The 534486-nt window shown below is 38.0% G+C and overlaps 1 protein-coding gene and 1 long non-coding RNA gene across 6 annotated transcripts; one reads left to right on the forward strand and one right to left on the reverse strand.

The window, feature by feature from the left end:
• Positions 1-224029: 224029 nt before the first annotated feature.
• On the reverse strand, positions 224030-486638 carry pcdh9 (protocadherin 9). Of its 5 annotated transcripts, none has more exons than XM_084129959.1 (5): positions 486030-486638; positions 482396-485551; positions 421837-421938; positions 314231-314306; positions 224030-226302 (listed from the first exon to the last, which is right to left on the reverse strand). In XM_084129959.1, the coding sequence occupies exons 2-5, from the start codon at positions 485429-485431 to the stop codon at positions 225932-225934; spliced, it is 3585 nt and encodes a 1194-aa protein (XP_083986085.1). In that variant the 5' UTR covers positions 485432-485551; positions 486030-486638; the 3' UTR covers positions 224030-225931. The 5 variants fall into 5 exon arrangements, with proteins under 5 accessions (XP_083986085.1, XP_083986083.1, XP_083986086.1 ...); XM_084129957.1 differs by having other exon boundaries at positions 314231-314432; XM_084129960.1 differs by lacking the exon at positions 421837-421938.
• LOC311092934 lies at positions 232488-235068 on the forward strand. The gene is made up of 4 exons (XR_014608335.1): positions 232488-233617; positions 233692-233796; positions 233876-233937; positions 234021-235068. It is a non-coding gene; the product is annotated as an uncharacterized lncRNA (long non-coding RNA).
• Positions 486639-534486: the final 47848 nt, after the last annotated feature.

Genomic DNA, 534486 nt, shown 5'->3' on the forward strand with positions numbered 1-534486 from the left:
CACAAATCGGAAGTAAAACACACATAAACAAAACATAACATAAATAGTCCAGGCCTGGTCCTCTCTCAACCTTCACTGTCGTCGTTCCTCCTTTTATGCTTCCGAAGCTCCTCCGTGAGAGATGCGAGGCCGGTGCCGTTCTGAGCTACGTAATCATTATAACTGTTCTGTTTTTGGATGTAGTAATGAACATAAGAGTCTCCACAAACTCCAGGCATCTGAGCCACTGAAGACGCTGTGGATGAATTTAATTTATGATGGGAATGTGCCCAAGAAATTAGCTAAATTTATTCTGCACAATATAGTCAGGCGATTGACTTTTTATACTGTGTATGTTTTCTGTAAAGATAAGAGATTTGTACTAAGAGTGGAATGCTAGCAAAAACCAGCACATCGACACACATCAGTAATATGAGGGATGTTTGTTGCCAACATATGTACAACAATTTATAGATGACCATGACACTACATGCTAATCGATAAGTTGAATAAAGTTAACTCTATGGTGTTCCACTCCTGTTAGTACATATAAGGCTGTACACACGTGTTGACCGTTTCTGACATATTTGCTGCGTGAGGTTCTACAGTTCTGTTGTTGCCGGAGTATCCGAAGCACCACGAGCTGTACAGGCACCACCCTCTTCTGGGAAGGGGGCGGGAAGCAGCAGCTCATTTGCATTTATAGATACACACACAAAGACAGAGTGTTTTTGCTTGCACCCAAATAGGGGCATTTAGGGCATGCTATAAAACAGATCTGTGGAGTGTTTTGAGCTGAAACTTCAGACACATTCTGGGAACACCTGAGACTTATATTACATCTTGTAAAAAGGGGCATAATAGATCCCTTTTAAGTGGTCAGTACAAAGCTTTTTCTTGTGAATTTCCCCCTCTTTAAAATTAGGTAGTATTGGAAACTAGGAAACGATGGTGACGCATAATTTCAAGGTAATGCCATCTCTAAACTGGACTAATTTGGCCAGTCAGGCTAAAAGTGTGTTGTTTTAGGCTATGTCTACATTAATCCGGGATACATTTGAAAACGGTGTTTCCGTTTTAAAATGCTCTCCATTCACACTAGTGTTTTCAAGCATTTCTAAAGGTTTCTCATCCACATTGAAATGTCAGAAAATGCTAAATTCACTTTACTGCGTATGCGTAAAACCTTATAAAAGCTCACTGAGATGATCCAGATGGAACAGGCATAATAAAGTACTCATGCTATTCTTTTGTCAGGATAATTTTATTTAGCAAAGTATCTCACCATTCACTGATGTCACCATTCTCAGTGTGGACAGAAGGCCAAAATGGAGATGCTTCGTTTTCAAATGAAAATGTGTTAGTGTGGACAATGCTTTAATAAAAGTAGTTTTAGGCTTCTTGTCAGAAAAAGAATAGCCTAAACTTAGTGTGTAAAAATGACAGCAATCTTGTAGTCTTATATTCCCAACCCTGTTTTGACTCCATACAGTGGGAGATGGGAATTGAAGTCGACTCTGAAAAATGGTAAAATACACAGAAATGTGTCAAAATGCCCACCCCAGTGAATATTCACGTAACATTCTCGTCATAATCTTGTTCTTCACTCACTCACTCTCACACACACACACACACACACACACACACACACACACACACACACACACACACACACACACACACACACACACACACACACACACACACACACACACACACACACACTTACTTAGCAACTGGCACCCTTTTGACGTATAATGAAGCCTTGACTTGGGTAAAGAGTTTGGCTCTTCAGCTCATGTCACTCTTTTTAATGATGATCTGGTGCCAAATATTTCAAAATGAAGCTATTTTTCAACCTTATCAAGCAATTCTATGAATTTATGTACATGAGGGTCATTAGTTAATTGTAATTATATGGCCAGGTCATTCTTGCAGCATAACCCTTCAGTCTGTTTTAATGAAGCTTTAATTATGGTTATGCATGTGTTTAAATACCAATGTTAGATTTAGTTGTTTCTCAGCTAAAGAATAAAAGAGTGATACATGCTGTAGAGGCATGTTTATATCGTGCATTATTGCTTTTTTATCGTGGGTTATATTGCACCATTTTTTTTTTTCTTTCTGAGGAATATGTCTCATAATTACAGTGCATTACAGTGTAAGCTGAGCCGTACAGATGTACTTTACTAATGTCGTTAAAATGGCTGCTCTACCACAACACCACAATAAATAAAAGCAGACTGCATCTCTGTTACTGCACATATTGTTTTGTGGTTTGTGGAAACTAATCAAGGTTTGTTTCAGGACATATATTGATGCCTCAGAGTTTGGTCTTCAACAAAAGCGAAAAGATCAATCTTTCTAAATCGCCTTCTCGCTGCACATTGAGTGGAACAAATAGTACACATTACTGGTGATAAAATAGACAATACCATGGCGGCCCAATTCTAAATGCTCCCAAGCCAGCTGTTTTTGCTTCCTGCCTTCAAATGCAACCTTGAATGCAACACCACCCCCCCCCCCTCCCCCCCCCACCCCCCCCACCCTCCCCCACCCTCCCGTTTATAGCTACTTATTTATTTCAATGCAGAAACTGTGCACCTTTACGCTTGCTTTTGGGTCACAGTGTCATTCTCATATTTTTACTACAAAGATTACCATTATACCACCGTGTATGGGCCGTGACCTTTGCCTCTTTGTTTTTCTGAACAGCAGCCAGTTCCTCATCCAGAGTTGCTGCCTGGAGCCCGAGAGACAATCCTGCAAGACGCTAGATCGCCTGGAACTGCTTTAGTCCAAGGCTTCCAATGAACCGCTGGAGGAACAAAGGCAAGCATCCTGCCTTCGTGTTTGCCTCGGAGAAGGCAGCACATGTGGCACGTTGATAACTGCTTGCTTGAGTGTTCATTTTATTCCAGTGTGTCCCCAAGTGCATTTAGCGGCGTGTGAGGGCTGGCGGAAGAGGCTGAAAAGGTTTCAATTTAATTAAGGTATGCTGATTTGTAATTGTACACTGGACAAATAACATTATTGTTTAATCCAAAGAAGACGGATTCTGGTCAGCAAACTCAGTTAGGGCAATAGAGTGGGTTGTAGGCCAAAACCCAGGAAAAAAGTAAGCATTTTAGCACTTCCAATTCCATCGTCCCGGAGTCAAGGTTTTATTATTTTTATTTTTTTATATGCATGAAATAAGGTCTGTGGTTAAACAAGCTCAAAATATTTTCACATTTTATTCTATGACATAAATACCTCAGTAATAATTCCATGTGATTGTTTTAACGCTTTTACTTGTCTTGAAAAAAGTGGTGGCTAAAAAGACAAAGGTTGTCTATCTTTTTGGCGTGATGACGTTTAATGTCAAACTCATCTAGCTTAATTGCTAGTCCACTTTCACAACCTCATTGTGTTTATACTTTAGCTATTGCAAATTATTCTAGCTCAATTTATTGGATTTTTTTTTTCTTCTTTTTTTTTTTAAATAAAGACTGAAAGAGTTGTTTGAAGCTTAGTGATGCTGATGTTGAAGTTATGCGGCCGTGGTGTAGTTTGTTTATAGCCCACATTTAGCCATTTAATCCTTCTGATTGTATTTAGGCTTCAAAATTCATAAAGTTGTTATTTTCTGAAGATTATCATGAACAAAGCATGCAAGACTTTTGCTGGACACTAAGCTTATTTTGTGCAATATTCCAAAATCCAATGGAAAATTGGGTTTTGTCTAGGTGATTGGCCTACAAAAATATGTAATCTGCACTGAAAAAAATGATTTGTTGAATTTAATATATATTTTTTTAACGGTAAGTGGTTGCACACAATTGATTTTAGCTACATTTAAACAAATGCATTAAGTTGAACTTAATCAATTATAGTTCAACTTAATGCATTTGTTTAAATGTAGATACAATCAATTGTGTGCAACCACTTACCATAAAACAAATTGATTAAATTCAACGAATCATTTCTTTTCAGTGTGATTGATTTTCCCTATAACAGATCAAATGTGTGTCACAGTAACAATTCACCAAAAGTCAAGGTATGGTGAACTCAGATGGTGTCATCAAATCCGCGGTGCGTCCACTGACTTGCATATAGCTTATATATATAGTAAACTTCCTCTAACATAAAGTGATTTGAGCGATCGGATTTACTTTATCAAATAACTTAAACACCTCTGATTGGTCATTATTTTCAACAGAAATGCCTGTGATTGGCTACAATACTCAACACTGCAAAATCACATTGAGAAAAGACACATTTAAAGCGCCATTAAACTCTTTTGACACGACGAATATAACAACCAGATCGCTTGAAATTACTTGCTTTTCTCATTTAATAAACAACTATGAATAATTTGTTACCCGTAGTAATATAACTCCTGCAATGCAACTCCGATTGACGCCCATGGCGTGTCATCTTTTCCCTTCTCTTTTTCAGGCAGACCACAATAATGCACACAGCAAGTTCCAAACACCTTCCCATAAAATTATCAAATGCAGGCAACTTTCATGTCGCAGCAAACAGCGTTTATCAGAACTCGTGTTTTGTGTTTTAGCACAGTCTCAGGAATGCAAATGAGACTCGTCCCCAGATAACTGCGTCTAGTACGGGCACACCTTCTCTCCCACACATCACAAGAAGCGCTGCAAAGCACGGCGCTTTCATTTATTAATTATGCAAGGTGGGCTCCGCATTTGTCAACGCCACCATCAATTACTCCCTGCAAATGATGCCGACGGATGAGGCGACGGCAAAATCAAGGTGCCTGAGTCCTCTGCTGAGGATCATGGGAGGTGACAGGCAGCTCTGCTTTACACCCGCGCAACTTGAAACAGTTGCCAAAGGCGATATGTTCCTCATCACTCCAGTCTTGTCCACATTGGTGGAGGTGTCGGGCGAGCAGGTTGAATCGGGCGTGTTGCACCGGCTGAGCTGTGATTGAGATGATGAGAGTTGGCTTCCAGCGCTACAATCACTTTACGTAGCCTTAAGTACACTTTTGCGTTGTTTGCGACCTGTTGAATGTCTTGATTAATGGGGACTTAAGTTGGATGTAGCATTGCTTTCTGCGCTTTGTCTGCCCTGGTTTGTTTTTACCGGTTATTACACATACTGTAGGTTCCTGGGCATAATGTAATAACAGCTAAACATAAACCAGACCAGATCAGACCAAACATCTTTGTCATTTCACGGTGCTTTATATAAGTAACATGATTTGCTTTTTACTGGCTAGTGTAACTTTTAAAAATGTCCTGAAAGGGTGCCATTAAAGTAGAATGCTGTTCACATCCTATTTTACTTCTGTTGTCATTGTGTGTTTGAGTGAAACAGGATGTGGGGAAGGATTTTATACATATGAACTAGTACTATAGTTACAGTCTTTACCAGGATCTTGATGGTTAGAAGGGGTTGAAAATGAGAGTAGATGTATGGTGTCATCTGAAAAGGAAAAATATTTCAGAGGAGGATGGTCATTATTGTGACCATGAAATGGCTGTTCACATCCCCATTTGGCTTTTTTTAATCTCACGTATTTCTGAGTGAAATATTACAATGCTAAATATGTGGGACAGGGATTTATTTTATCCATCGCAATTTTATTGGATCGTGCAAAGGGGCATTGCCAACACAATGCCATGAGATTTGTTTGAGATTTAGAGAACTTTCGAACATTTTTGCGAATTGGTGTCTAATTTGTACAATCTGCTTAGGTCCCAGTGATTGATGGATGAGGTTAGGTGTAGCACCTTCATGCTTGCATTTTTCTAATAATCGAATTAATTTGTACAAAATCACCACTTCCTAAGATGGTTACATTTTCCTGTGAAATTTGAGTTGGTGTTGCATACCAGAGGGGAGTCAGGTGGTCAGATGGGAGGTGTTGAAAAATATAAGAAAGAAGAAAAGAGAGAAAAGAAAGATTTGTAACATTATCCAATAATGAACAGTTCTAAAATGCATCATATTTTTATAAAAAACTGCACAAATAATATTCAAAAGGACATAATTAAAATCACAGTAAAACTGTGTTTACAGCCATTTTGTTGTATTTCTTAGTGCAAAAAAAAATATATATATTCATTGTTAAATATCTGAGACAAGACTTGATTTTATCTACTGGATCTTGACTGGGTAGCAAAATTTGATGTCTATACCATAATGAAGGCCGGTGGTTGGAGAGAAAGAGTTGAAAAAGTAAGACTTTTTTAAAAATCTGCACAGATGAATTAGTGCACAGTACTACCAGAAATTGAACAGTACATTTATGTATTTTTACTCTTGACATTCCAATCTAAACCATTTACTTCCATGATATGGAATATTTCTGTGTGATCTCTTGATCTCTGTATATAATTTAATTTAGGCTTTATTGACATATAAACATTCGTCAACTCACAAATCAGTTGTGGTAAATGGAAGCTCAAGCATGTTCGCTTGACGTGCGAGAACCAATGAGATTCATTCTCATGTTGCGCAGCATGTTTGAGCTTCTGCAAGAGGTTTGTTCTTGCGCCACAAGCAGGTTCGGTTGAGCTTCTGTTTATGTTCGCTGATCGATGTTTATATGAGGATAAACGCCTAAATTCAATCTGTTCATCATGAAGACATGAGGGTGAGTAATTAATGACCGAATTTTTGACATTTAATGACATTTTTTGATGAACTATCCCTTTAAGAAAGGAAATAAAGCCAATCTTAATTTAATGTCAGGAAGATTTCTCTTGCCAGAGAAACAGTTAATATACTCTGAGAAAGTGATTTTACACATTCGCGTCTTTCCTGAATAATTAAGTGTGCCATAACGGGAAGGGGAATTAGACGGCGTCGCTTAGGGAGAAACAATGATGGAGGCTAACAAGGTCAAGACCTAATCATGCTAATAAGACATGAAAGAATCTGTTTAACACACAGCCCAGACAGGCTCTAATTTCTGGCTTCTTTCCTTAAAGATGCCGCAAATGTCTTAAAAATGTCATCCTTGCCACCTCATTAGTGCTTTGGCCATGCAGGCTGAATTCCTACATTACGTCCAAACGCTCAGGGTGCGACGGAGCTTTTGGTGATTATTTATGCGTGACAAGTTGAAATGTAAAGGCGTGCGCACACGCTCGCACAGAAGGAGGGAGAAGGACAGGAAAAGAAGCTGCAAGGAGAACACACTGTGTCTTTAGATGGGCATGTCAGCATCGGGCTGTGGAACTATAACTCAAACTTACTGATTATTCAGAGGATGTTGCTCAGCAGTGTCCAAGGACGGAGTCCTGCCGAGTGCCTCAGGAAAGAGCCGGAGGAGTGAGGCGGTGACTTAATCAAGGAATCAAAGGCCTCTATTACTTAAGGCCTCTCCAAAGAGTGAATACTGGGGGGAAACTGGGCCACTCTGATCACAATAAACACTTTCTGCTTTCAGTCTGCCTCTGCATAACATATTCTCATCACTTCTCTCGGTTTGAAAAGCGGGCATGTAAGAGACAGAAAAGAAAAGCGGGCCTCTGTGAGAGGAAACTAAATATAAGATTTAGGCTGCTTTCATAGTGATTTTTGTGCGGACCAGAATCTGTTTGCAGAACCCTGCAAAACATAAAAAAAAAAAAAAAAACGTTCTTAGAAAAAAATAAATTAACTTCAGAAACTATCTTGAACATGTTTCATAAGTTAGCAGAAATCTAACAACTCCAACACAATGCAGTTGGAAGCAAGTAAAGCAATCTAGTGTAATAACTTGTAATTTCCCTTCAGTTTGCATACTTCCTTTCACATTTGTAAGTCTAATGCACTTTCTATACCTACTCATAATGCAGCCTGATGATGCATTTGTGACAGACTTGAGTGCCATTCTGTGTATGCATAACATTTTGATAGTAAATTCAAAAAGGTTTAGTTATATAATGGTACTGGCATTTTGTACTTCTGAATGGATAGCAATAATACTCAAAAATTCCTGCTAGTACTCAAGGTGGTGTTGGGGTTGAGGACGCAACCATCAAATGATTTTTAAAGAAGTATCTGATGCTCACCAAGGCTTCATTTATTTGATTCAGAACACTGTAAAAAATGTGACATTCTTATCATTCAAAATAACAATTTTCTATGTGAATATATTTTAAAATGTAATTTATCCCTGTGATGCAAAGCTGCATTTTCAGCATCATTACTCCAGTCTTCAGTGTCACATGATCCTTCAGAAATCATTCTAATATGCTGATTTGCTGCTCAAGAAACATTTATTATTATTATCAATGTTAAAAGCAATTGTGCTGCTTAATGTTTTTTTTTGTTTTTTTTGTGTGTGTGTGTGGAAACTGTGATTTATTTTTTCCAGGATTTTTTGATAAATAGAAAGTAAATAAATAAGTAAAGAAATAAATACTAATAATTATTGAAGTAGAAATCTTTTGTAAAAAATTTTAAATGTCTTTACTATTAACATAAAACTGACCCCGAACTTTTGAACAGTAGTATATTGTATACAGATATGTTTGACCCAGTATTTGGAGGGCTCTTGACAGCTTGAAATAGACTTTTTATTTTAGATGTTTTTATCTGTCTGCTGCCTTTCCAGCTCGTGCTCTGGCAGGATAGTGACAACTGGAAAGGGAAGTGAATGGGAATACAAATAGTGCAATGTGAAGGAAGTCCTCTAGGGGCAGAGAGGAGAGTGTGGGGTTGAAGTTGATTCAAGTGAAAATACCATTATCAAACACTTGTATAGGAAAACAACATTTATCAAAAGCGTTGTGTCATAAAACATGCTCTCTGAGAGGTGTAAAGAATAAAAGACTGAATCTTGTACAATATTGTACAATTGGTAGAGTTAAATAGGCATGCTCCAGTGGCGGATGGGCGGCATGTGCACCAATGGCACAGGTCATGTGGAAGGTAACAGATCCAACACTTAAAAGTGAAACTAAAGAACGGAAATCTACACAGCCACATCTTCACTTTAAACTAAACAATAGTTGAAAACCTCATGATCCAGAAGAAAACACACATGGACTGATTCACCTGTTTTAGGAAACAGAATGTAATGATGAAGGTTATCTATTGAGAAATTTAAAGGTTGTTGATGTCAGAAAAAAATTGACACTCAATGCTGTTCTTGAAGAGCTTTTGTAGCTTTTGCATGGCATATGTTTCTTCATATTGGTTCAAGGATTATACACTATTTGCACAAATCCTTGATGTCATATACTTTAGTCATGTATTGAGACAACAATAAGATAAGTAAAGGACTTAATCTTGAGAATGAGGCTGATGCAAAAATACCAGGAAAATGTTCATGTTTGTGAATAGTCACATGTTTTGCTCTGGTCTATGAATAAGACTTTTTGAATGGAGAAAGACCCTCAAGTTTCTTCACCATAGACTGTTAGAGTGTTTAGATGGTAAAGTTGCCTGTCTTGAATAAAATAACATCTAAAGGTCTCTGTAAGGCGCTACACTGTCGATGTTCTCAATACTGCACAGCTTGGGCACTGAATACTGTGTAATAAAACGTTGAGGACACAAGCTTATTAAACAAAGTTATTAAAGCTGAAATGTGTATTGTTTGATGTAACCGTTTAAAGTGCTTTCAGCTATGCTATTTTGATATGTTGTAAATGATTGTTGTTTAGTTTTGTTGTTAATCCCCACAAAAATGTAAACTCTGTTCACTTTAAAAGAAAAAAAGAGCCATTCATTGAACTTAAAAAAAAATGATAATGGCAACCCGTTTGCATGGCTTTTCATGCATTTATTTTAAATACATTTTATTCAAACATTTTTAGTTATAGGTAATTCATAATGATAAAAGATTTCTTGAGTGACTCAACTCAAACAGATCTATGCATATTGTTTCCTTTATTTATGTAGTTTTGACTTTATCAGTATAATTTGCTTCTCATTATGTTTTATATGAGAAATATATGACAAACCATGAGCACCAACATGCATTAATTAACCAAAGTAAAAGTAAAAGTACTTCTGAAAAGTAAAAAAAAAAAAAGCACATTTTGGTATTTCCCCCTTTTTTCGTAGCTGAAAAACTGTATTAACCAGGTTCCCAATTTGTTTTTTGTTAGCCGAACTCGTTACACTTAAAATATTTACTTGAAGTACCCCATAAAATGTTTCAATTTCAATAATTTAACGACACGTGCACAGTTCTCTGGTCACATGGCATGCAAAGCCGATGGCATATCTGATATTTTCTTAGTAAGAGTTTTATATATATATATATAGGGCTGCATGACATTTCATTTCACATGAAAACATCTTATATTGCTACTGCTGAGACAAACAGACACAAAAATCTGTGAGACTGTGCTGCCAATGGTGTTCACACTTTTGTTCACTCTTTAGAACAACCAGCTAACACTACAAGTTGCAATACAAATATTTAAACCCTCAAACTTTTACCGACATTCTTCAAAATATTTTCTTGCATTATCTGAATGTAAATAAAGTGAACACCGAGTCGCTCTGAAAAATTCTATTATAAGCTTCACACATGTAAATGAACACAATGCCATTCTTCACTTTGAAATGCAGCACAACAGATTACTTCGAGTGGCAGCCTTTGATTAATTGTTCAGCCAAATTTGTTAACTTTAATGTTACATTAGATTTGATTAATTATTTGTGTTTCATCAACTCACGAACTCCTGTTTGGGAAAACCTGCACAAACCAATCAGAAGCTAGGTCAGTACAAAGCAAATTAAAGCTTGTGTTCTTATAAAGTCAGAATTTCGTGATATAGTCGCAATTGTGTGTTATAAAGTCCGAATTGCGTGATTATGTCTAATTGTGTAGTATATATCAGAAGTATATATGTCTAATTGTGGCATTTAAATAGAACACTTGTGCAAATTACACCACGTTAATAATTTATTGACATCCTTAGAAGTGATGAAAAGTGTCCTTTATGTGTTTGTCCTTGTCCCTCAACTCCGGGTTGAGATTTTAATAGCATGGATGTGTAATAATATTCTACCTATAAGCCTGACTGTGCTTTTGAAAGGCCTGTTTAATTAATCTGCCGGTGTCTCACTTAAATGCCTTGTTTCTTCTTGTCCCGGCAATGACACCAAAGATGACACACATCTCGAAGCGGCACGATAGCATCATTTACCGACTTTTCAAGGGGAAAAAAACTAAGTTTGTCTTTCCTCCGGTCACGTGAGCCCAAGACCCACCCTTCATCTGGGAGAAATACAGCAGGCCAGGGAGACAAATGAAGAGAACCTGCTATGCTAAATGGGTTCAAGAGACTGCCACTGTCACCCATTACAAGGTCACAAATGCATTTAAATGCTCCGGAGACAAGAGGGAGGGAGAGAAAGAAAGAGCGTGTGCGAGAGAGAGGGAGGCAAAATTGATTGAACAGTTCCAATGTCCCGCTCTCCTCATTAGATTCATTTCTCAGCCGCCCGAGGTTAATCACCACACACACTCACCTCACGCTGTTGTTCCAGTTACATCATAATTAGTGCGGTGGGGAAAGCAATCTACGGCTTATGAAGCGATAGCCCCCTCCATTCCTCCCTCGACACCATCAGCGTGCACATGCACGCGTTCCCAATCGCTATCGTGCAACCTCTCCCCTGAGCTTGCTGCATTTTGGGGATTGATTTCATTTCTTAATGACAGCTCTGGTAATGACCCTACGTGCCAGAGCTGCTGGTGTCAGCCTCCAGACGGTGTCTCCGGAATTGAAGAGGAGGACACAAGAAGAGTGAGGGAGGGGTGTGCGGGAAGGATGGAAAAGACCTCCGCAGCATTCGCCTTTCCCAACCAGCAAGGACGGCCAGGTGGAAATTAATAACCTAGCTTAGTTGGCAGTTTGAACGTAAATGAGCAGATTTAATAGTATTACTTTTTTTCAATAGGAATTGAAAATCCACCTGCTCTGTGGATCGTTCCCGTCCCTCAAAGTATTTTAGTTTTCTTGAAGATTTCTTGCTAAAGCTAAACCTGCTAAAAGAAATGCATCTTAACCCTGGTTTGCTGGTCTTAGGTAGCCAACAAGACCGTTTCCAATCAGCTAAATGCATATTTACACATTTATAAAAGTTTGTGGTCGGTAAGATTCTTAAGTAATATTATTACAAGTTGAACTGTTTTCTTTTCTTTTTAAATATAAGTTAAAATGTATATTGTTCCAGTAACACTTTACAATATGGTTCATTAGTTAAAATTAGTTAATGTATTAACTAACATGAACTAACAATGAGCAATACATTTGTTATTATGTTAGTTAATGTTTGTTAATGTTAGTTAATCAAAATACAGCTGTTCATTGTTTGTTCATGTTAGTTAACAGTACATTAATGTTAACAAATACAACCTTTGATTTTAATAATGCATTAGTAAATGTTGAAATTAATATTAACTAAGATTAATAAATGCTGTAGAAGCATTGTTCCTTAATTCATGTTAACTAAGGTAGTTAACTAATGCACCCAATTGTAAAGTGTTACCATTATTCCTAGGTTGGCAAAGCTCAATTTTATTTACTCTTCACTTTTGATCAATTTAATGCACCCCTATTGAATTAAAGTATTGATTTCATAATTAGTAAGGGATTTTTACACTCTATAAACTCTCTCTATATATATCAGATAATATTTCAATAATCTACTTTGACTCCAGTACAGTAACAATGTAACCGCTAAATATTTAAATTCAGATGGTTTCAAAGCTTTTCTTTTTTTAAACAGTATGAATAAATCTTTATACAAATGCAACACACACACACACACAGACAGACACAGACACACATATATACATATATATATATAATGCTAAACAAAATCCATGCCCTTGCTGTTAAGATACAGGAATAGCCGAAAACAAGGTGAGCAAAACTTAAGTAGCCTGGCTTAAGTTATTTTCAGCAGGCAATGCATTACTCTTGTAAGACCTCATAGAATTAGCATGTCTGACATCAGTATCATCTCTTAATAATGTCCCAGTGCCTCTTGCATAGATGTTATACTGAAATCCAGTTTGCATAATAATCTTACAATGGCCCCTGAATGCAACACGATCATTTCATTAATAATAAACACACCACAAGGTTTCTGCTAACGCACCTTACATGTTTAGTCAGTGGAAACACATAATCGGAATGTAATCAGCCCAATGAGCGCTTGCATAATCACTGGAGGTATGAATTCAGCACGCCTGTAGCCCTTCACTCTCAGGCCTTCTTCACCCTTGAAGGGAAGAAGATTTATTTGTGCATTTTACCTGCACTTGAAAAGGAATCTCAATTCCGTAAAGTCAATTATTGTACATTTTCAGAGGCAGAATATCAAAAGAGGAGATCTCATTTGTTATGGATAGCTTGAAATTCAACATCATTTTTTGCTTTTATCTTTGTTATAACTGGTTTAGCCTTGAGTCGTGCCCGCGGCAAAAAGCACTTCACTACGCTGGTTTCATCAATAAATCAAAAAGCCTCTCATTTATAATTTCTGAGTTAAGAGTTGCAGGGAGTAATGACAATACATGCATATTCTTTGTTCCTTGGTGGTGTACGTAGAGGTCTGATTAGTCTGGGAATCATACATTAAGTATTATGTGTTCTTGTAATGCTATATGAGAATGTCTCATGCTGCATTGTCTGATTTCCACTTACACGAGGTCCATGCATTACTCCAGGCTTATAAAATAATGGTAAACAATAAAAAAGTGAGAAAAAGTGGAGTTATCTACACTGCAGGGCCTTATATTTGAGACTCTGACATTGGGTCAATACTACACGCATTGAATTTGCATTGAGTTTGTAAGTGGAGTTGGCTCAAAGAGTGAATTTCGCTGGATTGATGGGTGTCTCCATTGGTTGGGTTTCTCATATTATGTTGCTGTTGAACCTTAATGCACTTCCTCTCACTTTGCTGAAGTGGTGGCCAGAGGTCAACACACTGCGGTTAACAGTGAGAGCTGTTTAAGAGAGCAGTCCAGCCAGTCAAAGTTCAGTCTAAACAAGTTTGTGTGCAAAGTTATGTGGTGTGTGTTGAATTCATTTATTCCCAGGAACTCAAATCATGCTTTGAATTGTACTAGACCAGGGGGTCAAGGTTTGACCTGTTAGCACCGGCAGATAGCCTACCCTGCTGGTAGATGTCCAAAAAGCATCTTTCTCCATTAATGGCCTTCCAAAAGTATGTTTTTCTATCTGTCTTTTTAACAAAGTTTGGAAGGAACACGTTCAAATTATCTGCCCAATTAGCATAAGAGGAGGCTTTGGTTATCATCTGTTTTGGATTCTCTGCAGCTGACATTAGGCTAATCATCTAGGACAAACCAGTCATCGATAGTGCCGGGGTCATGTTTCCCTGAGCACAAGCAGTTAATGCCAAATCCAGTCGGGAAGCCCTAGAGCCTTTGATCCCAGTTTGCTTTGAAAGAAAGTGCTGACATTTCTGACCACAGGGCCCTAATCAGATTCAATATTGTAGCACCCGGTCTGTTTACTTATTAAAGCTTGTTTACATAATTGGGGATATCAAAGACTTCGATGGGATACATTAACTAGTCAGAATCTCATTCCGCCAAAGATTTTACACATGAAAGCGGACCCTTATATTAGAGGATAGGGATAATAATGCTGCCCAATATTTTTGGAAAGATTTTGACTAGCTTGATGAGGAAGGAAGAAAAAAATAAAATAAAAATAAATATATATATATATATACATACATTTGGTGAGAAGGTTTTTAATGTCTTGTTTGCAATATATATATATATATATATAGCAATCAGGAAATGCAACATATTGACACAGGTGCTGTTATTAATCAGAGCCTGAAGGAACATTGTGTTTTTACAAAGAAAATTTTCCCAAGTTTTATTCCATAAGTGGAAGTTTGCCCTCAAACAGATGGATTGCTTTTAGCTGGAGAGGTGCAAGAGGAGAAAAGCATATGCATTGCCAAACACAGCAGATATGAACTATGAAGATCAAGTTTCAAAGCAGGAGATACACTAGATGAACTTTTTTAAAGTTTTGTGGAATAAATAATAAAAGATGCATAGCAGCAGGACATCCCAAGTGCTTTGAAGAAACAAGCTTTCATTTTCATTTCTTTTGCACAAGCGTCTATGAAAATGATTAGGCCCAGAGAGCATGCCCAATGCCACGGATGTGAATTACTTATGAAATATTAAACATTTGGTGAGAAGGTTTTTAATGTCTTGTTTGCAAGTATTATTAAAATAGAATCCTGTGTCAGAGACGTATGTGGAAATATAATCAGACAAAGGAAATCAAATTAATTTGAATGTGCATGTAGCTGGTGTGAATGCAATCAGGGTTTGGATTGGGTGTGTTAGCTGAGCTGGCATTTCATTAATATTGCATCGTACATTGCATTTTTTCCCTCATTGGGAGTAAGAAAGGCAAAGGAAGTTCTCGAAACATACTGTGAGCTGAATATGTACACATTCCCCAATTAAAAGATGATTTACAAATAGGAGGAAAACATGTAACCCTTGAGAATGATCTGTATTTCTGTATATATTACTCCTAAATGTGGTTTGACCTTTAGAACAATAGTGTTACATACCAAATACTGTATACAAAGGAATATTTTTATTGACAGTTTCACGTTCAGTTTTTGTTTCAGTTATATTTGCTTGGCCTTTAGGCAGCGTCACAATCAACTCCCTAGATCTCTAAGTAGTGAATCAGTTTATCTTGTTCACGAATTTGGGTACTGACTTGGGACATTGGGACACTGATGGCTCTATTTCTGGCGACATGACTTGGTGTTTATGAACAACAGCAGCACAGATATCTTCCTGACATTATTTGTTTATGTAATTTAAAAGTATATTATGATAAATACTTTGATTTTTAAATTTCCCTGCAACATTTCAGCTGTAAATGTATTATGTTAGCTAGATTATGTTAATTAACTGTATAGTGATGTATGTTTGTGCTAAAATATAATTGAATAATGACTTGTATTTAAAAAAAACAAAACAAAAAAAAAAACATCTATTGCGTGTCATTACGTGCATTGGAGTTCATACTTCAAAATTTCCGGCAAGGGAACATACTGAGCATTTATGCTCATGGTTTTCAGGGTGCATTGTGGCACTTTTTAGGGAGAGAAGGTTTCAGTGAACTGGAAGGATTTTGAGATTGAGACAGACCTTAAAATGGCCAACTCCCTGATCAGTGCCCTGACTACTGAACTAGGGAGCTGATTGAAACACACACTTAGGGTTCCTTTACATGACAACGATGTACTAAAAATGGAAACGTTTTTGTTTTTTTTGTTTTTTCTTTGTACAGATGACACTGTTGTTAAAACGACTAAAAACGCTGTATTAATCATGCCAGGCCAGTAGTTGGTGATGTCAATTTGTAATGAAAGGCTACGCGCCTGTGCCCATATGCATTCTTTTCCTGAGAATTCGCACCAAAAATGTGCATGCCTATAGACTGAACATATAATACGCATGTGTATGTCACCGTTTTCACAGATTCCCATTTTTGTAGTTTACACTGAGACAGTAACGGTATCATTTTAAAAATCTTGCACTTTGAAACCTACTATCAAACATTTGTGTTTTGTTTTATAAATATGTTTAAGCTAAAAGTCTTGCATTTAGATCCGTTTTACCTCATCTCATCTTTCTTGCCTGATTTGATCATGACAGAGGAGCAGAGTCTTGATTTATTGATTGATTGATTGATTGATTGTGAACTTAATTTAAAGAAATGACCTCTGTTAAAGAGTAATTAGAATCTCTTTGAGTTTGGCCTGGAGTTTACATTAGTTTGGTTACCTTTTGTTAAGTCTGTAGGAAGTAGGACTACTGAGGATATTTACCCCAGTGAATAGAAGATTTGCATGAAGATATAGTTGAACAGTTGGATATAATTAAAACTCTCATCAGTATGGAGATGATGAACGCTGCATCAAAACCTCCAACAAAATCACTCATAAATTTACATATTCAGCTCAAATATGCTCACACAAATGTATACCTCCCTAAAATGCACATAATAAAATATCCAAATATGTTTGTTGCTTTGTGAGCTCATTTTGTTTGAACAAATATTTTTGTTTTTTACAGTGCTTCACATTGTTATGTAATGTTATACAATTATAGTTTATGTTTTAGATGTGTGTGTTTTTTTTTAAAATTAATAACTTTTTTTTTTTTAACGTTTTTAGTCTTATTATTAATTGTTCTGTTTTGCTTTGTTGTCATTTAAATAGTTTTCTTTTTTTTCTTTTTTTTTTAAATATTGCTATTTAGGTTTATTGTTTTAATTTTTTGTTTTGTTTTTGTTTTAGTTTTTGTTCATTTCCAGTTAATAATTTTAGTGCTTCAAATTAAACTTAGTTTATTGCAAAGGCAACATTTCTAATTTTCATTTAGTTTAAGTTTTTCAACCAATATTTTTATTTTATTTTATTTCAGCTTTATTTAAATTTAAATTAATTATTTAAATAGTTTTAATTTGAATTAATAATAATACTGGTGCTTTACATTAAAATGATGCTAGGTTGTTGTGATGGTTTTTTATATAGTTGCTAAGGTGGTCTAAGTGGTTTTTAGTGCATTGTTTTGTGGTTTTTAGGGTGTTCTGGATGATTGCTTGTTATTTCCCAATTGAAAATACATTCTAAAATGTTATTCATATACCCCCACCGAACATGCTGCTCCTTTCAGCATCCCCATGTTCACATAGACGATAACAGCCTGATCGCAGGAGATTTCAACGGACCTCAGAGGAAGAGATTCTGAAGCTCTGAAGACTGAAAAGTGTTACAATAGGATTTATGAAGAATCAGGTTTCTATCTGTCCACACATTCAGCACTACTGCTATTACGAGTGGGCATCCTGCTAAAGCAGCCCAAAGACTCTGTGGAATCCTCTAACAAGCAGACCTACCTCCAATGACAGCTGAAGATCTGCTGGCTTCTTTTGCACTTCATAACATCCACATCAACTCCCAGAAGAAAAAAAAAAAAAACACCAAACAGTTGAGCTCATGCCATGGAACTCTGGTCATGTCAAGTTTGCTAAAATCCTTGAGATCTCCACTGGGGATTTGTTTTTTGTTTTCCCCCACCAAGGAAAAATATGTCTAGACATCTGTCTGATATCAACCTTAAAATGTTATTTGTCAAGTTAAACTTTCTTTATTAATTATGAAGATCATATTTGAGTCATCCATGCAGAATTACAGATCCTGAAGGGTTCACAACTGTTTCACAATTTGATTTGCCCCAGACTCGTTTTATTTATTTATTTATTATTATTTTTTTACCTCAAATAAAATTTCTCCATGTATTCCCTCTGTCAGCATGTTTGTGCAAATGACAAAGTATTGATTTCATTTTTACATAATTCATAAATGCATACAAGTGTTGTTTCTTAAAGCGGACAGCTTGAGGAAACCCAGCACTTATCCTCCAGGTTTGACATCATTTGTCCCTGACATGCATGATTGGATTTCATGAGCTCGCTTTAACACCCCTAGAGTAACGAGGAATATTTCATGTTTAATCTTTTAGTTGAAGCTGAACGGTTTAAGATACAGTTGATAGTTAGTACAGATCTCGAACAACATCCAAAATAAGACTGTAATTCAATGCTGTAGCAAAAAAATTAAAATAAATAGAGAGCGATACTGTAGATCCATATTGTGCTCCATCTAATGATGGAATTATTTCTCTCTAGATAAAATGTGTCATGTTTAGTTTTGATGCAAGTAAATCCAATGTAAATGGCCTAAAATGGATTTTATTTTAGATAAAATTGATGAGAAAAGGAGGAGCAGACGAAAAATCAAGTAAGCCAGCCAACTGATATGATCCAACCCCATTTAACTACCATTGCAGGTCATTAGTTCTTTAATGAAGCTTAAATAGTTCATTCTAAACCTTAAAAACAATAAAGCCCTACATCTTCCTTAAAGAAATCACCTAAAAATGGAAGATTTGTCATAATTTACCTGTCGTTCTAACTCCCTGTGGTTTTCTTTGTTCTGTGATAAAGAAACCCTGCCTATCATCTATTTTTGAGTTTCAGTGAAGAAGGAAATATTGGATCAGAGCCACATGAGTGTGAGTAAATGATGGCACAGGACCATCTTTTTAAGTGTCTTTAACTTCTGTGTACTTAACATTTAAATTAATAATTTGGTACAATGCGCTTATTCTGTACAATTTGTGGTGCAGTGCTTGCCTTCTTCTTTTTCTTTTTCTTTTTTTTTTCTTTCTTTTTCTTCTTCTTCTTCTATTTATTGAATACATTTAAACACAATATGAATTGATCCAAAGTGCCGTACATTGTACAAATCATGTCTACACAATAAAAAAACAAAAACAATTACAGGTTTCCAAAAGCTATATCATAAAAAAAAAAAAAAAAAATGATTTAAGAGTAGAGTTAAAAATGTCTAATAAAGGAGCAGACCTCACATGATAGGGGAGACCATTCCAAGGCTTGGGTCCAGCCACAGAAAAGGTCACCCTTTGATTGTAGCAACCCTGTTTCACAGTTAAAAGCAAGATTAGAAGATCTAAGTTCCCCAGCAGGACAGTATGGCACAAGAAGATTGTTAATATACCTTAGTGCATGGCCAGACAACACGTAATGATTTTAAAATCAACCTTGATTTAACGGGAACCCAGTGAAGGGATGCTAAAATAGGGGAGATATGATCCCTCTTTTAAGACTCTTAAAAGAGTCTTGTGGCCGGATTTTTAACAACTTGCAGTCGTGATAATGAAAATTGAGGGAGACCAGAATAAATAGTGACAATAATCTAATCATGATGTCACAAGTGCATGAATCACAACTTCTAAATCTTTACGTGAAAGAAGATGCTTCAACTTTGCGATTGACCTCAAAGGAAAAAGCTTCCTCTAATATCAGAACTAATTTGTTTGTCAAAAACTATTGAATAGTCAAAGATCACTCCAAAGTTTTTAGTTTGTTTGCGTTCACTGGTTGAGAGAGGACCTAACTGGGCTTCCAGAGCAGGGGAGGAATTTAGAATTAAACAACCTAGAATTAAAACCTGTTTCATCCTCATTTAGCTTGCCATTCACCTCTTAATATCATTTACACATTTCAATAACACATTGAATGAAACCGTGGTGTCAAGCATTGATGTCAGGTAAAACTGAGAATCATCCACATAACAGTGATATGAAATGTATTTCTGAGAAAAAAATTGGGCCAAGGGAAGCATATAAAGGGAAAACAATAAAGGTCCCAAAATAGATCCCTGGTGCACACCACCAAACAAGACAGGCCACTGTAATACAGTCTAATTCTTCTTCACTCTAATTCTTCTTCCATTTTTATTCGGCATCTCACATCATTTGTCGTAGACCCATGAATGAGGTGTCAAATCATGCGGCTTATTGAATAGAACATTGCTCTTACTTTTATAAGTGACCGGATGTACCATGTTCGCACAGCAGGTGAAAAATCCCATAGACTTAACATTGGACAGAACTTTGTGACATCATATTTCCGCATCAAAATGTCGTAGAGAGGGATGGGCTCATTTCACTTGGCCTAGCAAGCAGCCAATAAATGGTGACATTTCAACTTCATCGCCATGCCCAAGCAACCAGTTACATCACATTAGCAACCACCCCATAGACTTCCATTGAAAAAAGATGAAAGGATATCTGTGAATCAGAAAATCATAGAGACAAGTGGATGGCCTCTTTTGACTCAGACTGGCAAGTACTTTTTAAATATCACCCTGGAAACTGTCTAGCCATGCCCCAGCAACAATTAAGAGCACCTTAGCAGTATAAAAGTTAGTAACACCTACTATTGGGACATAAGGTTGTCACAATTTTATTTATTTATTTATTTAGGTGAACTACACCTGTAAGACTTACTTTCAACTTTATTTTTAATGAGAAGAAATTCTTCTTTAAATATTTAAAGATATCTGTGTGCACTGTTACACATCAGGCATTGGCACAGAGCTTGACAGATTGGTTTAATCAATCAGCATATGGCACAAGGGCACTGCGAGGACGCAAGATTCTCAAAAACTTTACGCAGTCCAGACAGTAATCAAATCTGACCACTGTTGTGATTAAAATCAACAAGTGTTCTCTGGAGATAGCATTCTGTCTGCAATTAAATTCCCACCCTTCAATACTTTCTGCAGTTTGGCATCTGTGTGTGTGCCCGCGAGTGTGAGAAAGAGTTTCTCCCATAAGCAGGTTAAGTTAAGCACAGTGTAATCTGTCAGTCTGTATGTTTGACACATGCCAAGCCATGACAGCCAGACTGTGTGCAGGTGAAAAAATAAGCCGCGTTGAAGCCGAGTACGTTTGAAAAGGGCTGAATTCCATTTCCTATCTATCCTTCATCTTAACATTTTCTTTCACAGATTGCATTTTTGCTTCATCAGCATGAACAAATTGAAGCTGAAAAGAAGAGCGAGAAAAGGGCCATGTTTCGACAGAGCACTCGCTTCCGTCCTTTCTCACATATTCCCACATTCCCCAAAATCCCAGTTTAGTTAATGGGGTCAGAGCATATATATGTAAATACAACTCCTCTTCCATCATGTTCTAAAGATGGCTTCTATCCCCCCCTCCTTCTTTTCAAAAGCTCAGTCAAGAATGACAGTCTCATTAAACAGTCATTTGGCTCCTGTAGGCCGGAATTTCGTCCTCTGAAAAGTCCTTAATTGAAATGCCCAGTCTCTGTGACCTTGGGATGTTAATCCACAGCTGTAACATTTATCTCTTTCTCGGCAGCTCTCTACCTTCTGTCTCCTAATCAAACACTTTGGGGAAAGCCGGGCATCAATCACGTCGCTTCTGTCATGCAAATTCGATTTATGAGGGGGTATCAGGGGAGCAATGTTGTTTTAAATGTTTACAGCCTGTGCGTGCGAGTATGTGTGCACATATGTGAATGTGGCTCACACAATAATTATTATCCTCTGATATTTCCGTCAGAGAAGGAACATCTGGGGTTGGCCAGAGAGAGCGATCCAGCTGTCTCTGTGTTTTGTTCTGCCCAGAAAATTTGTCCATGAATAGATTAGAAAATAAAATATTACATCTGAGGGTTTGCAACATAGGCGTAGATTTGAGTATGGGTGGTAGGGACGTGTCTCTACCAAAGTTAAGAGACTAGTGAAATATTCCAGTATTTCTTGTAATCACATACTGTAAGTGAGGAAGGAAGGAAGGAATTTCACATTCTTTTTCAAACTGCAAATCAATTTGCATCAAATTTCAATGTATTGTTTTTATGTATTCAGTTAGCAATGGATAGTGGACAAATAAGTTCTTCTAAACGAACAAATGATAAGCTGTAATTAGCAATTTCACTGTGTTCAAAACATTGTGCATCTTTTAAATGTTCTAGTTTAAAAAAAATAAAATTAAACCAAATGCCTTTTGTTTGCAATCATGGGCCACGTTCACACAGCAGCAGAATACGGTTGTCAGTCATGTATTTGAATCCTTAATACGGTTACGTTCACACACAGTACGTTTATTTACGGGAGTGACAACAGCATTCTATAACCGAACTCACACCAGTACATTTTCAGGACTCACAAACGCATTCTCGGAAAACCCAAGCTGTGTGAACGGGATGGGATTGACTCTCTTTTGGAGCCTATCTGTAGAGGCCAGTCGATGAATTGCAGTTTAAGTCACTTCCGTGTTGGATTCAAGAGAGAAACCGGAAGGTTGCCGCTTGAAGTGAATAAGGTCTTGACTCTCATTGCACGTTCATACAGACAGTATTTGAGACGCTGCTGTAAGTTTCTGTGTGAACGGAACATTCCGAGACACCTGTAAGTTAATGCGGTTGTCAGTCCCAAAAATGAACAGTGTGAACGTAGCCATATTGTAGCTGACTTGAAGATACAAAGAAAGAATGGAATGGCAATGTCATTGGTGCTGTCACTGTTATGGTCCGATCAGAGGTGACAGACAGTCTCTGATCAGTAATTGTTCACCAAATGCTTTGTTATCGAACACCCCAATCCACATAATCACTGGATCTTACATTAGAAAATCAATTGCATTAACATAATGCCTAATTCACTCATTGCCTGGTGTTTGTACCACTATCTCTTCCTACATGTCTGCACATTCTACTGTACCATTGATTCAATGACATGAAAAGACACTTCTGCCATCATGGATATCTGATGGCTGTTTGTGTGTTGTACGGAAATGGTACAGCTCACATTGTTAGCGTGTATAACAACACTATAATAATGGCTGAGCAAATGTGCCTATGAGGCTTTTGTCGCAAGTCAAGTAATCAGAGCAAAACATAAATGTCTGTTTTATTAAATGGGGTCATGCTTATAGTCTGCAGAGCCCATTCTAGAAATTATATAGTTTGATTGTTGCTTTCTTATAACAGCTATAAAATGAAATGCATGGCACTTTTTTTCAACTACAGGCATTTTTATGTTCCATGTGCCAATTTCGAATAAAACTTAACACTACCTCAATGCAATGCACGTTTCTTTTCAGTTCAGTTCATTTGCTTAACATCTTTTTTCCACTATTGAATTAAAATGACCTCTCTTCTCCATAAAATAGTAACTTAGACTTGTGAGTAACGCAATATTGTAACGCATTACTTTTAAATGTATATTTCTAGTTAGTAACTGTATGTTAACATGGTATCCATGAACATAACTGTATATCACGTAATGAGTTATGACTGTGAATACACTAATTTCTGTGTTTTCCATTCACTCATTTGTTGAATGGGACTGTCATGCAATCTCTTTTTTTCCTGTGTCAGTCTATTATTGTGTATTATTTTATATGATAAACTATTTTGGATAAACCCGCACTTAAATGGCACATATGAATAAAACGAACTGTGACTGGTTGTTTGTCATGTCAAGCTGAAATATCTTTCCCGTATAAGTGGCAGTTCTTGTCTAGAATAAACTGCAAAGTGAATGAGACTTTGTGGCGGTTGTCAAAAGTCTGGCTCTAACTATGTTCTACCCAACAGTAGAGCTGCAGAAAATTTTGCATGGAAAAAGAGACTCACCAACAAAACCACCCACACGTCTCCATTGTGGAAGGGTCTGGGCGTAGGTGCAGGAAAAAGATTAATGTGTCATATATTGAATTAATTAAGCAGGTAATATGTCTTAGGCTCCATAATACAGATTAATCATCAAAAGGTCTCAAATCATAAAAGAAATAAATAAATATAGAAGCTTCCCTAAATGCTATTTATTGGGAAATATTAATGACGGTGCGGCCACAACAAAGGCACGAAATGAATGAGACGAGGAGCTTCTCTTTGGTAAAATTACATTATGCAATGACCCTAATCTGTAGCTTTTCATTTCATCGTTTCATTGGAATTACTCATTCTGTCTGAATGTAAAGCACACCATTTAGGGAATATGACAAAGTTGACTAAGGAGCAGAAGAAAGCAGATAATAGTGGCAATGATATGTAGTCTGAAATGCAACACTACACAAAAATGTATCAGATTTACTTTATGGTACACGTTCAATCATGAATACTTGTATATGCACAATTAATCAGGTGCAAGGTAATCTAAAGAAAAATATTTGTAATAATCTATCATAAAAATTGTCTCCGCCTCACACAACCTTTTTTTTTTTTTTTTTTGCAATATAATCTGTGGGCTAGTGAGAGCAACATTTCTGGAAATATTGTTGTTATACCATGTGTTAGTATGCAGATTAAATTTCCTGGCAGAACTAGCAAGTGTACTGTACCTTGCAAAGTATTGCATGTTATTGCACAGAACTCCAAAATGCTTATGAGCCATAATTATTTGTTGGATTTTCTACATGTGCATCTGAAACCAAATCTGCAATCTTTGCAACCCAGAACATCAACCACAAATTCTGTGCTAGCAGTTTCTGAAAGTGCATATTGCACATAAGAACAAATTCGATTGATATTCTCCTTGCATACAGTCAAGGTGACATTCAGAGGAATAAATTAAGCACCATTTTGTAATAGTTTGAACTCCGACCTGAGTCCGTTCCAGCGAAAATATCTGCCGACATATAAACAGCAATTCTGAGGTCACTGTCACCTGGGTATCCTCATGCATTTAATATTGAGCACTAAATAAACACCTCCAGATGTACATATATCACAGGTCGCCGTAAACATCTCCAGCCTCTCATAACTTATGTGATCTCTGAGTTTTACAAACCGCAGCATGCTGCAGTAGTGTACTCAGAATACCCATGTGGCCCTGAATCAATACACACGTAGACACAGGCGAGCCGATAAACACCATTCTGACTCCACATGTTTTGGAAGCTGTTTTGTGATAAAGAACAAGCCACAGATTGGTTACATTTAAACACAGTGACCCAAAAATGTTTTGTACACTTTAAAATGTCATCGCATTTAGATAACAAAATATCAAACCAAGTTGCATCTGCAAAAAAAATAAATAAAGCTTTTCTCAGAATAACTATATAGCATTTTTTTTTTTTTTTTTTTTTTTTTTTTTTTTATCACAACAAACATCTTTTTGTGAAATATTTGGCTTGGAAAGTGTGTTTGTGACATATTTCTAAAAAATGCATGCTACTTGGTTTGATATTCTTTAAATAATGCAAAACCATGCTTTTAGTATGTTTAAGATTTTAAGATGTTTAAGAATGTATCAGTCCATCCGTCCATCCCTCCGTCCATCCATCCGTAATGTGAGGTTTGACATATTGCACACACTAAATTTAAAAGTGGGATTTTCTGACCAATCAGCTGCCAGTGCTCTGCATGTCAAATCAGGTTGGAAAAAACATTATTATTATTATTTTTTTTTTATGGAAACAGACAAGCCAACTGCAGTTATGATGACAATACCATGCATTTACAAGTGGAAAAAAGACTGTGTTAGCAGAAATAATGTGACTATGAATAATAGAACTAAGTGAAAGAAACATGCGACTGTTTGCATTTACACTATCATTGCAGCCTGTCCTGTCTCAGTTTAAATGCTTTGCATTGTGTTACTTGGCAAATAATGCAATTCATAGTAAACATTGCCATAATACATAAACAATAACACTGACTAGGGTAATATACCTCATTCTAAAGGTACAGCACAATAACCCCTTTTTCTCTCCAATATTTAGTTGAGAAATCAGCTATCTTAGATAATTTACTATATTTCTTGACAGAGGTTTTTAGTGCAACTATGCTCAGAGTAAGGATTGGGCAACTAATAGCTATAAGCAGTAAAGGTGGAACAAATATAGGTAACTAAAGATGAAAGCACAATACAATGCCTATTTGTGATCACATGATTAGTTTTATACTTGTTTTTGTGTTTTTCAGTTTTGTTCGGCAACAAGATATAATGTGCTTGTTATTCAAAGACCTCAGCTGTTGCTATGCAACAAATGACCAGCCAGATGCAACAATTCAAGAGTGGACATGTATGCACAAATAAGCACAGTTATTAGTTGGGCGCATTAGCTACTATTTTGCAAAGATGCTAGAGAGGGTTTGAGGCTGGCGATGGATCAAGCCAGATTTGCAGAACAGCACAGAAACCCTGGTAGATTTCATCAGAAGATCCATCATTCACAAAGTCTTGAGCATCCCTTGTCCCTTGAGTGCTCATTTATTACATATTTTGCCTAATTTGATCAGGCTCTCGGCTAGCAGTGAGCCTCTCAGAACTGGTTAACACATTTTACAATGCTTAAATTCATTCTGCTGCAATGTACAGTACAGGTTAAACAATTCAATCAAGTCAGCAAAAATGCCTGGACATTACCTGACACAACAAGTATTACTATATAATCATGAGATGTCACTTTTTACATTCCTTGAACAGGAAGTATTTACCCACAGGACACTCATGATCCACTTCTGTCTACTGTGGATCAGTGACACTCACATTTACACACTGGGCACTCAATTCGATATTTCCTATCTGGAGGATGTGTCATGCACAGAGAGCACATTATAATTGGCTGGACGAGCTGTCTCAAAGTGACATGCATCAATAACACGTCCGTTTCAGGTCACAGCATAGTTGCACCGCGAGATACAGTATCTCACTCACGCTTAGAAGAAAAGGTTCCCATCATTTTATGGATGTGGTTTTAATTTTGTTTTAATTCATTTTTAAAATGAATTACATTTTACAAATTAAATAGCTTGTAAACATACTTTATGACTAGAAAAAAAGAAAAAAGAATGATCCATTAAACATGACCGTATTATGCAAACATTTAAAGTCCCCCTTTAGTCAATCATTTTAAAACTCACCAAAATAACATATTTAAAAGTTTTTTTCCTTGAAAATCGCTTGAATGCAACTCTACACCCTTGCCTCATTTAGTATACGCAGTTCTATGAATATGCAAATGAGCCCGCCGAAATGTCGAAATATCTGAGTGAATAGAGCTTCAGCAGTCTCTTAGGCTGTAGGTAGACCTGGCAGAGGAATGAGCTTACAAGCTTTAGAAAAGCGATCAACGACGACCAGAACACACGTGTGAGAGTCAGAGGGAGGAAGGTCTGTGATGAAATCTACTCCCAGATGGGACCAAGGTTTGGTAGGTATGGGAAGAGGTACCAGTTTACCTTCTGGGAGGCGTCGAGGGACTTTGGCCATGGCACAGACTGAGCAGCTCTTCACGTACCGGGAGACATCCTGGGTCATATTGGGCCACCAGTATCATTGTTGTACAAGTGAGAGGGTCTGTTGGCTGCCTGGGTGTCCAGAGCCCGGAGATGTATGGATTGAGTCCATGAGGGACAGACATATAGCGAGTGGGAACGTAAGTCCGTCCCTCAGGACCTCCCGGCGGAGCAGGTTCAGTCCGGGTGGCATCGGTAATGTGATCGTCTATACTCCACTGGATAGGACTGACAATCATGGCTGGAGGGAGTATGGATTCCGGAGTGGAGGTGATAGTATCGGGTTGGTACAGACGAGACAGGCAGTCGGCTTTGATATTCTTGTCTCCAGGGCGATAAGTTACTTTAAAATTTAATCTTGTGAAAAAGAGTGACCAGCAGGCTTGACGAGGGTTGAGTCTTTTGGCATCTCGGAGGTATTCCAGGTTATGGTGATCGGTAATGACATCAAAAAGGGTGTTTAGCTCCCTCCAGCCAGTGTCTCCATTCCTCGAGAGCGAGTTTGATCGCTAGAAGTTCCCGGTTGCCGATGTCATAATTCTGCTCCGCCGGGGACATCTTCTTGGAGAAGAAGGCACATGGATGGAGTCGAGGAGGCTTCCCCTGCCACTGTGATAGGACCGCTCCTACCCCGGTGCAGGACGTGTCCACCTCGACGAGGAATGGAAGATCAGGGTTGGGATGGATGAGGGTAGGAGCGGAGCCAAAAGAGAGTTTCAGTTTCTCAAACGCGTGGATGGCTTCGGTGGACAGAGACTTGGCCCCTTTTTCAGAAGAGAGGTGATGGGTGCACTGATCTGACTGTAACCTTGAATGAATCTTCGGTAGAAGTTTGCGAAGCCCAAGAAACGTTGGAGTTCCTTTATGTTGGAGGGTAGTGGCCAGTTGGTGACGGCATCCACCTTCCTCTGGTCCATGGTGATCCCGTGAGGAGTGATCACATACCCCAGGAAGTGGATAGTTTTTTGATGAAACTCACATTTCTCCAGTTTCAGATACAGCTGGTGTTCACGCAGACGTTGAAGGACAGATTGGACATGATGGTGGTGCTCAGACAGGTTGGTAGAGTATATGAGAACATCGTCTATATAGATGATGACAAATTGGTGCAGGAAGTCTCTGAGGATCTCGTTCATGAACCCCTGAAATACTGCAGGAGCGTTGGACAACCCAAAGGGCATGACCCTATATTCGTAGTGGCCTGCAGGGGTGATGAACCCAGTCTTCCACTCATCTCCCTTTCTGATCCTTACCAAATTGTAGGCACTGCGGAGATCCAATTTTGTGAAGATCTGAGCACCACGGAGTTGCTCCAGGGCGGCTGGAACCAGAGGAAGGGGATACCGATATTTAACCGTGGAGTTATTGAGGGTCCGGTAGTCGATACAGGGGCGCAAGCCTCCGTCCTTCTTGCCTACAAAAAAGAAACTGGAAGCGGCAGGGGGCGTAGATGGCTGGATGTAGTCTTGACGGAGAGCCTCCTCAATATACTCCTCCATGGCCTTCTGTTCCGGGATGGACAGTGGATATATCTTACCACGCGGTAGTACCGCCCCAGGCAGCAGGTCAATCGCGCAGTCCCATGGCCGATGTGGTGGAAGTTTGGTGGCCAGCTGTTTATTGAAAACATCCTGGAACGCCCAGTAGATGGCAGGGATTTCATGGTGTTTGTCAGTGGCTGGACTTTCGACGGAAGTATAACACATAGGAACTTTATGAGATCGTTGAAGGTAAGTGATCAGAACAGTAGTGTATTTCATTTGTGAAATAGGTGAATGAAGACATACTGTACTCACCGCCGGTCGTGGGGGACGTACTGGACAGGAGATGAGCAGGTGACCAGTGGATCCACAGTAGAGACACAAGTTATTGTTAATGCGACGCTAGCGTTCAACAGAGGATATATGCGTTGAGCTGATATCCATGGATTCTGGTGCTGAAGGGCTGACAGTAGTCGAAGGTCGAGGAGGAGGCAGTGCAGGATGATCGAGCTGACAAGCGGTGCAGCGTTGGTCCACGCGGATGGAACGTTGAATGAGGTTTTCTAAACCAATGATGTCATCATGAATGGTTAGCTGTAAACGAATCTCAGGCTCTAAACCTTGACGGTAAGCTGTAATAAGAGCCGGTTCATTCCATCCGCTGGAAGCTGCCAGTGTGCGAAATTGTAATGCATACGAGGAAACCGATGTTGTGCCTTGTCGTAAGCGACATAATTGATCATGGATAGACAATGAATTGGAGACTGGTGAAAACACTTCCCGGAAATGGCTGATGAAATTATTGAGAGTTTGAGTTACAATACCTTTTGCATCCCAAAGCGCCCGCGCCCAGAGCAGAGCACGTCCGGTGAGAAGGGAGACGAAAAAAGCAACCTTCGCTCTCTCTTTGAGGCAAATTGTGAAGCATTCATCTTCATGTACAGCTCGAATTGCAGGAGAAACCCGCTGCACTCCCCCTCCTCGCCTGAGAAGGGCGCTGGCCGGGCCATGGGACTGACAGAGGCAGATGAAGAAGCATTGATGGCGGATGGTGGTGGAATGGCGTGAGAGGCAGCGGCGATCGGGATTGGGGCTGAAGTTTCCTCTTCGCCATGAACTGTTGCTTCGTGCATGTTGGTCAGGTCTTCTGTCAGGAATCAGAACAACACAAACAGGTAAAGTTTGCAATGGTGTTTATTAAGCACTGAGGAACAGTCACGGCAGGTAAGTAGACGAGTAGTGGTAATTTTGGAATGAGGCAATAGATGAAAGTAGATCTGACAAAGTCTTTTATCTGTTACAGGTTGGTAGATGAAGGTAGAACAGAAGAAGTCAGACGGGCTGAAGAAGGCTGGCAGATGAAGACTGAAGATTCAGTGGACAGGCTGAGTAATCCGAAGATGCAGGTGACTATACGAAGCAGGTAAGTGGTTAAGTCTTCGTCTCAAGTTGAGTGAGTCAGAATGTCGATGTAGAATCAACGAGACCTGACAACTGAATGAGCGAACTGGTGGTGTATTTAAACAGTGAGTGAAGTAACAGGAAATTGGCAACAGGTTATGATGACAGGTGCAGGTGATCAGAACTCAGGGGATGCTGAACGAGTGGGCGGAGAGTAGAGGTCTGGCGCTGACGCTGATGCATCCGTGACACTCTAAGGACCTCAGAGTACCTTTTTTTAATTGACACACAAGGGTTAAATGAATCGGGCGCCAAATGCAAATAAAAAAATAAAAAAACGCTATTAGGTGCAATTAATTCTTAATGTAACCCTCTTTCCGTTTGTTACAGAGCAGTGATGTATATCTACTCAATTATATCTCTGTCGATCCATGTGCTGTATTTCTTCTTTTTTTTCTTAAAGGATGTCATTTCGCATTTTATACCTCTTTATTTATATCTTTATCTTTCCAAATAAAACTCATGACAATCGATAGCCTGTTTGCTTTAAAACGATGAATGTGCAAGCGTTCTTCCATCCAAGGTCACAGCTCTGTTGTGCCGTGTGCGGTCGGGTGCCTGGGATGTGTTGTTTTCCCTCCGACCCAGTCGCTGTATCCTGGATTACATGTCATTTCTCCTTGTGTCCCGCTGGTCCGGCTGTTGTCCCATCACTAATCGTATTATGCAGTCTTTTTTCTTTTCGCTGTCTGTGTTGTGGGCACCCCCTGTGTACCGGGCCATTGTTTTTCATCTTCTCCGAAACACAAAGACACCGGTCTGTTCCGAATGAATATTTACACTCCCTCATCAGATGGCCCCTGCATCTTTTGTTAGATACAAACAAGGACTTCAGGAAGATTTATTACAGCTGGCAGCAGGACAAATATCTGTCCTTAATGAACTGTATTCTGTCCTAATTCACCTCAAGTGTTTGCTTTTAACAATCTTAAAGCAACTTAATGGGATATTTTACACACCCTTGCATTGTTCCAGACCTCTATGACATACTTTCTTCTGGGGAAAACAAAGGAAAAACTATTTTTTGTAAGAACAGACAAAGTTTAACTTATGCCCTAAAAATATGGCCACTTCTTTATATGTTAAAACAAAAATTGCACCAGATTTGACATCAGTAGCTAGTTTTTATCCAAGCTGCGAATTTAATTTAAGCTAAAAAGTAATTAGTGTAATTAGTGTGATATTTGCGGCCTGGTAAACCCTATTTTATTTTCCCCATTAGATGGCAATATACAAAATACTTGGCCTTGTGGGGTCATTTTTTGTTCCCCATGAGGAAAGCAGCTTATAAATCATACTAAGTGATGTTTTTTGAAAAGTTTTCAAAGCATAAAGTTTTCTGTGATGGTAGGGTTAGTGTAAGGGGATAGAATATACAGCATGTACAGTAAAAACTCATTATGTCTATGGAATGTCCCCATAAAACATGAAAACTGTGTGTGTGTGTGTGTGTGTGTGTGTGTGTGTGTGTGTGTGTGTGTGTGTGTGTGTGTGTGTGTGCATGCATTTATTATTACAACATCATCATTGAGAAATCAAAGAGATGATGATGATTGATAATAATAATAATAAAACTATCATGCCCTATATATAAATTCTTGAAATGGTTAATTTAAGAAATAAACTGATGTGTGGCCAAAAGTGTCCCAATCAAGCTGGTTTTAGAACTGTAAGCATTTGTTTGATTATCCACATTCAGTAGAAGTGTGATAAACACTACAGTTTATTAAGAAATGAATGTATTATTATAATTTCCACACACAATAATTGTGTACAAAAAATAGCCCTGAAATGTAAGGCAATCCTTAGCCAGTGAAGAAAAACATCTTTTGTTTCTTGAAAGGGATCATCCATCAGGGATTTAAAATGGGCACAGATGACCCTCAGCCTTCCCCATTAGCACTGCTCTGTGAGAGCAGGAAACATTCTTGACACCGGCTTCTGTCCTTGCCAAACTTCCCCAAGACACAGTCCGGTCCAGAGCCGCCACAGTCTCCGGCTGTCTCTCTCAGATTAGTAAAGGATAAGACACTGTCCTTGTCTTCTCATCTTCCTCTACTGCAGCCCAGGGCCTGATGGCACACATTATCTCCTATTAACTAATCACCCAATCAGAAACGGAAAACACTCCCCAGGCGCACAGTCTCACTGACGTAAATCCGGAGTGACAATATGGCTGATCTGCGGCGAGGAGAACAGTTGAGAGAGCGGAGACTCGTTAAGATCCCAGCGAGCGCCTGCTGCATGCGTACTCACCCTTCCTCCGGGGACTCAGTCAGCCATTATTTCATTTGACTTGGCGTCAGGAACGGGATTACAGAGATGTTTAGCGTGTCATCACACTTCAGTCCCCCTGGCATGGTGTACATTAAGCAGGACAGTTAGGGAATGATCATCACTGCGTTTCTTCCCTGAAAGTGACCTTGTTTTTCCTCATTCTCTCCATCTCTGGGAAGTGTTGTCCCAGAGGAAGGTTATATTGCTCAATGGTCGTTCTGTTAAAGCCCAACTATCAGCCTTGTTTAAGCTAAAATGATTTTTGAGCAATGCAAATAGGCACACATTTGAGTGTAAAGCTGTGAAATGAATTTGGACAGCAGCCTCAGCCTCGGATATTTTGTTCTTGGAGGAATTTGATGATAATTGTTGGAGTTTTTATTGAAATCTTATGCTAATAATTGCAGACTGGCAATTATGAGCCCAGTTTGAGACATTGTTGAGATCATTAGATTAGAGTTGTTTTGAGATTACTTTTCAGACTTAAGCTGAAACCTCATTTGCTCACACTTTCATCAGCAGGAACAATTAACTGGAAAGTTACACAAAAAAGAAAAAGAAAAAAAACTTGAAAAAAATACTCATCTTCATTTCGTTCCAAATCTGCATGACATTCTTTCTTCCAAAAAACCTTTAAAGAAGATATTTTGAGGAATGTTGGTCACCAAACATTTTTTGGTGTCCACTGACACTAATATCTGCTCTCATAGTTTAGTGATAATAAAACATTCAAACTTTAATTGTGTAGTATAATTCATGTCTAGATGCTCTATTTTGTAAGCTTCATCTTTATACTTTATGAAATGTAACAGTAAAGGTATGGTCACATTTGTGAATTTTTTACAAAAAAAAACACACAAAAAAAGTTAAATTGTCAATAGTATAGCAGTTCATGAGGCACAGCTCACACAGAACTCACTGTAAAATCAAGCAGCTTGAACATAAACAAAATCTGCATGGGAAACATTTTCAACCTATTGCAAAACTTCCGATCTTGAAGATTTCTATTAAAATGACTGTATTTTGCCCAGAGGAAAGGCAAACGTGACCAAAGTTTGAAAAAGTCATATGGATATGGAATACTGATAGTCTGATTGTCATATTGTCATCATCGAAGTGTTTGCATCCTTTATTCTGATTGGCCTTCTGTCGTACATCTGTTTGAATAATGAATTGATGGTATTTTCTTTCTTGCATCTATTTGCATTTACATTTATGCATTTTGCAGACGCTTTTATCCAAAGTGACTTACAATAGAATAAGGAATTCATCACAGAGCCAACTGCATGAGTGAAGAAATGATTTGCAGTATAAAATGTCACGTTTATTAAAAAGCTAGATTAGAAAACAAGCTATTGCAGAGGATTTTCATTGGTCTAGGGTTGTGAAGTAATTAAAGTGCTGGCGGAAAAGGTGTGTCTATAACTAGGGGTCAAACACTAAATCTGTTGCTTTGCATTTGCCAAGTTTTCCTAAAATATTAACAGCGTTCTTTATCTGCCTTCCAAGTCGCTGGCATTTCCTTCAGGAAATGCGTATCTAATGCATGATTGATTGACTCAGTCACCTCTGTGTCCCATATCTGTCTTCTTGAGATTTTGTTTGGGGACAGTTGTTATTTTGGAATGCACACATGCACACATCAACTGCACACATCAACACATTTTGCGGCTTCACCCCTGGCAAAGATGGCAAGGCCAGCACTCGTGAGGATAATGAGCTGGCCATTAAAGCGTTTTTAATTAGCGAGGTGCCCCGCGATCACATCTAAGCAACATGCTCAGGAAAGGTATGCAAATAAGGCTTGAACTCTTAAACCAAACATGAACATTCTGCTCGGCAAGTTATCAGATAGCATTTTTTAGGTGGCGTCAACTCATTTAGCTGTAATGATTATAGCCAGAGCTCATTACAAAGTATCCTGGCAAAGCACTAAGTTATGGATCAGTTACTCAGGAAAAAAACTTAAACAAATGTAAACTCTAGCTCTGAAATGACACTGTGTGTTCGTGGTTTGGCCCAGAAAAATAAGGCTCTGATCATCATGGCTTGTATTGCCGTTTGTGGCAATATCATTCCTGCTATATGATTCCATAAAATAGATAACAGATGGAGATTTGTCCCCTGAGTTTCTGTTAAAGAAAAAAGGAACAGCAAAATGACTAGCTGAAGGGTAAGCTCTGATGACTGCATCATATCTAACAAGTCTGCAGTGAGCTATAGAGATGCTGACCTCTATCATGTAGCACGGCAGCTGTGCTTTTTCACCGCAGATTTTATGACAAGGTGGAAGGAGCTTTGTGCTGAGACTGATAAGACTCCGGTCTACAGCCCCTCTGTGCTCACCGACCAAAGGGGCTTTGGATAGGACTTAATGAGCCGAGCCAATCAATGCCCAGCCAGATGGCTTTGATTGATGCCTTTGAAGAAACAAAGTGTCATAATGGTCCTAAGACCACCGAACAGAAGGGAAGGGGAAAGTATTGATGCATCAACCCTAGCAAAGGTCACGATGACCATCTAACTTTGAGGCTTTGCATTGTCCTAAGGTGCTGCTCCTTTTTTGTGTGCCTGAGTCACCTTGTGGGGAAATAAATGGCGCTTGGAGTGCTTTGAAACAACCTAACTCGAAGTATTCATCTTTGATGCTTCATTTTTACTGTACTAGGCTACAGGCTTGAGTGATGCCTCAAACCATGCTGTTTGTTGTGGAGAGGTGCGCTGGCTTTGATTTACTTAAATGCATGGACACTTGCATGCATATTTTGATTGGGCTAGTAAGCACCCTAGCAACCACATATCAACATCCCAGAGCAATCTAGCATCATTCATGGGAGTTTTGCAGGGGTAAGCGTGCTTCATACTGTCTTGAGAATATGTCGAATTCTTGCTTGTACTTCTTTTTTTACATTTTAAATCATTTAACAAAACATTATTATTATTATTTTTTAAATTGACTTTCCAATGACAAGCCAGTCAGTTTGTCACATTAACTACATCAATCAAGACTTAATTCAAAATGGCTTCCAGAAAAGATTAGGTGAAATTGGACTATTCATCAAGCTAATAACTCTTACAACACCCAGCTGTTGCCAAAGATTGTGACATTTTTTTGACACATTCAAGCACCTGCAATGACAGGAAACATAATTTCCTCACTCACCAGTTTTGAAGTGTGAAGTTTCAGTATGGCAGTATTACCAGTATCATGACATATCTCTAAAGATAGATTTCATAAACACAATCTAAGGCAAGCATCACTATAACAGTTGCTCATACATCTTTTATGGGGTTAAAAAAAAAAAAAAAAAAAAAAAACTCATACTGTGACTGTTACCTATAATCTAAATTCCTACCATTCTCAAATTGTGTGGTTTGAGGAGATACACTACTGTTTGGGGTTTGGAATGAAGTCTTATGTGCACCAAGGTTGCAGCTCATTACCTTCACAAGTGCTGGCCTTGCTATCTTTGCCGGGGGTGAAGCTTAATGCCCCCTTTTACAAGATGTAAAATAAGTATCTGATGTCCCCAGAGTGTGTATGTGAAGTTTTAGCTCAAAATACCCCAGAGATAATTTTTTATAGCATGTTAAAATTGTCCCTTTTTGAGAGTGAGCAAAACACGTAGTTTTGTGTGTGTCCCTTTAATTGCAAATGAGCTGCTGCTCCCGGCAGAGAGGGCGGAGCTTCAAGAGCTTGTGTGTTAGTAGCTTGCAGACACAAACTAAAATGTCAGAAACTGTTCTGCTTTTTGTGTTTAAACCGAAGTCGGACAATGATGTAGAGACTCAAGAAGAAGTGACAACAGACTCCCAAATGTGCTCTACTACAACAACTCTTCCTCTTCTCAACACTGTTTGTTACTTGCGTGTTCCCGGGGGCGGGGTTTATGTAAATTTTACAGTTTGTGATGTCACTAACCCGGGAGGAAGCTCATGTAGTCCCTACCAGCCGTTTGTTTTAGTCCTCAAAAAGCGATTTCTGTAAAAGAAAATATCTGCCTTTGTTTTGAACTTTGAGCATCATAACTTTGCAGAAAATGTTTATGCTCAAACAGCAACATCACACACTAACTAAAGTTAGAAAAGTGAAATCATAATCAACCACCCCTTTAACATCTAATTTTCAGCATTAGTCTTCAGTGTCACATGATCCTTCTGATCACGTGATCATTCTAATATGCTGATTTGGTGCTCAAAAACATTTCTTGATAGGTGTGATCACACCTATTATAATCAATGTTGAAAACAGTTGTTATGCTTAATATTTTTGTGGAAAACGGGATTAATTTTGTTCAGGAACAACAGCATTTTAAAAATATATAAATATATATTTTGTAACATTGCAAATGTCTTTATGATATATTATTATTATTATTTTTTATTATTTCAATACGTCCTTGCTCAATAAAAATATGAATTTCTTTCCAAAAAAAAAAATCATTCATTTTCTAAAGATTGTCATAGACTAAATATTTTGACTTTTCTTTATTATCTGGCTATTATTAGTAGGCTAGTAAATATAAAAATGTGTTGTATTCTTTAGTGAGCGAGTCCTAACTAAACATCTGTTCCACAAATGAAAAGAAAAGGTCATAGAGGGTTGTAACGACATAAAAAGTGAGTACATGATGACAGTGTTTTCATTTTTGGGTGATCTGTCCCTTTAATAATTGTGCTCACTAGCTGTCCAGTAGAAGAAGAAAACAACAGCCATGTTGGTGTCTTTTGAATATATACACTCTGTGTATCTTCAAGAGCTAGTCTTTCTGAGACTCAGTGCACTTAGAGAATGTGAAATTGGCTGTGAGATTTCCTGTCAAACTGAAAGTTAACTGCACATTAAGGAGGTAGATGGGTAAACGTTGATGCCACAAGCATTGGGTTGTTTATGAGTGTAGAAATAGCTGCATAATGGTGCCATGCATGTTGAAGATAAATATGACAGATTGTCAGGCCATTCCTAACATTTTAAACTGTAAATGCATTATTAAAAACTGCAGAATGTAACTTAAAAATCCATATTTGCAATATTTATTTGCAATGATACTTCTAAAGCACACAACACACTGCCTTTTTTGGCCTGGTTTTCTTGTTTGTTGTTGTTTGTGCTGTCCCATTCTTATCCAATCATGATTTAACACTCCTGCCTGTTTTATCTGGCCTCTCACAGGCCCAGACAGATGGGTCTGCACTTGATTCAAACACAAACCTCAAAACTAATCCCCCAAAACAAACCTCTCGCTTTCAGATTCAGCCAGCTGTGGGAGCTGGATCAGAACCATAGCGAACCACTGGAACGCTCAAATTACTTTTTATGATTACTGCAGTTTCTTTGACCCGCATAAACATGAACCAACTTGGCCATAGATGAACCCTGGGTTGCATTGGTTGCTTATTTGTTGGAAATATTTTATAAAATCAGTTTATAAGGCTGCGCTACCCCGTTTTACCGTGTCCCCTGACGTGAAGTGGATTGTATTGTTAATTAGCTCTGATTGTGTTCCAAGGTTGTACTAAATAATGGTGTTCGTTGGGAGAGCTGAATTTAGCTTAAAATTCCAAAAAGCGTTTATAACCAATTTTCTAAATTGCCACTTGTTATATGGGCATGACAACCCTGCATTTGTTTATGTTATGTACATATGTTTTATACAAACCTCAAGTAATAGTTCACCCAAAAAGGGAAAATTCTGTGGCTATTTACTAGCCCTCATGTTGTTCTAAACTTGGACAGTAAACACAATAGGTGGTTGAGAGATTAAACAGTGCAGGCATCCCGAGCAAATAAAATCTAGAAGAGTGAATTCATTTATTTTCGGTCAATGTTTTTGAAGTCAGTGGAATATTGAAAGATTGTAAGGATCAAATTTTAGTCTGGCAATGTTTTTGACAGGTTCTTTCAGGTTGATGCGAAATTATGCAAATTGAAATGTGTCATATGGACTCGACCTAATTTATCATTACACAGATGTGGCATGTAGCATGTAATCATTATATTTCCATGTAATTAGTATCTGTCAGTGATATCGTGTGAGTTTAACGGTTTATATAATTAATTTGATAGGAATTTTCAAGCTTTGGATAATCAAAACTTCCTGACGCTTTTTTTTTTTTTTTTTTTGCATTGTATATCAGATATATTGCAAAATACTTTTCTGATAGGAATACATCTATAATATAATAATCAAACAATAACTACACTACCGTTCAAAATTTTGGGATCAATATGATTTTTTTTAATACTTTTAATCAGGAAAGAATCATTAAATTGCATCAAATCAGCATATTAGAATGATTTCTGAAGGATCATGTGACACAGAAGACTGGAGTAATGATGCTGAAAATTCAGCTTTGCATCACAGGAATAAATTACATTTTAAAATATATTAAAATGGAAAATTTTAAGTTGTAATAATATTTCACAATATTAATTTGGTGTTGATGAAGGCGTATTTGAGCCCTACTGATGAGCTGTAGGGTAAATATTTTGCTATGTACAGTGTGTCAAAAGCATGTTTTCACCATTGATGATGTACACTTCTTGCTTTATTTAACCTTGAACCCGTTTTGTCACTATGTACAACTTGTATTGAAGCCCTGATGTGAGTCATGTAAAAGGGCCTTTACTAAGAGGTCTTTACTAACCTGCATCATACAGAGGGATCTTGAAACCTAAAAGCACTGGATAATGGAACAAAGTCAATGGATAATTGTGACTCTTGATGGACTATTTGCTTCCATGGGAGCAACAGATTTGTGGAAGTAGGTCCAAGTGAAAGCATCATTATTGGTAAGGGGTCTGAGTAGACTTGGACATCAAATGGAAGAGTGGTGGTTAGAAGCACATATCTATTTGAGGTATGGAAATACGGCAGTGACTAGAAGGTTTATTTACAATCCTCTGCCATCACTTTCCCCTTCAGCAAGGCACTTAGACCCACGTTGCTCTAAGGAACTGCAATTGACCCTCTGGAAATTGGCAAAGAATAAAAGTATTATCACTGTCTTGTTCCATGTATGTTGGAAATTCCAGTATTGGTAAACCGATTATCACTGTAGTCACGTGGTGAGATTAACCTGAGACAGCAGCTAGTTATATTTTTGAAGGATACATGTGATGTTGTTTTAGAATTTGTCCAGAATTAGTTTTCTTAGAAAGCAGCGTGATTGGAAATAAAATGCCTTAGAATGCTTTCTCTGTAGGCAGCTCACTAGGTTTGGATCAGAGCAATTGAATCTAATAAGACTTTATTCAGTTGGAGTGATTTTATAAATTCCATTTTCACCGTATTAGTAGCTGATTAATATTCTGAGCAACTTCAAGCAATTTGCAACTCAACACACTCTTCACCAAATATTATTCAGTGTAATTACACAGAAGCATGATGATATTCAAAGGTGCTGGGCTGTAAAAATGTAATAGATGTTTTCCTGATTGTATTTTTCCCTCCATCAAAGTTATTTATATATTTGTGTTCTTTGATCTTAACGCTGAGATTAGGCAAGAGGAAAATGCATTGGGCTGTCAAACCTCTTTTGTTCTTCCTGACTGTAATTTGTATTATTTTTGACTAGAACGTTAGTGTGAAGTCAAGTTCAAGATGGTTATTGAACTCATGACCATAATGTTATTCAAAAAAATTATCAAGTGTAAACATCTCTCAGAGAGCAGAGCGCCAGTGCTTGAGTGTGATCTAAAAGAATGAGCAAGCAGAGCGAAAGCACATCTACCCGTGATCCATTACACTCCCCTTCCTTTGACCTCACCTCTCTTTCCCTGGAGTAAAAAGCCACACGTGGGCGTTTATCCAGGTCATGCCAGTGGTGTAGTTGCTTTAGCAGAGTAGCAGAGATCAAATCCAGTCTTTTGTACATCAGCTAAATGCTATTGTTGCTCCAAAGCAACACTTCATTGTAGACCTTTTCTAGTGTAAGGAATTGAGCCATTGTTAACTTTTTTTTTTTTCGCTAACTCCATGAGCGGTTAGCTAATAAAGACAGTTCAAATGTAGTTTCACAAACCATACATTATTGTTGGCTTTTTTTTTTCTTTTTTTTTTTCATATATTCATTATGTTCAGTTACTGTTTTGTTTCTGTTGTATCTCAAAGCAGCACACAGTAGTGTTGTTCCTGAAGGAATCAAAATGAATCAGTTGAGTGAATGAATCAGTGACTCACTCAAAGACAATGGCTGAATCCGAAATCGCCCCCTATACCCTCAAACAGGGCATTATTTGAAGGGACAGCCATATAGTTGTGTCCGAAACCATATTGGACGTTATTGAGTGCACTTATTCTATCCCACATTGCACTGCAATAACGAGTGTACAACCAATGTATGCTCAATGGCTGTCCGAATTCACTCACTCCTTTTCCTTTACTCCTTTAAGTGAACAGTATTAGTGGACTAACATAGGGATGAGGGTTCTGGGGGCTATTTTGGATTCAGCCAAGGTCTTGTTCCGTTGCTGAATGAATCATTATTTTCTGATTCAACAAGTCAGTTGAGTGAATAATTCAATGACTTACTCAGTCATACGTTTGGTATCTGAGTGAATCAGTGTTTTTGAACTCATCAGTTGAGGTAAATTATTCATTGACTCATTCAAAGATATTTTCTTGCCTCCACCTACTGGTGTAATGATGTAACCTTCAGAAAGAATCCCCACCACTAGGCTGACAGTCTGAGTGCAACATCCAGCAAAACGTGCATGTTTGTGACTGTATATCAGCAAGTTGCCCAATTAAAATCGAGATTTGTTCAAATATTTTAGAGACAATTGTCAGAGTTTTTTTTTTTTTTTTTTTGTACAGATGATTGATACAGACTACAGACAGTGATTGGTTTGACTTCTGTGTCTGTTTGTTTCTGAGGCTGAGGCTAAGCTTAGTGGGGTCTTTTTTTTAATTTATTTTTATTGAAAGATTTGAAATTAAGATTACTGCTTCTAACAGATGTAATGTTTCAACATATATTTTAAAGTGTTTCATATTCCAGTATTACATAAAAAGTAGGCCCCAGATGAATTCACAGATGTCTGGACAAGGCCCAGAATATCCAGTTTTCCTGGAAGCTAACTGAATTTAAATGCATAGCGTCATACCACGACATACAATGTCTGGTAAAGAAGGACTGTGGTTGTTTGGTGAATAAGATACAGGGGTTTGTGCTTAAATGCAGTGTGTTAAAATCAAGTATTTACTGTGTGTACAAAGAGAAGAATTTGATTTGAACTGCCTTTCTTCAAACAGATCCACAGGGCCCATCAGTTAAGTTCTTATTTATTTTTTTATGTATGTATGTATGCATGTATGTATTTTTGTTTTTATTTGTATTTATTTTGTATTTATAGTTTCTTGTAGTGTGTCAGGTTTAATGCATTAATATGCACTAAAGATTCATCTTGCAAAGTGCTGCATAGAGGTTTACACAAGGGGCACTGGATTGTAAAATGGCAGCAGTATCGCGTTTATAAATGCAAAGAGTTTGGAGGTTGTTTCACTTCCTTTAATTGCTTGACATTTGCATACTGAGAAGTTTATCAGTGGTGCTGTGCAGGTCTCATCCATGTGTAATAGCATTTGGATCACCATTGGGATGGCAGCTCCAGGCAAAAAAAAAAAAGCAAAAAAAAAAACACACAAAATGGACTCCAAAATATATACTTGACTGTAATGACAGGTGATGGGCAGAGAATGCCAATTAGGCCCCTCAGAATGCAAGCTGATTCCCACAGACGACCACCGTTATTCCATCCTCTACCCTAAGAGCAGATTTTGACATGGGGTCTGTGGAATTATATTGAACATGGAATTATATTGAACAAAAATAAATAAATAAATAATACTATATATATATATATATATATATATATATATATATATATATATATATATATATATATATATATATATATATATATATATATTCTAATTTACTCTGGATCTACATTTAGAATGCAGTGTAATAAAACAAAATAAATAGGCTTACGATCTATCTTGAACAGAAGGATTTTTTTTTTTTTTACAAATTTTATTTTTTTTTTTTTTTCTAATTTACTCTGGATCTACATTGAGAATGGTGTGTAATAAAACAAAAGAAATAGCCTTATGGCTCGTTTCCACTGAGCGGTACGGTACGGAACGGTACGCATTTATTTGCGTTTCCACTATCAAAATTTGTGAATGGTACCAAAATGCCGAACCGTACCGTACCACTTTTTAGGTACCCTTCCATTGGGGTACCTAGCACAGTGGAACGGTACTAAAAGGTGGAGCTAGACTCACTGCAGGACGTTGATTGGTTGACAGAGAATCGTCACTTGCGCGTGCTACAGTACAAGGGGAATGACAACATAAGAAGCGCCATTTTTTAATATAGAGTTTAATATAATACTACTGTTACTGTATCACGAAATGTAATTTTAAGAGTTTTTCAGGCAAGAATGTAGTTGTTTAAAGCTCAAATCTGTGGTTTATTTATAAAGATGATTTTTTTTTCCCCGGTTGTGAGATCCATGCGGTCAGCGGGCGCTCGGCGCTCATGTTTCCCTGCTGGATGAGCCTTTCCTCGGCTAGTTCTTCTGACGTTCGCCGCTGACGGTAGTGGTTAAACATGAGATATAATTCGTCTTGTGTAGACCTAACGCGCGATCTTTGGTCTCGTGAATATATAATTCGTTCCCTGTCAATCGTTTTGGCTGAGGGCTAAGTTTAGTTTCATATTAACGTTGTATTTAACTTTACTGTTGTAATGTTAGACTAGAGCGCTGCATTTGGATATTTGACTGAATTGTTTGCTTTATGTCTTATTGTATAGCTTCTTGTACCTTTTACTTAAACTTTTATATTGGCTATTATTGATAAAACTGAAATTTTACAAAAAGAAATATGGTTTCTTGTCATTTTTTTATTACAAGATTATCACTGATGTTTATTGCAACATTTGTACAAATGCATATATTGCCTGAAATATATATATTTTTTTTATTTAAACGAAAAGAGGTAACGTTAGGGTTGTGTTTTAAATTTTGTTTTGTTATAAATAGAATAACGAATAACGTGCAGTGAATAATCAATATGCGTTGCGCATGAACCACATTTGTGTCCCTATAATGTTTAATTTATTTAAATGAAAACGAAAAGAGGCAGAGTGGTGTTTTATAACATATTTCGTTTTATTGTTGCATAAAATGTACATACAGAGTAACAGAGATAACCGGAGTAGCAGAGCGACGCTTTAAGAATGCGCTGTTTGCATGTAGGAGTCGCACATGGCAAGTACAAACTTTGCGTACTTGATATTGAGAAAAGCATAATGTCGGCGCTTGTCTTCTTGTGACAAACATGTCGAGGAGCAAGAACAAGATCTGCTGTATGTCATCCATTGTAGTTTACTATGTTCTTCTTCGCGCGAAAATGACGTCGATCGAAACACCACGCCTATCAAGTAAGGGTACTGTTAGCAGACCCGAACCATACCGTACTGTCCCGTACCGTACCGTACTGCTCAGTGGAAACGAGCCATTACAGTATAGCGATTATCTATCTAGCTTGAACATAGGATTTATTTAAAAAATAAAATGTTTTTTTTTTCTTTTCTTATTTTCTAATTTACTCTGGATCTACACTGACATTGCAGTGTAATAAAACAAAATAAATAGGCTTACAGTATAGCGATCTGTATGTCGGTCGACTGATCGATCATCTAGCTGTACATGATGACTAGGATTTTGGTGTTTTTGTAAAGGCGTTCCTGTAAAGGGTTTTGAAACATTGCAAAGAGAAATGCTTGGTTAATATCAGGACATGAAGACTAACTAATAAGGCAAATGCTCAAAGATCGGCTTTGTGGAGGCAGTCCTATTAGCCAAACGTACATGCAGGGATTTCTTAGATTTCACCATATATTGGTCTTAATGACTGAACTAAGGACAGTTATGAAATGTTTCATCCACTTTAAGATGGTATAGATTATCCAGTTGTAACAGCCAGCCGAGGATCATCCTGAATTCGTTTCCAATGGAATATACTTCATTTACCTTTGTAGAGAGATTTGTTTTCATATACAGTTTGCCTATTTATTGGCATTATAATTGTTACTACTAAAACTTTTGTCTATGTAAGAAAATTAAAATGTTTATTTAAAGGGATTGATAAAATTAAGTGTATTTACAAATGATTGATATGTAGTCAGGCATGTGTCTTAACAACCAACCTCATACACAAACCTGCAATTATGGCTCCAGGGAGGAAGCCACAAGGACTCTCCTTCATTAGAATGAGCACAGCCTCAGCAGAGGGCCAGATTCAACATCTGAAAAGAAAAAAAGATGTCAGCCTCCCTCTGTGCCTCATCAATGGCGATTCACTTGGCAGTGTGAAATATTCAATCCATATTTACTGATGCACTAAGACTGACTCAACTAAGTCTCATTCTGTGACCCATCTACAGTACAAACTTTTTTAAAGAAAGAATTTTCTAATATATGCATCATCAACAACTTGTTTTTGAAACACATTTGGGTAAATTTGATTAAAAGATATCCAGGTCACTCCATAATATAGTATTTTGAAATGCAGTGAGTATTTTGAAAATTGATGCTTTTTTGTCTTCCTTTTGGCATTTCCTTTTTTGAGTTACATCTCAATTCCGATCGAGTCGGAACTCTATTTGCTTCGCTCAAATTGCTCTCTAGAGGTAACAGACCCTATGAGGAGCAATTAAGTAATCAATCCTAATCCCCAGTGGGCCCGGATTTTAACCGATAGTGAAAGTGAGTCAGAGCTGTGTAATCCAGAGACTGTGCGAGACATGAAGAGGACAGGTATCAAATGTCTCAGCCTTTCCTCCAGAGACCGAATCAATGTATCAGCGTTCTCTCATTCCAGCCCTCTCTGGGTGTTCACTTGCACTAAATAACCATTCTCACTTTTCATGACATCAGGAAAGGAAAGGTCAACCAATCACTGCACAGCCCCTGACACTGCAGAGAAACCACTGTGTCCTATGTGGTCATTAATAATGATTATTAAAGGTGAATCATATAGCATCTGTTACTTGTGGCACCAAACAGAATTGCATTTTTTTTTTTTTTTTTTTTTTTTACACAAACACACACAACAACATTGAGACAAGAGAAATGGCAGATGGGGGAGTGTTTTTAAAATGTAAGTCAAAGAAACAATGTTACGTAGAATGTAAAATATTGTTCTTAAGTTTTTGCCTATATATTTTCACATAACAAAGTTGAATCTCATCTCTTGGTTTGTAAAAATAGTATTACTTCATAAAAGTACTTTTTTTGAAGTACTTCATACTTCAAAAAACCCTCTTTTTTACGTTTTGTGTCACTATAATAAATTGCCTCTGTATCTGGATTTTTTAAAATAAATATATATAATTAACTGATTTTTTTTTTTTTTTTTTTTTTTTTTTTTTACTGTTTTGCAGTAGTTTTAGCACTACATTTGTCATTAAACAGTTTGACATTAAATATTGGAATGTGCTTTCAAAATTGTGTGCATGCATTATGCTTTTGTTACATTTATTTTAATTCCAAGAGTTCAAATGGTGGAGAATGGCATAAATAAATGATTAAATGTATACCTTTGACATACTGTACATACACTGTAAATGTTAGAAGCACTTTAGTTCATGCAATTATCTTTAATTAAAATATTGCAAAACTACCCCTGCTGTAGGTCATTGCTTAGAAAAAAAAGTGTCTCTTTCAAATGTATTTATGCATCAGTTTAACCTCACAGAGGAGTATTTTGTTTTAAAATGTGAGTTGTATTATTTAAGGTGAGACACGAGTTTTGTGATTACTGTCCTTTTATCACACCTATCACAGTAAAACTAAGGTTACTGTGGTAAAAGCATGTTAAGTTTTGTGGTCACTGTTAATTTACAACAAATATTGGTAAGTGTTGTGGTTAATGTGCATTTACAACAAATATTACATTAAAATACTGTGGTAAAAGCATGGCAAGTTTTGTAGATATTGTTAATTTACAACAAATATCACAGTAAAAAAAAATAAAAAAATCACAGGTTACTGTGGTAAAAGCATCGTGAGTGTTGTTTTTACTGTGCTTCTACTACAAATACCACTTTGGAACTAATTGTACTACTTTGAACCTGATATGAATATGATTAACTTATTGAAGGTCAATAGCACGTCACGTGACAGACAGTGTTTAATCACCCTAGTTTAGTAAGGTGTTTTGAATTAGAAAGCAATGAAACGCAAAGCCTCAGTGGAACAGATATAATGCAGTGACTGAACATGAGAGAGCTAATCTGATTAATATCGACAAACAGAAAAGACATTATATCAAACATTATTAGGAGAACAGCGTATTTACGACTACTTACCAACATGTGTTCAATATGAGACTTCTTCAGCGCGATTTCCTACTGATAAAATTTGCATCTGTTGTTGACGCCTTTAGGTTTCCAATTGAAAGCAATGGAGTTTCCAATTCGTCCATAGATTCGTCCTTTGGCGTCTTCATGGTGACGCCGGGGCGCTTGACAATGTTTCAATTTTTGACGCCTTGGGAGTGAGAATGGGTTGTTGTATTATGTTATATAAAGTTATGTATTATTGTTATATTAAGTTATGTATTATCACTGCAGAAAATCTCTAAATTAATATTGCTTAGAAAATATATATATGTATATATATATTACTAATAATATATTTCCAGCAGGCCAGTTAATCAGACAATATTTATTTTTAAATTTTCTGCATCGATTATACCAGTTTTGTGTCTTCCAAAGTCTATTGATAGCATTGTCGTTTTTCTTTTCTTTTCTTTTCTTTTCTTTTCTTTTCTTTTCTTTTCTTTTCTTTTCTTTTCTATTTTATTTAAAATAAAAAAATTGGTTACACTACAATATGCATGCACTGAAATAATGCTCAGATAATCACGTGTTAATGAATGATTCATGAAGAACTAAACCAATTATTAATGCTTACTGCATCAGCAAATAAATATTCTATATGATTAATAATTATATTAATTGTTATTAATTCAATGTCATAATATATTAATTCCTTAATAATATATAGCTAATAGTGTCAATTAATGTGTTAATTAGCACAATGGCTCAAAGCCATGTATTTCAACTAGTTGTCTGCTTTAATTAAACATTAGATAATGGTTTGCAAATGTATCATTATGATATGACTTGTTGAGGCACAGTAACAATCCCAGGTCAAAGATGATGAAGAAGTATTTCCCAATAGCAGCTAGTTTTATTCAATATGGGCAAACAACATGAAACAATACCAGACAATGAGTGATACAAACAGAGGAACTTTAATAGACAGAGATAATGAACTAAATGATAAGCAGCTGTGATGATTAATCACTGTCCATAGAAACTAGTAATTGGCAGGAAACAGACAAAGGAGAACGTGTGACTGAAAAAAACTAACTAAAAGACCATGAAAATGAAACTAACTGAACAGAAGGCACATGATTAACTAAATGTTAAGTAATATGTATATCATTACAGTTTAAATAAATTTTCTTTTTGTAGCTTTTTTTTTTTTTTTCTTCACTTTAAGCTGTCATTGTATGGAAAGAGTTGCATAATGATTCTTCAAAATGTGTTAATAATATAAATTCATAATAATAATTACATACAGGTTTGGAACTGCATGAGGATAAATAACAGCATTTGAACTGTACCTTTAAACATAGTACGCCGAGCCTTAATGAAAATGTTAACATGCAAAAAGCCATCTGTGATACTTAGGTTTAGGGGTAGGGGAGAGAAAATACTATAAAAACAATAGATGTCAATGCAGTAGAGGTCTATAATGATATATACAATACTGTACACTCACAGGCCTCATTTAGATGCCTTAATGTCTGTCTCATTCTCAGTATCACATTAAACACATCAGCATGCAGCCATCATTCCATAATGAACCCTTCCCGTTATTTCACCTGATTTGATTTATTTCATGTCTGAGTGAGCCTCACATTTACCATGATGTTTTTCACATGGTTTCACTCCCCCACTCTTGTTGTCTTGACTTGATTGATCAAAACGTTTGATCGCTCTTTATGCTAACTATATAAAAGTAATTAAGCTAGGAATTTACTGCCGCGCTATAGCTAAATGGAATTATATAGCATGACGATGAGTTACAAACGACTAAACACAAACACAACAATTACTCCATCGAGGTCCTATTATTTCTAATAATGCTTGACATTCTCATCGTGAGATCTAGTTATGTTTTATATGTGTGGTTGGATTTTTAAATTGAAACACATTTGTCAGTGTTGTTATCAAATTGTTCAAATGCTTAAAGCATCACTTAGTGGCTACTGTACTCTCAGGACAAACTTCTTATTTGAAAAATGACCTGGTTTATGTATAAAAAAAATCTTTTAAACTTCTCCTGGACATATATTTAAATATCCAAATCAATATAAGTCACTTGAAATAGAATATTAACATTTTATGAGCTGGTTCCACAAAGGATTCATTTGTAGACAAATGGGCTGCAAGTCAAACTCAAAAGAAAGGGAGAAATTATAGTCTTGGTCATTTTCTTTGAGTCCTGGCTTTAAAAATATCCTTTCTACTGTGGTACTAATGCATGATTCATGCAACTGTTGGAGTTTTAATCGCCATTAAGGGCATAATTTCTCCACTTCAGAGGTAACACTTTTAATGACCTGGTCATATATTATTTGCGCCACTGAGTCAAAGTAGGCTTGTCTTTATCTACTTCTCTCTGTCTACCAGAAGCGTCGCACCCTCTCAGATATTTCAGCCAAGTGCATTTTTAACGCAACTATCACAAAAATTTACATTTATTTAAATTTTTTATGCAATTTGCACATTTTTTATATATGTTACAAAAAAAATAAAAATGCTTGACCGTTGGTTCATTTTGGTTCGTTAAAATTCCTTTGATTAGTTTTTTTCTCGGAATTCTGACTTGTTTTTCTCAGAATTTCATGATATAAACGTGAGAATTGTGAGATACACTGTAAAAACAATATTTTCATGATTTATCAAATCAATTTAGATAATTAATGTGGTTCTGTTTGAGTAGTTTTAACTGAATAGTTAGTTTTTTTACAATGTATAAACTTGCAATTGTGAGTTTAGAATTGCGAGATATAAACTTGCAATTGGGAGTTATAGAGTCAGAATTGTGATATCTACGGTGGCCGAGAGAGCTCAACGCGCTGCAACTGAAAAAAACACACACATGCAAATAGAAAAACACCTGCAAATTAAGAAAACATCTTCATCAGTTTCACAACACATGTGTGCTCCAAATACTCACAACACAACCAAATACAGAAACGCGCTGCAAAAAGTTCACAACACAAACAAATACAGAAACGCGCTGCAAATAGAACAGAACACAACGGAAATGTTTCCGGGGAACCCAATAAGTGACGGACCCGGCTGGGACGTGCTTACAGCGGTCTACTTTTATTATTATTATTTAATTTTTTTGCAAAACATACAGAGATGACACGTTTATGACATACAACTTTGTATACAATATACAAAATGTATTTACAATATGTTCAATGTCATAAGAATACTAAAAAGAACAATGAGCTGAAGACTAAAATTAATAAATAAATAAAAAAAGATAGAGAAAAAGAACATGAGGGAAAGACATTAATCTATACATCAGTTACATTGTACACATTTTGTCATGTTATGTTAAAATAAGTTTCATAAGAAATGTTAGAATGCAGCTAGGGTCCAAATATGAGACGGCAAGTTTTAAAGTTGAGACACTCACACACAGATATAACGCATATTTTAAAAACTTTGTTGTATAAAATGTATATTTATTTGCAACAGTTATGTTAATAGCAATAATACTATATTTCTGGTAAGAACAGCTATTCAGCTGATGGACACGCGCTGCGTTGTCATGGGAACATCCCAGGTGAAAATAATGAGGAAATTACGTTGTCTTTCATTGCTCCCTTCATCAACATAATGGCACACAAGTGCCCCGCTCCCTCCAAAGTGCCCACTTCAAGGGCTCTGTCGTCTGCCCTTTTAAGAGAGTAGGGCATAGGTAAAGCTCACAAGCAATAAGCACGTCCCAGCCGTCCGTCCGTCACTTATTGGGTTCCCCGGAAACATTTCCGTTGTGTTCTGTCCTATTTGCAGCCTGTCTATGTTTGCAGCGCGTTTCTGTATTTGGTTGTGTTGTGAGTATTTGGAGCACATATGTGTTGTGAATCTGATGAAGATGTTTTCTTAATTTGCGGGTGTTTTTTCTATTTGCATGTGTTTTCTTCAGTTGCAGCGCGTTGAGCTCTCTCGGCCACCGTACAATTCTTCGTTTTTTTTCTCTGAATTGCAAGTTTTTATCTCCCAATTCTAACTTTTTAACTCTCAATTGCGAGTTTACATCATGCAATTCTGAGAAAAAAAAGTCTGAATTGTGAAATAAAAAGTTAAAATTACCTTTTTTATTCAGTGAGGGGAAACAAGCGTTCATACTGGACTTTCCTATCTTATATTTATAAAATAAAATGACTAAATAATAGAGGGTTTTTTATTTGTTTGTTAGGGCCCGAAGTGAGTCAGGACTGCCAGTGGAGTCTCTGAAAACCTTTGGGTCCCTATATCCTCTCTTGCAAAGTGTTGATGAATTATGGATAGATTTGTTTTGGCATTCTGAGTCATTATAATGAGGAACGAGCATATTTTGTCTATTTCTGAATGAGGAACGTCAGTCAAGCTCACAATTACATGTGGAGACATCATTTAGACAATCAACTTACACCATGCAGGGAAATGTGTGCTGAAGAACAGTTTGGGTGTTTACACACTAGAGAAAGCTCTGACGGAACGTTTGACAGATAAAAATGCAGAAGATGCATTTTGAGGCTCAAACAGTCAGTTTGAAATCAAGTGGGAATACAACGAAAAGCACAACCAGCCCCTCCTCTCTGAAATCCTCACTGGTCAAAATTGTCTCAACCTTACGTCACGTATAAATACACAAGGAAACACTGGGGGCTAAACAAGATAATTAACAAGACACATGAGGGCAAATCAAAAACCATGGCAACTAATTAACAGGGACAAAGGACACATGAACGTGTGAAAGGAACTCAGTCCAACTCAAACCCTGCTTTGAAATAAGAAGCTGATGGTTCTTTTCATGTGGTTAAATGACTCTTTTTACATCACTCCCACTTTTCCATTTCCCATGTATTGTTTTTTTTACAATTTGTTCCCGATTTGTGTGGAATACATATGAGTTCACTGATCCTGATTCTGCCGGCAGATTAATGTCACTTAAACGATTCCTAATTCTGAAGCGCTGTACATGCTAAGAAAGAATTATTTTTTCTGGGGCCATAAAAAATACCCTTTCTAGGAGTTGGTAGACAATCAAAACTGAGTGTTCACTGGATGAATGGGTTAATAGCAATGCTAATTCAGCCTTGTTGATATAGAGTGATATTGCACGGCTTTTATATATACAGATGGTGGTCAACCAGAATGCCTATTACCGCCGCGCCAGCCGCCGCGGCGAAATTACCGCGGCGAAAATAAACCAGCCGCATTTCAAAGTCGTTCCCGAAATGACCGCCAGGTGGCGCAAAGGGACATTGTGCAAAACAGCAGCAATTGCCGTATTTTAAAATGTAAGTGGGTTAAATAATAGGCATATTTTTCATTTATATAAATAGGCCTATTAGGCTACAACAGAATAGAACCAAAGATAGAATCAATTTTACAGCTGAAAAAATAGAATCAAAAGTTAAAAATAGAGACGATGTTAGGAGCAATGACGCTGAATATTTTTACTATTCTATTGAGGAATTAGATAAACGAAGAGCTCTCGTGAGCGATACAATTTATAGTGATTTCAAAAGCAGTCCTTAAAAAAAAAAAAATTACATGGAGTAGTGTGGCATAATTTTTGAGAGATTACGCGGAACACGTTTTGGTTAAGATCCTGGTTTCAATGCCCTTAATGTATATAGGCTAGGCTTTAAAAAAAAAATCACAACTCGTTTTGAGATTGTTTTGAATTAAACATTGAAGTTTAAAATGTAGTGTTTTGGCACACCAGGCCGAGTGGCGTTACGCATTGTTCAAAAATCAGGTTTTATTCTGGCATGTTGAATTGGCGTTAATATTTTTTTTTTTTATTTATTAGATTTAGATTTTAGGTTTTGTTAGATTTATTTTTCTCATAACAGCTAAAATAACTTAATATATGCCTTGTCTTCATATGATTTTTATCAATGAACTAGTGTTTTCTGACAGTGTCGACTGCAAAGATGAAGTTGACGATCGCCATATTTGTAGTGAACGCACCTAGAGAGAAATGCACAAAGACATAATCAGAGAGTAGCCTTTTTCTTTTTCGTTTTGAATTATTTCGTTTGAAGACATTTCAAGCTTTGTGTATTTGATGTATTTATCATGTCTGTGTGAGGCATACGCTGAGTTTCGTTAAGTTAGGAGGATGAGATGCGCTCCAGCTGACGTGCAATGCAAGTGACCTCACGGGCGCCTCTATGATTAGTGTCTGTTTGCTTCTCTTATTGAATCCAGACAATTGGGTGATGAAAAAATGATTAAAATTAAGATACAATTTATAGAAAACGAAATTCACTTTAAAAAAAGGTTTCTACTAAACAAAACTTAATGAAGTGGTCAAAATCATGTCTGACCCACTCCATATCCATCTCTCGATATAATGCATCTTATCTTACTCATGCTGTTCACTTTTCATATTCAACATAGATTGAAAAAACAACATTATAATATTTTAACAAATATGATACTAAATGAGATTATTTAATGTCTACAACAGTAGGCCTATAGACTATATTTGTACAAATTGCTGCACGTTAATGTAATTAAATGAAACCTTGTAACGAATTCACACTGTAGGGTAGACTGTGTACAGTTGAGACACCTTAAATAACCTGCGTTCGCAGCAAGCACAAGTTGTGATTTTTGCTGTGCACTTGCATATAAGTGTCAGCTGGGAAGGAAATATAGAGACCAGACCTCTTGGAACTTTAATTGAATACATAGCGTTGGTAAAGCATACTGAAATTACATCCCTACAAATGTATTAGGCCCTACTGAAAATAAATGTATCGAATTTAAGCAAAGTAGCCTAAATGTTAAGACTGTAAGCCCTTTGCTTTTTACGTAGCCTAAAGGACTCTTATAGCCGACTTTGGGTTAATTTAATTTGTAGAGGATTTTTTAACTCAAACATTAACACTGAAATAAATTAAACTAAATTATTGTAATTTTTGGCACACCACGACGAGTGGCGCTATGCATTGTTCTAAAGCCAGGTTTTATTCTGGCATGTTGAATTAGTGTTCAACAAATGCGGCGGCGCGTTCATTTGAATGAAGAGCGTTTCTCGCTCGTGCGAGCGAACACACACTGGAACGTTAGGCCGTATCGCAACGAGTGAATAGTGGCCGAGTGGTTGAACCTACGTTACGATCATTTAGATGACACGGGTTCGAATCCCGAACTAACTTGGACTACTGGTGTTTTTATATTAGCCTATTAATGCATTTTATAGTCTATTGTTGATGCAGAGAGATTTGTCTTCTAAAACATTTTTTTTTTGCCTATTTACAAAATAAAATCGCCATGCATTTCCATTTTACACTAAGGAACAAATATTATACAATGACTTTACTTCTGTAGCCTATAATAATTCATATATATGACGTTTAAACGACAAACAATAAAATCAGAACCAGTATTCTGTTGCGTTCATGGTTCCAGTGGCAGTAATGCATCCACGGCTTTTCAAAATGTCTCAAAGCGTTTTGAGATTGTTTTGAATTAAATATTGAAGTTTATAATTTGTTTGGCACGACGAGTGGCAAACTCTTTGTTTTGTTTTGCAAACTCAGCTAGCCTGTGGGGGGTTTGGAGAAGGCAATACTTTGCTTTATCGTGGGGGTGCAGGACAGAGGTGTTAATGTTCCGTCTTTCATATGGAGAGTGTCGGAGCCAGCCTGATGAGGCAAAGGCAAAATTCTTTTAAGGATTAATCTCAAAATCTCCAAAAGTCCATAGCCTATGTACAGTAGGCCCTATATCTTATTAAATTATATATTGTAGTTTTATTGATTGTATAGGTTTTCCACAAACAATTTCAATTTAGCAGATACAGAGCTCTTTAATTCGCGACCCACCTCGTTTTATTGTAGGTGAATTCAGCAAGGGATGTTGTATCTTTGAAGGAACAAAAGCTATTTGTTACAGTTTTTTCTTTCGTGATTTGTGTGGATGACACACAGCGACATATACAGTATTATCAGCTGTATGGTGTTTTTTTACGCTGAAATGCTTAATTTCGAGAAAGACCCGCCGCGCAGTGAGGGAGACCAAACTTACAAAAAAAATATCCATCGCGAGAGAGGCAAAGAAAAACGCCTGTTCTTAATTTATGTTGCTTTGAACTTTTTCCGTTTTGTACCGTTTTAATTTTTTAATTTAGCTGCAATTTCTTTGACAATAGAAATTTAAAATGTTGCAAGAATAGGCCTAAGATTCTGTGTTTCTTATTTTGCATCACAAAGGGAATAAACTCTATCGATGCAACCCTGTTTAAATAAATAAACTGTCCCGACACTTTATTCATATCTTAAAATGTGCGATGGGTTTTCAAACTTAATTAATTTTATTTTTCTTTTACATTTTCATTGTTTATTTTTTAATTGAAAGCAATACTGTATTGAAAGTATTTTTCTGATTTGTTCGATCTGTTTTGAAAAATGTCTTCCGTTGATATGGCCGGGTATCACTGTCAGTCATCTCAATCTCGTGAATGATTCACACACACACAAAAAAATTATTTAGCAGATTAAAGACGAATCATCTTCATTTTCTGGTGCAATCGGCTGACAGTCTTCCTTCATCAGATGTGTCGTCTTTGCAGCGGGAATGTAGCAAATTTATGTTGTAATGTACAATTGATAATTAAACAAGATGATTGACTTTAATAAACAGATGCATATTTAAGCATCAAGAACGGAAAAACATAAACACTGTCGGCTACACTGAGATTCGATCTCAGATCGTTTGAAGCTTCGAGAGGCTATTGATAATGCTTTGACCACAGAGCTACCGTCTGAATCGCCAACGTCTACTATTTTCTCTATTTTAAAAGTTTGTAACATGTAAGGCTATTTAGTTCTGAATATAACAAAGAATGCTTAAACCGACTACATCGGTTAGGAGCTGCAAGTCCTGAAAATGTTTTAATTTCACGGTAAATTATTTTAAGTTATTTCACTGTTATGTTTCAGTTAATAAATCTACAAACACATTAAAATAACACGAAGAAAATGACAAGTAACCTATTGACATAGCCTTTCTAAATTATAGAAAAACTGGGCACACAATGTTAACGTGTGTCTACTTTGTTTAAATTTAATGAATTTGAATTCGTTTAACCACAATATTTATCTTGAATTTATCTGTGACCTCAGCTCAAATTACTGCCGCGGCAGATTACGTCATAAAGAGAATAAACTGACACTTTTCAAAGTCTGTGATTACAGCGCCACTCAGCGGTAAAAGGCAGCAAATACACATCCCAATTTTGCCGCCGCGGGAACGGCGGCGGTAAAAGTCTCATTCTGGTTGACCACCATCTGTATATATATATATATATATATATATATATATATATATATATATATATATATATATATATATATATATATATGTATGATTGAAAACTAGAATCTATCAATATATAAATCAGTCAAAAGTCTTTCACTATTTATAATGTCACATTAAGGAAGTTAAATGCTGTTTCATGTGTGTTTATTTACAAAGCTTTGCTTTCGCCTGCAGTAAATTCTCTTTGCCTCTCTTACACACTTTCCATCTTTCTCTTATTCCCTGTACAGATGTGGGAGAGGTGAGTGTAAAATAAACACTGCCTTTCACACACACACACACACACACACACACACACCCTGCTGCGGCTGGCTAATTTGCTTCCGTGCGCGAGAGGAGAGGGGACCCCGCTCACCCTCTCAACAGCTAGGGGCCATTTTAATCTTCCAGCCTATAATATCTCAGCGCGCCCCTCATAGTCCTGGCTGGTTGCCATGGGGAGATATGTGATACAGGTTGCCACTTCACCAAATCAGCTAGAAATCCCCTTTAGCCCCTGAGGCATGTGATCAGGCCACCTCTGCAACGTACGGGAATACAATGACAATGAAATGAAAAGACTCCTCGCTTTGAATATTTGCTGTTATTATTTTCCTTTCTTTTTTTTTTTAATGAAGGCTTGTTGTGTTGCTTGTTGGTGTCCCTGGTGTAGAAGCTTCAAGTAAAGCAACAGCTCCCTAATGTTAATCAACGCTGAATGGCCCTGCGCCGCTCTCGCTGACAAATGAAAGCGCAGCGAACATCGCAGGATAGCGCCACAGAGGAATTTTTCGACTGTTTATTCCCTGCACAAATGTAACCAACAACCGCTGAACAAAGGAACAAGTGCTGACAACTACGCAGCGTCTGATCTTGTGTTTTAAGAAAGACACATTGATGCCACTGTGGCATCGATGTGGGACACCTGTGGAATTTGTCATCATGAAACCTGTTTGCAGATAGAAATTAAACAGCTGCTTTTCTCAGACAGAATATCTAGCATACTGTCAGGTCCACTTTGCAGTTTATTTTCAACAAGAACTTCCCATTGAGACAATAAAGTCTGATCAACATGCAGTGTGACCAACCACTGCTCATTTTGTCTTTAAGTTCTATGTAAGTGTTGGGAAATCAATATTTAATACCACAATGATACTGTGCATCAGAGCTCATTCAAATTATTACACAGGAGTCATGGTCTGCTAGATGTTTCTTCATAAACAAGGCCCTCAGACCAAAATGTGAAGAGACTAAAACACAGCTGTTTTGTTAAGGGGCAAATTCAAAATCTAAGTTTCTTAAGACACTCAGTGCCACAATAATTGACCAGATATTAATAATTTGATAGTGTCGTTAGCCTGTCAGTGGCTGTATAGACAATATAAAATAATAGTACAAGACATGAAGACTAAAGGTGCGTTCGCGCCATGTCGTTATTGCGAGATTTGAATGTGTAAAAATCGTTCACGTCCTTGTAGAGCTCGTAATTACAACTTGTAAGCTGGGAATTGTTCTGAGAGCTACTATTTGTACAATGTGACCACCTGACCACTGCAGATTCACAGCTCAGAGTAGAACGCCATGTGTTTTCATCTCAAAATTACGATAATTATTGCATAGCATGAACACAATCCTCATTACTCTCCATTATTTGCCATTAGCTCACTGAAGACTCAAAACTCTCTCTAAACCATGCTTAGAGTGTTACATTTATGCATTTGACAGATACTTGTTATCCAATACACTGCATTCAAGCTATATGCATATAATAACTAGATAATATTGACCTTGAGTTGAGATGGTTTCTGAACAGAAAGACTATGCATTGGAACTTAGTTATATCTATAATAAATGCATATTTGACATTTCTTCATTTCCAAAATGTGCATTTAAGTATGGTTTAGCTCAGTAGTTTCTGTGATATAATTGCAATTCAGTGCACACATGGAATTATAAATATTATCTGTATCTATGTTTCCATCTAAAGTTCTGAATTAATTTAGGGAAAAAAATGAATATTGCATAAAACGTTTGCAAATAAAACCAGCCCAAAATCTTCACTTCCTGAAAAACTGGCACAAAGTATCAATAATAAAATAATAAAAAGTTGTGGTAAATGTCTTTCCATCCTAGTTTATGCGCATGTTTTCTTACCTAAATAAACGAATAAACAAGTAAATAAAGATTGTATGTGCTGCTTGGTGTTTCCATCTAGCATATTTAATGTGATACCCTAAAATTTGCATACACATATGTGAATGAAAACCCAACTAATGTTGTTTTTGATGTCATAGCAATAACATGACATTCCTTTATTTATTCAGTTTTAATTCATTGCAATTTTAACACAAATAAAACACAATCATCACACAAATCTATTAGTTTGTGCCACTGACATTTCGTAACCTCGTGGACCATCGTCTTAACATAGAAGCAGCACAGTTTGCTAAATAATATGTTGTTGAAATATTTATTTATATCTGTAAAACAATAGACACAGCCATAGCAGATTTACTTAATGCCATTTGTCGTTTATTACATGGTCAAATATTCAAGTGATGCCTAAATGTGGTTTATCATGAGAATTCTCAACAGTCTGAGCATTAATCAGTGTGTGTTGTGCTCTCTGTGCTCCATTGTGACAGACAGTATTAGACTGTAATCCACCAGCCGCAGAGGAGCGTAACCTCTGAGACCTATTGACATGTCCCTCGCCCACAAATCAACCTGTGTGAAGACCTTCAAGCTCAATCCAAGACTGCCCTTCAGCTTTACGTCCACATCCTTATATATGGAGTGTGTTCTCAATTTAAAGAAATTGTCTTGTGATTTAGATTATGAAATTCATAATTTTGTTCATGTTTTTATTATTATTATTATTATTAAAACAGTTACTTTTTAACTGGTTGTAAAATGCAGTGCTAATTTAAAATATCAATTTTAATAAATAGAATCTAAATATATTGTTTGACATATGCAGTCAATGGAATTTCTATTCATAAATATGCTTTGATATTTGAATAGTATTGATTTTAATATGATAATTGATAGTGTTGGGTTTCCACTTAATCCAACGTCTGGATGAGTATAGATCAGGGTTATTGTTGTTAACTAAAACTGAAACCAAATCCCATTCATAAATGTCTACGATTGATTTTTGGTATCTAAATCGTGTTGATTTTCATATGATAATTGATAGTGTTGGGTTTCCACTTGATCCGATGTCTGAATGAGTATAGATTATAGGGTTATTATAGTTAACTGAAACTAAAACTAAAACCAAAGCCTTAAATAAATAAAGAATTAAACAGACAGACAAGCATTACTTAAAATAAACATTAACTGAAATACACAACAAAATGACAAAACATTTAAGATTATAATGAAAATGGAAATATAAAAATAAAATAAAATTCAAAATATTAACAAAAATTATATTAGTATATAAATTATAACTAAAATAACACTGGTATAGATGAGTATTCCTTCTAAAACTAAATGAGTATACCCAGGAAAGTTAAATGAAATATTAGTTGGAGTATATTAATGATGCAATAAAAGAAGAGCTTCATGCATACAGTGTAGTTGATAAGTTAGCGCTCCAGTTAGCACTATTGTTCCTGTAATACGTGTACTGATCACTTGAATAAAATAAACATTTCTTCAGTTTTTATTATAGTAGATGCTTGATAATACACTGATCTGTTCACACAGTGTGGATCAGAATATAATAATATTGTAGTATATATTTAATTATAATAATATTTTAATAATAATATTTTTTCAATAAGATAACTCAATGCTCTTTACACACACACACACACACACACACACACATTGGGGGTTTCATGTTTTATGGGGACATAATACATTTTATACTTTATATACTTTCTATCCCATAAACCTATACCCATCACAGAAAACTATTTGCATTTTTTCATTTTCAAAAAAACATTTTTTTGTATGATTTATAAGGTTTTTTCCTCAAGGGGACCAAAAGTGTCCCCACAAGGACAATGATTTTGGATATTGCCATCTTTGTGGGGACATTTTATCCCCATAATGTAAGACCTCTCTCTTTCACTCACACATCCCCCAAATTAAGTTTTGATCAAAGGAACATTGAGTAACAGACTGTAATGAGTGAATAAGACTTTTAGTCTTGCAGGAACCATCCTCTGTGTGAATTTTCAAATTGTGACTAAGATATTGAGCTAGCTATTTAAAGTGACAAGTTAGAAGTTTGGTATGAAGACTGTGAGAGATTCAGGTCATGATAGACAGCAGAATAATCTTTGTCATAGAAGTACATTACTTTCTTTCTGAAAAAAAAAAGAAAAAAAGAAATAAACTCAAATGAAGCCTGAATCCTGTTTGCTAAATTTTGACAGATATCACATTTTTTGCCATCTCAAACTAGGGGAACCCATCTAAGCCAATCTTCTGGTGAAATTGTGTATGTCTTTGTCTCTGTCTTTTGTTTTTTGAATACACAGAAAGATGATTTGTACAGATAGTTAAGTTTCTGGAGGGAGAAAGACAGTAAAGATAGAGAGGGAGAAGAGGAGGTTGTTGGGCAGCATATATTAGCACCTTAGGCGGTTACTTTTGTACTCGAAACCAATTGCTGGAAGTTGCCAAAGAAGGATATATGATCCAGCTTCTTCTTCTTCTTGCATACATGCATACATAATTATAAAACTTTTTATTAGGCATGCATGATATATTGGTACCATATTGGTTGTTTCCATCCATTCATCCATCCTTAAAAACACATTTTTTTTAACACTATTAAATGTAATCTTTAGCTTTAATCTTTATATATATATATATATATATATATATATATATTCAATATTTTCAATATTATCAATATTATTGATCTGACTGTATGTATATGACACTGCTGTATGAGAACTGAACTGATCTGGATGATAACATTTTTTTTTTTTTTTTTTTGCAGAACTGCTTTATAGATGAAATTAACTAATTTAATAATTGATGATCTTTACAACGGAACTGAATCAACACTGTATTGACTTCAGCTGAACAACAGCCAAAATGCATCATTTTCCTGTAATCACTCTAAAGCAATCTGCATTAAGCGCTATATAGTTGTATAAAGTTGACTTGACTGTGCATTATAATGTTGTGATGCCCAAATTCACTTAAACGATTTATTTTGGTTCTGGTTTTATTTTTAGTTTTAATACACATTGGGCACATTAAGCCACTCATATTTAGCCCACTACTTTTTCCACTGAAATGGTGCTGATGTTTGTACTGGAGCTGGTGCTTCGTCAGCCACTTGTCCACTTATATGAAGATGGGAAAGGTATTTCAAAAATGCTTTTGGCATAGAATGCTATAGTTACCGTATCTACCAGCAGGGACTAACTGGACCATGCTAACTAGCCAAACCTTGACCACTTGAGAAGGAAATTCTCATTCTCCTGATTTTGATGTTACTGGTTCTTGGTTTAAGACTGCTGCCTTTTCTTTTGTGAGAGCGCAGAAAGTGGCCATGCAGTTTGAGCATCTGCACCCTGTCAGTGGAAAAGAAGTAAATGATCTCCAATCGTGCATTTACGCTTAGAACGACCCGTTTCATTTCCTGTTTGCCATGAGAAAAGTCAACTTGCTTCTCTTCTTTTCCAAATTTCTCTGCACCTCATTTTTCTCCCAATAGACCTCGGCTGGAGTTGATAGCTGTGGATGTCAGGCATAACCTGTCCCTCCCCAAACTTCACACAGGCCTTCAATCTGTGAGTCCTGGCTCTCGCTCCTTTACCAAGACGCTTCATTAAGTTTTTATGAGAGTGGCTCTTGTCACCGATACTGACAGGAGGCCAGAGAATGAAGGAGAACAAGAGAAACCACTGATGAGGGAGGCAGTCACTCCGCAGCCCTCCATCCATCCTCTGTGCCGCATCCTCCTTTTTTTTTTTTTTTTTTTAAGTCCCTCATTGCCTGGTCCTGACAAGGGCCCTGTGGTTGAGTTTGGGCCCCGTGACACCCTGTGGCAGATGGGAGGACCATAATAGAGATCAGGGCCCAACCTGGAGGCGTGCGGTTCCGTCAAGAAAGACTGACAGCGAGGGAGAGAGAAAGAAACTGCGAGCGCGACGGTATTTGAAAGAGGCAGCTGGCATCTGCAGTGATGGGCTCTGCTCATTAGAGTTACTTCTCAAGCTGGATGGAGGCTCCAGTCAGAAAGAAGAAAAAGCCAGAGAGGTCAACCCCTGTCCTTCAACATGCTCTCCGACTCTCCCTCACTATATCCTGAGATGGGTTTTAACAACCTTCTCTGGGAGACCTCAGTGACAGGTGTGCCGGTCACTAGCTGAACATATCTGGGAGATATACATCATGTCTTTTGCCTCCAAATCTCACGGCGATGTTTCAGTCATGCGAGCTGAGCTTTGTCTGTAATATGTCTAATTCACTTCAGACGATGTGTCTCTGCTGTGTGGTCTCTCCCAGATGGGAACCGACTATGTGTCTAAGTGAGCAAATCGGCTAAGTGGAAAAACTTGTTGGACTCTCGTTTCCTGCTATCGCGGGGTGCTGAGTTTAAAAGCGAACATGGCGAAAAGCTCAAACTGAACATCCGCAGCTTTTAACGGCACGTGTTCGTTCTCCATCTGCCATTAGCATCATAGCGTTACCTCCTCAAAGAGGTCAGAGGATAGTAACACACATGCACTCAGCCATCATCATTTGTTTTAGCTACTCTAGCAAACAGATGGGCTGGAATTTCAATGGTTTCTCTTGGAAACTATTCAAAGTGAATGTGCCTCGTAGTCATTCTACTTAAAACTGAAACAGCTGAGAGATGTTTTTGTAATTAGGGACTATTGTAATTGCAAGTTAGTAATTTCAAAAATACAACCATGTGTGTTTTTTTAAAGTACAAAAACTTTTGAAATAGAATAATGGTAGGGTACATTGGGGTGCACTGTGGTAAAAAACAAAACAAACAAAAAAACACATTTTATTTTCTTCTCGTACAGTATAATAGAAGTCACCACAGACTTTTCTGAACATCCACGTTGCACTGGGAACATACGTGGGCGGATTTTTTTAAAAATCATTCCAGCAAATGAGAATCGTTAAAATTACCAAATATATTTTGAGACAAAGGTATTGTTAATGATTTTCAGTTTTAAAAATCGCCCCTATTGTTTGGGCTAAAGGTACAGTAATTGACGTGATAATAAACAGCTGGCTAACTTTTTCATTTGTTGGCATACCTTGGAATGATTATAAGTGAATATCATTTGTCCAATGTGTGTCCAACTAAGAGATAATCACCATATTTGTAATGAAATATTAATCATAAAAAGTAGCATTTATTGTTTCTGCAAAGAAATGAAATTGAAATTGCTTCGAGCATTGCAAGAAGCTTTCAGAAACTTTGTTTCAATTACATTTTTTCTGTATTTTTACAGTCAAATTTGAATGTATTTATTCACTAAAAGTAAATTATTTGTATCTATCATTGCTGCAATATTTGTTGTGATTGCACTGAACAAGAATTAACTTAGATAATATGCAAAGTACTTGAGCTTAAAGGTCCCATTGCATGAAAATTTCACTTTATGAGGTTTTTTAACCTTAATATGAGTTTCCCTAGCCTGCCTATGGTCCCCCAGTGGCTAGACGTTTTGATGGGTGTAAACCAAGCCCTGGGTATTTTTGAGAAAATGAAAGCTCAGACGGGCGAATCTAGAATCTTTCTTCCCCTTATGTCGTCATAAGGGGAAAGGTTACCTCCCCTTTCTCTTCTTTGCCCGCAAAAAGAATTTGTCCCGCCCATGAGAAAATGAGCTGTGCGAGCGCAATATTGGTTTTTCCTTGAGAGACATAATGGCTTGCAAACGAGCGAAGCATGGCAGTTGCTCAGTGTTTGGATGTACAAATGAACACAAAAGTATTTTTTTAGTTCCTTCATCCGAGCCTCTGAAGAACCAGTGGGTTATGTGAATTTCTGATGTGTAATTGTTCAAGTTCAGACAGATAATCTTTCTCTCAAAGTCGTTCAATACTGTTTATGCATCAGTAAATCAAGCCAGTGACTAAACGATCAACTTCACGTCGTTTCTCTTAGTAGGATGAAAATAATCTTACTTAAACTGTGATTAATACATATACAGAAAGCGATCAAAGAACAATCCCTTTCCAATCGCCCAAGCTGTCAATCACACAGCGCGAGTTTATCTGGACACTTGCCAAAACTCGTTATGAAATCAATGACACTGTTACGCTGCACAACAAAGCTTTTACTGTACTTACCTCATGTTTGCATTGGTGAAATCATTAGTGAGAGTGCAGAAATGATAAGATCTTCATTCACGAGATCAACAGGCTGTCATCTGCTCAATGCTCATCACTGCAACCTTTTATGTGATGGGAATAGATCTAAATACTTAAAAAACGTCTCACGATTCGTTAATCCCGATAGCTGTAATAGTAAAAACGTATAATAGCTGTAATAGTAAAAGTTTTCGAGAGAGTTCCACATGTAATGCTAAATATTTAATATGCAAGCATGTCAACCAATCACAGCAGTGGGCGTTTACACTGAAGTCTCACAGCAGACACGCCCCTTCAAACAGAGCGTTCAAATCAGAGGCTAAAATCAGGCTAGGAAATATGCCTTTTATTTCTAAATTATAACAACTTTTTATCTAAAAAAACATAACATTATAAGGGCACCCCAGGAAACATTATAAAATAATAAAATAATCCATGCAATGGGACCTTTAAGTTTTCAAGTGTTAAATACTTTATACAACATTCTGAGCAAAAGGCCCCCCTTGCCGCCTCATTTATATGACTTTTGAACAAGGGCAATTACTTTTATCATTTGTTTTCCCACAAAACGTATTGCTCTATCAATGTTCAATAAAAATCTACAATCATAATGTCATACTATATGCCATTATCATTATTATTAATCATTATAATATTAATAATATTAATCATAATTACAAAAAATAAATCCTAATATGAATTTTTTTTTGTCCTGTTGTACTCTACATTTACAGATGTCACAACCCAGACAATCATGATGCTCTAATGTTGTACTAATATTCATCTTTGAAATACCAGATCTATATTTTATTTAACAAAAACTACACCTGTGTGTCTTTGAGAAACTAGAGTACTGAACTGAATGGTTTGAATTCTACAGTGGTTGCAGAGCTGCTTTGAATTTAATACCAGGTTTGCAGGAGGACATTTAATCAGAATTCATTTTAAGTGTGTGTGTGTGTGTGTGTGTGTGTGTGTGTGTGTGTGTGTGTGTGTGTGTGTGTGTGTGTGTGTGCCAGGTACGCTATAGAAATAGGTTCTCAGAAAAGAGAAATGTTAGGGGGGGACGTTACGTCAGAACTGAACTGACGAATTGTGAAATTATTAGCTGTTTTTGTGCCTTCTTTCTATAAAATGCAAAAGGTAAATTTCTAAGTTTTGGGATATGCTCGCAGCTCGTAAATTATGACTGTCAAACTCAAATATGAGAATACAGCGTTGTCCATGCGCTGTATCACAAACCCTTCACTCTTGGTGTCAAACCGTGAGGTGAGGTTAAGATTGGCGTCAATGATATTTGGTCACAAGACACCCACAAACAAATAATGAAATCACAGGATGTGTCTGCTCAATTTACTATGGCTTAGAAAACTTGCAATAGCTTGAATGATATTTTTATGGACTTTTTTTTCTCTCACTTTGGAGCTTGCCACCATTAGTTCCCATTCACGTTCTTTGCACGATGAAGAGCCACCTATATTCTTGAGAAAAGCAGCTTTTGTGAAGCGAGTCAATCATATTTTACAAAGACATGAGGTAGAATAAATTATAGAATAATGTTTTGTTTGAACTATTCTTTTAAAACTGATTTATTTGCCTCATTGAAGTTGAGCTTGTTAAATTGTCTTTGCATCTGACATTCATCTTGAAAGGGCAGTCAAAAAAAAAAAAAAAAAAAAAAAAAAAAAAACTCAAAAGATTAGTGCCAACACTTGAACATAATGAGCTCGCTTAGTCACAAATCAATAGTCAGTTAGAAAGGGAGGCCCTTTTTGAAGGTAATCTGCTGTATCCTATAAAAAGCCTTTGATTTGGTGCACTTTGCATTTGTGTCAAATGGGTTTACATTCAAAAAAATATTTGTCTAACATTAATTATGCATGATTGATAAAAAAAAAAAAAAAAGCAGCTTCATAAAGAGGTAACACAAATCAGATCAGTGATCCCAGACAACTGGAAACTTGATCAAATATAGTATCACCTTATAAGAGATACTGAGGCAAAAATGTATATATACCAAATGTGATATAAATATACTAAGGCATACAGTATATTGTATATTTAAGTCAAAGTACATTATAATCTATAAGGTAATATTACACATAAAAGTTGCCAAAATGACCTTTTTAGCAAGTATGTGCTTGTATGCATTTAGTTACCATTCAAAAGTTTGGGATAAAAGTTAGTTAATACTTTTATACAGCAAGGTCTCATTAAATTGATCAAAAGTGACAGTAAAGACATTTATAATGTTTTCAAATGATTTCTATTTCCATTAGGGAAAAAATAAAATAAAAAATACTTTCTATTCACCAACGAATCCTGAAAAAAAGTATCATGGTTTTCACAAAAACATTAAGCAACTCTTTTTTCAACATTGATAATATTATGAACGTTTCTTGAGCATCAAATAAGCATATTAAAATGATTTCCGAACAATCATGTGACACTGAAGACTGGAGAAAGGATGCTGAAAATGCAGCTTTGCCATTGCAATATATAAATTCAAATAGACAGATATGATGTAATAATATTTCACAATATTACTGTTTAATGCAGCTTCTGTGAACATAAGAGACTCCTAATGGTATTTACATTTAAAATGTACAGTCATTCTCTTTTGGGTAAATATAAACAAACAAAAGCATATTGGCTATATAAAAAATAAAAAATAAAAAATAAATAAAAAAGGTAATGATCCCTTTTAATAATAAATATGCCAATACAGAAAAAAAAAAAAAGTAAAACGATTTCATTGGGTCTTTAATCCTCCGGGCCAAATTTGATGATCGTTGTTGAGCTTTTCCATAGATCATAGTAGCACAAAGAGGAACATGACTGAATTTTTGACATAATTTCTAGTCTTCCGGCTTCTCTTATCATATGATATTTTCTTTAAACTTCATTACAAGCTTACATAAAACTGGCACACCATTTTGGGGCAGCTGATAATTTGGGAACTGCTTGCAGCCGTTGACTTGATACAGATTTCTGAGTTTCCAGAAGACAGAAAGCTATACCCCACTTTCTGAAGATGCTCAAAACAACCCTACCGGGACTCTTGTATAGCAGATGGTGTACAGTGAAACACTCTGCTCTTATATGATTTCTAATGCACCACTCTCATGTCATCGCTCCCCAGACTCACCCTGGCATGAATTTGTGTTTGGGAAGTACTCTCATTTTTTTATTCGTGTTTAGAGGGCTGACAGCTTCGCAAAGGTCATGTTGGGGATCTTATAGCAAATGCTAGAGCTTAGTTTAGCTGTATCTGTGGGAATGTCAGAGCGGTGTACACCAAACAAATGGTCAGGTAATTAAGAGCACTGTCTGCTTTATCTGCTCTGACTCTGAAAAGGTGCTGTGATATTAGTATAACTGTCTTATGCCTTGTCTTTTTAGTTGTTTTTTCATTCCCCAGCAGGTACCACAATGACAGGAATGTGCACTGCACATTAAAATCACATCTTGGATGTATATTAATGATGATGTGAGCTATTTAATCTCCAACGCAGTGGCTCTAAAACAAAAATGGCTCTAAAATTTTTTTTTTTAATTCCTTTGGTGATGCTATTAGTGCCGAAATTACACAATATCCTGAAGAAGAAGAAACAAAAAAATACCCTTTAAGAGAACAGCTTGCATAACTAAATTTTCACCATAGAGACAATTTGATAAACTGATGAGCAGTTCCTTACACCATTAAAGTCAGTACATACACAGTTCCAACTCGATCTCACGGTAATTCATAAATATTTTCCGAGGTGGCTAATTCGTACAAATTTGTACGATTTGAATCGTACACATTTTTTTAAAAAGTCACGAGGAAGGGCCACGCCTAACTCCGCCCCTAAACTTACCCACCACTGGGGTCTAAACTTACCCATCACTGGGGTCTAAACAAATCATACGAAAACGTACAAGAAAGGTTGTACGAATTTGTGCAAATTAGCCACCTCTTAAAACACTCACTAATTGCTGTGACAATATATCACAATATACTGCAATACGTATCGTGGATAGTGACAATATGTATTGTGTATAGTTCACCCAAAATGAAAATTACAGTATGAGAGTTTACAGAGTGTCAGTGTCAGTACTACATTATATAATGTTGAATATAATGTATAATAATGCAATGGGGGAATATTTGTGGGTCCTGATGATGCTAAATGTCTGATGTTACCAGTAAAAAGTGGCCTACATTATTTTAAATATACAGTGAGGAAAATAAGTATTTGAACACCCTGCTATTTTGCAAGTTCTCCCACTTAGAAATCATGGAGGGGTTTGAAATTGTCATCGTAGGTGCATGTCCACTGTGAGAGACATAATCTAAAAAAAAAAAATCCAGAAATCACAATGTATGATTTTTTAACTATTTATTTGTATGATACAGCTGCAAATAAGTATTTGAACACCTGAGAAAATCAATGTTAATATTTGGTACAGTAGCCTTTGTTTGCAATTACAGAGGTCAAACGTTTCCTGTAGTTTTTCACCAGGTTTGCACACACTGCAGGAGGGATTTTGGCCCACTCCTCCACACAGATCTTCTCTAGATCAGTCAGGTTTCTGGGCTGTCGCTGAGAAACACGGAGTTTGAGCTCCCTCCAAAGATTCTCTATTGGGTTTAGGTCTGGAGACTGGCTAGGCCACGCCAGAACCTTGATATGCTTCTTACAGAGCCACTCCTTGGTTATCCTGGCTGTGTGCTTCGGGTCATTGTCATGTTGGAAGACCCAGCCTCGACCCATCTTCAGTGCTCTAACTGAGGGAAGGAGGTTGTTCCCCAAAATCTCGCAATACATGGCCCCGGTCATCCTCTCCTTAATACAGTGCAGTCGCCCTGTCCCATGTGCAGAAAAACACCCCCAAAGCATGATGCTACCACCCCCATGCTTCACAGTAGGGATGGTGTTCTTGGGATGGTACTCATCATTCTTCTTCCTCCAAACACGTTTAGTGGAATTATGACCAAAAAGTTATATTTTGGTCTCATCTGACCACATGACTTTCTACCATGACTCCTCTGGATCATCCAAATGGTCATTGGCAAACTTAAGACGGGCCTTGACATGTGCTGGTTTAAGCAGGGGAACCTTCCGTGCCATGCATGATTTCAAACCATGACGTCTTAGTGTATTACCAACAGTAACCTTGGAAACGGTGGTCCCAGCACTTTTCAGGTCATTGACCAGCTCCTCTCGTGTAGTTCTGGGCTGATTGCTCACCTTTCTTAGGATCATTGAGACCCCACGAGGTGAGATCTTGCATGGAGCCCCAGTCCGAGGGAGACTGACAGTCATGTTTAGCTTCTTCCATTTTCTAATGATTGCTCCAACAGTGGACCTTTTTTCACCAAGCTGCTTGGCAATTTCCCCGTAGCCCTTTCCAGCCTTGTGGAGGTGTACAATTTTGTCTCTAGTGTCTTTGGACAGCTCTTTGGTCTTGGCCATGTTAGTAGTTGGATTCTTACTGATTGTATGGGGTGGACAGGTGTCTTTATGCAGCTAACGACCTCAAACAGGTGCATCTAATTTAGGATAATAAATGGAGTGGAGGTGGACATTTTAAAGGCAGACTAACAGGTCTTTGAGGGTCAGAATTCTAGCTGATAGACAGGTGTTCAAATACTTATTTGCAGCTGTATCATACAAATAAATAGTTAAAAAATCATACATTGTGATTTCTGGATTTTTTTTTTTTTAGATTATGTCTCTCACAGTGGACATGCACCTACGATGACAATTTCAGACCCCTCCATGATTTCCAAGTGGGAGAACTTGCAAAATAGCAGGGTGTTCAAATACTTATTTTCCTCACTGTACCAGTGATAGAGTGCAAGCATATTCGTCTGAAATAATTCTGTATTGTCAGCTTCAGAATCATCAATATTTTTATTCTGGTGTCATTGTTGTCCTGTGCATTGGGTTGCCAGCACCAAGTCCAAGTCCAAGCCTATTCATTTCCACACCCAATGTAATCCAAAATGTAACATTTTAATCAACAGTACATTTTTAGTTTTATACTAAATATAAAGCAAAACATAAACAAGACATACATTTTACCATATGTCTTGGAGTATTGTGAGTTCAGTATCGTGATATGAGAGTTTCGTTACACCCCAGTTGACAGTACATATGTCTTTTATTGTAATTTTCAAGTATTTGATCAAATAAAATGTAGCACTGTTGTGATTCATCTCAAAGCTGATTGGTTTGGTTCAATGCTTAGAACTGTTTACTGTTTTGCATTTGGTAGCTGCTGGCAAGATGGCTGCTGAGGGGACTGACTTGTCCAAAAAGCACTTTGGTTGGATTACTGAGATGGAAAGAGAGAAACCTTACAATTGGCTGAATGTGTTGCCAATTAATTCACAGCCAATTAATTCAGCTCATTTCATAGACTGCAAGATGATCTGAAACTGGAGTCCATTTAAAGCTGTGCTCAGAATGGCAGTAATGATTAGATATCATATTCAAAACCCCAACTAGATGTTCAAATTTCGATTGTCTAATATAGACATATGTTAACCACTAAATCGCATTAATTAAAACACTAGAACAATATGTTCTTTTGAAATACTTTGTGTTTCAGTTATCTTCCTAGTTCATTAAGACCCTTAGAAATCAAGCAGCATTAATGGTTATTTCAGAAACCTGTATTTTTCAATAAGTAAATGTACTCTTTACTCCAATACATTTGTATGTATTATATGTAATAAATAATAAATACAAATTTATAGTTCGGCCAGTTCTGAGGTTAAGTTTGAGCCATATAATGTTGGTTGGTTAGTTGGTTAGTTAGTTAGTTAAAAGAAATTTTGTTTGTATGCTTAAAACATATTAACATGTTTTATATATTTATATGAAAAAAAAAAAAAAATATATATATATATATATATATATATATGTGTGTGTGTGTGTGTGTGTGTGTGTGTGTGTGTGTGTGTGTGTGTGTGTTTCACATACAGTTTTAATTAAAAAATAATGTGCACTAATAAATAGTGCACATAGTGGCCAGGAATGTGCATTGAGTAATTTGAGGTTGAGTTTGAAGTGAACATACTGTATTATAATTAACATTATGTATAATATTATAGACTGTGTCCCTTAGTCTATTGTAATTAGAGTAAAGAGTCTCTAACACAGTTTCCTCTACAGTCCACTCAGGCCATACACTGAAACTGCAAAAATGGGTCATTCAGAAATCATGAGGCTGTTTTTGAAGAATGGGGCAGTGCCACCTAAACTGGACCTTACGGCAAACACAATTAAGCACAGTTACTAATTTCACAAATGCAAAGAAGTCATTTTTATATACAAATCTTAAAGGTACAGTAGTAAAAAGACATATAAAATGACAGTTTTAGGTGCAAGGCAGCTTGGCTAACATTCTATGTGGGCAGCAGTGAGATAAGTAGCTCAAAAATAAATGTTAAAACGTAATATATGTCCCTTTTAAAGCAAGTTTTTGAAACAATTAATTTTTGCTACTATCACTGTTGGAGAGTCCAGTGTTCAAACTGTGTCTCTGCCTCATCGTTCTCTCCACTAATGACAACAGTCACACTGTAGATTGAAATATCTTTCGCTCTCTCCATATGACAAATTAAAATTCACTCAAGCATCGATTCTCTTATTATAATTGCCCTTAGGGAAATGAGCTTTTCAGGAGAGAAGAAAAAACGTGGAGGAAAAAAAGTAAATTGAGTCTTAACCCCATGGATACATTGACAGCAGTTGCTTTGTGGGTCTCATCTGCCCCTGTTGAATTAGTGTACAGGGAAAGTATAGAGTAAATGTGTTGTGTGTGGAGGGCAAGGTCAATAGCTGATAAACAACTGAGGGAAGCTGACATGACCTCAGCACTCTTAAGATTATACGGTTTGCTTAGACAAGAGCCGCACTGAATTGAATGTGTGCTGTTATCAAAGCTGACGCCAGCGACCCTGAAACCTAGTAACATTTGTTTCAAACAGGGTTCAATTTATAGCTTACAGTGGGACATATTATCTATATTAGGTTTGAAATGAATTGCAGAAGGAAATAAAGTAATATATACGCTAATTCGTTAAAGGGGCAAACTGTTATCTGTTCTGTAAAGTGAGATTACCAGCCTGAAATATTACTCCATTCACTCTCTCACTAGAGACTCTCCTTTTTTCTCATATTACTAAAATAGTTAGATTCTTGATTCCCAATGTCTGACTCCTGTTACATACAATAAAATCAATCAGCATCAGCTACTCGGAAGGTTGTGCATGCAATTCTCTTGAAGATAATTAAGAGTCCACTGGGAATTCAGAGTAATATCATCATTAAGAATTTTAATGTCTTATATTTCTGATAAGAAATATATGAAAGTAATAAAGCAAATGTTTCTGGTAATTTGATGCTAAAAGGGAAGGCATGTATAATTTCATATTTAAAGAAAATTATATCTTGTTTTGCGAGTGTATGTTTCTAAACAGGTTTCTCAAACACGCTCCGTCTGCTATTGGTCAAACATTCAGGTAGCCCCGCCCCAAACTCATGCCATTGGTTGAGTCAGTTTTGCTTTGTTGGGCCGGTTAAAACATTTGAAATAAACAGAGCCTCTGCATATTAGGCAACACTACGACAGCAGACATTTTCAGCTTTAATAAAAGCACACTCGTGTTAATGGTTTGCCTTTTGCTTCTGAAATTCTTGCTCATAGAGTGAATTCTATGTCAAGACTCTTCAGCTGCTTGGTTTTCAAGGTCTGAATTATTCAAATTTAAACGAGAGTAGGGAAAAACATTATCAAATCTAATTATCTAATTGTAGTCAAATGTGTTAATGTGAAAAGCAAAGCTAAACACACGGTTTATTAACATTAATATTGTAAGGGGAATTCCATTAATATGTGTGAATATCTTTTTAAAGATAGCACAGCCTCAACTCTCCAATAAAAAGGGGTTTGAAAATGGTGCTGTTGTTTTTACAATATGAAATCTGCGGAAAAACAAAGATTTATACAGTATATCTTTGTCAAAATTAACTGACACAAGAGTCTATTCACACAAAAAAAAAAAAAAAAAAAAAAATACTTTTTAAAATTGAAGTGTTTAAGTTTTAACCCTTTCTTTCAATCTTTGGAATACATGTATTCTTTGTGCAAGTATTTTGACAAATGCAACCAGTGAAACTCCCAGACATTTACAGATAATCGTTGAGAAGTGCAGAGCAAACCATTTGGAACTGATGTTGTTATATATATATATATATATATATATATATATATATATATATATATATATATATATATATATATATATATATATATATTGTTGGTAGAACTTAAAAATAAACAATAAAAGAAAAAAGTTACCTGGTTTCCTTAAAACTTGAGTTAATTAAAATTAAATAAATTAATAATAAGTAATACATTGAAGGAGATTGGTTTAATCAACAGAAACTCAAAATATTATGTTATCTCATATCAACTGGTAATCTAAATCATTCATCTGAATAGTAGTATTATACAAATATAATAATAGTATTTGCATGAATGCATTTGACTGCTAGCCACAATATAATATCTGAATCTATACTGTACTAATTAATAAAAGTAGCTGAAGTATAGCCAGAAATAACTTGAAAGTGCTTGTTCTAGTTCAGAAATGGGCTGTAGCCAGTGCTTTTGAGCTATCAGATCAGCAAGTTCACTGTTATCAAAAAGAAAAATCATTAACAAGCCAGGTTTGTCTCTTCTCCAAAAACCTACATTGCTGCACAATTAATCGCATAAAAATCTTGATGCTAACAGAGCAATTATTATTAATTATTAAAGCATCAAATATAGTTAAATAAATTGTATGTGAATAGTGTGTATGTCGATTTTAATTGCTCAGTCCCAACATTTTGTGGTGAAATATATTTTATAAAATGACTGCTACGCTAATAACATTGCTAACATGGAGCAGATGAAGACGAAGAGGGAAAAAAAAAAAGTCCCCACTGGATTCGTATTTAAATATTGCTGAACTTTATTTTTGTACAGACACTGTATTAAGCAGTACATTCAAGTATTGAATGAAAAGTGTTTCTGTTGCTACAGTACATGAGAACGTCTAAAACGTCTGTGTATTTAATATTGCATCTATTTCACTTCTTCTGTGTGCTGTACAAGTACTAATACACAGTCAGTATCCTATGCATGCTAACATCAACTAGTTAATAGTGAGAATTAGGCCCTAAACTCTTGTTACCATCAAGTAGTCACATGATTAGTCTTCAGGTTGATCTTCAGTGATCTTCAATACATTATCCCTTGCATCTTTGCACACATTTTATTAGATGTTCAATGTACCTTTTAGTCTTGATTTCTATAGGTAGCAGTCCTGCTTATATCGCAGTTCAACTAGCAATACTTGTTTGTATAATCACAATATACTGTGCACTACTGTTGAAAACTTTCAGTAAGATTTTTTTAAAGAAATTAATACTTTACAATTTATTTATTTTTTTTATAGTTTTACTTTATGATGTATATATACGATTCTTTTAAATTGTAATAATATTTCACCACATTGCTGTTTCTACTGCATTTTTTACCAAAATAAATGTTGCCTTCCTTTGAAAAACATTTAAAAAAATTATATATTGCACCAAACAGCCATAGTACGAAGTGAATCTGATGCTTAAGAACTGGTCGATTTTGACTTGTAGGATCAAAAGATCTGACTGGTGAATATGTGTGTGTGCGTTTGTAGGGTATTACTTTCACAGCTCCAGAGGTCATTCTCTGTGATCTCCTCACTGAAACGCATTATGACACGAGAAGAGAGATAGGCGAGAGCGCTGCGGACCGGACGCTTTTTTTCCCCCTCTCTCTTTGCAGGAAAAGGACATGGAGTCTCTGTGAATTCTCGCAGAAGAAGCTGTCACTCCCTCTGTCACTCGCCGCTTGTAGCCTCTTGAAGGCAAAATGTCATCCAACTTGTCAGGACTCTAATCCCAGAGAACCATTTACTGTAGTGCTCCATCTCTCTTTCTGTCCTTTTCGTCTCTCAACATCCTCTCCTTTACGAACTTCTCCTCTACCATTTGTGTCTTCCCTCTCATAAATATTCCTTTCTCTGCACCCACACTCTCTCTCTCTCTGTATCTACAGGCCCGCTGACGATCATCTCTCCAGCGTGACACGTTAACTTGATCAGCGATCATGAGTGATGTCACGGACAAGAGGTGTGTGTCTCTCATCCCTTAACGACCTCCATGACTCACTCCCATCCATCATTTCATTTTTCCAGCACCATTCCACTGCCTCTGTCATTGAAATAACAGCTGTTCCTCCCCAAAGTTGCTGTATCCCTGTGTGGCGTGCTCACAGACCTCTCCCTGAGCAGCTGCACTGTGACTGGAGATGCTGGGGTGTTTCTCGCTAATTACCCAGCGCAAACAAAGCCCCAGGGCCGTGTTTCTACTTCCTGTTTATTTCTTTCATTTACTTTTTTTAATCAGGGTCTGCTCGCACTCAATCAGAGATGCTAATCTTGCTAGGGGATTAGCTATTCCGCAGTGTTGCAAACACGTTACAGTTCTCGTCGACTTTCTCAAAACAATCCGCGTTCGGTGGAGTCATTAGCATGTTTCTGTCGAAGCAAAGCAGTGCCTTTACGTATCTACATCTCTCCTCTTCAACATCCTTCCTCTCTGCGTCGTTTCTGTCTCCATGTCTTCTCAAAATTAGCCTCAGAATCAGACGGGCCGCCCACAGTCCATTTACTGACTATTGATGTGCATTGCACTCAAAAATGCTAATTAAAAATCAGCAGTAATATGATTGGCTGACTATGTGCACCAGTCTGCATGAACTGAGTTGTCTTTACAACGTAGCCTACTGATTTGTAAAAAAATTTTTATGCATTTGTCAAAATGTTATCCAAAGCTATTCACATTGCATTCAAAGTATATATTTAATCAGTAACAATACAATTGTCAGATCCGGGTTGAGGAAGGAGACAAGCCAAGCGAAGTACCAAAATAACAAAGGTTTAATAACAGGAGGAAACTCAAAACAAACAAGAAACAGTGTGCTGGTGCACAAACAATAACCGACCAAAGACGAGTGAAGACCAGGAACTTAAATACACACACAGATGAACACAAGACAGGTGATGCAGATGATGATAACGATGAACAGGTGGGTAATTGAGGGAGTGAGTTCAGGTGTGGAGGCAAGGAGGATTCTGGGAACTGTAGTGAACAGGACGAAGACAGACGGTGAATGTGACATTACTCCCCCCTCCCGCTAGGCGCGACCCGCGCCGTAGAAGGCAGAACACGGGAGGGGGGGGTGGGCATCCTGGAGTCTGTGACCGAAGGGTGAACAGAGAGATGACAGACAGGAGACTCCAGGATGGTATCGTCGCCACGGTGGTGCAGGACGAGGAGGTGGCCATGGCGAAGCAGGCCCTTCGGACGGCCATGGCGGTCAAGACCCTTCAGGTGTCCATGGCAGTGAGGACCCTTCGGACGGCCATGGCGGTCAAGACCCTTCAGGTGTCCATGGCGGTGAGGACCCTTCGGACGGCCATGGCGGTCAAGACCCTTCAGGTGACCATGGCGGTGAGGACCCTTCGGGCGGCCATTGGCGAAGAAGACCCTTCAGGTGACCATGGCGGTGAGGACCCTTCGGGCGGCCATGGCGGAGAAGACCCTTCAGGTGGCCAGGACGGCATTGGGAACCATGTCAGTGAGGCCTCCACGGTCCCCCCAGAGGACTTATAGCCCCCCCAAAAAAATTTCTTGGGGAAATTATCAGGCTCTGGTTCAAGACTGGATGAGACAGGGAGCGAAGGCGACTCTGGGCTGGACAGGACCAGGGGTGAAGAAGTCTTTGAGCTGGGCAGGACCAGCGGCGAAGAGGGCTCCGTGTTAGACGGGACCAGCGGTGAAAACGCCTTTGGGAAGACTGGCTCTGGCTCTTGCTCGAAGACTGGCTCTGGCTCTTGCTTGACAGGGCAGGCGACTTCTGGACTCGGAACTGGACTCGGAACTGGATCTGGCCTCTCTGGGCCAACAACTGTCTCAGGCTCGGCGGGCATGACGCGAACTACCTTGGCTTCGGCAGATCTGGCGTGAAGTGCGGGCTCGGCTGGACTCGGAACTGGACTCGGAACTGGATCTGGCCTCTCTGGGCCAACAACTGTCTCAGGCTCGGCGGGCATGACGCGAACTACCTTGACTTCGGCAGATCTGGCGTGAAGTGCGGGCTCGACTGGACTCGGAACTGGATCTGGCCTCTCTGGGCCAACAACTGTCTCAGGCTCGGCGGGCATGACGCAAACTACCTTGGCTTCGGCAGATCTGGCGTGAAGTGCGGGCTCGGCTGGACTCGGAACTGGACTCGGAACCGGATCTGGCCTCTCTGGGCCAACAACTGTCTCAGGCTCGGCGGGCATGACGCGAACTGCCTTGGCTTCGGCAGATCTGGCGTGAAGTGCGGGCTCGGCTGGACTCGGAACTGGACTCGGAACTGGATCTGGCTCTTCTGGGCCAACGACTAGCTCTGGATCGGCGGACATGACACTCTCAGTCTCAGGCTCGGCGGGCATGACGCGAACTGCCTTGGCTTCGGCAGATCTGGCGTGAAGTGCGGACCCGGCTGGAATGGCGTGAAGTGCAGGCTCGGCTGGACTGGCGTGAAGTGCAGGCTCGGCTGGAATGGCGTGAAGTGCAGGCTCGGCTGGACTGGCGTGAAGTGCAGGCTCGGCTGGACTGGCGTGAAGTGCAGGCTCGGCTGGACTGGCGTGAAGTGCAGGCTCGGCTGGACTGGCGAATTGCAACAGATTGCGGCTATCCCGAGCCAAAGCCGCGATCTGTCCAGCGAGCTCCCAGCTCATGATGTGGTCGGTTATTCTGTCAGGTCCGGGTTGAGGAAGGAGACAAGCCAAGCGAAGTACCAAAATAACAAAGGTTTAATAAAAACTCAAAACAAACAAGAAACAGTGTGCTGGTGCACAAACAATAACCAACCAAAGACAAGTGAAGACCAGGAACTTAAATACACACACAGATGAACACAAGACAGGTGATGCAGATGATGATAACGATGAACAGGTGGGTAATTGAGGGAGTGAGTTCAGGTGTGGAGGCAAGGAGGATTCTGGGAACTGTAGTGAACAGGACGAAGACAGACGGTGAATGTGACAACAATAAGGTTTAGTTTGTTAACATTAGTTAAATGGTTAGTTCACCCAAAAATGTAAATTCTGTCATCTATTACTCAACCTCACGTCAAGATCTTTTTGATCCACTTTGAAGCTTCAAAAATGTATAGAGATCCTTAATGAAAAATACATTTATTTCATACTAAGTATACTACAAATCCATAAACATTACTGACATATGATGCTTGAGGCTTACTGATATAAATATTATAATTAAACTTTATTTCGAGTACTTCTTTAGTGCGCAATGCACATTTCTTAATATTAAGCCTAAAATGTGTTTTAACATCACTATTAGTAAGGATCGTATGATCTCTGTATAATATCAGTCTTTAAATGCAAGACATTTAAGATATACTTGCAATAGTTCCACTTATATATACTTATATAATATATACTCAAATATACTTAAGTATATCTTTAGTTGGACCTCAGCACTATTTCTGGATAACTAAAGTGCATTAAGTGCAACATTAGTTGTCCCAGTACATTTTGGTACATTTATTTTACAGAATGTGAAACTAATCCATGTAATTTGAGCGGTTTAGTTCAAATTGTCTGAAGAGACACAATTGCGTTATATGATGAACAGACTGAATTTAGGCTTTCAAAATCAGCTCATGCACTACTGTTTGAGTTTTTAAACAGTATGGTATCAATGTTTTCAGTTAAACCTGCTCTTAAACAGTATATAACAACAAAGAGTGGTTGGTTAGACGACCTAGAAGTAGGCCATCCTCCACCAGACAAAAGTGATGTATCTGGTTGGCCAGTCGATGATCTATCTGATCAACCTACTAGACCATCTTGGATCAACTGATGACCTTAAATAACCAACTTGGACCAGCTAAAAACCATGTAACTTTTACCAAAAGCTGGTTTTAGCTGGATTTTCCTGCATCTTCCCCCTTCCTTATCCCCCACAAGGTGACTTTTTACACCAGAAACGCTCATTGTAGTTGATTGTGTGCTTGTTCTTAATACATAGATATCTGTCTGAATGATGAAATGGCTCCCTGTAAGCTTGAAGCTTTTTGTTTAAACACGGATTTGTGTCACATTTCCATTCCGACTATACAAATAGAGCCCCAAACAAGCTGTGCCTCCCACCATGCATTTGTAATGTCGTCTTTCCCTCTCCGGATTGTTTGGATTCCTACACAGGGGATGTTTACTTATAGAGCAGTTTCAGACATGATAGATGGTCCATGAAAGTGTGATTTTACAAAGTCCACACAATTTGCTTGTCTCAAGTTGCATTTCGAAATATAAACAGGTTTTCGCTTCATGAAATGCGATGCGCTGCTATTAACATTCGAAAACTCCTTTACCCAAAGCCTCTCGCTCGCTCTCTCAAAATATCTCTAGTCCACACTTAAAAGTAGACCAGTGGGGTGTCAGTTATAATATCTAATTAATGAGTTAATTAAAAGACTTCTCTCCTCTTTTCACGTGGTGTCAGAGAGAGAGCAGATGTCTATGTATATTTAGCTCTAAAGTTCCTATCCATTACTCTCCTCCTTTGAGTAACTTTTACGACTTTTTTCGCTTTAGGGTCAAGCAACCAGATAGAAATCTTGGTAAAAGCGTTGTGTAATAGATGCTATGATCCGACAAGGATACAAAGAGGACCTTCAAAGATGTCTTCCATGTCCTCAAGGGATTTTTTTTTTTGAGAGAGAGAGCGAAAACTGAAAAAAAATGAAGAGAGACAGGGTTGTAAGTACACATCTTACAGACATTCTGCATGTGTAGCTGCTGAGTTCAGGTCAGTCAGATCTGTTTAATGTCACTGATGTTGTCACCTCTGGATGAATGGTACCCTAGGGGTCCATCAGGAGCAGCTCGACTCCCATTCCAATGACCTTCATTATGATGCATGTCTGCACAGGGAGAAAAAGAGTGATTCGCGCGTGCATCCTTTTACTGCGTGGGTCAGTCCACACGGGTTCTCTCTCAGTTGTAGGGTTCGCCGTAGCCTGGAAACAGCATCGGCCATTTGCTATGCTGTCACAAACATCTCCCCGATGAGACCTCCGCCAGGGTCTGTGTGACAGACCAATAAGAGGCTTATTAGAAATACACGATTAAGTGATTCGTTTTACATAAGCAGAGAGAAAAGTAGTGGTTCTGTGGAAATGAATGGTTTAAAAAAAAACTTCTAAACTTCTTTCACACTGCCAATATATAATATTTTGACACACCAAATACTACTTTTATTGCAAAAAAAAAAAAGTCTTTATTAGTATTTTGTCTTGTTTTACCGGTAAAACATCTAAACATCTTTAAAATAAGATTTACTTGAGAAACCAAATTATATACCAAGACATCTTTGCAGAGAATCAAGTTGATTTTTTTTTTCTTGCTAAATTGGCAAATTGACAACTAAATGGATTAATTCGACAATGTGCATGTATGGAATAGATTCAAAGGGATTTATAAATAAAAGAGACTGCAACGCTTCTGAAATGATCTACATTGATGCATGTATTTTTATAGCTTTTGATCTTTTTTGAAGCAACACACACACACACACACACACACACACACACACACACATGAGTGATTCAATCAGATATGTATTCTATTGACAATAATTTGATAAGATTTTTTTATTGATCAATTTAAATGCATTTCCAGTGATGTATATTGACCAACTAAACAAAGATACAAACAAAATGGCACTAATTTATCTTCAATAATTGCACAAAAAAGGTTTAGGATTTGCTTTGTATGATTTACTTCGAAACAATTTTCATTAAGACATTTCTAGTGTAATTACAAAATTACACAAAATTACAAAAAAAAATTACAAAGAGTGTTTTATAAGAAAAGTTCTCATTCAAGTTTTCATTCCATGAAAGTGTGTTGCACATATAACATAACTTTTTATTTTAATGTGTATATTTTAAATATTGCACACCAGCTTTTTATCTTTTTAAATCCGTTATCTCAATCCATTTTAAAGTCAGTTCAAGATCAATGAGTGAATTGTTTATCTGCTCATCATGATTCACACATTGTAACTTTATGTGAGCCTGATCCCAAATTAAGAGGAAAACTGTGCTTAGATGATTGTCAGATGACCAGTTTTGGAACCACAAACACGAGTCAGATGCCAAAAAAACAACAATATCTGTGCTACAGTAGATGTGTGAAACAGTCAGAAGTGGTTGATAGTGCAAAACCAGCGTAACGCAGAATATTAAAAGAAGTGAAATTTCTAGAATGCCTCATGAGAGACGAATGTGCTTCCCATCTAATTATGAAAATTAATCTTAAAGTGAGCAGTGTAAACATGTTTATTGACCCAGTGCCCCACTCTTGTGTCTCTTTACGTGGTGTAATTGCGGTCCAGCATCGAATGGAGACTGATTCTTCCGGAGGATACATCCATTTGTCTTAATCTGCCGTGACCTACATCCCAGACATCTTCTCCTCTAAAGCCAAATCTCGCACTGGATTGCAGGAGCACTCTTCTTAGCCGTGCATAAGTGTAATTGATGACTTTGACCTTCTAATGGTCCAGCATATTCAGTCACTCACAAATACAGCATCCCGTGTCTCTTAAGGGCGCAAGTACACAAATAAATTACCTGGCGAGGAGAACGGTTTCACCAAATGGAATAAGATAAAATACATGGGAGCTGTCATCACCCTTCTTCTTGTACGAAAAGGTTAATCCTCAATCTTGGATTCGTTTGAGTGTAAGCCTGAAAATAACATGCGAGACATGCATGTTTTCCTAAACTCTTTCTTCCTTCCTCTCTCTCTCTCTCTCTCTCTTTCTTTCTTCCGCTTTCTGAATTGGTAATAGAGGTCTTAGACGCCCGCTGCTGTATTAAACTCAAATGCTGCCGAAGTGGATTGGATCACACCAGGAAACAACACTCTGGCTAATCTAACACAGTCAATGTTCATCAACAAAAAATGTGTCATCCACTGACAAGGACAAATCGTTACTCTCAAATGGTTTGGCAAGGGAACTCAGCGTGATGTGTTTGCTTTGTTCTTTCCGGGACTTTGCAGGCATGTACTCATGTTAGAACCTTCCATTCGCCAATCTATCTGTCGTTAGTTATGTTGCGTTATTCTGTTGCAATTAATCAAATTGTTGTCAATTTCCTCATGAACTCATTCAGCCACATCTGTCTATCCCTTTTTGTGATATTATATGTGTGCATTTGGCAGATGTTTATATTTTTCCGAAGTGATTTAAATTGCATTTGAGATCAATTCACATTTGATCAGTTCATGCATTCTCTGAAAAGTGAACCCATGACCTTTGATATAGCTAGTGCCATGTTCAGGAATTTATACAAGTCAACAAGTTTGAGTGAAAAACAGAACACTCCTTGTGAAAAAGAAGAGTGTGCTTAATTATACTGAATATGCATTTGTAGTGTACAAATTGTTAAAGTACTTTTAGTAACACTTTATTTTACAGCGTCCCTGTTACATATCTTACATGTACGGACTATAGTAATAAAAGTAAATTGGTAACATTTTATTTTGATGGTCCCTTTTGAATGTGCTGTTGACTATAAGTAACTTTGCAACTATATGTCAACTAACTTTCATTGGAGTATAAGTAGACTGTCTGCTTAATATCTGCTAACTCTTTATTGTGATGCTCCTCCAACAGACACTCTACTGACTATAAGTAATTTTGCAACTACATGTCAACTTAATCTAACCCTAACCCTACCAGTCTACTAATACTTAACTAACACTCTAATGAGAGTTAGTAGACATGTAGGTGCAGCGTTACTTATAGTCAACAGAATGTGTTAAAGGGACCATCAAAATAAAGTGAAACCAGTAAATTATGCATAATTACAATCAATACCCTAAACCAAACCCTAACCCTAATTATGTAGTATGTATAATTACACTGTAACAAGGAAACCTTAAAATAAAGTGTAACCATATATTTAAAAACAAAATCTGTACTTACAGATAATATTATATTAATGAAATTAATTAATTTAAGAGATTACACTTCCATGTCTTAAACCAATTAAGTAAACTTTTACAAAAGTGCCCTTTGTAATAATATCAAATTAAAAGTTTTACATTAAAGTACTTTTTAATTATTGTTTTAATTTGTAATGTTTTAAAGAAGTACACTTATTTTAATGTGTTGTCTAACATACTGAATCACATGTAAAGTACTTTGATTTGATTATATGATTATGATTAAAGAAGATTTGATTATAATTTTAACTATAGTGTGCTATTTTATATGATTTAAAGTTAATATATTTTAGCGTTCTAAACTGCAATTTCGTCATTACAAATATGAAATTTACAAATATACATGACATACAAGTTTACAAATTACATTAAAGCATATTTTAGTTTACCATAAATGCTTGTTGGGTACATTCAACTGTACACTTTAACCAAATTTTAAAGACAAGAAATCATTATGAAATTACATATAAAGATGTGCAACTAATTACATTTAACGTCTCCGTGAACATTACATTCAGTTTGCACTTAAGTATATTTTTTGTAATAAGTACAGTGAAAAAAAATAATGGTGTATGGTTTACTTTGAAACAAGTTTCCCTCAAAAATTGCAAGTCAATTTCACAAATAAAAGACTGATATAGCATATACTTGTAAAATGTGCTCCAGTGATCTTGTTTTAAAAAAACAATTTGGTCACACTTTAGTTTACAGTCCAATTCTCACTAATAACTACAACTTTTGACTCAATATACTCCTTATTAATAGTTAGGTAGTTGTTAATTTAGCTGTTGGATAGGGTTAAGGGATGTAGAATATGGTCATTCAGAATAAGGCATTAATATGTGCTTTATAAGTACTAATAAACAGCCAACATCCTAGTAATATGCATGCTAACAAGCAACTAGTTGATAGTGAGAAATGGACCCTAAACTAAAGTGCTACCAAACATTTTTATAGTGTATTATTTTTAAAAGTATGCCTATGTGTGCTGCTTTTTCACAAGGGCCAACAAGAACTGAACATCCTGAACAAAGAAGAGTTTGCACATGCAGTTTTTCCAGAAAGGAAAAAGGATGAATTATGGTGTGGGCAGGTAGCAGGCAGCATATGAGGGACATGGACATGCTTTAGATGGATTTCCGACATGCAGTTTCATTGTAAGCTGTGACACAAAGACTCGAGACTTCTGCCAGGAGCTTTACATCCATGGCCAGAAACCACAGCTGGCTAGAGGCTTCCTAAATCTCATCTCCTGGTCCAGACACAAGGGACGAGGAAAAAAGCTTGGTAGAAAGAGTCAAAAGGAAGAATTATCAGACTGACAGAGAAGTGCACCGAGGAAGAACGAGGGGAGGGTGACGAGAGGGAAAGCCGCCCCGTAGCTCTCGCTCCTCTGGGGCAGGAGTTGGCGGGTGATGGCACAGATGGTACTTATCGCCGGGGGTATGGAGTGCCTTCGGCTGGGGGGAGAGCAGAAGGAGTGATGAGAGGTAGAGAGGGGACGTCATGGCAGGTAGGAATCCGGTGAGGGTCCACCATCCGGCTCCAGTCATAGATGGATGAGACCAGGAGGAACGAGCCATTTATGTGCAAGTCTCTGTTGGGCAAATGGGGCAGGAAAGAGATGTAGAATGGGGGTGGAAGGACTTGGAGAGCTTGAATAGGTTTCTGGCAATCTGAGTGCTGGATGGCACGGTGAAGACTGCTGAATCCTCCAAAGATGGTCCGTGCCAGGCAGTGCCAGCCTGTACTATGGCGTGCCATGTGCTAGCATGGGACGGACCTTGTGGATTTTGATGCACACGTTTGTTGCTCAGTTGTTGGAGATAGATAAGTCGCTCGGTGGACATAAGTTGACTGGAGTGATAAATGAACTTCCAGTGACAAAATCCTCCCCTCACATCATTAACTCGAGTGAAGTATACTGCTGGAAATCCAGCAAAAGCCACCCATGCTAGCTGGATTCACAAGCTCTGGCTTGTCCAAGCTGGCCTAGATGCTTGAACAGCTGGACTAGGACCGGATTTTCACCACGAAGACTTAGGGATGTTCCCTAAGCCGAATGCCTTATTCGTAAAGGCACGGAAAATGGCTTCAAAACAAATAACGAATTCTACCGAAAAAAAGGGGAAAACATTCGACAGACACAGTCACTCCTAGTGTTTGCCGGATAACGGGTGAGCCAGGATATCACTGCATGATATTATACATAAACCTCTAAAATCACTAAGCAGGAATGAGTGTAAACTCTATGAATGAAACGAGCACAAATCAAATAGCAGTTGCCTCCGTGCATCTCTTAGAAATCAGCTTGGTAAGAATAATATCAACTAAAATATATCATACACATTTTTATTATTTGATGTTGATTCATAATGTACATAATGTATAGTTGCAAAGTTACTTATAGTTAGTAGAATGTCTAAAGTGGACTATTGAAATAAAGTGGAACCAAAATCGGTAATCATTTACTCACCTGTATGTCATTGTGTCATAAAAGTGACTTTCTTTTTTTCCCCAATTTAAAACAGTTTGACAGATGGCAAAATCTTTATAATTTCTGACATGAAAGTGAGCAAATGTTAACAGTTTTTTTTTTTTTGCACTATCCATTTAAACTGGCAGGATCTATCTATCTATCTATCTATCTATCTATCTATCTATCTATCTATCTATCTATCTATCTATCTATCTATCTATCTATCTATCTATCTATCTATCTATCTATCTATCTATCTGTCTGTCTGTCTGTCTGTCTGTCTGTCTGTCTGTCTGTCTGTCTGCCTGTCTGTCTGCCTGCCTGTCTGTCTGTCTGTCTGTCTGCCTGTCTGTCTGTCTATCTGCCTGTCTGTCTGTCTGTCTGTCTGTCTGTCTGTCTGTCTGTCTGTCTATCTGCCTGTCTGTCTGTCTATCTGCCTGTCTGTCTTTGCTTGCAATTATTTGTGAAACTTACTAACACTGTATGAGTGAAAATTGTTTCAAAGTAAATCCTACACCATTTTTTTTCAGTGTATATATAATGTGTGTTTGTGTGTTTTGTGTATATACTGTATATTATACACACACACACACACACACACACACAATGCATAATACGCTGGTTTAACTCTTGTACATGGAAATAAAATTAAATCACTGATTTCTCCTCAAACCACTGTTTAGACATATTCGTATACATACATACAGTATGGAGAAACACAAGCTAGATAATATAAAACTGAAAAATTGGATTTTTATTTAATTTTTTATTTAATAGTACAATGCAAATTGATTAGAGCGAACATCCAGTTAGAATGAGAATGAGTGGATCTCTGCTGTGAAAACAACCATGAAAGCAGACACACAAGATCATCTCATTTAGTAAAATGTGTTAATGAGAGTCCTCTACAGCTCAGAGAATGACACTAGTCTGTTTCCATTACACCACATAGTCTCTCATTCTGTCAGCAGAGAACCTTGCTCTTCTGCTGCTATATAAAAACCATTGTCAGTCCTCGAGGCTTTGATGGACTCACAAGCCTGGGGCCATTTGTTTTGCAAATCAAGTAAAATACAACGAACCGGACTCTGAAAAAGCTATGAAAAATCACAGGGGTGGTGATGGAAAGCTTCATTTATTCGCTTCCAGAGTAAAGTTGGTTCCTTCACAGAGCAAACAAAAGACAGCTTAGGAAATGCACTGTATGCAGCAAGCCATTTTAAACAATAGGGGTATTTGGGAAGTCCCAAAGCTGGCACTAAGAAAACATCTCATGGCAGAAGTAGAGCAGAGAACTAATGATTCCAGCAGGTCTCCAAAGACCTCCAGCCCCCGCAGCTTGATCACTGTCAGCGCGGCTGTTGCTGGGTCGCCCCGCTGTTTGCTCGCGATCGGCCCACTCTGGTGCGCCAAGCCAACAAGTCCTGCAGCCACCATTTGCATATGGCCTGCGTCCACTAATATGTTACATCTGTTGTCGCAAATATTTATCCTTCTCCTTGTGGTTCTCGGAGCCCGATGGGTTCCTTAGAAACCTTTATTTGTAATGATGTATTAAAAATGGTGATTTTTTCCCCCTTTAGTTAATTTTTTTCCATGCTCTGCTCTTTATAATTTATTCTTCTGTAGGAGTGGCTTTTAGTGTGAATGCAAGTGCTGTAGGACAAGTACGCATGCAATTCTGTGATATCTCCTCTAGATCTCTAGTGGCAAGCAGATGCAGGCAGGTAGATAATAATGTTCTACCCACCGCAAACACACGTAATTTCTTTCATGTTCGTTTCGAGATGGTCTCTTCTGACAAATCAAGGCAATCAATTCTAAGATGAAAGCTGCCTGGAAAGTGTGTGAAATGTGTTCTCATTGAAACGTGCCATTTATTTACAGCTCAACAAACAGGTCCAATAAGGGTGTGAGAAGAAACTTCAAGGGTTTTAAAGCAGCACTCAAAGCTATTATGAAATTCTCTTGATCCTTTTGAAAGATTCAATTATTTGTGAGAACATGTAATAAGCTCATACATTAAGCATGTACCATAAACATTTACAGACCAACAGAAAAACAAAACAAAAATATATTTTACCTAAAGCATAATGTATAAACATCCAGTTTTTTTTTTTTTTTGGTTACAGAGGAGCAGTTTTAAAAATTAGACATAATTTTATTCAGGCCCAAACTGAGCAAAAGTATGCAATTTGCTGCTGTTGCTGATATTTATATTATGGAAGCTTGTTTCCGAATTGTGAGATATAAACTCTGTAAAAAGTCAGTCTTTTTATCCTCAAAATTGGACCGTACAACTCGCAATTGCGAGTTTATATCTCACAATTCCAAGAAAATAAGTCAGAATTGCAGGATATAAACTCTCGGTTGGAAGAAAAAGGTCAGAATGGCTAGTTATAAAGTCAGATTTTCGAGTTTATGTCTTGCAATTCTGACTTCATAACTTGCAATTGAGAGTTAATATCACGCAATTCTGAGAAAAAAAGTCAAAATTATCTTTTACAACTTTTTTTTTTATTCCAGGTGGAAACAAGCTTCCATATTAAATGGTCAAAAAGTAAGATGGAATTCTTAGATGAAAATCAAAATTTAAGATGAAAAACAATGAGATCTTTATGAAAGTATAACAGACTACTTGCATAAAATGCAAATACTGTAAATATCAGTCCTCACTCTATATCTCCCAATAATATGTCTTAATAAGATTAACTTTAAATGCTTAGTTATATGATCAAAGTTCTGTAGTTTTTAAACAAATAATACATTGCAATACAACAATGATTAAGAGATTATCAAATAAACTTCTCAAAAGCCTGATGGATCATATTTGATAGATTTGAACATGATTTCATATAAAAAAAAGATGTATGAATAGTCAAGTAAATGTTGCTTTATTCCACTGAGTGTTTAAATATTACTATCAATTTAAATTTATTCTCATGTTTACTTTAGAAATTAGAAAAGACTACTTGTACCCTGATTTGAAGGGTGAGGTTTTTAGAATTATACTAAAAGTCTATTTACTTGCTAAAAAGTATAAACTATCAATCAGACGACAGAAGGCATGTAAAAAAATGTGTACCGTTTTTTTCCAGCAAAGTTTACATCATGTTGATAATTTAGAAGCCTTATTTTGTGTGTCAAATATAATACAGAAGGGTCTATATAGGGTTAAGACTCTAATTTGTAAGTAGTATCAAAAATAACTGTTGAATAACCACTTTGTCGTCATTTCAAAATTGTAGACATATACAATCTCATGTCTGTGTGATTTTTGCGGTGAGAAAGACAGGTATGAGCCTCAATGATATATACGATAAATACAATCTAAATACAATCAAACAAATACAATAAATACAATAAATACAATTTAAATACAAATGTGGTTTGTATTTAAATGTAAATAATGTAATAAAAAAAAACTGAATGAATTACAGAATTAAAAAAAAAGAAAGAACTTAAGCTGCTGGAGAAGCTGTTTATATGCATCCTCAAGCACAGAAATTACTTCTCCTCTGGAGAGAGCTGGTCATTGTGCTGCGGCACAGCAGAGGTTTTGTGCGTTTTCATTAATGTTTCATGCTTAACAGCGTGCAAGTGGTTAGCGTAGTCTAGCAAGCCAAAGTTTTATATTGGCAATAGGTCTTACTGCCAAGACAATTCCCTTGGATGCATTTGAGCATGCTGTTTTCTTTCTTTTTCTTTGGACATTGCAAAAGCAAAACAAATATAACACTCCATATGGGTATTACAACTTTATTTATTACCAACGATAAAGAGAACCCTGGAAAATAAAAGAGATCCATTACGCATGCAATGTAAGCAAACACTGCTTGGAACAGCCAGGGGTGTTCAACAGGATAATGGATCGTATATATCATTGAGGTTTATACCTGTCTTTCTCACCGCAAAAATCACACAGACATGAGATTGTATATGTCTACAATTTTGAAATGACGACAAAGTGGTAATTCAACATTTTCTTGTGTCTGTAAAACGTCTCGGTTATGTATGTAACCCTCGTTCCCTGAAGGAGGGAACAGAGACGTTACGTCAGAGACTGACGAACGGGGGTTTCGCTAGAGAGCCATATTCACCTTCAAGTTATTAGAAAACGAGCCAATGGTATGAAAATACCATGGGTCTGTGGAATTTGCATCGGGAACTCCGCCCCACCATGTGGGTATAAAAGGAGCCGTGAGTGCAATCTCGCATTATGTCACCTACTGAGGAGCCGAGACTGTGCGTCCTGGCCATTTCAGCGGTACAGCGGCAGTGGCATGGGGTCGTAACGTCTTTGTTCCCTCCTTCAGGGAACGAGGGTTACATACGTAACCGAGACGTTCCCTTTCAGTCAGTCACTACGAGTCACATCAGAGACTGACAAATGGGGGTCCCAATCTAATCTTGCCATGCACATGGAGGCACCTAACCGATCACAAGGGCTGACCAACCGGCATGCACTCTGGTGATGGCATCAACAGTGCAGAAGGAACTCAGGGTCTATGGAGAACTCATCTGAGTAAAATAGCGCAGCAAGCGATGACACCGAGGTGAATGGCTTGAAGCGACATCAGATGCTTCTGACTCCATAGGAGGTGATGGCGTGCGAGTTGTGACATACGGCAGGAGCACAGACCACCTTGATGGTTGATGTACGCTGTCCCCATGTTGTCTGAACAGACCAGTATGTGCTTGGCCTCCAGCAACATCTGAAAACGGTGCAGAGCTAGACGTACGGCCAGCAACTCGAGGCAATTGACATGCCATAGGCGCTGGGGTCCTGTCCAGGAGCCCGTGGCAGCATGCCCATTGCACATGGCACCCCAACCCGTGGTTGAGGCATCTGTTGACACAACAACATGCCAGGAAACTCGGTCTAAGGGAACTCCGGCCCGTAGAAAAGAGAGGTTCAACCACGGGGTGAAGGTTTGACGGCAGGGCCGAGTGACTAACACCCGGAACGTGCCCTGTTGCTATGTCCATCTCGGTACTCGATCGCGAAGCCAGTGCTGAAGCGGTCTCATATGAAGCAGTCCGAGCGGCGTGACTGCCGCTGCGGATGCCTTATGCCCCAGGAGCCTCTGAAATAACTTCAGTGGAACCGCACCCCTCGAATTGACTCAGGCAATTCAGCAGTGACAGCACGTGCTCGCTCGTAAGCTGCGCGTACATGGCGAACGAGTCGATTTCTATACCGAGAAAAGAGATTTGCTCTTTTCCCAGTTGACTCGAAGGCCCAGACAGGCGAGGTGCGTAAACCTGGTCTTGAGAGTGTGCTAGAAACAGCCAGTCATCGAGATAGTTCAGCATGCAAACCCCGTGTTGCCTGAGTGGCACAAGGGCTGCCTCGACGACCTTCATGAAGACGTGAGGAGACAGGGCTAATCCCAATGGGAGTACCGTGTACTGATATGCCTGCCCCTCGAAAGCATACTGTAGAAACGGTCTATGTCGAGGAAGAATGGAGACATGAAAGTACGCGTCCTTCAGGTCGATCGCTGCAAACCAATCAGACAGATGAATGCATTAAAAAATGCGTTTGGCTGTCAACATCTTGAATGGAAGCCTGTGAAGGGTTCGGTTAAAGACGCACAGGTCCAGGATTGGTCGTAACCCAACCCCCTTGGGTACAGTGAAGTAGGGGCTGTAGAAGCCGGACTTCATTTCGGCTGGAGGGACAGTCTCGATCGCACCCTTCATGGGCGGGGACCTCTGCACACATAACAGGGGCATTGCCACCCACCGTGGTATAGCGGACTCCCTGGAAGCGGGGAGGAGACCGTGTGAACTGAATCGCATAGCTGAGCCTGATCGTTCGCGTGAGCCAGCGGGACAGATTGGAAAGCTCTAGCCAGGCTCCCAAAAACTGAACCAGCGGGGTCATTGGAACTACAGGCATACCCACGATGGGGCAGCGATGCGGAACAACCATCCCAGACATGGGAGGCATAGCGTCCTGGTGTGGGGGCGTGGTCAAGTTCCGCATCCTGACAGAAGAGGCCAGGGAAGGATGAGCGTTCCACGGCGGCCTGCTCTGTCAGGGGTCTGGCGAGGCATAGCGTCGCACACTGCCATCCGCAGCCTCTTGGGGCTCGGAAGAAGGGGAGTCCATTCTTTCTTTAACAATTTTAGGGTGCCGCCGAACGTGAGGCCAGTGAGAACAAAAGGCTGCTGTCACTTTAAGACATGACACACACCATTATACTGTTACGGTTGTTAATGTCAAGGCCTGGTCAAAAGTAACAATCCATTAATGTATGAAAAATGAAAACAAATGGAATCTTCCACAACATTCACATTACAAAGATAAAACATTTTTTTTAAGTATTTTTAATATTCAGAGATAACGTTTTCATTACTTAATGGGAATGTTAGTAACATATTTTTGTTAGTTGGGAGGGGGCCATTTCCAGATCCACACAGACACATACATCCCTTCAGTATTTCTCAAACATCTCAAGGACTGTCAGGGGCCAAATTGAGAATTTGATTTCATCTTAAATCCCAGAGAAACCTCAAACCTGTCAGAAACTCTGAGCCTTGGTGAGTGCGCTGCTTCAGGTTTGTCTCAGAGGGCGCATCTGCCCAGGAGAGAAGGGCTCTCACAGAGCAGACAGACAGATTGAATCATTAGTGTGGCTGGGTGAACGGACAGGGGCCAGGCACAGGGGTGGGGGCTGTTTGTACGTGAGCGAGCACTTTGACTCATTCCAGTCTATTCATAGACATGGCAGGCGTTATGGGTAATGCAACGTTCGGTGTGAGCTTTGGACGAAATCGGGATGATTTTAGTGGAGAGTTGCATCAATTATTTTCAACCTAATATTACATAGGCCTTCCTATACTGTTAATCTCATCGACAAAATCGCAGGTGAAAATATTCAAAGTATATTGTTGATAGCAAAGAGTATTGTTGATGCTATTGTTGATATGTTCATCATAACTATAATTAAATGAGTTTAATTAAAATGTACTGTAGAATCAAATATGGTGAGGAAAAAAAATAACTGAGCCAGTTCGCTAGAGGGTTAATTAATTTACTCAAATATATCCAATATATATGAGATTAATTGGTTATATCCAGAACATAAAAGAAATATAATATGCACAGACAATGAAGCAAATTATTGCTACAGTTTACGGGCACATTATTGCAAACTAAATTATTACCTTTTTTGTATGCTAAATAGAACTAAAATAAATTAATATGAAATGAAATGTGAAAACTGACTAAATTCAAAAGACAGCAGTTTCTTTTTAACAAATATGATGCATTGTCACATTTACCATGCAGTTACATGGTTTTAGGTTCTTCATCTTATGTCTTTCATCGCTTTACTATGGGTTACAATAATCCTAATGACTATATAGCATGCCACTGATTACCACAGACATAAGACACTGTGTTCCCAACATATCTCAGTGTTTAATAAAAAGCCTGGAAGAGAAGGTGAGTTTTTAAAAAGGATTTAAAAGACAACAGTGTGCAGTTCTAATTTGAATAGACAAACTGTTCCAGAGCTCATGTGTTCGAATGAGTTTGAACAGCCACAAAAGACGCCTACTCTTCGCCTATTGACCTAATGCGTAAACATTATAGGAGTCACGCTGGACAGACGGGATTTAAACTTAGACCTATGTTTGGTTTGAAGATGAAAAACAAACCATGCACAATGTTCTCTCACCGTTCCTTATTTCTAACAACATTCTGTGTGGTGTTGTGGGTATCAGAGCAGAAACGAAAGCTGCTGCTCTCCGTATGTTTTTCCATCTTCTCCTTTCGCATTCATATGTAAATTGTGCAAGCTTATTTTGTACATTAGATCGAAAGATCTGAAAAAGCCAATACATTTATCTACCCATAGACCCTCACCTTAAAATTCAGGACAGAAGTGGTTGAAAGTGGACAAAAGAGATCAGGTGTAAAGGGGAATGTGTTGCCCTCATCTACTTGTGATCCGATCGACCAAAATGCATCTTAATACCAGGTGTAAACAGGGTCTAGGTTGGTGAATTGTTTGGAATTTGCTTCATGTAAACATTGTACAAATATTTCATCTTGTCCTTTCACTCTGCCTAGTATTCTCACATGATATCAAGTGAAAGAAACCAGGTTTATATTTTTAGCTGGTCTTGACATGAGTTGAAAGATTGGATACAACATTACATTGACAGGTTGATCAGTGGGTTGCCTGGGGAAAAAAAAAGAAGGAAAACAAAACTTTCAACAGAGGCAAAACACATTCTTGTGTCATGGTATAAATTTCACCAGATTAATCTGTGTTCTTATGTATTTTTTGGAAGATGTTGTAGATAATAGTTCTGACTGGAGAGTTAAGTCACAGGGTTAACCTTGAAATTGGAGATTTTGACAGGAGCACAGAAGTAGCTCGCTGAATAAAACTGCATTTGCTACAACAGAGCATCTGCTCTGAACGTATACATCCACTATCTATTTTTCCTGAGATTGACTTTGTGGGGTAATATCACCCAAATTGATCCAATTCTGAGAGGCTAACGGGTATGAATTTGTATCATAGCCCAGCGGAGCAGTACACATGACTGTGGGGAGCTGTGAAGGGTATTACAAATAAATGGAATATCTCAACAGGTCTTAGGACATGCTTCCCGTGCACAGAGCAAGAGAGGTCCAATTGTTATGTGTATTCTTTTATTAAACATTTATGGACAAAGCAACCTTGCTTGGCTGCCGGTGCTGCTCCGCTAGCTGTGAATGGCCATGATCCTATAGTGACGTGGCACTTTGAGCTCTTATACGGTGGATTTATACAGATTCAGGAAAATAAAGGGAGCAGAAACATTCCCCATGAACACAGAAGGCCAAAGAAAGGCACAATTACATGTTTTAAAGGATAATAGGTATTTTGTACTCTCTGTTATGTGATTCCAAACTCAAACAAATTTCTTTCCTGTAGAATTCAAAAGTGAATTCTTGAAGAACATCCTGCCAGTTTTTAATGAAAGTGAACATGTAACCGGTCCTATTCGACCTGCTCCGAGCGGGATTCGAACCAGCTTCTCCGGCATGGGCGCTAACAAGGACGCCAAAAACTACAATCTTTGGCGTCAGTCGCCAGTGTGCCTCTTGAGCTTGAGGGAAGTGCAGTTTACACACACAGTTCTGACTAGCTTGCCTCCGTTCCAAATGCACTGTAAAAAAATATTCTTCAGTTAATTGGAGTACGTTTTACAAGAACATACTGTTTCAGTCTTTCTACTTCAAAATGTCATGTTTAATTCTATGTTATGATTGCATGTCTTGGTAATTATTTGCAAAATGTACTATCAATTTCTGAATGAAAATTGTTTCAAAGTAAATCCTGCACTATTTTTTGGTAACACTTCATTCAATGGTCCACTAGGCATTTTACTAACTATGTGTAACTTTGCAACTACGTGTCAACTAACTTTCATTATAGCATTAGTATACTGTCTGCTTAATATCTGCTAACACTTTATTTTGATGCTCCCCTAACAGACATTCTACTAACTATAAGTAACTTTACAAGTGTGTAAACTTATTCCACTAACCCTAACACCTAACCCTAACCTAACAGTCTACTAACAATTACTACGGTCTTCTAATAATCTCATCAGAGTTGGTTGACATGCAGTTGCAAAGTTACTTAGTAGAATGTCTAAAGTGTAACCCTTTTTGTGTGTGTGTGTGTGTGTGTGTGTGGGTGGGTGCTGTCAAAAACCAAAATGAGCATAGTAATGGGTGAGTAAATAATTGCTAAATTTTTAGTGAATTTTTATTCAGTTTTAGTTTAGGGGCCCTATTTTAACGATCTGAAACGCAAGTATCAAGCGCAAAACGCAAGTAACTTTGTGGGCGGATCTTGGGCGCTGTTGCTATTATACCGGCGGGATAAATGACTCTTGCGCCCGACGCAAATCTAAAATGGGTTGGTCTGAAGTAGCTTCATTATTCATAGGTGTGGTTTGGGCGTAACGTGAAATAAACCAATCAGAGCATCATCTCACATTACCTTTAAGAGCAGGCGCGCTTGTTCTATAGCGGATTCCTATTATAACGGCGGATTTGCCAGACGCACGCCAGGAGCGGTTCACAGCCGATCGATCTATCTATCTATCTGTCTGTCTGTCTGTCTGTCTGTCTGTCTGTCTGTCTGTCTGTCTGTCTATCTATCTATCTATCTATCTATCTATCTATCTATCTATCTATCGTAATAATGTATGATTTGCAAAAATGATAACTGCTGCGTCTGTGTGTAGATGAGAGAATCAAAGTGTATGCGCGTTGAGCACACGATACATTGATTATGGCCCTTAAAATAGCATATGAATAACATGCGCAACGCGCCACTGACTTTAAACTGTTTTTTTTTCGGCCAGTGGCGGAATTGTTTTCTAAACCTGCAAAATAGCATGAGGGAACGTTTGTGCCGGAACACGCCTCCTCTTTGCGCTGAACCGCCCCGGGGAGCGCAAGTGTATTTCTTAGTTAACCGACGTGCGTCTGTGGAGGGAAAAGTCTGCTTTGCGCGGGTGCAGAATAGGAATGATACATGCGTCGGTGTACAAAGTCAATTGCGCTGGGTGCAAGATATGGCCCTTTATCTGTTTGGCAGCTAATTTCACTTCTGCAGTTTGTTAATTCCATCATTCAAGCTGTAGCACAATGAAAAATGGTCTTGGCTGACATATTACCAAAAATATGATTTGTAAAATGTAGTATGGTCTAGAAATGTGTATTTGTAAAGCATTTCATTCCAGTAGACACATAACGTTAGAAATTACCATGTCTTGTAACACGTTTAAAAGTAAACTCCCGCTGATATGCTCAACTTGAACATCTGACAAATTATTATAAATTATAATACTGAGCAGTATGCCAAATCAGCCAATGTGGGAAAATGACATAAATGCACATTGAATAAGCCTTGAGACAATGTCATGGAAGTGCAAGCAGTCAAGCAATCGAAACACTTCACAATTATAGTCAAAATTAGTACATGTCATGCTCCTCATTGGCAGCTACTGAATGGAAAACCAGTTTCATTTTTCCCCCAGCATCTTTGTAGTCTAAAACTTTATTAAGCCATGAGACAGTTTCAACACAAACAAGTACTGTAGCGTGCTGCCAAATGAATAAGGAGCTCAAAATCATATTCGTTTGCTGATCTGGTGACCTTGGACTCGGTTCCCTTTTAACAAATGCAAGAAAGTTGGTTGAGATTATGAGCAGCCAACCTGTTTGAGTCAATGTCCTCTCTGTTGTTGTTCTATTTAAATTTCAGTTGCACTGTCAGTGGGTAGCTCATTTTAATTGGTCTACGGAGGGAGCATCAGTTTGAGTTTGTTTACGTAGTGGCTTTGCGGGGATTTCTTGTTAATGAGATGTTGTTTTGATAAGTCATTGCCGAGTGAATATTATCAGCAAATATGCATGGTCCACAAATGATTGATTCTTAATGTGAGCAGAAGCTGATATTTCAGAGCTGTGAATTCCAAAGTGTAACATAGTACTTTTCTGTAATTAGCAACGTAATAAATAAATGCATATGCATATTTTGTTTTCTGAGGGGAGGGCGACCTCCAAAATGGTGGTGGGCAGAAAAGGATTCATGTCACCTTGGAGGGTTTCTGTTAGACTCCCTGACAGACGGATAATCCTCTAGTTTAAACTTGGCAAATATTGATCCAATGGCCCTCTGTGGCTGGTCTCAAGACCCAGAATTGAGGGAAATGGATTATTGTGCAGGGACGGGAAGGTGGGGGGAGATGAAAATACTATCTTGACCGTCAAATGAGATAAGATCATGTGAAATCCAATGTTGGCCCCATTCTCCAGCTTTGTGGAGATGAGGGGGGGGGGGGAATCTTTTGTGGAAGCCTTTAACCTTGTGAAAGGTTGATGAAGCAGATTTCTTTTCACTGCATAGACCTTCAGCAACAATAGCGGAGGTCGTTCCTCAACTGCCTTTAATCGCATGTTGACGAGACTTGGTACCAACTTGGTACTTTATTGTAAACAAGTTTACGGACACTTTAAAGGTCTTGGGACATGAGTAAGTAATTGCATATGTGACCTGTAGGACACGTGTATGTTGCATTTTTACTGAGGGTCTCCTTGTGTACAGTACTTGGTTGTTTCATTATAAAAGTAGTATGCTACAATGTCACATGACCTTCTGTTGCACGTTAAATTCAGTGTGCCATCCAGTTATGGAATTTCTATTGGAAATTGGAATTAGCATTTTGTATTAAAAAAAAGATGTCTTTACAATTAAGGATCCAGGACAGGATTGAGAGGCAATGTTCTACAGTATTCATACAGGAAATGTGCATACTCTATCATGTACTGTGCACATACTGTATACATACTATGTACTCCAGAAATAGAAAGATTGGTAAGGGAATATACTGTTTCGAACATAGGCACTGAGCACAATACTGTTTCCCACAATTCAATGCACATGACATGACCTTCCATGTCTGGTGTAACATATAAAGAGTGTGTGAATAAAATATATCATAAAAGATATCAAGACCAGTTATTTATATATATATATATATATAAATAACTGGTCTTGATATCTTTTTATACAAGCTTTTTTATAACATGTTGTATTGACTCTGTAATGCACTTTATCTGTATATGCGGCTTGTTTGTTGTGTGTATTGTCATATGCAGTGACCTGTATATTGCTTGTGAGGTGACCTTGGGTGTTATGATAAGACGCCATTAAATAAAATGCATTATTATTATTATTATTATTATTATTATTATTATTAATAATCTTAATAATACAAATAATTATTTATTTAAATAATGTTTAATTTCATATATTGCTTCTGCCAAAAAACAAAAAACAAAAAACAAAAACAGGAGTAGTTATTTAAAGGTGTTTTTTTTTACAATGGCCTTGGACTGAATTAGGTTTAAAACCACTGCACTATTTGATTGGACTGACAAATGTAAAGATATTTTTAAATAGAAAAATGGACTAAAATGAAAGATAATAATTGGATGACACTGGCTGGCTGAAATATAAATAATGTAATAATCATGTGACAACAATAATAACCACTGTTTGAAATGTTGCATAATGCACTTTCTATTGTTAAATAATAGTGTGCCTTGTACAGTGTATAAACTGCAAAATTTTCAGAAAGCTAGAGTTCCATTCAGAACACATCAACTCATTCACGCAGTTCCAGTACATTCCAACAAAGGACAGTATCCAAAACCTAGCATATTTCTGCAGACTAGTACTTATTAATACTTTCTGTGCCCTTGTGTTCTTTGTGCCAGTGCTGTTTTTGTCCCTGTGGCACTGCTGGAGCGAAGGGTAAAACCACACTTTTCCATTACTAATATCATCTCCTGAGTTTCAAATCCACCGTGCAGAGCAAACAAAACAAAAACGTGCCGTGTACCAGAATATGATGAACTAAGACTCAGAGAAGAAAACATGTATGACACTGAGAATCTGTGTTCCTCGACCCACAACTCGGCAGAGAAAACGATCGCTGAGTTTATGTGCTGAGAGACAGGATTGGAAGTTTGCTGAGGTCAGGGAATAAACGGGAAACAAACTAGCCTGGAAAATATTTTTAGGGCATTAGGGCACTGTAATCTCCCATGAAAATAAATAAATAAATAAAACATGTACATGGACTCTGAAATCAGAAGCTTTAAAGGGCAGAGTAATTGATGTATTCTCGTGTGAAATTTGAAAATATCATTGTTTAAAATCACATCAAGAGCACAACATGCTCATATACAACATTTGACATTAACAGTATGCGATTGTTCCTTTACAATTTAAAGGTACAGTTTACCCAAATATAGATTTTTGTCATTCATCATTTGAAAACTGTATGACTTTCTTTCTTCCACAGAAAAAAAGGGTCCAAACAGTGGAAGCGACAAGTGATGTTGTAGGGCCAAGCTCCAAAAAGATTCAAATATCACAGATTATGTTTCACATTCAAGCATGTTGTTTCACAATTGTCACCAGGCATGTGAGATGTCAAAAGCTGAGATTTTTTTATTATTATTTTTTTAGCAAATAACAAATTCAATGTCAGTCTTTTATTCACTATATCACTAAGCAATTGTATGGCTTCAGACAAGAAAACAACTTTAAGGGTGCTCCATTCATCGCCCAGCAACTATATCAAACAGATTCTCAAACATTCTTTAAAACATCTCATTTTGTGTTCAACAACAACATGAAGGTGAGTAAATGATGGCAGAATTTTGCTTCTGAATGAACAAATTCTTTAAAACTACTAAAAAACCCAGTGTTGCCGGGTAACCGCAGGAGAAATAAGAAAAACTATGACAATCTGGGCAGCTAGCTTATGCAACCCTGAGATTTACTTCTAAAGCTTAATATATAAACAATTTATCTTTTGCTTCATTCTTTTTTCCCTCCCTCCAGTGTTGTTGCCAGGCAACATTGTGGAAAAGTTGCCCTGTTGACCATCTGGATAAGACTAGAGCTCACTTCTAACAGGTTTAACTGGTTTAGTGTGCGGCTAAAATCAATTTGAAATCAATTTGAAATCCTTCTGAAATGTTCTTTCTCAAACTTCAAAAGCTAAAATTACTCACATATTTAATGCAAGCTGTGCATCTGCTTGCACCATATTTTGGATTCGTCCAATTTCAGTGCCATGAATCAAGTACTGGGCTTCTAATCTATGTGAAAACTAGAAAATGACTTCTAAGATGTCCACTGTAACATAGACTACTTCCAAATCATTTACATTAACAGGGTAATGTCAGCTTAAGTCCAAAGCAGGCAGAAATCAATACAGGTCATTGGAAGAGTGCACTTCGGCCGCCCTGCAGTCTTAAAGGCATTAGCAATCAACTAAATCTCAAACAAAATCGGTTTACCATGGCTAGTTTTCAGCTACTCCAGTCTCTCCAGTCACATCTGCAAAATCTACATTGTCTTGACCTTGTTTTGGTAGAAAAGGCCTTAAAAGACGTGATATACTACCAGACAACTCAGTTCTAAGGTTAACATGTGATCAAATCGTGCCTATGACAAAAAAAACAAAACAAGAACAATAAAAACATCAAACATAAAGTGTAACTGTTAAAGGAAACTAACCGTTAAGAGCAGAAACAAAAGGAAAACACTGAAATCTGGCTTGCTAACGAATGTATCAACACAATGAAACAGGAACCCAATTAAAAGGCTTCTCCCCCACAGTATTCTCACATGAGCTAGAGTTAGTCATCTCTCCAATTTGTGCAGCGTACACTTTATTTTCTTTCTTTTTTTTTTTTTAAGTAGAAATGCAATGCATCTCTCACTGCTGCATAAGCCTATGTTTGCACAGAACTTGGCATAAGAGAATGGCATCGGAGGGCATGACTTGTGGGTTGGGAGTCCTGCATGATGGGTGAACCTGATCATCTAGTCCTCCTATTTTAGAGATATGGATTCTTTGATCCTCCAATCGTGGATGCTTTGATCCAGAGAGAGAGAGAGAGAGAGAGAGAGAAAGCACATACTGTACTGTTACCACAACTATATTTCTGTTCTCTCACACGTCGTTTCGTCCCTGTGTTGTTTGTCTGTGTGGGCATAGTCAGTCTTTCAGCGGGAAAATTCCAAACCGAACGATCGAGCGGCGGCCGCTTATGCCGTCACGGCCAGGTCACGCCGGCGCATCGTGTGAATAGGTGTTCATGTGTGTATTCTAATGCAAAAATGATGTGTTAAGTGTATTACGTCTGAATGAATTGTGTGTTTATTATTAATATGTATATATTGGGAATGGATTATTATGGATAATCAAATAGATGAAGTATTTGTATGTGTATTAACTGTTAAATGTTCCTGAAATTGGTGTGGCCCAAAAAGGGGCGGGGTTTGGCCTATTTAAGCCAAGACCAAACCTTTGTGTACTGTGGATACGAGTTTTCGTCTTTATTTATTATTTTTTTATTTTTGTGTGTTTTTACTTTTTAGGTTTGTGTGTGTATACTTAACTGTGGACTGTCTTCTTATTGGCACTGTAAATAAATTCCACCTTCTGCGGGTGTGCCATCCTTTCTACATCCTTATTCGGGCTTACATTTCTCCCTGAAGGCGAGCTAGTGGGCTCGTCTTCATCACATTGTGTCAGAGGGAGAAAAAGGTCATGCGTTTTTGTATGAAGCAACGTGTACAGTATCTTAGTTTTTAATGACGATAACTCATAAAAATTAGTACAGTACCATGAGATGATGGCTTGCATGTGATAATTAACACCAGATAATTGGCAGAATGGTGATGGCAAAACAGCCTATCTTTGTGTTTTTAAGGCCCAGATCTTCAACCAATAAGCCAGAATACTTTCAAAGAGGCTAAAACATTGTTTAGTACTTTCAGATGACTGTGCCAACTTTCGCTCGAGCAAAATGTCCAACTACCAACTGTGAGATGTTTACAAGGCAACTTTAGGAAAACTGCATATGCATCACATCAACGTCTTCCCCATGGGAGAAAGAGATAAACAAATAAAATGAAATAAATAAATAAACTGAGAAATCTTTAGAGGCGTAAGTGCTCGTCTTGATTACTGTGCAGATATTTTTTTGGATGAGCTTCCAGGCTCCAGCAATATGTGCTGTGGAGTGTGAAGCGACATGGTAGCACTCTATTCCCGCTGAATAAAGGCAAGCCGCTCTCCCTAAGGCAACGGCACTTTGGCAGGAGTCTCATTTTCTCGTCTCTGATAATATTTGTTTTAAGTTTAGTCTCTCCCTCTCTTCATAATGACTCCACATTTGCCACAATACAAACTCAGCACTTGAGCCAAGCTGTTTGTGTCTGCAATGGGGAAGAGCCAGCTTTATCTCAGCAACAGGATGGATATAATTTTAATGCACTGACTGAATTAAGCACCTTTTCTCTACTGAACCAATAGAGACTGGCCTAAAATGAGAGTGTTCTCTTAGACAAATTAATGTGTGTCTATCCGAAACTGCCTGTAGGAAGAAACTGCAATAAAAGGGTGATTTAAACTCCCCATTCAGAGAAATAGAAGGAGGCTTAATTATAAAATTCACACTTTCAAATCCTCCCTGCTTACAGTTTATCTTTCAAATGCATTTTTTTCTCTATTGAGAAACAATCAGAGTGATAAACCCCAAGCACTCTTCCAAATAGAACTGTAACAACACTTGAGTAAATTAATAATCTGTTTTGATTGTGAACGAAGGAAGCAGGATTAAAAAAGAGAAAGTCTTTAGAGGTTGTAGAGGAGGTTGGTATAATGGCACAATATCAAATAACTGTATGACTTTGTATCACTGCAATGGTACATTTCATAACATACAGTATTTATTTTTGCTGGAAATGAAACCCAGAATTGTTTTCTAGGGGCAAGTTGTCACACTTTTTAGTCCACAGATTCTTCAATGGTTCCATGATTATTATTATTATTATTATTATTTTAAGAGTGCAATGAATATTTTTAAGAGTGGGTTTTTATGATTTTTTCTTTGTAGACACATGCCTTAAAGTCTTGACTACAATAAAGATTCATTTCTGAAATAACCTTTGAGAGCTTGTGCAGTATCACAGAATATTCGATCAATCTTATTATGCTTTCCTGGATAACGAATGACAGCATTTGGAGATTACAGAGATGATGGTTTGATCCATTAGGAAATAAAAAAAGACATATCTGGGACATATTTTGGTTACACTTTATTTCAATGTGTCCCCGTTACATACTGTATAAGTACTGAATAATAGTAATTAACTACATGTACTTACTATAGGGTTAGGATTAGGATTTGGTTTAGGGTTAGTTGTGTGGGTAACACTTTATTTTACAGTGTCCTTGTTACATATGTTACATGTACTTACCATAGTAATAACAGTAAATTATGCATAATTACATGCAACTAACCCTCAACCAAATCCTAATCCTACCCTAACCCTATAGTAAGTACATGTAGTTGCTTAATATACTCAGTACTTACATATATAATTACACTGTAACAATGATACCTTAAAATAAAGTGTAACCGTTCTGTGTAAAAATGCCTAATTTATAGTTTTTGTTACTATAGTAAATACATGTAACATGTGTAACAAGGACACATTAAAATAAAGTGTTACCCATATTTTCTTGTACCTTGAGTATTTTTGTTCATGGTCTTGAGGTTGAGGTATAGGTTATAACTTGACATGAGTTAAGTTTGACTAGCTTGACTAGTTTTATAGTGATAGATAATTTTGCACCGGAATGCTGTGATGTTTGATTAGATACATAATCTTTAACTTTAACAACAAAATACATGAAAAGCATTTTCTCTTCTTGAAAACTTTTTTTTTTTTTTTTTTTTTTGGTGACACTTTATTTCGATGGTGCACTTTAGACATTCAGCTGCTGCCACATGTCAACTAACTCTCATTAGAGTATTAGTAGAATGTTTGCTTGATATTTTGATTCTCCCAAACAGATATTATAGTAACCATGCAACTACATCAACTTTTCTACTAACACCTAAACCTAACCTAACAGTCTACTCTAATGAGAGTTAGTTGACATGTATTTTTTTTTTTTTTTTTTTTTTTTTTTATTCTAAATGCATTTCCCCCTCCTGCTCGTGACACTATCAGAACAGGCTTGCAGCTCATCTTTCGCCCATGGCATGCAGGAACCACTGCATTAAAAGTATTTTAAAGTTATATGTGATATTAAAATTACCTATTTAAATTAGAGTCCAGCAACTAATTTAGACTCTATTTACCCTCTCTAAAGTTGAAAATAAGCAAGCAAAGTCCCAGCTGACTTTGTGTGCTTTTTAAATGTAGTTCATTGAGTTTTTTCAAGCAGTGAGATAAGATGGACGCATGAATGTCTCTTTGATCTTTCTCTATTTTTGGTCTATAACTAATTAGCTGCTGTCTGCTCTCTCTGCTTATGTTCATTAGAGCCTTAATTTGCTTTTTAGATGGTAATGGGGTGAAGTCTTTCCATCTGATTACAAGGGTGTTTTGCCCTCATCTTGATGCTGGATATCATTGCACGCGCTAGCGCTGAGCTAACCAGGCACAACGTGTCTTACTTTATCTCGTTTCTCTATGATTAGCGTTCTTTTGTCGAGCCAAACGACTGGCTTTTTTCCCCTCAAAGAAAGGGATTCAATGTCAAATATAAACGCGTAATATTAACGCGGTGTATTAGCCATCCTGTAATGTCATTAACAATTAAGAGCCGTTGATTAAGGGAGAGACTGATTGCCATATTTAGCGTGTTAAATTATCCTTTCAAGAACCTATCTTTAACCCACCCACACTAATCAAAAGCTCTGAGCTGGCATCAGCAAACATGAAGAAACGTTTACCCTCTGTTTTGCTTGTCGTCCGCCTTGTCTTTGAAGTTTATGAATTATGAAGCGCAATTCACGCTCTGTGGGTGTTGTGCCGAGCGTGTGCGTCTGGGCTTGCGCGCTTGTGTATGCAAGGTGGAAATGAGCGTGTGTCGGTGTGTGTTTTCCTCGAATTAATACTCTGGCCTCAGTCGACAAACTCAATCAGGTTTACAGCACCTAAGTGGGCAAGGAGCTAATAGAGGTCAGCTGCTACATATGGAACAGGGAAGAACACGTTCACAACCACAGTACATGACGTAAAGAACAAGCACCTCCAAGACACCGCCGCTTCCATCCGTTTCCCTACACTCACACACACACACATGCACACTCACAAATGCAGTAAGAATGGGTGAAATCTCTCATTCACATCACAGACATTGACCACCTCACAATATGGTTAACTACGTTTGTGATCATCTTACATTGCAAAACTAGGTAACTTTTTATATTGGTGGTCCATTTTATACATTCTGTTGACTATAAGTTACTTTGAACCTACATGTCAACTAGCAGTCAGAGTATTAGTAGACAGTCTTCTTAATATCTACTAACACTACTGTGATGCACCCAGAAACAGACATTCTACTGACTATAAGTAACTTTGCAAGTACATGTCAATTTAATCCTAACCCCTTATTCTACAAAACCTTAACCCTTCCTCTAACAGTTTACTAATACTCAACTAATACCCTAATGCGAGTTAGTTGACATGTAAATGCAACATTACTTATAGTTAGAATGTCTAAGTGGACCATCAAAATAAAGTGTAACCCTTAACGAATGCAATTGGCTTTCTGATTAACAATATTTGTATTATGAGCGTTTGTTGCAGGGTGATTGAAGGAGAAGGTGGACAATATTGGGCTGGTTATTGTGTAATGGTGTGGATGTTTCATATTTTCCCTTAAATCATTATTTATTTCTTTTAATATGTTCTTTCTTTCTGACAATGGATTTCTGTATTGCTGCTGGTCAGCAATCATGTAGCCAATTTAGTAAATTTTAAAATATTTATGGGCTATACTCATAAACACACTGTGTGTTTCGATCAAAGCATTGCAAACTGAGAACAATGACCATAGAAATGTTTGGTGCCGTACAGAGTGACAGTTTTGTGGCATGCTTTCTCTAATTGCTTTTGGATGCCTGCACCCTACTTTACCCCGTTTACACGAAACCATTTTCAACTAAAAACAGAAAACTTCTTATGCGTTTTGGCCGTTCATTTACTCGCCAATGCCATTTTGGGGGCCTGAAAACGCAAAGTTTTAAAAAACAGGGTTCAAAGTGTAAGTTTCGAAAACTATACCGTTATCATTTCCATGTAAACTACAAAAATGGAAATTTGTGAAAACGGTGACATCATGCACATGCATATTATGTGTTCAGTCTATAGGCGTGTAATCTTTCTTTTCTTTGCCAACTGCTGGCCTGGCGTGCAAAATACAGTGTTTTTAGTCATTTTCGTGGTCTGTGTGAACAGGGATCGTTTTGACAACGTTGTGGTCTGTCCAGAAACCTCACATGAAAGGTATCCTTTTTATAACCTAACATTTTACAAAATATATATATAAATTTGTATGTAAATATATATTTACATCCTCTGCCACAGGAGATGATTTATTAATGGCAGTGAAGCAATGTAACTGACACTGGAAGGTCACATGATAATGACACATGACATGACGGATGTAGTGCGTCCTAATTTCATTCATACTACCCATATTCATAATATATAGAGCGCACTTTTTTAAACTGTCGTGAAGTTCAAATTCAAATGTAGTACCTACTCAGACAGTAAATGTGATTTCAGACGCAGTGATGGTGAATTTCAGAAAAGAGTTGTTCATTTATTTTTATTTTTATTTTTATTTTTATTTTTATTTTACAGTTTGATATCTTATTTTTTGTTAATTTACTCAATTGATTTACTTCATTGGTATTGCAGTGTTTAATATTAAATTATTTAGTTTGAGTTTATTTAGTGTAGTGTTTTAAAATGCTACAGATACATCTTAGACAAATCTTTTTTGAGATTTTATTGCTAACAACTATTCTTTGTTTGTAAAATATAATGAAATTATATAATTTCAAATTAATAAGGTAAGAATATAAGTTCATTTGTCCACAGTCAGGGTTTATATTGTGATAATGAACGACTGACTGTACATGGCCATTATTATAATACTGTATGTCTGCCCCCATTTTAGATAGTGTCATGTAAGACAGTTTGTTATTGTATAACCAATACTGTATATTGTTTAGCTTAGCAATGTGTGTATGCATAACTGTCGAGCCTGAAAAGCGATGCAGCATCATATCAATATCCCATAAAACTCTGCATTTGCTATTGAATAGTAGATGTCACCAATATGCAGAGACAATTTTAGGACCGTGAACATATTATAACGAACTGCACTCCATATCAGACCAAATGCATGCATGCATACTCGCTGTGAATTTAAACACATGCTGTTTTCAAGATGAATATTAAAATATAACACACACCAACACTGGGCCGTAGAATGTGGGGGGTGAAAATTGCTCATGCATTATACATGACACTAATGTCGTGTAATTATCTTGAGGCCCATAGAAAAAATTAATGATGGCAATTAGAACAATTGAAGATTGTTAGAAATACTGCTACTTTTATTAACCGTTGCAAGTTACATGTGCTGTTAGAGACCTCTCCTCTCAAATGAGTGTTTTGGGAACAGAAAGAAATAGTTTTGTTAGAATCCGTGTTCCAAAATTAAGAGCTGCTCTTATCACCAATAACCATACAGATTCACACAAATGCATATTTATTTATGATTCAACATTGTAAACAATCTATCATTTGTAATCTCTTGGGATTTATTGGTAGTGACTTTAATGCATTGTCTAAAAACAGCAGGTTTTTGGCTCTTTAAAAATTAAGTGACATTACTGTGTGATCTCATCAGTATTCATAGATATTCATACGTAGGTGTGGTCCCAGCACACATGCATTTTTCATACTTTATGAGATTTCATAATTAAATTCAGCCACACAAATAGTGCAAATGACTTCATTTTATTAGTCCATCTCGATTGCATTTCAGTTTCTGTGTCTGTCCAAATCTTGTTCAAGATTGTTCTTAAGCAAAAGGGTTTGCATTTAATTTATGTTTCAGTGGCAACACTGTGTATAGTGAGCACTTTAAGTTTGAAAACATGTGTCTCCCATTACTCCCATTACAGTTGTAAATATAATTTACTGGAAAGTACAGATATGGCTGGTATTGGAGACTAATAACCACCAACTTGTTTTGGCTTTTCCAATAACACATAATTTTACTTTCTTTGTGATTTTACCCCAGAGTGACTTGCTAATTACTGTAATTGAAAACTTGGCATTTAAAACTTTGCTCAGAATGTGGACTTATTCCATATTAGCAATCTATTTACTGTTTTTAATATTGTGCGCTTGGATTAAGAATGACATTTGCACATTATACCATCACAATTTGTTGCTTACATTTTTAATTTTTTTATTGCTAATAATAATGGATGTTTCCCAGACATCAACGATAATACTTTCCAGCCATATGCACTACTAATAATATCTGCAGTGTTCTGTTGTGTCTCCTTCAGTGAACTCTCTGAGGTTTCTCTGTTACTTTTCCACCAAACTTTGAAGTGTAACATTTGCCTGCCGCAGAGAGCCTCTCTTTTCCTGTCTCTATTCCTTTAGTTTCACCCAAATAGAGCGGACTGCGTCAAAGTGAAGGACACATCCATCTGATGTTTATGGTCTGACATAAATGAGTTCAACTTTAACAGGATTACCCTGCAAAGAGTGCCATGAGAGACAAAAATATGTGCTTTAATGGTGAGATTATAACCCTATTAACCCAACTACAGACGAAGTGCTCATCTGGGACTAGGACGAGAGTGGGATATCTGGGACTACAAAGGCTCTGGGCCTGAGTGAAGAGAAACATGGTATATATGATCTCTCAGTAGAACGGCCTCCTGTTTGCAAGCAAAACCGCAGGCCGCTGTGTCATTCTAAGGTGAGAAGACAGAATATTGAGTTTCTGCCGCGGGTTTGGAGCATAAGCTTTGCTTCGACACTAATGAAAGACAAACGAGCGTCGCTTTGAAGGTGTGCGAGACCAAAGTGTCGAAATAAATAAAAACACACCCGTGTGTTTAGTATTCACCAGCGGTTCGGAGGCACACGGGTGTTTGTAATACATTATTTATCCACACATTTTTAATCCCATTTGCAAATTAGCAGCATTTTTTTTAAAGTGCTATTGTGGAGAAGATTAAAGGATATCACTTCAGCAAAACCTCCGGCGCAAAACCAGACATGTTGGACATTAATATTACAAGGCAAGGCTTTTGTTTGTGTGTCTGAAGAGCACGTAAAGGTACATTTGGACCAGTAAACACACCAAGCTTTTATCCCAAACTGATGAAAACAGCTCCTGCTTTTCACGAAAGTGTCAGTTTGTAAAGTGCTTGTATTGTTGACAGTGCTTCTCAATTTGTCAGGGCAACTACCACCTTTGATAAAATCTCATTAGTATTCAGAGTTATTTGTGGGGAAATGTGTTTTATATAGAGGATATGAAATATGAATCTCATTCACATTGACCATTTTCATGCAGAAATCAAAATACTATTTCATTTCTGTATTTAGAAACAAGAGAGAGAGAGAGAGAGAGAGAGAGAGAGAGAGAGAGAGAGAGAGAGAGAGAGAGAGAGAGAGAGAGTTTTTGTTTGCAAGTTTGCAGTACTTGAATGGGACTATTTCTTAGAGTATTTAGAAAATGTTATAATTTTATAATAATTATGCCAAAAAAAAAAAAAAACACACACAATAAGTTACCTTGCAAAAAGGTGTAATCATTTACATAAAAAAACAAAAAAAAAAACAGATAAAACATGGAAAAGCCGAAGGGAATCATTTTGATTCTAAGTATTATTATTATTATTATTATTATTATTATTATTATTATGTAGACTCAAATGTTGAAAATAAAAACATTGCTAGACAAATTTTAATTCCTTAAATGTTAACTTCGAAACCTTCTAATTTGAGAAGTATCATGTCTTTTTGACAGGAATGCAAGTCTGTTGTGTCTTACGCAAGAGTTAAATCCTGCTGACTAAACTTTACACCCAAATCCTCTCTGTGGTTTAACGGCAACCGTGAATATCGCATTGCCAGAGAGGCTGACTGATCCAGACCTTTCCAACCCCTCACCGTGGCTCCCAGTGCTTGGCCAAGCAGAAAGAAGGAGTGGAGTCTCAGAGAGATTATGTGACTGTTACTACTGTAACATATAGAGCTGCTTTAATGTGGACTTAGGAGAGGGGAGGTCTTGAATGACTCTTTTGGAAAATGCCAGCGGAGCATGATGTCAGTGTTAGTGGTATGAGTTTCTCTTATACAATTTTATACTAGCCTCTACTGATGATGTACACCAACAACCTTTACATCCATCAATGACTGCACCATAAAGAATATTTTAAAATATTCAGACACATAGAATCATTGCATGAAAACATTTCTATGGACTGACTGATCTGATGCAATAATTAGTTTTTAAATTAATTTGATCATAAATGTATTGAAATGTATTATTATTTTAATGATGATAATAATAGTAAACATTGTAATAGTAATATCATTATTATATATAGTAATATCAAGTATCTTGATTGTTATTATTACATTGTACATTTTTTTTTTTTTTGCTAATGTAAACAAAGCTAATTGGCCAGAGAAAACTAAATTAGACCTTAACTTGAATAGATGCTATATTGCATTTTTTTTAATCCGGTAGAGGAAACCTCATCTGACTCGGCTGTGTGAGGGATGTGAAACTGCAGTTGTGTCACAGTTCTGGGTCCAGCATTGTAAACGTGTTGTTCCGGGTGCTGAACTCTTTATGGAGTGTGTTCTGGGTGCTGTCCAAGGTGCTGAACTACTTCAGCAGTGAAGCACAACCTCAGTGTAGTTTCCAAGAGAGCAGTGGTGATTGACAACCAATAGCTAAACTCAACAAATCTTTGTTAATTCCTTTATTGGTCAATTAAATTGAATTGTCAAATTCTCGTTGTGACAACTGACCCCATACATTGTGACATTTTGTTCTTACATAGGGGCATGTTGTCACGAAAGGTGAAAGTGTGTTAAATTGAATGTTATTTTGTTGCCAAGACTTCAAGGTTTGCATCTATACAGAAACTGACTTCCAAGAATAAACCCTCCCTGAGAAATATTCACTGGAGTAAAAAATATGACAACTCTAATGATTCTTTAAGTTAAACGCCTCAAACACAAAGAAAACGCACTGAACGCAAATGTCATTAAAAACTAAATTGCAAAACTGATTGCAAACAATGACAGCAGCCTAACAGATATTTATTGCATTCCTTGCTAAGCAAATTGCAATTAGAAAAAAAAGACTTGTAATATAGCTAATCATTTAACAGTGTCTGCATTTAAAAGAATGGGCTTAATATCCGAGAAGACAGTTGTTCATTTCATTTGCTCATTAGGGGTGTTGAAATCAAGAAAACAATCAATCTCTGATTGCTCAGTCCCAGGAAATGAACCACAATAGCGGATAGTCAACAGAGCGGCATGTCGCAGCGAGAAATCAAAGGAGCCGTCGCTTTAAAGCACAACTTTTCCTTTTTCAGTAGTTCAAACCATGTACATGGCACCTGTTGGCTCATTGAGTATTCATCACCCCACCTCCAGGCACAAAAAGACTCGTTTTCTTCCTTTAGAGAGGCATCAAAGCGGCCCATCCTAAGAGGAAATAGCAGTTCATCATTGTTGTTTTGGTTTTCGGTCGACAGTATGTAAATCTGCTCTCATATTGCGGTGTTTTGCATTAATGAAGTGAAGTTGAGCTCCAGACCTTTGACTGCAAACTCTCTCTCTCTCTCTCTCTCTCTCTCTCTCTCTCTCTCTCTCTCTCTCTCTCTCAGGACTCTCTCTCTCTCTCTCAGGACTCTCTCTCTCTCTCAGAAATGCACGGACTCGTTGACAATAACCCACTACAAATTGCGAGACCGCAAATTTTTGCCAGCTAAATATTCATAGAGCAAAATGTCACTAGTACTATCGACGGCCTGTGTTTATTTGCTCAAATAAATGCAATAAAGCATTTCACCTTATTTACTGAAGTTAAGATGCCCCAAGTGTGAAGCCTGACTGACTCGAGGAAACTATGCAAAAACACATTGATTTTAAGATTACAATACCGTGCACTCTGGAAACAACAAAGAAAACTGACGAAAGAAGGGTTACGTGATCATACGGGTCAGTTCTGCGGAGGCGGTCGTGTCACAGAGGTCGTGACCTCCGGCGGTAAATCAGAAATAATGCACTTTCTTAACACGAAAGGTGATTGTGCTGGAGATTGCACTGTTCTATGATGTGTTTCAACATCAACATCATTGTATTGACTAAAGAGGGAAGCTTGAAAATAATAGGCAGTGCAGAGGATAAATCGACATGGGGCCGACAGGTCAGAGGTCAGGAGCGCTATAGTCACTGTTCACATAACACCAATCAGCTGACCAAACAGATCAATAAGGACAGATCACTCGGGTCCGATAGAAAGCATGAAGCTGTCGAGCTAATGTGCGATACAGAACGAGAAGTTGTATTTGTTCTTCATCATCTTTTAAAAGTGCATATTTATATGCCTGCACGCGCTGATGTATTTATCTTCTTTTAAAATTGAGTATCCCCTAAGACATTTGAATGATATCTTGCGATGCTCTATTTGACAAGCTAATGCTTTCCTTTCGAGCAACTCATAAAAATTCCATCTTTTGTCTTTTTATGCAAGGCATCTTTGTGATTTTGATCCCTTGCTCATTTAAGATGACACAGGACAGATGCTCTCTTTTTACAGCGTGACTTTGCTGCTTCTCTCAGTGGAAGGTAGAAGACAAAGAAAAGATGGGGACAGAGAGAGAGAGATTGAGAGAGAGAATATCAAGGCTTACGGAACTGCTCCGAGACCTTGAGAAAGAGAAAAGCCTGTGTAGTGTACTTGCAGTACAACTAAGAGGAGATATGAAACAGATTACAAGGTGACTGTGCCCCAGCACCTTTTTTACCCTGGAGGGGCCAACCTTGGTCCCCTGAAATCACTCAGCTTCATTCATCAAAGGCTCTTTTAAAGGGCCCATCCCTGAGCCCCCTCTGTGCCTCAAATCCTCCTCTCTCACCCCCACCACGCATATCTTTCTATCTCTCTCAGCTCGAGTCTGCATCTAGAGCCATTTGCTACTGTCTGTCTCTCTCTCTCTAAAATGAATTAGGTTGAATGGCTGTCAGCGGTTAAATTTAAGTACACAATTAGATAATACCAATTTAGGTCAACCAATTACCAAGCAATGCTTAATTTTGTTCAGTCTGTGTTGTAAAAAGGTCACATTAGCAATTAAAGAAAAAAACATGGTCAGGTCAAAGTGTCTGAATAGTTTTTGGTCCCAAATTTTAAAATACTTTTTATGTCACAGTTTACTTTATTTAGCTATCCTCACTTACAAAAATGAACTATATTGTCCTGCGCCCACTAGTAAAAAATAAAAGAAAGAAAAATATATCTAGTGTCTGAATCATTTTTGGTTTGATCTTATATCTCTTGCTGGTTTCACACTCAGAGAAACTACATTTGCATGCAGTATTTTAGTATAAAACATGCATCTTGTTTATAACTGCTATCTGTGCTATAGATGGTATCTTATTCACAGAAGTCGGCAGATTATATTATATTATATTATATTATATTATATTATATCATATTGTATTATATTGTATTATATTATATTATATTATATTATATTATTTTATATTATATTATATTATATTATATTATATTATATTATATTATATTATATTATATTATATTATATTATATTATATTAATGCCTATTTATTTATATATTGTATAAGCCAGATAAAAGTATTTATTATAGGTAATAAGCTGGATAATGTATAATCAGTTGGTCATTATCACACATTATAAAACTCTAAATTCTCATTAGATGTGGCATCCTATATTAATGAGTCTCTATATAAAATTGCTATGTGTTTGGAACTGTAAACATCCTACAGTGATATAAATGGATATTATGGTGGCAGAATTGTTTATTCTGATTATAAATATTATTAACGGCATATTGTTGTTGCCTCAGTTTCATGTCAGCAATAAGACATGCCTTTGTATACATGCAACTGACTTTAGTGACTTTAAGGGCCCTATTTTAACGATCTGAAACGCAAGTGTCAAAGCGCAAAGCGCAAGTAACTTTGTGGGCGGGTCTTGGCGCTGTTGCTATTTTCCCAGCGGGATAAATGACTCTTGCGCCAGGCGCAAATCTAAAATGGGTTGGTCTGAAGTAGCTTCATTATTCATAGGTGTGGTTTGGGCGTAACGTGAAATAAACCAATCAGAGCGTCATCTCACATTCCCTTTAAGAGCAGACGCGCTTTGTTCTAAAGCGGATTCCTATTATAACGGCGGATTTGCCAGACGCGCGCCAGGAGCGGTTCACAGCCAAGGAGAGCAACGCTCTCGTCAGGGACGTTGGGGATGGAGAAACCCACCCAAATTAACTTCGGTTAAAAAGGCGTATGATAATTTGGGTAAATGTGTAAGCTAGATGTATGCTTTTATAATAAATTGTCTATCTATCTATCTATCTATCTATCTATCTATCTATCTATCTATCTATCTATCATAATAATGTATGATTTGCAAAAATGAAAACTGCTGCTTCTGTGTAGATGAGAGAATCAAAGTGTATGCGCGTTGTGCACACGCTACATTGATTATGGCCAAGCATGCGCCCTTAAAATAGCATATGAATAACATGCGCAACGCGCCACTGACTTTAAACTATTTTTTCCTGGTTAGTGGCGCAATTGTTTTCTAAACCTGCAAAATAGCATGAAGGAACGTTTGCGCCGGAACACGCCTCCTTTTTTGCGCTGAACCGCCCAGGGAGCGCAAGTTCATTCCCTAGTTTAGCGACGTGCTTCTGTGGAGGGAAAAGCGCGCTTTGCGCGGGTGCAAAATAGGAATGATACATGCGTCAGTGTACAAAGTCAATTGCGCTGGGTGCAAGATAGGGCCCTAAGAGTTAGTTCACCCAAAAATGAAACCTGTATGAGTTTCTTTCTTCTGTTGAACACAAAGGAAGATATTTTGAAGAATATGGGTTACCAAACAGTTGATGGGCCCTATTGACTTCCATAGTATAAACAACAACAACAACAATATATATATATATATATATATATATATATATATATATATATATATATATTATGGGAGTCAATGGGGCCCAACAACTGTTTTGTTACCGACATTCTTTGTTCTATGTTCAGCAAAAGAAAGAAATTCATACCGGTTTGGATCAACTTGAGGGTGAGTAAATGATGACAGAATTTTCATTTTGGGTGAGCTATCCCTGTAACAGAGTTTTACTGAATAAGCTATAAAATTTCCTTCATTTTCAATTTTCAGATGTCAGGAGAATAATGTAATGCTTGGTTTTAATGTGACTTGGTATCACAAGAATGTCTGTGGCAAGAGCTCTTTTCAGTCCCTGCATTATTTTCCTCCTTATTCTTTTCTTTTTTCTATTTTCTTTTTTCTTTTTTGTATTATACTGTAACAATATGGAAAAAAATACAACATATACTGCACACTTGTGGTCTGCTTTCCCAATGTAGTTTACAATATATCCCATGAATAATTCACTGGAATGTGTAAGAATGTCTGTTTTTTTCTTCCCAAATCATTGCATCTCTTTCCAGGTTTCCAAGGATGCTTTTAAATGTAATTGTCTCTCCTTTTCACTTCTAATCCCTATTAACAGTGTTTACTGGAATGTTTCTAAATCAGGTAAATAAAATATTTATTGTCTGTCAAAATGACGGAAATCACTCTGAAATATTATCACTCAATGTTTCAGTTAATGAACATTTTTGATTAAGGCAATGTACAGACATATATTACAGTGATATTTAACACATCCGTATTTCTGCAGAAATAATCACAAGTTTAGGGTTATTCATGGTCTGATGTAATTGTTTGTTAATGCTTTTACTCTTTTAAATGTCCTTTTAATGTTCAATGGTTTAAGGGCGAGTTCAATAACGTCATTGTACTCAGTTTTTTTTTTTTTTTTTTAATTCTTATTGCGTTCATAGAGCGAGCCTTTCGCTGATTGTTTACAGCTTAACAGAAGTTAGTCCTATCATTTACACAAAGCATCATGGGGCGTTTAGGAAAAAGGTGGATAATAAACCGGTGATACACGGGCCCTGATCACCCTGCTGGGGTTTATTTTGTGATAATGACTTGCTGTCTGACTGCACATTGTCCCTCAACACACACACACACACACACACACACACACACACACACACACACACACACACACACACACACACACACACACACACACACACACACACACACACACACACACACACACAAAACATCTTCAGAATCCCTTAGTGGGATAATACTGACTAAATTATACAACTCTAGTAGTATTGAATTTCTAATACATTTACATATATTTCACAATTATAAGAAGGAACCAAAATGACATTTGCCAGAACTTGTTCCTCTCTAATGAGAATTAAAGTTATACTTTCCCAATGTCACATGTCAAGACCGACCACTTTTGTAAGTATATATTATAGAAAAAAGTGTGCGGTGGATAAAGAACTATGACCATGTGTGAGTCTGTTCTTTTGTGTGTGCCTCTCATGTGAGACTTACAATAACACCTGCTCTCTGAGGACTTCAACAACGCTTTTACCTGCATTGAGCAAAAAAAAAAAAAAAAAAAAAATCAATGTAGCAATCCTGCGATGATCAACACACTGGTGAATAAAACCTAAGTGGAATAAATGCACTGTCACTGTTGTGAATCCTTTTGGCCTCTCCACTATTTATTTGAGGGGATAATTATCAATTTGACATACAAGTTACAGTTTTTTTTATTCGCTTTGGTACTATTTTCACAAGTTAGGTGTACATTTTCAAAACTAATGCTAATGCTAACTAGTGCTAATACCACAACAGATCATCAAAAGTGCACTTTTTTCAAACATTTCATCATGTTTTCAATTGTGTTAGCACAATACACACAATCACAAAGTATCCTTTTCACAACACAAAAGTGTTTCATCTACATAAATGTTTCATTCACAGTCACTGCCTTTCATAAAGCTCTTACTATCAAACCTTTGATTTGCATCTCTTCTTGTTCAGTTTAATACATTTGTCTATGATTTAATCCAACTGATCTTACAGTTTTTCTCGATTGCTTAAACACTATAACCAGGCTTTTGAACTAAAATTTCAAAACTCCATAACTCCATTTATCAAAAAGCACACCCATTTCCCTAAACTATAAACACTATTCCCTGTTTTGACACATGAGTCAGATTTGTTGAACTGTCACTGCAAAACTCTACACACAAAACCCTTCATTTCTCATTGCTTAGACCATGTTGTCATTTAGAAAGCACTAACATTCAATATTGTCCACTCAAGTCAGCACAGCTTCAGCTCAGTTAGCACACAATTATCCAGGTGGAAACACTAAGAGTCAAAATTTAACACACATCAATCAGGACCTTTAATAGATAAAAAGGGCCCAAATCAGTTTATTGCATTTTGGAACAATGGATCCAGAAAGACATGAAGGAAGAGGGATAAGAATGAGGAGGAAGGGCAAGGGCAAGAAGACAAGCCGTCTCAGATGAACTTCAAGCCACTCTAGTTGCCCATGTCTTTGTCAATGGTGTGACTATGAGGGAGGCTGGGATACGAGTAAGGCCAAACTTGAGTCGCTTCACCGTCGCCTCGAGAACCTTCAGGGAGGTGTGGTGGCAAACAAAATTCTATCACTGAATAAGAGACAAACATTTCCAATAGTCTTTGATGAGGTTTATTTTCTTGCAAGAAAAGGCCAGCAGTCGTACAGTCACACAGAGTGGCTGCAGAGTGTGACAGTGAAGGGAGGGCATCCTTTCTCCTTTATAGTCTTGACTCCCAGAATGTTATCTTTCTAGGCCAATGATGGTATTTCAACCATATGTGGAACATTCTTAGACGTATCCATCATATTTTATCCTTGAGTGGAGGCCCTCCTGTCACGTCCCAACACTCTTTACCATTCCAATACAATTCGAATTCCATATTAGAATATGGTTTGTGTGTGCTCTTTTACTGTCATATGTTGGTCACACACATCTTACTGTAAGTAAATATAAAAAAAAATTAGAGGAGAGAGTAAAAAAAAAAGAGTAAAAAAAAAAAAAAGAGTAAAACAGGAAAAAATATATATTTTTGTGTGTGTGTGTTTTCTGTGTATGAATAAAAATGTGCCAATGTATCCACTGGTTGTGTCTTTTGTGTTCATCATGTGAAAAGGTTTGTGAGGGGGGAACCACAAGCGACATAACTGACCAGTTTTGGACATGTTGTTTTGAATTTATTGCACCAGTGTCTTAGACTATGTTGTAGTGTGTGTGATTTTGAGGGCTTGTGTGTCCTGTCTGAGGGCAAAGTTTGGTTTTTCAGCAAGAGTGAATGGTTTTGAGTGTAGAGCTTCATTTTGACCTGAAAATAGGATGTTTGGGGAATTGGGTGAGACGGTATGGATTTGTGAAAAAATACTAGTCCACATTGATTGTGAGTTGCATTTACACTACCATTTAAAAGATTGGGATCTGATTTTTTTTTTTTTTATGTTATGGAAAATGTCCCTTATACCGAGGCTGCATTTATTTGAACAAAAATACAGTAAAACTTGTGAAATATTATTACAATTTAAGATAACTGTTTTTTCATTTGAATATATTACTGATGTACTGAAATCGTGGTGTTTCGAACGCTTCCCATGGCAACTGCTCAGGTCCTGTGTGTGATGTGTCAGACGGGTCAAGAACCACACAGAATGATCTTTAGTTTACATTTGTATTTTTGTCTTATCCGATTATTGATTGACAGTGATAATTCACAGTCCTGCTGTCCTCAATTGTGATCGTATTAGTATGTGTTGGCATCTGTACATAAAGTGTGCACATTGTAAATTTGGAAAGACTGAAAAGTACAATATACATATTGACCCAACTTTAAATATTATGGCCTTTTTCAAAGTCTTGATTTTGTTGTTGGGGTCTACTAGTTTAAATGTTGAAAAACACCTTATTTTTCACACATTTGACATTATTGCAGCATCTCTCTTCTCAGTCTGTCAATAACACTCTGTTTAGTTCCTGTCTCTATGAAGCCCATCCTTCTGGAAAGATGTGCACTGATATATAGAATAACTCCCTTTGTGCTTTGTAACTTTGCAGACCTTTTTCATTCTCAAACATCAACATTACTCACTAACTAAAGTAAGTTGAACATGTCAAAAAGCATAATAGGTTCTCTTTAAGGAGTTACGCATATCTTAAACTGTTTGTTTATCAGTTAATAATGGAGAAGGCTTGGTCCAAGAAAGACCTTTTAATTAATTTACTCTTTAGAAATGACTTAAAACTTTTACAATGTCAAATAATCTAAGTAAATATGTTAACTGTATTAATGTGATGACGTCAAACATATTCATCTCAGCTATTAGAAATACAGTAAAAGCAGCCAATTCATTTCATTATTATTATTATTATTATTATTTTTTTTTTTTTTTTTATGGGCCTCAAAGGATTTGTAATGTCTCTAAAGTTGTATACGTAGAATGGTTCAATAGTTTTGGAAATTGTGTGCAGATACTAAGAAAAGATCCCGTTGAATTGGTTTGCAGCTCTGGCCACTGAAAGATAAATCTGTTAATGAATGCAAAGCTGTAGAGTTGATACTGAAACTTATCTTAATGATGCTAGATGAACATGGATAAAAAATGTAAAAAAAAAAAAAAAAAACTACTGGGATTAAAATAATAGCGGAATGAAGCCAGGCAGATATGGATATTATATGGAGAAGCTAGTGAAATGAGCTCCATGGGCCCTATTTTAACGATCTGAAACGCAAGTGTCAAAGCTCAAAGCGCAAGTAACTTTGTGGGCGGGTCTTGGCGCTGTTGCTGTTTTCCCGGCGGGATAAATGACTCTTGCGCCAGGCGCAAATCTAAAATGGGTTGGTCTGAAGTAGCTTCATTATTCATAGGTGTGGTTTGGGCGTAACGTGAAATAAACCAATCAGAGCGTCATCTCACATTCCCTTTAAGAGCAGACGCGCTTTGTTCTAAAGCGGATTCCTATTATAACGGCGGATTTGCCAGACGCGCGCCAGGAGCGGTTCACAGCCAAGGAGAGCAACGCTCTCGTCAGGGACGTTGGGGATGGAGAAACCCACCCAAATTAACTTCGGTTAAAAAGGAGTATGATAATTTGGGTAAATGTGTAAGCTAGATGTATGCTTTTATAATAAATTGTCTATCTATCTATCTATCTATCTATCTATCTATCTATCTATCTATCTATCTATCTATCTATCTATCATAATAATGTATGATTTGCAAAAATGAAAACTGCTGCTTCTGTGTAGATGAGAGAATCAAAGTGTATGCGCGTTGTGCACACGCTACATTGATTATGGCCAAGCATGCGCCCTTAAAATAGCATATGAATAACATGCGCAACGCGCCACTGACTTTAAACTATTTTTTCCTGGTTAGTGGCGCAATTGTTTTCTAAACCTGCAAAATAGCATGAAGGAACGTTTGCGCCGGAACACGCCTCCTTTTTTGCGCTGAACCGCCCAGGGAGCGCAAGTTCATTCCCTAGTTTAGCGACGTGCTTCTGTGGAGGGAAAAGCGCGCTTTGCGCGGGTGCAAAATAGGAATGATACATGCGTCAGTGTACAAAGTCAATTGCGCTGGGTGCAAGATAGGGCCCCATGTCTCATATTATTTTTAATTTGTGGAGTCTATCAAAGGATTATTACTCCCTGGTGAAGTTTAAAAATACCATTTTTATTTTTTATTTTCTGCAGAAAAGTCAAATACCAGAACAGATCGTGAATTTTTAAATGTATTTTTTTTTTTTTTTTGCAGCCATGATTTGCAATGAGTGTAAATCATGGAGGATACTGTTTGCACTATGTAAAAATTAACAGATATGATTTTGTTTATTAATAATAATAATAAAAATAATGATGATTATTATATGAGATCAGTGTGGCCCCAACATTCTTCCGAGCAGATTCAATCACTCACACACCTCACAACACTGAAAAATCTGAGAAGATAATCTGTAGAACCATCAAGATAATCAGAACTTTACCTATAGGATTTTCAGAAGGGGAGAATTGGGTCCAAAACCGCCTCGGTTACGACTGTAACCTCGGTTCCCTGAAGAGGGAACGAGCGTTGCGTCGAGAATGACGCTATGGGGAACGCTTTGCGTGATGACGTCTTGAAGCACATGTAAAATCAGTCCAATGGTGTGGCGGAACGTCAGAGGCGGGTGACGTCACGTACCAGGAAGCTATAAAAGCCGGCCTGAAACAGAAAACGAAAGCTTCGTATAGTCTGAAGTCGGGCTGACAGGCATGAAGGAGATATGGCAGGGCGACGCAACGCTCGTTCCCTCTTCAGGGAACCGAGGTTACAGTCGTAACCGAGGCGTTCCCTTTCAAGGGAACTCGCGTTGCGTCGAGAATGACGCTATGGGGAACGTCTATACCAACGCCTCCATAGCTACAAGTGTCTGTCCCGTGTGAAATCTGGTGAGCAGCACTAGGAAGACAAACATGAGACCCTGGAGCAGAGTCTAGATCCAGAGAGTAGAACCTGACGAAAGTGTGCGGTGAGGACCAGCCTGCCGCATCACAGACGTCCTGTAACGAAACTCCTGATATAAGGGCCTTAGAGGCCGCCATACTCCTCGTAGAGTGCGACCGGACAGCCAAAGGAGAAGGCTGCCCAGCCGCCTCATAAGCAAGTGAGATAGCCTCGACCACCCACTTGCTCATTCTTTGCTTAGACACCGGACCTCCCTTGTTAGGGGAGCCAAAGCATACAAATAACTGATCACTTTTACGCCACAGGGCAGCTCTGTGGACATAGGCGTCTAACGCCCGAACTGGGCACAGCAAATTATTAGCCTCCTGGTCCGCATTCTGAAAAGGAGGAGGACAAAAGGCCTGCAGAACAATAGGTCTGGCCACATTAGTGGGGACCTTGGGGATATAACCCGGTCTGGGATGTAGAAAAGCTTTCACCATACCCGGAGCAAACTCTAAGCATGACGGAGCAACCGACAATGCTTGAAGATCCCCAATTCTCTTGAGAGAAGAGATAGCCAGAAGAAAAAGAGCTTTCAAAGTTAGAAACTTCTCAGGAACCTCCTCAATGGGCTCAAAGGGGGCCAGGGACAGGCCTTGAAGTGCAATGGACAAGTCCCATGGTGGCACCCTAGAGCGAACTGCAGGCCTCAGCCTCCAGGTGCCACGAAGGAAACGAGATACCAGAGGGTCCTTCCCCACAGAGATTCCACCCAAAGGAATGTGGTAAGCACCTATGGCCGCCACATAAACCTTTAAAGTGGACGGGGTCAGACCTGCAGTGAACCGGTCCTGCAGGAACTCCAGAACTGTACCAATTGGGCAGTTGACTGGATCCAACCGACGGTCACTACACCAAGAAGTGAAGACTCTCCACTTCAGGGCATAAAGTTTCCTCGTGGAGGGAGCTCTGGACTGTAGAATGGTCTCCACAACCTCAGTTGAGAGACCTGACTCTATGAGCTGGGCCCCCTCAGAGGCCAAGCCCACAGGTTCCACAGTTCTGGGCGGGGGTGAAATATCGAGCCCTCCGCCTGGGACAGAAGGTCCCTCCTGACGGGTAGCTCCAGAGGAGGCCCGTCGAGGAGCGACACAAGATCGGGAAACCATACTCTGCCCGGCCAGCGCGGGGCTATAAGAAGCAGGCAAACCCGGTCCCTGCGAACTCTCTCCAGAACTCCCGGGAGCAGAGCAACTGGGGGAAAAGCGTACAGACGTAGCCTCGGCCACGTCTGCACCATAGCATCCAGTCCCAGAGGAGCTGGATGCGTGAGGGAGAACCAAAGTGGACAGTGAGACGTCTCTCGAGACGCAAACAGATCCACTTGAGCTTGGCCAAACTCCCTCCATATTAGCTCCACCACCTCGGGGTGGAGCCTCCATTCCCCGGGCCTCGGCCCCTGTCTCGACAGAGTGTCTGCTCCAATATTCTGGACCCCGGGGATGTAAGCTGCCCTGAGTGACAGTAACTTCCCCTGGGACCACAAGAGGATATGGCGTGCCAAGTTGGATAACGGGCGCGAGCGCAAACCCCCTTGGTGGTTGATATAGGCGACTACCGACGTGTTGTCCGTGTGTACTAACACATGGTGTCCCCTGAGATCTGTGATAAAGCTCCTCAGAGCCCGGAAGACAGCTAACATCTCTAGGCGATTGATATGCCAGGAATGATGATGGTCTTCCCACAGACCTTGAGATGAGCGACCCTCCAGGATCGCTCCCCAACCCGTGAGGGAAGCATCCGTCGTTAGCAGTTTGCGACGACAAGGAGCTCCCAACACTGGGCCCTGGGACAGGAACCAAGGTTTCTTCCACATAACCAGGGCACGTAAGCATCGCCGCGTGACCTTGATTGTGCGAAATGGGTTGCCCCTCGGGGAAAACCCCCTGGTCCTGAGCCACCACTGCAGGGGCCTCATGTGCAGCAGTCCAAAAGGTATCACGTTGGAAGCTGCTGCCATGAGACCCAACAGCCTCTGGAACTGTTTGACAGTGAGTAGCTGGCCTAGCTTTACACTTTTCACAGCTGCAAGGATGGACTCTATACGTGGCGGTGACAGGCGCGCCTGCATCGACACTGAGTCCCAAACCACGCCTAAAAAAGTGGTCCTCTGGAGTGGAGAAAGCACACTCTTCTTGGCGTTCAGCCGTAACCCCAGCTCTTTCATGTGGGCGAGAACAACATCTCGATGTTGAACCGCCAACTGATGCGACTGAGCTAAAATCAACCAATCGTCGATGTAGTTCATGATGCGAATACCCTGGAGGCGCAGCGGCGCCAGAGCTGCATCCATGCATTTGGTGAAAGTGCGGGGTGATAAAGCTAGGCCGAATGGAAGAACACGATATTGGTATGCTTTGCCCCCGAAAGCAAACCTCAGGAACTTCCAATGACACGGACGGATGGAAATATGGAAATATGCGTCCTTGAGATCTATCGTGACAAACCAGTCCTCGGACCTGATCTGTGGCACGATCTGTCTCAATGTTAACATTTTGAACTTGAGCTGCATGACTGAATCGTTCAGAACTCGAAGATCTAAAATGGGACGCAATCCCCCGTCCTTTTTCGGAACAATGAAGTACCGGCTGTAAAACCCGGTTTCCCTGTCGGAGGGAGGTACATATTCTATGGCCCCTTTCTCTAACAGAGTGTTCACTTCCTGTTCCATGACCAGAACCTGCTCGGGGCCCACCACTGTGGGCAGGACCCCCATAAACCGAGGTGGGCGTTTTTTGAATTGTATCTGATACCCTTTTTCCACGGTCTGCAGGACCCAACGAGAAACATTTGACAGTAGCTTCCACGCTGTCAAAGATTCTACTAGAGGTACCAGCCTCTCGAGACTGGTTTCTGGATTTTGTTGTTGTTGAGCAGTCAATTCGTCGCCCTGTAACGGCGCACCGGCAGGGAACGATCGAACAGACTGCTCTAACACCCTCCTCGGAGGGGGCGGGCATCCCGAGGCCACTACGTTTCAGGGTGGTCCTTGAGATATGTGCTCGCCGGAGACCGCTGCGCCCTGTAACACCGGAGGCGGCAGGGTTAGCAGAACGGTCCCCTGAGGGTACCGAAGAGAGACGGGCACCGTAAAAAGAGGTGTTAACCGCTCTGCTTCGGGGGGGACTACCCTCATTAGTCCTGAGCCCTCGGACGTCAGGATTTCTTCCCAGCAGCCTTCTTGGCGGTAATAACGGTCCGCAGATCCGCTTTACCCCTCGAGGACTGCTGGGTTTGAGCGCGCCCTCCGTGTCCCCGAGATTTTTGTGGGGGAGCACGGGAGGACACGCTCTGTTTCTGAGTGGCACGGTGCTCAGCGCTCTTTTTAGAGGAGTGAGGCTGCTCCCGCTCAGCAGCCTCATAGAAAGAACGGCGGGGGAGAAGTTTCTGGAGAGCAGCAGCTTGCTTAGCGGCTTCTTGTGATTTTGCTACCGCAACACTAACTGCATCACCAAACAAACCAACAGTGGAGACCGGAGCATCTAAGAGAACATGCTTTTCTTTATCCTTGATATCACTTAGATTGAGCCACAGATGCCTCTCAGTGGCCACCAGGGCTGCCATAGACCGCCCGATAGATTTAGCGGTCTCCTTGGTGGCCCTGAGAGACAAATCTGTGGCTCTGCGAAGTTCGGCCACAGTGTCAGGACCAATTCCCCCGCCCTCCTCCAAATCCCCCAATAATTCAGCCTGATAGGCTTGTAAAATGGACATCGTATGCAGACACGCTGCAGCTTGACCAGCGGCTGCATACGACTTATGAACCAGGGAAGATGTTACTTTAACTGGCTTAGAGGGAAGTGTAGGAGCTTTCAGAGAAGATGCCGTTGCTGGAGAGAGATAGCCCGCAAGCGTCTCTTCCACCTTCGGCATCTCCCCATAACCATACTCTTTATATTTAGATATTGAGGAGTAGTGAGATGTTTGTGGTGTATAAACTCTGTGAGACACTGGTTTCGCCCACGATCTCGACACCTCGGTGTGGAGATCGGGGAAAAACGGCAGGCTCCTGCGCTGGGGCTGCGCACGAGATGGCAGGAAGCGTTCGTCGAGCTTACTTTTCGAACGAACGTCCTGCCTATCTTCTGGCCACTCAATAGACAGTCTGTCAACAGCTCTAGTAATGACATCGAGCAGTTCCTCAAACGCATGAGACTGAGGTGGCGAATCCTCAGACTCAGCTTCAATACTCACAACATCCAACTCCTCAGAGCTGGATAGTTGCAGTACTGGTACCTCTATCGGGGGGGAAGAAACCGCAGCGCGTGCTTCCACACCCTGATAAGAGGCACTGGATCTATCAGACGGATGCTGAGATAAGGCAGAGCCCGTCTCAACATCCACTGATAAATCCATCTGTGAACCCCAGGTCTGAGATCGACGCCGTGCCTCGGCAGCGGCGGGACCCGAGCCCTGGGGAGCGTGGTCGGGATTGAACCGAGCCAAGCGGGATCGGAGCGTACGCAATGGAAGCGCACAGCAATGCACACAGTCACCACCCTCGAGTGCTGACTGGGCATGCTCCTCTCCCAAACAAACAACACAAAGAGTGTGAGTATCACCTCCCGTTATATAACGCGGGCAAGGATGAACACACACTCTAAACTGCTGCTTGCTCGCCATACTGAATATATATATATATAGACAGAAAACACCAAATAACAAGGACAGATTTCAACACAGAGCGCGACTGAAGACTCAGAAAGCTTTCGTTTTCTGTTTCAGGCCGGCTTTTATAGCTTCCTGGTACGTGACGTCACCCGCCTCTGACGTTCCGCCACACCATTGGACTGATTTTACATGTGCTTCAAGACGTCATCACGCAAAGCGTTCCCCATAGCGTCATTCTCGACGCAACGCGAGTTCCCTTGAAAGGGAACAGCTCGATTATCTAGTAGTGTGTGGCTGCCTTTAAACTGGGCTTAGGATTTTAAATAGGAATGATTCCGACAATGATTACGTCAGTACTTCCACAATAGCAGAGAATGTCTAATAGGAAGAGAATTGGCACTCTCTGCTTACTTCCGGTTTCTGGACTGGCTGCAGTAACACGTCTCTGTCCATGCGGGGGCGCTCGCAGGCGAGTGCAGAATGAATGGAGGTCTATGGCGAAAAACCCTCAAAATCCACTTTTCTCAGGATATAATTTTTTGTCTAGTAATTTGAATGTTGTATTCGAAAGGAGATGCAAAGAAATTACACATTGCTGGGTGTTAGATTTTTTAGAGTCACTTATTTGGTTTAAAATGTCTTTTAAAATGTCAATGACGTCAGAATGCTGACGTCATTAGCAGAATGCTAGCGTGTTATGGGCAACAACAACTCAACCTGTAAGAAATCGAAAAGAAATAAGTACTCGTTCATTCAACTTTCGACCTATAACCCATGTTGAACTTGCAAAACCTACAATAAAATCTGAGATTTCTCAACGGCAATCGGGTGAAAGAGACACATTTAGCCGTCTAGCCCCATAGACTCCCATTCAGTTTGCACTCGCCCGCGATCACCTCCAGTGGAATTCTAATGGAACTGCAACCAAGATCGATACAATGGGGCTAATAGGAAGTGCCAAGGCTCTCCGTAGACGGGCTCTGACAATAGCCAGTGAGAGACAAGTCTACAAGAAGACGGAAGTGACGGAACATTTGAAATGGCGACCACGAAACAACAAGTACGGGTCCGCTGGACAACGGAGATGGAGGAACGGCTGGTCGACATGTGGCAGCAACACGACTGCCATGGCATATAACATCTACAGCAAGTTTCCACTACACTGTATCCATTTTGTGTACATCCGCTTCCCCGTCAGATCACATGCTAAATCTGGCATGATAATCTTAAGAATATCTTGTAGTGTCACAATTATCAAATCTTGTAGTGTGTGCTGGTTTGAGATTTGAAAGAAGAAAATCTGTGAAGACTCTCCTTATGTGTGTGATGCAACCAGATTTCAAAATCGGAAAACTAATATTTAAAAACTCCTGTAGTCTGAGCCCGGCTGGACCTGATATTTTACCTGATGCCTTCATTTTTGGATGTTTGTGGACAATTGATAAGCATGAAGTCTCCCGTGAATTTCTGTGTTCTGTCGAAACTTAAGAATGTCGAAACTTATCTACTGTGATTGCTGCAATCTCCTGATCACTTTTTCCTATGTACCAAGGGATTATCAAAGACTGTGTTATTGCGATTACCCGCATACTCACCTTCTGCTACTTATCTGGTGTATCCCTTAAAGTTTGTGTCTGCACACTTTAAACAATATTCACTGCATGGAGTTCAAAGTGTGACAACTAGCCCCTCAAATTTTGAAACAATTCCCTGGTGCTAACATCCCACAGCATATCTCAGTGGTCTAAAAACAGAAAATAGTTTCTTTGTCTGATTTCTTCACAACTCTGACTCCACAAGGACAGCGTGAGTTTAAAACATTTGTACAAGAACGCTATTATTAGACTTTGTAAGGCTTTGAGTGTTGATTGAAGTTAAGATACATTGCATGTAATGGCAGCAAAGCTTGCTCTGATGTCATTTACAAAAAGCAGGTGGAAAATGTGAAAGCTTTGTACTGATTGAATAATTTCATTCTATTTCAGATAGATGCAGTCATGCTCTGCCTATCCCGAACACACACACTCAACATCCCCTCTGACAATACTGACTGTTAAATGATTGGTGTGTCCAACCAAATATTTCCTGTGTTGAATCTGAAATGAAATTGAATTTCAGGCTCCAATGAGATGGCAGTGGTAAAAACCATACAAAATACTTTTTCAGGGAAAGGTTTGCTGTCAAAAGTACAGCACATTTTGGCATTGCTCTCTCTTCTTTGTTTCTCTTCCTCTCACACAATTTATGTTCTCTGTTTTCTTGTTTAATGAGCTGAATCATTAATTTTCCCTCTTTTAAAATGTTTTGTGCCTGGCAGTTTTATAAGGGGAAATGGCGAGTTATATATATGTTTAAAAAAAAAAAAAAAAAATGTGAACGGTGACTCTCCGTGCCTTTTGGTCAAAGCCTCCTCAAACTTTGAATGTTATCTAATGTTTCATATATATATATATATATATATATGTGTGTGTGTGTGTGTGTGTGTGTGTGTGTATCTATTTATATTTATATTACACATTATTCTACATACCAATTAATCAACTTTTTTAGCCAAGATAAGTAAATGAATATCAGTCTTAATTTAAATGTAAATTATATTTAGGTATAAATGACTGTCACATGCCTGTCCTGTCTTGTGCTGCACATGGGTGTTTTGTTATTTTGGGCCATGTGCTCGGGTCATTGTCTGATCCCTCCCCCTTGTTATCTGATTATTGTTTGAGTTCATCCACTTGTTCCCTTCTGATTAGTTTCCCTTTATCAGTCCCTTCTTGTTTGCAGTCTGTGTCGGTACGTTGTCTTATGATTTCCGTTCCCTGTGATCCTCCAGTAAGTTTCATGTTTTTGTTTTGTATTTATTAGTTATGTTTTCCCCCTCGTGGGTTTTGTTTTGTGTTTGTTTTCTTTTGTAAATAAATATCATTTCTCCTGCACTTGAGTCCTCGCACCTTTTTGCATTGCACCCAGCCGTGACAATGACCTTATGCTTTTATGAGCTGAATTGAGCAACAAACTAAATAAAAAGCAGTGTTATTTCAGTATCATTGAGATAGTTGTTAATAATTTTTTTTATAGTTTTTATTTTTATATTTCATTTTAATTTTAGTTAAAGTTTTAGCAATTTTGTGTTTTTGTCAATTTGAGTCGTTTTTTTTTTTCTTCTTTTTTTTCTTAAAATGTGTATAGGTTTTTATTCATTTTTATTTCAGTTTTAGTTATTTTATCAAATGATTTTTTTTTTTTTTTTATGTATTTCTGTTTTTTATTTTATTTCAAATAATGTATATTTTATTTCAAATAACGAAAAACAAAATGGTTTTAGTTGACTAGAACATATGGCATTTCAATAGAAAACTAGATTTTTATTTATAAAACTTACAAAGTGATAAATGGATTTGTGTGAATCTGGCTTTACTGTAACATCTAATAAGAACCGTGTGATGACGTGATTTTGGTACGTGAATCAGTTCACTGAATGAACTCTGTGAAAGTGGAAATGATTCACTATATAGGTCTGAATATTTTATAAATGAGTGTTATATCTTTGTATAATTGTGCCCCACTAAGACAAAGTATAGCTGTTTCAATTATTTTCACTTTCCTCATTTTCTTCCCTAAGCCTGTGTTACATGACGTGTCAGTTCTCTCCTTAAGCCTGAAGCGTTGAATCCATTTGGCGTGACTCTACAGCCACAGATCTCCCCTGAGCTTAAACTCCCAGAAACTCAAAACATGTTTACTTAGGTAACTTTAAATAACTTTCTAGTGTTGTCTTATTAAGATCTCTGTTTAATTTGGCAGGAGGACGGATTAGCATGATGCTTCTGCGCTAAGCGCCTTAAAAAGTGTATTTGCAGAGAGTATGACTTCACAAGTGACTCTGAATGGCTTATTTGTCTTCATCTGACTTCACTGATGTCATATTAACACAACATAAGTAAACTTCACTCCTGGCTGTGTTCAACTCATTTTGGAGGATGCTATGATTTTATCCAAGGCTAAATTTTTATGGATAAAAAAAAAGCATGTAGAGGTCTGTATTTTTTATCATCACTATGAGAGACGGAATCTAAAACAAAAATCCAGAAAATCACATTGTATGATTTTTAAATAATTAATTTGCATTTTATTGCATGACATAAGTATTTGATCACCTACCAACCAGTAAGAATTCCGGCTCTCACAGACCTGTTAGTTTTTCTTTAAGAAGCCCTCCTGTTCTCCACTCATTACCAGTATTAACTGCACCTGTTTGAACTCGTTACCTGTATAAAAGACACCTGTCCACACACTCAATCAAACAGACTCCAACCTCTCCACAATGGCCAAGACCAGAGAGCTGTGTAAGGACATCAGGGATAAAATTGTAGACCTGCACAAGGCTGGGATGGGCTACAGGGCAATAGGCAAGCTTGGTGAGAAGGCAACAACTGTTGGCGCAATTATTCGAAAATGGAAGAAGTTCAAGATGTATGTGTATATGTATATATATATATATATATATATACTAACCCATCTTTCAAAACCATATGGTTTTATGTCCTCTGTGAAGGTCAAAATTTGATATTGTGTGTCAAAAACTCATAAAACAATCCATTCTACTCATACAAATAAGAAGTAATCAACCTTAGGTTATTATCTGAAAATTCCTTTCCATAACATTTGAAATATCAAACATATTTATATAAACGTAGCTAATATTATACAGTATGTATTCATTTTGGCACCATGTAGTGTATCAGTTATTCATTTTATTAAAATTGAAATCGGACAAATCCACTATTAGTATTGTTGTAAATATTGTCTTGTTGCCAGTCGATTATGCTGTACATTATACAGCACTTTATTTTAAGGTGACATAGTTACACATGGTATATAGTAATAACAGTAAATTATGCATAATTACAAGTAAGTAACCCTAAACCGCTAACACTTTATTTTACAGTAATTGTTACACGTTACATGCAGTTACTATAGTAATAATAATAAATGATGCATAATTGCATTTAACTAACTCTAAATCAAACCCTAACCTTATAGTAAGTACATAGTTAATTATTATTATTTAGTACTTAAATGTATAATAACAGTGTAACAATGACACCTTAAAATAAAGTGTAACCCCAAAACCTAACCCTATAGTAAGTACATGTAGTTACTTATTTGTATAATTACACTGTAACAAAATTGCCTTAAAATAAAGTGTAACTGTTTGTTGTAATGTATTATAAGTATATTATTATTTTTTTCTTTGATGAGATGTCATATAGTATTGGAAGACTGCTCATTATCCATTACTTCAAGTACAAATTCGTCTTGTTTGACCTTGTTCTGAAAGATGTTTTTCTTTGCAGAATCTGTGAATGTATTGCAAGTGAACTAATAAAACATTTTGTATTTTGTAATTATATTTGTGGCAAGTATCAGGCACGATAATGTAAATCCAGAAAGTTGTTTTCACAAAATAAACCCTTTCAGGATGATACAACACCCCTCTGCTCTGCGTGCACATTATCAGATATGATGTATATTATCCCTTACATAATGTAAATATATTAAATCAATGGTGTTAAAGCCCTGTCCATGTTTTGCATCATTCAAAAACACATGCTAATATTTGAAGTTTGCTGAGAATGTGAGAAGCAACGTTTTGGTGGAGCAGAATTAAAATATGAGACTGTCCTAATTTATAGATTACTATTTTATGAAATTCATAAAATCAGGGATGTTGCATTAAAAAAAAATAACTCAATCTGATGGCATTTTCATGAATAATCCATGATATTAGCTATGTGAATGTGAGGTCACTCTTGCTTATTTAAATGCTCATAAAACATTCTGACACAGGATGTTAATTGACAGTAAGGCCCCATTTCCCGTGTTCAAATGTGTCACTTAACATTAAAGTTCTTTCTAGCTACAGCCATAGAGGGAAAACACTTTGTCACAGATGAGATAAGATCCTTTTAGGTTTAATGTTATGCCCCTGGAAGAAAAAAGAAAAAAGAAAGAGGTCCACTAATTGATAAATGGGAGCAGAGCCGAAGGAAGTAGGCTACTTGTGGCTACTGGCTGAAATAGACCGGGATGAAGCTCTTTCATCGTGAAATATTAATAGGCCTATTTCTCCCCTGACCCCCATTTTGCTGTATGGCAGACACTGAAAACCACAAAGAGCCATCACCATGACATAAGCCATTCCAGAGATGAGACACTTTCACATTTTGCCGAAAAAAAAAAAAGCTCTTCGTTGTCTGAGCTCATCAGTTGTCTAAAGTGTATCTTACTTCAAAAGTTAGCGTACAATAGAGTGGCTTTATTAAATAAACGGCTATCAATATTGCATGAATGTTCTAATTTGGAAGTTACAGAGGAATGACTCTTCATTCAAACGCTTTGATATAAAAATAATAGTGCCTCCGGGGCAGGGGCCTTGATTCGGGAGCGCTGGGGGTCAGTTTGCTGCCGAGGTGGGTTTGATTGTTTTATCTCCCCTCATATCTCCACAAGATACCCCAGGGCCATCATCATCTACTCCACAGTTTTATAATCTTTATTTAATCTGATGAAACCACGCTCTGGAATGGGCCGGTCAATGCCACATGGAGCTCATCTGCGTCTAAAAACCATATGCAACTGCATCTAATAAACAAATTGGCACCCCAGAGTAATTCAATTATATATTCTAAGAGAGACTCTGGTGTGGACTCGATGGTAAACGAAAAACAAAATCATAAAAAGACTGCAGAAAAGAGTCTGAGAGTCCAGGGATTGGAAGCGGTCAGAATGATGGCTGTGTATTTGTGCGTTAGAGACGGCGAGGGAATGATGTGAAGGATTTTTTATTCAACTGAGACTATGATTAATTGAGCACATGCTTGTTTTGAAATGGATGATCCTGGAGAGAGTGACTTCATTTCCAGTTTAGCCGTTGTGACGTTCTCCATGACCAGAATACATTAAAGCAAACAATCAGAAAAGAAACACTCTAAAGGAAATGACAAAAAGATGAATAGCACCAGCTGTAAGGAGTAAAACGAACAATGAATTCGACAAGCTGCGGTCACAATACACAAACTTGTTTGTAGGGCGAATTAGAGTAAATTAGGCTTTCAGATTGAATTTCATAGTTTTCTAAGATTCAAAGGAAATCACTGTATAATTGTAAACCTTTGGCACAGCTGTTATTTTATGGCATTCTTCGGTGTCACATGATCCTTCAGAAATCATTCAAATATGGCTGAATTTCAGGTTGAAATGGTTATCTGAAACCATGATAAAAAAATTTCTTTGATGTGCAGAAAGTTCAATGAACAGCAGTTACTTTTGTATGATAGTATATCACAGTTTCCACTCAAATATGAAGCAGCACAACTGTTTTCGACATTGATATTAATCAGAAATGTTTCTTGAGCCGCAAAAAAAGCATAGTATAATGATTCCTGATGGATCATGTGACACTGGAGTAATGCTGAAAATTACACTTTCAAATATATTCAAATAGAAAAGTTGTGAAAAATATTTCACAATATTACTGTTTACATTGCATTTTTGATCAAATAAATGCAGTCTTGGTGAACATGAAACCCTCAAAAAAACGTAATTATTCCAACATTTTGACCGATGGTGTTATTTTTGTCCTGAATTTCTCAGTTCTAAAGCTGTTTGTGTGTCAGACTCCAAAGATAGTAGATTGAACACAAAGCTCACCAAACACTCAGTTGTATGTAGGCACGTTCATCTGACACTAGGTGATGCTATATTAATCATTCCTTTCCTTTATATTTTACTAGTAAATGAACATCAGGCCATTCATTCAGTCATCATCATTTAACCACACAGCCAAGGTCTTTGACATAACAAACATCTGATATAATCTCATCTCTTCCCTCATCGGCTAGCAGGCCAGTCAGTGAGTCAGCTGAAGACGCCTCTTAAGTGTCCCACGGCTCCTCCACTTGCCCTGTCTCACCTACAGGCCTGAGAACAGCTGTTCAGGATGATACTTGAGGTATGGCAGAAGCCCCACTGTTAGAACACAGCTCTCTTTCTCTGGTTCAGCCAGGACTGGGATTATTGCACTGGGCTGCGACGGCTAACCACACTATCATTCCCCTGCAGCTGCTGCCTATCTGCCCAAACCAACCCAACGAGCGGGAGCCCCACGGGGAGGAAGAGACTCTCCACTTTCAACTCCGGTCTCCTTTTTTTCCTCCAACCTCTGGAATTCACTTTAAGGCAGTGAGAAATATGTAAAAGATAATAGAGCAAAATGGTTTACCATGGTAAGTGTAACTATAACATTTAATCATCATTAAATACTTGCTCTGAAAGGCGCTTTCACTAACCAATCAGCTCTAAGCTCATAAAAACAAGCCAACTTATGTATAAAATGCTATTTATCCATCCATCCATCCATCCATGTCTGTCTGTTTGTCTGTCTGTTTGTCTGTCTGTTTGTCTGTCTGTCTGTCTGTCTATAAATTGTGTCTGGAGGGGATATTTGTTTTGCATGACCATTCAAATTTGAGAAAAATATATTATATTATTTTAAATATGAGGTATAAACAAAACATTGATCTTGGTTAAGGTATATATCAAAATAAGCTGGCATTGCTGTAATATCCAAAAAAAAAAAAAATCACAAAGTTGGTTTGTAATATTCATGTTAAAAATGTTATTTATATAATTTAATTTGTAAAGCTGCAGGAAAGTGTTGACTTATGTCAACATCTGAATGATAAAGTTGTTGACCTAAAGTCAAGACATTAGATTTTGTGCAGTGCACAGGAAATAGTATTAAACATCGTACTAAAAATGTGTAGAATGAATAAGCAAAAAAGGTTATTTACCAGCTGAAAGATACACAAGCACAGAAATAAATAAATAGGCCTAAATAAAAAATTAAGGGCATATTAGCACCACTTATAATTCAACTTGTCATTTATGAATTATTGATTGTACACATTATAAATATCATATTTTCACCAGCAAACAAGCATATTTACCCTGCAGCTATTTATTCAGCTTTCTCTCTCTCTTTCTTTCTCGCTCTTTCTATTGTCTTGCGACAAAAGTCGATTGTGTTGGACCTGAATTCAGTCCTCCCTCCCAAACCACATTAGCTCTCGTTGAAGACACAAACACACGGCTGTGTGACAAATCACCTGGAGAAAACCCTCGAACACGGGGAGAAATCGATACGCGTCCATGCCGAACAATTACATAATTTATCTATCAATCTATATGCTGTTATTAAACGTCAATGGGAATATTCTAGCTCTGCGGATTCCTGAAAGTCTGCAGACAGAGCGTTTGCACATTTGTGTAATATTTATTAATGCTTTTACAATGTAAAAACCTTGTTTATTGTGGCAGTAAAGCTGTTTTCTATCCAGAGAGAGGGAGAGAGGGAGAGAGGGAGAGAGGGAGAGAGGGAGAGAGGGAGGGAGGGACAGAACTCACTTTTACTACGTCATTAGCTGCTCCATGCATGCATTGATTTCCACATGATGGAGAAGACCTGGGCTCTCTGAGGTAATCAAGACACCGATCTAATGAATGGTATTAATCAAGTAAAGGAGTAACACTTCATTTTGATGCTCCCTTTTGAACATTCTGTTAACTATATAGTAATTTTGCACCTACATGTCGACTAACTTTCATTAGAGTATTATTAGACTGTCTGCTTAATATCTGCTAACTCTTTATTGTGATGCTCCTCAACAGACATTATACTGACTATAAGTGACTTTGCAAGTACATGTCAACTTATTCTAAACCTAACAGTCTACTAATACTCTTCAACATGTAGGTGCAATGTTACGTACTGTATATCAACAGAAGGGACCATCAAAATAAAGTGAAACCAGTAAAAGTGATTGGCTTTAACCATCACATTTGCACTAAACGTAGTGTCAACGGACACTGAAATCAACACAGAGTTTAAATAAACTGAAACAAGCCAATTAACTAAATAAACATCAGCTGCAAACACTAAATAACCATAGAAACTAATGAACACAGATCTAGGGACAGTGAAAACCAACTCAAAGTCAAACACAAGCAAAAAAAAAAACAAAAAAAAACATAATCCTAACATATATATATACACTTGTTACACTTGATGCGGCATTTCATTTACATAGAACTAAAGCCAAACCCGTGCCTAAAACTTTTACAATATTATTTTGCTTCCTTGTAAGCACTGGTATTTCCTTTGGGAAATGCAAATCTAGTTTGCCATCTAGTTAGAGCTTCTACAAGCAATTATTTTCTAAACCCCGTCTCTGTTTGGACAGACTGCCTTCTTGTGGACTTTATCACCGTCTGGATGGCCTTTTTTATTGATATCTGCCTTTCCCTACAGAGAAGTTAGCCATCATCAAATATTCATGGTGTATCAACAGAAAATGGCTGTTTTTGTAAAGCTGACCCATTTCCAACATTTGCCCTCGGAGAAACGCACTTTGGAAATGCGAGGAGTGAATGGCGGCCCTCAGCAATGTTCTCATGGGCACGAGGGAGGTTTGATTGCACACGTGCCGTTGCAGCCATTAGAAAATTACACACTTTATAAGCTATTTAAACTGAGGTTGGACACTAGTTTTATGTTATATACATTATTAGGTGTCTTCATTCACGGTTTGTCGTGAGATGCTACGCGTAGCGATTTTGAATGCCAAAATTAATGACATGGAAAAACACTGCGGCAAAGAGCAACACATTATTTCCCATGTTGCTTATTATTTTCAGCATAAAATATAATTCCCCCTTTCCATATTTCATGAACGCCCTGCCAAATTTATTAAACCATACATTTGTCATGAGTAAAGCTCAGAAAAGAGCTTTTCCATTTATAATACGGAGATTTTATAGTCTTGTTGACAAAGTCGGTGCTAAAAAGAGCTACCAATCTAAGCAGTGAATTTCACTCATGAATTATCATTATTCCCCGTGTTTGTTACGCAGTAATAGCTGGCTGGGGTGAGATGAATTATTACAGTATCAAAGTCACGCAGATATGATGTATCACTCATAGCTTCTGAAGCACTAGACCCAACTGTACGGGTGCTGCAAGGCCTCAGATGTGTGGAATTGTAGTGCATCTTTAGCTCTTGGACTTAATGAGATAGAAAAGAGGGGAGATGAAGGAAGTTTGGGGCGAGAGACAGTGAAAAAAGGGCGACAGATTCTGCATCGTTCTGGTGCCCAATGGTCCTTGCAGCAGTAATATTTGAGTGCTTATCTGTTCTAACGGATCTAAGACTAATGAGGCACAAACATGCACACTCATATAAGCTTCAGTCCCACCAACGGTATCATGAGACAGGAGATATTTATCATTATTAGACCAAAGCTTTTCATAGTTTTAGCTTATTGAAGAACAAATATGTGGTCAGGGTCTCAAATATCACACACTTATATTAATGGAAAGGACTGGACTTGACTCTGATTTACCAAATGCAAAGTGAATTTCAGTAATTGTGAATATAACACAGCCCTAATATAAGAGTTGCAGGGTTATTATTGTTATCTGAACCTACAACTAAAACCATAAAAAAAGTTGTTGCTTGACATAAAAAAAAAAAACAATATTTCAGCTAGTTGCCAAAGCAACATTTCTCATTCTCATTTAGCTTAAGTTGATGCAGTAAACAGCAACAAAAAATAACAATAATCAATATAAAAGTCTTTGCTCCTGACTCACTCATAAAGACAGTCTTTGCTGCTATCTAATAGTGTAATAATGTACTTTCACTGAAGTCAAAATCATTCACTGACCATTTCTCAGTACCAGATACAACGTTATTTATATAAAATATTATTTATTGAAAAATAAAACATTGTATAAATACAACAAAATATTGTTTATTTAAATAAACAATATTAGCCATTATGCAAGTATAAGAAGTTTGTGCAATTTGTAAGGGTCACCAGCTGGAGTGCCCTCGAGAGCCACCAGAGGGCACTCCACACCAGACTATTATCACTCCCTAACAAACTACATTTCCCATAACTCACTGCCCGGACTGATCATCACTGATTGTATTCACCTGTGTCTCATTACCCTGTTAGTCTCAGCCTATTTATACAATGTTCACTCATTCACTCACGGCAAAGTTTTGTATGTTGTTGCACTGCATTTCCGAGCGGTTTCCCTGGTTTCCCTGGTTTCATGTTTCTTGGTTTTTGGGATTTTTTGCCTGTTCCGTGGATTTCTCTTTTGCCTCTGACCCCTGCCTGTTTTGTTTGTTTGTTTGTACGGCCTCCCTGTGTTTTGACCTATTGCCTGTGTGGCCAGAGGTATAAATACAGCATGTTTTTAATGCATGTTAAAACAGGGTATGGCCCCTTTAAGAGATCACCGATCTCTGCTCGCGAGATTTCCTGTTTGCATGTGCGTGAACGGGAGCCATTTCGTGATAATCTGATGTAGCAGCCGAGTGCAATGTCGTTGTGTTGGCATCAGAAAGATTTATGATGAAGTGATGCGGTCTTTCTGGATGAGATCGGATCGTGTGTGATCCACGTGAACCTCGTGTCAGGTGATAGTGGAAATTTCCAGTCACTACCGTATTCTTTACTGTGTCATTACCTCATTTCATTTTTGTATAAGGATTCAGGATTTTGGTGAAGTAAAAAAAAGATTTATTCAAGTGTTATTTTGGACTTTGATACAGCCTGATCAAGTAGGAGATATTTTTAGTCGTGTTCACTCCAAAGTAAATTATTTGGGCGTGTTTGTCTCGTACTGATGTTCAACCAGTGTTCATGTTTTGTTTTTTTTGTTACTTTGGAACCGGTGAAACATCACATTACTATTATTATCATTATTATTTCTGTAAGTCTACAGTGTCATTACACTGTGTAACTCTTTGAGTAATAATTCAAATTTAGTAATTTTTCTGACTTCCTACTTTATTGACTTTTATTTATTTATTTTTGCTCAGCTGTGTTTCCACCGACCGCTGTAACTTCTTTTAAGAAAATAAACAGCAGTCAGATAAAACCCCTATACAAACAAATTAATCTGTTGCCGTGTGTGTTTCTTTTTCCTGATCACCCGGTTACATTTTTGGTACCAGGAGTGGGGTCATCTGACGGTCGGGAGCAGTATAGAGTCGAGCGTTTTTTTTTTGTTTTTTTTTTTTGAATACGGTAGTGGCTGGTACTTGAGTTGCAGGACTCGCAGTCGGAGTGGTCAACTGTGCAGTGTTCGTCCAGCGGCTGGAGACGTCGGCCGAGGGTTTTGAGGCCAAGGGACGGGTAGCTGGAGGAAGAGGAGACATCGCTGTCTGCTGCTGAACTATAAGTGTGGCTGCGGATCGGGAGCCAGTGACGGGTCTTCTGCGGAAGAGGAAGAAAGTGCTATTACAGACAGCATATCCTTTGAACTGAGAAACAAAGAGCATTTAACAAGGACTTTGTGCTGGTGAAAGGACGGTGAAAAGACTTTTAAAATTTCATCAACATGTTACAGCCAGAGGAAGAAGCTGCGGGAGTACATGGTGTGGCTAGTGCAGGGGGAGCGGGTAGTGTGCAAGAACAGATACAAGAGCTCAGTAGGAAGCATGCTGAAGCTATGGCAGCTATTGCCAACTTGAGTAGAGAACCAACTAGGTCCTATGTGTATGTGCCCAGAGAACGTCACGTTCAGCCTTTTAGTGGCGAACTTGGCAAAGATGGCAGAAATGTGGATGAGTTTATTGAAGAGGTAGAAAGAGTACTGCTTGTAAGAAACCAGACACCTGAAGATCAAGCTGATTTTGTTCTTTCCCTGCTTAAAGGTGCTGCTGTAGAAGAGGTTAGGTTAAGGCAAGGAGGGCAGCCTCCACGAACAGAGGACATCTTCTTGTATTTGAGAGCGGCCTTTAGAGAAAAACGTAGTCCGGCCCAGCTATTACAGACATTCTATACTCGCAAACAGCTGGAGGGTGAAGACCTCCGTACATACTCTCATGCCCTTTCACAGATATTGAATACTGTTTTAAAGCAGTCTCCTAATGCCATTGCCAATGCTAATGTTGCTCTACGAGACCAGTTCATTGAGGGAGTCAGGGATGTAGCACTCCGAAGGGAACTTCGTAAGTTGGTAAGGGACAAGCCACAGTGCACTTTGATTGAAGTCAGGGATGAAGCATTAATGTGGTCTCTTGAAGATACCAAATTACGTGCTAGTAAGGTAGCCAGTAATTGTAGTGTAAGCTCTGAGACTACAGAAGCTCAGTGTGCGGCGATGGTGATGCCTGTAGCAAGCCCTGTTACTCTTGATGATGTTCTGAAAGTAGTAGCAGAGCAGGGCAAAGCCATAGGGGAGTTAACTCAAGCCGTTCAGAGGCTGACTCTACACTGCCCTAAACCAGAATCCTTAAATCGTCCTAAATCTACAATGCAGCCTAGATTTTCTGATGACGGCCAACCTATTTGCTTTAAATGTAATGGTGTCGGGCACATAGCGAGAAATTGTGTGAGAAAAAACAAACCAGCTGTCAAGGACGAGGAGTCATCCTCCTTACAGCAGGGAAATGCACACCCTCGGTCGCTATGAGCCAGGCGATGCGAGGGCAAGCTATTGGCTCAACTTACCTTGACTCAAATCGTGATCGATTACTCCGACATGCTGTGGGAAGGTGTCCAGTAGTTGACCTGAAAATTGGAAATGTGAATGTGTCATGTCTACTTGACACGGGGAGCCAAGTCAGTACAATTTCTGAGCACTTCTTTAAAGAGCACTTGGCAGGTGAAGATAAGGATATGCTTCCCACATCCGGTTGGTTGAGAATTACGGCCGCTAATGGATTGGACATCCCGTATTTGGGTTATCTTGAACTACCAGTGGAAACTATGGGTATTAACCTGCCTGAGTGTGGATTCCTGGTGGTTAGAGATGGAAGAAATTCTTCTGCGGTGCCGGCACTCATCGGCATGAATATTATAAGTAGGTGTAGGCAGTTAGTGCATGCTGAGTTTGATACTACTTTAGGTGGGGAGTTAGAGTCTGACTGGAGAGAAGTTTTCCAGCAGATGCAAAGTGTCAGTCGAGCTAAGAAACAGATTGTTGCACATATAGCTGGAAAGGAGACAGTGCATATTCCTGCTTGGTCAACGTCGACCTTGATAGTCAAAGGAAGGGGGAATAGTTGTCCAGGGGGCTATTCCAACCTGTTGTTGGAACCAGGGAAGTTTCCCCTCCCTCAGGGTTTGATAGTGGTACCCTCTCTTGTTTCCACTACAACATCGTCATTTCCAATACGAGTTGTGAATCTCTCCACAGAGGATATATGGCTGCAGCCTCGTACCAGGCTAGGTATTCTCTCTCCGGTTGAATCCTTACGTTCTGGAGAGGGTTGTGAAGTAAAATTTCAGCGGGTTGAGGCTGGGGTGGAGGAGATTACAGTAAGCACAGAAGAGAGGCAAGAGGTGACAGAGGGCTTACCAGACTTCCTTAATAGGTTGTGTTTGGGTGGAACTGCTGAGCAGCAGGCTGAGCTTAAAGCTTTGTTACTGAGGTATGTGGATGTGTTTGCATTAAGTGATGAGTAATTAGGGTTTTCTGACAAAGTACAACACGAGATCCATTTGGTAGATGATGTACCGATTACACAGCCCTACCGTCGCATTCCACCAACCCAGTATAGTGAAGTCAGGGAGCATATTACTAAGCTGCTCCAGAAGGGGGTTATTAAGCCTAGTAGTAGTGCTTATGCGTCACCCATAGTACTTGTACGGAAAACTGATGGGAACTTGAGATTGTGCGTGGACTACAGGCGCTTAAACGCAAAGACAAAGCGAGATGCTTTCCCCTTGCCTCGCATCGATGAGAGTTTTGATGCGTTACAAGGTGCGAAATTCTTTTCAACCGTTGATTTGGCTAGCGGATACCATCAGATAGCCGTGAGGGAGCAAGACCAACCAAAAACTGCGTTCACCACCCCGTTTGGCATATTCGAATACTCCTGTATGCCCTTTGGGGTCTGTAACGGACCGTCCACATTCCAACGCCTCATGCAATCCATAATGGGAGATTTGATATTTCAAACTATACTGGTCTATTTGGACGATATTCTGGTTTATGCATCTACTTTCCAGGAACATCTAAAGAGGCTGGAAGTGGTTTTCAGTAGGTTAAGGGAGGCTGGACTCAAGGTTAAGCCTGATAAGTGTAGTTTTCTCCAAGAACAGGTCAAGTTCCTGGGTCATCAGATCTCTGCTCAGGGGATTGGAACTGATCCAGGAAAGGTAGAGGCTGTGAGGAAATGGAAGACGCCGAGTACAGTGAAAGAACTAAGGTCCTTTTTAGGATTCTGTAGTTATTACAGGAAATTTATTGAAGGGTTTTCTAAAATTGCAGGTCCCCTTCATGACCTGGTGAACTTTTGTCTGAGACAACAGAGTATGGTGAAGAGACCTGAGTTTTGTTCACTTTGGACAGAGGAGTGTTGCACAGCCTTCGAACTGTTAAAGGAGAATCTTACTACGGCCCCAGTCTTAGGTTTTGCAGATTTCTCTCTTCCATTCGTAGTTGAGACGGATGCTAGCAAAGACGGTTTAGGTGCTGTCCTTTACCAACAGCAAGGTGACTCTAGGAAAGTGATCGCCTATGCAAGTCGTCGGCTACGTAATGCGGAGAAAAATGACAGGCATTATAGTAGTATGAAGCTTGAACTGCTAGCTCTCAAGTGGGCTGTCTCAGAAAAATTTAGGGGGTACCTGTTGGGTGCGAGATTTGTGGTCGTCACGGATAACAACCCGTTGTGTCATCTGAAGACAGCGAAGTTGGGTGCCATCGAGCAAAGATGGGTGGCTCAATTAGCTGTTTTTGATTTTGAGGTCAAGTACCGCCCTGGACGGCATAATGTCGCAGCAGACGCCCTCTCGAGGCACCCGTTGGCAGGGGAGCCTGACAGTCCTGAAGAGTTGGATGACTGTGTTGCCATTTGTAACGTAGTCAATAAGGGTACACCTTTAGACCCTGAATTGTTGATTGTGGGTGACCAGTGCTGTAAGGTTAGACAGATCCGTGCACAGGAGGGTAGTCCCGGGAAAAGTGACATCCAGGAATGTATGTTTGCTCTTCCAGGTTACACCAAGGCTCAACTAAAAGAATTTCAGCTAAGTGACCCTGTTTTGGGCTCCTTCAATGAGTTTTGGGGTAGTCAGAGAAAGCCCACGAATCTAGAGAGAAGCAGCCTACCTAGGCCTGTGTTGTCACTGCTGAAACAGTGGAAATATATCCAAGTGATGGATGGGCTGTATTACAGGGTAGTGAATGACCTTCGCTTGGGTGAGTGCAAACAGTTGCTTCTGCCAGCCTGTTTAAAAGAACAAGTCCTGAGCAGTGTCCATGATAAGATGGGACATCAAGGCATTGAGCGTACACTCGACCTGTTGAGACAACGTTGTTTCTGGGTCGGCATGTACAAGGATGTTGAGAGGTGGATTAAAAGGTGTCACAGGTGCATTCTAACCAAGATGCCACAGCCGCGAATCCGTCCGCCTATGAAGCCATTTTTAGCATCTAGACCGCTGGAGGTGGTGGCCGTGGATTATACTGTGCTTGAACCTGCCACGGATGGTCGCGAAAATGTGTTGATTGTCACCGACGTATTTACTAAATTTACACAGGCGTTCCCCACCAGAGACCAGAGAGCTGATACTACAGCGAAGATATTGCTGAAGGAGTGGTTCATGAAATACGGGGTGCCAGAGCGGTTGCATTCTGATCAGGGAAGGAATTTCGAGAGTGAGGTGGTGGCTGAGTTGTGTCGCTTGTATGGAATAAAGAAAACACGTACAACCCCTTACCATCCGCAAGGCAACGCTCAGTGTGAGCGGTTTAACAGAACGCTCCACGAGTTGTTAAGAACGCTTTCTCCAGAAAAGAAAAGGCGATGGCCAGAACACCTTCCTGAGCTGATCTATGCATATAATGTAACCCCACATGCTACAACTGGGTATTCACCTTATTTCTTGTTGTTTGGTGTAGAACCACGCCTTCCAGTAGATGCTCTCTTGGGGGAGGAACAGCCTGTAAATAGAGGGCAAGATTGGTTAGTAATTCATCAGAGCCGACTCAGGGAAGCTCATGAAAAGGCGAGAGCATTTGCAGAGCAGAAAGCGGCAGAGAGATTGGCTCCATTTAATGACAAGGTTTACTGTCCATCTGTTGGTGTTGGGCAGACAGTGTACTTGCGCCACCGCCCTGTAGGTAGACACAAGATACAGGATTCCTGGGCTCCAGTTGTGTACTGGGTAGTAGAGGTACAAGGTACCACATATACGGTTGAGCCTGTAGAGGGAGGTCCGCAAAAACGGGTCCACAGAGTTGATTTGCGACCGTGCGAGAGACCTGTGGTTGAAACCGCAGAGGCAGTAAGTAGAGGGACAGCTCCAGTAGCTAAGTTTCCGTCTGATTCAGTGGAAGCTGAACCTGTTGATCCAGAGTGTGTAATACTGGAAGAGGTTACTTTGCCTCACATAGAAGAGACTAGAGATGTGGAACTGGAAGTCTCTCGGTCAGCAGAGGAAACGTTAGCAGTGGGACCTGATTGTGTTTTGGAGAATGAGGGACAGCTACCCTCGGAGTTAGAGCACCCGGGGGAAGAGGGTATTGTTCTTGTTGCAGATAGACCTGTGGTAAGGAAACCGGTCCCTGCACCAAGAAGGACTAGCCGTGTCAATGCTGGTGTGCATCCAAACCCATTTAATGAACCCAGGTCGGTTTGTAATTCTGTCTCGATCAGCCCTGAAGTCTTTTCCCAGGTTTTGACCAGCCTTGGTAGTGTTTTTTTTAGGGAAGCAGTAAATGAGGTCAGGAACCAGCACTGAATGTCATTGAGGACAATGATGGGTTTCAGCAGGGGAGAATGTGGCCAGAGGTATAAATACAGCATGTTTTTAATGCATGTTAAAACAGGGTATGGCCCCTTTAAGAGATCACCGATCTCTGCTCGCGAGATTTCCTGTTTGCATGTGCGTGAACGGGAGCCATTTCGTGATAATCTGATGTAGCAGCCGAGTGCAATGTCGTTGTGTTGGCATCGGAAAGATTTATGATGAAGTGATGCGGTCTTTCTGGATGAGATCGGATCGTGTGTGATCCACGTGAACCTCGTGTCAGGTGATAGTGGAAATTTCCAGTCACTACCGTATTCTTTACTGTGTCATTACCTCATTTCATTTTTGTATAAGGATTCAGGATTTTGGTGAAGTAAAAAAAAGATTTATTCAAGTGTTATTTTGGACTTTGATACAGCCTGATCAAGTAGGAGATATTTTTAGTCGTGTTCACTCCAAAGTAAATTATTTGGGCGTGTTTGTCTCGTACTGATGTTCAACCAGTGTTCATGTTTTGTTTTTTTTGTTACTTTGGAACCGGTGAAACATCACATTACTATTATTATCATTATTATTTCTGTAAGTCTACAGTGTCATTACACTGTGTAACTCTTTGAGTAATAATTCAAATTTAGTAATTTTTCTGACTTCCTACTTTATTGACTTTTATTTATTTATTTTTGCTCAGCTGTGTTTCCACCGACCGCTGTAACTTCTTTTAAGAAAATAAACAGCAGTCAGATAAAACCCCTATACAAACAAATTAATCTGTTGCCGTGTGTGTTTCTTTTTCCTGATCACCCGGTTACACCTGTATATTGGATTGCGTGTCTGGATTGCCCCTTAATTAAAGCTGTATTTGGATCTCAACCTTCGTGTCTCGGAGCAGTTCGTAACACAATAAACACAAGCAACACAAGTCAAAAGTAGAAAAGCATCGCTAGTACAGGATTTTAGTTAAATTTAAACTCATGAAACTTAACTTTTCCCTTGGCCAAATAGATTTTCTCTGGAAAAAAGTAGGCCTAATAGATGAATAAGACCAAAGATTGCCCGCTTGATATACCCAAATTGAATTAAATCTCATGTTTAAACTATGTACATAAGAGCAAGTGTCAAATTCCCGAAGGACTGGCCAAGATAAAGACGTTCTGGAGCTCAATCTCAGAAAACGTCTGAACAAATTGTCAAATATGTGCTATGTTCACATAAGTCACATATTTGAGGTCTAAATAACTATTGTCACCTAAAAAACTTTTAAAACTACATTCTGTGACACAATAACAGTTTGTAAGATTATGGTGGTTTGCTCGTCCGCCATGACACTCACTGTGAGAAATGTGTCAAGTGGAGTGATGCAAACGGTGAAACGGTTAGAGTTCTGATATACACTATATGCAGTATATGCAGTAATATTTAAAGCTATATGAAAGTGAAACTGGAAACATGAGGTGAAAAGTTTTTAAACATTTTTTCTCATTAGCATCCATCAAATAGTCCATTCCTGAAAATGAACATTACACATTTTTGAAAACGAAACCTTTAACACCAACTGTCTGTCACCAATTCAAGACCAGATCAGTGTCTGATCTATCGCAGCTCACCATCCATCAGTATCTGGAAGTGAGAATCTAGAGAATCTTTCACATTTCAAGGTCATCAAAAGAAACATATAGCAGCGGGGAAGACAGTGAATTAGGACTTGAAATAATCAGGTCAAAGTCTAGTAAAGCTCATCTGCTCTCACACTTGTGAGAAACTCAGCTACATAATTCAAATATGACCTTACGTTTTCATCTCTACCTCTCTCGCTCTCTCTTCCTCTCTCAGTGTCTACTTCTCCTAACATTTTTTCTTTTTAACGGGAGGTACAAGAGCAGGCCAAAAGTTCCTTTTCCTTTAATCGAAATGAGACAATGCCAAATTACATACAAAAAAAGGTTTCTATTTTGACTTAAAACATATTTTAAATATCTGAATATGCAAATTAGGCATCATCTTACAAGACATGCACAAATTTGCATATTATATCAAAAGTGATACAGACCCCATTTTTGATGTTTTAATGTGATCAACAACTCAGTGGTTGGTAACTTTCATTAAAAAGAAAATTGTCTTTAAACAAAAATATCAAAGAATTTCAAAAAACATCTTACAAATACCAAAAATATCATTCAAGAAGAAATGTCTAAAATTAGGAGTCGTCTGTACCAGGCAGTCAGTGCCTCTTCAAAAATATTTGGAAGAGAAAATAATTGATTAAAGTGCCCCTATTATGCTTTTTCGAATATTACCTTTAATGCAGTAATTGTAAGTGTAATTTTTACGTCGGTTTCTGGGTTTGAGTTGTTAGCCTGTTAGTTTCCTTTGTCTCTGTTATTCTGTTGCTATGCTTTTTGACTAGCTCTAGTTAATTGTTTTGTTTAGTACTGTTTCTCTGTACATATAGCCCTCAGTTTCAGTTGCTCTTTTTTCCATTATTATCAATGTAATGTGGCTGTTTAGTTTTTGGAGATTGCTAAGAAGCCAGAGCGTTTTTTTGTTATTTTGATTTGGTTATTAATAAAGACTGCTGCGCAATAGATCCTTCCTTTTTTTCATCCATGCAGCAACCACCGCCCAGACAGTAATATAGAAATTTGTGAATGTAAAAGGTCTCCAAAGGAGGTAAAAGATCAAAGTGCACAACAAATAAAGTTATTGTCTCCTAAATAAAGCATCAATTCTGAACTGCCTGATTCTGTAACATACATAACAAATTTGTATAAAGCCAGCCTATGGTCTTGATTGGCTGAACAACATGTACTTTGACCCTCAAACACTGTAGTTGTAGCTGAAGCCTGAAAGAGTTTTGTTCATGTTGTCGACATGTCGAGAAGACACTGTTTTCAGCGCTGTGAATCCACATTACATGAACTTCAAAAGGATGAGGACTCGCGCTGGAATTGATCTGGAAAAACCGACCGCATCATTACTGTTCGTATCACTGTGTATCAATTGTTGAGGAAGGTCCAGAGCTGAAATTCAGGTATGGTAATGGGCGTTTCCTTTCCAACACGTGCTGTAAGCGGTCGACCAATCACAACAGACTGGGCCATCTGACCAATCAGAGCGGTGTAAGGAAAGGAGGGGTTTAGAGAGACTGAATCTTCAAACAAAAACGGATTCAGACTCTTTAGCCTCGTTCAGACTGTCAGTCCAAATCCGATTTTTTGAGCATATCCGATTGAAATATTCGTGTATTCGATATGTATTTATTTTATTTTTTAATCCATTTCGAGCTACATTAATATGTGGTGTGAAATCCTATTCAAATCACATTTTTGGAAATCCATTTCTGTCTGACTGCTCTGATTGGATTTCTCTGGGTTTATGTGACTTTCTCACGCAACGTAAAACATGAACGTCAGACGTTGTTATAGGAAACATGCTAGTCAGGAACAAGGTTGTGTTGTTGTGAAGTGCCGGTTGAGCAGAAAATGACAATATAATGGAGACATGTTGAATTTTAAGACTGATGGAGACGAAAGCATGGAATAAAGTCTTGCATATCAGCCTGCTACATTTCTTCTGCTGCTTCATGAGACGCAGTAGTGTGGCGGCTACACATTGTCATGTTGTAAATAAGACAACATCTGTATTGCAAACCCATCCACATTGCTGCTGTTGTTGTTACTGTTTTTGCCGTGTGCCTACTAACGCAACGTCGTTGCCATAGAAACCAGTGCAGATATTCCGGAAAACAAAAGAGCGCCACTAGACACACAAATCAGATCCAAACATTTGCAATACACAGTGTGGACAGTCAATAATTTAGATCAGATTCCAATCGTATACACAAATATTCTGATGTGTACTGACAGTGTGAATAAAGCCTTTGAGAAATTAGGTGATGTGTGCAACGTATATAAGAAAATGAAAGTGTTTTTGACCTGGGATGCATGTAAACCAATAGTAAGAGACCTTCAAAACAAAATCAGGACTTTAAACGAACAATGCAATACATATATTATGAAATATTAGCCCAAATAGTGTGTAAATCACTCATTTTTAGAAATAATAATTTCAGAGGGAGGCAACAAACCACTGTACTTTTTGTGAAACAAATATGAGCAAAATGTCACTTTAAGAAGTCTGTCTTTGAAATATGCTATCCAATGCTAATGTAATAGGTCAGGATGATATAAACCACACATTATGTTTGCAGAAACTGTAGTTCAAATTATTTGACTCTAATTTAGTCTTGAAACCAGTGGTTTTAAGTGCTTACTGTCAAAGGGAGAAAAAAATACAACGTCTAAACACGTTGGCAACGAGTTGTACAAAAACAGAAAAATAAGTTTTGGGGCAAAAGAGATAAATTACATGTACACACAGCGGCGGTTGGTTTGCGTCTCCGGAGGTGCTCTCCAACCCCAGAACCCATAAATCTAGGCCATAAAAGAGATAATCGGATGGAACGGAGGTGCTCATATTGGTGCAGGGGGGAAGATTTGATTGAGATGCATTTGAAGGACACTTTGCATGTTGTTTGAGAGAAAAGAAGGACACTGGACCAAGGAGCAGTATATTGCCTGACCTTTGCTTGCCGTGTGCAATGTCCCCGTGATAAAAATTTACAGTTTTCCTGGCAATAAGGTGTGTAACTCAGCAGTAATAAAGGTCAGGAAATGCTTCCACTGAGAGAGGTGCCACAGGTCAGCTCTGCAATACTGATGAAACGACCTCTGTTTGGAGCGCCTATGAGCTGGCTGTCTCTGGTAAGCTTGCTGAGGTGTGTCTATATCCAACAGGCTTAGAAAAGACAAACATTGACATGAGCAGATAACACAAACAGGCAGAATTTGGATTGGAGAAAAGACCTGTCTTATTCAAAATGGCTGTATGTACTTAGTATGCCTTGAATCTCATTCACTCCTCTGCATATTCAAACTTGGCGTCAGTAAATATCATCTTTAAAAGGCATAAGCCTTAAATTTTGTTTAATTCACGTGAGGTAATACAATGGCTTCAAAAACCATGGAATATACAGTAGTGCTGAGGACATAAGGAAAACTTGCACTATTCATTTATAGTGCATGTAGTCATATTTGGATTGTATTCATCAGGATTTTAAATAGAGTTGTACAAACTGAAATGGAGTCAGATTTTGAAACAAATTGAAGGGGTCATGACATGATAAATCAAATTTGCCTTGATCTTTTGACATAGCCTATGAGAGGTCTTTGTACCAATAAAACATCCTGCAAGTTATATAGCTTAAAATATCCCCCTCATTATAATATATATATATATATATATATATATATATATATTTTTTTTTTTTGGATCTGCCTGTATCTGTTTCAGCCTCCTCTGCATTAGAAGCATGATTATTTTCCTCCCCCCTTCCACTCTCTCTTTCCGTCTTTCAGTTTCTCGTTTCGCTCGTAGCATCTCAGTTTTCCAATCTTGGCCGGTTGTTTTGGAAGAGAGCTGTGATGAATGTGGCTCGGGTCGGTTTGACCTCAGAGATAACCCCTGCTTTCTCGTGGCGAAAATTCATCAGCGCCTCATGCGGAGGCCCACGGGACCCGTGATTCAGCACTCAAGGTGAGTGTTTGTCATGAGGCTTTGGGAAGACAGCACTGGGAGAGAGGAGAAAACGAGAGCAGCTCATGCAGGTTTCATTCTGCAAAGTCCCCACTGAGTCTTTCTGTCCCCTCCAGGGACAACAGAAATCTCCCATCTGGACTTTTTCTTCTCCACTTTTCAACTCTCTTACTTTGCTTCCTTTCTATTCTGTTTTTCATGTCTTTCTGCCTGTTTTTATTCTCTCTCTCTCCAAGGCTATTGTGGTCTTAATGATGTCTTAAAACCCAGATTGTTGAATAAAAGCTTTGCTGCTCACAGGGTCATCCAACATTTAACACACCTTCAGCTTTCACTGCACCATTTGTAATTAAATTCACGGCTAGCATGCTTAGCCAAACGTGTGTGATTGTGTGAATAATTCACCATAAAATGACATTCTAGAGGATTATTTGCTTCCAACCTTGTTGCAACAGTTCAGGGAGGGTATTTTCTCTTGCAGCATGACAGTACCTGTGCAGAAAACAAGGTCCAAACATGTTTGGTTTGCTATGTCTGGTATAGGGAACAACTTCATTGGCTTTGGACGATAAACCTAGATTTGTTTACTTAGCACCATAATGCATATTAAGTATGAACAATGATTCTTTGACCAGAAAAATACTCTAAAAATTCTAATAAATACTAAAATACTTTCAAAGTAAAGGCATAAATGTTCTTTAAATTATTTAATTATTTTTAAAAAAGTGTACAGTGTGATTTTTTTTTTTCAAAGTTATGAATGAAACAAAGATTGTTGGTATACGTAAAGCCCGTTCTCATCCCAAGGCGTCATATACTGACGCTTTTGAAATGTCTTCAATATCCGACGCACAGGGCACCCTTAGGCGTCAATATGAGACGCAGATAAATATGAGTCTAGGAGGCGCCTCCTAGCGGTCTAACCCTAAACCTACCCCAGACCTAAACCTACCCATAACCGGCGTCTCATATTGACGCTAAAGGGTGCCCTTTGCGTCGGATATTGAAGAAATTTCAAAAGCGTCAGTATATGACGCCCTAGGATGAGAATGCGTTGGTTTTACAAGCACCTACTATTTAATTATTATTTTTTTACATCAGAATTTCATGTTTTATTCAATGTTTTGTTGTTAAATGAGTGAGAATTGTTTCTATACCAATTCTTGTGGTAACACTTTATTTCGATGGTCCAGTAACTTTGCACCTAGAGTATTAGTAGACTGCCTGCTTAATATCTGCTAACAATTTATTTTAATTTATCAATTTATGACTATACATAACTTTATAATATTATATAATATAATAATAATAATATATATAATATATTAATATCTCGCAACATCACAACATGTGCATACTGCCAGACAACATTTTTGAAGAATACAGCCCCTTTAATGCATAATCCATCCCAACAACAAGATATAAAATGAATATTAATGATTAAGTGGTTAACAGAACTAGGCCAATTGGTCTAATCTTACCAGCACATGGTTGCGATTTTATCCTCACTAATACATTCCACACTATCCCATCAGCCTGAGATTGTACAGTCTATGAATTAGCCAAGGACAGAGAATGTGGCTTAATGTCTATCAGACATCAAAAGACAGAGCAAAAAAAAATACATTCCCCAATATATTTCATTATTCCATCTCTTTCTCGCTGGCTGAAATGAAATTGTCCTTGTCTAAATCAGATTGGGAGATTTGGATAAAGGTTGCTCAATTGCAGCAACATCCAAAGCCGGCAGAGAGGAGTAATATATCCTGATTGAAGTGCATTGTTGCATCAGCTATGGCGGTTTGTGACGGAAATGGTATTATTCGGCTGCTCATCATATTGGGAATCTATGAAAGCTTATCGGAGAAGCGAACAGCGCATACGCAAATGGTCGTCTCCAGTAGAATGGCACTGGAGCTGATTAAAATAATTCAAACAAGTACATTTGGGAGCTGTGTGAGGCAGACGTTATGAGTGACAGGGCCTGTTGCTCTCACAAAGGACAGAGTCCCTGAGTCCTGTTTTCTACAGCAAGGTCTCATATATATGAGACATCAAGTGCTCTTCGAAGTCTCTCTGGAATGAGAAGACATTTATTCAGCGAGCACATAAACAAGGTCTCAGAGAGTGAAATGTATTCAAGAACAGCACCATTGTGTTAACTCGGAAAAGTGGGCAATTATGTTCATCAAAATGTTCAACAAGATGTGTTCATCTGTATTTATGAATATAAACGGGTGAATTCTGTTGCAAGGAGCAAAAAAAAAAAAAATCCTTGCAAAATTTGTCTTAATTTGTCGCTTCTTGTCAGATTTGACCATGTCCACTCCTCTGTATGTGTCTTTCTCTCACACTCCTCCACTCCTGCTGTTCTTTTAATCCTTACAATTGTTTCTTGTGGGTTATGGGAGGTTCGTGTGCAGGAAGAATGGGAATGGGGCAGGTCAACGGTGTAAATGCCTGGTGACACTCTGAGATCTCACCAGAATCACATGGGTCAATTTTCTGAATTTGAGATGCATACATCATCTGGAAGCTGATTAGATAAGCTTCCCATTGATGTATGGTTTGTTAGGATATGACTATATTTGTCCGAGATACAACTATTTGAAAATCTGGAATCTGAGGGTTCAAAAAAATTGAAACATTGAGAAAATCGCCTTTAAAGTTGTTAATTTATGTTCGCGGTTGTGCTGCATTCACTCACAAAAAGAAATGTTTTTACAATTTTTTTTTACAAAATATCTTCATGGAACATGATCTTTACTTAATATCCTAATGATTTTTGGCATAAAAGAAAAATCGATAATTTTGACCCATACAATGTATTGTTGGCTATTGCCACAAATATACCCGTGCGACATGTGACTGGTTTTGTGATCCAGCGTCACATTTGTGCATATTTTTCCATTTTAGGTCACAGACTATTTTCGGAAAGAGGATATACAGAGAGAAGGAAAGAGAAATGAATGGATGATGTGCAAAGATAGATAGATAGATAGATGGATAGATGGATGGATGGACAGACGGATGGACGGACGGACTTCCTTTATTCAGTGCTAACTGTGCTGTGTGTTGTTTAAGCACGCTGACTGCATGCAGTGTATTGTAGTAACTTCAGTGGTTCACAGGCGGCACTGCGAGCGTCATGGAGTGACAGCAGGGACACAGTGTGGTATGGATCAGCAGCTCTGAGCACTGCTGCGCACACTACCTTTGATAGCAGCTGTGCCCGTGCTGTTCCCCTCTCTTACTCAAGACATTGTAAAGAAAAAAACAGAAAAAAAAAACAGAAGGGAAGCTGTCCACTGTATATCTCTTTGTTATTGCGCCACAAGAAGTTATGTTTACTCAGAGAATGTCACAAACACACAGGATGGGCTGAACCTTGGGTAACCCGGCGCTCCAGAACAACAGGCTGAAGTGAACACATCACGGACTTAACACTGTTTCCTAGTGCAGAAAACACTAGCATTTTTTTTGTTTGTTTTTTTGACAAAATATGTAGTTGAAAGCCTCTTTGGTGAAAATCAATTGTTTTTATGTTGTTTGTATGTCTGTGTGGTGCTTTTAATATGCTTTAAGACAAACCATGTGCAAATTCATAAGTCAACACCATCACTGAGTATTTTCTCCTTAAAACTGCAGTGAACCAAAGACTGTCTCAAAAACATGGTTTGAAATCGCAGGTGTTTATGTCACAAGCATGTTGTAACCTATCACGTCAACGTGTGGGCGGGCTTTAGCATATCATTAACTGCTCTGAAGCAGGGGAGTCTCAAGAAAATAAATGTATCCTGGTATATTTTTACATATGTAAAAATATACCAGGATACATTTATTTTCTTGAGACTCCCCAGCTTCAGAGCAGCTATACTGCTAAATGTACATGATTTTTCATATCAACAGATATGTTATACCATATATATATATATATATATATATATATTATATATATATATATATATATATATATATATATATATATATATATGGTATAACATATCTGTTGATATGAAAAATCATGTACATTTAGCAGTATAGCGGGAAAATGATGTATATTACAAAGTTATGATGTAACTATATGCCTTTCTCCACTGACATTCTAAGTTCAAAGCTTTCTAAGGATGCTGATCTTAGAAGGCAGCTGTCTGACTCAGAGATGGTGAACGGGAACATGGTTTGTGTTACTTTAGCACCATTTTAGCTGTTTGACAATGTAGTCAAGCCAAATGCTAATCACAATTACCGTTATGTGTCCACTGATATAGAGAGCGATACATAAACACATTACCAATCTGAAACATTGACTTGTAGACGAGCCTGTATAATTCACTCTTCCACTTCTTCTTCTGAATCAGTTTCAGGTTCTAACATAGATGGCTGAATCAAACCAGTATTTCCACTTACCATTGTGTATCATTTACTACATTAAAGTTGACCGAATGGATCAGTTAATCTGAGCTTGTGTGATTGAGTGGAGGCAGAGACTAATTTGCATATTCATCATACTAAATGAAGCAAAGGTAGTTACATTCAAGCTATTTTAAGGCATTCAAAAAATCACTGGAAAATATGTTTAAAGGAGTGGTTGATTATGATTTCATTTTTCTAACTTTAGTTAGTGTGTAATGTTGCTGTTTGAGCATAAACAACATCTGCAAAGTTATAATGCTCAAAGTTCAAAGCAAAGGAAGATATTTGCTTTTAAAGAAATTCATTTTAAGGACTACAACAAATGGCTGGTATAGGGACTACACGACATTCCTCCCGGGTTAGTGATATCACCAGAATTTACATAAACCCCGCCCCCGGAACACGATTTATCGATTATCATGACAGAATATGCTAATCAATGTCTAGAAGATAACTACACATAAGCTACATAAATTCATCAACTAACCATACAGAAATGTCCCGTTGCTTCTATATGTTGTCACTTCTTCTTGAGTCTCTCCATCATTGTCTGACTCCGGTTTGAACATAAAAGGCTAAAAGATTTTGAAATTTTCAGTGCATGTCTGTATGAGGTAAAAGGACACAAGCTCTTGAAGCTCCGCCCCCTGTGCTGGGAGCAGCAGCTCATTTGCATTTAAAGTAACAGACACAAAACGGTGCGTTTTTGCTCACCCTCAAAAATTGACAATTTTAACATGCTACAGTATATAAAATATCTGTGGGGTATTTTGAGCTAAAACTTCACATACACACTCACACTCACTTCACATACACACACACATCAAAGACTTATTTTACATATTGTGAAAACGGCATTATACCACCCCTTTAAATACGTCATTTTGATGATCAAAGATGAATTTTAAGGGATACAATTGTACGACTTTAAAACCTTCTTTTTTTTTTTTTTTTTTTTTTTTTTTGGTGCAGTTAATAAAATATGTTGGAGACATTGGTTTCCAAACTCTTGTTTTATGATTGTCTTTGCTCAAATCAGTTGTCTGCTTGTATGGATATTCACCACCACAAATGACACGAATTTAAATGGAGATTTTTTTTTCCTCATTAGCTTTGCTCCATTGCACCGGAATAGATGTCATTCCACCTGGTTCAAACCGTGCTTTTGATGGATGGGCTTATGCGATAAAGAATTAGTTTTAGGGCACCTTAGAGCATTTACACAAAGCCAGGATAAGAAAATATCATTTATATCTTCTCGTAGGGGGAGGAAAGTCAGTAAATTTGACAGTGAAGCGTGTCAATTTACTTTGATTATACGCCCACTTCAATTCGTAGGTGAACTTGAAATTTGCCTTTTTTGTCATTCATGTGAAGAAAGAAAAACTATGTGGCTGAAGATTGTGTTTTGAGCAGTTGTGACAATAAAACCTTAAAAGAGCTATCCTGCTGTCATGAGGGAGACATATGTCAAGGCTTAATACATTTACCTGATATTAAATTATTAAAGAAGCGCTGTCAACACTTCCAACCCGATTTTCACTCAATATCCGCAGATGCATGCTGGGAAGTTAATGGAACCCCCTTATCCAGTCTTGGATGCTTTGTCCCTTGATAAAGGGCTTGTATTGGGAGCTTTGAATTTCGCTTTGACTGACTTTTTCTGACATTTTTTTTTTTTTTTTTGCCTATACAAAATTCCTAAAGAAAAGTCAAAGTGTCAAGTCTTTTTTTTTTTGAATATTATGAAAGAAATATAATTCACAGAAATACATATTATTCAGTTCATGGTTCTGTGCCACAACCATGTCAATCAAATTGTAAACATTGTTTGGAATTTTTAGATAATTTTCTTTAAGTAGGTCCTTGTGTGTTGATGCATTAGTTGGATCTGAAAATTATCAATATTAGTATGATGGGAAGTCTTCATTTCCAGTAATCAGTGATTTTTTTTATTTTATTTTTTATAGTGCTTTATTTTATAGTGCTTTTTACAATACACATTGTTTCACAGCAGCTTTACATAATATCAAGATATTTATAATATTGTAATATATTCATGCCTTAGATCTGGGCTATTTTGCAATGATATAAACAATCAATCTGTTAAGATTTGCTATATAATATATATCGTGAGTATACTGTATGCAGCTGTATACAGTATATATAAAGGGAGTAAATGATGAGGTGATGATGAGGTGCAGGTGTGGTGAATCAGTATTCCGGGGAAAGTGAACGAGTGGGCGGAGTGTGCAGATCTGGTGGATCCCTGACAATATACTTATATTATCTAACTTTTTTATAGAGAGCTGTTCGATAATATAGTTTACATTTATACATGCAAAAGCCATAGGCACCATTTTGTATTACTGTTAGGTACTAATTTAATCTAGATGTTTATTGCATCAGTGTTACATTCAGTGCCAGCCCTGAGATTTTTACTGTAAGGAACAGTTAGCAACATGTTGCATGTTTCCATGTAAAACACAAATATTGGTGTTACAGAATAAATCAGTGTTTGAATTGGTTGTGTGATTGATTCAGTGACTCAGTTCTTTCTTTCTTTCTTTCTTTCTTTCTTTCTTTCTTTCTTTCTTTCTTTCTTTCTTTCTTTCTTTCTTTCTTTCTTTCTTTCTTTCTTTCTTTCTTTCTTTCTTTCTTTCTTTCTTTCTTTCTTTCTTTCATCCATCCTAATAGTTATGTTTGTTTAATCAAGCCCCAACCAGCCCTGGACTCCCCTACTATGTAGCACAGTAGTAGCACTACCATTTTGTTTTTTTTATTATTATTGTTTTACCAGCCTCCCCTACTATGCAGCACAGTAGTAGCACTACCATTTTTTTATTATTGATTTACAGTATGCTATGTGGCCACTCAGACTGTGTTTGTGGCTGCTAATGATATCATGCATTCTAATGTAATGCCTTGATGGAGTAATCAAATTCTCATTAACACAACACTCCACTTGGAAGGAGATAAAAGATGAGCTTCACAGAGGATGAGCATCTGCTAAGGTGCTTTAAAGTGCCAACATCCACAAAATGCAACAGTAAAAAAAAATGTTTTAAAAAAAGATATATTATTAATGGGAAGCCTTTTTTCTAATTAACCAGCACTTATGTGTTAAAGAAATACATGATAGAATTTAGCATACTGGCCTGTTGACTAGGAACACATATATTTATATTTATGGTGCTTTTATTTTCTTTATGGGGCTGTTTACACCTGGCCACTTCATGCGTTTTCTCAGATCGGATAGCTATCTGTTTTATCAAAACGATTCCATTTACACCTGGTCACATAAATGTGTTTTTGCGAAACGGATTTAAATCTGATCTTCAATTCCCGCGCTATATATGGACACCTGGTCTTTTCACGATCGGATAGCTATCCGATCTGAGAAAACGCATGAAGTGGCCAGGTCTAAACAGCCCCTTTGAGATTACAGTATCCATACCTGACCCAGACAGCAATATAGAGTCTGCCCAGATCCGGCCCACATCTGGTACGTGTGGAATTCACATGCACCAGATGTGGCCCGGATCTGGGCTGACACTATTTTGCTGTCTGGGGAATAATTAAAAGAATAATTTTTGTTGTTATTGTTGTTGTTGTTTTTAAATCAAGAGACGATGAAAATCTTTTGCAGATATATTTAACTCATTTAAGTTCCACCTTATTTTTTGATTTTATCAAAAAAAGACACATTTATAGTTCTTTGCTAAATTTTGAGTTTTCAGTGGGCAAATAATCAGAGTCTATATTGTCTGATTAGTTTAGTTCATGATTTGACTTCTGTAATTGATTCAGTCTGATTCATGATTAAAAATTAAGTATGAAGTTTTAGACTTGGCCCACATGAGTGCCCATGACTCAGTGTGTCACGGCATCACACTACCACCAGACTTATGAACTTACGCGTGGTAGGTAATTATTGCTTTTATCTAGAGATAAAATAAAATGTATTGAATCCGCAGGCCTATCGGAAGTTCTGCGAGGTTGAGGTCTGGACGTGAGGTGTTCACACGTGTCTTCTGAAGCATTAATATGTGCATTAGGGGACTGTGCTATCACTCGACCTTGTCACCTCCAAGAAAATGACTCTCATATGGCTTTCTAATGATGCTGTGCATTAGCCATAAAACTGCAATAACTAATGCATTATTCAGGCTGAAATTACGTCTAGGTAATCATTTGAACTTAGCAATTACCGAGCGAGTGTGTCAGCTTCTTTGTGGTGATTACTGCAAAAATCTCTCCATGAGTGAATCCAAGACTTCATCATTCAAAAGATTCTACTCTTCCAGTCAAGAGCTCACACAGGAAAGACTTATGACTCACTGTGAACAAATTCTTTATAGTTATTCTCTCCTTACATTATTGTAAATGATTGACGGTTCTATTCTGTGAAATAAGGATATCATCTTGCCAGTTAGATATTAGGTTCAGAAACATAACATCTGACTGAGTCTTGAGCCAATGGGACAAAAGCCATAGATCTGAAATATTACATTTATTTTGCATTCAGTAATTTAACACTATTTTATTTAAAACAACTTACAAATGAGGAACATCACAAGCAGTTTGCAATGAAAGTCACCCATATTTGCATAATATATATATTCCTCTTTCCATATTCCATATTAAACTTATACTGCAAAATCAAGAAGGCCACACAGGCTCTGATGCTTTTATGTCTTTTGTCATTTTAATTAATTATGCCTACATGTGTCTGTGTTTTGATTGCAATTTTAATTCATCAGGCAAACTATAACAATAAACAAAATATCTGCTGCATAGTTTGCGATGTGATAAAATGTGGTTATTATCAAAATCATCATCAAATGCAGCTGACAGTCAGTTTTCAACCACCCATTCATTCGGAACTGAAAAACTATATATATTAAATTTATGACATGACAGTATTTATGTGATTGACATTATCATTTTATATCTGAATGCTGACACCTTGAGTTACATTAAATAAAACATGTTTTGTAAGAACATGAAAGCCAGAGGTTCCACCTGAACACAGGTTTTACTGCAGTTATTTATTAAGTGTGATTAAAAACTTTTATTTTGTCAGTCTTATATCCTGTTTTGTCTCTCGTCTCAAGAATCAGTGCACTTTCAGTGATACACTGCGGTTTGTAAACTGATCTGTGCGTTCGCCCCTCTGGGTATCTGTCTGTGGAGCTCTAAAGACAACACTTCATGAAAGCTCATTTGAGCCTGTCTCTCTCTTTTCCCACGTAGCGCTGTCAGAAGACATCACGTCAACACCATTGTGACTGCGCTATCACTGATGGTTGAGGTAATTAACCCTGGAATTAAAACTGTCAGATCAAACAGGAGACAACTGCCTCCCTTTCCAATCCCGCTCTCATCATTTCTGTTTTCGCAACTTAACTTCTGTTGAGATGATTTGATACATAAACATAATTTTTGCATGGAACAAATTGTGTAGACTCAGGGAAAATATAACTGGCATCCACTCCTCAAGCATTGACAATATATGCCATATCATCAAAGTTATGTTGCATTGAAAAAGTTATTGTACACGCTTGGGTTGCAATTATGTCAGAATCCCGAATTCGAGGCCTAAATAAAGCCTTTGGGCTACATATACCAAACGAGTCACAGTCCATCTACTTGTTCTGATTTGGTGTACTACATCTTTTCTAACTGATCAGACAAATGTTTTCCCATAATGTACAGCTATCCATTTGCATTTTAATTAATCTCAATGCCAGTTGTTTGAGAGCACACTTCTGAGAGCTTTAAAAAAATAATGTTGGCACTGTTTAAGCATAAATACAATACAATGAAAATACATGAATATAAAAACCTAAATGCACTGCTATTTGTGAACTGCTAACATTAGGGAATAGGCTTTAGGTCTGCAGTGTAGTTTTAATGTTTTAACCAGACAAGCATGGTATAGATTTGACTGTATTAAATGTACACAATGCCTATATAACCTGGGATGCAAGGCAAGGCTTGGGATGCATCCAAAATCGCATACTTCCCTATACTATATAGTTGGTGTAAAACAGTATGTGACAATTATGTCTAAAGTATAATTATATAATTATGTCTAAAGTAACAGTACTCATAAAAGAGGAGGAAAAAAGTACCCGGATGACCTACTTCTTCCGGCGAGATTCTGAAGTGTGCATATGATGGACACTTTGCTATCCCATGAGGCCAAGGGAGAGTATTTTTGTGAATGACAGTGAAGCGACGTAACTGACGCTAGTAGGTCACATGATAATGACAACATGAATATATTAGAACATACTTATTTAGCAGTCGTGAAGAAATGACTTATTCAAAATAAGTCCCTACTCAAGAGAGTATGCAATTTCGGACACAGCCCCAGTCAAGCAGACATCAACATTTGACAAGATGATATACAATAGTAATTACGACTTTCTCTTCAAGGCTAATAGAATGTCACCAACAATTTAAACATCTGTTCCATAGGTTCATCAAATGACTCTTGGTAACCACTGAAAGTTTTCATGACTTCTGAGAAGCAAATGACAACGTTCAACTTGTTCTCTGCTCATCAGGTGTGATTCCAACTTTTTTGAACACCAATTAGTGTCACTCAGTCACAAAGCGCCGGCTTCTTTTCTCTGCCTCCCTCCAGCTCATAATGAAGCTTCTAGAAGAAGCGAGCAGCTCTCTCAGCAACATCATCTCTCATTACCAAAAGTGTGGCTTCAGCAGGGAGAGACCAGTTATAGGTCAAGTGCTGCCGACCCGCACAAATGGCTCTCTTCCATATTGTATTATCATAGGAGCTTGAGAGGACGTGGGTTATTTTAGTTGAGAGTGCCATGCCACCGAATTCAATAATGAGAGTGGGTAAAAAAGCAAATAAACAAGGTCAAGAGTCAGAGCCATTGTGCCAGATGAGATTTTTTGGAAGCCAGATGTCACATTCTGGCCTATAACCACTGCAACTTTAAACTATAACTTTTAACTTTAAACTTATTCCTGAGTATGTGCTGTCACTTCATATGATAGACACAATATAGCTAGAACAAGATATCCCTTCATCACCACAAAGCAGGGTTGGTTGAATTTGTTTTGTGACTTTCATGCAATGTCACCACAAAGCTGTGACTTTATTGGATTGTCAAGCCCCTTGCAGAAGGCTGGAGTGAATTTCCTTGCTTAAGGGTACAGTCGTGATGGCTCATGGCATGCCTTTTATGGTGCCTGAACTATCTACCCATAGCCATTTATGCCTTATCATAGCCATTTATGCCTTATTTTTTACTCCACTACATTTCACCAAAAATTCACGGTTCACAAATTGCACTGAACGATTAATTTGTGAATTTGACTGATCCGACTGCATCTTTTCTCGAGTCAACAACTCACGGATTCAAATGATCTGGTCAGGCCGAGTCTCCAGTTAACCATCTGGGGTCGATGAACGCACCGGCGTGTTCTGCTGGATTTTTTTCCGCATAGCGGTGAAATCGGCTTAAAATACTTAAAATACTCCATCATGTATGGTCATACAGATCAATACAAAGCAATACATCATTCAAAACGGTAAAGGATCAAAACGGTAATAGAAACCTTTAAGTTTTCTACCTTTAAATTGTCCAATTCAACAAATATTTTATGTTTATGTAATATGTATGAAAAGAGAGAGATGCCCAAGTAGTTCTCTTGTTATATCATTACCGCTAATGCGAATGTGTGCGCTATTCATACGGTAATGATCTGAGTTCACTGAATTCACAAGACAGACTCAAAATATTTGATCGGTAAGAGGTAATGATGTTTCTCTAAATTGTATATACTATATAGTATATTTTGTTATTTTCACTAAATTGTATATACTAAATAGTATATTTTGTTATTTTCACCTGTTCTTCACACTTGAATTATCAGTAATATGTCAGTGTACAGTATGACAAGTTTTGGTAATAAAATAAAATGTTTTCTTACTTGCAGATACATATTAAACTGTTTGCATAATCTTCCTTATTTACTAGTTCCAACTACTTGGCAATTTACAATAATTAATCATGATGTCAGACTGAGCTGTAACCCATTTAAGCTCTATCTGTGAGTCTAGTACTGTTACAATCACGGCTGAAGCAGATGCAGAAGCAGGATCCAAGTGCAGCAGGTTTATTAAACAAACTCAAAAGATAACAAAATAACAGTTACTCAGGACACAAGAACAGCCCACATACAACATTAACAACTCACAAAGACTGAAACAAGACACAGGGCTTAAATACACAGACAGACAAGCTAAACAAGATAACAAGGGGGCGTGGTTAATAGAAAACACCTGGGAAGACTAATCAACATATCGGGGAACTCCAAAACATGGGACAGGACAGAGGAACACAGACATAAATCATAACAAGTACATTACAACCACTCCTCACTTTTTTTCAGCAGTAGGATGAAGTATATAAAATTGCTATATAAATAGGATAAACATTCATTGATCAGTACTTTTTATAGTACTTTAAGTACATTAAGTACATTTTTTTACTTTTACACGTAATACTTAAATGGAATGGTTACTGGAATATCACTGCTTGTTGCTATGAAAACATGTAGAAGAGCACACTCTTTCCACACATTTCTAGAAACAACAGCACACTCTATTCAAACTATTGAGCAAGCTAGCAGAAAGCATGAAGGCTGACCACATCTCTCCCGCAGCAGAGACTCGTCTAGAGCTTCATTTTCTCTCATTCCAGCCCGAGGCCTCTGCATCCAGATCGATATTGTCCATTGCACCGTGGTCCATCTAAGGCTTCCCCCTCCTCCCCGCAGCGTCTGTGCCATGCACACTTCATCCCCTGTCTGTCACCAGCTAATCTCCCGGTTTTGTTTTTCTTGGGTCCGTTGAATAGCCGCGCCGTGATCTGCCGGCGTATCTCAGCCCTGCGCTACTGAATCTATCAACCTTTAAAAGTTAACAAGTTGTCTAGGGAAATGCCATTTGTTACCGGTCCAATAGGAAATGTCAGTGTCTAATAAAACAGTGACGGTTGATACACGTCAATAATGGCAGAGGCTGTCCGATATGCGCTCTCCTGGGTGCCGAGGAGGAGGAAGCGGACTTAAAACAGCAGCCACCTGAAACGGCCACTCTCCACCAGTCCTGCAGGAAATGAACATTGTCAGGAAATAAATCATCCTATTAAGGAAATGCACCATTCCTGGTACCAAAACTGTTGACGAGGGCCCTTACCACAAATGACGGAGACAATCAGACTCGTCTTTCCTCCCAGCGCGCTCGTGTGTGCTCGGATTGCTCTCACAAGTATTCATCAATGAGCATTTCAATTTCCAGGGAAGCTCGATGGCCAATCGGCTGTCCGCTGAGGCTGATGGTAATGAGCACCATGCTTCTGTCTGTCTTTTGCATTCTCCCCTCTCTGTGCAACAACAATTACTACTTCAATCACATTAATTTGGGCCCCATAATTGACTAGTATAATTTACAGCACTGTGTTTTCCTGTTATAAAAACCTGATTGGTTTTAGTGCAATAAGAGTCGCAAGGCTAATTTGGAGATCCATAGAGATCACACGTGCAGTGTTACTGCCAAATGAGGTAAAACAGACTGAATGTATCACAAAGATGCTATTCAAATCAATCACTGGGCATTTAAATAGAGATCAATTTGCAATTTACGTTCTATAGTATAAGTGTGTGTAGTATGAATGTAATCCGGACGTCGAATCCAGTTACGTCGCTTCACTGTCATTCATACATCCTTTCCCGTGACCTTATTGGATAGTAAAGTGTCCATCGTATGCACACTTCAGAATCTCACCGGAAGAAGTAGGTCACCGGGTACTTTTTTCCTGTGTACTGTGATTTCAGACATACTTCTTTTGTAACATACTGTTTATCACCTACTCTATAGTAGGGAATTATGTGATTTCGGATACACCCATTGTCTTTGGGGAGGAAATATGGGGTTAAATAGCCTGTGAACTTTCACCTTTCATAATAGTGATTTAAAGGGATGGTTCACCTAAGCATGACATTTATGTCATTATGTTCTAATCGTGAATGACTTTATCTCTTCCTTGAAAGGTAAGGAGATGTGTTAAAGGTGTTTGTTGTTTTCCATACAATAAAAGTAGACATGATTGCGAAGCATTGAAAAGATCCTATACTGAAAAAAAATGGTTAATCAATTTTCACTCAGAAATTAGTATATTTCATAAATAATTTCAAAGAATCGACATGTAATGCACTGAATTAAACTTGACGTTTTTAAGTAGAAAGACCAAAATAGTAATTTCTTATAAAATGCACTCCAATAATCTTCGAAAAGGAAAAATAACACGGAGCAACATGAAGGTTAGAATAATTTTCATTTTGTTCGAACTGTTCTTTTAAAGCGGCGCTATGCAGTTTTGGCAATTTCTTCGCTGTCTTCTCGCTTTGTGCTCCGGGTTTCTCTATAGAGCTCCCCCTACAGCTTCGGAATCGATATTTGACAACACTGTCGTCAAAACTCATTGGCGACTCTCCCCCCTCCCATCTTCTCCCTCTGGTCATGTGCATTTGTTGTCAAAGAAGCCGGTGAACGCACAGAGCCATGTCCACTGAGGTATGTATGATACACAGAAGGCTAGCATATAAATGTATGTGTGCAGTGCCGTAAAGCAATTCGTTATATCGCCCGCTGGCCCAAAGTTGCAAGGGTGGTTTTTCCACTCACAGGCGCTAGGGGGGTGTGAGGAGACCACCATTCAACCTGAAAAAAAGTCATATAACCATTCCAATGACTCCGAAGCTGTTCAGTTAAGGTAAATTAAGCTAAAACAACAAAAAAAACTGCATATTTCCCCTTTAATATAACACGCATATCTTGAGTGCTTTAGTAACACTTACCATGGTCCTCAACTCAATGCCAATGCCAATGCAGTGCTGTATAGTTGTCATATTAGAAGAGAATGTGTTATAAAGGAGAGAGTGTTGCTATCCAATCGCCATAGAAACACTATTAATCTTGTTTTTGTGTACATGCAAGGTCATGCTGCTTTACATGCAGTTTTTCTTTTGTTTGGTTGGACAATGTCATAGCACATTGTGTCAGCTCAAGTGTCAGCGTACAGCCAACACCAGTCCTGGAAAGAGGTGGAGGAAAGATGATTTCCCTAAAGACACTTACAGCAGTATATTACGTGCTTTTCATAAAACATTGATTACTAGGGCTTTTTCCTGAACATGTTGGAGGTTTGATTTTATCAAAGGGGTGTAAACGTGACTAATCTCCTTAGATTTTGCCTCATTTATGTATTTATTTTTATATTTAAATTATCAGTAGCTACTATCAAAAGAGGGTCATGATTTCCTTTGAACTTTCAGCACAATCTAAAGTCGGGAAAAGAAATAAATAAAAAAGTTCATCCATGGGAATTAGCGTTCAGCCTGAGTAGTTAATTGCTTTGATTGATTCCTCCCCCCCTCCCCCCCCCCCCTCCCCCCCTCCTCCCCTCCTCCACCCCTCCCCCCCTCCTCCACCCCTCCCCCCCTCCTCCTCCCCTCCCCCCCTCCTCCTCCCCTCCCCCCCTCCTCCCCTCCTCCCCCTCCTCCCCTCCTCCCCTCCTTTCCCCTCTATTCTCCACCGTGGCTCCATCTCTTTCTCTGTCCCCGGTTTCAGGCCGTCTGGGGTAGAGGTTATTTTCAAGAAAAACTCCATTGTTTCTCCCGGTCGTAAGATCACTGTCTTCCTACTGGGACTTTGACTGAAACAGAATACGTAGACATGGTCTTTCAGCACCACTGGCCTCTTTCCAGATATATATATATATCGAGGTAATGCGCACACACATAATGGGTTCTATCTGCTGGCCCTTACCGTGGCACCAGCTCAGCTCTCCCTGTTACTGTTTTTGGAAGATGAATATTGATTGGGCTGCTGTTACAGCACTAGTCGCTGTCTTCCTCTCTCTGCCTCAGTGTCATGGGGGACGTGAGACATTGGCCCCTAATAATAGGCCAGTAAGAACACCTCTCTACTCTGGAGACATAGAGCAAGTTTCATTCTGTCCTCTCCTCCTCTGGAAGATTGGATCGTGGACCACTAAAGGCTTCTTTCAGCAGCTATCTCAGGATAGACATGAGATTCCGTGTGACAACGGAGCTCTCCGTCAATCACTCCTGTTTTGCTGTGATGAGCTGTGGGTATGCACCTAATAACCCCAAATAACCAGATTTTCAGAGGATGTGTGTCACATTCATTGAATTAAAGATGTTTGGATTGTTTTATATGACAATTTAAAGCAATATGCCACTGGAGACATACGTTACAGTGATTTTACCATGAGCAAAGTGACTTCTCAAGGCCTGTTCACACAAAGGACGATACGGTTATAAAAAGTGTTCCACAAGTCCACACCACAACTATTATGATAATGGCAAAAAGAAATGATATCATTGGAATCACTTTCACTACAAGATTTCCTCACTGACTTTACAGAGCTTGAGCATTTAAAGCTGCAAATGCCAAAAATGCAGTGTACACTTGTTATAAACTGAACAATATCGTGTGTTGGTGTGGACACTAATATAATTATCGTTCTTGGCGTTAATGGGTCTTTATGCACAACATGAAGCAATTTTAAATCAATAGATTTTCAAAAATCAATGTAGAGTCTACATTTAACTAAGATTAAAGACACCAATATTCAATCAATGCAATTCTTCCATTTATTCATTAGGCTACGAAGTAAAAAAGTGCACATTTTCAGTTACATTTAGAAGCAAAAAACAAAACAATTTTGTTCAGTTATCAAAACAATTTTACAGGTCACAGGTGTGTGTGTGTGTGTGTTTTGTTTTACAAAAGGCTTCCAGTGTGACTCATTCAATGGAATAGGGTCCATTTAAAAATACATATTTTAAAAGTTAAAGTTTTTATAATAAATGCGGATGTTTTGAATTTGGAACTGTGTTCTCATTAACCTTTGGAATAATTCAACTGAATGAAAATGGCATTTTGTCATAATTATAACGATTATAAAGACGTCATAGCCTAGCCTAGATTTAGCACAAGTAAAAAGTAATTGATGCACTTTAGAAGTATAGTGCTTTCTGATATACTTTGCATGCAGAGAAAAAAAGTATAGTCTTACAGTCATGCCCTGACATTGTTGAGCTTTTTTTGTGTGTGTGTGTGTGCCGTTCCATATAACCCCTATCTTAATATTAGACTGAATTACCCGAGACCATCAAAATTGTTATATCACTCACATTCACCATTGAAGGATTTCTCAAGACCCCCTAGATAAGCCATTTAATTTCCGCCTGTGGCTGCGAACACTGGAAGAATACAATTATTTTATCTAAGTTGTCGTCTTATGACCGGATTCTTGAGCTGCTGCGACTTCTATGAGCCAAAAAATGAATAACAGTTTTGTCATTTTCATTAGAAGAAGAAGAAAAAAATCCTCCACACTTTTAAAATGTTCATTTACATAAGCATATAAGGAGCTTATGTTTTGGGCCACTAAAGTCTTTATGCAATGCAAAAATTATTTCCCTGTTATTTGCATTGAAATATGATGTATTAAAATCTATCTGCATTCACACTAAGTGTGAGTTCAAATCACATCAAAATCTCAGTTCTGACAGTTCATATTCTTCATTATGAATCTTTTACTTCTCATAAGTGAAACTGCTCTTTGAAGCATATTTTACATTCTATGCACCTTTAACAGGACCCATCACTCAACTCAGTTACAGTAATTGGGGAGTTTTGCAAGTGCTTTGAAGGTGCTTTGTTAAAATGTTGAATTAATAAAATATCAGGCATGCAAGTGGCATCTTCTAAGGGACCGTTCGGTATTTATGGAAGGGGCCACCGGAGGAAAATAGGGGAGGGTCATGTCTTTTTATTCTTTGTTGAGGGGAGGGTCATCCAACTTTTTTTAGTCTAGGGGGGAGGGTCACCCAACTTTTATATTCATTAAAACAGCAACATCAAAGTGGCTTGTTTGGTGCTATTTTTTTCCATTTATTCCATGTTGATCTCGCGTTATCAGCCCCCCCTTCGATATCAGATGGGTCTGACCCAACAAAAATCCAGTTTTGCGCTGTTTGACAGTGCGCGTGCACTTCAGTTCGCGCTTAGAAAAAGTGCATCATGTCAGAACAGAATGCCAAAGAAATGTTTACCCGGCAAAGCTTTAAAGCACGAGCAAATAATGAAATTTTGTTAAGTGCACAGTGTCCTGTGAGTGCAACTCTACCGCTGCATTAACATGTGATGTTGAACGTACGTCGAGTTTAACAGTATTGAGACTGAGGCGCCAGATCTGCAGCTGATAGAATGTAGCGCTGTAGCGCGATACTACCATATTTTAGTCTCCATTCTTATTTTGTTTCCACGATGTGTAAGATGTAGGGCTACCACATCTTTAAATTACTATTAGTATTATTTAAGTTAACATAAAATACATAGACCTAGCCTACACCACAAAAACTAGTTGAGGATAAATTCGTTAAAATTGTGCGATTCCAGTGTTATGGACGTGACATTTGCAGTCAAAACTTAAAATAAAAATTCTCAGAAAATGCATTTAATACCAATATTTTGAAACGTCTGAAAGGAGTCAAGACATTAGAAAAATATCAGTCTACTACACATGCGTTTTATATTTAATATGAGTGAAATACACATGTGGCAAAATATTTTTTAGTAATTCTATAAATTAGGCTACACTGTGCAAACCAAAGATATATACCTACCGGATGAATAAAGATCGGCCTCCACAGAACATAAAATATTATATTATTTTTATTTTATTTTTCGTGTTCGCATTTATGTGAAAAAAAAAAAAAAATGTTACGGACGTGACAGTTCTCCATTACGGGCATGTCTGCTCTGAAGCGACTTAAAAAAATTCACAGAGACCTCAAACAGAAAGCACAAAGCCTTTCTTTAAAGTGAATTTCGTTTTTTTATTAATTTTATCTTAATTTTAATCAATGTTTCATCTGGATTTAATAAATAAGAAGTAGTCTAAATATAGTAGAAAATAGATAATCATGACACGGAGGCGCGGGCGAGTGAACTGGACTCTTGTCTCATAAATGAACCGAAACTCAGCGTAAGGTAGGCTCTGCTACTTGCCTCACAGACCTGAGAAATATATAGAAAGCTTAAAATGTCTACTTTTACACAGAACAATTCAAAACTAAAGAAAACAGACTGCTTTCTGCTTATGAAATGTGCATTTCTCTCTGGCGCGTTCTGAGAAGATTGCGACGCATCGTCAACTTCATCTTTGCAGTCGACACAGAAAACACTTGTTTATTAATAAACAATTAAAATGTCTCCTAGCTATATTTGACATATTAATAATCATTACTTTTGCCGGTTCTTTGTGACAGCTTTTAGATGCTTTATTCGCAGCGCCACCCACATGTTGAATGAGTCACACCGCATCAGCACCGAAAACATGATTTTTTTTCAAATCTAAAATCAAAAATCGTGATACGAACCGAATCGTAGGTTTGGTCTATCGTTACAGCCCTAGTAAGATGAGAAAGCAAGAGTTTATGGTTTAAAAAACAAACAAACAATGGCTATCTGAACATCTTTGCCAAGCGCAAACCAGTACAGAAGTAGGCTAATCAATAAATTATCGGGGAGGGTCATGCCTTTTTTCACAATCATTTTGGAGGGTCATAGAAAAATTTATTGCTGGCGAAGGGAGGGTCATGTCTTTTTTGACAACAGATCTCAAAACTCCTCCGGTGGCCCCTTAAATAAATAACGAACAGTCCCTAAACAAATATTATCCTTGGTTTTCTCTTAGAAGTGTCACTCAGTATAAGTAGTGAATCTAGGATCTTAAGTGTGTTTTCTTTATTTAAAGAAGCACGTATGAGTCCTAACCTCTTTTACATATGAGTCAAAGTGTAAAGGGGTCATCATAACCGTGGCCCTTTTCCTCTTCATTATTTCTGTATCTCTCTCACCATGAAGCAAACTCAATTATCCAGCTACGTTTTGGCCCTCTGATGAATCTTCAAATTATGCTTTTTTTGCCTCTTTAATTTTTTATGCAAGCATTATATCTGGAGTTTAACTGCAAGTACCATTTTATTGAATATATCATTGGGTACTATATTTAAATCTGAAGTGGGCAGTCGTGAAATAGATAGTAGATTATATTTAATTGACTAATTACATAGCCATGATTAGTTTTTCTGTAGATTAGTCTTTGTAATGTGATCCTACATGCAAATGTACTGCCAACCGGCTATTTTCAGCTATTTTAGTTATGAAGTTTTAAATATTCATGATTTATAATGTTAAAAGACGAAGCCGCAGGCAAACGCATATAGTCATTTTACCCTACCTCTGTGAAGCTTTAGAAGTTAGAAACACAGTTCTGTTGTGTTACTTAGTAAATACGTATCAAACGATAACCTCGATTCGTCAGCACACGCGTGAATATGCTCTCAAAGTTCAACAAACTGTGTTGTTTAATTACATCAGTAAGAACTGAGTAGTTTTAAAAATAACAAGATATGTGTCAAGTGTGTAATTTCTTCACTGCTTCTGAATGTTTATAGGAAACTAATTGCAATTTAACAATGTTAACATGAAGACATGAACTATTATTTTATGTAAAAATGTTCCTTTCCTTTTTCACATGGGCGGAAAAAATCATCAAATTGTTTTGGAATTTGTCATGGTATTTGTACATAGTGTAATAATGAATTAAATGCATATGCAAACAATGTATAAACAATTATTAAAAATAATAAATAATTTATAAATCAGCTAAATGATTACATCAAAATGCTGGAGTCATCAGCAATGCAAGTATTATGAAAAGTCTTGTGCTGTGTGTGGGCACTGGAGCAAGGTTAGCTGGTTCTTCTGTCCCACAACACCTTGATGAAAAACAGAATGGGTAAAAGGAAGTGTGAAGGAAATATTGGCAGAGTGAGAAGCCCGATGCCCTGTCCAGCTGCAGGCAAGCATATTTATGAAGCCATTCTAGAGCACATTGAGCCAACATGCGGCCCCAGTGGGGACACGCGCCGCCCTGCTGGCTTGCCCTGCTTGACTCGCGCACACATACAGGATAATAAAACACTGAGCTCAGAGCTCCAGTTCGGCTGTGTGGAGGATGGACCGCCACTCCTCAATCCAATTACCATCTGATTACAGGCAGCTGCTAAAGCAGAGCGCTTTTCCTCATTAACAGCAGACACCTAGGGCTCTTCAACCTGCGGAAACAGCAGATGAGCAAGCTGAAACAAGCACACAACACGCTATCTCAAACCACCCGTAGCATGAGCTGCCGTCATGTTGTAACAGGACAGAGAGGATTTTATTTTATTTTATTTTATTTTAGCACTAGACAGACAGACAGACAGACAGACACATGTAGAAAGTACCTTCTGTGGAAATCTATTGAATTTATTTATATTATATTATTTTTGGGATGGATGGATGGATGGATGGATGGATGGATGGATGGATGGATGGATGGAAAAAGTAGCTTCTGTGGAAATCTATTGAATTTATTTTAAATTATATTATTTTTTGGATGGATGGATGGAGAAAGTAGCTTCTGTGGAAATCTATTGAATTTATTTTAAATTATATAATTTTTTTTGGACGGATGGATGGATGGAGAAAGTAGCTTCTGTGGAAATCTATTGAATCTATTTTAAATTATATTATTTTTTGGATGGATGGATGGATGGATGGATGGAGAAAGTAGCTTCTGTGGAAATCTATTGAATTTATTTTAAATTATATATTTTTTTGGATGGATGGATGGATGGATGGATGGATGGATGGATGGATGGATGGATGGATGGATGGATGGATGGATGGATGGATGGATGGATGGATGGATGGAGAAAGTAGCTTCTGTGGAAATCTATTGAATTTATTTTAAATTATATATTTTTTTGGACGGATGGATGGATGGATGGATGGATGGATGGATGGATGGATGGAGAAAGTAGCTTCTGTGGAAATCTATTGAATTTATTTTATATTATATATTTTTTTGGATGGATGGATGGATGGATGGATGGAGAAAGTAGCTTCTGTGGAAATCTATTGAATTTATTTTAAATTCTATATTTTTTTGGATGGATGGATGGATGGATGGATGGATGGATGGATGGATGGATGGATGGATGGATGGATGGATGGATGGATGGATGGATGGATGGAGAAAGTAGCTTCTGTGGAAATCTATTGAATTTATTTTAAATTATATATTTTTTTGGATGGATGGATGGATGGATGGAGAAAGTAGCTTCTGTGGAAATCTATTGAATTTATTTTATATTATATTATTTTATAGATAGATAGATAGATAGATAGATAGATAGATAGATAGATAGATAGATAGATAGATAGATAGATAGATACCTGTAGAAAGTAGTTTTTGTGGAAATCTATTGAATTATTTATGTCCATCTTGTATAATTGTAAGATGAAATGCAGGAGAACATATTTTATGTGGATTCGATAACTCAGATTGTCAGGCATGAAGGGGATGAAAGAGAGGAGACTTAATCTATATTGAGTTGGCTTGCAGGACAGCTAACACAAAATCAATTCTTTTCACTCGCTGCTGGTGCCAAACAAGCCCACTTGGACCATGCGATACTCTCTCTCTCACACACATATACACACACACATGCAGGTGGGCAGAAACGAAGGAAGAATGTCCCATAGCTCATGGCATGATGCAGGTGCAAGCACACACAGACATACACACACGCACACACATCACAATAAATTATTAAGGCATCTCTTCATCTTTCAGGAAGCACCTGGGCCATGATCCAAAAACAGCCAAACACCCTCAAAGACTCGCTGACCAAAACAGAATCCCCGTGTAGTCCTCTGTACCGACTGTGGTCTCTATTTAAATCGATTTGAATGAATGAGTAGGAGAAAAGCATCAATCTTGAAGGAAAAGTTCACCCAGAAATGTTGCCATTATTTACTCTCCCTCATGACGCTCCAACGCAAAATGTCAAAACTGTTTTCCATACCAGGACAGTTCTTGTCTCCAAAAAGGACAAAAAGCAGATAAAATCATCATAAAAGTAGTTAATATGACTTGTGTGCTATTTTTCAAGTCTTCTGAGGTCATTTAATAGTGTCTGTAAATTATCCAAATGCTGACTGTAATTAATACGTGTGAACCAGTGGTGTGTGGCCGTGCAAATAGCCATCCGCTTGCTGTATAGAGCAGCTCGGGCATTCTGCCCAATTTGTGTTTCTCTAAATAAAGAACGTAATACAGTGTCAGTATAATAATGGCGAGTAAATGAAGATAAAATGGTCATTTTTGGTCACCCATTCCTTTAATGTGTTAATCATTAAATGAACAATTTTCACTACAGAGTCTCTTTGTCTCTAATGTCAGAAGGACTGACCTCAGGTTAAATCAATTGTAAGTCACTCTAAATTACAATGTAAAGTTATACAAGTGAGTCTCCTTGGGAAAGAGCTGATTTTGAGCGCATTATTAAATGATAACCATGTAAGAGCTCATACAATATTTGCATGAAATATTTAATAATTTGACCACAAAGCTCATTTTGCCTTAATTTATTATTATGTTTTACATTTGAGGGAAATTGGGCTTATTAGCCACCTTGTTTTATAATCTCCTGATAAAACCAGACCTCAGACACTATTAATTTTTTTCACCTGTTATATCTTCTATTATAAATAGAGTGGAAATGAGGACGTTTTTTTTTTTTTTTTCTCTCTTAAAATGACTGTTCTTTTTATACGTGTGCTTTTAATACACGTTCTGATCTCCATCGGAAATGAATTAAAAGAGCAAAGCTATTTTTACTCACTGATATGGTGCAAAAAGTCACTGTTAACTCTGAAAAAAAAAATGACCTTCTCAAAGTTTTAATTCTGTTCATTTAGGTCATAATATTGACCTACAGTCTGCAGATCTGTTCTATAAGTATGCAAGAAAGAGCGGTCTGTGAGTATATGTGCATCCTAAACTAACTCAGGCTTGGCAGACCCTTACAGAAAGAAAATATATTTCCATATATGTATGATCAATACATGATTTAAATATATTGAAAAACATATGGAATAATATATTGTGTCAATATATTGAAAAATGTGACAATATATTTACTGTTACACTAATGTGTATTGACATGAGTTACTTTAACTCAATTAAGTTATGTGTCTGCTACACAAAGTATTTGAGTTGAGATTACCAGGAAAGTTGTGTTGGTATTACTTAAGGGTGCATGTCAAAAACATGTAAAGTCTAATTGGTCAAACACAAATTAGTAGAGTTCAAAAATGCAAAGACTTGCCTCAATTATTTTTGAGTCAACATGCAACATTTTTACAGTGTGTGGAAACTTTTTGCCTTGCATTTCTCAAGCATGGTTTACTCAAAAGTGTAAGTTGTTAAAACAAAGACATACAAAAGAGTGTTGGGATAATGATAGACCATTTAATTTGAAGTCATCATTATACTGATCAGTGTTTGCTTTAGTTGGGCACTTGACCCTGGACTTTGTAACGCTAGTTTTAAAATATTTAAAGAAAACATGTTATTTCCAAAAGTGCATAGTAGCTTACTGAGTGTTTTGTGCAAAATACACCCTACTAGTTATTTCTGTTTGTTTGTTTGTTTGTTTGTTTGTTTGTTTGTTTGTTTAAATTATATTAAATACTAGGCATTAATTTACAATAAACACATTATAGTACAATATTATGCTACATTGCTTTCATGGCCTCATCTTTTTGCATGTGAGTGGAATACAGTTATCAACTTGGAAATGAACAACAACAACAACAATACTTCAAATAAATGCTTTTTTTTACTTTCTATTCATCAAATAATACTAAAAAAAGATTATCACTCAATATTAAGCAGCACTGTTTTCAACATTGATAATAATAAGTGTTTCATGGTTGATAATAATAATATTAATAATAATAATTATTATTATTATTATTATTATTACGGCTGCTGAAAATTCAGATTTGCCATCACATGAATCACAGTTATTTTAAATTGTAATAATATTTCACAATAGTGCTGTTTTAACTGTATTTTTTTTATTTTTTTTTAAATAACCCAACCTTGGTGAACATAAGAGACTTATTTTCAAAAACATTAAAAAAAAATAATAATAATCTTCCCAACCCCAAACTTTTGAACGGTATAAACTCGTTATATTTTAGCATTGTGTCTTTTGTTGTTATGCTCATGCATGTGTAGTGCCAGAAGTTTAGTGCTTAAATTGTATTATATATTTCTTAAAGGGGTGGTATAATGCCCTTTTCACAAGATGTAAAATAAGTCTCTGATGACCCCAGAGTGTGTATGTGAAGTTTTAGCTCAAAATACCCCACAGACATTTTTATATAGCATGTTAAAGTTGTCACTTTTTGAGGGTGAGCAAAAACGCACTGGTTTTGTGTCTGTCCCTTTAAATGCAAATGAGCTGCTGCTCCCGACACAGTGGGCGGAGCTACAAGAGCTCCTGTCCTTTTACCTCACACAGACATGCACTGACAATTTCAAAAACTTTTAGCCTTTTATGTTCAAACCGGAGTCAGACAATGATGGAGAGACTCAAGAAAAAGTGACAACATGTAGAAGCAACAGAACATTTCTCAATTGTTAGTTGATCAATTTACCAGCCGTTTGTTGTAGTCCTTAAAAAAACTATTTATTTAAAAGCAAATATCTCCCTTTGCTTTGAACTTTGAGCGTTGTAACATTGTAACAGCAACATTACACACTAACTAAAGTGAAATCATAATCAACCACCCCTTTAAATGATATATGTTCTGTAGTATATTGGTTGTGTGTTTGTATGTATGTCAATAATGTTGTCCTGAAAATGCTGAAGGAGTCTGCCTGTAACATTACAATATCATATAGCGCAGAAGCAGCATTATTAGTATTTAAGCATGCTAATCAGATCATAGATATGACTTTAACACCATAAAGTTAATGTCAACAGTACAAGATCTAGCTATGGGTTCATGTGATTCTTTCACTGCCCTTATATTCTTTTTCCCCCCTATTTGTCAGATTTGATTCTTATGAGCAGGGGATCTTGCTTCTGTCCTTTGCCCAACTCAGCAACTCAGGTTTTTGCTGCATTCTGCCCAATGGTGGTAGCACAGATAGGGCATACCTGCCAGGCCGACTATAGCAGGCACAATATTTGAGTTGCAATCTCATGGCGTTTGCCTTTGCAGATAACTGTGGAAGGTCACTGCCAGCTCATGCCGATGTCTTGATTTACAACTGAGCTCTGGCCTGATGCACATACTGATAAGATTTTTTATTGTGCTCTCAGGGACATCTTTTCAAATGTGGTTAGCATTTGAGAGCCCCTCTCCGTCTGAATTCTTCTTTGCAATGTAATATTGTCACAGACCTTAAGGTAGGTTCCTTTATTCTAAGCTTTTGATGTGAACAATAAATTTGAGCACAACAATATTTCTGTAATAAAAGTCTCATATGAGAAACGTCACTCTAGCGACGTTTATTCAGCACCACCAAACCGTCACTCTGGTGACATTCTCACCTCAGTCTGGAGGATCAATCGTCAAGCCTGGGCCATTTTCGGGTAATATCATGCGTTTGAATGACACAAAACATGATATTGGCTTTAGCTGCAATATACAGAGATATTTCTGAGCTTCTAACCCCAACCATAAATAAACCAGCCTCTCAGGTGCATACTGTGGCACCTTTTTCCAATGTGAAAATATTTATGTTTACAGTACTGTACCTTACTGCAACTTGATATACACAAATGCTAATTGTATTAATCTTTTTAGATTCATAAAACATTGAATTCATGGAAATTGGTATTGTATATAATGGATGAGATTAAATCCATCCAATGCATCACATTTATTCATTCTGTTCTGTGTGTGATTTCTGGTGCCATATTCAGCTAAACTAATTGCAAAAATCTGAATAATAGTATTGTATTATATTATATAGTACAATTATTGTCACTGCACATTTGTATGCCAATTATGTTTTTTGTAATAATGTCTATTGTATGTTTCAGGGTATATCCAAATATAGAAAAATGTACATGTACATATTATATATGCATCAGGCTTAAATCAGGCTGGAAAAAACAGTGTATGGCATAAAAAAATAAATAAATAAATAAATAAAAATAGTTGCACCTATATGTCAACTAACTCAGAGTATTAGTTGGGTATTAGACTGTTAGAGGTGGCGTTAGGGTTAGTAGAATAAGTTGACATGTAGTTGCAAAGTTACTTATAGTCAGTATAATGTCTGTTGGGGAGCATCAGTGTTAGCAGATATTGAGCAGACCGTCGACTAATACTCTAATGACAGTTAGTTAACATGTAGGTGCAACATTACTTATTGTCAACAGAATGTCTAAAGGGGACCATCAAAATAAAGTGTTACTGAAAATTAATACTTTTTGAAGACATGAGGAAATGGTGATTTTAAATTTGAATACAAATGTCTATTAGAATGGAGTTGATGATGGCACTAGAGTGACGTTTTGGATTGCCCTTTTAACAGTAAAGTGGCCTTACTTTAAGAAATTCTGCTGTGCGGTTTCCAGACAAGCTTCTGAACACTTGGCACAACCAAGCACAGCATGCTTCAGCTCTCCAAGAAAACCATGAAACTTTGATGGAAAATCATTTCACTACGGGCTCTCCTCTGCCGTCCCCCCTTCATCTTTCTAAAGGTTGGTTTGATCTTTATCTCTCCTCTCAAAAACATTTCTGTTTGCCTTTCGGCCTCCTCGTCCATCGTCAATCTTACAGCCTCTGACAGAACAGCTCGACCAATTGCTTCCTGTGTGACGGCAAATACCACTAATGGGACAAAACAGCCTTAAACATAGAGCGAGAACTCTCTGAGAGAACCTCAAATCCTCAGTCTCTTGAGATTATTATGAGGACATCTGAGCGGTGCAGCTTTGTTTGCTATAGTCTTAATGAGCATCATGGTACATCAAGATCTCTCCTCTCCCCTGAAGTCCCATTAGTGCGATGAAACACTTTGTTCCCTATTATTTCACCCTTTCTGCAAGTGTTTGCCGCTACTTAACCTCTTAATTGTACTGCATAACCCTTAGATATAATGACAGCATCTTGTCTCCAGCGTCACATTTACACTTGTGTATGTTTTTATCTTGTTAATTCACATTTAACTGTCTCCACTTGAGGATCAATGCAGTAACATGGAATGAGCTTTATAATCTTCAGAAATAAACTGTGACTCAGATAATAACTGCTAACCTAGCAGAAAAAAATGGCACTAAAAGTGTGCAACAATAACCTTGGGAACGTGCGCAAGAGAATCTAAGAAGAAGAAAAAAAATCTAAACAACAGCGCACTGATTAATTTAGCCTACATTTACATATAATACCTGACACAAGCTGCCTTGACAAACGTTTGCGGTCGCAAATGTTCGGGACTGTAGCTGTACTTGGCAAGCTGCTACTTCTCTCCTACCATATGGCAGTTTGACAGTGTTTTCTCTGCTAATTAGTACCTTACACATAAGCCAGGGCAACGGACCAAATGTCAAAGCATTCCTCCTATTCTTGCATCAATAATACCACCTGAAAAACCTAGACAAACTTATATATGTATTTTTCAAAGAGAGCAAAAGTGGGATTGTGATCAGAGATTTCAACATTAGGACACATCCAGAAAAACACATTCAGTGAAACTAAACACTGTATTTATGTTGCAAGACTCTGGGTTAGGTTCTCCCATTAGAAAAGTTTACATGGATATGTACAGAACAATACCCAGACAGCAAAATAGTGTTGGGCCAGATCCGGGCCACATCTGGTGCATTTGCATTCCACGAGTACCAGATGTGGGCCGGATCCGGAGCGACACTATGTTGCTGTCTGGGTAGGAGCTTTCAGAGTATTTCATTCCACCTCTGAACACAATAATATTTGCACAATGAACAGATGTTCTAAAAAACTGTTTCATTCTTAGGTATTTATCGGTGGGTTTGTCTCTAAATAGCCTCACCATACCAAGAGAGAGACTCGAAGATACAGACTTCAAGGTTTTAAAATGGTCAAAGTGGTTGTTTTATTAGTGTTGTAATTGGCAATAATACAGTTTGATAGAGTTCATCCCTGAAAGTGCCAAAATGTTGATTACTAATCGAAATATTACCATCAGAATACTTACAATCGATGTAAACCAGGCAGGAACAGTCAATTCCATAAAGATGGAGTTTGTAATTTTGTTAAGAAAGTAATTTAGGCAGATTAACTTTTGATTATAGTGCCTTTTTGGTTTCTTAAAGCTACGGTTAATGATAATTTGAAAGATTGCCAAACTTCAGACAAGGTTAGTATGTAATTATGTCAATTTCATAAACATAGCTATTATGTCAAGACAGTATCTCAAGATCTAGTATGACCCACTAGCTGTTAGTCAAGGGGCAGTCAAGCCGCAGTCACACTAAACTTTGAGCATGCAAAATTTCTTCGGACACTGCAACGGTCGTGATATGATGTAACGCTCTGCAGCGTCTTTTTAATAAACATGAATTCAACATATAACAAATAGTAATGCACTCAAAATGTAAAAACAAATATACAATCTACTCAACTGCACAAAATATTGTTCTATTAATACAGCCAAGAGGTCATGCAGAGAAATATTGGTCTTCTACTGGTCAAATGTGTTCATGTAATGTGAATTTCCAGCTCAGAGTTCACCAAACTTGAACTGTTGAATTTTTTTCCCATGAGCTTCCTTCTGTGGTCTGCTGCATTCACATGCGTATGAATGGAAGTCAATGGAATAAAAAGTGTAGTGTGACAGGACCTTAAGTCTTAAGTCTTCTTGAGGCTATACTTTTTAATGATTTGTCTGATGCTCTCTACTTCCATTCCCACTAAGCAAAATGATTTCCAAAACACGTCTTTTCAACGTCTTTGTCACAAAAGTCGGACGTTGAAAAGACGTCCACTGAGGAGCCAGAATGAAAGTTTTTATGACGCCTTTTTTTGACGTGTTCTTCGTACAAGGTTCAAACTAGTTCAGATGTGGCCATTGTGGACATATTTCAACATCATTTATGGTCTCATTTATACATAATTACTTTGACTATTGCTGTCAGATGATCTTAGTGAGAATTAACAGAGGTTTAGATGTTGATATTTGTTTAATTTGAAGTGTCACCATTGTGGTGATCAGTGTTTGCTTTAGTTGGGCTCTTGGTTCCCGTTACTTTTATTTGACTGAATGTAGATTGGGATAGTCTTTTAGTCTTTTACATGTTTGGCTTTTCATAATTACGCTGCCATAAAATGACTGAGAAAGATATCAACCTCAATTTTGGAATATTTTCTAAGCGTTTACATTACAGTGTTCTTCTGGGACAATACAGTGCACAAATAACATTACAGACAAGAAAATTTGCTGCCAACATGTTTACAACCCTTTAATCTGTCATATTGCAAGATCATTTCATGATTCAAAAGAACAGTGATTGCAATTTTTGGAAACAAGTTACCCATTCATATTCATTGTCTCTAGAAACTTGTGCTGTCTTTGTTGTCTCTTATATGCCAAATGGTTGCAAAGTTACTTATAGTCAAAAGAATATCCAAAAAGTCCATAAAGAGATTGTAAAATTTTATGAAGATGCTTGATCACTTTATATGATGAACAGATTGAATTGAGGCTTTTCTTCACATTTACTGTAAACATTCATCAATTCTCACATCAGTTGTGGTAAACGGGAGAATGTTTGCGTGACGTGCGAGAACCAATGATATTCATTCTCGTGTTACACAGCACGTTTGAGGTTTGTTCTCGTGTGTCAAGCAGGTTCGATTGAGCTTCTGTTTATATTCATTGATCAATGTTTAAATGTGAATAAAAGCCTAAATTAAGTCTGTTCATCATATAAAGCGATCAAGTCTCTTCAGAAAATGTGGACTAAACTACTCGATTCTTATGGATTAGTTTTACGATTACTTATGAAGTTTTGAAGCTTCAAAGTGTCAGTTGACATTCTGGAGGGACAGAAAGCTCTCAGATTTCATTAAAAAGATCTTTATTTGTGTTCTGAAGATGAACAAAAGTCCTGTGGGTTTGGAAAGACATGAGGGTGAGTAAATAATGACAGAATTTTCATTGTTTGGTGAACTGACCCTTTAACTGAACCAAACATCATGGCATGTTTAATAAAATAAAAAAAAGTTCTAAATTGACTTTGAGGAAGCTTTGCCTTTCAAAATGTTCAGTAAATAACACAATTTCTTCAGCATTTAAAGACTGATTCATTTTAATAAAGCAAAGCCGCCTGGTTAGCCATACTGTTCTCATATGAGTGACTTTGTAATTTGTCCCCTGACACTTCTGCAAGGTTGTATAGATGCAGTCAGGTGCTTGGGGCCAGACTCAGGGATGTTTGAGCCCTCTTCCCCCTGCTAAGGATCCTGACATCAGGGTCAGTGATAATGGCTGTGGCCAGATGGTCCCTGTCCACTGGGGAGAAAGGATGCAGACAGCATGGTCACTCCCTCGCTTTAGAGGTTGCATATTTCACCACTATTTAATACTTATTACATGCATCGTTTATCTTAATTATTTCTCTATGAAAGTTTGATGTGGAACACAACATAGTTGACACAAGAGTAAGTACTTTGCCCTTGTTTGCAGATGATGAGGTGGGAGGCAAGAGGTCTTAAAGGTACAGCAGATAAAACAGATTTACTAAGCAGCCACTTTACCTCATAGTATTTCAGTTTCTTATTCACAAACCACCTGCAATCCAGTCTAACCAGGACTTAAATATACTGTGATAGTGCTGTGTCTTAAAGTTTCTTGGGGGGTCTATTCAAATAGGTTTTCATGATTGAAAGTTCAAAAAACACCTTTTTTCACATATGTGACATTGTTGCAGCTCCTCTCTTCCCAGTCTGTCAGTAACGCTCTGGGGTGAGTTTCCCAAAAGCATCGTTAGCCAACTATGATCGCCTGTTCTGTCATTATCAGCTTAGTTCAACGAGTCGGTGTATCCCGAAAACATAGTTCTAACGAACATTCACAAACAGCATCTGAAAGTTGTGTGGTTGGAACGACAGCTCTCGACCTGTGGTTAGAAGCATAGTTTCTTGTTTGCATGACATGTGGACTCAATACATCTTTATCTTGAGCCAAGTAAGCAATCTGACATTCAGTACAATCTATATATTTTATTTAGAAAAGTAACTGAGAAAAATTAGAAATAGTCCTTAGATGCCATTTCTGTCAAGACCACTACCGTCAAATACAATTAGCATACAGTTTGGATTTGCGGTATGGTTCCATTCTGGGCGAGAACTCCCTGAGCATCCATGCAGCCTAGCATGGATAAGAGCAGGGAGAGCAGCAATAACCCCCCTAAACAGAACAGAACCAAAATGAATGTTTGCAAATATATGTAATTCAAGATTTTAAAGTACAACATAATTCGAGAATGTATTCTGATTCAAGGGGAATCAGAATGCCAAATCCTGACTGGGCGAGAGGAGGAGCTGGGGATGGAGGAGGGTAATGAGCTCCTGAGAAACGCGATAGCTGCTGATAATACTGAAGGAGCTTATATATGTCTACGGTGATAGGCGTCGTATTCCTTAGGTAGATGTGGATCAGCTGAGAGTCAGTTGATGCGAGCTTGACTAACGTGACCTGCCAGAACTAACGTAGCGTCAGTGTCTGTAATTTAAAGCAAAACATCTAGCATTAATTCGATCTCAAACAGATTCATTGAAATAAGTTATTACTCCACCACCTGTGTGACATCATTAACCAACGTGGTTGATTGACCAATTTGCGACAGTATGGTTTCGGCAAACAGTCGTGACTAGCTAGGTTATTTCTTCAACGATGCGTCGTACTATGGTAGTCAAGAAGCGAGTTACGTCATTGTATGGGATAAGCACCCCTGTTTAATTCCTGTCTCTATGAAGCCCCTCCTTCTGAAAAGTGTAATGTGCTCTGATTGGTCAGCTGGATCATTGTGTTGGGTAATAGTAATTGCACACCCATAACCACTTACCATAACCACGTTTTCCAGGGTGGAAAAAATTAATTTAATCTTGAACATGGGGACAACCCATTAATAACGCAACTCAACAAGCCTCGCCACGTTTTTGGCGTATGTCTTGGGCAGGAATTATTTAAATGAGGAATATTGTGACGTACATTCCTGGTAGAAAAATTAATCAATGTAAGCGTTTCAGGGAGTTCAGAAACAGAGACACTGATAATAATAAGGAATAACTCCCTTAGTAGTGACTTTGTGCTTTGGAACTTTGCAAACCTTTTTCAGCTCAAACAGCAAAATTACACACTTAAAAAAGAAAAGAAAAAAAGAGTCCTGTCTTCTCCACTGTTCAAATACAAAGTATTAATTTTAGATTACTGCAACCCACACTATGTCAGTGTTTGAATAAAATCTCTAAATGGTAAAATAGTGATAATTTTATATTTTCATGATGCCTGGTGTAATAGCTGTGGCAATGTGTGTTTCACACTCCCGTTAGCCATTTTGAGACGCAATGGTGCCATATCATAGCAAATAAAATGTTGCATTTATTTTCACTGTCAGGTGCTTAACAGATATTAAAATATTTTAAAATGCAAAAATAACCCCTTCCAACAGAGTAAGACAAAACCCTCACAACAAAGTTTTTTTTTTTTTTTTTTTAAAACTAACAGTAGTAAAATAATGAGGACTAGAGGAAACCTGTTTATGTGGAAAAAAAAATGATTTTACACCGCCAATTAAATACCAACACACGACTCTCTCGATAAACTCCACAATTTAAAAACATTGTTAGATGTGTACGTCAAGCAGGGTTAAAAATACATACAGTGTACTAATACACCCGCTTTCCTTCAGGAAGAAAAGTCTTCTGAAGCGTGTCCTGGAGATATGCAGTTGCTAATGCTGCATAATGCACTGTAATTGATAATAAGACCCCCTTCCAACTCAAAGCAGAGCGGGGAGATAGCGCTGCACCTCATATGTCACAGAGAGCTGGCTGTCTCGTCCTTCCGCGTGGCATTCGCTACTGTGGCTGAAGGATAATTGCCAAGCACCGCTGCAGAATGAAGGTGTCCGGCCAAGGCTGGGTTTCCACAGTGATAAAGCACAGAGAGATAGAGGACTGAAACCATTACACACCAGCTAGAAGAAAGGAAGGTGGAGGGGAAAAAAATGTGCATTGCTGTGAAGGCTTTGAGCAAACCAGACCATGTATATAATTCCTTAACATGTCCTTATTTTTTGTCAAATAAACCATGATTTTTTTACAGCTAACACATTTGCATACTTTTTTTTTTTTTTTCATATACTATACAGATATAAACGAGTCAAATTTTAGAACAAAAGCACTATAGGCAAAGCTTTTACAAAGTACTTTCCCTCAACACATATTTTTTACTAGCACAAAAAAGATAGATTTTTTTTTTTTTTTTTTTTTTTTCTGAAAAGGTGGCCTTACATCAAAGGTTTCTGTTTCCTACGATACACATTTTAAATATGTTAATACGTTTTTTTTTTTTTTTTTTGTCTTAATACATTCACAGTATTTTAATGTTTTTTTATGTGCTTTTAAAAATATTTAAATCTAAATGGTTTTCTTAGTATATTGTTTAAATTACTATTTTCTTAACTATAAATGTATAGTTTTTCCTGCAATTTTTCAGTTCCTCAATGGCATTATCCTACAGGTAGTGAGATCATTTTGGAGGAAAAACTACAGTACAAACATCAGTAAGTATTACACTGTAAACAATTGATCAATGATCAATAAGTTATGACAACATATGTTTTACATTGCTTTAACATTGCTTTAAAATGTTTAACTTTATACAAGATTCAACTCTTTTTTTTAAAAGTCAGTTTAATGAAATTTAAGTTTAATTGTATGTACAAATTTAAGGCAGCAACTTTTTTTTTTACAGTGTAGCGATGGATTTGATGGATTTTTATTAATGTTACAATTGTTAAAATGAACAAAGTCTGTATGATAATGTCAACATTTCAAAAGATGGTTAAAAGTATTAAAGTGATCATGAAGTTTCACAACCTGGTAAGATGTCAAATACAAATTGATTGATTAGGCAATCACAAATTTCCGTGTCGTTGTGAGATTGATATCGTTATAAATAAAAGGTGTCAGTGATTGAGCTCGACCAGAACATATATCTGCACATTCGTACATCATAAGTCTGCTATACCTTTCAATAGAACTACTTTATTAAGTTACGGACGTCCCCGAAATGCATAACAGGAACAACCGTTGTGCTTTTGAGAAGGGTGGAATATTGAGAAAGACACAAACAGATCTGAATAAGAACTGTAATGGCTTTTGAAAACTGTAGAGGTAAGCAATGCAACATGGAGATAATGGCTGATCTTACTCTGAGGCTGGATTACTCATTGGTTTGACTCAGCTGTAGGAGGGCTACAAGCGTAACCCCGAAGTCCAGTGCCACCAACAGCACGGCAACCCTGGCTCCGGTTTGGCTGTCACGAGGGGGCCAGAAACTGTATAAATAGCCTTTCCGCTGAAAAGCTTGACAGGCAGTGTCAAACAGAGACAGGAATTACTTCTCGAGTATGTGTCTGTATGTGTCATATGGCACCATTGCATCTCAAAATGGCTGACTGGAGTGCGAAACGCTCATTGCCACAGCTATTACATCAGGCATCATGAAAATATAAAATGATCACTATTTTACCATTTAGAGATTTTATTCAAGCACGACATAGTGTGGGTTGCAGTCATCTAAAAATAATCATTTGCATTTAAACAATGGAGTAGAAAGGACTTTTGGTTACACTTTATTTTAAGGTGTCATTGATACAGTGTAATTATATATTGAAGTACTGAGTAATATTAAGTAACTATGTACTTAGGGTTAGGGTAGGATTAGGATTTGGTTGAGGGTTAATTTCATGTAATTATGCATAATTTACTGTTATGACCATGGTAAGTACATGTAACATATGTAACAAGGACACTGTAAAATAAAGTGTCACTGGACTAATTTATGAAAAGAAGAAGTTATTTGTTAACATTAGTTAATGTATTAACTAACAAGAAATGACCATGAGCAATACAGTACATGTCTGTATTTGTTAATCTTTGTTAATGTTAGTTCATAAAAATACAACTGTCCATTGATTGTTCATGTTAGTTCACAGTGCATTAATGTTAACAAATACAACTTTTAATTTGAATAATGTATTAGTTAATGTTGAAATTAACATGAACTAAGATTAATAAATGCTGTCATTTATTATATGCAGTAAATCACAGAAGAGGATGTTTATGAGACAGTGGTTTAATGCTATTTACTAACCTTAAAACTTGTCAATTTACTGCAAAACTGTATTTTTCTTTTCTTTGGACAAAATCAATATTAAGCAATTTTATAATTAAACTGAAACTGTCTGAAGTCGTAGGTGGTTTAGTGCCACAGGGATATACTGTCCTTTGAGATTTATTGGGCGGAATCGAATAAATAAATCCAATGATTGAATTTGAAATTCATTTGCCATTCAGTCCATTGAGACCGTCACATGAGGAAAAAGTCATTCTGAATATTAATTTGCAATAATTTTGCAATACCCTTAGGTGAAAGAAATCTTTATAGTTCACAATAAAACGCATTTAAGAACTTGATTTGAATGGTGGGGTAAATTTCCACAACCGCTTTGATCGGTGGAAAGGCTACAGTCTTGTACGCCAATGTTTTTTGGGTCACTGAACAGTCATTTATGGATAGGACATATCTACATAGTTGGCTTTCACTTGCAATCTAGATTAGTCAGACCATCTGTTAAACATCTTTTTGGTCCATTTAAAGAAGTTTCTTCAAGGAAGTCACATTGAACAGGAAACGAAAGTAGACTTTCCGCACTTCTTTTATATTTTAGCCTGCAGATATTCTGGTTATAAAAAGAGTACTAACCTACTTTAATAAGAACTTTGAGCCTTGAAACTCATGGTATTAACTCAACATGGTGTTGATGTCACTGCTGTTTTACACAGCATTTCTCTTTTTTTAGCGTCAAAAAGATTAAGGGTAATAATTATAACTTTCAGAGGCTAAAATACATTCTTTTATCCCAGTTTTAGTTAGTTTCTAGTGGACATGTGACTCCAAAGACTCGTTTTGCAACTTGTTTCGTTTCTTCTCAGTGTTGCTGAGCATTTGTAAATGTCATCAAATGTATTTATTTTTATTTATTTTTTTGGAAACTTGTTTCTATTATATTTGTTCAACTTTATTTGTCACAGTGTGAATTTATATCCAGCAATTACAACTATTTATCATAACTATTTATCTTGCAATTGCGACTTTAGTAGACTGTTGGGTTATGGTGAGGTGTTAGTGGAATAAGTTGACGTGGTTACAAAGTTACTTTTAGTCAGTGGAATGTCTGTTGGAGGATCCTCAAAATAAAGTATTAGCAGAAATTCATATTTGTTCACCACAGAGCCCACAGTCTTTACATACATATGCCTTTCAGACACAAGTACAGTTGAGTTCCTGTGCGTGGAATGGTAACGTCTTTGTTCTGAAGCACGGCTCCGACTCTCTGTTCCTAGTTTATCTATTGGCTTGTAGTTTATGATGGAGATATGTTTGGTAGCCTAAAGTGGCGGTGCGAATGTGAGAGATGTGATTCAGATGCACTGTGATTATTCCGCAGCATACTCAACATAATGATGTGTTTGCATCATAACTCAGCATTCCGACACATTTCCTCTCAGCTCACAGTACACGTTAATTTCCTCTCTCTACAAGACCCAAAGCGCCTCAAAAACAAATAAATTGAGGTCGTTTCAGCACATAGCGGGGATAGTTTCATTTGTCTCGGTTATTACAAAAAGGCAGTGGTTTTCCCTCTAATGAGTGAGAGAAGCAGATGAGAGAGTGAATGGCGAGTGTATTCTCGGATAAGGCCACAGGTCAGTAAAGCAATCGGAGAGGGATGCTCTGTCATGCTCTACAAGTCATACCGCTCAGGGTGAGTCAGAGGGAGGTTCGGCTCCGATCCATTTCACATCCTGAGCACACCTCTCCAAAAGTGATGCAATTCTTCTCTCTCATGCGCCCCACGTTGCCAATTTCAGGGTGTTCCCTCCAGAGAACCATATAGAGTGCAGCTGTGATGACGTGTTTTTGAAGAACATCACACAAGTTAGCATCACCCCGGTTCCCTCGACAAAAACCCATTAGGATTTTTTTCGTTGGCTTTTTGATCACTGCAGAAAATAAGCTCTGTGACCAACAAAAGTTTATGATTCTTACACGTTTTGATTATCATGATAATCTTCACAAATGAACACAACTTTCATGAATTTTGAAGCCTAAAAACGAGCTATAAACAGTTTAGACCACAGTCACATTTAATATCACCACAATTAAGCTTCAGCTTATTTCAGTCTTTATTTAAAAACATATAGTTTTATAGTTATAATAGTTTGCAAGAGCATGATTATAAACACAATGATACTGTAAGACTAGAAAAAAAAGTGGCATAGGATTTACTCTGAAACAGTTTTCACTCAAAAATTAGTTAATTTCACAAATAATTACAAAGAAACAAAACAAAACCAAAAAATAACACATTGAGTTAAATGTGGCATTTTTTTAAATACTGAAATAGTATTTTCTAGAAATAATCTTTGCTAGCCACTTCAACAAAAGTAAAAGCTTTAATAACATAGTAGCAAGTAATATAATATACCTTGAACTTGTGATAACCCAACGCTATCTCACGACCAATTCGTATGAATTTGTACGAGTGAGTAAGAGGTGGTAAACCCAAGTGATGGCTAGGTTTAGGGGTGGGGTCAGGGGTACGTCATTCGTACGAATTCATACGAATTGGGCAACTTGATTTAGCAAAAAGTCTTTAGCAAGAATTGGCCACCTCGTAAAATACTTACGAATTGCCGTGAGATCGGGTTGGATAACCACAGACCTTATTTCAGGCATTTGACCAAAATTGACTTCAGGACGATGGAACTTCCGTGATTTGGCCTGCAAAAACACATCATCCCTGCAACACTTCATCGATGCTTCTGGACTAGAATGGAAACTAAGATGCCCGGAGAAGCGTTTCAGATTGTCTTGAGATGGTGTCTGACTCTTCAATGAGGTTAGCTGACAGTCATTCTTCATTACCGGCGCTGACATCCCGGTAAAGAGCTCGATATTATCAGGGAGGCCTGTCTCACTCCGTCTGATTGTAAGCACCTAAATCATTGACGTTGGCACTTTCCAGGAAATTATTTGTTGCATCCCTCTCTGCTTGATTGAGGGGTAAACAAAGCAGCGGAGAGCTATAGCTGATAAAAAATAAAAAAAAACTCCTTCCTGATATGCATTGATCTGGCACGCTTGCTCCTGCAGACGTAAAGCATATTTAGCCCTCGTTTTGGCGGTTCTGATCTAGTCCAATTACGTTCACTGCTCTCCCGCAGCATGCTGTACACTTCATATAAAGGCTAAATGGAAGCACTCGCCATCTCAGCAGAGGCCAGAATAGAAATCATTAAGTGCTCACCGTTCCCCACCGGTCCTCTATTCCACAACTGGAAGCATGCTTATGACTGAACATTTTCTTATTAATTGCCAAATCATGAATGCTAACCACTGGCTAACTGAGATCTGAGTACTCTAAAATGTGACCATCGGCGTCTCCGTTAATAACATCACTTCTTCCTGCTGCTTAATGGCTATTTGATATGCTGCTATGAGCGTAGTGTAGGAACCTATCAGTCTTCTGTTTCCACAGAGATATGTTGTCTCTTTGCTTCCCGGCAGGATTCCTCCAACCTCGTCACTACAAGACCTGCATGACCAGAGCGTGGGGTTTCAATCAATCCTGCCGACCAGTTCCCATTTTAGGAACCCATTGGCGTTTCTTTCTGCACTGCGGCCACTTCTTTCTGTCCTGCCGCTGAGGCCTGGCTCTTACAGTCATGCACAGTGGGACAGTGAGTGGAGTTATTAAACCTCCCCCCAAGGGGACGGGAGCACGAAAACCACGCAGCCCCTTTGGAGAAATCATTATTGGAGCGGACAGAGCCCGTTAAAAGCCCTGCCGCTGTGAAGGAGGAGGAGGGAAGAACCAGAAGTGCTGGACTCAGAGCCTGTGGCTCACGGTGACCCCTGCTTACGTATTCTGGTAACTGACTCAGGTCCCTGTTCTGGGAACAGCTGGAATTAAAGAGCTCGTATTATGAGGAATCACATTTTCCTGGATCTTTTGCGATTAAACCGGTTTTATTTTGTATTAAGAAAACATAATGCAACTTTCAGAAAACTCCCTACCCGGTGTAAAGAAACTAAGCTGGCAAAAATAGCTAGTTTTGTACTTGCACAACTGGCATCATCCACTGGAGGACTATATTTTAGGACTGTATCAACATTTATTTATTTTCCCACCAATTATGGCAAAGTTAAACAGCCAAAGTAGCATATTTCTCCATGTTTGAAATCTGAGGAGGTATGAGGTCTCTAATGTACTAATGTCATTTAGACAGTAATTAGCAATAAGCAATTTTAGCAATATTATCAATACGGTTTTATTAATATTATTAATATAATATGGTGATTACATTAGCAAGCTTACCTTGTCAATTTTTTTTTTTAAATCTTAACGAACCGCAATTTTGAAAGTCTCTTGCTCACCACCACACTAAAAATGCTGGGTTGTCAAATATGGACAAACCTAACCGTTAGGTTTAATAATTAAAAAAACAACGGTTGGATTTGTCCATGTCTGACCCAAACATGGGTTGAAACAACCCAGCATTTTTTAGAGTATACATTTATTTTTATCAAAAACAGAGTAAAAACTGTAATATTGTGAAATATTATTACAATTTAAAACCTAATTATGGGTCAAAATGTACTAAAGATGCATGTACCAAAATATTCAACTTCATTTTAAAAACTCTTTTTTAATTTCTGTTCTTTTGATTTACATTGTTTATTTAAAATAGTATTATTATATATCTGGCTTTATAAATATATACTCCAATGATTAAACCAGAAAAAAGCTACCCCTTCATGATGGGGTCATGGGCAAATTGTGGACACTCCAGCTGAGAGAGGGCCATAGCTTGTCGGACGTAGCAACAGCAACTAAGGGAGGCGGGTCTTTGCGAAGGGTCAGTTCACCAGAGGCCTCATTTATAACCGTTGCGTACGCACAAAACAGGCCCTGAAAGAGGTGTGTGCCACTTCCCACGCATAAGTTGTGATTTATAAAAACAAACTTGACGGGAAAATTTGCGCACCAGCACGCAGACTCTGACCCATGCGTATGGACATTTTGGAGACGGAGCAGTTTGCGACACCGATGGTGAGCTGGAGTTAAATGTCTTTTTGGTCACTTTTAGACAGAAAATTTTAATATAGCATAGGCTATGCTATAACGGCAGACAAAGTAAAACCGTAAATCTTCATTATGAGTCCTAATCATAAATACAGTGCATGTTCACAATAACAGTTTAAATATATAAAATAATGATTTAAACTATGTTTAACTATGTTTAACCATTTAGATTAAATATGCCATTCTCATTAATGGAGTTAAACACTTAAATTACATGAAATCATTACTGAGAAGTTACATAATTTTATATATTCAATAAATATAAATATTTGTAGTGGATGCGATGCATTTGAACACTTTTCCTGAAGCGTGCTGTGTTTTAATGTTTTAACTACAGAGAGAATTGCTTATCATGATAATAGCAGATTGTCTGAGAAAATATTTTCATGCAAATAATGCACAGCAAGGCCTATCTGTTTCCATTAAAATATAAATCAATTAAAAATACTATTTGGTCAGTGGAAAAGATTGAGAAAATCTTTCTTTGAAATGTAGCCTATTTTATAGCCTACTATTTTATTTATTTATTAAAAAAAAAAAAGAAAAAAGGCAAGGATAGGCTACTAAATGATTTTTATCAATGTAGTGTGATGTAATGTAATCCGTATCTCATGTTTTCCAAATGTCTTGTACCGTTAAACATGTTATCAGGTGGATGAATATGCATTATGCAAATGATATGCAGATGAGGATATGCATAGTAAAACTAGGCGTTGTAAGCTCCATATATGGATATTTCAGGGAGGAGATGCATGTGCTCACAATCTTCCGCTGACTGGGATTTATAATCCCCCAATATTCAGTTTTATAAGTCTGAATATTTTTTTGCGTACGCCATTTTTGGCTTTCGGGCACACGTACACTTTTTGTAAGGATCCTACGCACAGTTTTATAAATGAGATCCCAGAACACTGATTTTCTCTCCATAAGAGTAAAACAAATTAAGCATAACTAATATGCAGTTAAAACTTAACAATGAAAAGGTCAATCATATATTTCCATGTAATGCTTGGCTAGATAAACCAGGTGAGTGTTTGGCTCAGGGTTCCTTAAGTGACGGAAGTAATGGCGACGATTAAAGTTGAGTTCCTCACACAAAGTGCAGGGATCACAGGTGAGAATCTGTGGCTGCTTAATTACTTAGCAGACTTGTGTGAAAAGTGAGTTAACGACGCAAGAGTGTTTTCAGGCCAGGAGATCGCTAGTTTTATTTCCAATTATCTACATGTGGATCCATCTGTGGGACAAAGTGTCTTGGCGTGGGAGTACTCTTTTTATTTCATTAGAGGAATCTATGTCAATATAAATGGAGCCGAGCGCAAAATTAGTGTGGAAGCCTTTGGAGAATTTGGTTTGTGCAGTAATTAGAACGGATTTCATCATCTGAATACTCCTTCTCCTCTCACCTCTCCAAAGTTTTGACCTTGGACTAAAAAAAGCTTTGCATTTAAAACAGACAAGGGAGGACTCCCAAACTTCAGCAACTTTTTCTGTCTCATGGAGAAGCACACAGTGTGCATTACCGCAAAATTACTCTCTCCCTATTCCTGTAGCATTTCATTTAATGTGAAGAACGCGAAAGACCTTAGTTACTGTTATTTGCCGGAATGATTAAAGGTTGGTATTCAGCGGCACAGTGTTCAGGTGACAGCTTGATTATCCCTTTTCGGGTTGCTTTTGTTGGAGTTGGGAATAAACCCAGGGCGGGGGCTATCAGGGGGCTCCTGTCTTCATCTCCCTGCCCGCAGGAGGCCCACAGATGCCGGGGCTTCAATCCTGTCCTTGGCTGTCAGTGTGCATGGCTCCAGAGCAGCTCCCTATTGAACTGATGAGGATGTGAGTGAAAACTCCACAATGTCACCCGGGAACAGGAAACTTTGCGCTGTCAGGATTGTGTTTGTTTTGATGTACAGCATTAGTGGAGCGGGCCAAACTTGAACAGCGTTATTGCTACTGTCTGAAGGGAAGCAAATCACCATGGTGACTACATTGCTTACAAAAAACTTGCTTCTTGGCTACCTTTACCGAACTACAAAACAGTTTGTTGTTCGCCTGGAGAAAAAAGGTGAAGTGTGTAATTTCGGTGCCACTAACGTCACCGAATTGTAAAAAAATAAAAATAATAATGACTGTTTTTAAGCAAGAACAGTTGGTCAGGTCAAATGACTAGTACCTTCCCAAACTCATGCTATTAGTTGAACTAATTACGCTATTTTGTGAAGGTCAGGATATTTTAAAAGCACCAGTGTTTACATTCATCAGGGATATTTAAAATAAATAACAGAAACAAATTGCACACATTTACACCAGCAAGAAAATACAGGGGAATAGAGTAAAAAATTAACTAACTATATTAGCATACTTTCCCCAGTTGATTAATCACAGTTCACTATACATTTTCTGAAATGTTTTGTTTAAATATGCAAATGAGGTAATTTGCATACAATTACACAAAATACATCTAAACACAACATTCCAATCAACCAATCAGATTTTTGAGGGATAAGTTACAGTTTATATCAAGTTTAGGCTTACAATCAGGGTTTGGTGCTACTCACCTATCATTTCCCTCTGATATTAGGGATAACATATGTGTAGGGTTAGGTATATGGTTATGATTAGACAGGTAAATGATTCAGACAGGAATATTGTTCCAGGGTCAACAAAATATGTTGACCCAGGAATGCATCTAACTCGGCAAAATCAGGAAGTGTGTAAGTGGAGCAAAAATCATTTTGAGAAAATGGCCTTTAAAGAAATGTATTGTAAATGAGATCTAGTGTAATACATATGTATTCTGGACTTTTTCTTTCCACTTTTATAAAAGGAAACAAAATTGACCAGTGGCTAAAAAAACAATTGTTTTGGCTGTTGTGTCCTGACCACTTTTTTCATAGACACTGAACAGAGGTCTTTAATAAGATCATCAAATGTCACAATCAAATTCAAACTCTGATCACTTACATATGTCCTCCACAGCTCAACATGATGTGGTCTATGCATGCATGCTGACAATAATTTAGTATTTTGTACAAAAACTTTAAAAAAGGCTTTATTCAGCTAAATCTGCAAATACATTTTCCTTTCCCCTCCATCCTATTACTTGTGACTGCTCAATTTGTCCGAGCCCCATCTAAACTTGCCAGTCAACACGAGCGTCGCACCACAAGATTGGAGCGGCTCACAAGTTCTGTTGTGCATCACTGATGTTTGAACGAAAGATGCAAGAATCCATTTCTGCCTGCTTCTCCTGTGCTGCTATACAGAAGGAGGAAAGGGAACACGGCTGCATTCTCTGTTAAAGCTTCATGTTTAATGCTTGTTTACACATCAGAAAGTATGCAGTGTGCTGTTAAAAATCATTCTTCACACTTTGTGGGAGGAGGTCAGAGCATATCCACCAAAAGAAGGCAATATTTCTGCACGTTGCATCACACGTAGGCAAATAACTTTGGCATGTTCCCGATGAACATATTGATTTGTGTCAAAACCAATCTCAAAACCAACCGTGCATCAGTTTTATGATGAAGGGAATGTAAGAGAAAGGAACAAGATCATCCGCGCTGCGATTCAAAGAACTTCTGGAGTTGGCGAGCTGTGGGCGTCTGGAGTGGGAACCGTTGAAGGGTATCTGCGATGACAGAGAAAAGTAATTTTGGTTGAGACCGAAGTGACAGGAAGGACAGCGTGACTTTGGTTCCCTTCTACACCTGTGAGACCAGTAGCGAGGTAGAGCACAGGTATTATCAAATTCCTCCTCCTCTTCTTCACCAAACCCCGCATCACACCGCCTCGCCTCGCCTCCGCAGGGGGGGGGTGGAGGGGTCTGTCACGTCAAGGACACGCCACAGTTGACACGCCAACAAGCAGCTAATTTATATCCTTCTCCTGGACAAACATGAACACAGCGGCAGTCATGTCACCCAGGAGTCGGCATAAATATGCAAACACAGATTCCAAGGAGCAAAGGCTCTGTCCGTTTACCATCTTTTTTCCATCTTGTTTTACCTCCTCTGTGGTTTGTCCTCTGCTGACTTTCCCATTTGTTGGTGGTCATTAAAACTATTGGGGTTGTAGGTATGACTATACAGTGAAAAGAGTGACGCTGCAAAGCCTCTGTATTTATAAAATGTATAGGGTGTTTTGCGCTGTATTTGAAGCTTGGACAATTTCTGCAAGTCTAAATAACAGGAAGAAAAAGTGTTCGTGAAAGTCTCTACTTAAGAGATGGAGAGATTGTGTCCACAGCAGGGTTGTGCACAAGTCAGAATTGAATGATTAGCTCCAGGAATTCACTGAATTGCAATTCACAGAAATGCAACACTGTCAGTGCATTCTAGGAAGTGTTTTTCCACCATGGAACTGTCCAGACTTTGCAATTGTAGTTACAAATTCCAGTTTAATAAATGTGTTACACAATGCACTATAGTAAGGCATTCCTTACATTTAAATTGCACTTCAATTTGGATTTTTGAGTAGCTACACAATTCAAGTTCAAGAACTGCACAAAAAAAGTCTCAATGCTATACAGCCCTGGTCCACAGGTATCAAATAATGAACAAGGCACAAAAGGTAAACAACTGTGCCAACTCCAAAATGCACCAATTTCAATGATGCATACTGTTCAGCCAACATTTCATGGTTGGGCCAGTGTAGGTGTGATATGGGCTTGAGGTTAGCCCCATATTGGGGCTAATTCAGATAGGGCTGACATGGAACCACAGGACAAACCCACAAGACCCATATCTCAAGCTCATATCATTTTTATACTGGCCCCGCCATAACATGTTGGCTGGGTATATGCAAATATACACACTGAATAAATAGCAACATCAGTAGTCACCACAAAAGGCCATCTAAAGGCACACATGCTGGCTGACTTGAATGGTTTATCTGAGTCCCTATGGCCATTACCCAACACTGCTATCATGTTCCGCAGTGGATGCCCAGGGCCCCTTTGAAGTCAAGAGACAAAAGTCAATTCAACACACTGGGGGTGCTAATGAATTTGTTTGGAGCTTAATTCTAAATGGTGAGGGCCTGTGGACAATAATTCATGGCAGCAGGTAGACTCTGTGGAAAGCCAAATGCTGGATGAATTGAAATGACTGAACTCTTTTGAGAATATATCTTTGAGAGAAGTCATGAGAATTGCAGTGTAGAAAAGTATAATTATGTGGCCTAAATTAGATCTGGGAGAGGCAAAATTGACTTTTTTCAATTCAAATCCCCTTGTGCCGATGAGTTTATGTATTTACAGAGGCTGTAAGCACATTGATGTAAGTTTTCTGTGTAAATGGTTTCGATGTTGCAGTACAGCATAATACATTATACAACAATACATTAATTTGCTCTGATTCCATCAATCCAACGGATTAAATCTCTGTCCCCTATGTTTCAATCAAGACTAAATGAAACTTGCTTAACAATTCACCAGTATTAGATCAAGACAATCTCAAAAGGCAAACATATTTTCAGAAAATTTTGTCCTACTCCTAAACCTAACCATAACTCATCCCTAAAATCAGAGGGAAACGATAATTGTATAACACTGATGTAGAAGCACATAATCCTGGTTGTAAGCTTAAACTTGACATAGCCCCTCAAATCTGATTGGTTGATTGGAATGATGATCCAGGAACTTGGCAAAATCACGCTCACCGGGAAACATCACCACCAAAACACTGTTCTTGTGTCATTTTGAAGGGTCCTTTTCAATAAAGCCTACATTAAAGTAAGGAAATAATAAAAAATAAAATAATATATATATATATATATATATATATATATATGGTATTCTTTGGAAGACAGAAAATTGTACTGTGTGGGTTTCCAAAAATGTGAGAGAAATTTTCATTTTTATAGTTTAGCTCTTGGTAAAATAATGGATTATTCTGGAAAGAAAAGTTGGACACAGCGCTAGAGTGACATTTACAGTTTTTCTTGATTGCTTAAACACTATAACCAGGCTTTTGAACTAAAATTTCAAAACCATAATGCCATTTATCAAAAAGCACACCCATTTCCCTAAACTATAAACACTATTCCCTGTTTTGACACATGAGTCAGATTTGTTGAACTGTCACTGCAAAACTCTACACACAAAACCCTTAATTTCTCATTGCCTAGACCATGTTGTCATTTAGAAAGCACTAACATTCAATATTGTCCACTCAAGTCAGCACAGCTTCAGCTCAGTTAGCACACAATTACCCAGGTGGAAACACTAAGAGTCAAAATTTAACACACATCAATCAGATCCTTCAATAGATATATAAAAGGGCCTGAATCAGTTTATTGGGTTTTGGAACAATGGATCCAGAAAGACATGAAGGAAGAGATCGAGGAGGGATAAGAAGGAGGAGGAAGGGCAAGGGCAAGAAGACAAGCAGTCTCAGATGAAATTCAAGCCACTCTAGTTGCCCATGTCTTTATCAATGGTATGACTATAAGGGAGGCTGGGATACGAGTAAGGCCAAATTTGAGTTGCTTTACCGTCGCCTCGAGAACCTTCAGGGAGGTGTGGTGGCAAACAAAATTCTATCACTGAATAAGAGACAAGCATTTCCAATAGTCTTTGATGAGGTTTATTTTCTTGCAAAAAAAGGCCAGTAGTCGTACAGTCACACAGAGTGGCTGCAGAGTGTGACAGTGAAGGGAGGGCATCCTTTCTCCTTTATAGTCTCGACTCACAGAATGTTATCTTTCTAGGCCAATGATGGTATTTTCAACTATACGTGGAACATTCTTAGACTTGTTCATCATATTGTCTCCTTGAGTGGAGGCCCTCCTGTCACATACCAACATTCTTTACCATTCCAATACAATTACATATTAGAATAAGGTTTGTGTGTGCTCTTTTACTGTCATATGATGGTCACATACATCTTACTGTAAGTAAATATAAAAAAAAAAAATTGGAGGAGAGAGTAAAAAAAAAAGAAAAAAAGTAAAACAGGAAAAAAAAACATTTTTGTGTGTGTGTTGTACTGTGTAGTACATGAATGAATAAAAATGTGCCAATGTATCCACTGGTTGTGTCTTTTGTGTTCATCATGTGAAAAGGTTTGTGAGGAGGGAACCACAAGCGACATAACTGACCAGTTTTGGAAATGTTGTTTTGAATTTATTGCACCAGTGCGTAAGACTATGTTGTAGTGTGTGTGATTTTGAGGGCTTGTGTGTCCTGTCTGAGGGCAAAGTTTGGTTTTTCAGCAAGAGTGAATGGTTTTGAGTGTAGAGCTTCATTTTGACCTGAAAATAGGATGTTTGGGGAATTGGGTGAGAGTCGTGAGACGTTATGGATTTGTGTTTACAATTTTGAGAATACGAGGCATAGTTTCAAGAAATGTGTTTAAGCAATCGAGAAAAACTGTAAAAGCTTGAATACCAAAACTCAAGTGATGTTTTTGTTGATGCAGAATAAAAGTTACTAGATTGATGTTTCCTTATGAGAGTGTGTTGATTAGATACATTCCTGCCTTTGTCAACAGAAAAAAACAACAACAAAAAGCTGTCAAAAAGTGGTTGGGACAAAATCATCCACAGCAAAAAGTTTGGGGACAAGTCCCTGTCGTAAATTATGCATGGTCAAATCTTTTGCTAAGATGCTCCTTACATCCAAAAGTTTGCATCCTGAAATAAATGTAAGAAGTGCAATTCAGCAGTTCATATCAGTGTGTCTGCCTTTCATAACGACTCCCCACCGCTTGGAAACTCAGACTTTGAGAACTCAGCGTGAGATGGGACTGTGGAGACATGAACGTGAGGAAAAAATGAACTTGATTAAGCGAAAAGGGGGACGCATTAAGAGTGAAGAAAGCATAAGCGCTTTAACTCCGCTGCTTTGCATATAAATGAGAGATTACAGAGAGACTATATCTTATCAGCCCGTTGGAATACATATGCCTAATTACAATATATTCAGAAAAATATGCAAGTGTAATTTGCACAAAGAAGATTAGGTGCACAGAGAAAGGTCAGGCCACACCGGCTCATACTGATGTGTTCGAGCTCTGATGCTCTGGAGAAATAAGGGTTCGAAATCAAGAAGAGCTTCTTATAAAACCAGTCCTTTTTTTACTGAAACATTGCTTTAGCGGTTCTCATTTTCAATCTTTCACAGGTGCGGACAGAACACCGTATTACTCTCGACGTGTTTTATGTTGCACTGATTCTAGTTGTAGACAACAAACACAGCATGAGCGCTGTAGTCTGATTCATGACCAAATGACTCATATGATCCTGTTCTTTTTAACAAATCACTTCCTAGGATCGCACCTGCAAAGTGACGGTGGTATCAATGACGAAGTGTGTGGGAGGGTGAAGGCTGCCTGGATGCGCTGGAAAGAAGTCAATGGAGCTGTATGCGATAAATGAATACCAATCCGTCTCAAGTCAAAGATATACCAAATGGTAGAACGCCCAGTTGTGCTGTAAGGAGTCAGATGCTGGCCAGTCACCAAGAGCACTGAGCGCACCCTTCACTGCTGGATTGCTGGTGTGTCTCTCTTTCAACACTGCTGCAATGATACACTTTAGCAGCAAATGGGTGTTACATCGCCAATTATGGAAAGACAGCGGCAAAGTCGTCTTCAGTGGTGTGGGCACGTCCTACAAGCGGCACCAGGAACCTCTGATGACACCGCCTACCACTTTATGGTGGACAAGCAGAGATTGTAGGATACGATCAAAGCTGATATGCAGATCGCCAAATGATGCCCGAATGGTGCACTCGACCATGCGAAGCGATCCGTGGCATCCGATCCATGCCACGATCCGAAGACCGCTGAAAATACGCTAGGATGAAGAAAAATAAAAATGACTCACAAACGAATCATGGAGACAAACTCATTGGTCTAAAACCCATCAGTCACTGAATCAGTCTCAAGTCACTACTTGTGCTCATAAATGACCAGAAATAAACCAAGGCCCGGTTCCCCGATAACGCTCACTCTTAGCGCGCTAAGAAGACTCGAAAGATATATCTTACCAAAGTTGTTTATGTTCCTAAGTGTGTTCCCCGAACCATACCTTAGGAAGCTGCTTAAGATATACCTTCTTACGTGCGACGTTACCGGGTGCTGTCCGTGGCGATGGTGCTGAATTGGTTGATATCGATGGCTCGAGAATCAATTTTTCTCTCGTGCAGGGGCTGTTTATGTGAGAAAGTGGTGTTCTTTATAAAAGAAGCACTTCAGAAATAGTTGAAATTGCATTTATTAGGACTCATGGGATATTATAAAAAATAATCCAAACTATAATAGCCTATAATAGCCTAGCCTACATATTTTTAAATTGTATCATATATTGCTGCCATGCATTTCAAATTTGTATGTGCTTTCTTCTCTTTCCCATTTTTGTTCGCTGAGGTGGAGCTGCGATGAAATATTGTTCTTGGAAATACTTTCCAGCATTTCAGTAATAAAAGTGTAGGCCTACATCTTGGTGCTCGGCAGTGATCAAAAAGGGTTTAAACAGTGAATTTTGAATCTCTTCTTGTAAACTCAGAGAGGTGGATTCAGACGGCAATTAAATTACCACACGACCTGTTTGTCAAAAAACAGTAGGTACTAATTTGGCCAGGGATTTTTACATCGGGCTGGGTGAGAAAAAACACTGATATTATGGATTCGGACGGCACTAAAATCACCGACTCACCCCTATAAATGTTTAAAATACCATACAAGCCCATGAGAAACAATATTAGCGTCCGAATAGGACTTAACTGACAGTAGCCTATGCTTTCACTGGCCTTTAAAAGCGCTTTTTAATTAAATTAATAATATTGTATAATAATATAATTAAAAATCTAACAACAATCAGTGTAATGACAATTTTATTCTTTGCATGAAAACACTGGGTGTATTAAAACTTCAGAATTATATTCGTATAGACCTGCAACAGTGATAAGGTAAAGCTAAGAGTGGTCCAGACCAACCTTACGAAAGTGTGACTTACAGAAGATATACTTAGAGTACGAACGTGTCGGGAATCGTGCCATAACGTTAAGAGAGAGGTTAAGGAATAGGTTAAGAACTACTTAGCGATAAGAACGTTTTAGGGAACCGGGCCCAAGTTTATTATTGATAAACCGGCAGTTCCTGTGAGACTCAAGTCAGCGTAGCTCAATTTAAACCTCTGGAAAACAAATGAAATGTTGCTGTAATTTTATTAACTCTTTCCCTGTAAACATTTATTAAAAAAAGTTACCAACCAGTGCCAGCATTTTTGATTGTATTCGCAAAAACTTCATGGCCCCCAGAATATTTTGTTGTATGAATATGTAAACAGTCAATATATGAATATATGAAAAGAAAGAACAGAACAGCCTCTGCTTAAAAAAAACAAAAAAACTGTACTTCTCACTCCTTCTGGTTTATGCAGATTTTCTTCTTCACTTGTTACTGGATCCAGAAATGCTGCACTGTTTCAGAAGATCCGTAACAGCGTCCTCTATCATAAAACATGGAATGGCAGGAAGCGTAATAAGTGACTGAAATTATCATCAATGGTGGGGAAAGAGTTAAAGAAATGCACCGAAATGCGAGATGTTACCAGACATAGCTTTGGATTTGTTTAATATCTTTGTGTAAACAAAATACAATATATGGTTTAATAAAGTGATCTAATTTAATAATATTAACAAAAATTAACAGAAGTGTTAAGGGAATCATACAGTTCTTTAGGACTCCATTCTTCAGTCTGCAGCTCTGCTATCTAGGATTCGTCTTGCATTCATTCCCAGACAGCAATAGTTTTTATGGGGATGGAAGGTACTTGTGACAGTATGCTGTGGAGTGTGTCAGTCAGTGAAGAGGTCATCCAGGTTGCTGAGCTTTCAGCTTTGCCTTTATTTTGTTCTTTCTCCCATGAGGCAGAGAGCTCAAGGACAGGCCTCGGTGAGTGTATATTGCAAATGCAAACACAAACAGACATGACGGAGCCTTGGGAACTTCACTTTGAAAATATACAGTTCTGCAATTCAGCCTTACCTGTGTGATTACTTATTTGAACTAAATAGAGATGATGATATTACTTCATATACTGATTTAAAATGCAAGGGTTTTACTTATGCATGCACAATATAACATATGAACTTATGAACAATCGTAGAAATCTTTGAGGTTCACCGAATACTGAATCATATTAATGGAATTCAAAGGTTATTTTTTCTATTCATAATAAATTAGATTAATTAAATGTCCAATGCCATTTGCATAGTTGTCTATTTTGGCATTTATGGTTGTGATATTTAATGCATTGTTTTGTGCTTTACAGTTGCATCAGAGGATTCGTAAAGATAGCATAAAGCATAAGATTGTTCACATAAAAGGATCAGTGTTTTGGATGTTGTCAATATTTATATTGCTTTTTTTTTTCAGTGTCAGTGTCTGTCCGTGTGCATTTTACATGCAAATGTGAATGAGATTACCCCGGTTAAATACAGCCGTTCACAATGCCTGAGACTAAAAGAGAGTGCAACTGTTCAATTTTACACTTGATCTCACAGCAAAAATCTGTCTCTTAGAACTACACTGGAATGAAAATACAGTAGCTCATTTTCTCTGCAACTAATGTGCTGAGAAACATAACTGTCCATGTTACACATATTAGATTTTGTTGCAATCAAACACTAGTTATAATAATGAATAATTCAGGTTGATTCACGTAATTATTTTGTAAATGCTTATGTATTCTAGGACTATGGGTTATAGCAGACTAACTAACCAACTAACTAACTACCCGACCGAACAACCGACCAAATGAATGAATGAATGAATGAATGAATGAATGAATGTATGAGTGAATTAATTTTCTTTCAAGACATGCCTAAAAATTACATTTTGGATGCCACTGAAAGTCACCACATTTCACAACAACAAAACACATTTTAGAAGACATGCATTGTTTGACTGACATGTCTTGAAGTCATAATGAAGTGGAAGGGGTGACAGCTCTTTTCTTCTGTATTGTGATGTTCATCTGAATGTAACAAAGTTTAAAATTAATAGGGCAGGGACTTGATTCCATGCATTAGTTATTGATTGTATTTTGAGATGTGGTCATTGCACTCAAAAAAAGAAACTTTTTTGCAAAATTGCAAAACTTATTTGTATATCATTGACAAACAAAAAGTGAGTAGTTGCAGTTTTCCAGTGCATAGTCACTTTTTGCTGCTTGCCAAGAAGATACCAAACAAGTTTACTCTGTTACTTCTGTTAAAAATACCACAATTTCTTCACACCACATTTGATGCTGTTTTCTTTAATGGATCACTAGACCTTCTCTCTCCCTTGATAATGAGAGACATGAAACCCAACCGTGTCAAACGTCGAAAAAACTGTTGAAGGAAAGTTGCCCATGAGATGTGTGGCGACAGAGACGAATGTGTGTGACAGTAACAGGCTTGTGGTGAGTAATGGAAGAGGAAGTAAACACAAATAAATGTATTAAACTGAGGACGAACTTCGTCCTCTCCAGTCGCAGAGTCTTTGACTGAGAGCCGGCGTGAATGAGGCTGAATTATAGGCCATTTACCCTTGCTCGACTCCACAGAATTATTCAAATTCAGAGGGTGTTTCTCCGCAAATGGCCACCTTGACTTTCATTCGCTGTTAAACGCGTGCTGAGCTTCACCAGGGACGGATAAGGGGTAGAATTTGTTTAAAGGACATCTCACTGCTCAATAAATGTGTTTTGCGCATTATTTTATTGTGGGTGTTTATAGGATTCAATGTATATGTTTGATACTATTTATTTTGTACAAAAAAAATATACAATTTGTAAAGTAAATCTGTAAAGTTTGTCTGCATACGCAATGGCCCCAGAAAGTAGTTGGACACACTGTGCATCAATGTCAATGAAAAAAGAAAATATCAAATCATGTTGCATCTAAAAAAAAAAGAAAAAAAAAAAGACCACTTTATTTTGATGGTTCCTTTAACACATTCTGTTGTCTATAAGTAGCGTTGCGACTAACTCTCATTAGAGTGTTTGTATAGTATTAGTAGACTAGTAGGGTCAGGGTTAGAATAAGTTGACATGTTTTGAAAAGTCACTTATAGTCAGTATAATGTCTTTTGAGGAGCATCATAAAAAAGAGTTTGCAGATATTAAGCAGACAGTCTTCTAATACTCTAATGAAAGTTAGTTGATGTAAGTGCAAAGTTACTTAGCAGAATGTTCAAGAGGGACCATCAAGTGTTACCAAAATGCAATCATTTTTAACTCTTTCCTGCAATTGACTGAACTTTTTGGCAATCCATGTTTTCACTTTTATATGGTAGAGGGTGCTATTACACACATTCTGAAATATTATAGCATCTCTGAATTCAAGAACAAGGAAAGAAGAAGCAGAAACAAGACAGAGGCTGCATCCGAAATCGCATTCTCTGAGGAAGAAGCCGGATGAAGCAAGTCATCTGGTTACTTTTTGCCTACTCTTTCGTGAGTACTGTGAATTTGGACAACTTTTGTCACACTGTTTTTAGCCAGTTGATGGGCCCCATTGACTACAGTATGAAAAGAAATTGGCCACTATGGAAGTCAAAGAGATCCATCAACTGTTTGGTTACAGACATTCTTCAAAATATCTTCTTTTGTGTTTTGTGCCCAATCGTTCCCTATATATACAAAATATCACACTTTGTGTTGCTCAGTCAAATGTTTGAAATGTCTTGTCTTGTGTTCTTCTCTTGGTTTTCCCACTGTCTGTCAATCTCTGGTTCCTACGGATCAATCAGGAAATCCAATTAGGGCATCATCAGTCCAGGCCCTTCGCCGTGTAAATGATGAACACTGACACACAGGGAATGCGGCCCCATCTATCAGTGCTGCTTTAAACTGTTTTAAGATACGCTTCCCTCTATTTCTCACTTCTCAGCTCTTTCATCATCAGACACATGATTGACTGTTTGCTCTCTTTCCTCCTCTTTCCGGCTAGGCATGAACGTTGTGTGTAAAGAGCCATGGTTTGCATACTGACATGATCTTTAAGGACAGCCCAGGGCAGTCTTATATGCAACTTTACTTCTGCACCAATGAAACCTTCTCAACTCAGTTCAGAAGATCCCATCAATGAGAGTAACATTAGTTTTAATGATGATGATTTATTATATTCATTTTAAAAAAAGCATAATACGTTCTCTTTTTATATTACATTTTTTTTTTTTTTTTTTTTTTTTTTTTTATGGAATTGTTTACCCGTGATTCTAATTGTCTAAATTACAATGGTGGAATTTGCTGCAGTGCAATTTCATCTCGACTGACTTCATTTGCACATATCATGGTTCACTGCTCAAGAAGGATTTTGTGAAAGCAACTTTTTGTTTTCTGCTTGCTGGCAATTTATCTAACTTTTGACAACATGGCTTGCTTTTTAAAAACTCACGTTTATTAGTGTGTCCATTGGAGAGTGAACATTGTGTACTGCACACTGCAAATCAAATTCTTCATTTAGTGGGAGCTTAACATTTTCCAGTAAATTAGAAATATACTCTCTGCCTGTGGTTTTACACCTTAGTTCAAACCTGCAATATTTATAATGTGCAAAATGCATAATTCCAGCACTGCGTACTGGGCGTCTTGCTGATCAAGCCTAGTCAGGTCAGCTCACACTAGAGCACATTTCAAATATTTCGTCGCCAAATCATGTGAAGCTGACTAAAAAACTATTGTGGGTATGTTAAGGTTATGCACGCTGTGTGAAGAAAATAAAAATTGACCAGTATGCTAGAAACAACAACAATAATTGTGCACAGTGGTCTAATAGAAGTGCTATCTTAGTGTAAGTATGGTTAAAAACATGAAATAGCAAATCAACTTTGGGTGGATACTCTTATTTAACAGATTCCAGATACTTCATTATGTGATGCATTTTTGACAATATGATATGAACATATTGTTTGAATGTGAGGTGTTAGATTGTTGTTTTTATAATGGTGTGCCAAAAACAGACCGTTATGATCACTAATTAGCAGCTTCTCAGAAATAAATCTCACATCTAAATATAAAATATTTGATTACACAATGCACATTGGAGCTTGCGGTGGCTAACCACAGCCAAATATATGTATTATATTGCATTAGAGTTGTAAATGCCATTGTATTAGCAAAAAACCCTCATACCTAATGTATTTTTTTCTTTAAACAGTCAGCAATTACAAATCATTTTGTATTAATTGTAGTATTGACAGTGTGATTGTATTCATGTGTAGTATATGCTAACATTGTTCGTTGTTTGTCTTTTTTTGCCTTTTATTATTATTATTATTATCGAGGGCTGGCAATCAAACAAGACATAAAAAACCTCTTATCAAAGTGAAGTGTCTTCCATTCATGTGCAACGGCAAACGGGCTGCACTTTGATTTCATTTGATATACAAATCCACCTGTGCAATTGAATTTGTTACACAGAAGACCTTGTGCATGTCCTTTATATAAATCGGGTTTATCAGCATGATGCCATTAACGTCTCTCCATAATGTGAGATATTATACGTTTCCTCTCTGATCCTCGAATCAGTATGCATGACCGGCCTCTCGTCTTTCTAACGCGGCAGGCAAGACTTAGCAGAATAAATTCATCTACTAATCATGTGCAATTCATTTTGCAAATTTCTATAGTTCTATATAACCACCTCTGGAGATTTTTAAAGAAGTAAAAGAAGTAAAAAAACACATTTTTACTTAATAGTGACCAGCCTTATAATTCCCATATTCACACTGAGCATGTATAAAAGTGTTTTTCAAGCGTTCTCAAAGGACAGTCAGTTTCTTCAGAGTTAAAAAGGAGGCAAAGGTGACATAAAAGTGTCAAAAAAGAAAGTCATGTTTGGAATGACAAGAGGGTGAGTACGTGATTGCAGATTTGTTTATTTCATTTATTATCATTATTATTATTATTATTATTATTTCATAATTATTATTTAAATTGGGTTATGTTGGGTTTCCATATTTTATGGGGACTTTCCATAGACATAATGATTTTTATACTGTATACAATCTGCATATTCTATCCTCAACCCTAAACCTGAAAACTTTCAGATTTTTTATTTATTTTTACATAAAAAAATAAACATAATTTAGTTTGATTTATGAGCTCCTTATGAGGACCAAAAAAAAAAAAAAAATTCCCACAAGGTCAAAGATTTCTGGTATTACTATATTTGTGGAGACATCTTACAATGTAAGGTTTATAAGGACAACACACACACACACACACACACACACACATACACACACAGCAAATGCCTTGGGCAATTATGGAGGGAGAATAATTCTGATCCACTTCATTTCTCTAAAGGCATTCAAGTCATTCTTAAACCCATCTTTAAATTATCTCAAATGAGCAGAGTTTCGTCATTTCCATTAATGTTATTAAAAGAAGCTAGTTTCATACTGAAAATAAGCCGATTCATTACAGCGACTGGAACATCATTTCAATGCTAATGATTAATATGAAGACACAGAGGGACGCTGGGTAAACAATAAGGCAGCCTGATTATGCAGTGTCATCTTAGGTACAAGCGCAGTTCGCTGTCTAGATAGTGACATAATATGAATATAAAGATGTTGGCAATATACTGATGATACAGAACATCTTTTAATATTGTATTACAAAAGTTGAAGTAATCTTGCATCACAGTCGTAGATGAAGAAATGTGAAATGAAGAAATGTGTCTTCTGCAGCAACATGAGAGAAGACCCGTTCCCTCATCAGAGGCCACGCCCCCTTACGTCATAGACCACGCCCCCATCCCATGACAGAGAAAACAATGATTCCAACAAGCTTTTGAAGTTTCATTTGAAGGTACATAAAGTTTAAAGTAGGCCTACAGTAAAGTGTTTTTTTTTTTTTGTATGTATGTATTTATTTATTTAGTAATGAAGTTTTGCTTTATTTTAAAATATTATATAATATAATTTTAAGTAATATATAAAATTTTTTTTTACATTTTTACTTCATCATTACTCCATATATATATTTAAAAAAAACTAGAGGTTTTCAAAAACATATATATATATATATATATATATATATATATATATATATATAATTTATTTATTTATTTATTTATTTTTTTACAAGATCCTGTATGTCATAATTTGTCATTCTGGCTACTTGTTAGGTTTAGTTCATGCTAAGAGAGTTTCCCTGCAAGATTGCAAACATGAACTGGAATTTAAAGCATATATGACATTAACTTGCATCTGGACAGTGGACGGTTTAAACTAAGCAATTTAAAATTGTATACCATATTTCCCACTGTTTTCGCTTTCACAATATTCCTTATACAACACATTTTGTTTGCCTGCATGTCGGAGGACACATAAATTCAACACTCAACTAAAAAATGAAGTTTCCCTGGCGGCCGGCTAATTAATGGCCAATATGTGTCCTGGGGCCATTAAAGATATTGCGCTTTAATAAATCAATCCTCGGATCGATTGTCACATAGAAAGAATTAGTCTAATTATTAGTGTATGACGGTGTAAAGGGCTCTTGATTTCTCAGTGCTCCTTTGGTGTCTTGTCTAGGGGGATTTTAATGGAAATCTCTTATCTCCAGAAAGTCTTTCAGGTGTTCAAAAGACTTCCTGTTAAATAATATAATCCCTTAAGCTCCGACAATTACCACTAATTCCATTTTAATTCAGTGGAAAGGTGAAGTGACAGGGAACATTTTATAGCTTTGGAGCTGAAAATGTAATTTTGATTTCAATTACTCCAGAGAGTTAGGACGAAGATAAGACGGTGAAGGTACTGGGCTGGAAGCAACAGTTTTGACAACTGCTGTGTGATTTCAACAGTACATGATGCTGCGGAATAAAAAAAATAATTATAGTTGACAAAAAATGCAAATGTTGCCAATATTTACTCATCCTTAAAGGAATAGTTCACCCAGAAATGAAAATTATCCCAGCCACTACATGTCATTCACAGCATTGAGGAGCAGTCATGAAATCATTAGATGCACGTTCTGGCAAATGCAGAAGGCATCTATTAACCCACTGGAGTCTTTGGATTGCTTTGATGGATCGATGCGCTTTTTGGACCTTAAAAAACTTGGCTGAAAGAATAAAGTCATGTACACCTAGGATAGCTTGAGGGTGAGTAAATTATGGGATCATTTTTATTTTAGGGTTTTATTTATTTTATTCCTTTAAAGGGTTAGTTCATCCAAAAATGAAAATTCTTTCAGTAATTACTCACACGCAGCATCGTCTGTCAAGAGACGATGTAGATCTGACCCTGTGCTATTTGCTTTCTAAGGTGAAACAAACGGGGATCATAGATAAATAACACTTTATTGTAATTCTCCTCCGACAGATATTCTACTGACTATAAGTAACTTTGCAAGTACATGTCAACCCAACCCAGCCCTAACAGTTTACTGATACTCAGTAAACCCAGCCCAGACAGCAACATAGTGTCGGCCCAGATCCGGCCCACATCTGGTACGTGTGGAATCCACATTTCTCAGATGTGGCGCAGATCTGGGCAGACAAGAATAGCATTAAATTCATTAGACCAGATGCAATCAACTTACTGATGTTTTACCTAGGTACTATATGTGATACAGTATATATTGATTTGCACTATTTATGTGTCAAAGAGCGGTGTTTACATTGCAAAGGCAGCACTACTATAAGGTATCATCAACAGTACTGAGTGATCTGATGGAGAGGAGATTTGAGTATTGAATCCTGGAGGAACATGTGTAACATTGACATTTCTCAAGACACTTTTCCAAGAGATCTACTTGACATATTACAAAAAAAAAAAAAAAAATACCATGCAAACAGTTGGTTTTATTTTTTAAGTTGGTGCCTTTTCACAGTGTGTAACTGATGGCCTTCCATTGAATATTCCTCATACTAACACGACCTTCACTGACTCGCTTTGTTGAGTAATGTGTAGAAGCTTTGTGACATCTGAAAATGAAAGATAGACCTCCATTCTGCTGTGGGGGTGATTTGCTCTTTATTTGTTACTTTTCCGTCTGTGAAAACAGAGAGAAATAAGAAAAAGAACGAGCTAACAGAAAGAGAGAGGGTAAATGTCTGGTGGCAATTTAAAGATGTTTCAGGCCTTTATTTACCCCGCTGATCAGTTGACCTCCAGAGATCAGATGGGTTAACCTGTCCCAGCTGCCACCATCTGCTTGGTAATGGGAAGTCTCTGCGTCCTAAAACAAGTTTCTTGCCACTAACTTCCTCACACACATGCTTTGAGGAGTGTGTGAAATCCATGATTGTGCTTGAGTGGCATCTGCCTATCTATACAGCATCTAGGGCAGACATTCCACCTCTCCCGGAAGCTCCGGGGGTCTCTCGCATTTTCATAGCAACTCCCTGACACCCGCAAATAAATGCTGTATCCCAGAAATCAAGCGAGTGATTGAGAAAGCATGTTTCCACTTGGTATTACGCATTTTCGGATGCATTTGGTCCAAGACACATTACTGTTACACCAGGTATTATCACGCGTTATAAATGCTTCTTCTACTTGAGTTTGGATTTTTTGGAGACTTTTTCGTCTCACTCAACTACATCACGCTCACGTTCAGTGCACGATTAAGGTCCTTGCACACTGAGTCTGGAACTTTTGTATGTGATTTTTTTTGTATTCGTGATTCGGTGGCTCTGAATTGTCAAAACACCTCTCAAAATGCTTGCTACGGATGCAAAAATGCAGAAAATTTAACTCGATCCAATTTTTTTTTTTTGACGGACGAAAGTTTCGAAGGCAGCGTGTAAATGTGATTGACACAACGTGAGGTCGTATTTATTTTTTAACGTGCGAAATATTTCGGACGATAATTTACTATTGAATGAACAAGCCTGTGTAAGGCAGCTTATGTGAATGAATATAATAGTATAATATATATTTATATTATGGTGGGGGTTTGGGGGTGTGTGTGTGTTGTGCCATCTCCCTGAAATTAGTTTTTGCAGGGTGGGATGTCTGCTAGGTTACCAAAAATGCTGTTAAGTTTGGCAGCTCACTAGGTTATGAGACACAAGCAAGCACACAGCGAAAGAAACTTTACTTTTTGAGACCCGATTATGCTCAAAATCAAATTCAACCCGAAAACAGAGCCGACACTTTGCACTAGATTTTTGTTGTAACACATTTGGATTACAGCCCTCTGTGGACCTTCAGGGATGGCGTGAAAGAAGAGAGGAAGTGAAAAGAACTAATGAGAGCAGCAATTTTAACGTGAGAGTCACTTTAGCGTGTATTTGCACGTAGCTCAGAAGCTTTGCAGGATGAACTGCCGATGCCCGACATGTTCCCCTGTGGAAACAAAAAGGGGAGTATCTGTAATGCTCTACCTCGAGCTCAATCCCTCCTTTGTCACAAATTGGTCTTATATGAATGTTTTTAGTGTGTATTTGTGCATGACAGAGAGAGAGAGAAATGGAAACTGATAAAATCTGTATGGCCTTTTACCACATTGTAATGCCCAAAAGAGCAACAGGACTTAAAGGACTCATATCGTGATGAACCAAATTTTTCTTGATCTTATGAGATAAAAGAGTTTGATGCACTACGGAAACATAATGCAACTTTCAAAACTTCCTCTCCAGTACAAACAGAACGTTTAATTTAGAAGAAAGAGAGAGAGTGTGTAGGAAACATTTGTCTGGATGTGGCCCGGATCTGGGCCGACACTATGTTGCTGTCTGGGTTATTTTATTTATTAAGAAATTAATTATTTCATTCCGCAAGGATGCATTACATTTATCAAAAGTGAGAGTAAATACATTTATAATGTTACAAAAATATATATTTCATGTAAACGCTGTTCTTTTCAACATTCCCTAAACAAAAAAGGGTTTCCACAAAAAAATATGAAGCAGCACAACTGTTTTCAACATTGATAAGAATAAGAATAAGAATAAGAATAAGAATAATATACGTTTGTTGAGCAGCAAATCATCATATTAGAATGATTTCTGAAGGATCATGTGACACTGAAGACTGGAGTAATGATGCTGAAAATTCAGCTTTGATCACAGGAATAAATTACATGTTTAAAATACATTAAAATAGAAAACAAGTATGTAAAATCCTAAAAATATTTCACATTATTATTGTTTTTACTGTATTTATAGTAAGTTGAATAAATGCAGATTTGTATTGTAATTTTTATTTACAATTATACAAATTTCTGCAGTAAATCCATTGACTTTTTATGTAAAGCAAACTGTAAAAATAAAACGGCATGTCTTGTGATACTTTCACAGTCGTCTAGATTTTTGTCAGGGTCACTGTGTTGAAACTTTCTGAATGTTAATAAACTGCTTTTTTTCCTTCTCTCTCACACAAACTCACTTTCTTTGTCAAACACAGACACAATCAGACAGACACACACATACACATACACATACACTTACCAAACAACACAATGTGATGCAAAAGCTCTCACTAATGATGCTCCTCTCGGCTCTGGTTGTACATGTTACCTGATGGACCTAAAAAGCAGGAAACACTGCAGGTGATTTTACTCTGTGCTGTTAATTACCTCCCTTGACAAGCGCAGTGTGTAACCACTGTTTAGCCCTTGTCTTCTCACACACTCATGCATAAAACACTAAATAAGAGACTTTTCAGCACAGACAGAATAATGAATATGATTTGACATCTCTTCTGAGAATGAACTGAAATATCCTTACCACATACCAACACACAGTGATCCATGGACAGTTTAAACACTTTCTTGGAAATGCGTACCTGAAAATGAAGGATTTCCATATTATAGCAACTGTGGGGTTCCTAAAAATGATTTTATTGCCAATCAAGTGTTAAAACCATGGAAGCTTGTTTTCACCATGGTAATTGTGACTTTTTATCTCACAATTCGGACTTTTTAATCTCAGAAATGCGAGATATAACGTCGCAATTGTGCGTTCTAAAGTCAGAATTACAAATTGCGAACTTAACAAAATCAGGACATGCCCATTGACAGGCGACGCAATGACACGGGCCATGTAACTGTTAAAATTGTAGATTTGTCTGGATTTAAACATTGTTGGAAACATTTGGGATAATGTAAGTACACTAGTCAACAACAACAACAACAAAATAACATAGTTGTAGTGGTTTTTGAATATTTTAAAGAAAAAATCGTACATATTGTGCCTTCAATAAATAGAACTTCCTCGAACATCTGCTGTTGAAGCAGTTTATACAACTTTTCATTAAAAAAGTTTATTAAAAATGTCCACATTTTCCTCACTGTAAAATTGATGTGGATATACATATGCTTGTTGGTTTTGTATACATTTAACATGGTGTTCGCTTGCTGTTTTGCTTGATTAAAGATGCAAGTCAATATGATGTTGCTTTAGAGTTTCAGAAACTGCAGATAGACTGTCTAATAACATATAGCAGCAACACATTTAAATCTATCTCAAGATAAATTAATAAATAATTAAACATATTTTCCAGTTAGGGGTCTAGTGGTCCTGTGAACATGTCTTTTTTTCAATCTGGTTATCAGAACTGTAAACATGCACATCCCAGAAGGCCGTTTGAGCAGAAATCCTCCGTTCAGGCTACACTACATACTGTGTTAATTAGTCCCATTAGTTACACTTAGATTTCAATTGGTGCACTGGTGTAGATTAAATATTAAGGTTAAGGATTTTTGTTTATGCCTACCATAAGGCTGGATAATAATTGTATTAAACTTGTAAAGGAATAAGTGGCCTTATGTGGGAAACAGGTAAATAGGCTATTAATAATGTGTGAATGAGAGTAAATACGTCTATGCCCTTGTACAAAAACAGCATAAAAGCCCCTGGAAAGCATGAATAAAGATCACAGACATAGAACTTAAATGTTTACTGTAAATCGCTCAGAAGGAAATGCATATCACTGACACAAATCATTGCCTTTTTCAAAGCAAAGGCATGTGTGAGCTCATTCTCCACTTCAGCGCAGTGCTTAATGCCGTATTTATTGATGCATTTAGTTGTTGGATGTTACTTAACATCAATGTCTGAAAGATTGGTGTTTTTAAAAAACACACAACAGGGAAAGGCCAAATTGATCAGCACATTACTAAGAGCTGTTGGCAGGGTCTACCAAAAGCCTGCCGGGTCTTTGAGAGAATTTAATTCAAACAATAGAAGTAGAATCAATGGCATCTAGATCACATTTCTCGCCATCTTTAACCACTCGTAATGTCGCATTACTGAAAGTCTACTGAAGTCAGAGACCTAAAAAACTATGCTAAAGCCAGACACAAGATGCTAGAGCTGAATGTACTCAAACCTCCAGGGGGCGATAAAGATAAATTCAAACACTTTTTTTTTTTTTTTTTTTAAGAGTAATATTCTTACTGACACTAAATTGAACAAAAGTGACAGTAAAGACATTTATAATGTTACAAAAGATTTCTATTTCAAATAAATGCTTTTATTTTTACCTCTATTCATCAAATGATGCTGGTAAAATTGTATCTTGGTTTCCACAAAAATATTAAGCAACACTACTATTGTGATAATATTATTACAACTTGTTGATAATAAAGGTTTCTTCAAATCAGCTTATTATAGAATGATTTCTGAAGGATCATGTGACACTGAAGACTGGAGTAATGATGCTGGACATCCAGCTTTTGTTATTTGAAATTGTAACAATTTTTCACAACATTACAGTTTTAATGTATTTTTCATGAAAGAAAATGCATCCTTGTTAAGCATAAGAGACTTCATTCAAAAACATAAAAAAATCATATCAGCCCCAAACTTTTGAACAGTATATATAAACCGGAGGTTTTCATTTTTACCTAAAAGAGAAGAAGACTTGCTAAAACAGGTTTGATGTCAGATACAATGGCATTAGAAAATGCAACAAGTATCAAGAATCTTACTGGCCTCAGTGTAGGGCTGTAGTACTCGAGTCCGGTCTTGGACTCGAGTCCGGACTCGAGACCGCTTTTCTATGGTCTCGGACTTGTCTCGGACTCGCTGGTATTCGGACTCGGACTTGTCTCGGTCTCGGCCACTGGTCTTGCCAAATATGGCTTTTGGTCTCAACCGAGTCCAGGTGTTTTATGTTCCCAGTAATCACACATGCGTCGCCGCGATATTAAAACAAAATATTATTGGAGGGAAAGTGAAACACTGGCCACCTAATAATGGGCCTTTGCGGCTCATTTTCGTGAGCCGGTTCGTTTCACTCAGCTCACTGAAAAGAGCCGGCTCTTTTGACTCACAAACGGCTCTATAAAAAATAAATGTTTAAATAAACTCGCTGAAAGTCCACCGCTAGTGCAACGTGAATATTCATATTTTTAATTGTCCATAACACCCCGAAAACTAGCCTGCTTGCCTTGCACATCTAATTAATGGGCAAAGTTTTCCGACTTTTTTTCTTACCTTTCTTTCTTTGCCTATTCCACGAGTGGTAGGCTAAAAAATTATTTTTCGTCACGTCATCCGCCCGACCCGCGGTTTATCCGCATCTCTTGTGTGTGTGTGTGTGTGTGTGTGTCAGTGGCGGAGCCAGAGGGGGGTCCGGGGTGGCGCTGGACACCCCTGACATGCGATTGGCCACCCCGGGTGCCACCCCAAAATTTTATTTGCTACTGGCAGTTGCTGATGCTGATTTAAAAAAAAAAAAAATTACGTTCGCCGGCAGCGCGGCGCGCGCGCAGTTTTCAAACGGACGAGCAGAGGACGAGAGATGGTTGCAAGATACCGAACTTCACCGAATAAGAAAACATCATATTTGAAGTAAGTTTTTAAGGTTTAGCATCAGGGTGGTTTGCTCCGAATAGCCTACATTAGGCCTAATACACGCATATGCAGTACCTTGCCGTTACAGTATACAAATGTTCTAGCTAATGTGAGGATAGGAGATCAAAACGCAGGCAAAGAAGAGCAGAAACAAGCGATATCATAATGCGATCACTATAGGACTATGAAGCTTTATGGGTGTAGGGTGTTGATGGACTCGATCTACTGTGTTTTGATCATCATTATGAATCTGATCTAGATGTAGTCTTTGATAAAAATGCGATTTTCTCAGCTTTTTGCTCATGTTGCTTTTTATGAAACTTGCCAACATTCAAGTGTTGATAAAAAAAGATGCACAAAGCTAGAATAAAACAATTTTTTGTCTGTTCATTCTTTTGGTATGTTCAGATATTCATACAACAAAATATTCTGGGGTGCCATGAAATTGTGAAAATTACCAAAAACACCATTTTTTTTTATAGGCTACTGCGAGAAAGAGTTAAGATAAAAATGTTGGTAATTGGATGATGATTAGAATATAAATATGATTGGAATCATATTTTAAATTTGTCATATTTTTGAACAGGGTCAATTAAACATGAAAAGAAAGGGAGAGATATCAGAGTACTTTTTAAATAAGCACAAACATAGTCCAGTCATTTTATGAAAAAAGGTTGAACAAATTGCAACAGAAGCAAACTCAAATAATTTTGTATCCTCAATATGTCCTGAGTAAGGAAAAAAAGTCTAGAAGAATCCCATTAGGGGAACGTTTCGAAAACTGTTTCTGAGGATTCACTTTTTATTTTACCTTTTGTCCTTTGCATTCTCCTTACCATTGTCTCCTGTTCTTCCCTCAGACTCGTCCCCCAGAAACAGTCCCACAGACCCAGTCCCAAACCCAATCTCTTGCTTCTGTTGAGTTTGCTTCTGTTGCAATTTGTTCAAGGTTGACCCCCATTTTGGCTTAAAATGACTAACAGGCAGATCAGGTGCAAACAGACCCCAGCCCTTGCATCACCACTGGCTAGTCAGAGTCAGTGTGGTCAGACTTCAGGACCAGCAACAGGTCAGAGCATCTACCAGACACAGGCAGTCAATCACATACCCAATTCAGGAATTTAAGTTGAGATGATTTTGCCAGATTAAAAGGATAGTTCACCCAAAAATGAACACAAAAAAATAATTATATTTAGAAAGAATAATTATAAATTATTATAAAGAAAGAATTATGTTGTATTAAATCTTCCTAGGATAAGATTTTATATTGATGGGCAATACAATTGTTTACATTTTTCAAGTACAATTAAAAAAACAGCTTTTTTTTTGTAAATGTGAGTTTTTTTGTAAATAAACGCAGCAGTACATAACAGACACATGCTACGGTATCTTATCTCCTTGGTGCTTAAGCTTTGTTTTCTGCAAATATTTTGGATGTTCAACACTTATAGACACAAACAGAGTGACCCAATTCCTTCCATAAGCTTTTCCACTGTGTGTGTGTGTGTGTGTACTGTGTACCCCCGAAAGTAGCAGTGGCCACCCCCTGGCCACCCCATGTATAAAACTCTAGTTCCGCCACTGGTGTGTGTGAGTTGGCTCGGCCCTCCCTCATGCAGTTTAATTGGTTGACATCGCGTGTATGATTGACAGGAACAGAATGTAAGGCTGATCAGACAGTCGAAACGAATATGTGTGCTCCTTTAGGCCTATATAATTATTATTTTTTTGTTGTTTTGAATTATTCATTATTTCATTATTACATAATGATTTAATTTCTATAGGCTAGCCTATAGTTTTTTAGCAGACTTTTTTTTTTCCTGTCCTGGACTCGGTCTTGACTCGGACTCGAACCTCTTTGGACTCGGTCTTGACTTGGACTCGACTCGACTAGTCCTGGTCTTGGACTTGTCTTGGACTCGACAAAGGTGGTCTTGACTACAGCCCTACCTCAGTGCAAAGGTGACATAGTTACATGTTGCAACATGTAGTTATATAGTAATAACAGGAAATTATGCATAATTACAAGTAACTATCCCTAAACCAAACCCTAACCGTAACTCTTTAGTAAGCACACGTAGTTAATTAACATTTCTCAGTACTTATATGAGTGAGTAAATTGGGTAACACTTTATTTTACAGTGTCCTTATTACATATGTTGCATGTACTTACCATAGTAATAACAGTAAATGATGCATAATTACATGCAATTAACCCTCAACCAAATCCTAATCCTAAAATAACCCTATAGTAAGTACATGTAGTTGCTTAATATTACTTGGTGCTTAAATATATAATTACACTGTAACAATGACACCTTAAAATAAAGTGTAACCGTAAAATTAAAAACTACATCACTAACTAATTTACTAACCCTAATGCTTGTTCTAAACCTGCGAGACTTCATATCTTGGAATATCTTACATTTTTGTCAAGCTCCAATTAACAAAATTAGGTTACACATATGTGTTTGATCAGAAATCAAAAGCTGTAATAATTGTTATTAGAATTTACAATCACTGATATCTATTTTAATATGCATTTTTTAAATGAAATGTATTCATGTGGTGACAAAAGCATTCTTTGATGAATAGAAAGTTCAAAATAACAGCATTTATTTAAAATGTAAATCTTTTGTAACATTTTAAATGTATTTACTGTGACTTTTGTAATGTAATGTCTCTTTGCTGAATAAATGTATTCAATTCTTTCAGAAAAAACAAACAAAAAACAGTTTTGTGTGAAAGACTTTGGTTTGTTCCTGACACAAAGCTATTTAATGACTCCATGGACTGTTTTATAGAGCTTTTGTCCTTTTAAAAGCTTGAAAGCCGCAGGTCGCTGTATTCAGTCTATGGAAAAGAGCAGCGTGAACATTCGGTGTCACTTCTTTTAAATCTAGTGGAAGATTGAATGTCATATGGGGTTTGTAAATGCACAAGGGTTTTCGAAATGACAGAATTTTTCTTTTTCTCTGAGCTACTTCTTGGATTGCATCTTTGGCCACAGTATGAATCCATACCAACCAAGGATCACTTTTCTTGTTCCTGTTCCGCACAAAGACCTGTACCTGCTCATTATTTTCTGTCCTATCGATGTTACACACAATTTCAAGACAGATTTGTTCCGTTTCTGTGACTTCTCCAATGAGCACTCAGGAAAATTCGGCATCTTTCTTCGACCAAATCTCAGTTGGTCCCGCACGTCTGCCGCTCACCGCCCAGCAGAGACCTGGTGCACATCGGAAACTGTTCTCACAAAGCCATGTGAATAGGAAATGGGAACGTTTCTTTCCCTTCTTGTGGTGTGACACTAATTTGCTTCCCCTTGCACTTCCAAGGCAATTAGCTTTGAAGCTTTTCAGAAGCTATTCTAGCCCAAGTCGATAGCTAGCGTAGAGAATAAGAATTTAAGCAGGTCCACTGGGGGAGGCTAGATAAACATATCAACAGAAGGAGGAGAAACCAGAGAGAGAGAAAAAAGTGAAGGGAGGGGGAGGGGGGAGCAAAAGAAATATAATTACTCCAACTGCTCGCCTGTATGCTTGGCCTTCATTACTGGGCATCGGTTTCATGCTAAATTCACTTCCTAGCAATTTGCCTCAGAGCCAAAGCACAAGCACCAGACAGTGTAAACAAAAACTTTACTGACGGCTTGGGCAAAACGCCACCGCTGAAAACATGGTGAATGAGGAGAGAAAGCTAAACGAGAATACGGCAATGTGTTCGGCCCACACTTACTTGTGATCTGTTGTCTCAATAATAGTTACTGGAAACGAAGGTCACAAAGTGTTGACAGTATTTTGTTTTATAATGACCAGAACCACATGAAATCTGGGCACAAAGAAATTTCCACACCCGTCGTTCACGTTCCTTGCTCGGATGATTTCTTAAAGAGGATCTATTATACTTTTTTTTTATATTTTCAACTTTCTTTAATGCTTATTGTTGCTGTTTGAACATGAAAACTGTCTGCAAAGTTACAAAGCACAAAGTCCCTCAACGATGAGTTCACTGGTGAGTATCAGTGTCACTGTTTCTGAACTCCCTGAAATGCCTCCATTGTAGTCTTAAATTTTCTTCTGGGAACGGACACGGGAATAAACAATAATTACCAAGGCATATGCAAAAAAAAAAAAAAAAAAAAAAGAAGAAGAAAAAAGGACAAGGCCTGTTTGAGTTAGTAATGGTGCATTCTATTATTTATCCGTGTCAGAGTTCTGACTAGGAAGACAGACGTTGCTTAGCAACACGCACCAACGCGCCCCCTTTCCTCGGATTTCCCAGCTTAGAAGTCGGACAACCGTGAGGACTCGGAGCAAGAATTCCGATACGGAATCCAAGATGGCTGCGCCCTGTGTGACTTGTAAGTATGAATTGGTTTCATTGTTTCAATCTTTTTGGACCGCTTTGGTTGTTTAAATGACGATTTTAATCACTCGTATTACTGCAATACCTTACTGCGTCCGTATCACTGCCTGCATGTTTTTTCTCTGATTTGGACGCGCAAAACATACCAGAACGCTTGAAGTGTGGAAGTGACATCATATCCGAGGGCCGAGTCGGTTCGTTGACAATAATAGAAAGCACCATAAGTATGGTTTGTTGAAACTCAGTTTTATGGTAAGGGGCGTGGCATTTACTAAATAAACTCAAAGCAGCTGACCAATCAAAACACACTGGCCCAGCTAGCCAATCAGAGCACATTGTGCTTTTCGGAAGGAGGGGCTTCATAGAGAAGGAACTAAACAGAGAGTGTTACTGACAGACTGGGAAGAGAGGTGCTGCAACAATGTAAAATATGTGAAAAATGATGTGTTTTCTGAACATTTAAGCATTAAAACCTATTCTAGTAAACTCCAAAAACAACTTTACAGTAAGGTCCAGTCGTTCATGCATTAAATTAACAAATAATATGTTTACAAGCATTTATTAATCCAGGTTAATGCTAATTTCAACTTACATAAATGAAAATATAACAATAAATCAAACATGCATTAACAATGAAAAATAGTATAGATCTAAATTAATATTAATCTAGATAAATAAATGCTGTAAAAAAAAAAATTGTTCTTGATACCTAATACATTGTAAATTGTTGTCAAATACATCGTCTAAAATATCAACGGACATGGCGATGAAAAAAATTTAGATGAGTGAAGATTTTTTTCCCCCAATATTTAAAAAAAAAATGAAATTTTAGGAAAGACATTGCGATCTCAACTCAGTTGTTTCTCTTAGACAGCGTTGAGGTTAAATGAAGACTTTTGCGTTTCCATCTTTTCAGTTGTTTCTCCTGAGAAAAAAAAAAGAAGAAGACCTGAACTTGAACTTAAGTTCAAGAATTTAATATGAACACAAACATTTAAATTCTCATTAAAATCAATATTTGGTGACATTTTAAAGACCAATCTCCTGAGCTCTGAAAGATCAATCACTGAGCAATAAAACTGCTTAATGAGCATAAACACATGGTAGAAGAAGCAATTGTGAAATTTTCCCATCAAATAAATGTAGCATTTGAAGACGAGTCAATCTAGCGATGAACAAAACAAGGCACAAACATGCACAATTTAAAACATTTATTGCAGTAGCGGTATACCTGTAGAGCAGTAACAAGGAGTAACTGTTTAATATCTATGATGGCAAACGTCCCCACAACCAACAAACATACTGCTGAAAGCAACTCACACCACTCTTGTCTCTTTTCATATTGTTTTTTATACCCTTTTTTGTACTTTAAATATTGTGATCAAACATAAAAGTGCTATACAAAATGAATTACCTCACTGCGTTACAAATCAATAATCATCAACCCAATGAAAAGAAGGTGAAACTAAGTCATTTTAAAGCTATTTTGTCGGTAAGCATGCGGTTTCATCGTCTGAACTTTCTGCCATGCCATGTGACAAGAAGGGAAAAAAGAACGGCCCAAACATTTAAAGGAAAAACGGAAATCAAACTAAAATCTCAGTCCTTGTATAATGCACATGCTCTTTTGATCACGTTCTATTCATTGTTTTTCTTTTTTCTTTTAATACCTTCCCCAGTTTGGACAGTGCATTTTTTATTTATTTACTCTTCCTCTGGAATGACTGAGTATGTTGGCGCCTGACAAACATTTACTGTGTTCGGCATTCAGAGACTAGGGCCTGCTGATGTTTCACTGCCGGAGATTGTTTAGATCGGTACGATACGTAGCATATGTCATGAATTCACAGACATGAAAACTACACTCACTTCTCTTGCGTCAAAAATCGTGGGCATACACGATATTTTATGAAAGAAAAAGTTTTTTTTTTTTTTTTAATACTACTCTCAATTAAAGCACGAGTTCAATTAAACATGTACAAGAATGACATTTGAAATTAGATGTCGAGAATTTACAAATATATTGCTGTTGAATTGTAACATCGTTCTTCTTTTTTTTTTAGAGGAAAAGACATCAAGCTTTCCGTGTCAGTAAGTAAAAATTGAGCATTTACATCAATAATACAAAATAGCTTTGAAAAAATAAGTTTGCCAGGTTCATCGACTCAGTAAATGCAAAAAACTGGGCAATTGTGCAATGTTATGACCGACTGACATTATCATCCAGGATTCGTTTGTTAATTCTCCTCGGGGGGGGGGGGGGGGGGGGGGGGGGGGGGGTGTGTGTGTGTGCGTGTTTAAGTGCGTTTGTGTGTGTGCGTGTAACCATGTGTATGTTTGCTTTACAGATCCAGACTGTGGTCCTCTGTTCCAGAAGACAATGACGTCAATGACAAAAGGCCGATACGATGAATGATAAAAGACAGCTGTCATGTTCACTGATCTATTCCATGTGATTATTACAAGTACATAAAATCGGTTAGTATTAAGTCCTATTTACAAACACTTCAACGATGACAGACTAAACGATACTAACAGTGTTAATAAGCACAAAGCTTTCTCAGTTTGTAGATTCCATTTTCTTGGATGGTGTAGATTAATATAGTTCCAAAACAGCTCAAAAACAACCACGTCACAATATTTGTATATATTGGTCAGCCATTATATTGTTTTTTTTTTTTTTTTTTTTTTTTTATAACCGTGATACATAGAGCATAGCCCTGTTTTGTTTATCCTGAACGCTTGTTTGCAGTCTCTGTTCAAGACGAAGTATAAGATGATCCCTTTTAATGTGAATTTGCAGCAAACCATGAGAGTTTTGAGAAGATCCCGCAGACGGGCCGTCGGCGAGTCGGATTCGCATAGTATACTGTCCTGCATAAGCGATAAAGTCTATGTCTACTCCATACACGTAACTATCACACCGCATAGGCATCGATCTAAGAAAAGGAGGGGAAAAAAGGAGGAATGGACTAAAGCTCTCAAAAGTTGCTGGGATGATCCGATAGAGAGAGAGAGAGAGAGAGAGAGAGAGAGAGAGAGAGAGAGAGAGAGAGAGAGAGAGAGAAAATGGACACAAAATGAACCCAAAAACACTCTTAAAGCTGCTGTTCTTTAGGACTGTCATGGCCAGAGGCGGGCTGGTAAGATTTCAGGCTGGCCAATGGGATGTCGGCCATGTGACCGCCGCTGCCAAAATGTCCTTCCGAGCTCCCGTAGGTCTTCCTGTCCCCAAACTGCTCCTGGCTTCCACGCTCACCTTTCCAGCTGCGGGTCAGTGTGTGGCCATTGAGCAGTCTCTCTTTAGCCCACTCCTTTTGGTTGTTGAAAGAGGAAACGGGGGACTTGGGCGAAGGGTACGAGCTCAGGCTCGGAGGCATCCAGCAGTTGTCGGAGTGGCCCAACACCAGACACTCTTGGGTGCACATCTCTGTGGCCTCCACCAAGCCTCTCGGTCCTAGAGGTCCATCTGTGGACACAAACAAAGCGAAAAGACTCAGGATTCATAACTTCCAAAGCATAGACCTAGAGTGGATGCAAATGAAGCTGTGTGAGATGAACATAATGTCTCAAAGGCTTGCATCAGATCTAATTTCCTAAAAAAAACACATGCTGAATAAAGAGACAACTGAAAATAACACTGACATTCCACCCACACCAGGACGCAAAGTGCATTGTGGGAATCAATGCGGTATCATGGGCTCAACTGCACTGTCAAATATAATCAAGAATATAATGAAGATAATCATTAAGGAGTCATTTAGTATTTGCAACATGCCACTCTGTGTATTAATTTAATCCTGGTTGGACAGAATTAACATAAAATGAGTAAATGATCAAAAACATATTAAAAGATACTGTGACTTCAGTAAAGCGTCATTAAAGTTGCAGGTTATTCATGATAAATCCTCACAAGCAAATGTCTCATGTAGAGACAACAGAAAAAAAAGTACAGATATTAATATAATTAATTTTATTTTAAGTTAAATTATCAATTATTATCATTATTACAACCTGCATTCAAGCCAAACACTTTCATAATGCTGTAATATAATACCGTTCTGTTGAAAACACACTTTAATTTTAACACCAGTCTGTGAATCCCAGACACAAGGCATCTATTATTCATACACTTTGTGTAATACAATACTGTTTGGAGCACTAGGGTTTCAATTCTGCTTCTAATTCCCACCATAACAACTAACATTTCTAACATTTCCTACAAAGAACAAAGGGCTTTGAAAAATGCATCTTAGAGGGAGATCAGAGATCGCTGATTTGTGTTTGCGAGAACTGTATGAACTGTATATGAAAGAAAGCCACATGCTGTAGCCGGACGGAGCCGATGAACACATGAAATGGGGAAAAGATGAGCGTCTGATGAGGGGAAAAAAGCCAAAGTGCCATGTCTCTACATAATTGGTGTGATAAGCATAAGTGACTGCCAGAGTTACCGCAGGAAATGGAAGAATCGCTGAAGCAAGAGATTTTATGGCATCACTTTAAAATACATTGGGACAAAGGACAGATGACTAATACCAAGATCAACATAATCAGAACACAGCAAGATGTAACAGAAAACAATGTTTGTTTTCTTGGTTAGTTCTATTTTCTAACCTATGAAGACATGCCAACATTCTCAATGGTTGTTGCTCTTGTATTTTCTCTTTAAGTATCAATCAAAGTTAGAGTCTCTTGAGTAGCGGTGGGAATCAAAATAAATTGAGCCTAACTGTGACATGTTCAGTGTTTGTTTGTATGGGTTCCACTGTCACACCCAACCTGATCTCACGAGACCTATGTTATGACGTGGCAAATTTTGTACAATATACAGTACATAGTAAAAAATATGATTATTACAAAACAAAATAAGTATGAAGGTCCCACCCTGACCAGTGTTTTTTATATGGATCCAGATTTAAAGAGGAGGTTCTCAATGATCAACCCTCCTCTGGAGTTAATCTATTCCTAACATGGCAGCTTCATTCCCCTCTTGTCATCAAGCCAATAACATGGGCCATTTGGTGCTTCAGTGTCCCATAAACCAGCGTTAGATTCGGCTCTTATCTCTCATCAGGACTAAAGCTCCATACCTGCTCCTGAACGAGAGGCCAGAGTCGATATTTCCATCACTCTGACATGTTTGTGTGAGAGCACGCAATGCAAATAATGTCTGATTTACATCCATAATGTGTGATAAAAATGTGGAATAATGCAGCAACAATCACATCAGCAACAAATAATAATGAATCCACAATACAAGCTGACGTTCAGAGATTTTTTGTCGCTTTTTTCACAAGGCGTACTGTACTGTATGCGCGTGCCATTTATAGAAGCCAGCCCTATTTCCACGTGAATTTAAATATTTATCCCCGGAGGGAGACCTGTCACTCCCGTCTGTTATCAAGGGAAAATAAACTAACTGTAGAAAAGAACAGCCACCCCACATTCAGACATATGTGTTTATTCCAACGTGATGGCAATGTTGAAAGGAGTTTGTTATTTTTTGTGCTGCCACTCTGTAATTTTGAGGCTCCTGCAGGCATTCAGCATTTTTAATCTACCAGATGGAGTCAAAATGGTTTAATTGCTACTGCCACTCCCTTCAAAGTGAATAAGGAAACGGTATTATGTCCTGGTTGTGGTGCTGCTACCAAGTTTCTGTTGTACAATTACAGTGGCATCAGAGCTTTAGCCTGACCAACTGCATAGAGGATGTAATCAACCAAAGTTCACTTAAGTTCAGTGACGTAAATCCAGAATTGGCCAAAACTTATAGGTGTGTTCACTGAATATTATACTTTATTATTTATTATAATATATAATTATATTATAATTTATTATACCATGGTCTGGGTGAATACTCGATTCTGATTGGCTGCAGGGTGTCCATTAAAAAGTGATAGAGGACACCTAGTAAATAAACCGTCAGGCGTAACCAGGGAAACCAAGTTATTGTTTGTAAAAACTTTAGATTTCTAATTAAAATATAAACTAATGTTTTAAAAATGTGTTATTTGGCAAGTGACCATGGTATAAGCGGGTTAATGCCCTTTGAGGTGTCCATTGTCAGGTATTAATGGACTTCGGCGGAGGACCTCCGCTGCGCGTCGGACGGTTCACGCCTCGCCGTCGTCCATTAATACCTGACAGCGGACACCTCGAAGGGCATTAACCCTTACATATTTAATATTATAAGTTGTTTAAGTTGTGATAAGTTGCTTAATGCCATGTCAGCACCGAAGGATGGAGATATATATACACACACACACACACACACAGCATACATATATATATATATATATATATATACACACACACACACACCGTTGTTTTTGATCTCTTATGATACTCAAAAATACAGTAAAAACAGTAATATTGAGAATTGTTTCTATTAATACATTTATTTATTTCTGTGATCAAAGATGAATTTTCAGCATCATTACTCCAGTCTTCAGTGTCACATGATCCTTCAGAAATCATTCTAATATGTGGATTTGCTGCTCAATGAATATTTTCTTATTATTATAAATGTTGAAAACAGTTAATGTTTAATGTTTTATTTCAGAAACTATGATGCATGTTTTTTTCAGTATTTTGTAATCAATAGAAAGTTCAAGAGAAGCATTTATTTGAAATTTAAATGTTTTGGCACAATATAAATGTCTTATATGAATCTTTTAATCATTTTCATGCATACTTGCTGAACAAAAGCATTATTACTTTTAGCTATTTGTTGTGTTTTTTAAAGAAATCGAATCAGATCTGTCCCCTTTCAAATTGAAGAATTTCAAAATCCTTTACGCAACACAAAACATACTCCCTAAAGAACTTCCTCAATAAATTAAGAACAGTACAGTTCCAATGGCATGAACCTCCCAAACTCTGGCAGCTCCAGCTAATTTTTGCTTATTTGAACTGTTTTTGGAACTTACAAACATATATATTTGTTTCCTGGCATAATGATAAAGCCTCTGCACCCTGACTCCAGGTAATTGCGTCGAGCCAGCCAATCAGATTGGAGCTTACCATTTTGGAAAAGCCAATTTTGAGCACAATATTAGACAGTGCACTGATGGTCTGTGAGTCCTTGCCTTCCCCTTCCCCACAAACCGCCCGCACATCACTGAGCTAGACACAGTCCATCCCTATCACTCCTCTAATGGTCTCTGAGGAGGCATAGGAGCATGGCATTATGGGACTGACATGAGGAATCATGAGGGATGAATTAGAGACTGAGTCACAGTGACAGGAAAATGAATTTCACAAATGAGATTGGAAAGAGAGAGGGCGCTGAGAACGAGAGGAGAGAGAGGGAGAGTGTGTGTCTCTGTTTGAACTTGCCCCACATTTCCTGCTCTAGCAGTGTATAATGTGTGTGAGAGCTTTCAAACCACGGTAACTTTATGGTGAATTTGAGAGGATTTTCTGATTTTTGACAGACAACCCTTGTGCACCACAGGAAATGGAGGAAGATAGAAAAAGGGAGGAAACACACTTCACAGAAGAAAACAATTTCACCCTCAAACTCCAACGATGAAATGCATTTCCTTTATTTAAAAAAGCTCCTCTTTTGAATGACTTTCCTGTTCAAAAGACTGTATTTCAAGCACCTGAGGTTACTCAACTGGTCTGCATATAAAGTGCTGTGTTCAGTGACAACAATTATGAAAGAAAGCGAGAGAGAGAGGGAGGACGATTTTCACATTTACTGAAGGAGATGCGAGTAGTGCTTGCCACTGCAAAAAAATCCCCGGCAGGATGCCATTTATTTATTTATTTTTAGCGAGTTGCTTTGCTAGAGTGTTTTGGTTAGTTGTCCACCCTCAAGTCCTAATGATATTCTGGTGCCGAGATACGATTGGAACGTGTTGCTGAGTGATTGCTATGGTGTTCTCAGTGTTTTAGTATTTAGCTGTGATGTTATGGATGGTTACTAGGCAATGATATCGAGATATCGTCAGAAGCATCAGCCATCTGCCTTATCAAGAGGATTTGGCATTTTCAATTAATGTATTCAATTATTACTTTTATTATTAAATTAATATTACAATTCATTTGCCCCACTACACGCTGCGAGGATAATAAAATATGTTAGATTAGCCTTACTCCTCAATTCAAAAATAACTTGTTTAACACGGAATATTTCTCTTCCCATTTATGTCGAGGTAATGCTTATTTGTTGAAGTGTGGTAGCTAGGACATTGCTAGGTGTTTAATAGGGTTTTTCTAGAGTTTCATGGGTGGTTGCTAGGTGGTTTCCTACTAGTTTGCCTGTTTTATTATCTGTCAGATGTTTATGTTATGCAAAAAGTTACGCAGCAAAGTTTAATACTTGTGGTTAGGAGTTGTGTAAAGTCAGAAATTGTGACCATCTTTTCTTTCCTACCTACTGTGATGTACGTCTGAGTGAAACAGATAAGGCGAAACTTGATTTTGTCCATCGGGAATTGATTGGTTTGTTGGATCGTTGTCATTTGCGAATTTCTGCGATCTTATGAGTGACAGGTTTCTGGAGGGGAGAGGTTATTGTTGGCAAAAGTTAATGTTTTTGATTAAAGATTCTGAGGCCACATGAATTTAAAAAATGGGTAAATCAATTACTGTATAATAAACACTGAAAAAAATGTCACCTTATATGTCATGGTGACTTTAAAAAACAACAAGAAAGGAATTAGACAGTCATTTTACAACAACGACCTTTACTAAGGAATACATCACATATTCAGTTCAACCTGGGAAATGTTATAGGTCACAACAGTGATATCAATTCTTCCCCAGTGTCTTCGATCAATGCGTTTCAAACCTATTTCCCAGTTCCCTCCGTCTTGATGAAATCATTTCAATCGCATAGTGAGATTGATCATGTCAAATGACCCTCTGCTCCAGCCATGTTAACTAAATTACTCTTGCTCTGTTCTCTTCCCATTTTGTCCCTTCATTTGTGATTTCCATTCTGCTGACACGGTTGCATCTTCCATTAACATGCAAATCGGTGCTCCACGAGACCTGCCTCAAACAGACGAACCATATCCACCGTACATCGACCACCGTGCGGTCCTGTTGTGTTGGCCTGGACCAAACTGATCAAAGATGGTCCAATCATTGGTGATAAGTTAACATAAAATAAAAACAGACCTTATTTACTGGTGTCACCAGTCTTATTGAGTACATTCCATCCTTTCACATTATTAAAGAAAAAAAAAAAATCATCAAAACAGCCTTTGCGACAACAAATTTAAGCGATAAGAACCAAAGAACCAATTGCTGAAAATGGAAATGAATGCTCTGTCATCCAGTTGATCAACAGAAGATTTAAATGCCACACTATATCCTGCTAAACTACTGAAATGTGGAGTCTGAAATCATTTTGCATTAGTAAAGCTTAGTGTTACGCCACCTTCACTATCATCATACATCATACGCTAAAAGCATTCAGGAAACCATTTCATGTCTTCTTCAAAAAAGCACACAAATTCAGGTGATAAGAACCAAACAATCTATTTCAAAGAAAATACCAACAGCTTTCGTTTTCTCTGTGAATCTAAAAGAAATTAGGCACTATTCCTGATTTACAATCTGATTTATGCTCTGTGACTAAACATTTAACATTTAATGATATTTGAGAAGAGGGAAAAGTGAAATGTGTGTCTTTTTTTTTCACAGATCCATGGACATGGATTAAAAACATTCACAATCAAGGACTCCTGGCGTAATAATCTTTTTCCGCAGTGTTATTATGTTGACGTCAAGGTTATGGCATCCAAGGTGAATACAATCAGAAGCCAGAGGAAGCAACGCTCGAACTACACCTTGATTAAAACAGAAACATGGAAGCAGAACTGTGTCAATAGGAAACATATTATTTCCTTTGTTCTGGCCGTCAACCCCTCCAAAATATCATGTTTACAAATAAGTGCCGTGACTGATGCGTTATTCCATGTACTGTATAATGATCGCTCTCTGATGTGGCGACTTCCCGAAAGTCAACTCCAACGCCCTTGTGAAAAAAAACAAAAGGAATGAAATCCTTGTTGTTCAGAAGCTCAGCTTGGGTCATTCTTCCAATTATATGACTTTTCCAGATGATTTCCTCCCAAAAATGCTGGGTGGTTTTACCATGGTTGGGTCAAATATGGACAAACACAGCCGTTGGTTTAAATTTTTTAATTACGTTTTAAACCCAAAGGTTGGGTTTATCCATATTTTAACCAAATGTGAGTTGAAACAACCCAGCATTTTTTAGAGTGTAGAAAATTAGCTGTGCTGCGTCTTTTTTTTCTTTTCTTTTTTTTTTTGTCAAATGTGGCAGGCAACTGGGGCTGCGATACAATAGCACACGCAGGAAGCTTAGGGAATATCATGCCACCTGTTTTTCATTGTGTTTGACATCTCCCTATTCATAAAGATGTGTTCGTTCACTCGTACGTCTATCGTAATGAAAAGAGAAGCCAGATAACAGCAGTTAACGTTGCAGGCTCTTTTCATCAAGGAGTTATTGTTGGTAAATTTGAAATCAGTTAACAGTTAATTAGATGACTCTTTTACAGAAGTATCATCCGACTTCAAAGATACTAGTACAGTAAAATGGGACCTTTTTGCCTTAAAAATACAACATATATTGGCATATATATGTGGTGATGCGCTCCATCATGATAATGATTAGGGGCGGACCGGGTATGTGCGGCAGATATAAAAAGGGGACGAGAATGGCGCCTAAGCGAGCGCGTCATTCTCGTTCTGGAAGTGACGTCATCCTGACACGCAGTGTTTACGTTCGGGAGGTAAGAAATGTTGGTAGCTGCTTAATTCTGAACGTGCGTTAGAAAAGATAATTTAAGACTCGTTCAATTCACAGTGCGACTGAGGAGGACTGTAAACTCATTGATAACGTATCCGTTATGGCAAGCCTGTAATTTGCACCCTATTGAGTGCACTGAGCGGTGTGATTCACCATTTACCGGTAAGTCATACTCATTTCAATATCAGGTTCACAAGACCATAAATTCGCAAATTATAAACGATGCAATATTGTTTTTTAGTGATCGATCCTGTAATTCCCACCCTAGTGAGTGCACTGAGCGGTGTGATTCACTATTTACCGGTAAGTCATACTCATGTCAATGTTAAGTTCATGAGACCATAAATGTGTAAATTACAATTATCGTGTGTTATATATTTTTTTAGTAATACAGGGGTGGTGTTACAGCAGGCTTGGTGGGAGTAGCTGGGCTTAGTGACGACCGATTGGATTGTGTTTCCCCTTGCCAGAGACTCCTCGACCATTTCTCAGTGACTATTTCTGGAACAGCGTATTTGTTATGATCATCTGACTAATACTTTCTCTTATCTCTCATCCGTTTTGAGACGGCCGGAACGATAGCGCATTGTCGGCCGTAGTGACGCTTTCCAAACTAGCAAATACAGTGCTGATCTTTGGGCTGGAGTACAGCGGCGAATAACTGGGTTGTCATTTCTACTTGCTCTTTTAGCAGAAACATTGTCATTTAAAGTATTTACGTTTGTAAAATTGTTATTGTCTGTTTTTGAATGTCTTACATGTATTTCTAAATCCGACCTGAGAAGGGTATTTTCAAATACTGTAATCATCAGGCGACGCAGTGTTGGAAAGCTATTAATGAGCGTTGGCCAGTGAGTGGTTGCTTTTTATTTATTTTTTGTGCAAACAATTGATTCCATCTGTCCACATGTGATAAGGGTTCAACCAAAAGACTATTACGTGGAAAGTGCGTTGTGTGTGTATGTGTATGGTTGCTTATGTCTCAATTTTTCCTCTCTTCCCTTTATCCAGAGTTGGGGTGCCAGCTCAACGCCCACGTCCGCTGGTGTGGTGGTGGTGTACTTATTGCTTGCAGTGTTCACAGAGGGTGATTGGGTGCTGTGTGGTGAGAGCACTAATAGTTGCAGTGTTTACCGGGCAGACGAATTGAATCCCCAATTCTGAAATGGATAAGTGCTATGGTTGACATATTTATTCTAATGTGTGTTTGTATTATGCCTTTTGGTATTTTTCTTATTTGTATTTAATAAACGATTTGAAACATTTCCTTGTTGTCTGTTATCTGACCCAGTCACCGCATATCTGTGTGCTTTGCACTTGATGTACAACCGGGTCCCCGGCCCATTTCCCGGGGTGGCGTAGTCTATTTTGTGCCATAATTGGTATTGTATTGCGCTTAAGAGAGCGAACTGCCACATATATTAGCATAGCAATTGGTGAATTAGTATGGCAATAAAGAACATTTACCTCGTCACCATGATGGTATAACCCCCAAAATACACAACAGAAAAAGTATTCTAATTTAAGTAAAATAATTTACTCTGCCTTTTGAGTGCCATGGCAAAGCATGCTGGGAAATGGAAATCCCAGCCCAGTTTCAGTTAAATTTAAGTTCATCTACACTAAAAGAATCAAGTTCATTAAACTCAAAACAACTAAACTTTTCAGATTACTTCAAATGTGTCAGTTTTGTGAAAAGAAAGTTCTAAATACTCATGAAAGTTAATTTGTTCAAACAAATTTGTTTAATTTAAGTTTGCCCTACTCAAGCCAAATAAATATTAGTGCTGTCAAATTGATCAATAGCGATTAATCACATCTAACATAAAAGTTTGTAAATGTATAATACACTCACCTAAAGGATTATTAGGAACACCTGCTCAATAATTAGATAATGCAATTATCTAATCAACCAATCACATGGCAGTTGCTTCAATGCATTTAGGGGTGTGGTCCTAGTCAAGACAATCTCCTGAACAACCATTTCTAGGGTTTACAAAGAATGGTGTGAAAAGGGAAAAACTTCCAGTATGCGGCAGTCCTGTGAGCGAAAATGCCTTGTTGATGCTAGAGGTCAGAGGAGAATGGGCCGACTGATTCAAGCTGATAGAAGAGCAACTTTGACTGAAATAACCACTCGTTACAACCGAGGTATGCAGCAAAGCATTTGTGAAGCCACAACACGCACAACCTTGAGGCGGATGGGCTACAACAGCAGAAGACCCCACCGGGTACCACTCATCTCCACTACAAATAGGAAAAAGAGGCTACAATTTGCACAAGCTCACCAAAATTGGACAGTTGAAGACTGGAAAAATGTTGCCTGGTCTGATGAGTCTCGATTTCTGTTGAGACATTCAGATGGTAGAGTCAGAATTTGGCGTAAACAGAATGAGAACATGGATCCATCATGCCTTGTTACCACTGTGCAGGCTGGTGGTGGTGGTGTAATGGTGTGGGGGATGTTTTCTTGGCACACTTTAGGCCCCTTAGTGCCAATTGGGCATCGTTTAAATGCCACGGCCTACCTGAGCATTGTTTCTGACCATGTCCATCCCTTTATGACCACCATGTACCCATCCTCTGATGGCTACTTCCAGCAGGATAATGCACCATGTCACAAAGCTCGAATCATTTCAAATTGGTTTCTTGAACATGACAATGAGTTCACTGTACTAAAATGGCCCCCACAGTCACCAGATCTCAACCCAATAGAGCATCTTTGGGATGTGGTGGAACGGGAGCTTCGTGCCCTGGATGTGCATCCCACAAATCTCCATCAACTGCAAGATGCTATCCTATCAATATGGGCCAACATTTCTAAAGAATGCTTTCAGCACCTTGTTGAATCAATGCCACGTAGAATTAAGGCAGCTCTGAAGGCGAAAGGGGGTCAAACACAGTATTAGTATGGTGTTCCTAATAATCCTTTAGGTGAGTGTATATGTGTGTGTGTATGAGTGGGCTTTTTTGGCTAATAAACAACCAACCAGCAACCAACCAGAACACCCTAGCAACTGCACATAAACATGCTAAAACACTCAAAGACGTCATAGCAACAACTGAAAACGCCCCAGCATCATTGTGGCGATTTTTGCAGGAACAAAAAATGCTTACATGTTCTCCAAAAATTAAGAAATATATAGTTCCATGGACAATTTTTTTCCACAATTCTTTATTTGTTGTTGTCTTTGTTATTAATTGAAATGGCTCTCGTTCTCTTATCCTTGATTGTCTCCGGCCTCTATCGCCATGACACCCTGTCGTCTAGGCGCTCGGTTGCCGTGACGCCCTCGCCCTAGTTTGGCTTGCTGTTTGACCTCCAGTCAGTCTGATGACTGCACCTGTCACACCAGCATCACCATGGCACCCCTCAACCGGCACATGTCACCTTGTGCGATGATCAAAGGCTGGACTGCAGGATTCTGGAAAGAAATCAAAACCTGTTTGTGTGTGTACCGCCATGTTTAATGACAGGAAGGGAAGTGGTTTTGCTTCAGAAATACAAAGTCTTGAATTAAATTAATTAATTAATTTATTTTGTCAGTGTCAAGGTGGGGTTACTCCACAGAAATCGCAATTAGTTAAATAATTAAAACTCAAATTAAAAGAGTGAAGTTATTAGAAATAAAACTGTATGAAGAAAACTTTAAAGCAGTTTTAAATATTAAATGATGAAATGTTATTGATATTACGAAAACTTTTGTAGGCCAATCAAAGCTTAGCTTAACCAACATGAAGGGATATGTTCTGTTGTCACATGTCAATCAAATAATAAAACATGAAATTACATCACACAAATGAACCCTGTAGAGTCCAATGAGTATGTGTTAATATCAGCACATATCCAAAAAATATCAGATATTTAGACATTTTTTGAGATTTTTTTTGTTTAATTCAGGTTGTCAAATGGTATGACACCAAAAAAATAAAAAAAAATAATGATGATTATTAAATATGAGGATTTATCCTTTTCTTAATTTCAGACATTCTTATTTGTCACTGACCCACACACATTATGTCTGCATGGAGAAACCGTACAATCAATGAAACCTCTGTCCAGAAGAGTCCAGTTCATCCGGCACCTGAGTCTCTCATTGTCTCTTATGATAATTATAGAGATGTCACTGACATTGTTGCAGTAATTGCTAGTGTGTGAACTGATTATTGCTTTAGTAAATGAACGGTTAGATGGATCATTTCAGCTGATGATTCCAGATGGATTATTACATGAATAACTCACTAACAAAAGATTTTCACAAGGCTACGAAAATATTAATGTGGGAGTTCATGCTGACTTTTTTTCTAGTTTTCGAGACCTTGTCCTATTTTTTACTGTGTGAAAAGGGAAAATAGGATCATTAATAAGATGTATATACAATAAATTAAATTAAATTAAATTAAATAGATGGAATCCACTCTTTTGGTAACAATTTATTTCGATGGTCCACTTTAGACATTCTACTAACTATAAGTAACTTTGCAACTGCATGTCAACTAACTCTCATTATAGTATTAGCAGACTGTCTGCTTAATATCTGCTAATACTTTATTTTACTTTATTAACTATTCATAATTTATACAGAAATACCTTCTGCTTCATGTTTTATAAGTGAGGCCTATAGAGTACAAGCTATAATGCCATCTGAAATGCATAAACACACACTCGCACATACGGCAGCAGATGCACACTTCACAGTTGACAGAAGGTGTTGGAGTGCTGTACAGACGGTACTGATCAGATGGTCCCTCGCTCCAGTACAGCAACAATAGAACAGTCAAGCCAAGGGCAAGGTTCATTAAGTTTACTCTGATAAACGGCTAATAAAGAACATGCGCCGACACAGCCTTCAGTCTGGAGAAGCACACTGAACCTGCATGAAAACGCACATGAGCATTCCACTGGTGACATGTTGATCTTAGTTCAATGACTCCCATCGTAAGGTAGTGAGTAATGAGTTATTCTGATGAACCACACTGAGGCGTACGATTGCTGGAACAAAAAACACTAATGAAGAGTCAACTTGATTCTTTGCGGTTTGGACAGACCAGCATTGGGGAAGATAATTCAGACTGTAGTTTGCCAAACCACAAGCAACTCATTATTTAAAACACTAAGACTTTAGTCAAGCCATCCATTTAAAACAGTGGTTTGGAGCAAAATTAAAAGAGTACAACTACTTTGATGCAAATGGGAGAATATATTATAAAATATTTTTTATAAAAAAAATATCTATCTGTCTGTCTGTCTGTCTGTCTGTCTGTCTGTCCATCCACCGGGTCGTAATAACACTATTTTCCATGTCCTGATAAAAAAAAAATAATAATAATACTTTTGTTGTACAGTAAACTACCTAATTCAAGATTATTCAATCCTACTGAATAATATTTTCATCAAAACAATAAAATAATTACATTAATGGTGACATCAAAATTAAATTAAATATTTAATTGTAATAAAAATAAAAAATAAATCTGGGAAAAATATAGAGGGATTCCTCGAGTGAATTTAAATCCGAATTAAATGAAATTCGATTGTGATTATTGCCTCAGTTCACTTCAGCACAAAACACAAGCATAGCAAAGTAATGACTTTTCATGATAACTCATTACTGGATAAGCCATACTATTGTAAAAACCACTGAGCTAATGTCACAATACTGAAAAAAGTAAAGTTAGCAGTATATGTTAGTTATGGATAGTTATTCCCTAACATCGAGACACACACACAAGGCTCATCCAATGTCATAGAGGGACTGAAAAAAAAAAAAAAAACATTCATACATTACGTCATTATTGTAAATGGACTCAAAGGAGATCTTTATGGCAGCACTGCCAGTCCACCTCCAGCTTTTGTTCGGAGACACAACCATTGCTTTAGTCAGAATGGAAAAACACTCAAGTGCTCATGCACCCACTGTCTCCGTCTGCCACCCAACCCATTACCAGAGCTCTGGCTGGCACACGCCCATCCAGAGAGAACAAATGGTCCCAGCGCTCGTGCCAACATTACGTCAGGCTCTATAAATGTGAAGCTCAGGGTGACCCCTCGAGGAGTCAGTATCTCAAGGCCACTGGCATCGGCGATGGAGAGCCGCTCGATGCAAATGTCTTTGATAAAACCGCTGGTAACAGAAAACAAAAACACTTGTGGACTACAAGAAATACATCAACAAAGCCACATTTTTATTTCAACTTCTCCTGCAGTGGTTTACAATTTTCCCCGCATTTTGGCAGCAAACATTACAAATGACACATTATAACATATAACGTGCAGTCAGCCACCCCGAAGGGCTTTATTTGGAGATAATGACTGGCTGAATGTACACTATACTGCTTATTATTCAGCGACTTGCCAAATAAATAAATATATAGGCTAGACATGAAATATTGATCCGAGTTGAAATTACTCTATTATGTGAGAAGAAAGAAACCATAGAGTGATACGAGAGAAATATATACAGTATATCTTTACGGGATTTTGGCTTGTGTAGGAATTCATGGGGAATTAATTTATGTAAATTATTATTATTAAATTAAGTTCTGACTTCCCTCTACAAAAGGTGATTCGCCACTTGGTGAATGGCAGGTGTGTCTTGAAAGTTTTATATGTTATTGTTAAAAAATCAATTTCTCAATGGAGAAAGTAAATGGGATTTGAGACTGAGAGAAAAAGAGACTTACGACTTGGCCACGAGGAGCCACGACAGTTTGATGTGTCTGGGGAGTGTTTTGGGTGATGATGTGGTGTAAAAGTCTAGCCAGAGCTCCTGTTATTACTGAGCACAGGGTTTCTGAATCTGTCCTGGGTGTCCCTTTAAAGCTGGTTCTAGCTAGTGTTGCATGGCTAGCATAGTGATATAGGGCTGCTTTTGTTCCCTTTGTGGTGTGAACAAGAGAGAAACACTGGCCAACACAGACACTGATTACAGATGAGAAGAGAAGGTAAGATGTTTTATATAGCACCGACTGCAAATGTATTGGCCAATTCTGATTTCCGATTTTTTTGTAAGTGTGACCTGCCAATAATGATTTTGCCGATTCTGATTTTCTTTCTAAGAATTGACAGCATATATAAACAAAAAATCGACTTTTCCTCAAGCAAAAATCAGTAATAAAATAAGAACAAATTGCAAACAACAGCACAAATAAACACAATAGAATAAAGAGAGATATGAAATAAACAAGTTTTAAGTTTTTCAGGTGGGTCTAACAGTATATTCAGGTAAGAAATACTACAGAAATTAAAGTAATCAAATGTAAAAGATGTGCACAGATCCAATATACTTTTACAAAACATGCATTATCTTTCTCAACTATTTATGTTCCCAAACTGACTGCGTTTAACTGAATACATGCCAAATAATGTGCAATAAAAGCACTATTTAACGGGAGCGAATGAGACAAGTGAGTGACAGAAGGCGTGTGTGTGTCAATTCGCCGTCGGAGAGAGGAGAGACTGAGAACACGCAGCTGGTATTGGTGTATCATCTATACCGCAGAAAAAGAGTATTAAAACAGTTTCAGTAATTTCACTATCTATACGTATCGAAATATCAATATTTTTGCCAGCAATAGTGTCTAATTAGGTTTGTTGTTCTGAATGTTTTCGTGGTGGTTCCCCCACGGTTTACTTTGGCCTTACAGGTATTACAAATTGCGAACTTTGTGTCTTCTTCACTCACATTGAAGAACTTCCAAGCCAACGACATGTTCACATGCGGCTGTGAGTGTTAGAGTGGCTGTGAATTTATTGCCTGCACCACTGGCAACTAAACGGACCGTCTCGAAATCGGAAAGACGTCCGGTCCGAGCAGGGCAAGCGGAAAATCGTCTGATTCAGGTCCCTGGGCAGTCGATCGATGCATCTCTAGTTTTTCATTTAAGCAGAAGATAGAAAAGCATAATAATAAATATACTTTTACATTTTCTGAAGAAAATGTGAGTTGTACTTGCCTGTGCAGACGATACCTTCACGATATAGGATAACATGCGTGGTTGCCAAGGTGTTGCTATGCAGTTGCTATGGTGTTCTAAGTGTTCTCTTTCAAGAAAGGGCTTTTTAGCTTCTATTATTATCCAGGAGTCTGAGTTCCTTGGAAAATAATAGCAAACCTCTCCTCAACAAGCCACACAATTTGAGGTATCACTCATACAGTATACACAGCATAAATGCTGTAGAACAAGATACATGGCTAAATTTAACATTTTTGTTAAGCCTTAGCCTTTTACCATTGAGTAGCTACGTAAATGCTAATTGAGTCATTTTGTAAGTTGCAAGCTTGCAATGCATATTCGCAATTTGATTCTTTAACCAAATGTAGAATTATGTATATTATGTATGTTATGCTGAAGTAAAGTCACAATACTGTTTATTTTCCATCACCATTGGTTTAAACATGAAATTTACATTTTAAGCTCCACCCCCTTGTTTATTGTTGCTCACTTAGGAAAGCATTAAAGAAAAAAGAAAAAAACGGAATTAGTTTTCAGGAAAATATGCTAATAATGTGGCAAAAATGGAATGTTTCTCCTCTATTCTCTCCACATTTGTGGCCTTATGGGAAAGGGAAAAGAGTCAACAAGTTGGAAGCTTCAAAATTGCAGCAGATGTAGAAAATGAAAGAGGAGAAATGACGGCAAGAAGAATGGAAGGACACTTTGATAAAACTTACTCTTAACTCAAGCGCAGGTGATCATTTCAAATGCATTAGTCCCTCCACCTCTCCAGATTCACCATGCAGCTTACAAGGAATATTTCCCATTAAATTAAATCAAACCACCGTGGGGGTTCATTTCATTTTCTCTCTCTCTTTTCCAAATCAAAGACAAGCAAAACGCTATGAAGTCGATGCTGAACTTCAAATGGAAGGCTGCAACTTGTCAGCTGCGCCGCTTTGCAGTCAGCAAAGGTAATTATCCATCTGGCCGAACAATTGGCATACAATATGAAAAGTGAGAAACTCACATACATTTGAAATAAATTCACATTTTTTTACATGGAGAGTGGAGACTTTCACACAAGGCCACTAATGTGCAAAGATTAGCTTACACTATTTAGTAGTCATTTAAAATGCAAAATGAAACCGGATGAGATCGAGATAAAAGGCTTATATCTTGTCCCTGATAAATAAATTAAACCTACGCACTCCTATACAATGAGTTCCAGAGCTAAAACTACATCTCACAAGTTCATAAACCATATGGATGGTAAACATGACCTTGTGTCACCCACAATAACTTTAGTGTTTATATATTGATGCTGTTCCCACACGCGTGTTCTGTGGTCATGAGGGTGAAAGTTCGACTGTTTCAGAGAGGTCCGATCATCTGAGATCAATTTCGGAAAAACGAAACAAAGCGGCATCCTCGCTGCGAGTTTCAGTCGTACAAATGCGCCTGATAAAACGGGCTTTCTCATAAAGCTGCAGGTATTGATATTTCCATAAGTAGACTGTAAACCCTGCCGCCATTAAAAGTGATTAAGCAAGCTTTCTGAGGCCGTGGAGGCACAGCACTCCCAAGACACAGATGAAAGAAAGCCACAGTAAAATGGCTTTTATGTCAAGCAATAGAGGTCTGGAGAAAGCCTGCATTTACGCCGTATGTGACCATTAGTCAAAAGTGAGAATATTACCCATAGTAGATTTCAACAAGAAATAACTCCTGCTCTGTCCCTCTCTGCCTCAGCTATTTTGGAGTCTGACACTCCATCTCTCAGAATAACACCTGCTGGCTCTTTCTTGTTATCAGTAGCAAATCACGATTCCCCTTATGGCAAATATATAAAAGGTAGGGGATCTTCAGATGTGAGTCCAAAACACACAGTTTCCTGTTGCAACCAGGCATTATGGCTGAAGCCCTGAGAGAAGTTATTTTCCACACGATAATATTCTCAATTTTTTACGACTGAGAAATCTGTCTGAAGGAGAGAACAAGGCCATCCTGCGAGGCCTTCAAATCCTCCTAGGAAGTTCTTATGAGTTTGGAAATTGGAATTACACGGTCATTTTGGTCGGAATAAAATGAACACACTCCTCCTCTCTTTTTTCTCCACAAACCTTTTAGTGGTAGTGCAACAAAATGCAGGTAAAATGTGCAATAGGTGAGATGCTTAGTTACCCTTCATTCTCCTCTGAAAGCTTCCCTGCTTTCTATTGGAGAAGTGCAAATAAACACAACAGTAAGTGATAAACAATTGCTTTTCCTCCACTGTATGACAATAAAACCTGTTCCCAAACACACACACAATAAAAACCCATCCAGGCTGGTTATTGCAGCATATCTTTGCCTTTGTCACATTGACAACGGTTCATAATCAACAATACACAAAATGCATACACAAGACTAAAATGCACAGTCAACATTCACAGTTAAAACATAGAGTAACTATGATTCTTCAATCAATCCGGGTTTAAAGAAAATTCAGAGCTTCCCATATTATGCCATTATGTTGGCATTTGTGTGCATTCATCTCATTCTGACAGGAGAGTGTCTGACTCTTCTTCAGTAATGCAACCACATTATCAAATTTTTCAGCTCGTCCTTTCATATTCCTCGACCTGCTCATTTTACCAGGACAATCGATTAGAATCACTCTCATCAGTCGCCATCTATATAAATGCAATTAGGCGACTCAGATCCCAAATGCTGTAATTATGCAAATGAATTATGCAAACCTGCTAAATTCCTGGTATTATACGGATATCATTCACAAAGCATGACAAACAACAAGCTCAAGCCAAGCAAATATCTTCCGTCAGAATCCTACAGACAGAACGACACATACAAACTAAAAAGTCACCCTTTATTCCCTTCTTAACAATAAATGTGCTTCGATGTATCTTCGCAGCACCAATGTATGAATGTCTCAGACATTAGTACAATAAAAGCATGCATATTTTATAACACACTGAAGTCTTGGAGCGTGTGAATGCAGGTGGTCGCATGATAGTGTCGTCTGTCTAACACACAGGCTGGGATCATCTGCTCGTTTAGAAGAATAAACTCATTCCAGCCTTCTCTCTTCCCTCATGTGTAATGTGCGCTCCTGGCTGGGGAACGGACTACATTACCCTGCATACAGCTGCGTCTCTCACTGCTGACACACATATTGATGAAGTGAACGGCAGGCCAACACCTGATGCTGCTGTATGCAGATGCATCATTTCATAAAACAACTTCACCTCCTGCCTTTTATGAATGAGCCAATTATCCTCTACATCTGTGTGAGCACATAATATATAATTTACAGAAAAGGGGTTTGTGAACCCTTAGGGTTTTTTGAGGGAACTGCAGAGATTTTGATAGAAATGTCAATGCTGCGTTAAATCAAACATACAAATTACAATTTAAAAATACAAAAAATCTTATTAAATATAATGACAGAAATATTTCACAAGTGAACATTCGTACAATAAATTATGAAAGGTTAACATTACTTGAAATATCAGGGATAAAAGATTATAGTGGTTAAAATATATGATCCAGTATGTATGTACAATGTGCATGTGGTAATGCAATCTGAATGTGCCCATCACTGCTTATGATATCCCACAACCACGTTTGTGTGGTTCAGAGGGTTGTGGAGAGAATAATAAATATGGACCGTATATGTTTGATGGAGTATTTGAAAGAATTTACCCATTTTAATCTCATTTCTTTATGTAAATAAGTCATTCAATATTTGCTTGCTTATCTGTAAAGCTCACTTGATTGTGTTCTAGGTCCTTAAATGGGAAGCAGCCTTACACAAACGCTGCTGACAGACTTCAGATTTCAGACACATCACAATATTAGCAAATAGCAACTGGATTATACGAGGACTTCACAATAAAATGCAATACAAATATAGAACAAGGCCCCTTTGAGTGATTCATAAAGTCCATCACTGATTGTGTGTAATTCATGAGAGCTGTACTGCCAGAACAACTGTGCGTCAGGCAGAATAGTGGGAGGCTGTGAAAGAGAAGACCGCCTGTCCTCCTTTTGTCATTTAATTAGGCTGATTTCAGCTCAGCTGACTGGGGGGCATGGATTCACTTCATACATATGTACACATCCAAACAAATGCACGCAAAGCCACTCAAACTCACACAGACACGCTGTTTAAAAGCATTTCAGCTGGTTCACGTGCATATTTGCCCATAAGACATGAGATAAACAGCAATGACTGAGGAACTTCCATTATGAGAGAATGGAGAGTGTACACATCTGTGATGGAGATCGAGAGAGAGAGAGGAAAGAAAATGTTCCAGCCACATCATTCCCAATTTTAAAGCCCCTTAGCAGCCCCTCTGGCTGCTGTCAGACACCTCCAGGGAACAGGCAAATGTGCACACGTAAATATGTGTGTGTGTGTCACTGTGTGCGGGGGGATGAGATTCACGCTCGCTCTAGGTGTAGTGCAGAATGAGCAGTAGCTCCATTTAAACAAGCTCTATGACTGTGTGTGTTTGTGAGTGCATGCTTCAAACTGAGTAAGGTAAAGGCCAGTTAGTTAGTAAGTGTAACCAGACTTATTGATATATTTAGACTTTCATTTCATTCTGGACAAGATGTCAGACTGGCTAATTAAGTTAAAGTCCCCCTTGTGGTGAAAATCAAGCTATTAATGTTTTTGTGTGTCTGTGGTGTTTTTAATGTGCTTTAAGACAAACCATGTGCAATTCATAAGTCAACACTGCCGTACAAAGGCAAAAGACTGTAACTTCTTTTTTTATATTTTTGGCACATTCAAGACCTCCTTGAAGACCTCCAAGTATCTTGAATCAATTCCGTTGTTTTTTCGAGAAAATAATGAGTTGTCTTAACAGTAACTTCCAAAAGCCCATGAGAAACCAAGGCAGAACACTGTAACACCAGTTACCGCTCTTTGGCTTTGATTTGGAACGCTCAAATTGAGTTACGGTACTCTGCTTTTGTTTACCCGCGCGTCAATATGAAGTTACTGTGCCGGTGTTCTACCAAATAATGCAACCTACCAGATTGTATGATTATCTGCCTTTGTTTTACTGTCCATTAAAATTACGGTGTAGCCTGTGTACTTTGTACAGCTGCCATCAGTCCCTGTAACTTCTGATGTCCTCAGAGCTTTGTCCTAAACAAACGCAGTCAGAACATTTAGTATGGTCTGAAACCGCTCCATCGACAAACGTGCGATATAGATCGCGAAGGATTATGCAGAGTTGACAGAAAAATGTTACACATGCCGTAGCAGGTGAATACAACAATGAACTAAAGCCCCACCTCACCCAGTTCGGGTACCGGACCTGGTTGAAACACTCATGCATCTAGCTGCCAAAACTTCGCCGGCGCCTTCAGCACCGCCCTAAACACGGTCGAGCCAACGCTGGACTAATATATCCAAAATTAGTGGAAATGTGTGTAGGTTTGTGAGCTGACTTTCTATCCATCTAAAAGTAAAGAAAACATAATATTACCGTTCATAGACATCTAGTTTTCTTTTCCAGTGCCTCAAACAACACTTTAAAAGGTTATTACTAACTAACCTGGCAGACTAGTCTATTGGTTAGTTGTTCCTCAAAAGTGACCATTGTATCAATCCATTACCTTATAAACATGACTTAGGTGCACTTGAGACCAGGACAGTTCACAGAATCCAGCAGCATCAGATATTCTGCTATTGCTGTATATTTTTTTTTAAAGGATTTTACTTTTAATGCAAGGATGCATTCATCAGAGAATCCTAAACATCTTTCAACATTAATAATAACAAGATATGTTTCTTGAGTGACAAATCAGCATATTAGAATGATTTCTGAAGGATCTTGTGACACAGAAGACTATTTCACAATACTACTATTTTTATTGTATCAAATAATTACAGCCATAGTGAGCATAAACAAATATATATATATATATATATATATATATATATATATATATATATATATATATATATAAAAATATTAAAAAATATTTGTATGGCCCTCTAGTTTCCCTATTTGTGACATTTGCCAACTCACATACACACTACTGTGAAGGCCGTGTGAAGGCCGTTTTATTATTTCCCCCTGCTCATCATTTACACTTAACAGTATAGCCTGAGAATGCTTTAAAATGGGAAAACAGTCTATTTAACCACTGTCCATTCATGTTAGCAGACAGTTTACATTTCAGAGAATGAGAATGAGGAAAGAGGCTGAGAGGAGCAGATCTTTTTTTCCCCCGTGTTGATCATTAGCTGCCGCCTGGAGAAATTTGGTAATAAAACCCTATCTGGTTATTTCAGCAGCGTAATTACAATGAGCTCTCCATCTTCCCTCCCCCCATACACTACATAACGATTGTAATTTCAGCTTGCAGTCTACCTGCACACAGCACATCATTTAATCCGCATTACCTGAGGGAAGCAATATTTAACAATCTTTAATAACCACTATAAAGGATATAGCAGAGATGATACTTGCCTTCAATCTACTGATTGCAGTAACAAGACAGAGCGGAGAGTTTGAGAAGAGAGGTCTGACTTAAGTGCCCTGAAGTGCTTTTTGAATATTACGTTTTATGCAGTGTGTAATTTAGCTGTTTGTGAATGTAAAAGGTCTGCAAAGTTTTTAAGACCAAAGTGCACAACAAATCAAGTCATTAGCTGTGTCCCAATTCGGAGGTTGCATCCTTCTAAGGACTTCAAAGGCCACACTTTTGAAGGCCGCAAAGGTCGGACCGAGCGTTGTAAAATAGGATGGTCCAGCCTATGTATGACTGTTCTCTTCGCCTAGCAACTGAGACAGCTGCCGTGACAGTAACATCTGTACTAGACTTTTTTTGAACTGTCTGAAAAAAAAAATACAAGGTTCACAACTGTCAAATATGTTAACAATATAAGTCAACATTTGAACCACTTTTTATTTTTTACATTTGTATCATTAGATATTCAAGTAAGTTGAAACCCAATACTTACATTTAAAAAGTGTAATACTGCAATTTCTCTCAAAAAAATCCTGTCGTCACCAAAGCGCAATGAATTCTGGTGTGGCGAAGGATCTATCTGTTATATCCTTCATTGCCCGGGAAACAAAGTATGCATTTCATTTCTTATTCGAATGAGCCTTTGTCGCAATTGTCCTTCGAAAGCAGCCTCTGAATTGGGACGGAGCCAGTGGCCAATCCGCACTCGTCTAGGTTTTTTTTTCTCATCAAAATCGATTGTTGTATATCAGGCAGGGGCACATTTGTGTGCATTTTGTTTTGTAATTTCACTGGAACGAATAGAGAGTCTCCACAACGGATTGAAGCACGCGTCCATGTGAAGACTGTGCGCGAGCCACAAGAGAACACAGTATCCGCGCCACTGATCGCAGCAGCAACGAGCACTTTGATCACTTGATTTCAGAAACAACACATTTCAGCACTAGATCGCCTCTTATTTAACAAACGAACAAAATGAATGCTCTGCTAGTTAACTGGAGATGTTTTATTTATTTGTATTGGTACATTCGTGCCGCGAGATGTTTCAAAAGTGGTGGGGACAATATCGACCTTAGCAAAAAGTGGTGGGGACATGTCCCACCCGCCCCACCCGCCCCACCAGCCCCACCAGCCCCACCAGCCCCACCAATGGGAATCAGCAATACAAATCCACTATGCATGCACTTCAAAAGGATCAATATGAGTTATTGCTGTTCGTATCAATGTCTCAAGCGCTGAGGAAGCCTACGGAGATTAAATCCAGGTATGGTAATGAGTGTTTCGTTTCCAACTGTAAGTGGTCGACCAATCACAACAGACTGAGCAAGATGACCAATCAGAGCGGAGCATAGGCTTTTGGAAAGGAGGGGCTTAGAGAGTCTGAATCTTCAAACGAACCATTTTCAGACACTGACTAGAATGTTTTTTGAGACATGTACATCTATTGAAATTTAAAATTGCATAAAAGGAGCACTTTAAGCTATGATAGTTAAAACCACAAATAGGGATAGTACACTCACAAAAAAGGAACATCATGTTCACTCAGTTCACATGGTAACAACAACTGTCAAGCTTCAAAAAGGACCAAAAACATCATAAAAGTATAAAAAACGTTAATTTGACTTGTATCATTTTCTGAAATTATACAGTAGTGCTTCTACGATATGTGTACTGTGTTTTTTAATTGTTTTCCCGACTTTTTGAAGCTTGACAGCTGTGGTCACCATGAATGCACTGTGGATGCTCTTTTGGTATTTTATTTAAAAAAAAAAAAAAAAACAGCATGGAAAGTAACTAACAACATTTTTTTTTTTCATTCTGGCTGAACAATCCATTTCATGTTAACATATTCCAATTAGTGCTGCCAACTTTCTTTCAATGTAACACTCTGACAGCGTGGATATGCCGATTAATTGATGTAAATATATACATTAATTTTATATGTCACAGAATTCACACTTGCATAAGCAAATTGGATCAATTTTAGATGCTATGCAGGTCTATATTAACTTGCAATTTACACTTTTCGCATGCATCGAAAGGTCACTCACTATGTCTATTTTTTCCTCAAATATTTTCACACTAGTCCTTCCTGACTTCAACAGTTCTCTGTCCTTCTGCCCAGCGAAAGAGAATTCCAGACGGACTGCATTTCTCCTAAGTAGGAATCCTCAGTAGGAATTTATCCTAATTATCATTACAATTTATGGAAAGTAAAGGCTGAGTTACTTTCGTATTAGTTTGTTATACAGTTTTTTTTTATTCGCTTTGGTACTATTTTCACAAGTAAGTACATTTTCAAAACTCTTAGTACAAAAATCCAAACTGATCACACTTGTAACACAGCTAGTCATTCTTTCAAAACCTGATCTCATGCTTTCATTACAGTGATACACTTTTCAGTCCACATTATCATTGTTTCAAACACAAGATTATTGTAATATGTAATGAGAACATTTGGTTTAATCACCGAAACACAACAGTATGACCTTCTTTCAGTTTAGTACTTTTAACAATCAGCTCATTCAACAGCAAACAATGCAAGATACATGTTTCAAATCACTGTTGTTGCTGAAATAATTACAGTAATACAGGCTACAGTTGCCACATTAGAAGTAACTGAATCCATAATGTCTGTAATAGTGTCTATCCAGTGTGTTATCAAAAGGTGTGATGAAGTACAGCCATGAGGTTCTGTGCTAACAGAGTTTGCTGGCAATACAGTAAATGATTTCACTCTATATCATTTGACTGAATCTATACTGTAGTGGACCTTTACAGATGAAGGTTGAGTTACAGTAATTTGGCAGTCTCTACCATGGTAATCTGTTTAGAACTGATAAGAATGTAAATGTGTACCTTGAAATGCAATGTAAGTCGCTTTGGATAAAAGTGTCTGCCAAATGCATAAATGTAATGTAAATGTTTACAGTATTGCATACATACTGTAATGTAAAATGCTGTATTTGATGCCATCTGTCTCCCTTCTACTGATGCATCTCTGATCAATCTGATGTTTTACAGTCATTGACTTCCTCCCTTATACTCTATTCTGCTTTACAGTATTTGCACAAATGGCAAATTTCTCTCTCTCTCTCTCTCTCTCTCTCTCTCACTCTCACATACACTCTCTCACACACTCTCTCTCTCTCTCTCACACACACACACATGCATGTGCACACACTTTGAACATTGTGGTGGTTATTATCTATAAATCACTTATGTAAAAATAATTCATTACATTTGGTTTGGCAGAAATTGCAAACAAGTTCCATAGAAACTGTGTATAGAATCAATATCTATAGAAATATATAGGTGCACCAAATGATTCATTGATTAACCATTACAGTTTTTTTCAGTTGCTAACAAGCGTTTGTCCAACCAGTTGTCACATTTTCAAAACTCTAAACACAATTAGCACAGCATCGGTCTTTTGTGGCCATACCATTCACACATTTCTTGTCGTTTTCACACAATATGCAGTCAGTGAACACATTTCCATAATGCTTACATTTTCTTAACAGACAAGCTATATCTCCCAACAAAATTATGGATTGTTTTTGTAGTATTTACACATTAACACACAACATCCCACAATAGCAAAAACAATATTCCAAACCTTAGATACAGTATAAAAACCTCTGCTTCTGCAATGATATCAGTTCAAAAAACAATATATCAGTGAGAGAGTCAAGGAGCTACAACGACAATATGTATATAGTGTACTGTATATTCAATTCAATGTCCAGTTCTATAAGCTTTGCACTTTGCAAGTAGGTAACCTACACAGTAATAGGTTACAGTACAGTATAGTATACAGTAATGACATGATTACATAAACTTTGTTTTGAGAGTTATGGAATTGGAGGCCAACCAGGCCCCTCATGAATTCATGAGGCAGGATTCAATCTGGCCAAAAGGCGTCGACCTGGACGAAATGTAATGTGGAGGTGGAAGGTTTATGACCATCAGCCACATGACCAGATGTCCCTCCTTGAAGCCACGGATGCTGGCTCCAAGGGTGGATCCGACATACCAAGCAGTTTTATCCCAGGTGCATCGCCTTGGATGATATCAGATGTGATCTTGATGAAAACATGTGGCCTAACCCTGAAGATCGCAGAGATTAGCTACAGTAATTTTGTGGGGGGGTTTTGTCCCCCCCCCTTTTTTGCTGTTGTTTTTTTGTTCAGAATGCTCTTGTGTGTTTCATGGATATTTTGTTCACTGTAAGCAATACTGTAAAACTTTTTCTGTTCTATCAAACCGTGTTTCTACTGTACCTCCTGTAGTAAACAGTAAAGGAATAAAAACTGATTTGCTTTTTACTGCAACGTTTTTGAATGTGAACAGTACTGTACATGTGGACATACAGTTCCCAACCAAAAAATTTAGTGTAAAACGGTGGATTGCATGTTTTGCATGCAAATACCTGTAAAACTGAAACATAAAAGTCTATGCAGTTTTTGTAATGTCAACAATAGCCAGTATTTTGAAACCTGGTGTACTTTGATTGACTGCATGTACCTTGTGAAGTGAAAACAAGTGTTATTCTTTGACAGAATAATTTCATTTTGAGTCAGATTTCCAGTGTTTTGGTAAAGTTAGTGTGTGCAGATAAACATGTGTTCTATTTTGAAATGGAGAGTTAGTATACATTTAACAAAATGTGTTTTTGAGAAGAAAATTATCCATTTGGCCAATTGTGTTTTGTAGGTTTGAGTCTGTGTTAAGAGTTTAGAAAAAGTATCTGAAGTATGGGTAAGCGCTTGTTAGCGATTGAAAAAGAACTGTAAGATCAGTTGGATTAAATAATAGACAAATGTATTAAACTGAATAAGAAGAGATGCAAATCAAAAGTTTGATAGTAAGAGCTTTATGAAAGGCAGTGACTGTGAATGAAACATTTATGTAGATGAAACACTTATTTTGTGTTGTGAAAAGGATACTTTGTGATTTTGTGTATTGTACTTACACAATTGAAAACATGATGAAATGTTTGAAAAAAGTGCACTTTTGATGATCTGTTGTGATATTAGCACTAAGAGTTTTGAAAATGTACACCTAACTTGTGAAAATAGTACCAAAGCGAATAAAAAAAACCTGTAAAAATATTAATTTTGCTAAAGTCAGGTGTTTAACACGTCCTAACCAAACGCGAGACATGTTAATCAGAGTTAATCAGACAATGATAATCTCAGATACTGATTATGCACTTTATTTAATGTTACAATAATTAAATGTGAGTTTGAATATCATTTTGCATGACCTTCCATACTGAAAGAGACAATGGATAATTCACCTCAGATCTTAAAATAAAATAAAAGAAACAAGAGCGTTCAAACTGTCAACTACAGTGAGGAAAATAAGTATTTGAACACCCTGCTATTTTGCAAGTTCTCCCACTTAGAAATCATGGAGGGGTCTGAAATTGTCATCGTAGGTGCATGTCCACTGTGAGAGACATAATCTAAAAAAAAAAAATCCAGGAAACACAATGTATGATTTTTTAACTATTTATTTGTATGATACAGCTGCAAATAAGTATTTGAACACCTGAGAAAATCAATGTTAATATTTGGTACAGTAGCCTTTGTTTGCAATTACAGAGGTCAAACGTTTCCTGTAGTTTTTCACCAGGTTTGCACACACTGCAGGAGGGATTTTGGCCCACTCCTCCACACAGATCTTCTCTAGATCAGTCAGGTTTCCGGGCTGTCGCTGAGAAACACAGAGTTTGAGCTCCCTCCAAAGATTCTCTATTGGGTTTAGGTCTGGAGACTGGCTAGGCCACGCCAGAACCTTGATATGCTTCTTACAGAGCCACTCCTTGGTTATCCTGGCTGTGTGCTTCGGGTCATTGTCATGTTGGAAGACCCAGCCTCGACCCATCTTCAATGCTCTAACTGAGGGAAGGAGGTTGTTCCCCAAAATCTCGCAATACATGGCCCCGGTCATCCTCTCCTTAATACAGTGCAGTCACCCTGTCCCATGTGCAGAAAAACACCCCCAAAGCATGATGCTACCACCCCCATGCTTCACAGTAGGGATGGTGTTCTTGGGATGGTACTCATCATTCTTCTTCCTCCAAACACGTTTAGTGGAATTATGACCAAAAAGTTCTATTTTGGTCTCATCTGACCACATGACTTTCTCCCATGACTCCTCTGGATCATCCAAATGGTCATTGGCAAACTTAAGACGGGCCTTGACATGTGCTGGTTTAAGCAGGGGAACCTTCCGTGCCATGCATGATTTCAAACCATGACGTCTTAGTGTATTACCAACAGTAACCTTGGAAACGGTGGTCCCAGCTCTTTTCAGGTCATTGACTAGCTCCTCCCGTGTAGTTCTGGGCTGATTTCTCACCTTTCTTAGGATCATTGAGACCCCACGAGGTGAGATCTTGCATGGAGCCCCAGTCCGAGGGAGATTGACAGTCATGTTTAGCTTCTTCCATTTTCTAATGATTGCTCCAACAGTGGACCTTTTTTCACCAAGCTGCTTGGCAATTTCCCCGTAGCCCTTTCCAGCCTTGTGGAGGTGTACAATTTTGTCTCTAGTGTCTTTGGACAGCTCTTTGGTCTTGGCCATGTTAGTAGTTGGATTCTTACTGATTGTATGGGGTGGACAGGTGTCTTTATGCAGCTAACGACCTCAAACAGGTCCATCTAATTTAGGATAATAAATGGAGTGGAGGTGGACATTTTAAAGGCAGACTAACAGGTCTTTGAGGGTCAGAATTCTAGCTGATAGACAGGTGTTCAAATACTTATTTGCAGCTGTATCATCCAAATAAATAGTTAAAAAATCATATATTGTGATTTCTGGATTTTTTTTTTTAGATTATGTCTCTCACAGTTGACATGCACCTACGATGACAATTTCAGACCCCTCCATGATTTCCAAGTGGGAGAACTTGCAAAATAGCAGGGTGTTCAAATACTTATTTTCCTCACTGTATGTGAACAAACAAGTGTATTCTGTTTCAGTCACTATTTTTAATAATGTTGGTAATCTTTCTGAATTTGATTATGTGAATATCCAGTTCATTGCTAGTGTTGCGTGCTTGCAGAGAGACTCCGCCCTCTCGATCTTCTGATTGGCTGTGAGTTTTGATTGATATTGTTGAGTCTTGTAGTCGTGTCGTGTCTGATGTGGACAGACAAATTGCTTGTCACTGGAATCTTATCGCATAGCATCTGGTTAGGTTACGATGTAAGACTCGGTCTCTAAAATGTGTTTTACTGTGGTAAAGAATCGGTGATGAATGCTTCACTCACAAAACACAACTGCACACTCGTTTCAGAGTAAACGTCGCCTTGAGACTGAGAAAACCAGATGAATTTTACTTGCAATTTCATTTACACTAGTTTGGGAAATGGATGAAACAAGAAACATGATGTCCTGGAATGTCTGGCAACCCCAGTTCAAATCTATTTCAAATCCACTTCAATACACAATTGTGTGAGGATCTTTCATGTCATAAATATGATGGACCATCACTGAACTACCAACATCTACATGTGACGATGCAAGAAAGCTGCTAGTAGCTCTCAACTCTTCAATAAAATACCATAGAAAATCCTTTCCTCTAAACATCTTCGAAGCAGAAAAGCCTCATTTTGTAGATTTATACAGAAAGCATTTTGTTCCCTTCAAGGACAAAATAACAATTCATGATTCTTTTTCATTGCAGACACTCTGAAGGAGAAAACTGCTGTTTGTATGAAACATTGCTTTCCATCTCCAGGCAATAGGCGGCATGAATTTATGCATCGAAACCCAAAATTATGCACCAGTATGGTAATATCTCAGACCTTTTATTTGAGTAAAAACTAGATTTATTCATGTAATAAGATTATACAGGAGGGCGTGTTTGACTGAATTTTGTCTTTACTACTCTCTTTTTTTGTTCAGTTGAGAATGACTTATTAATGATTTGGATTTCATTAAGTTATTGGTGAAAATAATAAGCCGCGTTTCCACCGAAATTACCCGGAACAATTTGTCCCAGGAACTTTTTTCCCCCAGACCTGTTGCTAGCCGTGTTTCCACTAGGGCTGGGTATTGACACAAATTTCACAATTCAATTCGATTTCGATTCACAAGCTTGCAATTCGATTCGATTTCGATTTCGATTCCGATTCCGATTCGATTCAATATTGATTATTTTGGATATCTGGTACAATACATGGCAAATTTTCTCAAGGAAAACAAATCTCTTAACTAATGCTGTAAACTATGGGAGTCAGTTGTAGCTTACTAGGCTTCATTAGCCTACTTTAATATTGAAGGTAAAAAATTAACTGATTTGTATACAAACACTTAAATTACACTTTTATTTATTTTTATAATAATAAAGTTATATGAAATATTTAAATGGTGGCTGTCATAAAAACCTGCCAGATTTATTCAAACATGCATTAAAAATTGAAGAACATTAAAAATGATAATGAATATGTAATATGGTGCATATATTTAGCAAAATGCTCCTCTCTAGAGTTAATTTTTCTAGCTGACTAACAAGTTTATGGTCACTGGATATGTTTTTTCTGAGGTATAAATGTGACGTTACATGACATTGTTTACAAGCTGATTTACTGATGTCTTTCCACGGTTGAAATACTGATTGAGCGATTCCATGTGACATGATACGGACTTCGATAAGTTGTACTCTATCTTTTAACACACTTTCAGATGCTCATTCATGTTTATTTCGCGCAGTAACTGGCATTATCAAGGCGGAAGAGAAGATCATGTGCGCTCTGCTGCTTCTCTTGAGCTGAGCCAGAGCGATCTCATGCCACAGCGCCAAAACGGTATATGTTTTTGAATTTCGTAAGAAAATGGACGTAATTTGAAATCTGAGACTTTGTTTCATATCAATAGTAACAAAGCACAAAGATTATTGCGATTTATTGGATGGGATGCGCGCTACATGTTACATTCATTCATCAGCTGAAAACAGGATAACTAATCGATTCTTGGGATTTAAGAATCGATATCGGTTCGTAAAAATGAGAATCGATTAAAATCGAGAAATCGATATTTTTTACCCAGCCCTAGTTTCCACCGCGGTCTAAAGTACCGTGAAGATTAGGCAAATAGTCCGGTGACGTAGGACTGCGCGCGACTTTACAGTTCCCACTGGATTTCATCCTCTGAATTTAAGCTTAATAAAGCCTGAACCTCGTCGTCGGTCCATCGGTGGCATTTTTTAAACTCCATTGTTGATTCGAATAGCAGACGACTGTTACTGCACGCACCGCAACAGATGGTGGTTGAATAAAATGCTGCGTGGAGTCAACCAATCAAAATGCGGCATGAACTCAACCAATCAGCATGTTCAGCGCCCAAGTCCCACCCCTGAAAGATCCTGAACTTTGAAAATGTACTACCTCGCGAGCAGGGACTTTCGGAGGAGGAAATATTTACCCGGAACTTCATTTAGACCCTGGTTCCTGCGGTGTAAACACACCGAGTACCACCCCAAAGTTCCTAGTTCCTGGGGAAAGTTCCTGAGGTGGAAACGCAGCTATAGTAATTAAAAATTTGACCTTTTATTTTCCCTTCAAAATGTTGTGTCTGATTAAAACCCATTTTGAAGATATAATTGAAGCTTTAACCACAAATGAAACAAAACCTTCTATCTGACTTTTACCCAAAGTTCTGATGCTGCCTTTGTTTGGGAATAATTGGCGACAAAACATCAAAGGAAATGTAGAAAACTGATACAGTATGTACACCAATCAAAAAATCTTAGCATGTGAAAAAAATCTTTACATTTATTCGTGTTTATTTTAAACAACAACAACAACATTTTAAATTCATATTACAAATGTAAAATTTGTGTATAAAAAAATATATTTTCACAAGTGAATTACTTCCAAATTAATACGTCAATGCTAATTACATATTTTCAGCTATTAACTCTTTCCCTGCCAGCGTTTTTTTTTTTTTTTTTTTTTAGTTGCCAGCCAGCCCTAGCATTTATGATAATTTTCACAAAACTTTCATGGTGCCCAGATTTTTTTCTTTTGCTATGGATATCCGAACCTACAATATATCAAAATAAAAAAAAAAATAGAGCCTTTGCTTTATTCTATCTTAATGCATTATGTTACATCAACACTGCGAAAATGATGCGAAATTCTGTCAATGGCAGGTAAAGAGTTAAAAGGGTCTTGTGGTCTCTTGAACTCCTAGCAGAACATTAGCATTAAATCTTCCATTAAAACAGAAACAAAATTTTTAAAAAAATGCAGGAAACATTTTGCACCTGAAAACATTCCCCTCGCTGAATGCTGGAAATGTCATCATGCTTTAAACCGAACAAAATATTCCAGCATAGTCATCATCAGTGTCATGTTATTTGCCACAGAGCAGCCAGCTTGTTAGGCAGACCAATGTGTCTCAACTTAGAGGACAGTCGAGCGGTAAATTGTCTGTGATGAATCGAGCTGATGATCTGTCTGCTGCACAACCAAATTTTGCAATGATGTTGTGTGATGGGGGCTCTGCAACACTGACCCTATTTACCGTCCAAATACAAGTTGCAAGTCTTACTGTGAGTGATTATCAGTATGGTGTTATGAAATCAATCATAATCTCTCATAAAAGTCTAATAACTTTCCTTTCTGACTGATGCCTCTCCTCTCTAATACATTTTCTTGTTGAATATCCTGTTTCAATATGTCAGATTACTACGGAAAAGTTAGGCATAAGCACTTTCATGTTGGCTATAAACCTCAGTGTTTAAAATTGTTTTAACAACTGGTGTGATCTTTTTTTATTGTCATTTAACCATTTTATCTTAAGAAACACTGCTCGAGTCTTGGTATGACAACTGCGCTCAGTCGCAAATAACCCTGCCCTCATTTGGACGCCACAAAATTACACGTTAAGAGCTAATGCGTTGTTGTGAAGAAAGCATAATCAATCTTTTCCAGCGGCTAGTCTTCCTCAAAATGAGATGAACAGAAGAAGGAGGGGTGCAAATGTGAGTATTCCTTAATCTCGGGCTGATAAAAGCTTATGAGATGACCTCACAGCTATGATTTATAGATTATCAGGAACTGCAATTACTGCAGGAGCACGGCTTTAAAATTTCCAACCTAGGGAATTAACGCCGGTCTAATACGTAGGCGTGTTGATCTTGGCAAGGACAGAAAAGACTGTGTAAATTTGGTACGGCTCAAAGATCCAAGAAACTTTTTATGAAACAATTGTTATGCAGAAAGTAGTCTCAACCTCAGTCGTCCCGCCCACGGACCATTCCCGAATCATCCGACACATATTGCATACAGAAATAGCAATAGTTTACTCAAAATCACAAGCTTAAATCAAATTGTCTGGTTTTATGCAATTTCAAGAGTTGGATTTACAGGTTTTTATCGATCTGAACAATAAACAAAGCCCTTTTTACAAGTCTTACGAGGCTGCAACAACCAGGGCTTGACATTAACACTCACCGAGCCCCCAAACACAGGTGTATTTCAGCAGTGGCGTGTAACGCTGTCACTCCTACTTGCCACATTGGCGGGTTGAATTTCATATGTAATATATACATTTTTCAATATGTAATATATACATTTTTCAAACATCTGAAATAATAAACTAAGTATTAACTAAGTAAATGTAGTATTGTCAAAAATACAGATTTTTCGATACATATCAATACTGAAATATCCGAAACATATCCAAGTTATTTTCGCTGCTTATTGCGCTTAAACAGTCAAATACACACAAAATAATGCCAAAATGCTGGTCTTGGCGAGTATTCACATAAACAGTCAGTTGTGTTTTAAGTGAATGTAAACAGTTGAGAAAGAAAACGTGTAACAGTATAATGGATCCTTGTGTCAGGTGTTAAAGTGATACACCTAATATACCTGCTGCCAAATTCTGAGATAATATTAAAAAAATATATATCTATATGGCAGTTTTTCCCCATGGTATCGATGTAAAAAAAAAAAAAAAAAAAAAAATGTGGACAGTGAAAATGCTAAGTGGCTAGTCACTTTGGAAAACCACTAGCCACAGTGGCTGATGAGCAAAAAAGTTAATGCCAGGCCCAGGCAAGCAATGGATTTTCATTTAAAATAACCAAAATCCAATAAAACACTTTATAGGTTAAAGAAAATCAAATCTTGAACTTGCTTAATGGACACATTTCTGCCTGGTCCCTAAAGTGTGTGTTTGAACGCACACATACACCAAAACCTGATGAAAGCTGATGGAATTACCTCTGTTAAAGGGTTCTTCTCTGGTCATGCAGACTAGATATGTAATCTGCACTAAAACCAAGGCAATCGTATTATGAGCTAAACCCCATTATTGTAGTCCCACAGCTCTAATCTATTGCACGCTGACACACCTGACTCAGAACGAGTCTGCGAGAGAGAGGAAAGGAGCGGAGGAATATTGGATTGTTGTTGTGTTGCTCTGAGCGCTGTTATGATTAAATATTATTAGGCTGAGTTTGTCTTTGCGGCGCGTGGCAGCCGTGCCTCTGACAGTGACAGCCAGGAGTGGAGACACAAAGCACACATTCCAGCATCTGCTTGAACACTCGCTTGCTGCTCAGATCCCTTAATTGTGACTTTCTCTCAAACTAATGTTGTATGAAACTTTAAGCAGGTCCCTGACAAATAAGGCATGTTTGGAAATGCTGCAATGATGTGAAAAGAAGGGGCATTCTGTTCATGGAGGCCATGGAGTCAGTGGCTCAGTACAGAAATAAAATGTTACAAAATATGTGCTCAACCAGTAGAAAAAACACTCATAACTCTATTCAACACTATTCAGAGGAGTCTCTTTTGTCTCCATTGAGCTCATTGTGTACTTGCTAATAGTGATTAATCTATATATACACTCACCTAAAGGATTATTAGGAACACCATACTAATACTGTGTTTGACCCCCTTTCGCCTTCAGAGCTGCCTTAATTCTACGTGGCATTGATTCAACAAGGTGCTGAAAGCATTCTTTAGAAATGTTGGCCCATATTGATAGGATAGCATCTTGCAGTTGATGGAGATTTGTGGGATGCACATCCAGAGCACGAAGCTCCCGTTCCACCACATCCCAAAGATGCTCTATTGGGTTGAGATCTGGTGACTGTGGGGGCCATTTTAGTACAGTGAACTCATTGTCATGTTCAAGAAACCAATTTGAAATGATTCGAGCTTTGTGACATGGTGCATTATCCTGCTGGAAGTAGCCATCAGAGGATGGGTACATGGTGGTCATAAAGGGATGGACATGGTCAGAAACAATGCTCAGGTAGGCCATGGCATTTAAACGATGCCCAATTGGCACTAAGGGGCCTAAAGTGTGCCAAGAAAACATCCCCCACACCATTACACCACCACCACCAGCCTGCACAGTGGTAACAAGGCATGATGGATCCATGTTCTCATTCTGTTTACGCCAAATTCTGACTCTACCATCTGAATGTCTCAACAGAAATCGAGACTCATCAGACCAGGCAACATTTTTCCAGTCTTCAACTGTCCAATTTTGGTGAGCTCGTGCAAATTGTAGCCTCTTTTTCCTATTTGTAGTGGAGATGAGTGGTACCCGGTGGGGTCTTCTGCTGTTGTAGCCCATCCGCCTCAAGGTTGTGCGTGTTGTGGCTTCACAAATGCTTTGCTGCATACCGCGTTTGTAACGAGTGGTTATTTCAGTTAAAGTTGCTCTTCTATCAGCTTGAATCAGTCGGCCCATTCTCCTCTGACCTCTAGCATCAACAAGGCATTTTCGCCCACAGGACTGCCACATACTGGATGTTTTTCCCTTTTCACACCATTCTTTGTAAACCCTAGAAATGGTTGTTCAGGAGATTGTCTTGACCAGGACCACACCCCTAAATGCATTGAAGCAACTGCCATGTGATTGGTTGATTAGATAATTGCATTAATGAGAAATTGAACAGGTGTTCCTAATAATCCTTTAGGTGAGTGTATATATATATAAAAATGTTTGTTTGTTTTTTTTTCAGCAAAGGCATTAAATTGATAGAAAGTGACAGTAAAGACAATTATACAAAAATGTATCATGATTTAAAAAAAAAAATGAAGCAGCTCAACTGTTTTCAACATTGATAATATAAGAAGAGTTTACTGAGAAGATTTCTGAAGGATCATGTGACACTGAAGACTGGAGTAATGATGCTGAAAATTCAGCTTTGTCATCACGCAAATACATTTTAAAATACATTCAAATATAAATTTTAAACTGAAAAAATGATTCGTAATATTACTGTTTTAAATATATTTTGATATAGTAAAGTCAGCCTTGGTGAGCATAAGAGACTTCAGATACTAAAAAAAGTTAACATAATACCAACCCTAAACTTCTGAAGGCTTGTGTATGTTGGTTGCATCACATTTTCATTTGTCAGAATACAGTGATTTTGAACGGCTGACAACAGAGATGCTTTTTAGAACCAGATGGTGTAGTTACTGCATCTACCAGCAGGGGTTAATGAGGCCATGCTAACCAGCCAAACTTATTTCGTAGCCCTGGTTTAATTCCTTTGTGTTTTCTTAATTAGCTCAATCTGCCATGATACACTCTTCTAGTCTAGGGATGTCAAAGATACAGCACCTTGGAGGAGTTCAATCCAGCCCACGGAATGATCAGAGGTACAAATTAAAAGTAAAATATGCTCCAAAACATTCCCGTCCATTTCAATGTTCATTTACTGTTTTATTTTTAGCTACAGCAGGACAGACACCAAAACCTCTCCTCTCATCTTAAAGCAGTAGCACTTTCTTTTAATTACGTGCAGCATTTGGTTCTTGGCATATCTGTGATCTCATGCTGAAATTGGAAGTGGTCCCAGTGCAAACTATTTCCAACCCCGCTTTGAAGTTGGAAATCGCTTAAGTCAATAATAAAAGGTAATACGCACAATACAAGGAATACCATTATAAAAGTCAACTTCATTACTGTTACCAAATCTCCACTTAGTGATTATTAGGTACATACTGGTTCAGTGCTGTTGGAGTCTGAAAAGCAGGTCTGTAATTAAACTTGCAGAGCATTTTTTAGGTCGTACTTTGTGTTAATATTCAAGTTTGATGATTTATTAAAGCTAAAGTCAGCCAGCCAAGAGCAGTGAGTGGTTTTCTTTGAGGAATGTTATTCTTTGATTAATAGTTCCTAATTAGCACTTTCATATATATATGTACTGTATCTAAAGGCCTCCGGTGAATGAAATCAGTAAATTCTATGTTCTCTTCTGTTTTGCCCCAATCTTAAAGCTCTAGTAGAGGAGCAAATAATAATAATAAAGACTTTTCCCCCATAAGGTGACATTTTGTCCGATCCTCAAACGAATTAGACACTGTTCTACTGAACTGTTATCATTCTCGATTATTCACGAGAGCCTGTAGATCCACTATATCGCGCTATTAGTGCCCCGGGACGGCAGGTCACTGGAATATTCACATCAGCATCACGCATGCTTTTCACTGCCTACAATGAAAGCACACGGGAGGTTAAAGGTCCTTCCAGGAACACGGTGTTGGATTTTCAGTCGATGGTCAAGCAGTGTAAAAGCGTGGCCCGGTCTATACGCGTTCTCGTCAAATGCCCACCTCTGCGTGAAACGTCCACACATCCGAGCGCCCTGCTCTATTTTGGTGTCAGGATGTGCTGGAGAGAAGAAAACACGGTTGAATTGCAAGAACAGCTCTTTGCAATCGTCCTCCGTCTCTCCCCTCGATAATCCCTGTCAGCGCTGCTCTGAACGTGCAAACAACCTGCTATCCTCTATCGCAGCAGGCCCAGAGCAAAAAGAGAAGTCGGCTTCTATCACTGTCACACTTTGTCAAACCGTTTCCCAACACGGCATTCTTCAGCCCTCCTTCCATTTCTCTCTGTGTGGAAAATTATACATCATGTCAGCATGGCTCGATACATCCACAATTAGTCTGAGTGAACTCAGTTGTCATGTTCCTGTCATAAGTTAGAGATGCCACCAGTTTAGCGAGGCCCCTGTGCGATTAGAGATCAGGGATTAGCGCAAACAAGAACTTACAGTGTTGATCATTAATTCAGAAGCTCTGAATTTAACTTTAAGATGTCAGTGATGAGACTATACAGCTGTCTGATACAAAAACCAGTTGTAAGTTTACCGGATTGGTTTAAACTGTAGTCAGGCTGGTCTAGTTAAATTGTGATATTGAAATTAATCGGATTCTCTATGTAGTGTGAGCTGTTACAGAAAATGTAGAAGGTTATCCAAGAATGTGACACTCCCTGCATAGTGCATACTTAAAATTAGCATACTAAGCAAAGTATACAGCAATGTATTCATGTTTGTCATGACCTTAAAACATTTCAATCTAAAATACTACATAGGCAAATATAAATATGTGTGTCTTACAAATAAATAACACAATTACATGTTCATATTCAAAAGTTTGGGGTGGGTATGTTCATTTATTTTATAAACAATTCTCTTTTACCCAACAATGCTGCATTAATTTGATAAAAAAAAAAAAAAAAAAAAAAATACAGTAAGAACAGTGATATTATAAATTATTATTATAGTTTAAAATAACAAATGATGCAAAGCTGAATTTTCAGCATTGTTACTCCAGTCTTCAGTGTCACATGATCCTTCAGAAATCATTCTGATATGCTAATTTTCAGTTGTGCTCCTTAATTTATGTATTTATTTATTTTTATTTATTTTTGGAAACTGTGATTCTTTTTTTCAGGATTCTCTGATCAATAGAAATATCAGAATTTGTTTGGGAAAAAAATGTCTTTACTGTGACTTTTACATTAATAAAAAAATAAATAATAATAATAATAATAATAAAAAACATTTGAACTTTTGACTGTAGGAACCTTGCTAAAATCATTTTGCCAGCTAAGTTTTGCTCAACACCATTCTGATAGATTAGCACCAGCATAAACCAGCTTGGACCAGCATGAAAATGTATACTGGTCTCAAGTGGTCCGTTCTGACTGTCTTTGTGCCAGCTTTCAATAAAAAACAAAAGTGACAAAAAGGGCAAAAATCAAAAGCTAGCACACCCTCAATACTTACTAACATCTGTCTGAAAAAGTAACATAGCTTTTGATAGACTAATCACAGATTGATGAGGAGCCAATTCAGGGGTGCTAACACATCAAATACTTTAAACAGGTCATCGTATTGGTTGGACTCCTACTTCTGCTTTGGGGTTTGGGGCTTTACCCTGTACTTTCCGCTGTGTCTACATAAAAGAGCACTTCAGGTACGGCTTGTCTCCTCAAAGAAAAGCTCTGGACAGCATACAAAATTGACCAAGGCTGCTAGCAGCAGCTCAGGGACTGCTAATAAGCACAAAATACTCACGGGACGTTTGATCGTTCTTTCTTCAGAATGATATCAGCAAAAACACGAAGACAAAAACTGCCTGAGTAAGTAGATAAACAACCAATCACCAGCAGCGAGGCTGACCTCATTTCCCCCCATATTATTTCTTAATCAATGTCAATCCAGAGGAAAATCAAGGAGAACAAACTCAAAGCCACAGAACAAACCTTAGATTTGCAATCGTTAACCTTCAGATGAGTTTAAAGTCAACATGAAACTGTATTAGCAACCAATAATGAGAAGCGAGATTTTCATTGAGACAAACATTGGGATTTATGTAAAGAAAAATTCTGAAAGTCATTTCAGAGGCAGAACAAGTAACATTTTGAAAGATTCTAAAGAAAACCTTCTTCTTTACAATACAACAGGAACATGTATTAAGGTTGTAAACAGGGAATATTTTGAATAAACTTTCCCCATCACAGAATCATCAGGGAAGTGAGAAGCAATAGCTGTTTGTGTACGCACTGGGCCATTCCCACTCATTCAGCTGATCAATGCTGACAGCAAACACCAGTCTGTATCTCTGAAATGTGTGTTCTGGCAGGCTTTCACAGACATCAGTCCCACTTAATATTTTACAGCAAACAAAAACGTGACGTAACGTCACAGCCCGTTCCACAATTCCAGTCTAACTGGATCATGAACAAACCTTGAACCTGGTGCATCTTGATCCGTCACAAGACAAGATTGAAACATTAACGTCAAGTGTGCGCAAATACAAATGATTCAACCTCACATTTAAATTCTGTCATCATTTACTCACACACTTGTCATTCTAAGCTTCTGTGTTCCATACAGGCTTACTTCATTCAGGGTTTGATCACTCTCAGAAAAGATGTGCCAAAATTGTACCCTTAGGGGTCCAACAGCTGGTCACTGGGGCAGTACCCTTAAAGTGACGTCTTTTCATTTTTGAAGTATCTCTTTATATCACAAAGATATCAAATTGTGTTATGGTATCTTTTGTTTTTTAATTCGTTTTGCCATTTTTTAATTCTGAAGCTTGGAAGCAGCAAGTAAGATGTTTTCGAAACAACAAGAGAATAAAAAAATGATGATGATCATATTTATTTTATGATTTATTTCGATGGGTGAAAAAGTGCTTGCGATATCAATGCCTAAAAAGTCTTAACAAGACTATTAATATAAATATGGCTTTGTTTTACTTTTATATAAAACAACTATGATTTATTTAGATTATCTAGGAATACCATTATCTCTAGCATTACTCTAGCATAAAAAAGTGATATGAATGTCTTTTAAAAAATCAAAAAATATGAATCATGGCTATACATATTGTGTTCTGTTGTTGCTGCATGAATTATGTATTGAAAACAAACTCATATCATGAGCTCAAAAACAAATGCTAACAATTCAAACTCAACGGGAAAATGACATCTGTTTCATGATAAATAATTTGAGTCTGTGTGACGGCATGGAGCATATGGTGTGATTCAAATCTCAGGGGATGAAGGGAATAGTGGGTATGTACAGTGATGAGTGGCACTGTTAGCTGGTGCAAAACTCACATACTGTACATACCGCACCAGTCAGAAAGTTTACTTTGAATTAGTGCATCTATCTGTCCATCTATTTACATCTGGAGACAAACAAAGTCCCACCAACACAATTCATTGCTTTATCTAATTTGCCAGACCCTCTATAACAGCTGAGACTCTTCAAAAAAAACAGCTTCTTTGCTTTCCTGTCCCTGACTACCTGCTAGTGTTGATAGTGGCTGGAGCAGAGACAGAATGAGATTGCATAGGAAAAGTGCCACCATTCTGGCTCTTCAGCACATATGCCCCTAGTTTCAGCCAAAACGGCCACCATGAACCTTACGTATCTAACCTCTCTGAAGCACCTTTCAGGACGCACATCTTGAACTGATAAAGACTTTAAGTAGAGTCAATGGGCCATATTTGTGAAACATAAACAAAACATATTTATAAGTCAATTATTTGTAAAAGCTCAGGAGACATAATGGAGTGGAGACCAATGACGTACTGTAGGCCCTGTTTACAGTTGCTATTAAGATGCGTTTTGGTCGATCGGATCACAAGTGGATGACGCTAAATAGGTGTAAAAGGGGTCTAAAATGGTTTGTGCTTGTCCACTTTTGATCAATTTCAGTGGAAAACACATTCGACCGGATTGCTTTCGTAGTGTGGACTGTCTACTCTCCGTCTACTGAACTAATGCGTAAACATTATGGGAAGAGCGATACAGACGGGATTTAAACTTTGTCGGCTGGAGACCCAAGTTTGGTTTGAAGATGAAAAAAGTACCAAGCACAATGTTCTCTCACCATTCCTGATTTCTAACACAGAAACTAGATGTAAACGGGAATGTGTCTCCCTCGTCTATATGTGACCCGATCGACCAAAACGCATCTTAACACCAGGAGTAAACAGGGCCATAGCTGTAACATGAATGCACACAGCACAGCTCAAATTAATTTAGTCTTCGAATAATTTATGCGAACTATTTGAGTTTTGATTACAGACTATTGCTCTATTGTCCATTTAATCTCATTCATGTTCAGGAAAACAATAGAGATGTTAAAGAGTTCTCATTTGTGATTTAGTTCCCTATGAGATGCAACAATTTAAGTAGGAAGGATTTCTTTCTGCTTTTAAGAGTGAGGCCCAATGAGAATCAGAAACATTCAGAGCTTTGTTTTTAAAGTCATTCGGCATTAGAATATATATATTTTTATATAGCCTTGGATTCATCAGAGAGAGCGAGAGAGAGAGAGAGAGAGAGAGTGAGAGAGATAACAAAAACAATGAGAGACAAAGAGAAACAGGAGATGATGTGATAGGTAAACACAGTGTTAACAAGTTTCGTCAGTGTAGCAACATGGTCTCCCCTGGCAACCGAGGAACCGGTGATAACAGGGCCAATGGTTTTACAGCTGACAAGAGCATCAGAGAGGCTGGAACAGCGGGTCCTGAGGGGCCATTGCTTGCTCTCTCTCTCTCTCTCTCTCTCTCTCTCTCTCTCTCTCTCTCTCTCTCTCTCTCTCTCTCTCTCTCTCTCTCTCTCTCTCTCTCTCTCTCTCTCTCTCCCCCTCCCTCCCTCCACACACAAACACTTGTTCTTTTGTAATGTGTCCATCCACTAGAACTATACATTATATTGCCCTCATTGCAAGAGTGATACAGGAAAACTAGGACACACGGAAAATCTGCACTTGAGAAATTGTTTTTATTGCCGAATCTGATTTTTGAACTGCAGTTGCTTGTAAAGTTCTGCGCCTGAAGATGTGAACTAACTAGATCTGATGCTTTGTTTTCTGAATGTCTCCCTATTATTCTTCCTGTTAGCTGTAAAAGTACAAATGTTGGTGCTAATTCTGAGACTGAGAGACTGAGTTTATCTTTACAGTGTTTATCTGACAGGCTTAAATCTGTGTCTGTAAATAAATCTTGAGAAAATCTCTGTGAGAAGAAAATTAGCAGTTTCTATTTTACTGCTGCTAATTTAAATTCAAACTATTTTACTTTTGCTAATCTATTTTTATCATTATTTTTAAATTTATATTTCCCTTTTCCTAACCGTTTTATAATAAAATATAATTATTATATAATAATAATAATTATTATTAGTAGTATTATTATGTTATTATTATCTAGATTGCTAATGTATTTGGATACAAATATACAAATAGTGCAAAAGACCATACATTATTATTACTACTACTAATGTTTTGCACCATTTTTGTATATTTATATGTAAATGTAAGACAAATACATTTTAGGGCAATAAAGCACACTAAAATTTAAATTAGCCCTGCCATGAAAACATAAATTATTTCTCTTAGACGTACAATGATATTAAAGTCAAAGCAAACGGAGAGATTAGATAAAGAGACATGTATCAATGACATGTATCTGAAAACTCTAGGCCTCCTGAGTTATGGAAATGCAAACTTTGAGCAAAAAAGCTTTCACTGAGTTTGAAGCACTAGAATAGCATTTATCAGTTTTGATGATTACCACATACACTTCGTTTTCTTTTAGCTTATTTAAGTAGCGACAAAAGTCACAATACAGCAGCCTTTCAGTCTAGTGTAAGTCATGCAATCAGCAAGAGTGCACTAATAGAGTTGAAAATGATGTTGTTTTGTCCATCTCTCTAATTATTGTAGTCCAACCAGTGCCACTCAAAATGTTGTGACAGTGTTTAGAATGACTGGAGATGCTTTGGGACAAAAAAACAAAAAACAAGCAGAGAATCTGCTAGAGAAGCATGAGTGGTGACTAGGCATTAAAGGATGTGTTGGGGAAAATGGTAAAGAAAATCATGAACAAATCATAAAACGATGAGATAAATATACGTATAATGTCACACATTCCCAAAGAAACATCATCTGCTGGTGTTTGGGAAACCTTACTGAGGGACACAGTCCAGCACGCTCTACTCTCTTCACTGTCCAATCAGCTGTACGCGGGCGTCTGTCTGCTGGGACATCTCCTGATATGGTCTGATTGGTAGGTACAGGCCGTCTTTGTGTCTACATCAGCCCATCTCTCATCAGTTTGGCAGGAGTGCTGATGTAGCATCCGTAAGCAGAAAGCACTGAGGTTCTCTCGTCCTTTACACAAAACAAAAACAGCGGCCAGGAACAACAACGACTACTGCAATCACACAAGGGCTCTCTAAATCGCTGTAAATCACAATAAGTTGATAGCTTTTGTTTCATTTTCAATTTTTGGTTCATATATAAAAAAAAAAAAAAAAACTTGCACGTTTTATATAAACTAAGAGCTTTATGACAGGCCATTATGGGTAAATTCTATGTTAAAAAATAGGCTGATGAATTTATAAATCAAAGAGTAAACTGTACTGTAGACATGAGCTTTCATATTCAATTTTCCCCATTTTCTGGCCATTGAACCCAGAGGCATGCTGGGAAAGATTTTCTTTCATGGTTTTCTGAGAATACATATTTGTTCAAGGCAATATTGTGTTCTTTCCTACAGTCAATTAAATCCCATGGTAAATAACGGATGGGTGGACAGATGGATGGATTTGTAAAAAATTGGATGGATGGGTAGATTTGTGAATAAATGGATCAATGGATGCATAGATAGTTAGATTTGTGGATGGATGGATTTGTGAATAAATGGATCAATCGATGGATGGAAAGTTAGATTTATGGATGGATGGATGGATGGATGGACGCACAAATCTCACAACTAATTTGGACCACAATGTACTGCCAAAAAAATAAAAAAATAAAATTCAAACACCATTATTTTTTTTCTTATGATGAATCATTGCTTTCTCTTCAGATTACTCGGGTACTGATGCCCACTTACTAAGTTTCTATGAAGCAATGCATCATTTTTGGTACTGTAGAGAAAGAAATCAGCTGGAGTGTCTGAAACAGTCTGTGAATGTAGAATATGAAGAATAAATTCAGAAAAATGAGTCCGGCACAATTGTTATATTGTGTCTCAACGTAGCCAGTTGAAAAAAAAAAAAAAAAAAAAAACCTTTGACAGAGGAAAAGCAAGACAAATATCCATGGTAAATCCCAAAAGACAAGAACATCAAAACATATCCCACCCTCTTTTCTTCATCTCTCTGTCAGCTGTACAATGATTCAGTCCATTCTCTTTCTCTTTCTGTTTCAGAGAACCACCGGGGAACCATGACACATGCATGAGGCTGAGCCCTTATACTCCGAGAGAGCAGGGTTAGAAACAACACACACACACACACTCAGAGAACATCGAGCTCACACAACCTTTCATCCAACTGGAAATTGCCACAGGAGAGAAGACATATGTTATAGGACGGGGGGCTGTGTACAGGGGTGTACGGGTTATCTTGACCCCTTGGAGAAAATAAACCAGATCCACAGAGAGACAGCCAGAAATGACTGACATCCCACTCATCTGGAAGAAGAGAAATGTGTGTGTTACCAGCGCAGTGTGTCCGGTCTGCATTGCCTCCAAGGGCACTTTGAGTATTGGGAAATTGTACTGTATAGTGTGTAGGCGTGTGTTTAGGGTTGGGCAATATTTCAAATATTCATATATTCAATGAATATATTTGCAATGACGTCAGTTGCAAAAAAAACAGATGGAGTAAGTTTCGTAAGTTTGATTCATTCATGTGAGTCAGTTGCCAAACTGTCAGCTTAAATTATTTGCTTTGTGTATTAAAAAAAAAAAAAAAAAAAGTTCCATTGACGTATTTTTCATGTATTAACATGTTTTTATATTACTGAACATAAATAAAAAATGAATAATGTTTTTCTTCATTGTGTTAGTTTAGTGAAAAACAATGTTGAAAATATCCCTTTTATTAATATCTCATTATTTTAACAAGATGTTCACTGTATTATGAATCATTTCTCAGTGAAATTGAATATTAAGTATGGGAAGAAATGTAGGTCAATACTTGATTAAGATTTTTTCTTTCATAAAAAAGATATTTTAAGAAATGTCAGAGCCTACACAAAAAAAGAGAAATCTAATATTGTTAGAAGGATGAAAAATCTATAATATCATGTTGCTATATAGTAGTTTTTTTTTATATAAATATATATTGCCCATCACTAGTTGGTGTTCTCGTTCCCTCTATAGACTGACAGGCACTGTGATTTTGTTTGTATGTTATTTCCTTCCTATTTATTCCCAGCAGTGTCAAAACAAAAGAGAGATCCACAGAATCAGAGGTATCACAGGAACTAGATTTTTTCCCTTCTTTAGCTGTCTATAAATGGCTTGCATTTTAATCCTTTTAATTATGGATTCCTGCTACAATTACCTCAAATTGAATTACTGCACAAACCTCAGAAGAATACATTACAGAAATCAAGAGAACGAATCTTCAGCCTAATGGAGAACAACTCTGCCAAGGATTTAACCTCCCTATCCCAATCTGTCCTGTTCCAAGTTGCGGTCCAAACACAAGTGGTACTGAAATATTTAGACAGACTAAAAGCTTGTACGGAGTCTCCGTAGCCAAACAGGACCACACACACGCTTGCATTCACACACAGTTCCTCTTATCCTCTGAAACGCCGCTCTTCCACAGGGGGTGACTTGCCTGGCAGGCATGCGACTTGTTAAATAATGGGGGGTAAAATGGTGAAGGGGCCCAGGGAGGAACTCTGAGGCACTCCTCTCGCAAAAGGCCACGTTTGCGTGTGGGGAACGAAGGGGAAGTCTCTGGTGCATGTTAGCAGCTGGCTGCCAAGGTCAAAATGGCATCCCACTTCCTCCGCTGCATTTCCCATGTTCTCTGGAGAGAATCCATCGAGCCATGAGAGACAGTGAGAGTCTTGTGCTAATCTCCTCAAACCGCTGCTGACCTATCTCTCCCTCCCTCCCCATCTCAGCTGCTCTGTGCCGTGCTAAATGAGCTGCGTTTTAACATGAAAAATGAAGTAATTACTTGACGTATCAAAGTGGTTAATTGCGTTGCTGGATGTGGGTCGCTCGCCTAAAAGGATGAGGTTGAGGGGGTGAATGTAAAGGGATGACAGACAAAGACAGAGAGAGGAACTCAGAGGGAGAGAGAGAGAGAAGTGCAGATGTCAGGGGACAAAGTGGCATTATGACAGGATTAGACCGGGTCTCCAAATCGACCACAGCCTCTGGCTGTGAAAACTAGCACATACTTGCTCCTCGCAAACGCTTTCTAATATCACTAACAACTTTAGTCAACATTGCAGGCATTAATCAACACTCTTTTGTGTGTGAAAGCCTCAATAATTTGAATCTTTTGATGAAACTAGTTATTAATGGTCACTCATGAACAAAATCTGCACTGGCAGAAAGTGTAGCAGATTCCCCCAAAAATTAAACTACACGTTAATTTATTAAATATATTTACTGATAGGTAGGGTTGGGAAATGAAAAGAGGTCAATTCAGAACCAGTTCTGTTTTGTTTTTTTTTGTATTCAATGCTTCCTGTAAAGTATTAAGAATTGTAAGTGGAATTGTAATGAGAATAACAACTATTAAATTCCTTGTGGTATTCCACTAAATACACTATAGAGTTGAGTTTCAAAGTTAATAAATCAAAGATTATTTTACATTTTACAAGAAAATACTACTTCAGTATTTCTATTTCAAAATTTCACATTTAATTGAATATGTTACTTGGCAATTTCTTTGTAATTATTTGTGAAAGTCATTTGAGATGAAAATTCCATCAGGGCCAGCTAATGGAGTATTGAATACTTTATGTAAATCACTGTTATATTCACCTTCCTAAATTAAAACCATATAAAATGATTTTGTCCACCAGCAAGCCATCATAGTTGGCATTATTTGATTGAGAGGTTTGAGAAAGTGTTTAATAGGCCACGATCTGAAGAACATATCAAACTATGGTTAAAAACACGCCAGTAATTACTGGTAAATGGCTGAGCGTTAACAAGGGCCGGTGCTTTGACACTTCTAATTGTGTTTGTTTAAAGACCTGCACTCAAGGTCCCTGGGAAATTCATTAGATAAAGAAGACAACCCCACTATCCTACGAGTGTCAAGGGTTTGTACAAAGAACTCAAAACTCTAGTTAATTAGTTAATTCTCCCCTTCATCCAATGTCTACCACTACAAGAGTCTGGAGGTTAAACCACCGAGAGCGGATCCTCAAGAAATGAAGCAGCTTCCAGCTCCCATCGGCCCACCTGCTTTCATTCCCATCGTACGGAAAATGACAAGCCCTGTATTTTATGATTGACAGCTCATTGATCTCCTCTCCCGTCCACTGTGTCAAGCGTTTCCGGAGACAAAAAGGCACGGAAAACCTTTTCTTTGGCGATGACAGATTATACTCTCTACGATGGAGTTGTTAAATACCCTGTGGAGGCGACGTCGGGGAAAATATCAAGTAGCTTTTTAATTCAGTGAGAGAAATGTTAAACAGGACGTGCAGCGGATGGCCAATCAAACCTGACACGTCTAAAGCCCAGGATGTAAACAACAGAAATCACAAATTCCACCTTGACAGCTGATGCCAGACACCTTTCATCATGGAAAACACCAACGTACATATTAACAACTCATCTGTTAAGAGGGACGACAGCGTTCCCTGCACTGAAATTCACGAGTTTTTTTTAGTTGTCACTGACTGCAGGCAGAAACGAACATACAACACAACCAGATAAACAACTGCAAACAAATCACTCGATTCATGTTTTTGCTTTTTATGAATCAGTTAAACCAATTTCCGAATCTGAATCTATCAATCACAGGAGTCATCGGTCTGAATCAGAGGCGGCATTGGCTTGGATTCAACTCACTGGCTCAGAGATACGCAAGTTATTAAGACCATCTCAGAAGGAGCGAAAACCACTACTGTGTTGTATACCTTTAGTAACACAATGCTAATTTGTAATATTAGTGAAATTAACTCGTTAACTCTCACCCCCCTTTTTTAGCATAGATCTGAACGTAAATGGTTATAATGAATTCATGCTTTGGAATACAGACATAAGGTTGGTCTCTTTTTAAAGAAGACACTAAGCAGAATATTGCAGAAGTGGAACAAAAAGATTGTGGAAAAAAATGTTATAGAAGTTTAAGTTTACTATAAAGCAAATCCCTGCTGAAAAAATCCAGCATTAATTCCATGCTGGTCCAAGCTGGTTTATGATGGTTAGTGCTGGTCTAGTGCTGGTCTAGCTTGGTCAGTTATTTGTATGCAAGCAGTGTTTTGCCGACAATCATTGTTTTTGCTTACATATTTCTATTTTACATTAATGATGTAAAGGAAAAACAATATAAGATTAAAACATGATTTATTAAGATGTATTATTATAACTTTGTATTTTTTTTCCCTCTCTTGACAGAAGAACTGAACATTGTAATTGTTTTAGTTGAGATTATATTATTAATCAATGTCATCTGAAGTTTTAAACAAAGTAAAAATAAAATCAAACTTGTGAAACGTTTCAAAGGTTTAAAGGATTTGTCTCCTGTTTCAAAGCGTCTAAAAGTCACATTATGAAACACTGATCACCATAATAGTGACTTTAAACAGACTTCAACAACTTTTAATGTAAGTTTTGTTACATATGTGTTAAATAATGCTGGGAACCAGCAAACCAGCAAAACAGCATCCCATGCTGGGAACTAGCATGCAAAACATACCTTACTCTGGTGACCAGCAATGCTGTTTTTTTCAGCATGGCTGAACTAAAAAATATTTTATGCAAAATGTATATTTTACAAAATAATTTGGACTCTGAAATTGCTATAAAAACAAAGCCACATGTCTAACCAAGATGTGCTCCAAATTTGAAGTAGATACCACACAAATTACTGCACTAAATTCAGACTAAATTCAGAATCCTCTCAGTAATACTGTAGGATGACTGGGATGTGACATTTGGGGTGTGAAGCTGCTGAATACAAAGAAGAAGAAAAAATAGAAAAATTGCAAATACAAGGAAAATATATTCTTACCTGTTGATGCAGTCGTAGAAGGTACAGCGCATGCAAGAGAACACAAACAGGAAATTGTATTAATTTTAAGGCATTTTCTTTTGTACATTATTTTCCTTTTAGGCCTTGTCCACACTAACACGATTTTGTTTGAAAACATATCTTTTTCTCTCCATTTTGGCCGTTTTCACGTTGTAGTGTGGACTGTGAAAACCTAGGGAATTAAAAACGATGACGTAAGTTTAGTCATTTGACGCATATTGAACCCATAGATATTCATGTTTATACCAGTACCTGTTATTTGGTATTCACTTTCACACAGTTGCTAAAATATGTTACTTTGCACACTTTTCATATCACAGTCCTGCAAAGATGACAGAAAATTCACTTGCATTTGCTGTCCTGCGGCAAAACATGAGATCAGTTGCGTTTTAGACCAAAATCAAGATCAGTTGAGTGTGACCTGAACGCATCAGTGAATGGTGAGATATTTTGCTAAATAAAATGATCCTGCCAGAAGAATTGCGTGATAACTTGATTATGTCTTGTTCCATCTGTAAGGTGAATTTAGCGTTTTCCGACATATCAGTGTGGTTGAGAAACTTTTGGAAAACGCTTGAAATCGCTAATGGGACGGAGAGCGTTTTAAAACTAAAACAGATGAGAGTGCTACATGCATTTCATTTCTGCCACTTTTTATTATCTGCGACATTCAGAACAGATATTACAGCTGACGTGCAGTTGACTGATCTGGTGACGCCTCTCAGACATCTCGTACTGTGTGTGTTACCACCTCAACCCTTGGCATTAGCATGTGCTAAACATATTTCTGGAGCCTGCTGCTTGGCTTGTGCATTAATTAGGTGCGGCGCTCATCCGTAGCTGAAAGGCGTAAATGAATTTGTCTGTTTGTTTTGGGTAAACCTGGCAACATCTGCATGTAGAGTGTTATGACAGACACCTCATATGCTCAACAAACGGACTGCTGCTAACAGATTAGCAGGGTAGGATGTTATTACAGGACGTTACCTCAGAACAAATGTAGGAATGAGAGATAGCCATAAGCTCGCAAGAGGAAAATGATACTGCTCAAAGCTTGCTCTTTCTACCCTCGAGAGATTTAAGGGAGAAATATACAGTAAGTATCAACTTTGTCTCAGGTGTTTCACCTAGAATTTCTTAGAAAACACAATAATAGACACAATAGCAAGTTATTTACATTTACACTAAGCAGACACTTTTATATAAAACAACTTACAAATGAGGAACATCAAAAAACAAGTATCATACAAGAGCCACAATTATCACAGTACAGCAAAAAAAAAATTGAACTCTCATTAGAGTATCTGTAGATTGTTAGGCTAGGGTTTGGGTTAGTAAAATAAGTTGACATGTAGTTGCAAAGTCACTTATAGTCAGTAGAAAGTATGTTAGGGGAGCAACAAAATAAAGTATAAACCGATATTAAGCAGAGAGTCTACTAATACTCTAATGACTGCTAGTTGACATAGTTGCAAAGTTACTTATAGTTAGAATGCCTACTATTGAAATAAAATGTTACCAATAATATAAATTGAGATCAACCGGAAAGCAAATGGACACTCTTGCTTCACATATTTTTCCTCCTTAGAAAAAAAAAGAAAAGAAAAAAAAAACACGCCAATGATCACACATGTTGTCTCAGAAGATTTATCTCCAAGATACCAAGTCTGAGATATAAAACTTAAATACGAACATTTCTCATTACATTTTTTCATGATCAAATAGTCTGAACTACAGTATCCACATTCATTGTATTGCTCTATACATTTAATGAAGAGAAACATTGAGATTTTGTTGATACTTTAATGACACAATTATGAAAACTGGAGAAAAAATAAATAAAAAAACACAAATATCAAATGAGGAATTTGGTTTTCTCAGCTGCTACTTCTAGACACCAATTGAATTACATGGAGAGCACTGAGACTTTAGTTAGATTTTGTTTGGTAATCCTAGTCTTCTCCAATGCCTCAAATTGTGCTCATATTTGACAACAGGTACGTCTGCAATCAAATGTCAAATATCTTGAGAAATTGTGCATCTAGTGCACAGCTTGTACAGGATTTACTTGCATTGGGGTGCTTATTATGAGGCTCAGATCATAAAACATGGCAGTATAGACACAGTACAGACACTAAAAATAAGCATATATAACAGTATTGGCATACTGTATAGAATGTGAATATACTCCTACAGTACGTCAACAAGACTCCTGTGTGTCTTTTTATTTCTCTTTAAAAATTTCAGGAGAAAAATCTAAGAATGTGTTAAGACAGCATTATTGGTCAAACGTTTTGGGTCAGTAAGTTTTAAGTATTAAGAAATGAATACTTTTATTCAGTAAAGATGTCTTATATTGATCAAAAGCGACTTAACATTTTGTAAAATATTTCTATTTTAAATAAATGCTGGATTAATGGCTGCTGAAATTTCAGCTTTTGCATCACAGGAATAAATGACATCTTAAAATATATAAAAATAAAAACTTATTTTAAATTATAATTATATTTCACAATATTAATGTTTTACTGTATTTTTGATTAAATAAATGCAGCCTTGGTTTGAGTAAGAGACTTCTCATGTGTGTGTTAAACTGGTTGGTATTGAGCAGATCTTATTCTTAAGCCTGTAGTATAGGAAGTCAGTCTTCTTTTAAAGAAAGTGACTTAAAACATGAGTGCTAAGAATCAAGTCCACAGGCAACACCGTTTTACCTTCTGTCATCACTGCTCACTGACGTCAGTCGTTTGTTTGAGGTGAGCATCAAAGCGTCTGGTTCATTTTCATTCCCTCGCCAGCAGTTTCCTGTGTTTCTGCATGCTGTGCGAATGTGAGAGGTTAGGCTGTTTGTGTGAAAGAGTCATCATGCAGGGCGCCGTGGGGTGGATGAGTTTAATAAAGATCAGACTCATTTACATCCTCAGAAGAAAGCTGAGAGATCACAGCACACACAAACAGCCACCTGAACTCACCGCTAAATATGCACTTTCACAGGTGTGTATAAGACACTTTGGGTGTTGGCGCTGTAGTACATGGGTTGGTCACTGAAAGGTTGTATGTTTGAGTTATCACTATTGTCTCCTTAAGCAACTTTCATAGATAGATATTTAATGGAGTGTTGTTTTGAGAATCAACTTTGTATCAGATTTTTCTCCTAAAATTCCTTTAGGAAGAGAATTCAAACACACACATGAGAATGAATGTGAATAACATTTTCAATTCGGACTTGAATTTGATATTGAGATATCTCACTTTAGATTGCAGACTTTGGTATCTTGGTAAATTTGAGCACGGTTTGAGACTAGAAAACAGAAAAAAACATACGGAGAGTATCAGCTTTCATTTCTGCTCTGACTAGCCGAATGCTGTGATTGTGTGTTAGAAATCAGGAATGGTGAGAGAATGTTGTGCTTGGTACATTTTTCATACAATGGCAGTGCATAGTTTATAGTAGATCAATCTCCAAAAAGAACCAAAAAACACCATGAACAATAGAGGAGACTCATTGGCTACATTAAGTCTTCCATAGAGTAGTATAGAGAAGAAAAATTGTCACTCACTGAAAATGAACCCAGAAAATGAATGAAAGTTTCTCATTTTGTTTTATACAAAAGGTAAGGGGGTATAAACCAAATACACAAACATTTATTTTATTTAATTGTTGATTGAATCTATTATATAAATGCATTTAGTTCACAATAGCACAGAATAGGGATCAATCTTGATTTTCAAAAGAGCCAAATCATTCTCCCCTTTTTGTTCTTATCATTCACGTTTGCCAATGAAGCGTCTTGCAGCGCGGTTTCATTAAATTCAGTTAGGAATCCAGAGCGATTCCATCCCTGAATATAAATGTTATTTTCAATTAATTTCCCTGCTAAAAGACAAGGCAACTAGCCAGAGCTTATTATCTGAGACCCTGGGCGCAGACTGAAACATTACCATGCTGGGTCTGTACGCTGGTGACCTCAGACTCAGGTACACTGTATATTATTCCAAAACGAGGGGGAAATGAATTATCCTGTTGAATGAATTATCTGTCTGCTTAAGTCAGATGTTTTGGAGAAATGCCAGATAGCAAGTGAAATATAACACAGTGGGTAATGATTATCAAAAACACACAAAAAAACCCAAACAAACAAAAAACTCCCTGAAATTTAAGTCGAGTCGTAATGGAGGACGAAAAGGTTGTGCCGTGACACTGAAGAGTTTTGCCTGACAGTGAATTTTCGATGCCAGACGATGGCATGGGCAGTAAAAGTATAAATGTCAGATCTTGCCATTTAGCTTCCGGCCTCTTTAGTATTGAATTCTCTGGGCTGAATGTTTGCTGTGCAAGAATAATTCACTGAAACAGCAGTCTAAAAAATAATTATAATTGCAATACAATAGTTACTAGGATCTTTCTGATTTCTCATTGAGTTCACCAAGTAAGTAGACTTGAGCTCTGTTCCAAAACCTAGTGAGCAGCCTACCTAGGCAGCATTGTAGGGAATCATCTTTGTTATGCTTCGCAGAAAATTCACTTCCACAATACATTGCAATATGCAAATTAATCAATGGAAATTAAGTAATATGAATATCAAAATGCTTAGCAACATCTTAATGTCTCAATGTCTAGACATTTTGAAATCACTCACTTATAAGGTTTCTAAAAAGATGATGCTTAAGAAGAAAAGTGTCTATGTAGGCAGAATAGGTTCTGTTTTCCCATCAGGAAATACAAGTACATCTTAAAATAAAAGATATAAAAGAAATTGCATTTCAGTCCAGAAGTAGTATATTCATTTACATGATAAATTCAAAAAGCATCACACATATGATGAAAGCACATAGCCCACCCATGACTTTAAGTAATCCATCCTGCAGAATATCTCACCCTCACAAATGGCTTCATTCATTCTTTTATCTTTCACAAAGATTAAGAGTCTCCTATTACTTGCACATTAGGACAGAACAGTTTTGCTAAATGGACTACTATTTAAAACACTGCTCCAAGCCCATCTCTCTCTCCCCCCCCCCACCTTCATCAGCGCCGGCCGCTGCTCGTCCCTGTACAAGATTAAAGAAAAATAAAAAATCATAGCCTTTGATTAATCCGTATCTTTATCCACAAAGGATCATACGTCCCAGAGGGTGTAGTTTTATGTAGATCCACATCCACAGAGCCAAATATCAATATTACCTCCCAACCCTGCCCTAAATGTGGAACAGAAGTTCAGACGCACATAATCCTGCCTTCCTGATCTTTAAACATGTTCATACAACAACTGCATATTGGATCCTTCTAATGTGATTAATTAGTCTACACCGTGTCTGTCGGGCTTGGAATGTCACGGTAATAATAGTGCAATCGATCGTACAGTAAATAAGAGTAAATCACTCTCATTTAATAATGTACAGAAAGTAGTGCACTCACTCACGCGCTACATGGAATTTATTGACGAGAGGAGTGATTTAATTAAGCCACCTCCGTATAGCAGCTCATGGTTTGGAGTAACGGATGCGATTTCAAGATTTCACATCAGAAACTCTGAAGAAAATGCCTCAAACTAAAAGCTATTCCTTCAACTTGGGCTGTTTATGGCCCTATGAGGTCCAAACTGAATCTAGAACAATTAAAATATAATTTGATTCATATCGCCGCCCTTAATGGCCTTTTTAGCATGAAAAGTATGCAAAAGAAGCTCATTTATGTCAAGAAATCAGCTGAGGTGGTTTGCTGGTCACGAAGCTGGTTTACCTGATCAGCAAGATGGTCTCCTAGCCTGAGAAGGTCCCTGTAAATCCACCAAACCAGATCAGCCTGACCAGCCTGTTAATAACCTTGGGCTGATTACAGAAGAATAGTTACAGTTCACTTGATTCGGTTTGTGCTGCATCTTCAATTCAATTTGACAGAAAAGATCAAACAGAGGCGGAAATACTTGCTGACAGGCCTTTAGCACCAGCACAGTGACTCCATAAGTGTGTCCTTTGGCTCTTTGACACTAGTGACAATGTCATGGCATGCCACGTTTTCAGTTCTTCCGCATGAGGAGATGATAGACGCTTTAACTCAAGGGCAAATCCAAAGCGCTACAGATGTTTTACTCTCAAAACAACAGCTCAGCTGAAGGAAGAGGTCAAAACCTACTAGTGCAGCCACGTCTAGCACTATTCATCACAGATCAGAGCGGTCTGTCACATGGCGAGACTCTACAGAGATATCAGAGCCGCGACATGCCGGAGCCTCCAGCCTTCCACACACCGGGACACGAGCCCAAACCAGCAATCTGCTGTGGGAAATGAAGCCTGATTCCTTTATACGGTTTGACTGATTAGAATCATTCATACATACACCGCCGCGTCACAAAGACCTCGAGTAAAGTTCTAACCAGCCACTGAAAAGCGCAAGACGAAGACATAAACCAAACGCTGCGGAAGGCAAGAGTGATTAAGAACAATGGAACAAAGAACAAAACAAAAAGAGACTAAGTGGAGTCATCGAGAAATGGTGCATATGTCAATGCCAGATGGCTGCATGTGCAGTGGGCGACGGTCTTGACACAGATTCTTTTTGGAGTAAACAGCTGGACTATTTCTGCGTCAGGAGCCATGGTAGTCTTTGCGTTGTATTTACACAGCCACAGAAGGCCCCTAAGGATTGTGGGTTTTGTAGCGAACCCCAGCTGTTGCTCTCTAGCGTCTCTTTGCGGCGTATGTGTCTGTGTACACATCGTATAGTGCTGCCAAGTATGTTCTCTTTATCGTAAGTTAGCACAGGCTGAGATAAGTCATATTTCAGAGCAGGCTTATCGTGTCGCACACAGCACATCCTTTGGCTTCGTATCGCCCAGAAACTGCAAACAGAAACATGAGGATGTGTGCGGTGTAGTTGTTCATACGGAAATGTGCTTAAACGGGGCAGCATTTTACACTATATTGTACCACCCTTTTGTTTTTGGTACTGTACATTTAAAGGATTAGTTCACTTAAAAATAAAACTTCTGTCATTCACTCACCCTCAAGTTGTTTCAAACCTGTATGAATTTCTTTTTTCTGTTAAACACAAAGGAAGTCATGAGTAAATGATGACAGAATTTTTATTTTTAAGTGACCTATTCCTTTTAATATGTACTGTAAATCTACTGACCTCTTCAATTAGGTTTAAAAGCAACGCTGAGTTTGTGTTTTTTTTTTTTTTTTTATAATTTGTAATATAGTGATTTAAACTGTCCTGTTGCATACAAATTGTGGCCAAACAGTTAATTTTTGGTTTAAAAATGTTTGGTTTAATTTTTGGTTTTGGTTTTTACACTATCATTCAAAAGTTTGGGGTTGATAAGATTTTTTATTTTATTTTTTATGTTTCTGAAATAAATCTCTAATGCTCAGCAAGGCTGCATTTATTGATCAACAATACAATAAACAAATATTGATTTGAAATATTATTACTATTTAAAATAACTGTTTTCTACTTGAATACATTTTAAAATGTGATCAAAGCTGAATTTTCAGCATCATTCCTCCAGTCTTCAGTGTCACATGATCCTTCAGAAATCATTCTAATTTTCTAATTTGCTGCTCAAGAAATATAATTATTATTACCTATAATTATCATCAATGTTGAAAACGGTTGTGACGCTTCATATTTTTGTGGAAAAGTGGAAAGTGGAATGGACAAAAAAGCTGTGCCTTTCTATTCCATTAATCAAAGAAATAATCAACAGAATAATCAATTGTCTAGATAATAGTTAGCTGCACAGTTACAAACAATGCTTAATTACAGCACCTTCCTTCAACAACAGCCTTACGATATTCAATAAGAGCTCTGGGGAGGGAACTTTTCAAGACAGCAGCACTGATGTGGCATTTCATTTACGCAGAACCAAAGCTTAAACCCCAAAACTAACATAAAACATTAACATTCTTCCCTTGAAGTGCTGCCGTCTCCTTCAGGAAATGCAAATCCAGCTGAGGTGTTCTGTAAACATCTGCTTAGCGCTAACGGTGAGTTGTGAAATTTAGTTAAGCGAAGACAGCGAAGGATGTCAGTTGGGCGTGCTAGACTTCAGGAATGCATTAACCCCACTTTCGGCATTCCGGAGTGTGCCCGCTCCTTGCATGCCAGCAGGCTGAATCTGACAGGTTTGACAGGCAGGGGAGGCTCACGGTGCCTGGGAATCAGTAGTAGGGAGGGCGAAGAGACAGTCGAGGGAGTGGCGACGCATCTTTCTAAGAACACCAATTACCAAAACTGCTTCTGTTCACGCGTTCTTATTTCAGGTGCCCTGTCACGCTGCTTTTCAGGAGAGCAAAGGAAAGCCTTGTGAGATTGATTCATTTACGTTAAGGGCTATTTAGAGGGAATGTCACCGCAGATGTAGACGGCACTGTAAACATGAGAACAACCGCAAATCGTAAAGAAACAAACATGAACTCTTTCAGTCTGTACCTGTCACTTATCTCCTGCACCGCTGCTGAATATGTTATTCGGAGGCATAACCACAGGCTCTCTCTCACTCTGAATGCACGCTCGTTTGTCTTCGTCTCCCTCTCCGCAAGAGAAGCCGGCCCGGTGGAAAGCTCCGCAGTCCAAATCATCATCATTTCATAAATGCCTGAAGGCAGCGTTTGAGGCACTGGACAAACATGAATATTAATTATCACACTAGGGACCAGAAGTGATGTGCTGGAAAACACTGTAGCTTGCTCATATGATAGAGAGAGAGAACTCTGGTCAAAACCTATAACGTGGTTAATGAAATACAAATGAAAGATCAAACGTCAAACTTACAAGGCTGTAGAAAGGTCTGCTGGATAGAAGTTATTTGTAGGCCTGAAGAACATGTTATAGTAGTGTCAAGATATTTACTTCAAACAGAAGCTGTTTGTGCTCTTAAAATTAACAAGAAATCCATTGCATGTTCTTGGCCTTGTTGTGCCCAATGTGGGTTTATTGGAAGAGATATTATAAATGTGTATAAGTGTGATGTGGAGCATACAAATAAATACTTTCCCACATCATCCTCCCATCCTCCCATCCTCCCATCCATCCATCCATCCATCCATCCATCCTCCCATCCTCCCATCCATCCATCCATCCATCCATCCATCCATCCATCCATCCATCCATCCATCCATCCATCCATCCATCCATCCATCCATCCATCCATCCATCCATCCATCCATCCATCCATCCATCCATCCATCCATCCATCCATCCATCCATCCATCCATCCATCCATCCATCCATCCATCCATCCATCCATCCATCCATCCATCCATCCATCCATCCATCCATCCATCCATCCATCCATCCATCCATCTTTTATATAAACGTATTTAAAAAAAATACAAATAAAAACTTTCAAACAAGATTGTCTTGAAAACCTTTGAATTTGCAATTCATTTTAATTCAACTTCCACATTGACATATGAATTGCAGATGCAGACCTGGGCCGGGTTTCCCGATAACGATGTATCTTAAGAGCGCTCTCTACGTGCAAGGTTACGAACGCTCGCAGCAATTCCACGAGCGTTTCCCAAAAATGCACTTAACATGAACGCGTTTTACGTGCTACTTAAGAGTCGCTGTCCGTTCACGAAGTGCTGAAATATAACCTTATATGGAATCGTATTCTGAACGTTTAGCCTTAATTATTAGGTTTAACCTAATCGTCATCTGTGGATTAGCAATCAAGACAAGTCTAAAGTCTACAATCAGGTGGAGATAGCCTACTGACAAAATGTATGAACAAAAAAACAAACAAGAAAAGATACCTTTCAAAAAAGATTACATTAATGTAGGCCTAATTTTAGAGGAGATAGAGCGAAACAAATAAATAAGGGAAAACAAAACACCTGGGTGGACATTGCAAACTAACTGCAACCCGGGGTCTTCAAAGATCAGGGAAGGTGGTCAGCAAGAAATGCCCAATACATGGCTGGTTTTCGTACACGTCAGCAAGTCATTGACAGATTTTTTTTTTTTTATTCATCCATATTTTGCCCAGTCTTTGAAGCATATTTCCCACATTACTTCGTTCTTTTATGATTTTTTTTGTTCATTCATTTAATTTAGATTTGTATTTTTTCATCCCTTTTTTATTATTTAATTTATACATTCATTTAAACAAAAAACAAGTACAATAAAGTGTACAATAAAAAAAGTACAATCAAAACCTTATATTTGTACTCACTTTGCAGTGTAATCTGTTAAATCTAGATAAAAGTGTAATCTGCCGGTTGTCCTGCAGGTGACCTCATAAATCAGTCTTCTTACGATGCACTTGGGGATTTACGATTACTCCAGAGCACTCGTAGTTCTACGATGATTTTCAAGTGCTACTTAAGTTACGATGCTTTTGGGAAACAGACCGTAATATTAAGATCAGTCGTACGATCGTTTTTACGAACTTCTTAGGCTTGCGATGCTTTTGGGAAACGCAGCCCTGTTTGCTACCTCAAATCAAATTTAGTACAAATTCAGAAACTAAAGTTGACATTTAAGGTATTCTCAATTCAATTCTGAATGGTGCTGAACCCTGGTCTGCAAGTTCTAGTTGTAAAAGTGTGACAATGTTGTATGTTTAATTTGTTCCACTCATACTCAGTATATTCAAGAGAATCAATAGACATATTTCCATCACCTTTTCTTATGCACAATTTGGAATATTGCATTAAAAAAATGCTGGAGGGAAGATGTGCATAAATTCTAAAAATGTACATATATAATGAATGTGCTCAATTGAGTCGCATCAATTTTTTTTTTATCAGCTAAGAATCATGCGCATAAACTACGATGGAAACACATTTACCGAATTAATTCCTCGATGGACTAACTAGCGGACCAATCTCGTTGCACAGCATCTGAAATGCAGTTTTGGTCATTCTGAAATACCCGAGCAAAGTCTGTCATCAAAGTGGTCCAGTATAATCACCTTCCAGAACTGTCTTACACGACTGCGTTCCCAAACAGCAGCATCTGCCTCCGAAAGCAAGATAACATGACCACATTTATTGCGTTTCTGCTGCGCGCTCTGAGGCGCAAATGTACTAAATGTATTATTTACAGTGGCTTCTCTTACTTAATGATATTTAGCGCCAGTTTGTCAGGAAGGGACGGTTTAGTTCTCTTTGACTCTTTGATGGATGGAAACGGTGCTTTATTCGCAAATGCTTTATGCAATATTTTATTTTGGCACAAATTAAATTTGCGCTTTTGACATAGCTGATGACACTCTTGCTAAAAGCAAATTTCGTTTTGTGTCTCTCATCTCATGCCAACAGCATCTCCACTTCTAGTCGTAAACAGCCCATCCGTCTTAATCGCACTACAGGAAGTAGATCAGCGTCTGTGGAGGTGAATGAGTCCAGCGCTGTAGGACATTAGTGCCAGATAAACCATCTCTCTTCTTGTCTGTGATATTCATCTCATGCAGATATCCTCTAAAGTAAATGGAAAATCAACTTTATCTATGTGATGGTGCGGACAGACTGAAGTGAAGCAACTGTTTGTGTAAATAGTGTAATTAGATCATCGCAGCTCTACATTACACATCTCTCGTAAGACTCCTCCTGGTCTGTTACTCACACAAATGTCAAAGTCAGTCCAGCACACTGTGACCCAACATGCCAAGCTTTTTACTCTTCTGTAACTGACCTGATGCAAGCAGTGATTCACACAAACTGCAAGATTAAACCTAAAAGCATGAGATTAGTGTATGTGTGTGTATTCTATTCAAGGAATGTTTCAACTGTCTTTGGAAAGTCAATGGGGTACAAAAGTCATTCATCGTAAGACATTTTCAAAAGATCTTTTTTTTCTGTGTTCTACAGAAGGAAGTTAGTCATGTTGTTTGGAACAGGGTGAAATTTAATTTTTGGGTGAACTACCCCTTTAAAGTTGTCATACTGCTTCAGAAGAATACAGCAGATAACTCATTTGGACTACTTTATGATACTTTTAATGGTGTGTCTGTCCCCATTCACTTTCATTCTAATGAAAAGAGCCCCTGGGACAAACTTCTCTTTTTGTGTTCCACGGTGGAAAATAGCACACTTGCCTCTGTATATTCCCTCTAATACGGTATAAAGAGATATAGTTCAACATCTGAATATGACTTGCAAATCTCTGGATAAGAAACATATTGTGTAATACCACAGAGCCAAAAAAAAAAAAAAAAAGTAAACATAAAACAGTGTTCACAAATTATTTTACTTTCGTGATTATTAAACAGTTACGTGGGGGAAAAAAGGTAGGGTGAGCCTTGAGTTTTATCCATCAGGAATTGATTTGATGGTGAAAAGTGGTCAGTGAATGACATTTAATTCTATGGGTGAAGAAGGTTTGATGATGCCAGCCGAAAAAGAAGCGGTAGAGTAAGAAATTACATTTTTGATGAAAGGTTCCTAAGACAATTTTTGGAATACCATACATTAAAAAGTCAATCAGGTCAATTTTGATGTTTTTATGTTGTCTTGAAACATGATTAAACTAACCCTTTGGCAACAAAGTCTGTTTTACGCCATGTTTCACATTCCATGCGCATGCAGTACATGAATGAAACAGCTTCTTGCTGACAGCATTTCTGTTGCGTAACATAACTGGAGCTCCATACAGAAAACACTGTGATTTCTGGGCTAATACATTGAGCATTTCATTTACATTTTATATCCTCCACTCTAGAAATTCTACTTACTCTATGTAACTTTGCAACTACATGTCAACTAACTCTCATTAGAGTATTAGAAGACTGTTAGGTTAGGGTTTGGGTAGTAGAAAAAGTTAATGTCTACATGCAAAGTTACTTATAGTCAGTAGAATGTCTGTTGGGGAGCATCAAAATAAAATGTTAACAGATATTAAGCAGACAGTATAATACTCTAATGACAGTTAGTTGACATGTAGTTGCAAGTTAGTTAGTAGAATGTCTAAAGTGGACCATCAAAGTGTTACCAGCATTTATTTTACTGGCAAATTATAAATTGTATTAGGAGTAAGTGGAAGAGAAATGTTATTTACTTGAGCAAAAATAGTGCTGAACCACTTCTGTAACTTGTATGAATGATCAGTGTGAATACTGAAATCTGATAATATGAGTACCAAAATAAACATGGCGTGAAACGGGCCTGAGGCTTCAACTGTATTAGATTTTCTCAGAAAATACTTTTACATATATAAACCAAGAATATATCTACTTATTTATTGTAGGCTGCAAATGTAGTATGACATGATGAAATGATTCAACATCCAGAGAATCAGCTCAACAGCCGTCTTCTCCCCAAGCGTCCACTCCTTTCTGAATCTAAACCGTGAACTCCACATCTGATTGAGCAACTCCACATCTGATCGAGCAACTCCGCTGAGAGCGGTAGGTGGGCTGCATAAGTGTTTTGCTGTGTTCTCATGTTTGTAGCACAAAAAAAGTGGGAAAAGTATGAGGTAGAACAAGAAGGGGACCTTGAGCTTCGGTGAGTGGTAGAAAGCTAAGCAAGGTGCTGGTTGACTGAACGCTAGAGTTTTTTTTTTTCTTCTCTCTTCTTTGTCATTCTCAGTCTTTTTTCTCTAACTTTAGATTTTCAGCTGCTCTCGTGCATTAGTGTCAAACACTGTCTTCAGGCCTATTGTGCTCAGAACCGAAAGAAAGAAGCAAAAACTGTTTACAGAAGGAAAACTGCTAACGTTGCCCACCCAACGTCCGTGACCTCATTGGATTCTCATTAAAAGCAGGTGCTTTATTGAGCATTCTGACTGCTAACAGCACCAGACAGAGGCCGGGAAAATCTCTAAACCTCCAAAGGTGCTGAATCAGATGGTTATTGGATAAACAGTTAAACTGGATTTGGTTTAAGGGCAGTGATGTTTACTAAAACGAAACGTGTTTCTTATCTCACGAGCTTTGAACCATTACACCGTATCCTAACCAGACGTGACACGTCGCCACGACACGAGGTTAAAGGTATCTTTTCCATGTTATTCAGTGTTTTGTCTTAACCAGTCAAAACGGTAATACGCAACAATGGTTTCTATTTCTGCGACGTCGTGGCTGGAACAACAGCACAAAGTATGTCAAAGATGATGTCCGGTACTATTTATGTGCTTTATTTAATGTTAAAAGTGCCTAATGTGAGTTTGAATATCATTCTGCATAACTTTTATAGCAATACTGAAAGCAACAGTGGATAATTCATCTCGGATCTAGAAAATAAATTAAAAGGAAACAATCTGTCAACTCTGAAACAAAACAAAAAAAACTTTTTCAGTTACTCAGTAACTTTTAAATAATGTTAAAATTGTGTCATATTTCTGAACTTGATTATGTACTTATCCATTCTGTTGCAAGTGCAGTGTTATTGCAGAGAGAGACTCCACTCTCACGCTCTTCAACATTTCAAACAAAGCTAAATATTGTGAAGTATAACCGTGATATAAATAAATCATTCTGGAATCTGAGCTTTAACATTTTGGTCTCTAGATCTTAGTTTTTCATGTTTTGCAGGCACTGCCATTCGAAAAATAAAATTGCCCTTAAAGGGATAGTTCACCCAAAAATGAAAATTCTGTCATCATTTACTCACCCTCGTGTTGTTCCAAACCCGTATGAGTTTCTATCTTCTGTTGAACACAAAAGAAGAGAGTTGGCGGTACCCATTGACTTCCATAGTATTTTTTTTTCTTCTTCTACTAAGTAGTCAATGGCTATCGTCAACTATCTGGTTACCAACATTCTTCAAAATAGAAGAAAGAAACTCATACAGGTTTGGAACAACATGAGGGTGAGGAAATGATGACAGAATTTTCATTTTTGGGTGAACTATCCCTTTAATTGATCTGGTTCTGGTGTCATCAGATCAGTGATTTATCACTTTATTCAGGTCTCCTCATTTTCTCACCTAACAAACTGTGAGCGATTAGACATTACTCAGCTGTCTAAAAACCACAGAATGACTCCATTACATGAGGACAAGAGATATAGCATTCAACAAAGCAATTACAGATAGGCTTTTAAGGCACTATGTCATGCGTTTGGGTTTTTTTAGCGGCGTGATTGGCTTTCATTTGATGCACGGCAGTCATTTTTCACCTCTGATGTTCTCGGTGACCTGTGTGTGGAGGTGGAACGCACCACACGGCGACTAAAGGCTGTTTATTTCTCACAAATTAAAGAAAACCGGCTCACTAGCAAAAGCAATCAGCCTCCTCGCGGGAAGGAACGCAACTTGTTTAATTTGACATGTTCATGTAAGAGTAAATCACGTACAAGGCAGCGTGTCACTCCGAACAGAAGAGAGTGATTCATGGGGGAGATTTCGTTCCTTTAACAAGATACCAGGATCAACTCTGTCAAAACTTGAAAGCGGTAAAGTGCCTCTGGTGGGAAATGTTAGTGCAGGTACATGAGGCACTTTGGTGGCATGAAAGAATTAACGCTTCTGCGGTCTGTGGCTCACAGCTTAAACACACAAGCCTGCGGTGATGTCAGAACATTGACTCATCATTCACAGACCTGTTCCATTATGTGAGAACATCTGACCACTATCTTCATGCTGTGAATACAACACTCACAGCTGGGGTCATGTGTTTGCTAACATGGCAAGCAGGGTCGACAGTTCTTGTGCTCCACAAATGTGAATGTCGCTCCTCACTATGAAATATGATTGTTTAGCACATTATACACATCTTTGAGCATATATTCATGAATTGTAATATTCATCATATTACAGTGTAAACACTAATATTATTTTTATATCATACCGTTTTATGTTAGAGAGCATTAAAACATCCTAGTGTCGTACGATATTTAGAATTATTCCGAGATTTATCAATGAAAGGTTGTCTATCTTCCTAGCCCACACTGTAAAAAAAAAAAATTACATGATCAATATGTTATGACAACATACTGTAGGTTTTTACATTGCTTTAACTCATCAAAATAAGTTAAGCAATTTTCAACTCTAGTTATACAAGATTCCACTCATTATTTTAAGTCAGTTTAATGTAATTTAAGTTTAAATGACAGTGTACTTTAAAATTGAAGTGTACAGTGTACTTCATATTTCAACCGATTTCACACATTTTAATCTGGCAATAGTTCATCTAGTAAAATGTGTACAAGTTTATGGTAACAATAACAAGTTGTAACATTATAACTATGTAAGTGATAATAAATTATTTACTAATGAGATCCTGTGTTGGATCAAGCAGTGCATTGCAATCTTCTTCTTCTGAGGTAATTTACAGCATATTCTTCCAAACTCGATGAGAGGAATCTGATGAAGCTTGTTTATCGAGGCATTCACAGGTTAGGGCGTGAATAGGCTGTGCGGCGCGTGGATGTGGCCACATTACAAATGATGAGTTCAGACGATAAAGATCGTACCTCTCAATGGTATCATGCGGATTACATAAACAGTGAATAGTAAGTCATATAAAGACCACAACTTATTTCACTCAGAATAAATAAATAATAATTCACATTACAGAAATCAGTTCAAATGAATCTTAATTTTGACCCCAAGCACAAAGGTGAAACTCAAAGTTTCTCAAAGAAAGTCAAAGATAGAAATCGCACACACTTCCTCAGCACATTAAGAATGATCACTGCTGCTTTTAAAATGCTGCATTTTTCAAGGTTTGTTCCGTTTACTTCACATTTTCCTTATTCTACAAAAAAACATTAGCACATCTTTCATTCAGCCGTCCTTGCTGATTATCGATTGATGACACGTCAACTAGTGACGGATTCATCTTCACGCAACTCGCTAAATCAAATGCAATATGCCTGAAGCTTCCAAACTAAATGATGTTTTCAGACACTACTTGATGACCTTGCGCGTTAATAGTTGATACTGCAATAATAAAATTCAGTCAAACGCACAGTATTTATAATTCTCAAGTTCAGGCATCTCAAAACTCCCATTGTGAGATTTTAACTGCATTATAGTGAAAATACAACAGCTCAAGGCCATGCAACTTCTGTTCAGTATTCTTCATTGTATAAAGAGAATGCATGAGCATATACACACACACACACACACACAGACACACACAGATAAACTCCTACACTAGACACCCACACACACACTCTTCTCAGAAGACAAGCAAACACACAATAGCATAATGCAGAAGTACTTGCACAGATACACCAAAACACACACACACACACACACACGTCCGTTCAGGGAAAGCAAGAACAGCCGATTGCAAAAGGGCCTTGATACAACCTTTTTTCCAATTCCAATTAATTCCAACCCGTGAAATGCTGTCCAATAATTTAATTCCTCTGGACGCTGCACTAAAGGAGAAATTATTTCCTTTTGTCATCAAGTGCATCTGAAAAGTCGACAATCTACTGGGCTTCACACTTGAGGCTTGTGTACGAGCTGGCTGCAAATGTTAATGTGAGAAGTGTACTACAAACAACGTGCCCAACAAGATCACAATATGGCGTGCATAATGACATGAAATGTCTGTATATTAAAGGAAACTTCAGTAATAGTCCTTTAAACAGAAATCAAGGCAGACATGTTTTAATTATTTATTAGATCTTGCGAGGAAGCAAAAAACTGCAGTTTGTCAGATTAGCAAGAGAACGCTTACACAGCTCTGGAAAAGGAGTTTAACACATCCTTTAAAAAGGCTTTCTACAGTTTGTCAAGTGAAATTTCATTTATGCTGCGTTTAAGCACACGCGCCGGCTTTAAATGTTATTGCCGTGCAGAATCGCGACTGGTTAGTCGGGCAGATTAAATTGAATTTTCATCTCAAGCCGCTAGAAGTAGCTGCGCGAAGCATCTTGCAGGTTTGTTGACTAAAGCCGGTAAAGACGTGACTCAAAGGTTTCTGCACAGAAGAGTCTGCTCCTAAATTGTTATTATGTAATTGTGTACTTAAATTTAACAGCTGACAGCTAACAGCTATTCAACATCATTCATTTTTGAGACAGTCTAACAGAAGGATGGACAAAACCAGTGAAATATCAACTGATGTGATAACTCTGAGTTCTAAACTATGGCGAATAAACTGTGATGATGTGAGAAATGTTGAAGCAGTCTGAATAAATTTTGGTTTGACTTTATATAGTATTTATAGATGTATATAAAAACAGCAGAAGTCTATGGAATGTTCCCATTTAGACAGCTGTGAGTGAGTGAGTGAGTGAGTGAGTGAGTGAGTGAGTGAGTGAGTGAGTGAGTGAGTGAGTGAGAGAGAGAGAGAGAGAGAGAGAGAGAGAGAGAGAGAGAGAGAGAGAGAGAAATGTAGAATAGAGTTGTAGATTTGTAGAATATAATAGAAAGATGAACCTGAGGCATATGTGCTGCTTTTAATTTCAGATCAGTTACACAAACTACTATTTAGTCTGGATAATTTACTGTACTATGGCTATCCATAGTATATAGTATATCTATAGTAACTATCCAACCTTACAGTTATTAGAAAAACCTGCAAAAAAAAAAAAAAAAAACTAATTTATGAATATAAATCATCTGTACACTGGATTTGAAACCCTGCAAGTGACATTTAAAGTAGTGGCTGCTGAATTAAATTTCCTGGAGACATGGCTCTCGGCCATGCAACACACCGAGAGAACGTCTGAGCTCAAACACTCTCTCACCGCAAGGCTTTTACGTCTTGTACATGTGAGATATATGAGATAGCTGACATTCATCTGAGACCTGCTGAACACTGAAGTTTCTTATTACTGGTGTAAAAGTGAGGTTTGTTCTAGTTATCATTCATAAGAGTCCATCCTGACTCACATAGTTCACATAGTCTTCCATTTTCTCATTCTCTCTTTCTGTCACAGACACACTGCAAAAAAATGATCAGTATTCTTGTCTTGCTGTTTAGTAAAAATGTCCAAAAATTCTTAAAACACCTTAGAATCATTTACTTGAGCAGCAAATTCAAATTGTGTGAGCGAAATGTATTATTTTTTTGTTATGCATTGATAATATAATATAATATAATATCATATAATTTAATGTATCCTATATTATAATATAATATAATTTAATGTATCCTTTATTATAATATAATATAATATAATATAATATAATATAATATAATATAATATGCTTACTGCAATAATTTCATTAAAAAAAATGCAGTAAAAACAGTGACATTGTGAAATGTTATTACAATGTAAAATATCTATTTTCTATTTGAATATATTTTAAAATTTAATTTATTCCTGTGATGAAATCTGAATTTTCAGCATCATTACTCCAGTCTTCAGTGTCACAGGATCCTTCAGGAATCAGTACAATATGATGATTTGCTGCTCAAGAAACCTTTATGATTATTATCAATGTTTGTGAGATTGTGTAATATTTTTGCGGAAACCATGATGCATGATTCTTTGATGAATAAAAAGTATTATAAACCCCATTTATTTGAAATGAAAATCTTTTGTAACATTATAAAAGTGTCATGTATTTGTCTCTTGTTTTGTGTGCAAACACATGGCCGGTTGTTTTGACCATGTGTTTGCATTGTCTTGTGTTTTGCCTCGTTTCCATGTTGTTAATGTTGTATTCGCGTCACCTGTGATTGTGATCATGTGTCCTTACCACGTCCCTTGTTCCCTCGTTAGTATTGATGTTCATCAGTGTCACCTGTACCTTTGTAATTATGTGTTCTATGTAAGCTCCCGGTGTTTGTTCCTCAGTGCTGGTTCGTCTTGTTAAACATTCGGTTCTGTGAGTATTATGGTCTGTCTGTGAATGTTCCAGTTCCGTTTTATTGTCAAGTCTAGTTATTGTTTGTTTGCCCCATCGTGGGTCTTTGTTTCCGGTTGTAAATAAACTGTGTTTTGTGAAAGTTACTGTCTGCGCTTGGGTTCTATTTAGCGTAACGTGACAAAAGGTTCTTACTGTCACTTTTGACCAATTTAATATATCCTTTATGGATAAAAGCAATTCTTTGTTTCATAAATAAATAAATCTTACTGACCCAAAACATTTTAATCATATTGTACGTATAACCAGAAAACAATACAGTCATATAGAAATTCAATTTCAAATATGAAATCATACAGAACCATGGCACACATCAAAGTACCACGATATTACCATAATACCATGATGCGACCACAAAACACTATGAAATGGTACTGTATATGGTATATACAGTATCAAAGTACCATGGGATTATTATGTGATACATCTCTATACTCAGGATCTGCTTTCTTTCTTTAATTTTAAGCATAATAGTTCAATAGTACTTGATACTGTTTACTAGACTGCACAGTGATGGTATTCTCTCTCCTTTTCTCTTGTTTATTCCTGCTCTTCTCAGCTGTGAGTCGTGGGCTCAGTTTGATTACTTCTCACCTCTTGCTCTCCCTCTGTCTCCACCTGTCATCCCTCCATCTGTCCCCATCCCTCTGTTCTCACCGCACCCCTCCACACCTCCAGTTAATGGGCTCTTCCAGGTGCAGCTCACCCCCGCGACGCCCGTGGACCGACCCATCTCCACGCTTATTTTTACTCTGTTCCTCAAGTGCCATGATGGATTATCCTTATAAAGTGATACCTGGACATTTTTAGCTGTACATCTATCTTTCTAAAGGCACATCCCAAATGCATGTGCCTCTTTTTCATCAAAGTGTCTCACATTTCCCATTATTTTCTGGCATGAAATATTATTTCCTCACAATCAGCCTGACTACACTGCAACAAAATACACATTAAGCAGGACACAGGACTAATAAGACATTACGGCAGTGAGAGATGTGATACCGGGAGCATATGATGAGAAAATCCACTGTCTACACGCCAAAGCCTCATAAAGCTGAACATACACACTCACACACACACAGGAGCTGGACATGCTCCAAACACACAAGAGGATACAATTACCAGGGTGGCAAGAGCTGTGAGCCGTGGTAGAAAAGTGAACTGCAAACCATATGGCGGAGCACACATGCACACGCTTCCAAACAGACGTGGATATAAATACAGCGGAACAAGCATTTGGAAACTTCAGCTGCACTTCAAAATGTCACTGCATTAAATAACAACATATCAAACCATAGAACAGCTCGACACATTTAGTTAAATATAAAAAAAATAAAAAGTTGCACTCATGTATGTGCAACTGCAAATCAGCATATTAGAATGATTTCTGAAGGATCGTGTGACACTGAAGACTGGAGTAATAATGCTGAAAATTCAGCTTTGCATCTCAGGAATAAATTACATTTTAAAATAAACTGTAATACTAGCAGTTGCTTTCACTCATCCGTATATATTGAGTGGATATTCAAAATAAGCCATTTACATTATTATAAATAAATATATAATATTATATATTGTATTTTAAAGTCAATCAAGGCATATGCCAACTGATGTCTAGAAACCAAAGCATTGGTTTAATTTGATTATTGTAATCAGATAAACTTGTTTATATGACCCATACCTAATCAGAAACAATCATACACCTAGATACTAATCATAATTATTATTATTTATTTATTTTTTTGTACATGACATATCATTTCCCTTATAGTTAAGGGTGAAAATGTGAGATCTATACGTTACGTACATGTACCTCTCTCTCTATGAGCAGTGTGTGTGGTTTAAGCTCTGAGATCAGCTTCCTGGGGTTACGGTGAGCCTGTTCAGAAGAGACACACACTCTCTCAGTGACTTCAACACAGAGTGCTAATGCTAAGATAACTGCTTTAAGTTGCCACCATGAGTGAAAAAGAAGAAGAAGAAAGAGAGAAAACGAGGAGTTCGGTGAGTCAGACAAAGCCCAGGAGATGACAGCTTTAACATCACCGTATTTAAAGACACAATGCCTGCAGTCTGTAGGGTTTTTTTTTTTTTTTTTCTTTTTTTTTTTTTGGCAGTTGCACAACTAGCTTGGCCTCTGCTCAATCCCCCTGTCATCATTTTGCCATCTATTTATTGGGGTTGATAATATTTCAGAAATACGGTAAAGTGCCAGTGGTGGAACAGAGATGGTTGCGTTCGCAATCAGCTGAATGATCCGGTTAAAATCACCCTGGAAGTGTGAAAAAGATATTTTAACAGGAAGGAAAGAGTTTTTCTCTGAGGCAGGTGTGTAGAATGTTGTGATGTTCTCACCTTCTTGCTTCTACAGCACAGAGTACAAGAACGATTTGTCTCCTCCAGCAATGGTTTTCATCAAAACTGAACAATTCCACTGCTAAACGCTCTTCTATTGCACTCGGGTTGACAAAAAAAACCCTATTGCTTGTGTTCAACACCTTGAACACACCTTCTAACCCTTAAAATATGCTCATTCCAATAGTCTGTTCAAGCTGTACTGTCTACATATTTTCACACAATGCATATTCATACTGTATTTTATTATTTCTGTCTTGAATAATTGAATAACAATTATAATAATAAGTCTTTTCACACTATATCTGTGTGTTTATTGTGTATGTTCGCTGTTACCATGACAGCAAATTCCAATGCATTAGCAAATCCAAACTTGGTGAATAAACTCGATTCTGAAAAAAAAAAAAAAGAAAAAGCTTTTGGGGAAGGAAAAGAATACACTAGTCTGAATGTGTTATCTGTGAGGAAGAGCAGAAGCGGTGTAGAGAATTTGCCTGGAAGAGCATCCAAAGATACTGGTAGAAGTAAAGAGATACGAAAACCCTCCCTCCACCGTCTCTGTCGGCATCCTTCTTTCTCTCCGCTCGACGGAGTGTGCATTTTCCACACCTATTCGTCTGGATCTCATTTTCAAAATTCTCTATCTGCGACAGCATTTGCACACTTCAAAGCAGTTCGGTGCAAGAGCAACAACCTGAACACGATTCCAGAAACACACGTTTCCCAGTCACAGTAAAACAAGCTCTGCCGTTTCCCAGTGATTACTTTTCTAATGCTTTTAGTGATTCGTTTCCTGTGGCGATTTTCTGATAGCGTGTTTCTTCAACTTCTTTTATGTACCAAGGCTGAATCAACTTAAAACTGTGAAATGAAAATAATACACAAGTATCACTTGAGAAAAGTATCTTTTACTTGTTTGCACATTTCAATCAAGATTTTTGGTTACACTTTATTTCTATGGTCACTATGGTAACTATAAGGCCACATTTACACATAGCCGGGTATTTAGAGAAACAAATATTTCCCGCATAAATACGCCGTCGAGCGCCATCATAACTATGCCAAACCTATGGGCGGCAGTGTAGGGAGAAGGATAAAGCCATGCAAGCCAATCAGAATCCTCAGAATCGACAACAACGAATAACACGAGCGACTTCCTAGGGCGGTCACATGACGTTAAGCATTTTCTGATGCATAATGTGACGTTTGAGAACCTAAAACGTTCTATACTAAAACCTAAAACTCCCAGTTGGCACGGCAAGACAAAACCGCCGTTATCTCCACTTTAGCCAGAATTTTTAGGAATAACCGTTTTCTGTGAAAAACAAACAAACAGGGTTTTCGTGTAAATGAGAGGCCAAACCGCAGGGAAATATCTGCGTCTTCCCTTCGTGTAAACGGGGCCTAAGTAACTTTGCAACTACATGTCAACTAACTCTACTCACCCGAACCCGAACCTAACAGTCTACTAATACTCAATGAGAGTTAGTTGACTTGTAGTTGCAAAGTTACTAATAGTTAGTCGAATGTGTAAAGTGGACCATCAAAATAAATTGTAAAGTGTAAGATACATAAAATGCTAGCTAGAAAAAAATGGCAGAATTATCATGTACTAGAGAGAATGTGTGAAGTTTGTAAAGGGTTTATTTTATTTAGTTAAGAATCACCTGATAATCTGTGTTGTTGTGCCTCTTTGCTAAGTGTGAAGTCTAAAACAATGCCCTATATTTAAAAGTGCAAACTTGCGCATTACCTTAAACACGTCTAAATCTGTATAAAATTAAGAGCCGGTTAATGTGCGGATCTAATTAACTTCAACCTTGACCTTGTTACATTGAGAAATCATTACACCTACTAATGCATCAAAATTAATTTCCTAATTTAAATCATGGACTATTTGTCTTTCTAATTTCAAAGGGACTGGAGTTAATATACTTCAAATGAGACACAACATGATTTTCGGTTCTTCTATTTTTTAGCACTGATTGAAGAGAACAGGGATCCAGAGACAGTTTTAATCAGCTTAATTTCATACTCACCGATTGGAGAGGTCTACCTGAGTTCGGCGTTCAGACTATCTGTAATCAAGAGGCTTTGATGGTTGAGAGCTCTTGTTATTATAATTTCATTCCAAAATAATGGGCAAACTCCTAATGACAACCATAAAATCAAATAAACGCTGATTGTTTTTGAGTGCTTTCGGACGCTAATGCAAAGGATGCGGGTTCAGTCTGAGGGAAGCTGGATGATCATATCCTTAAGCACATTCAGAATCATATTATAATTTTCTTGTGCATGTTAACATGGCCAGAGTGCTCCTAATGAGAGAAAATAACTTAAAACAAAATGGCAGGGTTTAATGCCCTCACTATATATGCCTTTAAATGAATTAGATCATGGACAGCCAGATCTCTGGAATAAAGTCACTGACGAGTTTGTCAATAGCTATGTTTCCACCCTAAGTTGCGAATTTAACTTGTGCACAAAACTGGAATATTGCATAAAACTTTTGCGAATAAAGCAGCATTTTTCAAAAGAAGAAAATCGTCACTTCCTGGAAAATTGGTGCAAAATATCTGCAATAAAAATGGATGTTGATGCATTCGGGGAAACCGCTGTGGCTCTCTTTTCCTCCATCATAAATGACATATATGACGAATGCTGGTGTTTGGGAACACAATCATGTGAGACACTTCTGGGAGGGAATTATACCAAAACATTCTGATGATAGACTTTGGCTCAGACATTTCAGAATGATCAAACCAACATTTGAGATGCGGTGCGGTGCGATGCGACTGGTCAGCTGGTTAGTCCAGTTATCCAATCACATCCACTGTTGAGGCAAGGTCACCTGACTTTTTTGTTTGGCATCAAGGGATTTATTCAGGAAATGTGTTTCCATCATAGTTTTTGCGCATGTCTACTTATCGGATAAAAATTGATATCCACCTCAACGTTTTTATGCACATTTTAGAATGTATGCGCATCTTGCCCTTTATACCCAGCTTTTTTTATGTGATATCCCAAAATGCGCACAAAAGTATGTAGGTGGATGGAAACATAGCAAATGACAGACCATTTTGCATTTAACCGAATTGTATTGTTTGTGAATTAAGTGAAATTCATTGAAATGTATTGCTTGTTTTGATATACTGTTGATAATTTGACTTAAAGTTGAGCAGAATAATTGCACAATATTCAATAAATTGTTCATGTGGGAAAAAAAAACAACAACAACAACATTATAATATAATATTTGTATATATAAATAATACAATACATTACATTATAATATAAAATATACTTGATTTGAATATAACATTTTCAAAACGTCAATTGGACAAACAATTAAAACATTTCCTGATATTCCCAGGTTAGGTAATTGTGAAAGCCCTGAATAAAAAAAAAAAAAAAAAATGAATTGATAAAGCATCTGCAAGATGACTACATAATAATTCAAAGAGATATCCTTCAAATGAGTAATTTTAGATCAGTTAGAACACAACAATAGACTGCCACTGTGAGCTTATATTGTCTAAGCACATTGTCTAATACTCTTTCATCCTACAGCATAAATAATAAATCCTTGAACAACACCAACAGTATCACTTAGATTGCCAGTAGTGCGTTCAAGTCGCACACTCAAAGCACAATGCATGTGCTAACAATTTAATTTTAATATCAAATTCAGACAGGGCACTTGGCTGTGCTCAGTAAGTTCGACTCGGTTAGCCACAGTGAGAGCGGATTAGTGCTCTTTCCAGAGAAACCTGGGCTAACATCTGCCACTCTGCCCCCTGCCAGCTTCTTCCTTATCACACCTCTCAACACTGCACCATGTGCTTACCAACAGTGGGGATCAAATCTACAGGCCTCTTTCATACTGCATAGCAATGAGGCGTTTTAGACTATATTTAAAACGGCTCGCCGGAATAAAGTAAACAGCAGCTGCTTTTACGCAAACGCTAAAACAAAGCTTTTACGACAGAGTTTACGTGCTGCTTCTTCATATAATGTGGAAGCAACAAGCAGACAATAAGAGTCGAGAGATGTGTTAGAGCATTTAGAAGATGCTCCTCCTGACCAGAGCTAGATATAAATTCATGGCTCTCATCATTGCGATCAGCCAGTATAAACCAATGAGGCATCTATTCTGTGCCGCAATAAAGAGCGCCTTAATGTATGTGGTTAAACAGTTACGTTGTCATATATGCCATTTTATCAGTATATGCTATCAGTGTATGTCCTACAGTAAAAGGCTTCAACACACACACACACTTTGCGACTTCTCAGCTCATCTCATTGCTCTCTGGAGACCAGAATCTATTAAAGGCCTTTATAGCCCTCAAACGCTAAAGAACCTGAGAGAAAACACGGCTGCCATATTAACCAACATTACATCAGACATACATTCAAAATCAGGTTAACCGTCTGTACAAGGCTCCGAACCACATCACACATGCGTCCGGGTCGTGTACCATATGTTCTCTATACAGTATTTATGAAATGCAGCAGTTGGTTAGAGGCTTAATACTCATGTGGATGTGCAAGTCACCCCACAGCAACGTCACGGCCACTGCATGCACGTTTAATGTTTCCACAGTATATACTCTTATCCTTTTATGAGGCTTCAACTTAAGTTAATCAGTCCAGTTTCACCACAAAAACCATGTTGGTCAACCAACTTTGAGATATGATGGTTAAATGCATAGCTATGCTGGTTAATCAACCCACTGACCACCAAAACAGAACAAACTAGTGAAAAGCCTGTTAAACAAAAGAGTCCACCTCAAACCAGTGGTTTTCTGGTCTTGGCTGGCTACCAAGTTGGTTTCTACTGGTCTGGCTGGTCTCGTTTGATTGTGTTAGAGGAGTTTTTAGTCTTGGCAGTCATACAAATAATAATAATAATAATGAATTACTTTCACTGCATCTCTACACATCAAGGTCTACATTTGATCAATTCAGGAACTCTATGGGAATCAAACTCACAGACATTGCCATTGCTAGCACAATGCTACTTTATATTACTACTGTTTGAGCTACATGAGTTCAAGTCAGCTGACCAGACTGGGATTCAACTATATCAACCAACTATATCAACCAGGCCAAGAATTCAGTTAAACAAATTTAAACAAGGTAAAACCAGCAAGCCACCTCAGGCTGTTTTAAGCTTCGTTTTTAACGGCAGGTAACCATTATATGAATTGTGCTGGTCTTAAAGTAGTCCTTGCGGCAACATACTGTATGAAGCTCTTAAGTAAATAATCAGTGGCACCATATTATTCATGCTAATGTGTTGGAGCAGGTCGTAGACTAAGGAATAATTTTATCTTTCCCATGATATGCAACGGAAATTCAAGTTTTCCCTCTACTGCTTGTTTAGCAGCCCAAAGTCATCCATTCACCCAGAAAACAGCCATTAAGTGTAAATCTCAAGTGTGTAGTTCATATTACTAAATGGATCTGAATGCCACTGGCAGGACATCCCCCCGCTAATTTAATAAACAATGGGCTATTGTTGAGACGGACTGTCAACATAATGCCTTGAAATGGGGCTTTTGTGCAGCTTGACTGGTGGCAGATGGGCAGAATATGATGGCAGAACCTGTCCTGTCGAGTGGGCAGCAGTGGCAGGCACTGAGCCTGAGGGGCCAATCAAACGGCAGGAAGGGGCCAACATCCTACAGGAGCCCTTGGACATGAGGGCCAAGTGCTCCATTCTGTTCCTGGAAGGACATACAATTTAATGTTTCAGGGTCATATACCTGAAACATTAAGTCAAACCAAAAATTATTCAGACACCAGATGTAATTTTTGATATTTATTTACTGGAGCAGGACACAATAGTTCATTTATGTAAGAGAGGATAGCAAAATTAAGTAAACTGTGACATATTATACCCAAAAAGTCTTCATACAATGGACTACCAGTAAAATGTATAAAACTTTGGGAGCAAAAATTATTCAGACACTTTGACCTGACCATGTTTTTTTTTTTTTTGTTTTTTTTTTGCTAAATTGCTTAAATGCAACCTTTGTTTACACCACAGACTGAACAAAATTAAGCATTGCTTGATAATTGGTTGACCTAAATTGATATTATCTAATTGTGTAGATAAATTTAACAGCTGACAGCTAATTCAACTTAATTCATTTGTGAGACAGTCTAACAGAAGGATGGCCAAATATCAACTGATGTGATAACTCTGAGTTCTTGTCATATTTTATTACCATTTTCTAAACTATAGCGAATAAACTGTGATAATGTGAGAAATGTTTAAGGTGTCTGAATAAATTTTGGTTTGGCTATATATACATTCACACATCCCAAAGAGTTGTTGGTGCGATCATGAACTGAAGAACAGTTCGTATGAGTTCAGAGAACCAACAGAGCGTGTTTTTACAACCATAAGTCACTGACGCACTGCGCATCCAGATGAATGTTATGTGTTGGGGTGGGTGTGTGTGTGTGTGTGTCGATCCAGTGAGCCATATCGGGCTCCGAAGCATGACGAGGGAATTACCCATCTTCTCAAACTCATCAATGATGGATGGTAAAAGTGCTTCCATTTTCATGCTAGAAAACATAACAATCTCTCCTCTCCGCATTTAGCATCAACACCCTTGGTCCGCCATCAGAATGAACCATTGGCCTGGTATGAACACACACACACTCACTCACTCACTCACAGTTACAAAGCGACCAGTTCATAGCCCAAAGCCATCACATCCTGACAACATATGCCTTTCACCTGCACGCTTCCCGCTCCGGCATCAATAAACATCTTCCCTTGTTACTCTTTGACGCTCCCACTAAATGCTTTGAATCAAGTGTTAAAAGGGTTGAAAACAGCTTACCGACACTATTCACCGCAGAGATGGAAGATTTAAATATAAATGAATGCACAGTCTTTGAAAGCCGCAGCAGATGCCTAACACCTTGCTTTGGTGGGTATCAGAGAAAAACGCACTCTGAACCGCGACTTTCACATACAGCGTAGAGGCTGTTCCTCTGTTCGAGAGATGACACCGCAACAGCATGATTCCCCATAAGAGCTCAAATCATCTCGCACGCCCACGCGCTCACAATCACACTTCTGCCTTTGTTTGTTTTCTTTGCGAGCTCGTATGAAATGTTGACAAAGCAGAAGTGCTTGTTTGCGTTTCGTTTTACAAACGGTATCAAGGCCGAGACGCTTCACACCTGGACCGTCGTTCAGATGTGGTTAGCACATGTGGGCCGAACAAACATGCGCTAGTATAGTTTGTGAATTGAGTACGTCCAAAAATCTGATTGATTTGTAGGCGTGGGCGGATTTTTCCCTTGCTCCTTTCTCTGTTTAACAGCAACAAAATGTGTCTCCATTACTGTATAAAATGAATAAATGAGTGAATTAATAGTGAAACTACTTGCTTTGAGCAGCGGTGACTACACCTGCTCTTTATTTCACTCGTACCTCTCATTGAGAGTGAACCGTGACCTCGCGAGTAACTTTTTCCGAGCAGTTCTTTTAGCTTTACTTCACCGCCTCCTCTCACTTCAGCTGCTATCTGTCTGAATCATGAACACGCTCGTGAAATCTTTACCTGCTAGAAGCCAAAAATGTGGGAGGGATGATAATAGCATCACACAGATCAGATCAAGTTCATAAACTCGTCAAATAAAATGTGCTCCCACACCTGGTAAACATCCACTAACATACAACACGGTGCTAGTTTACTTTTTCTTTTCTTTTTTGGATGCATATCTTTCTCACCTAGTTAGAAACATTTATCACCCTTTACTAAGAGGCAGGTCTAACTTTTAAAATACATATATATTCTGTGGAAATCTCAGGACCAAGTCCAATCATTGCATTCGGCCCATTTCCATACATCGGTGCTCCTGCTCACGCAGACATCACACGCCATCAGTGCGTTCCATAAGGCTGTGTACAGTTGTGTAGACAGACAGTCACCGAGAGCCACAAACAAACAGAAGCCGACTTTTACAGTTCCTCCTGAACCAAACCAATGAGCTCATGCTGCGTTCACGCCATGTCGTAACCGTAATTACAGGATGGCGACCCGTGACGTCCTACCCGGAGCTGTTCACGTCCTCAGACTCGGATATCTGTGTTTCTATATCAGCACAATCAACGCTGAAATTAACCTGAAGCAGTCAGGTGGTACAACTAGAGCTCTGTAAGTCGTTTACGGTCATTATTATTGTAATTTATTGTACTTTGCGATTATGTGCCGGTCTTGTGACGCTTCGAGACTCTGCTCTGGCTGTGTGTGTTCATGTGTTTTGAAGGAGGTTTTGGAGACGCTCTGAAGGAAGGGTGGGATCTTATGCTTTCAAAGCTAGCTTGCTATTGCTAGCCTCCCCAAATTTGCCTACCCTACCTTTAATCGGTTAAAAATCTGATTTAAAATCATTACACTAGAGAGCTTTCAGTAGTCAGTATTTGTCAGTATTTGAAGCTCCATTTTGAGCACAGTCAGTGTTGAAATCTTAGTAAATAACCTGAAGTGGGAAGAAAATCATTATAAGTCAGGAACCAATCACAACACACTGCTCCAGCTGACCAATCAGAGTACATTGTGCTTTTCGGAAGGAGGGGTTTCATAAAGAAAGGAACTAAACAGAGCGTTACTGACAGACGGAAGAGAGGAGCTGTAATAATGTCAAATGTGGAAAAAAATGTGTTTTTAAACATTTAAACATGAAAACTTGCTCTAATAGAGCCCAACATCAAGACCTTAAACCCTTTAAACCTTAACTACATACATGTGCTTTACTACAGCAGCTTTTTAAGCACAATTTTCTCAAAGCATCAACAAATTAAACTGAAATAATCAAGGCTAAAAGCAGTTGATTGAATCTGATTTGCCTCGTGTAATCAGACCCTGTTGACAATGTGAACAGAAGCTCTGATAGTTTGTGCGACAGTGGCACTTCCACGCTGTAGGTGGGATCGCAAAGAAATCTTTTAATTACACAATTAATTATGAACTTGGTAATTAGATTAATTAGTTAATTGCATAAAAGGGCCCTTCCCCTTGCTGTGGTACTGCATACAATTAAAGTTAAGCGTTTGGATGCTGCCAGCTATCCTAAAAAACATGAAAGAAATGCATGTGTTGGTAAATGCATGCATATATACACCATAAACACAACAGCTTTTGTGAGTCAGGTGGACCATTTGAAGGCTACGGAAGATATATTTGACATTTCTATGAATATGCATTACTCAATATCTATAATATTAAGTAATAATAAACCTGATAATGTACAGCTAATTCCACATTATCATCCAACTTATAACCTGACTACTTACCAAATACATAATTGAATATGAAATATTAATTTGCATTGAAATTTCTGTATTATGTGAAAGGACATAGAGTGATATGAGAGCTATTACACATATTCACATTTAACATTATTATATCAAAAACATTTGACCCTGAAGGCTGTGATGTTTGAGGCATGTTGGAGTCTCAGACAGGCCGAGTGTTATTATTTCAACATGAACAATACTTCTCTCTACTACACAACTCTACCACACCCACCATTCTCTTTTTGCCACATTAAATGGAAATTCATCAGTCAAACAGTCATAATCTCTCTCCTTCCTGCGATCACTCATTCATCTCACTCCTGGCCCGCTGTCAGCACTACCAGTCATGCACAGCAAACATGGCATCCTGCCAACGTGGGGTAATTAATTTCAGTATTTCCACAAAGGCAAATGATTGACAGCGTCGTATTTGCCTTGAATCCTCATTACTCCACAAATGCACCTTCTTTCCCGGGCACCTCCCCTCTTCCTGTCCTCCTTGATATTCATGGATGATTCTTCTTTTCCACACTCCTCTTTAAGTACTGTGTCGCCTGTCACCGTGTGAATATTCTCCCACAGAGGGAGTGTGAACACGCTTAGCTTCCATGACTCACTGCTTCGGTTCTTATTGAATTATTTAGGTGTTGTTATTGATTCTGTTTAGAAACACAATGGGAAAGATGGAGACCCAACAGCTGCTCTTAACGCAACACTGTACCAGTATTGCTTATTGTACATAAATATCAATATGTCCATAAATTCAAACATCGAAAGTATTAATATTTGCCACCGATCGGTTTAAAATAAATAAATAAAAATGTGATATGTTAAGTAACTTATTAAATGAATCAGAACCATACATCAATAGAAACCCTCCAAAATAAAGATAATTTAAGAGGTCATTGCAATAACAAAAAAAAAAAAAAAACCATATATATATATATATATATATATATATATATATATATATATATATATATATATATATATATATATATATATATATATATTTATTTAATGTTTCAAATATTATTATTATTATTAATTTTGCATTAAATATTATTATTATTATTATTATTATTATTATTATTAACTGCATAAGCTAAATAATAAAATGCAAAATTCAGTTTTGTGCATGCATAAAACAACACAAGTTTGATTTACTAGCCTAGCATATGCAATAGTTCTAAAATAAAATAAAATAATAAATAACAAAGATAATCTTTATTATTATTATTAACTGCATAAGCCAAACAATATATGCAAAATTCAGTTTTGTACAAGCATAAAATAAATAAATAAAATAAGTAATAAAGATAATCTTTATTATTATTATTATTATTATTATTATTAACTGCATAAGCCAAACATTATGCAAAATTCAGTTTTGTACATGCATAAAATAAAATAAAATAAAATATAAAAAGAAAAAGAATTTTAAAAAAATATATAAAAAATAAATAAAAATAAATAAAATCTAAACTATGCACAATTATATAGTTAGATGTTTTGCTAAATTGTCACAAGAAAACATATTCACCCACATTATTCCGCCCATCTGTGATTGTCACATCAGATCATTTTGTTCTACTTTTATCTATCGATGTATTATTTAAAAATCTTTTGCATTTTTCAGCTTGTTTTACGTCAGGTTTCCACGAAGCGTCTTTATATGGCGTCTGCCGCTGTGAGGATGGCGGCTCACGAACTGCATTCCGCTCCATCCTGTAGTCTTCAAAACGGTTACAAAACACGACACATCCTTCCGTTACACTCCACCATTAACTTCCCTGAACGGAAGCTGTGCTCTTGAATAATATGAGAGGATTTTCGCTCTCATGGGGTCTTGTAGCACACAAACCGTACATGTTTTATTTAAAGGCACTTTATAAAACCAAACTCTCAAGAATAGGAGCAAAACTAAAAGAAAAGAATGGAGTGGTACGACGATTTGCAATCCATTTATTCTAGTAAACGGACTCGCTAGAAGAAAAGATCGCTTTGGAAGTGTGTTTAACCAGTTCCGATGTAACAAACAGCATAATGCATGCCCCAAATCAAGGACAAATAAGTTATCTGTGGTTTAACATTTAAATACTGTAAGGTTTAATTAATAGAGTTTTCTGCAACACACGCTTCACTAAACATGCCGATCGTTTACCCAGGAACCCCCTAAAAGAGAATACCACTTCAGACGATTTAATCTTTAATGATCTGAACTGAACTATAAACCCAAGGCATTGAATCACGCATAAATAAATAAACAGCTATGGTTTATTGTATGTGCACCTTGTGTATTTAAATAGCCACCACCATCTCAACCACTTATTATAACCCAGAGTTATTAGATTACAAATTAAACTGTACATCTGCAGTGCAGCAACCTGAGAATGAATGTAGGTAATTATTCCACGGGACGATGAAATTGCAAAGCATTTAAAATGCTTTTGCAAATGCCCATAAGATTAGAATTAGCCTTTCGAGCTTTTAAATTACACACATAAAGTCATGTCAGAAAATCTTACGCAAACTTGCATCTTGATAAACACGTTATTTTTGAAATGTCAGAATAAAGTAGTGGCGCATGGAAGGCTGACCTACAATTAGCACCCGCTAGTACTACCTTTTGATTGAAAGCATAAAAATAATTAGTCAATCTGCATAATTGCTAATTAGATACTAATGCATATGTACTCGCAATTAACAACAGCTGCACAGAATAAAGGTAGAATAAATTCACTTCTGAATGCCAAAGGAAGTATAAGGCACGCAGTGGCTCACAAACACAACTGCTGCGGCTTGTCCATTAGCTCGCAGTCGCTTCTTAAAAATGCGTCACCTTGTTTTCCAAACCCTCGAATTGTAGAGCTTAACCATATCCCGTAATTATCATCTCAGAGGGTTGCTTTTGTTCGCGGTGAAGGAAATCAGCTTTCTGAAGCCTACACATGTCGGGATCTCCCGCCGAGTCCAAATGGAACCCACTCAGATACATGTTTCCCTGTGTTCTTCAGGAATTGACGTTGCCAGTCCTGTCAACAGCGTTCAAAAACCCAAAAGCTTCTTGTTCTACGTGACGACTGCGAGAGGTAACAAACAACTTTAATGCTCGGGCAGGGGTGAACACCGAAGAAAAGGAAATAAAAAGAGAAATGCTCGCAACTTTTGGAGATTAATTCAGTCTGCACAACAACCTGCAACCCTCAGTTCCCCTGTGGTTGGTACAGATCATCAGAAGTTGACAAATTAATCCTCACAGCCAGTTTTTACAGAAGACTGCTCGCTGAACTCGCGGAGCATGCGGGCATAGAGAGATTTGTGCGCGGCACACAATGGCTCCACACACTAGAAATCAGCGTTCCATGGCATCTGAGCTCAGAAGACCCACAGAGTGTTCACCGCTATTGTTAACTGCGCTTCAGAAAGAGCATTGTGTGACATTTCTGGATTTAGGTAGATGTAAAGCTCAAGTTTTCACATATTCTGTGACCTTGAATACAATGTTCCCTGTGTATTAATACATGGCTCTCAGAATAATGGATTCTGATTAGTTAATCGCAGCATTCTGTGTCCTTCATTTGTGTATACTGACTCTAAACTGTGTAACTGAACTTTTGATTTCCTTCAGACACTACCATTTAAAAGTTTTTTGTTGAAAGAAGTCTGCACTTATTCATATGAAAAATACAGTAAAAACTGTAATATTGCGAAATATTATTCAAACGGTTTTCTTTTCATATTTTAAAATGTAATTAATTCCAGTGATCAAAGCTGAATTACTCCAGTCTTCAGTGTCACATGATCCTTCAGAAATCATTCTAATATGATGATTTGCTGCTCAAGAATTTTAATTTTATTTTTATCAATGTTGAAGACATTTTTGTGGAAACTGTGATGCATTTTTTTCAGGATTCTTTGATGAATATAAGTTAAAATCAACAGCTTTTACTGTCATTTTGATTAATATGTCTTTGCTGAATACACTTTAAGAGATTAAAAATCTTACCAACCCCAAACTCTTTCACAGACAATGATTTCTATACTGTACAAACTGTATATTCTATCCTCTAACAAAAAAAAAAAACTCTTAGTATGATTTATAAGTTGTTTTCCACATGGGGACCAAAACAACGTCCCCTCAAGGACAATGATTTTGGATATTGCCATCTGTGTGGGCACATTTTGTCCCCATAATGTAAGGTTTACCAGGCCAAACACACACACTTCAAAGAAAAGCCGGTTCTCAAGTTGAGTAACAAACAGTTTTTGCTGCACTGCAGTGCTCTCACGGTCTGTGCTGCAGGAGTCTAGATCAACTTTTTGATATGCTTAATTAATGAAACTGGTGTGTGTATGAACATCTCAGACTTTTATCAATGCACACCAATCCATACTGAGGCCATGGACAAGGCTTGATATCAAAGGCCGATGCGAGCAGACTTCATTCGCTCAGGGTTCAAGAAACAAGCCGTCCATCTTTCAGCCGGTTTGTCTGAAATGTCTAATCTTTAAATTTTGACTTTGGTGGGAACATCCATCCCAGCTGTCTATAAACTTAGTCAATGAAATCTTTACATTTGATTTGGAAGTTGCAAAAGTAGAGTTTTCTATTCCCTGTGCTACTGAAATCTCTGACGTAAAAGAAACTCAGTCGGATTTGTTCATCTCATCTCTTACTGACCTCTAATTGATGTTGCCATCCGAGCCTAGTGATGCTCCCAATATAGCCCCTGTGTGTGTCCAATATTTGATTATGCGCCGGTCTCCATGGCACCACGGCCATTTGTGTGCTAATTAATTACCAGGCTTAAGAGCTTGTAGATAATTGGTGTGTACACCACCATCAATTCCATTAAAAAGAGCAATTATCACCTACCTTATGCAAATGATTGTTTCTGAGCTCCCCCCTCCTCTCTCCTCAAATTAAAAGGATACACTTGAGTCTTGCCACTCTGCACTAGATCACACATTCAATAATCATATGAATGGCATGAAAAGATGTGGAGTCTCACAGATACATGTGCGTGTCATTCATCTTTAGAGACCAGTAAAGGGTGCATGAAAAATCCTTCTGCAAAAAACTGTACAGACTCTTCTTAGTGCACAATACGGTACAAAAACTTGTTCAAATGAATCGTAAGGCGCAAACGCACACGTGTTAACTATCTGTGACCTTGGGCGACACAGGTGCCGGAGCAGATCTATGGCTCTCTGTGATGGGAAAAGTAGGTCACGGAGTTCTGTCGCTGGAAATATAAAAACTGAACATCTTTGCCGCATGAGACCCCAACAGGGAAATCATGGCTAAATAAATCAAGTGTGTGCTGAGAACGATAGAGCTACACACTCTCAGCCCAGAGAGACGTGACTGACCATTAGCGTATAAATACACATACTTCCATCACGGCTCTCGCGCAGGAAGTGACCTCAAACCCTACGGTGACATATTAAGGACAAAGATGTTTTCTTTTGACCGACCTTTCCTAGTTTTCCTCAAGGTGAGAATGAAGGTTCTTGTGGTTGATATTGCTTAGATGAACAATGCTACAAACAGTGTTTTCCCTTCAGTTCAACTTACTTTCTTTCACACACGCACACGCTACTGCTTTTATTTCTTTTCTGTAATTGTCGTTTGTTTTGCATGCATTTTTTTTTTTTTTTTTTGCATTAAAAACATTTTTAACTATGTTTTTAGACGTTATTATGTGATATGTTGATGTGTGTTGTTTGATTTCATTCCCATTATGAACTGCTCGTCCATTTTTGAATACAGAGGACCACAATGGAAATAAGCCTGTGGCTTTTTTGTGTATCTTATCCTCAACAGTTTTTTAAAATGTGTATGAATTGGTCTTTTGGGCTTGAGTGTACTTGTTTTAACTTTTATTGTCAAATAAATCAAATCAAATCAAATCAAAATCTCAATCATAGATTTCTGAGCATTATTCAGGTCGTATTTCACCCCAAAAATTATATTTTGCTAAAAGAATATATTTATTAAACTATTTTAGCTAAGATGTTGTTTTATATTCTGATATTATTTTTTAGGAAAATGTAGTACTTCCAAACAAAAACAAAAAATCTGATAACCACAATGCAAAAAATATTAAAGATATTTAAATGTGTTTTTTTATATTATGGTAGCATTTATTGTTTTATTTATGTATTATTTTTTATGAGAGTATTCAATCATTATTTGACGACTATTAGTCCTAATAGTTATCTTCATCATCTTAATGCAAAATATTTCCCTTTTGATTTTGGGGTGAAATATGATTCACCCATTTATACCATCTATAAAACAACGTCTACTACTAGTAGAATCATACAAACCAAACTCATTTTTCCATCGAAACATTTGCCATCTAAAAGTAAAAAAAAAGTCTAGAAAGACCGTCTAAAAGTCCTAACCAGACACAAGAGGTGCAAGACATCTTGTCAGTCGCTTGCTTTCCATTTCCTGCCTCCATCTATAGTGTATCCCACTGATCAGCACACATTAAACAACACATATATTCTGATTAATATGCACAGTATCAGAGTTCTGTGTGTAAAGCAAAACACATTACAATAAACTTTGCCAATAAAAGCTTTTTACAGCATTACTTCTGAATATCTTAATGCGCATACTGCATTTCTGCACAAATAGGCATTATTATGCAATTTTTCCTCTACCCATCTCTTATTTATTACAGCTATATTCTCTTGTGCAAACTTCATTCGGTGTATCGTGATAGCACTATTTACATTGGGAACTGCTATTGCAGAACATTAAATGGTCGTACATATTGAATGGGAAGGTGAATAATGAAAACTATCATCTGAGATGTTCATCTTCCTTTCTGGCTGAGCTCCTCCTGCTGGGTTCAGTTCAGAGAACACATCTTTCAGCACACACTCACCAGAGTTGGGGTCTGAGTTTCCGTCTGCTTCGGTCCTCTTGTCCGGAGAGGTCTGCTCGTAGAAGTCGTCCTGCGCCTGCACCAGAGGGAGAGGGTGTGAGAGGAGCGGGACACTGCCCACGGGCTCATGGTCCCCCAGCCCACTGTCACTGCAGCTTTCCTGAGACCCGTCCGGCAGGTGAAACGTGACGCGCCGCTGAGACTACAACACCAGAGAGCAGAGAGACAGAGACACGCGTTAATGCTTGTCTCAGTGTTTCTCAATCAACCAGCCACTTTCAGCGGATTGATGATTAATTGCAAATTGAATGGGTATTTGTTCACTTTTATAGAAATGAACAAATAGGATGGTTTGGGTTTTATTTGGTCAAAATTGTCCCTGAGCACAGCAAACACAAGTCACGTTTCACAGTACGAAGCTCTCTTCGCTACAGAGCATGCGTGTGATATCATGCACACAGTGATACGCTCTGAATGCACTAATGGTATGATGTGTTAATCACTAAAATAAATGACAGTCTTAAGACATAACAGCATTTAATGTGTGTGAGAAGATGAGCAATTGTACTATATTTAGAGAGAGAGAGAGAGAGAGAGAGAGAGAGATGGAGAGAGATAAAGTATACACTGTTCAAAGGTTCAGGGTCATTACGGTTATTGAATGTTTCTAGAAGAAGTCTCATTTGCTTGCAAATGATGCATTTATTTGACTGCAAATTATGTATTTATTTGATAACACCATAAAAAAAATCTACATTTTCATTTAGTTTAACTTGAAGTACTAAAACAACTAAAATTAAAGATGAAATAAAAATTAAAAACTCTACATAAATATTTTATAATAATGACAAAAGCACACAAAAAATACTAAAACCTTTTAAAACTAAAACGAATTCAAAATGTTAATAAAAGCTATAATAGTATTTCAGTTGTACTACAATAATACTGATATGATTAAATTATTGTCATTTGTGAGTCGCTTTGGATAAAAGCATGCTAAATGACAATATTTTTTTCTTCAACGATTCATTTATTATTATCAACATTCTCATTTTCAGTGCTAAAATATATTATCTATATTACTATTTTACTTTATTACAATAGTACTCATTACTCCAGTCTTCAGTGTCACATGATCCTTCAGAAATCATTCTAATATGATTATTTACTGCTCAGGAAACATTTGTGATTATGTTGAAAACAGTTGAGCTGCTTCATATTTTTGTGGAAACTATTTGTAATTTCTGTAACATTATAAATGCATTTATTGTCACTTTTGATCAATTTGATGCATCCTTACCAAATAAAAGTATACATTTCTTCTTTTTTTAAAAAAAAAAAAAAAAAACCTGACCTCAAACTTTTGAACGGTAGTTTATTCTCTGAGTTGCTGTATTGTAGGTATCTGTTGCCGGCTGGTTGGCACAGGCTCTGCCCACAGCGCTGGTGGGCATCAGAGGAACACCACTGCTGTGTTGGCACGGCCCGACCAGAGCGTCCTAGTTCACATGCCATGTGCTCACACTGGGCACAGAGGCTCAAAGCAATGTGAAGGTTCCGGCATCACCGTCGAAAGGGTCTGACAATAAAGCATGCGTGAACCGTCCTGCATCTGCAAGCTTTTGATTGTTTATATATTTAATGAATTACGCTTAATCCAACATGCCTGTCCGCGTAATCTCTCCCACGCAATTACTAGGGAATGATTCCACACGTGCAGTTTTAACCAAGTTGCTTTTAAAGAAAATATTTCTGCATTGCTGATCTCAATCACTTGCTAATTTTGAGCATACTCCAAGAAATTCTAAATGACATTTCGCAAAGTCCAGTACGGAGCTCTCCGCTAACCTTTCTGAGCGGGAAGTTGTCTTTTTTCGCACCATCTCTGTCGACTGTCTTAGACGACTCTGCTGTAATTATTGGCAAAAGCAAAGGTCAGCCAATCTCAGCGCTATGCAAATGACCTCATTATATAATTTGGAGCATTTCAGAAAGCAAGTGACATTCAATTAGAGGTAAAAAAAAAAGAAAAGAAACGCCGAACAGTAGCTTCAGCACGACAGCCTGAGCTACAAAACACTTGAGCTGGACAAACCAGAGTGGCTCTGTTCTCAGATCTCGGGGCTCAGAACTATTTCACCGACATGTTCACCTTTTGACCACTCGCATCACAAATTCATCGTGCAAGTAAGCATGGGAAATATTTGCTTATAGTAATTAATGGGGGGAAAGTTTCAGGCCAAGAGACAAACTGTCAATTTTCCAGTCATTCGTTGCTTGAAGTACCATGAAATAACAAGATATGCTGTGAAAAGTTCTAGAATAAGTTCACAAGTGAAATAAACTCAATCGAGTTGGTGGCACAGCGTTAAATTGAGTCTTTATCAAAAAGACGGATCTTTTAAACTGCTTGAATGTGTGTGCATATACTGTATGAACACATTATGTGTCTATTAGTTCCTCGATAAACTATATCATACCAATTACCTTGTTTAATGTGGCCAATATTCCATTTGATTTACTGTCCATCCGGAGTTTGATTGACACCACTGCAACTAGTCTCACACACCATTTAGTAATATATATGAGGGATATTATGTGCTCTATAAACCACGAGTCCTGTGTAGTATTTTATTCATTTGATATGCCTGGGTTCTCCCAAAACCACAAGATATATTAATCTCTCATATATATCAATATTATGTGTAGATCACCTTACAGAATGAAATACTACCCTTCTGACCTGAACGATGTCCCAGTGCGATACGCAAAACGCATTGGTGTGCAAACCAGTATGAAATGAACACAGGTATGCGATCACACAGTTCTATTATAAAGCAGGTGTAATCAATAAAAATTGACTTTCTAACCGTTTGGTAAGTTTACACCATTTTTATTATTGATTGCTATTAGGATTTGAAGAGAGTTTCAACCAGTATAACAAAAAGTGCTTATAAAAAAACATTGCCTATAGCATCATATCTAGCAAAAAACAGTGAGGTTTATGCAATTTTGCTTCTCATATAAGTATATAGTATCTTATTTTAGGAATGTTTTACTGAAAAAGGACAAATAGGTTTATCTTATGTACATATTCCTCGTATTAAGCCACCAGAACATAAATATGAGGAATTGTTTTTGTGACAATTCGACATACTGGCTGATCTCGAGGGACACATTGACCTGCACTGTTTATCAAAAATATGCAAAGAAAAACAGCTAAATAATCCCATTTTCAATGGTACAAAAATATATTTTTAATAAAAGGGTGCACAAAACAGCGTTATGGCCAGTAAGACATGTGTATGGTACATTTTCTCAAATCCCAAAAAGTTAATACAGAACCCCATGTGCATCCGCCTCACACTGAAAGTCAATATGGGCATATCTGTGTGTGTGTGTGTGTGTGTGTGTGTTTGTGCTTTTGCCCAGCAGTCACTCACTGCTGTATTAGCATAAGACCAGCTTAAACCTTCGCCACTGCCAATTTACACGCAATCATGGCTTATCATGCTTGTCAGCCCATATTAGCAGCGTGTTTTTATATTGTAACGGGTCAAACGCGCTGGCGACGGCACCGGCGCCAAGCAAACATAGCCGCTTTCAGCTAAGATGTTTTCCCTCGTCAAAGCACACAGAATCAGTGTCACAGAAGTTTCCCACTCAAAGACGCCAGACCCGATCATGCCGCCCGATTCCCTCACTCGGGGCTCAGGAACGAAGAAAGAAAAGAAAAAAAAAAGAAAGTGGATGCCTCTAAAGCACTTTTCAGAAAAAAGGAGACATCTTTGGCTGCGAGTAAATAGGCAATTACGGCATGCATAAACAAATCAGAGAACATGCAGATCTTTAATGAATTACATTTCCTACATTTCAAGCTTATGTCAGTTTTTCTAAGGAGGAATTTCAGGGCTTGCTTATGAGTGCTTCACATCCAACAGAGTAGCGCTTAATGGATTTGCGTTAAGTCTGGGTTTAACCTAGCCTCCTGCTCGGCAAAAAGTCATCGCCGTCTGAGGACTGTTATCGCGGTTTAGCGGCAGATCAGGTCTCTGTGTAGAGATTAGCACCAGAGTTTGCTGGAACTTTCCAGAGAATGTCACAAAACCTCAGAGCATCTTCCGTAATTCTCTCGGAGGCACAACAAATCTGGCTAGAGTTCATTCCCTGCTGTTCTTAACATGATGAATTAAGTCCGAATCGAGAACATTTCCCATTTTGGGTCAGTATCCTCTTTCCTCAATATGAATGAGGAGTTTTTTTTGTTTTTTGTTTTTTGCAGTCGGATGCTACATGTCTGAGACATAATAGACTGCTGTTTCTGTCTGGATCTCATGGGACGATTCATTGGCAAGCACACCTTCCGTTTCCTCCATCCCTCAGTGTTTCTCCCCAACAACATCCTTGATTCCCACCGCGGGAAGCATGCTGTCGGAAAACAGCGCTCTCTTTCGCACCTGAATCCAGCCTGTCATAACCAGGTGTGAAATTTACAGGGATAATTTCTGCAACGAAATGAATGTGCAAAAAAACAGCCACTGAAGACATATCTCACGCATAATTTACAGTCGGCCTTTCACGAGTGTAAAATAATCACCTGTGTGGATGTTAAATATGAAAAACTTATTTGATTTAGAATCACTTTTATAATTTTACCTCTATATTACCATAAAGCTTCTGCTAAGAAAACACTACGATAACTCAAAATTGGATGTTGGATGTCGCATGATATAAGAGAGACGTGAAAGTAGCGTCGGTTTCAGATACGCAGAACAACATTGCCATGAACAATAGAGATTAGGAATACTTACTTATGCCACAATAACTTAATCATCTTACATTTAATTTAGTCAGAATACACAGCTACTTTTGAACATGAGAATCATGATTTTTGCTTACAGTATCTACCATTCAAAAGTTTGGGGTGGGTAATATTTTCAATGTTTTTGAAGAAGTCTCTAATGGTCAACAAGTCTGCATTTATTTGGTCAAAACAGAGTAAAATTTGATTGTTTCCTATTTGAATATACTATTTATTCCTGTGATCAAAGCTGAATTTTCAGCATCATTACTCCAGTCTTCAGTGTCACATGATCCTTCAGAAATCATTCTAATATGATGATTTGCAGCTCAAGAAACATTATTATTATTATTATTATCATCAATGTTGAAAACAGTTTCCCTGCTTTATGAAACCATATTTTTCAGGATTCTTTGATGAACAGAAAGATTGATTTAGAATAGAACTCTTTCATAACATACACTTGCATTTAATATCGCTTTTGATCAATTTAATGGATTCTTGCTGAATAAAAGTATTAATTTCTTCTTACTGCCCCTAAACTTTTGAATAGTGAAGGGTCTAACCAATCAAACCATGAACCCCTGATTTGGATAGAAAAAGCATGTACATCCAGTATGAAACGCTACTCGTTTTAGCTAGTTGGCATTGTGGAGTGTGTGCTTGCTAAACCAACACACACACTTAAAAAAAGAAAAGAAAGCCGTAATAGCGCAATCAGCAAATCACTCAGACACAGTGATTAATATAGCCACATAATGACTCACATGTGTAGGTAGACGCACACATGAAAGAAAAAGGGCAAGATTTTGACAGTTTGAGGTTTGGTCTCAGCGTGGATATTTCCATAGAAGCCCCGGTGTGCTTTTCATTTGCAAGACGATTGCTCAGATTCTTCAAGGAAAAAGAGGGAACGTCGACCACCTCACTGCTGCTTCCAACCTCGCACACTTGAGAAAATAATCCAATCCAACAACACCTCATCACCTGCTGAAACAACGCGGCTCTTGTGTCTACACAACAACAACACGAGGCAACACACACAAGATGATCCTACGCCACACAACTATGATTAGAAATAGAGAACTGTTCTTACTTTCGCCCCGGTTTCACAGACAAGGCTTAAGCTTAGTCCTGACTAAAATGCATGTTTTTAACTGAAAGCAAACATAATTTTGTTTCAAGATGCACACGAGCACTTTATAAGAGCTACTTAAATGTCCTAATTAAACTAAGGCCTAATCCTGGTTTAATCCAAGCCCTGTTTGTGAAACCGGGCCTTAGTTATGTTAATGCTTATGAATTATTCTGCCAATGCAACACAGGACAAGAGTATGGCTAGTTTTTATACCGTAACATTGGAAAGTCTGCCATTCGCCATCATCTCTGTTCCGTGGTTGTTAATTGATTAAAAATGTGTTCTCAATTTGTCCAACACATGTCCAGTGTCAGCTATATTTATATTTGACTACGTTTAAATCCATTAGGTTCTCTCTCTAAATGAATGCAGAAAATCTAGAACTTGCAGACTGAATTGATGAGAGAGAAAAACTGAGTTTTGTGAAATAATACAAAGACAGTAAAATAAATACATAACTTGTAATAAAACATAAATATGCGCATGGACTGGCTGCTTGTTATGAGTGACCTTATTCAAATAAATAAAATAAAAACACTTTAAATTGTTCAATAGAAAAATATATGAAATAAATGCATCCTTAAATCCATGCTATTACTTGCGGCTTGTTATGCGTGGCCTTATAAAAAAAAGGATAAAACAAAATAAAACACTACATAAAATTAAAAAAAGAACAGTGAACTGACAGATAAATAAATAAACTAGAAGTGTTGCATTCTTTACAGTAACCATACCTCAAAACACAAACACAGATTTTCAAAATGGTCAAATCTTCGAACACACTGATGCAATACGTGAGATCTTGAAGAACCAAACAGTGCCATGTGTTCACTGCTGAATATGAACTGGACAGTCAGACTCATTAAAACGCATGGCTTTATTATTTACCTGAACTGCAAACTTGAACCAATAAAAGGGATTCTCTTTTTAACAATTGCTCAGAAGAGATCTGTCATTTATAGTTGTTTATCTCTTCCTGCATCCTTGTTTGTGGCTTTTCTCTGGGGAAAAAGATAGTCAGTTAAACCTGACTGCAAGAATAACTTGGGAGAACTGCCAAGAGTGTTTGTGAAATACTAGATATATAGATACAGTACACACACAGGCACTTTTTTTTTGAAAGCATCACTGTTGCTGAAGCTCTATACGCGAGAGATATATATCCTGCTTTATGGAGGTGTTTTTATGGAGTGAAACAGAGCACCGACACAGGAGATGTCTGGAGTCATAATAAAAGGCTGTCTGCCCTCTGTTGGTGTGAGTGCGCTACTGCAGCAGATGAAGATGGACGCTGCACGCGTTGCCTTTTGTGGACCTCTTTCTTTTCATAGTCTATTCTTTTTTATCTACTTAAATCGCATCATTTTCCCTCCCCCTTCTCTATTATCTAGTCTCTGCTCTCTCTCCACCTCGTTTCCATCTCACATCAGAAGAGAAGGGTTCTGCGTGCAGCGCCGAAGGCCTCGTTCGGTTCGTTCTCTGTAGTGTGGCTCTCAGCGCATGTGTTCTCTCGTAATGATCCCCTTGCTCCTCATTACAGGCAGAGCGCTGTGACCTCCCTCCCATCATACGGGCCCTTTCATTGGCCTCGCCGGCCCGGGCCAATCTGCAGTCATCCGCAGTCACAGAAAAGATCTTTAGGATTTTCGTCATCTGTCATAATGAGCTACAGCACGGATGAGGGCGACCGATACACCCCTACTGCTCACGTTACGTCCTTTTTTACAGGACAGGACCGGCTCAAAACCTCTTTCATCACACAAACACACACACACTGGTCAACGTATTCATGGAACGGCAGCTTTAAAGAGGGCCAGACCCTCGTAGAACAGACCCTCCAAGCCCCGAAACTGCTCTAACATGCTGAGAGAAAAAGTGAATAAAACATGCGCTGTGCTTGCATTGTGTTTCCATTGTTAAATCCTGAGTGTGCTGCTCAGAGCTCCTCTGGACACTTGGACCTCAGCGTGAAAGCATGTGTAGTCTCATCCTGGAGGAAATAGAAGAAATGTCCTGGTGGTGTGTGTGTGTGTGTTTGTGAGAGAGAGACAGAGAGAGAGAGAGGAAGAAAGAGAGAGGTTTTTTTAAGCATTTCTGAAGCCTCTCAGTTGCTTAGTGCAACAAAATGTGCAGATGCAAATATAAAAGAGTAATTCAGATGACCTTATCAACACTATATGAATGTATGGAATAACTAAATACATGAATTCCCTCAAGTGAATTCTCCTTAAAGAAATTACCATGGGGAGTAAGTAACCATAGTGTCTGCCAGAATACCTTAGTTACTTCATTTTAAAATGAAGTAACTTGCTATTAGTCACTTTTTTTTCCATGATAGGTTGATTTCTCAGCACACCTGCACCCTCAGTTTGTTTACCTCTAATAAGTCAGAGGCTGGGGACAGTTGTTTGTGTGAGGGTATTGTCCCGCTGTTTGAGGGAGGTGTTGTTTTTGTCCATACAGTCATCCAGTTTCTATACTGTAAGGAACTTGCTATTTTTATAATCAATAAAGCTTGTTTAGCTTGTTTTGCAGTTGTTAGGTGGTTATCCCCTTTTTTTTTCATGTCTTGGTCTATAGATATGGATTCAATGTACACTTCTGTTCAAAAGATTGAGGTCAGTAAGTTTTTCTGGTGAACTAAATCAATATTTTTTCCAGCATTAAACTGATCAAAAGTGACAGTAAAGATATGTATAACGTTAAAAATTATATATATTTCTATTTCAGGTTTCCACAAAAATATGAAGCAGCGCAACTGTTTGCAACATTGATAATAATAATCAAAAATGCTTCTTGAGCAGCAAATCATCATATCAGAATGATTTCTGAAGGATCATGTGACACTGAAGACTGGAGTAATGATGCTGAAAATTCAGCTTTGATCACAGGAATACATTACATTTGAAAATATATTCAAATAGAAAACAGCCATTTTAAATAACAATAATATTTTATAATGTTCCTGTTTTTACAGTATTTTTGATCAAATAAATGCAGCCTTGGTGAGCATAAGAGACTTCTCTCAAAAACATTTTAAAAAACCTTACCGACCCCAAACTAGTGTATGCCTATGGGATATTTTGCCCATTTTATTGTCAAAAACACACAGTTTGAGGTATAATTAACAACTGAAGCAGAAATGGTGCAGGATGTGTAACACACCACTGACCCAAACCCTAATAATATTAAGAGTGATAATAACACTGGTGTTGGTCAGGCAAGAACCACTAATAGCTGTAGCAAGTGTGGTATTTTAGCAGAAATACAAAGGGAAGTGATTAGCGTTGTTCCCTCTGGGCTAATTGTACTTTGCCACATTCTTGAACCAGAATTTTCCTGCATTCCTTCGCCAACAAGCTCTCTTTATCTTTGTTCTCGCTATACTCTTTTTCCTCTCTGGCGCTGAGCCCAGCTGTGAGCGTCCGGCACTGAGGACTCAGCGAGTCCTCAACACTGCAGTGTAAAGGCTAGCTCTGAAACCCTCTTCTGATCTGCCTCAAAGCATTAGCTACACGCTAACAGCTTCTCACTGTGTGCTTCACTGTGTGTGTGCGTGTGCGCGCTCTCAGTATGGAGTGACTGTAACAACCCGATTATATCTCCAGCAGTGGAGCCAAGAAAACGAAAGAGTTTGAAGCTGCTAGAGCGTCATTCCAACATATTTTCATAAACCGTACTCCGGTTTGAAACGGTAGGTTCCAATTCTGAATGCTAAACGGTAAAAATGTTGTTCCAGTTGTAGTAAACATGCAATGTTAAACCTAAAACCATCAAAACATACAAGCCTAACCAGGCTGGGTGACCATCTAACCACATTAGTGTGAACCACACAAGACGTTTTCAGCAGGCTAGCGGCTCTATGCACTGCAGCATAGATCAATGTGAGAACCGGCACGTGTGAACAACACATCATGTCATTTAATATTCCCACACAAGTTTTTGACTGCAAACCACCGCGTGCAAGATGTTAACGTGAGTTTCGCATGCCGAGTAAATATAGCCCTTATTGATCGTGAGCACACTTCATACGGCGCTAAGTCCATGTAGAGCGATTCGAGAGGTAAAAACTCTAGACCCGCTGAAATAACGCTTATTTGCTCAATGAGAACGTGTTTTAGAGATGTGATGTAAATCGATGCAGTGCCACTTGACTCATTTCTCTCAGCAAGCCGACAGGCCAGACAATGGCTCAGCTCTTTTGTTCTATCTCTCCTTCTCTCTCATTCACAGCTATGGTTCCTGTAAGTGCCTCTTTACCTTAAGCTATTATTGCCTGTGAATTTACTCATAATGCTTCTGCATGCACTCTGTTGAAATATACAACTATATCTACTACTGTAGATGCACTGAAGATGGCCGAGGCGCTCTGTACTGCTGACGGACTGATTTGTTCCTCTTACCCTTCCTCTTACTTATTCCCCCCTTCTGTTTTAGCACTACCATCTGTCTTGTTTCCCTCAGAGAGAGTGAAAAGGTTTAAAGATCTGGAAGAGCGTCTGCATCTTTCAATCTGCAACACCGAGGCACATTAGCATATCACGGAGTCAGTGGCGGACGTACAGTATGCGGCACATCAAGACACAAAAATCACATCGTTTCCACTGTAGTCAACGAAGCTGCAAGCAGCCGATGTGAAACACTTTTTGTACTTGATGCTACGGCAGCCACTTTTGTTTCCCTCAATATGTCTAAAATATGATTTTATTTACAAAAATCATGGGTGACTTAAAGTGCCGACTCTCAGTACTAAATTGAGTGATTTTTGCTGCTTATTGTTAAAGAGTCAAATACACACAATAAAAATGTCAAAATGCCGGTCTTGGCGAGTATTTACGTAAACACGTCAGTTCTTAAAGTGACAGCAGCCTAGTATACCTGCTGCAAAATTATGAGATAATATTAAAAATATCTAAACGGCAGTTTTTACCCATGGTATTAATGTCAAAATTGCTGAGTGGCTAGTAACATTGGAAAACCACTAGCCACAGTGGCTGGTAAGCAGACCCAAAACATTTAATGGATATTGTTATTAACGTATAATCTTATTACTGTTGCCAAATTCTAGCTTAGAGCTGACTGGATCTTTATTAGTGACACCGTACAAAATATGATTTTGCTCCTTACAGTAAAGAAACTGGATGACTGTATGGACAAAAACAACACCTCCCTCAAAAAGCGGGACAATACCCTCACACAAACAACTGTCCCCAGGCTCTGACTTATTAAAGGTAAACAAACTGAAGGTGCAGGTGTGCTGAGAAATCAACCTATCATGGAAAAAATAACCCCATCAAACAACAACAACAACAACAAACATCCATCCTATTCCATACCTCAGCGATGAAAAGGCCAGAGTCTTCAGAAAAGGTCTGTGCTTCTGTCTATTTCCTCTTATTTATTTTTTTCTCCAAGCAGAGACCTGGGGCATGAGGCAATTTCATAACGGCCTGAAATATTGCAAAGGCCTCTTTACTGAGGTTAAACGGCGTACAATGGGCGCTCTCGTGCTATACAAATACCGCTCGACATGCTGAGGTTCCCTCTCTCTCGCTCTGAGGAGACTGAAGCGCAAGCTCTGCTGCAAAAGAGATGCAGATAGGATGTGTCAGGAGTTCCTTGAATGACAAGCCATCATCTGAAACGGGCCGTGACACGAGGTGAAGCAGCAGTGCTCTTGGAGAGAAGTGCTGCACCCTACGCTGCTTTGCTCTTAACCGCCCTACAAAGAGATGTGGTCAGAGAAGGAATGCATCAGAATGATGGAGATCCGCTTTGACACATTCCGAACTCTCGCACTGGATGCCCTCAGAGTCTGAGCCGAGGGGCTTCAGGGTTCTGTCTCTGTTCCAAACGACCACATAACATTCTGGATTTGCAAGGGTTTTGACTCTCTCTAGCCTGGTCTTGAATGCAAAGGACTTGTTCTTTTCAGAGGAGCAGCAGCGCTGGTGAGAATGAGTTCTGGAAGTGTTTTCTTATTTTTTTGTTTTAAGCAGGGCTGTCAATTAACTGAATTGACCACTCAAATTGAATTAATTAAAATAAATTAAATCAATGTAATCTCTTTTTAAGGCAAGAAAACGACTAAATAACATGCCCTTGTGGAATTATTTTGTGTGGATACTTTATAATGACGGATGGATGGATGGATGGATGGATGGATGGATGGATGGATGGATGGATGGATGGAACGAAAGATGAATAGACACAGACAGACAGACAGACAGACAGACAGACAGATAGATAGATAGATAGATAGATAGATAGATAGATAGATAGATAGATAGATAGATAGATAGATAGATAGATAGATAGATAGATAGATAGATAGATAGATAGATAATCAATCTGTGGTTTCTACACAAGCTTATATCAATAGATATATCTATCCATTTATCTTAGAGCTGGTAGATCTGTCTTAAAAAGATTTAAATAGTATTGCTAACTTCTGTTTGGAAAAGAAAATGAAAGGATGTTTTACTTCCAGAACCTGACTGTTGTGCTCTATGGGCTGAACAGCGCCCCATGTTTAACTGGGAGCAGACCCTCAGTTAGGCCCTTTATGAGAACATGCCCTGACCCGGCCGTTCCCACCCGTCCAAAACAGCAGCACCTGAAAAGGGCAGGCAGACGGCTGTCTAATGGAAATGGATTGAATTTGCGAAGAGGTTGAGAGAGTGAGGGGGAGATGCACAGGAAGGAAAAGAAAGGCAACAAGAGGAAAATGGATCCTGACACTGGGGATGACACGTCCACCAAATGTCACTGCACTCGCTCCGGCCAGCGTCCCGAAAACAGGAACGCACATCAGACCCAGACAGACTGAGATTACGAGAGAAAAAAAGCGTCCAAGGAAAGGAGAGTATGACAAAAATACAAGTCGCAAACACAGCACAAGAGAAGGCAAGGAGAGACAGAGAGGAGCATTTTCACACTGAAGCGCCTGTCTCCCCTAGCGATGAAGGGATAATGTAGTGTTTAGTGTTGCCAGGTGCTAAACCTATTTGCTTACAGAAAAGCAGAATCATGTCTCCCACCCTAATTCGCCGGCTCACGCACAGGGCCGATGGCGACGTGGGGAACCCGGGCAGCCGTGGCAACCTGACGAGCCTGAGATTGAAAGAAAGCTCAATTATATTGCTATTGGCAGTCGAACATTTGCAACCCGTCACATGGAGCGTTGTATAGGATTAGCATTGACAAACTGCTGCTTTTCCTGGCCGTCTACCCAGTTTCCTCCTGGCTTCCATTATCAGATAGGGCAGGGGGGGAGGGGGTGGTGGGTGTTCGGCACATCTGCCAGCCTATTAGGGAGGTAAAACGGAACGAGTCATTTGTATGGATGGATGTTGTTCGCACAGCTCCCTGCAAATCGGCACATGCGAACATGTTAGAGTGCCCGCGGACATCTCTTCGCACGTATAATAAGTGTAATCTGCATCTTTCCGCAGGCAAGCACACCTCTCCAGAACCATAATCGCAGGGATTGAACGTAATCCAGTTTAGATAGACAGTCACAGCAAACGTTAGATACTCGCTCACGTCCCTTTTCTCTACATTTATTAACTTCACCTCGAGTAATTTTACATCAAAGTACTTCCTCTCATATGATTATTTTCTCTTGTTAGGCCACATTTATAAAACACTATCAGAATAAATATACAGTATGCACAAACATATTTATTCTCTATAAAACATGTATAGCGAAATTCATGCAACAGCATGCATTCTGTTAAACCTAATTAGCCAGGGCTCGACATTAAACCTTTTCATGTGCTTGTCCTTCAGACAAGTAAATCTGTCATTCACTTGTCCGAGTAAAAAAGTTGCATGTCCGGAATTATTAAATTTTTTTGTGTGTGTTGTAAATATAATTTATTCTGAAGCAATATCCTCATCAGTGTTCAATCAGCTTTGATATATTTAAATCTGCTAATTGCAATATCTGCACCTTTAAAGGGCAACTAAATCAGAATCATTCTCTTTTTAGTGATTCCCTAGTTATTATTATTATTATTATTATTTTGTAATTGACGTTCTAATCAGGCTACTTGTCCGGTCAGGCAAGTAAAATGATCTTTTACTTGTCCCTTCAAAAAATCCACTTGTCCCGGACAAGCGGACAAGCGTTAATGTCGAGCCCTAAATAAGCACATGTGAACATTTCCAAAGTGCTTATCTCTGAATGGAGTACCAGGGAAAAAAGCAGCACAACTGTTTTCAACATTGATAATAATCAGAAATGTTTCATGTGACACTGAAGACTGGAGAAATGATGTTGAAAATTCAGCTTTGCATCTCAGGAATAAATACATTTCATTTAAATCATAAAAATATTTCACAATTTAATTTTTAATCTAATAATGCAGCCTTGGTGAGCATGAGAGACTTCTTAAAAATATATTTTGAATGGTAGTTTAAGTACAGAACCATGTTTGATAGGACGTCAAAAAGCCACGTTCATACAGATTATTTCATGTCGCTGTTGAAATGCAATATAACAAAATGCAACCTGCATTCAAAACTAATTTGCACCTGTAAACATTCCCAATGTTTAATCCCAAATGATATTTCAGAGCAGGTCTCTGAATAAAGTACTGTCAATTATTCTTACTCAGAATTGCATTATTCCAAATTCAAATATTCCATCACAACAGCATCTCATCCCGTCATGTGGTTGGCATGAGTGCTTTACAGGAGCAAGTGGAAAAAAATAACATCACTTATGCAGGCAGTGGAGTTTCTGCGCAGGCGGCCATCTCCGGGAGCCGTGATGATGAAGTGGAAATTCGTCACAGGGCTGCCCAAGCGGGCACGTGCCGTGAAGAGACCCTGTGTGCAGGCAACGATAGATGCATATGTATGCGAGCGGCCCGCACAGCAACGAAGCGTTCACGCAAAACAAGCCAATCCGCTGAGATGCGGTGAGGGGAACCGCACTTCGCTTTGGAAGTCAGGGGAAGCAGAGGACTTCATGCTCAGATGATTATTATGTGGGTTGACAACTGGAAACACTTTAAGAACATGTGCAGTATATGTATGCAGTGTACTTTGTTCTACTAACCTTGTAAGATGCAAGAAATGCTTGCATGTCAGACTATATTACTGTTATTATGGCTACATTTACAGATCCTAATGCACAGACATTTTGACAGTCCGTTTAAATTCACTTCTTGCTCATATGTTTTTATAACTGAATTTAAGAAATAGATTTAAGCCATAATGAAATCAAAATGGACAAGTATTATTGTTTTAATGGAATTTTGCAGTGTTTATTATAAATGATTTATCCGTGCACATCATTATTTTTTACAGAATGTGCCTCATAATCTTTAATCAAAATGAACTCTTTGCGACATCTCTTCTCTGATGACGTGTTTACTGGTGTGAGGGCGGGGCAACCTGTCACTCACATGAGATCGACCAATAGCAAACCACAACCATCCAATCAATTCCCATGGACAAAATCCATTTCACTTGGATACGTGTCACAATAGGTAAGAAAAGTTGAAATACAATGAAATTGAAATGGTGGAGTCTAATCAAATTAACTGAAATATTTAATAAACAAATCCACAAGGAGCATGGGAATTTAATGAATGACAATAAACAAACAAAATGCATATAATAATATTCATTCTCCAATGAATATGACTTGATTCAGGAATTCCCATGCATTCAGTACTTCACCAGTCTGTCACGTAACAGTGAGAGAACACACAAGGAACTAGACATAATTATTTTATAAATCAATTATTAAATACTCAGACCCACATTTGAAAGTGGCCCAAATCTCAGTGTTTTTGCTGCTTACACACATTCAACAAGATCCATTCAGTGGCAGATGTCTATGATAGCATCTGAACCGGTTGCCGATGTAAAAGCGAGCGATGACTCAGCAAACGTCATTACTTATGTGTGGGTCAGGTCTGCAACCCATCGCCACCGTCTCCAAGGACAACGAGCTGCTATCTTCAAGGACAAACTAAATACCCACTTGCTTTACTATTATCTCTGAAACAGCGCATGAGTGTTATTACCCCAGCCTGAGCCAAATGACACGGTTTGACCTGCCATTCGCTGATTGCTCGGGAAGTAAGCAGACTTCCCGCAGTGACAGATTGTGTCCTCCTTGACATGAATGAGCTCCTGAACCTCAAATAAATAACAGGCAGATTACAGGTCATAAACGGCTCCTCACCTCTAGCCTCAGGTAATGAGAAACCAACTTTTAAAAAAAGGATCCATTTTGCTGCACAAGAAATACAATTGATTCCCGCCTTAATAATTAATTTTATGGTCAATGATCTTAGCAACCGTGATTTCTGTTGGGCCTAATCATCTGGAAAATAAAAATTGCCCAGACCATTTTCTCCATTTGTTTGGTTGCCAAGCAGCCAGCAAATTTTCCCTCAAACCCGCAGTGTGTGACATGATCCCACCGCCTGCGTGTTGCCATGTGTCTGTGCAGCGTGTTTTTGAGAGAGAGACTCAGCATATTGGTCTATGCATTGCAATTATACTCATTTCCAAGCACTGGAGGGCAAGAAAACAAGCAGGAAATAGATGATGTAGAAACACCACCATTATGTTGTCTCTGAAGCACGCAAACACTTTTCTGAAACAACAAATGTTTCCTATGTGTTCGACACCCCCAGCCCCAAAATAAATACTATCACTAAGATGTGTATCTTTAACAACACAATGACATATAAATAACTAGTCTGCAATTAGACTGTTTTAAATTTCACTAAACATACAAATGTACATTTTAAAGACCGGTTTATAAAAGTTCATTTTCAGTCTAAAATAATCGGTGGTTCATTAAGCGAGTCAAATTCAAGCTGATTCAGTGAATTCAGATTCAGACTGATGACACCGATGTTCAATTCAGTTTGAATTGCTAATCAGAGATGTGTTTCCCGAAAGCATCGTTAGCCAACTATAGTCACAAGTTCCGTCATTATCAGCATAGTTCAACGATTCAGTGTTTCCCGAAACCATAGTTCCAACGACCATTCACAAACTGCATCGCAAAGTTATGGTTGGAACTACAGCTGTTGACCTGTGGTTAGAAGCATAGCTTCTTGTTAGTATGGCATGTGCTTGCTAACTCAACACACACACTTAAAAAAGAAAATTGTTTATGCTCTTGAGCAAATAAGCAAGCTAACATGCAGTACACGTTCTATAGCTTTCATTACAAATATATACAAATTCCATTCAACGTCTTTAAGTTTAAGAGAATTAAAGCGCCATTTTTAAAGAGTGCGCATATGCTTACATGATCTGGTATGACAGGGTTTTATTTAGCAAGGACACAATACATTGATGTTAAGTTATTAATATTGTCATAGATTATTTCTATTTCACACAAAAAATAATATATTCAAATGATTTCTGAAGGATCATGTGATGCTGAAGACTGGAGTAATGATGCTGAAAATTCAGCTTTGCATCACAGGAATAAATTACATTTTACAATATATTCAAAAAGAAGACAGCTATTTTAAATTGTAATAATATTTCATAGTTTTTTTTTGATTTCACTGTATTTTTGATCAAATAAAGTTTGATCTTTCAAATATATTTTAAAAAAATCACGTTAGATAGGAGTTTATCACGGTTGGTTTTTGGTTTTGTTTCATGTTTCATTTCTTTTATTTTGTAGTTTGGTTCCTGGTTCTTGTCATGTGACCACCTTGCCCTCATGTGATCATGTCTTGTGCCTCCCTTGTCTTATGAATCATGATCTGATTGGTTCCCTTGTTTCATGTGTCTTGTTCTCATTGGTTGTTTTTGTCATGTGATCCCTATAGTCCTCTATTAAAGCCCTTTTGTTTGCCATGTTACTTTGTTGTGTTGAAGTACGTATGCCGTTCCATGTTTCCATTTGCCAGGTCTGTTCATAGTCAAGTTTTGTTCGTGGTTTGTTTCATGTTTTGGATTTGTTTATACTTTGTTTCATGTTTTTGGATATTTGGACACTGTTAATAAACTGCACTTGGGTTCTCTTCACCATCATCTTTCGCCTGCTTCCTTACATTCATACGGTTCATATATGTTGCTGTAAAAAAGCAATATACTGTAGATGGAAGTGGCACATGTTACATGTGCACATGCTGCATTCACACAAATACCTCTAATGGACTCCTTCCCAAAATTAGAGGCTGTCAACCATTTAATGGCCATCATTTTTCTTGCATCAGTGACTTTGAAAGCCAATCATGACTGGGAGAGGGAAAAATAAATAAATAAAATAACTAGAAGCATGTCAGGAAAGCAGGAATGGACATTTATGTGCAAAAATCCATAAATACTAATTGGCCCCCCAAATGGACTCTAGCGCTCAACTGAAGTCAGTTCTCTAACATGCGATTAGGTATGTTTTAAAATGTTAAAATATTTTTCAGAGGTCAGAAGACTTACGCTGGGCACCATTTGAAAAAATTCTAAATATATTCGATAAGTAGCTAAATGCTGTTTATTCTTACTGTGGTTTGATTCAAATGATCTGATTAAAAAAGCCATCTAAGCCATTGCAAGTGCATACATTGAATATAATCAAAAGGGTGAAAAGTATATAAACTGTGAAAAAAAAAAAAAAAAAACAGCCTTAAACTGAGCTGTGCTCATGCAAACTTTCTCACACACAAACAGGTATTCTGCTACAGATGTAATCTAGTCTTTCATATACTGTAATCATTGTCACATTTTCTACTGGATTCAAGGTCTATGGAAAGAAGGATCATTAAAAGTTCTGAACAACTACAAACCAGAGGAGTTTTTAAAGGGGTCACATACATTTTTCATTTCTTTGTTTGTTCTCTCTACGGTCCACTTATAATTTTAGTATAGTTTTGTTTGCTTGTTGTTGTGCCAAAAACCCATAATTTAGTTTTCCATGGCCGCTCCTCTCTGACCCTTTGAATCAAATGGCCTTTAAGATCCCTATTTAAATCGCCTTTTCACATGTATAATGAGCAAGAGAACTTTTCTGCACCCTGCCTTTGTGTCCAAGTTGCTGTTACTCCATTACTTCGGCTTTCTGATGTTAGAAATCACAGTACTGTAGTACTCAGAACGAGCCGTTTTTGCAGCTTTTGCTTGGTCTTTTGGACTGGGGAAGATTTTCTTTTTAAAGTTATTAAGATTTGATTTAGAAACATCAAGGAATATCTGATTTCTCCATTCTCTCTGGCTGGCTTATTACTGATTGTACTGAATCCAGTGGATCCTGCCAAAACATCCCGTAGCATAACAATAATGTTTCGATTGTGCCAAATCAAATCAGTTGAATATGCAATAACAAGTCATCTGGAATTTGTGCAATGAAACAGTTTTAATATAGAGGCATGTTGGATTCATACCGTTTTCATACCGATTCCATAGTGTTTCCCATTTCATCAGCTCATCTAAATGTTCATAATAAACCATTTTCTATATAATTCATAAAATATAATTGCATGCAGCATGCCTCGGCCCTTGATAATTGTCCCTAATTAAAATCAAGCTTTGCAGCTCATTATGTGCCCGATTTTCAGCGACTTATGAAAGGCCGAGCAACACAACACATGAGATAACCATAGAGCAGGCACCAAAAACAATTACAATGTCATGATAAGAAATCAAAAGGAATGATCTCAAAATCACATGCTATGTCATGCAGTTAATCCAGCCCCCTTTGCAAACATCTTAGCGTCTAATGTAGCGGCATACTGTATATAAAATTCTGCCTTAGGCCTTGCATCCCAGCCAAAACAACTTAATGGATTAATTGGGCAACCAACAGAGTTAATTAGGCCTTGGGGGTTATGATTCCACCCTATGTCAACTCTTGCTTCAGTCTCAACAGCCCTGCTGAGCAACCGCCACAATTAGCAGAGATGTTGTGTCAGTGTCCATGAATTAGCAGGAGGAGGAGAGATCTTGGCCAGGGGAAGACGAATAGAAGGAGGTTGAGGAAAAAGAAGAGGAAGCCCATTTAGTTCCAAGTAAAGTTGAGTGCCAATTCAAGAAATAATTTGGAATTTGAAAAGTGGTAACACTTTACAATAAGGTGTATTAGTTAACATTAGTTAATTCATTAACTAACATGAACTAACAATGAGCAAAACATTTGTTACAGTATTTATTCATCTGTGTTGATGCTAGTTAATAAAAAACACAGCTGCTCATTGTTTGTTCATGTTAGCTCACAATACATTAACTAATCGTGGCGAGCAGGACGAGGCCGAGGGGCGTGAGAGAATGGCTCGATTACTGATGAGCGCCACCCTGTCACCCGTCTCGTATCTCTCACGGAAGCATAAAAGGAGGAGCGTCGACAGTGAAGATTGAGAGAGGGCCAGGCCTGGACTGTTTTATTTGCTGTTTTGTTTTATTATGTGTGGTGCCAGTCGACCGTCAGGGGCTGCCGTCTTTACTTTCGTTTTTGTATTTGTTTATTTATTTTATGTTGAACGTTCGCCGGTTCCCGCCTCCTTGTTAACATAACAACAAACTTTGTTACACTAATGTTAACAAATACAACCTTTGATTTGAATAACGTATTAGTTAATGTTGAAATTAATATTAACTAAGATAAAAAATGCTGAAGAAGTATTGTTCATTCTTAGTTCATGTTAACTAAGGTAGTTAACTAATGTTAACTAATTAAACTTATTGTAAAGTGTTACCGAAAAAGCATATTCAATTCTGAGATTGCTTTGAATTGAGGTTGCATACAGGATCCATATTATATTATATGTCATCATATTGTTATAAATTCACTCACAAATTGAAAGGAAGATGGATTTGAAATTCAGATTTTTTTCTCAAGTCTAGGCCAGGCTAGGAAGATCATTACTGGATAAGCAGGAAGGAGCGTTCTGAGAGCACCTCCTCTTTCTGAAAAAAAAAAAAAAAAAACTTTGATCTTAGCAGATGTTTGCATCCCGCTCAAACGATGACTTAGCACTTTCTGTGAATCTTTTTGGAGGAAGCGCTCATGTTTATAGCCACCTACGCAGACGCTCTGTTGAATTCCAATGCTGGATAAGCTAGCGGAGTCTTTTCCTGGCTGTGTTTATATGTACGTGCATGTTTTGTGAAGATTGCTAGCGTCTCCTCCGCCTGGTGTCTGCTGTTTACCGTGCCCAGACCCCCCCACCCCCCCACCCCCCCACCCCCCCACCCACCCCGGTTAACGGATGCTCCCACACACCACACACACACACAACCGTTGACGAACGCCTGACAGGGGCCAAATTGATTGGTGTGCTCTCTCCCTTCAAAATAACTCAATTTGCTTGCAATGGCTTCAATTTCCTGGCCAGCCAAATCTGCCCTCAATTTTTTTTCTTGAGGATTTTTTTATTTTATTTTTTGCCTACTCTTCCTAGAGGACCGTCATTTCATTTCATTACTTTGTGCGAATCTACCTGCCCTCTCCGCCTACCATTCATCCCGCGACAGAGATCAGCGTGTGTCTATGTGAGTACATGTGTGTGTGTCCTGAGAGGGCAGAAATCGGTTTTCCAAATTGTCACCTGGTCCTTCCACTGAAAATTCACGCGTTTATGCAAACACCTGCCATCACCGTTTCAATGTATGTGTTTTACAGTGATATCAAAAATATATCCATCAACACCTTTTTCATTTAAACCTGAGAATAAAAAAGTTGTAAGTGGCATAAATGATGCAAGTAATGATGTAAAATCTAAAATAATTTTTGTACATTACATTGATGCTGAAAATCAGTGGAAAAGGATGTCGACACATGTACTCAAAGTATAGAAATGATTTGTTTCCATTTTACCAGGCCATTCTGTTGTTCTTTTTAGAAGCTCTGGGGACTATTAAACATGAACGCACATTATAAAAATAACATTTTGACAGTTTTCCTTCTCATTTTCATCCTTGTCAATAGACTGTACATTTTCAATTTTTTGTTTTATTCTAGTGCTGCTGTAAATAGCACAACGTTAATGAAACGGCCAAACTCTGAGTGCGCTGAAATTTTTCATTACATGACAGCAGCCATTTGTCATTCTGAGATTTATAATTAATGTAGTTTATCTGCATTAACTCTTTTGATCCATCACGCTCCTGTCTGCCGTGAAGCATATTTTCTGGGCTGAATACTGCAAATAAATGGCACTGGAAATGCATGAAAACAAACAGCTGAAATGTGCGCTTCAATCAGCATGATGGTCTGGGTTATAACCTCACAAAAAAAAGCCCTGACAATCAGCCAAATGTCTGCCAAACAGGCATACAAATTTGTTTAAACGCTGACATGATGTCGAGCAGTTAGACCTTTGAGTGTGTTCTCAGCCTTAAGAATTTCTCTGTATCTCCAAGTCGTTTAAATCCAATGATTTCCCTGTCATTGCCGATTATCAAGAGAGCGCATGAAATTAGGGTTCGAAAAACAAATTAAAGTCAGGTAACTTTCCCAGACACCTCAGCAGAAGCAGATCCCTCTATCTCCGTGTCTGTGTTTGTCCGACTGTAACGTAATTGCCCGACCAGTCCTGATGAGCGGCAGCAGATATGGTGTCTGCAGTGGCCCGGGGAAGTCGTCCCATGGCTGGCCACGAAATTGGAAAAGCCAGCCTCTGGTTCGCTCGTGCTCCTGGGAAATGAAGTCGGCGTGTATTGAGGTATTGAAATTAAGTATTGAACACGCCTCCCCTGTCTCAGTCGCTGGTCCAAACAGATCGAGGTTGAGACAGACAATTCCCTTTATGAAAGGAACAATAATTAAGCCCATCCCATGAGACTTCCGGCCATCCATAATTTTACAAAACCACCGTACAGTCACTGTGTAACACCTCACTGTGAATATACCAAGAATCATTTTGGATGTCTCCCTCACCAGACACATCTAATTCAGGTCTTAGAGTATCGAATGAGCTGAATCAGGTGTGCTAGATGAGGAAGATGTCAAAATGTGTAGTGTACAACCAGCAGAGGCATCATGAATCGGGTTCGGACAAAGTAATCAAACAAATGGGAAAACAGCTGTAAAAGCTTCTTTAGTTGCCCTATTGATGATGAGGTGAAGAAATATTGAATTCCCACACATCAGCTGAGGGTGAGAGCGGAGGTTATGTACAGTGCTTTTGTAGTACTCAATCCCACACATAAAGGAAGCATTGGTGTAATTTGCTGGTTTTCCGTTGCTGAACCCACACAGGTTTGCCCACCAGCTAATAACATGATACATACACTGATGTTTACTCTAGTTCTAGCGATGTCAGGTTGCTTCCAGGCTTTATCCAATTCTATAACATGATTGTTTCCAGCCCACATTTGCCGTTCAGGCTGAGTGTGTTTGATTGACAGTTTTAGGGAAGTGGTTGAGTGACAAGCAGTGGATTTATTAACCCAAAAGTGACCTTAAAGCCACCAGGGAGGGTTTGCGCCGAACACAGCATTCCGAGGATAAAAGAGAAGGTGAAAGAAAGTAACACTCTTTTCAGCTGAATTCCAAAAGTGAATTTCCCATAAAGGACTCTACTGTTGCATCTTTCCGGAGCATTCAAAAGGCCGTTCGGCACAGTTTCCAGCTCACCTCTGTGCGTAAAGTGTCCATTCTCCACCTGACATGCAGTCATAACAGAGGTAATAGGCATCTGTGCTCACAGCGGGACAGAGAGGGACTTCCTCTCTGACAGGAAGTTGATGATATACCTGTCCTGTTGAACAGCCATCTCCCTTCCCCTGCCAATCACCATATTACATATAGCATTTGAGGGAGGAAAAAAATACCTCGCTTCCACTGTCACTGAAAATCTTCTATTTGAAGAATCTAATACATTATGGAAATATATTATAAGTAGTTTATATGTTTATGTTAACATAAATAAATAATATATATATATATATATATATATATATATATATATATATATATATATATATATGTGTATGATAGTTATATTATATTATTATTCATAGTAATAGCATTAATATTAATATTATAAATTAATTTTTTTTTTTTTTTTTTTTTTTTTATTATTATTTATATGACTACTACTACTAAAACTACTTCTACTACTACTAATAATAATAATAATATCAGTTTTATTTCAATAATTTGATCAATTATTTTGAACTATCAGTGATGGTGGAAGTTATAACAATTAAGCAAAGGTAGTAGATGTGGGTGTTTCCATCAAAAGTTGCGAATTCAACTTAAGCGCAAAATTAGTATATTGCATAAAACATTTGTGAAAAAAGCACCATTTCCATCCCATGTGTTCAATAGAACAAAATTGTCACTTCCTGGGAAATTGGAGCAAAATATCTGCAATAAAAATGGAAGTTGCTGCAATCAGGGAAGCCACTGTGGCTCTTTTTGCCTCCATCATAAATGCATCAGCATACATCAGCATAAGTGCAGAGCACGCAGACGAAACGCAATAAACACTGTCATGTTTTCTTGCGTTCGGGTGCTGGGTTTTGGGAACACAATCATGTGAGACACTTCTAGGAGGGAATTATACCAAAACATTCTGACGATAGACTTTGGCTCAGACATTTCAGAATGATCAAACCAACATTTGAGATGCGGTGCGATGTGATCCAATCACATCCACAGTTGAGGCAAAGTCACCTGAGTTTTTTGTTGTGCATCGAGATATTTTTTTTCAGTAAATGTTTCCATCATAGTTTATGTGCATGTCTTCTTAACGGATAATACATTTATTCACCTCAATAGAGTTTTGCATGTGGATGGAAACATAGCTAATAATAAGAGAATCAGCTACTTGTTCTGCATCTTCTGAAGAAAATGTGGTGTTTGTCACATGATGTTAGGGAGTTGTGGGTGGTGAAGTATTCTGGTCTCTAGATCCGGCGTCAATGTAAGCCAATGGGATTGTTTCGCTCATTTTATTGGCCACCCGGTGAAATTCATATATGTAAGCACACCTTTGCCCCCAACAAGCCTTACAATTTAAGGTATAATCCATGTCTGTGCAGCGTACACACTGAATCTCTAATACTATGTACAAGCATTACTAACAGTAGCACTTGCCTTTGTAAGCACCACTAATAAACAGAAAAAAACAATCTTACATTATGCACACGTTTCGCTCCAAGCTGACTCATTACGAAAGAGTGTGTGTTTGAACATGGCCCTGGCGCTGTAATTCTGTCCGGTTCTGATACTAAATCTCTTATCTGATATCTCTTTCACTCAGTTTCTCTTTCTCAGCTTTCTCTGGCTCTGTAATTCCTCTGGGCTTAAATAAAGAGATAAGGCATCCAGTGTAAGTAATGGTGTGCACCCACGCAATCCTAACTAACTGCGCTTCAGTCCACACGGACCACTGCCAGTCCATGGGATACCCCACTTCACAGTGTGTGTGTGTGTGTGTGTGTGTGCAAAATTCCAAAGCTCTGAGCTGTTAATGCCTTGCTTTACAGCCAATGAAGAACATTGAAAAATACCTCCACTCGTACAGCTTATAGAAATAATCGTCCTTCCTACCGAAAAGCAAGGTCAAATGTATATTAGCATCAGGCCTGCACAGAATCTGCACCCACAAAAAGCCTCAAAACATCTACCTATCTATCCGTCAAGTACATAAAGGCTATATAACTTTCAAACCTCATTCAAAGGCTTTTGGTGCATTTCACAACATTCACACATTCAAGCCAATTACTGTGATATTGCAACAAAAAATACTTAAATTTCACATTTAAATCTATTCTACGTAACTGTACATGTGTGTGCTGTATATGTATGTGTGTCTGTATAGTGTAAATAGATTTTCTTTCAGTGTGTGGCGATGCAATAAGTAAAGTTGCAGCCCAAAGCAAGACAGATAGAGCTGGCTGTGAGTATGTGTACGCTGCAGATAAATCAATTAAAATGAGCGCGCCTGACAAGCGTTTGTAACATGCAGCGCTGGTTGAGGTGGATAGCGATGGTCTCTCACATTTACTGTGACACCAGGAGATCTAACTGCTGTACCGACAGGGGATATTCAAACTCAACAACTGACACCTTCATATGAGCACTGAGGTTTAATCTTACACGTATAGAGAGTTGAGAAAATGAAAAAAGGAAGGTCTTTATAAAGGGGCCAATCACAAAAAAATGATTTTTCCTTCACAGCACAAAGCTCCCTCCACCCTATTACTTATGAAGGCTGACCTTGTTGGGGGCGTTTTTGCTTTTTCCATTCCAATGTTACATTTCACAAGTGAAAATGTGAGCCAATCAAGTCATTTACATATAGAGGTCTTAAAGGTACAGCAGCAAAAGCAGCCTGTTTAATTCTAAGAGAAGTGGAAAAGTGCCATGAAAACTAAATTATGACTGCAAGAAACCTTGAATAATATTATAAATGAACTTCAAGGGGGAGATGCAAAAGTGTTTGCACTTCTTCTAGCATGTGTGGATATTTTATTTAGAGAAAGAATAAAGTCTTCCCGCCCATAAGGAACTTGAGTGATAAACAACTCAACTTCCATATCTATGCATTACAATAATATCTCCGGGTTCATTCTGCATTCTAGAAACGAAAAGCCAAGGTTCTCATACATCAAAATCATACCAACAAACTCCTCTCAAACGCACGACAGCACCAAAACGCATCCGTATGCATGAAATATTCCCTGACACGCACGCTGAATTGAATGTTAACGTATGATCTATTCGGGATTCAACTGAAATGTGCCGGCTGTTTGCTATTCATCTACTCCTGTCCTTCTGTATCATCTTTGCTCATATCTCAATGGACTGCGTCTATTGTCTCAGCGTGCATCAATGCGATGTCCTCCATTACTTGTGTGACACTGAGGTCGTCCACCTCAAGCATCAAAAGAATGATAAGCAGCCGTGATTCAGAGAAATGCATCTGAAAGGCCATCCAAAGCGGCCATTTTCTGTGCATCACAATATCTCAGGGTCATTACACTGGGTAAGGATCAATACAAGAAAAATCACAAGTGATTGGGACTGCCACTCAAGACAAAATGCGGGCCCGATCCTCTCTTGTACCGTGTGGCTCACTCCAGGCCCTGAGAGCGCATTCATCAATCCTGCTGTAATGTGCTTAACCTAACGAGCGCTGTTTAAAACGAGCGGGGGAGACGGTTTTGTTGCAAAGTTATTCAGGCCAACTCTTCCCTTTGTAATGGATCGGGATGACTAAGTCAGATTATGTCTGCTTTCTTTATCTTTATGTTTTAGAGAAGAGGCTGACAAGTGTGTAAGAAGAAGACAATGTAGGTGGCATGCCAACATGGGCTCTGTATCAAAACCTAGTGAGACGCTTTTCTGCGCACCGGCGTCTACATAGGCGTCTGCCATCCTGACTGAACAACAGTAGTGACTAATTTGGAACACTCTGCACTTATGTAAAGCACAGTGGAGACTAGACTAATGCCTGATTTCAATAGTGTTAGCATGTTGCTAATGCTGTGATATTAATACACCACACACAAATACTGGATAGCTCATTTTTTGAATTGCAATATTTTTATATGTAAGGATATATAAATCACAGATCCACATACACATCCCAGTTTCCACAGAACTGTTAAGCAACACAACTGGTGTTGTTCAACATATTAAGCTAATAATCAGAATTGTTTCTTGAGCAGCAAATCAGCATATTAGAATGATTTCTGAAGGATCATGTGACACTGAAGACTGGAGTAATGATGGAGTATAAACTAAACTGAATAAAACTGTCGTTTTTAAATTGCAATATTATTTCACAAGATGAGCATAAGATACTTCTTTGAAAAACGTGAAAAACTAATTACTGACCTTTTGAACACTGGTGTATAATATCATATTACACTGCATATATAAAAAATCTTATATGCATTTTATCACAAAGCTTGATGCATGGATTATTTGATTGTCATATACTGAGTAAAATATAAAATTTACATTCACAATATAAAATAATTATGTACTGTATATTATAAATATAATTTACAACAGTAAACATTATAAAATAATCTAAAAATGTGCTTTGTCATCTTGATGAATTTCTTTACTCAGGCTGATGCAATGCATTCTGGGACTGGTTTATCTATGAAGAATATATGCATTGGTGACTTTGGCCAAAATAATAGTGTGTATGATGCCTTAAACGCCTCCTCCATAAGCAGCTCACTAGGCTTTGGACCAGAGCCACGGTCTCCCTGGAGGTCTTGTTCAGGCATTAAAAGAGACAAAAAGAGGATCAAACTTTGCTGGTCAAGGTACAAACACTCTTACAGTCACCTCTAGCATGTTCCTCTATAGTATATGTCCCCAATGTCAATCATATTTGACCTTAAAGACACGGGCACACACTCTGTCCAAACCATAATTACTGAACTCGGACAAATTCCCCTCAGGCTAATTTCACACGTTTCACAAGTTTGACTTGTTTAAAATATGTACTGCAAAGTGGGGAAGGGCTTATTATCTGGAAGAAGACTCTTAAAAAATATACACATTTGCTAACTGTGAATAGACTATTCATTCATGTGTTCATGTGTCAAGTGCATCTCATGAAATTATGAAATAAATATACACACACTATACAAACAAACCAACAAAAAAGCTTCTCAAAAAAAGAAGGTCAAGTGGAACATATCAACTCAATCGATTTATATCTTCGTTTAATCAGAGTAATAATAATTTGTAGCTGACCTTATCCACAGTTTATCTAAACGCTACTTAGAGTCTGAAAAAAAACCTAATTAAACTCCAAGGCCTTTCAAGACACAGATGGTCCACATTTACAAGTACCTTTTTTCCTGTAGCTTATACTTAAGAAGTTTTCATTTTAGTCCTGATCTAAAATATGGTCTCGAAACATTATTTTTGATAAACGGTAAAGTAGATTTTGGTCTTAACAGACATTTTAGACATGACATAATCATGTACGGCTGGAATTAGCTGTCCTGTATCCGTCAAATATGGCCACAGTGAGTTTCCTTGTTCTTTCACAAAACTAAACCAATGAAAACAATTGACTCTCTTTACTATATCAAAGTAGAAGAAGGAGAGGAGAAAGGAAAATAATGTGCATAGCCATTGCCATAAAGGAATCATACTGTAAGTCTTTTGTTTCTTTAATTAGAAGATATACAGATATACATATCCACAATATGAAAAAGTTCAGACCAACATTCAGACCAACATTCAGAAGCTGAAGAGAGTATCCTCGCACTCAGTAATGATAAAACAGGGGAAATGTGTTAATTTAATAAAACATAAAATGATCTTATTCAAGAGATACAACTGTTTTAACAGGAACTGTGAATTGCTCATATTGGTACGGTGCTCTCTTGAATTAAACAGCTGCTTTGGTGAGAGGGCATTTGCAATGAAAATAAATGCATTAAAATGCAAATTCAAGCATGTAACACCAAGCAAGGTGTAGTGCAGTGCAGCAGGACACGTGTAAGCCGCTGTCGGTGTGTTCGAGAGAATCCTACACAATTTAATGAGTGCACATCCACATCTTCCATTAGTGCTTTCATCTTCAGCATCTTGCCTTGACTTTCATTAAAAGGCTGGTAGAGGAGCGCAGCCAGCTAAAGGAATGTTTGCCTTTGCGATTTCAAAAAGCCATGTCTAACCAGTCAGCCAAAGAGCTTGTACAGTACTTCATTCACACGAAAAAACGGTGTTCCACCGAGATCCTCCACTATTACCACAAAGGAACATGATTCTTAACAATTTCCATGAAAGCTAATAATAAAGCAGGAGCTCTGATGGAGGAGGAAACATAGATGTGTAGTAAAAGAGTATGAGGTGATGAATAGGAGCGTTACTTTCTAAGACAGCATACTAAGCCCAATTAGAGACGCTCCTCATGGGCAGAAACTTTTAAAAAAAAAGAATCATGTCTAGTTGGATCACGCATGCCTTGTGAACATTAAAACATTTTGTGAATTTTATGACAGTCAGTAGCCACTGTTGAAGACTATAAATACATAATGCCATAAATGGATCCCAACTGTTGTCAAAAGATTTTTGATTCACTTTTTTTAGTTACTACAGCTGCTCTTCAAAATGAATGTCACCCCAAATATGCTGACAATTTACGGCGAGGAGGTTTCTGTTGTGTGAAAGCTGTTTGCACAAAAAAGCAATCTATTAAGCGTACTCAGCCATTTCCCTATTTCAGCCTCAGAGTATTAAATACATAAATGTACAAAAAAGGTCATTGTAATGTAACATTCATTTCATGTAACATTGCTAAAAATATCACCTTTTCAACCTGTTTTTCACTCCTCCCCATCTCTCACGCTGACTTCCATTCTAACAAAACCGCCTGGTCCCCTGCAACGTTATGCATTTTTGAGCAGAGATTGAAGGTTCACCTCATGGGCAAGTGCTCTGTTTTAAAGAATGCATGTGCTGCTGTCTTAGATTGAGGCCAAAATTAGGCATCTTATAAAACAGCATAATAGTTCAGAAGTGGTATAAATTGCTGCCTTGGCTGACCACTTTAAAACATCTATAAAAGCAGAGGAGAGAAGAGGAAAAGATGCGGATGTGTTTCATTTGAGGTTGTTTGTTTTCACAGTCATCTATCTAAACTCTTCATCACCGCTCTGCATGTCACTACTAGCACATAATCTTCTCAAAATCAGTTAGAACTTATTATCCCGAGCATCTGACTGCGCTTAAAAAAGCTGTGATGAAATGTGTCTTTTCAAGACTCTGAAAGAGACCCAGAGCCGGGGTGAGAGCGTGATCATGGTCTGGATTGGGGAATCAGGGAAAGGTGCTCAGTAATGAGGTGGCCACTGCTGCAGGCACTCCCCCTCATGGCACCGCTAATGCTGTAACTGGATTATTATGGTCATAATTAAGGACGGAACACACAGCGAAGAGCCACAGAGTCTACAGCTCACAGCTCATTACTGTTGTTCAAATGCAAACAAACAGACATGGCAAACAAGATTTATAAGACACAAAGGGGGCGTCTCTCCTCAAATATCAACTGCTCTGGGTGTGCTGAGACAGATGGCTGAGGGCAGGCTGGGTTTTCATGGCAGTCTGACCCACAATATATAGCTATTTTTTAGTTTTGCTGTGAACCGATGACACATGGTTCATTTATTAATTTCTTTAAAGGGGACATCTCATGAAGCGTTTCCTTATCTTTTAAAATAAAAGTTCAATGTATTGTGAAAAAGACAAAACAAAGAGCACCTAACTAACCTGAAAAGGCATCTCATTCTGATGGATTTGACATCTGATGACGTCTAACAGAAACGCTTTAAACACTTTACCATCCACGTTTACATGTCAGCAACCCCAACTGGGTGCTCAGTAATTTAGGAAGGAAATAAGACACATGTAGATAATATTATTGAATGAAAGGATAAGAGCAGTCTGACTCTGTGCTGTTTCTGGCTGTGTGTAGCACCTACAGCTCTGCAGAAGAACAACTGAAACCCAGAGCCCTCTAGAAAGTGCACAAAAATCTAATGAGATATAGGCCCTGTCCCAAATGGAACACTTCATGTGCACTTACGGACTTATTGCCGTCATGTGCGCATGTCCGTTAAGTCCACAACACTGTAGGGTGTCCCATTTGTCATTATAGGTTTCAGAAGGGTGCTCGCACGCGCCCTGCCTTTGTGGCCGATATGCATACCAGACAGTCAAAGAGGCACTACATCACCAAAGTGTGGACTCAGAGAAACAGTGTGAGGACTAAGGGTTTTGTTTGGGACAGGGCCAAAGATGTTTACATAGAGGTCTTAAAGGGATAGTTCACCCTAAAAAAAAAAAAAAAAAACCTGTTGGCATCATTTATTTACACTCGCTGTTCCAAACCTGTATGACTTTGTGGAACACAAAATATGATTTTTTTTGGCCTAATGATGACAATTTCACTTTTTAGGTAAACTATCCCTACAGGAACATGAACAGCCTCTCTAATTATAAGGATCAGAAAGAGTGATTATGTTGGTGGAAAAAAAAGACTAAAATGTGAAGCTCAAGGAAAAATAAAAGAATAAAAAATATTTTCTGACCCTCTAAGGACATAAAACACATTAAATATCCACACCCTGAGGGCATCCATAAGAAAGCACAGATTATTATAACTGCACATCCAAGTAAGACATCTAAGATATCGGCCTCTCTATTATTCCCCAGCTCTCACTCGAGCTCTCATTTTCCACGAAGATCAGAGCGCTGTCAATCTCAACCTGGTCATTGCATCAGGGATAAAAGAGAAGACATGTTCCACTTGCATCAGAACAGTCATGGAAAGAAAAGGGCCACAAACGGATGTGTTTTGCACCCACTACAGTCAGTCTCTCTCTCTCTCTCTCTCTCTCTCTCTGACAGCTAATTATGAAGTTTACATCTGTGTGTGCAGTGAAAGTAGCTGCTTTATAAAAGATGGAAGAGTTACAGAACCCCATTACACCAATGCTCAAAATAAATGGCGGTTTGAGTAGTAGGATTGCTCTCTTCCAAATGTGCAAATCAAATGCAGTCGTTTCATCCAACTCTCCAGAGAGAGAGCTCATGCAGACTTTGATGTAGGCCCACAGAGGATTCTGCACTGACTGTCACGTCAGTTGAAAACATAGTTTTAGGGCTTTTTTTATTATTATTTTAAGCTTTGGTATAAAATAGAGATAAAGACAATAGATTGTTGGCTCCTTTTGTACGTGGCCCTCTGAACCGAGTATCCAGTTTGTATGTTTATGATCTTACTGGAGAAAAATTAACAAACAAATATATGAACAACTTTTCTTGTCAGGCGAAACAAACTATTCTAGTTGTGGTAAACAGCAAACATGACTAATATAATATTCAGAATGGAAGAAGAAGAAAAAAAAAAAAGCTAGGAAAGCATTAATATTAATAGGTTTATTCCTCAGTTTGAATGCCTAATACTGTTCATTGTGCATTCAGGCTACCTGTCATGAGACACCAAAATAACAAGGAAGGCGATTTATCCAGCAGAACGGCGGAGTTGAGTCCCACGCAGGCTAAGAAGATAATAAAGATCCATTTGTCATTAAAATTAAAGACTAGAGAACATTTGCTTTCACCATTTTCCTTATGATCTCACTGCATATTGAGGATAATGGGCTACGAATCATCTTTCTAGATCCTCAGAAAAAAAGTCTGTCCTCTAATTTGGTCCTTAATTTGAAATCTTATCTTTCAATCATCACTTACTCACCCTAATGCCGTTCAAAACCATTATGAGTTAACTTTATTCTGTGGAACACAAAAAGGTGAAGAAAATCCTGGCTGTTCTTTTCCATATAATGAAAGTGAAAGGGATGGGTTCAGTGAAGCACCATAAAAGCATTTAAAAAGCAGTCAATTCAACTCATCATGCACTACAATACATAACTCTTCAAATCCATACACTAGTTTTGTGTGACCAACAGACAATATTTACTTCAAATCTTCCCCTCCGCTATTGCTATCAAATCAAATATGACGTCTTTAGACACATCATTGATACTAAGATGTCTCATGACCAAATGTCATCGACGTTAAACCTAATATGACATATCTTTGATTTGAGAGATCCTTTCATTAATAGAATAGCATAAGCTGTATGGAACACTTTTATAATACGTCTACCCCCCATTGGCTTTCATTAGATGGAAAAGAGCAGCCAGGATATTTTAAAATGGCTTCTCATTATAATGAGAGTGAGTAAATGATGACAGCGTTTTCATTTTGTGGCAAATTATTCCTTTAACAACATGAATAAAAGAGACTGTGAGCAACGGAGGGTGATGACGTATGTTTGTCACGTTGAAGTGAGATCAGTCGGAGGTTCTATAGATCAAAGTCTTACTGCAACCAAAGCAATGCCTGAAGCGTGACAGAGCAACAGTGACAATCACCTTCGGCAGGGTCACGGTGACAGCAGACCTGAGCGAAGGCAAGATGGTTCCATGCTGAAAAAGACACAACTCACCCCTACTGCCACACTGAATGAATACACGACAATGCCTGTGACCTTGAGAGTCACTGAAGAGCATTAGCGTTAAACAGGTGAGAGCTGCTCTAATATGCAGCAGCACTTTAAATCACTGAGATATTCTTTACAAATTTCCCTTTTCACATCCCTCGTAAGTCAATGACGAATTATTAAGCCTTAAACATTCAGCTGTACTGATTGGCTATAACCCATGACATCTGAATGGACTAGTTCTTTTACATTAAGTGTTTATGAATTAATAATTCATTGCATTTCTTTATAAAATAAATAAATAAAAAATGAAAATATAAATAAACTGTCAGGCTGAAACCTTTTATCTCCAAAAACGTTGCTTTTCAGGAAATGGAAAAAACACTTTTTTTTTTTAATTAAACACCACTTTGTCAAAGATGATAATGTGGTTTTATATATGGTCAGACACTTGCATGTCCCATTATATTAATAATATTTTACCAAAATAAAACTCAAATTGAGTCGCACGTTTTTTGACCAGCAAAGTTCTGAGAATTTCGGACATCCGTGCTTTGTCTGTCACTATGGCCGCATCTGAGGCAGTAAGTGTTCATCAACTTACTGCTTATAAAGTTTACTGTAGCTATGTGGCTGCTCGTTTTTTTTTTTTTTTTTCTGTTATTTGGTCAAATTCTCAAGGTATAAAAGATGAAGAGCTTTGCTCAGGCTATTTGACACAGTATTGGCTATGACTTGACGGCAAATGCAAGACTAAGACACTCTTCTCTGCTCCTCACATACATAATACATTAGTCTTTATATACAGAGAGAGACGTTCCGAAATATGTGCGGCACTTCATTCACTATTGAAGTGGGGGGAGTTATGAGGTTTTGCCGACAGTTTAAGGAAATACAAATGACGTAATGTGAGGGGTTATGGCCAGTCAGTATGTCTGTAGAGAGCACAATAGTTGTCCAAGTATCTCCAAATCTGCAAATCAGTTTTTAGACTAATCTCGCACAAGAACATTCAAGCATAAAACGAGCCAAACATGAAAGTAATCACTTCAATAGTGATTAGCTCCTTTGAAAGAGTTTCCCGACCATTTTGTGTCTGTCCCCTTCACAAGGAATTTCATCAGTGCAACCGTACTCTTGAGCTGCCATGAAATAACCACATTCGTCACCTTTAATTTAGCAATTAAGCCATTCACACTGCTGTGTGACACCACCCAGCATGCTCGAGGAAGGCAAAAATAGCTTTGGGATCTGGTTCATCTTCTATTTCAAGTCAGCTGGTGACCTAGCATGCTACTTAAAGACTCTGCATCGGGTGACCTCCAAAGCTTCAAAACACTCCCGAGGTTTACCAGTCTATTCTTGCGCTGCAACAGGAAATGTGTGACTCTTTTCATGTTTTCTCTTTTACTTCTGCAGCCTCTCGTGAGCCATTTAGCCACCTCAACTTATGCTAAAGGTCTAGCTGAGCTCTCATCCCCATAGTGTCTACTAATTATTCTCTCAAGTGCCTTTGGAATCTTGAAGCACGGTCTCGAGGAGCTCTCCCTCCCTTCGTAAAAGCCGAGCGGCGTTCTCCGAGGCATTTCTGAGAGGTCTCAATGAGCCTCCATAACTTCTTAGATCGCTTTATTTTTCAGCAGTCCTAACAGAAGCCATGGATTGGAATCAACACTACAGCAAACCCCTGAATCATTAGGATGAACCTGACTTGTATTTGCCCAAGTTCTATGCATGTGTGTCAATATTTGATAGATCTCAGGGAGCATGTTAGGGGGCAGAAGGCACAGATGGTCTGAAGGAAGTTAAGTTATATAGTTGTCTCATCAATTTTTTAGTAAACCAACCTCATGTTCCATTCATGAGTGCCCATGGCCTTGTGGGCAACCCCAAGAACCTCTCTGACTCATCTTCTTTCCCAGAAAAAGAATGCTTTCTACGCTGTTAAGTGGTCAACTCTGAAGAAACCTGATGCCCTTCTCTCTGCACTGGATTTGGGAGAAACAATTGATCCATTGGCAGCAGAAACCAGCTTCTCAATGATGAATCAGAACGTACAGAGAATTTCTGGTCTCTTGTTCCATTTTCTTTGTGGGTTTTTTTTTCCAAATGCTAGTCAAGACTTCCTTTGCACTCATTTGCCATTAAAGAGCTGCTGACTCTGAAAAATGGCTAATATACTGTAGTTCTTACATAGACAAACACACAATTATCCTTATGCTGATGTGTTTGCATGCCTGCAAAGTGCGTTTGATAGCATGTAAACTAAAACATTAAATGTAAATAACAATCTGTACTTACTGTATATGCGAGTTCAATTAATCTGAACGAATAAAAAAAAAGTTTGAATGAATTATTCAATGACTCACTCATAAATACTTCACTTGTTTTGTTACTGGATGAATCAGCATTTTTGAACAAATCTCTTGAATTAATGATTCAATGACATACATTTTTGAACAGTCACTTGACGCCACCTAGTGGCGTAACGATGTAATGATATAATCCTTATTTGACGCGTAAAGTTACTTTCAGAAGGTGATTTGCTCTATTTTGATCGCTACCATAGACATCAGAGTTTATTTCTAAACTATAAACTTTTATCCAAATACTTCTGTGATAATATAAATATATTTTGGTTGAAAAAAAACACACAGTTTGAAGCTTGTGAAGCTGTTTCATACCTATACTGTATATGATAACATATCTCTCTGGAACAACACAGATATGAATGTTCCGGAGTAATTTTGTCAAAGGTTTAAAAGACACAGGCGAATCATTGTTCATTAGGAATGAGATTGTGCAGGGTATATGCAGGGCCATTGCTAGCGGGGAGAAAAGTGGTGATGATTCTAGGGGCCCCCGGCCTATAGATAACATAATCTATATGACTTTTTAAAAGTTTCTTAAGATTAATGTTTATTTGTGATTTATAACACACACACACACACACACACACACACAAAAAACTACATTTCTGCAGCACCACAAAGTTATAAACCCAAGCATCGTCAGTTAATAACAAACACATCTGCTCTAATGTGACATAAATGTCAATCATATATCCCTGTCATTATTACACTCAAAGGCACACAGTACCATTAAGTACTTTATTTCAATAAACTGAGACACTAATGTGGTTAACCCCTGCAACACCCAACACATCTCACAGACAGACAACCAGCAACTGAACCTGGTCTTTGTATTTTTAATATAAATTCACAACCATATTCAAGTTTAAACTTTGAGGAATGAGTAGATAAATGTTTCTCTCTGAAAGAGCACAGTTTCAGGGTGCTCATAACTGGGATTGTGCGGCAAACATTACTCAGGCCAAAAGATCAGCAATAACTAACACTTTTATACCTATCTGTTAGTGCCCTGAAGCAGCGGGTAAAAGGCTTCTCTCGCTGATACCTTTGAAACAACTACTGAAATAACACTGCCTGTAATAAATAATAAAAATTGCAAATCTCAAGTGACTTGACCTATAAAGTATATCACTGTGACCACAGAAAGTTAACAAAATTTAAACTTTGCTTCTACTATCTGGCCGGTGAGAAAATGTCTCTCAATGTAATTTAATTCTGCATGCTTTTTTGTCATTACAAAAAAAAATATATTTTCCCAGGCAAAGCATTTACAGCTTAGTAGAGTATAATAAAAAAATGTGAAAAAATAAATAAATTAAATCACGAAAGAGCAAATGAAGTCAAAAAAAAATATATATATTAATTTAAAAAAAATAACTCAAAATAAGCCATCTACTATTGTAGAAAAAAGTAAAATAAAAAGTTATGGAAAACAAGCCACAAAAAAAAAAAAGTAAAGCAATATACAAATTACTAACAAAAAGTATAATAAATTATATGAAAAGGCACTATAATTAAACATAAGTTATTGAAATTGATTGAGTAAATAAAAAAATACTACATATCTATCAGTCCATCTTTCTCACTCTTTCCACATATAACTTTTGTTGAGGATTTCTAAATCCGGATAATGTCTGTTAACCACCTTTCTTTCCCTTTATCTATCTGTCTTTGTGTGCAAGAAAAAGCATGCCATTCCAAAAAAAAAAAAAAAATAAATAAAGGAAAAGGAAAGGAAAGCGTCTCCCTGAGCTCTCTTCCCCTCTAACCTCCATTACCATGTCAACAAACAAAATCCAAAATGAGAATCTGGCGCAGGGTGATGAGGTCACAGGCTGAAGTATTGGCGAGCGGCATCCGCACACTGACTCCTTCACCCCGATCACACCGCATGAAGAGATAAGCAGCCTCTCTCTGTTCAATGCCCCAGATCACTGCATCAACACAGTGTGCTTTACACGGCTCCGGCCGGCCCTCTATGAATGGCAAAATTACTGGAACGGTTCACCGGAAGACATGCTGGAGATTCCTTTGATTTGTCCTTGTGGATCTGACAGGGAGTTCTTGAATGATACCGTCTGTAATCTGTGGCTGAAGCACTGATGCTGAGTAGCACTGGTGTAAACAAGGAGCTTTTACTCGTGATGGAGATGAAAAGAGGAATAAGAGTGTGAGGGGAGTGATGGAAAGGAGGACGACGAGGGATGTGAAGAGGTTGGGGTGGGAGGGATGGATGGAGAAAATGAGAAGTTGGCAAGAAGAGACGAGACAAAAAAAAAAAAAAAAAAAACTAATAACAAAAGAGATGAGATTAGAATAAATGAGACGAGACTAAATAGAACTAGAACAGACCAAATGAGATGAGACAAGATGAGACGAGAACAGAAGAATATAGATGAAACGAGAAAGAAGAGGCATTGGATTTGAAGACATTATATTTTCTCCTTCCAGCACCCCATGCACAACGTTGCACAAGATATTAAGGTATTAAGATGCGTTTTGGTCGATCGGGTCACAAGTAGACAAGGAAGACATTCCAGTTTACACCTGGTGTTTTAATCCGTTTCTTTTGTCCACTTTCAAACACTTCTGTCCTGATTTCTTCGAGGGGAGGCTCTATGGGCTGGTAAATATATGGGGGTTTTCAGATCTTTTGATCTAAAGGACAAAATAATCTCACGCAATTTACATATGAACGTGACTGGAGAAGACAGAAAACATACGGAGAGCATCAGCCGAACACTGTGAGTGTGTGTTAGAAATCAGGAATGGTGAGAGAACATTGTGCTTGATACGTTTCATCTTCAAACCAAATTTGGGTCTCCAGCTGACAAAGTTTAAATCCAGTCTGTCTAGCGTGCTTCCCATAATGTAAACGTCGTCTACTTGTGATCCGATCGTCCAAAATGCATCTTAATAGCAGGTGTAAACAGGGCCAAAGCGACAAACAAGGATGTGCATGTATTAATTACATGATAGTTACTTGGCATGCATCTAAAATATGAAACAGGACATTTCTTTTACAAGCATCGTACAGCCCCTGAGACCTGCTTGCCTCCCTCTGTGCTGAGGTGCCTGGGTAGATACAGAATGACAAGATTAAAAGTGACTACCCTAAAATGATTATGAAAAGCTTAGGCGGGCTAGCACACATTAGCCAAGCAGGAAGAGCCCTGCCAAGCAATTTGGAGTTCTGATCCTTGAAAACAACTACAGTCGAGTTGAGCTTGTTACCGACTAAAAACCGGCAACGTCCTCGGAGAGCCTCAGCTCGTAATAACCCAGGAAACAAAACGAAAGAAAAGAAGCGAATGCCAAAACACATTTCACCTGACCTCGAGAGAGGGAGGAATCAATAGCCGGAAGTCATCCGCGCTTTTTGTGGAGAACTCAGCTTTGATGTAGCACGGAACGCTCGCTCACAATCTTCCTTAGCCTCCATCCCTTTTTTTTCCACTCAGCACTGCTTTGTGCCTCCCCTTGCCTTGTTGAGTCCCTTAAGGGGCTTGCGGTCTCTCTTCAACAATTTATTTATTTATTTCAAATTTAACACAACAGTGTTTTTGCTGAAATGATAGATTGGATGCTGGATACAGTGCGTGTCAGAAAGTGGTGCACCATGCCGTGAAACTCCACAGGATATGACCGACAATGATATATTAGTTCCTGTACACCTTCTTCTATTCGCTGGGCTGCCCTCCCAACTCAACCTTTTTCCATTAAATTGTCAAACATTTCACATTTCACAGACATTACTCCAATAAAAGATACAGTGCTAAAATCAATAGCCGTGTTTGTCAAGGAGACTTCGACGGCTGTAGATACACGCCGCGGGTCACATTGTGGCCCATGCAGCTGATTACCTCCAGACCCTCAGGTCAACGTGTCAGGATGCCTCCCTATCCTAGAGTGTGCCGCTTGGATAATGGATGAGGGCCATGTTTGCAGGGTCATTTGAAGGACAAAGCTGTCTTGCAAACATCTAAAATGATAAGGACTGGGTGACAGTGCTTTTTTGAGGGGGTTGTGTTTTTTGGTACATCACAGACAAACAAGTAGCAATCCAGTGTCTTTCATACAGATCGAATTGGAAAATGTTTGCGTTGAATTCTGGGAAATAATTCAGAGAGTGCTGAGGTTCTTGTTTAAACTTTGACTATTTCTTTATTGAATTAAGCAACAGCTGTTTCTGCTATTTTCATAAAACGTTAACACGAAAGCCTAAAAGATTCAGAGAGAATAAGAAACTGTCTGGATACCGTCAATAGAAGCAGGATGTGACAATTCCATTAACAAGAATCTTATTGTCTCCACGTCTCAATGTGGTGGACTGCGTGTTAAGAGCAGACATTTCTGATGAGCCTTTTTTTCCGGGCATGTGGGCAGGCAAATGTGCATGGTCAAGTCCAGGGAGAGTCCATTTCTGGGGTAATAGATTTCCCAGCGCTGGACTTACTCCACTTTTTTGGGGTTACTGGGATGAGGGATTGGTTTCAGGCGGTGTAGGAGGCTGCCAGGTGTTGTGTGGCCTGGGGATAAAGAGAGATATATGGATCTATCCTGAGCTCAAGAGAGGAAAGGAAAGGAGAGATGAGGCTGGAATTACACTATCGAACATGGGCAAATTTCATCTTACTGGCCCACAGAAGACAAAACCAGGCATGCTGATTCAGTGAAAGGAAGAGAAAAGCTTGCTTAAGGCATATACAAGCACACTTGCACATTCGTGTATTAAAATATTTGCAAGCATGCAAACACAACCCCTGATGGATACCCAGGTCAATCAGGTAGTCAAACCAGTCTTGTACCATTGTTGCTCATTTATAGCATGTCCAAGGCACCTTGACCAAGAGGGTCTTCCTGCTCAGCCTGGTCCCAGCAGGTGGTCCATCCGGTCAACCACTTTTTTTCCTCAAAAACAAGACCCATATGTATTTATTCATTCATGTTCTCCAACATGGTTTTAAATAATTCAAAGTGAATGTGTAGTTTCTAAATGCTAAGGTGTGTGAGTCACCATGTTTTGTTTTTTTTCTGATCTCTCACAGCCATGAGAGCTCGCTCATTTTAGTACCCGCTAACCAACTGAATGGAACACTGAGGCCCAGAGGAGGAATAAAGAAAGATAGACAAAGAAAGAAAGATGGCACTCTGCCCGTATTAGAAGAAGAGAAGGTAAGACAGGTCTGCCAAACCTTGGTCCCCACTGAATTTCCAGCTCTCATGACTCAGCGCCTTTGACTTTGAGAGCAAACCCACTCAGGGATCCTGAGACAGGCATGATGCTGGTCTACCTAATAGCGATACGCATCAGTTCTTTAGGGTCTGCCAGGCACGGATCGTGTGAGAGACACGAGCTATATATAATCCGATGTTCTTGCTGTGAAGACCGTCGACAAGTGTGGAAGGTGATTGATTTCAACCAGAGTGGAGCACGAGAAAAATAGGGACAAATTCCCCTGCCGTCTACCAGACTGGAAATTAAATAAATAATAAAAAAAAAAGATGAAAAGTCAGTGTACCTGTTATTTCTGGTGTTACCTGTGTCACTTAAATTTGCTCCAAATTCCTCTCCCCGCACACACCTCTTCCGTCTTCTCCCTTTGGGTTTGTGTTGTAAAATATGCTGAACTGCAGGCTCCACATGGCTGCAGACGGGCAAGGAGCCGCACTGCTGAATCAAGCTTTCAGCAGAGCAAAGGAGCGTAGACTCGTTCTCTATGCAGCACTCTGCCTTTTGTCTCTCCTCTCTTCTGTCTGATCTCTTTGCTGTTCTGTCTTTTCTTTTATGGTGCTCCCTTTTCATTTTATTCTTTTTTCGCTATTCTTCCAGTATTAATCAAAGGCTACCAGAATGCTCACCCAAGCCATTTAATTATTCATGGTAATTCCTCGCCTGTAAACCCTGCACAACTCTCTTACCGACGTGCACTTACCTAGCTATATAAATGAGGACATGCCATAGACTACTACACGCACATCAACAGTCCATAAGCATTATATTTTGTACATAAAAGGTTGTATATAAAAAGATTAAAGAGCGGAAATGGAGGTGAAGATTTACCATTAATAAATTATTTAATTTTCATTTGGATGACAATTCAAATCCAATGCACATTTATGGGAGTTGACAGACATGATCACTATAAAATGTTGAAAGGAAAAGAGCTGCGTGAAGATTATTCAAAATGTCTCCTTTTGCATCCGGATTCGGAACAGCACAAGATTGATTAAGCAATGTCAAAAACCCTCATTTTTGCATGAACAATTCATTGAATACATTAGATATACACCATAAAATCACCTGATACCCATTTTCTTTGTGCCCGGTCACATTCTACTTTTTATTCGCACTTGAAAGGAGCTCTGTGATTCCTCTTTAAACTAAATCTTATAAAACCCCTCCCCATTTTCTGATTTTCTTTGCCTCAACAATCTCCCGTTTCCTCCATCTCTCCTTCGAGCTGATTATCGCAGTGCACAAGCTCTTTCAGGGCCAGATAACAGGGCTGTCTATTGTCGTGGATTTGAAGGCTGCGGTTACCCTGCGTCACACTGGCACGGCGGAAGAAGGAAAGGTGGGCTCTCTCGATAAGGCCCCAGCCTAAATCAACCGACACTTCCTCCATAACAGCTAATTAGCCAGCGCTGAGCGCCCGGGCGCACATTTGGGCCGCGCTGTCCGTCAAGCTTCCAGCAGCCATTGACATCCACCAGCAAATGTCAAGTCCGCCTTTTGTGAAGGAGACAAGCCTATTACAGAAAGGCATGCTGACGGGTGGGGGGAGAGGGGTGCATGCTGGCATTCAGAATAATAAAAAAAGGTGTGAGAATGGAGGGGTGAGACGGAGACAGAAAGAGAGAGAGTCTTCCCTTTAAAAGCCTGGACGTGTAGCAATTGCAGTATTTCTAACTGGCCAGCTGTCAGAGTGAAATGGCTGTAAAAGGCCACGTTCAACAAGTCAGAAACTTGAAGGAGGGGATAAATGTGTTCACTGATGGTGAAGAGAGAGAGAAAGAGAGAACTAAATGAATTAATATTAATCACATACAGTACATGAATATTACCTGAGAAATGCCCCCAAATCACATTACACTACGTTAACTGCTTACACATTCACAATGTTGACATCTTATAGTCACTGTTGTATAGGGGCAGTGTAGCCTAGTGGTCACTTTCCTGTGACTCAATAAAGTGTATACCTTGAAATCATGGAATAAATGTGTCTGCCAAATCAATAAATGTAACGTAAATATCAGAGCTGGTAACTGAAAGGTTACAGGTTCAACAAGATTGTGCCTTTGAGTAAGACACTTAGATCAGGAGTATTGCACCTGTGTTTAGTGTGATGTCAGTCAATAAAAAATTCTGTTACATTACAAATAAATTTCGAATGAGAGAGAGAACAAGAGGGAATTTTTATGACATCGTCAGCTTTAGGGTATCTGATGTTGGTAGCTTGGTGAAAAATCCGACAGACAAAGACAAAGAGAGACAGATTTCTTTTTCTTTTAGAGTTTTTTTGGCATGCAGTTCTTTATGTGCCTTGTCACATGAAAACCAGAAGCAGTGTCATGTTTTTTGTTTAAGAATGACACAAGTTTTGGTGGAAGTGTGACAGTGAGCAAGAAAATATGAGAGTGACACTCCAAAGAAGCGAGGGTGGCATGGGCACCGGCACCCTGTCGTATCACAGCGGCGGGAAAGCTTTTCGGGAGGCGATAGCCATCCACGTTTAGCCTTGAGTTAAAAGATAATGCCATGTTATATTTCCTGACACGTTGTTTTGCTCACTGACTTCTAGTGTGTTGTGAAACTACGGCCGAGAAGGCCTAGCATCACTGGAAGACCGTTTTCCTCCGTTCATTGTGGCACAGTGTACAATACTGTCACAGCAACACTTTGCAGTGTTTACCGTAACAGCCATATTCTACTATTTTATGCCACTTTTTCCTTGACATCTAAGGGTGTGTTCGATTAAAACGAACCCTGATGCGATTGCTCTATTAGTGCGGTTCATTTGAATAAGTGTGGACGCTGCCATCCGAACCCTGGTGCGCACATGTGACCGCTGAAAAACTCTAGTGCTGTTCGATTGAAATATGAAAGCAACACGGATCAAAAACATCTAAACTAACCAAAATTAGGATGTGATGTCACAAGATGTGACCCTAAAAAGGAGAGAATAGCTGAAGCGTAGCTGGTTCTCTACGTGTAGCGTGTATCATTTTCTTTTATTGGTCCGGACCTAAAGAATCAAACTGTGAACACACTCTAACTCTCTAGGCCAAAAACATGATTTAGTTTTATGTTATTTCCCAACCTTATACTGATAAATTGAAAACAAAAACAAAATCTCTCATTTCAGCAGATATACCAAGAAGTACCGATATAGTAAGGGTGTGTGGAAAAATCGATTCATATATGAATCGTGATTCTATCTTCTACCGATTTGCATAGATTCACAAAATTTAAAAAAATCGCTTTTCTAAAGTGTTACACTTCTTTAACTTCGCAGAACTACTTAAAGTTATTGAACAAGGACTCAATGCGGTGCTCGCGCTGACGGACACACAGCCGACAGATGCCGCCTCTCACATGCATGCTATCTCGAATTCAGTTCTCTTTCACAGCTACACACACAATTATGTCAAAATGCACATGGTGTGGACTGTGCAGTATTCAATGTAAACAAGATTCTGTTAGATCCAACGCAAACGAAAACAAATGGGAGAAAATCGGATGTGTAATATCCGTGCATGCATTCTTAAAGAGACAGCAGCCTCATAAACCGTTGCCATCCGTTTCATTAATGTTAATACATTTTTTAATATAAAAAATAAAATAAAACTGCCTGCCTTGCTTTATTACAGAAGACTGTGTGTAATGATTCAGTCAGCCTTAAGGGCATTTGTTTTATAATATTGGTTTGACTAAAATGGGAAGAAAAACTAAATAAATTTCAAGGTTCACATTTAATTCAGTAGGATTTTTTTAAACTGTCTACCACAGTCAAATAAGAAAAGTAACACAAAACAGGAAACTACAATCAAATCTATGCACATATCGAATCGAAATTTGATTAAAAAATGAGAATCGATTTTTAATCGAAACGTGACCTCAATAATTGATTTGAATCGAATTGTGATGTACCAAAAGATTAACACCCCTACGATATAGTACTAGAATTAAATTAAAATGACTAGTGGTGGATATGTTCACAAAATTCACAGTTCGGATCATGTACGGTTTTTGAGCCACGGATCAGATAATTTTTCGGATCGGCAAAAAAGAAATAAATAAATAAATAAATTATATATATATATATATATATATATATATATATATATAATACTTGCCGAGGCAGGCATTTAGACATAACATAATGTTGTGTTTATGTGTCCGTTCAAGGGCAAGGAAACGCAAAAGAGGAATCTATTTGTTGTTCTGAAACGCGTCTCTCTTTCTCGCTTCGGGTGTGTGCGGTTGTGCGTACAAATAAAGCACGAGTCCCGATTTTCGCCTCTTCCTCTGCATTTAAAATTGTTTGAATGTGTAAATTGGCAAGACAAAACACATACAAATGATCAACTTTCACTCTATGATGGTTAAATTTAGCAGTTAATCCGCGAATCACATGCGTGCCGAACCGTGGGGCCTGAACCGTAAGGGGCCAACTGTGATTCGTTCCACCCCTACGAGATATGCAAGTGAAAAATCTCCTTGAAATTAATGAATCAAAAAACAATGGATGGCCGAAAGAAACACTGTAGAGCAAAGAGAAGGCAATTCACTTTGAGGGGCAACTGTTTGCCCATCACCCAGCCATAAAGGCAGGAGAAGCAGTAGCCTATGGGATAACAGAATGGATAATGGTGTTTTCTCAGGCCACTGCAGTAGAGCGGTTCGCATTCAATTACAGCCTGCCCCTTCTATCTTCATGCCCCCCTCCGCAGATGCTGTTTCAAATCATCACCTGCGAGGAAGAAACAGAGAGTGGGCAGCCATCTTCGCTGCCTCGGAGCGATACCGAACCCTCGTAGACACACATATGTGCATCCGCACAAACACACAGATGGACTGTTCTGCTAGCTGCCCATCAGCTAGTCTAAACAATCACAGACATAGACCTCACACGCCGGTGGCTATATCAACAGCGGATGATTGTGTTTATATATTTTTCCCCTGTACTCGGTCTGTCAGCATAAAATGAGTTAAGCTGAACCAATGAGACACTAAGAAGAACATTATCGCTAGCGGTGGCCAGAGAAGATTAGCATGTTTGAAAGTAAATCTGAAACGTGCTTAGCATATTTTCCTCAGCAGCTAATGAGCTAGGCATCCAAAAGCAAGAAAAAAAAAAGCACCTATCTGCTCAAAAGCTTCAGCTGGGCTAATCAACATTGACGGAAAAGGTTAATGACCTAGTGAATTATGGTAAAAATGCTTGATAGCACACACTGCAATTTGCCAAGACATTAAAAAAACTTAAGAACATACGCAAAATCCGCTCATTTTGACAAATTTATCAGATATTTTTTACACAAATAAAACCACATACAGTAAGTCAGAATGTGATGCTTTCCTGTCAGACAGGAACATGTTCCTTTCGCAACATTACATCTTTTAAATGTAAAATAATCTGCTCCTCTTCTTTTTTTCTGAAGATTATTAGATGTTGATATAAAAATAAATAACTTAAAATTAAAGGCAGGGTAGGCGATTTGTTCCAGAAACATTTTTTGTTATGCTGGTTGAAAGTCTCTTCAGATCCTGATGATAGTGTGTAAACACATGCTTTCAAAGCTAACTTGCTATTGCTAGCCGCTTCGAAAACCGCCTATCCTACCTTTAACAGTGATGTGCTCTTTTGTAGACTCATGATTATTTGCTTACCGGATGATTACCTGACACCAAAACAAAACCATCAGTTAGGCTAATCAACATTGACTCACAAGGATGATCACCTAGCATCTTAGCACACAGTCATCAAGACATCTATTCAGTGCATTATTTCTTCTGGAAAAGTGTTACCTCATCTGTAATACAAAGCTAATATGCACTGGCGAACGACATTCAGCAGATGATTTTCTGATATTTAAGATTTAGAATCAGTCTTAAATAGATCTATTTAATATGCTCTATTTAACATGCAAAATGCTTATGTTGTTTGTTAAAGAGAATGCAATTTGTTTCTTGTTAGATGGGAAGTTAGACTGCTAATTTAGTTTTCAACTGAATGTGAATCTGCAGTTTGAGATGTCTGCACACATACAAATTACAAGACCAAAATAAAATGAAACCTTCTGTTGAGCTTATCAACTCTGAATGCCCAAGGACAGTGACTTAGCATGAAGTGAAGTTCCAACTGAGCTCACAGGGATATGATACCCAAACACCACAACCTGCTCCTCCCAGCCTCTCTCTCTCTCTCTCTCTCTCTCTCTCTCTCTCTAACCACGGCCTGAAATCCAGCAGCATCGATCACAGGCGGATGAATTATGAGGGTGTCTGGAGGAGCTGGAGGCTGCGGCTGGTGAGGGGCAGCCTCCAGAAGAATGCCCCCGCTCAAAGGAACCTGCAGGTGGGGAGAGAGTGATGGATTGGAGGTCTGGGAGAGAGATGGTGAAAATCTCTTACTTTCATTGAGAGGCAGTCAGTGTTCAGCATCAAGTCATCCTCATTTGTGAGAAAGAGACAGAATGAGAGAAAGTGCTCTGTTCCAAAACCTTAGATCGGCAGCTGCCTTCTAACATACAGTCCCTGCTGTTGAAAAAAAAAAAAAAAAAAAAAAAATCCTCAGCTGGTTTTCTGGTTTTAACCGGTTTAAGCCGTTCTAAAAATGTGTTATGGTGTTCAGATGGTGTTGCTGGTTGGCAAGCTGGTTTCCCAGTCTGGTCAGTTAAAAAAGTGCCTAAAACCCATGTAAAGCCAACACACCAAATCAGACCAATTAAGACCAGCAAATAAACTAAGATTTCTTTAGGTTTGTGAATGATGAACATGAATACTGTGAAATATTATTACAATTTATAATAACAGTTTTCTATTTGAATATGTTTTAAAAAGTAATTTATTATTGTGATCAAAACTTAATTTTCAGCATCATTACTCCAGTCTTCAGTGTCACATGATCCTTCAGAAATCATTCTAATAGGCTGATTTGCTGCTCAAGAAACATTACTGATTATAATTTATGTTGAAAACAGCTGTGCTGCTTAACAAAAGAACAATAGATTTGAAATAGAAATCTTTTGTAACATTATACTGTCACTTGACTAATTTAATACATCCTTACTGAATAAATGTATAAAAAAAAAAAAAAAAAAAAAAAAAAAACGTACCCCAAACTTTTGTACGGTAGTGTACATGTCAACCCAATGCTGCTGTGTGTTGCTAAGCTAACAGCACTCTAAGCTAAAAAGCATAACAAATACAAACACAATATTAGGTCATTGTATCGATATTTGTATCGATAATGATGAGTACATTTACAGCCAACATTTCTTTCACCTCATCTGCCATTTTCTTGTTAGCAAGGCATTCTGGGATATTTACAACCCTGCCTTGGAGTTTGGCCAAAAGAAGGTATTCGCATAACGTCAGAAGTGCACCTACAGTATAATGCCCCAAAACACTGTCTAGTTAGCAGCTCGCTAGGTTTGGAACAGAGCAAAAAAAGAAAGAACGAGGGAGAGAGAGACCAGGAGGGAGAATGAATAAATGGCCACAAAGTAAAGGGCTGTAAAAGGGTAAAGAGGAAAAGAAAGAAAAACAGTTGTCACAGCATTACAGATGAAAGAGTAAATCTATAGCTAATTAGTGCTGTGGCTACGACAGCAAAGCTATCAGTCATTTGGCGAGCGAGAAGTGAGACAAGGAGACAGGATGCTGGGAGGAAGAATTGAAGCTCACACTGGGCTCTAATGGAGGTCATGGGACCTCAGTCCACGACAGACCTGCAGATACGGAGTGCGTATCATCATTAGCAAAAGCTTACCGTCGCCCAGACTCACAATTTCCATCCCTGTGATCACCCCACGATGTGCGTTTAATGGTGAACACATTCACCAGTGACATGTTAGAGGTCCTCAGACTAGGGACGGATGTACGCACCGAACGGCTGTAAAACCGCAGTCATTAAACTGAGTCCACTAAAGAGGACGCAGAGGAACGCTCCTCATATCTCATCAGTCATCTCCTGCTTAATCCAGCAGAACTGCAGATTTGTCAAGTTTTAAAGGAGGTTTTTAAAGAACTAGCTAAACATCCTTCCAAAAAAAAGAACTGCGGTGGTACTTTAGCACAGTGATATACCAGAATCCTGCATGTTCAAATATCATGGTATTCATATTTACATAAAAAATACCAGGTATTATCATTATTCATCCAAAATTATGTGAAATATAGCCTTCTATAGTAGGGTATATGTGTATACCATAGTATATTTATATATTTAAAAAGTATTGTGATTGTACCATGGTATACTGATCGACATACCATGGTACTTTTCAAAGATTACAATCTCACTGCAAAGAAGTACTACTGTAGGCACATTGTAATACTATAGTACTTTGAAATTAGTACTATTCTAAAGTATTCTAGAATTTACACTATAATTCCTTAGAATACTATGGTATTTTCTAATAATTTTTTGAGTACATAAAATTTTTACATGGTATTATCTTTGTACTAAGTCCAAAAAACTATAGTAAGAGTATGTATTTGCCATTCTTCAGCAAATCTTCTCAGGCGAAATCCAGTTATTTCAATAGAAATCCAAGCATTCTGCTCTGCTTCATACATACAGTTTTTTTGCCTGCAAAATGTTGCTAATGTGACCATCGTACTATTTTGTAAGTCAATAAGGCTTGTTTGATATCAAAGGGCGTATTGTATTGATGTATATATGTGCTCCTCATATGTCCAGTATGCAAGGATATGATTACTGTACAGTGTGCATGTACAGACATTACGCTGAGATGAAATCATGTTACAGCTCAAGTGTGTTGTGCTCTATCGACTGTAAAAACCACAGATACGCTTCCTTAGATAGAAGCTACTGTATTTCTGTCTAGCACACACTTACACACTGTCTCTCTCTCTCTCTCTCTCGCTCCGCTGCTCTCTCCCACACACTCAGACACAGCGCTGTATTCACATCAGCACTCTGCATTCCCATCACACATGCGCTTGCCGTTGCCTCGGAGATGAATGGAGAGGCGGGATGCTACATTACGTGAGGATGGGAGCACATCGCATGAGTCACAAATAAAAAGGTGCCTTTTAAGCAAATTCAGTGATCAGTGTTAGCGCAGCGCTAGCCGTTTGTGGAGGGAACGAGGGAGATGCCATGGCAAGGACACGGGGCGGCACACATCGCTCAGCTACGACAGAAACAGGGAGGGGTGGCACTCCATAACACTGCTAGAAACCGAGAGGGTTTGTTTGTGTGCTAATGTGGCCACAGACGACTCTGACGAGAAGAGAGGAAAGAGGTCCTGCCAGGAAGAGAAGGAGGAGTAGGAAAACGCAAGCAAGGGATGATTACAGAAATACCGCCGCCATTTAAATGCAGACACGATCGCAAACACACATCATTACATCTAAAGAATCACATCAACAGCCAAACATGTTTATTTCATTTAAGTCTTTTTACCTCTAAAATCTGATGGGGAAAAGAATATACAGCACAATAAAATGTGAGATGGAGCTTTAAGTTTCTCGAAACATTTACTTTCAGTCATCATGGTGGTCTGATTATTCCACTGCTCATCAATTATTTATTTGTTCATTTATTTCAAGGAGATCATGTTTATATTGTTCCAACCAATGTGTCTGAGGTATAGATGAGCACTTCTGGACACTCGAGTCAACGTGAAATGTCATTTGCGACCCATTTTACTTCCATTAAGTGACATTTTTCCAAGTGAAAGGGAGGATAAATAATTTGGAATTGCCAAAATGAACAATATGAGACCTTGGTGACATCAAAAAGAGCTAGAGCAAGTTTGGATTAAAAAAAAATATTCAAAGATTATTTTGGACTAATTTACACTGATGAACCAGGAAGTTGTAAAGTCTCGATGAAAAGGAAGTATTGTCAGAATTCTGTATTGTTTTGTATTCTGAGTGAAGCGAATTATCAAAATAGAAAAAATAATCAGGGATTTGGTTCAGTCCATTGGTTGTTGTTTGGATGGAGGCAGATCTGAATGTGAGCTCGCAATTGATTGTAAGAAATCAGCAGGTTTCAATGTACTAAATAACTGGAGAAGTCCCCAGAGAAACGTCTGTGGTTTCACCAGATGATTCAGTTACAGGTCAAAAAATAAATAAATAAATGAATAAAATGGATAAACGCATGGATGAATCGTTCACAATGGACCCTTTTCACGTTTCCAGGGTTCTCAGAAGCGGAAGTCATCAAACAGTTGTTGGGTAAACTTCTACAGTGGTGAATGGGAGATTAAAAGGAAATATAATTTGTATTCCCATTTGCTCCAATAGCAAAAGAAAATAAATCTATGATAGCATTTTCACAACTTTACATAATAGGGAAGAAACACAGTGTATGTAAAATTTGCCATCACTTCCTTAGCCGTTGTAATAGAAACACCCTTGCAGTACAGTTATTATTATTTTTTATTTATTTTTTGTAATTTACAACCAAGGTCGTATTACGGTGGTCCAGTAGTGCACAACACAACGGAAATGAGCCACAACATAACGGAAAACGTACAACACAAAGGAAATAAGCCATAACACAACGGAAAATATTCAACACAAAGAAATAAAGCCGCAACACAACGGAAATGCTCCCGAGTCCAGACCACTAGAGGGCTCTCAGAGCACGGTAAAGTTAGTTCCTATTAAGCCGACTGACTTACAACAGATGAATTTGTGCCAATAGCTCCCTGTATGCACAGTACACAATTTGTTTGTTTTTTATAGTAGTATAAATACGAGTATACATACGTTGCTATAATTCATGTAGGTGATTTTGAAGTAACATTATATGTCGATATGCAATGGTTAGTTACATACTGTTAAAACAGATCGTGGTGTTGATATATTTTTTAGACTGCTGACTCTATAGAACAGTGGCATGGAAAACTAGCTTTATCGCGCTCCGAGAGCCCTCTAGTTGTCAGGAGTATTTCCGTTGTGTTGCGGCTTTATTTTGTTGTGTTGTACATTTTCCGTTGTGTTGTGGCTTATTTCCGTTGTGTTGTGGATTAATTTCATTGTGTTGTGGCTTAATTTCGTTGTGTTGTGAACTTATGTTTGATTTTTACATTTTGCTGTGTTGTGCACTACTGGGCCACCAGATAATGTACCATAAATAAGTATATTAATAAAAATAAAATATATATATATACAGTATATATGAAAAACCTTACTATATTTGCGATGTTTATAACTGTAAAAACGTGTCACTGTCTGCATGTGAAAAGGATCTATAAGATCAACAGCATGCATTTAGACAACAGATGTTATGCCTGTAAAAATACTACTGGTCAATTTTTATTTCCTGTTGATTTTAAATATGAACTGTCTCTACTTACTGGGCACAGTGTCTTTGTGACTTTGCATTTTCCTATCGCTGAAGACTCGCTCAGAATGAATGGAAAAGGAAGAGAGGCAAGGGCACTTTCACGTTTTGGACTTGCGGAGATGTAGCTGTCACACTTTCAAAGGGAGGCAGGCGAAGCAGGGAGGAGCCCGAGCGTGTACGGCTGTGTCCTTTGTGGGAATTTTCTCAGATCCATGAAAAGACTGCACGCTCCTGTCGGAACGCCGATCCGGCTGAGAAGAGATCTGTGAGGTTTAGCTTGCTCTGTGAGCTGTCAATCATCCAGTGGGCGAAAGATTCTCTCTGCTGCAGAATCACAGAGCTCCATTTATTGTCCATGATATGTATCCATGTAGCTTAAAAAGCTGTCGTGTATGTATCGATCATGTAGGAGGAAAGTATTGTGGGAAAAATGACTGAGATGTAAATCGTACAGTGACGAACAGTACTTGAGCTGAGTTTATAGGAAAGAAGAATGACAAATGAGACTGATTCGCCTACACAGCAATGACTTTAAATTGAGAGCAAATGTGTTTTTGCCAAAGAATTTTTGTCATTACTTACCCTCAAGTTGTTCCAAATCTGTATGAGTTTCTTTCTCCTGTTGAACACACACAAAAAAAGATATATTAAAGAATGTTGGTAACCAGACAGTTGACTTCCATAGTAGGAAAAAATACTATGGAAGTCAATGCTACCGTCAACTGTCTGGTTACCAACATTCTTCAAAATATCCTCTTTTGTATTCAATAGAAGAAAGAAACTCATACAGTTTGGAACAACATGAGGGTGAGTAAATGATGACAAAATTTTCATTTTTCATTGAACTATCCCTTAAAGGGTAACTAAATCCTAAAACAACTTTTTTTAATGATCTAAGACTGGGGCTTTATTAATGCTGTTCATTGATTCAAGTAATTTTTTTGACATATGGGTTTAAAGTGTTTTAATTCTACAATATATGGTGTAAAAACGTCTGAGTGCTGCCCTCTTCAGGTTGAATACTGCAGTTGAATTTTTCTATTGGAAGTTGTGGTACCCTGTGACGTCAGAGGGTACCAGCTAACCACGCCCTTGCCTACAGAGAGACGCATCTCAGATGCACGCCCTCCGCTGGGCCCTGCCCACTTTTCCAGCATTTTTCAAATATTGCTAGTGGGTGGAGTCAGGCTCTGACCAGGGGTTTAGTTACCCTTTAAGGCCCGTTCACACCAAGGACGATAAAGATATAGGCTAGTTATAAAAATCCACACTGCTGGTATAACGATAACGACACAGAGAAACAATATCGTTGGAATCACTTTCAGAACGATTTTATCCAGCCGATGAACGATAAAAACACAGACGGCCAATCAAAATCAATCCTGCTATAACGAGCTTGAGCATTTAAACGGTAGACGAGCATGCTTCTACCATGCTTAACTAATACAGTTATCGTTATATTTATCTTTATAGTTATCGCTGTTGGTGCGAACGGGCCTTTACACCATGTCCACATCGGACACGAACGGCGCGACGCAACGTGACAGTGATGCTGTCTACACTGGATGTCCCGACGGTAAACTGATGCCCCGTTTTATTTCTGATGTACTACAGAGCACTAACGCAACTTCTAATATAAAGGTCAAATTGATTTTCAATCATTACCAATGTCTTTGACAATGAAAAAAACACAGTGCAAGTCTTAAAGGCCAGTGATGTTCAGAAGAGATTTCAGCATCTCAATCTGCATACCAAAATCTGCAGAAGATCTCAATATGAACTCACAAATTTCCCATTCAGTTCTTCCAAGACCAACTGATCTCATCCACATTAGGTAAGTTTAAATGACAAATTTTCCTCAATCGGAATGAATTAAATTTCAGATTGTGAAATTATGTTTATATGAACCAGTGTCCAGTCTCAGTAACAAACAAGCTCTGCCAGCATTAAAATGACCACAAATTTGGCAAAAAGCTTTGAAGAAACCATAAAAGCCTGTTTAACTAAAGAGCCTTTTTAATTGAGTCGCTTTGCCCAACATAGAACATCTTTAGACAGACGTGACAGTCAGTATTGCCTTTTAAGCATCATATTATGCACTCAAGTGAAATCCACTCCTGCGAGATTGTTGTGAAGATGCACCTCCGATGGCCCACTTTTAACAAGATCCCATCTCAGTGTCTCTGACAAGCACGGAGAGACATCGAGGTACCGTGGGTTCCTGATGCGTCTACGACTCGTCAGCGCTTAACAAAAAAAATCTAAGAGCTGCGCTTTACAAACCGCTCGCGGTGACGGCAAGGTGAAGGCTCCTTTTGAGAACAGTCTCGAATTTGATTTGATCACTGGTAATGATACAGGGAAGAGAAATGCACTGACCTCACACTTTTTAACTCAAAATAGACAACAATTAGAATCTAAAAGAACTTCCTTTTGACATATTGCTGACATACAAAGAGACCCTTGAAGAAGGAACTGCTAAATGGATGGATTTTTACTTCCACTTGCATCCTTTTAATTCATCACCTCAGTCTTCTTTCCAAAGAAACACTTTATTTTAGATTAAATAATGAAATAATTCATTTAGAATACACAGACTGCTTATTGCCTTTCGTTAATCTTGGTAAACTGGAAAATAGAGCAATGAAGCATCGTAATGGCTTTGAATTTGGGCTTCTCCAGAGTAACTCTGATGTTGCCACAGTCGACTATGGCATATTTAAGACCTCCAAAAGAAAAGAAAAGCTTCATGCTCTTTTGACTGTAATGGAAATCTATTATTTAGCTCCAACATTGAATTTATTGGAGCAATTTGGCACGGTGCAGCACGATTTTTGAAGAAATCAGCCACAATCTCTGCTACTGATGCGAACAGCTTAGCCGACTACAGAATGAAACTTGAGCGCTGCAGCTGTGTCCGCAGAAGGACACATGTGAGCGACGTGCTTTGTTTAGAACACTTCAGATACTTTGTTTAGAACACCTCTCTGGTCACCAGGTGCAGTGTGTTTTCAATGGTTTCAGTGCTTAAAAAAACCCCTCAAAATGTTGATGTATTTCTCAAAAAACTGAGAAGACTTACAGTTCCCTGTTTAATCATGACAAAAAGCCCAGAACCTGGAAGATTTGAAACGCAGTCATAGAAGGGGTTAATAATTGGAGGGTTAGCTTTGGCAGGTTTTCCTCAATTCCTGAGCAATCTTGATAAGAGCTTTACTGAACCAGTTACAGCTATGTTAAGCTAGAAAGCTAAGCAGTTCGAATGCTAGTTAAATGATGATTTTTTTTTTTTTTACAATTTTAGCTTTGCTTAAAATAAAGTGATGAAATGGGTATGCACAATTAAATTTTTTTATTATTATTATTATTATTTATTTTTTTATTTTTACTGGTATCGGTCAATATTGAATACTATAATAATACTATTGAACACAATATTGAAAACAATACTGAATACTTAATTCCTACTATTTATATATTTAGGTTAACTACCTTTGCCATCATATAATGATCTCTTAAAACGTATCTTTAAAAATACTTAATTAAAAACACTGTTAAATTTAAACTTTATCAAATATTAAAATTAATATCCATTTTTTACACTGTACAGTATAAAGTTGTGATGCCTAACTTGTAGCATTTAGCTTTTAGTGTTCAATCTATTCTTAAAACAGTTCAGAATTTTAAAATCTGCATTGCATGGCAATAATTATCAGCCAGAATCTTAATATATGTGCATCACTAATTAGAAAAAAGATAAAATAAAAACATATTTTCATGAAATATTCTGACCAGGCTTAATTACAGTACTCCTAAAATATAAACTATAAAAATAAATGTGAAAATGAAATGAAATTGCAGGTATCTGGGCACGCACCAGCCAAGCAACTACCTTTAAGACAAACGGAGGAATGCTAACGGATAGTTCTCTCCAGGTATTACAGACCTCCTCGAGTCTGTACACCACTAATGCATTTGCAGTGCATGAAATGCAATCAGACACAGCATTCAGAGGCAATAAACCGTCAGGGAAAGGTTGCGCAGAGCCCATTAGAACTGAACACTCTGTTAATACACTTGAAGTCGACTTGCATTTACTCCAGTGTTAACTTGCAAACCTGATTTTAGGGCAATCGATAAAAGTATGTGCTTGCACACGAGCAAAAGTGCCTTTTAAACATCTAACAACACCTACTCTTTGACTCAAGAGCACACAAACACATGCAATATGAGTTTTGAAGCTTTCTTAAGATCAAGTAAAGCACTAGAGAGAGAGAGAGAGAGAGAGAGAGAGAGAGAGAGAGAGAGAGAGAGAGAGAGAGAGAGAGAGAGAGAGAGAGAGAGAGAGAGAGAGAGAGAGAGAGAGAGAGAGAGAGAGAGAGAGAGAGAGAGAGAGAGAGAGAGAGAGAGAGAGAGAGAGAGAGAGAGAGAGAGAGAGAGAGAGAGAGAGAGAGAGAGAGAGAGACACATTATCGTCATCTGCATTGTATATGATGTTTATTTAGAGTAATAGCTCCATTCCAGCTTGGCAGGAAAACAATAATGTTTATTTTATTCTTCCGCAGATGAAACTGAGCAGTGTGAGGAATGGGCCAATGACACATGCGAGGATTTTCACATAAGTCACAATGAATCTTGCTAAAGAATCTCACATGACGCTTCCTATTGGGCTGTACCTTTTGAACTTGTAAAAAAATGAATATACATGTGCTCTGATTTAAGGAAATACAGTATGTATATGAAGGGGTATATCAGTGTCCACAGACTCAAATCTATTCATTAAACCTGATATTTACATAACGACAAGAAAATGAACAGGATTGATATAAGAGCTCAAGTTGGCCACAGATTTATGTAATATCCTACAGGATGGGATGTTTTCATCAAATCAGAACAAATCTATGTTTGTGATGTGGATTTCTTTTCAACATGATGTCACTTCCTGAAGGATAATCTCATTAAGGGATTAGACAAAATAATAATAATAATAATAATATATATATATACTGTGTATATATATATATATATATATATATATATATATATATATATATATATATATATATATATATATATATATATATATATATAATTTACAACAAAATATCTGAGTTACTTTTTTTCAAATAATTGATGCAAGTTACTTTGATTTCCCATTTATTGACTGACTTTGTATTTCCTTTTTAAAAAACCAAGCCCAGTCCAGCTGAGAAAAAGTAACAGAAGTAACATGACACATAACTGTCTATAAAAGTAATTAAAGAAATGAGTTACATTTTTAGGGTGTAGCTGTAACTTTTAAAAGTGACTTTCCCCAACACTGGCCTTAACAGGATGAAAAGTGATATTGAGGACAGGCCTGCAAAATGATGTCAATTTTAAGTTTTGTTCGAAACACCACACTTGCATAAAGAAAAAGATAAATCTGCAATACTTAATACATCTTAATAAACTGGAAGTTTTTCATTTTAGATGCAAAATTATTTTCAATATCACTTATTGGTGATATTGTCTTATTGTTATGATTTCCAACTTTAAAAAATATTAGTTTTTTATAAAGACATGATGGGGGTATAAAAAGTGTACTGCATATAGGAATGTCCCAGCTAGACTATTCTACACAAATCCATTTCCATTTTACTGTCATAAACACTGACGTACAGGGGGCCGTGACTGCTCTTTTGGAGTCAAGCAGCACACAGACGCAATGAATGACAGATTCAGGGCTGAGCTACAGGTACGGTGAGGTGATGGACAGATCACGTAGGCATAGATATGCAGACTTCCAACTTGTGAAAAGCATATCTAAGCCTAACGTCAACAAGGTGTTTCTCAGTGAGATGTACACAGTTAATGATAAACACTATTGTTTTTCCACAAATAAACTGCTTTAAAAGTTTAGCACTGATAATTATTATCCACTAACTACAATTTACTTTCCAGGAGACATCTGCAAAACAAACGGTATATTACAGTATTGTTTCCTTAAACATCAGCATGCAAATGTCAGGACGCCTTTGTGGTCGAAAGTCTGAGATATATAAGTAAGACTATCCCACATTTGCCTTCGAATGAAACGCAGTACAACACACACACACACGTACGATCATGGACAGGGACACACACCTCTCTCCGTGTGTAATTACTAGGCATTCAACTCATTCAAATCCATAAGCTGCTGGGTAATAGAGTTGGTTTTAGCTGCATTCAACGCACAGTCTCAGAGGATTTTACATCACGGCACAGCGCAGAAGTTTCAGACTGCGGAGACAGAACTGTTCCCCAACAAAAGCACAATGGTCTCCTCAGTGCCGAACTTTCAGCTCTGCCACAGCAGATAAAGCACACCAGCAAGAAAAACAAAGAACTCGGCAGCTCCAAGAAACTTCACATACATTTGGGAATGCCATAGACCACAATTAATTTAACAGCATGGAGATGGCAGAATTTTGGCCAGTGTGATTCCACACGAGTGACGGGAGGAGAGGAAGGAGGCGGTGAGGTGATGGTATCTGTGAAAACAGTCAATACAGCAGGTGATATTGACTTGTTTATTACAGCACAACATTCATATTGACCTTTTCCTTCAAGGTTCCTTCCCAGTAACATGCAGAATGAAGCAAGCGCTTTTAAAAACAATTAGAGCCAAATCTATTTTTAGAGGTGGGGAGAATATTAAATGATACAAAAATGCTGAAGTGCATCAGTGGGAACTAAATTCTTGTTGACCACGTTTGAAAGAACAAAAGCAGATTTAATAGCAATGTGCATTAGGCATTTAGAAGCATTTTTCTGTCTCAGGAGGCAAAATAATCTCACAATTGCAATTTCATATCTCACAATTGGGACTATTTCTCAAAATTGCAAGCTTTCTGTATTTCTTACGATTGTAAAACATGACAACTCTCGGAGTCTTTGGCATGGTAATGCACATGACAGTGTTGATTTGTTTGGTCTTGGTGGAATAGATCTGCTAAGCTGCTGCTGTTATACACTGCTGTGAGGAAGTAAATAGCAAAATAGCATACATGAATTACCCGGAGCAGATCTATACAGGTGGAGCTGGGGAAGGTGGAGGGTTTCTGAAAGTGTGAAATATTTGAAGGTTGAGCAGCTCATTGGCTACTAATACAGCAGGAACCAATCAGCTCTTCCCTATAGAGAATGATGTGATTGCAACACACTGAGTTAAGGACCCATCAGCCATCAAGAGTTTCATGACAGAACTTTATATCTCACAACTTTACATTCATGCATTCATTTTCACATGGCTGCAATTTATTTGGCCATGGCACAATTGCAGTTTCTTTTTCTCTCTCTCAAAAAATAAATAAATAAATGTTGTATATGCATGTCATCATTCAGTGGAGGATCTGAAAACAAAAACCTGACAGCTTGAGCAGCATCTGCATTAACAGGAAGATGATTATTAAGTTTTAAAGATAATGAACACGAGTGACCTATCCACACAACAGTATAACTTCAGAAATGACCCCATGTCCTCCTCCACTCCAGCCTCTCCGCTGACATTGAGGTGAATTATTTAAAAAATAATCCTGTGACTTAAACTCGGTACGGCAGTGAAGGAGACGAACAGGAAACGACGACTTGCAAGCTGTAAACAGCCTCTGCGGTCCCCGTGGAGCATGTGTCCACGCAAGAAGCTGCTCTCAGTCTGGAGAATCCTGCAAAAATAAATCTAAACTGATAGTAATGCATTTTCCATCAGCTAAAAAGTTCAATTATGATGGATGTGACAGGGCAATTCAGGGTTCACGTCTACATTATTGATTAGTTCCCTTGAGGTTAAAATGTACTGCTCCTGAAAAAAAAATGAAAAAAAGATGGAGATGTATACGACCATCATGGTCTTTATCCACATTTTTGTTTTTAGTGACAGTAGGAATGCTGCTACATGAAACCTGCTACACTAGGCCTGTAACGATAACTGCTTTTTGTTGGCCCTTATAGTCCCAGAAATAAATGCGACACATGATATAATCGTCAACAATTCTCAAGAATATTTAGATACTGGAAAAGCTGTCAAAAATTTAACACAAAAAGTGCTCAAGTAACAAGTAGAAAAAACACCTGCAAATGCACCCTACTTAGCAGTCAGATGTTCATATGATGTTCATATGAGCAAAGGCACAGATACCTCAACTGGCCATATCTGCTGATAAAACTTTTTCTAGAGTTTTTTAAAAAAGTTTTGTTTAACTTGAGCAACGCATGATTATGACGCCGTAATGCACAAGATGCTGCAGAAGACGCGAGCACAACGGTCAGAAAGCGCGATCGGCAAAACGTAAACATAATGGCCAATATATCACGTCACCAAAAATGATTGAGGTCATAAACATATATCACACCTCCTTACAATGCAAATGAGACTAATTCAAAAGTGTTTGCATTTCTGTGCAATTGATGTTATTTGATAACAATAACTAGGCCTGCATCCGTATATTTCCGTAGAATTCATCTGTGTATTTAAAAGGTAAAAGGAGAATATTTTGAGTGATTTGACATTGCTTTCAGCAGTGTAGGACTCTCAGTACCTTTAAACACATTTCTCTATCCACGCTGCAGTTTTCTCCTCCTACAATCAGAGTGGAAAAAGTGAAAAAGCAAGCCGATTCCATACGGGTCTGTTTATAGCTGGTGCTATAGACTGACAGAATGTCTCTTGTGTCAAAAGTTATACTGTGGCAAAGTAAGTTTTCTTTTCGCAGCTCCCCAATATGTCTGCGTGAAAGAACAAACCTCTCATTCTTCATGTTGGAGCGGAGTTCTGAGCGAAGACTAAAGTGAAAAGGCTAAATTTCCTTTGGGACAAAAGCTCTAATTAATTTTCAAGCTGCTTTAACAAAGTCCTTTCAAATACTCAGTGTTTTCTAGAAGATTTGGCTTTATTAACTACAATGAATGGTGAAGCTCAACAATCTCAAGGCCGTAGTTCATGATGAAAGCATGCATGTTTTATAAAGCGCTATTATTTTTATCCAATACCCACTAGAATAGCAACCACATTGCAGCAAAATGAATTGTAGTTCATTGTGAGGTAAAAATCAAATCCAGCATTTTACCTTTTACCTTCCATATTGAGCCTTTGACCAAACCATCTACGAATGTCAGTGTTGCATGACAATATTGCAATGATCCAATTACGCAATTGGCAGGCACGTTTATCACGTTAAGTTCCCTGGGAATTAAACCATTTTCATAAGTACATACCACACATCACTAAAGGATACCCAGTTTTTCAGCCAGAAATGAAGCAGTTAACAACTGTAAATGAAGCATATTTCTTGAAATGCATGTCCTTTGTTGACGTTTAAACAACAATCATTTTGGCTCAAATCGCCTCTCAAACAACTTCAGCTACAACACAAATAACATTAGCAAACTGGAAGTCAAGAGGCTCTGCTGGATAATGAATCCAATCTTCACCCAAAATGAGGTGAGCTTTCAGCAGAGGAGCACTCGAGACGCAGAGAATCAGAGTCAGAATCTAACTCTCATTATAAGAGAAGGGAAAAGCCCAGGGTAATTAATGACTGGTGTAAACTATTTGCAAACGAAGCTCAGATCGTTAATGAATCATCTTAGATATATAATCAAGTAATTAGGAAATGAAGTGGCGAGTAAAGCGCAGGAAGTTGCGGTAATGAGGAATGGTGATTATCAATTTGAAGGATCTGCCGATGATCCCTGGGGACCCGCGTCATCCTCGGCTCACAAAAGCCCATTTACCCTCTTCTCTCCGGAGAACATGGCTCTGCCATACGGGCTTTCTGATCCACAGCAGAGTCCTGATCAAAGAGACTAGATGTGTCTACTCGGGTGACAGACGTCAGGAAAAAAAATGGGGCAATGGATTCTGGACAAAGCAGAGAGTTTGACCACAGAAGTGTCCATATAAAAGTTTAACAGCTCTGGGATCAGTTTATAGGTGTGATTGTGCATGCAAATGCAGGACTCAATGCGTCTGTGCTTTAATGATGCAATTATAGAGAATACCAGAGTTGGTTGTTTAATTTTTCAAGTCCATTTAATAGTCTTAGCTGAAACAAAATAAATTGTGACCCTTTGTGACAACATGCCTCAATAGCAGGACTGTAGGACCAGTAAAATGTATACAAATTTGGGACGAAAAATTATTCAGACACTTTGACCTGACCTTGTTTTGCTTAATTTTTTTTTTTCTTTGATTGCTAATGCGACCTTTTTACACCACAGACTGAACGAAATTAAGCATTGCTTGGTAATTGGTTGACCTAAATTGGTATTATCTAATTGTGTACTTAAATTTAACAGCTAACAGCTATTCAACCTAATTTATCTGTGAGACAGTCTAACAGAAGGATGGACAAAACCAGTGAAATATCAACTGATATGATAACTCTGAGTTATTCTCCTATTTTATAACCATTTTCTTAACTATAGCGAATAAACTGTGATAACGTGAGAAATGTTGAAGATAAATTTTGGTTTATACATACATATACATATACATACACACACACACACACACATATATATATATATATATATATATATATATATATATATATATATATGTTTAATAACTGCTCATTGTGACAACTAGCCCCGGTTTCCCCCTACCAACTGTGAATCACCCTACCATACAAACTCAACCTCCCTCTCTCTGGCTCTCCTTTTCTCCATCCATCTCACTCTGTCTCGCTTACTGTCTCTCTTCCGCCATTTAGCACTCGGGCTCCCACACAAACATTTACATCAGGAATGAGATATTTAATGAAACTGGTGCAAAGAGTAATTAAAGCCCCTTTTCTCCACACAAAAGGGGCTGATGAGGAAGCCCCCCTCTTCCTCCTCCTGCTCTCTCGCTCACATGCTCTCTGATTTAAATCAGTGCACCCGTCTCACTAATCAAACCTTCAAGAGCTTCTGCTATTCTTACAAAGACAGCTTAGACAGTGAAAGGACAGACGGAGGATGAACAAAAAAACAAGAAAACTGTCTGGATGAGGAAAGAGACGTGTAAAAAAGAACAACAAAGTAAGGAAGATACAAGTAGGGAAGATTACTCTTTGAAAAAAAAAAAAAAAAAAACAGTGGCAAGAAACTATTATTATCTGCAGGCCCAAAGGGAATGCAGGAAGTCAGAGAAGTGTGTGTCTAGCAGGCCTTCCTTCTTTCTGCAGTGCAGCGCTTCCACAGTGCGTGTACATCCGGACAGAATGACGCTCTCGCCGTATCATGACAGCTCTTGCTCCATGTTTGATGTGTGTTATAATGCCGGCGAGTAGTTTTTAGAGAGGTGTGTGCTGATATCTCTGTCCTTTGACCTTTTCACAAATACAGAAGAGTAGCAAGATCTGTCTAAAAGAATAGTTCACCCAAAATGAAATGATGTTATTATAATTTACTCAACTTCATATCATTCCAGACCAGTATGCTGTTCATTTTTCCATGGATACAGTATTCACACATGTATTTCCTATCCTAAAGTAAATCCATAAGTAAAACAGCTCAAAATCATCGATAAATAAATAAAACACGACACTATATTTCAAGTCTTATGAAGCTATAGGCAACATTAGCATCCTGTGAGAAACAAACCGAAATGAGACGTTATTCACTTGCACCTCTCAAATTATCACTTTATTTTTGCCTATCCATCCATCCATCCATCCATCCATCCATCCATCGAATAGGCGCTTCACGTTGGCATTTGATATCCCAGTATTATGTATTTATTTATTTATTTTTTAACTAACCACCATTGCACCATAAAGCTGCCATGTGTAAAATGAATACATAAATAAATAATACTGGGATATTAAATGCCAATGTGAAGCAATTAAAACAGTAAAAGCATGTAGGGCAAGACTTGATTTTATCTATCGGGAATTGATTCGATTGAGAGAATGGAGAGGAGTGGCAGAACGTGTAAGAGTACAGTTACAGTTATCAGTCTAAGACCAGAATAAGGCCCGGAACATGTATGAAAATGTGGTCAAATTTGTTTTCATATTTACAAAGGTTTTGCTGAAAAACATTACATCAAAATGTCTTTTCTTGGCTGAAATCAGATGCTGGTCGATATGTTACTAATGTAAAACTGAGAGCATGTGTAAACAGAATGGTCTTCTCATTTCATTCAATATTGTATTTTTTCCATTTTTATTCAACAGATTTCTAGTGTCATTCAGATCAGAGTAGCTTACAACAAACAAGCTCTCTCTCTCTCTCTCTCTCTCTCTCTCTCTCTCTCTCTCTCTCTCTCTCTGCCTCTCTCTCTCTGCCTCTCTCTCTCTGCCTCTCTCTCTCTCTCTGCCTCTCTCTCTCTCTCTCTCTCTCTCTCTCTCTCTCTCTGCCTCTCTCTCTCTGCCTCTCTCTCTGCCTATGGGCTAAACGTGGGTGATTTATACTTTATCTGAACGTCCACTGCGAAAGAAGTATTTGATGCCGGGTGGTTCTGTGAGATGACCGTATAAAGCTAGACGTCCTTGTTTTCAGTCGATTCCTTCAATTCTCAGTCGCTTCTAATTTAAAACACCTTTATAATGGCCAGCCGGGGAAACAATCAGAGACTCGCACGAACGAGTAAGAAGTCTTTGAGTGTAAAAGAAAAGGCCTTTGAACCAGTGTCAGTGGATTGCATCCTAAGGGTCACCTCAGGCATTATAATACAATTAACCAATAGTGCTTCAATCATCCACTATGGTAAACAACAGCATATGTGCGCTAGCATTTTTTTTCCACAAGCGACGTTGAATAAATAATCGTGTTTACGCTGAAGTGGTGAAGATAGCGGAGACCCAGGGTCTAGATCTGGGTCACGGTAATGCCTGACGGGAGAGAAAGCAGGAGACAGAAGTGGTGCTTGAGAGGTTGAAAACAGGGGCGGCGGTGTCAATGACAAGCTTCTTCAAAAATGCACAACAGAGAAGGCCAACAGTCACTTCAAACGCACTGTGTTTTGTCACTTTTAATCAGTCAGGGGCCACGGTCTCAACTAACAGCGTTGGGAAAGGGGAGGGTGGGAAGAGAAACACGCAGCGTGAGAGGAAAAGAACTCCAAGAAAGCCTACCGAACCCACGCTAATTCCATGTTTCAGCATTTGTAACAAAGTGCGCTAAGCCAAAATATTAATAAGCTTGTATAATTATGTTTCATTTTCACTCCAGCACAAATTTGTAGGCAGCGAGAGACAGAGATTGTGGGGGAGAGCTGATGCAAGCGGCCTCATGCAAATTCCAGGCGGGCGGTTTGGAGGTTAGAGAGGCTCTGGCCGTCGCCGCACACTGTGAAGTTATCGGGAAAGACTGGCGGCACGCGCGGCGTCGCATTCATCCGCTCGGTTTCCCTCTGTGGCCCTCCTGTAGATTATATCAATCCTGGCCCTCGGAGCAGCTGCAGAGGTCGTCCTGAATGGGAGAAGGCCACGAAACAACAAATAAAACGAGTACACTCAAATCTCCCTGTCTAAATAATAAGCGACTGCGTGATCCGCGCCGTATAATCATGATTAAACAATAAGGGAATATTAGAAAATCTCTAAAGGGAAAAGAATGCCTAATTCATTCGGATTTAAACGCGGAAGATAATCCGAGCACGGTTAACCTCTCGCCGTCATAAACCCGCAACATCTGTGCGGGAGATCTTATTATGATGAATTACATATTATTATGGTTGAGCCAAAGATACGGTAGTAAAATAAGCCGTGGCCCAGATTCACTACAACGTTCCCAAACAAAGATTCGGATATTCAGTGCCAAGTCTCTGCATAACATATCTCGAAGGCATAAACATGTAGAGCGTAGTTTTGTTTTACTTTTTTTTTTTCTCCACATTCTTGCTACAGTAGATCTCATTGTCTTTTCTCTCTCTCTAAAAATGAGTACAAATAATGCAAGAGCCTCACAACACTACTAATGCAATCAATGCTTCATTTGCCAATTTAAAAGATCATTGTGACATTTTTTTCTCACAATTCTGACTTTTTTTTTTTTTTTTTTTTTTTTGCAAAAGTAGCCAAACTATTATCATTTCCCAGGAAAAAAGTTTTGTTAAAATGAGTTATATAATGTATATATAATATATAAGAAATGATAATAAAACTTTTGCCAAACTACTAATACTGTCATTTGGCACAATAAAAAAAATAACAGCACGCTGGAACGACACAAGGGCAAGTAAATGAGGAATACAAGTATTTAAAAAGTTCTCTCCGAAACCAAACCGTATTCATTTCAAGCAGCAGACAAAGTGCATCACCTTTGATTCACTAATGTATTTCTGAAGCAAACTAATCAAGGGTGAGGATTTATTCTGGAGCACAGACACTACCATGTGAAAACTAGGCCAGAGTAAATATAATTGCTGTCTAGACTCTTACTAAGTGTGTGGTCACTGGAAGACATTTTAAGGCTATCAGCGGATGACGCAACCAGGTGCAACCCGGTGGAAAACAGCTTCAGGTAGAAGCGGCCATTGTGTCAGCAATATCTGTTTATAACAGCAGATTACTCAGCAATATGGAGGTTCATGCCCGACATATCTGAAAAACTCTCTTAACACACTAAACTAACAGGGTGAATCTTGTGCAAACACATTTCACCCCAAAATCAAAGAGAGAAAAATAAGAAATTAGATTTTGAATTTAAAAAAAACAAAAAACAAAAAAAAACAGAAAATATACACTGCAGTTGTATTGTTTTTTTTATCATTAATGCATGAATAAATATTGACATGATGAGTAAATATCTTACAAATAAGTTATAATTTTCCCCTTGTTTTATATTAATTAGAATGTTTTTTTTTTTATTTGTTTTTTTTTTATATAATTGGGTGTGAAAATGTGCTTAGTATTAATCAAACTGTCATAAAATAAACCAAAAATATTCTTAATGTATTCATCAGAATATACTTTATTTATTTTATGTTATTTATTTTTTATTATTAAAAGTTTTTATTATTATTGTTGTCATTTATTACTGCATTCCAGCAAAAATGTTATATATACACTGCATTTTTATTTTTATTTTTTTATCATTAATACATTTACAAATATTGCAGTGATGAGTAAATATCTTTTATTTTCCCTTGTTTTATAGTAATAAGAATGATTTTTTTTTTTGATGAATTGGGTGTGAAAATTATTTGCTTAGTATTCATAAAACTAATGTCATAGAATAAACAAAAAAAAAAAAAAAAAACTCTTAATATCTTCATCAACATATACTTTATTTTGTATTAATAAAAGTTCATTATTATTATTATTGTTATTACTGTTGTTGTTGTTGTCATTTATTACTGCATTTCAGCAAAAATATAATATATGCACTGCAGTTTTATTGTTTTTATCATTAATACATTAACAAATATTGTCGATGAGTAAATATCTTACAAATACGTTTTATTTTTCCCTATTTTTTTATAAATTGGTTGTGAAAATGTGCTAAGTATTCATAAAAATAATGTCATAAAATAAACCCCCAAAAAAATCTTAATTTCGTCATTAAAATGTTGGGTGTTTGGGTGACCCAGACATGTTTCGTGACATTCACCCAATCTGACATTCTTCGGTTTATCTTTATAAAAGCCTCGTGCAAAGGCATAAATCCATATTTAGCACAAAAACTATTCATGGGAACTTGATCTATGATTTCCATAGTGGCCCAGTATGGCCATGATTGTGTATGGCATTTCGTGCATACACTGTCGAGCACATGATCACCGTCCACGCAGACACCTCTTTTAAATTCCACGCTTCCATCAGGTGAATTTATCTGGGCTCGTGAATCTGTGACCGGCACATGCGTGAGACTAATTCTATCGACACACCGCTCATTGCTCTCGTGCAAATGATTTATCCATTGTGTGTGTGACCAGCGATTTATAGCTCATCGAAGTCTCCTTTTCCTAGATCTTCCCTCGTCTTTCTCCGTATGATATCGATCGCCTCGACAGCATCCACGTTCACACACAGACTCAGCATCACACTGAGCACACTTGGTTTTATGATCTTACAGCTGTTGACAAACAAACATCTGACCTTCATCTTTTTTCTTCTCCATGTCTTATGGCCCGTTCACACTGACAGTGGTTTAATCGATGGAGGTCATCAAGTCGCTGAACTGTTAGTCGCTAGAAGGAGTTTCTATCACTTGATGCGCAAATGCAATTAGTAGACTAAAATGTCAAATCTGATCACAAATAAGATGAACCGATTTTGACAATGACTCATTCTGACAGCCAGCTGAAATGAGTCAAACCTAGACATTTTGGTAAAACAATGAGCTAACTTACAAAAGGATTTGTCTGAATGGATGAGCAGACTCCTTTAGAGGTAATATAACCCTCATAGTAGCTTATGTCTAACGTTTATTGATCGGAAAATTAACTTGTTTACAAGAATGTCTTTGTGGAACAAGATCTTTAAAATATAGCCCTTGCAAGACAAGACCCTAATACAATAAGATGGTTGTGCTCAGGTTGTGCTCTGAAATCTTATTGGATAAACTACATTCTGCTAAAATAATCGAAATATGAAAAACACCTTTGAATTCATGTCAGCTGATATTCTTTCATTAAATTCAATGAATATAAGGCTTAATATATTACATATAGTTAAGCAAATTAACAACTCAGTGAAATAACTATTTCTGAAAATCATAATAATAAGCAAGTTAACAACTCAGTGAAAGAACTAGTTCTGATAATAAATGAAATCATACAGTGTATTAATGATTGACTAAATAAAATGAGATTGGATGAGTCACGTTTCAAAGCGTACATAACTGACATACAGCTGTGACCAATTAAATTATATATCTGGTGGTGCCATTTCCTCATATGTGCAATATTACCTACTTATAAACTAATTAACTCTATTAGTTTTGCTACTTGTGTTAAGATGATTACACCTACAAGTGGAGTGCAGAGCAATACTGGTTTGTAATTTCTCAGTCTTGGCTTTTACCCCCAGCGGGTGAAGATTCGGACAGATTCAGAAATGTCCCAGCATTCACTGGGTATTAATTTGCAGTACCGCTTAGGAATTGGAGAGTTCAGTTCCCTTCCTCTGATTTCACACGCTCCATAAAACAAGCAACGGGAGAGAGCATTTTTCATCTGAAAGCCTCGTTTCTACAGTCATTGAGACCACACACACTCATTGTAAACTCATTATAACCCCAAGGACAGCAGTGAATGGTCATGAAGCAGCCGTGACCCAACGACCCCTTCATCTGCAGTCCTGATGCGCCTTCACATGTCAAAGGTCTCAAGTCACATATATGGAAAAATAAAAAAACTTTAGGCTTGTTTCACACAACATTCTCGTAAAAAAAAAAAAAAAAATAAATCAATGTCGAAAAAAATATTATCCTAAATTATTTCCTGATGAATTCTGGAAAAGTAAATCTTGGAAAATAAAACTTCCATAATGTGATGGTTTACTTTCCAAGTTCCAGAATTCATCAGGAAATAATTTAGGATAATATGTTTTTCTTTTCTTTTTTCCCCCTTGGACAACCTTATGTTAAGTCAGCAGACCAGATTACAGTGGGTGGAAAATGTTATTAAATTCTGAAAACATTTTTTTTTTTTTTTTGAATAACATGCACAAACTGGTCGATCGTGCACAACACTGCTGACTTTTATTTAAAGGGTCAATTCAAATCTGTCCGAGTTTAGTATAAAGTTTCGTGCCTGCTATAAATTATTGCAACGGTTATGTTTTCCTAAAGAGAGCTGAGATGCAGTAGGAGCAGAGAAATGATCTTTCTAGAGTTCTGGGTCATTCGCTAATGCAAATTCTTTCACTGTTGTTGACAAGCCTGAGTTCATATCTCAGTCATTACCAGCTTGTATCTGCTCACATATGTGATTAATATACTCACGTAATTGCAGCCAATTGTGGAAATATTTCAGCGGTTCCTGTGCATCGATCACATGCACAGAATAATCAATAGAAACAGACTGCCAAGCACACTGAAGCCAGAGAGGCCAGGGAGATACACTGACACAGAGAGCATGCATTAAAACAGAAAAATTGCAATTTGTACAGGCCTTATCGCATGTATGCAGAAAACCACACATGCTACAACAAACATGCACACTCTCGGTTTATCATCAGTACAAATGGATGTAGCAGAAGTTTATAGTTCAATGCGTTTTAGCTGAGCTAGCAACCAAGGAAGTGTAGAGAACTGATTAAGAAAACTTAAAGAACTAGCTCAAGCAAAAAAAAGAGAAAACAAGTCCATTAAATGCTCAGCCTCATGTTATTCCAAACCCGAATGCTGTTATACAAAATAACGTTTAGGCAGCTCTTTTACACATGACAGCGCTGTTTACAGAAGCAGGACTTGTTGGCTATTTTCACAGACAAGGTTTAAACATAGTCCCAGACTAAATTGCATGTTTGAGCTGTTTTAACTGAATGCAACTTGCACCGACAAACCTTAAAATATATCAGTGCCATTGTTTTGTCTCAAGATGCACACCAGTAATGTTTTTTCTAAGACTACTTAAATCTCCTAACTGAACTAAGGCCTAATCCTGGCTTAATCTAAGCCCGGTCTGTGAAACCGGGCTTTAAACTAGTAAACTAGGAGGCTTAACCTATTTAAGCTGCTTTTTACAGCATGCATTGAAGACTATCAGAAAATAATTACTTAAATTTGGGTAATTCATTCATTTAAAACATGCAAATATCCAAATATCTTGCTACAAATGCAGTCTATTATATCATACTTACCTGGCATTATCTTGACTATTTAGAACTAGGTATTTTGGGTCCATTAGATAGCGGCTAAAAGGATAGCCGTAGTGCCCGCAAATGAGCAGATACATCCCATAACACTGTGGCAACCAGTTTCCAAGGCGACCACACAAACTCTGGCCGCCTTTGGCTCTTTGTACAACTTCCAGTCCTGTGTGAAGCTCTGAGAACGAACAGCCGACTCTGTGGGCATCAGCACTTTTTCTCCAGTCTGTTTACTCCCTCAGAGGACATATTAATTGTCCCGTTGGCAATGTGGGAGTTTTACAACCTGTGTTTGTGAGGCTGTCAAAACACAATATCATTTTGCTGTTAATTCAATAGGCCCAAAGATGTTCAATGTATCATAGACATGGAAGCATCGTTCAACATTATGAACCTGCAGTGCTGGGTTGATTATAGAGCCACTCTGTTAGTTCGAGCAGGTTAACATGACTGCCTGTATTTACTTTTAAAAAAGTCCTTTGGTCAAAAGAAAACAAGAAAAAGGAAACAAGATTGTGCTTCTTTTCTCTTTGACAGATGCCATGTAAAAGATATGAATAATTTACTGTGCCTCTGCTTAAAAACACACAAAAGCTTTTAGAAAACTTCAGTCCCACTGAGTTAGACAGCAGATAAACAACAGATTTAGGTAAATATGTATATATATATTTTTTTTTTTTTAATAGCCATGCGTGTATAGAGGAAATTAAATATGAATAAGAGGAAGCACCATCAGGTCCAGAACAATATCATACTGTTATGGTCCCATTTAGCACGCTCTACAAAGTACTGGATCTGCTCTTCTGAAAACACTCGCACAAACACAGAAAAAGCCACCATCAAATTAATAAATTATTTGACAAAATAAAATAAATATATAAATATAAACATAAATACATTTAGATATAAAAATAAAATAATTATAAGATAGATGGATGGATGGATGGATGGATGGATGGATGGATGGATGGATGGATGGATGGATGGATTTATTTAAGAATCATTACAGGTTCTTCAGATCAGTGTGCTGGTTACTGGATTCTTTAAAGCACCAATAAATGGTTGTTTTTTTAAAGAACTAGTCGATAAAATGTAATCTGAAACTAATGGTTCTTCTGTCTCGTCAGACTCTAAATAAATTTCGGATTATGAGACTATTTTGAAAGTGTACATTGATCTCACTTATTAAACAATATCCAAACGTATTAAGTTTTGCAAAGTGTAACAAGTTGCTACATCTCAAATAACTCTTCTGTAATCTCCATTGAGAGCTAATGCACAGATCAAAAGCAGCTGAAAGCATCTGACAAACAAATAGTTTTGAAACGCTATCCTACAGAAAACACACCAGCAGCTTTTCCATTCAGTGTGTGTGCTCTCTCCAATCACCCCTGGGGTGTGTTTTCTAGATACGGCACGACCTTTGACCTCGGGATGAATATAGCCAGAGCTTGAAAGCAGTTCCTCCCAGTACCACCTCACTGGCTTGACATTTTCAGTTTAATCCACTCAAAGTATCTCAAAATATCAAACCGTCTTCAAACGGAATTCATCGGACCTCCCTTCAGCTGCCTTTATGATACACAGCGGACGGGCCCTTCGGTGCCTCACAATCTGGTCGTCAAGGCAGTATAGTGGCAGCTCCATGCCAGAGAAACTCTCGGAGAGAGAGCCAAGAGCATCGCAAGCGCCACTTTGTTTGTTGGGTTTGTTTCATAAATACTTTAAGAGGCCGCATCTTTAAAGTGCCAACACATGCAGCACATAAACATGTTCTCTGGCACCCATTCATGCTTCTAATTAGGAGAGTCTGAGTTTGAGATTTGCAATATGCACCTATGAATACTTCTAAAAGCATTCTTTATTATTCATGACGGAACTACGGATTACAGAGGGATCTGGCAACACATCCAAATGCAGCCCTCAGATGCTGGAGACCAGCGGAAAGATCTCCATGGGTGAATCTCATCAACACATCACTGACATACATTTTACTCCAAAGTGATTATATTTTGAAGAAAATGACTATAGCATTAAGCAAAATCAAATTTTTCATTTCTTGAAATATGACGCAGTCATGTTCATGACCGATTTCCTGGAGTTACCCATGATCTCGCAAGTGAGCAGATCCCTCTTCTGATAAGTTTCTGTAAATGATTACGGGTTCATCTAACGTGACATCTCTCGCTGTGTTCTGACTTCACGACCCACCCACTCAGACACAATAAAGGACTTCCTGTTTACATCAAAGTTATAGATGTGTTGGTTGAAAGTGAAACGAGCCCCTGCTGAGTACAGTGAAGTACTGTTCAGAGGCATTGGTAATCAGTCTCACTCCAGCCTGAAACCTCGGCACTCCACACCCACGCCAACACTCCTAATGGATCTTCACGCCCATGATGTAAAGCTCTGCTGTTGCAATGAAGGAAGGGAAGGAAGGAAGGGAAGGAAGGAGAAAGAAAGAAAGAAAGAAAGAAAGAAAGAAAGAAAGAAAGAAAGAAAGAAAGAAAGAAAGAAAGAAAGAAAGAAAGAAAGAAAGAAAGAAAACCAATATTCCAATGTCAATTGAAGGTGATTCTCAAGCCAAAGAACATTTAGATCAAAGAAAATGACTGAGGTGTTTGTAAAGTCACTTAAGGGTGGATATAAATACTTCTCCAAATGAATTTATCCAATCTGACACACTGTCCATACTTGTACCACCGCTGTCTAACTGGCAGGTTTTCTAGTTTCTCCTTCAGTTTGGCCTATTTTGTATTCTTTAACAAATTGGCCAGGGCTATTTTTAGTTTAGTTATTTTTAGTTTAGTTTAGGGTCCAATTCTCACTATCAACTAGTTGCTGGTTAGCATGCATATCACTAGGGTATTGGCTGTTTATTAGTAGCCTACTTATAAAGCACATACTGTATTAATGACTTATTCTGCATGACCATATTCTACATCCCTTAATCCTACCCAATACCTAAACTAACTATTAATAAGCAGTACCGGTAATTAGGAGTTTATTGAGACAAAAGTCATAGTTATAGTGAGAATTGGACCCAAAACTAAAGTGTGACCAAAATTTTTATTTCAGATTTATTACATAAAAATCCCCAAAAAATGACAAAAGAAGATCCGCATTTGAAAATTGGGCCAAAAAGCTCACATGAATTTATTGTCCAGAGGCTACAAATGAAGTGCAAAGTAAGTACAAGTAACTTCACAACTACGTTAACTAACTCTCATTAGAGTGTCACTACTGTAGTAGACTGTTGGGTAAGGGTTAGGTGTCGGGGTTCAGGTTTGGGTTAGTAGAGTAAGTTGACATGTACTTGCAAAGTTACATATAGTCAGACGAATATCTGTTGGGGAGCATCAAAATAAAGTGTTAGCAGATATTAAGCAGACAGTCTAATAATACTCTAATGAGAGTTTGTTGACATGTAGTTGCAAAGTTACTTTTAGAATTTCTAATGTGGACCATATAAATAAAGTGTTACCATTTTTTTTATCGTATATTATATATATATATTTTTTACAGATAGACCGATACGCTAGCGTTTACTCTTCAGATGTTTAACTTTGCAGGCACAAGGCATCCATCTGTCCATCTCCTACAGCATCAAGAGCTGGCCTGCGCCCGCGCCCAAGCGGCATCCATGCCGAATCTCCACAGCGACTTTGACGTGCGTTTACCTCTCGCGCTCTCTGTCTCTCTTATTTCATATTTCTTGACGTGTGGAGACGTGAAATTGACGAAGTGTTTAAGAACATGCTGAGGAGGACAGTGTAAACTTTGAGAAGGCCGTAAGTATCCTGACAGCTAGACGTGAGGAGCAGAGATGCTGAGTGACAGCGGTTTTCCGCATGCCTGACCCACTCCTCCACCCACTTCCAAGAATACTAAAGGAAAGGAAGCGGAATTAACTCTTTATCTAACTTCATCCACAACTTTTCTCTTTGGGCCCATAACAACAAGAAAAGCGTATTTTAAATTTCTCTTCAACTGCAACGAGATGCCTGCATCTCAGAGAAGAGATATCATCAATGTCTAAAAGGCACGTTTTGGTCGATCAGATCACAAGTAGATGAGGGAGACACTTTCCAGTTTACATCTGGTGTGTTTTAATCCGTCTCTTTTTTCCACTTTCTTTAAGGAGAGGGTCTATTGGCGGGTAAATGCTTTTTCAGATCTTTCGATCTAATGGACAAAATAAGCTTGCACAATTTACATGTGAACGTGACCAGAGACAACGGAAAAACATACGGAGAGCATCAGCTTTTGTTTCTGCTCTGACAGCCGCAAGACCAGCCGAACGCTGTGAGTGTGTGTTAGAAATCAGGAATGATGAGAGCAAATGTTTGGTATGATTTTCATCTTCAAACCAAACTTAGATCTTCAGCCGACAAAGTTAAAACCCGGTCTGGCTGGAGCTCTTCCCATAATGTTTACACATTAGTTCAGTAGACGGAGAGTAGACAGTCTTTTGTGGCTGTTTGAACACATTCGACCACATGAGCATTTACACTACGAAGGCAATCCGGTCGAATGCGTTTTCCACTACCTCTGGAAGTGTTTAAACCTGTATTTACCATCATCCACTTGTGATCCGATCCATAGGCGGAAATCGCGGGGGGGTCGGGGGGGTCCGGACCCCCCCTATCTGAGGGTTGTCCCCTCCTAAAAATATAATTAAAATATGTGTATTGTAAATAATATAATGATATGTACTTAAAATAACTGTTTAAGTAGTAAAACAATAAAAATGCAAACGGGGCAAAAAAAAAAAAAAAAACGTTTTAACATTTTGAGTCCCCCTCCCTTCCCTCACAGTGCTTTGGTCCACTGCCTGCTCCCCTTTTACCTCATCACAAACAGAAACACAAATAGTGGGAGAGAACAAGGTTTTTCAGTTGTGAAACTCCAGTAAGTCAAGGCTATTTTATTCACTTCATTTTTTTTTTAATGATAAGCAATGTACTTTTGTCACCGATGTAGTCCGACTCGCTATGTTGGTGACCTTGTTTTATACAGTCTGTGCGTTTACCGCGATTGTTTAAAACCGTTCCCTCACACACACCAATAAAGTGTACACATGCGTGTAGGCCTAACGTCTTAGATTAGATTAGACAAGTGCGGGTGCGCATTTACATTTTCACGCTTTCACTGTGTGATTTAGTCAGTTTATATAATTTAATATAGTTAGTCTAATATAATATCACACAAAGAGTCCAGTTTTCTCCAGATATTAACATGATAATAAATGTGATTTAATAAATTGATAAATGAAAAGTTTACTTTTAGACACCATATTGCCTGTTTTAACTCTATTTCGCCAACGAAAATATTTGAAAACTAAGCCATAGCACTGTATGTGCGTCTCTGAGAAACACACGAGGTATTTCCTTACTGAATTATGAATCAGCTTTTTGAACGAATCAGTTGAATCTCAATGACTCACTCATTACCAATGAATTGCTGCCACCTACTGGCGGTTTTAATTCCACATTTACATGATCTTTTCATGTTTTAAATAATTGTATATATCAATATTCAACGTTTTATGTTTTAAACAAAACATTATGTCTGTGTAAATAAAAGCATCTAAATGCCATTTCAAATGCAGCTTCTGTGTTTCCTCTCCATTGCAAATATTTTGTTGATACTTATTTAATTTGATTGGTAACAGCCCTATTGTGTCTTTTTATTATAATTTAATTTAATTTAATTTAATGTATGAAATTGACACAAAAGATGATGCATGCATATAATTAGGTTTAAAAATACATTTATAAAGATAAAAATGCCAATGAAGGTAAACATCTATTGAAACTTATTGGAAAAATGATTTCTGTCACTGCTGTGAACTGACCCCCACACAGAATATGAAGAATATCAAAAACTTTAGGAGTCAGCTGTCCACGGCAGTCCTAAACATGCCAAGTTACCAGCACAATAACACACTCAGCAAAATATCGTTATCGATAAAATCCCTGAAAATATAGAGATCATTTTTTGTCAATTTCGCACAGCAATGAAGAATATTTTGGTCAATTTAGTCAGCTTTTTCAATGAACCAGAGAGAAACTTTGAAAAGAAGGATAATGGCATGGTCTCCATGCTAGCTACACTAATAATAGTAGTAAGGCTTTCCTCTGTGTACTACACATATCCATAGAAAGTACAATTTTGCCTGTATTATTGGTGTCCCCTTCAAAAATTGCTCTTGAGGAAAGTTATGTTAATTGTCCCCCCCAACATTTAGATGAAATGTACGCCCCTGATCCGATCGACCAAAAAGCATCTTAATACCAGGTGTAAACAGGGTCAAGCTTTGCTCAGATCTGCCAAGACAAAACCCTGCAAATGTCAACAATCTCAATATGAACTCGAACATTTCTTATTGAATTCCTCCAAAACTGAATTATCTGCTTCGTTGTCCATATATACTTTTAGAGTAAAAAAAAAAAGAGCAACCTCTGATTCATAAAATGTTCATTAGCTCAGTATAGGTACGCACGAAAATTGTATTGCTCAGTGGTTGAGTTTTTGTAGCTCAGTTATGGTTTCATTTAAACATTAATGTTATATCAGATCTATACATTTACAAAAAGACAATAATAAGACAGTTGTGAGAACAAAGCTTGATGAAATCAATGAGCGCAGCAGCTCAGAACATTTACTTTTGCGAGAAATTGATGAGAAGTGTTTGAGATCAAATTAAGATCTCTGACTCGTTTGCATATTTTAGTACCATTACAAATCTGAGCACAGTACGAGACTTTTCTGACACTTCAGAGGAGACGTGAAATCGCGGAGTTATTTTTTCAGGAGAAAAATTGGAGAGGCAGGAGACGTGTCGAGAGCTCAAGTCTCCATTTCATCTCACTGCCATCTGAAATATTAAAGAGATCTTGTTTATGATTTCTCCATTCTACATGAAGCTGCCAGAGAAGCAGAAACCAGGAGAAAGAGAGATTAGAGAAACTGTGAGGGTTAGGCAGACAGATAGATCAATTGACTCACATACAAATGAATGAACGACAGAATGACAGGGAAAGAAACACTGACAGAGCGATGAAACTCAAGAAATCCTGGATATACTGATACAACACAGTTCAAATCACTGACAATTTCAGAACGAATTGTGGAAAAAAATCATTTTCAGTTGCCAAGTGATGCATTTGCACCATGAAAGATCACGAAAGGTCAGAGTTGTATGTCCTCCGGATGACGGGTAGGAGGAGTGACCATGGAAATAAATTTTCTGGGTTAAATACAAGTTAAGCAGTATTGACAACATTTGTGGAAAAATGTGGAGTATCACAGAAAATTATTGATTTATTTTAACATCCCTCAGTTAAATAATAAAAATGGCAGTTACAGAAAAATAACTGCCATCTTAAAAATAAATAAAATAAAAAAACAAAACAAAACAAAATAAAAAAATAAAATAAAATAAAATAAAATAAAAAAATGATAAAATAAAATAAATAAAACAAAACAAAATAAAAATAAATAAAGATTATAAAGATTAAAAAAAACACACAGTCTCATGTTAAAACGATGTTGTGGCTATATGTTTCCACTGTTTTTGTAATTAAAATTAGGGATAAACTAAAATGTCGGTGTTAATCAACATTATGTTACAATTGCAGTCAGTAGAGCTTAACTTGGATTGCAGATGGCATTATTTCAAGGCGGGTTCTTCTTCAGTTGTTTAGTCTGTGAGACACGGTTTGCTTTACACTGGAAAACAGATCGTCCATTCAGGAATGATGATGTCTGTTGATAAATTTGATACGGTGTGGGCAGTATGATATATCAGTGGCATTCTGGCCACATTTCAAAAAAAAAAAAATTATATTTCAGCAGGAGTTTGACACCGGCCACAAAGACTGATTTAATCCAAAAGTGTGTCCCTGGTGTACTGGAGGTAAGCAGATTACATTGTTCTTATTTGGAGGTGTGTTTTTTTGTTGTTGTTTTCGTTATGGAAAAGAAAATGTGTCAGTGAAAGGTTTGTGTTGTGCTTTTTTGACACCTGTGTGAGCAGATGGAGATAAGCACACCTGCATAAAGCAAGCTGGAATGCTTAGAAACCTGAGGATGTAAGTTACGCCTCTCAAGATGGCACCCTGGAGTTCACAGAGGGAGGCGACAACAAAACACACACACACGCACACACATGAAGCAATGGCTTTTGACTGGAAGGCAAACTCTGACACATTGTGTCTCACACTTTCCGCCACCACAACAACTTTAAAAAGTTAGAAAACAACTGAGCTTTCTAGAAGAGAAATGACAGAAGTCCAAGCTCAACCTAAAAGAGGACACATGTAGTCATGCAGGTTAAGAAATGATACGAGTGAAAGGAAAGAAAGAAAGAAAGAAAGAAAGAAAGAAAGAAAGAAAGAAAGAAAGAAAGAAAGAAAGAAAGAAAGAAAGAAAGAAAGAAAGAAAGAAAGAAAGAAAGAAAGAAAGTAAGAGGCCAAAGTTCACTAGTTTTCACCGGCGAAATATAAACTATCTCTGACATACTCCCTACAATGAGATAAAATAGTTAACTAGCCTGATTTACCACACCGCTCAATACTACAGCACTACAGCTCCAAGACGACAACACTATGGATTCTTCATATATTCAGCACTGAATTGTGTTTGCAGTGAGACAGAACATTTCAGAAGAACTGAAAAACAGATTGATTTCTGTCTATTTTTTTGGTCTACAACATATTTCTCCACTAGCAGAAAATGAAATTGGCATTTCTGTTTAAGCTTCAGCGATTGATTTTTTCACCCGCTGTGTGGCTTGTAATAAGACATGAAAGAGAAAATCTTTCAGCCTTTAAGAGCAAAAAAAAACAAAAACGCTGAAATATACACTTAATTTATTTATTTATTTGTGTTTGCACTTTAACCAAATCAACTTTACGGTTCGTGGGACTGTCTTGATAGTTTCAAGAGATTACTTTATCGCACAAGAAGTTTGTGTCATCATGGAGGCTGAAGATCAAGTTCCCAATTCAGAGCATCTCATATCTCATGTATCACAATTTGCATGAGGCAAAATCTATTAGGAAGAATGAATACTGTAGAATGCATAATCCATTGGCAAAGTGGCACGAATATATAAAATAAATATGCTGTGCTTGAAATCACAGCTTGAGTATGTTCAAATGTTCACATCACTGAGGAAAAGTCATTTAATTACTACAGTACATTTGAGTAGTTAATTACCCCATTAAAATGTTTTTAGAAACGTCAAAAGTAGCCTAAAGCTATTTGGCGATTGGTTAAGGGAGTGTTCACACTTGTAGTCCAGTTCTCTTGAATCTTTTGGTCTAGATCAAAAAAGAAAATTATACATTTAGTCCTGGTTCACTTAACATTCGCACTGTCATTTTTAACAGCGAACCTATAAATGCAACACAAAAAAGCCAAAGCATTTATGATGTGTCTATTTTGCAACAATGCTGTGTGCTGGGCTAAATGCACTTGTTGTATGTACAGTATATGATGGTATATTTACCAGCTGAGAACCTTGTGAAAAGCTTATAAAACATGTAAAGCAGTGCCAGGAATTCCTCTGTTGGACACAAGATCTGCTGCCAAAAGACACGGTTCAAACGCCTGTACTGAACTGTAATGGGCAACATTCCAACTATGATGAGAAAAACCAGATGTGCTTGAGCCTTCTGTCCTTTTTAGGGTCATATCTTGTGACATCACATCCTGTTTTTGGTTCGTTTAGATGTCTTTGGTCCGTGTTGTGTTCATATTGTTGTCGAACCGCACCAGAGTTTATTTGGAAGCGGACCAAGATCAACCTTTTCAGCGGTTTGATGCGCACCAGTGTTCAGATGGCAGCGTCCACACTTATTCAAATGAACCGCGCTAACAGAGCAATCGCACCAGAGTTCGTTTTAATCCAACCAAACCTGCCAAGTGTGAACACACCCTAAAGTTAACATTATAAAAAGGATAGTTCTAGTCCTTGATTCTGATTGGTTGAACCATTCAAGGCTGATGTAAATTACTTGCTGTGTTGCTGTGTTGCTATTTATGAATAAAATAAATATTTGTATGAACTAACTGTTATATAAAATGCGAAAAGCCCAGAGAAGCCGTGGTTTACAGTGAATTTAGAACGGCTGAGGAGGTTTTAGGGGCTTGGGGAGTCCTTGGGGCTTAATGCTTTATTATGCACTTTAATAATATAACTATAATGATTTCATGTTTTAATAAATGCTTTAAGAATTGATACTTTACTTAACTTACTTAATCAAAGAACATGTAAAACACATTGAAGCAATGTGACATTGCAAATGAGAGCGGTATGTCATTAGTTATAGAGAAAGGAATTCAAGATATTTCCAGTGTTGGAATTCAAGCTGTTTTGAAAGTGACAGAAGCAGCTGACTACAGAAAACTGCTTTTATTCAGGGCAAGCAAACAGCGCAATAAAATCATTTAAAATGATTCACCACAAAGAGTCATGCGAGTTAACCGTTATGTCTCAGACAAGATAGAACTCCTACCACAAGACAAATGAGCGCCTGCATTTCCTACAAAATTGGGTACACTGGATGTGTTCTTAGTGCAACCATTTATATCTTTCCCTTGACACGTCACCATGTTGCTTAGCCAATCTTTGAGTCATTATGCACAGAGGCCTCATTTTTCTTGGCCTGTGTGTCTACAGCTTTGGGCAAGTCAGTATTGTGGGACAACAAACCCAAAGAGCCCATCTAGTATTCCAGCTCTATTCACCTTGTCCCTCTTTCACCTTGACTTCAGTCAAATGCACAAGCTGTAGAATTACCTGTAAAAAACTTTAAAGCGTAGAAAAGAACCGAGGTGAGCCACAAGCATGAAATTGCGAGCTCAAAGAAAAGCCGTCAATCGTGAGTTAATGGGATGTGTTTACACGCGGTCAGTGGGCGAGACAAAAGCCACACTTCGGCTCGGTACGCATTGGGTGGCCAAGCCGGGACAAAGCAACATTATCTGCAACAATCGTGTTTGTGGATGAAAGTATTCGGACTATTACATGCTTGATCTGAAATGAAATGAATGAATAATACGGTAGGTAATCATCGACAAAAGCCATTTATTGTCCAATTAATTGTCTTAGAGGTGGTTACAATCCACACAAAGGCACGGTCATGGAATACAAATGAACTGTGAACACATTCAGAGGACACGTGTAGGAGAATCAAAGCAAAGCTGAAGTGCTGCTACTTATGAGAACTAAAACTAAAGGATGAAGGTGCTATATTGTCTGAAAACCTGCTAAGATGTTTCTCTGAAGGTGTTACCTGTGTTACATGAACCCTTTTACAAAACAGTGATACATTAGCTCTGTTTCAAAACCTTCTGAGCTGTCTTGCTATCCACCGCCTAACCGAGATGCCACCTCACAAGCGACTGATTTCCAGCACGTAACTTCACGTTTGCACAAGATTCCAATACTAGAGCATCATGCTAAGCTACCAATGTGATACTCTATTAAGTGCATAATAATACAAAGCATACAGAAACAGTGATTAGTAATAGTCATGTTAAACCAGTATTCTACCTCAGTTATTATTAAAGAGGTGGTTGATTATGATTTCACTTTTTTAACTTTAGTTAGTGTGTAATGTTGCTGTTTGAGCATAAACAACATCTACAAATTTACGACGCTCAAAGTTCAAAGCAAAGGGAGGTATTTGCTTTTAAAGAAATCGCTTTTTAAGGACTACAACAAACAGCAGGTAGGGACCACACAACATTCCTCCAGGGTTAGTGACATCACCAACCCTAGAATTTCCATAAACCCCGCCCCCTGAACACGAGTTATAGATTATCATGACAGAATATGCTAATCAATGACTAGAAGATAACTAGGCTACACATCAGCTACATAAATTCATCAACTAAACATTCTGAAATGTCCTGTTGCATTCTACATGTTGTCATTTCTTCTTGAGTCTCTCCATCATTGTCTGAATACGATTTGAACATAAAAGGCTAAAAGTTTTTGACATTATCAGTGCATGTCTGTGTCAGTGCAAGCTGTTTAAGCTCTGCCCCCTGTGCTGGGAGCAGCAGCTCATTTGCATTTAAAGGAACAGACACAAAACGGTGCGTTTTTGCTCACCCTCAAAAAGTGTCAATTGTAACATGCTAAATAAAAATATCTGTGGGGTATTTTGAGCTAAAACTTCACATACACACTCTGGGGACATCAAAGACTTATTTTACATCTTGTGAAAAGAGCATTATACCACCCCTTTAATTGTATTAGATTATATTAGATACAGTCAATTATCTGTTCACGCGGATCTCCTTTAGCCGTCATCTAACACCCACTTTCTTTATATTGCATGTTCAGATATTCATATAACAAAATATTCTGGCCGGGGGCCATGAACGTTTTCTGAAAAGGATCAAAAATGCTGAGTTAACTGAAATCATGCTTTAAAATTATTATTTTTTTATTTTATTTTTTTTTTTGTCTGGTCAAATGCATGTTCTAGAGCAGGGTTCACCAATCTCGGTCCTGGAGGGCCACTGTCCCTACAGAGTTTAGCTCCAACCAGCTCCAACACACCTGTTTGAAAGTTTCTAGTATGCCTAGTGAGATGTGTTTAATTGGGGTTAGAGCTAAACTCTGCAGGACAGCGGCCCTCCAGGACCGAGATTGGTGAACCCTGTTCTAGAGTAAACAAATGCTCCCAAATGGTGATTGGCTGTTTTAATTGACATGCAGGCAGGACTTTTCCTACAGCTGCCATATTAAGCCTCCTTTTACAGTATCCGATTTAATTTCCCAGAGACCATTAGAATGCATTCATAATTATACCGCCTACATTCTGGAACATCCTTTACATCAGAAGTGCACCCATGGTGCCTTAAAATGTCCACTACTGTAGGTTTAGGTGTCTACTATTTGTAATACAACCGTTATTGTCTTCTTGGTGTCATGCAGTTTCTTGCACAAACACAAATACTGAAACACATTATTTTTCTTCTCTTTCTGTCCTACTTTCTCCAAAGTTCACAAAAAAACCTATCTGTCATCGACTTACCAAACAAGCCCCTCATTACAGCTGGGTCAAGTGTTTACTTCTGTCCCTTCAACCACTGGTAGGAAGACAGGGACCCCTTGTGGGAGAGGTGGACCGTCTCCGTTTCCTCCATAAATCTCATTATGAGGTTTATGACCCCCGGTGTCAACGCTGCCTCCCTCTACAGCAAGAATCCACGAAGAAGAATCACCTAAGTACATCAACTTCCTGTCAGCATTCTTTTCCATTAGCTTAAGCGCTCATTTGACTTCAGCCCTCATGCACACGGCAGGAATAATTCAGAAGGTAAAGGACGAGCTGTCGGAAGGTCAGAAGTGGACGTTCTGCTAACACTAGCCTGGCAGCAATCACTCATCCTGATAAAAGGTCAAAGAATATACCAGCGCAAACACGCTTTTAATAAGCAAGATGGATGCCACATCGGTCACATCAAGCTCTGTTCTCCATCAGAATCAATAACCAGATTTATGCTGCCCAGTGAGAGTGAATCAGTTACCAATGGTATTATAGTTTAACATTTTCTAATTCTATTTTTTTTATTTTCACACAATCAATTTCAGTATAGTTCCAGTTTTTGCTTCAATGTTTACAATGTAGCCCCTAAAAACACCTATTATTATTAATTTCAGTTTTCACCTAAGCTAAATGTCATAAGATTAATCACTTTGGTGCTGTAAGAAAGTCATGCTAACTACAAAAATAAGCCATTTTCACATTTTTAAGAGCCCTACAAAAACGGCTAAAACATCAACTATACACAACTGTGAAATATCAGGGATGTATATGTTTTTGCAAAAAAAAAAATATATAATTTCTTCAGAATACACAGCTACTTTTGAATTGTCGCCAATGGAGAGAGATGTGTTTTGCTGCCAGATGGTGCAGCTACCAGCAAGAGATGATGGGGTCATACTAACCAACCAAACCATGACCCCTTGGCACGACTAACAGAAAACATTGGAGTCTAGGGGGCCATTATTGCAGTTTTAAAAGAAAGACCCCGTAAAATGCCAGAAGAACTTTAAATCCAACATGAAATGAAAAGTCGTCCTAACTATTTTGCAAATACATGCTATAGATCTTATTGTAAAAGATTCATCATCTAGGGGTTGAAATCTTCTAAGGGTTCATTAAATGTAACAAATCATGTAAAAATGTATTATCTTCTATTGGAAAATGAAACAATATTTTATCCAACTTTGATAATTGCCTCAATATTTAACACAACAAAGAAGATAGTGATCAAACTCATCCCAAGATCACTCATTTCATCTATTGCCAAAAATTTGGGGAAAAAAGAGTCAAGAATAGAATATTATAGAAAACATTCAAATCAGGAATGTCAGAATCAAAATCAGAATGTGTAGTTCGTGCATGAAAAAATGTCCGTCAAAGCTAATGTTAGTGAATGATGTTTACAAACCCGGCAATTTTTTTTATTGGATTGGTGTTTATTCTCTTTAGCATTCAGTTTTTCAATGAGTGAAAAACTAATCTACACTCGCGTGCGTTATGTATTATGTATGTTATCGCTTCTGACAGAAATCATATTGAAGCCGCTCAGGCTGTCATTTTCACCCTCGTCTTCTCGGAAATCGTCTTCTGATGAAAATCCGTTAGAGTCTGGGTTTTCTGTTTTATTTTTGTACGTTTTGTACGTTTTTTTGACAGACGTCGATTTTGTGATATTCCATTGCATTGTGGATTTGAAAACGGATGGATTGTAAGGCATTTCTTAGCCAGTAAGTATTCATTGAAGTGATTGATGACCATGACTGTGTGTTACAGTATGTCAATGTTTTCAGCTCTAATATTCCAACCGAGACCCAGACTAAATGTTTGACGGGCGCAATAAAGTGCGCGAGGGGTGAACTATGTTTGATTTTTGCGTAATTATAAAACATACCGGAGACATTTAAAATGCTTTTCACTTTACTTATTATATAACAGAATGAAGTTTATTTTGTGGATTAAATAAATGACATGTTACTCAGAGACTGGCATGTTTGTCAAAAATTGTACATTCAGCTGTGGCAAATTCATTACATTTTGAAAATCAAGTAATTTTTTACCCAGGAAAGGAGTGGTTTTGATGCACTAATTTATTTTTATTGTCTCATATAACAAAAACGTTTTGATTTAAACCCATGAAAATGCAGCTGCTGTTGTAAATAATAGTGAAAATTCACTTTTTAAAACTGTTATTCCATTACCCCTTAGTAAATTTTGACTCATATGTGTTAATAAAAAATAAATAAAAAAATTGACCTTGATTGTCTTAACTCGATTGTCTGGTGGAATATCAAGACTTCTCCAATCATTTAGACCACTTAAATCCCATCCCTTCTTTACAATTTACTGCAGCCGTGCATTCAGATCCAATCCAATCAAAAACTGACAGATAGAAGTCCCTAACCTACATTCTTTTCTTATTTATTTCTTCTGCACTAAATTACCACATTGAACTGACAGCCCAGGTTATACAATAACACTGCTGGATACGAAAGAAACGTCTCTGCAATTTCACTGTAATTTCTTTATCCTGAGGAGTTCAGTCCTCTTGTGGCCACTCGTCTCTAAATATACGTTAGAGGATTTTTCTCTAAGAGCTCTCTTGGAGTTGATAAGTATAAAGCTTCTGAGGAGGGCCGGGTCCTCAATGTCCCTATCAAATAACCACTGCTCATAAGGGCACGACCTAAAAGCATCCAATAAGATCTGCTACACTTACCATGAATATGCAGGGGGTTTTTGGTCAGCTGTTTCTCTCCGGATCAAACGTCCTCTGCTGGAAAGCTGCACAGCTTCTCCCTCTCTAATCTAAAGACATCAACTTAAGTACCACAAATGAGATCGTAACAGATGAAATATTAATATTTAGAAACCTCGTAACAATGTGTCCCAGATCATCCTAGAAGCCTTTGATATTATCTACACTCAGAGCCTTTAAACATCTCCCCTGATCATAAGTCTGAAAGCTTGGGGTCATTAAGGGAGAAACCTCTCTCTGTATGATCGTCCCATTTACCTGATTGGAATCAGATGGGGCCACAATAGATCATGACAATACCAAAAAAAAACAGATCCTTCATGAGAGGCATTTTTATGATGGCTGCCATGTAACTCAGACGGGGAGTCACTGAAGAGGGGTTTTGTTCAATTGTCCGATTGAATCACGACGGATCTGCTTTTGAAGTCTTTCAAGGTCAAATGAATCACGACTCATTACTCAAAAAGAAATATTTAATCTGGTAAAATGAAATCCAAACCAGGTTTAGGGATCAAATACATTTGTCTAAATCAGAAAGCAAAGAATCTAACATGATTTGTTGCCTCTCTTTCTTAGCTAAAACAAAATAAAAAAACAAAACCGGATGAAATAAATCCACTGAACATCTAAGACAAGGTTCAAAATGGCCTTGAATGCACTATGCAAGATTATAAAACCATAATTTACCGCCATTTTTTAGTAGCATGTATCATTTCTTCCTCATTAGGAAAGAAAGACAAATTTGCATTTTAAAAACCCGAAGTGCAGATATTACTTTCCACTTCATACATTCGTTATACAAATCAATGTTCTTTTCTGCGCTCTATTCGAGTCTTTAATTTAACCCCAGCTGGGAAGCCACGTCAAGAATAAATGATAGCTTAAAAATAATACCTCATTATTTCCCAAGAAAGTTACCTTGACTTCATTGGCTTCACTATTGATTAAAACTGTGTGGTCTTTTATTTATTTATTTATTTATTTATTTATTTATTTACCGCGCTGTGAAGAAATCTGATTCAGTCTTTGAAGTACTGAAGTGCTCAAAAGTTTCATGTTGAGCTGGGAAACCTGTCTAATTACTATGGTGGAGAGAGGGTAGATATCCTCGTATTAGCTCTGTTCTCAAACTGTCTAGTTTGTCTGCTGTCCACATAGGCAGCTGTCTTCTAACCATCCTAAGCTAAATAAAACCTCTTAAATGACTGATCTGAAAAGCGCTACATAGATGGCATATAAATCCCCACGTGATGCACACCGTAGACTCAATTCGCCATTGATTTCAATGTGATTTGACATTAGGATTTTAAGCTAACACCTGAGTAGTATAATAAGAATAAAACTGCATAACACACACACAAAAAAAGGTATTCAGGGTAATAAAACTTTTTTTTTTATCTATACTACCATTCAAAATTTGGGGTCGGAAAATTTGTTTTTAATAAATTAATACTTTTATTCAGCAAGAATGCATTGGATTGATCAGAAGATTGGATTGGATTGATAATGTTACAATATTATAATATTAAAATATTATAATATTATATAATAATATTGTATATAATATAATATTACAATTTGATAAAAGATTTCTATTTCAAATAAATGCTGTTCTTTTGAACTTTCTATTCATCAAAAAATCGTATTAAAAAAATAATAATAATAATATATATATATAATAATTATATTTATAGAATGAATATTTTGTTTAAATGCGTAAATTGTAGCCTGTAACATGACTGGTCTTTTTTAGCAAACACATTGAAATTTGGCCGAAACAAGGCTTTACAAGACAGCGTAATGTTTTGGAATATCATTGTGAGGAAGCTCTGAAGTCTTAAAAAATACTGTCAATGCAGCTCACTGAGATTTAAAAAGAGCTACATTTTTGCAAAAATCATCTGAGACATGCACAAGCAGACAAAGTGTGCATTCATAATCTCTTTTCCCATGAAATATATTAATCTTACAGCCATAATGCATGTCTTTCCAACACAAGCAACAGTGATAGCTTTGCTAAAAGTTTAGTCACTAATTATTTTTCATTGTGTGCAAAATTAGGATATTGGATACGACAGAGGAAATTGTAATAAGGAGATAATATGAAATATTCTGCATCAGTTTTCAATGGAGCCCGAGACATATGCTACATTGTGCTTCCGCTGTCTTATCTATATAACGCCTGTCAAAACGAGGGTCTTCAGAACAAGAAGAGCACCAGGCATCCAAAGACAGAGACAAAAACCAATCACACTTATTTTTTTACAAGCAATTAACACAGAACAATTCCAACTGGAGAGGCTTTCTCAGCTCTGAGGCCTATCATGAACGGAGAAGCTCTTCTGCTCTGGACTGGCTGCGTCGGATTGACTGAAGACATAAAGTTTTCTTCTGAAAATAAGCAACTAAAACAGATTCAGCAAATCAAAAGGACGGGTGTTGGGGAATTGTGGAATTAATGGCCAAACACTTCAGCTGAGGAGCTCAACTCCGATCCATGATGAAAACACATGCACACCAATGTCTGCACACACATGGAAATGAATGGCCACTAATCAGGTTTCCAAGCATGTGTATGTTTGTTAAAGTTTCAGATTGGGGCATATTTCTGTAGAACACAGTTCTCAGGACATTGTGTTTTCAAATACCCAGGATTAGTCGGACGTGATTAGTAAGACAGTTGTCCGTGGCTAAACTCCAAATGTCTGTGCAGGGATTGAGAGACTTCGTTTTCCAGACCACATCTCACAAAAACAGTCCAAATTTATTCACTCCAAATCTAAATAAAAGTATAAAAAATTATATTTTCACATTTTTTAACCAGTTGACAATTGGTGAAATGTGATCTAGTCATGTTTCGAGATATAGCTTTATGTATTTGTGTTTCAGAGAGAGAGAGAGAGAGAGAGAGAGTGAGTGAGTGAGTGAGTGAGTGAGTGAGTGAGTGAGAGTGAGAGTGTGTGTGTGTGTGTGTGTGTGTGTGTGTGTGTGTGTGTGTGTGTGTGTGTGTGTGTGTGTGTGTATGTATGTGTGTATTTATATGATTTATGAGGACACAAATTTGTATAATGACATTTTTTTTACCAGTATTACACTGGTATTACAACACAAACAGGGTTTATGAGGACATTTCCAGAGTCCTCGTAATTAAAATGGCTTAAAAACATACTAAACAATGTTTTATTGAAAATGTAAAAATGAAAAGTTTTCTGTGATGGGTAGGGGGAGAGAATATACAGTTTTCACAGTATAAAAACCATTACGCCTATGGAATGTCCTCATAATGATAGGTGCACCAGTGTGTGTGTGTGTGTGTGTGTGTGTGTGTGTGTGTGTGTGTGTGTGTGTGTGTGTGTGTGTGTGTGAAGTTTTCAGTGCACCATGGATTATATTCTTCTATCATCCATTTCCTCTCCTGCTGGCTCTACTACCTCCTGCCTCTCTCTGGGTTGTTATTGTATTTCCATCGTGTCTGGAGGAAAACTGAGGGAAAGCGAGAATAGTAAGGAGGGGTGAGGAGAGCCGAGAGAAAGGCTGGTGTTACAGAGGGCCGAAGAGGAGAGATGAAAGCAGGATGGATGTGCGTGTTCGCAAGAGAGCAAGACTCTTGATTGTTTGACGGCGTGTGCATATGTGTGGCAGATTAAAACCTTATCTAATCACGGTACAATCAGGTCAGACAGATCATCACAGGAAGTTCAAGGTTAGATGGGCATCACTGTATACTCGGAGGAGGGGATTCCATTAAGGCTCTGTTCCCTCGTACAATCATTTCAGAAGGCAGTGAAGACTTCAAAGAGGGCATTCCCAAATGAAGCAGAGGAAATTTACATATCTCAACAATATCCTGCTGTCATTGTTTCAAGAAAAACCAAAACAACGGCTTTGCGTACGGCAGTCACATTGTCATGGAAATTGGCTACTGTAAAAAGACTCGTGCACGCAATCTCAATGCTTGTTTTCTTTCAGAGCCAACTCTGAGAATGATTGTTTTCAGTCTTAAATTAGAATCCATTTTCACTTCTGTATGGACACAGCCATTTAACAATGAAAGGATGAAGAGGATTGCATTACCAACCAGAGACTATGAAATTAAAATTGGAGTTTTAAGACCTTTAGACCATTTCTGTTAGCTTTGGGGCTGAAGACCAAATTAAAAACAAACACTCTTTCTCTAATGGCAAAACTAATCAAAAATATTGTGTATTTTCTGCCAACAAAATCCTTTATAGACTAAAATTGTCCACTAAGTTATAAATATGGTACCTCCCTTTTTTTTTTTTTTTTATCATTTTTTTGTTTATTTGTACCAAAGTGGAATGAAATACAACAAAAAATAGATGAAAAACTTAATTTAAATGAAAATCAGAAATGATACATTGGCAACTAACTGAAAGTCTGAAGTTGAAATACTAAAATTACACAAATTAAGCTAAATAAAAATAAATTAAAGCTAAATGGAAATATAAAAAAACAACAGAATTACTAAAACAAAACAAAAAATAATCAACACTAGAATAGTACATCATTTTTAAAATAACACTGATTCGTCTGTACACTCGGTTGCACTAACACATACATGTACATGCATGTATTTCATTTGCCAACCATTTAACGGTTGCTAAAATGTAAACTGTATTTAAAGCATTCATCTATGGGAAGTTTTCCCAGACTAAAACTCAAAAACATAAAACAAATTACGAGCTGATTCTGTTTCAACAGGAAATATCATCAACAAAAGAAAACTGCTTGTCCAAGCATCTCTTGGGATGTTTAAGTTCGAGAGTCATATTACATTATTTTATATTATTTGAGTTCTATTCATTCAAACAAATTACTCTGTCATGGGTTTGAATCCCAGGAAACACATGTCCTGATAAAATCTGTAGCTTGAATGCACTTTAAGTCACTTTGAATAACCGCATCTGCCAAATACATATATGTAAATCTATTCAAAAACCGAAACATTCAACTTTCATTTGTGCCAACTGTTTGTCAGAATGCAATGGATGGAGAATGCAGGGAAGAAAATAGAGGTATAAATTCCAGTCCTACTGTTTGGAGATTATAGAGACACGATGATGTGATTGCATCTCCGCCGCTCTCGTGTTAGATCGTTCTTCTTGCACACACACACACACACACACTTATACGCTTCTCATTAATTCCGCCTCATGTAGAGTCAGATGTTGTGAGAAATGCTATAATTGAAAAAAGACAGCAGCCAAAAAAACTTGAAGCCATTTAAAAAAGTTAAAATAACACACAAGTGGGTGTTTACCGAGCTTGAAATGGCAACGTTTCCGAACACTAATACAGCACGCATGTACCATGAGCTTTCTGTGCTGCTTTTACATAAATAAAGTGTCTGATTCATCAATGTCATGCTAGAAGTGCTAGATTTTTGTTCTTATGGATCAATACTGTTTACTGTAAAAGACTTCCGGCCTGCAACATTGCAGAAGAGCAGGGCAAGCTGCTGTTTAACTGGAGGACTGGCTCAACCGCAAGTCTGAACCACTCAAAACCACTGCGGCTGCCAAGACACAGCTCCACCACGGCTCCATCTTTTCTCATCTACTTTCCTCTGAGAGCCACGTGTAGCTCGGGGTTTTCGAGATTGATTTGCCCGCTTTAATTATTAACAAAACACACAGAGGTTCTGATTGTTTCAGCTGGAGATCATATCCAAATAAATAGAAAACAAAGAGCGATCTTCTCCTTCACCACCTACATAGAAGCCCGCAGCCTTGAGGAGCAAAAAGGAAAGAAAAGGAAAAAAGAGAAATTGGAAATAAATAAAATCCCTGATGGATGGTTCTTCAAATGGAAAATCAACTTCAAAGTCTTATTTCATCGGAACAGCCTTGTATGCCTGGGCCAAGACGCGAGCTGCACACAGTAGCCCCTCAGGTACGCGCGGTAGTGTCAATGCACAGATAACACCAGCTAATGAGGCCTTCAAAGAGCGCAGGGTCTTCAGAGGTTGACCACCCGAGACCCTCTCTCTCGTACGCTTTCTTGCGGTCTAAGACAGACATTCTCCTTCTTATGTTCTCTTGCCACTATTTATTTATTTAAAAAGCACCATGCACCTTGACTAATCTCCCCGCCCTTAATTTTTGGCTCTGATTAGCACGAAAACTTCTGCAATAGAGCGGGCCCAGCTGTGGACGTTTTCAGTCACGCCAGGCAGGATTACAGCTCATTACATACGGCGGAGCATTCAGACGCGCCACACCGCCGACCGCAATAAACTTAATAGACAATAATGGCAGCTAGCTGGCTAGCAATTATTCTTTTTGACTCACTTATTAGGAGCGAACAGATCCCATGATGCCACAGATTGTAAACAGCATCTCATTTTCTCAGCTCTATTTGGACACTGGTGCACTATGTCAGAAAGAGAAACAAATAAAGGGCTAGTTGTGACCTTGTTAGACTTGCTAATGAGGACATCAGTCGGCGTTCTGCCGAGCCTGTTAAAGGGGACATGTCACAGGAAATAAGTTTTCCCCGATTTTACTAAGGAAACATACTGTAGCCTTCAAAACTCAAAGCTTCTGCCTCAGTTCCCATATTTATTGAAACTAAGCAGGAAAAGTAAGCCAGAATAAATTTGTAGCACATGTGCGATACAGTTTTGCAGGCAGAAATGATATCATTTTAAAGTATTCTATACAACTATGTCGATTAGTGCTGCATTATAAATATCCTTTATTCTTATGAATATAATGGAGATGTCTAGAAGAACACAGTCAAAACGTCTATATCTGCATGTTATTCAGCTCTAGATGCCGTTATGCATATAAGGGATTTCCTGGAATGTCATAAGTTTTATGAATTCTACAAGTATCACTTGTGGACTGTATGCGTGAGTGCGCTCACTGGCTACAAGTATGAATAAAACAAACAAACATTACATTATATGTGTGTACTCACTAATGCTCACAACACCCTATTTTGGGTAAAAACAGGATAAAAAATATTTATACTTTGAGAAGTGTACAGGAATGTGTTTGTTTTTTTCTCAACGGATGCATGCGATTTCCTGAAATGAATGTCACAGATTTTTATCATAATAATTTAATATTTTATAATAAAACCTTAGACCTTTCAAATGATTTATAGTTATAGCCACCAGCACGTTAACAGACCACCATGCAGTTTTCCGTAAAATATATATATATTTTTTAAAATATAATGATAATAACAATAATTATTATTATTATATTTATTGTTAAATACTCTCATGTATTTCAAAGTGAAATAGTGTTATAGCAGTAGTAATATTTCTTATTTTAATTTTATTATTAATAATCATAATCACAATTATTATTAGTGATATTTTTTTCTGGATTGTTTGATGAATAAAAAGCTTAAAAGAACAGCATATTTTGCTGAAAAATAAATAAATAAATCATATATACACACAATATGGCCCTGTTAAATGTTCTGACAAACTCAGTGAGGATATGCATATGCAAAGTGTAGTCAAGCATGCTGTGGACTTTATAGACTGAGAAATGAAAGAAAAAGAGAGAGCGTGTGTGAAAGCGAGAGTAAAGACAGTGTGTAACCTCTTGATGTCATGCTGTGTGCACATACTTAGAACTGTCACACACTGTTTGGATAGCTTTGTATGGTCACACTTTGCTATGCTAATTTGACACAGATGGAACGGTTTGTGTGAACTGTTTTCTGACGCCATTACATGTAGATGAAATAGACAGAAACGCAAACAGCATAAGCCAATGGGAGCGAACGTAGAGACAGCTGTGCTGAATTCAGAATGGAAGCAAATTCTCCCATGTCTTTCTCTAAGGATCTTCATGAGACAATGAAGTTCAATGAGATGGCAATTGCTGTCAGATTCATTCCAATATGGTGTATATCTGAAATTCATGAATGAGCCATCTTTCATCTGCCTCTGTTCTTTATGAGTATTCAGATAAATGTAATGAAGCTACTAACTACAGCACAGCTGTTTTCAAAACAGTGTCAATTTTCCACCAAGCCATTTTTTTCCCAACAAATGAGCGTGAGAAAACACTACATTGTTATTTATTTTTATTAACAAGTTACATTTATTAATTTAGTTACATTCAGCCGTAGTGGGTGTTCAAACAGGACGCGCTCAAAAACAGCTTAACAAAATGTAACGGCATAGGATGTATGGTTCATGGGACACGTTTTTTTTTTTTTTTTTTTTACCTTGTTCACAATGTGATGCTGAAAATCAGCAGGATGTGATGCAATTGCCAAATATATCCATCTGGAATGTGTACATACCGTACAACAGTTTGGGGTTGTTGTTTTTTTTGTTTTTTTAGGATTTTGAAAGTCTCTTATGCTGTTATTTGATCAAAAACAGTAAAACCAGTAATATTGTGAAATATTATTATTACAATTTAAAATAACTTTTCAATGTTAATACATTTTTAAATGTAATTTATTCCAGCTGTGGTAAAGCTGAATTTCTTTTATGTCACATGATCCTTCTAATATGCTGATTTGCTGCTCAAGAAACATGTATTATTATTATTATCAAGGTTGAAAACAGTTGTGCACATTTTTTAGGATTCTTTGATGAAGAGAAAGTTCAAAAGAACAGCATTTATTTAAAATAGAAATCTTGGTAACTCTTAAGAATAATGTCCGGTCATTAATGAATAACTACACAGGAACAAATGAGTAATGCATTATTAACACTCTAGTAACTACTATTAACTAACAAGAAACTCTGATTAACAAATAAGTAAGTAATAGTGCTTAGAGGAATGTGGTAGACCACTACAAGCTAATCAATAACTATTTTTTTTTTCATACCTCCCAGAGGACTAATAACAACTGCTATACAGGTTCATAATTAATGTGAATAATGCATAATTAATTCTAAAGTGAAGGTAATGGTAACCCACTAGTCATGACTAATGCAATACCAAATCCTTCAGAAGGAATTATTAGTTATTTGGATACTAGTTATATGCTTTTATAATTCTCACCCGACTAACTGACTAATAGCTTAAATGAATGACTAACAGTCGACTAGGAAAATCATAAGTCAGGAGCAGCCCCTACAAATCAAAACTTATTATATAATGAAGATCATAACTATATTGAAGCTAGTTAACATGTTGTGTAAGTAACCATTGTAAGAGTAGCTTAAACCCCAATCACAATATAGAAAACATTCATTAGAGAACAGCAAGACAGAAACAGAGATTTTAATTGTAAAAGAAGGTGATTTAAGGATGGAAGTCCATTAGGGGACTTTGAGCACTGATGCTATCCTGTTGTAGAATATATATAACCTTCGTAGACTAATTGCTAAGTTGACTCAGTAGTTAGACCATAGCCTACAACAGTCCTGGAGCTTTGCTGCTGGGGTCCAGTCCCTTCAATATGAAAGGAGCCTGAGAAACCTCTGCTGTCAGCGCTACCCTGCATATCTGCCTCCAAGCCAATTAGTCCAGTCTGGAACTTCCAGATTTCATCCCTGCGGACGCATATTAGCGAGGGGTGATCACGCTGTCCCTGCAAAAATGAACACGTCAGAGAGCAGAAGCTCTACCTGTGTTTCTGGATGACAGGCGAGGTTGATTTCATGACAGGAGGTTTCTTTTACAGTAAACCAAAAGAAGCTCGTAGGAGATAGTAATCCTAGACAACAACGTCTCCCTGGCAGGAGGACGATCTGTTCCAAATCCAAGTTAGTTGCCAGCCTAAGTTACTTTTTAGGCATTCATAAGCACATTCTCAACACAAAGGCTGTTGCAAACAGTAGGCAGCGTTTCGGACAAAATCACATGCATTCTCTACAGATGAGCCAATCCCAGAATGCACTGCAACATGCAATGCACATTAAATTGTTCCACATTTCATCAGATTTCCTCAGGAACAATAATATGGTTTAAATCTTCAGATGTTCGGCATAGTTTCAGCCAACCGCTTCAGTAATATTTCTCACAGCTGTTTACTATGAGGCCACCACGCAGCTTATGATGATATTAGTAAAGATGATTTTACATGAGACAAGCGATTAAACACTCCAGGTTTATAATACTGAGACAGACATGCAAGAGGTTTAAAGTAGCACAGTATGTTTTTCATAGATCCATCTCATCTTAAGGCCCTCTTAGTATAATGAAAGGGTCAGGACCTCTAATCCACACTATCTAATTCTGCACAAAACAATCAGATTTAAAACAATATCATATGTTTATCTGTGTGTGTGTGTGTGTGTGTGTGTGTGTGTGTGTGTGTGTGTGTGTGTGTGTGTGTGTGTGTGTGTGTGTATGTGAGTGAGAGAGAGAGAGAGACAAATAAATGTCCAGGTCACAACATCAAAATCACAAAAACAAGTATAATAATAATAATATTATAGCTTTTTTTGAAGTGACATTATTCTCATACAGTATACTTTCCTTTTGAAGTCTCATTACCAATGCAAATATTTGAGTTTGTATGTAAATACATGTAATATTATAAAATGTATTACTGTAATATTTTTTTAAGAAAAAGACTGTACAACAAATAATGTACAGTATATACTTTATACATAAAAATAGATATTTTGCATTACTGTGAAGAGAATTTTGGATAATTATTGGGGTAATTGTGCTTAATAATGTTGAAAAATAAACAAACAAATAAATCCTAAAAAACAAGTGCCCTTTGTTTATGAAAAAAATAAAATAATTTGACTCACTTTTGGTTCACTTCTTTGTGTACATGTGATTGTGTTGGGGTGAAAGAAATAGACTTGCCCTTAACTTGGCAGGGGTTTTGACGATAGCAGAAAATGTATTGAACAGCTCCTCTTTCGTTCTTTACAACATGAAGGAGAACAATAGAGTGCCGCCCACCCACAAAGCCTACTTCCCTGAGACAGTTTGATAAAAGTCAATTTGGAAAGCAGTGCCCCAAATCTCAAAAGGCCAAAACTGTGTATGTGCGCAAAGGAAAGACAGAGCAAGAGAGTGAAAAATGGGGCATTTTGAAGGACTATCTGCCTAAACCACTTCATATATGGGCCACCCTGGCATGAAAGCAGCAGATCCCTGAGGTTAAGGGGTATTGACAGGCCGGTCTGAGTAAAGGCCAAATGTGGATCCTTTACATCTGTGGCCCATTTTAAGCTCTGTAATCCTCCATCAGCTTCAGCAGTGTTATCTTTATTTAAAACACTGGCAATATGTCAGAAAATAATGGTGAAAACCACAAAGTGATAACTCTCTTATTGATAAGAGATCATCAGCATCAACTGGGCGCTATGGGAGCAGCACCACAGCCAACCATCTCTGATCGATTGGATTCGTTGAAGCATTAAGGCTGACTGTTGCTAGATAGTCATCCGTCATAGGCAGAGATAAGTGCCCTGTATCTGTTTGGTTTACTTCTTTTTACATAATTTTTCCCTATAAAGAACTTTTTGATTTCAGACACTTCAGAAATTGATCCTTTTTACTTTCTGAAGACATGTCAATGGTGATACTGTGAATGATTTACTGGTGCACATTATTCTAAAGTAAAAAAAATGTCTTCATAATCCTTCATCAAAATCGCCTGTTTTTCTCTTTTTCCTTTTTGATTGATGTCGAGCACCTTTATTGCTTTGGCATATAGAGACCACTTTTCACAATGCAATCAATTCCTGATTTACACTCACCTAAAGGATTATTAGGAACACCATACTGTGTTTGACCCCCTTTCGCCTTCAGAACTACCTTAATTCTACGTGGCATTGATTCAACAAGGTGCTGAAAGCATTCTTTAGAAATGTTGGCCCATATTGATAGGATAGCATCTTGCAGTTGATGGAGATTTGTGGGATGCACATCCAGAGCACGAAGCTCCCGTTCCACCACATCCCAAAGATGCTCTATTGGGTTGAGATCTGGTGACTGTGGGGACCATTTTAGTACAGTGAACTCATTGTCATGTTCAAGAAACCAATTTGAAATGATTCGAGCTTTGTGACATGGTGCATTATCCTGCTGGAAGTAGCCATCAGAGGATGGGTACATGGTGGTCATAAAGGGATGGACATGGTCAGAAACAATGCTCAGGTAGGCCGTGGCATTTAAACGATGCCCAATTGGCACTAAGGGGCCTAAAGTGTGCCAAGAAAACATCCCCCACACCATTACACCACCACCACCAGCCTGCACAGTGGTAACAAGGCATGATGGATCCATGTTCTCATTCTGTTTACGCCAAATTCTGACTCTACCATCTGAATATCTTAAAAGAAATCGAGACTCATCAGACCAGGCAACATTTTTCCAGTCTTCAACTGTCCAATTTTGGTGAGCTCGTGCAAATTGTAGCCTCTTTTTCCTATTTGTAGTGGAGATGAGTGGTACCCGGTGGGGTCTTCTGCTGTTGTAGCCCATCTGCCTCAAGGTTGTGCGTGTTGTGGCTTCACAAATGCTTTGCTGCATACCTCGGTTGTAACGAGTGGTTATTTCAGTCAAAGTTGCTCTTCTATCAGCTTGAATCAGTCGGCCCATTCTCCTCTGACCTCTAGCATCAACAAGGCATTTTCGCCCACAGGACCTCCGCATACTGGATGTTTTTCCCTTTTCACACCGTTCTTTGTAAACCCTAGAAATGGTTGTGCGTGAAAATCCCAGTAACTGAGCAGATTGTAAAATACTCAGACCGGCCCGTCTGGCACCAACAACCATGCCACGCTCAAAATTGCTTAAATCACCTTTCTTTCCCATTCTGACATTCAGTTTGGAGTTCAGGAGATTGTCTTGACCAGGACCACACCCCTAAATGCATTGAAGCAACTGCCATGTGATTGGTTGATTAGATAATTGCATTAATGAGAAATTGAACAGGTGTTCCTAATAATCCTTTAGGTGAGTGTATAAAATCAAATCCCATCCTACATTTCTTTCTTGTGCTGTAATTTGAGCAGCCAATTATTTTTTTTTGTCTGGCCGATTGCAAACAAGTGTTTGGGAATCCTGTATGAAAACATGTTTTGCAATTATGTTTGGTGCCACTATGGCAGAGAACTCACTTCACCTTTAAAAAACACATCTGAAGATTTTTTTTCAGGATATGTGTTTCGGTGTCTATCGCCTGTTTATTAGATTAATAATCAAGACAACAAATGGTGTCTCTCTTTTTTTAGTTATATGGAACTGTGCCATTAGGACAGATGCCTTGTAGACAGCAGAGACCAAAGAGACAGGATTGCCTGAAGTAGAACAAACTTACTTTCCTATGAGACAAGCTAATTATTTAGATAATTACTATCTGAACTCTTCATCTGCATAAAACTGACAGCCAGACACCACAGCTGGTCCATCAGGCCTTAAACAGACACTCATCTAAATCACAAATGAATACACACCCCTACTACTCACAAAGGGTTAAACCCTTGATCAACTTTTGTAAATAAACTGACAAATTGACTGCGACTAGGCGGCGAACAGTGAAAGGCATATCGGAAATAGGGCTTTATGTTATGTTAGAAACATTGTACACAAATGCTTGGCAAATGCATTGCAAGTGCTCAGGCACATTTCAGAACACAATGACGCATGCGATTGAGCTTGTGTAGCTCGCCAGCCAACGCTAAATCTACTGAAAATTGCACTGAAGCAATAGCCTGGATAAATTTACTTGTAAATGGCAGTGTGAAACTGTAAGTGCTATGCATGGAGTGACAGCAAAAACTTCAAGAGTGTCAAAGTATCCGTGAGTCTGTCTTTTATTAGCTTCTGTGTAGCGCCTGTGGTTCTGCCAACATCCATTCAGGGAGACTCCATACAAAATGCTGCTCGTACAACTCATTCTACCCACATGTCTTCTCATCTCTGTAAAAATAGACTTTGGGTGATGTGTATAGGCGTGACGTGACATTGATTGAAAGACTAAGGTGCAACAAACGTGAAGAGCTGACAGGTGTGTGTAAATGACGCATTATGACATCATCAAAGACCAGGAAACATGCAACACATGACAACTGAACTTACAAAACAGGAGAAGCATCTTCAGCTGAAACAACTGAGCAACTGAGACTGTCACGATATGGCAAACTTCGTCCTTCACAACCACCAAACTGGAGCAGAAAATGACATTTAATCTACATGCTCGTATCGACTTGACATTGATTCTTAAAGTACATGGCCCTCTCACAGTCAGGGAGATTCTATAATGCAAGTTTTATTATCTGAAAATAAAATAGAAGCACAAAAAATAGGTCACCATTGGACTGGAGAGGTAAAAGTCAGTGTTTTTTTATGTTGCTGAACTATAAGGACTGTGATGAATGAAGTGACTGAGATATTTTGAAGCACAACAAGGACACCAAGACTGGATCCGACCTTCTACCCTAATGCAGGAGCTCTTATCAGACAAAAGCATTTTAAAGATTGGCAACACTGCAATGCTGACTGTTACTTTCAGGGAAATGTTTCAAACCATCCATCTTGACCAAATAAAAGAGTGCCCTCACCTGTAGACGCCTCCAGGAGTGACCACTTATCTCAAGTCACCAGCTCCGCTCTTAATAATACAGAGAGAGAGAGAGAGAGAGAGAGAGAGAGAGAGAAATGGAACCACAAGCGAGAGAGGAAGACAATAAGAAAACAACCTCAAACAAGGTTGGAGGCTGTACAAACAGCTTCAGCAACTTAGTAATGACAAACCAGATTTCAAACAAGAGTCCACCACAGCACAAAAAAGGGTAGTTTCAACAAGATGATCTGTGACTTAAAACATGCCACTGAAAGCAATGTGAAATGTGTTCAAATAGACAGTTATTTTTGCACGAATACTGTAGTTTTCACCCAAAAATATAAAAGGGACTAGTAGGCAACAAAAGTCTGTTGGTGACATTCATGCTTTTAATACACAGCAAAGACTACAGCAACAGCTCACTAGCATGTATGTTCTGCATTTGTGTGAGAGGAAACGACTCTCCATATTAGCTGGTGTCATTAGTCTGTATTTTTCATTTTAAAAAGGGAAACATTTGGGTGAACTATGGACAAGGAGATGTATGGAGCTTCCAGCACTCAATCCAAGTCAGTGCAGACAGGCCCGCTAATGTGAAGGTAGAGTTCCTCGCCCCAGGAGTATCCCTACTCTTTACTTAAGAAAGAGATCCATTTCCTATCCCATATCTCAGAACAGAATGAGAGCTCTATACATATGCATAATTCATGTGGTCTCTCTTTCCTTACAAAGGTCTTACAGTAAATACACCTTCACTATGAAGAGAGTATTGACCACTTTTCTAAAACGCTTAGACGTGATCTTTCTTCTACACCAAGTACGACAAGAGGCTTCGGAGAACATTCAGCTTCTAAGAGGCACTTTAGAGAGAAAAACATTTGAAGCAGGGCCATAACAACACCGTTATGGACATTGAAGGAGAGATATGAAGTTTAATCAATGACCAATTCTTAAAGGTTTACATTTGCTCCCCTCAGTCCCGGTTACATCCTCAATTTGCAAGGAATAAAATGATATCTGTAACTTTTAAGATTTTTCAGTTTCTCAATACTAAACTGCATAGCAGGATGCTAGGAGTCAACGTGCCACATATCATTTAATGAACAAGACTCTCACAGCATCGAGAGAGCTCATTCTTGCTAATCAGCGCCAACCGTAAAGCCCAGTCATTGCTCAGTTCAGTCAGTGCGGCAGAGCTAAGCTCATTTCCCTCTCACCGGAATGAATAAATTGGCCCTAGTCTGTCTTCAAACCACCCTGTCCTGACAGAAGGTCAATAAATCAATAATGCGTGCAAATACATGAAAAAGCAATTCAAAGTCACCATTTTTCCTTCTCAAGCATGTTCTTACAAGCTCAGAAATGTTTCTCTTCCCTGCTGACAGGTCTCCTTAGACATACTCTAGTGCCACTTCATGAATATTCCAGGACATTTTAGAGGAAAACAGCAGCTATGGCGGATACAACCCTGGAATGACTTCATAATCAATCCCATGATTCCTCTCTGCCCATGGACCATGAGTACATGCACCTGGGACTCTTCACAACAGATACCCAATGACAAGTCTCTGTGACAGCAGCTTGAACGCAATGAACCTATCCGATCTGTCCATCGCTAGCGTAGATTTACATGCACTAGCCCTGTTTTCTGTAATGAGAGGTCGACTTATTTTCGGAGACTGTGTAAGGCATTTACTGACACGCTCGGAAGGGTGCGATTGACTTCCTCCCCTCTTTCCATGGTCATGAGATGAGCAGACAACAACTGTTTGCAGAGCAATATAAAGAGATGAACTCCATAATGAACTCAATTGGTTTTTGTGTTAATTACGGCTCATTTCAATAACTAATATCAGTCGTAATATTGTTCTAAGGCTCAGGGGAGCAATAATTGGCAGTTGGCGAGCTACACAACATATTAGCAGAGTTGCTGTTGGAACTGAAGGATCACCTGCGATCAGTAAGACTGCTTGCCTTTTGCACTTATCCCCAAACTAATGCAGTCTAACGGATTGTGTGCAGCATCTTGGGTGTAATTGACCTAAGGTTAATCACAGTGCTGACCTTTGAGAGACGACAGAGAAAGGAACAAGATATACTGCACATTCGCTCTGACCTCCAGACAACAAGCAATATGTTCTCCAAAAACAACCTTTTTCATAATACAGCTCTAATTCCATTTGCAATTCAACAGAATAAGATTCAGGCTAGTTTACAAAGCCATTTATCAAACTGGCTTGTAAAGGACATAATACATTTGGTGCATGAAGAAAATTAACAAACTGTGTCTGTGCATCTGTGCATATAACCAAGGGAGCTTCAAGAACAAAAGGGAGGCCACCAGACCTCAATTCTCCAGAGGAAAAATGATGACAGTCGTTGAAGCACATGCTGACCAACAGGTTTTCCTGACTTTCTTTGCCACCTGCTGTACCTGCTTAAACCTGCTTTAAAATATCAGCAAAAGATATTGTTTTAATCCCAAGGAGCAGTAAGAAACTTTAATGACTACGATCTCATGGCCATTTGGTGGTCCTGTCGACAATTGAGCAACTTGTTCTGACCTACTTTGCAACAACTCAAGAGTCCCTGCTATACCCTCAGTGTTTCCCATACATTGATTTATTTGTGGCGGACCGCCACAATATCAGCATTGACCGCCACAGATAGATTTAAGTGCTTTCCATTCATTAACTACACTGTGGCAACCCGAAAATTATTTAAACTTCTCATAATAACATAACAGGTTCTTTAATGTCATGTTTTGAGCTTTTGCTGTCAAACACAATAAAGCCGAAAGTGCAAAAAGGCTGTGTGTCCTTATCAAAAGACTGTCTGTATGTGCTGCGCAGAGAGAAGTGTGCACTTTGCTAACGTGATAAGCACGTGATCAGCTCCGCAGGTTCGATTCTCAATACCAGTTCAAAGTGAATGAATGCAGTGAACTCCATCTGTGCATGTGCTGAGTTTAGCATGCATTTGGGAACGTAGCGGGCACCCGTAACACATTATATTTACATTTGCATAGTTGACGATTACGGCATTTCACTAGATTTGTAATGAGATGCATTTGTAAACTTGTTTTCCGCTAAAATAAAATCTTGACTGCAGTTTCTGTCAAAATAAAAGCTCACAGGTTTATCTCTAGCATGTATAGAAATTAGGACAAAACTAATTATGAAAGTTTATTTTATTTTTTTTACAATATATGGCTATTACATAGGAATAATATTATAACATTATTAGTAGTAGTATGTAGTGTAATGTAGACTGAGACACTATATCACAACTAAAAAGAGGTTTGAGTCCCCTTTAGAGTTCAGGTACAAGTCAATTCACAGACTGTTCAATTTGCACACTGAATATGGGTTGGAGCTCTTATTTTCGATCTCTCAAAATGCACCAGATTGATGAATTTAACTTTAAAATGTACAAATCTTCCCCCAGACCCCCTTAGAGGGACCAATGTCCTCCCACCACAGTTCCACAAAATCACATGGGAAACACTTGACCCCATTAGGTTCTTCGACTTGGATAGGACCATTAATATCAGGGAGCAAATTGAGCTTTATTTCTGGTCACAACAACCCATCAATCTAGAATCCGACAAAAAGATTTATATAACCAAAAGACTACCTTGAATGGGAGGTAAACTGAACTAGCCTCAATGTAGTAGTTCTACACTACAATTAGTCCACCACTTCATCCATAACAATCTGGTACAGGTCGATCACCGCACAGAAAAAATGCCAACTTCAGCACACCATCCATTCAGTAGGCAGTTCTCTCTCTTTAACTTCTTTGAATTGAGGTCCAGAAAGTCATCAGAAATGATAGCCATCACCTGTTTGAAACACTGCACTCAGAGAAGAGATTCAACTAGAACAAAATCAACCAGGCACAGGAACAGCCTCTTCCCTCAAGCAGTGGTCCTCATTATCAGATCCACAACATCTCTAATAATAAATGGTCAATACTGCACTCTAGACATCAAATCAGAGCTGTTGGCATCTAGCACTTTTCATATGCTGCACCACAGACCAATCGGTACACATTTACACACTCAACCGCCTTTTGATGGATGGATGTATTGCGCTATATGCGAATGTGTATGTAATACTTTTAATAAATACCATTATACATGATTATAAACACTTACATCAGTAAAAATATTAGTTTGAATATAAATTATTTATTCACATTTATTAAGACTATTAAAAAAAATCAAACAAAGATATCTCATAGCATTGTATAATGGTATTTAATAAATTAGGTTAATGTTAAACCCTGATTTTACTAACAAGACTGATATCTGTTTTTGTTTTTTTCTGTATGAAAGAGTAATGAGTGTGATTGGATAATTCACCCCAAGATGATATGGCAAAGTGTCCATTCACACTCCAATGATGAGGACAGATCCCAATGGAAATCCACTGTAATTGGCTGCACACCAAGCTACTATATATGCATGGTGACATCTGGAAGCATGCGGGTCATTTCTATCATCTTATCGACAACCCAGGAGGATATTCCAACCACAGGCAGAGTGGATCCATATTCCCTGCAGTCCTGTTGGAAGTAGGGAGTAGACAGGGAAGATTCAGAGCAAAGACAGGGTAAAATGTTGTTTGGGGATACAATGCAGCCCATTCATGCTTATAGAATGAAGCAGAAGAGGTGTGGATGACAATAAAGTGGGCATGTCGAGAGTCTTAAGGTCCCTATGGTAGAAACGAGGAGGGAATGTTCTAGCATTGTCTTACAGTCATGTTTTTTTTCTGAGCTTCCTCTATTTCCTTCTCCACTGCAAATATTCTAACTCTCTATTCACCACCCCTCTTATTTTCTGTCACTCTGAGTCACACCCTCATAGACCTTTTGGAGTCTAGTAAACTCATCCAAGCACCTACAAATGCACACACACACACGGAGCACAAGTGAAGTCTTTAGCACTCAGTAGAATGAAAAGAAAGGTGTTGTGGGTGATTTATGTGTTTGATATCCCCCACTGTATCTGAGCATACACTTTTCAGATGAGAGCATTAAATCCGACAGGACAAAAGGTAACAGTCGGCGAGGAGTGGACGTATGTAATTTGAATGTCCCCAAAGTCAGGAAAGAAAACAAGGGAGCAACCCTATTTGACCATGACAAATACAGTAGGGTTGAAATAACTGAGCAAATAATTGAGCAAAAAATGAGCAAATAATTAGCATTTCCATTTCCAGATAAAAATATCCTTTTCAAAAGAGAACACGTTGCTCTGATAAACACTTGCAAATGACAAGCATCTACTGACGTAACCGGTCAAGAGCGTTGCCTCCGATTAGCAGTTTTAGAGCATTATATGCTTTTCTGAAAAGCCACTACAGACACTTAAGAACTTTCTTTCCACATAAATAACAGCTCTAAAAAAAGGAAAACCAAAAAACAAGCATAATTAGGTCCGGTGGCAAGCAAAGCTTCATGTAAACTGTCCCGATCCCCCAGAAGACAAAAATCCCTGCACATACTCAGGTAATGAGAGCAATGGGAGGGAGGTATGTGTGTTTATGTAAAATTAGCTCAGTTATAATGATGCAGCAGTGAAGGGACCATCATTAGAGAGGTCACTAAAGAAACCGATAAGCAGAGAAGACATATAAACAAGCGGGTGAAATGTGTATTTGTGTAGTTCTCTAATGGTGCTTCAGCAGCAGACATCTCAAAAATCTGACCAAAGGTTACTCACTAGAGGAGTGCAGGGTGTCCAGTACTCTGGGTTCAGCTCGGCTCGGGAGCGTAGGTCCAGATAGTCAGGGTTCAGTTCGGTGCGGGCGCGGGTAAGCGTTCCCTTAAAAGCCAAGAAAAGGGAGGGTTACAAGTCCACCCATGGAAATAACAGTCTTAAAGATGGAAAATGAGTGATGATATGGCTGGAGTGGCACTTATGTTGAGAGTAATGGGAACCAGAGAAAGGAGAGGAAGAGGACATGGACCCCTCACAGAAGAATGAATGGGACAAATGCTGCGTTCACACCATGATGTAATAACCGTAATTTCGAGATGACAACAGGTGACGTTCTACTTGGAGCTGTTCACATCCTCAAACTCATTATTATGCATTTTAACACTGTCAATGCCTAAATGAATCTCCAGCACTAATGTGGTACAAGTAGTAACTCAGGAAATTCCCAGTTTACAAGTTGTAATTATGACATGACATGAACGCACCTAAACACAGACGAACCGTAAATCAGTAGAATATGGGTTATCCATAAGGATACTGGATATTTAATTGTACATGTTAATTTCTCCTATTTTGACATTTAGATTTGCAGTCACTTAACAATCAATCTTTAAAAACAAATAACTTACTAACTCAGTTAAAGGTCACATTTAGCAAATATCAAAATGAATATCCACTTTGCATACTGTGCATTACAATGTTTGATTATGTGATAAAATTAATAATAAAATTAATTGATAAAATCTATTTTTGACCAAATAGAACAGCATTTTAATAACCGGCCATTTATAGGATATCAGCCAATAAATCAATTATGATAAAAAATTATTATTATCACAATTGATACTCAATATAGTGGCCCATGTTGGAAAATCCAGCTTATGCTGGTTACTATAGCTGGTCTAAGCTGTTCATCTGCTGGTCTAAAGCCATCATATTCAAAAACACAACTTCTAGCTTAAGCTGGACTTTCCAGTCTTGTATTTCAGTTAAAGGAAACAACTACCATTTTGATAGAGACACGAGTCACACAACCTACTTTTTCCTCTAGAAAGCACACATCACTGGCTGTTTCAAAAAAGCAGATGATCCCTGCAATTCTGTCAACGCCAATTTCCTGTTTCAACAAGTACTACAAAAGCTGTGCTTGCTTTAAAGGTCTTTAAATAAACTCAACAAGACACTTCTATTAATGATCCAAACCAGGGGAATGAATGGCATTCTGTCCCTTTTCATAAACTCAACACAAAAACATAGTTTCTGAGAACGTCTGACCTTCGGCGGCATCCTTAATATTTTACAAACAAGCGTAAAATTAGGGGGCTCTCAGTTTCCAAACACTCGGTCAACTCAAAAGGTTCCGAATTACACAGCGCTTTTAGGCTGAGGCGGAACTGAAGATGTTTTCTTCTTCACGCTTTGTGTCCAAAATGATACAGACTGATTATATCTCCTTTGAAAATGAAATTGCCTTTATAAGCATACCGCATTTGTGTTTGACAAACCTCCGCCGTGAATCTCAGCGAAATATCCTGCTTTCAAATCAGTCTGCCCTTTGTTAGGTAATCTGCTTTTCTCTCGCGAGCACACTCCGTCTCTTCTCTTCTGTGCTTTTTTACATACAATAGACAGGAGGGACGCATATGAAACAAACACATATGAGTGGTGACATTTCAAATGATATTAGAGTGATACTCAAGCAGGGAAAGCAATCAAAAAGGCTTTGGTGGAGGCAAGGCAGCATCACTGAAATTCACAAGCTAAAACATATTGCTTATTGTACATTCATGAATTAAAACCTAAATGCTGACCTAAAAGAAAGAAAACAAACAAAATAAAGACTTTCGGATATTCACTTGCATGATAAACAAGACAAGATGGAAAATTACGAAAGGCAAAGGCTAAGATTTTCAGGAGTTTCAGGGTCAAGCAAAAAGCATGAAATAGTTGACTCATTCTCAAACGCACCGGAGAACCTATGAATATTAAGGAAACGGTTTATTTGCTTCGGAAAGAGCAGTTTTTCATTTTTAATCTCATTCCGTCCCTTAGCGTCGGACCTAACAAAATCCAGTAAATTGTGGTGATGCGAACAGTGTATGATGTATACCGCAATTATTTGTTGATTTACAAAATGGCCGCCCAGTAATGAGGCAGGGCCGATGAGAGGCCCGGTCATACATCACTGTCTCTAACCCAGGAACGCCTTAGAGAGCCCAACCTCGCCCTCTTACACGCGTTATTTATCTCTTCTCCATCTCTGCACGCTTCGCATCATGAAATCTGAAGTTACGTTTGCAGTTCCAAGGCGTCAAAAAGTGTTTTCTTAACCACTGTGTCTATTTATTTATTTGTCTGGAACTTGGTGCCGCCCACGCTCCGTGTTTTAATTAATGTCAGGTTGACCTGAACGACACGCTTTGGCAGTTGGCAAAGTCGCTTAATGCCAGCCTGATTCTCTTCTCTACCCATTAGAGAGCGAGCGGGAAGGAAAGCGCAAAGAAAGAGACGAGTAAGCCCATTGTAGAGCACTAGCTTATGGTTTCTACTCTTTAATTGTATTATTAATTAATATTTTTTACTGTAATCTAACGTTGGCACTTACAGAGTGTGTTTGGTGTGTGTAGTCTTGAGAACAAGCCTTCTGTGTGCGTTTGAGAGCTTTTCTCGCAGCAAGATGTGTGATCAAAGCCAGAAGGAAGCCTGCTTCCGTTCTGTAAAAGTACAAGCTGTCTGTCATCTGTCCTTCATTCCCTCAAACAAAGCATGTTCTGCTGAACTGAACATATTCTGAGCTTTAACAAAGTAGAAACAGGAGCCTCTGTACTTCCTGTTTAGTGCAACAAATTTGCAAGAAATCACAAAAATGTACTCTGCTAGCGTACAAAGGTTTCCGCTCCAGGTTTCTGCTAGTCACACACTTTCTTTGGTTCTAATAGCCACAGGATTGGGTCATACATTGTCGTATTCAGTAAGATTGGCTCCTTTTCAACTCATAAGTGTGACTGTGAATTGAATTGGACACACCCCACAGGAAGCTGAACTGAAATTTGAATTGAAACGGCAAGAAGAGGATTTGCAATTATGGGTTAGGGTTAGCAATGCATCCTTGCAGAACAAAAGTACTAATTTGTTAGATAAAAAAATTGCCCAAACTAACCCCAAACAATTAAATGATAGTGAATGAACAGAATACACATTTGTTTAGATGGCATTGCAAGCTAATCTATCTATCTATCTATCTATCTATCTTGTGTATATATATATATATATATATATATATATATACACACATATATATATGTATGATACAAAAAATCTCATATCTCATTATGTAAAATCTCATTATGTTTTGCCTTTTTTAAAACGCAAAACATAAACCAAGTTCTTCCCTCTATCACACTTGAGAATCATGATGGTCCCAATAGTCGTATTATGATTAACAGCGTGATGCATATGAAAGCTGAATGCCCTTCTTTTTTTTTTACACGACTCTGTACAGTCATTCAACCTAATGACTGCCATATCCCACCCACCAAGATTTATTAAAGCAATAGAGCCCATATTCAAATGACGGCAGCACGGCTAAGACACGCTGACATTATAATTTGCCATATATCACACAAGTGCATGAATATCATTACCAATTTATGAATGTGATTAAGGGGGGAATATTACTCTGGATTAAGTAGCCTGGTGCACAAGAGGGTAAATAAGTGTGTGAGTTTGATAGACAGGTGATGTTGACGGCATTTTTCCATTTACTTCGTATATCTGAAGATTATCTATCATAATTTATTTAGAGAGCTTTTACACAGAGGGCCCTGTTTACAGGAAGGAGGTCAAACACTCATACATATGTACGTACGCACAAACAAAATGCTTCATAAAGACACCACGACTAGACAGATGATATTTCATAAACAAAGGGCTTTTAAGAATATAATGTGCCTGAAGGAATGCTATGGGACTGTACGACAGCTCAGTCAATCACATGAGCTTTGGTTCAAACAATAACACCCACAGCACATCTATTGATCTCATGACGTATCTTCCTTAAGGGGACCGTCAATTTCACACAAAATAAACCACATCTCCGCTAATTATGGACCCTTTTCATTTTAGGGTGTTCACAGGAGGCAAAGGGGGGCAAAGTTTTATAAAACTAAACTTTTATAGTGGTGGACCGAAACTACAACAAATAAAAATTTTGCATTCTCATTTGCTCCGAAACATAGGCAGAGCGTGTGTAAGGCTGGGCGAGGTTTAGCTTTCCCCTGGCCACATGGTCTTGGGCCAAAAAATTTCCCCAAATCAGATAGAAAATGCTTTTGCACAATTCAAATGAATCTATTACGACTGTCACAAATAGAGAGAAAATGGAAATGAGATGAAAAGTGTTGATTATGGCATTAAATTTAGATCTGCTCATGTTGCATCATATTTTATTTGTATTTTTAGTTTTCACAGCGTTGCGCATTATAACCAATCACACACAATTATGTTGAGCTTAAGAATGCAATAGCCAATCAGAGGCGTTCAGATTAGTTATCGCTGAAACAGCAGTGGTTTGTTCAGAGCTCACTGACTGAACTCTGCACTCTCGCGAATTCTCTCATCATAAACAACACAGTCCATGTACCTATGATGCAAGTAAGAAATTTCCCAGTGTACACAGCTTCGTTGATTATAACGGGAGTTTTTTTGAGAGTGCTCAAACTCTTGATCGACTAAAGTCAGTGATAATGTTCTTTGATAATGTAAATGTTCTTTGTTTAGGATGCTTCAGGCCTTTCATGTTCAAAATTACAACAGAGACAGACTTGTAATTTCATTACAAATTGATCCTCTATTTCCCCTGTATTTTTCTTCAAAGCTAAACTTGATTACCAAAAATAATAGCTCATAATGAGAATGTCAAGGGCTGACAGCAGCTTTTTAAGTGAAGGTATCACTTGCCATTTTTTTAAGTAAATGCATCCTTTTTATTCTTGCTAATTAGGCTTCTTCCCGCTGCGGTGATGTGCCTGTGTTCCCTGTGACAGCGCGACACAAGAGCGAGGGTGGTCCCGGCACAAAAGGTGTTACGTGGGTGACAGCGGCACATTTTTAAAGTGCTTACTCTCCGCATGTGACCCAGCTGAGATGTGCACCTGTGTGAAGGAGCGCGAGCGCTTCCGACGAGTTCACAACATCGCATCATCTCAAGGCCTCTTCATTAAAGCATCCAAACCATTCAGCCTAATTAATCTTTTCAGTGCACTTCACTTCTCTCCAGATAAGCCCTTTCTGTTTGTTTCCCCGCATTGATAATCAGGCAAATTTCCAGTTACAGTGGCAACATGTTCCTCTTACCGAGCCCCACGGGTCATTTTAGCGAAACTGCAGATGCCTGCAGAAAAGAAAAAAAACGAGAGATAACTAAACACATTTTATTAAGGTTGAAGCTAAGGGCAAAGAGCTCCTGGAGGATACGACATAAATAAATACACGTAGTAGTCCTCCACACCGACTATTTACCAACCGCATTACCTTCAGCGAAATCTCATCATCACCGAGAGCCATGAAGCGTCACGGGGGGCCGTTTGATAATTACTAGATGGATCCTCCATAGCCGACTCCAGCCACAGAGTACGGAGCGCGCATTACAGGTCTGATAAATGTCCGCAGGTCTCCTTCTGTTACAGCTGCATTAATAGTTAACAGCTCAGTAAAAATCAATCAGTGCATTATCTAGCCTGCCTCCTGAGATGGGCTCAGTATGTTTAATATATTTGCCACCATGTTTAATATATCGCATTCATAATCGGCTCCTTTCCTTATGGTCCCCTCACTATGGTTGAGTTACTGGCGCACCAGCGCTGCAAATGAGCTCGTAAAAGAGGAGAGGAAGCAATAGAGAACATCTTCTCCGTCGTCCTGTATTTATCTCTCTCCTTCAGCCGTTCTAATACAGATCTGCACTGTTGTTGTGAACTGACAAAGGCAACGTACGTAACACAGTAGTCACTCCTCTTTTTGAGCTCTCAATGTCGTTCTGTGCACATATGATTTGGGGTTACACTTTATTTTGAGGTGTCCTTGTTACAATGTAATAAATTTAAGTACAGAGTAATAATAATTAACTAAATGTACTTACTATAGGGTTAGGGTTAGGATTATTAGGGTTTGGTTTAGGGTTAGTTGCATGGTCTGTAATTGTGCATCATTTATAATTATTACAACAGTAACTGCATGTAATGTGCAACAAGGACACTGTGAAATAAAGTGTTACCTATTTTGGTTATTTACCAGCTTGACAACCATATTCTACAACAAGCTCGCTCAAAAATGAACGCAAAAATTAAAACGGCAAACAAATTAACGACTGCAAATAGTGTGTTAAGAACCAAACTGCACAACTAGCTGTTGAGGTAGTGACTCTCTTTTGGATACTCACAGATCGTCTAAGCTGTGCCTCTACTAACTAACTACTTTCATTGAATATACTTTGCTGTACAAGTCAAGAGTATGGGTGCAATGGTGCAAAATTCAAAATTCAAAAAAAAAATATAATAATAATAATAATAAATAATAATAATAGTTAATACCAATCTGCAGTATTGGTACCAACTGTAATTATATATTAATATTGTATAAAAAATATTTATAAAATTAGTAAAAAGTATGTACATACATTTTAATATACACATTTTATAAATAAATGTACATATTTTTATAACCATAATTAAATATTTAGTTTAGCAACAATGCATTAAATATGTCATTAAAAGTGACAGTAAATACATGTATAATGTTACAAATAAATTATGTTATTTTGATTTATTAAAAAATATATATTAAGCAGCACAACCGTTTTCAACATTGATAATAATAAATGTTTGCAGCAAATAATAAATGAGCAGCAAATCAGCATATTTGAATGATTTCTGAATGATCACATGACACTGAAGACTACAGTGATGATGCTGAAAATTCACACAAGAAAAAAATTTATTTGAAAATATATTAAAATAATAAAAACAAATTAAATAATATTTCACAATATATTACAGTTTTTTTACTGTATTTTTAAAAACCTTACAGTGTGTGTGTGTGTGTGTGTGTGTGTGTGTGTGTGTGTGTGTGTGTGTGTGTGTGTGTGTGCGTGTGTGTGTGTGTGTGTGTGTGTGTAGTGAACAGAAAAGTGAAGAAAGTGAGCACAAGAGAGCATTAGCATTTGACAACACTGGCAACAATCAGTCTCTTCAGCAAATTTCAGATTTGTGTTTACGGCACTGCTGCTAAGCCCATTTTCACGGTGGGCTCAAAACCACAACTTATCGACGTTCTATTTAAGTTGACAATGGCCGGGGAAAGCATCTCACTACGGAGACAGCAAAAAAAAAAAAAAACAGCTTGAACGCTGGGGCCACCACTAAAAATATCACCCAATTATCCTCACAGCCCTAATATCATTCAGGAACTAAAGAGGATTGCTTTTCGCCGGGGCCTTTCACTTTGTTCTTGAAGAACAAAAGCCTATCAAACTCACCAACCCTTCAAATAACCATATGTATCCAGAGCTCATTCAAAGCCACTGCTCTTTCTCATGCAAAACTCTCCATCCACGCTGACACAAATATATTTCTGAAGACTGTTTGATATGATAATTAATTTGCACCTTATAGAAAACCAAAGTCTACACTCCAGGGAGAAAAAAAAGCAAGATGGGAAAGGGTGAAAAAAACACGTTTCATTACCAATATGAGCTCTTTATATGAAAAGGATGTTACGTAACTCTCAGTGGGGGTGATTGAAGTTACAAGAGGCCATACCGGCGACACCAGACGACCGTGGGACAGAGAATCCAATCTATTATGGCATCTGATGACAGAGAATATTCCAAATCGATCTTACTCTATCGTCCCGCCGTCTACTCGCCCCTTCGGCTAGATGACACGTAATACTGGGCTTGAGGAATGCAAGACCTGAGCGCAAAGCAGAGGAACGCTCAATCAACTAAGCAGTCGAGACTGAGGGATACTGGATGGCAAAGAGGTCTGCTGTTGCGCTGCTCATTCACAAGAGACGAAGCCTTTATCGATTTCTACTGCAGGCCTCGTTCTCATCATTAGAGAACATTACTGATCTAAAGAGGACCCCTGACCGCACTATTGGTTAATGACTGCTTAAAACACAGTAGATGGCCTCAGTAAAGTGGTGTGATCGCAGAGTGGATTTCACAAAACCTGTCAAGAAAATGTGCAGGTCATATTTTACCCCAAATCAAAGAAAATATGTACCATTAGGATTAGTGGCTTGCATTGCATTTTTTGGATTACATTCATGCCAATTAAGTACATTACTGTAGTGACAAATTACTTAAACTAATTTTCATTACCATAAAAACACAAGTTATTATTAAATATCATTTATCCTGATTTTATTTATTTTTTTACACTTTTTGTCATTTTTATAGTCATGGGGAATTTAATTTAGAACAATGAGAACTGCAAACAAACTACAGCATGGAAAATGTCCAGACAATAATAAGACAGTAATATATATATTATTATTATTTACGGTATTACGGTGACATAAAATTTGGAAAGTGCTATAATGTCATAATGTACTATAAGGGGCTAATTTTAACGATCTGACACGCAAGTATCAAACGCGAAACGCAAGTAACTTTGTGGGCGGATCTTGGGCGCTGTTGCTATTATACCGGCGGGATAAATGACTCTTGCGCCCGACGTAAATCTAAAATGGTTTGGTTTGGTTCATTATTCATAGGTGTGGTTTGGGTGTAACGTGCAATAAACAAATCAGAGCATCATCTCACATTCCCTTTAAGAGCAGACGCGCTTGTTCCATGGCGGATTCCTATTATAACGGCGGATTTGCCAGACGCACGCCAGGAGCGGTTCACAGCCGAGGAGACCGACGTTCTCGTCAGGGCCGTAAAACACAGAGAAGTGACATTGGGGATGGAGAAACCCACCCAAATTAGCTTCGGTTAAACAGGCGTATAAAAATTTGGGTAAATGTGTAAGCTAGATTTATGCCTATTTTTTCACATCTTCATGGACACCACAATGATTTCCCTCGTGTGTTAATATTTTTCCTTGTAATAATGTATGATTTGCAAAAATGAAAACTGCTGCTTCTGTGTAGATGAGAGAATCAAAGTTTATGCACGTTGTGCACACGCTATATTGATTATGGCCAAACATGCGCCCTTAAAATACTGCGCCACTGACTTTAGACTAGGTTTTTCCTGGTCTGTGGCGGAATTGTTTTCTAAACCTGCACAATAGCACCAGGGAATGTTTGCGCCGGAACACGCCTCCTCTTTGCGCTGAACCGCCCCGGGGAGCGCAAGTTCATTCCCTAATTTACCGACGTGCATCTGTGGAGGGAAAAGTCCGCTGTGCGCGGCTGCAAAATAGGAATGATACATGCGTCGGTGTACAAAGTCAATTGCGCTGGGTGCAAGATAGGGCCCAATGTCACAATGTAGCAATAATTGTCTAAAGGTTTCATTTTCTTTAAGCAAAACAATTTATTATTTTTCTTTTGATTTTGGGGTTAAATTGACCTTGAACTGTTGAAATGCCACCATTCAATCCCACCATTCAGTCAACCAGAACCAGAGAAATGTGTTTTGTTTGCACACAAATATAATCTAATCTTGTCATGGGCAAAATTACACACCAAACAGCAGTATTTACCTTATCTGACAGTTTAGGAAAATAACTAAACAAATATAACAGGTTATTTATTTCAAGTCATTTGTTGGAGTCTCACACTATTCTTTCTTTTCATGAACACAGACTCTACAGAAATGCTACACAATACGAAGCTAAATATAAAAAATCAATTCCACCTTATATTCCCTTTCTTTCTTTCTTTCTTTCTTTCTCTCTCTCTCTCTCTCTCTCTCTCTCTCTCTCTCTCTCAGATGTGAGACGTAGTACACTCTAAACCGCTTGCTTGGAATTATGTGAGGTAGTCTGAGTGAACTGGCTTAGGAAACCCTGCTCTAAAAGATCTGTCACAAAATCTTTGCTTAGTCTTCATCCCTAGAGAGACGTGTGGTTCTCCATTCCTATCACCGCTGCTCTCTGGTTTTAACCCCCTGTAGGAACTCCCTTTTGTGTTGCTAAAACATCTGTTCTGAACTGTTGGAAAAAAAGCTCTCTGTGAATGTGGATGTTTATATCGATCTCATATGTCCTCATTCATATTTCAGTCACTAAACCTCACAAAAGTGTTGCAATGCTATGAAACCTTCCTGAAGAAGTCTTGACCAACAACTAAGCCTGAAATGCTGGAACAAAGCATGTTGCAATCCAAATGCATAGTCACATGGAACCCTAAGGCAGACAACACATTAAACTTAGCATCTTCTTCCAAGTAGTGATTTAAACACACTTGCTCTATTTCACCAATAAAAATAGTTCCAAACAAAGCCACAGCAGAACAGTTTCCATCTCCCAGCAACACACAGTAGTGTTTCATTACTGAATGATTCAGCGTTTTCGAAAGAATCGAGCGAGTTAATGATTCAATGACGCATTCATAAAGACACTTAATTGTTTCATTCTTGAATGAATCAGTCGTTTGATCGAATTGGTTGAATGAATGAGTCACTTAATACACTTTCCACCACTTACTGGCAGTTCAGCTTCATTTTTAAAAGTATCGTTGAATTCATTCCAAAATTTAATTTGCATATTATTAAAATATATATTTAAAACATTCATCTCATAACAATTTATGCAGTTGTAATTTTGCAGTGTAAATGTATTCATGCCTCCTCTGAACTTCATTAAATAGTCTGTGTAGATGCATCTAAATACCACTTCAGATGCAGTTTGTGTGTTTCCTCTGCAGAGGAAAGAAGGATTTTGTTGATACTAAAATCATTTGTTTGGGAACAGGCCTTATTATTCTAATTAAATGTATTGATCAAATGTAAGAATTTGCCATAAAACATGAGCATACATTTAATGAGATTGCTGGGGGCTTTATAAAGTTAAAATAAAAAAATAAAAAGTTTAAATTAAATTTTTAATTTAAAACTTTAAATTTAAATTTAAATTAAAAACTTTAAATTAATTTAAGAAAGAAAATATCCAAAATATGCTAATTTAAAGGCAGGGTAGGCGATTTGTTCCAGAAACATTTGTTTGTTATGCGGGTTGAAAGCACAACCTGAAAGCAATCGCTGAGTTAGTCTAAATGTGTATTTATATGTATGTATACCATCTGTGGAAGGCGTAGGACCATAAAATGTTCAACCAATCATTGCATTCGGTCCTATGCTTTAGAAACTAGCTTGCTATTGCTAGCCTCTCCGAAATATACCTACCCTACTTTTATGTAAGCTAGTAGAACACTGATGAGAATATTGCTTCAGAATAAATAGCATTTACACCACCAAAAAAACAAAAAACAAAAAAGTTCCAGACAAGTAACTTTTTTTACTTGGACAAGAGAATGACCGATTTACTAGTTCGAAGGACAAGCACATATCAACGCTTAATGACAAGCCCTGTAACAAGACATCAAGTTTAACAATATATCTGAAGGTAACTGTCTTTGTTACCACTCAATGCAACAGCATGTGTTAAGTTTGACATGGCCAAGCATTCATGCCTCAAACAACTTGTGAACTAGAATAGAAGATTAAATGAGAAGGGCAGACAGGATGTATTTTCTTTTTTTTTACATTTTCCTTATAAAACTCTAGATCTGTTAGAGTGCCTTGTGGTAATTGAAATACTCTATATAAACCCACTTTATCTCAAATAAGAACACACATCACATTAATGATATCACTGCTTAAATATTTATTGATATGACTAGTAATATCATTCAGTAATATTAATTTGCCTTTATATGGTACTAATTTATTTAGCAGCCAGAAAAAGAAATGTGGGTTTAAAGCAAAAGTCTAAATGGTACCAATATTTCAATTATTTGAAATGAATACAATTATTCACTAACATATGTTATGTTAGTAAAATGAACAATGTTAAAGTAGATGTTTCAATTAAATAATATTCATTAAATGTTTAAAAAAGATTCATTTTTCAAATTTAGTCATACAATATTTATTTCATAAGTAATCACACAATTGCTAACAACCTCATTTCCAGAATATGGAATGTACCAACAATGGTGTTAGCGTGTTTCTTATTCATATTAACCTTTAACCAAAGCTGAGATAAGTTTCAATTGAATGATATCAAACCATCAGACAGCAGAAGATCAAAAATATTGAACATTTAGGTGATACGAGCACATAGACAGCACATTACTGAGCATATATGCTGAAAAAGTAACATGTTACAATTGCCCTCCTCTATAATCTATAGATATATAATCTATTTATCTTGTTATTTGTCTGTACGATATTGCAAATGTGGTATACACAGTGAGAGAAGACACATAAATATCAGAGGCTCTTTCTGGTTTACAGGGCAAATCGATTTCTGGTTGTACTATCCCATGAAGACTCTGGTTACCACTCATACTTTCACCCTGAGATCAGTGTCAGGCCAAAAATAGAAAAAGGTTCTAGCTTATTACCTCAGAATAGTGTGATTCACATTTTATAGCATGATCACATACTTCACTAGATCACATAAAATCCTCTGCGACCTACGTGGTAATGTTACAGAAAAGAAATGCGGTGAACTTTTAATAAGGACACCCATTTGATACTGATATCTCACCATTCCTCTTGCTATCTGAAAGAAAGAAAAACTCTGGATGAGACAGATCTGAAAGCAGAAAGGGTCACACCGGGCCCCCATCAAGTCCATTGCCCCGGGGCCCGAATTAAAAAGCTCTTTAAAAGCAAATTCACTCCACAATTACAGCATGTTCTATATTTCCACAAGACTAATGTCATCCGAGCTCTCACTTAAATAAATGAGTTATATAATTAACCATCAAATTAATTAACTTTACAAGTGGCACACTTCAGCAACTCTGGAGGGGGAAGAAGATTTGATTTGGTGAAACTGTGTCGAGCGACTGAGCGTCGTTCCTGTCAGCACTGACACGTGTGGGCCGCATTAACGTCCTGTGGATTTCGCTCATGGCGACACACTCAGAGGCGAGGTGATCATTAAACACATGAAGGACAGATCCGAGAAAGAGAGAGATATGCTTTGGGGGACAGCTCACTTCTTTCTCGAGTACTTTGATGATTCTTCAGAGAAATGAGCGAGTGAACACTTTGTCAAATGCTGCAATGGTGGCAATATGCAAGTGTCATCGTTCTCCTCCCATCGCAGAAGCTGCCTTACCTTTCCGAAGTGGGATGCCCGCTGAACTGGTAACGAAAACGGCACTAGACCCCACCAACATTTTCGGTTGCAGCTTTGGGTTAAACTGAACATTTTTGACAACTGAGAAAAGACTGTGCTTTTAGAGGTAAACCTTTGTAACTGACATCAAAGTAACTACGTGAAGTTTGTACTTATATTATCAATCTTGGCACATCAAGATATGACGCCACATTTTACCTGATGCCAAACTACACAGTTTCTTACCCCTATCCGTACCAAATACGACACAAGATTTAAGAGCTACTGTGAAGAGTGATTTTCAGTAGAGGTGAATTCCTGCTTTTGTGTGCAATTTCTTCAATACAAAACAAAAAGTTCACTTTACCTTCATGCCACTGTTTTCAGGCAATGACTTGCCCAGTGCCAAACCCACGCCATTGGCTGGACTGATGTTGTCTGACCCAGTCAAGTCACTCAAACAAAGTGCAATTCTGTTTGGTGCCTCTAATAGCGAAATGACAAACTTCACCTTTATATTTACTACTGTTCCTCTCACAAACCTATCAAACAGGATCGGAATATTTGGAAAATAGTGCACAAGTCATAAGGGCTAGTTTCAGATTACAGTTTATTTCGATGGTCCACTTTAGACATCATACTAACTTGGAGTATATTTGCAACTACAGTTGAAATCAAAACTTTTAATGATCTCTGCAGTCTCAAAATTATTCAACCCCCTGAATAGAATCCCTCACAACAGCACACATCTGCAAAACAGGTGTTCTCTCAAGCACAGCTGATGCATCTAATCAAGGGCTTCATTAGTTGCACCAGGTGTGCTTGAGCTAGAACACATGAAATATCTGAACTGGCTCGGTTTGTTGAGCTGAAAGTCTGTAAATGTTGCCAATAAAACTGATTTTCAATGGGGGTTGAATAATTTTGATTACAACTGTTCAAGTCAACTACCTCTCATTAGAGTATTAGTAGACTTTAGTAGACTGTTAGGTGTTAGGATTTGGGTTAGTAGAATAAGTTGACATGCAGTTGCAAAGTTACGTACAGTCAGCAAAATGTCTGTTGGGGGAGCATCACAATAAAGTGTTAGGTAAGAGATAATGTACATCCAGCCGGTGGTTCTCTCAAAATAAACGACAGGATGATGAGGACCCCGACGCGAAGCAGAGGCGAAGTTTACAACGCAAAGCTTATTACACGGCTACTTGCCACATAAGTAAATAATTAGATACAGAATATTTGATTAGGTCTTTAAACGCAAAGCTTCCGCAGAGAGAGCAGTTGCAGCGCGCCAAGTTCAAACTAAACGGACATTTAATACAGTATACAGTCATTCATATCACTTATTACACAGCATTTTGCCACATAAATAATTATGGGGATAAGATATATTGATTTCATATTAAACTGTTTTAAAGGAACACTTTGACTTTTTGGGACTTTGGCTTATTCACCATATCCCCCATAGTTAGATAAGTCCATACATACCTTTTTCATCTCCGTGCGTGCCGTAACTCTGTCTGACGCACCCACTGCTAGCCTAGCTTAGCACAAAGATTGGAGGTAAACGGCTACAGCTAGCATACTGCCTAGAGCCCTGCACGGGGCAAAACATCCAGCCCTAACCGAGACCTGGCCCGTGGTGTTCAAGCCCTAATCCGGCCCCAGCCCGAAAACGTCTGCAATTTTTCAGCCCGAACCCAACCCAACCCGAGACCAACATCAATATCACTTTGAGCTCTCTCTGACGCGCGCTGTTTCTGCTAGACGCCCACACAAGACGCACACACATACACACACACACGCTACTAGGTAGAATTTTATTCTAGGCCTCAAACATAACTACCACCACCGACAATTATGCCCACAAATATTAATACAGACTGTCCATTACAGAGAAGCATAAGCATGCAGTAGAGAATATTATATAGCCAATTGTGATCCAGCAGTAAATAAAGATTTATGGCCTACCTTTTTTGATGTCAAGTAACTTTACTGAAGAACAACGTTTCAAAGAACTCTTCGCCAACTGGCTAACGTTAAATAATAATAAAAATATAATAAAGAAAAAAAAAATCTGTTGAACTGAGTAGGTTCATTCACTGTTTATTTGTGATCGTTGTGAAGAAAAAGAATAGCATCCACTGTTGAAGGCTTCAGGCTCGGTAATCAAATCAAAACTCTTTCAAAATGCAGATTTTCCTGAAGTATTGGGAACTTTTAGTTCTCTGCATGGTCAACTGTCACCTAATGCACCTATTGCGTTGCATATTTATAATATTATCAATATAACAATATTCCATACAGTAGCCTGCGCTCTGCACGTATATTATGGGCACGATGAAAGGAGAAAAGCTAAATGAGCCGAGTCCGACCAAAGCCCAATCTGTAAAAAAAAGTAAATAAATAAATAAATTGCCCCGACTGCTCCCAATAAGTGACAAAATAATGGCAACATTTTCCTATTTACATGTTGTGATTTGTATAGTCACAGCGTGTACAAATAACATGGTCACATATTCTCAGAAGGCAAAGCACTGCTAACTTGGGCGGAGTGATTTGCTCGCAGCGCCTGACAAGCCCCGTGGTGAGGAGCAGAGTTCGCTCAGAATTGGAGTAAATCACTCCGCAGAAGTAACAGTGCTTCGTCTTCTGAGAATATAGTTCCCAGTATGTATACGGTTAAAAGATGGTTGTGTCTCATGTGACCTTGTTATTCGTACACGCTGTGACTATACAAATCACAACATGTAAATAGGAAAACGTTGGCGTTATTTTGTCACTTATTGGGAGCAGTATGCTAGCTGTAGCCGTTTACCTCCAGTCTTTGTGCTAAGCCAGGCTAGCGGTGGGTGCGTCAGACAGAGTTACGGCACGCACGGAGATGAAAAAGGTATGTATGGACTTATCTAACTCTGGGGGATAAGGTGAATAAGCTAAAGTCCCAAAAAGTCGAAGTGTTCCTTTAAAAGCGTACCTGTTTGTATCTCATAATCCAGCAGTGTACAAAACACAAAATGGCAGCAACTGCGTTTGTATGAAACAAGAGAACGAAAGTCCACGATAGTGGATAGCATAATTAAATAACTGTACACAAAATATTGATTCGAATGAGTTTTAATATTTTATTAGCTCACCAAACGCAAAACTTCCACGAAGAAAAACCGTTCCTAGCAGGCGTATATCACTGCTGACTTCAGTGACCCGGATGAGCCTGCATTATCCGTTTTGAGCGGTTGTTATCTGGGAATAACTTACCGCTGGATGCCGCTATTGACCAATCACAATCAAGTATTCCACAGAGCCATGTAATAATAGATATTAAAGGACAACTCCAGTGAAAAATGAACCTAGGGGTAATTAACACATGGTTACCGAGTCGATCGTTCCCTGGGATGCGTTTTCATGAAAATCAAATGTAAAGAGTTTTATCTTTAAAAACAGATTAGCTCATAACACTAGTATATGGGGCACAGAGTAAGTAAAAGTAAATCGCTAGTCAATACCACTAACAAGGCTCAAAATAGCCTCACACTAACACGGTAGCATAATGAAGGTCCCTACATGCAAACCGAAGCATTGAGAACTTTGTTAGTGTGCAGACAGTTTAATAAGAAGATCCATCTTGGAAAACAGTCTCAACTAATCGAGTCACGAACGCCGTGCTAAGTGAGCTTGTTGATAGGAATTACGTTTGTGAAATCTAACGTAGCACGGCGTTCGTGACTCGATTAGTTGAGACTGTTTTCCAAGATGGATCCTGTCTGTAAACGCGTAATGTACTGTCTTTATAAACTATCTTCTTACTAACCGTGTTAGTGTGAGGCTATTTTGAGCCTTGTTAGTGGTATTAACTAACGATTTACTTTTACTTACTCTGTGCCCCATATACTAGTGTTATGAGCTAATCTGTTTTTAAAGATAAAACTCTTTACATTCGATTTTCATGAAAACGCATCCCAGGGAACGATTGACTCGGTAACCATGTGTTAATTACCCCTAGGTTCATTTTTCACTGGAGTTGTCCTTTAAGCACATGGTCTACTACTCTAATGAAAGTTAGTTGACATGTACTTGCAAAGTTACCTACTGTATAGTGTTATGTCTACTAATTCTACTGTTAGTAGAATGTCTAAATTGAACCATTGAAATAAAGTGTTACCTAATTTTATTATGTTTTTAGAGAGCTTCATAGGCGGCTCCAAACCAGCAACTTTCACTGTATGCAAAAGAGCAGGCTAAACATCTTCTGCATGAAATTAAAATCTACTGTGTACTTACTAGACACTGCACACAGTAAATCAGTCTTTCTATCTCATATGTGATGGTAGTGTCAGTTACTAACGGTTTAATGTATCATAAAATGAAGGTTCAGATTGCTGATGGCCTCCCATCCACCATATTGCCGTTTTGCCCTTGAGCAAGTCAAACAACCCCAAGATGCTTCAGGCCTAAATAAAGACTGCTTTAGTGGGTGACGATGCATAACAAATCTCATTGTCCTTTATTTACTCAGTATAGCACTAACTTGATAAGCAATGCCTGTCATTTTATCACTGGTATTCTTTGTGATCTACGGAGGAATGAAAATGGAGGTGAAGAGTTTCACTGTGAAACTAATTATCTGTGATCAAATAAAAACTGTATTTATAGGTTTCTGTTAGAGACAGCAATACTCTACGTCAAATTTGCATATCGGAGTGATGTGATTACTCATTTTTACATAGATGACGTTAACATGAACTTCAGTTTAATGTTCTAAAATAACCTGCCTTTTTCAGCTCATTAAGAGAGGAAACTCCTGAATAATCCCACCACTATGTATCTTGCTCTTGACTGATGGAGGCAAAGATACAGTTTGACTAATCTTCCTTTGCATTGCAGGTTTGGAAAATTATTTTTGGTGCAAATTTGTATTCTCCTTGGCAAAACGAGGATGTTGCAATTATTAAAAGCCCTGTTCCCCAGGAGTCTGCATTTAAATCATGACACACCATTTAGCTTGTCATCTTTAGAGTCTGAAAAATACCCAACCTGTCTTACTAATTGGCCTTTGTGCGAATGTGTTTAATGCTCAAGACTTTGTGACGCAATCGGTGCCGTCAAAAACACACACAGCTTTGAAAATGTTCAATATTTTCCTTTCCAGAAATGAAAATAATATTGCTCTCATTTTCATCTCTACTGTGTGAGTTTGTCTCTGTGGATCATAATTGGCTCTAGTCCAGTGCTTTCATTCTCTTTACAGCCTTTGATAGACTGCAGCTTATAATGAATGACTTTTACAGTTGTTACCACTTCTGTTTGAGGAGGTCAGTGTGTGAATGTGCTTGACGACTGAAAAAGGGAGCGAACGAGAGATCAATCTGATATTTAGAGGTCACTTTGGGCAAATTCACTAAACAACTATAAGCCACTTCAGTGCACAATTTTTTTTTATCTTTTTCGGTAATCACACGCAATCCAGTTTAAACAAGAGCTGGTGTAAATGTTTACAACAAAACAATGTTATTTGAAATATATTAAACTTCAACTGTTACTGAAACAAAATAAACTTATTTCATTTCAGCTAGTTGCACATTTCTCGTTTAGTTTAATGATGCACTTAAATAACTAAAAATAAAATAAAAATGTATATAAAATATATAGACATTAAAAATCAAAAACTAATAAAAATGACAAAAACAAAATTACTAAAACTTTAACTAAAAATAAAAAAATATAAAATTGCAAACTAATTCAAAATATGAATAAAAACGATATAATGAAATAAGACTGCTTTAGTAAACAGCAGTGGAAAAATAGCCTAAAATATTGAACTAAAATTACCAAAGAACAAAGATTAAACTAAAACATTAAACTGTGGCCCAAATTTTTCTTTGCTCATATGTGACTCATGACAGTGTGAACGGCACAAACCACATCTGATCTTTTCAATTCCGATTTGTGCCGAATTCATGTGACTTTTACGTCACTCTAGAACAACATTCGTCACAATTCTGCTCTCATGGGAGTCGCTTCAGAAGATTTTACATACCCGAAATTATCAAGACTATTGCAAAAAGGACAGTGATGTGTCAGAGCTCACAAGTATTACAGTGACAGCTCTATATACAAGCAAAACAGAGGGCTCGTATCATACATTTTTAATCTCTTTTTCGACTCCTCGTTTTTGTTTTTTTAAATTGTCTGTGCATAAATTCTGCGACAGATCACACTATAATAAATAAACACGTAGACCTAATCACGTACTTTAATGTTCTCCGTGTTTTACTGTGCCTGCGTTTCGTCTTTTATCGCTCTTTTGGGCATGCGGGTCAGTTCAGGACCATGATCTGTTCACACTGGAATCTGATATTGGCCACATTTAATACAGCAATGTGAACAGCTATACAAAATAATCAGATCTGAGCAATCAATCGGAATTGAGCACTAAAGCTCGCAGTGTGAACGTAGACTAAATGAACCAAATACAAGTGAAAAATGGTCAATGTGGAATTCTGTGGTTTTTAAATGCATTTCTAAAGTCTATGTATATTCTTTCACAAACAATTAAAAATCATTAAGCATTTTGAAGCATGCCAGATCGCATACTCTGCTTCAACCTCCATCTCCCGCTCAGAACAGACCAGGAAGATTATGACACATTTGCATGAACACTAATTTTGGCTGTATTTACACCTTTACCTGATTTACATAATTCCATCAGCAATTCGAACGTTAAAACAACTCAGACAACACGCGCATATAACCAGCACTATCAGCGGGTGCAATTCATTCTTGTGAGCTCCCCTTAATCTTTAAAAGAGCAGTATAAGGTTTCAATTGCTGCAGGCAACTGTTAACAAGTAAACACCCCTCTCTGGTGCTGTGTCTCTCTGTCTCTCTCTCTCTCTCCATTTCCTCTGACACTGTGTGCCATTTACCGCTGTGTCCGCAGCAATAAAGACCAGTAGAGAAGGATGAGGGGAAATATCGAGATAGAAATCAGAAGATCCTATTATGTCTAACCCACTACAGATAGTGATGCATACAAACAACACACCAAGAGGCAAGAGGGCAACCAATAATTCAAAAAGTGACAGCAAATCACAGATACAATTCATCTTTCACTGGAGAAAGTCCGATTACACGGAAGGAAGACTCAAGGCAAACTAAAGTTGGACTATAGTCTCTAGGTTACTAAAATTGATACTTACTTGGTAAGTAGCCATGGAATAAGTCATGTCAGGTGGTCATTATAGCTAAATAAACCCTATCAGGAGGATACAAAACACAGATTACCCTATCATTTGCAATAAAGACCAGCTTACTGCACAAATTATCCCTTACATACTGGTTGTAAAAACAGTCGCCTTCCTCGAAGACAGCACTTCATGCAAGTGTGCATCTGTGCATATCTGTGTTTGTGTGTGGTTCTTGGATGAATGAGTGACAGGTGCTAAATGAGGTGTAAGAGGGATTGTGAATGTGCTGGAACGCCGGCAGACTTTGGAATCAAATCTCTCTCTGACACCTGCCAATCTAAAATCATTCTTATATCTCTTCAGAACGCTGTCAGAGTGCTGTTCCAGGATAAAATGCATCCAGAGGGATCTGGTTTACAGTATGCTCGTTTAAGCTGGAATGATGTCAAACACATTAGCCTGGGGACGACACTGATGCAGCACAAATGAAAATGTGCTAGTACTTCACCCTTCTCCGCACTACCTACGCAGACAAGCTCTTAAAAATAATGGTTCTTTGCAGCACCGTAAATTGAAAAAAGAGCCCTCTTCTTATCAAGAACTCTTTATATACTGTTCTATAAAAAAGGTCTTGATGTTAAATTATATGATTTTCAGATCAGAGTATTGGTTATTGGTTTCTAATGAGTTTCGCCACTGAAATGCTCTTCAGACTGCATAATTTACAGAATACTGACATAAGTTATTACTTTATGTCAATAGCATATATGAGAAAAAAACACTACTTTGGTGAGAATCCATCAATATTTTCTTTTTCTTAAAGGGATACTTCACCTCTGGAAAGATGAATGTGTATTTACAATGGGTCATTTATGTAGAAGAAATGTGAAATTATTTTTGAATCTGGAGCTTTCTAGACTGAGAAAAGCCAGAAAATGTATGTTTGGCTCATGTGGATGAAAGACAACAACTCCCAGAATGCACTTGCTTCGCTGCCCTACGAGGCCACTCCCAAGCCACGCCTACCGGTAAGAGAGCGCAGCAGTTAAACAACAAGGTCTCGACTCGAGTCTGCCCGGGATTTCGAGATCGCCCAAAATGTCCGGGATTCGGCTTTTGCGTTCTGTTTACTGTGGCGAGCAGGACGAGACTGAGGGCCGTGGGAGAACAATGAGAGGCCGGTGGCGTGATTACCGATGAGCAGGACGCGCTGCAGTCAAAGACGCACTGGTCTCGTATCTCTCACGGAGGAGCGGAAATTTTCTTAGCAATGTTAAAACGCACATCAACCGATCACTTGTTTAGCGTTCATGTAAACACTACATTCAGATTCACCAATCGGAATGAATTCAGTTAGATTGAAACAAAAGGTGTGCATGTAAACAATGAATGGCGAATGCAGAAAGCAAAAGCCGAATCCCGGACATTCTGGACGATCTCGACGGCCGGACATGTCCGGGAAAAAGAGGATGGTAACCCCTACTACTCAGCTTTCTCCACAGACAGATGCACAGAAAGATGCACAGAAAGATGCTAGCAGCCTGCTAGCTTAGCTTCCAAAGAAATTTGGCTGACACTATGTGTACATTCTGTGAGTGAGATCCCACCCTCTATGGGCGGGTTGAAAACTTGAGGGACAGCTCCTACTACTGGCTGTAGTCTTTAGCCTCTGGACAAAAAATCCTCAGATGACGCAAAATGACGATTTTTGCGTCATCGGAGGATTTTTCCCAGACAAAAAATACATAAATCTCTCATCTCAGGGGGATATGAGGGTAGAAAACACGATAATTCGAAAATACTAGCCTACAAGTTTTCTACTAATACAAAGCTCAATGCTAAATCCTGAAGTATCCCTTTAAAGTGCACATTTCAGTCAGAAATACCAGATCAAGATTTGAGGTGTAGGCCTATTCCTGACACTAGAAACATAGCAATGTGTCTTTCATCAATATCAACATTAGACTTTTTGGGTTATTGGACTATTTCTGTTAGCTTTTAATTGAATAAATAAAGAAATCCTTCATTATGGCCCATCACAATGATTCTGTTTCAATAGGAACTGTATCAACATAGTAAAGAAAACTATGCATCAAGCCTTTCTTAGGAACTTTAAGGGAAAAAACAAAGGCTGATATGCTATAATTGCAATTTAAGCATATATTGCTCATAAAGGTCTGGGAAACTGAAAACCACACATCATGTTCTGTTCTGAGGAAAAGCTGTTTACTGAAGTTGAGTAATATTTACCTTAGTACTGTTATGATATTTAACACTTAAAATAATAAATATATGTTATGTCATGGTAACGTCAATGGTACTTTCACTTTCAGTGCTTTAGTGTTGAGTGTTACGATAGTCCTTGTGGCGGAAAGTGTCTTTTACCTGCAGTCGAATTCATGCACGAGCAGATTATGAAGTCAATACCTTCTTCGTCGCTGGCAAAAGATGCTTTTCAACGTTTTGTTTAATGGACTGTATGCAAATATCCACCTCATCCATCTCTCTTTGTTGTCTTTGCTTTCGAGTATCTCCTTACTTTGAGAGAAATGCTCCAAGCGAGTCAGTGAGCTGTTCGAATAAATCGCGAACCGATTCAGACCTTTTCAAATTCACTGCAGAGAATCGACTCAAAAGAGATTCATTCACGAAAATCACTTTAAGTTCTTCTGATCCTAAACGCCCAAAGAAGACACTGCCTTTTGTGTTGTGTGATTGAACATGAAGAAATGGCAAACATAGTTAGAATAGTAAGGTAGAATGAGTTCAGCTAATTGACTGATTTCTGTTTATGGAGCTGGCAGCGCAGTTTTTCTTTTTAACACTTGTTGCCAGATGTATGCCTACGTTATGTTTTCTGACTGAAAAATTGGATTGAGCAAAATATTTACTACAGGACTACCAGTCATATTTATTGTGTAATGTATCTCTAAACATATAATTTATTCCATAGTATTCAATAGTCTTACAAAATGAATTTGAGGACACAAAATGACTTTTTAAATTCATTTTAAATTCAAAACATAAATTCATAATAGGCGTATAACACATAATAATAAATCCAAAATATAAAATATACAATCCTCATCCCTGCAATACAAAACTGCAGCTTCAATGTTTGTGTCATTTTAATTCAGCTAAGGTCACGGCGTATCAAGTTCTATGGTCACAAATCTTCATGTCATACAAATTCACAGGTCAGATTTGATCAAACTTGAACTTTGTTATGCAGCGAAATGCAATGAGCTTGTATATGTATATGAGCTTGTTTCCGGTCTTCGGCATTCACATGTATGAATGGAAGTCAACGGAATGGCCGCTCCTTAATCGCGAGGGAATGTACAGTACTAACTGCATTTAAATTCATCGCTTGACTTGAGCAAATCTAGGTGGCGCAATGTCCACCCCATCTCCCACATAGTGCCTACCCTGCTTAAGGTGATCTTTCCTTATTAGCTGATGTAACATCTCAGGTGAGGCTGATTTTCTTGCAGTAGTCTAGTCACAAATTGTGTAAACAAGCCCGGCATCACGTGTCTCACGGAAGCCCCGACACCTGCCCTGACATTCCACTGAGACTCTGCAGAGGTTACAGCCTCTTCACTCACAGCAAAACAGCATGAGAATAGAGTGCATTTCGCCTGAAACGACTGCTCGCTGTGTGCATCACATTAGAGGCTCCTGATTGTGTGATAATGTTTGGTTCTGAATGTTTTTCAGCTATGAGTGCTTTGGGATCTAACCAAACAGCATAACCGTGACTCATCTGCTTTTATTAAGGTCAGTCGAAACATCCAAAAGACATAAATTCCTCCAAATGCTTTCCAAACCTAGTTTCCAACAGAGACCCCCACTGAGACACAGAGTCCTCGGCGCTCGAGGGTCAGGGGCATGAGAGATCATGAGACCTCCGGGTGAGCCGCCGCTGGACCCGTGATGTTCTGCCGAGGCAGCCAAATGGAGCAGCTGTTCTTTGTGTGCGAGTTGCTCAAAACCGCTAAAGCGTCCTCCCCTCCTCCTGCCCCCCACACGCGGTTAATTCTCCCTGGTGGCTGAACACGATGAGGCATCAGCAGAGAGAAAGAGAGGGACTCATCAGACGCGTAGCCTGGAGCAAATGAAATGCTCCCGACTCGGCCACAATCGATGACACCATCATCTCCTGCTCTAGATAATGATATCTGCGGTCGGGTGCATTAGAAAGAGCGAGCGTGTGGCTGTGTTTGCGTACGTGTGTGTAGTGACCTGGATATCTCTTTTACCTTCTGCTTTGTGATGCTGCGTAATCTAAGATTCACTAATGAGAAAATGTGCCCACTTCTTATTCATCTGTCAAGATGATCTTTCCATCCAATGTAATTGTTTAGTTTCTGCCTCAGACGCCCACATCCAATGTGCATTGCATACAAATCTGGAAGGCGCTTGCGATAATCACAAACTCCAGTCGGCAACGCATCATTTATAATTTTTATTATAGGCATGAATTTAGTCATTCATACTTTCATGATGTCATTTTCTATGTTAATTCGGATGGGGTGAACATTTGCAACAAATCCCTCCCTTTAACCATTTGTATTTCCTCTCGCTTACGATCACATCTTTCAGGTGTCAAAAGCTCTGCAACAATCTGCACTTTCCAAAACATTCACAAGAGCTAATTTTGCATGAAGCGATGGAAAAAAAAAAGGTGCATAATTTATGAAGAAACACTCAGCGATATATCAAAACTTCGGTGCCTAGTTTACACGTGGCAGCAATTAGCTACCTTGATGTGCAGCTAATAGAACATCTGTGAATGCTGGTGCACGCATACATGTCTGACATAAGGCGAGAAAATGAGCTGATGCCTGTCTGTATATTGTATACGCATGCAGAGAAAGAACATAGCGGAAAATGTTTTTCAGTACTAACTGCATTGCAACAGGTACCCAGAGGCTCAGTAAGAAGAATGAGGGAGAAATCAATGCAATATTAGCATCATAAGCGAACTGCATTGCAGTGAATTTATCATGGTTATGGAGAATTGTTGGGCATATCATAAAGTGAAGAACCCCTTAAAATCATAATGCCTCAAGTGCCGTATTGCTTTTAATACAAATATGATAATATTATAAAACAATGTTCAATAAAACGTTGCATTTATTACTAAAAGTGATGTAAAAACAGTTGTTCTGGAAAGTAATATACTTTTTTTTTTGCCTTCAGCAGAACCAAGAAAGTTTGAAAGCGAGATTATAGGGTGAGTAAATGACAGAATTATTATTTCCTTTTTTTAAATGACAGAATTGTTTTTACCGCTTCCAATCAAACTGTACTGCAGTCTGTACTTTCTTCTGCACTGGACGCACCTGTCACACCAAAACAAATGTATTGTGTGTGTAAAGCTCTTTCTGATCTGATTCTGATTCTTAAACTCATCCATTGAAATGTAGAGCCCCAGGCCCTGTTTACTCCTGGTATTAAGGCGTTTTAGTTGATCAGATCACAAGTAGACCTGGAAGACACATTCCTGTTTACACCTGATGTTTTAATCCGTATTTTTTGTCTGCTTTTAACCACTTCTGTCCTGATTTCTTGGAGGGGAGGATCTATGGGCAGGTAAATGTATGTTTTATTTCAGATGTTTCGATCTAATGGACAAAATAAGCTCACGCGATGTACATATGAACGTGCCCCGAGACAACAGAAAAACATACGGAGAGAATCAGCTTTCGTTTCTGCTCTGAAGACCGGCCGCAAGACCAGCCGAACGCTGTAAGTGTGTGTTAGAAATCAGGAATGGTGAGAGAACATTGTGCTTGGTACGTTTTTCATCTTCAAATCAAACTTGAGTCTATTTTAAATCCCGTCTGGCTAGCTCTTCCCATAATGTTTACACATTCACGAGTTCACACGTACATGAAATCAAATGTAGTATTTTAAGCGTATTTGGCATGCTATCCGGGGGAGGGCTCCGAGCTCGGAATTTGGCCCAAACCCAGAGTACTCCCCCTTTTACTGGGATAGAAACAAGCCGACAGTGAGGTGATGGGGTGGTGGAGGGATGCTGTGAAACTTGACATGAGACAGAGGTGAGGAAAGGCTTTATTTATACCGGCTTCCTCTTGTGCTGATTGGTTGATTACCTGAACGTGCTCCTCCCGAACTTTGTTACATAAAACTTCATTTAGTTCAGTAGACGGAGAGAAGACGGTCTTTTGTGGCTGTTCAAAAGCATTCGACCACATGAGCATCAAAACTATGAAGGCAATCCGGTAGAATGCGTTTTCGACTACCTGTGGTAAAACCTGTATTTAGCATCATCCACTTGTGATCTGATCGACCAAAACGCATTTAAACACCAGGTGGAAACAGGGCCTCAGATAACTGAACACACGTCCCCGTCCCTGTTGCAGAGCTGGAGACCCCTGTTGTACAGGATATGCTTGCGAAAGAGTGGTATGTACATTCACTGTGTGCATTCAGTAAACTTGAATAAGCTGAATAATGTGAAGCATATAACTGTGTTTGTTTCATTCTTCCCATGTACATGAAATTCTATCTGGACAGCACGGACGGAACCACAGAGCAAATTTTGAGGGAAAAGACTGACTGATCATCCAAATTTCTGACAATATTCACCAAACATGATTATAAAACAAACGTGTTGACATCAGGACTAAAATCTGCAAGGTTTTACTCTTCGAATGAACTTCACATTTATTTTGCAGCGTATCTCTGGCAGGAAATGAAATCAACAGCTTCGAGAGTATAAACATCACCTGCATCTGTTCTCGCCACTCCTTTGGCTGTTTTTGTGTGTCTCTCACTACAAAGGAACAACAGCACGCCACAAAGAACAGCTCCCACGGGCCCTGCTAATGCGCTAACATGCCGGGCTCTCTCCTCCACTACCGCTGTTTACCGTGATGGGGACTGACAACCACACACAGCACACAAGTCAACGTGCAAGCCTAAATTAGCTCCCAGACCGCTGCGCATTAATTATGAATTGAGAATAATTGCAATGGGACACGCCAGAGTCAATTCGTTTGGACTGAGTGCTAAGTGTAAATATGACTATGCTTAGGAGAAGGACAACAAGGCAATCAACCAGAAGTCAGAAACACTCTCTTACATTTGTGCTTATACATGCATATTGTACTTGCTGGGGATTGTGTTGAATCAAACATGATATCACAGCGACATAATGAATATTCAGGATAAGTTCCGTGTTAGCATGAGCACGAGACTAACCGTTGTTAAAGCAAATCACCAAATGAAGGGCTGTTTTTCCATGCCAGTTTTCTTAGGGATGTGGAAGGTTACAGATACCGTTAGACTATGTAAAAGGCTTCAATTTATCTTTGTGAAATGATGATGAGGTTGAAACCGCCAGGCCGTGTGTCATAGCGCATACAGTGCTAATAAAATTCCCTGTGAGTGCACCCAGACACCTCCGTATTGAGACACACTCTATTTTAAAGTCACATTACTAAGGTTGCTTTATTGCAGAGAGGGGAGCTATTTGTTTCCCCTTTGGCCTAAACTCTTAGACGTTCCCCTCTGGTATTTCGAAATACAGTCAGATGACTCAGTAACTCAAGGACAGAAATATTGTTATGAATAGCTCTTTGTGTTCTGATCTAATTAACTCATGACATATCTAGAATCTTAATAAAATAGCATATTTTCATGAACCAATATACAGGTAAGTGGATTGAGAGAATAGGCTAAAGCACAAATATTAATGCTTTTTCTGTTTTTTGTCTGGAATTTCTGTCAGCTGTATGTTTGAATCAAAATGCATTGAAAATGCAATACAAGAAAAATGAGACCCATCGTGGGGCTGAAATTATGTTTAAAACACAGTTTGACATAATTTTTTATTTGACTGCTTGATGTTCTGGTGATGATGCCACCTGAATCAAATTACACATTAGGTAGTCGTGGCCTAATGGTTAGAGAGTCAGACTGGTAACCCAAAGGTTGCGGGTTTAATTCTCAATACTGACAGGACATGACTGAGGTTAAGAAAGGTGCCACAAAATGGCTGCCCATAACTCTGGGTGTGTGTGTCCACTACACATTCCTAATGTGTGTGTACTATCTTGGATGGGTTAAATCTCTCCCTCCTGGCGTTTTCTTGGATGGGTTAAATGCAGAGGACAAATTCTGAGTATGGGTTACCACACTTGGCCTTCACATGTCACTTCTTCTTATCAATAGTGTTTCATTTCCAAAATTTAGGATCAATCGCACTCTGTGTACCCCAAACCACCTTTTTAGGCACCCTATTACTTAGGTAAGAGGTTTGGAGAATATCAGTAAAGCGCTGCCGAGCAAACACTATGATGTTAACTTCTTCCCAAGGGTTCGGCTGAAATGCAGAATATTCATTCAACATCTTCAGCCCGTCAGTATCAAAACAGGCAGCAAGTGAGAGTCTCTTAAGCTCGTGTAAACCAAAATCCCTCCAATCTCTCTAGAGGGAAAGGGTAGAAAGATGCGACGGGAATGTTTTCAATTGCTGTTTGGAATAGAGTCATTGAGATGTAGAGTCCCAGCAGACGTCAGGCTCTGATATCTATAAAACATGCTTCGATAGGGATCAAACGCTTGGAACCCACGGGTCTCCTCCTCCACCGCTCGTTCTGTTCTACTCGTTTATCCATGCAATTGGCGGAGGAGTCCCAGACAGGGGAGAAAGCAAAGCATGTTAGCACACACGTCAGAGGTGCAGCGCTAATGCCTGACCCAAATATGCCGCCAAAACTTGCCGTTTCATGTTAGGAGGAGTGGTACTAGTAAGATAATGCGCTGCTAAATTGGGTAACAGGGACACGCGTGCCAAGAGGAAACCAGAAGGGTTACAACCAGCTAATGCTGTGACATCAATCCTCGTATTCTCCTGAGCTGCTTTTACAACAGTCTTTCCAATGGGCTAATTCTACAGTAAAAATATGTCTGATGTCATCATCCTTCATTCTTCATGCTTCATCTGTGCGTGAAAAACGCAATGGATGCAAAAATCAAGTTTTTAGTACGCCGTTGTCGTGTAAACGTACCCTGAATATCCACCTTAAATTTAACATAAGAGAGAGAGCAGCCATTTGTAAATTTGTAAATAAAGGAGCTGTGCATGATGACAAAATAAGCTTATAAAATTCATACACTAGACGATAAAGTGCATGGTAAAAGTGCAAAACATAGTATGAAGTTTGCAGTATGCTTAGAAGGGCATACTACTTATTATAGTAAGTTTGAACAGTGTGTGAATTTTCTGGATGACCGTTCTGATGATCATTGGTCAAAATGTGCAGTTTTCAACAGAGCACACAGCATGTATTATTACTGTATCCCACAATACTAATAGTGTGCACGTGCAGTACAGTGTACACTAAATATAGCGTATAAGTAAGCAGTTTTATTTATCTGTCATAGAGCCCATACTTCTTCATCTCATTTATCTTTTTGCCAAAAGTCTAAAAAATATCTGCAATTTAGTCAGTATCTCAACATTAAGACCCGAACCTGTTTCCTTGCCACTTTCAGTGATTTGTGCTTTGATCTAATGCGTTTGGTATTTGCTGAATGATATTGATTTTGGACACTGACTTGATTTATCGGCTGTGTCTGAAACTTGAAAGGGAAGAGAGGCACCAAGGTATGTGTGTAACTTTCTGTCTTCTAAAATGCCTTCATCTTTATTTTTGATTTATTTTAAGTATAGACGTGTCCTTCACTATCCCATAATCCTGTGCATGCGAAGGAGTTAACATGGCATCTGATGGAGCGACTGAAAGAAGAACATTTTCCCTGTTTCATGATTACATTTTTATATATGTATAATATATAAAATATACAAAATATATATATACATAATCATTAAATATGTGCTTGACTGTCTCTAAAATTCACTTGAATTTGTTCTAGATCATTAGGTGTGATCAAAGTCAGTCTGATAACAGTTTCCTGCCTGTTTAAGTATATTTTTGGTTTTAAAATATAGTTCTCTTCATATTTAGCCTGGATAGAAGAAATATGATATGTGTAGGTTGATGTCTCTGCTGTATTTGTTTAAAATCAACATGAAGGGTGAATTTCTGTCTATTTTCTAAATGCATCTAAATGATCTTATTGTGAACCATGCGTATATTTTATTAATTTTTTTTATAATTTTTTAAATGTCATAACTTGATCTTCCAGTTTGACTCAGATGGAAGAAATGATATTTCGCTTCTTCCTTTACATAGCGACTTTAAGCGTCCTCGACTAATTGGCTCAACACAACAATATTGGCTCACCCAATGATGTGAGTTTTGGGCGGAGCTATAGGTTTGTCAGGCAGGGAATTGTTTGGGAAAGCTGTATGAAAATCATTCATTTTGCGCTTCTGCTTAGTGACGCTAGCGTGGCAGAGATGATACACTGCTGCTATAAAGGCCCACTGAAGTGCCTTGAAACACACAGCGTTATTCAATGTGTTGATGATGTAATTTCCACTGGAATAGGAAGACAGGGCGGGACATATCAAGCAGCTTCGCCCCTTTTTTAAAATAGCCAATAGCGTTTTGTTTATCATAGCTCGGCCAGAGCCGTTGAGCTCGGCAAAGCTGCATTTGAATCTATCAGAGTGTAATAGATCCTTTTAGATTTAATATGAAACTGTTACTAAAGCAAAACAGTGATCATAATCATGCTGAGGATGTGTAGTTTGAAAAGTGTGTAAGTTATATTGGTGCATGGCACTAGTGTTATCTCTTCTATTGTCAGTGCTATTTCTAATGCCGAGTCAATCAAACCCTTTCTCCTCCTAATCTCTTTCTCCTCCTAATCTCTTCTATATTCATTTAAAATACAGCATTCTGTGTAGAATTCAAATGGACCCGACACGTTTTGTGGTCTGCCCTGACTCGCACATATGATCTGCTCTGTGCTATCATGTCTCTGGACCGGAGCAGACTGTGTGCGCACTATGGCTGTTCGCTGTTTGAAATCAGACTTCATTCGCCCCCATGAAATGCATATTTACACTATTTGAATCGTTCCCTATCCCCTACAGCATATGGTGCCATTCACCAAATAGAAAATAGTAATTGTTCAAACAAGTGACCTATTTCAGCTGCAGCTTTAGCATCTATTTATAGTGTAGGGGGCGGGACGCTTCAGATTCTGGAGAGCATTTGATTGGACAGAAAATCTGATGTCATCAAAATAGTTGATCCAAATTTACTGTAAGTTTTGAACACTTATATCTTCTAAATGCGAATTTTGTCATTGTTTTGGAACACACTGGCTTATAGATAACCTTAAGGCTAACATGTTATACTAAAAGACAACAAAAACTTAAATTATGATTTCATGGGGACTTTAAAAAATGGACTGAGACAGCTATAGTTTATAGGTTGGTATCATTATAACTTTGTTTTCCCTGTTAGTCATGCTTTGGGATTTGATCAATGATATCAATTTCGTTTACTGATTGGATTTAGTGACTCACAAGCGTGGCCTTTGCATGGATTTGGTTCATTATAATTCACTGTATTTATCCCAGTATTGAATCCGCTTTGTTGCGCTCTCTCACCCCAGTGCCACTTTTGAAATAGCGGGTTTAAAAGAAGGGCTTGTTTTGGTGTCGCGCCTTAGAAGTGCAAAGGAACAAAAAAACAACCCAGAGAGAAATAAAACTGACTTGAGCGATAAGGGCAGAGAGAGTAAAACCCTGTGCGTGTCACATGGCAACAGCACAGGGCTTCTGGCTGGCTTATAATGTGCGTGTTGAAAGGCAGAGAGTCTCTGCATAACAAGAAGCTCCACTCTGAACGGGATCCTGTTCGTGCCACAATGCGGGGAATTTTAGACTACAAACTAAGTGAAAATCTACCTATTTCTCTGACAGGCGGCATGTACGGTGACAGAGTTCTGTAGCCAGCATGTCACCGCTCGGATAGACCGCAGCAGTTGGTGCATTAGCGGGAACAGCAATTTCACTCTGCGGAGACTTCGTCTCTAGAGACTTCAGAGAGAATTCTGGAAACTCTGAGAAAATACTTTGTGCATTGGTTTTCCTTTCTTTATATATTCCATCTCTTGTGAATTTGCTTCCCTTCTCCTGGACTCCAGTTTTCCCTCACCTCTCTCTGCCCCTTACCGCCCCCTCCCCTCACTGACCATCTGCCCACTCTGTGTTTACTTCCCTCCTGAGGTTTAGAGTTAAAATCATCCGTCGACCAGACAGCCATTTAGTGAGCTGAGCCCTGGAGAGTCAAATCACATACGGTGTGCAATAAAAAGGATGTGACCCACAGAACATGAGAGTTGAACACATAGAGTTGGAGGTGAGGAGCGAGAAGGTATGTGTGCGATTAGAAAAATCTCTTCAATATCTCAAATGTTTCTCCTGAGACTAAAATGAGAGCAAATGGACACTTTTCTTGAGTCTCCTGCCCCAGAAAAAAAGGAAATAAATTCCAGAGTAATCTCATGTGTGACATCTCGGCAGGTATTCTCTCGGTTATGTCATAAGTGAACAGTTGAGAAAGAAACCGGATGTGTGTAAGTATATTCGGTCTTAAAGTGACAGCAGCCTAATATTCCTGATGTTGTCTGTGTCATAAATGTAAAAATAAAATTAAATAGAGCTTTAACAAAGTTCACTTCTACAGTGAACAAATAGTGTGATTTTATATTTAGGCAGCTTGTAGGATAAGTGTGAAACGTAAAGTGTGAGTACCAAGCAGCACAGCAGTTGTACGCACCCCTGTCTATGATAGTTATGTTGTCACTTTAAATGTATAATTAATTTTAAAAAATAATAATAATTAGGAAATAACATGCCACACAAATCTGCAAACCTGAATATCTAGCCAACACATTGCAAGTGTGTTGTCCTGTTGTACATAATGTGAGTTTTGTGTCACTGTGGTGGTAAAAATCTCAGTACTGAAGCAGGCCATTTCCATTTAAATGTCTGTGTAAACTTGATGTGTTATTATTTAAAGGGATATTTCACCCAAAAAAATTAAAATTCTGTCATTAATTACTCCATACCTGTCAACATTTGGGTACCAAAATACGGTAGACCTGGGGGGGGGGTTTCAGTTCAACCACATGCGGTTTCATGTCATCTATACATTACACACCCCATCGCCAAATCTAGAAAAATTCAGTTAAGACAGTTGCATTCATCTTAACAATACACAACAAATCAATATACAGAAAAACAGATTTCTAAAATAAGGTATAGGCCACAAATCTGTGAGTACAGTTTGCAAAACTGCACAGTGGCCAGTTGCATAAACTGTTAAGACTAGTCTTACAAGTTAGTCATCCAATTTTATTCTTTAAAATTGTTAATAACTTTTTAAAGTCAGTAACATAAAAATGTAGATTGGTCTAATTTGACCCCGAACAGTAAGACTGATTACTAACTAACTTCTAGTTGATACTAGTTCTTAAGACACAGTCTTAACATAATGGCTATATTTATGCAACTGGCCCCAGGTGATGTTGTGTAATATTCGGTTACTTTAAGAAACTGTTCCAGCGGGTGGAGTTTACTGGTAGGCCTACTGAATATTACACATCACCTGTGTATAGCCTACTCCATTAACTGGAACAGATTTTCATTGGAACTGAATATTACATCCAAATATTATGTAATCAATCAGCATATTGTTGTGTAACTTCACCTATTGGAACAGTATTTCACAATTTTTCTCAGGAACTGAATATTACAAACAACTATTGCGAAAGAACAATTTACAAAACAAGATTGCGAAAGCGTGCACGGATTATGAATTTGTTAACTGTTACCTTGTACGTAGGTTTTTTTTTCTGTATAGTTCTATTTTGTTAATCAATTTTGCAATTTTGGCTTTCTCGTGTGTCCCTATTTTTGTTGTGTCCCTTTTGAGCCACGGGGCAAAACGGATTAAACGGATTGAAAAACCAAAGCAACTCTAGGCTACGGTTTACAAATCTGAGCACAGCTGAGACTTTTTCTCTGGTACTTTTGGCGTAGGATATGTCAAATGTATTCCCAGGAATGAGTGATGCGCTTTCCGCTTTTAAAGTTTTATAAAATAAGTAATATATGGCTTGAATGGTTTAAAAGCATAGCAAGATTAAAAGCGCATCATATAATGTAAAGCCATGCAGCCAAAGGATGACAGAAAAAAGCGGATGCTGCGTTAATTGTGTTAAATATTTACCGCTTATTCAACTTCCCGCGAAGTAATGGCCATTTTTATTTCTCCACAGAATTTTTAAGAAAATCAGCTTTGCAACGTGACAATATAGGCCACCCCACGGACAGAGCAGTAAAAACCAGTAGAACCTGATTTCACTTCTCATTTTTCACATGCTATAAATAAGACCTTTATTAAAAGCGATTTAAACAATTTTTGTGTTGTAACCTTCTGTCATTTTGCTAACTTGAGGCAGAGAGTGTTTCTGATTGGCTAAAAAGCTAAAAGGCCACTCCCCCGACTTATATATGCTTTCTACAGAGTCTAGAACTGTCACAATGACAGATGTGACATAAGCCATTATCTATATTGTGATATTCCAAATGAAAAATTGCTTTAAGTTTCCTGACCTATGAAAGAGCAACCTCTGTGCAATGAACTTTCCCCCTGGGAGGGCAGGTAAACGGAAGAGGCTCAGTTGAAGGAGAGAGGAGGAAGAGGATGAGAGAGTTGAATGTGTGAGTGAGACGGTGGGAGTCCTGCTTACTGAGGAGTGCTGATAAGACAGCTGAGCTGTTTTCTGAGGTGCCATTTTACTCAAACTGAGCCAGAAAATGAGAAGAACTGTGAGGGAAGAAGAATAAACTTCACTTTACATCAAACAAACATAAACGGGCAGCCACAAGTTCCACTAATGGCAGAATTTATCCGAGTTACAATCAATACGACAGCTGCAGGCTGTTTAGTTTACAGCCTCTGTCCATGCTGAGGAAAAGGTTAGACAAGTGTTTTTCGTCTCAGTGTGGTGACAAACCTGAGCACACAAACGCATCTATCTATCTGTCTGTCTGTCCTTCCGTCCATCAACTGTCCTTTGCAACCATCCAGATCACCATGCATAGCAAACATCTAGCAACCCTCAAAACACCTTAGCAACCACCTAGCAACACCCTGGTAACCCTCATAATGCCTTAGTTACCACATCAGCACACCCTAGCAATTGCCTAGCAACCATCTAGAACATTTGACTATAACAACCAACCATATCACCCAAGCAATCACATAGGAATTCCCAAGTAACTACTCAGAACACCCTAGCAACTATCTATCAATCTATCTGTAATTTTTAAAGGTCAAAAAGACATTTTTTGGTCCCTTTATGAAGATTTATTTTCTTAGTGTGAGCTTTTAAAAGTTTTAATATCATGTGGATAGACAAACAAGAGCTCACACACACACTGGGGAAAAAATCCACGCTTATGTATTCTTAATGAGTTATAGGCACTAATGCATATACATTAGTTGGAAATGCATATGTCAGGTTACTTGATTAACATGTGCGATTACACGTGCATACGTGATTGTGAGTGTGAAAGCGCCATTACTAGATTTGCAGGAGCTCTCCTGGCACACAAACACACATAAATTAGCTGAGCTACATCACCGTTGCACAGCTTTTGTTTTTTTTTTCTCCTTCCATTGAAATAATTAATATTCTGCTCTTCTCCATTAGGGCTGCTCAGGATTGCCTGAGATTGATTGTTTGTGTTTGATATTAGTGGCTTTTCAAAGCGACTCCTCTGTGAAAATGAAAGACGGCAGGTGTTACGGCTCAAGAACTGGAAAATTAAATACAGACTTGCACAGCATTATTACACAAATAAGAAATGATGGTGAATGTATCTACCTCACCTGCTAAATCGCAACTGTTTTCATTTTATTTTTCTTCATTGTACATTGATCAAGTGCATTAGTCTTAAAATATTACTGCAAATTCTACTTCACACAATTTTTTTTAACATCTACAGTAGTACAGATTCAATATTAGAAACTCTGCTGTCTAGAAACATTGTTAACCTGCTAAAAGACTCTAAGAAGAAATATTAAAGGAATAGTTGATCTAAAAATGAATTTGGAACAGAAGTACATTTTATTTTAGAGCTCGACTTTTTCGAAAAGAGCACTTTAGGTGTTTTGCAATATACACTCACAGGCCACTTTATTAGGTACACCTGTTCAACTCCTTGTTTCGGCTGCTTGTTAATGCAAATATCTAATAAGCCGACATGGCAGCAACTCAGTCTATTTAGGCGTGTAGACATGGTCTGCTGAAGTTCAAAATGACCGTGAGAATGTCGAAGAAAGTGACTTTGGATGTGGCATGGTTGTTGGTGCCAGACAGGCTGATCTGATTATTTCAGAAAGTGCTGATCTGCTGGGATTTTCACACACAACCATCTCTAGGGTTTACAGAGAATGGTCTGAAAAAGAGAAAATATCCAGTGAGCGGCAGTTCTGTGGGAGAAAATGCATTGTTCATGCCAGAGGTCAGAGGAGAATGACCAGACTGGTTCAGCTGATAGAAAGGCAACAGTAACTCAAGTAACCACTCGTTTGCCTGGTCTAAGTCTCAATTTCTGCTGTTACATTCAGATGGTCGGGTCAGAATTTGGCGTAAACAACAAGAAAGCATGGATCCATCCTGCCTTGTATCAATGGTTCAGACTGCTGGTGGTTTAGTGGTGTGAGGGATCATTTTATTGGCACACAATGGGCCTCTTAGTACCATGTGAGCATCATTTAAACACCACAGTCTACCTGAGTATTGTTGCTGACCATGTCCATCTCTTTATGAACACAGTGAACACATCTTCTGATGGCTACTTCCGGCAGGATAACACACCATGTCACAAAGCTCAAATCATCTCAAACTGGTTTACTGAACATGACAATGAGTTCACTGAACTCAAATGGCCTCCACAGTCACCAGATCTCAGTACAATAGAGCAGCTTTGGGATGTGCTGGAACGGGAGATTCACATCATGGATGTGCAGCCGACAAATCTGCAGCAACTGTGTGAAGCTATCATGACAATATGGACCAAAATCTCTGAGGAATGTTTCCAGCACCTTGTTGAATCAATGCCATGAAGAATTAAGGCAGTTCTGCAGGCAAAACTGGGTCCAACCCGGTAGCAATGTGCACCTAATAAAGTGGCTGGTGAGTGTATTTTGTTATTTTGTTCCACTACCAAACAAAATCATATGGCTTTGGATCATCATGAGTGTAAATAAATGCTTGAAGAATTTTCATTTAAAAGTGAACTAACCCTTTAAAAGTACCCCGGGGTTAACAGTCATGAAATAACATGATGGAAAATATATAAATATGGACATTTCTGACATTGCAAGTAAGATTTTCAAGCATTTACCAGTTCCAAGACAGCAAATGCAGTTCACAAGTACCAAGCCCTATTGAAACCGTAAGAGCTTCTACAACAGAACTCGATGTGACATGGTCAGACATCCAGTGCTGAGAGTAATTTTACCAGCTTCATTCTGATTCCGTCAGCAATGAGTGAGAGGAGCCTTGAAATGGAAATATTGAGGAGGAGATGGCGGCGATGCTTGCTATGTGGAAGAGTTTAATAAAAACCCAGAGACAGGTTGTATTCAGACCATCAAGTCCACAAACACTGCGGTAGCTGCAGGGTGGTCTTAATACAGGTCTTGCCTCGTTCAGAGAGAGGCATACAAATCACACAGACATAATCTAATCAATCTCAGACGTTGAAGCCCTTCCCGACAAGCTGCGCAGACACAAACAATCCCATTTTTGGACAACGACCTTTAAGATGATTATTTTAAGCAGATCCATGGTGATTTTTCATTCAAATCTATGTATAACCAAATCTACCGTGTAATTAATAATGACCATCAGGTCATTCTAGTTATAATCAATCTAAAAATCCAGTTTATACATTTTGATATGTTTTTTTTTTCCACGGCAATTGATCTATTTGAAATCTCTCTAAATGAAAGCGTTTCCATTTTCACCCATAATTCTGGAAGAACGGAAAACGCTTTTTGTTCTCCTCCTGCAAGAGACTCATTTAAAAATGAATGTGCTCAGTGTGGGGGCAGTCCAGTATAAGGCTGTTGTTTGTCAGCGTTGAAAACTGTGACACAGGGTCACTTTCAATAGCGTGAATGTGAGCCGAATACAGGATGAAAGCGTGCCGGGCTCTTTGATATTCGGCAGGGGTTGCTGCGGCCCTATGCATCGCGTCGCATCCTCATCCCTCCCACATCTCCTGTATTCGAGCTTCCTCTGAAGAGCTCGGGTATTTTTAAGTCCAGAGGGCCTGAAAGGTTCATCACCTCGGATATGAGAACAACGCAGACACTGTTTGGGGTTGAGCTGGGGGGTTTGGGGCGAGAGAAGAAGCGGTCGTTTGTTGGAGCCGGGCGCGTCAGACGTCACCCCTACCGTAACCTTTTAACACTTCGGCGAAGCGCCCTGGATTGTGACGCCTCAGGGATGCAGGGAACTCTGATAAGGGTTTTGAATGAGGGTTAGAATGTATCCAGCCACTGATATGTAGGGCGGATGTCTTGAAGACATCGAAGACACTGACTCAAGCCATCAGCAGAGTCAGAAATGATTGTGAAATGGGGTCATGGGAGATCCACATGTTCTAGAGCTGTAGGCTGTATGTGTGTGGCCTGGTAAACCTTATATTATGGGGACAAAATTGACTTTTTTTGCTTTTGGTACCCATGAGGAATACATCTTATAAATCATTCTAAGTGATGTTTTTTGAAATGTTTAATAATTGTTGGATATCAGTTCTTTAACATGTATGTATTTATTTCAAAATAATTATATATAATTATATATATGTTATATAATATGTTAATTATTTGAAAAGTATCTCTTATGCTCACCATTACTCAACAATGTGTAATATTATTACAATTTAAAATAATTGTTTTCTTTTTAATATATATTTAAAGTGTAATTTATTCTTCTGATGGCAAAACTGAATTACATTATAATAATTATTATTATTCGGCAAGGATGCATTCAATTGATCAAAAGTAAAGACATTTATAATGTTACAAAATATTTTATTTCAAATAAATGCTGTTATTTTGAACTTTCAAAAAAACAACAACAATTAAATATGTTTTCAACATTGATGATAATAATAAAAACCATAATTAATAACTGAGCATCAATAATAAGTGACACTAACTGAGCATCAAATCATCATATTAGAATGATTTCTGAAGGATCATGTGACACTGAAGTAATGATGCTGAAAATTCAGTTTTGATCACAGGAATAAATTACATTTAAACAATTAAAATATATATATTTTCTTAATTTTTTTATAATACTTCACAATATTATTGTTTTTACTGTTTTTGATCAAATAAATGCAGCCTTGGTGAGCAAAAGAGTTGTTTAAAAATAATAATACTTAGTATTAGTTTTACAAACTTTTGAACAGTAGTGTACTGTATATTAACAGTATTACAACAAATATGAACATATTATAAACCCATTTTAAAGGAAAAAAAAATGAGAATAAATGATTTATTTTCACAAATAATTTTTCATCAGTAGCCTACATTTAATTCACATGATTATGTAGTAAAAAAATGCATTATGTATCAGCCCTTAGATGCTGAATTTCTAGCAACAACAACTACCATGATACATTTAGCTATCGTGGTATCGGTCACACCGCCCACCCCTATATACGTGGTGTGTTTATTACAACAATGTTACATTCACGTCAACGCTACTATTGCCAAGCCATTAGAGCTCCTGAATACAGGAAAAGTGTGAGCAACAGTGCAGCCCTTATCTTTACTATGAGCGCATGACTTAATGGGAACAGTATTAACCATAGTGTGCTGCCATCTGTCCAGCACATTAGTGTGTTAAAAAGCCAAGGGGAAAAAAAAAGAAAGAAATGAGAAACTACGGCATTACTGGTATTTTTGGCTTCAGAATCACTGTGCACGGTCTCGTGCAGATGGTGAGGTGAAATCGAGAAGTAAGGGTTGTAAACGAAAGGACACGGAAATAAATAAATAAAGCGAGTGATAGCGGAGGAAATAAATCCAGGTGTCCATGTACTTTATCAGGAGCATTATCGGCTTGATGGCGAGGGGGAAGACGGGGGCCGGTGTCTGTGTTTGTGGCGAGATAGTGGGAAAACAATTTTACCCTCCTTTGCTAATTCAGCTCTTCGCCTGGATGGAATCGCATCATCTAAATAAGGGAGCCAAATGTTTTACACCCTTGCATATAATGGAACTGCGATAAGACGTGACTCGTCACTGGCCTGAATGACATTTCCTCGCATATTGTTATTTTCCTGCAATGGAAAAAAAGCAAACCTTCACGTGGTGTGGTGAGCAGAGGCGGCACTGAGGCAGGTGCCAGTGTGTGATTTTAAAACCCTGCCATTTCGCATTCCCTTGACGATAAAACAAAAGACACGGCGTGTTTTATGTTTGTGTTAAATATCCCTCGGTGCAGCACCTCTGTGACAGCTTATTCGCTGACAGACTGATCGTAGCTCTTATGTGTTTTCACATTGTTCAAGCAAATACTGAGAATCCCGACAAGAGCTCCAAGGTTTCATGGCCCGCTTAGCCGGCTGGATAAAGCCTTGGGTCAATACTCATCCACTATCCATACATCGAACGGATTCGACAACAAAACATTTTTTTTGTCACACACACACACACACACACACACACACACACACACACACACAGACAGACAGACAGACAGACAGACACAGCTTTCAACCCAATAACACCTTTTAGAAGCTGAGTTTCTTTTCAAGCTTAGTTTTGAATAGCTTTCCACTTACAGTACATTTTGCCAACATCGTTTCTTATCCATGAGGCACTTATGTCCCGTTTAAAATAAAACTATTTATTTTAAAATACGCATTTGTTGTAAAAACTTTCATTTCATTTGTTGTATGAAAATATGAAATAACATATAGAAGATGAATATTTATTGTATAAAAATGTATGTATATTATTACACATTATCACTGTCACTTGTGGTGTCATTTTCTCTACAAGCAGCAATTGTCCCTTATAAAGTTATATCAAAAAGTTAGTGCACTTGTTTACCAAGCAGGCAACAGTATCAGTGAAGAGCATGTTTGAGATGAAATATACCGTGTGAGACATGTTGACCACTTTGGTGCATGGTGTTAGCAACATCAAGGTTGTTGGTTCAATTCCCAGGGAATGCATTACCTGATGAAATATATAACCTTGAATTGCTTTGGATGAAATAATCTGCTGAATTAAGTTGTATGTTTTTCGCACACATAAAATGCTAGCAATTAAATTGGCTTAGCAAGAAAAAATAGTATGCTATTTTAATAAAAGATTCTTAAAATGTAACTCCTTTGCAACAAAAAACAATAACTTAGCCTCTAATAAAGTTTTATTTCAAATGCTTGTGTACTTGTTTACTAAGGAAACAACAGTGTCAGTGTTGTCCCAAACCTGTAACACTTTCGTTCATCTTCAGAACACAAATAAAGATATTTTTTAATGAAATCTGAGCACTTTCTGTCCCTCCATTGACAGCTGCGCAACTACCACTTTGAAGCTTCAAAAAGTTCATAAAGATATCTTGAAAATAATCCATATGACAATCACTTTTTATGATGAACAGATTGAATTTAGGCATTTTATTCACATATAAACATTGGAAACTCCAATTTGGAGCTGCGTAACACGAGAATGAACCTAATTGGTTCTTGCGGAAGCTCAAACGTGCTGCGTAACAAGAGAATGAACCTCATTGGTTCTTGCGGAAGCTCAAACGTGCTGCGAAACATGAGAATGAACCTCATTGGTTCTTGCGGAAGCTCAAACGTGCTGTGAAACATGAGAATGAACCTCATTGGTTCTTGCGGAAGCTCAAACGTGCTGCGAAACATGAGAATGAACCTCATTGGTTCTTGCAGAAGCTCAAACGTGGTGCGAAACACGAGAATGAACCTAACTGGTTCTTGCGGAAGCTCAAACGTGCTGCGAAACACGAGAATGAACCTCATTGGTTCTTGCTGAAGCTCAAACGTGCTGCGAAACACGAGAATGAACCTCATTGGTTCTTGCGGAAGCTCAAACGTGCTGCGTAACATGAGAATGAACCTCATTGGTTCTTGCGGAAGCTCAAACGTGCTGCGTAACACGAGAATTAACCTAATTTGTTCTTGCTGAAGCTCAAACGTGCTGCGTAACACGAGAATGAACCTAATTGGTTCTTGCTGAAGCTCAAACGTGCTGCGTAACACGAGAATTAACCTAATTGGTTCTTGCGGAAGCTCAAACGTGCTGCGTAACACGAGAATGAACCTAAATGGTTCTTGCGGAAGCTCAAACGTGTCGCGTAACACGATACTGAACCTCATTAGTTCTTGCTGAAGCTCAAATGTGCTGCGTAACACGAGAATGAACCTAATTGGTTCTTGCAGAAGCTCAAACGTGTTGCGGAACATGAGAATGAACCTAATTGGTTCTTGCGGAAGCTCAAACGTGCTGCGAAACACGAGAATGAACCTCATTGGTTCTTGCGGAAGCTCAAACGTGTTGCGTAACATGAGAATGACCTAATTGGTTCTTGCGGAAGCTCAAACGTGCTGCGAAACACGAGAATTAACCTCATTGGTTCTTGCTGAAGCTCAAACGTGCTGCGAAACACGAGAATGAACCTCATTGGTTCTTGCGGAAGCTCAAACGTGCTGCGTAACATGAGAATGAACCTCATTGGTTCTTGCGGAAGCTCAAACGTGCTGCGTAACACGAGAATGAACCTAATTGGTTCTTGCGGAAGCTCAAACGTGCTGCGTAACACGAGAATGAACCTAATTGGTTCTTGCGGAAGCTCAAACGTGCTGCGTAACACGAGAATGAACCTAATTGGTTCTTGCGGAAGCTCAAACGTGCTGCGTAACACGAGAATGAACCTAATTGGTTCTTGCGGAAGCTCAAACGTGCTGCGTAACACGAGAATGAACCTAATTGGTTCTTGCTGAAGCTCAAACGTGCTGCGTAACACGAGAATTAACCTAATTGGTTCTTGCGGAAGCTCAAACGTGCTGCGTAACACGAGAATTAACCTAAATGGTTCTTGCGGAAGCTCAAACGTGTTGCGTAACAAGAGAATGAACCTCATTGGTTCTTGCTGAAGCTCAAACATGCTGCGTAACACGAGAATGAACCTAATTGGTTCTTGCGGAAGCTCAAACGTGCTGCGTAACACGAGAATTAACCTAAATGGTTCTTGCGGAAGCTCAAACGTGCTGCGTAACACGAGAATTAACCTCACTGGTTCTCAAATGTCAAGCGAACATGCTTGAGCTTCTGTTTACCTCAACTGATATGTGAGTTGATGAATGCTTATAAGTGAATAAAAGCCTAAATTCAATCTGTTCATCATGTCTCTTCAGAAAATTTGGACTAAACCGCTTTATTCATATGGATTTGTTTTATGATCTCTTTATTAACTTTTTGAAGCGTCAAAGTGTTAGTTGTGTGGCTGTCAATGGAGGGACAGAAATCGCTCAGATTTCATAAAAAATATCTTCTTTTTTGCCAGGTTCTTCTTCTATTTTTGGGTGAACTAACCCTTTAGTGCAGGAAATGAACTTCCAGATGCCAGGCGGTCAGTAAACAGTGGCTCAGACAATCAGCAAATGGGGAAAAAAGAAAAACGTCTGGCCTGGAGCTTTTGGCACCCACTGTGTCATTACAATCAAAAGGCGATCTACATGTATATTTACACTCCAGCACCTGTTCCGTCATCCGCGTCCCTTCAGGAAGTAAATCAGCATCACGGTCCGCAGCTCTTGCCTACTGTCCAGCTCCACGCAATCAAGAGTCCCGGCAATCAGCCGGGTTATTTTCCTTGCGTTGGCAAGAGTTAGTAGGCCACTTCAGTGGATTACCTCTCCCGGCCCAGTCGTGAGACTTGTCAATGCGGTGCAATAAAAAGAGATTGAGACTGAAAGTTGAGATTGAGTTTTATTGTCATTTTTACTGCGTCTTACGAACATCGATTTGCCTGGGCCAAGACAAAGCAAGAGATGGATATACAGATTGAAGCGACTAATACCACGCCTGCCATCGTAAAAATCACAGACTGCAAAGTCAGTCTGAAGAGGTGATTTTATGTCTTGAAAATGTAGTCTCAGGGTGCTGAGCACATTTTTTCCCCCTTTAGCTCAGCTATGATTCTGTCTTTATTTCTCTTTCTTGCTCTAATGGTTAACTTGAACACGAGATGGTGGCCCCAAACAACATTTAGACACTTTTTTAAATGAACGGATGCCATTGCATTAGATACATGTTAAAACAAGATAATTGTTTTAAGCAACATAGAAACACATTTCACAAAGAAAAAAAGATTATTTGAAGGTTTCTGGTTGTCAAACGTTAGTGGAACAGGTCCATGGTTAATGTGATGATGAAGCACTCTTGTGCTTAGTCTGCTAGGACATGTGTTTGAACTTCATGGAACATGCTTTACTATAGAAATAGGAAGGCAACAAGGCACATTCAAATGCATATTACATATTACATTTTTGTTTCCTTAGAAGGTAGAATACCTTAATTTATCGACTGACTGGCAGCAAGGTAACTGACAGCCTAACTAAAATCACCTTGGGACTAGTTTTTTAAAAGTGCATACTTGCAGATGCCACTAGTTTTTTTCTCTAATGCAATGACATTCAGCCATAAGTGCCAATTGGTGCTGCTTACGGAGCCGCTTAGACAATATATATATATATATATATATCATGGCCATGAATAATAAATAAAAAAATCCACAACGTAAGAATTTGTTCCCATGACTTTTTAATTTGTTCCCTTGTCATGAATTATCATGACGTGGCCACCCTTTAGTAAAACGAGGGAACAAACTATTATATCATGTGCATGAATTTCTTAAAACAAGGGACCAAATTAGTAAAACATGCTGATGTATAAGTATGTCATAGGAACAAATTGCTAATTTATTTATTTTTTCCTGTATGTCATGTGTGGGGCTCCTGTACTGTGTATTAGTAGATCGCCGTTGATTATGGTCATCATGTATTTCACACTGATTTAAGACCATTTACATTTATCCAAAGCAGCTTACATTACATTCAAGTGTAAGATTAAGCATTCCCTGGGAATTAAACCCATGACCTTCACACTGCTAGCAACAAGCTCTACTGAACACAGTGGCCATAGCTGAAATCGCAACCTATTCCCTATATTACTTCACTATTACAGTCCACTGAAGCAGGTGGGAGTTTTAGGGTGCGTTCACACTTGTAGTTCGGTTCACTTGGTTTGTTTGGTCCAGACCAAAAAAAACATTTCGTCCTGGTCCGCTTAGCGTTCAGATTGGCATTTTTAACACCGGACCTAAAGGCATATGGATACGTTCACAACCTGATTGGTCTGCTTTAATGGCGTATTGCCTATTTTGAAACGTAACTTACCGAACATCCAAAATAATACTGTGTGCTGGGATAACTGCGCTCGTTGTATGTGCGTATGATAGTATTTTGACCAGCTGAGAACTCGTGAAGAGCTTTTAAAATGTGTAAAGGAGTCAAAACAGAAACAGGAATTCTCTCCGTCACACAAACCAAGATCTGCTGCGAGGAGACGTGGTTCTGATGCCTGAACCGAACTGTGATGAGCAACATCGCGACTATGAAGAGAAAAAACAGGTATGCATTCTGTCCTTTTTAGGGTCTCATTTTCCTGTTTTTGGTTCATTTACATGTCTTTGGTGCGGCATGTTCATATTTCAATCGAACCGCACCAAAATGAATTTGGAAGCGGACCGAGGCCCATCTTTTAATCGTCTTGGTGCGCACCAGGGTTCAGATGGCAGTGTTCACACTTATTCAGATGAACCGCACTAACAGAGCAATCCCACCAGGGTTTGTTTTAATCCAACCAAACATGCCAAGTGTGAACACACCCTTACTTAAAAATGTTCTGAGGGCAGAAAAGGAAAATGATTGGTTTACAGATTCAACCAATGAAATTGAAGCAGAGGCAGAGTCAAGACGTGTGGAGGGAAAACAGCATTTTTTTGCAGTTCGCTTTATCTATAGTCTACATGTGGAAGTCATGATAGCATTTGAATGCCTTGGGGATGTCACTAATGTGAGTTTATATTCCAGCTGGTTTACCTAACGCTGACACTATCATAGTAATTCGTTATCCTCCCTCAGCTGCTTGTCAAAGCAACAGCTGGGACGAAAAAAAAGCCCCGGAGCTCCATGCAGACCAATGGACTAGTCCTGAACCAATCCTGCTCTAAATGTTTATACCTCTCCACATTATATTAATATAGACTATATATATAATGTCAAAACAGGATGTTTGAAGCGCTAACCGGACATACCGAATTCTGCTGTCCACCATAAAAGACAGTGCTAATGGGATTACTCTAAACCTAGCCTTCAAAGATTTGTTTGTGTATTTATTTATCTCTCGGTATTCAATCCCAGCGCAAGCTCATCAAGTCATCAGCCCGCCAACGGAGGCCACGCTCCAAAAATGAAGGGATTAAAGAAGGACTTTAAGCCGTGGATGTGTTTGCTCTGCATTTTGATATACATCCGTTCACTCAGCATGTGTTTATGGAGCACTTAGGCGTCAGTTCTCAACCAAACAACTGCTACGAAGCATCAGACCATTTTCAACTCTAATCTGTTTTGGTTCTTATATTATTAAAGAGATTTACTCCTGTTGTGAAGTGTAAACCTATCAAATTAAAAGGGCCATAGAGGGAAAGCTTAGGCAGAAAGGTAGAAATGTCTTTATAGGTGTGTGCAGTCAACTGTTGATGTTGTATTACCACTAATCGCATTGGTAAGCACGTTCTTGATATTCTAAATATGCCGTCAAGACTATTTGTACATTTATAATGCAAATCACACATTTATATACATTGTTTACTGCCGTCCTATTTTTTTAGGCTGATTGCTTTTATTTTAGCCAAATATAAACAAGAAACTATGATCAACAGTTTTCTGAGCAGGTCTCCACCACAGTTCTGAAACATGGCAACAAAACTCATGTGAATATTTAACTACTACACATTGCCATATAACAACCAGTCAGTAACTACACTGATTTAAGTGATGTTTAGACTGCAGACAAATCAGATTTTTTTATCCGCACAGGAAAATGCTGAAATATTTGGACATGCCATTTGAACACTGTATGAATACTTCTGCCATTTCCGTCACCAGTTTTAATGTTATCGTTGTGTGTCACGATAAGAGTAATGCAAAAGACAATTTGAAATCTGATCTGAGCAGCCAGAGTACCCAGACTGAGACACATCTTTAAAAATCTGATTGGAATCACATTTCAAATCACCCCCATATGTGGTTTGAATCAGATATGAACAAAACAAAACAAAACGATTTCATATTGTTGTTTTTTTTGCTGCCCAGACTTTTAAAAACCCATCTAGATAAAATCATTTTTGCTGGCAGTCTGAACATGGCCTGAGTGTCACAGTTAATTGTGAGCTATATGTGTTTGATTTACTTAGAATAACCAACTCATTAGAGTCAATCATTCGTTCAGGAATCGGACCGTATATTTTTTAGCCGATTCATTAGAGTAATTTGTTCAGGATGTTTGCACTACATGTTGTGGATTCATTAAAAAGAGCGGCTCATAATTATTCATTCAGGAATCGGATTGAACTGTTTGCTTGGTATGTATTTGAGTCATTAAAGAACCGACTCATTATAGTCATTCGTTCGAGAATCAGACTTCACTGTATAGACCCCTTTTGCGCGGACGTCACAGTTACGTCACGGCGCTAGCTGGAGGCAAAACAGAGTGAAAACTGGAGACGGCCAATACAAACCAGCACAGATTCGACTACATAATTAGGAGTTTAAATTACTATTATTATTATTAAATGTCATATTGTTGTGTTGTTGGGTTCTAGAATCGACGGAGTACAGGCTCCAATTTTACATTTTATCGCATAATGTTTTCTAAATTATTGTGATTATTTGTGAATCATCTATGATTGTTGTTTTGATTGATTGGGACTAGACTTTTTGAAGAACCTGGTAAGAAAGGGTAATCAAATACATAGTTAAAAAATGAATATGCTGTATCTGGAATTTTTATGTCAAGAAAATATTCACATAATTAAAATTGCACCGTAATGTCACTCTTTACATTGTCGTCTTCTGGCCTTGGCGCTGGCTAGGCAGAACTTCGGATCGTACCACACAAGTCTTGTACGTGGCCATTCAGCACATAGTTATAGGCATCTAAAGATGTATATGCCCTCAGTTTATCGGGCAGGTGTAGAGCAGGCTTCTCAACCGGAGGTAGCGTTAACGTTAATCCTGTCAGATCGTCCTGAGTGTACGGGTCGGCCAATCTGGTTCCGTCCGTTAAAATTAATTTTGCAAATAACAATTGCGGCCCTGGACAGTGAGTGACCTTGCACATTAAGATAAAATTGGATTTTCTCCAGTCATTGTTAAAACAAGCTAATAAAACTGGCAAACTAACGTTAGTGAAGCGGCCAGAGGGATCTTTCTGCCTCCAGCTAAGCCCCACCCACACAAATATGTCACAATGTTTACCAACTGTAAAAGGGTCTATAAGCTGGATGTGTTTGGCTCATAAGAATATAGTGAATTCAGGATCATCCTGTTACTATTCGATACCGGTGTTGCAACAACACTGAATAAGTACTCCAGGAATTTCTGTCAGAGAATTGCGGTGAAACTGAATGAAACTGAACATCATTTTCTGAATAAGAACCAATTCTTGGTTCCCAAACTTACTTTTAGTCCATGTCAAATAGCTTTGAGGTCATCACAATTAAGTTGAATTGATTGTGCTTCAAAACCCGATCCATTTTGGACAAAAGTCATTCAAATCAAGCATTCAAATGTATTAATATTACCATGAGCTGCATGTGCCCAACAAAAAACTAAATTATTGCAGTCTGCAAATGCTTCTTAATGTTGCACTCTTGGCAGGTAATAATTGTGCATTATGCAAATTAACCCATATTTAATAGTTTTTTTTTTTTTTTTTTGCTGTATGCTAGTGTTCTCTTAAAATATTAAAATTTACAAAATGTACAACAGTACTATTGCAGACTGTTCAAATGTTGTGAGACATAGAAATGTATGTCCAATAAAAATTCTGTCAAGTTTAAGAATGTCCTCCATAATACCATTTGCAAGCAACTAGTAATAAAATAGCAAGTAGCAAATCATGGTTCATAAAACGTCCTATTTCAGTAAGAAATGTGTCAATATATAAAATTGTGTGCATTCATTCAGCTGGTACTCTCCAATATAAAGGCCTGCAGTGTATAAAAGCGTAAAGCATGGCACTAACAGCCAAGGTCGTGAGTTCAATTCCCAGGGAATGCATGAATAAATGTGAGCAATGTAAAAGTGTCCGCCAAACGCTGGAATATAAAGGTCTACAAACACCAATATGTGTCCATTCTCTTTTCATCTTAAATCTATTAATGCAATTCTCCACTTTCTCTCGTACTGTCATTAGCTTTTTAAACTCACTTTTTTTCCTTGAAATTTCAAACCAATCAGAGCTTCAGGGTATCTTTTGTCATTTTATATCTCACAGACAGAATTTAAAGAGTTCATATTCATACTGTTCTAAAGCTAGAGGCAACATGTAATATTGCTTTCCTATACCGGCTTTCAAAGTGATACATCCCTTCAGATTTTTATATCCTTCAATTTGCACTTCAGAATTATAGTTTAGTTGAAATGCACTTATACTGATCTATAATTGTAAATCTATGCAAAAAGCTCACGCATTACTGGTGCAATGTGAACTGACAGCTGGCAGATCTCTAGTCAATTGTGTTTATCATTGGTTAATTTCAAACTGCTTCCATTTTACAACTTTCACTCAAGAGCAACAGAACTTTCATACATCTTCAGACTAATAATTATGTGTATGCATGTACTGTTTTCATGTCTGGTTTACTTGATATACCTCATCAATCTATTTTATTAGTACTATTTGAGCCTACTTTGAGCAGTCTAGTTTTGTGCTTCAAAAGTTAACTTTAATCAGCGTAGATGTGATTTTAACAGATGCAGACTTTCTAAACTTTGATAAACCTTAGATCTGCATGATGAAAGTGTTACACTGAGTGAATAATGACTAATGCTTTTATCTGCAGTAAAACCTGATTAACGCTAAAAGTGTAGAGTTTCACAGTGTCAAAAGCAGTGGACTAAAAACCAGAAAAGAATAAAATCGCTTTTCAACATTTATTATGAAATTAAAAAGATAAACTTTCACTGTTCAAACAATGCTCAGCAGAAAACAAAAACAAAATAATTATATTAATAGTCATCAAGGATTACTTGAGCTGCATACAGATTGCAGTGGGGAAGTACATTATAACAAGCGAAAGAAAAAAAAAAATATGCAGAAACAAAATCATAACAGTCCATTATAGAATAACACAGCACATTAAGCAAGATTACCAGGAGGTCAATTTACATAAAACATCTTTTATGTACAATATAAATTACGGTGGGTGCAGTGGAGGGGTGGAACAGGAGAAGTTCACAACAGATTATGGTAATCAAAGCTATTAATCTGAAGAGAAGGGGGTGCTGTGATCTGACAGGATGACTCCTTCAACCTTTGGAAAGGCCCTACAGGGCTCATTGTGTCATAATGATGTCATCGTTTCAGAGAAACAGCACCTAAGGATGGGCACAGTACTCTCTCAGAAATAAAGGTTCTTCAACAGTTCTTCTTATCATTTTTGATTTTTTTTATTGCTCTTTGGAGATTAGCAAAGTTCTTGATGTTACATTACAGATTCTTCAGATCGGAGTAATTGTTTCTGGGTTCTTTAAAGTGGATGGTTTTCTGTGAAGGACTTCAACGGTTCTTTGTGTTTCTAACTGGAACCTTCATTTTTAAGAGTGTACAGTGGTGTTCATGTGGAGTGTGTGTCTTCTGTCCCAAAAATGTTGAGATGAGTTGGTGCACATTAGATGAACCCCTACTGTTCCTCAGGTGAGCATTTGAAACAGTGTGAAAAAAAAATTTAAAAGTGTCCAGTACATCACAAACGAGTCAAGAAACATTTTCTTCCACCGTATCTACTTTAGCCATTTCATATCGTGTAGGTTGTAACCCAAATGCATCGTTTTGGTGTAATTCAAAATTGCAGCATGTAGGGACCATAGGATGAAATAAGCAGAGAGACTTCTGATGTTATTGTGATAGGGTTTAATAATTGGTTTATATTCTCCATTATATATAATTAGGAATCATGCAATGCCAATAATCAATCAAAGTTAATATGTGTATGAGAATGAAGGATTTAAAATATGGAAATAAAAATCCAAAGGATTTCATCCAGCCTCTCAGAGATCACAGAGCGGATCCGGGAGCCATCTCTTATCAATCAGTTTGCTTTATGAAATGAAATTATGATGAATGATGCTGACTTTTGCTTGTGACTTCAGCAAATGAGCTGCCAGAGAGCTGGCAGAGGAAACAACACAACTAAACACATTGGAACATTCATCTTTTGTTTCTTCATCTCTCTCTTTCTCTCTCTCCTTTTGACTTCAAATATAAAACAAAATCATTCTAAAACATCCAGGCAGAAACATACTTGGTATGCTCATGGGCCTGAAACATATTTGGACATTTAAACCCTGCTTAAAATGCCTGAATGTCGTTGGAGCCCATAGCCTCGTGTGCAATGCAGCGTTCTAACATGTAGCACGGTTGCGACCCGATTATGGTCCTGGCTCGTGGTAATGAATACTCTAAATAGTATTTGGACACTTTCTGGTTGTGAAACATTAGTGTTTTACCTGTGGTTACACTGCTGGGACACCTGAGTAAACTTGAGGGGAAGTGACTTCATAAAGTAAAAAAAAAAAAAAACAGTTAAAAGTCATTGCAAGAAATTAGTAAGAATTGGCTAAGCATAGGTCTAGCTAGGGCTGTCACGATGTTAGATTTTTCACACCACGGTTATTGTGGCCAAAAGAATTCACGATATCGATATATCGCGATATCTATAGAATCTATGGGGGGGGGGGGGGTTATATAGTTTTTCTTTTTTACCCAACAAACATAAGGATACTGATAAACACAAGGCACATGCATTTTTACTTCTTGCATACTCAATCTATGGCAAATTTTTGTGAAGGAAGACAAGCATGTGAAGTTTATCTGGTTTCAAACTGAAGCCAAACACTGTCTGAAGGTTTCCTGAAGAACTGAAAAGCTCTTAAACCTATTGTTGCACCAGCGCCAATAAAGTCATGCAGATAGCAGATTTGAATAAAAAAAATCAAGTGCAAATACAAATACAAAAATAAGATGAGTAAAGAAAACGGGGTTCTTAATTTTAATAATCACCCTTTATTAAATATATGAACACAGAAACCCCCTGTTAACAGTTAATGTCACGTTTCCCATTCCATGATGACTAGTAAAATAATAGCCGCGTCGCGTCTATGACAACTCGAGGTATTGCACACCGGACACGCACTTTCTCAGTTTATGGCCAGCAATATAATTATGTTTAAGGACATTATGGAATTGAGATAATGTCTGTACTATGTTATGATTATACTGTACAATTAAATACAATAGTTGCTGAGTCTGTGATCTGAACACTTTTTTCTGCGCTCTGTGTCGCGGCAGGATTTTGAACAAGGTCCTGAGCCGTTGCTGGGCGCCGCGGACAGACGCCGAATAGAACCGCGCTGTGCTTTTCGTCCGGTGTGTGTACACTCATACAGAATGTGTTCGAATTTTAAAGACGTGGCGCTGCGCTTCTCGTCCGGTGTGCGACCACCTCTAAGGTGCTGTTTTCTTTGAAGCCGAAGAATTCTGTTGTTAATACTGGCGAGCTCAGCTTACTTTTTTCGGGTGTGGACAGAGTGTTTCACTCTAGCTGCGCGGGCGCGGACGAGGGCTGCGTCTAGAAAACGCCAATATCGCCAATACCGGTATATTGTATTGCTCTAAATTAACACGATGTCGATATTTCATGCTTTGAATATCACGATTATCGTCAATACCGGTATATTGCGACACCCCTAGGTCTAGCATTATTTGTATTATTGCGTGTGCCACTTACTTTGAAATTTTGTGAAATGAAATTCATGCCTTTTTAAGTGTGGATCAAATGTCCAAATTATTTTTGAGGCCACTGAAGGTTAATTTAGACGTATTTACTTACAGTCGTGTGAATAATTGTGTGATCATGAAAATGATGGGGGGAAAAAGTCAACAACAAATGTCGGAAAATCTTCAAAATCCTGGTAATTTGCCAATGGTCTGTGCTATTTTGTGTACTAAATAAATAAAAAATCCCCCTCATTGGTTGTTAGCATAGCAGAAGTGTGTGAGTATCTCAGTGTATTGTCCATGCAGGAGAGGAAGGTCTTGCTTGACATTCTACCACACATCAACATCTGTGTGATTGTATAAAAGTCTTGAGCGTGCTAAAAAGTTCTACCAGCACCCAAGTGGGGTGCCTTCAACCCTAACTCAAACATACAGTTTGTTCCTATATTTAGGAGTTTCACACAGGCTTTGCAACGGTCGTCCTGAGGCAATGTTCCATTCTTGCAGCGCCTCGCCTGTCTTCCATCATACCCTATCAAAAGCAGTTTGACAGTTTGGCCCCAACATGGGCTATAAAGGCAAAGCGCTTTAGACCGAGAGAGTTCAACTTGAACTTCATAGGCTGAACCTCACGGGGACAAAACAGAGAAGTTTTCACCTCGGCCTTGGGTGCAGAACGCGCACAATCAAGGGTCTGAAAGATAAGCTTACTTGTTCCCACCGGGGGATTTGACTAACTGTGCTGGAGGCAAAATGAGTTACATAAGAGAAACGGCCGTTTCAGAAATTTCTGAATTGTAAGCCACTGCCGTTTGGGCTTAAACAGGCCGACCCTTAAATTGAGAGAGATTTGTGTACAAAATTGATTTGGAGAATTAGGAATCTTTCCAAAGACAAGAATCTTTGGTTTTCAGTGTACATTTGGGACAAACCCTACCATGGGGTTCTGAATGTTAGATTACTCTGGTGCCATGTGTATTGTGTAAAATTTGTGCAATGAAGGTGAAAAATTTAGAAAACGCATTACATTACATCCCTCGGTCACCCTCAACTGGTCTTAAAAGGTACAGTTCGCCCCCAAGATGAACATTCTGTCATCATTTAATCACCTTCATGCTGTTCTGAACATGTATGACTTTCTTCAAGAACAATTTTTGCATATGCAATTAAAGTCACTGGGGTCCAAAACAACACTGGACCCCAATTACTTTCAAACGTGCGGACTAAAAACCATTAAAGGGATAGGTCACCCCAAAATTATAATTTACTCACCCTCAAGTTGTTACAAACCTTTATGGATTTCTTTCTTCTGCTGAACACAAAAGAAGATATTTTAAAGAATGTCGGTAACCAAAAAGTTGACGGATCCCATTGACTTCCATAGTATGAAAGTCATTGGGGTCCATCAACTGTTTGGTTACCCAAATTTACCCAAAATACCTTATTTTGTGTTCAGCAGAAGACAGAAATTCATACAGGTTTGGAACAACTTGAGGGTGAGTAAATGATGACAGAATTTTCATTTTTGGGTGAAATGTCCCTTTAAATAATTTTTCAGAATATCTTCTTTTGTGTTCTACACAAAGGCAAACAGGTTTAGAATGACACAAGGGTGAGTAAATGATGACAGAATGTTTATTTAATAACATAACACTGCACCAGTCCAATACGATTTACATAGTATTTAATCAAATCTCCCCGTAAACCAGTCAAAGTGGAGCCCAAAAACATGTAATAATGAATTGCAGAGGCTCTTTATGCAAGACAACGAGAGGCAGCGAGCAGCCACAAGTGTTGTACCCTAGCTAAATCTCTTTCTCTGGCCCAATGGAGCCCCTCCATCAGCTCAACGTGCCAGATATCGCAACAGACATCCCCCTCAGGTGCAATAATGTCACAGTCCATTAATCTTCTCAAACTTCAGGCCCTGATCCTGGGAGCCCCGTTCATGCTAATCCCTTATTAATGTGGCAAATGAACCTGTGGAGAAAGAACTACTCCCTCCCGGCCCTTCACCATCACAATGCGGAGTCTATTACAGCCTTCCCCCGTACCGTCTCGAGTCTCTACTGTTTGCATTAGGATGTCCATTCATTGAAGCATAAAGCCACTCGAGAGAGCTTGAACACACACACACACACACACACACACACACACACACACACACACACACACACACACACACACACACACATAACTTCATTCCACACATTATTCGCTCTGTGCCCTCTCTAGTAACCTTTGTCTAGAACACATATGGCGGAGCGTGAGCCCGATGCATGCGTAATCTCTTAAGACTCAATGTTGCAATTCAAGTCAGCAACCAGACACTTTTGTTCCATTTTGGTTTTGTTTTAGCTCTTTGAGACTCCCAGGATAGGCGATGCGTACAGATTCCTTCTATTATGTGACAGTGGGAAAAACCTGCCTGCACTCTGCTTTGCCAGATTAGAGGACAGCTCAGTAACAGAGGAAACAGTGCATGCGAGACAATCATCTGGTCTCTAAAAACAGTCCCACTGAATCTCTCGGGTCTGATTGCTTCCTAATCCAAACAGAATAACCACATCACTTCGGAATAATTGCAAGTCATTATTGCTAGCACTCGCAGGCAGAGCTGTTAGCCTGCTCTTAGAGCTTGGATACATATAAATGAGGCTTTCTAAGAATCTATATTTCTGGACAAAGATGAGATAAGACATCTGAATCTGATAGATGTGGTATAAGTGATTTTTTTATTTGAAATCTGAACAAATGCTTCTACAATCTCTATATATGAGTATGAGCAGAGAGACAGTTCTCTAGAATGAAGCACAAAATCTTTTATAAATGCCTGTATGACTTCGGTTTGCTATGAGCAGTCACTTCCCAGTTTAATTTCTCCAACTGAGTTTATTAATCAGGCTTGTTGAGGAGTGTTCCCGCAGAGCGGAGTCTTGCACACTATGCATGCACGCTTAATCAATAACCTAAATGTTTCATGCACTTCGTAATAGACTTTTTAATGCGCCTCCATCCTGAGAAGCTATTGAACCGTGATGTATGTGTGTGTGTGTGTGTGTTTGCCCCATGCAATAAAAAAAAATTAAAAAAAATACAAATGAGAAATAAATGGCCTACTCAGATTATTTTGCAATAAATGCTGTTCATCAATGAGTTCTTTGGAAGGTGAGCAATTTGTATCTGTTATATGATTGAATTTCACTCCGAATAACACAGTAAAGTGACAGACAAATGGGCAAGGAATGATACGCATTGATTCCTGGATACAAAGTGGAAATGACCCTACAATACTTATCATTATCAGCAGTGGCATAGAAACGATTGAAAAGTTGACATATAAATCATTTTAGCACAGGTACTGTTGATTAATTATGTGACTTGGCAAGTTCTTATAGCTCAAAAAGTAGAGCATGGTGCTAACAAGGTCATGAGTTTAATTCCAAGGGAATGCAAGAACTGACAAAGTGTAAGCTTTGAATACAATGTAAGTTGCTTAGGATAAATGCATTAACATTTGCCCAATGGTCTTATACCTGAATTGCTTCTGCTTGGTCTTAAAGGGATAGTTCAGCCCAAGATGAAAATTACGTCATAATATATGTTTCTTCTGTGGTACATAAAAGAAGACATTTTGAAGAATGTTGGGTTCCAAAAAAACATTGACTTAAATACTGGTTTAGAATGACATGAGGGTGAGTAAATGATGACTTTTTATTTCAGACTGAACTATCCCTTTAAAGCAGTAGTTTTACATGGCCACCAACAGGTTTTTTTTGTGTTTTTTTTCATTGCACTGTGGCCAAGCAAAACCTTTTTTTTTTCTTTTTTTTTGCACCCCTGACTATCAGACAAGTTTGCATGTGCTCATTGTTGTTTGCATTGCTTCGGTTCAGTCGGTGAACAGAAAGGCCAAGTGTTAATTGCCCTATGTCTGTCAGCAGAGGTTTTGGGTGCCATAATAAGCTTGCCACTGATGTGCCTCTAGCTGTGCTAACTAGCTCTGTATGGAGGCTGCCCCAGTATCTATGAGCTTTAGAAAGGAAACGCACAGTCAATGGCCTTTAAAGGATCGAGACAGAAACACAAAGGGCAACCCCTGGACAAAAACCAACCCCTCTGGACTAAGCGAACAGTGCATTTCACAGTATGTACAATTCATCTATAGCGTTGACAGGCATCTGTCTCTGCGCTTACAGTGGCAGCTATTGTTTTGGGTCACTGAGTCATTCGTAAAAGGCATGTACAGCACGACAGCATGGTTTCCCAATAGGACAGTAGTTGCAGAGGCCACTCTCTTGGCCTGGATTGCAGTTCATTATGTAATCTGTCATTCTACATTGGTGTACTCCTTTCTTGCTCCCTACAATGCAGTTCTGAGACTTTCTTCTCTTTCTGAGAAAAGAGAATGCAATGAATTTGCCTTGCATATCTAAAATCTCATTGAAAACCTCTTGAAATGCTTAATTTAGTTGGATTCTCTTAGGAGGAATGTGATGAGTTGTGCTGTAACCTATAGGAGGGTCATATCCCGTGTGGCCTGCTCCGATGCATGTTCGTGATCTGGACCGCCCACACAAGAGCAAGCCAGCCCAGACGCCCCCATCTTCCAGACTCGCATCCGCCCGGAAAACAATATTAGACAAGCTTTTGTTTGTACAGCTTTCACACTTAAGGAAACTATAAACGATCCTCCGCACACTCAATCTGGAATATGCAGAGTAGTGTGTGTTTACTTTAGCTACACTTTGTGGACAAAATGATCCCCTGAAGTGAGCTAAATCGGACAAAACTTCCCTTTGGGGACTTCCAGGGATGTCCTCAATTGGAAAAGTGATTCACACAAACAAAACAATGTTTTGAGACAGGCTTAGTCTGTAGTTATTGTAAATAACCCTTCGTTAATTTCATCATAACTAACAAATAAAAAACAATAACAACCAATAGTCCATGGTTGGTCCTCATCTATCTATCTATCTATCTATCTATCTATCTATCTATCTATCTATCTATCTATCTATCTATCTATCTATGTGTTTGGTCTTATTTGCTATCCTTTGGGCATAGCCTATCTTGTCCTCATTTGGAGTACATCCATAAAAGAACTTTCATTTCATGAAAAAAAAATTGCATTTGTTTTTAACTTTAAAAAACACAGAATTGTCCCCAGAGGTGAGCTTATTCTGTCCTCAATTATGAAAACAGCCATAAATAAACTAAAAATATTCTTAATTAATAAATTAAAAAGTAAAAAAAACACAACAACACTGTCCCCAGATGTGTACTGATCCTGTCTTCAACTAAGTAATAGTTCATAATTCATAATTCAATTATTATTCAATTAAATAGTTCTTTTTTTCTTTTTTTTCAACAAAAATTCAACAAACACACAATTGTCCACAGATTTTAACATATATTGTCCTTGAATGTATTAACATTCATAAATGTTTTTTTTTGTTTTTTTATTATTATTTTAAAAACACAAATTGGTTTTAGGTGTATGGGTAAATTTTGGGGTAGTCTGTAGTATTAGCACCATAATTAGCCTTAAAAAACAGAAGGTTTTTCAGATAGCTAATAAACAAGCGTGTATGTGTTTATTCTCCAACGGTCAGACCTTATCTTATATCTCTAACAGCCATAACCAATCTGTTGTGTATTCAGTCCATCATTAGACATGAGCTGTTTACTGAGAGAGATGCTCCCATACACACACACACACGCAGACAAAAGGGCAAGGGAAAGACAAGGAGACAGAGAGAGTCGAAAAGTGAGCGAGAGATAGAGAGAGGGAGTGAATAAGAGAAAGAGAGAGAGAGAGAGTAAGAGAGAGAACGAGTAACTGCCCCCATTTCTTCCCTATGCATTACAGACACTGCATGTTGGCCCATAGCCAGAATATTCCATACAGAACAACAGTGCCACCTAAAGGTAATATTCCCCTCCCTCCCAACCCCTCCCTCAACTCTCTCCAACCCCTCCCTCAACTCTCTCCCTCATCATCTGGGTTTCATACTATGAGATGCTGTGCTTGGCAACTCGCTTTTGTGATTTTTAGCGCTTTATACAGTAGAACTGTCTTTGAGAAATATGCATATATACTGTAGCAACCCAAAGAGAATACTGTTCTATACTGAAGGTCTGTGACAGTTTATTGGTGTAGAATATTGAAACCATTGGATTTAATGAACCAGGAGATAATGTTAAATGTTGTGTGTGCGCATTTTTAGATTAGTAGATTAACTGCAGTCCAGGATTAATTAAGAAACTCAGGATCGTAGAGGATGCTAATTAACAAATGCAGAAAAATAAGAACCGGTTTTACACTCTGTGAATTTCAGTGGCTATTCATACAAGTGAGGATTTGTTTGATAATGCTCAAATCTATTTCTTCCACAAAGGAGTTTAGATGTCGAAATGAGAAAATGGTGATCGAAGTAGACAGGCGAGAAAAAAATGTTTCTTTCACAAACTCTCAGAGCATTGCATCTTTGAACCTTGACAAAGTAGTGAAATTAAACTGAATCTAGCCTCTTAGGAGACGTTGGATTCTTTTTGAATCTCACCCATTAAACCAATTGCTTGTCCAGGACTTGTTTCAAGTAGAGGTTTATAAATTAAAAAAGAAGAAAAAAAGAAGAAAAAAAAAACACAAAAATGCATGTGGTAAGATGATGACAATAGCATTCGCCTGGATCAGCTAGTTTCATATAAAACACATACAATATTTACGTCTTTTTTGGTCATTTGAGAACATCTACGGGGGAGCTTTTTGAAATCTACATTCTACATAGTGCATCACAGATGTATCACTCAGAGCAAGTTAGTTACCACAGGCACTTCAGTACTGAGCTGGGCAGTTATAAGCAGTACTTATAGACCAGTAAAAGTGTTCTTTTACCTGTCTGGTGTGCAAAGGTGCCCCCTTTGACTTGAAGCCTCCTTGTGAACTGCATTCTGAGGCACTGAAGTGATCAGAGCTGGTGGAGGAACGTTTGGAAAGCGTGTCACAGCCCCCCACAAAGGTATTGTCCAGTGGCAGCTCCTGTATGACATGATGCTTTTTCACAGACACCGGAGTGTCAGCTTTGAGGTGGAAGGCTGACTGGGGTGAAGCGGACTTGTAGTGCCGGGCCAAGTCTGGGCTGCTGGGTTTGAAGGTGGTAGTAGGGGTGGCATTCCAATCAAAGCGTCCAATCCCGGGCTCCTCGAGCTCAGCCGGGAGACTGATGGTTCCATTTATGGGTTCGTGGGCAGGGTCGTCGGGTTTGTTCTCCTCGATGGTGACAAAGTTCAAGAGGGAGCTCTTTGGCGACTTTCTCTTTTTGCGCTTCTTCTTCTTGTTTTGCTTGTTCTCCTGGTTGGGGGACATCCACTCGGCACCCTGCTTCTTTCTCTGAGCAGCCTTGAACTGTGAGGCGTGCCGGCAGCGCACCAGAACCGTTATGAAGATGACCACAATTACTACCATAGCGCCAGTCACGATGGCAATAATGGTTTTCAGGTTGTCAACATTCTGATACGTCTCTCTGCTCTCACCAATGTTTCTATCCAACGGCGTTTCCATTTTCCGTCGGATGAGGTCCTGTATGTATGAGGAATTTCCAACTGTGTCGTTCACATACAGGAAAACGAGGACAAGGGTGTGCAGGGACTTTGGATAGCCAAGATCACTGATGTTGACCACTAGCCTGTGGAGGCCAAAGTCTGTACTTGAGGGTTTCTGCTCTAATGTGATGTTTCCCGTTACGGGGTCAATTCTGAAAAGACCTTCTCTTTTGCAACTAACAATAGTGTACTTGAGTTCTGCATTCATACCTGTATCACCATCTACTGCAAACACCTCAGCCACAACCGACCCTGGAATCGCAGACACTGGCACTAGTTTAAAAGAGGTGTTTGATGGTGGGTAGATGACGATGGGGGTGTTATCATTGACATCAATGACATTGATGGTCACCTTGGCAGCTGATGAACACGGAGGGCTTCCATTGTCCACAGCTCTGACGTCAAAGGTGTAGGAACTTTGCTGCTCTCGGTCAAAGGAAACATTGGACTTTATGACTCCAGAATCTGGGTCAAGGATGAAGTTCTCATTATCATTGAGGATTGAGAGTCTCACCACTGCATTCTCACCAGCATCTGCATCCGTGACTGTGATTACTCCGACTGTACTATATTTAGGCAGATTCTCTGACACAAAGAACTGAAAGTGGTTGTGTGTAAATTTAGGGCTATTGTCATTCTCATCCAGAATGGTCACAATGACTGCAGCTTGACTCTGCAGAGCCCTGGTGCCATTGTCTCTAGCGGTGACCGTAAAGAGGAACCGCTCTTGTTCCTCCCTATCAAACACCCTGGATGCGGTTAGCACTCCTGTTTTGCGGTCAAGATCAAAGAATGATGCGTTGGGTCCAAGCTGGTAGACAATCTCTGCATTCCGTCCGCTATCCTCATCCGTGGCGCTGATGGTTGTCAGGAACATGTCACGTTGGTTGTTCTCCATGACTGCCAGCTCGATGACAGGCTGGGTAAAAATGGGCGGATTGTCGTTCTCATCTTCCAGCCGTACTCTAACCAGGGCAGTCTGGTTCAAACTAGGTTTTCCAGAGTCAGATGCCACAATCTTGAAGATGTACTCCTTGGTTCCTTCATAATCGAGCAGTGCAGATGTTTCTAACAGATACTGGTTATCATAAACTGCTTTGAGGTGAAAAGGAACATCTTTTTCAATGAAGCAAATCACCTTGCCGTTGACATCTGTGTCTTTGTCAGATACAGTAATGAGGGCAATCTTAGTGTTTATTGGATCTTTTTCAGAGAGCATTACAGTACCATTAATTGGACTGATGATGTATCTCAGGTCGATGTTTGGAGCATTATCGTTAACATCGGTCACATTGATAGTTATGGTGGCTCTCGCTGGACTTGAGCTTCCATCGCTGGCTAGTACTGTGAGTTTATGAATGGCAGTCTCCTCTCTATCAAGCGGCCTTTGAACTGTTATGAGCCCAGTGGTGAAGTTCAGAGCAAATAGTCTCCGTGTCGCTGGAGACACCTGGGTACCAAACATGTATTTTATTTCTGCATTGGCCCCCACATCTGCATCGGTGGCTTGCAGCTGAACTACAGATGTCCCAACGGGAGAGTTTTCTGGGATGTGGACCTCAATTTGGCTCTCTTTGAAGACGGGCCGGTTATCGTTAACATCAGTGACAGTCACCTGTAGAATGGCAGTGCTGGATTTCTGTGGGTTCCCCCCATCCTCCACTTTTACTTTCATCACATAAGTATCTTTCTGCTCTCTGTCTAAATTCTGTTGAACGATAAGCTGAGGCCATTTCTCTCCCTCTGGTGTCTCCACAATATCCAAACCGAAGGCACTCTGCCCGTTCAACAGCTCGTATTTGTGTACGCTGTTGGGTCCGGTATCTGGATCAGTGGCAGAAGGAATAGCAAAGCGGCTGTTGATGAGTGTGTTTTCTGGAATTGAAATGTTGATCACAGGAGAGGGGAACATGGGGGCGTTGTCATTGGTGTCTTTGACAATTATCTTAATTTTGATTAATCTGAAATAGTCATTGGGTAAAATGACCACCTCAATTTCAAAGGAGCACTCGCTGTCTTCAAAAGAGGGGCCAGGACAGAGTTTCTCCCTGTCTATACGGTTGGAGGTGGTAAAAATCTCTCCTGTATTGCTTATCACTCGGAGTAGCGGAGTGTCACCTGCTTTCGAAACAAGCCGGTAAACCAAATTACTGCTAGCCCCGGTGGCAGAGTACATATGGGAGATGTTCAAGTCCTTTGGTATGTTTCCAATAAGAACATTCTCCTGTAGCTCTTCTCGAATAGGGTAAATGAGCTCTTGGGCAATGGTTGGATCTAACCAGAAACAAGCAACTAATGTTGCCAACAAGAAAAAATCCCTTAAATCCATGACAGCAGTTCACGCGTGTTCCCGCTGCTTTAATTCAAACAGTTGTCTCCATATGGTGTTGTCAGAGCCAAGGTTTCACAGAGCCTTACATTTGTAGATAAAGAGCAGCCAAACACGAACCTACAACACACAACATTATAATACGTTACAATGAATCCCATAATATTCAACACTCAAAACAAATGGTGCATCAAAATCAATATAATTTGAAATCAAATAAGTGTTAAACAGTTATAAGGTTTAAAGTATGGCTTTACAAAGATGGCAGTGCATTCTAGTTATAATTCATTCTAACCACCACAACAGCTTGGTCTCTTCATTGTAATCATTTCCCTGTGCATACACAGCAGCTCTGGATAAAATCATTCAGCCAGTCAAGCACTCAGCATTTTTTAAGAAATTTAACATAATGCCTCTATTGTCACCCACTTCAAAATGACACATCATGCATTTGGGATTTAATCAAATTATTATTTCATTTTGAGAAAAAATAGCATATGCACGAGAAGTGACAGTGTGTTTTGAAACAAGACAGTACTACATAAATTCTGCATGCAAACCCGTTTGGGTGTATGCATGCATGCATGCGATTTCTTACCTCGGTTCACTGTGAGCTCGCGCATACGGAGGTTACCAAATTAGAGCGCATAGTGACAAATCCGTTCGACCAGTCATAAAAATGATCTGACTCCAGTATAATATGAAGATATCCGTATTGATCACTGCTTTGAGGACTAGGTCAGTAAAGACTTAAGTGTTTTAGTCGTGAAAAAAAAAAATCCAATTCAAAGCACAGCTGGTTTTGGGGGGAAATGTTGATTTAACAGCAATCAATCTGACAGACAATCTTTATGAACTTTCCCCCGCAGATATGTGTGTTCGGAGGCGCGCGGAATGCGGTGGACGGTGATGAATCAAGTGATCCACGCGCGCGTTAACGGTCCCGCACGGTCATTCCGCATTACCAGAGGAGCCCTTATGAAATGTACCTGTTCTGCTCAAATATCAACATAAACTATCCCATCAGAGGAAAAGAGTCAAGTTCAAATACTATCAGATAATTTCCCTCTCAGTCCTCAGTCAGAAAGAAAATCCACGGCTTCTATCCCGGTGTCTTGTGCGTGATTCGCCGCGCACACCTGAATGAGAAAAAGTCCAAACGGTGGGATGTGTTGGGATGCTTGTCCTCTCTCCTCTTCCCCAGACTGAATTTCTTGCAACAACTCTGAGTATGCTCACAGGGGAACGCCCCCTCGGCTGCTGATTGGCCCGTCTCTTCATGAACGTCGCAGAAAGGGGAGGGGGGGATCATGTGATTGGTTAGAATTAACGTCACTCAAGCGCGCTGTTGAGACGGAGCGAAATGCCTCAGAAAGACTGCGGGCTGCGGGATGAAGAGCTCCGATGTACGGTTTCATTTCACCTCATTAAGACTATTTAATGTATTTGTTTACAGCATTATGAAGTCAAATAATCCGTACACAAACTAAAATGTTTTGTCACTTGTGATTGACAGTTATTTGGATTATTAGAGAGTGCGATATCCGTGTCAAACTGTATGAAAAAAAGTAGCCTATGTTAGACTGAAGCAAAATGGAAAGTGCTACTTAAAGCTAAGCTTTGGTCATGTTATATATTTATTAGGTTGGTAGGGATATTAGCTATTTTACTTTTTACTTTGGATGAATTGTTAGAAGTACGAAAACATCAGTTTAGTTTAGGCTACTTGTTTTAATTAATCTACTTTTTTCGATATTGATGAACGCTAAACCACCATATGGCCTTTTCTTGAACCACCTGACTGCCACCAGTACATTTTACACTTGTATCAAACAGACTAAAAGCTCGAATAAGTTGGTAGCATTGACAATATTAACATTGACAATCAGTTCTGAACTGTAAAATATAGTCACCGAAATCCTCCCATGATGCTTTGTAACTGTACATTTCTATTTATAAAGTTTATGAAGATAAATCTTGATGGAAAAAGGTAGCCTATTCAATTGTGAAATTCAACATTGTAATTATTTTTTCTTAGTGATTTAGTTTTTCTTTTAAGTAAGATAACAGGGCTGAAATATGTAACAGTAACAAAAACGTTATGCACAGATTTAAATCTTTTCATCTGTTCTATTTAAGATTGACTGAATAGAGATGAAACTGAAGAGAAATGGTCACCAAAATAAAGCGGGGCATGTTTAGTTGAGTTGTGGTAAACAGCACCATCTAGAGGCGAACATGAGACACATGCGCTTATCTCTCATCTAATACACTGAGGGACGACACTTCTGTCGAGGTTTCAGGTGTGTGTGTGTGTGTGTGTGTGTGTGTGTGTGTGTGTGTGTGTGTGTGTGTGTGTGTGTGTGTGTGTGTCCAAAAGCTTTGTTAGGTAGGCAGGGACTGAAGAGCCAGACTGGTTCTTGGAAATTATTATCAGCTCTTTTTCCCCCACTGACATAAAAGATTACAAGGGAAAAAGGGGAGAAAAAAAAAAAAAAAAAAAAAAAAAATATATATATATATATATATATATATATATATATATATATATATATATGGCTGGCTGACAACCAGGGCCTACCTATCTTTTCTCAAATTCAAGAACTGTGACTAAATCTTTACTGCAAAGAGACATACATAGTGTCATAATCATTATGATTAAAATGTATACTCATTTATTTTATCACAACATAACAGTTATATAAACATAGGGTGAATTTAGAATAATTTAACTATTTTTATTGGATTTTTGTCATGTTCCATGTCACTTTTAAATCAAAAGGAAATTTATTAAGAAATAGGCCTACTACAAATGTTGCATGTTTTTCCCTCCTCTGATTGAAATATTTATCCTTTCAACAGAATATCCTTTCATCATCATACAGGAAGTGACATCATTTTGGAGGGAAACCAACTAGACAAAACATCAGTGAGTATTAGCAATGGATTTACATTGTCGTGTTTTTAAAACATTGATAAACTTTCACAAATCTGTATTATAACATCAAGTTAACACTCTCATGTAAACTAACTTTCAAATTTTCATTGGCTAACTTTCTACTGAATCAAAATAAGTCATTTAATTATAACTCAAGCATATTCATTTCTGATTGTTACAGAGTTCAGGGGTCAAGGGTGTATTGTGGCTTTGACCTTGACCTTGGATTTGGTGATGCTACAAAGCCAGGCCAGAGAGTATAAGGAACAAGTGATTTCCATGGATATTAGATTAGCTATTAAGTTTTGCTTTTCCACTGCAATAAATTAAGAGTCCCATAAGAGCTGAGCTTTGATTTTCACATCGATATTTTCTGTTTTATTTTCTGAATTGCGTTTTTGTCCTTGTATGAATAATGCACACAAGCTCATGTCTATGATGCTGGACTGTTGATAGGTTATGTAAATTATTATTGCAGCCCTGACAACCTTTCAATTGTGTATTGAAGGAATTCTATTATAGCAGTAAGACCATGAATTATGAAAGACGAAACATAAAATGTATTGATAAAACATCCTGCCCCATGTTGAGCCAATTTAACCAAAGATAAACTCATTGTTAAAGTGTAATTCTTTCATGAAATCCTCTATGATTACACATAAGCCCTAAGGTCAACTGAGAAAGCCACATATTGAAAGATATTGACATATATGAGCGGTTCCTTTGTGAAGATTGAGCTTTCTGCTTCCTAAAAGCTTTACGATTCAGTGCATTTAGCTCAAGTGTTCTTCAGAGATCAAATGAAAATGGACCACATTGCTTTTGAATTGCAAGAACTAATATAAAAACACCTTGTTGAACCTCTAGATGTCAGATAGATCATGGTCAACTTTCACAGTACCTCCACCTTGGACGAAAGTACTTTTCTTATAAACAATTATGTGTTAAAGTTTGACCATCACACGATGCCTGGGTGAAGCTAATTTTGCAGTTTTTAAAAATGTAATTTGTGTATTTTATGCTTTTCTAAAGCGTCTTGTGATATGTAACAGTGATGCTCTTTGTAAAATATACTTTTGAAAACAAGTCAGACAACAATACTGATTAAAAAAAATTATTCTAGAACAATTTTCGGTTTACACAGTTTACACATTCTGTTAACTATAAGTAACATTGCACCTTCATGTCTACTAACTCTCATTAGAGTGTTAGGGTTAGGGTTAGTGTTAATAGACTGGTAGGGTTAGGGTTAGGGTTAGAATAAGTTGACATGTATTTGCAAAGTTACTTATAGTCACGAGAATGTCTGTTGGGGAGCATCAAAATAAAGAGTTAGCAGATATTAAGCAGACAGTCTACTAATAGACTTTCTAATGAGAGTTAGTTGACATGTAGGTGCAAAGTTACTTATAGTCAACAGAATGTTCAAAAGGGACCGTCAAAATAAAGTGGTACCTTATTTTCATAGAATGAATGATTGGTGGAAATTTTCAACTTTTTTATTAACATATACACTCTGCATTTAGCCTCAATCTAGTGAACCTAAATCTGCCAAAGATACACTGTAAGGCAAACAAGTGCAAAAATCTGCCAATGAACCATGCAAAATTTACGTTCAAGATAAATTCTTCAAAACCGACTATAGGCTAAATATATTATGCAGTTTTGCTTTTCAGGTGAGTTAATCTCGTTTCGAGGATCTTTAGATATTTTTACAGAAAACAAGGCTAGGAACATGACTTCTCTGCAGTGTGCTTCCAGTTTTCAATGTTTAAAGCTTTCCCACGTCTTCAAACATCTCATGATTCCATTTGCAAGACCCGGCGAATTTAAATACAGGCTTTCTGTGAACTCTGCAAAAAGAGCTAATCAAACCCGAAGCGACAAAGCTTGGCTTCTTAGATGCGCGTCTGTCAACCAAGTACATTTACAGAAAGGCTTCAGAAATGCACAGTCACTGTAAGTCATTAAAATATGGAAGTGTAAAAAGATAACCGAAATAGAAGTGCGGCTCCTAACTGCAATAAACTGTAACACATCTAAGTGGCACTTAAAAGCAACCGAGTGATCCAGAAAGAAAATCTTCTTTGAGTTTCATCCTGTTCTCCTTCTCTTACAGTTTGTGACTAATTTCAGCGCCACGTCTGCCGTTCCGAGAGAGTGTGGATGTGAAGGTATTTGAAAAAACGTGTCTCGCACATGCATAAATAAACATTCACACGTGTGCGGTGATGTCTGTAGCTGTGGCTGCTCGGCTGTGGCCAGATGCTGGTTCGGTCCAGCCTGGCCTATCTACCTCTCACTGAGTGTGTGTCTGTGGGAGTGTGTGAGAAGCAGAGATAGGGAGAGAGAGAGAAAGAGAGAAAGAGAGGCGATCTCTGGGGTTCTGGACACTCCTGCTATCTTTAGGCACAATCTGGGCCGGTGCAGGATTGGACAGAGCGGGCCAGAGAGTGATAAATGTTCACCAGTGGCCCATGTGGCACTGCCAAGAGATGAGTTTACATCACAGTCTCATTACAACTCAGATACAAGGTTACTGGGACATCAAAGCAGCATCCAAAACAGAATGATGGCGTCCAAATTTAACTGAAGCGAGCATGATGGGATCTAAAGGAAGTTAGATCTGGCGAGAGCCTTAACCCCAATAGACGTTGAGAAGTGCATGTTTCCTCCAGTATTCAGATCAGTGCTCCACTGATAAGAGTTTTTCTGTGGTTAAGTTTAAAACTATTACATTTGATTCCCCCAGTTGTTAAATATGTGATTACATCCTTGAATCCTTTACTGGAACGCTTTAGCGTTGAGATGTCAGGACTGTCTGTCGTTTGCTTGTGTTTTCTGGAAAGCGAGAGGTTGACAAAATCAAGCCTGTCGGATTAAAAGAGAGCTGTGAAATTATAATGATGGAACAGCTAAAAGTGTTGTAGACCTATAAATGAAAATTCTATCATTATCTACTCACCCTCATGTCATTCAAAACATGTATGCCTTACTTTCTTTCTTACTGTCTTATGAGAGTTCATAATGACCATGGCAAATATCACCATTAAACGTAAAATGTTTCGTCTTTTAAATCCATATGATAGCTTTACGTGTGGAACAGGAAAATGTTTGGTCATCATTTGATGAACTGAAATTTGTTTTGAATTAAGTAAAGAAAAATGATAATAAATGTAATTTATACAACTGAAATAAGTATATATTGTACAGTGAGATAGAAAAATATTATATTATAATGTATTCATTGGCACTCATGGATCTCATTCTCCATTTTGCTTTAAAACCAATGACGTCAAATCAGGCATGATGTTTCAATATAATGTTTGAACATGTCATGAACGGGAATGAGATTTTCCGTAGATGATGACTTAAATCTTCACAAACTTGTGTGTTTGGCTTTAGAAAACTTGTAATATAATGCCCAAGTTATATTAACTTATTTTTCAATTCTTTTGGTCAATCCCATTTATTGGAATACTGTTCCTTTTACTGGAGCATGCGTGAATTAATCCAAGGGAAGATAGTGGAACTATATTACAGGAACATATCAGCAAAAATGTGATGTCACAAGTTGCCGTCTGGCGTGTCCTTATGTGTTTTCCAGAAAGTGAGAGGTTGACAAAATCAAGCCCTTGGGACTTAGTGAGAGCTGTGAAGTTTAAGAACATCCATATTTCTTTCCTTATTTTGTGTGTGTGTGTGCGCGCGCGCGCGCGCGCGTGTGTGTGTGTGTGTGCGCGTGTGCCACTTAAGCCACACTTAAACTTAAGCCACACTTAAAATGTCTGAATGTCATTGCATTAGAAAACAAAATAAATCAAACCGAGTTGCAAGCAAATGCTGCACAGGTTTTTCTCAGAACTAACTTTTTTTGAGACATTTTTACAGTGACTTTTAACCATGGTATCAAGGTGATGTATAAAATCAGTTCTCAAAATGTACACACACACACACACACAAACACACACACATTTCCATGTTTTATGGGGTCTTTCCATAGACATAATGATTTTGTACAAACTGTATATTCTCTCCTCTTACACTAACCATACCCCTAAAACTCGCCATCACAGAAGACGTTCAGCATTTTCACGTTTTCAAAAAACCACTTAGTATGATTTATAAGCTGTTTTCCTCATGGGGACCAAAACAATTTCCCTACAAGGACAATGATTTTGGATATTGCCATCATTGTAGGGACATCATGCACTGTATCTCAGCAATCTCTACAGCTTTTGCAGTCTTTCTTGCATATACCTGGTCATTTTCCTACTAATAACTGCATGTAGAGTTTATACTCTTTTGTTTCTCTGATTCAAAGTGAAGTCCTGTGAATGTGGGTCACGAGTCGTCTGCAGAGATCTAAAGTGTCTATGAATAACAGGAAATGAGGAGTAGACAGAAATGGAGGAGAAATGGAGAAAAGGAAGGAGAGGAGATGGAAATAAAAGAGTGTTAGGCTCTCATAACAATAATCTTTACATTTCCAAATGGAATTTCATCCCCTGCTTGCTAAGCCAGTGTCATCGCCGCAGCCCGTGGGGAGCACAGCAGTGTGTATTAATTACAATTCAGATTCACGCTTATTTGAATCACACAAAATTAAAATTCTTCCATTTCAATTTGCTTCCTGAGAAGGGAAATGTCATCAGACAAAGGATTTTTTTTCCCCCGACTTTGGGGAAACGTGCTTTATTTATTTATTTTATCTCCTTTTCAAGCTCCTCGTGACATTTGTTAATGGGAGTGTATGTTTCACATTTTTACAATTTTATAATCGGCAGGCTGCAGAGCAGATTGGAGCAGCTGGCAGTTGGAGAGAGAGATAAAACTCTGATTAGCCCAGAGTAAGTCACACAAGACATGCACAAGTGTGTATGTGTGGTCCTGGTAAACCCATTATGGGGACAAAATGTCCACACAAAGATAGTAATATCCGAAATCCTTGTCCTTGTGGGGATTTTTTTTGGTCCCCATGAGGAAAACAGCTTATAAATCATACTAAGTGATGTTTTTATGAAAATGTAAAAATGCAGAAAGTTTTCTGTGATGGGTAGGCTTATGCTGCGTTCACACCAAACGCGAATAGAGCGTCTGGCACGAGTGATTTCCATGTTAAGTCAATGTAAAGACGCGTTTACGCGCGTCTGGAGGTCCTGTGGCGCGAATGAGGCGTTTAGCGTGGCGGACACGAAAAGCACCAATTAAAATCACTCAATTCGCCTCATTCGGGCGAATTGAGCGTCTGAGTGATTTTAATTGGTGCTTTTTGTGCATTCACGCATCTGTTCGCGCCACTTTAACCAATCAGTAGCCTGCTTGCTGCTGTCACGTGGTGAAGTAAAATAAAGCTAATCTTTTATCAAATAAAAACTTGATTTCAATATATGAGACATATTCATTTTGTATTTCATATTCATATTCATATTCATATCTAAATCCAGATTATATGAAATATTATTATTCTAATGTAAAGACAACCAACATACTTTAGTGTATAAGAACATAGTCTGGACAGTGTTGTGTGAGAAAAAAAAGAAAATCACAGGACAGGTTAATTACTTTTGGAGGCTGGCTCCATTTATCATCAAAACAAAAATAAATTACATATTAGGTGGGTGAGGGCGAGGGTGATCCTTGCTCCGATGCAGGACAACAGGTCCTCAAACTGGGCGCGGGACAGGCGGAAGCACTGCTGAAAGCGGCCGTCATCCAGGCGCAGCTCCTGGAGCAAGTGGTGAAACTCGCCAAACTGGGTACGCCTCCGGAGAGTCTGGTGGACCCAAGTACGGCGACGATGACCCCAAGTACCTCTCTCGATGAATGCTCGATCAACATCAGCCATCTTGCAAACAGACAACCGCCTAGCACTTGCCCCTCCCACAAAAAGCGGATTTCGCCTTGGACGCGCGTCGATTTTGCTTCAAACGCTTGCTTTATACGCATGAATGGATTCAAAATGTTCAAGCGTTCAACTAGATGCGATAGACGTGAATTTGACGCTCCGTTCGCGTTTGGTGTGAACCCAGCATTGGGGGGGGGGGCATTGTAAGCATAAGTAGATAATAGAAACCAATTTTATGTACAATCTCTTCAGGTTTACTATACTTTGTTTCCAAAAAAGTATAGTAAACCTGAAGAGATTGTACATAAAATTGGTTTCTATTATCTACTTATGCTTACAATGCTTTTGGGAAATGCAGCCCTTGTTAGTTTGGTTCTGGCCTGGTGTTAATTAGTGTTACTATGGTGGTGGTTAACGTTGTTGGTCTGGCTAAGGGTTCCTCAAATCCAGCCCCGGGGGCCACTGCCCAACAGAGTTTAATATAAACCCTGAATAAACTCACCTACTTGAGCTGGTTCAGGTGTTTTTAATTAGGGTTGGAGCTAAATTCTGCAGGACAGCCTCCAGGAACTGAGTTTGACAACCCTTGTCTAGTGCTGGACTGCATCCGAAATCGCATACTTTAGTTGGCGAAAAACAGTATGTGACAACAGAAGTATGTCTGAATTCACAGCACTCATTAAATAGTAGGCAAAAAGTACCCGGATGACTTACTTCTGCTGGCGAGATTCTGAAGTGTGCATATGATGGAGAGTGTCCCATGAGGCCACGGGAGAGGATTTATCAATGGCAGCTGGTCACATGATAATGACAGCATGGCGAATGTAGTATGTCCAGATTACATTCATACTACACACATTCATACTGTATAGAACATACTTTTTAGCAGTCATGAAGTAATTACTTCTTCAAAATAAGTACCTACTCGAGAGTATGCGATTTTGGATGCAGCTTTCATACAGGTTTGAGTAAATGATGACAGAATTTTAATTTTTCATTAAACTATTCTTTTAAGAATGCATTTTTGTAAGCCGTTTTCAAAGCATCAACATCTGCTGGTGACAAGTAGTGCTGCTCTTTTCAGCTATTTCAAAATGAATGCTTATTATTATCATTGAATGCCTGTACTTATTAAGGACAAGATGTTCTGTTCACAACAAGCAGCACATATGACACTGACTTCCATGTGCATATGTCTCATACAGTGTCACAACAAGTCTAATTATTCAATTCTAATTCATCTCAAGGGATAAAGCTTCTCTGCCTACATTTACACCCTCTCTCTCTACATATATACATCCCAACCCACATGCAGACACACAGCTGTACTAATAAAAAACTGAAAGCATGGATAATTGTGCTTACCAATTCACAGAATAGTGCTGTACATATGTGCCGCTTTGACCCTCGGTTATTGCTCTCAAAGTGTCTGTAATTCATAATGGAGAAAAGACATTTCCATTTATTTATTTATTTAACACCCTTAAATTGTAGGCGTATCATTTGGTCAACGGCTGAGCTTGATAAATAGAATTCCAACCATTTGAAGTCTGACAAGTCGAGCATTTCGCGTTAAAAAATAAGAGTGAATGGGACACTTATCACCGTGCCACTGGTGCCTGTGGAGTAAGAATACATCAGAAAAATGACTGCACTGAGAATTCTTTCACTCAGCCGTGTTGTCTTTAGTTTCCAACGACGGTCTTTCAAAAGAGACTTTGTGACTCGTTGGTTATCTGATGGCTTAGAATTGCTCTGTTGGGCCACAACAACAAACTTGTTTTTAAAATGCTTTTTAAAATTGTCGAGCACACAGCTCTATTTTTCTTCTGCAAATGTTTAGGCTGAAACGGGGTGCTATATGGTGAGCCTTGAGGTTTATGTGCGAAACGTATAATCTGCTCATCTCTCTCCCAGTCTCTTCCTATCTCTTTCTGTCTCTCTCTATCAAGCCAACTATCTATCAACTCTCCCCTGCCTCAGCCAGACTCCAGGAAGTGACATCATCGACACAAGACAGATGGTCCCATTAGATAAGAGAGGCCTCACAGCTGGATGGGAGCTATCAACAAGGCATTTGTCAACAGAACATCTGAATGACCTATTTACTTTCAGCGAGAGCTGTAGATTTAAGGCCAGACAGTGTGGTGGGGTTGAGAGCCGTGAAGTCGTGATGTTAGACAAGGCCGTAACCATGTCTTGAACACTGAACAAGCTAAATGTGATAAAGGTCCTGTGTGTGTAATAGCTTTTAGTCCTAAATGTGGTAAAGGCCCCAAATGCAATAACTTTTAGCACAATCGCTTGTACAGTCAAGGTGGTGCTCGGACGTTGTCATGGTTACAGTCACCATGACTTCATTTTTTTCCTCTGTGTTGTGTACTAAGAAAAATGTTTAATGAAGTAAAAATAGCTTTAACCACTGTCTTATGCACATATAATTATGTTAATTCATAAGGCTGTTATGACACCAACATTTTACATACCAGTGAAATTTCACAGTTCTCGATTCAAATCTTTATACCACAGCAAAAACTACTATGCTGATTAATATAAAGTTCACACATTTTTAAAGACAATAAAATAAGAACAAATATACAAAGTAGAACCATTAAATAGTGGGTGAATTCTTAATGTTACAAGAGACAGAAACAGTGAAAACTGATTAAATATTTTTAAACATACAGTATACTGTTCAAAAGTTTGGGTTCAGTAATTATTCATTCAAAAATAACATTTATAATTAAATAATATTTCTATTTCAACTAAATGTTGTTATTTTGAACTTTCTTGCTCTCGATGAGTAATCTATTTATAGATCAAGCCCAGACAGGTTATTTGCAGTATTTGTATGGTGTAATTAAAAGTAAGAATAATTTCCCAGCAGGAAGCATTATAGTGATGTGTTTCATGTGTGTGTGTTTTTTTGACGTGGGTCAAACGTTTGCAGGCCTGAGCAGCGTCGTGTGCTCTGGAGGCCAGTGAGAGAACGCTGCCGAGGTCACGCACTAACTTTTGAAGATGTTGTTTTATGCAGCGGGGTTATCTGTTTACTCTCATCATCTTAGCTCTGCTGTTATTTCAAAGGTACATAAATAGTCTATTGAGTCCTGTGATTGACACCCTGCTGAATCAATACAGATATCCTTGGCACACCGGACAAACAAGGACTTGAGATATCCTCACTCTATCTCTCTCTTTGATTCTCCGTCTCTGTTTATTTCCTCCCCTTGACTTCCCTTCTCCCCTGTATCTTTCTCAATTTCTTCCTCCAACACCTCCCTCGTTTCACTCGCAATCTCTCTATTTCTTGCCTCTCTCTCTCTCTCTCTCTCTCTCTGACACTCACATATCATGTTCAGGATGTGCACTGCTAAAGGTCAAACATTCTCGGCTCATTTGTTTTGCCACAGCCCCAAAAAAAGATGTCTGCTGTGTTCTCTGAGACGATGAGGGGAGTGTGGACGCCGAAGCAAGGGCGCCAGATTGATACCAGGAGTGAGATGATGGAGAAACTGACAGGGGAAGAAAAGAGGAGTGGAATGAGGAAGCTATTACCTGAGATGGAGATTAGGAAATAAATACTGAAGAGAAAAAAAAATGAGAGTAGGCAAGAAGAAGCTGCTTTCAGACTAGACTCAAAATCAAACTTGAGTCTATTTAGTTTCTTAATAAATCTTAATAAGATTTTTTTAAATAAATCTTTAACGTGAACAATTCATCAGTGCTTGTTATTCTAACTAATATAATGAGAAAAAGACTGCAACTTAAATACAAGGCAAATGAGGGTAATTATAACAAACACCTGTGCTAATTAAATTAATCTCCATGACAACTAAACTGAACAAAGGAACATACAGTATTTGACTGAAGCAAACAGTCCATTATAACAACACTAACTGAACATAATTGTGACAAATACAGTATTTAAAGAAAAAAAAAATTACTGACTGGAAACCTATTTCTTGAACCAAGGCTAAGCCAAGATAAAGTGAGTGGTCTTCAAGGGGTCATGGTTTGGCTGGTTAGAATGATCCTGCCAGCCCCTGTAATGACACTATTCTGATTCTAAACAACATCTATTTCCACGGCCATTCGAAATTAGTTTTGTATGCTCAGAAAATATGACTTTCAATATTTGTAATATTACATCATATTATAGCAGATGTTTCATGAGTTCCTGATTCATTAGGACTCATAATCATAGTAATACTTTATTTCGATAGTCCACTTTAGACATTCTACAAGCTATAAGTAACTTTGCAACTATGTCAACTTCGGTTCATTAGAGTATTAGTAGACTGTCTGCTTAATATCTGTTAACACTTTATTTTGATGCTCCCCAACAGACATTTTAAAGTAACTTTGCTACTACACATCAGCTTATTCTACTAACCCAAACCTAACAGTCTACTAATACTCTAATGAGAGTCAGTTGACATGTAGTTGCAAAGTTACCTATAGTAGAAAGTGGGCAATCAAAATAAAGTGTACCCAAAAATATAACTTGTATCTTGTCTGCTGCCTTTGACATCACAGCTCTAGATAATTGCTAGTGTAGCGATTTAAATGGAGAGTTCATCCAAAATTGTCATTCCAAACTTGTATAACTTTCTTCTGTGGAACATAAAAGAACATATTTTGAGAAATGTCTTATGAAACTTATGTTTCAGCCCTGTCCTTCATGTTTAATGGTGACCTAAGAAGCAAGTAAAGATTTAGATGGTTGCTGTGTTTTGGTTACCATTGACTTCAGTGGTTTTTGGTGACCAATGACTGCCATTGTATAGACAAAAACCACTGAAGTCAATGGTAACCAAAACACAGCAACCATCTAAATCTTTACTTGCTTCTTAGGTCACCATTAAACATGAAGGACAGGGCTGAAACATGAGTGGGGCACTTCTTACCCTTTTGAGAAGAGAGCTTCGGATGTGACCTGATCTTATTTGCTGCCATCTCTCTCTCGCTGTCTCTGACAGACTCACTTAAACTTGCTTTTGTAAATCCTTTGATTACATTTTTCAGTTCTTTAGGATGTGATGATATACAGTAAGAGAGAAAGCGAGTTCCGGGCAGCTGATGGCACTGATGCGGCGAGACGCTGACGGGCCTTCGCGAACACCAGCGCAGTGCAGTAAACCTTTTAACACTCAGCTTAAATCTAAGAGGGTCACAGGTCAGCCATTGCAACCGTAATGTTACATTAAGCTTTTCCATGCTGGAGTGTGTTAAAAGTTTGGGCTATCCACTTAAAGCTTTTTTTCCCCGAGCATGGCGAAACTTTTGCTGCAGAATTGCGAATAATTTGTAGGACAGAGAAGAAAGGCAATGATATACCCACATGTTTTATTCTGTTTGTTTAGCTTGTCAGAAAGAGGATAAAAAATACTAACAAAAGAATAAGTGCTGCTCAGATGTGAATTTGAGAAAATGGGAACTTAACAGAGGGGTAGGAGGAAGAAAAAAGATGAAAGATACGCAGGACAGACTCTCTCAACATGCTCTAAATGTACATAATGATCCTCTCTCACACACGCACATGCAATTATCCTCGCTGAGGTGGTACGTGCTCTCTGATGGCTATTTTGGCAGTTAAATGGCTACAGTGTTGTTGTAATGATTTAGGGTTGGTGCTCTAAAATGTCTTCTGCTGGACGTATATAAACTCCTGTTTCCTCTCTAGTTGGCATAAAGTGCTGTACCGCCAGATCAGGTTTCTGCTAACGAGAGGTAAAGTAAACGACGATGAGAGTGAGTAAAACCACAGTGTTGATGTAGAAATGTGAGATTCTTCTGCGGGGGTGAGCTGCGGAATGAAAGATATTAATATTTTGACATTGTGTTTTTTAAAGGGGCAGTTTATATTGGACAGGTTTTGCTCTCTTTATGTGCAAAGAAAACCTGAGATCATATACATTGTGAGGATATTCCAATGGTTTAATAAATATACATGCAGTAATGGCAGTCAATGGAAAGTCCCCACTGTGGTACAGCTGTGTATGTGTGTGTGAGTGTGTGTACCTGGTATTATTGCCTACGTCATGAGGACCAAATGTCCCCACAAGTATAATAATACCAGTAATATTTGACCTTGTGGAGAAATTATTTTGGTCCCCATGAGGAAAAGAGTTTATAAATCAAACAAAACAATTTAAAAAGGTAAAAATGCAGAAAGTTTTCTGTGATGGGTAGGTTTAGATGTAGGTTTAGAGTTAGGGATAGAATAAACAGTTATTCTTGAAAGTATTATATAAAAACTCAGAATGTGTGTGTCAGGTCGGATCAGTTTTTGGCACTGACTCATTTCATATTACTCAAAGACCTCGACAGATTTATGAAAAGTATAACCAAGTGGCTCTGTCTCATCTCTATTCACATTCTCTACTGTTTATCCTTAATATTAATATATGGTATGTATGTACATGTTGTCCTAACCAGGCTGCACTGGTAATCCGTCCATTGTGAAATCTCATTGGTCCAAAATCCCACTCCGCATATCTGTATATTTCTGTCCAATCTCTATTCACATTCTCTACTGTTTATCTTTAATATTAATATATAGTATTTACATTTTGTCCTAACCAGGCTGCACTGGTAATCCATCCATAGTGAAATCTCATTGGTCTAAAATCTCACTCCGCATATCTGTATATTAAATCAAATATCAAATATGTCATTTTGGTTTCACTTTATTTTGATGGTCCCTTTAACGCATTCTGTTGACTATAAGTAACATTGCACCTGCATGTCTACTAACTCTCATTAGAGTGTTAGTAGAGTATTGATAGACTGGTAGGGTTAGGGTTAGAATAAGTTGACACGTAGTTGCATGTCAAATTATTACTGCCTTTAGTTATTTTAGAATAGATGTAATAATGCTTGAAAACACTAACTTGATGAGATTTATTCTTTATAATAACTTTTAATAAATAGAACATTAATAACATTATTATTGGAAAAAATGCTAAATATAATTGTATTTGGATTCCTTTTTTTTATGTAATGTAATGTTTATTTAACCATAAATGTGTGACAAAATTAAGGGTAACTTGTACATGAATTTACATTTGGAAAAAACTGAGGACTTTCAGAACACCACTGCCCAACTGTCTGCATTCTCAAAAGTATGCACTTCTCTATCACCGGTGTACGTTTGTATGCTTATATCAGATTTGATTCTGAGTATTAGTTCTATTAAGTTTGTTACACCCCATGGTTAGTAAAGGGATGCAACAAATGGGGGCTTGTCTGGGATTTGAACCCAGGTTCCTTTCCCTGTAACCCATATGCCAATGACCAGTTTTGTGACCTAAATAGTTAATGTACCTCATCTTACCTTCTCAAATGTTTTGATTGATGCAAACATAATTAAACCTGGATTTAAGCTCTTTCTGATAAACATATGGCGGAGGAGAGCAGGTGTAACTTTTATGGCGTCTACCTTTCCACGGGTCTTATGTAAACAGCCACAAAACCATAGAGGATAAAAAGAATCAGAGTTAATCATTGGCAGTGAGTTTGTTGTGTGCATGACAGGTCACGTTCTCCAAATATATGTTTATTATACAGACAGGTGACAAATCAGTGAGGAGTTGCTCTCTGTCTGGAAAATGTCAACTGTTGTTTTCTCTTTTTCCGCCCAGAACGAAGGTGAAGGACAACACACCGCCATCTGTTTGCAGCTTAGGCCCAGACAACACTTGGCTACAGGTGTGAGGCAAGGACGGGGAGTGATACAAAGGTTAGACAACTCAGTATTTGTCTCCTTATCGCTCTCATTTTATATCTCCCAAATAGCTCATCTCTCTTTATCACTTTCAAACCTGACCGTTCGCCATTGCACCTCATTGCATTTAAGTCACGATAACCCGGGTGTCAAGCAAATGTCCAGAATGCTTTATCACTGCTGTCATTTTGTTCCCTTCACAACGTCGAACAATATTACCCATCACACTTAAATCAATTGCAATCTTTGGAGGAGAAGAGGAGAAAACATCAGGTATAGTGTTATTATGCTCTCCACAGCGGCAAGGCGTAAACCTGGAGCCAATCTCCATTACGAACTGAGCTGAAGGAAGTAGAGCAGAACAATGAACGAGAGACAGGTGAGAAAGAGAAAGAGAGAGAAGATCTTGCTAATATTGGCAGATACTTCAAGAGGCACATGTATATACATCCTACAAAAGAAAAGACTGGCCTGATGAATGTAGCACTGGTGGGCATGACCAAAATCTTATATCTCAGTAGTAATTTTATTTAACACTAACAGTATATATCACAGTTTAGGTATTTGCTTCTACACTTGAGGCTGCCCGTGTGGAACCAAGTGTTTTGCTTGGTGCCAGGTTTTTAAAATATATACAGTATACTGCATATGTACTGCAGTATTAATGGCATAGCAGAATTGGCTAAAGCACATTTCTATAAATCATATATCATATCATGTATCATATCATATATCACATATCATATCATATAGCATATCATATCATATAGCATATCATATCATATAGCATATCATATCATATCATATCATATGGCAGTGGAATAAATGAGGAACATTATGACTTCAAAAAGCCCAGAAAAATCGCGTTGTAGTCCAAACGAGCCGTTCGTTGTAGTTCTTAGAAAGTGGATTCTGTTAAATAAAATATCTCCCTTTGGAGTGGACTTTGAGCTTTGAAACCTTGCAGATCTTTTTTATGCTCAAAAAGCAACATTAAACACTAAGTTGAAAGAGTGAAAAGGCATAATATGACGCCTTCAAAGGTATTGTGGAAGCCAACCTGAAAATTTACAATGAGTCACAGATAATTATAGATCCTATTTAAGAGAGCTTTCATCGCAGTCCTCCAGAGTGAATCTGTGATTTACTCTTAAATTTGTGGTTGCCACTCAGATGCGCTCCATTTCTATCACTCATCCACAGAGCGCTTTTATAATATCAATCAATAATAAATGCAGCCAAATGTGTTTGTGATATATACAAGCAAGGTTTGAGCCTACTCTCGATTTTGATTAAAGAAAGAAAGAAACATACATAGAGACCACAGAATCCAGTGGTACAAAAGACTGTAATCGCTCCAGCAATGATTTCCTATTATCATTGAATACCATATAATCACTCATTCAGCGAATATTCCTGAAATGTACATTTGCGTATTTCCTTGCATAACCATGCAACAAATTAGCTCTGGAAACAGTGCAAGTTTCTCCCTAATAATCTCATATCTCTATTGTAAGGTAAATGTGTATTATAAGTAAGGAGGAATTTAGTTTTGAGACACTTTAGTGAATGTATGAGTACTTGACTTGATTTGTTCATTCAACAAATTCATTGCCGTTTGCTTTGTTTTCCTCCTTCTTTGACTTCAGCCAGCTCTTCCTTCACTACAAATCCTCACACACTCCGACACTAAAGTCACAGCTGCCTGCCCTGTCTATTCGTGTTTTTTTAATTGTCAGTCATACTCGCCGGCGTTCGTGGCGTTGGCTACCAGCCCAACACCTCGTCCTGTCCTCTACGTCGCCTGCCAACTGTCCCCCTCAGGGTAACAAGAGGAACAAAAACACACAGCCGAGCAAAAGACAAACCGCACACCTCTGTGTTTGACACAAATGTAAATGTGTGTTACATGATATTATGGCTGCCCTAATCTAACTGTTGAAGGCCACTTTTTTAACCATGGTTTTGTGTTGTGGTTGTGAATTAAGGTGAATCTCTCCTGGTGCTTTTTAGTTGTGCTTGTTAAGGCTAGAACACACCTCTAACTCGAAGTATTAAACTTTAGTGCACCAAATGTGCTACGGACATGAATGATTCCTCAAATGCGGCTTGTTGAGGAGAGGTATGCAATTTGCAAAGCCATAAAAACAGACTAAAAATTGCCACCCATATCTGGAGCTATTAAGAGGGTTGGCCTATTTTTACGGAACCGTCCTAAACACCCTAAAAACCAGCCAGCACTGCCCTAGCACCCAACCAGTTGTGATCGAATGCAAACTAATCATTCTTTTGAACCAGTTTTTAGTTGAACCAGTTCACCAAGTTTTAGATGGCAAATGACTCAATCAAAACTCACTTTTGGACGTCACTCCAACTCAAAATGAGCCAATTTTCAGGAGTATATGATCATATGATGATTTTTGCCAACTCTTTCAGCTCTTCAGTCAGTCCAATAGTTCACTGAACAGTCTTTCATACCTGACATGCAGAGAACTGTCTGCTGAGGGTTTCATGAAGGGGGCAAAATGTGTTTTGCTGAGCAACATAAAGCATAACAAAAACGTATTGGAAATATAATCGCCCAATATTGCTGTAATATTGCTGTAACGGCCCAAATGTTTAGGTGCTTTTTTCTTCTTTCTCCTTTTGCTGAGGTTGAGCTGCGATGAAATATTGTTCTCAGCTTTTTGCCCAAAATGTTGCTTTTTTAATTAAACTTACCCACATTCAAGTTTTGATTAAAAACAAAACAAAAAAACAATGCATGAGGCTAGAATAAATCAGATTTTTCTTGTTTAAAAGCAGAGGGTCTGTTATTTATTTTGATATATTGTATGTTCAGATATTAATACAACAAAATATTCTGTGGGTCATGAAACTTTTGTGCAGAAATGCTAGTGATGGCTGGTAAAAAAAAAAAAAGCGCTGGCTGGGAAAGAGTTAATATGCTTTAGACTAGTAAAACATCCACTTTTACATCAATACTGGGTGCTTTAATAATAGAATTGTCACTCATTCGAGATAAACAGACTAGTGATTTGTTTTTTTTAACCGGTTCAGTGAAACAAACTGAACAACCAATTCATAGAAAATAATCAGACTTTCCATCACCACCACCCAGAAGACCCTAGAAACCGCAAAGAAACACCATGGCAAGAAACTGATATTGTAAAAAAAAAAAAAAAAAATTGTTTATGATGCTAAAATATGGTTTGTGATTTCAACAAGGCCAAATCAGAAAAACAAAAAAAGAAAGAAACTGTGGTTTGTAACAACATAAAGACACTTGCTTCTCAAGTACTAACATAAATAGAATGATCCTGTTAGGCAGACAGAAGGAAGGAGCTTTATATATCTGGGTTGTTTATTCTGCACTTTGCAGACTGTGCTGGAAACTGTCAGGCTGGATTTGCATATTCTTCCTTATCTGTAGAGCTGAGTTTAGTTGGTTGATAAGCTTCCTCCTTAGCCTGTTATTTATCAAGACTGCCATATGCAGTTAGTCAAAACACGTCTGTCAAACGTGTCAGGTGTTTCACAGGCCTGTCTGAGGAAGGCAGGAGATTGGTGGAGTATAGAATGGAAAGAAAGAGGCAGATACAGAGTTTCAGAATTTAACACGGTTGCTTTGGTTTATGACACACATAGTGGGTGGGCTTCTGAACCGGGGCAAAATTTACATATGCGAAATAAGCATAATTGGATCATTTATGCTGCATACCTGAATGAGACAGGTAATCTTTTTAGCAAATAGTGTACTTTAGTAAGCACTTGCTCACTCACACATTCATTGTGTAAATACGCAAGTGTAGAAATACCCCAGCGTGAGCCAGACTATCACAGAGAGAAAGGTAAATTAAACTGTAAATCAACATAATTGCATTATGTGAAACTCCAGAAACAGGTCAAGAGCATGTTTGTCATATTTTGCAAAGAAAGAAATAATAAATTACATTTTGTTTGAAGAAACTGAGAATGATGTGTATGATGTGTAGTATTTTTATCTGTTGTCTATAATTAAAGACAAGCTTTTTAGTTTTTTCCCTTCTTTTTTATGAAACTTGCCTACATCCAAGTGTTGATAAAAAAAAAATGCATGAAGATAGAATATTTTTTTTCATTATTAAGCAGAGGCTCTGTTCTTTCTTTTGATATATTGCATGTTCATATATTTATACAACAAAATATTGTGGAGGCCATTAATGTTTTGTGAAAATGATCAAAAATGCTGCCGCTGGCAACTTGTTAAAAAGCAAAGTTTTTCTTTTGTTGATTTGTTTTAATATATTTTCATTTTGTTTAGGATTTTTTTGTATTTAACAATTATTTAATGGAGAATGGTGGGAATTAAAAGCAAACTCAAAAGTAAATCTAGGCACATACAGTAATGGGAATTGGGAGGAAATATGCTTAATTGTCTAATGTCACAATGCCAAAAACCTGAATATATATATATATATATATATATATATATATATATATATATATATATATATATATATATATATATATATATATATATATATATATATATATATATATATATATATAAATAATAATAATGCATCTCAAACAGTAGAGCTTGGCACTATCAACGCCAAGTTTGTGTGTTCGATTCCTATAGGGACAACAAAAACTGAGAAAAATGTGTACCTTGAATGCAGTGTAAGTCACTTAGAATAAAAGCATCTGCCAAATGCATAAATTAATCTACAGTGTCGTTTCTCCTTAAATATTGCATAATAATTCCGAATTTTTTAAACATTGCTGACAAGGAAAATGAGACTGCCTTTGGTGTGTTAAATTGAGCTTGCTGGAATCACAGGGCCGGTGACATTTAATCCTGTCATTGTGTAATCTTGATGAAGCATGCTAGATTTGATACTACAGGAACAAAACTCATTTACTGCATTACAAACATACAGACTGACAATAGCGATTGTATAGAGGAAATATGAGAAAATGATTCTCAAACAGACACTTAATTGTTATCGTAAAGCGATTCTTCTGTGTCTGTTTGAGAATGTTCAATGTCAAAAACTATCACTGTCATCTGCATGCCACTACAGCAAGATAAATCTATTCTTTCAACCTGATTTTAGTCATCAGGAAAATATGTGCAAACAGTATCGCTGATGTAATTTATTCTAAGATAGTTTCTCGAGAGCACGTGAAAGTCTGTATATTTTTATTTTTGCAAAGGTCCCTTTAGGGGCTCCGTACCCTTACTATAAACACAGTTTTGGGGACAAACATATTTTCCATGGTGTAGCCTATACCTCTGTGTGCTGGTATTTCTGGTTTCTCAGCACTAATTGGCTGTCCGTGCTTGACCTGTGTCTAGGATGACACTGGTTTTGAGGTGATTCAGCGCTTGCAGTTGTTGCAGTGTTCTTGTATTTGCATTCTTGTCTCCATACTTCAGGTAACTGCGTCTTACAGGAATAACTGCACTTTCGTGGAAGCCACTTAAATCATTCCCTGAAAAAACACAAGTGTTAATGCAAATGCATGTAAACAATGCATGCTATTTACATACAAAATCATAGAAGGTCACAAAGCAGGTTGTACTAAGTGTGTATACAAGCACAAAGCTTATATTACCATACAGCCTTGAATAAACATGGTTTTTGCATTGGGATAAAACTCATATATAAATGTTTTAATTAGTAGCTTATGTCTAAGAGAAAAAATAGAAACTTGTTGTTTTTATATATATATATATATATATGAGTTGAATTTAATTAATGGGGAACTAAAATGCTTATGCTGAGTTTAATTGGTGCTTCATAATATTTCAGTATACATAAATCTGCATTTTGACCAAAGAGTCGCTTAATTTAATTATCTTGCAGTATTTTTATTTTTAATTATGTGTATATGAATTACATTTTGTTAGTGCTAGTCAACTAAATGCATAAGATTAATTACTGTTTGAGTAAAACTACTTGGATCTTTATAAACAATCATTGTTATAATAATAAACACTACAGGATATTCAACTAGAAAAACATAGGGAGGAAGTTGATTTTATCTGTCGGAAATTAATTGGATTTGTGGTCTTAAAGGTGTTGGCAAAGATTATGAAGCCTTTTTTTTTTTTTTTTGGTTTGGCTTTGGAATAATGCACTGATGAATCATGCACAATAATACCAGGAACACATGGCAAGAAAGTAAACTGGGTCCATTTGACTTCACGTTGACTTTAAAGTCATCTGAGGACAGCCTGTTACATAACCCGGCCTCATGGGGTGTTCTCCTCTCCTGTCCAGATCTCTCTCGTGGAGCAGTGTGAAGCTGAAGAGAGACTTCAGAGATTGAGCCTCAGAGTCTGTCGGCAGAAGAGCTGAGATGAAAAGGAGAACCAGTGACAGGACTAACGGATGAGAATCCTGCTGCGGCCAGAGGGATGGAAAGGTCAGAAGTCACACACTCATCTGTTCTACCTTGATGTTGGTTCACACACACACCCACTGGATTTCCTAAGCTAACTTTTGAGACACCTTTCAGACACAATTGTAGGCCGTATAGATGTTGTAAGAGTATGATGGCTTAGGGCAAAGGCTGCAGATGGAGAAGTGATGAATCAAAATGATTTTTATTTATAAGTAAAGAATTAACTGAATCATACAAATAATAAAACAATGAATAGATAGATAAATATGTAAGTATAACAAAGTAACAACAAGCAAGTCTTTAATCAAATATCTAAAATAATATTGCCGGAAGAGTAAAGGAAGAGCAGAATGAGAGAGATGCAAGAGCAAAAAGTGAGCCAGAGATGTAGGAGCATTTATACATAGGTTCGAGGTCAGAAATATCTTCTAAGAATCACCTTTGGTCTCTTCTTGGTATTAATTATGCAAAAGTACAGTCGATAAGCATCATGGTTTTGCCACCTAAGAAGCAGAAAGGGCCAAATACAGTAAGTATTTCCCTTATGTCTAGACCTTAATTCCAAGTAAGATAACCATCTCATGTGAAGCTTAATAAACTAGATACCACACGTATTAGACGGGATACCACACTGAGCAGAAAACTGAAACAAAACAGCATGTCTCCGCTTTTGGAGATGTATAGCTACCAAATATAGACATGTACATTTTCAGAGAAGTGAACTAAATGTCTGGTCTGAATAGAACACATGAATATGACTATAACTAGATGATATTAAAAAATACAATTGACAAAATGCACGAATAGATCAATACAAGAATAATATGTTTGACTATCAATTATAGAAAAAACCTTAAAAGAATAATCATAAGCAATTTTTTTCATGTTTAACAAGATTTCATCTTTCATATGAATGAGTATGAATGATTTTAATTTGTATACTTTTAAGTTGCATTTGTTCGGTTTTCTGTTCAATTTCAGAGAGAGAGAGAGAGAGAGAGTGTCTGAAATATTTATAATAACAAATTATTTAAATAAAAAAACTAAAGTTTTAAAGTCTCTTAAATACTTTAATCATTTATAATATGGCATCACTAATAAATATATGCCATCAATTAAAATATAGCATATGAGTTTTGTACAATCCTATCAATTATTTGTTAAATCATCCATCATTTTTTTAAAGATCCTTTATTTATTTTTTTCATTTTGAAGATTGAGAGACCCAGTCCTCATTTACTTTTATTATTGAGAAAATAGAGGCGATGATATGCTCCAAAACACCTTATTCTATTCTATTCTATTCTATTCTATTCTATTCTATTCTATTCTATTCTATTCTATTCTATTCTATTCTATTCTCAGCATAACTGCCAGCTCTGACTGTAAGCTAATCGTGCCATATTTTAAGACAGGCATAACACTGGTTAATGTTCCATCACTCTCAATGTTTCCTCATCCAAGGTCGGTTCATACCGAAGTCAAAGAAAAGGGAAAGATAAAAGAAACCATTAGGATGCATAAACGACGCTCTTTTCTCAACCGAACGTGTCACTACAGTAGCTTCAGTCGGGTGACAAACCTTCACGAGCTCTTTCAGCGGCCCATGTTCGCATTGAGATACGGGCCCTTAAAGCTTCATACGGTTCCCGATGAATTCAGCGTCTGTCATTGCATTATAATTCAACGCTTCTGACATAACACTCCAGCTTCTGTGATGGATATAAAAGTAAGCTTCTATCAAGTCATATATCTCTAAGCCCTGCGCCACTGATCCTAGCCAGAGCAATTTATAACCGCTGAAAAACAAGCTTTTATCTTCTTATCTGGCTGCTCTACAAGAGTTGTCAGCTCCATGGTCCGCTGGCTAAAAAAAAAAAAAAACTCCAGAGATTTTCACAGAGACGAGACAGGCACTGGGGAACAAAGAGCTTTAGTTATAAACTGCTGTTTAAGGAGATTTGACAGGCCCTGCCAATACTGTAAGCCCATAAATGTCTCCAAAAGGTGTTTGATGATTTGAATGGCCGTTCAGCGCGCTGAGAGTCTCGCCACGAGAAGTGTCATTTCAGTGCCAGCGCTCAATTGAAGCAGAATGCTCTCCAGCTCCTCTGCTAATTTCTAGCAAAGCGATTCCAATCAAATGGAAGTCATTCTGAAGTACTGTTTTAGAAGTGATAGAAACACTTGACTTGTAGCATGTATATATATAGTCCGTGATAAAGGTAGACTTAATGCATGTTGAATGCTTTAACACAGTTTACATACCTATTCAAGATTACATCTTTGGAAAAATAGAACGCAATACTAGATCAACTTGATGTCTTAAATAATAAATTAGGTAATGCCTTTTTTTACATGTAATATATGTAGTTACTATGGTAATAGATATTAAATGATGCATAATTAGATGACTTAACCTAATCCTAACCTTTACCATACAGTAAGTACATGTTGTTAATTAATATTACTCAGTATATAATAACACTGTAACAAAGACACCTTAAAATAAAGTATAACCACTTTACTATTAACATTTTTGTGTGGTGGCTCAAATTGTACATGCAAACACACACACACACACACACACACACACACACACACACATTTATAAATATATGCATACATATATGTATAATACACACATATATATAAACTCAAACTTTTAGGTTACATGTGATTAATTGCATGCATATACTGTATATGTATACATAATACATTGCATTGTGTATTATTATGCATTACCATTCAAGTATTAATTGGATATTGACAACAAACTGCTCAAAAGTGAAAACTCTTATCTTTTAGCTTCTTTAGAAGTTAGTGTGTAGGTCTTTAAGATCACGAGAAACATAAATTCAGTTTAAAAAGAAAGATCCTGATAAATTGAGTATGACTTTCATTGAACACGTTTCTAATTGCTTTGAGAGTGTCTCCTAATGGTATATTTTAATGGTAAATTAAAGCTGTTTTCTCAATTCATTAAGTATTACAAAATGATCATCTTGGATGTAAAGACCTGATGTTATATATATTTTTTCACTTTATTTATTTTTTACTTTTTTTTTTTTTACTTTTTTTCACTTCCCCCATGGTCTCTGAGATTCTGCCTCACAGATTGAGAGTATATATATATACTCTGAGGAAACCAATAGTCAGAAGAAGTGAGAGCAGTGAAAAACACTCATCCCTCTCCCTCTCCCTCTCTCTCTCTTTCTCTCTCGTCCGGTGTAAAATTCCCCAGCGGGAGTGTAAATTAGGCCTCGCTCTTACGATTCCATCAATGTCAACAGATTAATGAAGCACTCACAGAAAAAGAAAAGCGGGGCTCTGTGATCGCACACACAGCTTCAAAAAGCCCAATACTTTTCAGATGGCATAAAACTTTAATCAACTTTGCTTAGTGCCATGCATAAAAAGTCAATGAGAAACAGTGTATTCTTCATGTCTTTGTTGAAGAGTCAAGACTATAGCAATCGAAACGGTTTTATTAAGTAACACTCACCCAAAATTGACAATTCTGTCATCATTTAGTCACCCTCATTTCATTCAAACACTGTATGTATATCTTTCTCTTGTGAATTTTTATTTTTGGATGAACTACCCATTCGACTATTTCAGTTTTTTAACATTTCCTCTGAGGATTACACTAGCGTTTGTAGACAGAGACTGATATTTTTGATCAATAAAATGTCTAAAATTTGAGAAAAATACCAGCTGACACAATCAATCCAATGGCATAACACTACCGTAATCGAATATCAATACAAGCCTATGTGAAAACTGATTATCTGTATCATGTGTGTCGTATAGTCTCAAATCTGTCATGGAAAGTCGAAGTACTAAAGCACAGCAGGAGTTCATGGTCACTCTTGAGGGACATCAATTCCCCAAGGTTAGGAGGTCGAAGACAAGTCAATGTGCATCTAAAGAAAGCACCTCGTAATCTCCGAAAGCCCAAAGCCACCCGACACGCACATACATCACATGAAAGATTCTGACAAAGAAGCAGTAGATGGCCCTATCAAAGCACATCAAAGCTATAAACATGCCAGAAGGTCTTTAAAAGTCAGCCGAAGACCAATAGGTGTGTGTAAACATCCATCCATGTGTGGGTATATTTCACATGAAGGCCGTAATTAACCTATAGTGCCGTAACAGCAGATAAGAGGTACATCAATAATGAAATGTGGAAACAAACAATATACACGCAAACACAAACGCCTAGAGGAGCATAAACCTGAGCGCTAATGTCTATTTTCTCTATGCCGCCATTGTGCTATCATGAGTGACATCACATTGGTTACGCTCCAATGAGCTTCCATTTGAGCATTTGCTAGCAACGATAGCATTGCCAATTTGGGCCTAACTAAGACGAATGTGCTAATGAGGGGCTGGTGTCATGGCGGTGTAAACATCAACTCATAGAATGCTGGGAGTGATGGTGTGAGGGGGCCATTGTCTTTTCCCGCCAGGGTCATTATGCTAATGGAGGCTAATTTGCGAAGCCTAGCATTGCATCGCAGCCGACAACGGCTGATTGCTCCAATTTGTTCCACTGCTGACATGAGGCAGGCTGTCATGCAATTCAGGAAAACAGCATATTTGGATGGTGTGACGGGATGTGTGTGTTTGTGTGTTGTTATTTGTTGGATGCGGATATTCCAACAAAAACATTCTGTGGCACTACTATGGTAAAGTGATTGTCTCAGATGAAAATACCAATCGACTTTACTAGTTTTCATAGAATACCACGGTATTACCATTTAATAAAATAAATGGAAATATTAAATGCAAAACTTAAATAAAAATAAATAAACAAATGAAATGGTGCCTTGGCAACTAACTGAAACAAATGTACAGTACTAAAGTACTGTATTGAAGTACTAAAGTTAAAAATGAATTAAATCTCAATAGAAATAATGGGGGAAAAAATAATAAAAATGAAAAAAGCACATAGCAAAGTAACTAAAACTTAGAATTAAAATTAAAAATTAAAATAAAAAAAAATAAAAGCTAGTTCTATACTATAATAGAATATTTAAAAATATTTTTTCCAAAGCACTATGTTAACACTATACAGTGAATGCCTAAAAACACTGTCAAATTGTAATGCCTTGCAAACCACCTTTATGACATTACCATGGTAAATGTCCAAATTCTGTAGTGCTTTTGACATGCTACCATGATACTTCTTTTTGGATATTTACCGTAGTATTAAAGTGGTTGTTTTTTTGGAAAGGGCACTATGGTAATGCTGTTAGTTTCTGGTCCTATTTTCTTCTTCTTGTATCATTTGACCTCTGCTAGCAGTTCACTACAGTACATCACAGCACATTTACACCCTCATACACTCAAAGAGTGAGAAATGGAGAGAGAGCGAGCGAGAGAGAAAGAGAGAGAGCAGTGAATGCGAATGAAAAGTTGATATCCACAAAGAAATAAAGTAAATTGTTTACAAAACTACCACAAAAAAAAGTACCACTGCATTGATCTGTGAAGCCCGGCATAAACTAGCAACTGTAAACAATTGCTTACAGATATGTACTTTGACGTTTGCAAGTGAAAAAAATTGATTGATGGTTTAGCGGTTTCGTCCCATTTCCCTTCAGAAGCGTCAGTGCATTGAAACAGCCCACAGCCGTAAAATAGAGAGAGAAAAACACTACGCAACCAATAAGAAAGGAACAAAACAAAACACTCTTCCAAATTGTAATATCTCCTTGATTTGGGGCTTGCATGTTCTCTGCATCTGCGTATTGTCTCAAGCCCTAGGCAAACAAGCCAAAACCCAGAAGTCATTTTCCCCCTGGATGAGTCGCCTGATTTATATCAGAACGAGGTTTCTGCCAGTGCCGTGGATGAGCTGCTGGTGTGCTCCTTATGTACGGCGACTGTTTAACTCTAGCCAGTATTTAGCATCCTTTCCTCGCAAATCAAATTTGAATTGTTCAATAAGGAGCCAACATCTTGTGAAAATAGGCAAGACACACCATGAAATTGGACTGTCAGCAGATGAAGCGCAGGTACACATACAAATGTTCCATTACACTTCATTGCACACACACTCACAAATACATACCAATGTACATATGCACAGGCACTTACAGGGGCCTTTTAAGTGTACAAACATGACTCATTTTACAACAGAGACAAATTTATTAAACAGTCAGTCTTTGGTAAGTAAACACAGTAGCACACCAACAGAAAAATGCATTCACTGGCTCTGTTTCTAAACCCAGTGAGGCAGCTGCTTTTACACACAACTAATGGGGTTTGGTGTTAGCATGTTGCTGAGCTAACAGTGTAATATTTTAATCATCAAAATATGAATGTTTAATTACATTTAACTATTTTTGTAAATCCTTTTTTGGTATTGAATGTATTATATGTATATTTATAATTAATATTTCTCTCAGTGTGTCCACCATCTTTGATGGATTTTTTACAACCCACACTTTCAATATAGACCCTAAGGCCGTGTATCCACCAAAGCGTTTTTTCACGCGGCTTGCGTATTTTTTCAGTTGTTTTCAATGGGAGCGCCGCGTTTTTAAAACGCCATGAGCGTAACGAGGCGTTGAACGTTTTTTGCAGGTCGAATGTTCAACTTTGGGTAAAAAGCAGCGCTCATCACTGCCACTTTTTACCCAACCGTCCAATTACAGTGGAGGAGGGGCGGGACTAATACCACATCGACCAACCACCACATTCTGCTTGTACAACGTCAACAGATGTCAACAAGCAGCATAATAACGGAACAAAATAATTGAAAACAAGAGCCAGAGAAAATACGTTACATTGTATCGACATTTTAATATAGAATCAACACAGAGACAAAATATGTGTGAAATGAGATACTAGTAACACTTTCGTGGATATTCCGTATCATAACAAGCAAAGCGTCTCAACCAAAAAAAATGCTGCGCTGCCAAAATGCTCTCAAGCGCCCATAGGCGTTTTCAGCTGGCTAAAAACGCTTTGGTGGACATGCGGCCTTAAAGGCCACATACAATATGTAAGATTTTTGGATTAAAATGTCCAAAAATCACTAGAACAGTTATATATATTTTGTTGACTTTTGTACTTACTGTATAATTAGCCCACATGTTTCTAACTATTTAAATCCAGAGAAATCAGCTATTTTCACCTGTGTATTTGTGTCACCTGTCAATGACGTCATATACGTGTTACCCTCGATTTCGTTTTACTTCTGTATTCAACAATGGTTTATTGAACAAATTTTGTCTATCTCTTTAAATAAATCCAATTCTAATTAAAGGGATATTTCACCCACTCTTCTTTCAGACGAATACAATCTGAGTTATATAAAAAAAATGTCCTGGCTCTTCCAAGCTTGATAATGGGAGTGAATGGCTGTTTGTCTTTTGAAGCCCATCAAAGCACATCTAAAGTGCTCCACATGTCTCCGGGGGTTAATAAAGGCCTTCTGAAATGAAGCGATGCGTTCGTGTAAGAAAAATATCCATATTTAAAACTTTATCAACTAAAATAACTAAATTCTGGCAAACGGCCGTATGCATCGATTTAAGCATTGCATTACCGTGCGTGTGAAGTGTGGATCGCCTATGACCTCAGTTAGCCTACGTTAATAAAACTTTAATATATTATAATAAAACTTTTAATCCATGAACATGATTTCTGCCCGAGTCCCGTCGGATTGCTTTTGGATTTGGAGGTGAAGGCGACAATTCCCATGTTTCCAAGCTCATTCACCGCATCATCAAGCTACGCCGCTGTTACTGTTTTGAATAAGCGACCTCCCCACTAATGCAAATGCGAGATGAAAATGGATTTGCTTAAGCAATCGTGCCATTTTTGCTCACTTCTTAAAGTCTCGGAGCTCTTTTGTCATGACTCGTGTTTCATGGGACTTGAGCTCTTAAGTGAAATCGATTAGTTTACAAATCATGCGCTATATGGTAAAAGTGTTTTGAGGACATAACGTAGTGTTTTGCAAGGATATTAAGGGTGCTTTCACACCTGCCTCATTTAGTTCGTTTGAATCGCACTAGAGTTCGTTTTCCCCGTTGGTGCGGTTCGTTTGGGCAGGTGTGAATGCGGCAATCGCACTCGGGTGCGCACCAAAAGCGGACCAAACAAGCGTACCGAGACCTCCTGGAAGAGGTGGTCTCGGTACGCTTTGAAACGAACTCTGGAGCGGTTCGTTTGTGCTGAGAACGTGATCCGAACTCGAACAGAACCAACTGCCAAATAACTGCGCATTTTTGGACTAAGCCAGTTGCCGTAGTCAGCTGCGCTGTGCATTAACGTTATAGGATGAGGAGAAATGTTTGTTTACAGTTTGCAGCTCGCAGACAAACTTAGAGTTGTGAGGAGGTGCGGAGCATTTTGGTTCGTTTTATCAACTCATAAACTGATCCGGACCAGAGTGTTCAGTGTGGTGTGAAAAGGAACCAAAATGCCTTAAAAATGCTACAAAGTATCATTTGTCACCCTTGGTCCGGACCAAATGAACCGAACTACAGATGTGAAAGCACCCTAAGTGATAATTTGTGTGAAAATAAAAATTGTCAGTTTTACTGCAACTGGTTTTCATTTCAACTGGAAACTGTGGTGAACTGTGGTGCATGTTTTTCCTTTGAGCCTATAGTATGTTGCATCTGGGACTGCCTTCTCTTATAATTTGCCAAAAATTAGGTAACAATAATTTTGCATCTGGAACACAAGCATATGTAGGCAGCTCACTAGGTTTTGGAACAGAGCCATGGTGACTTCTTTACCTAATTTTGATCTATTCTGTTTACTTTAATTGTTCTGCCATCTGTTCATCTAGGCCCTTTTTAGGGGGCGTTTTGGTGGCGAACGGCGAACGCCACTATATATTACTACATTCAATGTTTTACATTTTATGACTGTACATGACAATTTGTCACAACCTCCACCCACTCACCAAATATGTATATCACTTTAGCAATACCAAAACTAGAAGAAAAGAATAATTACAGGGGCTGTTTGACAGAAGAAACAGCATGCGGCGTGAATCCTTAAGAAATAAATACAAATTAAAAAGGGGTTTTACGGTTGCAAATTGCAGATGTTATCACTCAGTTAAACCTTATTAACTCCCCTTTTCATGCATATGCATATAAGGAAAAACATTTAAATAACGTGGTACTGCATCTTGCGAGCTTTCCTCCAGTCCAAAAACGCAGGGCAAACTTCTTCATTTTGTCATGTATAGTGTTGATGAATCTTCTCAGTCCAATTTTTCGTCCTGCGTTCCCAGGGCTAAGCAGGAAACTTGCGTCCATGTAATTTGAATGTTAATGTTCTAAAGGCGGATTAAGTTTTCCTGTCTTTTTCCTCAACTCTAAGGTAAAGCAGGTCTAACACCTTTCTTAATGTAATCACCGCTAGCCCTTTTTTAGAAGAGATGAATATTTCTGCCTTCCTCTGTTCATTTCCATTTTTAATCTAGTTCCGTGTGATTGATGGGCCGTAGGAAAGACATCAGAAGCCTGGATAAAACTCTTAGCTTTTAGCCAACTTGCAGTCATGTAATAATCGGCAGGGAAAAAGAACACTTCGTATTTGATCAGCGATTATGTACAAAAACCTGCTGTAAAGCTCCTCTCACTGTAAAATGTGACTTTAGATAGATTCGGTGAGCACAGTTTAATTATTTCCACCAGTTCCCTGTCAACAAGCAACCGAGAAAGGCTCAAAAGGAGTGAATGCAGCATGACGCATTGTGCGCCATTATTGTTTCTGAAGTTTTTTGTAGTGCCAAAATCGGTTGACAAACAATCAAAGCTACTCAGCTGTAACAGGCTTTTCCAGCTTTCCTGTAACAGACAGAAAGAATCAAAGCGTTTGAGTAGAATAGAACATGAACTTCACAAAAGGATGCCAAATCCATGAACCATTCTGACAAATGGAGAAGAGGCCAGGGCTCTATTTGATGACAGATATGTGCTACAACTTTCTTTCTTTCTTTCGCAGAACACATGAGATGCAAGGCAAAATGTTGATGCTAAAAAAATAATGAATGGGGACAAATGCTGAAAGGACAAAAACATAAGAATAGGGCTCCAGACAAAATAAAAGACAAGGGAGAAATGAAACATTTAGGCCAAATGACTACTTTTAGTTACAAAAATGACAGAATCACGCAACGAAGATGGTTATTCAGAAGTGCTTCAGTTTATTGAGTGAGCAGCTTCTTTCTTTTGTATTTTTTTATTATTTGTCACATTTGTGAGCAATTTAATATTTCTTAGTCTGGAACAAAATGATAGATAGACAGACAGACAGACAGACAGACAGACAGACAGACAGACAGACAGACAGACAGATAGATAGATAGATAGATAGATAGATAGATAGATAGATAGATAGATAGATAGATAGATAGATAGATAGATAGATAGATGGATGGATGGATGGATGGATGGATGGATGGATGGATGGATGGATGGATGGATGGATGGATGGATGGATGGATGGATGGATGGATGGATGGATGGATGGATGGATGGATGGATGGATAGGTGGATGGATGGATGGATGGATGGATGGATGGATGGATGGATGGATGGATGGATGGATAGATTTTTTATTTCTGAAGTTTATGTAGAGCCAAAACCAACTGACTAACAAGCTGTAACAGGCTTTTATCACTTTCCGGTAACAGACCGAATGAATCAATGTTCTTGAGTCACACTGAGTGGAATGGAACATGAACTTCACAAAAGGAAGCCGAATTCATGCCCCATTATGTCAAATGGAGAGGAGGTCTGGGCCAATAAAAACCTCAAAAGTGCTGCTCTGTAGCCCAGAGTCAGGTCACTCCCTCAATCACCCTGCAAAGTGCAATATAGAAGCCATTTCACTGCTTGACATTATAAAGTGTGATCAAGGCTCATGGAATCATGCACTGTATAAAGAAAACTACTCAAAATCAAAGCCAGAGGGGATAAAGAACACTCAGTGGCAGCCTTTGAAGCTCCACTCTGACGTTCACTCTAAATTCAACCATCTGCTGTAAATTGTATTTAGTTGAAGGATAGTATTTCAATCATTGGTTCATTATCTCTTTTATGCCTGTCCAAGCTGCCACTAAAACACGTGTGAAAAGCTTTTATATCATTCTCTTAAACAGTTAGAAATTTGTTGTTGACCGAACTTTGGAAAATATGTTTTCTTCCCATTTGAGAGAAAAGTCTCAAAATTAGATGTTAGCTAGAATGTTCACGCTTTTTTTTTCTGTCCTGTGAAAATAGCTGGGTTTCCATTATGCAGATTTTAGGATATTGCAAAAATGCTAAATAGAAACTCTTTCTAACATTTCTAAAATGTGCATAAAAACATACACTTACTTAAGGTGAGATGTGACTTTGCCTCAGTCATGTGACTGAATAATTTGCACTATTACCTTCCACAACTGAAGTCAACACAAGTAATTTATTGCATTTAATAAGAGAGCTGACTTCCCCAGTGGCTACGACTTCTGTTTTAATTTTGCACCAATTTTGTTTTTCACAGAAGAAAGACAGTCATACGGCTTTGAAACAGCTTGATGACAGCGTGATTTTTGAATATACTGGGTGTACTTAAAATGTAATTGAACTGGATAAAAAATAAATAAATAAAAATATTTTAACTGAATGTGAATCCAATTTTGAAAGCCATAACAGTTTTAAGTTGCTTGGTAGATTTATTTATGTTTGTATGATGATTGCAAGGTCAGTTGTGCTCATAAAAATACATTAACCCTGATGAGTTACATACACTCACCGGCCACTTTATTAGGTACACCCTCTAGTACCGGGTTAGACCCCATTTTGCCTAACTTCTTCATGGCATTAATTTTGTGCTGGAAACATTCCTCAGAGATTTTGGTCCATATTGTCATGATAGCTTCACACAGTTGCTGCAGATTTGTCGGTTGCACATCCATGATGTGAATCTCCTGTTCCAGCACATCCCAAAGCTGCTCTATTGTACTGAGATCTGGTGACGGTGGAGGCCATTTGAGTTCAGTGAACTCATTGTCATGTTCAATAAACCAGTTTGAGATTATTTAAGCTTTGTGACATGGTGTGTTATCACTGTGGTCATAAAGAGATCAGCAACAATACTCAGGTAGGCTGTGGTGTTTAAACGATGCTCAATTGGTACTAAGGAGCCCAAAGTGTGCAATAAATGATCCTTCACACCATTACACCACCAGCAGTCTGAATCATTGATACAAGGCAGAATGGATCCATGCTTTCATGTTGTTTATGCCAAATTCTGACCCGACCATCTGAATGTTACAGCAGAAATCGCGACTCATTAGACCAGGCAATGTTTTTCCAATCTTCTATTGTCCAATTTTGAGCCTGTGTGAATTGTAGACTCCATTTGCTGTTCTTAGCTGACAGGAGTGTTACCAGTGTTGTCTTCTGCTACTTTAGCTCATCTGCTTCAAGGTGTTCAGAAATACTCTTCTACAGACCTTATTTGAGTTACTGTTGCCTTTCTATCAGCTGAACCAGTCTGGTCATTCTCCTCTGACCTCTGGCATCAACAAGGCATTTTCTCCCACAGAACTGCCGCTCACTGGATATGTTCTCTCTTTCAGACCATTCTCTGTAAACCCTAGAGATGGTTGTGTGTGAAAATCCCAGTAGATCAGCAGTTTCTGAAATACTCAGACCAGCAACAACCATGCCACGTTCAAAGTCACTTTCTTCCCCATAATGATGCTCAGTTTGAACTTCAGCAGATTGTCTTGACCATGTCTACATGAGTTGCTGCATTGTGATTGCTAATTAGATATTTGGGTTATCGAGCAATTGAAAAGACCACCTAATAAAGTGGCTGGTGAGTGTATACTCAGTCTCAGTATTTTAAACTTCATTTTTGAGCAATTTCTTCTCTTGCCATGGTAACCAGTCTGCAACCACCAATTCTCTATTGTTATTCTACATGGATAAAAAGCCATTAGTTTCTTACTATTTATGTCTTCATTCTGCTGAAGCTTTTCCACTTGTTCTCTCCTTTGCTCTCTTTCTCTGCTTTTTAAGTCTAAAATACGCAGAAATTGGGTGGCCCCATGGGTCAAACCCCTAGGAGAAGGCTTTAGTAACATAGACCCAGACCCACTTAATCCACAGAATGGGGCTGCAATAACCTCCTCTCTCCAAAGCAATATCTGAGAGGCAGGTCAGGCATTTCCTGAGCGACTGCATTGAGTGCTTTTTGACTGCAGGGGAAGCAGCATGAATACTGTCTCTATGTGAGCCTAATGACAGGCTACAGTGAGGACTGACCCTTGCCTTCCTTCAAATGTGAATGGAACATACAAATGTAACTAAAAAAGCACACTGTGAAGAATGAAGAAAGAGGGTGAATGCAAAACTTTCTAGCTACCAAGTTTCAGAAATGTTTAAAAAGTCTTGTCGAGCATATTTCTGCACTGTTAGCGGTACCAAGTGTGACTACATTTCCTTGCCAGTGCTTGCATGACAGACAAAAAAAAAAAAAAAGAATAGCAATGAGGAAATAAAAAATGCGAAACACAATCCCTTCACGAAGGACTCTTCCACAAGGCGTTAACAAAGCGCATTTGTGATGGTCACTACACGAAAGTAATTTTGCCATCTTTGATCACTCGGTCATCCTGAATCATGTTTATTTCAGATCTTTGCACTATTCAGAACTTAAAATCCAGTTTCCGTAATTTGAATTTAGGTGGCAAACAGACTTTTGGCATACAGACTGTTTACACAACATTTATTATGACATTTATGCATTTGGCTGTTCATTTTCACGACAACAGCTTTTTGGGGGCCTAAAAACGCAAACTTTTGAAAACGTGTTTCAAAGTGCAAGTTTTTGAAAACAATACCGTTGTCGTCTCTGTGTTAACTACAAAAAGGCGAATTTGTGAAAACGCTGATGTCATGAGCATGTGTATTACATGTTCAGTCTATAGGCATGCGTTTCTTTTCCAAGTGACGTCGCCAACTACTGGCCTGGCATGAATAATACAGCGTTTTTTAACCGTTTTCGTGGATCCGTGTGTACGGGGATCGTTTCAACAATGTTGTCGTCTGTACGCTAAATGAAAAAAATCTTTTCTGTTTTTAGTACATCGTTGTCGTGTAAACACAATTCAAATTTGAATGTACTTTTTTTATGTTTTTGAAAGAAGCCTCTAATGCTCACCAAGGCTGCATTTATTTGATCAAAAATACAGTAAAATATTATTACCATTTAAAATCACTGTTTCTATTTGAATATGTTTTAAAATTTAATTTACTCCCTGGATCAAAGCTGAATTTTCAGCATCATTACTCCAGTCTTCAGTGTCACATGATCCTTCAGAAATCATTCTGATATGATGATTTGCTGCTCAAGAAACATTGCTGCTTCATATTTTTGTGAAACTGTGATACAATTTTTTGATCAGGATCCTTTGATTAACAGAAAGTTCATCATTTATTTTAAATAGAAATCTCTTGTAACTTTATAAAATGTTTTTACTGTCACTTTAATGCAATTTAAAGCATCCTGTCTGAATAATAATTTAAATTGAAGGGGGAAAAAATTACTCACTCCAAACTTTTTAACAGTAGGGTAAGAAAGTAGTATTGAAATGACCTGAAAAACAATTTTTAACTAGAAAATCAAGATTTAGACAAACTTTGAATGTTGGTTTAAAAAGTCTTGATTGAAATTGTTTGTAAAAGGCCTTGAAGTTGGAAGGTTTATAGGCCTTATCAACGGCAAGGTAGTCAGTTCTTAAATCCTGAGCTTGTTTGTTTTTATCAAACCCTACAAGTTAAAATGAATTCGAAATGAAGACACCAAAGGTAATATGTAAAACTAAAGCTTTGTTTGTACAACAGTCTTAACAGCTGCAGTATAGCATGATGTTTGCTGTTATTCAGGAAACATTCAAATTCTAATCAAAATCTCTGTAGATTAGATTGTGAAAGAAGAAGAAACACTTGTCTTGTGCAGTCCTGCTGGTTTCTGCCATAAATACAAACACTGTACAGTATATGCCTGTGTTATTAAAAATACATAATTTTTGTGTGCTTGTGCCTGTGCAAAGGAAGGAACAATTAGTGGAAAGTGCTGCTTTTATTGTAAACATTTGTTTTTCTTGTCCTTTTGTAATCGGCAGAGTTGTCAAACGGCACACCAACGCATTATCTTTCCCTTTTATAATGTTTTCATTTGCATTTGACTCAATAGTCGTATGTGGAAAACATTCGTGCATGTGATTTTGTCCTCTCGATTGTATTACTGTGCCTTTGCTTTGTTGTGTTTTTAATTAATCCCGTGTGGCTTTGATAACTGTTGTGTAGGGTTGTTTCATATTCGAGTGTGCCCCACTGGACTGCCCTTTATGCCTTTGAATTGTTTGTATTAATGGAGTTTTGAAAGTATTTTCTATTTATCAGAGCGAGTTACGAGTCACAGTTTTAGATTAAGCTCATTTTTATTCTAAGAAGCATTATTTCATATGGAAACAGCAAATGAATTAATCTTCTTAGTACGAATCTGTCACCTACTGCCTCTAATCGCCTGCTGTCTGGCACATTAGCGCTTCATGTTAGTGAGGTTTTCTCCGATTTTTAATTAAGCAGGTGTGTTATATCTACTTTTTGTTATGCATATTTAACACTTAGCAAGAAATACAGGTTGTTAGGAAGCATTGTGTTATAAAACACAAGTAAGTTTACTAAACATCAGAGCCTTTAGGATATATTGAGGTTACACTTTCAATTTCAATAGTCCACTTTAGACATTCTACTACTAAGTCACCAATTTGCAACTACAAGCCAACTTAGTCTCATTACTTGCAAAGTTAATTATAGTCAGAAATGTGTGTTGGGGAGCATTAAAATAAAGTTTTGGCAGACATTAAGCAGACAGTCTACTAATACTATAATGACTGCTAGTTACTTATAGTTAGTAGAATGTTTAAAGTGGACTATTGAAATAAAGCATTACCAAAAGTGATCAATATGTTTTAATATTGTTTTTAAAGTGGTGTTCTTTTTATATAATGCCTCGGGGGAACCCTTTCAAAGTTTTTATTTGCATCTGCTGTTTATCCATGTTGACCTGATAAGGCTGAAACGAAAAAGAATACATGGACAGATGTTTAATGTGATAGCCCATTCTGCTCTGGGGCAAATTCAATAATGACACAACAGGTAAAACGCGTATACAGATAGAGAATAATAGAACAGAAGTGGGTGAAATTTATTTTAGGCTGGAAGGTATAAGAGATGCATCTGGAAAAAGAAAAAAAAATGGTGATAACGGTCAGCCATATGTGAAGTGATACCCAAACAAGTAAAATAAAAACACAACCACCTGTCTGTATACAGGCTGTTGCTCTCAGAGGTTTTTTGCTGTTTTGTTTTTGTGAAGGACCAGAACTGAATTTGGGTCAGATTATCAGCTGGGAAAGGAGTTCATTTTGGGACAATTGACTGTCCTCTTATGGCCTCTGATAGACAGAACCTTAAAAAAAGAAAGAAAAAATGTCAAGAACATGTCCAGATTATATTTCACCCCAAAACCAAATGAAAGAAAGAAGAAATTGTATTCTTCTTTAAGAAACATTGTTTGTATGGCCAATTCGATTTTTTGCCCTTTTTTTTTTTTTCACAGAAATTAATCACATTTTCTCTTGCAATTTCCGTAATGCAAATAAACAAATAAAATTAATAGAAAATAATAATCATAAATATTTATTGTAGCTAAAAAATAAAGAATTATTAAATTGCCTTTTTGCGGTTTTAAATAATGTATTATAATACTACAGTATTTTTCATAATAATTATAATAAAAAGAGATGACGATTAATTGATTGTGATTAATTGTCATAAGAGTGTCGTAATGAAATGAAAATGCAAATTGTCCAAAAAAATGTTTTATTGGGAATATATGAATTCTATCGCATATGAAAATGTCAAAATGTATTACTTTACAAATCTTGCGTTATATTAAAAGTGCTTTGGGGTCATAATAAAATAGTATTGTGCAAGAAACCTTGTGAGAATAAGTCTTTATTAATCGATAATCTGCCCCTGTAATCATGATTTGTGTAAAAACTAATTAAAGTTGTTGTGTTTTATTGCCACCAGTAGTCATTTTAGCTGGAAACTGCCATGAATTTTATTTGTATGTTTTATGGAGTTTTGCAAAAATGTAGGTAAAGGCATGTTTTTTCCATTGAGCCTAGGTTGAAATTTTTGCAATATACAGTATGAGATCTCCCACAAAGCTACATTTGAATGGCAGTTCATAGACAATTTTAAGATTGTTTCCTCTATGAATTTAAAATAAATAAAATAATGCAAAATCGGGATTGTTCTGGCAAAAATCAACACATTTTTACCATGTTTATTTTTAATTATGTTTGTTCTGCATGTTCACTTTTGTTTTTCTTGTTTGTTAACCTCGACAGATCCAATGCGTCTCTCTCTCCTTCTTTCCAAGTAATTTTCACGATCTCAATTTTTTGCTGACATTTTTTTATTTCAGTGTGTTATTTGTCAGACAGAGTCTCTGTGTGTGTCTCAAGTTTGAAAGCCTCGTGAATAAACATTTTAGTCGCACAACCTGACCTGAAATCTCCAGCCCTTCTGTAAATGAACTAATTTCATACATGCACGTGAAATGGGCCATGAAAATAAAACTTCTTAATGTGCAAATGTGTTTTTTAGAGATCAATGCAGAAATAGCCTCAAACGGCACAGACGCAGCATCATTATGGCTCACAGATGACAACAAAGGATCATCTCTGAATATTCATAGCTCACCATCTCACTTCCAATTTATCACTTGTGATTTTTGTGAAGATAAGTGTGCAACTACTAATGTGTGTCATTTCAACAGCTTTAGTTACATTCCTCATTTCTTAGTTACAGTGTTACCCAATATATTAGAGTTATTTTGCTAGGCTTATATTTTTCACAGCTCAGGACAGTCAGTAGTGAGGGACTATCCACATTTCAGAACGGCTGAAAAAAAAACATTGAGAACCAAATGTTTTTAATTTAAGAAACCAGAGAACAGTGGGACAGGCCACAGTTTCTACATTAGTAAGTGAGGCAGGTAGACGGTGGGAAAAGTCAGAAAAAGATGTAATGGGATGTAAAGGTCATAGACAGGAAGCAAGGATTCAAAGAGGAAGGAGTTAAAGGGGAGAAGATGCCCTCTGTGGTGAACTAGTCATCAACGGACTATGGTCAGATGGTAAAGGTCACTTTCAACGTGCATGTGTGACTGAAACTCACTCCATCTCCGTATGTCAAGCTGTAACTGAACAACAGCTTCTGTTCGCACTCCAGACATCAGCTGCAGCCTGAAAAATGTCCGTAGCTGACGATTTTTGATTCTCCACAGACCATCTAATGATCCCGGCTAAAGCCAGCAGCATCTGTTGTCTTTTCCTCTTGCACATTTTCATGTGAGCTCCTCCATGAACAGAGAATTGGACTGTTTTCCAGGTATTTTGAGGGTTTTTTTGCACTTCTTCTTGAGCCCTTTTCAGCCCCGGCCCTCAGAATTCACATGATGGCTGCTGCATTTCTGCGGGACCTATTAGCGCCCACATCTCTGCTGCACAAACAGGCTCAGGAAATGAGGCATGTCAAAGTCAGTTTCTTTCAACTTTGTTGCTTTCCCTTGTCCTCTAATGCCAAACAACCCCTTCTTTTGTTCACTCCATCAATTTTTTGGCATCAACAATGTGCATCCGTGCATCTTCCTCATTCATCTATTTTGCAAGTGCGATTGATCTTTGTGTGTGTGTGTGTGTGTGTGTGTGTGTGTGTGTGTGTGTGTGTGTGTGTGTGTGTGTGTGTGTGTGTGTGTGTGTGTGTGTGTGTGTGAGAGAGAGAGAGAGAGAGAGACATGGGTCAGTCTATGAAACGGTTACATTTTCTACATTTTCTAGTTTAATAAGGGGATTTTTAAATTGAATGTATTTAAGTGTTAATAAACTGCACAATGCAATCTTAAACTAAACCACTATATTTAAATATGTGTTGGAATAAAATGATGCCTTTAGGAAGGTATCCAGTTTGACAGTTTTAATTTAACGTTACAAGCCTCAAGATCATGCAACAAAGTGCTTCTTAGAAAGTCAATTTATTCCTGATATTTCTAAAATCAAATTCAATTCTTTACTGCGCAAAATAATGACAACACTATTGACCTTGTAAAATCGATACCTAAGGAAAAACATAAGATAAAAAGATAAAACTTTAACTTGAAAAGTTCACTTCTTGAAAGAATGACAACGTGATAATAATTTTTGGTGTTTTAATTATTTTTTTTAAATAAGTTAATACTTTTATTCAGCAAGGACGTATTACATTGATTAAAAGTTACAGTAAAGACATTTATAAAGTTCTGTATTTTAAATAAAAACTGTTCTTTTGAACAGTCAAAGAATCCTGAAAACATGGTTTCCACAAAAATATGAAGCAGCACAACTGTTTTCAACATTGATAATAATAAGAAATGTTTCTTGAGCAGAAAATCATCATATTAGGATCATGTGACTCTGAAGACTGGAGTAATGAAGCTGATCTTGGAGAGCATAAGAGACTTCTTTCAAAAATCCTACCAACCCCAAACTTTTCAATGGTATAGAAAATAGTTACCTAGTTCTAGCATGAAACTCTAGATGGCGCAGGCTGATAGTCCTTTAACTCATCTGGTAGCGACCGCATCATATCTACAAAGCACAGCTGGTTGGTTGCTGTTAATTAAATTAAATAATCAGCGTCCAATGAGCTGCGGCTCAACATTCAAACAAATACCGTGTTGCTGTTAGACTGACAGAAACCCTCCACCTTCCCCAGCTCCACCTGTATAGATCAATTCCGCCAAAACCAACATTAACATTGCCATATGCATTACCATGACAGGAATAAAGTTACCGTATTTTTGTTGATGTGTGTAGAAAAAATGTCTGGATCAATCAACACGGTAAAAGTTGCATTGTTAAAGTTATTTTCATTTGCATTATATTTGAAGCACACAAAGGGCTCCTGTTTTGTAGAATGAGCCACATGGTTTCCTTCATCAGGAGACTGTGGTCTGATGCCTGACTGCTTCGGCTAATAAGGTTTCTTCCTATCTGAAGTGACAGTCACTCCTCCGCTCCAGTCCTCCCTCCATCACCCTCATCTGTCTGGTCGGCTTTTCGCATCCAGGTTTAATGCAGTGTGGTTAATGTCATCATTTCTTCTATGAGTTTGAGTGGTGCTGCTTATGCTGAGTTGTTCTGGAATAAAAGTTTGCTATAAAAATGGACATCTGAGTTAATCAGATCTGATTCACTCAGAGTCAGAGAAGAAGGGTTTATCTGGCATATAAAGATGTTTAAATGACCAGACATAATTGACAAAACTGAGGGGTGAATCATTAAACAGTTAGGCCTCAGTATTATGTGCACAGTATTTTAGTTTGATCATAATTAAATTTGGTTCTGTTTCTCACACAAAGCTTTTGTATGGATTCAGAAGATTTGGACACATATGCTCATTTGGGCTACTATTATGGGGTTTTTATGTCAGTTTTACAGGTGTGTTCAATAACGTTGTATGGAAATTAGCTGCATTAACGTTCTTCAAAATGTCTACTTTTGTGTTCGCAGAAAAAATTAAGGTAATTACAAATATAAAATATAAGGGTTTGGAATGTGAGTAAATGACAATAGTTTATTCAGGTGCACTGTTCCTTTAAATGCACATACACTAACACATATCTAGCTCAGAGGGCACATCAAATCCAACACAAATGATTTTCTGTAAACAAGAAAATACATAGAAATTGGATTTCGAGTACGAGCGCAGCAGAAGAACGTTTTTATGGAAGCAGGTCAGACTGATAAGAGACTCATACGTATGATTGATTTGAAAAGGAAATAATTTCTCCACTGCCGCTGCTATTGGGGAAGCAGATATTAAAACTAAGAGAAGGACGCAGACAGAAGTTTGGAGAGATGGAGGTCACAGGACAATCTGTGCCCATCAGAAACCTTCAAGAATAAAAGCACTACAGAAAGACAGCAGTTAAATATCACACACATCATACAATGCTGCTATTTATTAAAAAGCTTTAAATAAAAAGATTTATTGTTAATGACTGTCTATGATGGTTACCAAGCAGCATAGCATTTGCCATTCACAGCCTACTTCTGCAATGTGAAACAGGCTTGATTTTATCCATCAGGAATAGATTGGATGTTCAAAAGTGGGTGTTACATACTAGAATAGAGCCAAACCATGGCATTTGTTTTAGATTTTGTTTTAAAAAAAAAGTAGTGAAATGATCAAAGATCTTATGAAAATAAACATTTTCAGTTGCTTGTTGTAAACCCGGATAAGTAGAACAAACTTAAAAAAAAATTGAGGAAACTGCTTTAGCTTAAAAAAAAATAGTTAATTTAACTTAAAATGTTTTGTATAATGAAATGATCAAAGATCTGAAAATGAACGTTTTCAGTTGCTTGTTGTAAACCCGGATAAGTACAAACTTAAAAAAAATTGAGGAAACTGCTCGCCTTAAAAAAATTAAGTATTGTGAGCTTAAAAAAAAAAGTTAATTTAACTTAAAATGGTTTGCATATCAGTTGTTTTATTTATTTTTATTTGTTGAACTAGAAAATTAAGAAAAAAAAGTAAAGCATACATGCACCATCATGTGATAAAGTATGCTTACGAGTAGTTTTTCATGAAATTTAATAAAAATAAAAAAGTAATTAAAACTAAATTAATTAATTGAAACTATACAGACAGAACCTTTTAAGTCTCTATATAAAATGTAACTCTTTATTTTACAGTGTCCTTATTACATGTTACATGTATTTACTATATTAATAACTATAAATTATGCATAATTCCATGCAACAAGCCCTAAACCAAACCTATAGTAAGTACATGTTGTTAATTAATATTACTCATTACTTAAATGTATAATTACACTGTAACAAGGACACCTTAAAGGTAGGGTATGGGATTTGCAAAATGGCCGGCAGATTTTGAAAATACACAACTCAAATGATCCTACCTTCTTTCCTCCAACGCTGGCCCTGACTCCACCCATTACTCTGTCTCTCGTGGTCACACGCGAGGGGGATGGGGGGGGGATGGTACGACCGTTTGATTGACAAACTTACTGTCCAATGATTCTAGGTGGTCTTGGAAATGATTGGCTGGAGTTTTTCGAGATGATTAAATTGTTTAATTTTCATTTCAGTGCTTCTAACTCAGTGGCTGTAAGTGGGTTAGGAATAGGATTTCAAGTGATTTTGAAAAAATGGACAAAAAAGAGAATCACATACCCCACCTTTAAAATAAAGTCTTACACTTTATGTAAAGGGGTCTTTGTTACACTGTAAGTATACATATTATTATCAAAAAAATCTTCTAAGAGTGATCTGCATGCCATATACACAGAATGCCATCATAATTTTTTCTAGCTAAATGATTAGGCTCAGGCCTTGTTGCTCTTTACTGTATCAACCAATTCACTGAGTCTGCCTTGTTGCTTCTTATTTTCTGACACTTCCGAATTAAAGCTAGAGTAGGCAATTTCAGAGAGGCTAGCAATAGCAAGCTAGCTTTGAAAGCATAAGATCCCACCCTCCCTTCAGAGCGTCTCCAAATCCACACACATGAACACACACAGCCAGAGCAGAGTCTGTAAAGCGCCACGAGAGACGACGTTAAACTACCTCATGTCTCAAAGCACATAAAATTACAATAATAATGAATGTAAACAATGTACCACCTGACTGCTGCAGGTTAATTTCAGCGTTGATAGTGCTGATATAGAAACACAGATATCCGAGTCTGAGGACGTGAACAGCTCCGTGCGAACATTTTTTGGTCCTGTGGCTTCTACGGTAGATATAATGTACATTTGCACTTTTCTATACAGCACAAATGAGGAACGACAGTTCGTGCCGTACAACTCACAGCTTTCACCTGGAAAACTGCTGCCTTCACCAAAGCTCTGTGAAGAGCCTTATGCCTGGCGAGACAGGACGGGGCAATGTTAAAGGATAGGGAAGGGAGAAAAAAGAAGGAGAGGCTGAGTGCTTGGCAGAAGAAGATAAAACCACAACTCAGTGGGCGCTTGAATGATCCGCGGCGGCATGTCAAAAGGTTTTCTGCTGACTCTCAGCGTTCTGCTAACACACGCTGCAAGAGGCTGTCGACAAACCCCACACAAAACCTCTGCGCGCATGAGGCCATTGAGCGGCGCATCCAAACACCCGCAGGCAGCGGCTCGCGGAGATGAGAAATAGGAGCTAATTTGAAGCTCATTATGACGTACGCGTCCCGCCATTGACATGAGCGGCGCTATGAAGACACGCTGAATGCTTGTAATTTTCTCTGGTGTCCTGTGTGGTACAATAAACACCTCACGCTTTCAGCCCAAATCTTTCTTTTCGTCTATGACGGAAATAGGATAATTTTAGGGTTGTTATCATTTAATTATGTCTAGCATGGGCCAGAGCACACAAGTGTCAGTAAAAAAATAGAACGCAAATACAAGAACATTTAAATGAGCTACCTGTAGTGTTGGAAGGAGAGCAGATGTTCTTTCAGAGCTCTGAACTGACCAAGACTCACGTCGAGGAGCTGAAGCACATCAAACTGGTCTGAGAAAGGTAGAAATGACCCACATATGTGGCTAGAACCTCCTGTTTTGTTTGCTATTCACGAAGTTTGTGAAAATGCAATGTCCTCCAAACTTTTACTGGAGAGATCTTTTCATTGCCCCAGTGGACTTTGCATGGAAAAACTAAATTAAACAACCTATTTGTTGAGAAATGACATAATGATTATTTTGTGTTCAATAGGTTGTTTGAGAAATAGGGAAACTGGGGAAGAACATTGGAAAGATGTTAAAAAAAAAAAAAAAACTGCTGAAACTCTAGGTGATAAAAGTGAAATGAAGGTGATTACAGTTCTCCACAAACAAAAAGGCAATATCGCACATTCACTTGTCAAGATTAGCCATTAACTGTGATCTGTGTGTTTAAGCATTGGCAGTATATATATATATATATATATCGGCTGGGCTGCTGAATCGCCTCAAGGTGTTTTAATATTGCATGCTCACCTTTAGGTTTTAATAATTAACAAGTGCAGTGTGGTTTTTGATGAGTCTAACGATTTTCAGTCACTGAGTGGAATTCACTGATTTTGCAGCCGGAGTGGTATTGTGTCATTAAGATGAAAATCCGACCTTGAGAACATGTATAGATCTTTACTTCAGGGTGTGTGTCAGTGTAAATCATGGCGTATTGCTAAATTCATAATAAAAATAAGAATGAAAACTTCTACTGTACAAGCAAACAGATGTACCATGAAGTTTGAGATGCATGTTCACACACACACATTCTTGTACATCTATCTTTATGAGGACATTTATTGACACAATGCAATCTCTAGCCACTTACCCTAACCTTACCCTTCACAACTAAGTGCCTAACCCGAACCCTTACCCTAAACCGACCCTTAACCTCATTATAACCTTATCCCTAAAACCAAGTCTTGACCCTCAAACAGGCCTTTAAAGGCTCTCAGAAAGTGAGGACCGGCCAAAATGTCCTCACTTTACTCTCTTTGTTCTCACTCCAATGGTCTAAAACTCAAACTGGTCCTCACAAAGATAGTTGTACAAGTACACACACACACACACACACACACACACACTACACTTCCAATCTGATTGGCTTTATGTAACTTTGAGTTGAAGTAGAAAAGTGTGTGTGTTTGTTTGGGGGGGGGGGGGGGGGGTTAACTAAAGCTAACACCTAAAAATCTCTAATTGAAATAAAACTGATTTATTTATTTATTTATTTATTTATTTATTTATTTATTTTTATAAATATTATGAAAAACTTATACTTTTAATCCATTCATCCATCCAATTTCAGATCAGCCCACCTCTAAATAACACATAAAAGCGAGACAAACTGGAGCTGGCCACTTTACATGTTGATCTTAAATAGCATGATACAATACATTTTGTCATCAGACTGCCAAAAGCAAAATTAGCATATTTATTACATTTTTATAAATTGGAACTGAATTAAAAATGCAACATAGTCAGGTCATTTGACAACCTTAATTCTATCATGCTAACAAGCCCAACCTACACGTTTATTTTTAATAATAGTATGCAGTATATAGTGGGCAGCATACTAAACAGTGTCACTGAAGCATAAATGTCAGTGCCGTGTTTCCTTTTGCCCTTTGTGAGATTTTGCGCACACAGAGAGATGGAGGTGTTGTGCTGTTTCTGTTTTCTCTCCGTTGGGAGCTCCACACATTATCCCAAAACCCACTAAACGTGTGTAACTTCTTCTCCGTGAAACCGGAGATCATTCTGTGTCACCTTGCAGGGTGACGTTCCCCAACGGAATCATCAAAGATGGGGGAAAGAGGACGAGGAACAAACATCTGTCCCACAAGGATATGAAGGTTGTTTCCCTTCCTTCATCTTTCCTCATCAGGGGTGAAACATGACTCTGTCCTTATTGGCTGGATCGATGAGGTGACTTTAGTTGGGGCATCTGTGTTACCGCAAAGCTATTACACCGTTGCTGTCAGGTTGCATCACCTCATGAACGGACGTCAGCAGGAAGATGCTTATGTAAATTCAAATGAGATTGTAGCAAGTGACTGATGCTTTAGATGCGGATCACAATATGACATTAACCTGGCATTAGCTGTGAAGATAGCAACATTTTCATTTTTAATCTATTTCATATTTACACTTTATTCTGTAAAAAGTATGGAAATTTGAAGGATTAAATGTTAAGTATTATTTTTGTTTTTCAGAACAAGAGCACAAAAAAAGTTTTGGGTTAATATAAATAAAAATTACAACTTTTTTTTCTTCAAGGACACAATAAATTGATCAAAAGGGACAGTGAAGACATTTATATGTTATAAAAGATTTCTGTCTCAAATAAATGAATAAATGCTGTTCCTCAACTTGCTATTCATAAAAGATTCATGTGTGTGTGTGTGTGTGTGTGTGTGTGTGTGTGTGTGTGTGTGTGTGTGTGTGTGTGTGTGTGTGTGTGTGTGTGTGTGTGTGTGTGTGTG

The sequence above is a fragment of the Abramis brama genome, assembly GCF_963993115.1.
Source record: "Abramis brama genome assembly, chromosome: 11".
NCBI lineage: Eukaryota > Metazoa > Chordata > Actinopteri > Cypriniformes > Leuciscidae > Abramis > Abramis brama.

Excerpts from the sequence above, each read along its gene's own strand:
- pcdh9 (XM_084129957.1), bottom strand. The coding sequence starts at position 485,431 with ATGGATTTAAGGGATTTTTTCTTGTTGGCAACATTAGTTGCTTGTTTC. Across the intron at positions 421,939-482,395 it reads CACCTTTGCACACCAGACAG|GGAACGCTTACCCGCGCCCG; the intron begins GTAAAAGAACAC and ends TTGGCTTTTAAG. Across the intron at positions 226,303-314,230 it reads AAACTCAGACCCCAACTCTG|ATGGACCTCTAGGACCGAGA; the intron begins GTGAGTGTGTGC and ends TTGTGTCCACAG.